General features: G+C 43.9%; 3 protein-coding genes and 1 pseudogene across 5 annotated transcripts; 2 read left to right on the top strand and 2 right to left on the bottom strand.

Annotated features, from left to right (window-relative positions):
• Nucleotides 1-83536: 83536 nt before the first annotated feature.
• Nucleotides 83537-197808, top strand: LHFPL2 (LHFPL tetraspan subfamily member 2). Of its 3 annotated transcripts, XM_088443880.1 has the most exons (4): nt 83537-83670; nt 126690-126869; nt 175900-176607; nt 195288-197808. In XM_088443880.1, exons 3-4 carry the CDS (start codon nt 176187-176189, stop codon nt 195542-195544), a joined length of 678 nt encoding a protein of 225 aa, XP_088300006.1. In that variant the 5' UTR covers nt 83537-83670; nt 126690-126869; nt 175900-176186; the 3' UTR covers nt 195545-197808. The 3 variants fall into 3 exon arrangements, with proteins under 3 accessions (XP_088300006.1, XP_088300007.1, XP_088300008.1); XM_088443881.1 differs by lacking the exon at nt 126690-126869; XM_088443882.1 differs by lacking the exons at nt 83537-83670; nt 126690-126869 and adding an exon at nt 83934-83975.
• Nucleotides 197809-209889: 12081 nt separating this feature from the next.
• LOC148508875 (U2 spliceosomal RNA) lies at nt 209890-209999 on the bottom strand (annotated as a pseudogene).
• Nucleotides 210000-230007: 20008 nt separating this feature from the next.
• SCAMP1 (secretory carrier membrane protein 1) lies at nt 230008-269817 on the bottom strand. Its single transcript, XM_088443911.1, has 9 exons — nt 269683-269817; nt 250751-250828; nt 250404-250505; nt 250176-250287; nt 249337-249465; nt 245831-245990; nt 240046-240147; nt 238209-238326; nt 230008-234490 (listed from the first exon to the last, which is right to left on the bottom strand). Exons 1-9 carry the CDS (start codon nt 269737-269739, stop codon nt 234326-234328), a joined length of 1023 nt encoding a protein of 340 aa, XP_088300037.1. The 5' UTR covers nt 269740-269817; the 3' UTR covers nt 230008-234325.
• A 33528-nt stretch (nt 269818-303345) lies between these two features.
• AP3B1 (adaptor related protein complex 3 subunit beta 1) lies at nt 303346-552757 on the top strand. Its single transcript, XM_088443910.1, has 27 exons — nt 303346-303642; nt 329939-330014; nt 335284-335358; nt 341378-341473; nt 348579-348739; nt 350719-350785; nt 367334-367516; nt 376539-376691; nt 381156-381253; nt 383680-383734; nt 383826-383897; nt 384902-384964; nt 386578-386710; nt 400896-401005; nt 428890-429066; nt 440824-441010; nt 447347-447477; nt 453908-454016; nt 457951-458095; nt 470059-470170; nt 473430-473505; nt 475404-475513; nt 503824-504049; nt 514393-514477; nt 528257-528354; nt 538542-538680; nt 552033-552757. Exons 1-27 carry the CDS (start codon nt 303473-303475, stop codon nt 552184-552186), a joined length of 3261 nt encoding a protein of 1086 aa, XP_088300036.1. The 5' UTR covers nt 303346-303472; the 3' UTR covers nt 552187-552757.
• Nucleotides 552758-576716: the final 23959 nt, after the last annotated feature.

The raw sequence follows: 576716 nt of genomic DNA, 5'->3' as shown, positions 1-576716 counted from the left end.
TATACACACAAATACATACACAGTCACAGAAACCCCCCCCCCCTTCCTCTCTATCACCTTACAGCCAGGCTGGGTACAGTATACTCACTTTACTGTCTCCTCCATCACCTCCTCTCTCCCTTCATGATGCTGGCCTGGCCTCTGACTGCCGTGTAGCCCCGCCCCCTGCCCCGACTCCGCCTCCCTGTTAGCCACCTTCGCCAGGCACTGTGACTGCAATTATCAATGGCCAGGGGATCCGCTGCGAGGGGGGGCCCAGGGTGATGACGTGCACTCAGCACGGGGAACAGGAGGCGGAGCAAGAGGTAGGACATCCAATGGAGCAGAGGACCAGCCCCAGCCGACGGCCTTCCACAGCCTGCTATGTATATGCAGAGCACGGCTGCGGGCGGCCCTGGACCACTAAAATGTTACCGGCCTGGGGGGCACATGGCACCCTGCCCCCCGGCCCAGCCCGCCTCTAACCGCAGCACCACATAAGGACGCCCACCTTACCATATACTTAGAAGAAAAGCAAAACCATCAGTACAATCGAGTACCATCGGACCCATACGCACACTTGCACAAGCCCTGACCTTACTATGTAATTGCTAACATCCACACACGCTATGAGACCTCACACTGTGTATGGCTACGCAGTGGATAATTTATGCATGCCCCTGAAACAGCATCCGAACGCCTGCGTTTCGGCCGACCACCCCCCTGTCACCACCCACAAATGGCACTTCCTGTCAATCACTCTGCGATGGGTCTGCGTAGCCGTTGCAATCACAGTCCCGATCACAGTGGCCGGTTCAACACTGCGATGCATACGCATTATGCAACAATCAGCTGATCGCGTGCCTATTAGCAACTGTGATCCAAGCTGAATCAGGCCCAAAGAGCAAACGTTTTTTTCCCTATTTTATTTTTCTTATAGGACTATGGGCCTGATTCAGCAAGGAGCGCAAAGGAGAGAATGCACGCACTTGGCCGATGTTTTTTGCACTGCTCATGCGTATGCATCACACTGCACGAACAAGCCAGTGCGATGGGATTATGGTACGCAGACTGCACGCAGTGTGTAAGATATTGATTGACAGGAAGTGCCATTTATGGGTGGTGACGGGGGTGGTCAGGCAAATGCAGGCGTTATTAAGGCAGTGCGGCGGCATACGCAGCCATACCGTAAGCTGTACACAAAAAGCGGCCAAAATCCTGCGACAGGTCAGTATAACCACTATTGTGGGTTTGATGATTCTCGATGTTACAAATGTTTACGCTATCTTGTGTACTGATCAGGCTATGAGTAAAGGGAGATGGGTGGCTTAATATGGGGCTGGGCGTCTGCATCTTGTGCTGCAGTCTCCGTGCGTGTACATTGGTTAGCATATTCTCACAGCGGATGGGTGCGTGCATCTGCTAGCGTGCGTTCCTTGATGAATCAGGCCCTATGTTACAGATTTGGTCTCTCCCACATTCTGAGGAAAGGGTTAACCTCCTTGTAACCAGTGAGGAACCACACCCTTACCTTAATTAACATCAGCTAAGGTATAAAAACCTGCCAAATTGAGTAATTAAGGCCCCCATACATCAGCAATCGATTGTGGCAATTCTGCAATTTGCAATCGATTGTGTATAAAAATCTGCAATGTATGGGCTTCATAGATCTCAGATTGCAACCAAAAAGTGATTGAAATTGTTAAATCAGATTGTTCAACATGTTGGATTTCACAGATGGATTGGGGCTGTAGATTGCTAGTGTATGGAGATGATTAGCAGATTTGCAGGCCGTTACTAGTAAAAGGATGGGCCTTTCAAGATTGGCAGATCTGTGTTTGCTGCAATCAATCTACAAATCACTGAAAAAGATCTGTAATGTATGGGCGCGGATTGCTAGATTGGGAAATCCTAAAATCGGGCAATAAATCTTCAAATTGTTCATTTGTGGTTTTCAGATTGCTGATGTATGGGGGCCTTTAGTCAGTGGAAATGTGAGGGAGAGGTTGCACCTTTAGCAGCTCTCTCTATGCTGGACAATCTGAACCATGATTGTGCTGGGAATTTTCTGCTCGTTTGAACTGCTGTCGCACGTAAGCTGAATTATTGTTCCTGAATTGTGGGCCTGATTCAGCAAGGAACACACGCTAGCAGACGCACGCCCCGAGTCGATGCGAGAATATGCTAATCAATGCATACGCATGAAGACCGCAGCACAAGATGCAAACGCCCAGCCCCATATTAAACCGCCCATCTCCCTTTACTAACAGCCTGATCAGTAAGCAAGATAGCGGAAACATCGGTAACATTGAGAACCATCGACCACATTTGCATAATAGTGGTTGACCAGATCTCACGCAGGATCTTGGCAACTTCCTGTGTGCACGGAGTCTCATCACTGCATCCGTTGCCGCACTGGCTTAATTATGGACGCCCCTAAAATGGTGTCACAATGCACAGACACGCCTGCGTTCGCCCGACAACCCCCCATCACCACCCACAAACAGCATTTCCTGTCAATCACTGTTGAAAGAGGTCTGCGTACACGCTGCGTATAGTCTGCGTACGATTACCCAATCAGACTGGCTAGCTCGCACACGTACATTGCGATGCATGCGCAGTATGGGAACATCGGCCAAGTGCATGCGTTCTCTCCTGTGTGTTCCTTGTTGAATCAGGCCCTGTGTTTGCTATTTGTAAGAAGTCATTACACGACTCTGCCTTTTCAAGCCTGGAGTAAAAAAAGGTTACTTGTTTGCATTATCTCAGTCTCCCATTGGTCGTCTGAGCTTACCCGCTACATTGTTGTATCAGAAGTGAGATGAGCTTCTACCCTATTTGTTATTTGCAATCAGAGAAGTGCCCCAGGCTTCTACTGGCTTTGCCCCTTTTGAGCTTCTTTATGGGAGGGAGCCACGGGGTGTTCTCGACCTTCTGCGGGAAACATGGGAAGAACAACCAATAGAGGGCGAAAGCATCCTTCAATATGTGGTCCAGATGTATAATTGCATAGACCTACTAAGTCAATTGGCCCGGGAAAATTAGTAGGCTCAAAAATGTCTCTGTAACTGTAATGCCCAAACTCAAGTTTTTTCACCTGGGGATAAAGTACTTTTGTTGTTACCTACTCAGGGAAGCAAATTACTAGCATTTGAAGTAATTAGAAAGGTTGGTGAAATAAATTATGATGTCTCTCAACCTGACTCCCATAGAGGTAGACAGATTTACCATGTTAACCTGTTGAAAGCATGGAAGGATCAAGAGGTGTTTTTTGTAGACCCTGGTAATGGCCATAGTGACTTTGGTTCACAGATTCCTCAGTTCGATGCCGTTTCTCCACCCCTTGAACCTTTGAATTCAGACAAGCTGAAGCCTCCCTTGGGGAATCTTGTTAGTGAATTCTCAGATGTTTTTTCTGATAAACCAGGGAGGACCAATTAAGTCTTACATGACATTGTAACCCCACCTGGCATAGTAGTTTGACACTATAGGCTTCCAAGGGAAAACCAAGCACAGGTAATCAAGGGAATACAAGAAATGTTGAAGTTAGGGGTAATTGAGGAGTCTTCTAGCGACTGGTGTAGCTCCATTGTCTTGGTCCCGAAACCAGAGGATTCTGCATAGACTTCCGCAAAGTTAATGCAGTGTCCAATTTTGATGCCTACCCAATGCCAAGGGTCAATAACCTGCTTGTTAGGTTAGGTTCGGCCAGATATATTTCTACCCTTGATCTTACGAAGGGATATTGGCAAATTGAGCTGACAGAGGAAGCTAGGAAGAAAACTGCTTTTTCTGCTCTGTTGGGCCTCGGTGGAAAACAATGCCTTTTGGTTTGCATGGTACCCCGGTCTCTTTTCAGAGGGTAATGGACCGGGTGCATCATCCTCATCAGAATTATGCTGCAGTATACTTAGATGATATTGTCATAGTCAGCATTGGAATGCCCATGTTAATAGGCTGGCTGTTCTTGAGTCTTTGAGAGAGGCAGGTTTAACTGCTAACTTTAAGAAATGTGGGCCTGATTCAGACCCAGATGCTATGCTGCGCTCGCTCGCATTGAGCGATTTTTCGCAATCTGCGCATGCGTATGAGTCGCAATGCACATGCGTGAACCAGTCATTGCGATGGGAAAGTGCTCCCCTGTAGCCCACAGTCGGGACGCTATTTTGAGTGACACTGCCGTTTGTGGGTGTTAACAGAGGAAGGTGCTTGTAAACGGGGGTGTGGATGTGCGAACGCAGGCGTGCCCGACCGTCAGAACGGGGTGTGCTTAATTAGTAAAGTAGCGTCATTACACACGTGATTTGGTTGTATTCTAGCCTGAACTGCTCGCAATGTTGTGGTGGGAAAAGGCTACCACAAGCACTGTGAGCAGCTCCGATGGCTCTCGATGTTCCCGATTAATCCTACAACTGCCGGAGATGACGTGTGTTGCGAGTGTCAAAGGGGCGTCTTTATACAGGTGCGAGCACATAGTGCGGCCGCTAGCTATTACTTAGTGGGCGGCTTTACTCGACGCAGTGCGAGCGCATGATTTAAATAGCCGGTCCCTTTTAGCCAGCGAGCGGCCGCAAATAGCGTCCGGGTCTGAATCAGGCCCTGAGTTCTAGGTAAAAATTAAACTAAGTACTTAGGGTATGTGGTGGGCAGTGGGTGTCTTAAGCCCCTTGAGAGTAAGCTACAGGCACTAGCTGATGTCCCAGTTCCGACTACCAAGAAAGAGTTAAGGTTCTTCTTGGGTTTATCAGGATATTACAGGAGGTTTTTGCCTCAGTTTTCTACCTTAGCGGCTTCCTTAACAGATTTTATTAAAGATTTTGCTCCAAATAAACTTGAGTGGTCTAGGGACTGTCAGTTGAGTTCACCAAAATTAAACATCTTTTGTGTAAAGGCCCGGTTTTAAAGTCTCCATATTTTACCAAGCCTTTTGTTGTACAAACAGATGCCTCAGATGTGGGCTTGGGGGCAGTTTTGTGTCAGGTGTTTGATGGCATTGAACACCCTATTCTATATCTTACTAGAAAGTTGTTCTCACAAGGTATTCTGTAATAGAAAAATAATGCCTCGCTATAAAATGGTCTCTTGAGTCATTGAGATATTATCTTTGTAGGGCCAGGTTTACTGTAGTTACTGATCATGCACTGTTAAAACGTTTACAGTCTATAAAAAATTATAATGCAAGCATGACAAGTTGGCACCTAGCTCTCCAGCCTTTTTCTTTTGAAGTCCGGCACAGACCGGGACATCTACATATGAATGCATATTTTTTGTCCCGGTTTGGGCTGGAGTGTCGGGCTTCCACTGCGGGCGATTTAGGTTCGTCCTTAAATGGAGAAGGTATGTAACCGAGTGGGTTTCTCCCACATTCTGAAGAAAGGGTTAACCTCCCTGTGGCCAGGGAGGAACCAAACCCTTACCTCAATTAAGACCAGCTAAGGTATAAAAACATGGTAAGTTGAGTTAGTCAGTGGAAATGTGAGGGAGAGGTTGCACTTTAGCAGCTCTCTCTATGCTGGACAATCTGACCCGTGACTGTGCTGGGAATACTCTGCTCGTTTGAACTGCTGTCTCATGTAAGCTGAATTATTGTTCCTGAACTGTGTTTGCCTTATGTAAGAAGTCATTACACTGACTCTGCCTTTTCAAGCCTGGGATAAAAAGCTTACTTGTTTGCAATATCTCAGTCTCCCATTGGTCATCTGAATTTACCCGCTACTGACAACTTTTTTTTTCTGCCCTATAACAGAGTTCAAGAAAGTGGTTTGAGTTTATGATGTGTTACATTATGGGTCATAACAATCATTCCAGCATTTTCCTGCAGGGCCAAGACCCCATTATTTGTATTTATCTGCCCTCAGCCTGTGATTATTATTAGCCTCCACTTCCTCCATTGCCATGCACAATGTGGTTCTATTGTTCCTCCTCATTCTCATTATGTACCCTAATCCATATTCATCCATACCTTTCCCATCAATCCACCATGCATCTACTCAATTTACCTTCTCCCTTACTACTCCTTATTTTCACAACACTTCTTCTTCCTCAGCCACACTCTCGGATCCTGACATAGAAAAGGTGGTGGAGTAGGTATTCTACTTTCTTCATATTACACCTACCAAGTAAGAAAACTCCCTCTTTGTCTATTCTTTTGAAGTCCACATTGGTCCTGTTTCCCAATTGCTTCACACATTTGCTGTTTGGCTCACTTATTTCCTATACTTTGACCTACCTACTCTCATTCTGATCAACATTACCCATTAAGAATCCCATTATCTATGCTGTCGCAAAACTTCCTGACTTGCTTCCTCCTTTGGTCTCCCCTAGTGGACCTAATCTCCCTAACACTGTGATGGGTATTCCCTTGTGTTCTTCTTCTTCCTCTTCTGCTCCATTTCCTTCCTGATCTTCGACCACAGCCTACTTTTCATCAGCCTCACCTTGCCTAGTGCTCCCTCCTTGCTGACAGTAACTGGATCTCACTCCTATGACAAATTTCTCCATTATAAATTAATTCTTTCATCGTACAGCAATGCCCTTTCACTTGTCAAGGAAACATTCTTCACCTTTCTAATATCCACCAAGTCTACTATCCCCTGCCACCATCTTCAATTTGCTTTTACAGTATGCCCACCTGCTTCTCTTTCCATCAACTCACAGTTCATGATTTTACCACCTACTTCAATGTTAAAATCAATATAATTCAACAAGATTTCCTCGTACCAAACCCTGCATACTCCACCTACCTTCTCCTACACTGCCCAATCCACACTCAATTCTTACTCTCCATAAGAGAAGTGCCTCCACATATGTCATCAACTCACTGTACAACCTGCATCTCCCCCAACCCTAAACTCTCTCAGGATATCAGCTTCCTCTACCCCCACTGCATGCCCACATCTTGCTCACCTCTTTACCCTTTCTCTCTTCACTGGCACATTTAAGTACTCATTTAAACACATACTTATCTCACCAATCCTAAAGAAACCATCTCTTCACCCAGGCTTTCTCTGTAATTACAGCCCTCTCTCCCTTTTGATTCCAACCTACTTGAGCAGCATATATACAAACAGCCTATCTAAGGGCATCCATTCACAGATGGGAGATGGCTGGGGGAAGCCCAGCCAGTGACGGAGGGCTGGGTTTTACCATGCGGGCACGCCTCCAAATAATGTCACATAGGGGGCGTGGCCTATGGTAATGAGGCCACTCACCCAATTTCGGTATAGCAGGGCACGATAGCAGGGCACAGCGTACTGGGCCGGCACAGGGTGCTCAGATCCCTGGTGCTCAGATCCCTGGAGCTGATAGGACCTCTGCAGTCTGGCATTAGCCCCCAACATTCCACTTAGACTGCATGCACAGAAATCAAGCAATGATCTTACTTACAGCAAAGTCTGGGGTCACTTCCCCCTACTCATCCTCCTGTACCTCTCTGATGCTTTCAAGTTTCAACACTGTTGATCACTCTCTTCTCCTGCACACTCTACACCCCATTGGCTTGTGTGTGACACAGTTCTTTTCTGGTTCACTTCCTACCTGAATAAAATGCTACTTTAGTGTCTCAACCATTCACAACCACCCTTTCCTTACCCAAAATACTCTTATGCAATACTCTTAGCCACCCTCATCATCTCAGGTCTTGAATACTACAACCTCCTTCTGTCTGGAATTCCCCTCACCAATCTATTCCCACATCAATCAACCTTAAAGACTGCAGCAACAATGATCTTCCACTCTCACCACTCCACAAAGGACGCACCACTCAATTTCCCTACACTGGCACTTTGTGCTCCAGAATCCAACTACTCGCCTAAAAAGCCGTCAACAACATCACCTCTTCATACATCTCAACCCCATGGGCTAAATGTAACAGCCTGTGAGCTGGCGCTGCAGCGGGAATACATGCGAGTATGCCCATATTTTTAAAGCAGCAAGCATGTTAAAGGCTAAACCAAGCTGGTTAAGCCTTTAACATACTTGCTGCTTTAAAAATATGGGCATACTCTCATGTATTCCCACTGCAGCACCAGCTCGCAGGTTGTTACATTTAGCCAAATACCTTTACTCCCACTCGTTTTCCCCACTGTGCTGTATTGTATGTGCTGACATGAGGGAACAGTCCTCTTCTAACAGTGCTGGGGGAGGAGACAGAAGTGAGGTCGTGTCTATATAATTGATAAAAGGGGAGGCAATATTTTCACTGATAGATAAAAGGGGTTAGCAATGTTTTCTGGGTGCCAGATGTTCGACATTCCAAGTCACAAAAAAATATCTAAGTTCCACTCAATTGCAAACTTTAAAGGCATGCAGTTCCCCCTTCACAAGCAGATAGGCATGAAGTCCTGACCAAGTATCATAGGTGTTAATATAATTGGTGCAGGGTGTGCAGTGCACATGGACCCCAGGTAGGCCTCGCACCACATGCCCTGCACTCATAGGACGGAATTCAATTGTTTTGAGCCCCCTTCGCGCCCGACTGAGCTATTCAATTGTTGCCTCTGTCGGGTGCGATAAGCTGCCAGCGCTCCATTTCAGCTCGTAGCACCAGCGGGGTGCGAGCTGAAATGTGCGTAAAGTTACCTGTTTGGGCACCCAGCACTTTGGTCGGGAGTAGCTGCTTTACGCGCTAAACCCGACCACTTTGGGCGCGATCAGCGCGAAAAACAGCAACAATTGAATAGCGGCCCGCAGTCTCCTGTCACTTTAGATGGGAGATCCGGACCGCGTAAACAATTGAATTCCGCCCATAGTATACCTACCTTGTCCTGGCACGTGGGTCCCTCCGCTTCCATGGAGCCATCTTCCCAATGACATATTTTGGAAAGCACTGTGCCAGTGTAAACAATATCGGTTTTATCTAATAAATGCTCTCCACATTACTTATGTGCCCTCCTAGGGGAAGATGAGACCCTAATAATATTATACAAGATACCAATTCTTCCCCGAACAAATCATTTCCCCCTACTTTTATTCTTCTAAAACTAGTCACAGCGGATAACCAATAGCTGGAACAGCTTTCAGGACAGTGGTGTAGTGAACACATTCTTTTAATCAAATGATTTCTATATTTTTTCACTTCCTATTACTATTTTTTTTACATATTTCACCAAAAATGTGGATTAAGTATCCTTTTATTGAACAAGACTAATAAAAGTTATGTTTTAAAATACTTTATTATCCAATGAAGAAAATATACTAAAACATATCTTCATGGCAGAGTACTGAAGATTTAACATATCTAGATATTCCTATAAGTGCTCCCTATATACTCATATCATTTTGCCCTTCTTATGTCTTTGGAAAAACAAACATTTTGCCCACCTCCACCCTGACAAACTGAGGGTGATTGATAATGGGCAGACCCTTTTTTTCACCGACCCTTTCGAAGCAAAACTCTTTTTTCGTCCCACCCCCTGGGGCCCCAGGTATCAAAGCAGGGAGTGGTGTGCCACATTTTTACCAGTTTGTTTTGTTTTTGTTTCTTAGTTACATTTTCACCTGGTCGGCCAACTTGAATCAAAATGATGTTTTTAATTTGTTGGAGGAAAACTGATTAGGTGTTGAAACATTATTTTCTATATTTCATTGTTTTGCTATTATTTGTCGCGTAAGTTGCTAGTAATATCTGTATGAGGGAGAGTGCTGGAAATCCTCCGCTGTCTTCTAGAGGGATTCCCACCCACTCGCTGGGACGGGCTGGGTCCCGGATGTTTATTCATTCTCTTGTGCTATGATTCTCTTATGACGGGGGGTAGGTTGACCACACCTTCTTTACCTAACATTAATGTAGCCAATCCTTGACTGACCCAGATCACCATACAGTATCTTCCTGGAACATTGGCGGATTGAATTCCCAATCAAATACAAGAAAGTTGTTCTGCACCTCTGGCTCTGAGGTGTTTCTTGGACTTTAAACGATAGATGCATAGTAGACTGCCTGCTTGCATCACACCATACTAAATCACAAGGGGAGGCCATTATCCTTCATAAACATTCTATACTACACCATCTTGGATGCCATCATAGATCCTCAGGCCATATACATCCTACTGGTTATTCAAATTTATGCTGCCAGATACACTTTGCTTAATGTTTATGCCCCCAACTCCACTCAGGCTGATTTTTGCATGTTACACAGATGATCTGGAGTATTGATACTCCCAACTTTGTAGTGGCTGACCCTGACTTAGACAGATCTACATCCTCATTTGCCTCTAGTTCACCTTCGCTGGGAACCATTTTGAAACTTAAAATGGTGTTGGGCATGGCTGATCCATGGCAACTTTTTCACCAGTCAGAAAGAGCTTACACATTTCACTCAGAGGTGTTTCGTTCTGTCTCACATATAGATTATATCCTTTAGTTCCCAATGTATAGATAGTGCCATTTCTGACATCCTGATGTCAGATCAAAATATGGTCTCTGTCTCCATCCATTCCGCTCACTCTGGTATTAGACCTACAGTAGACATTGGGAATTCCCTACTATACCAATCCAACCATTGTCAACAATTTCTTAAAAACAAATGGAAGGAGTACACTGATAATAATACAGAATAGTGGGATAACCCTTTTTACTTATGTTGCTGAAACATACAAATTGAGACAGGACAAATATGATTCCCTATCCCAGGCTGTATCTTCCTGTTATCTTGTGTATGTTGGACATTCTTGTGAGGCTCTGTTGGAAAAGTGTCATTAGACGCATCAGTTGCTTGAAAGTTACTCAGTGTCTCCAGCTAAATTGAACATTGACTATGATAAAACAAATAGATTTTATAGGTGGGAAACTGGGTGGGCACACTTTTGGCTAATATGTCAGACGTAAAAATCGTATTCTCGCCTTACGGGGTGACAGCCCTAACTCTTTTCTCACAGACTCGGCTGATATTTTTATGGAATTTCAAACCTACTATATGACTATATGTAGCTCAGCCCTATGACCCTACTCTCCTCACCACAATGCTAGACGAGGCCAGACTTGTGAGACTAATGTTGGGTACACACTTAAACGATGGATCGTTCAACAGACCGATCTTCCAAATTGGCTGATTTGAAGCTATACACACTTAGCAATCAGCCGCTCAATTATATCTGGCTTGACTTCCCAACTGGACGGGCATTTTTGCCCACCCAGTTGTGATGTCCATATTGCCGGTCCCTGCCAGAGCCAGGCGGCTGGCGTGTTGCCCATACACACAACCAGATACACCGATATATCTACAAGATCTATCAGCATCGGCTGTGCTACAGGGCCGACCTGATATTTCTGTGAACAACATCATCCACAAATGTATCACGTGTACACTCAACATTTCAGTGGCCATTGGACACCTTATAACTAAATTAGAAGGTTGAAAACACCTTAGTCTATCATACATGTGCAGAGAGGGGATGCAGTCAAAATGCAGACTAAATCCCAATGCCGGCATCTAAATCCCAATGCAGGACTAAAGACAGGCGTCGAAATCCCAACGCCCATCTAGATCTCGATGCCAGAATCTAGACAGACGGCTTCCCGAATTAAGGTAAGCCAGGCACTGTTAGCGTTTAGCCGCGGGGGGGGAGGGTTAGGTTTAGGCCCCCAGGGGGACTTAGGGTTAGGCACCACCCTGGGAGGTTTAGGTTTAGGGTGCTGGGAGAGGGGTTAGGGTTAGGCACCACCGGGGGGAGGTTAGGGTTAGGCACCACCCAGGGAGGGTTAGGTTTAGGATGCGGGGAGGGGGTTTTAGGTTTAGGCACCCCCGGGGGAGGTTAGGGTTAGGCACCACTAAGGGAGGGTTAGGGGGGAGAGGGGAGGGTCAGGGTACTTACTAGCTCCAATCAGGATCTCCAGCGTTCGGGCTTGCGGCATCGGTATTTAGTCAGACGGCTTCCCGGTCGTCTGCATTTCATACCCAACCCGCAGAGAGAACTTTCTTAAAATGGTATCATCTACTGGTTACTCTATACTCTTCAAACTCGCCCTCTGGTATTATCTGAGAAGAATGCACTTTGCAAATTTATTTGGAAGCATACAAACCCACGATTAGCCAGATTAAACTTCAGCAATATAAGGCTCATGGGGCAATAATTTCCCGAATTTGGTATAATAAAGCCATTCTCCTTAGGCATCTCAGGGATTGGATTCATAGCTAGCACGTTTATACAGATACAACAGAAACAACACTCATCATTCCTACATATGCTTGACACTAGAATCACCTTCTGTGTCCTCAACAACCCTTTACTCATGTCCACCAGGAAGGTGGGGTTTCTACTACGAAAGCGGTTTAATTTGAACCCTCACATCTCTAATTTCTTGCTTTTATTGAGCAACCCAGAATTTCAGAATGATGTGGCACACTAGCCCCTTTACTCAACGGTATAGAGAGGGCAAACAAACCATTGGTCATCTCTTAAGCTGGGCAGACACTGAGTGATGTGTACCCAGCTGATATGTCGGCCCGATGGGCTGACATATCGAATCCTGGGTACACATCAGAATGATGTAACGAATGACGGAACAATCACTTATTCCGTCAGTCATTACACTGAATGGCACCGCATGCAATATCATCAGGTTTGATGTGCAGAACATCAAACCTGACAACTTTGCAAGTGACCACAGGGGGCACTGTCTTATAGTGCATACACACTGCATAATATGAATGATTTGTCGTTCCGATTTGGCAAAATCGGAACGCCATCGCTCCAGTGTATACCCCGCTTTAGACAAATCTACTGGAAAACTGCTCTCATTTAAATGGGCCAGTTCGTCCCATAGAGCCATTGTGTCACATGATCTGGCTTTTCTTCAGGCTCAGCATGATTGCCCGATGTTTGACACCTGTAGATATGACTCTTCCTGTAGATCACAGGTTCTCAAACTTGGTCCTCAGGACCCCAAACAGTGCATGTTTTCCATGTCTCCACACTGAATCAAGTGAAATAATTATCTCCACCTGTGGACCTTTTAAGATGTGTCAGTGAGTAATGATTACACCTGTGCACCTGCTGGGTGACCTGCAAAACGTGAACCGTGTGGGGTCCTGAAGACCGAGTTTGAGAAACACTGCTCTAGATAATGTATTACAGATGCTGATCCCACTACGCAAAGCCATCTCTACACATTACACTGGGCCTAATTCAGACCCGCTCGCGAGTGCTGAGCGCTCGCAAGCGGGTCAATGTTAGCCCAGTGTGCATGCGCACGATGGAGGCGGCTCCGTTGTGCGCATGCGCGAGACCCGGATAGCGACGGGCAAGCCGTCGCTATGGGTCTCGTTACAAAGGGGGCGTGCTGTCGATGGTGAGTGACAGCACGCCCCCTTTGGTGGGTGTGCCGGGGGCGTGGCTGGCCAGACGGAGACGTTCCCATGGGAATGCCTACCGTCTGGGGCCGGCCCCACTGACATCACAAGTGATGTCAGTAGGAGTGTTTTCGGCTCTGATAGAGCCAAAAGCACTCCAGGGCTTTCAGCAATGAGACCCTACCACAAGGGTCTCGTCGCATGCCCGATGGTCGCGATGGTCTTGACCATCGCGACCATCTTTTTGGCCGCTCGCTATAGCTGTGGGTGGTCACCCATAGCTATGCGAGCGGCCAGGAGGCCGCTCTAAAAAAAGAGAGGGAGGGCACTGATTCAGAGCGAACGCTCTGAAAGAGCGTCCAGCTCTGAATCACACCCACTGTCCCATACTCCACTAGACTACCCCAGGACCTTCACTGGTATTGCCATTTGGAAGGATCATTATTCAGTCTTGATAACAGACATATTGTTACAATCTTTAGCAGATTCCTCTTGTATTGCTCCTGCAATAGCCTATACTGACATGTTTGTTTTATAATTTGTATGTTTTATCATTGGTTTCATAAGGCTTACTTATCCTCTAAGAGACGCTTCCATATTGGGATAACTGATGATCCCAAATGCCGGGAACGTGATTCTCCCGGTCTTCCTGAGTAACCTAAGGGTACAGATATCCGATGGTCAGGCAGTTGTTCCGATGGCTGCGTCTCTGGATGCAGCTTTGGATTAGAGGAGCCAGCAGGAGGCATTTTTTTAGTTATGACACCGTCTGCGGCTTTTGCATATTTTAGCACAGATGTTGCATACAAAGATGCAGAGGCTGTACTACTGCGTCCATCTCTGAATCAGGCTCTGCGTCATTTTGATTTGCTGCTTCATTTCATAAAGATACAGTATTTAAAAAAATAACCCATTGCCCTGATACTATAACTTTAGGTCACTTTTAGTTTAATAAATCAGCCCTATATTCTGGTGAAGTTATTATACCTGAGTCTATCTGTTCTGATTCCAGCTACCCTCTATTGTTGAAGTGTGTACAATAAAGTGACATATAGAAAGACCTAGTGACTGGCTATTGGAGTAAGTGGTGGGCCCCAATTTCAGGCAACGCTAATGCTACTGCAGCTGGGAACACGAATGCCACTGCAACAGGGAATGCTAATGCCACTGCAGCTGGGAACACGAATGCCACTGCAACAGGGAACGCTAATGCCACTGCAGCTGGGAACACGAATGCCACTGCAACAGGGAATGCTAATGCCACTGCAACTGGGAACGCGAATGCCACTGCAGCTGGGAACGCGAATGCCACTGCAACAGGGAATGCTAATGCCACTGCAGCTGGGAAAGATAATTCCACTGCAGCAGGGAACGTGAATGCCACTGCAACTGGGAACGCTAATACCACTGCAGCTGGGAAAGATAATTCCACTGCAGCAGGGAATGCAAATGCCACTGCAGCAGGGAAGGCGAATACCACTGCAGCTGGGAACGCGAATGCCACTGCAACTAGGAATGCGAATGCCACTGCAGCTGGGAACGCGAATGCCACTGCAGCTGGGAATGCGAATGCCACTGAAACTGGGAACGCTAATGCCACTGCAGCTAGAAACGCAAAGGCCACTACAGCTGGGAACGTGAATGCCACTGCAGCTGGGAACGCGAATGCCACTGCAGCTGGGAACGCGAATGCCACTACAGCTGGGAACGCGACTGCCACAGCAACTGGGAACGCTAATGCCACTGCAACTGGGAACCCAAATGCCACTGCAGCTGGAAACGTGAAGGCCACTACAGCTGGGAACGCGAATACCACTGCAACTGGGAACGCTAATGCCACTGCAGCTGGACGTGAATGCCACTGCAGCTGGGAACACGAATGCCACTGCAGCTGGGAACCCAAATGCCACTGCAGCTGGGAGCGCTACTGCCACTGCAGCTGGGAACGCTACTGCCACTGCAACTGGGAACGCGAATGCCACTGCAGCAGGGAACGCGAATGCCACGGCAGCTGGGAACGCTACTGCCACTGCAGCAGGGAATGCAAATGCCGCTTCAGCTGGGAACGCTACTGCCACTGCAGCTGGGAACGCTACTGCCACTGCAACTGGGAACGCTACTGCCACTGCAGCAGGGAACGCGAATGCCACTGCAGCAGGGAACGCTAATGCCACTGCAGCAGGGAACGCTAATGCCACTGTAGCTGGGAACTTGAATGCCATTGCAGCTGGGAACGCTAATGCCACTGCAGCTGGGAACGTGAATGCACTGCAGCATGGAACGCGAATGCCACTGCAGCAGGGAACTTGAATGCCACTGGAGCTGGGAACGCTATTGCCGCTGCAACTGGGAACACGAATGCCACTGCAGCAGGGAACGCGAATGCTACTGTAGCAGGGAACGCGAATGCCACTGCAGCTGGGAACGCTACTACCACTGCAGCTGGGAAAGATAATGCCACTGCAGCTGGGAATGCGAATGCCACTGCAACTGGGAATGCGAATGCCACTGCAGCATGGAACGCGAATGCCACTGCAGCAGGGAACTTGAATGCCACTGCAGCAGGGAACGCTATTGCCACTGCAACTGGGAACGCGAATGCCACTGCAGCAGGGAACGCGAATGCTACTGCAGCAGGGAACGCGAATGCCACTGCAGCTTGGAACGCTACTACCACTGCAGCTGGGAAAGATAATGCCACTGCAGCTGGGAATGCGAATGCCACTGCAACTGGGAATGCGAATGCCACTGCAACTGGGAACGCGAATGCCACTGCAGCAGGGAATGCGACTGCCACTGCAACTGGGAATTTGTAAGCAGCGAATGTGCGAAAATATGCAAATGTCGCAACAGGCGAGTTTTGTATTGAGACGCCCACTGGCGGTTTTACAAATCCAAATGACAGCTAGCAAAGACGCAGCAATGGTCGCAGTTCAGTCAATTATCAGAGTTTTAAGTAATGCTACAGTCGCACAGAATGGCTGCCGGAACTGAGATGCTGGTGCCATTTTTACTCTGTACAGGATCGCAAACTAAGACACGCCCCGAAAACGGTTGTGACACATCTGCGTTTCAGTTACCACCACCCACCTCCTCTTTTTGTCGCCTACAAATGTTCCCTACCTGTCAATCACTTTGCGAATAATTCCTCACTGCGAGTGACAACCAGTGATGGCTCCATTGGTGGAGCTGCAGCGCAGTCCAAATTTCAAATAGGGGAGCTACACCAACTGCCACTGAGTCCCAGCCTCCGATGTTTGACAGAGTTTGGAAGGGTAGTTGGTGCTGCTTTCCTATATGAAGTTTGGACTGTGCTGAAGCCCCACCTCTGGAGCCTCCACTGGTGCATGTACAGTACGACTCAGATGCTTGCACAGTTTACCGATAATCGCTCAACTACGTAAATATCTGCATTCCATACATCTCTGGAGCAGGCCCTATGCTTAATATAGAAAATAATTAGAAGCTCCCAATTAGTGTAATACTATTTAAAATTATTCAAACATCATATATCAAATTGTGAATTTGTGCCAAGTTTCATACAAAAATATTAAATGTATGTGCATTTCTGAAATCCATTAAACAGGATCCCTTAATTCTTGGATGTTGGTAGATACAATTGAAACCTTCACTCCAAATAACATGCAACATATTGTGTAATACTGTATTTAAAATTAATATTTATTACAACAAGAACTACAGTACATGCAAATTATATAGAGCTTATCTGAGAATTGGCTGGGTCACGGTAGATGTTATTAGTCCATTTCCTTTATTACCTAAACAAAGGCAAGATGGTTTGTGGCAATTCTTGAAAGACCATTGACGCATTTCGCCCCTGGGGACTTTATCAAAGGCTGTTGTCTTCAAAATGGTTTAATAGCTCTCTGAGTCATATTTATATAGGGCTCTTAATTATTTTAATTCATACGTCAGACGACAAGTATATATCTTGTGACTTCACACAACATGCGTTCCAATAAAATTTGTCACAGAGCAATTTAATTAAAAAAAAGTCTGTTTGCCATTTAAAAAATCACTTATTAACTAATAAGAAGTATAAAAAAAATGAGTGTGTATAAGTTTGGCTGTTCATTTTGAGACAGTAGACCTAATAATTCAATAGAGATCCCTGTTTATATTAGATCCAAAAGCATATCCATAAACATGGCGCCTGCCGTGTATGCAACCATAATCACTTGTCCCCATGATACAGAGAAATAAAGACTCTCATATCACACTCACATGGTACTCAGGACGTAAGCTGAGATCCGGATCCACATGCAGTATCACAAGACTGTGCTTCCATATACATCTCACAGCGCATGTGCCAAGATGGCGCAGATGTTATCGTCCCTATATGGCGCCGATATCATTGTCCAATGATTCATTAGGACAATGACATTGGCGCTTTATTGGCACATGTGCAATGAGATGTAAACAGAAGAGCAGTCTTGTGGTGTTATAATAATTTTATGTTTATACATTTTTATCAATTAAGTATATGTAAAGTTTGTAACTTGTCTGCAACTGTCCTTTTTGATCACCCATGTACTATGTAAATTTGCTGTATGCTACATCAGCGATGTACATGGAAATGGAACCATTTTGGCACCATAAAAGATAATAATAATAAAATTAATAATAATAATGAATATATTGCAAACTTTCAATGTCCAATTCACCAGTGAAATGTCCCCACAAGCCAGGCCATGCTTGTGCAATAATCTTGTGAAATTCTATTCACACAATGAAGCTTTGGCGCCCACTTTCATCCATTTGCAGATCCAGGGCCTAGGCCACATCAAAGGGATTCATTTACATAGTTTGACAAGAAATATTGCACCCGTAATCCCATCATTTCTCATTGATTGTTCCAGTAGATATATGATACATTTGCTCTTTTCAGGCTGTCTCCTGGTGATTCCTGACACTCTGCAGACATCTCATGGTTTCACCTTGTTTATCAAGGGAGTGAAGTTACATTACGAAATACCTCAGCAATTCTTGTGTTGTGAAAGAATAAATGACATAAAACTTCCTCTTATGTGAGACGTTTGACAGAATATCTCTCTCCCAGTTACAGCACCCCTGCGTGTAATTATATCCTTTATATATGTGGGTAGGAGATGCAGCATTGCCTTGTCTCCCATGGAGTAATATTGGGTCTGAGTCAGAGGTGAATGCTAATCACGTCGCTGATGTGTCTTCGTACTGAGCGGATCTGAGAAGATATACAAATGCAGCAGCCGCCATCTTTTGTAATGAGATGCTCACCACTGGTTTCTCAAATCTGGCCACTTGTGTACAAAGACGCAGCGCCAGTCGCACCATTGGACCTCTGAGCAACCCTATGATTTCTCAGAATGTTCATCATAGGAAAACGCAGTCACTTGCCCCCCATTTCAGTCAGAATTCCACCATTATCTCCCCCAAATGGTCACTGTCTGTCAATCTGCATCCTAATCCACACTACAACCACCATCACAAGACCATCGCAGCACATGCACAGCACGACTCGGACGCATGTGCAGGCTGAAAATATTGGCCTCTTGCGACTGAAATCGACACTGCATCCACCTCTAAGTTAGGGGTGTGCACCGGCCACTTTTCGTGTTTTGTGTTTTGGTTTTGGATCTGGATCTTTCTTCGTGTTTTGGATCTGGATTGGTTTTGCCAAAACCACCCTTCCCTGTTTTGGGTTCTGGGTTTTGTGTTTTGGATCTGTATTTTTTTTAAAAAAAGCATAAAAACAGCTAAAATCACAGAATTTGTTGGTTTCTCTGCTCCTATGCTATTATTAACCTCAATAACCTTAATTTCCACTCATTTCCAGTCTATTCTGAACACCTCACACCTCACAATAGTGTTTTTATGTCCAAAAGGTTGCACCGAGGTAGCTGGATGACTATGCTAAGCGACACGAGTGGGCGGCACAAACACGTGACCCATCTAGGAGTGACACTGCAGTGGCAGACAGGATGGCAGTTTGAAAAACTAGGCCCCAAACTGTACATAATGCAAAGAAAAAAAAGAAGTGCAAGATGGAATTGTCCTTGGGCCCTCCCACCCACCCTTATGTTGTATAAACAGGACATGCACACTTTAACAAACCAATCATTTCAGCGCCAGGGTCTGCCACACAACTGTGGCTGAAATGATTGGTTCGTTTGGGCCCCCACAAAACAAGCTGGCAATTAATGTGTCCCTGCACAAACTGGCTCTACGGAGGCAAGATGTCATCCTCATCCTCCTCATCCACCGATTCCTCACCCTCTTCAGTGTGTACATCCTCATCCTCACAAAGTATTAACTCGTCCCCACTTGAATCCACCACCACAGGTCCCTCTGTACCTTCTGGAGGCTGGTCTCCCTGGAAGAGCTGATAATTCATTTTGATGAACATCATCTTCTCCACATTCTGTGGAAGCAACCTCCTACGCCTTTCGCTGACAAGGTTCCCGGCTGCACTAAACACTCTTTCGGAGTACACACTGGAGGGGGGGCAACTCAGGTAAAATAGAGCCAGCTTGTACAGGGGCCTCCAAATTGCCTCTTTTTCCTGCCAGTACAGGTATGGACTGTCTGACATGCCTACTTGGATGCTGTCACCGATGTAATCCTCCACCATTCTGTCAATGGTGACAGTATCATATGCAGTGACAGTAGACATGTCAGAAATTGTTGCCAGGTCCTTCAGTCCGGACCAGATGTCCAAACTTGGTCCTGCCTGCCCTGCATCACCGCCAGCGGGTTGCTTAGGATACCTAAGTTTTTTCCTGGCAGTCCCAGTTGCGGGAGAAAATGAAGAAGGAGCCGTTGACGTGTCACGTTCCGCTTCAGCTGACAGTGTGTTCACCAGCAGGTCTTTGCACCTCTGCAGGCTTGTGTCGGCCGGAAAGAGAGACACCACATAGGCTTTAAACCTAGGATCAAGCACGGTGGCCAAAATGTAGTGGTCTGATTTCAACAGATTGACCACCCTGGAATCCTGGCAAAGCGAATGAAGGGCTTCATCCACAAGTCCCACATGCCGAGCGGAATCGCTCTGTCTTAGCTCCTCCTTCACTTTCTCCAGCTGCTTCTGCAAAAGCCTGATGAGGGGAATGACCTGACTCAAGCTGGCTGTGTCTGAACTGACTTCACGTGTGGCAAGTTCAAAGGGCTGGAGAACCTTGCACAACACGGAAATCATTCTCCACTGCGCTTGAGTCAGGTTCATACCCCCTCCTTTGCCTATGTCATAGGTGGATGTATAGGCTTGTATGGCCTTTTGCTGCTCCTCCATCCTCTGAAGCATATAGAGGGTTGAGTTCCACCGCGTCACAACCTCTTGCTTCAGGTGATGGCGGGGCAGGTTCAAGAGTGTTTGCTGGCGCTCCAGTCTTCGGCACGCAGTTGCTGAATGGCCGAAAGTGGCCAGAAATTTTTCGGGCCACCCAAAGCGTCTCCTGCACGCCCCTGTCGCTTTTCAGAAAATTCTGCACCACCAAGTTTATTGTGTGAGCAAAACATGGGACGTGCTGGAATTTGCCCAGATGTAATGCCCGCACAATATTGGTGGCGTTGTCAGATATCACAAATCCCCAGGAGAGTCTAAGTGGGGTAAGCCACTGGGCGATGATTTCCCTCAGTTTCTCTAAGAGGTTGTCGGCGGTGTGCCTCTTACTGAAACCGGTGATACACAGCGTAGCCTGCCTTGTAACAAGCTGGCGTTTCTGAGATGCTGCTACTGGTGACGCTGCTGCTGTTGCTGCGTAAGGTGATACATCTACCCAGTGGGCTGTCACAGTCATATAGTCCTTAGTCTGCCCTGTTCCACTTGTCCACATGTCCGTGGTTAAGTGGACATTGTGTACAACGGCATTTTTCAGGACACTGAGGACACTTTTTCTGACGTTTCTGTACAGTCTCGGTATCGCCTGCCTAGTGAAGTGGAATCTAGACGGGAACACCAACATAGCAGTCAAGGCCTCAGTTATACGTTTTGCTTCAGGATGACTGCTGTCGTACTTCATCCTCCTCGCTAAGGACTGTTGGAGGGTCAATTGTTTAGTAAAAGTAGTGGTGTTCCTACTTCCTCTCTGGGATGATGAACGACTCCCAGCAGCAGCAACAGCAGCAGCGGCAGCAGTAGGCGTAGCAATGCAGGATCCTCCAGAGGAATCCCGGATAGGAAAGTCAGTCATGCCAGTGACATGGCCTGCAGGACTACTTCCGATCCTGACTAAGGAGGAAATTGACGAGGAGGGAGTTGACGGTGTGGTTTGCAGGCGCTTGGATACAACAGGACAACAGGATTTAGGTGTCCCTGGACTGCTTACGGTCTTAGCCAAAGTTTCTGAACTTGACAGTAACTTTTTATGAACACGCTGCAGGTGCCGTATAAGGGAGGATGTTCCTAGGTGGTTGACGTCCCTACCCCTACTTATTTCACCTTTACATATGGTACATATGGCAAGACAGTTGTTGTCCGGATTTGGATAGAAATATTGCCAGACCAAAGAGGTGGAATGTTTGGTCTTCTGCCCAGGCATGACCGTGATGGGCTTTTTCATCCCACGGACAACAACTGTCTCCCCCGGAGCCTGATTTAAACAAACCACATCACCATCAGAATCCTCCTCGCCAACTTCCTCCTCAGCGCCAGCTACACCAGTATCCTCATCCTGTTGTACTTCAACAGTGACATCTTCAATTTGCATATCAGCAAGTGGACTGTGGGTGCTCCTTTCAGCACTTGCAGGGGGCGTGCAAATGGTGGAAAGAGCCACCTCTTCCCATCCAGTGCTGGGAAGGTCAGGCATCGCAACCACCACCACACTTGGACTCTCCTTGGGGATTTGTGATATCTTCTTAGAAAGCACAGTTCTTCGCTGTGCTTTTGCCAGCTTAACTCTTTTGATTTTTTTAGTGGGAGGAGGGCTTCCATCGTCATGTGAAGCTGAACCACTAGTCATGAACATACTAGGGATCGACCTTAGCCGTTCCTTGCCACTCCTTGTCGTAAATGGCATATTGGCAAGTTTACGTTTCTCTTCAGCTGATTTAAATGTCTTTTTCAAGGTCATTTTCCTGAACTTTGCCATTTGGGATTGTATGTGCCCTCTACTATGACATTGGGCATCGGCCTTGGCAGACGACGTTGATGGCATGTTATCGTCTATGTCATGACTAGTGGCAGCAGCTTCAGCACTAGGAGGAAGTGGTTCTTGATCTTTCTCTATTTTATTTTTATCGGAGAAAGTTTGGTCCTCCATTTATGTTATATCGATTTGATATATACGTGCGGCTAAACACAGAAAATAATTTTTTTTTGGTTTGGACTGGAGTGTACTTTCGGGGGTTACAGCACCCTTAACGGTCAAGCCAGCCGGCCCTTTACTTATGACACAGGCGCACGCTTGGCACTACTTTGTTGATGCACGTGCGGCTACTGCGCACACAATTCACAAACACAGAAAATAATTTTTTTTTGGTTTGGACTGGAGTGTACTTTCGGGGGTTACAGCACCCTTTAACGGTCAAGCCAGCCGGCCCTTTACTTATGACACAGGCGCACACTTGGCACTACTTTGTTGATGCACGTGCGGCTACTGCGCACACAATTCACAAACACAGAAAATAATTTTTTTTTTGGTTTGGACTGGAGTGTACTTTGGGGGTTACAGCACCCTTTAACGGTCAAGCCAGCCGGCCCTTTACTTATGACACAGGCGCACTCTTGGCACTACTTTGTTGATGCACGTGCGGCTCCTGCGCACACAATTCACAAACACAGAAAATAATTTTTTTTTTGGTTTGGACTGGAGTGTACTTTCGGGGGTTACAGCACCCTTAACGGTCAAGCCAGCCGGCCCTTTACTTATGACACAGGCGCACGCTTGGCACTACTTTGTTGATGCACGTGCGGCTACTGCGCACACAATTCACAAACACAGAAAATAATTTTTTTTTGGTTTGGACTGGAGTTTACTTTCGGGGGTTACAGCACCCTTTAACGGTCAAGCCAGCCGGCCCTTTACTTATGACACAGGCGCACGCTTGGCACTACTTTGTTGATGCCCGTGCGGCTACTGCGCACACAATTCACAAACACAGAAAATAATTTTTTTTTTGGTTTGGACTGGAGTGTACTTTGGGGGTTACAGCACCCTTTTTAACGGTCAAGCCAGCCGGCCCTTTACTTATGACACAGGCGCACTCTTGGCACTACTTTGTTGATGCACGTGCGGCTACTGCGCACACAATTCACAAACACAGAAAATAATTTTTTTTTTGGTTTGGACTGGAGTGTACTTTCGGGGGTTACAGCACCCTTAACGGTCAAGCCAGCCGGCCCTTTACTTATGACACAGGCGCACGCTTGGCACTACTTTGTTGATGCACGTGCGGCTACTGTGCACACAATTCACAAACACAGAAAATCATTTTTTTTTTGGTTTGGACTGGAGTGTACTTTTGGGGGTTACAGCATCCTTAACGGTCAAGCCAGCCGGCCCTTTACTTATGACACAGGCGCACGCTTGGCACTACTTTGTTGATGCACGTGCGGCTACTGCGCACACAATTCACAAACACAGAAAATATTTTTTTTTTTGGTTTGGACTGGAGTGTACTTTCGGGGGTTACAGCACCCTTAACGGTCAAGCCAGCCGGCCCTTTACTTATGACACAGGCGCACGCTTGGCACTACTTTGTTGATGCACGTGCGGCTACTGCGCACACAATTCACAAACACAGAAAATAATTTTTTTTTTCGTTTGGACTGGAGTGTACTTTCGGGAGTTACAGCACCCTTAACGGTATAGCCAGCCGGCCCTTTACTTATGACACAGGCGCACGCTTGGCACTACTTTGTTGATGCACGTGCGGCTACTGCGCACACAATTCACAAACACAGAAAATAATTTTTTTTTGGTTTGGATTGGAGTGTACTTTCGGGGGTTACAGCACCCTTTAACGATCAAGCCAGCCGGCCCTTTACTTATGACACAGGCGCACGCTTGGCACTACTTTGTTGATGCACGTGCGGCTACTGCGCACACAATTCACAAACACAGAAAATAATTTTTTTTTTGGTTTGGACTGGAGTGTACTTTGGGGGTTACAGCACCCTTTAACGGTCAAGCCAGCCGGCCCTTTACTTATGACACAGGCGCACGCTTGGCACTACTTTGTTGATGCACGTGCGGCTACTGCGCACACAATTCACAAACACAGAAAATAATTTTTTTTTGGCTTGGACTGGAGTGTACTTTCGGGGGTTACAGCACCCTTTAACGGTCAAGCCAGCCGGCCCTTTACTTATGACACAGGCGCACGCTTGGCACTACTTTGTTGATGCACGTGCGGCTACTGCGCACACAATTCACAAACACAGAAAATTATTTTTTTTTGGTTTGGACTGGAGTGTACTTTCAGGGGTTACAGCACCCTTTAACGGTCAAGCCAGCCGGCCCTTTACTTATGACACAGGCGCACGCTTGGCACTACTTTGTTGATGCACGTGCGGCTACTGCGCACACAATTCACAAACACAGAAAATAATTTTTTTTTTGGTTTGGACTGGAGTGTACTTTCGGGGGTTACAGCACCCTTAACGGTCAAGCCAGCCAGCCCTTTACTTATGACACAGGCGCACGCTTGGCACTACTTTGTTGATGCACGTGCGGCTACTGCGCACACAATTCACAAACACAGAAAATAATTTTTTTTTGGTTTGGACTGGAGTGTACTTTCGGGGGTTACAGCACCCTTTAACGGTCAAGCCAGCCGGCCCTTTACTTATGACACAGGCGCACGCTTGGCACTACTTTGTTGATGCACGTGCGGCTACTGCGCACACAATTCACAAACACAGAAAATATATTATTTTTTTAGCACTTGGGGGGAGCATCCCTGATGGACAGAGCACCCCCTGGACAACACTACAGCACCCCTTTAGGACTGGGACACTGCACAGGACTTTGGAGTGGACACAGCCCCTATGGAGAACTGACTGCACAACACATTTCAGCCAGCCCCTATGGACTTTGAAGTAGTGGACACAGCCCCTATTAACAACAGCAGCACAGCACAACACAGCCAGCCCCTGTGGACTTTGAAGTAGTGGACAACAGCAGCACTACACTACACTACACTACACAGCCCTAACTCCCACCCTCCCTCTTCACTGTCCACAGCCGAGTGAGAAAATGGCGCCGACGCGGGTACCTTATATAGGATCCAAAACCCGCGAGACTCGGAAGGCGGGATGATGACGTTTTGCCTCGATTTCAGATCCGAGTCAGGCGGGAAAAGTCGAGCCTGACTCGGATCGGACTCGGATCAGGGGGGCACGGGGGGGTTCGGATTTCAGAAATCCGAACCCGCTCACCCCTACTCTAAGTCTGCCCCATTGTTTGGTTGCTCTGGGTTAGGTATGGATATTGGAAGCTGATAGTTAGAGACCATCAATGTTCCTGATTTGAGAGATGTACTTTTTCATTGAATTGTGGGCATTTGATGGTTGTCAGCCATCGGATGCAGCTTCCAATACCCATCCGATGGCTAGTATTCTATGCAGCTGCGGATATCCTGAAGTGGTGTCCATAGCTCAGTTACTGTGTGGAAAGCTCTGAATGCTTCTGCACATGCACACAGTTAAACCATTGATGGTTATTCCAATTGCAATGTGATGGCTAGTAGCCATCCCATCGTTGCATTTGATGTCAGAAGCCCGACAACCATTCGATGCAGGGCTTCCGATGTCCATCCCTACTCTGGGTATGATCTGCCACCACCTCCCACATCATTCTGCGTTACTTTCTCTGTAGTTATTTGTTCTATGCAGCCAGGTTACAGGCAGCTTTCACAGACTTATCTTGTAACAAACTGAGAGACAGACACTATTTAGTGCTGCAGTGAATGGTTGGCAGTTGGCAATATTTCCTAAATGAACTAGATCATGTTGAAAACTTTGGAAAATAAGCGATTGGTCCATTGGTCTAACTTGCAGGCTAGCAGCTACTACAGAGAACCACAGGTTCCAGAATTCACGTAGTCGCCACCCGTACTGCTCTGGGCCCGGCCCCTGCCCCCTTCTGACATCTTCTGGGTGCTGCAGTCAAAGTAGAATAGTGTGGTGTTAGTACATGTACGCTTAGAATTCTGTGAAAACTGTATAATTTGAGGTTAGGTGTAGATACCCGATTGTCATGCGGTGGACTTCGGATAAGACGTACCAGGTCTGGTGTTCCAGTTGCCCCCTTGCTAAGTGCCACGTGTTGGGTCTCCTCTATCTTCCTGTAAAGGCAGGAGCAGCTGCATTAGCTCCCTTTTGTGATCTCCATGACTTTCTCTACATTTGATGCCTTAGTTAAACCTGCTCAATGTGTTACTCTATGCCAATCTCCATCCCACCATCTAGGTGCCTAATGTCTTAGGGCCTCATTCAGACCCGGTTGCAAGGCTACGTTTGCACGCAGACTGCCGATGTTTGCAATCTGCGCAAGCATACAAGACGCAGTGTGCGTGCACAAAACAGTCAATGCGATCGGGAAGCGTATGCAGACTGTACACAGAGGCACCGCAAGCATGAGTGACAGGACGTGCCCTTTGTGGGTGGTGACAGGGGTTGGTTGATGGTAACGGGGGTGTGGTAGTGCGAACGCAGACATGTCTGTGCATTGGAAAGCCGTTTCAGGGGTGTGCATAATTAAGATGCATTGTCAGCATACACATCACATGGCTGAATTACACACAGCAGCACTCGTAGTGCTTGCGGTAGGGTATGATCAGCCACAAGTGTTGCGTATGGGTCCGATGTTACTCGATGTTATAGATTATTTAATACACTTCCAGGAGATGACGTATGTTACTAAGGGAAAGTGGGCGTCTTTTGCCAGGCTGATGTCCGTCTAACTTCATACCACGATCGCACGGTAGGACATAGTGGCCGTGCTAATGTCTTGCTAGCGATCACGGGATTTGCATACTTTGGCTGCGGACAGCTGCGTGCGAACTCAGCCTTGCGACTGGGTCTGAATCAGGCCCTTAGTTCCCTGGAAGTCCTGAAGTTTTCTAGTATACTGTGTTAGTTCTTCAGTATCCGCCATGCCTCTCCGTGCTGCCTTGTACTATACACTGTACCTCCTGGTGCCAGCACTCCACAGTATCAGCTGCCATATCCCTAACCTTCTATACTGTTTGTGCCTCGCTGTTTAATGTTGTACAACTACGAACCATTATTCCTTCAGACCTCCTAGTGGCTCTCTCCCTGCCTGATGTGCTGCTGAACCAGCAGTCCCGGGCCTGTGTAAGTAGTACCCGCTCCCTGTCCCCCTTCTCAGTGCTCCTCTTGATAGGTGCTTTTCTCTTCGCTCTGGCAGATGTCAAGGCCTGGCAACGTGTGAGAGCCATTTCCTGGCACAAGCAGTTCCGGTCTGTGCACGGCCTGGAATGCTAGGTAATTCCTGGTAGTATTGATATTATGTGTGTTATTTATTATTTAGCTCCAGACCACTGTGTATGTCTATAAGTATATACTGTTATTGTATGCCACAATTGTTTGCTGTTTATCATTTGGTTTAGGAATATCATTGTGACACATAGGAGAAAAAGCCTTGGATTTCTCTGCCGCATCTAATATCTTTAACAAGGTTTGTATATATCAAGTGGACTCTCATTGTGGGAGCCATCATATGCCTCCCCTGTGCTAGTTTTCCATCAGTGGTTGCACATGCTTGCCAACTCTCCCTGATTGTCAGGGAGACTCCCTGAAATAGTAGCAATCTCCCTGTCTCCCTGAAGAGTCTAGTAATCTCCCTGATTGCACCTTACCCTCATTATGAAGCTGTTATATTAAAAAAAACAAAGATATATACATTCAAATGTGATCATTAGTATCATTTCCCTGTACTGGTTATAAGGCACAAAGGCCCTCATTCAGAGCCGCTCGTTAGCGGCAGTACGCTCGTTCCGAGCGATGTTTGCACATCTGCGCATGCGTACGCTTTTTAGTACGCATGCGCGAACCAGTCAGTACGGCCGAAAATCGTTTGTACGCTATATAGCGAGTGCCTGCTATTTTGAGTGACAGAATGAGGCATATGTGGGTGGTAACAGGGGAAGGTGCTTGAAAATGGGGAGTGGAGATCCGAACGCAGGCGTGCTTAAAGGTCAAAACGGGCGTTTTATGGGTGTGTATATTTAAAACAGCAGCGTCATTGACCACGTCACTGGGTTATTTTATAGCCAGAACTGCTCGCAAATTTGTGGTAGCAAACACCAACCACAAGAATAGCGAGCAGTTCATACGCTGGTCGATGTACTCGATTAATCTAATAAATAGCGGACATGACGTAGGATGCGTGCGGCCAGGGGGCGTTTTTAACAAATAAACGAGCGTATGTTTTGCTCGTTCGTTCAGACTTAGAGGTGTGAACAGACTGCAATGTGCGTACGGATCATTTGAATAGCCACCCCTTGTTTTTAAACGAATGACCGCAAATAGCGAACGGCTCTGAATGAGGGCCAATGATCCCTATGGCTACATGCATTTTCTGAAAAGTATCAGTGTGTTTTCATCAACATGTAGATCTTACTAACTGCTTTGGGTCTCATTTACATTTGGATGTAAATCAATGTTATGACAGACCTCTCAGATGTAGCAGTACACGTCCACTTTAACGCCACGCTCATAGGTGGTGCTTTCCAAATCTCCCTGAAATGCTTTTTCAAAGGTAGGCAAGTATGGGGTTGCAGTGATTTTGTTTCCCTTCAAAAGCAGATCCAGTGGTAAATTTATCAAAGGTCGATTTGATGGTCGATTTGAAAAGTGATTTAGCTCTTCTCAAACTGACTCAAATAGAATTTTGAAAAACCAGTGATTTTGCCAGATTTACTATAGTTTAGGGGTGTGCACCGGTTCCTTTTCGTGTTTTGTGTTTTGGTTTTGGATCTGGATCTTTCTTCGTGTTTTGGATTTGGATTGGTTTTGCCAAAACCACCCTTCCGTGTTTTGGGTTCTGGGTTTTGTGTTTTGGATCTGTATTTTTTTTTTAAAAGGCATAAAAACAGCTAAAATCACAGAATGTGTTGGTTTTTCTGCTCCTATGCTATTATTAACCTCAATAACCTTAATTTCCACTAATTTCCAGTCTATTCTGAACACCTCACACCTCACAATAGTGTTTTTATGTCCAAAAGGTTGCACCGAGGTAGCTGGATGACTATGCTAAGCGACACGAGTGGGCGGCACAAACACGTGACCCATCTAGGAGTGACACTGCAGTGGCAGACAGGATGGCAGTTTGAAAAACTAGGCCCCAAACTGTACATAATGCAAAGAAAAAAAAGAGGTGCAAGATGGAATTGTCCTTGGGCTCTCCCACCCACCCTTATGTTGTATAAACAGGACATGCACACTTTAACAAAGCAATCATTTCAGCGCCAGGGTCTGCCACACGACTGTGGCTGAAATTATTGGTTCGTTTGGGCCCCCACAAAACAAGCTGGCAATTAATGTGTCCCTGCACAAACTGGCTCTACGGAGGCAAGATGTCGTCCTCATCCTCCTCATCCACCGATTCCTCACCCTCTTCAGTGTTGTGTACATTCTCATCCTCACAGAGTATTAACTCGTCCCCACTGGAATCCACCACCACAGGTCCCTCTGTACGTTCTGGAGGCTGGTCTCCCTGGAAGAGTTGATAATTCATTTTGATGAACATCATCTTCTCCACATTTTGTGGAAGCAACCTCCTACGCCTTTCGCTGACAAGGTTTCCGGCTGCACTAAACACTCTTTCGGAGTACACACTGGAGGGGGGGCAACTCAGGTAAAATAGAGCCAGTTTGTACAGGGGTCTCCAAATTGCCTCTTTTTCCTACCAGTACAGGTATGGACTGTCTGACATGCCTACTTGGATGCTGTCACTGATGTAATCCTCCACCATTCTGTCAATGGTGACAGTATCATATGCACAGTAGACATGTCAGAAATTGTTGCCAGGTCCTTCAGTCCGGACCAGATGTCCAAACTTGGTCCTGCCTGCCCTGCATCACCGCCAGCGGGTTGCTTAGGATAGCTAAGTTTTTCCTGGCAGCCCCAGTTGCGGGAGAAAATGAAGGAGCTGTTGACGTGTCACGTTCCGCTTCAGCTGACAGTGTGTTCACCAGCAGGTCTTTGCATCTCTGCAGGCTTGTGTCGGCCGGAAAGAGAGACACCACATATGCTTTAAACCTAGGATCGAGCACGGTGGCCAAAATGTAGTGGTCTGATTTCAACAGATTGACCACCCTGGAATCCTGGCAAAGCGAATGAAGGGCTTCATCCACAAGTCCCACATGTTGAGCGGAATCGCTCCGTTTTAGCTCCTCCTTCACTTTCTCCAGCTGCTTCTGCAAAAGCCTGATGAGGGGATTGACCTGACTCAAGCTGGCAGTGTCTGAACTGACTTCACGTGTGGCAAGTTCGAAGGGCTGGAGAACCTTGCATAACACGGAAATCATTCTCCACTGCGCTTGAGTCAGGTTCATACCCCCTCCTTTGCCTATGTCATAGGTGGATGTATAGGCTTGTATGGCCTTTTGCTGCTCCTCCTACCTCTGAAGCATATAGAGGGTTGAGTTCCACCGCGTCACAACCTCTTGCTTCAGGTGATGGCGGGGCAGGTTCAAGAGTGTTTGCTGGCGCTCCAGTCTTCGGCACGCAGTCGCTGAATGGCGAAAGTGGCCAGAAATTTTTCGGGCCACCCAAAGCGTCTCCTGCACGCCCCTGTCGCTTTTCAGAAAATTCTGCACCACCAAGTTTATTGTGTGAGCAAAACATGGGACATGCTGGAATTTGCCCAGATGTAATGCCCGCACAATATTGGTGGCGTTGTCAGATATCACAAATCCCCAGGAGAGTCTAAGTGGGGTAAGCCACTGGGTGATGATTTCCCTCAGTTTCTCTAAGAGGTTGTCGGCGGTGTGCCTCTTACTGAAACCGGTGATACACAGCGTAGCCTGCCTTGTAACGAGCTGGCATTTCTGAGATGCTGCTACTGGTGACGCTGCTGCTGTTGCTGCGTAAGGTGATACATCTACCCAGTGGGCTGTCACAGTCATATAGTCCTTAGTCTGCCCTGTTCCACTTGTCCACATGTCCGTGGTTAAGTGGACATTGTGTACAACGGCATTTTTCAGGACACTGAGGACACTTTTTCTGACGTTTCTGTACAGTCTCGGTATCGCCTGCCTAGTGAAGTGGAATCTACACGGGATTTGGAACCAGGGACACACTACCTCCATCAATTGTCTAAATCCCACTGCACTAATGGCGGATACCGGACGCACGTCTAACACCAACATAGCAGTCAAGGCCTCAGTTATACGTTTTGCTTCAGGATGACTGCTGTTGTACTTCATCCTCCTCGCTAAGGACTGTTGGAGGGTCAATTGTTTAGTAAAAGTAGTGGTGTTCCTACTTCCTCTCTGGGATGATGAACGACTCCCAGCAGCAGCAACAACAGCAGCAGCAGCAGCAGCAGGAGGCGTAGCAATGCAGGATCCTCCGGAGGAATCCCGGATAGGAAAGTCAGTCATGCCAGTGACATGGCCTGCAGGACTACTTCCGATCCTGACTAAGGAGGAAATTGACGAGGAGGGAGTTGACGGTGTGGTTTGCAGGCGCTTGGATACAACAGGACAATGGGATTTAGGTGTCCCTGGACTGCTTACAGTCTTAGCCAAAGTTTCTGAACTTGACAGTAACTTTTTATGAATGCGCTGCAGGTGCCGTATAAGGGAGGATGTTCCTAGGTAGTTAACGTCCCTACCCCTACTTATTTCACCTTTACATATGGTACATATGGCAAGACAGTTGTTGTCCGGATTTGGATAGAAATATTGCCAGACCAAAGAGGTGGAATATTTGGTCTTCTGCCCAGGCATGACCATGATGGGCTTTTTCATCCCACGGACAACAACTGTCTCCCCCGGAGCCTGATTTAAACAAACCACATCACCATCAGAATCCTCCTCGCCAACTTCCTCCTCAGCGCCAGCTACACCAGTATCCTCATTCTGTTGTACTTCAACAGTGACATCTTCAATTTGCATATCAGCAAGTGGACTGTGGGTGCTCCTTTCAGCACTTGCAGGGGGCGTGCAAATGGTGGAAAGAGCCACCTCTTCCCGTCCAGTGCTGGGAAGGTCAGGCATCGCAACCACCACCACACTTGGACTCTCCTTGGGGATTTGTGATATCTTCTTAGAACGCACAGTTCTTCGCTGTGCTTTTGCCAGCTTAACTCTTTTGATTTTTTTAGTGGGAGGAGGGCTTCCATCGTCATGTGAAGCTGAACCACTAGTCATGAACATAGGGAAAGACCTTAGCCATTCCTTGCCACTCCGTGTCGTAAATGGCATATTGGCAAGTTTACGTTTCTCTTCAGATGATTTAAATGTTTTTTTCAAGGTTATTTTCCTGAACTTTGCCATTTGGGATTGTATGTGCCCTCTTCTATGACATTGGGCATCGGCCTTGGCAGACGACGTTGATGGCATGTTATCGTCTATGTCATGACTAGTGGCAGCAGCTTCAGCACTAGGAGGAAGTGGTTCTTGATCTTTCTCTATTTTATTTTTATCGGAGAAAGTTTGGTCCTCCATTTATGTTATATCGATTTGATATATACGTGCGGCTAAGGCGCACACAAACACAGAAAATATTTTTTTATTTTTGCTGGAGAGTAGTGCACTTTGTGGGTTACACCACCCTTTAAGAAATGAGCCAGCCGGCTCTTTACTTATGGGACACAGGCGCACGCTTGGCGCTGCTCCTTTGTTGATGCACGTTTGGCTACTGCGCACACTGGCCCTCATTCAGAGCCGCTCGTTAGCGGCAGTACGCTCGTTCCGAGCGATGTTTGCACATCTGCGCATGCGTACGCTTTTTAGTACGCATGCGCGAACCAGTCAGTGCGGCCGAAAATCCTTTGTACGCTATATAGCGAGTGCCTGCTATTTTGAGTGACAGAATGAGGCGTATGTGGGTGGTAACAGGGGAAGGTGTTTGAAAATGGGGAGTGGAGATCCGAACGCAGGCGTGCTTAAAGGTCAAAACGGGCGTTTTATGGGTGTGTATATTTAAAACAGCAGCGTCATTGACCACGTCACTGGGTTATTTTATAGCCAGAACTGCACGCAAATTTGTGGTAGCAAACACCAACCACAAGAATAGCGAGCAGTTCATACGCTGGTCGATGTACTCGATTAATCTAATAAATAGCGGACATGACGTAGGATGCGTGCGGCCAGGGGGCGTTTTTAACAAATAAACGAGCGTATGTTTTGCTCGCTCGTTCAGACTTAGAGGTGTGAACAGACTGCAATGTGCGTACGGATCATTTGAATAGCCACCCCTTGTTTTTAAACGAACGACCGCAAATAGCGAACGGCTCTGAATGAGGGCCACAATTCACAAACACAGAAAATATTTTTTTATTTGGTTTGGAGTGTACTTTGGGGGTTACAGCACCCTTTAACGGTCAAGCCAGCCGGCCCTTTACTTATGACACAGGCGCACGCTTGGCACTACTTTGTTGATGCACGTGCGGCTACTGCGCACACAATTCACAAACACAAAAAATATTTTTTTATTTGGTTTGGAGTGTACTTTGGGGGTTACAGCACCCTTTAACGGTCAAGCCAGCCGGCCCTTTACTTATGACACAGGCGCACGCTTGGCACTACTTTGTTGATGCACGTGCGGCTACTGCGCACACAATTCACAAACACAGAAAATATTTTTTTATTTGGTTTGGACTGGAGTGTACTTTGGGGGTTACAGCACCCTTTAATGGTCAAGCCAGCCGGCCCTTTACTTATGACACAGGCGCACGCTTGGCACTACTTTGTTGATGCACGTGCAGCTACTGCGCACACAATTCACAAACACAGAAAATATTTTTTTATTTGGTTTGGAGTGTACTTTGGGGGTTACAGAACCCTTTAACGGTCAAGCCAGCCGGCCCTTTACTTATGACACAGGCGGACGCTTGGCACTACTTTGTTGATGCACGTGTGGCTACTGCGCACACAATTCGCAAACACAGAAAATATTTTTTTATTTGGTTTGGAGTGTACTTTGGGGGTTACAGCACCCTTTAACGGTCAAGCCAGCCGGCCCTTTACTTATGACACAGGCGCACGCTTGGCACTACTTTGTTGATGCACGTGCGGCTACTGCGCACACAATTCACAAACACAGAAAATATTTTTTTATTTGGTTTGGAGTGTACTTTGGGGGTTACAGCACCCTTTAACGGTCAAGCCAGCCGGCCCTTTACTTATGACACAGGCGCACGCTTGGCACTACTTTGTTGATGCACGTGCGACTGCGCACACAATTCACAAACACAGAAAAAATACTACAGCACCCCTTTAGGACTGGGACACTGCACAGGACACTACTCTGCACTACACTACACTACACTACACAGCCCAGCCAGCCCTAACTCCCACCCTCCCTCTTCACTGTCCACAGCCGAGTGAGAAAATGGCGCCGACGCGGGTACCTTATATAGGATCCAAAACCCGCGAGACCCGGAAGGCGGGATGATGACGTTTTGCCTCGATTTCAGATCCGAGTCAGGCGGGAAAAGTCGAGCCTGACTCGGATCGGCCTCGGATCGGGGGGGCTCGGGGGGGTTCGGATTTCAGAAATCCGAACCCGCTCACCCCTACTATAGTTCAATTTGTTTTGCGATTTGCAAAACAAATTCGATTTGAGTCGGTTTTGAACAGTGATTTGCTGTTCGAATTGGCATGTTCATGTTCATGTACAAATCGAACGGCAAATCACACTTCAAACCGATCTGCAAATCCCCGACAGCATAGAACTACTTCATGCTTTCACTTTTAGCATGAGCAGTCTGTTCTCACACAGATACATGCAGACATCAGTGAGATGCCTGCATGTTTCTGACTGTAAAAAGTAAATAAAGAGTTAAAAGTAAAAAAAAAAATGACGTGAGGTCCCCTCCAAAACAGAACCAGCCCCGGACTGTTCAAACCCAGTTCTGGTTGACTAAGTACAGGGAGACCCAATGTTATTTTAACAACACCTTGGATGCCTACTGGACAAGGGGACCACTCAAGGTAATATACTGTAGGTGAGTTTGTGTGAGTGTGTATGTATGTATGTATTAAACTTATACTGTGTAAGGTGTGTGTGTTTATTTCAACATTTCTTTACAGGTTAACTACAGGTCCTAGTGGGCCCTTAATGCCCCGCATGCTGGTACTTGTGGTTCTCCAAGTACCACCATGCGGGGAGGCTTGCTGGGACCTGCAGTTCTACTGTAAAGACAATGGGCCTGATTCAGAGCCACTCGTAAGTGGCAGCTCGTTCGCTCCGAGCGATGTTTGCCCAACTGCGCATGCGTACGGATCGTTATACGCATGCGCGAACCAGTCAGTGCGGTCGAAATTCTTGTGCTCGCAAAATAGCGAATGCCTGCTATTTTGAGTGACAGGATGAGGCGTATGTGGGTGGTAACAGGGGAAGGTGCTTGAAAACGGGGAGTGGAAATCCGATCGCAGGCGTGCTTAAAGGTCAAAACGGGCGTTTTATGGGTGTGCATAATTAATACAGCAGCGTCATTGACCACGTCACTGGGTTATTTTATAGCCAGAACTGCTCGCAAAATTGTGGTAGCAAAGACCAACCACAAGAATAGCGAGCAGCTCATACCCTGTTCGATGTACTCGATTAATCTAATAAATAGCGGACATGACGTAGGATGCGAGCGGACAGGGGGCATAGTTTCCCAAAAAACGAGCGCAAGTTTTGTTCGCTCGTTCAGACCTAGAGGCGTGAACAGACCGCAAACAGCGAACGGTTCATTTGAATAGCCACCCCTATTTTCTGGACGAGCGAGCGCAAATAGCGACCGGCTCTGAATCAGGCCCAATGTTTTTATTCTTCTATTTTTACACTACACTAACACAATTAACCCGCCACCCACTGCTCAGGGGTGGTGGGGATAGCCCTGGGCTATAAGCCTAGGCTAGGGGTGCCCTGGAGAGGGAGACCCCTTTATTGGATGGGTCTCCAACTCCCCAGGGATCCCTGGCCTGGGCTGACTAGCGGTCAGGGCTGATGCTGTGGCTGGGGGCCCCGGTGATAGGGATCCCCTGGCTGTGGCATCAGTCCCCCGTTAGAAAGGGTCCAGGGCTGGTTCTGTGAATTACAGGGAGACCCTACGTACATTTTTCCCTGTAATTAAAGAACCAGGACTGGTTCCCATAGCCCAGTGCTGGTTGAACTAAGTAGAGGGAGACCCTACACAATTTCTTGCAGTACTTAGGGCCTGATTCAGAGCCGCTCGTAAGCGGCTGCTCGTTCGTTCCGAGCGATGTTTGCCCAACTGCGCATGCGTACGGATTGTAATACGCATGCGCGAACCAGTCAGTGCGGCCGAAAATCGTTTGTTCGCTAAATAGCGAATGCCTGCTATTTTGAGTGACAGGAGGAGGCGTATGTGGGTGGTAACAGGGGAAGGTGCTTGAAAACGGGGAGTGGAGATCAGAACGCAGGCGTGCTTAAAGGTCAAAATGGGCGTTTTATGGGTGTGCATAATTAATACAGCAGCGTCATTGACCACGTCACTGGGTTATTTTATAGTCAGAACTGCTCGCAAGATTGCGGTAGGAAAAACCAACCACAAGAATATCGAGCAGTTCATACGCTGGTCGATGTACTCGATTAATCTAATAAAAAGCGGACATGACGTAGGATGCGAGCAGCCAGGGGGCGTAGTTTCCAAAAAAACGACCGCAAGTTTTGTTCGCTCGTTCAGACATAGAGGCGTAAACAGACCGCAAAGAGCGAACGGTTCATTTGAATAGTCACCCCTTTTTTCAGAACGAACGACCGCAAATAGCGTCCGGCTCTGAATCAGGCCCTTAGTCAACCAGGACTGGGTTTGCAAAAGTCCGGGGCTGGTTCCGTTTTGGGGGTGACCTCACGTCAAATTTTTTTTTACATTTAACTAATTATTTGCTTTTTACATTCAAATACATGCAGGCATCTCACTGATGTCTGCATGTATCTGTGTCAATCCGACCTGCTCATGCTCAAATCAAAAACATGAAGCAGGTCTATTCATTTGGTGATTTGAAGTTCGATTTGAAGTTCGATTTTGAGGTCGATTTCAAATCGAATGATAGTAAATAAGGGTTTTGTGTGTTGGGCTATGTAAAAGTACCAATGTTTTCCCGATGTTCGATTTGAGGCCGATTTGACTAAAATTCGATTTTACATTCGATTTTCCAATCGATTTGGCCTTTAGTAAATACCCAAAACCAAAATCGAATACAAATCGAATGAAAATTGCACCTCAAATCACTCAAAATGCCAAATCGAACTTTAGTAAATCTACCCCCCAGTGCTAAGGCGCATACACACTTAACGATTTTGTAACCAACGATTTATGTCAGATTTTCCCTTGAAAAAGTGAACGATTTTTTGAAGTGTAGTGAACGATTTTTTGAATGATGAATGAATAATGGGCCTGATTCAGACCCGATTGCAAACGCTGAGCGCTCGCAACCGGGTCGATGTTTGCCCACTGGGCATGCGCACGACCGAGCCGGCTCCGTCGTGCGTGTGCTCGAGACTTGGCTAGCGACAGGTGCTCCGTCGCTCCGGGTCTCGCACCAAAGGGGGCGAGCTGTCGATGGTGATTGACAGCTCGCCCCATTTGGTAGGCGGGCAGGGGGGGTGGCTGGCCAAACAGAGGCGTTCCCGAAGGAACACCTGCCGTTTGGGGGCGGCCCCACTGATCACCAGTGATGTCAGTGGGGCTGCCCCCAAACGGCAGGTGTTCCTTCGGGAACGCCTCCGTGATATCAGTGGGAGAGCTTCCGGCTCTATTAGAACCAGAAGCTCTCTGGGGCTTGCGGCCATGAGACCCTACCACAAGGTCACCCACAGCTATGCGAGCGGCCAGGAGGCCGAACAAAACAAACAAAAAACACCCTGATTCAGAGCAAGCGCTCGTTTAGAGCGTCCGTCTCTGAATCAGGCCCAATGTTCCTTCCCTTAATGAAAATTGTCCTGTTGGACAGTCTGAAATGGACGATGAACGATAACTACAAACTATAAACAGGAGTGCGCATTTGTGATTATCATTTTTCGTTATAACTCAACTCGATTGTTTTCGTAACGATAACGACGTCGTTATCGACAAATCGTTAAAAAATAATTACGTGTGTATGCACCTTTACTTACTTACTTACTTCCATCAGGTTTGAATCATCTCACTTTGCTAACACACCACACAGGGGAGAAGTAGAAGAAGTGAGGATTCGCTATAACCCAATACACTTCACATATAGGCCAATTTATCAATGTATATTTGAGGTATAATCCCCGAAAACACCCATTTTCGGGATGTAAAACCACAAATATTTAATATCCCACGGGTGTGTGAAGGAGGGACCGCAGCAGATATCTCCGATGGGATGTAGTTATCAGACCGGTGGACGGCACGCCGCTGGTCTAAATCTCGATGGGGAAGCCCAACATGGGACCAAAGATAGGCATCAAAATACTGACGCCTATCTTAATCTGGACGCCGGAATCCAGAAGGATGCCAGCTCGAACCAGGTGAGTATGGGGCGCCCTTAGTGTTTGCCGCGGAGGGGGAATGCTAGGTTTAGGCAGCGTAGCAGGGTTATAGTTTTGGGGGGGAAGTTAAGACTAGGCACCCCTAGGGGGGAGGTTTAGGCACCACTGGGCAGGGTTAGGTTTAGGCACAAAGGGGGGAGACTTTGGTTTAAGCCCTAATGGGGAGGGTTAGGGTGCGGGGTGGGGAGGGTTAGGGTTAGGCTACAAACAGAGAGGGGTTAGAGAGGGGAGGGGGGAGGGAAAGTATACTTACCCGGGATACCAACCATCGGGATTCTGCTGTTGGTATATTGAAAGGAGGCATCCCGACAGCTGGCATTACACAACGATTCTTCTCCGATATCTGCTGTGATTCCACCATTCCCGCAGGCAGCCGAATCCCCCTATGGGGGATTTGAAGCTGCCAAATTTATCAACATCTGTAGATGGCGTTATATGCTGTAGCATATGGGCTACACTGCGCATAATTACCCGGAACCATCCCCAGCAATGGCGGCTATGCATGTGCAGTCAGTGTGACTGCGCATGCGTAGCAGCCCCAGCACTGGCCGGCAGCTCTCCGGGGACCTCGCATCGTATCCCTGCTTGTCCCGCATGATACATCCGGTCGCTATGGGCGGTAATGTCATGCCCAGATCGCATTGCAATAGTGATCATTAATAAATGGGGGCCTTGGGTTGAGAAATCCCTAATTCATATGCTACAATTTAAACGATATGTATTATTTCTTCTTGAATAAAAGACATCGGCCCTCATTCAGAGCCGCTCGCAAAAAGCGAGCGCTCGCTCTGAATGAGGGCGGCCTCTTTTTATTTAAAGCCGGCCTCCTGGCCGCTCTCTGGGCCTGATTCAGAGCCGCTCGTAAGCGGCCGCTCGTTCGCTCTGAGCGATGTTCGCACAACTGCGCATGCATATGGGTTGTAATACGCATGCGCGAACCAGTCATCGCGGTCGGAAATTGTGTGCTCGCAAAATAGCGAATGCCTGCTAATTTGAGTCACAGAATGAGGCGTTTGTGGGTGGTAACAGGGGAAGGTGCTTGAAAACGGGGAGTGGAGATCCGAACGCAAGCGTGACAAACGGTCAAAACGGGCGTTTAAGGGTGTGCATAATTAACAAAGCAGCATCATCGACCACGTCACTTGGTTGTTTCTTAGCCTGAACTGTTCGCATGATTGCGGTAGGAAAATCCAACCACAAGCACTGCGAGCAGTTCAGACGCCTTTCTATGTACTCGATTAATCAAATAAATAGCGGAGATGACGTAGAATGCGAGCGGCCAGGGGGCGTCTTTACAAAATAGCAAGCGCATATTTCATTCGCTCGCTCAGACATAGAGGCGTCAACAGACCGCAAAGAGCGATCGCTCAATTTAAATAGCCGGCCCCTTTTTCTGAACGAGCGAGCGCAAATAGCGTCCGGCTCTGAATCAGGCCCTCTAAGCTGTGGGTGACCACCCACAGCTTTTGCGAGAGGCCAGGCGATGGTCGCGACCATTGGGCTTGTGACGAGACCCTTGTGGTACGGTCTTATCTGCCGCAAGCCCCAGTGAGCTTCCGGCTCTAATAGAGCAGGAAGCTCACTACTGACATCGATAGCCGCCCCGTTTGTAGCGAGCCACGGAGCAAGTGAATTCTCACTCGCTACGGGGCTTGCACACACGCATTGCGCATACCGCGTGTGTGCAATGCACATCCATCGACTCGCTTGCGAGCACATAGCGCTTGCGAGCGGGTCTGAATGAGGGCCATTGTGTGTCACATACAATTCGAGGCTACACAGTGATGATTTGTGAACAATTTGAATACTAGATATGCCTTGTATCAGGGCCACAACTGGGGGGGCTAGGGGAACACGTACCCCGGGCGCCAGACTTGTGGGAGGTACCGAGGAGATGGGGGGCCTCGGTTGCTGCAGTTGTTTATTTGGAGCCGCCCACAGCAGCCCTTGAAAGAGTGACAGCGCTGTAGTCATTCTAAGGTAGCGCCGGTTGCGAACCAATAGGAGCTCACAGACCAGCAGCCATTCAGCAACAGCTGCCGGTCTATGAGCTCTGATTGGCTTGTGACTGGCGCCACATTAGAATGACTGCAGCGCTGTGTTTTTCACAAACTGTGGATGGCTGTCTGCCAGTGTGGCTCCAAATCAACACCTGCTGATGCAGGCACGGTAAGAGGCTTATGGAGGGGGAGAGGGGAAGAGGCTGCTAGAGCAGGAGGGTGAGAGGCTGCTGGAAGGGATGGGCATAATGTGAAGGGGCACTACTGTGTGGCATACTGTAATGTGTAAGGAGCATTACTGTGGCATAATGTGTAAAAGTAATTATTGTGAGGCATAATGTGTAAGGGGCATTACTGTGGCATAATGTGTAAGGGGCATTACTGTGGCATAATGTGTAAGGGGCATTACTGTGGCATAATGTATAAGGGGCATTACTGTGTCACAAACCCTTTTCAGGAGTGCACTCTTTTTTGGGGGGGTTTGCGGGGATGGGAGCGCCAAATTACTATCTTGTCCCGGGTGACAGAAATCTAGTTCCGGCCCTGCTTGCTTTATAACCTGATGACATGTAGTTAAAATACTGTATATAAATATTTTGATTTATTTACCTATTCCTAACTAGAGAGGATACTAGAAATAACTATCTACCCCCCTTAGTGAGACATATTGACACATTCTATTATCTATACCACTCCAAGTGATATGAGTAACAGTGCTACTTTGTGGTTAATCATTTAAACTCCAGCAGACCAGTTTACACAATCCCAAATAACTATTGAAACAGTATTATCTGTGGACTTAGGATTGTTTATACAGAAAATATTTAGCCTATTAGCAGTGCTTTGATGTGTGCTTGAAAGTAATGTCCTCCCCCCACTGATATTGGTTAATCCCCTGTAAGAGCCCCCCTTTTTGGGGGGTAGTGCCAGGACAACTACACAGTGGGTCATCTTATCAATGGTTATATTTAATATGTTTTTAACCATTACTTAATGTTTGTTCAGGTGTCGTCTAATATTGTTTGTCAGGATATTATACCAATTTTTTTAACTCTCAATAAAAGTTGTTTTAACACATACAAATAATTGTACCCCAGCAAAGAGTCTTTGCAGTTTGTAACACAGAACCTTTTTAGTCTTGGGAACACCACCAACCACAAGGTGACTATCCATTAGGCGACCTGAAGGTCTGAACATCTGGCGTTCAGACCTTCAGGTCGTCGACGTGCGGTGCCCGTACTGAACGGCGTTCACTGAACGTCATTCAGTGCTGGAGCCCGACCTCCTATCTCTGAACATGCCGAGCCTGACGAGCGTCGTCAGGTTGACGGGCATGTTCAGTAGATAGTCGGGGACGGCAAGGACCCAGCGTGCACGCGCATCGCTGGTCCTTGCCAGCTATCCATTACCCGACTTTGCGAACAATGCGACCAAAACCTCCTGGTTTTCATATTGTGAGAAACACACATGAATATTAGTTGATTAGTATTTAAGGATAGGAATGTAAATGAACGCATATGCGCACGCAGGGGGGGTTTCTGAATACCCATCATCAGTGGCGTAGTGCCGTCGTTTTCAGTAAATGTAGTGCGGACCGCACTACACAGTAACAAACAAACCCAGTGGCACCGACAGCAGCGCTGGGCCTGGGGGAAGAAGGGAAGGTGGCGTAATCACGAGAGGTGTGGCCACGCCCCCTTCATGGGAAAAAAACACACTGGGAAGGGGGGCGCTGTGAGCCCCTCAACCTGGTGCATAGTCAGTGGGGGGCGCAATCAGTGTGATCTCTCTCCCCACAGGCATAGGAGACTGTTGTGGCTGCTACATATCAGCTGCAAGCAGTCTCCCAGTGTAGCCCAGCACACAGCAGCGTGTGCTAGGCTGCTTTGATGTAAGAGGGAAGGGGGGGTCGGCGTCGGACCCCTCCAGCAAGCTCGGGACTGGGTAATTAGTACCCGCTCCCCCCTCTCTCGGCGCACCTGAACACACCGCCGCCGGTGTCGGGTAGTGTTTGTTTTAGCAGCCAATGAGAGTCAGACAGACTCTCATTGGCTGCTGCATCCACGAAGGGAGCCAGGCTGGAGCTTACTCATGAGCTCCGCCTTCCGGCTCCCGCAGTGATGGGAAAGACGTCATGACGTCTCTCTCATAGTGCCGAGCAGGAGGACAGAGGAGCGGATGGTGGCGGGCACAGGAGCGGGGATTCAGGTAAGTATATTGTGTGTGTCTTGTGTTATATATGTAAGGGCACTGCATAGGGTGGAACACTACTGGGGCCACTGTACAAAGGGTACTACTGGGGGCATTGTATAAGGGGCACTACTACTGGGGGCACTGCATAGGGCGGACCACTACAGGGGGCACTGTATAAGGGGCACTTCATTTCATAGAGGTGACTACTACTGGGGGCACTGTGTAAGGGACACTACTGGGAGAACTGCATAGGGGGGGCCGCTACTGGGGGCTGCCAGGTTGTGGCCTAGGATCATCCGTTACTCACCACAGCGCCAGCTTCCCCTGATCCCTTGGGTGGTCAGACGTCAGGTGTGGCAGCGAGTGACGCGCTGAGCATTATACTAAGAGTCATGTGGACACCCATGAGCTGCACTGTGCCTTGGTTGCTGCGGTTGCCATCATGGACGCAGCCATGACAGTTCACATCACCTGACTATCCTTTACCCAATGGTAGCATGGTGGTGGTCAGCTAACGCTGTCAACCAATGATCTGCTACCTTAGGGTATAAGGCCAGTCTCCGGACAGAAGGAAGTTGCCTGTACAATGTTGTCGCTACTTTGTGTATAGTTGCTGTTACCTCATTTCAGGTTCCCTACGTGATTTCCTCGAGTCTCCAGTGACTACTCCTTGTGCAACAGTGCGTCCGAAAATCCTGCCTGTGTGTTATACAAGTGCCAACTTCTTGTGCAACAGTGCGTCCGAATATATCTTGCCTGTGTGCGATATAATTGCCAACTCCTTGTGCAACAGTGCATCCGAACATCTTGCCTGTGTGCGATACAAGTGCCAACTCCTTGTGCAACAGTGCGTCCGAATATCTTGCCTGTGTGCGATACAAGTACCACCTCCTGGCGCAACATTGCGTCAAGTACCCCTTTCCAGTGTACAGTTACAGGTGCCACTCCTTGGCACAACAGTGCGTCAAAACACTTGCCTACATACCAGTACAAGTACCAATTTCCTGTGCAAAGGTACTTCTAAAAGAAGTGCATCTCTTGGGCCATTGTTATATTGTCTCTATTCCAACGGTATCAGACACCTGTCCAAAAGACTGAGACCTGCCTGCTGGGTGCAGCTTAAACCCATATCCCGCTTGAAGGGGTCACTGGTGAACACCTCCCAGCTAGTTAGACTCCGCGCCTTTGGACAGGTCTCGCCAACGTTTGATATTCGTTGATAAGGAGATCATATATACAGGCCCCACGCCTCTGACTACTCTCTCCTCCAGGGACCTCAGCTTCCATCCCCTCAGTAGGGGATTTCTCTAAGCCAAACGTGACAGGGGCACTGCATAAGGGGCACTACTGAGGGCACTATATAAGGGGCACTACTAGGGGCACTGCATAGGAGACCACTACTGGGGGCACTACAAGAGGAGCACTGTATATGGGGCACTAGTGGGGGCACTGTATGAGGGGCACTACTGGGGGCACTGTATAAGGGGCACTACTGCGGGCACTGTATAAGGGGCACTATTGGGGGCACTGCAGAAGGGGACCACTACTGGGTACACTACATAGGGGGGCCCTGTATATGGAGCACTACTGGGGACACTGTATAAGGGCCACTACTGGCTGCACTGTATAATGGGCACTACTGGGGACACTGCATAAAGGGTGCTACTGGGGGAAGGAGGGTTTTTTATTAATACATGTTGGCTGTATTTATTTGCCTGCTGCATTCATGTTTTTTAGTGATAGAGGTATATCAGGCTTGCCTACCCTCCCAATTTGGCGGGGCGTCACGATTTTCGGGAGCCGTTCCCGGCCCCCCGGAAAGGCAGGCAAACCTCCCGGAAGTCTCCGACCCTCCCCTCCTCCCCCCTGAAAAAAACAGAAATACCCGCAGCGGGGGGCCCGGTGACGCGATTTGCGCAGAATCGCGTCATTGTGGCCCCGCCCCCTACTTCACAATGCCGAAAATCACGGCATTGTGAAGAGGGGGCGGAGTCATGATGACGCGATTGTGCAGCCCCGCCCCCGGCATGACACAAAATGGCCGCTCCGTCCCCAATGGCCGGCCCCGCCCCCCGCTATTAGCCGACAATCAGCTCCCTCCCGGAAGGCTGGAGCTGATTGTCGGCAAGTATGAGATATATATATTTATTTGTGGCTAGATGTTTTTTTATTGGTTCGGTGACCAAGGATTTGGAAAACCCCCTTTCAAAATCCTGCATTTGCCACATGAATAAAGTACGTGATCCTGAAGTGTTTGACACTGCAGCAATGTGTTTCACTGTTCAGACCATGGACCTGATTCAGACCCAGTCGCTAGATGCAATCGCTCGCTTCCATCTTATGCAAATCCAGCAAGGCAATGATCGCAAGGCAAGACATAAGCACACCCACTATGTCTTGGCGTGCGATCACTTCGTGTATGTAGACGCCCACCATCCATTCTTAAGATGCCCACTTGCGTACGTCATCTCCTGAAAGTGCTTAAAAACATTGGTACAACGAGCACAATCGAATGCGATCGCAGCGCTTGAGGTTGACTCTACCCTGCCGCAAGCACTGCGAGCACTTCCGTGTGACGTGAACTATGATGCTGCCTTTTAATTATGCACGCCTCTGGAACGGCGTTGCAACACTCAGGCACGCGTGCGTTCGCACTTCCACTCCCCCGTTAGTAGTGCCCTGCCCCTGTTACCACCCACAAATGGCCTCTCCTGTCACTCATTCAGATGGGCTGTCTATGCTGGGCGAGCGAGCCCTTCCAGACCACTCGCAGTGGTTCACACACGCACATTGGGATGCATATGCATGCGCAGATTGGAAATATCGGCTGCAAACAAGTGGATCTGAATCAGGTCCTATGTACATAGCAGCCAATGAAATTTAGCTATAAAAATTAAAGCTAAAAATTATATTAAAGCTATACTTTGTAAGGTGTGTGTCTGTTTCTTGAAACATTTCTTTACAGGTGAACTACAAGTCCCAGTGGGCCCTTAATGCCCCGCATGCTGGTTCTTGTGGTTCTCCAAGTACCAGCACAGCATGCGGGGGAGGCTTGCTGGGACCTGCAGTTCTACTGGAAAGACAATGTTTATTTATATCTATTTTTACATAACACCTATACAATCAACCTGCCGCCCACCGCCCAGGGGTGGCGGGGATAGCACCGGGCTATCAGTCCAGGCTAGGGGTGCCCTGAGAGGGAGACCCCTTTATTGGAGGGGTCTCCAACTCCCCAGGGATCCCTGGCCTGGGCTGACTAACAGTCAGGGCTGATGCTGTAGCTGGGGGGCCCGGTGATAGAGCTCACCTGGCTGTGGCATCAGTCCCCCGTTAGAAAGGGTCCAGGGCTGTTTCTGAATCTTACAGGGGAACTGTACGCAATTTTTTCCCTGTAAATCCAGGACCAGCCCTGCCTCCCATAGCCCAGTGCTGTTGGACTAAGTACAGGGAGACCCTACGTTATTTTTTCCCTGTACTTAGTCAACCAGAAATGGGTTTCAGTAGTCTGGGGCTGGGTCTGATTTAAGAGGTTACCTCACTTTTTTTTTTTTATTAACTCTTTACACACTTTTTCAATGCAGATACATGCAGGCATCTCACTGATGTCTGCATGTATCTGTGTGACAACGAACTGCTCATGCTGAAAGTGAAAGCATGAAGCAGTTCGTGTGTCGGGGATTTGCAGTTCGTTTTGAAGGGTGATTTGCCGTTCGATTTGAACATGAACATGTAAAATCGAACTGCAAATCACATTTCAAAACCGAAACAAATCAAATTTTTTTACCAAATCTACTTCAAATCAAATATTAGTAAATTTGGCAAAATCACTGGTTTTCAAACATTCGATTTGAGTAGATTTGAGAAGTGCTAAATCACTCCTCAAATCGACCTGCAAATCGACCAATAGTAAATTTACCCCCAAATCTTCTTTCATAAGCACACACAGTGAAACACTTTGGTAAAACTATTAAAATAATTAACTGGTTGGTATACATAACAACTTGTGTGTACATCGTTATATAATATCTCGCAACAGCATTGCCACAGGTTTTGCAAAATATACATATAAACGAACAAAAAAAGAAAACTAAGCATAAAGAGAAACATAAATATGAAGACAAGAAAAGAGGCTAAAAATAAAATAATACAAAACAACAAAACAGGGGTCTATTCATCATCACTTCATTTTCACAAAAGCAGGTGAAAATTTAAATTTTCATCTGCAATTGTAGAAATCAAGTTTTCAGGCCATTCATCAAGAAGGTAAAGCAGGAGATATCACAGATATATATATATATATATATATATATATCAATTGCCGGCGAAAAGCCGTTCTCTGCAAAAAGTTTTCGCCGATGACGTAATTTCGCCTGTCGGAATCTTTCTGCCGTATTCAATTGCAAAGACTTTTCACCGGCGCGGAAAGTCTGTGCCTTGGAACCAGTAGAAAAGATTGGCCTGTGAATGGAGACGGAAAAAAGTGCAGAATTGGGGGTTTGGGGTACAAAGTTTCGGGAACACTCCTGCAGCCTTGGGACAGTCCCCCAAAGGTAAACTGCATCAAAAAAAGTAAAAAAAAAACTTTACAACACCCCAAACTACAAGCCCCGAGAAAGGAGTCAAGGGGTCTACTTCATTGGACAAGGACTCTTTGCTTCATTCTTCCTTTAAAGCCTGCCAACGCTCAGGAAGTGTCAGCGGAGAGAGCGCATGCAATACATCTTTCCTGGAAAGGACACCAACACGTACGCAGCCTCTAGCCTGTTCAGCCAGACAGAGTTTTGCCTTCAGCCGCATGGAAGCTTAATAGCGGCCTCCAGTGTCTCACAAGGAATCAGCCACACCAGCGTGGTACGCCTGATCCCCGTTTGGAACGGATCCCTGTGCACTACCAAGTATCAGTCTGAAGTTACACACTTAGGGGCATATCCAATTAGCCGCGGGATTTCACAATCATAAATTATCTGGTTTGGTTTAACGGCATACAGACCTGAACTACAGCATACTCCAGCATCTTTTTCTTTAAGAACATTTCTGTAATAACAAAGGCAGCGATTGCAACTGTGATTACGCACGTATTCGGTCGATTGTTGCGTTCTGCGCATGCATATGCATTGCAGTGCGCGAACACTCCACTGTGATCAGGACTGTGATCGCAGTGACTATGCGGACCCATCGCAGAGTGATTGACAGGAAATACCGTTTGAGGGTGGTGACGGGGGGGTCGGCGAAATGTAGTTGTTCCAGTGCATTTGAACGCCATTGCAGGGGGTGCATAAATTAGCCCCTGCGATGCCATACGCAGCATGTGTACTCACTGCATGCGATGAGGTTAGCCACTCCTGAGTAAGGTCAGAGCTTGTGCAAGTGTGGGTGAGGCTGGGAATGTACTCTATGTTACCGATGGTCTTGCCAAGTATTACAGATGTGTGTAAGGTAAGGTGAACGTCCTTATGATAGGCTGCATATGGCATAGCGATCGCAGACATTAGCATATCCTCGCAGTGAGACTGCATGCGTAATCGCTATAGCGATCGCAGTTGCGATCCGTACTGAAGGCCTGATTCAGCAAGGATCGCAGTTGCAAAGACACACGCAATCAGTCGTTTAATTCGCATTGTGCATGCTTATGCATTACAGTGCGTGAACTAGCAATTGCGATGGGCAATGCGTTTGCAGCGGCTACACAGACCCATTACAGAGTGGTTGACAGGAAGTGCCGTTTGTGGGTGGTGACGGGAGGGTGGTCGGGCGAACGCAGGCGCTCCAGTGCGTTGGAACGGCGTTGCAGGGGCGTGCATAAATTATCCACTGCAATACCATGCGCAGCCTGAGGCCTCATAGCGTGATCTGAAGTTAGCAATTTCTGAGTGAGGTCTGAGCTGCCTTAACTGTGCGTATGGGTCCGACGTTACCGATTGTTTCGCTATGTTGTACAAGTATACGGATGTGAGTAAGGGGAAGTGGGCGTCCTTGTGATAAGCTGTGATCGCAATTTGATTGCAAACATTTGCATTTCATCGTTAATATTAGCAACTGCGGTGCGTGCGTCCTAGCAGAATAGCGATCCATGCTGAATCGGGCCCTGAATCATGCACAAAGTACATAACAGTAACAAAGGGCCTAATTCAGAGCCCATCTATCTAATATGTCTATCTCTGTAACAGCTATTCCACTTTAATACTAAAATATTGCTCTATTACATCCAAGGAGCAAGGACATGTACAAATCTTTGTTTTGTGTGTGTGTGGGTGGGGGGGGAGAGGGGGAGGGGGAGGCGGTAAATGGTCACCCACTAAACCAAAAACGGCTCCATATCCTTCTCCCTTGGCATCTTGATAGAGACGCCCAGACACAATCACATACAGGCACATCAGCACTTATGTGCGAGTCCTCATGTTTTTCTCAATGGTAGAAAGAAAACTTAGTAAATAAATTATTAGCAGCAAAGAGAGACAGTTTCTGATGCTACTAAATAAACCCTTTGGCAGAGTCATTATTATTCTTAGTGTTCTTGTTCAGTATGCTATCCCTTTAATGTTTTAGTTTTACTTTATTTTTATTCATTGGTTTTTATTATAATTATTTATTAGTATATCCCTTTAATGTTTTATTGTTTGTTTTCATTTGTAATACAAATAAGCACATACATGTTTTGTTTATGTTGAAGCTGCACAAGATCAATTATTTATGATGCAGACAATAACTTGTGACTCTTGAGGTTCCCAGGAATGTACCACACATTTCACATGGAGAAAATCAGTAAGTGCTTTGGCGTTAAAGCCACAGCTCTCAGCCACAGCCTTCTTAATGTTGTCTAGTCCTCAAGTAATGTGTGAGGAAGGCTGGGGGGGGGGGCAGTATATGACTCATACTACACTAGGGCACTAGGTTGATGCCCATTAAACGGGGTCATTTGTCCATTCACATACATCCCAACATTTGAAAATGCCAAATCGGTAAAAAGTAATCCCCATCCCCAACCCATCATGCATCACCCCAATCCACCCATAATTGTCCATTATTAGCATTAATCCTCAATTTATTATCCATTATTCTATTATAATTAACCTTCTTTGCAACATACATACATAAATCTATTGAAACATTATTTTGTCAAAATCTAGTTGGTGTATAAAACTTTTAAACTAAACTTTTCCTTTACAGAATAGTATGGGTCAGTGGCAGGATATAATACTGTGATATGCACATATTTGCCCACTCTCCCGGAAGTTACAGAAGGCTCACGATATTTTGTCACTAGATTATATTATATATATACATATATACATATATATATATATATATATATATAAAATGGGCTGAGTTACTACCTATTGTGTAGGTGTTTTTATCTTATTTTCTGTTCCCTCACCTTCTCCCGTCTCCCTCTGTTCTTCCCCCATTCCCCCCATCTCCATATCTATCTATCTATCTATCTATCTATCTATCTATATATATATATATATATATATATATATATATATATATATATGAAGATGATAGTTCTTGGATCGCGCACAGTGTATTATCCTGAATGTGACGTTAAAGTGCAAGTGTCATACGTATGGATGGTCAATCAACCACTGGAATCCTTCAAATAAGAGGAGGCAGCGGTCCCTTCCGTGTGTCTGTATGGCAGTCAGACGAAATAGTAATCTGGAGAATGGGGTGGAAAGGACAAGCGCCAAATAGAGTGATAAATTAAAAATAAATGTGCCCATGCTCAAATAATAATATGCGTACCAAAAAAAAATTCTTTAAGGCTTATCTGAAGATCCTGTTGGTGGATGAATGAACAAGGCTGGACCCGGGTTACCGGTGCCAAAGAGGACCTTGATGAGAAGAGGCTCTTGTCAGAGCCATATGGGAAAGAAAAATAATATAGTGTAGTACTTCCAATATAGTGAACCTCGTAATAATGGTTATGCGTACCCGATAAGTTCTTGTATGAGTGTATAGAGTGATATCCTTAGTAGCTTATCCAAATTTCTTTTTCCTTTTCAGCCCCAGAAGTACCCACATAAAGTGATGATGGCCTTCAAATGAAATAAATACCCATCATCAGCAGTGGTGTACTTAAAACAGGGGGGCTTTATTACATATATTGGGTAACAAACAAATTATGGGACAGGTTAACACAAAGAATAAAATAAATGCTTATCTGTGAGGTGGTATCAAATCTTTCTGAGAAAGGCTGGCAGTGCCCAACGCGTTTCGTCCTTTGGACTTCCTCAGGGGTAAAGGTATAGGTGTACATATACAGCCTTATATACCCTATGGTGGAGGTAATCAATAAACTGTGAATTGGCACTAATCGCCGTTTTGATGATGCGCAGTGTGCCGCGGCCATCTTGCTGACATCATCCGTGATGTCATAGGTATCCCAAGATGCCGCGCGTGATACACTGCGCATGCGCGACTCGTGGCAAGTAAACAGTGGCTTATAGTGATAAGTCCTGCTTTGTGTGCTGCATAAATGAATCGGGGAAACCCAGCAGCAAGTGTACATAGGAACTAAGTAGTCAGGATGCAACGCAGTGTTCCTGATAAACATTATGAACGGTGGCCATTTTATTGGTTATCCAGAGATGATTGGATAACCGGCGGCCATTTTGTTGGTTAGTAACAGGCTCCATCGAGTGACATAATGTAGACGGTGGCCATTTTGTTAGTTATACAGATACACAGTACCTTAAAAGATATATTGTAAACCTGAATATATAATCAAAACTTATTCTATGACAGTCTAGTAATCATGATCAATATCATGTTGACATAATAAATTAATAAGTAGACATATAAGTTAGGATACTTAGTACATCAATTAGACAGATAATAACTACAGTAGGTAAAAATATATAAAATATTTTCACAATTATTGACACTAAAAGAAATAATATGGAATAAAATCAGGGGTGAAAGTGAACTGAAATGAACAGAGAATAATATAATAAAGGATAAATATTGATGATAAAACATGATCAGAAAATAATAAAATATATAAATATAGAAATACCATCGGACACTATAATATCACATAGGGCATAGAAGTAGAAGAGGGGATATGTGCAGAGTTAAAAGCTGTTTAGAGGAAAGGAGCGATTTCATAATTGTCATTCAAGCCATGAGGTAGTAATGTGTTCAATTCGACAATCCAGTACATCTCTCGCTGGGACAGTTTTGTAGCAAGGTCTCCCCCTCTTGTGCCTAATTTGACATATTCAATGCCCCTAAAGGATAGATTCTCTGGATTTGCATCATGATGTGTTTTAAAATGTCTGGATATCGAGTGGCTTTCAGCCTTGTTTTTTATATTTCTTACATGTTCCTGAATTCTTAGTTTGAGATTTCTCTTGGTTTTGCCCACATACTTTAGGCCACAGGGACATTCCAATTAATAAATTACTGAACATGTATTACAATTGATGAAATGTCTCATATTAAATTGTTTGGAGTTGTTAAAATTATAAAAAACTTTTCTGTTGGGATGTAAGTATCTGCACATATTACAATGACCACATTTATAGGCCCCTAGACATTTGTTGGAAACTTGTTTAGTGGATGGGATTTGTTGAAGCATACTCGGGGCTAAAATATCTTTAAGGTTCTTAGCTTTCTTATAGATGATAGTGGGTTTATTGGGTAAGATATCAGCTAAAATAGGATCCATTTTGAGTATCCCCCAATGTTTGTTGAGGACATGCCTAATTCTTTTTTCCTCTTCATTAAATTGTGTGATGAAGGGTACCTGGTCTTCCTTTTTAGGTCGAATCTTATATTCCAGAAGTTCTTTTCTATTCAAGTTATCTGTTTTTGAAATGGCTTCCGTAATCAGTGCTTCTGGGTAGCCTCTTTCCTTAAACCTGTCAGCATAGATGTTGAGTTGTGCAAGACAAATAGTTTCATCACTACAGTTACGTTTAATGCGATGAAACTGAGAATATGGGATATTATCTTTCCAACTTTTTACATGTCCGCTTTTATAGTGTAGATAGCTATTAGTATCCACTGGTTTGATATACGTTCTGGTAGAGATTTCATCATAGGATCCTCTCAAAACGATATCTAAAAACTCGATCTCTTCTTTCTGTAGGTTGGAGGTGAATTTCAAGTTAAAATCATTAATATTGATGAATTCAATAAAATCACTAAAATCTTTAGCACTCCCTTTCCATACGATGATGATATCATCAATGTATCTCTTATAAAAGTGAATAAAATGACTAAAAGGATTATTATTAAAAATATATTCCGATTCCCAGTGCCCCATTAATAAATTAGCGTAACTAGGCGCAATAACAGTACCCATCGCCGTGCCGCATATTTGTAAGAAAAAATCATCTAAGAACTTAAAATAATTATGTGTTAAAATTAATAAAATCAAATCACAAATGAATGGTTGGTGGTTCGCATCAATGGATGAATCATTCTCTAGATATTTTTTGCATGCTTCAATGCCTTTATGTTCAATGCTAGTGTACAAAGATTGGACAGCTATAGTGGCCCACATGAAGCAATTATCCCACCTAATTTCTTGTATCAAGTTTAGGAGACTGGTCGTGTCTTTAAGATATGAAGGTAGGAGTTGAGAAAGATATCCACATATTCAGATGCGTGTGATGTAAGTGAGTCAATGCCCGCTATAATGGGTCGGCCTGGTGGGTTTCTTAAGTTCTTATGAATTTTTGGCAGGTGGTAGAAAATGGGAATAACTGGATTCGACATCATTACATATTGATATTCATCTTTTGTAATAAAGTTTTTTCGTAAGCCTTACACAAGTAATTCTCTAAAGAGTTCTACAAATTCTTCTGTCGGGTCTTTGGTTAGTGGTATATATGACTTTGGATCATCTAAGAGCCGTACAGCCTCTTTAGTGTAATCTAGCCTGTTCATAATAACAAGACCACCCCCCTTATCTGCCTGTTATGTATATATATATATATATATAATGGGCTGAGTTACTACCTATTGTGTAGGTGTTTTTATCTTATTTTCTGTTCCCTCATCTTCTCCCGTCTCCCTCTGTTCTTCCCCCTTTCCTTCCGTCTCACTATCTATCTATCTATCTATATCTATATATATAATATGATCTAGGAAGACTGTAGTAACTGTGCATATAGTACAGTAGGTGTCACTGGACCTGGCCCTCCCCATGTGGGGAGTCTCCAAAAAAACGTGTATTGATCACTGATGGATTAAATACATAGTCAACGTTTCAAAGTCCTAAGATCTTTTCGTCAGGATTCAAGAGTGCCGCCTATTCCTTTCCGCAGATCGGACAGGTTTCTTTTGGAGAAATAAAACTATGTATATATATATATATATACATTTTTAAATGGACAAAGGGGCGCTAGGTGCCATGTTAAAATGTATTACCGGCGCTAGGCGCCGGGTGTGTGGGGGGACTGTCTGAAGCACTGCATGCTGCCGGAGTTGAGCTCCGGCCGAGCGGCGATGGCAGGTTTAACCCCTGGTGCGCAGTGCTGAGAGAGGGCAGTATGGAGCGCTTGCAGCCAGAGTTCTGTGCTCCGGCGCTCAGGAGGATTAACCCCTGGTGGAGCCCCAGCAGTCCAGGACTGCAGGAATAAGGGAGCCCAGCACTGAGCGCTGGGCACAGTATAAATAGCACAGATGTACTGTACATGTGGTTAAAAGCACAAAATTTATTTAAAATATATGTGCAGCACTGAGCCAGAACAGGAGGTCCTGGGCTGATGCTGGGCACAGGTACAAACGGTGAATGTATTTAAATGTATAATTTAAGTAAAGTGCACTTAACTGTGATGTTCTGGACAGCCAGGGGATCCAGAGTCCTCCGTGGGCTGCTGGAACCCCCAGCCCCTTCCAGAGGAAATAAAATGTTCCCCTATGCAGCCTCATGCCTGGAAGTGGTATGAGGAGATGCATAGGGAGCTGGCTAAGGTAGCCAGCTAACCATTTCAGGGAGCTTCAAAATAGCTTCCCTTCCATGGCCAGGAAACCGTGCCCGGGGACCCTGCTTTCCCACCTCTGGAGCTCAGATTCAGGCAAAGGTGGCTGGGCTGGTCCCTTAGCAGATTCCTGGAAGTATGTTTTTTTGGGAAAACCTCCCCCGGCCCTAGACGAGCTGACTCCTGGGTGGTGACCAAAACACCAGGTAGTCTTAGGCTCAGGGGAGTGACCACTCCCCACTGTCCATAGGGGACAATGTTAAATGTGCATGTGGCCAGCACATGCACAGGTCACGCACTTAAGGTGATTGGTTGGAAACCACAGGGCAGACTTACTCCCTGTGGAAGTGTGTGTTAGAATGACATAAAAAGAGGGACTGTGAGCCCTGTATGTGTACAACCCAGTAACTTCTATGAGGAGGAGACCTGCTGATAAGATTCCTGTATGTGGTACATCTTTGGAAATCCTTTGTGGAGAATTGCTGTTTGATTTCTGTGTGATATTCCCCTTCAGATGGAAGGGAGGGTCTTCTTTAAGACATTGAGCAAATAAACACCGTTTGCCTTTACCAATTGCCTCAATCTTGCGACCAACAGAATTGCGCAAAAACGCTATTCCGTTCTCCTGCTGTTCTGTGTAAGAGCTCCGTGTTTCCAAGTTCAAGCCTTCTGTCAGCTACCGTGCAGACCTGGTCCATTGCGAGGTGGGAACAGCCGACACCAACCAGGAGGTGTGTCTGCAGTTAGTCAAATGCATACGCAGCAGAAGCGGTTCCAGGTTCCGAGGCAGGAGCCTGAGTGTACCTAATAAGCGGTTCCAAACGCCGATGGTAGAGTTTGGTGGTGGCAGCATCGTTAAACGCCCACGGCGCAGTGGGCGGAGTCACTGACAGGCGGTCACTGACGGTGAGTGGGAGTCCAAAGCGCTAACCCGTGACCAGGGACGGCCTAGGCGAAAGGCGTCCGGTCACATCTGGTGGCATAGCGGTGGGATAATCCCAGGCGGCTTTTCAGTCACCAGACGAGAGAAGCCGAGTTACTCAGGAGAGGAGTAACTGCAGTTCAGGAGAACGCGCAGGATGACTGATAACAGCGGAATGGAGTTGCATCAGACGGAGGTGGAAAGTGTGGCCGGCGCAACAACGGAAGCCCCTCCGAACGTGGTGAGAGCAACAAGTCCCACCCCCTCTCACAGCAGTTATGTTTCTCAGCAGTCCCCAGCATGGCAGGGATCCCAACGTCCCAGGGGGGACAGAATGGATTCCCTAGCGGAGTGGCTAGCGGAATTGGGATAAAAGGCAACGGAGCAGAAGTGTCTGCTAATCATTCGGATGTGGTATGGCGAGCGGGCACCACCGGCCGTGGTACCCCAAGCACCGTTGCAGACTGCTGTACCCAGGTCAGGACATATACAGTTTGCCAAGTTTGCAGACAGCAATGGGGACATTGATGGACATTTGCAAGTATTTGAAAGGACTTGTAAACTACATGATTTACCCAAGCAGGAGTGGGTCAGACACCTGGTGCCCACACTGCATGGAGAGGCCCTGGAGGCTTATCGAGGAGTGGCCACCGAGGACTGCGGTGACTATGACGAAGTCGTAAAGGCCCTCCTACAGCGATACTTTGTCACTCCTGAGTCCTACAGGAAAAAGTTCCGGGACTTGCCCAAGAACCCTACCAGCACCCATGAGCAGTTCGCCACCCAGCAGAGGCAGTATGTGGTGAAGTGGGTGAAGGGATCTGGTGCCACTACCTGGGACGCACTGATTGATCTGCTATGCCAAGAGCAGTTCTACCGCAGGTGCACCCCAGAGGTGAAGGAGTTGGTGCTAGACCGGGAGCCACCCAGCTTGAAGATGGCGGCCCAGTTAGCAGACAAGTATGTGGCAATTCGGCCACAAGGGCAGAAGCGCCCGACTTGTAGCCGACCCCAATGGACTGTACAACCAGGGGAACACCCCTCTTCTACTCATCAACCCCCAAAGCGGGCATCCTCCAACCTGGGTGCTCTTGGCCAGCAATCGCCCCGCCCTGTCCCTGCAAATAATCAGAGACCACCGGGGACCCGACTGGACAAGAAGTGTTATGACTGTGGGAAAATCGGACATCTGAGGATGAATTGTCCCACACCCCAAGCACCCCAGATTCGTGCCCCAAATCCGAGTGCTGGAGCCCGGCTTGCTTACCTGACCCAGGGAGGTGAGCCCAAAGAGACTGTTCCTACTCCAGACAGTCCAATGGAGTGTGGGGAGAATCAGGTGGACTCTACGGAGAGAGTCACCTGCATGGCCAAGGGGCCACCCCAAAATATGTGGCAGCACCTGCAGACGGTCCAAGTGGGGCCCCTGCAGGGACAAGGATTAAGAGACTCTGGGGCCTCAAAAACTGTTGTAAGCTCCTGCCTAATTGATCCTGCTGCAGTACTGCCAGGTCGCACTGCCAAAGTGACCGTGGCAGGCGGAATGGAGCGAGAGGTACCTGTGGCGAGAGTCTACCTAGACTGGGGAGCTGGCCCAGAGTTGAGGGATGTTGCTGTCATGGATGGCCTTCCAACTGATGTGGTCCTGGGGAATGACCTTGGTGGTGGAATCGTTACCACGTTTGCTGACGCCATCGCCCAGAGTCAAGTTTCTGGATCACAGTCTACCTCAACTGCACCAGAACAGCCCAGCCCAGAGGAAAAGACTACAGCGGCTAGACAACTGCCAGCGCAGCTTACCACAGCATCAACCAGCCCAGAGGAAAAGATTACAGCGGCTAGATCAGCACATCTACCCAGCATGCCTTTTGCCTCTGGTAAGCCTACGTCCCCTAGCAACGCAGAGGATGTTGGTTCCGGCTCGTTGGATCCTGTGAGGGTGCCCAGTGATGCTCCTGTCCCTAGTGGTTTGCCAACTCCGGCGGTGAGTATGAGTGACCACACTGACTTCCCTTTGACTGACCTCAACCAGACTGACCCTAGCGATCGCAACCCATATCCCCCTGTAGACTGTCCCTACTTAGAAGGAAGTGAGGGGCCCAGACAGGAGTTCAGGGAAGCTCAGCTTGCTGACCCATATCTGGAAGGCATATCGTGCCAAGCTGGCAGCGGCCTTTCAGGGATAGCGGCAGTGAGTGTGACCTGGCGGGGAGGGTTAAGGTACAGGGTAGCCAGGAAGGTAGAAGGGGATAGGCCAGTTAGGGAGCAAGGTCCCCTGCTTGTGCCAAGTAGATCAGGGAAGACACGCAGCCTACCCGTGGTGGATGTCACACGGAGCTCAGAGGCTGGTGATCTGTCCGCCATCACTACGGAACAGGTAGCAAATGAGGTGGTGAGAGGAGGCCTAGGTGACAGGGTAGGTTCCCCTAGTCATAGGTCATTGGAGGAGGATGGTAGGGCAGGTCTGACAGGTAGTACAGACAGATGCCAGGTAGAGATGACCATGGTTCAGTGCCCAGGGTATAGAGTGGGGGGAGACAGTGGTAGGCCCAGACCAGTGGGGGTGGAGGCAACCAGAAACTGTCCTCGGCCCACAACCCCAAGACAGGTACTGACCTTAGAAACTGTAAGGCCCTACGGACGAGTTGTCCCTGACCTTAGTGCTGTAGTGACACCCCTTACAGAGTTGACCAGGGAGGGACTTCCCAAGTCAGTGGATTGGATACCCGTTTGTGAGTTGGCATTCCAGTCATTGAAGGAGGCTCTGATACCAGCTCCAGTGCAGTTGGCGCAATTTCAGGACCAGGACATTGTGGTACGAACTAATGCATCATTGCACGTACTGGGAGCAGTAGGGAGCCAGGAGGAGCCAGATGGGCAGGAGCACCCTTTGGCTTGTTTGAGCAGGATACTGCCATGGTGGGAGGTGGGATATGCCACAATTGGAACACAGTGGTTGGCAATTGTTTGGGCATTGGACCACCTTCAGCACTATGTGTGCGACTGGCCCCCCAAAAGGGAAACTGACAGACTGTTGTGGTGGAGCCTTGGACTTCAGTGTGACTATTTGGACATTGTGCACAGACAAGGAAAGGCCTACTGCAAAATGGATGAACTGTCAAGGCCAGAGCCGAAGCCCCCCAGGTAGCTTCCCTGAACCCCCCCAAGAGACTGCGGGACCAGGAGCCAAATCGTTGGGACATGGCCCTCTGGTGGCCCGCTTGAGGGGGGGGGAGAAGTGTGGCTGGAGGCCAGCCACACAGGGGTAATGGCTGCCGCGACACTGAAGGGGTTAACCCATGTGCTGCGGCGCCATTTTTAAATGGACAAAGGGGCGCTAGGCGCCGGGTGTGTGGGGGGACTGTCTGAAGCACTGCATGCTGCCGGAGTTGAGCTCCGGCCGAGCGGCGATGGCAGGTTTAACCCCTGGTGCGCAGTGCTGAGAGAGGGCAGTATGGAGCGCTTGCAGCCAGAGTTCTGTGCTCCGGCGCTCAGGAGGATTAACCCCTGGTGGAGCCCCAGCAGTCCAGGACTGCAGGAATAAGGGAGCCCAGCACTGAGCGCTGGGCACAGTATAAATAGCACAGATGTACTGTACATGTGGTTAAAAGCACAAAATTTATTTAAAATATATGTGCAGCACTGAGCCAGAACAGGAGGTCCTGGGCTGATGCTGGGCACAGGTACAAACGGTGAATGTATTTAAATGTATAATTTAAGTAAAGTGCACTTAACTGTGATGTTCTGGACAGCCAGGGGATCCAGAGTCCTCCGTGGGCTGCTGGAACCCCCAGCCCCTTCCAGAGGAAATAAAATGTTCCCCTATGCAGCCTCATGCCTGGAAGTGGTATGAGGAGATGCATAGGGAGCTGGCTAAGGCAGCCAGCTAACCATTTCAGGGAGCTTCAAAATAGCTTCCCTTCCATGGCCAGGAAACCGTGCCCGGGGACCCTGCTTTCCCACCTCTGGAGCTCAGATTCAGGCAAAGGTGGCTGGGCTGGTCCCTTAGCAGATTCCTGGAAGTATGTTTTTTTGGGAAAACCTCCCCCGGCCCTAGACGAGCTGACTCCTGGGTGGTGACCAAAACACCAGGTAGTCTCAGGCTCAGGGGAGTGACCACTCCCCACTGTCCATAGGGGACAATGTTAAATGTGCATGTGGCCAGCACATGCACAGGTCACGCACTTAAGGTGATTGGTTGGAAACCACAGGGCAGACTTACTCCCTGTGGAAGTGTGTGTTAGAATGACATAAAAAGAGGGACTGTGAGCCCTGTATGTGTACAACCCTGTAACTTCTATGAGGAGGAGACCTGCTGATAAGATTCTTGTATGTGGTACATCTTTGGAAATCCTTTGTGGAGAATTGCTGTTTGATTTCTGTGTGATATTCCCCTTCAGATGGAAGGGAGGGTCTTCTTTAAGACATTGAGCAAATAAACACCGTTTGCCTTTACCAATTGCCTCAATCTTGCGACCAACAGAATTGCGCAAAAACGCTATTCCGTTCTCCTGCTGTTCTGTGTAAGAGCTCCGTGTCTCCAAGTTCAAGCCTTCTGCCAGCTACCGTGCAGACCTGGTCCATTGCGAGGGATTAGGTGGGAACAGCCGACACCAACCAGGAGGTGTGTCTGCAGTTAGTCAAACGCATACGCAGCAGAAGCGGTTCCAGGTTCCGAGGCAGGAGCCTGAGTGTACCTAATAAGTGGTTCCAAACGCCGATGGTAGAGTTTGGTGGTGGCAGCATCGTTAAACGCCCACGGCGCAGTGGGCGGAGTCAGTGACAGGCGGTCACTGACGGTGAGTGGGAGTCCAAAGAGCTAACCCGTGACCAGGGACGGCCTAGGCGAAAGGCGTCCAGTCACATATATCTATCGGTTTTAGGCTTCTAAACCTATACATATGCGCACAGAGCTCAAAGAAGCCTTTGAGGGGCCTGGACCACCTAAGACTGGGGCCCTAAAAAGCATCAGCTTGGACATGGGGTCTGGGTTATCATGCACAAGCTTTGGCTCGCACATGATAAAGAGGCATGACCACACATTATGTCCCCATTTCATGTCACACTGGGGGGGATTGGAAAATCTCTAACCCAGCCTCACACAGCACGTAAGACACCCCACCTACCTTTCCCCCTGGAATGCAGGGATGTCCTGAGAGGATATGCATACATACTGTCACACACTTTTACACATACATATATACAGTTACACATGTATACACATACATAGTTACACACATCCACATATATATACAGTCACACACAGACCAACATACATATAGTTACACATATACAGTCACATACTAATACACACACATAACTTATAACATACAGTTACACACTTATACAGTTACACACTAAGGGGTGTATTCATGAAAGTTTGGATAGAGATAAAATACCAACCAATCAGCTCCTGTCATTTCTCAAACACAGCCTATAAGGTGACCGTTAGGAGCTGATTAGTTGGTACTTTATCGCTCACAATTTTATCTCTCTCCAAGCTTTCATGAAGACCTCCTAATAAACACACATACAATCACACACTAATACACACACATACATATATAGTTGCACACGTATAGAAACATACAGTTACACACTTATACACATACATACAGAGTCACACACTTATGCACATATGTACAGTTACACACATACAAACAACATAGTGTGTCATCTCCCACCTTACAGGCTGAATAATCAGCATTCGTTTGGGCACACTGTCTGTAGCAGCTCCTCCCCTCCTCTCTCTCATGCTGTTCTAAAACTGACTGTACAGTGCCATGTAGCCCCACCTCCTGCTTCGACTCCACCTCTCCTTCAGTCTCCTCTTCTACAGCTGGAAGTCTTGCAGTGCAATCCTGACTCCTACACTGCACTGCAGAGGTAATCACCGTTCGGGGGGCCCCTGAAAGAGGGGTGCCTGGGGCACATGACCCACCTTAATCTAGCTCTGTGTGTATACTCGCCAACAAAAGTAAGGTGGCAAGAGGGACAGTCTACTTGTGCCAAAGGTACATGCCTGTAGAGGGCGTGGACTAATTGCGCAGTTATGGTCATGTCCCCTAAAAAAAAAAATCAGAAAAATATTAATTTGTGGTGCCGCGCACCACACATTGGAGAGCCTAGCACCTCTCAACTAGAGACCTATCCAGGGGCTGCAATGAGTGTGATTTCTCCTCCCCGTGCACATGAGGTGTAGGCAAAGGAGACTGCTGCTAAACTCAATGGCAGCAGCCTCCCTGGACCCACCGCAGCCCAGCACACAGCAGCATGTGCTGGGCTGGGGAGAGAGGTTGCTGCCGCTGTCAGGTAAAAGGGGGACAGGATTGGGGAATTAGTAACCCTAACCCCCCTCTTTGTGCCCCTGATAGAGAAAGAAGAGCTGATTGGATTCCATAGCCCAGTGATAAGCAGCTAAGAGAGACAGAAAAGCATTTAAGTGTGATAAGAGAAAATACAGTGACTATGATCAGGCAAAGGAGCAGGACAAAAGTGTTTAAGGGAGATCTGCTGAGGATAAACACATACTATCTGAAGAAGCTGCATCCTGATATAGGTTATCTGATTTGGGGGCATATCTATCAAGTAATATTTGCAGATAATCCCTGAAAAATACAATGATTAATGACCCCCCTGAGTATATGAAGGGCCTGCAGCAGATATCTCCACATCTGCGTTGGTCCCTCCATAGGTTTCTAAGGGGGCTGCAAAGCTGTCAGATTTACCAAGATCCGGAATGTGAAGATGGTGTTCTAGATGGCGTTAGCCGCTGTAGCCTATGAGCTACATTCAGGAAAAATTACCGGAAGAGGATCCCTCTAGAACCCTCCGTCGCAATGGGCGCCTCACATGCGTGGCCAGCAGAGGATTCCTCTAGAACCCACCGCCGCAATGGGCGCCTCACATGTATGGTCAGCAGAGGATTCCTCTAGAACCCTCCACCGCAACGGGCGCCTCACATGCGTGGTCAGCAGAGGATTCCTCTAGAACTCTCCACCGCAACGGGCGCCTCACATGTGTGGTCAGCAGAGGATTCCTCTAGAACTCTCCACCGCAATGGGCGCCTCACATGAGTGGTCCGCTTCCTCTAGAACCCTCCGTCGCACTGGGTGCCTCACATGCGTAGTCAGGAGAGGATTCCTCTAGAACCCTCCGCCGCTATGGGTGCCTCATATGTGTGGTCAGCAGATCACGCATGTGCAGAATGGCACCGGCTCTCAGAACCCCTGTCCCTGCGGGTGATTAACAGTACATCCCGGCGAACTATAATTTCTTATTGCCGTTAATAGTGACTATAAAGAATTATAATTATCAGGTCTAAAATCCGATAATTAGTAACTATACCCCTTGATGAAATGAACCCATTATTACACACAAGTTCATGTATGATATAGAGACACTGCTCCTACTTTACATATCAGCGCTAGAACATTGCTATTGAAAGCCTCAGTTGTGAATATACTTTAAGGGCCCCAATGTGCGCACAAAGAGTTAACCATAATACCGGATTACCAACAATAAGTCCACTGTATTAGGTTATTGGGATATTCTATTAATGCATAAGGAACGTAGCTAATTTAGTATAGGAAGTAGTCAATTAAACAAAGAAATAGAAAAATCTAGCCATTTAAAGTAATATAGTTGATCTTTGAATATTCTTGAAATCACTGCAATAGTCAATGGAGGTGTATTCAATTTAGAAAATTGGTAGTAGCGCATGCTATTGTAATTTATGCAATTGTGTGTTTATCGTTTATTGAACCAAACCTAGTATTCTATAGCAGTGAACAATTCCAGTAATTTTTGCTTGCTAGAATTAAATCTAGATTGTTTTTGCAAAAGTTTTGTCTCCCATTTGTCTCTGTCTCTTTGGAGAACCCTTGTCTCTCTGCTGGGATGTGTACTGAGGGCCTGATTCAATACAGATCGCAAATGTGATTGTAATAGCGATGACACCCGCAGTCTCACTGTGATAGTATGCTAATCCATTACGATCGCTATGCCGTCGCAGCACAACATAAGAACGCCCACCTTACATTACACATATCCATAATCTTTAGCAAGACTGCAAAACCATTGGTAACATCGAGTACCATCGCAGCCTCATGCACACTTGCACAAGCTCTGACCTTACTCAGGAATTGCTAACCTCATTGCACACTATGAGTACTCAAACTGCATAAGGCATCGCAGTGCATAATTTATGCACATGCATGCAATGGTATTCAAGTGCACTGGCAAGGCTGCATTTTGCCGACCACCCCCATCACCACCCACGAACGGCACTTTCTATCAGTAACTCTGTGATGGGTCTGCATAGTATGGCAGTATCACCAAAGATGGCGATAGTGAGCCATGGATTCTGTGTTGGGCTGGAGGGATCCGCCCACACAGGGTAGTTAAACTAAGTTTTGCCACAGCTAGGGGCTGCCTTGTGGAAAGAGCCCAGGTGTGGGCTGATGAGAAAGCAGCCCGGTCAGGCTGCCGCTGGAGACAGTCTAAGTGGGACTGTGGCAGCCAGAGAGCCCAGTGAAGCTAAGCCAAGCAGCCACGCCCCCGGCACGCACACCAAAGGGGGCGTGCTGTCAATCAACATCGACAACACGCCCCCTTTGGTGCGAGACCCATAACGACAGCTTGGCCGACGGCTTGGCCATCGTTATTCAGGTCTCGCGCATGCGCATGACGGAGCCGCCTCCGTCGTGCGCATGCACACTTGGGCAACATCGACCCGCTTGCAAGCGCACAGCGCTCGCGAGCGGGTCTGAATCCGGCCCTTTATTTGCAGACTAGCTGTCCAGAGTTGAGTCCAGCTTACACCCGCACCACACCTTTTCTATGCCGGGTATTACACATATATAGGCTGCTATGCCAGAAATAGGTGCATATATAAAATATGTTATTATGCACTTGCTAGCCCTGCTCTCTAAGATTCCTTATTTTTACTCCCATCCATTTTACTCTTTATTTGCCACTAATTCAACCACACATACATTCCAGTCAACAACCACTAAAATAATTTGCAACCTTCACCTTCACATAATATAAACTTCTTAAGGCAGATGGCGGCTTGTACCCCTATATAAAAACAACGCATTCAAATAACAATAACTTAATTCAATAAATAATAACACATGCAGATTCGGGGAGTATATTCCTTCCATGACATAAGCACCCACTAAGCAGGGATTTTTTTTAATTCGACCCCTTAAGGGGGTGAAAAGTGGTAAAATCTTTCCCCTTGTACGAGGTGATTGGGTGACAAAGCAACAAGTCCCAAGTGCTGCGGACTGTAAGCTCATTGTCTCGGTCGGGTGGTGGCTTCAGAGGTGGGGCTGTAGCGCAGTCCAATATTCAAATAGGGGAGTCACACCAACTGCCAGTGATGTTTGGCAGCATTTGGTGTGACAGTTGGTGTGGCTCCCCTATTTGTATATTGGATTTGCTGCACTCTAACCTCTGGAGTCAACACTGCTAAGGACTTAACATTTTCACTAGGTTTTTTTCCATTTGGACACTTGCTTTGGATTTGGATTTTTCATTTTCTCGAACATGGCAACTGAGTTTTTGAATGTTTGAGGGGAGATGGTGCCTCACACCATTGTCCCCATCACATAAGACGGAGCCTGCCTGTTCTGCTCCCTCTCCTATGTCATGTATGAAACTCAGGGCCTGATTCAGAGCCACTCGTAAGCGGCCGCTCGTTCGCTCCGAGCGATGTTCGCACATCTGCGCATGCGTATGGGTCGTAATGCGCATGCGCCAACCAGTCATTGTGGTCGGAAATCAAGCGCTCGCAAAATAGCTAGTGCCTGTTAATTTGAGTGACAGGATGAGGCGTTTGTGGGTGGTAACAGGGGAAGGTGCTTGAAAACGGGGAGTGGTGATCCGAACGCAGGCGTGACAAACGGTCAAAACGGGCGTTTTAAGGGTGTGCATAATTAACAAAGCAGCGTCATCGACCATGTCACTTGGTTGTTTCTTAGCCTGAACTGTTCCCATGATTGCGGTAGGAAAATCCAACCACAAGCACTGCGAGCAGTTAATACGCCTTTCGATGTACTCAATTAATCAAATAAATAGCGGAGATGATGTAGGATGCGAGCGGCCAGGGGGTGTCTGTACAAAATTGCGAGCGCATGTTTCGTTCGCTCGCTCAGACATAGAGGCGTCAACAGACCGCAAAGAGCGAGCAGTCAATTTAAATAGCCGGACCCTTTTTCTGAACGAGCGAGCGCAAATAGCGTCCGACTCTGAATCAGGCCCTCAGTGTCATGCTCCGGCCCTTAAACGCTGAAGTTATAGCTCTGTGCTGAGCTCCCAGGTACTCTGTATATTAATGGTTCCAGGGCCTGATTCAGCAAGGAACGCAGCTGCTAATACGCACGCAATCAGATGATTTTTGTGTACTGCGCATGCGTATGCATCGCAGTGCACGTGCATGAACTAGCCATTGTGATCGTGACTGCGATTGGATTGGCTACATAGACCCATCGCAGAGTGATTGACGGGAAGTGCCATAAGTGGGTGGTACTGGAGGGGTGGTCAGCTGAATGCAGGCGTGCCAGTGCGTTTGAACGCCATTGCAGGGGTGTGCATAAATTATCCACTGCGATGTCCTACGCAGCTTGAGGCCTGATAGTGTGCGTGGATGTTATCAATTTCTGAGTAAGGTCAGGGCTTGTGCAAGTATGTGTGAGGCTGCGATGGTACTTGATTGTACCAATGTTTTTGCAGTCCTGCTAAACATTACGGATGTGTGTAAGGTAAGTGGCGTCCTTTTGTTGTGCTGAGATTGCATTGTGATCGCAATGGATTAGCGTACTATCGCAGTGAGACTGCGTACATAATTGCTATTGCATTCTCAGTTGCGTTCCTTGCTGAATCAGGCCCCCAGTCCATTATATCCAGTTGATAAAGCTTGTAAAACAAGTCTACTATATCATCTTGCACACCAGTCTGGTTCTTACCACAGAGACTTGTTCTTACAGTTTACATAGGTTCCAGACAATACCTCCAACCATCTGTCCCATCCGATGCCTCCAACATCAGACCCTGATCAGTTAAGTTCATCAATTCATCAACATTGGTCCCAACCGATCAAGTTCATCAATTCATCAACATTGGACTCATATCAATTAAGTCCTTCAATTCTTCAACATCAGTCTCAACCAATCAAGTTCATCAATTCTTAAACATTGGATTCAAATCCATCAAGTTTTTCAATTTATCAACATCGGTCTCAAATCTATCCAGCTCTCAATCCAGCATCATGGGTCCCAATCTGATTCTGCTCATTCCTTCAGTAATATATATCATCTGGGAGGGGTTCATTGATTCTTTATCAGGGGACCTTAAAACTCAGTTACATAAATGATTTTCACTCCACAAGTTGGTATAAAACCATATTGTTATCGGGAGATGCACCAATTAATATGCAAAAAACGGTTTCTTAGATCTTGGGGGAAGTGCCGGCCGTGCCTACTGATTTTGACTTTGATTTTTGATCCTATTATGTTTCTCACTCTTTTTCTGTTTTGAGAAATGTTGTTGGTCATTTTATATTTGTATGTATGCATCTAAATATACATATGTATACATGTCATTTATTTTTCAATTATACAATGTTAATTGCAACACTGTTGAAGAAAGTATATAATTTTTGTGTCATATATATATCGAGTTCCAACCTCCTGCTCAATAAAGACATTCTATTCCTGCTCTCTCCTTCAGGCCCATCATCCACTGCCATATCTCTCCCTCCTCACATTATACATGAGGTAGTCCTGGCTCAAGCCACCTAAGTTCATTCACGCCTCTCAAATCTCCTCTTCAGCCTCCCATGCATGTTCCTATCCAAACCAACCCTCAAGCATGACAGCTTGTACCGGCACCGTGGATCCAGTCGAGCGCATTGTTATCTGCAAAATTAAAGATGTTCTTGTTACTCATGATGACCCGCTCAAATTAGAAGACTTAGGTCCTCATTCAGAGCCGCTCGTAATCGGCCGCTCGTTCGTTGTGACCGTTGTTCGCACATCTGCGCATGCGTATGGATTTTAATACGCATGCGCGAACCAGTCAGTGCGGCCGAAAATCATTTGTTCGCTATATAGCGAATGCCTGCTATTTTGAGTGACAGAAGGAGGCGTATGTGGGTGGTAACAGGGGAAGGTGCTTGAAAACGGGGGTGTGAAATTCGAACGCAGGCGTGCTTAAAGGTCAAAACGGGCGTTTTAAGGGAGTGCATAATTAATACAGCAGTGTCATTGACCACGTCACTTGGTTTTTTTTAACTCAGAACTGCTCGCAAAATAGCGGTTGAAAAAACCAGCCACAAGAATAGCGAGCAGTTCATACGCTGTTCGATGTACTCGATTAATCTAATAAATAGCGGACATCACGTATGGTGCAAGCGGCAAGGGGGCGTATTTTTCAAAATTGCAACCGCAAGTTTTGCTCGCTCGTTCAGACTTAGAGGCGTGAACAGACCGCAATTAGCGAACGGTTCATTTGAATAGCCACCCCTTGTTTTAGAACGAACGACCGCAAATAGCGAGCGGCTCTGAATGAGGGCCTTAATCTCTCTGTGCACCAAGGTGGACTTACGTTTCAAAGAACGAGTTATTGAGAGAGGGAGATTCATTCATTCCAAGCCTTTGGCAACAGTCTTGTCTCAGTCAGCTTCTCCTCCCAAAGATGAACCGATGCAAATCAACCGTTCTCGCCTATCACAGGAAGAACGCCAAAGGCGACAGTTTGAGAATCTCTGTCTATACTGTGCTGCTCCTTCTCATCAGCTCAACAATTGTCCCAAGCGTCCGGGAAACTCCAGCTCCTAACTCCGCAAGAAGAGGCTAAGTTAGGAGTAGTTCATTCCTCTCCAAAAAAAACGATTGCATTATCTCAGTTTCTCTTCAAGTGGCCAAGTGCTTCAAGCAAGTCTCTGCGCTGTTGGATTCAGACGCAGCTGGTATCTTCCTCATATCTGAATTGGTCCAGCGATGGGCATTACCAACCAAGAGTCTGTTTCATCCTATCTACTTCACAGCAGTTGATGAAAGCCGCATCCTTGGGGGTACAATTACCCTTCAGACTTGACCTCTGTGAGTCAAGATTGGTGCTCTGCACTCTGAACTTTTAAGTTTCCTTATCATACTCAGGGAATCACATTCGATAGTTGTGGGCTTGCCCTGGCTCCATCTGCATAATCCTCAAATTAACTGGATAACCTCACAAATCACTACTTGAGGATCTTCCTGCGTTTGTTCTTGCCTCCAAAAAGTTCTCCCAGTATTCTCTACAGTACCGTCTCATCCGGATACTCCTCCTCCTCCTTATCAATAATTCACTGATGTTTTCAGTAAAGCTGGTGCTGATATGCTTCCTCCTCACTGTGAATGGGATTGTCCAATTGAATGAATCCCTGGGAAATCTCCTCCCAGAGGGCGAATTTATCTGCTATCGCTCCCAGAAACAAAAGCCATGAATGTCTATATCCAAGAGAATTTGGAAAAAGGGTTCACCCGCCCTTCCACCTCTCCCATTGGTGCGGGCTTCTTTTTCATCAAAAATAAGGATGGAGGTCTGCGCCCCTGCATTGACTACTGGGGACTGAATGACATCACAATTAAAAACTGCTATCCCCTCCTATCTGATCACAGAGCATTTTGACCGAGTGATTGGAGCCACCATCTTCCCCAAATTGGACTTGCGAGGAGCATATAATCTCATACGAATTTGGGGAGGAGACAAGTGGAAGACCACATTTAACACCCGCGATGGTCACTACGAGTACCTTGTTATGCCATTCGCTCTCAGCAATACTCCCGCAGTATTGCAGCACTATGTCAATGAGATCTTCCATGATCTGTTGTACAAAGATGTTGTTGTCTATATTGACGATATTCTCATATTCGCCAATGATCTGGGAGAACATTGCCGGCAAGTAAAGGAGGTTCTGACACGTCTCCATTCCAATCATCTCTACTGCAAATTGGAGAAGTGTGTGTTTGAGGTCAAATCTATTCCCTTCCTGATATATATAATTTCAGGCGCTGGTCTCAAAATTGACCCAAAAAAGCTCCAAGCAATTCAGGAATGGGCGCTTCCTAATACTCTCAGGATTGTTCAGCGCTTCCTTGGGTTTGCAAACTACTATCGCAAATTCATAAAGAACTTTTCCACCATCATTGCACCTATTACCACTCTCACCCAGAAAGGTGCCAATCCATCCCAATGGTCAGAGGAAGCAAAGGAAGCCTTCCATAAAATCAAACAGAAGTTAATTTCAGCTCCTGTTTTTCTTCAACCTGATGTCACATAGCCATTCGTCTTGGAGGTTGATGCTTCACCCATAGGAGTCGGAGCTGTGCTCTCTCAATGCGCTCCTGATGGTCTTCTCCACCCCCATGGATTTTTCTTCAGAAAATTCACTCCGGCTGAGTGTAACTTCTCTATTGGGGATCAAGAACTTTTTACTATTAAGTTATCCTTTGTGGAGTGGCGCTATTTGTGGGAGGAGCTGTGCATCCCATTTCCATTCTCATATTAGCGGCGGCTTCCATTAGCGGCCGCTCATTGGCTGGGACCCACGTGGAGGAGCCACTCATTGGATAAGTCCACGTGGGTCCCAGCCAATGAGCGGCTGCTAATGGAAGCCGCCGCTGATTGGCAGGCGGCCCGGACACTGAAGTAATTTGCGATACTGTAAAACCATGGTGATACATGTTGTTACAGAATGTCCGGCCACCTAATAGGTTTTCTGCAGAGAACATCGAGGGACAAAAGTTGAGTATTGGCTTTTTTTTCAGGTATTTCGATTGGAAACTTTACGTTGAGAAGGGGACGTGAACATCTGTCAGCGGGTAAGTATATTAGTGTATGTATGTATGTATGTAATAAAACTTTATTCTCACGGTGTGTGTTGTGCTTTTTTACACATTTCTTTACAGGTGAACTATACATACCAGTGGGCCCGCATGCTGGTAAGGCTTGGTGGGACCTGCAGTTCCACTGTAAAGACAATGTTGTTATTTCTAATTTTACACTATACCTACACTATTTATTTTTATATATATTTTTATTTTTTCTTTCTTCTCTCTTTTTTTATTATTGGTTTTTGTCTATACTAATAATTACATGTATGTATATACACTTGTTTTTTTATTTTAATCTAATGAGCATTCAATTGACACACTGCTTTGAGCTCTCGGGATTTGTTCATTTATTTATTTATTTATTTGTTCACATATCTGTCTTCAATTAAATTGATGAGACCTGCAATGCTCCCTATATAAGGGAGGGACTTTTAAAATGGGCACCTAGCTTGAAAAAGTCTCGAGATTGGGACGAAACGCGTAGCTGTCCAGTCTTACTCCACTGCTGCTGCTGTCACCGGTTCAATATCAACCTGCCGGTCTGTTCAAGCACCCGCTGCCTTTCCACTTCGTGGATACTATTAAGTTGCGGCCGCGCCTTCCAGCCATTGGTAATTTTCCAGCACATCCCAGAAGTGTGGGTCTTAACGGCGTTTCTGTACAACGAGGGAGTACAATTCTCAATACAAGCCGTTCTATTTACCTGCAATCTATAATATTTACGCTCCAAATTAAGGTGCTGTGACGGCTGATGGGATGCTTTGTGATTGCCAGCCTTCAAAGTGGCTCTTATGAGAACTTTTAACCCTGCATCAATCTAATTATTACAGACCGTGATATGGCCAGCTGACACATTGTATCTACCATAGGCAGTTGATTCATTTCAATTGGGGGATTCAAACAAATAAAAGAAAACCCTCTCCCTTTTCTTTTATTCAACTGTGACAATTGAATTTTCGCAGGCTGTTTAATACTTGTGTTATTCCGGAATACAGTACAGCTGGACATTTATTATCAGTGGAGAACATTTTATCAATATATAACATTTTCTACAATTATATACATAATTTTTTATTTCATCATTTTTTCATATTCTATTGCTCCTAATACTCTTCTTATTGCTCGCAATATATATGTGTTATTTGATTGTGTATTGTATATCCTTATATGTCTTTTTTATCTGATCTATATTAAATTTATGCCTAATTGATTTTTTGTATATACTAGCGCAGTTTTTGCTTGATTTAGTTTATACAATTCCACTTTTTTATTTTTCTGATTCATCCTAATGAGTTTAAAAAATACAGGGGCAAACAAAAAATACAATATGAAAAGTAAAATAAATGTAAAGCTAGAAATTATATATGTAAAATTCAAGTCCCAAACCGATTGTTTGAAGGCTGGAATAAGTAAAATAATGATTGTTGTTTCCCTTTTTGGTAGAAAAACAAAAGATCTCATTAGCATTGTGATACAGTATAATCTAATAATGCCCCAGGGAGCTATTGCTACTATTCTAGACACATTGCACGCAACAGACTCAATCTTTCTAGTCCTCAAGCACAGAAACATTTCTTTTTGTATGCCTAGCGCAGATGCTTGCACTCAGTTATCACCGATAACCACACTGAACAAGAACAGACTGACCAGTGTCACAATACAAGTAGATGCCATTAAGGAGCACTTGTTTCCATGGTTCCCAATTTCAACCATTCAATGTAACCTGTCACTATTCCCCATGTAGTGCAGCAGCCCTCAGTTAACTTTAACTCTTTTGTCTGCACCCCCCAACATTGCCTTGATCCATTCACACCATCTTGTTATGTAATTCAGGCCATTGAAATTGATACTAGGCCTCTTAAGCTGTAACCTGTAGGTCAGGGCTTTGATGGTGAATAGTAGAAGCTGCATTCTCAAGCCATAAGAGTTCAAAAGGCTACACTACCATTGCACAGAGAGCACTTTCATAGACTGTTACCAAGGTCACTACTGGGAACGGTGAACTCTGTAGAATTTTGTTATCACTAAATGATGTCTCCAGTGTGACCCCCACAGAGGATCACTACTTTCTTTCTCTTTGTACCTAGTGACTCACTGAGCCAAAATCTATAATAACTGCAGATGAACTAGAAGAAAGACAGACATTGCTAACTCAAATACCACAGGCTGGGCGCAATGATAATGAGGTTCTAGTTCATTGTGAAGGGGTGGGTATAGCATGGTCTCCAATAAAAAAAATTGTTACATGACCTAAGGGGTTTACAAACCTCTCCATTCAATTTCTGATTTTATTGTAAGTTAATTTATATTTTTATATAACGGCACATAATGTACAACTTTACCTACATGTACAGGTCAGTGCATGCAAATTAATATCCATTGTCGTGGCGCATTTGCCATGTTGGACTGGAGTATGGTGGCACATGAAGGGTGTATAATGGAAACCATTGGTAGTGCCACAGTAAAGTTGGGCACCATTGGAGGGAGCGTGGGCAAGATATTGATGGGACAGAAGCGGAATCATACTTTTTTATTTAGAGGGGTGCCGTTTATAAACCTCTCCTACAGCGGCCAGTCACATAACCTGGCTCATGCCTTTCGCCTTGACCAGGTATATGACTGGCTCACCACATGTACTCTCTAGCTGCACCAGTATGGCATTTTAGTGGCTCTTGTAGCATGCTGCAAGATGTGAGTGAGAAGCTATGGACACCTCCTTTTAAGTCAATAGACTATTTATTTCTATGGGGCTTCTACTTGCAGTGCAAACCTACACTGAAAAGGGAAAATTACAGCACAACACTGGTGTAACCACAATGCATTCCCATATAGAAATGTATAGCAGATGTTCAGTCCTAATGTCACCGGTTTTGTCGGACACAGAGCTGCAAATGTACAGTAATGACGGCACACCTGGTACCTCCTTTGGATAAGCTTACACCATTTCTTACTCAGCTCATCAGTCCAGTGGGAAATGCAGTCCCCAGCCCCTACCAGAATCCAGATAACTTTGTCTCTCTTGTGCAAGGATGTTGAGCCGTGGATAGAGGTGTCAGGAGTCCTGGGAGAGCAGTGCCATTGTTCCCCTAGCTGTGGGGACTGGCTAGGGGAATGGGACTGATTCCTTTATTAGTAACTCACTATGATTGGCTCCATTTAGCTCTGGGAAACACTATGGAGCAATCATGGGAAACAATAGACAACAGATAACTCCCATGAGTGGGGAGAGCTCAGTTACCTCGTTTCTTTAACCCCTTAGGGTAAAAGGTATATTTTCCTCTCTCATTCCCTGAAAGTCTTCCCCTTCCCTTTATTCTTCATGTCCTGAGTGACAGTGACAATGTGATAGGCACCACATAACAATCACTGCATGAGCAAGTAGTCTCTATTAACTTTGACAGATACTCACATGGGTATTCAAAATGAGAGACAAAGTTGCAGTGGCATGTGCTAGTCCCTTTGGGAATTTAACCAAACAATTAAATATGCCTAACTTAGTCAAAGGAGCCTATTTATCGTTATTGGCCGAAAAGCAAAATTGACTCAGTAAAAGTCTGCCGGGACATCTGAGCTGTGCTCCACTCTATTTATTTATTTATTACCAGTTATTTATATAGCGCACACATATTCCACAGCGCTATCTTACCATTCACATCTATCCCTACCCTAGTGGAGCTTACAATCTATGGGCCTGATTCAGAGCCGGACGCTATTTGCGCTCGCTCGTTCAGAAAAAGGGGCCGGATATTTAAATAGAGCGCTCGCTCTTTGCGGTCTGTTGACGCCTCTATGTCTGAACGATCAAACAAAACATGCGCTCGCTATTTTTAAAAAAACGCCCCCTGGCCGCTCGCATCCTACATCATCTTCGCTATTTATTAGATTAATCGAGTACATCGAAAGGCGTATGAACTGCTCGCAGTGCTTATGGTAGGATTTTCCTACCGCAATCATGCGAGCAGTTCAGGCTAAAAGACAACCAAGTGACGTGGTCGATGACGCTGCTTTGTTAATTATGCACTCCAATTACACGCCCGTTTTGACCGTTTGGCACGCCTGCGTTCGGATCTCCACTCCCCGTTTTCAAGCACCTTCCCCTGTTACCACCCACAAACGCCTCATTCTGTCACTCAAATTAGCAGGCATTCGCTATTTTGCGAGCACACAATTTCCGACTGCAATGACTGCTTCGCGCATGCGTATTACAACCCATACGCATGCGCAGTTGTGCGAACATCGCTCGGAGCGAACGAGCGGACGCTTACGAGTGGCTCTGAATAAGGCCCTATATTCCCAACCACATTCTCCCACACATGCACACTATGGTCAATTTTGTGGGGAGCCTTTATTTATATGAACAATATATATTTTTTTAAGTTGTTGGTTTATTTTAGAATGTCCTAAAATTATCCCCAAATTACTAATTTATTTTTTTTGGGCATTTTTATTTTTTATTTGTTTGTAAAAAAAAATGCACAAATCAGTTATACAAAGCATCTTTAAAGAACAATATTTTTCTTTGGTAACCATTATTACTGTTACCCAATATTTTTTGTTTTCATTTTTTTAAGGGCACAGGCTGTTCCCCAAATTTTTTTTAAAATAAATTTACCGCTGGGTTTTGCCGCCCCACCCCCAAAAAAAAAATTGCAACCGGTTTCTTTTTCTATTGGATACCGTGGGTATCAGGAGCGCGCATACCTGCAGTAATAGAAAATTGGTCACGATACCCGTGTTAATTTTTGCAGGGAAGTTCTCGCAGCCAATTTAATATGCCCCTTAGTCTGACAGAGAGTGTGCACAGTTAAACAAGGTAGGGGGTTCCTCACAATAACCCTGCTTGCTCTCCTGTTCTTCCACTCCCCTCTGCTCCTTCTATTTCTCACTTTTCTTTTACTCCACTCTCTGCTCCTGGGGGCCTCTTAACTTAATAACGCTCTCTTTATTAAAGGTGCAGTATATTAATGTAATGTGAATTGATGGGGATATTAATATATTGTAGGAGCTAATAATGCAATGCAGAGTTTTTATTAATACCCTTTTCAGATCGCAATGCCGGGTCGCACCTGGGATTTTGTTCACGCGTCCATCCCGGGTGCAACCCGCCTGAGACCCCTTTCAGACTGGCGACCCGGGTCGATGACGTCACCGTCATCACGTGCTGAGCTGGCACTTGGAAATGAGATAATCGCCAAGTACCGGCTCTTCCTATGCAGTGAACGGGACCGAGGTTGCTTTGACCTGGGTTACCCATTCACACTGCATCGCAAGTTGGGTTATTGCAGCAAGTGTGAAAGGGGTGTAAGTGTAGAATTAATACTTTTATGTGGAGATTGTTGGGAGAAATGTAGTCTATTTATAAAATGCAGTTATTATTTATTAAATGCTAGAGTTGGTTGGGGGGGAGCTAGAGTATTCACTTGTTACTCAGGTTTCAAGTAGTTGCATTATATTTGTCATTTTTCCAAACAGGGCTCCAGTGTTCCAGGATCCAGCCAAGAAGACAAATAACTTATGACAGGTTGTCAAAACTGCAAGAACAGGTAGTAGATAGCACCTCAGCCTGCCACCTGTTCTGGTTCTAGTGGGACAGTACTGATTTTATCTGAGGTTTCTGTACCCCGGCCTGTAGAGGGGTGGGCTCTGGTACATGAGGCATGGTCTAATCGCGGGAGGTCTGGCCAAACCCCCCTTAGAAAAAAATAGAAAAAAGTATTTCCACCACCGCATGGTGAACAGGGGGGCGCTGTGAGCCCCTCAGCCAGGGGCAAATTCAGGAGGGGGGGCCTGATCAGTGTGATCACTCTCCCCCACCCCCACACAGTCAGAGGAGACAGCTGCTTAGAGCCGACACTTGGGAGACTTTGCTTACAGAAGTAATAAAAGTCCTTTATTCACCGATGTTTCGGGAGTCACCCCGTCATCAGGGACACAGTTACATTGAATGTGCACATAAAGGGCCTGATTCAGACCCGGTCGCAAACGCTGAGCGCTCGCAACCGGGTCGATGGTGGCCCAGAGCGCATGCGCACAACAGAGCCGGCTCCGTCGTGCGCATGCGCGAGACCCGGATAGCGACGGGCAATCCGTCGCTCCGGGTCTCGCACCAAAGGGGACGTGCTGTCGTTGTTGAGTGACAGCACGCCCCCTTTGGTGGGCGGGTCGGGGGGGTGGCTGCCCAGACGGAGGCGTTCCCATGAGAACGCCTACCGTCTGGGGGCGGCCCCACTGACATCACAAGTGATGTCAGTGGGAGAGCTTTCGGCTCTGTTTGAGCCGAAAGCTCTCTGGGGCTTGCGGCCACGAGACCCTACCACAAGGGTCTCGTCGCAAGCCCGATGGTCACGATGGTCTTGACCATTGTGACCATCATCATGGCCACTCGCATTAGCTGTGGGTGGCAACCCACAGCAATGCGAGCGGCCAGAAGGCCGCTCCACAAAAAAAAAAAAGACGCCCTGATTCAGAGCGAGCGCTCTGTGAGAGCGTCCGGCTCTGAATCAGGGCCAAAGAACACTTATATACACCATGAATAGTCATTTAATCAGCTCTTTAAATCACTCACCTGAGAGACGCCAATGTGTGTAGCCTCAAGGTGAGTGCCAGGACCGTGCGTCACACTCTGATGACCTCACCCACCAGCGCTCACAGTGTCAGCTAGCATACATAGCATAGCTTAGTTGCTAAGCAACTAGCAGCACTATGATGTGAAAAAAAAATCAATAGTGAAGACGACCCAGATAAAAACATTAGAAAAATAACATAATATGGCCCTCATTCAGGCCTGCTCACAAGCACTATGCTCTCGCAAGCGGGCCGATGGTGGGGCACTGCGCACACGCCGCGTGTGCGCAAGCCCCGGAGTGAGAGAGAAATTTTCTTGCTCCGGGGCTCGCTACAAACGGGGTGGCTGTCGATGTTGATCAACAGCTCGTCCCGTTTTGTAGGCAGGGAGGGGGGTGGCTGGCCAAACGGAGGCTTTCCCGAAGGAACGCCTGCACTTTGTGGGCGGCCCTACTGACATCACGAATGATGTCAGTAGTGAGCTTCCGGCTCTATTAGAGCCGAAAGCTCACTGGGGTTTGTGGCAGAGGAGACCCTACCACAAGGGTCTCGTCGCAAGCCCCGATAGTCGCGATAGTCAAGATCATCGCGACCATCACCTGGCCGCTCGCTAAAGCTGTGGGTGGTCACCCACAGCTTAGCAAGCGACCTGGAGGCCGGCTTTAAAAAAAAAGCGGCCGCCCTCATTCAGAGCGAGTACTCGCTTTTTGCGAGCTCTGAATGAGAGCCAATGTTAGCAGCAAATATACTGTGTTTATTATTATATTACATAATACCGTATAAGATTAATTCAAACATATATAATTTGTATCCATTACATGCTTACAGACATACAAGACAACATAGGAACTGTCAACACAAGAGATTGTTCAAAGGGTGATCAACTCAGCAACACCACGCACTGTGTTAGTAATAACTTAATCTAATTATAGGAAACAGTGGAGCCCCAATTATTAATTTAACCCCTTGGGTGCCAATGTATTAAAGGTAAATATCAATTTACTTTCTTTCTGGAGCAGAATTTTTGCACTATCCCCCTCCCTCCCTAAGTATTGGGACATGATCAATTAAAATGGCTCGAATTCTCGCCACCCCATGTTTCTAATTGAACACTGCAAACATGACAGTTCTCTACATGATAGATGTGGGTTTATTGCTATGATATGACTTTTGTAGAAATATGTGACAGAAACAAAACGAGGGGGCTGGCAAAGCAGAGCTTCCATCACTTTCCTGTTTTCCCTTATACATCCTCACAGCACTCCAGGGATTCCCCCATCCACTTAGTGGCAGCTTAGCAATAAATATGGCCTATAAACACACAGGCAAAAACTAGAACAATCACAAGTAGAAAAACAGAGCATGTGAGAAACAGACACGTTTCTTCCAGAAAACCACTTGTGTAATTCTCAGTGCAGTTTTAGGTTCCAGCAGTGCAATTAGGGATGTAGTCAAATTGCCGTCGGACAGGATTCCAGCCACCGAAATACCAACGCCAGAATCCCACCGTCTGGCATAATGTTTATGCCGTTATCCCGAAGGACATCAGGATACCGGTGTCGGCATCTCCTCCTAGACACCGGTAAGTATTAGCTTTAGCCGCGGGGGGAGGTTTAGGCACCCCCGGGTGACTTAGGGTTGGGCATTCCCCGGGGAGGGTTAGGGTTAGGCACCCCCCAGGAGGGTTAGGTTTAGGGTGCGGGACGGGGGGAGTTAGGGTTATGCACCATCGGGGGGAGGTTAAGGTTAGGCACCCCCAGGGAGGTTAGGGTTAGGCACCACTAAGGGAGTGTTAGGGTTAGGGGAGGGTTAGGGTACTTACCTGCTCTAGTCGGGATCTTCAGTGATCGGGCTTCCGGCGTCGGTATTTGAACAGGCTAGTCAGCCACCGGCATCTCATACCCATCCTGTGCAATTACTATGGGCACAGCCACTGTGATTCACTGGAGCTTAGTTGTAAGTCATTGAATTAGCATACCCGAATGCAATGCAGCCCTAGATGCCCATCCACATTCTGCCCCGCTGATTTTAGTTCAACCATCCCTTCTTGCAGTCCACACATAACTTCACAAATTTTCTCTTTATCACTTTCACATCCTCCTAGCCCAAGGCCAACTATTCATACAGCTCACCGACAACCTCTGCAATCTGGCTGGATGCAATATATATTGTGTATTTCCCTATAGATTGTAAGCTTTCAAGCAGGGCCCTTTCACCTTTATGTCTGTCTGTTACTATCCAGTTTTGTTTTATTAATGTTGTTTCCAATTGTAAAGCGCAACGGACAGGGTCGGCCTCAGGGGTTGGAGCACCCTGTGCCGGGTCTCTCTAGTGCGGGTAACCGAAAATGAGGGTGTGGCCTACTTTCCATAGGCCACGCCTCCTATGTGGCATTATTTGGAGGCGTGCCCGCATGGCATGCCTCCAAACAACGTCAGGCTGTGGGGGGAGCCTCACTAGCTGGGCTTCCCCCAGCTCTCTCCTGTCAATGAATGGAAGCTGCGCGCATGCGCGCAGCATCCATTTAGCCTCCGGGGTCCGGCACCGCCGCACAGTCTCCCGACTTGACCACCCGCGTGCCACTTCGGCCCACGAGTGGAACAGCAGGACAGTGCTGTCCCGCTGAAATCGGGATGATGGGGAGAGGTGCGCCCTCTATGGGTGGCGCCCCTGTTTGACCGCACTGGTCGAACACCCCTAGAGCCAGCCCTGGCAACGGAATATGTTGCACTACATAAGAAACTAAGAAACTGTTAATAAAATAAATGAAATAACCCCTTTTCGGTAAAATAAACTTTTGCTCAGGGTGTGCCAGGTTTATGCCCTTCCCTGCTGAAGTGCAACACGGAGCTGCCTAACGGGTTCCATTAAAAAACTAAGCACACCTCTTCACTTGCTGGGTGCAGGAAACCTTATTCCGTAAGCCCCTTCGAGGATATCTAGGCACGCTTGTCCAAAGCTAGTTTTGCACCGTGGAGTGGACTTTTTGAGATTCATAAATGACCTCCTTTCTTTATCTATAGTAATCAGTATGGTGTTTTGAGATGTCCTTAAGTAGCAATATCTGTAGTGTGCATGCAGAGAGATGTGATTTCATATGCTTTAAGATGGACCTTTTCCAAATGAATCAGTGGAGTCTTGCTTGGCCCATGAAACCACAATAAAGAGGCATGCAAACTTTACACATCTTTTTCCTGTATAGAGCAGAAATCCCAGATGAAATGAACTTTTGACATGTGTTTCATGTGCGTTGGTTATCAGAGGAGGATTGGCGGAGCGTATCCAAGGTTTGAACTGAGTACAGAGAGGCCTACAGGAAGTCTTCACATTATACAAGGAGATAACACTGAATGGAATGAAAAGAGAAAGCTCCATCATATTTGTTTGCTCCACCATCTGGTATCAGAGCACAAGGGCTTATCCTTTCATCACAATTATTACAAATGACGATTAGCTGGAGTCAGACTCTGCACAAATATTACACTCACGCTATCAGCCACCCAGCAGTAGAACAACAGGATTATCGATCAATATGGCCACACACGTGGGTAACATATAGATGAGTTTCACCTGTTCGAATCAACAAAATATAAGAGGTGAAGTAGCAAGTACTAATTAAACATGTAATAATCCAAGAATCAATAAATGGAAAAGTAGGCCAACATGCACACCACTGGCTGTAGGGGGCAGAAGACTGGAGGGGGCCCCTGTGCAGCCTGTGTGCGGGCCTCCTTCTCTCTGATAGTGCAGTAGACTCTGGCTTCGTGCCAGAGTCTTCTGCACATGTGAGGTCTCCGGGAATATGGTGCCTGCGTTATATTCCCAGAGACTTCACTACTGCGCATATGCAAATCTAGGTCTGTGTAGGGAAGATGGTTCAGTCAGTGATAGATCCTGATCCAGCACACTATTTGTTAGAATATCCCAAACTCTCAGATGAGATGATGGGCCTGATTCTGAGTTGCACGCTAATTCAATGCCGCACACAAGCGAATGATGTTTTCAGTCGGAACATGCGACCCAGACGCACCGTGCGTGCCTCCCGATGGTTACCGCCGATAGCCACAGAACAAATTTAGATGCAGAGAGAGGCAATTTCAGAGGGCGTTTTTGGGAACAGGGGTGGCTAGCTAGAGGCGGATGTGTCGTGGCCATCTTCAGATGGATAATCTGCGCCTCCATAGGACTGGTGCAATGGTGCGACCAATGGTGCGTCTTAATGCGCATAGCGTCATATTAGCACCGCAGCTGGTGGGCGTCTCTGTACGAATCTCATCGGCTTTGGCATTAGCATAAAGACGCAGTTTCGTGTGCGTAAAAGCGTGCAGCCGAGGTTAAATAGTGTGTATGTGTTAGAGAAACATACATATAGCAAGAAGGGGCCTGGCGCCTCAATCATGCGTGGGTATAATCATGTGTGGGCACAAGATGTGGTAATGCTGGTATAATTGCGTTGTGGCTCTTGTACTAATGATGTAGTAGGAAGCAGTTATTCAAGTGATCTGTGGGTACTGCTGGTATTATTTATTACCAGTTATATATATATAGCGCACACATAATCCACAGCGCTTAACAGAGAATAGTTGGCCATACCCATCAGTCCCTGCCCTAGTGGAGCTTACACTCTATGGGCCTGATTCAGAGCCGGACGCTATTTGCGCTCGCTTGTCAAGAAAATAGGAGTGGCTATTCAAATGAACCGTTCGCTGTTTGCGGTCTGTTCACGCCTCTAGGTCTGAACGAGCGTACAAAACTTGCGGTCGTTTTTTGGGAAACTACGCCCCCTGGCCGCTCGCATCCTACGTCATGACCGCTATTTATTAGATTAATCGAGTACATCGACCAGGGTATGAACTGCTCGCTATTCTTGGGGTTGGTTTTTGCTACTACAAATTTGCGAGCAGTTCTGACTATAAACTAACCCAGTGACGTGGTCAATGACGCTGCTGTATTAATTATGCACACCCATAAAACGCCCGTTTTGACCTTTAAGCACGCCTGCGTTCGGATCTCCACTCCCCATTTTCAAGCACCTTCCCCTGTTACCACCCACAAACGCCTCATTCTGTCACTCAAAATAGCAGGCATTCGCAATTTAGCGAACAAACGATTTTCGGCCGCACTGACTGGTTCGCGCATGCGTATTATGATCCGTACGCATGCGCAGTTGGGCAAATATCGCTCGGAGCGAACGAGCAGCCACTTGCGTCCGGCTCTGAATCAGGCCCTATATTCCCTACCACATGCTCACACACACACACACACACTAGGGTTCATTTTTTATTTTAGGAGCCAATTAACCTACCAGTATATTTTTGGATTGTGGGAGAAAACCTACGCAAGCACGGGGAAAATATACAAACCACACAGTTAGGGATGTAGTGGGAATCAAATCCACAACCTCAGTGCTGTGAGGCAGCAATGCTAACCGTTACACCATCTGTGCTGCTCACAGGTATAGTATAATCATATATATGTGGTGTAGCTGTAGTGTGGGGGTTTAGTGCCCCCATAATCCCAATCCGGCTCTGCTTGCCCGCCATTGTACGACCAGTTTAGCTGGGATGGGGTAAATAGTAATCCTACAGCCAGCCAGTTATTGGCTGTATGATAACGTGCACCATTGATTATTTAAAATGGTTGTATAACTTTTTTTAGAAACACTTGTGTGACAAGCACTATATAGCTCATCCCATCTGGGAGATGTCTGCCTGCTCCCTGGTTTGGCACTTTATAAATGAAAAGTTAGCTCAGTTGTTGAACTGATGTAGAAACTGTTTTACATAAATTCTTGATTTGAATGAAGTTAAGTCAGTTCTCTCATAGACAGACATCACTGGCTGAAAAGGGTCCAGCTCCCTCGCACACACTATTTTCTGCACACTATCCACCACAACAAAGCAGCGGCGCTGATTACAGATACTACAGTCCTGGCAGGGATTCCCGGGCAGCCCAGTGTAATGACTCCACATCCCAGTCCCAAACCACCAGGGACTGTCTGACTGGGAGTCTGGACTGGAGGGGGCGGGCCCTGTGACGTGTGGGGGCGGGGTCAGGAGAATCAGGCTGCTACTGCTGCTGATACTTTGTAGCACGCCGCTCTCACAGTCTCTGTGCACGTTCTATGAGTGAGTGTTGGGGGAAGGAGCATCAGGCGGCCGGAGCCGCATAACGGGGATATTGGATGCAATCACTCATAGCAGATATACAGCAGGGAGCTGCGATCACCTGTGGTGGGTAAGTCGGGTTGTGTGTGTTCATTCATGGGCTTCTCATGCATGATAAATGGGCTGCACTCATTTCCTTCTGTTTCCTCCTCCTCTATGGTCTGAGAGGGATACTTTGCTGGGCTTCTATTGCTAGTGGAAAGTACGATTGAATTGCAATGGTCGTGTGCATTAGAGCTGTGTGGTGCTTGCTGCTATACAGCAATAGGATGCATAGATGAGCTGTTCTGTGCATAATATGGTTAATGGGAGCTTGCTGAGTTCCTAGTAAGGGGAGAACTTGTCCGGGATGGTCTATCTCACGAGGCATCTAAGGTAAGATTACACCCCTACTGCATAATGGTAAGATACACCCCCAGTGCATAATGCACTTTACTGGTCTGATATCCCCTTGATCATGAAATAGATCTGGTTTTCCAGTGGGTTTTATTTATTTATTTTTGGCTGTGCTTTTTAACACATTCTTCCCTTTTGTAGTCCCCATGATATGTGCCAGAGCGCAATTAACTTCAGTGCAATTTTTTTGTTTGTTATCTCAGTTGCTGCCTCCCCCATAGCTCAAAGTGTCTGAAAGGTTTTACAGCACTGATTTAATGCCCATTGATGGCTGTCTGTTCTTTAGTGCATTCATTGACTTCTAGGGAAAAAGGCAATCAAACTGCAATCTAGTAGTGATTTGTCTCCCTTTGCAATTGTGTTTTTTCGTTTTGTCCACAAGGGGCGCTTGAAAAGCCTCATGTGGTCCTTTGATGACAGTAGAAACAAGAGGTTTTTAAGATCCATATATCCGTCATATATAAAGAATTATACATGTCCTACAGCGTCTCATATGGATTTGCCCCGCAGCAGTATGTTCTTGCACTTGAAGTTCTATGATTGCATTAGGGATGAGCTCATCATGGCCTTATAGAGCAGGGAGCTGTGGTTGAACCCTAGGGCAGGATAGACCACCCAGTCTCCTATAGTGAACAGAAGTGGTATTCAACCTAGAACTACCCTTGCGTCTGTATTTTCACTTGGTAATTGCTTGTCTGCTTATAATTACATAGAAGAAATATTTCTGTTTTTTTAGACAGTAATGTAAATCTACATTTTTATTCATTTTTAAATCTGTGAATTGGGCATCACTCTAACCCTAGGAGATTCAAAATGAAGATTACGAAAGTGTATATGTTACTTTTAAAGCGTTCCCCATTGGTAATGCCTTTAGAAATAAATAAACGTCAAGCTTTCGGACAAAGGTGCGTGACAGTGGTCCATATTCTTTCATGGGATGTTTCAAGGAAATATTGAGGGTGAAAACTCTATATAATAAAAATATATATTTTTTTACCAATAAAATTCTATTTGCATTGGCACGTCTGTGACGCTGAAATTTCATCCCCGATTTTAACGTCCAGTCATTTTGTAATTGAATGTAAAGTAAAATGTTTGTGTGACGATAAATGCAATCAGATCAGATGTCTTAATATATCGATAATACCATCAGCAATGGTGGAAAACTGAGTTTCTTTTAAGTTTGTTTTAATCATGAGTCAGGAGTATCTTATAATGAATTGTTTACACTTTAAGGCCCCCATTTACTAATTAGTTTTATCACCAAAACGAGTAATAAATGTCACTGTATGATAAATGGTGCTCCAGCCAATCAGCTCCCAACTGTCATTTTTCTAGTTGACAGTTGGGAGCTGATTGGCTGGAGCACCATTTATCATACACAGTGAAATTTATCATTCATTTTGGTGATAAAACTCGTTAGTAAATGAGGCCTCAAGCTAGGTACACCCTATACCAAGTCTCACTTACGATGAAATGTTTAAAACTTACAATTTTTCCTTGCCAGGAAACATCCAATATCGTGCGTACACACTATACAAATGTTTCTTCCAATCTTTACTATCTGTCCTAAAGATCGGAAGGAATAGAGATTTACATCCGCAACTATTGGAAAATCTGTCTGTCGTCTGATCATACACACTGTAAAGAGGGCCTGATTCAGAGCCGGACGCTATTTGCGCTCGCTCGGTCAGAAAAAGGGGCCGGCTATCTAAATTGAGCGCTCGCTCTTTGCGGTCTGTTGACGCCTCTATGTCTGAGAGAGCGAACGAAACATGCGCTCGCTATTTTGTAAAGACGCCCCCTGGCCGCTCGCATCCTACGTCATCTCCGCTATTTATTTGATTAATCGAGTACATCAAAAGGCATCTGAACTGCTCGCAGTGCTTGTGGTAGGTTTATCCTACCGCAATCATGCGAACAGTTCAGGCTAAGAGACAACCAAGTGACGTGGTCGATGACGCTGCTTTGTTAATTATGCACACCCTTAAACGCCCGTTTTGACCGTTTGGCATGCCTGCGTTCGGATCACCACTCCCCGTTTTTAAGCACCTTCCCCTGTTACCACCCACAAACGCCTCATCCTGTCACTCAAGTTAGCAGGCACTCGCTATTTTGCGAGCGCTCGATTTCTGACCGCACTGACTGGTTGGCGCATGCGCATTACAACCCATACGCATGCGCAGTTGTGCGAACATCGCTCGGAGCGAACGAGCGGCCGCTTACGAGCGGCTCTGAATCAGGCCCAGAGTACCCACTGGGCCTAATTCAGACTTGTATCCAAACCATCGGGTCTGCGTAGAAGTCTGATGGTGGGTGGACTGCGCATGCGCAGGACCCATTCTGCGCATGTACAAAACAGGCCCAGAGTCATCCCACGCAGTGTTCCCTAAGCCGTAGAATGATTCAAAGGCTGCCGCCATTTGGGCATTGGCGCTGAGCAGCGCTCTGGAAAAAGTGGTGTTTTCCCCATTTTCTGGGAGTGTTGAGACCACTTACAATTACAGCAGCGCAGATGAGGCGTCCATTCTTAGTAGCTTTATGCTTACTAACATGGCTGAGTTCCTGAGTTCGCAGGAGTTCCCACAGCGGCACCAGAACATACAGTATTACATAAGCATGACACTGTGCAATGTAGCACAGTCTGACCAGCTTCTTCAAACTCTCATTTGCTGTGTAAAACGCAAACGCTAAAAATCATGAACTCCAGGCTACACGTGTGTAATTCGTCTGCCCTAATTACTGCAATGCAGTCACAACCCTTCCCCCAAATATACAATTTACCACCCAGTTTGCATGACCTCATTTTTGTGAGCCAAAAAAGTCCCCTTTAAATGACTTCACACTGAATGACAGGGGAGACACGGCTTATGTGTGAAAGGGGTCGACCTGGGAAAATCTGGGGCTGCGTTGTTGTGTGCAAGGGGTTCTCTGAGCTGGCATCCGGGTCAGAGCCTTGCCGGGGCATTTGTCTGAAAGGGGTATTAGAGGACCATTGCATGTAAAATGCACACTGCAAAATAAACATTTGCACCAATAACCAGTGTTAGTTTTCTTAATGGGGAGAGGTGTTTTTTACTATGCATGGCAGGCTTGTTTAGTCCATTGAAAGATGTGCCAGGAAGAGGAGGACTACTGGGAAAATGCCCACTTTCATGAATCTATATAGAATATAATGACTGCCGCTCCTATTTTTTTTGTCCTTTTAGAAGGCGAGGGTCTTGGGGCGCGCTTGCTATGCTACAATGTCTCCTTTGATGGGTTCCTGCAGCATTTCTCAGCAGGGTGATAATGGTGGAGTGCTTGGCATGCCACTGTCATTATATGATGTAGGATTCCATCAGAGCAGTCATGCATTGCCACATCCATGCTCCCTGCCGCCCTCCTCCTGGTCTCAAAGCTGGATGAGAAGTGGCCATTCCAACTGTTATTTGTAATAGGTCACAGAATGCATTTTCATATTGGATCCTGTAATGTAACTTGTATTTTCTGTTAAGATTTGGGCGCCATATTTTATATTGTTTCTTCGGATCTCTTCACTGTGCGCGACACTAAGCTCTGCTCCCACCACTCATCTAAAGCCGTCACACCTTCCCATTTCTGGTCAGAATGAAATTTCCCAGCTGATTTTTATAATATGACCCACTGGTAAAATTCCCTGGATGGCAAATGGTTTAATTTACTTGTTAAATGTTCATTCTATAGTACTTATGTAACATCCGGGTAAGAATTGATGGCTAATGTGGTGTACTGGTTGAGCACCTTACCCGATTTTAGCAGCTTGTTAGTTGAACACAGATTCTTCTAACTCCCAATTCAATTCATTGCACTATTGAATAGCGACGGGAGGGACTCCCAAAGCTATTCAATACACCGTGCTGTTTGGGCGCGCTAAGGATTTCTTCTCGCACCCCCCTGGGGATGCGGAGAGAAATCCGACCAAAGTGCGGGGTGCGCGGCTGTTGTTCTGCATAGCGCGGCACTAACAGCTGCATGCCTGGCACTTTGGTCAGGGAATGCCGGTTACCGCGCCTTTACACCCTTGTTAAGGTGCTATAACCGGCATTCTCCGACCACACAGCGCACTGAATTGAATAGCTCTGGGAGCTTGCTCCCGGCGCTATTCAGTTTGCGTTGAATTGAATCGCCCCACAGAGAAGTAAAGGGCGGAATTCAATTGTTTTCGCGGCCCGGATCTCCTGTCTAAAGTGATGGGAGATTGCAGGCCGCTATTCAGTTGTTCCAGCTGATCGCTGCCAAAGTAGTAGGGTTTAGCCGCGTAAAGTGGCTAACCCCGACCAAAGTGCTGGGCGCGATCGCGAAAAGTGCCTTTTGGGCGCCCAAACAGGTCACTTTTTGCCGATTTCAGCTCGCACCCCTCTGGGGCTGCTAACTGAAATGGAGCGCTGGGAGCTGATCGCGCCCGACGGGAGCAACAATTGAATATCTCCGCCGAGCGCGATGGGGGCTGGAAACAATTGAATTCCACCCAAAGGGTGCGTTACTGCACAGGTTCTCAAGCTCGGTCCTCAGGACCCCAAACAGTGCATGTTTTGCAGGTCTCCTGACAGAATCACAATTGAAATAATTAGCTTCACCTGTGGATCTTTTAAAATGTGTCAGTGAGTAATGAGTACACCTGTGCACCTGCTGGGTGACCTGCAAAACATGAACTGTGTGGGGGTCCTGAGGACCGAGTTTGAGAACCACTGCACTACTGGATGCTCCAACTGAAGATGTCATTATATTTATGAAGTCGTCTCTCTTCAGCAATGTTAGAATGATAAATAAAGCCAGGGCCATAACTAGGGCAGTGCGACCTTTGCCATCGCCCAGGGCACCACAGGGCGGGGGGGGGGGGGGGCAGGTGTTCGGGCTGATCGATTTCCGGTTTATTATCATTCTCAATTGTAGTTTCTTCTACTTTTATCCCCAGCATCTCCTGGCCTCCCCTATCTCCTCCCTGGCCCTTCCCCATGAGGCCATGGCCCTTTTTCAGATGTGTGTCTTATATCCCTATTTGAAAAATAGGGAGGGGGGCACCAATGCTCTTTCTGGCACAAGGCACCAAAAACTCTAGTTACAGCTCTGAAAGCATCTACGTTCGTTTTCAACATGATATGGTTTTCACTATAACACATTTGCCAATAAATTACACCTGAAGTGCAATAACAAATATTATTAAACTGGAGCTTTACGGGTGAGAGATCTCCTCTACTGTGATAAAATATGGTTATCCAGAACAAATGGCTTTATTATAGTATATCTTTAGACTATTAAGCACACTTATGCACTTTACTATTACTAGGCTACAAATGACACACTAATGGTTCTAGTAAAGATCACAACAACTATAACTATAACAAACTATAAGTATATTAAACACTAACACAAGATTGGTTACACTGACCAATGCAATAGGATGAGTAAACAGTTCTAAGTTTAACTACCTCAATGTGTGTGTGAGTATGTGTGTATAAGACAGATATACTTTTATGTGGCCCTGTTAGTTTAAATACTACAGTTCAGCTGCTTACTTTACAGGTGGTGCACTTTGTTGGGGTGATTCTCTTGTTTTTGTAGTATATAGAAAGTAAATAGCACTGTGTAGTTGCCAATGCTCTGTCACAGGATTCCTCCTGCAGGTATTACTATTTCATCTCTGTTGACTGGTTAACAGCTTATTTGTGCTTGTTTCTGCCTGAAGTGAAATAGATGCATTTTTTTTAATCTTGGAGCATAGTTGCCGACCTTTTGGCTGCCTCCTCTGGGTCGTGTCTTGGGGCGACAATGGGCGGGGCTCGGCGGAGATGGGCGAGTCTGGGGGCATGACGATAACTCAATCGCTTCATAGTAGCCCCTCCCCCCGATATGCAATGCCGAGATTATCGTAATTGTGGATTTGTGGGTGGCGGCGGCAATCACTGACTCCAGTTCGCAGTCCCCAGGAGACTTGTCCACCTTTTCGGGTGGCCAGGAGTGCCGTCCCATTTTCGGGAGCATCCCGACCATTCCAGGATGGTAGGCTAATATGTCTTGGAGTAAACAGCTGCTAGCAATAATCTGCTAGTAGATCCTCAGCGAAGCCTGGCAATGTTAGTGGCACCTATTTTGCAGAGAGTGCTTGGTAAACTAGTTTTTTCCTATGCAGCTATCACTTGATGAAATGGGGTGCTGAAGTAAACGTACCCTCTTCTATAATGTTTTTGCGGCTAATTTGCACTTGACACAGCTGGTCTCTAGCAAACTAATGTCTGTCAGCTGGTGTGTGATGCAATACCTCTCCTTGTGCCTGCAATGTCCTCAGAGCTGAAGGAGCCTCTCAGGGATGTTGCTGCTTCTTACTGCTGGCTGCTCCCCTCTGGCTCTGTCCTCCAAGCCGCTGCCCACCAGCCGCCTTTATAAGGTAATGGTGTCCACCCCTCAGCCCTCCTAGGCTGCTCCCCTGGGCTGTGCCGCACTCCCTCTGCTGCTGAGCCTGCTGGATGGTGCAGGAGGATTGCGATCAGCCAGGACTAACCGCTTCACCGCCAGGCTTCGCTTCCCACATGCCGCTGCTTTTTCTTGCACCCACAGCATCTGGGGAACCAGGTAAAAAACACACACTGTGCAACTCTGCCGGCAGTTACCTCACCACAGCGCTGCCACCAACTGCCGCTCTCGCTAGTTAAGTCTTTGAGCCACCACAGTACTCGCTGGTCCCCTAATGCCCACCACCGCTGAGGGTGCCAGTGCAAAAAAAGTCCCTGAACTCCAATAGTTAGATCATAGCCTATATTAGACAATGGCAGGAGGCACATTATAACTTTTACACTTTTGTAGGGGCACCTCAGTGTGGGTAGGCACACACTTACAGTACTTATTAAGCAGCACTTTACAGGGAATATTTAATCTCTCTCCACCTCATTGGAGCTTACAATCAATATTTCCAACCACACACATACACACTAGGTATCATTTTGACAGAAACCAGTTAATCTATCCCTATGTCTTTGGCGTGTGGGAGGAAGCTGTAGCACATGGAGGAACCTATGCAAACTCCACTCAGATAGGATCCTGGTGCGGAATTAAGCTCATGACCTCAGTGCTGTGAGGCAGTAGTGCTAATCGCTGCTCTACCACAATTTGGATAGATCTCTGTCTGTACCTTCCCATTTGTCAGTGCTACTCTGACCCAGTAAACTATACAATTTGTATAATAGAAGACCGGAAAGTAGGGGGTAAATTTACAAAAAGGCCATTTTCGAAGCCGCAGAGTCTTTGCGGGTTTCGGATGCTGGATTTAAAGATGCAATAATATTAATGTTCATATTAATACATGTTCAATATTAAATTCATAACAAGAAGTGTGTTGGTTGGATTCCAGGGCCTAGAGTAACTGCAGGTTAGGTCTATACCCCTCCTATAATGCTTTAGCTGCCACGCACATGAGTGGACAGGCATACCTCCCCATTTGGCCAGCATTCTGGACAATGTAGTCCTGATTGTGACAGCGGAACAGAGCCCTCAAATGGAGACTGTCACACCGCAGTTGAGAGTTATGGATATATGTGTATTGGCTATAGAGACTATTTTTTTATTTTATTTTTGCTTTAAATACTTTCATGAATGGCAAAAAAAAATATTCTTTCATACATCTGGGCAAGATTATGTGGCTCCCAGTAAATATTTCCATTTGCAGTCACATAAATCTATATCGATTTCACAATCTGCTCATTTTATTCTCCCCCACCCCCCCTTATAAAGTGAATGGGGCAATGACGTGGAGTATTCTAGGTGGTGAGTAATGGACTGCAGCAGGAACATGTCACTTTATAATATAAAACTGATGTTCTGAGCTTAGTGCTTGCTTCCAGAAAACAGACATCCATTGTAATGGAACAGAGTAAAACACACTACCTCTCCCATTCTATGATTACTGGTCGTCTTACTTCATAACTACGATGCCCTCATTCTCTATTGTGGGATAGAAACATAGAATTTGACGGCAGATAAGAACCACTTGGCCCATCTAGTCTGTCCTTTAATTATACTTCTTTGAACAGTATTAGTTAAACATGCAAGGTTGCAATATAAATCTGCCACCTCCCAGACCACCATTTGTTTTTAATTATTATATGTAGGGCTTTAATTTGTTTATTTTAGTTAACAATAAATAAAGTGAAAACTGATGTTTTCACACCATTTTCACTTTATTTTAGTTTCACTAAAATGTATTAATGGACTTTTGTAGCCGTTTTCGTGAACTTGTAATGGGAAATGTGATCTGCCTCAAATTTACTAAGGGGGAATTGTGAAAAACACCGGGTGGAGCCCTACTATAGTGACGCCATCTGAAGATGGCATTAAGCAGGGTTCCTACCGGTTCTCCTACTCCTGTTTTGACAGGCAGGGCCGGCAGCCGGCTCCTTGAATTGTGGACTGTAATGGCAGAGTTTCGGAACCTCTGCTATAATGTTTATACTGTAGCTCTAAGGCCCCTAGTTACTACAATCCGCATTTCAAATGTGGATTGTAGTTTGTAGTGTGACTTCACCTACTTTCGCGTTGCGAATATAGGAATTATCACGAGAATGTATTAACATTCTCAAGCAGGGACAGAGCTTACGAGAAAGCTCTGTCCCTGCGATTCCCCAAAGCACAATTCTCACTTTTTCAGAAAAAAATACAGTGAGTGTCTGTGTGTATGCGCCAACGCCGGCAAGCACTATCTCCCCACCCAATTGACACTATTCTCTGTGATTGGTGATTTACATTGCAAGAATGGGAAATGCGATCTGCGTGCTAAAGAAATGCAAATGAAAGGGCTTGGACTAGTTTTTAATGAAAACGACTCCAGTTGCCCTTTAATACATTTCAGTGACACTAAAATAATGTGAAAAGGGTGTGAAAATGCCCTTTTTACATTGTTTAAAAAAAGATTGATAAATAGGACCCTTAGGGGGTCATTCAGACCCACTCGCGAGCGGCAGTACGCTCGCAAGTGGGTTGATGTTCCCCACTGCGCATGCGCACGACGGAGGGAGCTCCGTCGTGCGCATGCGCGAGACCCGGGGAGCGACGGGCTTTCCATCGCTCCGGGTCTCGCACCAAAGGGGGCGTGCTGTCGATGTTGATTGACAGCACGCCCCCTTTGGTGGTCGTGCCGGGGGCGTGGCGGCCAGACGGAGGCGTTCCCATGGGAACGCCTACCGTCTGAAGCCGGCCCCACTGACATCACTAGTGATGTCAGTGGGAGTGATTTTGGCTCTGATAGAGCCAAAATCACTCTAGGGCTTGTGGCAGGGAGACCCTACCGCAGGGTCTCCGTCGCAAGTCCGATGGTCGCGATGGTCAAGACCATCGCGACCATCTTTTTGGCCGCTCGCATATGCTGTGGGTGGTCACCCACAGCTATGCGAGCGGCCTGGAGGCCGCTCCATTTTCATGGAGGAGGGCCCTGATTCAGAGCGAGTGCTCTGGTCAGAGCGTCCGGCTTTGAATCAGGCCCTTAGTCTTATGCCTTAACTCCTACCTCGCACTGCGAGGGTTTAGATCGGTAAGTGCATAAATAGATCAGTTTTAGCGTTCTATGGAGTCAGTTTGTTGACATGGTCTGTATGTCTATCTTCAGAATGTCAACACCTGATGTTAGGCTTAAGTGCACAGAAAATTGCACTGCTGACATGTCGACAAAACATACCGCACCCATATTATCTATACAAGTCAATGTATAATGAATACTGTAGATATGCCCTGGCACCATTTGAGTGCATCATTGCCTATATTTTAATAGGCCAAACTGCTCCCACTATATGTGTGCTCTAATTAAGTACTTTTTTACAGTTATACTCTTTGACCAGCTTTATAGTATAGCTGGAAAGCTGTTTTTCTACCTAACTGGTTAATAAAATGTATTTCTGTTGAAGACTTGAAGCAGGCAAGTCTCTTAAATGTAATTTCTCTGAATTGGATCCCCTGGAGCTGGTTGGGGCCCTGTAGAGTATCCTGGCCTCCTCATACCTAACACAAGAGAGGAAATTCTGGGTTTATTAAGTAAACTGGTGGTCTGGCAGGGGTCCAGCCCACCAACCTGAATTAGCAAAACACAGTTGTGCAAACAGTAATTTATAGACTGATTGTGAATTCACCATGTGCTTTATACCAACTAACCATTCCACAGATAACCATTTTATTACTGACTTGATGAATTGAATGATTGCTATTAAAGATTTCACCGAGTGGGTTCGTAATACCTATCTTGTAAACTTGTTAGAAGGGATTACGAGGTTTTTGAAAATAAGTTCATGGCTAGTCTGGAAGCCATTATCATAGTAATGTGCTGTATAATCTTAGATAAGATAGTTACATCTTCACTTGTGGTAATTTTATAACTAATTTACCATCGTACTTGTATAATAGCGTAATAAGCTTATTAATAGATCTGGATTGCAAGTCCATATTTAAATTGGCAGCTACATTAATTACAAATGGAAATTACTCTCCTAATCTTCTTGCAAATAGTGCATGTAATTTATATTTATCTGATACTAGGGCAACCCCCGGCGTGCAGAACAGTTTTAAGTGGAATGCCACAGGTTTTGCCAGCCAAACCCAAAATGTAAGTTCCAAACATATATATAAGATTTATAGAGGGGAATCTAATTAGCTGCGGGGTTTACCACCTGTGTTAAAATACTGAGTTGGACTTTTCCTTGCAGTTTCAGGAGCTGTGAGAAAAGGCACCCGCTGGGGTTAACCCTGGGGGTTAAGCCCATTGATTCTGCACTTTACATGGGATCAGTGGGTTAGTGTGTTAACCCCTGGTTTACTGCACAGGTAAAATGCTATTTCCTCGTGCGGTGTGGGTAATTAGCTGCAGAATTTTTAATTCCTCCCCATAATATAATTTTTTTTTTTTAAAAACAGTTAATTATTTACTCAGTTACAGATCACAAACCGTACCAATAATCCTAAACCCTCTGATGGGCGTTTTGGGCTTTCCAGATGCTACCAACTCTTTGATCCTATCTCTCTCATGACCTCCCTCACCTTTTATAGTTGTGTGGTTTGAAATGTATTACATATGTTCTATAATTAAAAGTATGCATTAGGTTTGTTTATCCCCATATTATTAATCTGATATCTATCTCTAAGGGGACAAACAATGCATACTTTTAATTATAGAAAATATGTAATATGTAAACAGACGTGTTGAGCTTAATTAGATTTTAGCTGGTGCACTGATAGAAGAAGGCTGCCGACCCTAGAGTACAAGGGTCAAGGCAATTCTGTACAAATGGGGGCACTCTGAAGTCTTTGTATGCACTTTTCTTTTGTATTGATATAATGCAACGTTTCCCAAGTTCTCAGGGCACCCTAGTAGTGCATGTTATCCCCACCCGTGCCAAAGCACAGATGTATTCATTTACTGACTGACACATTTTAAAAAATCCACTGGTGGTACTAATTTCACTTGTAATTCTGCTCGGTGAACTGGAAAACTTGCCCTATTAGGGGTCACTGAGGAATAGAGTCGGGACACTATGTAATGATGGAAATGTGATGACAATTGTTTGACTATAATTAGTATACAGCTTTTAGCCAGCTAATTTGCGGCATGCATGCTTAAGAACAAGGGGGGGAATTGAATTTATGCGATTGTTGAATAGCGTCGGGATTGAGTGCCCGGAGCTATTCAATTGGCCGAACTATATACCCCCAACTAGAGGATTCTTGCTCGCACTCTTCTGAGGTACGAGCAGAAATTAGTCAAGAATAAAAATGAATGAACTGCGCTAGGTATGTCTATACAGCTGCTCAATTAAAAAACATCAAGTATGGAAAGGGAAAACGAGCGCTTGTTAAAACTAGATCAAGGAAAACAAAAAAACAAACAAAAATTAAACAATAAAATAAAAAAATTATATGGACAAACAAACGAACAAACATAAAACACTGAAACCATATGTTTCAGCTCTTTTAGGAAAAATTGATGGCAGGTCCAAGCAAGCGTGCAGTGGTATGTTAAATCCAATGCGACCTAGCTGTCCCTACCTTAATCTGTGGCTTCTAGTGCTGGCAGCGTGTTGAATCGCCTGCACTGCACAGGAAGCTGCACGAAGTGTAAGTGGGGTAGCGGTGGTTGTGAGCAGCGGCACAGGATGACGTCAGCAAGTCAGGAAGATCGTCAAGTTGTAGTCCAGTAATGCTCCACTGTTCTTCCTCCACACTATCTCAGGGGTCCAACGCGTTTCGTACCTGCCTAGGTACTTTTTCATATAATTTTTTTTTTTTTTTTTTTTTATTGTTTAATTTTTGTTTGTTTTCCTTGATCTAGTTTTAACAAGCGCTCGTTTTCCCTTTCCATACGAGCAGAAATTAGTCTAAACTAGTGCTAGTTGTGGGCTTACCGCCTGTGCTACTTAAGTCGGAGAATGTCAGTTACTGCAACTAAACCCCTGGCATTAAGCGCGGTAAACTGCGTCTCCAGGTTTAAATTCCGGGCCCAATGTGGAAAATGTAATGGTTCCAGGCGCTCTTTCTTGGTTCTGTTCAACATCGCCACGTTCAATTGAATTCTCCCCCCCGTTGTGTAAATTAAGAGATTGTTCTGCAGACCATGCACAGATGGGATCCCCTGCAGTAAGAACTGTTTGCAGGTCCTGCAGCTGTCAGAAAGCCACGGACATCAGGTGATAGATTTTCAGCAGTGCTATGTGCATAAGCAGAATGTATATGCCTGGCATGGTGGTGGTATAGCTAAGTGCCAGTTGTTCCAATGTGAAAATCTTTACCCCAGTCATAAATCCTCTAACGAATATTAAAGTGGACCTATAACCTAAATGTCGTGGTTCTGTGCATCATGACTTTATAGCAAATTCAGAATATCTGCCAAATATGTTATGTAATGTGTCAAACTTTTTGGGTACCCTCGACTCAAAGATCCATATTCAGTTAGCGACAAATATCTGCCCAATACTGATGGTGCTCACTCAAGGCAATTTAATTTCCTTTATTATTAAATTATACACAGACATGGAATGAATGATGCCATCACTGACTTAGCAATAATCGAGCATATGTAAAACATGTGTAAAGTGACTCTAGATCTCATTCAGCCTTTTTAGGGGGTGATTCAATTGTTTTTTTTAAGTTAGGCAAATGAACAGGTGCACAATGTTGCATTTCAATTGTTTTGGGCGCACATTAATTATTGCGCTTCCTGCACCCAATTAGACCAAATTTAGCCGCGTTAAACAGCCGAAGCAGTCTAAAGTCTTGGTTAGGGCGCCCGCAAGCTTCCGTTTGAGTGCCCAAAACACGGACTTTTCACACATTTCTCCTCGCCTCAGGAGGGGAAGAGCAGAAATGCCGGCGGCTGTTCGCACCTGAATGGACCAATAATTGAATTGCTCCTTCGGGCTCCTGCCACTGACAGCCGCCACGTCTAACAATGGAATCTCTCCCTTAGAATTAAGGTATGTTGAATGAAAATGGGTGGGGAAAAAACAGCCATTATTTAATATTTCCTTCTTTCTAGAAAAAGTAACTCACAAACCATTAAATAGCTCCTGTCACTTTAGACAGGAGCTGCGGCCGCACTAAAACAATTGAATTCCCTCCTACAACTATGTGACACTGGTGCATTTGTGCCTCATAATGCCAGCAAGAGATGGTGTCCTGTTTTGTCTGAAGATGCACAGCAGTCCCCATTAAAACCTGTTGGGGGCTGCAGGACTAGACTGATGTGTAAAGGTGGATTTCTCAGCACTGTCTTAAACTAAAATGCTGCAGGAAAGCTGGTTTTTTTTTTTTTTAAAGTTTATCATATAGACCCCTATGTCTAAAACATACTGGTAGCTTTTAATGATGAACAGGGCCGGGTTAAGGGCCATATGGGCCTGGGGCTGAAAATGTCCAAGGGCCTAAACCTTTTTTCTGCTGAGGGCCATTGTGACATATACATTCATATTCTCTCTTCTCTTCTCTCTCTATCCCCTGGTGCAGGCCACGTCCCTCCGTGTGACATCACTCGGGGGCGGCTCCACGATCGCCTGTGATTACAGCAATCTTGAGGATGCTTCGGGTAGCTGTAAGGGCAGCGGTGTGACTGTCTGAAGCGTCCTAAGGACACTCCAGGCGGCACTGCTGCATAGATTCTGGCTGCAGGGTGCCATTCTAGGCAACCTGCTAGCCAGATGAGGCTAGCAAAAAAAAAGCTCAGAGGGCCTAGACCAAAAGTTCCTGCAGGCCTTATACGGCCCCCGGACCTGAGGTTCCCCATGCCTGGCCTAAACGGAGAAGCAGAGGAGCTTTTACCAGTGCTGTGTAGGTGTGGCCAGTGCCTTGTGAAAGTGTATCGCCTATACTATCCGCCCCAATGGTTCCATAAATATAAACATTGCATTATTTTGAGGGGAATATAGAATAGAATTGCACTACTTTGTGGCCAGCTGGTGGCTGCTCATCATCATGCTGAAGGGCCTATTTTTATGTGGAGGCCCGGAGCTGTAGCTCCATTCGCCCAATTGTTAATCTGGTAGTGGTAGTAATTATCCTGCATGAGCACAACTTGAAGTCCAGTCAAGCACCTATATATGTAAGGTATGCTTTTTCCAGTGATTTGTCCTTCATGTGGTCAGTTTAATTGCAGAGTAGAAGCACAGCTGCTATTTTTTTTTTCTTTGCTGTTCCTCCTATCAATGCCTTAAAGCCACAAATTATGACCTATGACCTTTTGCTACTTTGGGTTTACTCATGCATGGAATAAACAGTGTTTTCAAGTAGGGGGTTTCTGTTAAGTGTCACCTTTCTGTAAGTGTCTCACCCTCTATTCGATAGTGAAGCCCTGCTCTCTAGTCACAATGAATGAACCCACCATGCCCTTAATATACCTCTATTTAGGTGGAAAAAAATAATTTCTTCTGTACTCTAGTACGTGAGACATGTCACACCCTGTTGTTTTCAGTGAGCATGTATATCGCACAATGACAGTTTTCCTGTATACAAAGGCTTACAATACGACCTTGGCACCCCCACATGCCCCTCAATTGATCCAAATTTCAACCACATGCCGGTCAGACCTCCCACTTGCCACAAAATAGCCCCACTTGTTATAAAATAGCCCCACGTATGGTGGATTTACTGACACGTGAGCTGCCAACGGCCTGTTACAGTAGGCATGCTCTGCTCCCAACTCCATAGGGCGTGAGCATAATCTACGTTCTGCTCTTAACGCGGAAGTTATCGGGACCCATTCCAACAGCTTCCACGTCTAATTTAAATTGTCCCCATAGTCAGATCACATGCAAATACTCCTAATCTTCCCCATATGCCACTCAGTCGTCCACCTGTATAACAAAGCAGAGAATAATTCGGACTGCGGCTCAGTGCTGCAGGTTGCAAGTGAAAGCTTACCCTGTGGCTCACGGTCCACCTGATGTCCACCACTGGTTTTGTATGCTGTCTAGTGCCTGTCATAAAGCTGAATCGAGATTCAAACTGTAGGTTCCAGAAAGAACTAGGGATCTATTTACTGAAGTTCAGGTTTTTGGAAGTGGAGATGTTGCCCATAGCAACCAATCAGATTCCATCAATGATCTTCTAGAACACAGTAGGGTAAGAAATGGGGACAGTTCCACCAGTAACGCTGACCTAACTGGACTAAGGGGGAGATGTATTAACGGCGACATCGCCGTTGCGGTACATCCCCCCCGACTTACATACTGCGGTTCATTACCGCGGTATGTACCAAGGATTTCGCAAAGGACAGCTCTCTCGATGAGAGCTGTCCTTTGCGATGCTGCTGGGCAGAGGGACTTCCGGGTTGAACACCCAGAAGTCCTTCTGCGCATGCGCAGAAGGACGCGGGACGCGGGGGCTCATGGGAGGGATCCGATCGGATCCCTCCCAGCCCCGAGCGTCGCGCTAAGAAGCCCATAGGCTTCTATTGGGTAACGCCACCTGAAGGTGGCGTTACCTAGCGATGCGAAGCAGCAGAATGCGCTGCTTAATACATACGGGGAATGCGGTAAAACCCCCGATAACTGCATTTTCGGGATTTACCGCATTTTGCTGTTAATACATCTCCCCCTATATCCCACAAACTTTCAAAAGAGTATAAACATTTAGGGGGAGATGTATTAACGGCAAAATGCGGTAAAACCCCCGAAAATGCAGTTTTCAGGGGTTTTACCGCATTCCCCGTATGTATTAAGCAGCGCATTCTGCTGCTTCGCGTCGCTAGGTAACGCCACCTTCAGGTGGCGTTACCCAATAGAAGCCTATGGGCTTCTTAGCGCGACGCTCGGGACTGGGAGGGATCCGATCGGATCCCTCCCATGAGCCCCCGTGGCCCGCGTCCTTCTGCGCATGCGCAGAAGGACTTCTGGGTGTTCAACCCGGAAGTCCCTCTGCCCGGCAGCATCGCAAAGGACAGCTCATCGAGAGAGCTGTCCTTTGCGAAATCCTTGGTACATACCGCGGTAATGAACCGCGGTATGTACGTGAAGTCGGGGGGGATGTACCGCAACGGCGATGTCGCCGTTAATACATCTCCCCCTTAATATGCTGGATCATTTCCAGGTTCTCTCTGTCTGCACTTTATTTTTCTTCCCCCGGCTATGGCTGATATACCGGTTTTTTTTTTTTGTTTTTTTTTTTTTAAACTCTGTTGCTATATCCCTCTTTATCTTAAACCCCTCCCTTTTTATTTTTCTTCTCCCTCCCCACTATTGCCGCTGTTTATCATTTTTATTATTTTTTATCTCTTTTATTAATAACACACATTTATAGTTGACTCATATTTTATTAGCACTCAATTTTTCCCTTATGAACTCCGTATTTTTTATTGAGCTGTTTTTATATACAAATTCAACGCAGATAACCTTTTCCATTCGATCCATCAGGACTTTACCGGCTTATCCACCAATGTTTTGAAAATTGACACTATAGAAGGAATTGGATGAAGCGTTTGCCCCTGGTTGTTTGTCTATTTCACTCCACGCTGGCTTAAGTGGCACCACATGTATGAAGCTAATTATCCTTAAAGAATCCCCTATTGTCCTGCAGTGTTTATTCTCCTTCAGAGGGGGGGAGAGTTTGACCAATATGTATAAATAAACACTGCTGGTGATGTTTGCTCCAATGTATCAAGATTTTACTTTTGTTTTTCTAACAATGATTGATTGTTTCTAATGAAAAGTATGCGCCACTTTCCTATAGACGGAATTCTAACAGGGTGTTTTGTAGGGTGCTGTTGACTTTGGTCAGAGTATCTTTTTGTTACATGTTGTAATCTCCTGCATAATGTTTGTCCCCAGTGGGGAGATGGGCAGGAATAGAGCTACCTGTTAGATCATGAGAATAATTGCAGATTATTTCCGGAGTGCACTGATCTTACTGGAAGCCTCGGTTGATCGGTCCACTTGTGTGCCCCAGAGTGAATGCAGGGCTCCATGAGACAGGGGCAGGGTGGAGCAAAGGCAAGCTGGGAGTAACCGGCAAAGTGGTTGAGGGAGCGGGGTCCCCAGCAAGTCAGTGTAGTGATATGAGACGCCTGTCACACTACAGTGACATTACTGTGTCAAGTAAAACCTCTATATTAAATTTGATGCATTTAGCTAAAATTATAGCTACATTTATGGAATGTACTTGATAAATAACTAGAGCCAAAAACATGGGATGGTTTTCAAATGAGGCAACACTCAGTCCATTAAGTTTGCGTTTTGCTTCTACAGAAAGAAAAAACTTTTAAACTAGGAATAGCCAATATTTTCCTGGGTCCAAGTTACTGTAGCATCTTGGAGTATTGAGGATATAATTCCTTTAGGCCATATGCTCATTCCTGTCTATTTGCAGATCTTTACACACCTAAGGGTGGGTACATACCTAAACGACCGTCAATCGTACCGATGTTCAGGGCGATTTGCCTTCACCCTGGACATCGCATGATTGCCGGTACACACTGCACGATTTAATGAATGACAGAACGATTACTTGTTCCGTCCTTCATTAATATGTATGGTGCTGCATGTGATATCGTGTGATTGGCTGTGCAGCACAGCCAATCACACGATAACACATGCTACCAGCGGGAGTGCACAATAGTGCATACCCACTAGGCGATATACACGATTTGTCCTGCCGATAACGCCAAATCGTGCTGATATCGTCCTAGTGTGTATGCAGCCTAAGAGCTGTTCTAATACAAAGTGACGTCTTCTGTGGCAATATAGTAAAGGCCTGTACATATTCCATCATGCACCAGTTTGCAATATATTGCTCCTATCATCATATAGGGAGAGATTTATCAATGCTTGGAGAGAGATAAAGTACCAACCAATCGGCTCCTATCTGTCGTTTTACAGGATGTTGAAAAAATGACAGGATCTGATTGGCTGGTACTTTCTCGCCACTTTGTGTCTCTCCAAGCTTTCATAAATCTGCCCCATAATGCCTGTGTGATCTTTCCGATATGTGACATCAGTCACATGCATTCTTGAGCATATTATGACTGTATTTTTTATTTATTAACCGTTTTCTTATATAGCGCAACATATTCGTTTGCGCTTTACATTTGATAGAACAAAATTGGGTAATAACTGACAGATATATAGGTAGGAAGGCCCTGCTCGCAAGCTTATAATCTATAGGACTGTAGAGCTGCTTCCATGTTGGAAGGGCATTGCACACAATAGGTACTATACAATTATACATTATTAGACTCCATATGAAATTCTAGCCATATGTTTACATTTTATGATATCTGTTTTGCAATTGTGCATTACTTGTTAATGAGTGCTATAAGCTCCAGGCCCTATTTGTTACAGCTGGAAAGCAAGTGGTATTTAATGTGATGTTTAAGTGGCCTGTCAACATGCAGCATTCCCTGCTGACACACACATGAGTGATCGCTGTTTGTTTGCACTTCTTTCTGTCAATCTGTTTGGAGTAACTATACGTCCATGATGCCACTCCCTGGAAATTGCACGAACAATGTTTTGTTATATTAATATATTTACCTATAAGTAACGAGGAAATGATGAACTTGTGCTAAACATGTTGCTGAAATAAAGTTTTCATTGTCTCTGGTTTGCTTCCGATCAATTTTTGTCATTGTTTCCATTAATTGCTGTTTTTGAGTATACTAATGATTGTGTGCACAGATGCTCTAACATGTGTACACATATTCAGGGTTCTAGTAAAATTCCTCACTACGGGGTCTATGTACTAACCCTTGGAGAGCGATAAAGCAGACAGAGAATAAGTACCAACTACAGATGAATAGTTTGGATTGCCTTAAATCCGAACCGCTCCGAACTTGGGGATCAGAGTCTAATCCGAGCCCTGGGCATGGTGTTCCTGCCAGGCTCTGATTTCACATCAAGGCCAAACGTCCTCTTCCTGGCATCGGAATGTTTTGGGTTCTATAAAAGGCGCTGCAGCCACGATTCTGCGCCATTTCACTCCAGTCACGCTGCCATGTGCTGCGCTTTGCTCAGTGGTGTCCATCTAAGGGGCTGTGCTGCTGTCAGTGTGTCCAGTCTCCTTAGTCTATTTCCATCACAGTGGTGCTGCACTGCCCCACCCACTGCGTTCCCAGTGCAACTCCATATTTACCAGCAAAAAAAGTTAAAAAAAATGTTTTTTCAATTTTATTTATACTGTTCTGCGCACTGCACCCCAGTACGCTGTAGTACCCCAGAGCGTGTGTGTGTGTGTAAAAGCGGTCTGACTCCACGCAGTGTGAGCCGTGTGTCATGTTTAAAGTTTAACTGCCACATGTTTGTGCTACCCAATGCTGTCGCTTGGCTTAGTCAGCCAGCAAGCTTGGTTCAACATTTTGGCCTAAACTGGATGAAAACAATTTTGTGAGCTGTTAGATGGTCAAAATTTGCTTGAAATGAGTGGAAATCAATGTTGTTGAAGTTAATAATACTTTAGGAACCAAAAACGCTCAAATTATGTTATTTTAGCTGCTTTGTTGTAAAATTTTGGAAAAAAAATACAAAACCAAAACCGGCCGACGAATTAGCAAAGATGGTCCGGTGCACATCTGTAGTTCCAACCAATCAGCTCCTAACTGTCACTTTTCAGGCTGTGTTTGAAAAATGGCAGTTAGGAGCTGATTGGCAGGTACTTTATCTCTGTCCACCTAATCTCTCTCTAAGGCTTAGTACATAGACCCCTAATTGAAAACATGATGCAGTGCCAGACTGTAAGCAGCTCTACATGGCTGTGCATATGAGAGAAGCGAGGAGTTTTCCCTACAAATGAGCCCGTCTCCAAATACACCTAAAAAGAACAATGGAGAGCGTCTCTTTGTACATTTTAGGTTTGTAGAACAGTTTACATTATCGGTTTCATGTTTGTTTACCCGTATTTCCTGGCTCAGTTCTTAGTTCCTCCGACTCACTGTCCACGAGAGGCGGAAGGCAAATGTGTCCGTGGCCCAAGAGCGAATATTTTTCTTTGGAGCTGCTCTTATTTTTGGAGATGTTTATGTTGTACTTGTGTCTGTACCTCAAAACCAGTACATGATTCTCATAATTGTAGTAGAAAGGGAAATGACCATAGTGTACACCAATGGATTTGGTAAAGCACGGTTTCTTGCAGTTCGGCTCACAGACGAGTTTGTGCAGTGTTGCTGCTTAGCCACACTTGCTTACGGCACGGGAAGACAGTGGTTCATACAAGGTCACATCAAGCTGTCATAGATTCAAATCAAGGTCCCCAACAATGCTCTGAAGATGCCAACACACAATGTAATTTGTTTGGTCGGTTTTGTCCATATCAGCCAATCGCTGTGCAGTGTGTGGTTTCGGAACAGTATTCTACCCAATTGGTCTTTAGGGGAGAAAGGGCTGGCATCACTTGCTACATGCAGTGTGTCCTTTTTCCATCTGAAACTATAGCTACACATGCTTTGCCCGCAAGTTCTGTCATCTGGTCGTTTATCCTGATCCCTGAACTTCCTAATATGTGTGATATTGCAGTCTGCGTGCTTGCAACATTTCTAAACTGTTTACATAGGTGAAAACATTCAGAGGCGTAACTCGCCCAGAGGCAAGATGGAGGTTTGCGTCCCTATCCTGCCTATGCCCACTCTGAACCTGATTTAAGATTATGACAGAAACAAAATTACAATTGCGCTTATCTTGTATGCAAACTGCTGTAAAGTTGAAGAATTCATATAATCATAGTGTATTAATAAGGAAATTAACAAATGGCCACTTTGTTTTTTTGCGTAATTATATGAACATTAATGTTATAACAGTACTCACATTGTGTACTGCTCAGGCTTTGCGGTGCATGGTAACAGGTCGCACTAATGCAGAACAAGCCTGTGGGGGTGCTGGAAGCTTGGTGCGGTGCTGCTACTCGATGCGCGCACACCTGTTCCTGGGTAGGAGGGGATTAGGGATAGTCATGAATGGGTCTGCCATCGATGGTTTACACCAGGGGTATTCAACATGCGGCCCTTAAGCTGCTGTGGGACTACACATCCTAGCATACCTTGCCAGAGTATTGCTATTAGTGAATGCTAAACCAGTGGTAGGTTATGTGTGATGTGCTGTTACACAACACTTTTCAGGGGTTTTACCACATTTTCCCCTTTAGTACATCCATTTTATTATAACATTCTTATGTTTCGTTTTTCACTTTGTTTTTCTTAAGAGATTGTATACATTTTCCTTTTTTAATGAGCTGGAGATTGTATGTTGTAGTGTTCCAGGAGGATGCAAGAAAGATTATGGCCGGTATGCATGACTTTCACCGCAAAGGACCGCTCTGTCGGTAAGAGCGGCCCTTTGCGGTGGAGGGACTTCCGGGTGCGCGCGCAGAAGGACAAACACGCCGCGGGGGGGTGCTGGGAGGAATCCGATGTGATCCCTCTATCAGCACTCTGTGGAAAGAACCCATAGGCTTCTATGGGTAATGCCGTCAGTTGGCGTTACCCACTGCAACTAAATGCACTCCGGGACTTGGTGCATATGAGAGATGCTGTAAAACCCGCATTTTTTCCATTGATGCATCTCACCCTATATGTTGAGTTGTGCTATCTGCAGAACAAAGCTAGGAATTGTACTGGAGACAGATGGGCATAAAATGGCCTTGGAGGATAGATAAACACACAGATTGGAAATGCATTTAGAGGGATTAATGTAAAAAAATAAGACTGCTTTCAAAAACACATATTTATATGCAAAGGGTTTTTTTTTTTTTTTTTTTTAATCATTCACAGCACAAAGGACCAGAGCTATTGTCCCTACTTGCATACAGCAGTTTTGACCTCCATTGGAGAATTCAGATGTGCTGCTGTCCATCAACACAATGTCCTGCTGCACACACAGACAATTAATGGTAGTGCCAGCATTGCACTGAATAGAGGTGTGAGGGAACACTTACAATGGCAACAGACGTGATGTGTCGTTACTGAATGGTACATCTAGTCCAGGGGTTCCCAACCACGGTCCTCAAGGCACACTAACAGTCCAGGTTTTAAGGATAACCATACCTGAGCACATGTGACTTAATTAGTACCTCAGTCATTTTGATTTAACCATCTGTGCTCAACCATGGATATCACTAAAACCAGGACTGTTGGTGTTCCTTAAAGACCGAGGTTGGGAATCGCTGATCTAGTCGAATGTTTAATAAATTTTTTGGACAAAATAACTATTTAAAGGGTACTACAATGGGTCCTCAGTGCTTTACAAAGTAGGCCTACATGTACATATTCTGTACAGACATAACAAGAAGTAAAGTGCAAAAAGACTTCAAGTTCAAAACACTGCAGGAGCCAGGGGAATGTTTAAGGAGTTTGGGAATGTACCATGTCCAGCCATTAAGTTTGATAGAAATTACTCTTAAGTTTCCTGCATTCAGGTAACGTGTTTATGGGGTTTGCTAAATTTAAATAGGCTGCATGGGGCGGGGTGCGATATTTCACTTGAGTTTTTGATACCGTATGTATACACTTGTTGTAACCATAGCTTGATTGGTTGGTACATATTCTAGCACATTGTACTGTTATTAAAGGGGGTTTCCTCCTTTAGATTACGGCAGTAGTTCCCAAACTGGGTGCCGTTGGGCACTTGCAGGGGTGCCACGGGTTGGTAGTCCATTGCCAAATCAAATTGTTTTATGTTATTTTAGGTAAATGCTGGTGGCTGCCAATTATAAAATACCTGGGCAAACAGAAGCGTAGCCCGGTCCACCACCACTTAACCGATATAAGGTAAAATACACACAATTTATTTAACTTAATAGATTTTGCCAATTTTCTCAATTAGATACTTTTTGCACAGCAATGCTTAAAAAAAAAAAAATGCTGATACGTGATTCAAGAAAGTTTGGGAACCATTGGATTAAGGGGGATATGGTAAATTTCCCGGTAAAGGGGATGCCGGTGTTACAATACTGGCACCGGAATCCCGACACCTGTCAGAATTCTGGCGCCGGCTTCCTGATGGTAAGTAGCAGAGTTAGGGGGAGAGTTAGAGTTAGCCACTAGGGGGAGGGTTAGGTTTAGGGTGCAGGGAGGGTAGGTTTAGGTAGCAGGGAGGGTTAGGGGGTAATGGTAGGAGAAGGGTAAGGATACATACCCACAGGTGTCTGTATCCTAACCCTGTTGAGATGCCGGTGTAGGGATTTTGACCGACTGGATGCCGAGTGCCGACATCCCGTACCCAACCCAATTTTTAAGGTATTCGCTTGCAAATGCTTTTCAGCAACTTTTATTACACCCATTACTTTATCTCACTGGTTTCCTGCTGTATGTTTCATTCATGTCTTTATTAAATTAGACCATTCTTCCTGTTGCAATGGGATACGACACAAAATGTCTGCTTTGGTAGAACTAAATCCAGTGCATGGCAGAACCTGATTCAGACCGAACACAAACAATTAATTAGTTCTCCCTGAAGCTATAAAGTCATCTCTTGAAAAGTGTTAAAGATCCATTCAGAGAGATTTTGGTAAGCTGCAGAGGGCTGGTACATGTCAATAAATCAATGGGCTGAATCAGGAAAAAAAATGAATTCTGTACATACTATGGGATTCGGAGATGGTAGTCAGACTAGTTTTAAGATGAAATTATAGTTTTTCAACTATCCTTTACACTGTAAACTTAAAAAAAAATGCTGGGTCTTCTTGCCTTCTAGGTAGGTATGTTATTTTAGATTTTTGTTCAGTTTGTCTCCTTGACTTTTTTTTTTCTATTTTGTTTTCTTTTTGTCCTTGGGTTTTAGTGTGTAGATTTTTTTTTTCAGATACATATTTTCAGTCCGCTACCTTAGCCAGAAATATGATGATTGTGTGCTAGGAATGTCGTTTGTACACTTAAAACAGGAAACTGCTGGAATTCCCATTACCATTGTGAAACACTGGGGAAACAGTGTCTCTTCTGTGCACCAGCTTGCTGGGTGAATGCATTGTTTTATTGAGCTGGGCCCATTCCAAATCACCTAGATACAAGCTATTTGGTGCAGTGTAAACACATTACTTAACTGTTACTCTTGAACTATGGAAGTGAACCTTGGCTATTTTATATAGTCCGCTTTTCCGGAGAAGGTCAAGGACGTGATTACATATCTGCTGCCTTGTGCGCTATTTTGCATGTGAGCCAATGTTATTTTTATTTTTTATTAATGGGAATTTATGGTGATGAGACACTTTTTTACATGTATAAGCAACCATATGTATAAACAACCATAATTCAGCCTGTATGAGTTCACAGCACATGGCCAATCCCTAATTGTTTGTGCATCGTTACACCACATTTATTATTATAATTGTGTATAAACTCTACTAAAATTCAATCAGGTTTCCTTGCCTTGTAACTCTTGTCTGATTCTGATCCCACCACAACGTGCCAATTCACTACAGATTGTGTGTGTGTATGTATATATAAAAACATGAGAGTTTTGCAAGCGCTGATCACTCATACATCATGTACATTTGTTCAGGGTGTTTGGTAATATATTATGTATAGCCAAATGTCAGTTCACATAAAGTGCAAAAGTGCATATCAGCAAAAGAGTACTTATCAGTGACCGTGCAGTGTGAACCGACATAGCAGTATCAAGATAATTGGCCAGACAGCTGACCATAGATGTCCATAAAGTTAAGTTATGTGTAAGAATGTGAAATGACACAGGGAAAAATTGATTACGCTTACTGAAATGTATTTAATACTTCGTTCATAAGCCTTTGTTGGTAATTACAGCTTCAAGACTCCTCCTGTATGGAGAAACTAGTCGCATGCATTGCTCAGGTGTGTCTTTGGCCCATTCTTCCACACAAACAGTCTTCAAATCTTGAAGGTTCCGTGGGCCTCTTCTATGAACTCTGATCTTTAGTTCTTTCCATAGATTTTCAATTGCATTCAAGTGAGATGATTAGTTGGGCCATTCTATCAGCTTTATTTTCATTCTCTGAAACCAATTGAGAGTGTCCTCCTTGGCTGTGTGTTTGGGATCATTGTCTTGCTGAAATGACCACCCTCGTTTCACCTTCAGCATCCTGGTAGATGGCTGCAGATTTTTATCAAGAATATCTCGGTACATTTTTCCATTCATCCTTCCTTCCTTCCTTCCTTCCTTCCGTCCTTCCTTCCGTCCTTCCTTCCGTCCTTCCTTCCGTCCTTCCTTCCGTCCTTCCTTCCGTCCTTCCTTCACACATATGAAGTATGCCAGTACCGTATGCTGAATAACAGCTCCACACCATGATATATCCACCTCCAAACTTCACTGTTGGTATGATGTTTTTTGGCTGATGTGCGGTGCCATTTCTCCTCCAAACTTGTATTATGGCATCCAAAGAGTTCAATTTTGGTCTCGTCTGACAAGATTATATTCTCCCAATATTTCACAGGCTTGTCAAAATGTTGTGCAGCGAACTTTAAACGAGCTTCCACATGATTTTTCTTAAGCAATGGAGTCTTGCGTAGTGAGCGTACACACAGGCCATGGCTGTTGAGTGCATTACTTATTGTTTTCTTTGAAACAATTGTACCTGCTAATTCCAAGTCTTTCTGAAGCTCTCCACATGTGGTCCTTGGCTCTTGGTCAACCCTTCTGATAATTCTTTTCACTCTTCTGTCGGAAATCTTGCAATGGAAGTCCCTGGGAAGACCGGTGGAGCTTGGATTTGATTCCAGGATTAATCACTATTACAAGTGCTTTTAGCCCAAAGGTATTCCCTAGGCTTTATATATGGTACGTGTGGAGTGTATAGAATTTATATGACACTAGGAAAGTCTAAATTTAATGCACTAGGAGGCACCTTTTGCCTTTATTATCTCACTGTACATGACACTGACTGCTGACCTAAATTTTGGTTATAGGGGGAAATTCTATTGTTTGTTCACGTCTGATCTCCCATCTAAAGTGACAGGAGATTAAGGGTCGATATTCAGTTGTTTTGGGCGCCATTACCTTTTGCGCACGTTGCACCTGAAAGCACTGGGTTTAGTTAAGTAAAGTCCTAATTAGTCCCAAAGCTGGACTTATCGTGTATTTCTGCTTGCCACCTCTGGATGGTGTATGCAGAAATCTTTGCGACCGATCTGAGCAACAATTGAATTGCTCTGTCGTGTGCCCATTACTTAACAGTCGCAGGCAAAAACAATTGAATTCCCCCCAAAGAGTCTTCATTTCCAGCATAATATACTAGTGTGACCATAAGGTTGCTATCTTGGCTAATAGTACAAGCCTGGCCAACCTGTGGCTCTCCAGCTTTCGTGAAACTACAAGTCCCAGCATACACTCCCACCAAACAGCTGGCAAAGTAGTTTCACAACTGCTGGAGTGCCACAGGCTAGCCATGCAATGCCTAGTAGATCTATTCGGGTATATTTACTAAAGACAAGTGGTGGTGTAGCCTACAGGATCCAATCAGATTCTGTCTATCATTTTCTAGGATGCAATAAAGAAATAGTGGTTGGTTGCTATGGGAAACACCATCACTTTTCATTTCTAGAAGCTTTAGTAAATCTACCCATTGTCTCTTTTATCTCTCACCTTTTTGGCTTTAGTTCTCTCATATTCTGCTAATGTTGCACAATGTCTGCTACATTTACAGTGATATCAGACAGGTGCTTTGAATCCTGGAGGTTTTCCAGCTATAAAAGCACTAGTGTTCACAGTCTGCAGGAGCTCATCCCCTGTCACAAGTGAAGAATTAAGCTCCAAAGAAGCCCTTTACTTCAGTGTCAGCGCAAAAGCAATTACGTACTATGGGCCTGATTCGTTACGGATAATGACTGCGATCGCTCTTGTGATTATGCACGCAGTCTCACTGCGATAGTATGCTAATCCATTGCGATCGCTATGCCGTCGCAGCACTACACAGGGACGCCCACCGTTGGCTTACACACATCCAGAATGTTTAGCAAGACTGCAATAATCGGTAACACTGAGTACCATCGCAGCCTAACGCACACTTGCACACGCTCTGACCTTACTCAGAAATTGCCCCCTGCAACAGCGTTGAAACGCACTGGCACACCTGCATTTCGTTGACCACCCCCCCCCCCGTCACCACCCACAAACGGCACTTCCTGCCAATTACTCTGCGATGGGTCTGCGTAGTCTCTGCGATCGCACTCCCGATCGCAGCGCCTGGTTCGTGCACATGCGATGCATGAGCAGACTGCAAAAATTGGCCGATTGTGTGTGTAATCGCAGTTGCGATCCTTGCTGAATCAGGCCCTAAGCTCTCTGCTTCTCTCGCTGGAAAAGTGCTAACGTTCAGAGCTCCTGTCTCACACTACACCATCATTTACTGCAGTTTAGGGTCTGTGTGAATTAAACATTTTACCCAGGGCAGAATAAGTCTGTCTTTGGTTTGATTTCTCAAGCAAAATGTCAGATTTCTCAACCTGCAAATATCGAAAAATGGAAACTGTTTTATTCTAAACCTCTATTTCTGTCATCATAATACACTGATTTGTTTATTTTCAACTGTTAAGATGCGCATCTGCTCTTAATAAAATGTCTTCTCAGTCAAAAAATGTGCCCAATAGTTGCTGCCTTGGGGGGAGAAGCTTTGGCTTTATATTTATTAGTACCATGTTGCAAAAAGTATTCCCTCTTTACCAGCACACCAGGAGTGACATTGCGCATTAGGGCTGTAGGGAGCTGTGTTTATAGAGCTGGGAGTAGTTTCGCTATTTACTTAGCTCCTCTCTGCCTTACACTTGTGTGCTGTGAGGGAGCTGCCCTATCTGGACAGCTTGTCAGAATGAGGCATAGCTGTGGTCTTGCATCTGTAAAGAAGGAATATTAACAAGGGCTCCTGCCAATGTGAGGGATAACTAATTCATTCACCATGCATTTAGAGGGGACAGTCTTGCTCTTTCTGCCAAAGTGAAGGGCATGAACTATTGTTGATTACCGGACGTTTCCTTTCTGCCAAACTGAAGACTTCAGTGTATTTATTGGAATCCTATAGTTTATAGAACGCCCACTTAGAAGCCTCTACTTGACAACCAAGGAAGGGGACGGTCTACTACAGCAGCTGGCACCAAACCGCGTGTGTGTAGGTGTTAGACTGCCACCTTCTGCAGTCAATAAAACCATTGTTCAATGGATGGTCTTCACTCGGCTGGTTATCTGTAAGTGACATACCTGTGTACACCAATAGTGGCCATCTATGGTGCATCTGTCTCCTGGAGGCAGTCTAAAGGACCCAAACTGTATGTGAATCGCTCAATACTCAAGTTATTTGTTTTTTGTTGGGTTTTTTTTGGGGGGGGGGGATCTTTAGTTTCTTGATTTTTGCTAGCTAAGTAATAGAATGCTTTACAAAGCACTTCACAATGAAATGGCATCAGGATCCCAATCATAATTGAATAGAAAAAAGTGGTGTGTGGAAACACTGACAGTGGCTTGGACTAGTTTAATTAAGGGTCTGGATTTTGTTTTTATGTCTTAATTGCTTGTAGCAGCGAAAACAATTGGTGCCTTGAGCTAGCAGCCCATTTTGTTTAGTCTTTAAGACTAAATTTCTGTTGTCTTTTCTTTCACAGTCAGTGGAAAGCAGAATGGATTTTTATTATTGAGAATACATTCTCGCATTACATTTGTGGAACTTGCCTTTTATAAGCAATTATGCTTCTGAATCCTGTCTAATTCATATTTATTATGTGGTCTTATACTCTAGGTGTTTGGTATAAAAGATGGACAAGAATTCAATAGACAATGTCTAGATAGTCAACAGATGTTAAACAGGCAATAGGTCAACAGGGACGATGGTCGACAGGTACCAAAGGGTGACACAAAGATGCTTGACACAATAATGGCTGACATGTTGATTTTTTTTTCCCTAACTGCCGGGGTAAGTGTCTAACCACCCAACCCCCCCTCTCCCCAAAAAAAGTCAACATTTTGACCATTCATGTCGACCTGTCGCCTGTCTAGACATTGTCTAACTTTTTACTGTATCTTTTAATTGGAACCCCTCTATAGAGTGTGATACTGAGGGACAGACACTTGCTGTATTGGATGAAACCTAGGATTTCTCATTGAGCTTTTCTTAAAGTCCATGTCTGTATCTCCAAACTACCTGTCCTCCAGTGTGCTGTATTCACAGCAGAGAACTCATAAACAACAGTTTACAATAGGGATCAGTATTCCCTTTCCTCCCACACCCCAAAATAAAATGTTGGTATGTTAATTGATTGTGACAGAATTTGCCCTAGTATGTGCGCACACTTGTATGTTGAATAATTTAGACTGTAAGCTCCAATAGTGCAGGGATATGAGTGACCAATAGTCCCTGTTGAGCTCTTTGTAAATTGGTGGCGTTATATAAACCACAGTAATTCTAATCTGTATTATATAATTTTACACTGTTACCTCTAATAGTCCTTTTCTCTCTTTCCTACTTCGTTCCCTGTAACCTCCTCCTAATGTTGCTAAGGGCTCTATTTACTTTTATCCGCATTAAAATGAAAATTGTAGTGTGATATTTCCAATATCACAGGGATTTAGTAAAAATCCCTTGCAGGGACAGAGCTTGTGATAAAGTGCTGTCCCTGCGAATCCCCCACTGCAGCCTTATCACGGTATTTTTCGGAAAAAATATGACCGGCTGCCGCTACTCGTCCCCAATGCGGGCAGCCCCTCCCCTCGACCACGACCTCACGGCCACCCCCTCCTTCATCCAGTGAAACCCCTTACTTTTACTTACCTCCAGTCAGGTCATCGCTGCTCCGATGATGTCCTCCCTACAGGCCTCCGGTCAGCTGGTCTCACATCCTGCACTGTGACCCAGCCAGCTGTTTAATGCAGCAGCTGACCAGGATCACAGTACAGGAGCTGGGAGACCAGGTGACCTGAGGGAGGACCTCACCGGAGCACCGGCCCTGGACTCAGGTAAGGGTTTTTTTGGGTTTTTTTTTTAGCAGTAATCAGCTTGTGCCTGTTAGAGCAGAGCAGGAGTCCGGTGACTGGGGAAAAGCCTGGATAACACCACCACAGGGCTTCCCCCGGTATTTTTTCACATTTTATTTTTAGTAAATCTCAGGCAGATTGCATTTCCCATTACAATAATGGGAAATGTGATCTGTTTACTAAACATATGTGATAATTAGGGGTTGGAGTAGAATTTTACGAATTCTACTACAATGGCCCTTTAGTAAATTTAGGTGAAACTAAAATAATGTGAAAAGGGTGTGAAAACACCCTTTTTCACTTTATTTTAGTAAAAATAATGTTAATAAATAGAGACCAAAATGTTTTAAAGATTACAAACTACACGTACAATCGTCACATTTTTTTATGTTGTTTTAGTTTTACATAATGTTCTTTTATAAATAAACTTTTATTTAAAAAAAAAAAAAAAAACACATGAAGCAGTATTTTTTGTTTTGCATAGTGTTCAGTTACAATGTTCTATAGCATGCGCACAGCATCTATTCATCCTGAGAGAAAAGCTTGGGGGAAGCCCAGCCCCTCTGTAAGTCCTGGGCACGCCCCCAATTGTGGCAAATTGGAGGCGCCCCCTCTCCAGCTGGCCACGTTCCCTTTTTGGGAGCTCGTACATTTTCGGCACGTGCATAGACTCCCTGACAGTCCCCTCAGCACTTTTCCCTTTCTCACAGCCCCTAGCGGGAACACTACGAAGTTGATATCTGTGTAATAATCTGGTATATGTTTCTGGGTGTTGCTACATTAGGCTGTTGTGAGCAAAGTGGTCTTTCCTTTGTGGGAGCCCTGAGTCTCCAGTGTTCTGTATTGCTGCATCAAGCTGACCTAAAATGTCATATCTTCATTCATTTACCAGTACATAAGGAGATTAGTAAGATGGGTACACACTGGAGCGATGCGTTCTTTGTAACGATATGGTGGCCGATGGGTATCTGCGGTACACCTCAAAACGATGTAATTACGTTGGTGCAAAAACTACTTAACCGATTTTCATGAAAACTGCATCATTTTATAGTGGATCCTCCTAGAAATAACCTGCACTTTGTTTCAATCCCAATCTGTCAATGTAAAACTGAGCCATAACATAAACAAAATGTATTGGCCTCATCAATACAAGAGGTGTGTGTGTGTGTGTGTGTGTGTGTGTGTGTGTCACCATACGAGCGGCTGGTAAGGGGTGGGGGGCACGGGCAACAGCTACTGTTGTAATTTACTTTTAGCTACTTTCTGTTCAAATTACTTTTGTGGTGGTGTTGCCCCACCCAATGTTAAAGGATGATGGTGGCTGCTGTGATTTACCCTGACCACCTTCCACAAAGGGAATTGTCTTTTTCAAGACATTGAACAATAAACGCCTTTTAAGCTGACTGCATCTGTATGCTGTGACCACCAGAATAGTGCAAAATGCTGTTCCATTCTCGGGCTGTTCTGTAATGAGCCCAGTGTCTACAAACTAAAGCCCTCTGCCAGCTACCCTGCAGAGACTGGTCCATGATGAGGGAGCATTGGAAATGATCTGACACTGTCCAGGAAGTGTTGCATCAACGTGCCCACACATACCCAGACGTAAGCGGTCCAGGTGCCGACGTAGAGCCATGCTAGAAGTGCTTCAGGTGCCAGTGTAGGAACCTGGGGGAGAGTGGTTCCAAGTGCCGATAGTAGGAGCTTGGTGGTGGCTGAGTGTTACTTGGCCACGGTGCAGTTGGTGGAGTCGGTAACAGGCGGTTACTGACCGTAAGAAGAAATCCATTATACCCCAAGATCAGTGGGATCAAAAAATAATCTGTCATCGCTTGGCGAGGTCATCCGGTCACAATGATAGAATATTTTTGGGCTCTTACAGACGGGTTGAAAATAAGTCTGGCATGCATAGCAAAAATACACCCCCCCAATAATGAAATATGATATGAAAGTATGTAAATTTTGAGCCAGAAAACTTGTAATTAACTTTCAAAAAGCGGCATGTGTATACGTTTTCTTTTAGCTTTTATTTTCTTGTGCTGAATCAATGCAGCAAAACATTGTTTTAATAATATATTATATACCAGAAGGGTTTCTTTCAATCGGCCACTATTCCATCATGTCTTCTCGTCTACCAGTCGATCGCCTTACGGAGAGCAATATGTAAACTGCACATCCATCTCCTACATCTTAATTGAGTTGAGTACTGTTAATCACTTACCATGCAGATTGCACATTTCCTGCTATTACAGGAGCACTCACATTAAAGAGGAACTTGCTGTGTCTTATTTGTAATAGAATTATGTATGTCTTATAAATGACCTGTTTTTTCCATTCTACATGGATTGTTTAACAGCTGGGAAACCAGAAATAGTTGGTGAGCTTCATTTCTGAGCTGCACTGAGGTGTAGGTGGACCTGACAATGGTCTTGTCTTATACTGTGTTATGCACTATGCACACATTTCCTCTTTTGCCTAATTAAAGTGATGCAGTGGGTGATTTACAGGGGTTGGGTATGAAATATCGGCAGTTGGGATGCCTACTGTCAAAATACAGACAGTGGCATCCTGGTGCTCGGTATCCCGACAGGCAGTGGCGTCCCTCCCTGTGGTTATCATCACTGAGGTCCCTCACTGTGACAGGAGTCGAGTGTTGCACTTAATGCTACAGTGCAGCATCCGGCTCCTGTCACTGAGGGGGAGCCAGCACCTTTGTGTCACCCCTCGGTGGGTGACACTCGTTTGCATCCCGCACCCCCCTTGTGATGCCACTGCTGACGGGTGAGGTGAGAATTCTAACCCTTCCCCCCCCCTTCTCCCCCGCACCTTAACACTTCCTGTTGGTGCCTAACCCCAACCTCCCCCTCCCAAAGTCTAACCCCACCCCTGCTGCGGCTAGCAGCTAAGACGCCACTGGTATACCTTCGTTTGGCGTCTGTCGAGATTCCGGCATCTGGATTTAGTTAGGCGTTGGGATTTCGACGCCTATCTTTAGTACCGGGTCGAGATTTCGATGGCCGGTATCCCGATTTAAAGCACACACCTCAGGCCTAACCTGGTAACAAATAAAATGACCATACAGCATATTGTGACATTAAATAACAGGGTATTATAATGTTAATGTCAAATAGTTGACGGATGACATAGGCTGAATTATATAGTTGTATAAAAATTGGCCCCACTGCTGCACTTTAAACATGAGGAGAATACTTTTTTTTTTTTTTTCTTTAGGACTTTTTTTTTTGTTTTTTATTATTATTATTTATTTATCTTTTTATTTTTTTTACACCACGTTGCTCTCATTTGTTTGTGGGGGATAATGGTCCACTGTAATGATCACCACTGTAATGGAACTTAGTGGAGTTGTCTGCTATATTCCATACTTTTTGCTTAAACTAGAAAGCTTGGAGTAAATATTGGATTTGATTGGACTGGCTTGAAAATGGAAATTTTTTAAGTTATCAACATTTGGAAACAAAGAAATAATTTTGTAAGGAGGTCTTGAACCTAAGGGGGAAAAGTTAATTTCTCTTGTGCGCTGAAGGACAGTACGCTTGTCTGCAGTACCTGGCGGATTTTAGAAGGAGACGATTCTATTTGCTGAGAACATGCTGTACATTCAGATTGCAAGTAATCATAGTACATTTTCTTGAGTCCAAAGGAAATGTAATCTGCTGCCTATAATTTCCTTCCTCCTCTGCAAAAATAAAATGAATCGGAATGTTACAGCATCAAAGGTTCCTTCAAAAAGTTAAAAGCAGGAGAACCATAGGGTGTGATGGAGCTGGTTATGCTGCAGCTTTATCTGCCGTTACAGATGTTTGCGATTACTGCCTCCGCAAACCATTGTCAAAAAACTTCATCCGATCTCCAATGGCTGCGGAGTAGCAGATGTGGAATTAGGTTTCAAACAAAGTGTGTATGTAATGGTTTACACGTGGATAGGAGCACAGAACAGCAGGCTCTTTTCAGGAAGAAAACGTCTGGTCGAGGCTACGTTTTACTGAAACTTTAATTTTCCAAACCTGCGTTTCATCAGTGAGTAAGATTTCCTACATTACATTAAACGTGTTGCCTGCAGCCTCTACCATACGGCACTAATCCATAGGCATTGCAGTATAAACCATTTAGTTAGAACCAACCTGTGGAGCTCTGGCTGTTGGGACAAGAGGTATATTATATTGTAAGGTAAACAAACTAAATGGATTTTAAGCAGTGTGTGTTTATGGAGCTCCCTCTTCTAACCCCCCTTCCAAGCATGTTGTTGTGGTGTTATTGTGTGTGTGTGTGTTTATTGTTGCCAACCTTTTTATATTAATTTATAATATTACGCTCATAACTCATCTTAAACATAAATATGTATTTACAGTAGGGATGTGCAGGCTCGGATAGGTTCGAGTTTGCACGTGGAGTTCGGATTTTTCCCTCCAAAAAAACGGAACTCAGAACGAGGCAAAACGTCATCTTACATGGACGAACATCATCATTCCTGGTCTTTTGTCCAGGAATGATGATGTTCGTCCATGTAAGATGACGTTTTGCCTCGTTCTGAGTTCCGTTTTTTTGGAGGGAAAAATCCGAACTCCACGTGCAAACTCGAACCTATCCGAGCCTGCACATCCCTAATTTACAGATGTGTCCTCATACACCTAGCGTCCGTTCGCTAAAAGGCGCGCGACTGAGCTGCTACGAGAGGTGTAGCGTAGCTTCTTTTACTGTCGTCTTCGCATTGCAGACACAGCGAAACACCTTTAACCGCTCAGGATTTAGTTTTAAACTTACAATGTCGCAGCACATTGGAACTCGTCCTGAGGAAAAGCCAGGGGCGCTGCTGTAGCAGTTTGTATACAGATTCAGGTTAATTCGCACACAGATATATACAAGTGTCGCATATTAAATTGCAATCTAGCAGAGTAGTTTTGTAGCCTCCAGTTGCTTTTCACAAAAAATGAAGCTCATTTGCATAAAAGTCTAGCGGTCGAGACGCCCGGAGCCCCATTGCCCCCCCCCCCCCCCGGGATGCTGCAAACGGCCAAATTGGCACTCTTGTGAACAGGAATAGGCGCATGCATAGTAAACGCTACCCAGCCAGTGCCAGTAAGAAAAGGATCATGGCACATAAAATCCCTCACAACGAACAGTACAAGGAAACTGGGCAGCTGCGCCAAAGAGCACTCGGAAAGGAAGCAGCCTCCCAGCCTCCTAAGACTGAGGCTGCCAGTGTAAGGGGCACTTCAGTGTGTGGCATAATTTGTAAAGGGCATTACTGTGATTTAACGAGAATAAGAGGCACTACTGTGTGGCAACATTTTAATTGGGGGGACTACTGTGTGGCCACACCCCTTCCCAGCGATATTACACTTTTTTTTTTTTTTTTTTTTATGCCTATGGTGCATGCTCTCCCAGCTTGAGGTATGGTGGGGGGTTCCAATGCTTTTTATGTACACAGGGCACCAAAGTGTGTAGTTATGGCTCTGCTTTGGTGTGCACAGATGTGTTCAGCACCCCTGCCCTAATAAAATCCTACAGTGAACACTATCTAATCCTCTACAACTGCTAAAGTAGGGCTTGGTCAATTGGGAAAATTTTTTCCCTTTTCTTTGTGTGTGACCTACACCAATGAATTCCAGCTTTACCTAAGAGAACCAACCAAGTACCAAATGTCTGACTATGGCACATGTATGAATCCCCTGCAAGATGAGCTCTGCAGAGCACCCTAGGGCCCTAGGTAAGATACCGTTTTGGGCCCCCCCTCCCTCAAACAATCCATAGCACTGCATAGCACTCAGATGGGTCCAAGGAGGAAAGTTTTTGTGCAGGGGCTGCAGGAACTGGCTGGGGGGGGGGGGGGTGTTGATAGTCCCACGACTTCTCATTGGCTGGTGGAGGCGGTCCGCGAGCCGTGATTGGCTCGCAGCCGGCTCCAGATACAAAAAGCCAACCCCTTTTTTAATTGACATCCGGTCCGCGAGCCAGGATTGGCTGGCGGCCGGTGCTCTGCTAACTGCAGTGTAGCTCCCGTCTCCAGGCTAGCCTAGCGCCGCTCCAGTGCCATTTGCCGAATGAGATGTGTCCCCAGCGGGAAACATCTCCTTGCAATCCCAGCGCTGGTACATTCTCTAATATGAGGCAAGGATGAAGTGGCGACTGAGATGTTGTCGGAGCTCCCCCCCGTCCCATTTTTAGCTGGCTTGCAGCGTGCCTGAGCTCCTCAATTGGCTCTTCCTTCCCCTGCCTCCCTCAGTCAGTGTTATTGCAGAGGGAGGGGGGGGGGGGGGGGGAAGGTGGCCAAGTAAGTGACTGACATGTCAAATGTGGCGCTTTAGTCAAACCCTGCCCTGTAACTCTGCCCCCTCCCTCCTCCCAAGTCTTGCTGCTTCAATTATACTGCCTGCTTGTGTGCGAAACAGCGCAGCCGGGCCAGGTTCTCTTCGGGGATGGATTTCAGGGGGGCACAGCCATGGGACCCGCCGTGCCCTAGGCGGCCGCTTTGGTTGCCTAGCTGTAAATACGCCCCTGGAGCTCTTATGTGTTTTTTTTATACAGTGAATAATGTACACTTGTATGTTGTTCTAATATTAATTATATTTGTGAGAGCATAGACTAAGAAGTGGGAGGAGTCTGGAATCGTAAGGGGAGGAATCTATGCCAGATGCTGATGCTGCGGTGGGCCTGTTGTGTTCTTTAAATGCCAGGGCCTTATTTAGTCCCAGTCCGACCCTGCCTATCACACATTGAATGTAGAGCATTTTAGTCTGTAATTGTGTTAGGGTCTTTTTTTTGTTGTAATGTTGCAGTAGTTGCTGCCAATCCTAATCCAGGAAAAATCCAAAAATAACTTCTGTGCTAATTTTTTTTTTTTTATTCAAATTATCCCTCCAGATTGTAAACTTGCAAGCAGGGCCCTCATATATCTTTTGTCTGTCAGTTATCACCCAGGCTAAAGGGGAATCCCGACCCCGGCAAGGGGTTGAATGACTGGCGTCGAAATCCCGACGTCTGTCATTTTACCTATGCCGGGAGCCCAACACCCGCGGGGGGGGTTTAGGTTTAGGGTTCCCAGGGGGAGGGGGGGACTTAGGGTTAGGCTAGGGGAAAGGGGGGTTAGGGTTAGGCACTCCCGGGGGGAGGTTAGGGTTAGGCACACCCCCCCCAGAGGACTTAGGTTTAAGCGGCGGGGAAGGGGGGGTTAGGTTTAGGCATGCGACCGGCGGTAAATCATACTGAATCCTAATCAACCATGAAACACCCGCTGTATCATCCATTTTTATGAGCTTCGGTATAGTAAATGGGTCGAATTGTAGCAAACCTTGAATGGCTAAATGATCCTATAGTAAATCTATTTGTGCTGAACCTCCCTTTTTATTTATTAGCCTTTACTCTGATTACTGTTGGAACATCAGTATCCTTATAGCTGTGGCTGCTGGTATGCGGAATGCTTTAGCAGCTTTGATTGGGTCTTTGTAAGCACAGAAAGAATGTAATGTGGTGGTGTTTATTGCCAGCCTAAGTTCTAATGAGAAGGGACTGACTTTCATGTGTGTCATTAAATGAAAAGGACTATAGAACAGTTTTTTGCATTTACCAGTTTGATAGAACTGCATTCTCTTGAATAGTCATCTTTCTTGGCATGGGGTGCAGAGTGGGACTGGTGACTTCTTAAATTTTGTAGATTCTTCTCCGAGATTTATTTAGTTATTTATATAGAACACACATATTATACAGTGCTTTACTGAGAATATTTCAGTAATTCACATCAGTCCCTGTCCCAGTGGAGCTTACAATCTATATTCAATACTTGCCTAATCTCCTGGACCTGCGGGAGGCTCCTCATTTTTCGGGTAGGCCTCCGCACCCGCAGAAGAGTAGGTACTCCTCCCGCATCCTGCCCACATCCTAGTGAAGTAGGCATAATGAGGAGAATAATACAGAGAATCCACAGGGCCTAATGACTCGTTTCTATGATAGTTGTGCCATTTGGTCCTGCCCCCTATTCAAATATGCATAATCCAGCCCTGCCCCCATCACAGCCCACCTGCATCTGCTCCCTGGGCTTCTTCCAGAGAGGAAATTACTAAAGTAGGTAAGTATGCTATATTCCATACACATGTACACTAGGGTTAATTTATTTCAGGCCTTGGTGATAATCGAACCTAAGACCTCATTGCTGTATGGCAGCAATGTTAACCCAATGTGACTTTCAGGATTAGTTTAGTATATTGAGACATGGGGTAGATTTACTAAAGCTTCTAAAATTGAAAAGTGGTGGTGTTGACCATAGCAACCAGATACTAGCTATAATTTCTTTATAGAATCCTAGAAAATGAGACATAATCTGATTGGTCGCTATATGTAACACCTCCACATTTCTAACGGCTAAAAGCATGCCACATACCATTGAATCTCTAAAAACCATATTGTGTGGTACTTTGCTCTCTGGCTCACCACTCCTGTCTTCAGACCTTCTCTCCCTCATCTTAGGTGACTTCAATATCCCTATTGATGTCCCTACTGAGCCCTCTGCCTCTACCCTCATTTTACTACTTGGTCTCTCTCAGTGGACCTCCTCTCCCATGTGAATGGACACTCGTTTGATCTGGTCTTCACTCACTGTTGTGATGTTTCACATGTCACCCATTCCATCTCTTTGACATTCATCTTCTCTCCTTTTAAGTTACCCCTCATGTCTTCTCTGCCTGCCACGGCCACCGTTACTAAGGGCATCCTTATCCTTCCTACTTGACTTTCTTCTCTCCCCCATTGTGTATCTCTTCTGCCCTGACCAAGCCATTTCTCTATACAATGTCTCCCTTACATCAGCTCTAGACTCTGTTGCTCCAGCGGTCACTACTCACCTTGGCAGATCCACACCTCAACCTTGGCATTCAAAAGGCACCACATACCCAAAAAAGTGCTCTGAAACCTCTGTGCAACAGTGGAGGAAATCGTGCTCCAATGCAGACCTCCTTCATTTCAAATTTATGCTGTCAACCTACAGTTCTGTCCTTTCCCTCTCTAAACAGTCTTATTTCAAGACCCTTATCTCCTCTGTGTCGCTTTGCCACTCTCAATGCCCTCCTCTGCCCCCTTACTCCTTGCACCCTCTCCTCTGACTTCACCATGCGCTTCACATCTAAAATTTAATCCATACCCCAGGACATCACAACCCACCACACCTTCACCACCCCATCCCCTACTTTGCCTGCCTGCCTATCCCCATCCATTTTGTCAACTCTGACTTCTCCCCTCTAACTGGAGATGAGGTCAGGGCCCTAATCTGGTCCCTCTTACCCCCTGACCCTAACCCTTCTCACTTCCTCCGCTCCATTTCTCCCGATGCCTGTTCCCCTCTTACCCATCTCTTCAATCTCTTCCTCTCATCGGGAACTGCCCCCTCTGCATTCAAGCATGCCATTGTCTGCCCATTCTTAAACCCGCCCTTGATCCTGACCATGTCTAATTACTGCCCCATCTCTCTCCTCCCCTTTGCCTTCAAAGTCCTTGAGCGGATTGTACACAACCACTTTACTTACTGCGTTTCTTTGCTCCTGCTCCCTGCTTGACCCATTCAGTCTGACTTTCTTCCCCTCCACACCACATAAACTGTCTTGAGTCAGTGGTGACCTCCTTGCTGCTATATCAAAGGTCCTCTTCTCTCTGCTGTTTCTCCTTTATGTCTCTGCTGCTTTTGACAATGTGGACCACTCTCTCCTCCTGCAAATCCTCGGCCTGCATGATACTGCTCCCTCCTGGCTGTCCTCTTACCTCTCTGACCATTATATCTCCACCTCTCACGACTACACCCCCCCCCCCCCACACACACACACACACTTCATCTGCCAGTAGGTGTTCACCAAGGCTCTGTTCTTAGACCTCTCCAATTCTCCATTTTATACATCCTCTTTAGGGGGGGGGGCGGGCGGCAGGCATTTATCAAAAAACTCATTTCCAAAGCTATCTTGGCACAATGTTACCGCTCAAGATCGCATTGCAGGATGCGATTTTACAGGCTGCATGTATTAACCCCCGCAGGGACAGGGGATTCGAAAGGAACCCATCCTTGTGATGTGCTCTGATTGCTGCCAAGGCTACTGTGCATGCGCAGTCCCGCTGACCACACATGCGCGGCTGCCAATGCTGGGGAGGGTTCAGGGGGAACCCTCCGCCTGCTAAATTTGCAATGTGTATCCCATAGTCTCAAGCAAGCTACTGCCATCTTTAGGTGGCAGCATCGCATCCACCATAGAAACCTATGGGGGTTGTGGCTGCTGGCTGAAATGGAGTGATCTCAGCAGGTATCAGAGATATCTGCTGCAATCCTCTGTCATACATTTGGGGGATAGTAAATATTTTCAGTTACCCCATGGAAACTGATTGTTTTTGGGAAATAAGCTGCAAATATTTATTGATAAATGGGCCTTTAGCCGAGCTCATCAGCTCTTTTAGCCTCCAATATAATCTTGGCGTTCCCGCTAGGCTGTTTTAGCAGGGCGTGGAGCCCTGCCCTCCTTCTGGAGGGCAAAAAGCACCCTGCCCTCCAGAAGGAGGGCAAAAAGCGCCCTGCCTTCACAGCCTGCGCCGTCTTCACCCGCGGGTCGCAGTGTCCCGCGTGTGGAGAAATGTGCGGTGACCCGGTCACTGCCGGAGAATAGACGCCGAGCGCATGCGCAGTGCTTGGGGGCTGCCCGGCGTGTCCGTAGGTGCCGGGCACGCCCCCAAGAGTGCCGAAAAGGGGACTCGTTTTATAGGCACGCCCCCTTTTGATGGCTGGCCACGCCCCCTTTTCGGATGTGCGTGCACTAAGGTGCCCTCTCTAGCTCCAGCGGCAGGCAGGGAGCCGGAGCTAGAGTGAACACTATAATCTCTATGCTGATGACACTCAGATCTACCTCTCCTTCTTACCTTTTCCCCCTCTCTCCTCACTCGTATCTCAAAATGTGTCTCTGCCTCTGACTCTTGGATGTCTCAGCACTTTCTTAAACTTAACATGTCTAAGACTGAGATGATCTTCCTACCCACACAAATTGCTTCACATTGGTCATTTCCCAACTGGGCTACTGTAACCTCCTCTTATCTGTCCTCCTTGACTCCCCCCTCTCCTCAATCCAATCTATACTGCTGCTGCCCCACTCATCTTCCTCTCCAAACGTACTACATCTTCCTCCCTTCTCATACAAGCCCTATACTGGTTCTCTTTCCCCTTCAAACTCCTCACACTTACTTACAAAGCCTTTACCGAATTCTCTCAATCTAAGTTGTTATTATTATTTCAATGTCTTGCGTAACTTGCTAAAGGATTCCACGCTGTAGCTCCTGATGCATCTGTGTCAGAGACACTTTTATTAAAGGGCAATTAGCTAAAAGTATCTCTGTAGAGAAATGCCGGGTAAGTTGCACCCGTTGTGGGTAAACAAAGCAAAATTATTGAGGCCTTTAATAATCTTTCCTGCACTTCAAATCAATAGAACCGTAAAGCTGAGAGGTTGAGATATGTTAGTGCTGTCCAGCTCAGGGATCCTGTGAGTAGGGAGTTTCCATGTTCCCCAGGGTTCCTGTCATTAGGGAGTTTCCATGTTCCACAGGGATCCTGTGAGTAGGGAGATTCCATATTCCCCAGGGATCCTGTGAGTAGGGAGATTCCATATTCCCCAGGGATCCTGTGAGTAGGGAGATTCCATGTTCCCCAGGGCAGTGCTCATGGTTTGGACATCTGAGCCTGGTTGGTGCACTCTCATGGCTCGTTTTTCCAAACACTGACTAGCTTCTATGCTTAATTGGATTTTAGCACCACTTCCTTTTCCGTCATCTGGAAGCTATTCATTTTTCCATAATTGCTAATTGTGGTTTTGTACAGTCAGAAAGGTTGTTAAATCATTGGAACTAAATAAACTTCATCTCATATTCTGTTCTTACTTTGTCAGATTGCTGTATGTGGGTAGTTTTGTTAATTGGAATGAAGACTATTAAGAACAGTTGTACTGGTATGTCAGGAGTTCCATCTCAGTATAATGGGTATTCAACATGCGGCCCTCCGGCTGTTGTGGATCTACACATGCCAGCAGGTCATGCCACAGTTTCAGCTCGCCCTAATAACAATATTCTGTCAGGGCATGCTGGGATATGTAGTTCAACAGCTGCTGCAGGGCCACATGTTAAATACCCCTGCTGTATAGTAATATAACATAGAAGTTTGTGTGATGATTAAATATATACTGTATATATCCTTTTAAATTCTGTATTGTATAGTACAATGTACGTTTATTCATAGTTTTGTCTTACAAGGCTTATAGAAATGTGTTCTTCTTGCACACAGATGATTGGGAAGCCCCTGGCCTGGACAGTTGGAACGTATTTAAACCATTCCCTTCTGGACTGATTGCAGTGGTGCTCACTAGCCTGTAATGGTTAGGCTACATAATTCAAGATCACCATAGAGCTGTGGTTATATGCTGCTACCACATACACGGAGACCTGATTTTGTGGACTTCACAAGGTGGGCAAATAAGTGAAGTTACTTTTTTAGAAAACACATCCTGTCCTTGTTATACAACTGCTTCGGGTATAGCATTGGGACTAGCATTATTGCTGCATAGTTTCCATAATGCCGGATAAAATAGGCTGTGTTCTGGTATTTACAGCTCCACAGGTACTTGAGTCAAAGATGGGCTAAGACCTTTTTGTTTTGCGCCTGGACACGTGACCTACTGGTACAGTGACCAGGGAAGGACACTGGTGTCCGTAACTTGATGCATGGTATGATGTAAGTGTATATGTATATAACCACAGTTAAGTGAGTTGCGCGGCAGAGGTGCTGGTAGCGGTTAGTCCACACTTGGCACAGCTTAACCAGGTTTAAGGTTTATTTAACCAGGTAGAACAACAAGGTGGCCTAGAGACAAAGGGATGAACAGGTATACTAACGATACTGAAGCAGAAGTCTATTGCTGAGTGTTGTAGTCCACTGAGCGGCAACAAACCCGTTATCGCCGATCACGTCATTTTCGCGTGTTTCACTTATCCCCATATTCAATTATAAAGACTTTTCACAGGTGCGAAAAGTCTTTGTTAAAAAACAGGGATAAGTTTTCACCACTGTTTAGGTGGCGCAAAAAAGTGCAGAATTGGGGTTTTGGGGTGCAGATTAAAAAAAAAAATAGCCTGCAGCCTTTGTAATGTCCCCTTAAAGTAATCTGCGTCAGATTTTTTTTTTTTTTTAAAGTGCCTTAGGACATCCCAAAAAAGGTACTTTGATTTTGGGGTAAAAAAAAAAACTTCTAAACTAGCTAAATCGATCCCGGGGGGCTTCCCAATTATGCATCAAGTGTTTTCTAGAATGCGGCTGATAGCGGCAGGTGCATTTTGGAAGAATTTTCAAAAATCACTTTAGGGACTAAAAATATGCTTGCACCCATTTTCATGTACCCCAAATTTGATGCTGTTCTTCATCACTTCTTCACAGGCACATTTATGCACCTGCTGTGGCTATTTAAAAACCCCAATTACATTCAGCAGACCAAATCTGGGGTACCCATAGTGATTCCCCAAGTCAGACCATCTTTAGGGGGGTGCCAGGATGATTTCCCGAAAATTGACTGGACTTTTCCATACTTACCATTCCGCCGGGTCCCGTTTTCGCCGAATCCTACTTGAATACGGGGATAAGCGGGCACGCGCCCGATACTTTATCCCTGCAGAAACCTCCGATGATGGCGAAAAGTCAGAGCTCAGACTTTTTGCCTCTAATTGAATATGGCCCTAAGTTGCAAGGTAATCTATGGCTCAGACTTTTTTTTCCAGCACATCCTACAGATACTCGATTTGATTAAGAACTGTGGAATTTCGAGGCCGTCAACACCTTGAACTCGTTTGTCATGTTCCTCAAGCCATTCGTGAACGAATTTTGCAGTGCGGCAGGGCGCATTATCCTGCTGGGAGGGCCGAAGTTGGTATTTGTCAAAGTAACATATTCACATGATTGCTAGGACCCAAGCTTCACCTGCAGAACATTACCTAAAGCATCACACTGCCTCCGTCGGTTTGCCATCTTCCTATAATGTTTTCTGTGCCATCGATTCTCCAGGAAAACAACCAACATGGAGTAACAGGAAACATGATTCGTCAGACCAGGCCATTCTTTTGCCCCATGTTCCAGTTCTGGCGCTCACGTGCTCATTGTATGTGCTTACGACTGTGGACAGGAGTTGGCATTTTCACTCTGATCAGACCGCATACGCATCAAGGTGGAATGCACAGTGTGTTCTTTCAACTTTTGCATTAACTTTTTCAGCAATTTTTTCTACTGTAGCTCTTCTGCGGGATAGGACCAAACGAGAGCTAACCCTTGCTCCCTACAAGTATCAATGAACCTTGGGTCGTCTTCACCGGTTGTCCTACCTTCGTCCACTTTTGGTAGGTACTAACCACTGCATACCAGGAACAACCCACCAGACCTGGAGATGCTCTGACCCAGTTGTCCAGCCATCACAATTTGGCCTTGGTCAAACTCGCTCACATCCTTACACTTGTCCATTTTTCCTGCTGCCAACACATCAACTTTAAGAACTGAGTGTTCCATTGCTCTGTAATATATCCCACCCCTTGACAGGTGCTATTGTAAGATAATCAATGTTATTCACTTCTCCTGTCAGTGGTTTTAATGTTATGGCTGAGTGGTGTATGTTGTCACTGAGAACGGAATGGAAAATATATTGTTATGCATTTTTCGAGTTGTATGTGTATATGGGGTAGCTGTTTTTTATTACAGGGATCACTTGTTGCATTTCCAGCTTAAAGCCTAACGGTGAAATAGTAAGGGTGATGATATAAATAGGGAGTCATGAAATACATTTTGATGTACTCTTGTGCAGTGACTGTGGGGCCTTTTCATCATCGAAGGCCACATGGCCTCTGATGATGAAGTATTGAACTTGCTGCGAGGGATACTTAAGTATCCAACTCGCAGCGGGGGATAGATTACACCAGAGCAATTCATCATTGCTCCGGTGCGGGGACAGAAGTAGCTAAGTTACTTACCTCCTCCCCATCGTCCCGACCGAGGTCACGCATTTGCACAGCTGCCGGGGAGGTAGTGAGGAGGCTGCGGAAGGATCCCTCTTTGAATCCCCGGAGCTCCTTCCCATAGGAAGGGGCGGGGATCTGAGAACAAGCACCGTCTGAAGATGGCACTTGTTCTCTGAAGCAAACTCCAAAAACTTTCAGTTTTCGGAGTTTGCTGAAAATCAGGGGTCCTTTTCAGACCCCTGATGATGAATGGCCCGGTAACTAAAATATGCGGAAACCTATTTATTGGTTGATGAAGAGACCCTTATGCCTGGTAATGAGCAGGGGTGGCGTTATAAGGAAGAGTGGCATAAAGGGTGCTGTCCTCTGATACCTGAATAATTTTGGCCACAATACATACATACATACATAAGGGATTTGTTTTATACATTTACTGGAAGCAAATACAGACAAACCAGTACTTGAGGTAGAGGTACAATCTTTGAGTTAGGCTCTTTAGTTCATGTTTTGTTGTAATTTCCATCTTTGGTGGCAACAACATAAAAATAGGGAACCTTCTTATTGAAGGCTTGAGAAACAGTCAATTATCCATTGCAATGAGAAACAAATGACATGATGGCAGGTTTTACGTTACAGTAATGTGAAAGTTATACGTCGACTGCTTATGTTTGAGATCTAGACTAACGTTCTTGTGGTTTTGTGTTGGTGTTTTTTGTTACATTTTATTTATCCAAAAGGAGAATATGGACTGAGTTCTGGTTCAGTCTCTGGTAACTTCTTCCTCTGTGATGTGGAACTGTGGGGCACAGTCTGCATCTTCTGCATCCAGTCGCTACTTGTGCTCTGTAATGCAGGTGTGAGGGAGCATATACTGTATATTCGCTGTCCTGCTTACTTTACCTGCAAAACTGAGATTATGGAAACATCAGGTGCCAGATAATTGCAGAATTATTTTTTTTTATATTGCTGAATTTCACCACCAGACTGCAACAGATGCAGTAGCACTTTAATTTGTCAGCGTCCTCACTAAGCAATGGCTTATCCCCGAAACCAAATTCTTATGTATAGTTTGATGGATAGATTAAGTTACGGGTGTGGTAGAAAACGGAGACATTCTAATGTCGGCATTGCTAGAATGTTGACTTTCGACCATGTCGACCATACAGTTTCCCATATGGCTTTTAACTAACCATAAAATCGGGGAAAATCTGAATGTCAACAGTGTGTATGTGTCGACATATATGTTGACCTCCCTTAAATGTCAACATTCCTAATTCCGACTTTCTGAATGTATACTTTGTGTTTTTTATATTCCTTATAGCCCAGTTGGTCTCTTATGTCACCCAACGGCAGTATGCTAAGGTTTGAGAACAGTGCTGTTGGTTTAGATTACTTTGTTTATTACATAGACTGATCCAGCTGTGCTGTTTGTGCTCCGAGTTCAATGACGACAATTTTTTAGCACAGTCCTCAGTGGCACAGTCCTTGCTATATTGGGCTAATTGACTGATTTTGCCAGTTTAGTCTCTATAACATTTGACCAAATGACTAGTTTAGGTGCTCTATTAATAGCCCATGGTCAACCATGCCAATTGCAATGGGAATATCAAGTACCAAAACATCCACCTCTTGCCTATGTGCAGTGATGACTGAATACAGCCGGTGAGTTGCCTAGGAAATGACACTCATGCATCTTCAATGTACAAAGTACTGTTTATAAACTTCTGTAACTTTTGAAGTTCAATGTTTTTAACAAATGTTTCACTCTCCTAAACTGTCATAGCTATAGGAACATCAGCAAGAAATGGTCTCACACGGTCTATGGTGGACACTGCTTACGTTTTCCTGTGTGGTCCATTTTACACCTCCTGTATATCATGCAGAAAGGTGATTATGGATCATAGATTCCAGGATATCCAGCCAGAAGCTGGTATAACCTTGTTTGGAGCCGTAGTCCAACTGCTAGTCCTCACACGGTCTATGGTGGACACTGCTTACGTAGTCCAACTGCTAGTCCTCACACGGTCTATGGTGGACACTGCTTACGTTTTCCTGTGTGGTCCATTTTACACCTCCTGTATATCATGCAGAAAGGTGATTATGGATCATAGATTCCAGGATATCCAGCCAGAAGCTGGTATAACCTTGTTTGGAGCCGTAGTCCAACTGCTAGTCTGCTAGACTTTTCCTATATAAAGAGTTAAGCTTTTAATTACCCATTTACAAAACTCCATGTCCCTGCAAATTCTAATAAATAGAGGTGTTTCCTTACACATTGCTTCTGATGCGCTGTCCAAAAGGAAATCTTTCTTTCCATGCAAACTATAGACGTAGGCTGTAACTAAACCTTTTTAATGAGACGTTTGCCAATGCCATAACATTTTCTGTAATCCCAGGATTATCTAGGTACAGTTCCACAGTGATACGTGGCAGTAGCCTACTTGCAGTAGTTCAATGTTCTGAATTAGCAGATGAATTTAGACCAGTAGTTTATTGTTATGTGTAAGATAGAAATGATCTCCCCATGATATACTTACTACTATACTACAGTATCTACTACAGAAACCTCATTGCTGGCTCCTGGCCGTATTCCTCATATGCCACAGGGTGCTTATTCTCTATATCCCTTATGGACTAGACCACACTCCTTTTTAAGCACCATTTCATGGTATGACAGATCCCTTGGGGGAGGAGTGAAACTGAGCGGATGTAAAAAGCTTGCAGGCCACACCCATATCCAAACAAGGGCTTTTCCCAAATGGAATGTACCGTATATATTATTGTTTAGTCTTGTCCTTGTAACATTTTAAATAACCTTTTTAGTAATATATAATATCCGTGTAATGTTAAAGGTAAATGATATATATTAAAAATATACTGTACATACGAGGGTGGTTCAATAAATAATGGGCCCCATACATCTGCGATAGATTGCTGTAACCCGGCATTGTAGGATCGCAGAAATTCAACATGTTGGATTTTGGCAATTTGACGAAAGCGATCAAAACATGATCGTGATCGTCAAATCGGGGACATTTAACTTGTCAAATGTCAGCGATTCGGCGACTGATCGCTGAACATTGATGGTGGGCGATCGGAAATTTCCGATCACATCCCTGCATCGCGACGATCTGTCGCAGATGTATGTGCACCTTAAAGTAACAAGATCTCTCATGGCATAAATTTATTCAATTCATACATATAATCAATAGTATGGTGTTGGTACAGATTATTTTTCCACATAGTCCCCATACTTGTCTAAGCATTTGTTTCAACTGTACACCAAGGCATTTATACCGACATAGAAGAAATCAGTCTTGCGTGCCTGACCCAAGGACATGACGGCTTGCTGAACTTCACCATCCGTTACAAATTGTGAGTTGGTTCGGTACCCAGCGTGAACACTTTTTCCTGTACACCAGTTGCTCATGAACGATGTTTTGCACAGAACCCACCAAAATGTTCAGTTCACTCAAATGCATCTGTCCTCCTGAATCAGACCTTCAATGCGGGAAAAATTGTCATCTGTGATGGATGTGCTTGACTGGCTGGACCCTTGCTCATCCTGAAAATTTGCCCTGCCGTTATCAAAGGCAGTGCACCAAACCCGTGCCATGACGATATCACCGTACCCCTCGACAAGTTGGCAATAAATTTCAGCTGCTATGTCCTTTGCAGACAGAAATCTGATCACACTACGCACCTCAGTGTTTGACAATGTTTCCGCCTGCCGTGCCATCTTACAATTGATGCTGGGACAGTATAACTGATATAATGCGCAGTCTCTACCTGCTCTGGCCTAAGCTATTGTTACCTTACTTATTAAACCACCCGTATGTGTGTGTGTGATTCTAGGTTATAGGCTCTGATGCAAAAATATACTATACGAAATAAGCGTAATGTGTAAGAAGTGTTAAGTTTGAGTGTTATGTGGTAGCTGAGTTAATTAAACCAATATAAATGTGTAAAAGTCTGTCTTGGACATTTAGTTGGCATGCCCTAATGCATAATAAACACATGATTAAATATATAGATTGTACTAACAAATAATTGGTGGTTAAATTAAAATTTGCAGGGCCCTCTTACATACATGACATACATAAGGGTATGTTTTTTACAACCCAGTATAATGTTAATCTTGATTCAAATTGTAAAACGCAACGGAATTTGCTGCGCTATATAAGAAACTGTTAATAAATAAATGAAATAAATATTTATTTTGTTTACTAGAATTGGATTCCTCTATGATATTGGACTACAAGGGCATTTTGTCTTTGAATGCTTGGGTTAGTTACTTTCTCAATTACTAGTGTTTTATTATTGTTCTTATTTAAGCCTTTGCTTGTGCTGGGGATAAGCAACGTGTGTCCGGTCCCCAGGTTCCGTAACCACAGGTTCCTAGGTACGATCTGCTCTATTAGGCACAAATCATGAAGTTGGCACAGAGAACACCCAACATCCTACTGGTTATGTGAACTAAAATCTTATTTTGGAGATTGTATCCTAAGATCAGTCTGTCTGTGAGCTCCCAGCAGACAATGTCTATTTAATTAGCTCTAATAAATCATTGCTTTATTAAGTTCATGGCCCAGGATTCGGAATAAGGGCAATTACTGGAGCACCCTCTGTGATAGACAGTACAAATCATGCACGCATGGAACATCAAAGGCCTTGGTTTGCTGATGTGGGGTAGAGCTTGCTAGGTGGGGGATTATTGTGTGAGCACATATTTTCCTGACCTAATAACGAACACAAAGCAGTATGATAGCCGTGTTTGTCCAGTCACGGATATGGAGCCGCTGGTAATGGTGTTTCTGGCCTCTGTTGTTGCAGGGGATTTTCCCAGGGCGATCCTTTGTCTCTTAGTAACAAGGCATACACACTACTTCTTTCTCCTTTCTGGTCCCTATATGAGCCAGATGACGACACTTCCTCCATGTTGCTTAATTTAACAGAGCTACAGTTTGATAATGGATTGGGTACAGGATCCAGGTGTCTGCATCCAAACAGGGTTAAGATATAGACACCTGTCTGTGAGTATCCTACCCCTACCTCCCTGCACCCTAAACCTACCCCCCCCCCCACCTTAGTGCCTAAAGCTAACCACCCCCCTAGTACCTAACACTAATACATACCATCGGGTTGCTGGCGGTTGGGATACTGGCACTCAGATTCTGACTGGTGTTAGGATTCCAGTGGCGGCATTCTGAGCGCCGGCATCCTGACAGCCGGGATTTAAACTTCCTCGCTCTGATAATAGCACTTGTATACATAAATAGGTCCAATAACTTACTGCAGGGTTACATACCATGACTAAGGGTTCATACACCCAGACAATGACATACATAAACCTTCTGGTTATTCCTCACTTTAACAGAGCACTAAACACATTCTCTGATGCATCTGTAAGTCTCCCTGCAGCATAGTGTGCTGAGTGGCCGCACACGGGACGCCTTCGTGTTTTACAGTGTGTTCTGAGTGTTGCAAGTGATATTGAAATTGGTGCAGAGTGAGTGCTTGTCAAGTGTATTTTTTCGGCTGTAAAAGATAAAATTGCTAAAGTGAATTAAAAAAAAAACCACAATGTCCAATAGACACTTTCAACGCCCAAAGCCTGATGCTTGCTACCTTTGGCTGATTTAGACCAAGTTGGCGCTAACTCGATGTGTGATTCGGGCTCCATCAAATGCCATAAGTAGCCAGCAGTAGTACAGGTTGAGTCTCCCATATCCAAATATTCCGAAATACAGAATATTTTCAGCATGACTGAGTTAGTGAAACCTTTGCTTTTTGATGGTTCAATGTACACAAACTTTGTTTAAGGCACACAATTATTAAAAATAAAGTATAAAATGACCTATAGGCTGTGTGTATAATGTGTATATGAAACATAAATGAATTGCATGTATGTACACAAACTTTGGCCCTCATTCAGAGCCGTACGCTCTGAGCAGAGCGCACGCTCTGAATGAGGGCCGCCCTCCATGAAAATGGAGCGTCCTCCTGGACGCTCATATAGCTGTGGGTCACCACCCACAGCCTATACGAGCGTGCATTTTGATGGCCGCGATGGTCGTGACCATCGCGACCATCGAAACTGCGAGCCGGAGCCTGCGGTTGAGGTTATCAGAGCCAAAATCACTCCCACTGACATCACCAGTGATGTCAGTGGGCCGGCTTCTGACGGGAGGCGTTCCCGTGGGACAGCCGCTCGCGAGTGGGTCTGAATCAGGCCCTTTGTTTGAACCACAAAATTATTGAAAATATTGTATAAAATGACCTGCAGGCTGTGTATGAGGTGTGTATATAACACATAAATGCATTCTGTGTGTATATTTGGGTCCTATTCCTAAGACATTTCAATATGGTATAAAAATATTCCAAAATACGGAATATTCCGATATCCAAAATACCCCTGGTCCCAAGCATTTTAGATATGGGAGACTCAACCTGTATTCTATTGGAATTTTAAGTTTGTTGCAGGTGGGCGGAGACGTCTATTGTTCTGTGTGTGTGTTGTCCTCTACTAACCACAGTAATGATGGTCAAAGGCGCAGTCTATCCTGATTTTGGTGTGTTCACTTAGCACACTGTTGAAGGAATACATCTGCTGGATGTGTGCACAGTCTATGGAATAGTTTGCTCCAGGGGTGCTGAAAGGAGGGGGTACTCTGTGCCTTGGTATATCTGGGGCCTCAAGTCTGCCAAGTAGGCTCAGCTGCAAGATAGTTAACCATGTCTCTACAGGGGCCCACTGTTCACAGTAGGCATTGCCCATGCCACCAAACACTTGTTTATGCCTGCCCTTAAATTACCAGGGCATGTAATCATCGTGGTGGGCCAGGACTGTTCCGCTGCAAAGTTCCATTGTACCCCTGCTCGGATCTGTGAGCAAAATTAGGTTTTCATTGTTTTTAATGGCTTCTCCTTTTAATTCACTGATGACATTCCGCTATGGTGAAGGGTAATGACTTGGTGCTGCCTATGGTACTTCAATACTACATGGCTTGTTAGTTGATGAAAAAAATAGCTTGGTCTTCTGCTTTTCATTAAGCTTCATTTTGAAACTGTTAATTTAAAAAATACTAAAAAGTTCTACATAAACACATGATTAAGGATGTGCAATGCAGAAATGACCAGGCTTTGGCACCGCACCACACATCAACTGTTGTGAGTTAAAGTTTCCACTCAGCAATTTTTTTTTTCTCTCTGCTAAACGAAAGCACTCGTGATGTCTGTGTGCACAGCCAGGACTGGTCTATGTAATAAAAAGTGCTGAAATTGCACAGACTAAAAACCATATGTGAAAAAATCTGGATTAGCAATGTGACCTAAAATATAGGATTTTTTTTTTTTAGTATTTCAAATTTACTGTACCATATCTCGAGCGTTTCAACCAATCTGCATGACCATTGTATAGTGTGTCTATTGTTTACATTCGTCATTCATCGCACTGTTCTGATGTGCTGCACGTCAGACGGGATTATGTAATGCCGTAACGTGGTGGCGGTGCGCCCTATGAGCCCCCCCACACCAAACACATAATGTCATGATGTAGCACTGAGAGGATGGGTCAACTAGCATCGGGAAGTACAGAGCTGCGCTTTGGGCAGCTGTGCTGGGTGCATGCCTGGCCCCAGGTAATCGGTACCAGCTTCCCCCCCCTCTCTGCACACATATTAGACAGATGCAGGGCCCATGGGGCAGTGACGATGCTGCCCACAGAGCTCTGCGCGATGGCACCACTTGCACACCCCTATTTATGGCCCTGGGGTGATGCGTTGTATGATGTGGTGCACATAGTGTAGTGTGTACACACGACCACACATTATATGAAAGTGAGTAGGCATGACCCATATATTGCCTCGCCATTAATCCTTGGTTATTTTGTTGGTGGCACATATTGGGTTGTATTGACAACAAGCAATGGGCCTGATTTAGAAACTGAGATTAATGCGATTGCAGCTGCTATTTCGTACGCATCGCAGGTGTGAAAATATGCTACTGGTTCCAAAGATCACCCGAGTATAAGGACGCCCACTAGGCCGCCTTACCTGATGTTTACGCTTACCTGAGTAAATATCTGTAACATTGAGAAACCATCTTGCCTTTGCGGCAGGTCTGACCAGCTGCAAACACTGCAGCTCTCCCTGCTCTCATGCCGTGTATGCAATCGAAGTGGCTAATTTATGCACACCCATGAAACTGCGTTCAAACGGACAGACACGCCTGCGTTTTTTCTGACCCTCCCCAAACGCTGACAACCTGTCACTCACTTTGTGATGGATTCCTCTGTGCTTCCGGAATCGCTGGGTGATCACTGCGCACGCGCTGTGGCAAACAATCGCTCAATCTGCGGAAAAATCGACATCGCGTTCATCTCTGAATCAGGCCCACTGTTGTGAAGCCCTTTTGTTCACTGAAGATGTTCACTGACACCCGGCTTACCGATCGAAGGTAAGCTGGGCGTGGACAGCCGTGGGGGGGGGAGGGTTGGGTTAGGGTTAGGCACCCCCTCCCCGGGAGGTTAGGCTAGGGGAAGGGGATTAGAGTTAGGCACCCCAGGGGGGAGGTTAGGGTTAGGCACGCCCCTGGGGTACTTAGGTTTTGGCGGCGGGGAAGGGGGGATTAGGGTTAGGCACCCCTAAGGGAGGGTTGGGGGGTAGAATAGGGTTAGGAAATACTTACCTTGGATGATCAGGATTTTTGCCCCTGCCAGGCAGCCGCTGTCGGCCGGTGGTAAATCATACCGAACCCGTTTTAGTAATGATACTGATTGCTAATGGCTACACTTAGTGGACTAAAGTTCCTTTATATACAGACTCAGACGTACACATGTTGCATATCAAATTAATCTGTGCAGTTTGTCACATCCAATTGCGACCTAGGCCCGTATTCAATTAGAAGCGAAAAGCCGAGATCCGCGAAAAAGTTCACTTTAGCGACTTTAAAATATGCTTGCACCCATTTTCAAGTACCCCAAATAAGACTTTTCTAAAAAAAAAAAAAAAAAAAAACCTGCTTAATGCTATTCTTCACCACTTGTGCAAAGATGCTAATTAGAGGCAATTGTATCAACTTAAGTGCCCCAAACAGTTTCATTAGGGCCAATCGGGCACTACTACATTGATCCCCAATGTGTCTGCATCTTTTCGGGTGGTTCAGGCTGATTTCCCCGATTCTGACAATACTTTGCACTTGTTCTGACTTTCCGTCTTTTGGAAGTGAATAGGGCAAATAGCGGGTAAGTCTCCGCGGCTAAAATACGTGATGTAGGCGAAAAGTCCGGCAGGCGAAGCTTTATCGCATATGCAAAACTAATTGAATATCGCCCTAAGTAGGCAAGCCATCTCTCACAGGACCAGGCAGCTCACTGGTGTTAGGTTTCACGCGCCACATGATGTATTCAGGCGAGGTGTATGAGGTGGGATCGGTATGATTTACCGCCGGACCCATGCCCAGCAGTTGGAATCCCGACAGCGGCATCCCGGCAGAGGAGGAAATCCCGATCGTCAAAGTTAAGTATTCTCTAACCTAACTCTACCCCTTAACCCTCCCTTAGGGGTGCCTAACCCTAACCTTCCTCCCCCCCAGTGCCTAACTCTAACCCCCCCCCCCCCTTCCCCTAGCCTAAACCTAACTTCCCGAGGGGGTGCCTAACCCCAAGTCCCCAAAGGGAACCCTAAACCTATCCCACCCCACCCTCCCTGCGGCTATCCGCACTGGGCGCCCGGCGTCCCTTCGATCGAGATGCCAGGCATCGGGCTCCCGGCGTTTGTCTAATGACAGGCGTCGGGATGTCGGCAGTCATTCAACTTGTACGGAAATTCTGTGACACTTTCTGACTGCTCTGAAAAAGTTTCTGCATAGGAAATATTTGTCTAATTCTGTTTCAAGTGATCGCTGCAGGGAACATATGCGGTACTTTATCTCAACACTTTCTAAATATTTCCTTTGATGCTAATGTTAATTAGAATGTTCCTTCCGATCATCGAATTGTATTGCATTGCTATGTCGTTTCTTTTACTTGTCATATATATTTTTTTTTTTAGCCAGGCTTAAAGCCCAATTAGACACTTAATAAAGAGGAGAGCAATTAAAGGTGGCAGAAATTGAAGCCTTTTAACCTGTGCCAGCTGACCTAATCGGCGTAGGTGCCTTCTGCTGGTGACTTCACACCCACCCTTTGAGAGGAGCCCGAACTTTTGCTTTCGTCTCAATAATGAAACCTAGAAACTGTTATCTGTTCTGATCCGCGGAGAAAACCTCTGAAGGTTAATATTTCACGTGGGTTTGAGAGATATCTACTGAGGGAGGAATGGTCTCTGAAACATCTGCTGAATTGAGCAGGACTATTACACTGGTGCTAGTAAATGTCTCAGTCTCTCTCCCTGAGAAACAGGAGTAGGAGTTTGGGTGGGAGGAATGATATCCGTTTTCCACCAGGAGTTTGAATTAGCACTTATCCAAGCCCATGGCTGCTATCGGAGATCCTTCTGCGCTATTGGCGCCCAATGACGAGTCGCTACTTTTCCTCAGAGATAATGAGTCTTGATGTACAGAAACATAGGACCTGATTTAGCGATGAACGCATTGTCGATGTTTTTGCAGTTGACAGATCTTTTTACCACCCGCACTTGCAAAATGTCAGAGAAACTCCTACAGCGCATGTGTACGCACTGACCGCTGTTGCAAACGGATCTGTTTTTGGGAGTGTTAAGGGCATTTCTGTGAAAGCGGCTACGTTCTCAAATGCGGAGCCCCACAGTATGAGGCCATGATTAGGGACACTTGTATATTTGTGAACCTGGGACTGTAAAGGGAACTTGAAGTGGAAAAAAGCCGCTGATGCTGCTTTGTAGCACTTCAGATGCTGATTGATAGACTCATGTGACACCTATATATCTGTGTACACCAATCGGTTATCAAATTAATTGGCACAGTCTGGTGCGTCCTAATCGCATTGCAACTTCGATGCATTTTCAACAATAAAGACACCCGACGCTAGCAGAATCTCATGGGGCTAGGGGTTGTTTGGCGCGACTGCAGCAAAGACCATTGAGGATGTATCTGTATATCTGTATAACCATTAGGTGTTTTACCGTTTACATAAAAAAAAAAAAAAATTAGAAAACACACCAGATTAATGCCGGTAGGTATATCTTTATTAATTATTTATATAGCACACACACATACTACACAGCGCTTTGCAGAGAATATTTAGTAATTCACACCAGGGGAACTTTACTAATAGACTCACAGCATTAAGTGGGTATTTATCAAACTCCTAAGAGGACAAAATGATCTGATTGGTTGCTATGGGCAACAGCTTCATTTGTCCTTTTAAGAAGGTTTGATAAATCTGCTAAATAATTATTTTTCCTAAGCATTCAAGGGTTGTATTTAAAATCGTTGCTGTCTTTCCTTCCCAGAATAACTATCCTATAGTTGAGTTCCAATTTTCCATAGTTGTTTCTACCAACTTACAAATGCAGGAGGTTGGTTCTAAATTACCTATATGTGCTAAATGCGTAATAATAGGTACAAGATGAATTTGAGTGACCGAGAGGCAATTGCTGGTTAAGTACAGTAGGTGGTGTATTGTAGAAGTACTGACTTGTCAACATGCAGTATATCGACGCGGTCTAAATGTTGACATGGTCATTAGGCTGACATCCACTATGTCGACATGGTTAAAATATTAAACATGATCATAATGACAACCTTTAGCATGTTGACACCAAAATTTCAAAGTTTTTTTTTTTTCTTATTTTAATCTTACCCTAAAAAACATGAAAAAAACCATGTCGACATGTTGAATGACTACATTCGAATGAGTCAACATTTTAACACTGTCGACCAACATGCGTTTTGCCAACCTTTTGACGTTAAGAAACTGTCAATAATGTGGTGTTGACATTCTGACTGTCAACCTTCTAAATGTTGACAAGTTGTCCAGATGGCAAAGTAATTGGTGGTGTGTTTGAGACTTTTTACACACAATCCGTGATGGTTGTCTTTAATACCGTGAGACAAGCTAATCAGTCAGATCCTGGGCTCTCTATTTCCTGGATGAAATTAAGATAACTCGGGTAATACAGAAACACTGATTCATCTTTAAATCCAGTACAGTCCATACAATAATATTGATGTCTCCATATTCCTGCGAGGCCATCCTTATCCAAAGCATAAATATTCCAATTGGCCTCGGATAGTGTTACAGATATATGGTTATTGTTGTAAAATGGAAATCTTCTAATCCAAAACAATTAAATGTTACTTTACTGAAAAATCAATGTCTGCATTCCAGAGGAGAGGTCATCCCTATTAAGGGGAAAAAGTTTTATTACAATACTGTGAAGTTACTTTTCTGTTTTATTTGGCACAGCCTCTCATTACTCATTACTGCAGGACTATAGTTCTTAGCTGCAATATTAATGATAAATCATATCTTAATACACACATCCTAATACTTTAGTGATTAACACACACACATCCTAAAATGTTAGTAAATTACTTGCAGGCATGCTGCTTTATACAAGCGGACTTGCCATTTGATGTGTGTAGTGCATAAAGTATGAATGGGTTTCAAATGACCTTTTGTGCGTGCCAGATTAGTCTTTTGAACATGTGGCTTATTAAATTACCAAACCAAAATGTATGGTGTTATATATATGTGTGTGTATAATATGTATAATATGTAATATATATATATATATATATATATATATATCTATATATATATATATGTGTGTGTGTGTGTGTGTGTGTGTGTATATATATATATATATATATATATATATATATATATATATATATAATATATATATCTAAAAGTCCTTTTCTAGTTGCTAAATATGTATTCATAATTCTCTATCTACTGCTAAAAACTATATGGTTTGGTTTGGTTACTTCTACAGAACTCTGAAATGTAAAAAAACAGCCAAGTTCTATGGTAGTAATGATTTATGGTGCCGCTAATCTATGATCAAATCTAATACTTAGTTGTTCGTTATTCCCTATATGGATTCTAAACTCTATTTGTGTCCTTTGTAACTAGCAAACTATTTACAGATAAATGTTTGAAAAACGTTGGTTTCCTGCTTTGTATTTAATGATCCATATAATGTTGGTATCGCTATAAGAGGAACATAGATAATATAGAGGGAGTTATGTGGGGGCTTTGGAGCCGTTGCACATGACTGCTTGGCTGAGCTAGGAGAACATGGATAAACTATTAAATATTTACGTAAATTGAGAGGTGGGGGTGACCTCAGTCTGACGTCCAATGAAGACCGGTACTCCTGGAGCTGCTATTTAGTGCTCACAATATACTATTCAAAAAGAGATGAGAGTAGTAGTACTCGAGAAAAGAGGTACACTCCAATAAATATATTTAAATGTATTAAATTTGATCTGTTACATTAAAACATACCTATGTTGACACTATCCATTCCATAACTTAGATAACAAATGTAAAAATAATACAGGGGTAGGCAACCATGGCCCACGAGAGCTACCAACAGTGCATGATTTCCAGGTCTCCTCACAGAATCACAAGTGTAATAATTGGCTCCACCTGTGGCTCTTTTCAAATGTGTAATGAATACACCTGTGCACCAGCGGTCTGGAAAATGTGAACTGTTAGTAGCTCTCGAGGACCGAGGTTGGCTAAACCTGCTCTAATACAATCCTGCTTCAGTGCTGGTTCTCTACATAGTGTCATTTGCCAGTCATCTTGTGTTATTGGTATATATAACAATTATCTCCTGTGGGATAAATTCACTCTCATTTTCCCATCCCTCCCTATTGATGGACTTAAGTCTCGGAGATGCTTTTGTTTTCAATGCGTTGCTGTTTGAAATTTTTTGGCATTCAGTATATGACTCAATTGATTGTGAGCTTAGGAACACCTATATACAGTATGTAGTGAGTCAGGAATACGAATGTTTGTAATCCTCCAAGGATGGAACAGGTTGTGAGCAAAAATGTCATTAACATTGTGCTCCCCTTTTTGTGATTTATTGTGACAGTAAATCGTACTGTAGTTGTGTATAGGTGGAGCCTGTACAGTTGGCTTTTAACCTGCCTCTTTAGCCATCTTGCTGTACTGGTGAGTTGCGCCCCGTTGGGGTCAGCAGCACAATCTTGCTGTGCGGGTTTTGTGTGTGTAATTGGCTTGGGAGACCTCACACTTTTCTGCAATTGGCCCACGCAGATGTTTTATCTTCCTGGATTGTTTATCTGTGTTTGATGTTGTCCTGTCAGGCTACTTTTTTATTATTTTATTTTTGGTCATGCAGCGTTTGTAATGGGGTGGTAATCCTGATATGCTGCTCTCACACAGTTGACATCTCTGTATATGAAGTTTGTACTTGGATACTGTGTGTAGTTTTGTCAAAGCAAGTAATAAAATAAAATGAAATGAATAATATAGCATTGGTCTAACAAATGGTGAAGCACTGATGAAATAAAGGTTCTGTACAGTCACCATATGTCAGTTTAATGAGAGATTGTTTCCTCTACGGTGTTTTGGAAGTCTCTGCGCTGATGAGGATCTTGGAGAATAGTCAGAGAGCTGCTGACTCATGTACTTTGTTTGCAGTTATTGTGTCTGCTGCTCGGGAAGCCGGAGCATTACCTATCTTGATGAGATCTCTTTGCTGGAAAGGTTATGCCCTTAATATTGTTTTGGTGTACTCGTGCCATATAATGACTATAACTATGTAATAGAAACCCCCCCCCAAGGTTTCCAGACATCAATTCCTCTTACACAAACAATTCTGAACACACTTTAAGATAGGATTGAGGTTGTTTATGCAATATGCAGTAGTGTTCTCGTAAGTATCTCAATACGCTTGCAGTATCACCGTGTGCTACCGATTCAGTGTGTTGTATGAATATACAGTAGTGTCCTATTTACTAAGGTGCATACACACTAGACGATATGCTCCCTGAGCGATATCGTCTAGTGTGTCCCCGGCAGGCTGTGCTCAATGTCGTTCATGACATTGAGCACAGCCGCTGAACGATATCATTAGCGATATCGTTCAGCGCCGGGCTCTCTCACCCATTCCCTGACATGCAGCAACCTGACGAGGTCGTCAGGTTGGCCTGCATGTCAGCCCGATGAACGAGGATGACGAACGACCCGCGGGAACGCGCGTCGTCGTCATCGTTCATCTTTTTTGTGTTAAAAATGGACGATAAAGTGGACGACTGAACGATAACGATATCGTTATCGTTCAGTCGTCCACTTTAATCGCCCAGTGTGTACGCACCATTACTGTCGCAGTATCACCATACGCTACCGAATCACTGTGTTGTATGAATATACAGTAGTGTCCTATTTACTATCTTACTGTCGCAGTATCACCATACGCTACCGAATCACTGTGTTGTATGAATATGCAGAGGGTTCTATTCAGTATCATTATACTGTCGCAGTAATGCCATGTGCTACCGATTCACTATGTTGTGTGCAGCTTGTGGGCTCTCTTAGCATTTGGTATAAATATTTGGTAGTAATATGCTTTGAAATCACTATTGTATATTTTAATAACAAACTTATGGAAGATGAAATCTGGTAGCTATTTATTATACCAAACACCATCCGTTACATGGGTTAGGTCGTTGACCACATTCCCTGTACTCCAAGAGGCAGTGGTAGACCTTTTACCTTTGCTTTGTAGAGAATGATTCTGGATAAGTGCAGGTCAAACTTGCCCATCCTGTCTGCCTGCCTGCAAGCTGCAGCTCTCACTGCTCAGCCCCAGCGGCCAGCCGATGAGGGACAGCTCAGCAGAGCTATCGACAGCAGTTAAGTGTAGTTTTATGTTTTTCTGTCGGGGAACAATGTGCTATTATCCTGGGGGCGGGCTGATGGTGTACCTTAGAACAGGAAAACAGCAGTTGGGGTAGTCTTCTCTTTTGAGGCCACGGCCTGGGAGCCACAGCCTCTAGAAACAGCCAAGCTTGAGCGCTAAAGGTTTGATTTTAGAAGAACGCAGAAGAGTTTGGACATCACAAATCTCCTGGTTGTTGCTTACAAGGGAATGAATGTAACTTTTTGGACCACTGGGATCGTCACTGATATGGCGGAGGACACCCCCTCTATCTATTAAAGTAACAGTGGTTCATTGTCTCCTTAAGAGCTTATGGGAAAATAAACATCATTAATAATTTTTAATGTTTTGCAATTGTTACTATATATGTTCCAATAACCTCAACCCCTTTCTCCTTTATTCCTCCTGGTCTCTTATTTACTCCCCATTGCAAACATCTTGGCATCTATTATATAATGCTGCTAGTGCCCATCTAGCCATTGTGCAGTACGAATGGGAGCAGACCTCGTCCCTCCAGGTGCTGCTAGACAGAATATAGCCCACCACGCCTCCCCCCGCCCGCAGCTCTCACAAAGTTACTGTATGTAAACATAGCCGTCCAACACACCTCTGTACTACCCCTACCTGCCCCTGTAAAGAAAGGAAATTGTGCTGGCCTCACCTCCCCACCCGCACCTTTTCCATACGGCTGAGGCCATAGGAAACTGCTCGCACCACCTCCAGCATGCCGTGACCATAAGAAATTGTGCCAACCCCACTTTCCCCCACAAATCGTCCCACCAAGCCATAACAAATACATGTGAAGCTCCTGTGTGGAAGTATTAGTTTCTCATGTGTACACTAATTCACTATTACAGTGTGGAACCATTTGTCCTTAATTCCTGTGTGAAATTGTTATGGAACAATGCCCCAGATTTATCAATGATTAGTAACGAGTGATAACAATAACACCAATCTTAAATGGTGCACCAACCAATCGGCTCCTGTCATTTTTCAAATACATGATGGAGCTGATAGGTTGGAGCACCATTTAAGATTAGTAACGAGTGATAACAAGAATATCACTCCTTGACAAATCTGGGCCTATATCCTCTCCAGGGACTGGCTCTGTTGGGACTGTTTTTTTGCATATTGTTTCTTCACTACTTTTACCTGCTGTTCCTGTGTATTATCGATTTTCTGTGTGCGTTGAAAAAGACACAATTACTTTGAGGTCATCTGCTCAGCGTCTGGCTGATTTAAAAGAACCCCATATCCTCACATAGCCAGTCCCCGAACCAGGAAGTTAAGTGAGTGCATTAGCGATCACTTTACTTCTAAGACATCCCAGGGACAGGTCTACAATAGGTCAGACCTGCTGTAAATGCTGCGTGAGTGGTCGATCTGCATCGATGGTACCGATGTTTATACAGAACAGCGACAGTGGACGGATGTGAGAAAGCAGTAGTGGGCTTTTTTATGCCGGCTGAGCTTTGGCAAGCATTACAGTATATCTGCAGCTGTGTTCCGTTCAAAATCACAGTTGCAATCGCACTACGTTCGCTACTGGATCAGGCCCTGTATTCTTTATTGTCATGAATGATATAGAGATGAATTTATACTTCTATAGGCTGTCCTTTGCCTGTCCAAGCCACGCCCCATCCAATAGACACAGCTCTTGTACCCAGAACATTATATAGCTTCCCCAGTCCAAGTGATCCGATCCCCTCCTCAGATAAGCACACATCGCTCCATTTCATCTTTCATTTTCTGAATAAAGACTGACTATGCAAGAAATCAACCACCCCGCACTCTCTGCCGCCCTTAAGCAAAGGTCTAGTGCTCCTAATTTGCTCATGTAAATATATACATGAGCAATATATCCGATCGGATCCCTCCCATGAGCCCCCGCGGCCCGCGTCCTTCTGCGCATGTGTAGAAGGACTTCTGGGTGTTCAACCCGGAAGTCCCTCTGCCCGGCAGCATCGCAAAGGACAGCTCTCATCAAGAGAGCTGTCCTTTGCGAAATCCTTGGTACATACCGCGGTAATGAACCGCGGTATGTACGCGAAGTCGATGGGGAATGTACCGCAACGGCGATGTCGCCCTTAATACATCTCCCCCTTAGTCTTAAGCTAGGACTAGGTACACACTGGAGCGATGGGCATTCGTTCTGACATCGGAACAAATGTCAACAGTGTGTGTGCGTCCACACTGGATGACTTTAATGAACAATGCAACGATCACCGTTACGTCATTCATTAACAATGCACTGGCCGCTAGAGATATCGTTGGGTATGATTTGCAGCACATCAAACCTGGCAACCGTCGCTAACAACCGCGGGAGCTTGAAAACATGCGTACACACTCAGCGATGTAGGGGATAAATCTTTACGAAGCGGCATATTTGCCCAACATTGCTCCAGTGTGTACTCAGCTTAAGCGCTTTAGCAATCAAAATTATTTGCCATACAGATTTCCTGGCAAGAGGGGGGCAATTGTCATTACGATTGGGTGACAAATGTTGTAGTGTTTTTTCTTTTTTGCTCATGACTGAAATGAACTTCTTTGCAAAAACATTTAGACTATGCTCCTAGTTATGGCAGACTGCAAGCAGCCAGTCATCTACATTGTCACCTGTTCTTAATGTATATTACTTTACAGGCACAGCTGAACTTCAGCCTGACCGCGCCTGTTGTCGCCGTAATACCATAATAAACAATGATCCAAAAGGTGAGAAGGTTCACCAGAGCTTACAATCTAGGAGAGTTCAATAGAGGGCTGAGACCTTACATAAGTGCAAGGGCAGCTACTTAATATTATTATCCTTTATTTATATGGCACCACAAGGGGATGCAGTTTATTTACCGGCGTCCGGAATGCCGGACGTCGGAATCCTGACTGTATACTAGAGATGGGCGTCTAAATACTGACGCCTATCTTTAGCCATACGCCGAAATCCCGATGCACGGCATCCCGAACGAAGGTAAGCGAGGACTGTTCGCTGTTAGCCGTGCAGTGGGAGGGTTAGTTTTAGGGGGAGGCAATCGGGAAGCCGACTGCCTAAATACCGGCAGCCGGCTTCCCGACTGTCTTATCCCGGCAAGGGTGAAATGCCGGGCGTCTAGATGTAGACACCCGCATTTCCCCGACGCCGGGAGACCAGCGCCCGGCATCACGATCGTAGTGATGCCGGGCGCCGCGAGCGGACAGCCGCGGGGGGGAGGGTTAGGTTTAGGGCTCCTGGGGGGGACTTAGGGTTAGGCTAGGGGAAGGGAGGGTTAGGGTTAGGCTAGGGGAAGGGAGGGTTAGGCTAAGGGAAGGGAGGGTTAGGGTTAGGCACCCCCGGGGGGGACTTAGGGTTAGGCACCCCCCCGGGGGACTTAGGTTTAGGCAGCGGGGAAGGGGGTGGTTAGGGTTAGGCACTTAGAGGGGGGATTAGGGTTAGGCAATTGGGGGGGAAGTTAGGGTTAGGCACCCCTAAGGAGGGTTAGGGGGGTTAGGTTAGTGGATACTTACCTATCCACGATCGGGATTTCCAGCGCTGTCGGGCTTCCGCTGCGTCGCACTCTGCTCCTGTCGGCTGCCGGTGATAGGAATCGAACCGCCGGCCATGCGGCTGGCGGTATTTCATACCAATTCCGTTTTAGGTACCCCCCAGGGAGAATTGGGGTTAGGCTAAGGGAAGGGACGGTTAGGTTTAGGCACCACTGGGGGGGAGGTTAGGGTTAGGCACCACTAAGGGAGGGTTAGGGTACTTACCAGCCCCAGTCGGTATCCTGACGGTTTGGGCTTCCAGCATTGGTATTTAGTCCGCCGGCAATGCATGCAGTGGCATTACATACTGATTCCGCCACAAGGTTTCCGCAGCACCTTACAAAGTGCATAAACAAATGAGCACACAAGAAAAACCATTATTACCAGTACAAAACCATGCAGGACAAGGACATGACTGATAAACATTGCTGCATAACACTCTTAAATAAGCAGCAGGGCGTCAGTTAGGTACTGTTGTGGGGAGTTAGGAGTAAATGATAGCATAAGTAAGGGAAGGAGAAGCACGTGAGCTAAGAGGACCCTGCTCGTGACAGCTTACATTCTAAATGGGAGGGCAGATAGGGGTGACACAGATGTGGTAGATGGTGAGCAAGGAAAATGGAGCAGTGGGTTAGGATGAGTGCTTTAAAGCTTTGTGGAATATTTGGATCTTGAGCACCCATTTGAAGATTAGGAGCCAGGAAGCAAAGTTTTCAAGGAATTTGGAGCTGGTGCCAGGGGGATGACCATTGCTCGAAGGTGAAATGGTTGGAAGAGGCGAATAGCATGAACCTTGAATTTAGAGAATGAAAGGGAGGGTTCAGAGGGTGTAGTTTGGTAGAAGTGACCAGAAGATAGAAGGATCTCAAAACCACCGCATGGTGATCTCTGGGCTAGAGTGCAAGAGAATGTGAGACCCCCAAAGGAGAGAGCAGCAGGTAGATGTGGTGTCAGAGGGGGAAATCCAGGATTTGTTGATGGCTAGGAGACTCATAGATTTGAAGATGAAAGAGGTCATGGATGGGGTCCAGGTAATTTTACAGATAGATTTGGCATTCCAGAGAGCACATGAGAGTGGGACAGAGTGAAGAGGAGAGACGTGAATTAGATTATTAGGGTTGCAGTAGCATGGAGGTGAAATTGATTTAGAGCAGGGGTAAGAGGAGTGTGTAGGGATGGGACAGGCTTCTGAATGAGGAAGGGTGACAGCAGGTGGTGGGCAAGGTGGAAGTTTAGTGTGGGTGGAGAAGAGGAATGGAGACGTGGAGAGAAGGAAGGTTGCAGAGCTTAGTAATGGTGGTGTAGCAGGACCATGGTAGAAGAAAGTGATTGATAAAGGAGTACTTCTAAAATGCATTCAGAAACTGATAAGGAGATAATGCAGACAGAGGGGGTTTGGTGTCACCTATATACGTTGAATAGGTAAGAGGGGATCAAAGTTATCTAAAACAACACTGCAGGTTTTATTATTCAGGAATTTGAAGATGTGTTTTTGGGCATGTGTAAAAAAGTTGTGTGATTAGAATGCACTATTTTGGTCAAATAATATAGGTGCAGCACAGGAGAAGTGTTGGAGATGGGAAGGTGAGAAGTGAGGATTATAGTCATAGGTCATTGGGCCTGATTCAGACCCACTCACGAGCTGTCGATGTTGATTGACAGCACGCCCCCTTTGGTGGGCGTGCCGGGGGCGTGCCAGCCAGACGGAGGCGTTCCCAAGGGAACGCCTACCGTCACTAGTGATGTCAGTGGGAGTGATTTTGGCTCTGATAGAGCCAAAATCACTCCTGGCCTTGCGGTTGAGAAACTCAACCGCAGGCTTCTGCTCGCACTGGCGATGGTCGCGATGGTCAAGACCATCGCGACCATCATCCTGCACGCTCGTATAGGCTGTGGGTGGTGACCCACAGCTATACGAGCGTCCAGGAGGACGCTCCATATTTATGGAGGTGGGCCCTGATTCAGAGCGAGCGCTCTGGTCAGAGCGTCCGGCTCTAAATCAGGGCCATTGTCAGATCATAGAACATAGGTAGGGTGTCAAACAAAGAAGTTAAGAAATGTAGAAGGTACTTCGTTCTATAGGTCTTCTTTATGTATTTATAAATGGGAACCAAAGTCAGCCAGTCAGGGGATAGCGGCTCTTCATAAACTCCCTTCTATGTATGTTTAACCTACTGTTTTGTGGCGATTTATTCTTATGTCCTATAACACCAGGGCCCTACAAGCAATCACCAGAGCTTCATAATTCTATACTTAACATCCATCTCCTTCCCCAACTTTTAACCTATTAGATCTTCCCTTTCTAACTAGACAATCTCTGACTTCATGGGGTATGTTTATCCAGACATCTTTCTGATATTACAATAAATAGTGAGTTTTGTAACTCAACTCAAATGTAGAGTTCCTGTTTTAAATGAGTCTATAATAGATGATGCAGCAGATTGACTTGTAGACTAGTCCCAATGGTATTTGTTTTGGCCACTGCTTAAAGAGTCTGCAACCCAAAGCCACAAATAATACCGCAATTAATGTTTGTGTTGGTTTTGTTGTAACTGACCCTATGTGATTCAGTTATAGTCTTGAAATATTCCATCCTGGGTCTGTGTTTCCGCTGTGTTCTGACCAGTGCTGGTCCCCCTCTTGCATTGATTTTTGAGGTAGCATATGATGTTAGGTTCATATCTATAAGCAATGGTATCATTCCCAGGGCTCACTGTGTTTTAGTACTTGATGGGTTTCAAACTGTGACCAGTCTAACGCTAATAAGCAACTGTGTTTGATCTTTCTTTGTTAGTTGTTGCATCACCAAGCTGTCACTACAAGAGCTTTTGACAAGTCATCCTTTTTAGCTCTGCATCTCTCAGAGGTTACTCATTTTGACTCCATATTGAGTTTGCTTTAGGCTTTGTGAAGAGACATAGTAAATATTGCATACTTTAATTGATCCTGCTTTACTGTTTTATTTTTTTCTTTTTGACACAATATGATAAGAAAACAATACATTAAATTATGAAAAAGCGCCCCTGATGAAATTACAATAGACAAAATGCGTAGGGTACATCTTCAAACAACACCTGCATGTCAGAAAATCTTGGATCCAACATGTGAACTGTCAGCAGTGGCGGCTCCAGAGGTGGGGGCTGCAGTGCATTCCAAAATTCAAATAGGGGAGTCACACCACCTGTCATTTCACACACTGCCAAACCTTACCGGCTGGGACTGCGCTGGCGCCCCACCCCTGACAGTCAGTATTCCGTTGCGGACACTTGAACTTCTTTTATAATTTGATGTGCGTGTTCATAATCTTATATTCAGTGTCCTAAAGGGATGTAATCCTCAGTTGTGTATACTGCATGTTAGGGTGTAGATGCCTTTCTGTGTCCGATAAATTCCATACGGATCTTCACTCTTTCTATATTGTTGAATATAAGTTTGGAACTACAGCTGTTTCTACTGAAACTTTCCGAAGACTCGCTTAACTTGGCGACAGTCTTTGGGCAGCTTTACATCTATAAAATAAAAATTTATTTAAACTTGCATAGTATTATTCCTAATATGGATTTTAAAAATGTAGAACTTTTTCTTATTTTTTTTTTTTGTAATAAGTCAAATTCTTCCTTTTTATACTTCAGTCTAAAAGTAAAAATGTAATTCTTCTACATACATTGAGGATTCCAATAATATATAATAGCAGCTATTCCTTGTTTTGCTGATTGAAGTATTTCTGTATTGGCCAGACACCTCAGAATTTCATGACTTCTTATCACCCTGTCTAGTGGTTACACCGTCTGTACAATACAGCCTTTGTGTTCTGAAAGCAGTTTATTATATCATTGTATATGAGTATATAGTATGTAGCACGTCCCTAGGGAAGACTGCAATAACTGCACTCCGTCTCTTGTAAAATGCAGTTCTAAGCCTATTAAGTATCAATCAAATACATGGAAGTAATTCTGGGCTCATATCAGTCTATAAGCGCCTTTCACTGGGACGTGGCTTTTTGCTCTTATTTTCTCAGCTGTCTGTATGCTGTTTGCATAAGTTTGGGCTTTTAATGTGCAATTAGTTAGTTATGTGGATCATTCTATTGACAAGGCGACAACAACCTGCAGTCAGTATATTAATGACAAGACTACATAAATAAAATGTTCTGCCTATATAAGAAGCCAACATCATTTTACTTTATTCTTTTTGTATTTCCACCTTCATAGCGGGTATCGGGCAAATGCTGATGTTTGTTAACCATATGAGATGGCTCCATAAATGTCAGTGGCAACAGGGCCGGTTCGAGGTATGTTCGACCAGTGCAGTCGAACAGGGCGCCACCCCATAGAGGGCGCACCTATCCCAACCATTCCCTTTCAGCGGGACAGTCCCGTTTTTTGGGCTCTGCCCTGCTGTTCCACCCGCGGGGTCAAGTGTCCCGTGGGTGGTTGGGCACATCCATTGCCGTGGTGGTGCCGGCCCCGGGGAAGAGGAATGGATAACGCGTGCATGTGCGCGGCATCCCATTCAGTGCTGAAAGAGGGCTGGGGGCATCCCAGCTACTAATGTAGTGCTGGGCTTGCCCCCAGCCTGACGTTAATGGGAGGTGTGCCATACAGGCACTGCCCCCAAATAACGTCATTTAGGGGACATGGCCTATGGTAATTAGGCCATGCCCCTATTTTCAAAGCCACACGCAGGTGAGGGGCGACATGTCCCGGTCTCATACAGGGCGCGGCTCACCTTGGAGCCGGCCCTGAGTGGCAACTTCTATCTATGGTTATGTCACCAAAACCTATAAGGTGATTTACAAGTAGCAGGGGGTGCTTTGTGCTTCTAACATGTCTGTAACATATAAAGGACAACACAGCCGCATGGCTGCAGATGTTCCCACAAGCCGCGGTTAGAGATTCTGGGAAAGTGAATTGTTACACAGGGCAGGACGCTGAGAACCTGGTGACTTGCCGCCAGTGAGGCTTTATTATCTACTAGTGATTTATTACTTGTAGAGGACAAGCAGACTTGGGTGAAAGAGAAAAATTCTAGTTAATGTGTTTTTAAGACTTCTTTTGAAGTAACAGGATGATGTGTGTGTGTGTGTGTGTGTGTGTGTGTGTGTGTGTGTGTATATTCCAAAATTGACCAGGTGATGAAGTGATGTAAACTTATTGATTCTTTACAGTAAAAAGAATAAACATATAATAATTTTTATTCCACATCACAAGTGTTCTTTAATTCCATTAACTACACATATTATATACTGTATGTGGCCGGAGGCCAGCCACACGGGGTTAATTGCTGCCGCGGCACTGAAGGGGTTAACCCCCTGTGTTGTGGCGCCATTTTCTAAAGGAAGAATGGGCACTAGGCGCCATATTTAAAATGTACTAGGCGCCGAGTGTTTTAAAAAAATGTTTTAAATATAGACTTCTCTGCCGCGGTCCGGCCCCGCTCTGGCGGCCGCGGCAGGGATGAGGTAACCCCCGATGTGCCACACCGGGGAAGAACGGAGTGCAGGGAGCCACTCTGCGCTCCACGCTGTGGACCGGGAGCAGCGCTCCCAGCACCACAGGACACCAGAAAGCCGCTGCAGCATGGACACTATTGTCCCGGACGGCAGGGCTAAGTGGCGCACAGGGGGACCGGGCTAGCCAGCTCCCCAGGTGGTGCTGTGCACTGACACTGGGGACTGGGAGCATCCTAGCTCCACAGCACAGCGTGGGGGCAGTTAACCTCACCGAGGGGAGGACTGCGACGGCCGCACACTGGGGGTCAGGAGCTCTGGCTTCAGATACCCCAGCACGGAGGGGAGGCCACACACTGGGAGACTGGAGAAGCCGGCTCCCAGTGCAGCGCAGCAGCGGGGTTGTCTAGGGCAGCATGGCCACCAGTTGGGGGGGACAGGGAGCATTGGCTCCCTGAGTCCCCAGCGCTGAGAGGGGGCAGTATGGAGCGCTCGCAGCCAGAGTTCTGTGTTACGGAGCTCAGGAGGATTAACCCCAGCAGTCCAGGACTGCAGGGATAAGGGAGCCCAGCGCTGAGCGCTGGGCACAGTAAAATAATAAATAAATATAAATGTATTTGAAATGGCTTGTGCAGCACTGAGCCAGGACAGGGAGGTCCTGGGCTGCAGTGTTGCAAGTGTGTAACAGCCGCCTGATGCAGGGCACAGGCTTGGGGTGTATGTAAAAACACAATGTATTTTAAATGTATATCTTTAATGTATGATTTTAAATGTATAATTTAAGGAAAAGTGCACTTACCTGTGATGCTCTGGATGGCCAGGGGATCCAGAGTCCTCCATGGGCTGCTGGATCCCCCAGCCCCTTCCAGAAGAAATAAAATGTCCTCCTATGCAGCCTCATGCCTGGGGATGGTATGAGAAGGTGCATAGGAAGCTAGCTAATGCAGCCAGCTAACTGTGGCAGGGAGCTCCAAAAGGGCTTCCCCTCCGTAGCAGGGAACCCTGCGTAGGGACCCTGCTTGCACACCTCTGGAACTTCGATTCAGGCAGAGATGGCAGGCTTGGTCCCTTAACAGATTCCTGGAAGAAGGTTTTTGGAGGGAAACCTCCCCCGGCCCTAGACGAGCCGACTCCTGGGTGGCGACCGAAACATAAGGGACAATGTTAAGTGTGCATGTGGCCAGCACATGCACAGGTCATGCACTTAAGGAGATTGGTTGGAAACTACAGGGCGGACTTGCCCTCTGTGGTAATGTGTATTGGAGTAGCATAAAAGAAGGCTTCATGCCTGGTAAAATTGTACATCTTCGTTTATCCATTTGTGGAGAAGAATTGCTGTAACATCCTGTACCGATTATTCCCCTTCAATCCGAAGGGACGAGTCTTGTTAAAGACTTTGAGCAATAAACACCTTTGCCTTTACTTTGACTACATCTGTACTCTGCGACCAACAGAATTGCGCCAAACGCTGTTCCGTTCTACTGTTCTGGGTTGAGCCGAGCGTCTCCGAAGTTCAAGCCCTCTGCCGCTACCGTGCAGAGCCTGCTCCATTGCAAGAGATCAGGTGGGAACAGCCGACACCAAACAGGAGGTGTGGCCGCAGCCAGTCGACCCATGCGCAGCAGAGCGGTTCCAGGCGGTAGGAGCCTGAGTGTACCTAAGAAGCGGTTCCAAACGCTGATTGTAGAGTTTGGTGGTGGCAGCATTGTTACACCCACGGCGCAGTGGGTGGAGTCAGTGACAGGCGGTCACTGACAGTAAGCAGGAATCCCTGATACCCCAAGGTCAAGTGGGGATCAAAACCTCAACCTGTGATCGGGAGTCCAGGCTGGAAGCCATCCGGTCACAGAGTCCCTAGCGTGGAGCGCAGAGTGGCTCCCTGCACTCAGTTCTCCCCCGGTCTGGCACACCGGGGGTTACCTCATCCCTGCCGCGGCCGCCAGAGCGAGGCCGGAACGCGGCAGAGAAGTCTATATTTAAAACATTTATTTAAAACACTCTGCGCCTAGCGCCGCTAGTACATTTTAAATATGGCTCCTAGCGCCCGTTGTTCCTTTCGAAAATGGCACAGGGGTTAACCCCTTCAGTGCCGCGGCAGCCATTAACCCCATGTGGCTGGCCTCCGCCCACAATATAGACTTATCTTGCTTCTATATAACAATTCTTTGATATTTGTCCTATTCACTGTGTGCAAAATGGGTTGGATAGTTGTATGTTTATCACAGCAATGTTCAGTTTGTTCTGTCTCACAAGTTTTCGAATAAAAAATGCTTTAAAAGAAAAACAAAGAGCGCTGCGACGGCCGTGGAGTTCAATTACATTTGTATTCCCGTTCTTATTAGCTAATGGGCTAATCATTGTTGTAGTTTTTATTTGGTAATACAATCTGATAGGAATAGAGCCAGTTACTATGACAACAACACCGTTAATTTAAATGGTAGTGCAGCTACCTGTCAAACTTGCACGCTTTTCAGATGCTTTGGTTCACAAATGCTTGTAATTTTGGAAGTTCACTGGAGGGCATTACGCTGCATTCGCTGCATTGTGACTTGCGTTGAACACTAACATCACTGCACATGCTACCAATACAAGTATGAATGCAGGTGGCTGGGTGACACCAGAAACAATAGTTTCTAGTTTCATACTCATTCACATTTGTTGTACTTGCATTAAAAATGCTACAAATAGTGTGTACTGTGACAGCTATGTGTGTACATACTGCTGTATTTGGCACTTCTGCTTGCAGGAGAATCTAACCAACACCTCTTGTATTTAACATCCACTGTTTTCAGAGCAAGTTGTGTAACCTGAAGCTAGTATCCCAGAACATCCTCCTATAACTCTGGGATCCGTTAGTAAAATGTTGTTTGCTTTTTGACATATCTGAAATTGACCACATATATAGGTGGCCGGCATCACCATAGAATGGCCAGACCACTACAACATGTAATGGCCCGTACACACAGGACGATCAGACAATGATCAGATATCGTTGTCTGATCGTCCTGCATGTGCTGGATGTTTGATATCGAACATCCAGCAACATGCACCAACCCCCAAATGACGTCCCTATGGTAAACAGGCCTGCATGCATGGGCGATGATCGATATCGACCATCCGTGCCCGCACATCGACCATCGTTTGGTTGTTGGAGGGGTTAAAAAAAAGGACGATCTAAACGATCAAACTATACAGTTATCGTTTTATATTGTCCTGTTTTTATCTGACCGTGTGCATGCACCATAAGTTCATCTAATTGCATTTATATTTCCTCTTGAAATCCACTTTCATGTGTTGACCAGGATTTTACTGAACCTCTGCATTTAATAATTTCAGTAACGGTCAGTGCATAAGTGAACGGAACCTTCAAAACAAGCTTTGCACGTAGAAGTTTTATATTGTTGTTAAAAAACTATATAACACCATAACTTGCAGCCATATTATCACAAGTAGCCATAACCTGGATGCATGAGCTGTATGCTCAACCTGAGCTGCAATCACAGCATCTTAAACACTGCTGTCAAAATAGATGTCATTAATCTCGTCCTGCATACTCACCGACACTTCCTGGAGCACCGCTGGTAGGATTGCAGCCTCTGTATAGTAGCCTGTAAATGTACAATAGCCATGTAGCAGTTGAGAATCTAGTACTATACCATTAAATCTGTACTACAGGAGTACCTTGCAGCCTTCACTTGGGTTTGTCTTCCAATCCTTTACCCGCTTTACTCTGACTTCTGTTGGATGCCCTGCATTGGATATTCATTACCCTACAGAGGAAAGGTGTGAATAGTCACCAATGGTTTTCATTTTAAAAGGACTTGACTTAATAATAATATCATTTATTTTTATGGCACCACAAGTGTTCCGCAGCGCCTTACAAAGTACATAAACAGGTTGACGTACCGTACAATACAATACAGGACAAGGATAATATACATTGCTACATTCGTGACCATAACACGAAGATAAGCAACTGAGCAAAGCAACCAAGTGTTAGGTGCCCTAGTGGGGAGTAAGAAGTAGATGAAAGTAGAGTAAGGAGAAGCACAAGAGGGTAGAGGGCCCTGCTCATAAGAGCTTATATTCTAGAGGGGAATTTAGACCATCATTGTGGACTGAAAACTACAGTTGGATGCTGTGTCTAGAAAACATTTTTCCAAATACTGACTTCACATCTGATTTGTATGCGTCCTGCCTGCCAAAGCAACCCGATTACATCATTACATGAAGACCTCATTACACAGCCATAGAAGTTAGATACTCCGTCCTTTTCCTGTTGAGCTAATTCTTATCGGAGATACTGAAGTCTGTGATTTGTGTTAGCTCTTCAGTGAGTCATTGTCCCCTTAGGATTTCATGAAGTAAATCATCCAGTTTGTCTCAGACTGTTTATTCCCTACAGACCTAAGGTTCAGCTATAAACTTTATTGCTTTGTGTATTATTCAGCAAGCACAATGATTCAGCAGGGCAGATGTACAGTAACAGCATCCAGCCAAATCACTGTTTTAGTTGACTGTGATCTCTTGGCAGCAACAGTTATTAACCTAGTGGTCACCTTGAAATTTAGATTGTGTTCCCATGATCCTCTCTGCAGACAGTTGGGTGTTCTACTATCTAAATATACTTTGTGTTCCCGCTAGGCTGTTTTAGAGGGGCACCGCGCCCTGCCCGATTTTAAAGTGGCAAAATGCACCCTGCCTTTTTCGCAGCGCCCTGCTAAAACAGCCTGCCCTGTGACTCGTCTACCCATGGGCCGCAGTGTCCCGTGGGTGACAGAAGTAGCTGTGACCTATCTCCGCCGAGTGAATAGCTTGGGGGAAGCTCAGCACCTCCGTAAGTGCTGGGCAGGCCCCCAAGTGTGACGAATTGGGGCGTGTCCCAAGGACACGCCCCTTTCCGGGACCCACCCTCACCTTTAATGCGCGCAGAAGCTCCCTGCTCAGACCCCTGCCTTGCCCGCAGGCTACCGGGAACACTAATATACTGATTACTAATCCTGGTTCATACTGCCCATCTTTTTAGGGCACATCACGTGGAGAGTGTCCAGCATTGCCAATGGGTTGGCATTAACCGTAAAGTAAATAAAGAACTCTGTAATGAAATGTACAGTTAATGGGTTGGATAGCGGCTTTAAGCTTAACAGAAAACTCAGTTTAATGGCTGTGGGGTTTTTTAAGTTTGATTGGCTTTGTTCCACTTCAAAGTTGCTCCAAAAATAGGACTGGAAATAGAATAAGTAATTAGTATTGGAACAGTTTTATAGGATGCTTTTAAATAAAAGTTTTTCAATGCAGCAATACCACAGTATGGCCTGGAAACAAACCATTGCCAGATAATGACCCCCCCATGCAAAGCAAATACAATGTCGGGCATGTGGCCCAGAGATGACCACAGATTACCCTGATTGACCCATATTTTTACTGCCAATGACATCAGACCTTACCCAGGTTTGCCCACCTATGTGTGGTAAAATTAGACTTCTTTTTTCACCCTGCACCAAGTGACAGGTTTGGATCATGTTTTATTACAAGATTGTTGGCTCCTAAAATGTTATCCAGGTTTTTAACTTTCAGGTTAGTGTAAAGAATCTATTTCTCCATACAAATGGACAATGATAAATATACAGGTTCTGTTATTGTATTTAATCAGTTATTGGTAATAGACAGACGTTTGGCTTCTTTTATTGGTGACCTCTGTTAGTGATATACATTTTAATGATTTTTGTGGGTTAGATTAGCCCCACGACTCTCTAAATGGGTAATGGCGCTATGGGGGTGATTCATTAAACGCGGTATTAATAGCGCTCGCAAAGGAGTTCCCGTAGCTTTTCAATTCAGTGTGCTGTTAAGTCCAACTAAAGCCACTTAAGTCAGAGAATGCCGGTTAGCACGACCAAAGCAGGGTGTTTAGTCGCGCTAAGCGGCATTCCCCGGGAAAAAGTGCTGGCCACGAGGCTGTTAGCGCCGTGCTAAGCCGGAAAACGGCGTTAGGCTGGCACTTTAGTCTGATTTCAGCTCGTACCCTCAGGAGTTTGTGAGAAGGAATCCTTTTGTCAGGGTAACAGTGCGGTCAATTAATAGCCCCGGGAACTCCTTCCCGGGCTATTCAACATCGCGCTGAATTGAATCGCCCCCAAGAGTAGTGGGAGTAGTGGACAACATAGATATATTTTTTGTGTATATAATTTTTTTTTCCTTTTCTTGAGGTTTCTGTATGTCGGGGGTTTTACAAAGTTTGTTGTGCCTCCAAGTCGCCACAATATTATTTTTATTTTCTTACTCAGTTTGGCTCTTCTGTGCAAATTAGCTAATTGCATGAAATTGTTGCATCTATAACAAAAAATGGATTTACACATGAAAGAATATATATATATTTTTTTTACACACTATAAAAAGGCCACAAGTTTTGTTTGTGACTCGTGCAATAATTTCATGGAATGAGCCAAATGCATGACTATCATTCCTAGAAGCAAAGGAGGAATGGGAGGGGAAAGTGTCTACGGTTCCCTATTGCTAAGAAAGTTACCTGTGCTCATTTGCAGTTCCTTGGTTGCTGAGCGGGATGTGGAAAGTAACACTGTAATATATTTATCTTATGTCATTGTTGGTGAGGGGAGATTGCTCATTTTCTACCGTTGTAATAAATTACAAGCTATTCTATTTATTGGATAGATTTTATTTTGTGTGTTTTAAATTAATGTACTTTTCCAGATTATTTCAGCTGTTTGTCTTTAAAGTCCCATTACATTGAGATACATTATACTTTTTAAAAACGTATGCTTTTTATTTTTAAAATTTTTGTGCTGAAATTAAGACATTTGTCAGTTATAGACCCCACACCAGAAATCCTGTGTTTGCCCAAGAGGATAAGAATTTTGCCTGGGATCTCATCTTTCATTAACTTTTATTCGGGTTCCGGACGACTGTAGATGGACAGTAATTAGCTAGACAATGTCTAGGTAGACTCCAGATGTTAGACGGACAAAACGTCAGTCGACCAGGACAAAAGGTAGACACTTTTTTTTTGTGGGTTAGGTTTGGGATTAGGCACTTAGCGGAGGGTTACGGTTAAGTACTAGAAGGGACGATTGGGGTCAGGCACCTACCTCGATGGTTAGGGTTAGGCACCAGGAGAGAGGGTTAGGGTTAGGCACCAAGGGGGAGGGTTAGGGTGAAGATAAGGGCTAGAAAAAAAATCATGTGTCGAACATTATTTTGTCGGGCGTGTTTTGTGTCGACCATTTGAACATGTCGACCTTCTATCTAAATACTATCTCTTATACCACACCCCTTTTATTCTGCTTGAGTGACTTTCTTTTCATTCTTTCTTAGCAAACCTTTTACACTTTACAGGTTTTACGTGGGGAACGTCACTTATAAGTTAATGCAGAGACCGTCAGAATGACATGAAGTGTCTCCTGCAGACCGTCCATATAACTTATTATTTTCTTTTTTACCATGTGCTTATTTTCCATAAATAGCTTTAAGGAACTATGTTGTTGCTGTTTTTTTTTTTTTTTTTCATTTTGTTCCTGGGGTTTTTACCAGTTTTGATTTTTTTTTTTTTTTTTTTTTTTTCAGATACAGAAAATTTTTTTTTTAAATTGCTATTAATGAATCCCTGAAAACCCCAATAAAGTTTAGTGCTTCTCTTAATTTTATTTTAAACAGGAGAGATGGGACAGGATGCCAGGGGAGAGGGAGGTTGGCAGGAGACGTGGAAGAGAAGGAGTGTGTCTGAGGACAGGTTCTCAGATGGAGCGAGACCTCCACACTAGTCAGTGACGCGCAAGTTACCCGGGTGTAGCAGGGCTCCTCTGAGCTGGAGCAAGTTACCCGGGTGTAGCAGGGAGCCTATGAGCTGGAGCTAGCTACCCGGCTGTAGTAGGGAGCCTCTGAGCTGGAGCTAGCTACCCGGATGTAGCAGGGAGCCTCTGAGCTGGAGCAAGTTACCCGGGTGTAGCAGGGAGCCTCTGAGCTGGAGCTAGTTACCCAGGTGTAGCAGGGAGCCTCTGAGCTGGAGCAAGTTACCCGGGTGTAGCAGGGAGCCTCTGAGCTGGAGCAAGTTACCCGGGTGTAGCAGGGAGCCTCTGAGCTGGAGCAAGTTACCCGGGTGTAGCAGGGAGCCTCTGAGCTGGAGCTAGTTACCCGGGTGTAGCAGGGAGCCTCTGAGCTGGAGCTAGTTACCCGGGTGTAGCAGGGAGCCTCTGAGCTGGAGCTAGTTACCCGGGTGTAGCAGGGAGCCTCTGAGCTGGAGCAAGTTACCCGGGTGTAGCAGGGAGCCTCTGAGCTGGAGCAAGTTACCCGGGTGTAGCAGGGAGCCTCTGAGCTGGAGCAAGTTACCCGGGTGTAGCAGGGAGCCTCTGAGCTGGAGCAAGTTACCCGGGTGTAGCAGGGAGCCTCTGAGCTGGAGCTAGCTACCCGGGTGTAGCAGGGAGCCTCTGAGCTGGAGCAAGTTACCCGGGTGTAGCAGGGAGCCTCTGAGCTGGAGCAAGTTACCCGGGTGGAGCAGGGAGCCTCTGAGCTGGAGCTAGTTACCCGGGTGGAGCAGGGAGCCTCTGAGCTGGAGCTAGTTACCCGGTTGTAGCAGGGAGCCTCTGAGCTGGAGCAAGTTACCCGGGTGTAGCAGGGAGCCTCTGAGCTGGAGCAAGTTACCCGGGTGTAGCAGGGAGCCTCTGAGCTGGAGCTAGTTACCCGGGTGTAGCAGGGAGCCTCTGAGCTGGAGCTAGTTACCCGGGTGTAGCAGGGAGCCTCTGAGCTGGAGCTAGTTACCCGGGTGTAGCAGGGAGCCTCTGAGCTGGAGCTAGTTACCCGGGTGTAGCAGGGAGCCTCTGAGCTCGAGCTAGTTACCCGGGTGTAGCAGGGAGCCTCTGAGCTGGAGCAAGTTAGTGGCTGGCTTGAAAGCTTTTATGGTCTGTTGATCAGCATCCATCAGTTTTGAGCCATTGGCAATAGCTCACCAAAGAAGCACTGGGTTGGTCACAGGAACAATCCTACTTTATGGGGAGGACTCTGGTTGGATTAGGGTGACTGGTATGAGAGTATAGCTAAGATTTCTCGGGGGGGGGGGGGTTTGTATTGTTTTTTTAATTGAAAGTGGCAAGAAAAACCCCCAAAAGCTTTATAATTTCATGTTCCCCTCCCCCCCCCCACCTAGACCTTATGGTTAATACAGAAAAACTGAATACCTAATTAGAAATAATACAGTAAATTCAAATAGCTCCTGTGATTACTTTATTAGCCATTAAACTGATCTAATGTTTACACATGGCTCTGATATTTTCAGATTATACTCTGTTAGTAGAACATGTTTGTATGCTGTACCTGAGAACCAGTTCTTCTCAGGCCTCAAGTCATTTATGCATCCTGTGCTATTAAACTGGTATAGCCAGCAAAACCAGGTGGTAGGTGCCATCTTAACATGTCATCAAAGTCTTATTAAATCCTACGTTGGTATTCTCTTGTGTGTGTGGCGAACTGGCATACCTCCCCATTTTGGTGTTCTGGAAATCGGGGTTTGTTGGATGTAACGTTGCATTCAGAAGTGCTAGGATAACACAACCCCCATTGTAATTAGGTGTACAGCATTAGCAGGTATGTGCGAGATGTCCGAGCTATTAATGGTGTGCTGGGACATACTGCAAAATTCCTGCAATCTGCTGGCTGTTGGGAAGATGGGACAGTCCCCTCTCACAGGGATTTTTCTGTCTAACAGTTGGGAGTATAGGTCTGAGATATAGTGCCAGCTTGCTGATCGCTTGTAAGTCAGTGTCCGTGTTCCTGCTGGAAGACCTTAGCCTTGATAAATAAAGCGCACTAGTGAAATGCGCGTATGTCTGTGACTTTGGGCCATATTCAATTGCCGGCAAAAAGTCAGTTGCCGACTTTTTGCAGTCATCGCCACTTTTGGGTGCGAGGAAAGTATCGCGCTCGTCCCTGCGTTTCCCCCTATTCAATTCCAAATCGACGAAAACGGGACCCGGCGAAAATGAAATGAGCGAAAAGTGCTGTCATTTTGGGGGAAATCAGGCTGACACTCCCCTAAAGATGCTGTGACATGGGGGTTAACTATGGGTACCCCTGAATAGCCCTGCTGAAGGTATTTTGGGTCTTTAAATGGTCTCAATAGGTGCGGTTTAGAAAAGTGATGAATAGCATTTTGCATTTTTGGGGGGCAAAAATAAGTGGTCCCAGCAAATTTGGGGTACATGAAAATGGGTGCAAGCATGGTTTAAAAGTCACTTAAGTGGAGCTTTACAATGCACCAAAAACGCTCCTTCAGCAAACACCTGCAATCAAAAAAACACCTCCCCCATACTTGCAGACACCCCAAAGTCTAATTCGCTAGTTTTTGCGTTTATAGCCCCACTTTGTACTTTTTCGACCCCATTTTCAAAGTAATTTTTTGGGGTGTTATATTTTTTGCATTTTTTAGATGCAGTTTACCTTTGGGGGACTATCCAAAGGGTGCAGGGTACTTCCCGCAAGTTTGCATCCCAAAACCCACAATTCTGCACTTTTTTCTGCCGGGCATTTATAGGCGAATCTTGTCCGCTGGTTACAAGGCGCAAACTTTTTGCACTCTTTGCAATTGAATCGGTCGGAAACTTTCCGCCTGACATAATGATGTCATCGGCAAAATTTTCACGCTCAAAACGCCTTTTTGCCGGCAATTGAATATGGCCCATAGTGTCAATATATTATGCCAGCTGTATCCACACTGCTCGATTAAACAGCAACAGTGTATCAGAGCTCCTTCTCTGCACGGCTGTGATTTACACAAAGTTCTGTCATTGATATGATCTGTATCTGTGTTGCTTAGACACATTGTTACAGTGTATAAGAAATAAGAATACAATCTGTTCTGTAATAGAAGCATCTGGGTTAAACCGTGATTTGCATTACATCTCACTGATGGCATCCAGACAACAATAGTAATCTAGGAACTAATTTATTAGTCTGTAGATACAGGGATTTAACTACATTTTTATATCTGGAGTAAATACCTATTTTTCTGAGAGATATATCGTCTTTAAGAGCCTTCAACAAACAGATGCCACAGTGTGGTTATGGATTGATAAATCTACAGTAAAAAGGTAGACAATGTCTAGATAGACACCAGATGTTAGACAGGCAATAGGTCGACACACTAAAGGTAGACATGTAAGAAGGTCGACAGGTACAAATGGTCGTCAGGGTCAAAAGGTCAACATGCATATGGTCGACACATATTTTTTTTTCTCTTCCTAACCCTCCCTCCTGGTGCCTAACTCTAACCGTCAGGGTAGGTACCTGACCCTAACCGTCCCTTCTAGGACCTAACCCTAACCCTCCGGTAAGTGCCTAAAAAATAAAAATAATAATTATAATGTGTCGACCATTTGCCCCTGTCGACCACCTTACATGCCTACCTTTAGTGTGTCAACCTATTGTCCCTGTCGACTTATTGCCTGTCTAACATCTGGTGTCTATTTAGACATTGTCTACCTTTTTACTGTAGATCTATAGACCGGATACCCCACAGTATCATAATGGTGAATATGAATGGCATCTAATTGATTTCATTTAAGTACAAGAATGACATATGATATTCACCTAATATAATTAATAATGACAATATAAGCCCTTAGTCCCAACGATTACAGAGGGACATGTGGGGTGTCTGGGATTTCACTAAGGGCTGATTCATGTGAATATTAATGAATTGATTACAGCCCACACGCTTCTCATTTTTCCTACCACATAATCATTCACGTGGAGGAACCATCCGCAGATTAATATCAAGACTGCATTAGCAATAAGTGGGCAGTAAATGTCCATGTGGTAATGAATGGTCAAGACACAATAAAAACAGACATCCTTTTTAAAAAAAAAAAAAAAAAAATTTTTTTTTTTCATTGTACACTAACACCATTCACTTTATATGTGTAATTTTAACCATATATTTCACTATGCTCCAACCCAAACCTAAAGACATGGTTTGAGTCTATTTTTAGTAGCAGATCAATAAAGGTTACATTTTAGAGTAATTTGATTAGTGCGCCTACCCAATGCAACCTCTCTTCTCTATTCGGAAGACCTTAGTGTGCAAGGACACACTTGCCTTCTAGCTTTTAAAAATATTTTTTATATATTGGCTGAATACATTTCTTAATTATGATGTACACTATGGAACTGTTTCATTGATTTGACTATAACCTTTATATAGGGCTTGCATGCAATTATTTTTGACAGTGGTCAGCAGGAGAAGTTTTAAGGCAGGGGTGGGGAACCTTTTTTCCTCCGACGGCCATTTTAATATATATAACATTATTCGAGGGCCCGGTGCAGGCCACGCCCCCTCCATGTGATGTCACACAGGGGCGCGGGACCACAATCACTGGTGATTACAGTAATGCCCGAGGCATCCTGAGGATGCTCCGGGGAGCTGTAAGGGCAGCAGTGTGACTGTCTGACGCATCCTAAGGATTCTCCAGATGCAGGAGCATATCTATAATTTGCGCAGGGTGTGCTGGGAACATGGGCCCCTGGGTCCAGGGGGGCCCCGCACCGCACACCCTGCACCCATAATAATACTTACCTCTCTGGAGTCCCACGTCGGTGCGGGCGTCCGGCACTGGAAAATGGCCGCTGCAGCCATTTTCCCCTCGTTTGCGCATGCGCAGAACAGGGAAAATGGCCACTGCGGCCATTTTCCCGGTGACCTGTGCATATACTATAGAATCTGGGCACACTCTAGTGGCCAGAGGGCCTGATTCAGAGCTGGACGCTCTGACAGAGCGCACGCTCTGAATCAGGGCCGGCCTTCTTGTTTTTTAGAGCAGCCTCCTGGTCAGCCACAGCTATAGCGAGCGGCCATGAAGATGGTCGCGATGGTCAAGACAATCGCGACAATCGGGTCTTGCGCATGTGCACGACAGAGCCGGCTCCGGTTGCGAGTGCACAGCGCTTGCGACCGGGTCTGAATCAGGCCCAGAGTCTATAACGCCGGCGCTGGCCGAGCACAGTTCAGTGCGCTGCCGGGCGGAAGGAGGGGTCCCATGTCGGAGACTGCACACGGGCCCCCTCCTCTATAGAAACGCCCCTGTCCAGATGGCACTGCTGCATAGATTTTGGCTGCAGGGTGCCAATCTAGACACCCTGCTAGCCAGATGAGGCTAGTAGAAAAAAGCTCAGAGGGCCGCACCAAATGATTCCGGGGGCCTTATATGGCCCCCGGGCCTAAGGTTCCCCACCCCTGCTTTAAGGGATCATGTGGTTTTCAAATGCTAAAGATATTACATTTAGCTACTCTGCAATAGCAGAAAAGACATTTCTCAGGAACTATGGGTCTCATTCAGACCCGCTCGCAAGCGGGCCGATGTAGAGGCCCTGGGCACAGCGGCCGCACTGCGCGTGCGCAAGCCCCGGGGCAAGAGAGAAATTCTCTCGCTCCGGGGCTTACTACAAAAGGAGCGGCTGTCGATGGTGATTGACAGCTTGCACCGTTTTATAGGCGGGGCGGGGGGTGGCTTGCCAAACGGAGGCATTCCCGACGGAACACCTGCCGTTTGGGGGCGGCCCCACTGACCTCACTAATAGAGCCGAAAGCTCACTGGGGCTTGCGGCAGACGAGACCCTACCACAAGGGTCTCGTCGCAAGCCCCGATGATCGCGATGGTCTTGACCATCGCGACCTTAAACCTAGCCCCTCGCTAAAGCTGTGGGTGGTCACCCACAGCCTAGCGAGCAGCCAGGAGGCCGGGACGAAAAATAGATGCGTCCGCCGTCATTCAGAGCGAGTTCCTCTGAATGAGGTCCTATTTGTGCACAGGCAATCCTTATAGAGCCACACGCTAAACAGCACTGTTTTAGTGTTTCATGACATCCACAAAAAGGAGAATTGTAGACTTTCCTGAAGGCTATTTAGAACTGAACATTTCTGAAATGACTAACCATGTTGGTTCCTTCTGATTTTTTTCTTTTCTGCGCATAATTCAGTTATGAAATGAAAGAGTGGAATTCTTGTGCCGTAAGGTAATTGAATTAAGCCTAGAACCATTTCATGGAATTACATGAGTGAATTCAAATTGTTATGGACTAATGTTATTTAATATATCTGTAGGAGCGGAAATGACACTTCGCTCTAATTTTTTGCGTTCCTAGTGCTTGATTTTCATTGCAATATTTTTTTTCTTGTGACAAATATCTACACAGATTTACCAGGTTTTTTTCTTGTAATTTGAGATGGCAGATATGGAAAATCAAGCTGGCTGGTGATCTGCAGCCCTACGATTGCCCCTTTTACTTTGCGGTTCCTTTTTCTCCGGTGGCAAATGACCCAGTCAGTGCAGCGTCATCGTGTGTGTCTACCAATGACTAATTCACTAGACCGCCACAGTGTGACCAACTTGCATATGGAAACGTTACCTTTCATGCGCACTAACACCAGTCAGACACTCTGATGGCGGGACAACACCTGTAGCACCGCAGTACATAAAAAGGCAAAGAAGTATGGTCTTGTTTGGTACAGTGGTTTTCAGTCAAACATGGGGCATAACTGCTGTTAGAAATACATCCTAAATGCAGAGTTTTAGTAGTTTGTGTGTGTGTGTATATGTATGTGTGTGTGTGTGTGTGTGTGTGTGTGTGTGTGTGTGTGTGTGTGTGTGTGTACACCTTTAGTGTGACTCTGAGTGCACAGGCTGTCTTTTTATATTAGGGTTTCCTCCCTGCAGTTGCATCATTGGATGAGCTTGAATATACATTTCCAGCAGAATTCTATGGGGTAGGTGTGCTAAACCTTGGAGAGAGAGAATCTGGAGATAGATAAGGTACCAAACAATCGGCTATAGACTGTGTTTGAAAAATTAAGGTGAAGCTGATTGGTTGGTACTTTATCGACTCTCGCCAAGGCTGAGTACATCTCCCCCATAGAATTCTGTTGTAAATGTAAATTAGTACATCTACCCCTATATATGGAATTGCTCTTCAGGACAGTTTGTCGTGGTCCCACCCTGTTCTGTTTTCAACTATCTGTAGGTTTGGGAAATTGTGGAAGGAAGGGTTAGTAATCTATATAGTCATTTACTTGTACTGAAGTTGGAAACAGCCAAGTACACTTAATGTTTCCATAGGTCTGGTTTAGTAAGACATAATAATTTATTCAGTTATGCTACCTATTTATGTCTGGCCGGTGGCTGGTCCACTACGGCTGCATTAATGGCAAAGCATTTAATAAAATGAAGGACATTTTCTCACCTGCTGTCACTGGTTTCTTCCAAAAAAAAAAAAAAAAAAAAATGTAAATCACATTTTCCCTTAATCCTGATTCCTCATGCACCCAAATGACGTGGGAATAGTTCCTGGTAACGGCTTCATCTTACATGCAGTATTGCGGTGGTTTTTATAATCAGTGATCATTGGTGTCCTGTTTGTTTTTCATTTTTATTATAGGAACCTAGGCCCTCATTCAGAGCCACTCGCTAGCGGCAGTACGCTCGTTCCGAGCGATGTTCGCACATCTGCGCATGCGTACGGATCGTTATACGCATGCGCGAACCAGTCAGTGCGGCCCAAATTCATGTGCTCGCAATATAGCGAATGCCTGCTATTTTGAGTGACAGAATGAGGCGTATGTGGGTGGTAACAGGGGAAGGTGCTTGAAAATGGGGAGTGGAGATCCGAACGCAGGCGTGCTTAAAGGTCAAAACGGGCGTTTTATGGGTGTGCATAATTAATACAGCAGCGTCATTGACCACGTCACTGGGTTATTTTATAGCCAGAACTGCTCGCAAGATTGTGGTAGCAAAAACCAACCACAAGAATAGCGAGCAGTTCATACGCTGGTCGATGTACTCGATTAATCTAATAAATAGCGGACATGACGTATGGTGCGAGCGGCCAGGGGGCGTTTTTAACAAATAAACGAGCGTATGTTTTGCTCGCTCGTTTAGACTTAGAGGTGTGAACAGACTGCAATTTGCGAACGGATCATTTGAATAGCCACCCCTTGTTTTTGAACGAACGACCGCAAATTGCGAACGGCTCTGAATCAGGCCCCTAATCTCACTACAAGGTTATAGTACTCAGCAGCTATTCCATGTACTAGGGTGCAGACCATACTTGCCTACTTTTCAAAACTAGTTTCAGGGAGATTGTCGGTGGCTGAGGGGGCGTGTCATGTTCAGCCCTGGGGCGTGTCTAGCTCCACCTATGGGCGTGTCTATTATTTAGGGGCGTGTCCTGCAGTGGCAGATGAAAACTATAGTACTAAGAGCAGCATACCACCAGAGCTAGTTTTTGTATGGGTATCATACTACAAAAGGCTGTATAGTCAAATATCATGTGTTAGTTGCGATGTGATTGATGGTTAAGATGTATCTGTATATAATTTTATAGCATGGTTTCAATCAGGCTGAAAAATGATTACAAAAAAAAAGTGGCCGCCCTCATTCAGTGCAAGCGCTCGCTTTTTGCGAGCGCCTCTGAATGAGGTCCTGAGTCCCCTCCCAGTCATTGATAAATTGTTTAATCAAGCACGTACAATGTGCAAACTAGAGAGGGTGCAGGGTGTGGTCATTGTGGCATGCAGGGCATGGAAATGCTGCCCCCTCTGAGCACTTTTCAAAAAACACTAATCATTGGAATCTATTGTTTGAGGCCATTTTATGGTTAATATCAGGCTTGCCTACCCTCCCTATATTAGCAGGAGGCTCCTGAAAGTACAGCTGCCTGTTAAAAAAAATATATAAATCATATATTGACTTGTTAACCATTGAATGTCCTTAGACAATAGTTGCCAATGATTAGGGCCAGCTGTATATTTCGTTCCCTTATTGTGAAATATCATATATCCAGATTAGTCACAGGCAACAACTGCACTCTGAAAGGGCACTCACTAACAGCCATCCATTTATTGGCCACTCACTGCCAGCCATCCATTTATTGGCTGTCAGTGAGTGCACTTTCAATGTGCAGATATTGCCTGTGACAGTCAGCACCCCAACAGAGATAGATATATATAGATATGTGTGTATATAGATATATATATATATATATATATATATATATATATACTCATGACGCTAGTGACACAGGTCTCAATGGCCGCTTCTAATTATATTTTGTGAGGCCATCACAGATCACACACCTGTCTCTGCACACAGTGCAGCGCTGCTGACCAGTGAGGCAGCGCTGCTGACTCGCCTCCGATCTGCTCCGCTCTGCCCGTTGCCACCGCCGCGCCCAAGCACACTCCGTCCATGTGCGCTGATTGCTGACTAGCTGGCCACCGCTACCCACAACCCCGCTGTGGCCGGCCTTTAAGTATCATGACGCCACGCGTTGTGACATCATGACGTCTCCTCGGCTGACTCCGCCCCCCGACAGTCCGGTTTGCGCATGCGGAGTCCTAGGGGGGTTAAGAAATCGGGAGTTTAGTTAATGTTTGCGGGGGAGCGGGAGGGTTTATTAAAAAACGGGAGACTCCCGCTAAAATCGGGAGAGTAGGCAACCCTGGTGCAGACATACTCTGTAATGCACATTCAGGGGCTTGTTTACCGTTTGATGCATTTAAAACACACACACACACACACTTATGAAATACAGCTGTAAAAGAGACACACACACACACACACACTTATGAAATACAGCTGTAAAAGAGACACACACACACACTTATGAAATACAGCTGTAAAAGACACATTTGTGTGTATGCAGGGCCGGATGCGTCACATAGTGTGTCCTGCTCTGCACTGGTTGCATACATGTCAGCTTTACACCAGGAGAGATTGGCAGCACTTGCTTCATGCTCGGAGTAAGAAACCGATACAGATTTGGTGTACCCTATTTGTACACAATCTAATAGTGCAGTGAAGTGACTGGACAGTGTTCTTTATTAAATGCAAAAATCACATTTACCATGTAAAGTGCAAATAAATACAGACAGATATGTCTGGATGTGGGGAAACTTCTAATGTTACTGGGCCATATGCCACACTTGCTGCCCCACCTGTCCCCGTGTATCATTGTGGATATCAAACAAAAATAAAATAAAATGGGAGTTTTTGCTATGCTGGTAAGTGTTCATAGGAGAGAAAAAAAATAGGAATATTTTTAAACCAGGGAAAGCCGGCCTCCCCGAAATATTTGGACAAATTTAAAGTCCATGTGTCCGGGATAGCAATTCTTTTTTTTTTTTTTTTTTTGTGGAAAATCCATACATGACATATACAGCTTTCCTGATACTAACAACCCGTAATCCTATTTATTTATGTGTTGCTTATAGTATAACCGTTGGGAGCTTAAACCTAGTCCTGGCATGTTTCTTCCTTTTCATGTTGGTTGTGTGTGGATGATCAGCATGACTGACCTGTTGCAATCCAGCATGTCTTGTTTACGTCATTTACAGTGTGAAGTGAACTATTCAGCATTGAGGCCTTATCAGAAGATTCCCACCCGGAAAAGTAAACACAAACTTTGTTCCTGTGTGCTGTGAAAGCAAGCGGTCTGTGGTCTACTGTAACCATATCTGCCATTATCTGCTCTCCCTTTAATGGGACTGATATTTACCTAGCTCTGGTATTCATCAGACTGTTACAGCAAAGGGCTTCATTTCATTTATTTGTGAAGGAAGTTTGTGATGTTGAGCAGAACATTGTGTAAAGTTCCAGCTCTGAACAGGAGAAATAATTTCCTCACCCAACTGTTGTCTGTCACAAGAAATAGACCCTCCGTATCCGTGGCAAAACCACGTTTGGCTGTCTGGCCTTAGATTTCCTGAAGTGCTGGCCATTAGTACGTTATACTGTATATTTTGGACCACTATGAATTCTTGAAACATTTAAAAGAAAAAAATAGAATTTAGCAGTTGAGTTGCAAATACACTTCAGTTTAGAGCCCCCTGGTTATGTGGTTAGTCCTTTTACCCTCTTAAAGCAGGGGTTCTCCACTCCAGTTCTCAAGTACCACCAACAGGCCATGTTTTGTGTATTTCTTTAAACAATGCACAGATTTAATATGTTTTGCTGGGTCAGTAATTATCACACCTGCTTCCACAGGCAGAAAGCTCACATCACCTAGATCGGGCTGTTTGGAAACTGGAGGCTTGACTTTGAGAACCACTGCCTTAACTTGGCACTAGTTTTTATTCATTAAATTTAGGAAGATATAAATAAATTTTTTGGTCTTATGTGAGGTACACACTTGGCCGCCGGATCGGACTTTCGACAATTGATTTGGTAAGTATGAGTCTGTGCACTTACCAAACGGCCGATATGTCTGGCCAGAGGAACCAGTGTCGACGTCATTGACATATGGGTCGGTCGTTAGTCCGTACACACCGGCAGATGCACACAATATCTGACCGACATATCACATCTGCCTTGCTGCATGGCTGTCGCGATATATCTGTGAATTATGTCGTTCACCGATATATCGTGGGTACACAGCTGCAGGTACACTGAACGATATATCGTTCATCGGCTGTACGACGGATATATCGTATACAGTGTTTACCCAGCATTCGCTAAAATTCACATTTTTTTATTTTTGTATTGGGTCATTTATTATGTAGCCAACTTTCTGACAGTAGGTAATTATCAGACACCCTATCAGATATTGTTGTATAGTGTTTCTTTGTTTGGGGAGGAGGGGTGGCTTTTAATCTTTAAGAAATAAAAGGGTTGGGATTGCGCCCTAAACATTTCGGGGGCTGATTGCAGATTTAGCCACAAAATGATAGAACATGCAACTGAAAAAGATGCAATTCAAAATTTTTACACTCCTCCAATAACCCTGAACGCAAACACATCTGACCCTGACGTGTGATACCTCTACAGCAAACACTAAAGGGATAGTTTGCATTCTACTTGTGATTTACAGTCTTTGCACCATAGTGTATATTGTAGCACACACCCACCATTTATAAAGGATGGGTAGTAATACTTGCTGACCTCTTCCTGGATGGGTCTATTTTGTGCCTACATTGAACTTATACCATAGATTAATGCAGGCAAAAAGTGAGATCCAAGTGTCATTTATCAAATTCACTGTTTAAACCAAAGCGTCCACATGTCAGTCACACTGTTGCTTAACATTAACCTTTACTGTGGTCATTCTGCCTGGTTCTCTGGAGTGAATGAGTGTAATGTAAAGATTATGGGAATAACATGTACAGTTAAGTAAAAGGGAGGTTTTGTTTTAGTCTTTGAGAGGTTTAAAAAATATTTGTATCCGTAAAGAACATTTCCCTGTTAACAGAATGTCCTATTAAAGACATTGCCCCTACCTTGTACCTGTATAATGGGGGTGGTTCATCTGCGACCCAGTAACGTGGATCTATCCCAGGTGTTTATGAAAGACTATCAGGGGGATTCAATATGGAGCGAAAAGTCATTTTTTGTGATAATTTCGCACCGATGTCATTTTCGCTGGTTTTGGTTGTTACACCGTGTTCAATTTCAAAGACTTTTCGCAGCTTGAATAGGTGGCGAAAAAAAGTGCAGAATTGGGGTTTAGGGGTGCAGGCTAAAAAAAAAATAGCCTGCATCCCTGGGAATGTCATTTTAAAATAAACTGTGTAAAAAAAAAAAAAAAAAAAAAATAGGGACACCCCAAAAAAATTATTTTAAATTTGGGGTGGGAAAAAAATAAATAAATGGGAAAACAGTGTTTAAAAATAGGGAAATAGGTTCAGGGGTATTCTGCAAATATGCTACAGGTGTTTTCTAGAATAGGTTATTAGCGGCAGGTGCATATTTGCAGAATTTTTAAATAAAGACTTTAGGGACTTAAAAATATGCTAGTACCCATTTTCATGTACCCCATATTTGATGGGACCACTAAAAAAAGCAAAAAAAATAACCTAAGTGCTCTTCTGCAACACTTCTTCAATGTCGGGAAAAAAACACCTGCAGCCGCTATTTAAAACCCCGACTTTCATTTGCAGGCTAAAACGGGGGTTACCCATGTTTTTACAGCTTTAGGGAGGTCCTACAATTTATTCCAGGAAAATTTCGTATTTTTACGCAGATCCCACTTTGCAGGTTCCTGTTTTCGTAGCTTTTATATTGAATACGGGCATAAAGCGGGCGCGTGCCTGATACTTTATCCCAGGAAAATCTCCGATGTGGGCCTAAGGTACACATACAGGGGTATTCAATATGGGAGCGAAAAGTCTGTGCTGGACTTTTCGCTCCCATATTGAATACCCCTGTATGTGGTATGAGTGACTGAGCCACCCTCCATGCCACGCTTTGCCAATGTTACAGGCCCACCTTAGTTAGTTAGCAGACTCTGGTCTATCGGATCTCAACACATAGTGCCATGGCATGAGAGGGGATGCTGATCAGTGCTCTCTTTAATCTACCACAGCATATCCGGTTCTCTTTTGCTGAGGCTAAATATTTTCTGGTGTCACACGGGTGCAGAAGAAGCAGGTTGTACAGCATTAGTGTCATCATTCGGGTATCTGGGGAGCTGGGTGTACTTTTTTTAAAGGACAAAACTGGAATGGTCTTTTAAAGTTTTAAATGTTTTCAAATGTCGTTCCGTGTTAACCATATTACTTGATGGGTATATATTATGTCATCCCAGGCAGCCTGCCTTTATGCAATAGTACAAGCCTGTAGTGATTCAGAATAGGACAGTGATTACAGTGGTGAAACAAATATTAATCTCCCTCTCCCTTCTCTGCCTACTCCCCATAGGAGTGTGATGTCATCCTGGTGGGCGGAGCCCTGGAACTTGCTTGGAACACTGAAGAATCATGTTTCAGTATGAATGTATGACGGAGGGATCTGCAGCACAGGACCGATGAGGGGAGAGCTATTTCATTGACTACAATTCTCTGTCTGGATTACAAAACCTTAGGAAGCTGGACTTTTTTTTTTTTTCCCCCCCCCTCTCACAGGATTATATACATTTTATTTTATTTTTTTCTTCTTTTCTATTTCTCCCTGAACTTGTCCACATACTATTCTGAGTGGGCTTCACCATGTGTCATGTCATTGTTACATGCCGCTCTATGCTATGGACCATCCTCAGTATTGTAGTTGCCTTTGGAGAACTCATAGCTTTCATGAGCGAGGACTGGCTGATTGGCAGAGCTAAATACACTGACATTGAGAATGTGACTGGCGGCCAGCAAGAGGCTTATCATCCCACACTGGGCATCTATGGACGTTGCATCAAAGTGCCTCAAGTACAGTACTTCAGAAGAGATCCCTTCTGTGGTCCCTATGCAGAGCATTTTAATGAGATAGCAAGTGGCTTCTGGCAGGCTACCGCTATCTTCCTAGCAGTGGGGATCTCTATCCTCTGTATTGTAGCTTTTGTATCCGTCTTTACCATGTGCGTGCAAAGTGTCATGAAGAAAAGCATATTCAATGTTTGTGGGCTGCTACAAGGAATTGCAGGTGGGTAATCATTGGGCAATCATTATACCTATATCACTTTTCTCTTCATCTAATACTTTGAAATTCCAGATTCAGATGACCTATTGTATTGTGGCTTTATTGAAGGAGGTTAAACAGTTTATCATTGTCCCTTACTGAACTATTACAAGTAATTCCATTGTTTGAGAATCTAAGGGGGAAATTCATCAGACCTTGTAAAGACCAAGTGGGGGTGTTGCCATAGCAGCCAATCTTATTATAGCTATGTACCAGATAAATGGTAGCTACAATCTGATTGTTTGCTAAGAGCAATACCTCCACTTTGTCCTCCTCTAGAAGGTTTGAGACATCACCCCTTAGACCAGGGGTTCCCAACCACGGTCCTCAAGGCACACTAACAGTCCTGGTTTTAAGGATAGCCATACTTGAGCACAGGTGACTTAATTAGAATCCCAGTTAATTTGATTTAACCATCTGTGCTGCAGCATGGATATCACTAAAACTAGGACTGTTAGTGTGCCTTGAGGACTGAGGTTGGGAATGACTGCCTTAGACTGTAATGGAATACAAGTGCAATAATTGTGTGGTTGCAGCTCCCAACATGCTCTACTGGCTGACGTAATAAGTTTGTGATTGTAGTTCAAGAACAACGTTGCCCCCCCCTCCCCCATATATAACGTATTGTAAGCAGAATTTTGAATTGCCGCAGAGCTTGGTAGTAAGGTATTGGTTGTTGCGCAGTGGAAAACTCGGACAGTATAGCACCACAAACTTCTTGGTTTGCGGTCATTGGCCTATCGCACTTCTAGGGTCCATTTACAGTAGTTGTTCCTTTGTGCTGGACAGTCATATCTCTCCTTTGGCCACAGATTGTCAATCAGAATAAATATAAAGACTGCTCCCATGAATGGTCAGCTATGGTCATTCATATTATACTACCCATTGCACTTTCATTACACACACACGTGATAAAATCTTCTTCTCCTATTTTCCATTCATTTGTGTGTTTCTTTCATTAAGCTCCACTTTGTATGCTAGTCTGGAAGTTTGTATGTTCTCCCCGTGTTTGTGTGGGCTTCCAGTACACAGAGTATTATGCCCTTATCACAAAGCTTGTAACTTTCCATTATGCTAAAGTCCTAATTAGGAACGCGGTGAAGTCCTTACCGGCTGGCCTTTGTACCTGGGATGTATCACTGTCTGCATTGTACTTATTACCTGCCATACCTCAAAGGTCACCTTGTTTATTGTATAGCAACCGTTGCTGCATTACGGGAAAGTGTCAATAATTGCAGCTGGTAATCTCATCTGCGCTGTCAGTTTTCCTCCTCCGGAGTAATTCTCATTGACTGACTCACAGCTGGTTTACTCCATACAGCTCATTTTCCTACAGCTGGAAAACCACTGTTATTGGCAGCTATTGCTGCAGGCTTGTGTATAGATCCTTTCACACAGCAGTTACTGCAGTATAACATCTATTTAGGCTAGGGGTGGGCAATAAGTGCCCCCCCCCAGCTGTTGTAGAACTACATATGCCAGCATGCCTTGCCACAGTTTTGCTATTTGGCCATGCTGAAACTGTTACAAGACATGCTGGGATTTGTAGTTCCACAACAGCTGGAGGGCCGCTTATTGCCCACCCCTGATCTAGGCACTGCGAAATGAACCCTGCTAATGATGTATTGTGTAATTCACCCTTTACCCTTATTCTGCTCCTAATGGGGGTCTTTATTCTCTCAATGTCCGTTAGCTGCATTTTTGCCCATTAGAAATATGAAATCAGTGATCAGTTCTTAAACAGAAGTCATGTAGTGATATATATTTTAAAGATTATTTTTTTTTATTATTTTTTTTAAGATTAATTTTAGTTTTTTTTTTTTTTTTTTTATTAATTTACTATTTTGTAACCCCATTCATTGCTAAGTACTGTATCAGTGGGATGTTATTCTCTTGTGATCCTTTGTGATCAGCAGAAAAGATCAACCTGCACTGCAGAGACACTATTAGAGCTTGTGGATGGGGAGGGTACTTAACATGCGTGTTATTGACATTCCTGCCACTTACACACTTGAGCGCACCAAAGAATGGAGTCTCCTCTTTTATACAATTTGACCCCTTTGTAGTTCTTGTATGGTGATTACCGGACATTAGTAGTATATACTACAGAAGCATTATTATCATGATCATTTATTTATATGGCGCCACAAGTGTTCCGCAGCGCCTTACAAAGTACATAAGCAAATAAGTAAAGCATAAAGAAATCTAGGGTGGAGGGTTCTCATGATTAGATTTACCCCATTTTGGCATCAATAAACACCGGTGTCTCCTCAATAAATACGGTAGGTGCCTTTTTAAAAAAAAAATAAAATAAAATAATGGTACACGCTGCAATATTATTTTTGCTCATTTTATGCATTTTATTCAAGCACATACAAACGATACACAATCATTTCTGTGGGATGTAGTCTGGAAGCCGACGGTCTAAATTCCGACCGCCGGCTTCCAGAAGACCGACGCCCGGCATACCGAACGAAGGTAAGCCGAGCACGGACAGTCGCCCGGTTAGGTTTAGGGCTCCCGTGGGGACTTGGGCTTAGGCACCCCCGGGGAGAGGTTAAGGTTAGGCATCCCCACGGGGGACTTAGGTTTAGGCAGCAGGGAAGGGAGGATTAGGGTTAGGCACTTGGGGGGGAGGCTAGAGTTAGGCACCCCTAAGGGAGGGTTAGGGGGTAGAATTAGGTTAGTGATACTTACCTTGGGGACGATCAGGATCTTCACCTTTGCCGGGCTACCGCTGTTGGGATTTGAACCGCCGGCCATGCGAATCTGGCAAACTGAAGGTCTGAAAAAAAAAAAGTTATAGTTTTTGGGGATTCTGCATAAATAATTACTGATATTGGTGTTGGAATGTGACCAGAAAAAGCGCCAAAATAGGCTCCTCTGGGCCAAAGAGTTTTTTTTCTGTTCTTTAATACCTCTCTGTTTGCTAATTTCCAAATAGAATCCCATCCATTGTCTCAGCCAGGGCAGCATGACATGGGGAATTGGAGGCAGCAGGAAGCCATGAACTAAGATGTATATCAGAAGGTGCAGGGTCCCCCAGCAGCACAGTGGATTGTTGTCTGATCGTCCTGCATGTGCTGGATCGAACATCCAGCACATGCAGCAACCAGTGCCGGATTAAGGCCCACATGGGCCTGGAGCTGAAAATGTTCAAAGGCGAAAACTGAGAAGGTTTGGTGCTGTGTGAGTGTGTTCAGAGTCACCTTGGTGTGTACAACCCCTACACTTTGAACACTATGGCCCCCATTTACTAACTAGTTTTATCACCAAAACGAGTGATAAATGTCACTGTGTGTGATAAATGGTGCTCCAGCCAATCCGCTCCCAACTGTCATTTTTCTAACAGTTGACAGTTGGGAGCTGATTGGCTGGAGCACCATTTATCACACACACTGACATTTATCACTCGTTTTGGTGATAAAACTCGTTCGTAAATAAGGCCCTATGTCTCCCTAACTACATAGAAATAGCAAAATTGCATCATTTTTTGGGGGGGGGGCGGGGGAGAACTAGAAAAACTATTTAAATACTTCAAATGTATGGCCAGTTAGGCAGCTGGTAATCATGCTGTTATGTTGATGGGCCTATTTTTATGTGGAGGCCTGGAGCTGTGTAGCTCCATCCACCTCATTGTTAATCTGGCCCTGGCAGCAACCCCCCAATTACTGTAACGACCCACGATCAACGATCGCGGGTCCCTATAGTAAACAGGCTCGATATCGACCATGTTGACATGCATGCATGGGCGATGGTCAATATCTATATCGACCATTCGTGCCCACAGGACGATATTAACGATATCGTTCATATCGGTGTGTTTAATTGTACTGTGTGTACGCAACATTAATGAGGACATGGCAGCATGTGATGGAAGATGGGGGGGACAGACATTGTTTGAGAGGGGGAGGAGGCAACAGGAAGCCAGATACATAAATGTAGTTGGTGGAAGGATCAGGGACCTCCCAACAGCACAGAATAGTGATGGGGCTGGGGTCAGTCAGGATGCAGGAAGAATGCAGAACCAACTTGCAGGGGTATTTTATTTTGTTTTACTTCTAAGCATAACCAAAGGTTTGTATTAAATGGGCTTTATTACTGCTGCTGCTGACTAGGCTTTGGTGTGTAGGGGATGAGATGAGCACTGGTACACTAGGCTGTAAGGTCTGCAGACACGAACATGTGCAATTAGGCTGTAGAAAGAGCGCACAAAGGGAATCAGTTGTGGACAAGCTGCTGCTGGACATATTTGAGGGATAACTACTTAGTTCTATTTAAGTTTTGTTAGTCTTCCATTGCATGTCTATGGAAATTCATATCGGGAGCAGCGTACTACACAGCTCTCACCACATGTCCTGGGCTAATGAGATTAAGTCTGCCAGTGAGCTGGCTTTGACATTATCTAGCAGTGAAGAGACATTTACCAGGCAGCCCCTTTGTCTCCCAACCAATTTTCTCCTCCTAGGATCCTAATTTGAAAAGCTTCACATGAATTTTATACAGTTCATACAGGACATAGGATAGCTTTAGCCTGTAAGCTCTCACGAGCAGGGCCCTCTTCCCTCGTATTTTTTCTTCCCTCACTGCCTACAACGGCAACAAACCTTTGGGTTCTGCCGCGCTGCTGCGTATTTGGGTACGGTGACTGCTGCAGCAATGTCTATAAACCTTGTCCGTGTCCTACAATGTTCTTCACTGTAAGTCGCTTTTTCCTTGTTTTGTTCGTACTGTTCCTGTTTATGTACTTTGTAGAGCACTGCAGAACCCTTGTGGCGCCATATAAATAAAGGATAATAACTTTCTGCTTTTCAATGCTGATTTGTAGGATATTTTTCTTTTATATGTAGGGCTATATATTTCTGTAAGAGCATAATTTATAGAGGCCTCCATATTTCCATTTACCAGTGGGAGTGAGGTAGTATCACATACAGCAGTCACATCCTTTATGCAGTACCTGCATTGGCGTTCCTCTGCTTGGCTTCCACAGTGTAGTTCAGGTCTGGTCTGCAGACATAGGGCCGGATTCAGAGGTGGACGGTAATGCAGCCATGACTGCGCTTCTTTCCGCAGAGCGACTGTTCCTTTATACTAATGCCAGATGCAATGGAATTTGTACAGAGACGCCCATAGTCTGCCGCTCTAAACAACCACTTTGCATAGAAAGAGTCGCACCAGCGTCTGGCTAGCCCACCCCCGTTACCACTAGGAATGCCCATTGAATTTGCCCCTCTCCGCGTCCAAATTTGTTCTGCGTTCTCCGGCGGTAACCATTAGGACACATGCGCAAACTGAAAACATCGGCCACTTGCGTCACATGTCACAACAGTGTCCACCTCCTAAATCGGAGCCAAAATGAGCCAATGAGAATGTTGTGCAATCCGCAGACACGTCTGCAACTTGGGCGTAATCAGGTTTATATAGAATAATTGTACCCATAACGTGATCTATAAGGATGATGCTAGTTACTGAGGAGTTCTGTGACTTGCAGCCATATCTAATGTCTGATATATATATATCTCCAAGATTCCTTACATCGCTCCTTTTAGAATATGTAAGTTACAGAAAAATCTATTCTTTACACGGATCCCCCCATACTGATAAAGGGGATGATACAATAAAGCACAAGGTGACTCCGCCAGATGTTACTGAGACTAAGGTACTAGCAATAAGAAGCAATGTTTTCTGTACCATAATAGATGTATGAGCAGATGCACATCATATGGAACTTTGTGCATAATTGGATCTCTGCAATTGATATGAGCTACTGACAGATTAGCGGAGTCCCCACTGCTGCCGCACGCTCCCTTCCTTTGTGTTCTGCTGCTGTCACTTATGTCCCTGTCTCTTCCCCAGGATGCTATGAACTGAGGGCCTGATTCAGTAAGGATAGTGTTTACGCACGCAGCCACACTGCGAACATATGCTAATGATTGCAATCGCAATGCCATACGCATACTAACATAAGGACGCCCACTTTACCTTACACACATCTGTAATACTTAGCAAGACTGCAAAACCATCGGTAACCGCGAGTACAATCGGAGCCTCACGCACACTTGCACAAGGTCTGACCTTAGGAATTGGTAACCTCATCGTACGCAGTGCAAGCCCAAGCTGTGTATGGCATCGCAGTGGCTAATTTATGCACCCCCTGTAACCGCGTTCATACGCACCGGCACGCCTGCGTTTCAGGTCAAGTTGATTCCATTTTTTTTTTTGTCATTTTTTTTTATGTTTATTTTTGGATCTTTCTTAGTGTATCTGGAGAGGAGCCATTTCTATAGGATACTTGCTGCTTAGTACATACATTAGATATCGATGTGTAAGATCTATTGCTGAATACTGCATAGGTGAAAAGTCAACAGTCTATTGACATTTGTCTTTTTTTTTTTTTTTTTATTCTGTTGGCCAAATAGTCAAAGATCTGCTGTTTAACACACAAGCAACACAATAATCACTTGGCATCTTAGCCATCAACATGGAAAGAATAGCTTAAATTGCATTTTATACTTAATACAAAATGCTGAATATGAGAGATTCAGGGCAGACTCGAGTCGTCACCATAACGATCTGGTTAGATCTGCAGTGATCATCCACACGCGTGCAATGGTTGATCATGTTATACCCTGAACTGACATGGAGCAATATATCCCCAAAATCACGTTCTTCTGTGTACATTATTAGACTCCATGTCTCCTGTGTTTCTGATGATTAACAGCCTTTTGCAATCAGTGTCCTGATTTTTATCCCCCTTTAAATCCAAATATATTGTATTAAACTCAAAAGAAAGCAAACAAATTAAAATCCGTTGTGTAGAATTCTATAATCTTTTATAACTAAAAGTCCAGGAGGTGGCAACTACAGGTCATGTTTGCATGATTGAAACCTTTAACTTCCGTCAATGTCTAATATAGTGTTATGGCTTTTCCTCTGATTGAGAAAACCCTTTACATTCTGTCTCACATAGTGCGGGATATACTAAGCACCGCATCAGCGATGGTACATCCCACGTCTTATCAGGTACACACTGTGATTGATTTCTGCAATATTACTTAGAAATGCGATTCAAATCGCAAAGGACAGCTCTCCCGATAAGAGATGTCCTTTGCGATACCCCCTGATAGAGGGAATTCCGGGTTTAACACCCAGAAGTCCCTCTAGCGTCCTTTTGCACATGCGCAGAAGGACGCCAGAGCCGTGGGGGGAGAGGGGAGGGATCCGATTGTATCCCTCTCAGGAGGTGTCCCGAAAAGAAGCCCATAGGCTTCTATTGGGTAACGCCACCTGAAGATGGCATTACCCACCGGGATGAAGCACCAGAATGCATCGCATTCTGGTGCTTTAGTACATATTGAAAATGCGGTAACAACCCCGGAAACTGCATTTTCAGGGGTTTAACTGCATTTTTCACTTTAGTACATACCACCCATATTGTATGCCTATTAGCGAGTATTACCTAGTTATGTCTTAATGCTTTGAAACGTCACTGAGCAAGTTTGTGTAACATAAGTCGGCAGAACAGACTAATTTTCCAGTCAATGAAAGGTCTACACACTATGTACGCTGGCAGTGATTTATGTAAAAGACTCATCTGTAGCAATGATTCATTCTCTGTAGTAGTCACATGTGAGCATCTAGATTTCTATGGCTGGTAGAGGCAGATTAAAAGGGGGTCTGGATGGAACTTCCTCATTAGAAGCCCTTATGGTTACTATGAGGCTGGTTGTGTATAACTTGAGACAGTCTCATGGTACTCTAGCTCCTGTGAATAAGATTATGCCTGATATTGGGTCACTTTCTGCTGCTGGGAAGAGTTCATTATCCCAGTTTTTAATAAGTTGGTAAAAGATCTGACTTCTGGGCAATCAATAAAGAGTGAACTTGTCATTTGCAGGATCTAACTTGTGCACTGACACATTTCCACCAGGACTCCGCAGATGTGACGTGCAGTAGTTACAGAATAGACTGAACAACTGTGAAAGAGCCAAGATTCCTCCCAGCCTGTGTTGATGTGGTTAAGAGAGAATCCAGGTTGCCAGCAACATGTAATAGTTATTTTCTGTATAGTTGGTCAGAATCCTACATGAAGTAATTGAGCTTTTTGGTAAATAAAAATAGATAAAATTATGTCAACATTGTGTAACTGAGCATGCCACGAGGTGCATGATTCATAGAATTAGCACGGAAATAATAGATTTATTTCCCATTAGCTGAAGTACCCGACGTTGCCGGGGTTTAAATCTTGAGGTTAAGTTAGGCATCCCAGACCAATCGCCAACCCCTCTGTGAAGTTTTCATCTAATTCCATCCAGTGGAAGGCTCAGAACTGGCTCCCTGGGTCAAAGTTCTGCCCAGTGTACACAAGCGGGAGGTCCAACCGGGATGCAGGTGTGTCCGAATGCATAACCAGACAGAGAAGCAAACAGACCAATGAATTTTATATATATAATAATCCTATCATCTACAATGCCATACTGATTCTTTGGCCAAGGTGACAAAGCATTAGATATATCCAGGTAGCGTACTTTGCTCTCAAAGGGGTCTATTTACTAAGCAGTGTTAGGAGACAAAGTGAAAAGTGATAAGGTGCCAGCCAATCAGCTCCTAACTGTCATTTTTCAAACACAGCCTTTGAGATGACAGGTGGGAGCTGATTGGCTGGTACCTTATCACTGTTCACTTTATCTCCTAACAAAGCTTAGTAACTCTTTACACGTCTTAAGACCGGTACCAACTAGACAATAAATACATACATAAAAACGCTCCTTTTATTTTTATGTCAACCACAATGATTGTTATAACTTCAACAGGATTTTTTTCTTGAAAAAGTACATAATTGTACGAAATGTGTTGGGAATGGATCAGACTGCCCCCCGTTCTAGTGTCTCCCTGAAAATGGGGCGTGGCCTAATTACCATAGGCCATACTCCTAAGTGACATTATTTGTTGGCGTGTCCGCATGGCACGCCTCCAAATAACGTCAGGCTGGGGATAAGCCCAGCACTCCGTCACTAGCTGTGCTTCCCCCAGCCCTCTCCCGGCACTGAATGGATGCCGCGCGCATGCACGCAGCATCCATTCAGGTACTCCGGGGTCCGGCACCGCCATGTGACCACCCGTGGGCCACTTCGGCCCACGGGTGGAACAGCGGGACAGTACTGTCCCGCTGACATCGGGATGTTGGAGAGGGGTGCGCCCTCTATAGGGTGGCGCCCCTATTCGACCGCACTTGTCGAACACCCCAAGAGCCGGCCCTGACACAATGTATATGATAGAATACTGTTAAATGCTATACTTCTTTTAGAGCCTACTATGCAGACTCCAAATTATCTGACTTTACCTTGTAGACCCCCCCAAGTCCCTAGTGGCATTACAGTGCAGGCCCCCCCAAGTCCCTAGCGGCATTTCAGTGCGGGCCCCCAAGTATCTAGTGGTTACAGTGCAGCTGTCCCCCCATGTTCCTATTGGTATTACAGTACAGCCCCCTCCCCCCATGTTCCTAGTGGTATTACAGTGCAGGCCTTCTCATCCCCAAGTCTTTTTTGAATCCTAGAGACCTAGACTATCAACATTGTGTTCACGGTACCCATAGGACAAATTTTTATTGAGGAATTCATCAACAATTAGAAATACATTGTGCTTATATGTCATCCTTAGGTCCAGTTATGTGGTGGTGGTGGTGGCCATATGTTTGTCCACATATTTTATGATTGGGAGCCACTATCACTGGTTTTGCTGTAATATTGAACTTAAGTAAATTGATTTGGTACTGAACCACCAACCCTGCCAGTGCCCTAAGCACCCTTGGGTACCATGGCACACAGTTTGGGAGCCAATAATGTACACTACAGATTACATTGTAAAATAAAATAGATGGCTTGAGTGTAATGGCCCCCATACAACCAGCGACTGTACACAGCAGATCTTATTGACTGAAATACATTGCTTTCGGCCCATCTGCACCTGGAATGACTGATGATAATAGGACAGTAGGTTTTAATTAAAGTTTCAACTTTCCCTTTGCTTCTGGGTAAATATATTTACAACTGAAATAATTAGATTTAGAATTTTTTTTTAAAGTTTTTGGTATAATTTATATGTAAATGCAAATTATAATCAGTGAGGGGATAACACCACAATAGGTGAGGTTCAGGTGCTGAAATGACCGTATACACAAGCCAGTGGCCACTGTGCTTTCATCTGATCTACCTAGATATTATTCCGATTAGATCAATTTGGAATTAAATCTTATTTTGCTTGTTATGGTTCTTGGCTGCAGGAGCCAGTATAGAATAATGTGGCTGCAGATATGGATCGGTCAGTGTAATTTGTAATGCAGATATTCTGGAAGCAAAACTTTCTACACTTTCCCTGTGTGTACTCTGATTCTACCTCACCGGGCGAGTTTATTAATGCCACATGAGTAATGCAATTTATCTGTTTATCTAGGGGTATTTTATGGTGTTGGCTGAGGTAAACCATGGCCTCCCTCTACTGCAATCAGTTTTCCCAAGCTATAAAAGGTTCTGTTTAATCTTTCTGTCCGTGTTTCTGTACATCCATGTGAAGGGGAAACACTTGTCTATTTCAATGTAGTATGTACGAGGGGCTTACCACCCAAAACAATGTTATTTATGTAGAGTGTTTGTGATGGATATTTTGAATGTTCCTTTCGAGGTCCATCGGATTAGAGACTGAAATACTCCATAATTCTCCATTATGCAGAATTATTCATCGTTGATTATATTTTGTAGTAAGTGCCAATCTTAATCTATAAAACTGGTATATAATGTTTCATATAACCAAAGCAAAAACTACCTTTCCTAATATATTTGTTTTAAATTAATTATTATTTTTTTTTGGCAAGTCATTTATTTGTTCCCTGACAATGGGCTTCAGCCGAGCAGCCATACTAATCAGCAGCATCTTCTACAGATCAGTGACTTTTGTGGATTAAGCTGGGTACACACTGACAGATATATTAGTCGATCAGTTGATCGGCCAATATATCTGCTGGCTGTCGGCCAGTGTGTACCAGCGATATGTCTGTGTGCGACGTCGTTCAGACATATCGCATTGGCTGTGTAGCACAGCCAATGGACAGATCTATCTGCAGACATATCTGTCCATCGGCAAGTGTGTACAGGTGGTCTGCAGACCGCTCGTACAGATGCAGCCGCGAGGAGGGAGTCAGGCACGCCAGTTTAGAGTGGTCTTTTTTCCATCTAGCGCAGTGTTGGTGGAAGGGGCACTGAGGATGATGACCAGTAGCAAACCAAGGATCTACATAGGGGCGGCTGCATACCTGTATAGGTATTTTTCTGCGCACTCTTCTTGGGAGCAACATACGTCCGATGTTCGGCTAGCAGTGTCCTATAGCGCTCCTATTACAGACTTACAGGAAGGGGTGTCACAACTTTAGGCGACATTCATTTACCGCCTTAACCCATTCTACTATTATTAAATACGTTGCTTTGTAACACCAGTAAACCTGAGGAATGGGTTATTTAACTTCATATCAGTTTCATGTCACCCCTGCAGAACAAGTTGGGTATCTGCTCCCACTCCTCTCGACAAATACAGATCTACTATTGGGTATTATATAGACTTTTCATTGGAATATTAGGCACACGCTTTAATGCAACACGTTAAGATTATACAGATCCACTACACAGTTGATAACTTTGAAAATTATTTTCATGGACATAGACCTGATGATCTTGTACATTGTACAGCAAAGTGTGTGCTATGCAGCCTTCACGCACTACTGTCCGTATCGCGTCATGTTCAATTGATTCGATTATGACCAGTTGGCTTTTAAATACTCCTGTTCAATAGATACAGTATTGTATGGTTAGAACTGCAACTAAAACTCAGAACATGAGGAATTTTATGGTCGGCACTTAAAAATGATGCCTGGGGGTGACCGTGTTATATTTGTATTGGTGCTCTGGAATAGTGAGATATAATAATGGATAAGTCTTCCCAGATCACCAAATCAGGTAGTAAGACAAGGAGTTATAGCATGCTTCCTGTCCAGGCCGGGGAGCTTGCACTCAGTGGCGGGAGAAAGGTATCTGGAGCCTTCCAGTTGATCAGTGTTTTCCTAAAGGTCACATCTTAAAAGAACATTTTCATTACTGGAAGACATCCTGGTGACATCTGGTGTTGTGGAGAGAATTACATGTTCTCTGTGACTAATAAACCTCTAATACTGTAACTAATGCTGATTTCCACTCTAGCTTTCCGTTCCACATCTCCAGTGGAGGTCAAGTTAAATATTATTCCTTAGTGGTGGGGTAAACTTTTCTCCGGTAGTCTCCATTGTACTTACACTTTCAGTAGATCAGGAGAGTTTTTTTATTTTAAGTTGAAATAAATAAAAAAAAAAAATATAGGGAAATATTCACTTCATTTTGCACATTTTTGCTTTTGGATTTGAGCCTTAATTGTTTGTTTTTATCCTACACCACCCAGCAGATTGACCGCATTTTTGTTTCCATTTGGTTAATAAACATATGCAAGCCCAAGGATAATAACTACAGGGAGGGGAATATATATAGTAGAACAGGTTTTTCTGAGAACTCTCATAGAACATCATTCTATTTTACCTACTGTTAATCCTCCAAGCAATGTAATAGCGCACATACAATTTATAGGAGTGGTGCATTATTCCTTAGCAGGGGCGCATATACAGTTTTTGTGCTTTGGGGCCACAGGAGTGCTATAAATAAGGCAGGAGGCAGACAGAAGACACTCCCTGGGTGCTCCAATAATGTTTAAAAATGCAGTCATGGTAGCCTGGCAGCATCTTCTGCCCGTCTCTCCGCTGCCTACCACGTACTGTACATGCAGCATTATCCATGGTGGTTGGCTATTTGATACTGATTAATGGATGGCTCCACACAGTAATTGGAGGTTGGCTGGAGCTCTCCACCAATCAGATTGCATGAAGCTATAAGGAGATACTGAGAGGGACCAAAGAGTCATTTGATTGGTTCGGCCCATTGATCTCAGGTCTGATTTTCAACAGGTCGTTCAAGTGACTGTATTTCTAAAGAACATGTGGTATTTGAGGCATGATTTTTTAAATAAAGGGGGTTGCAAATATTGGGTATGTTTTAACGAGAGATGGGGGAAGCCCATTTGGGATATGATTTATAATGAGGGATTAGGTGGGCCAGGTGGGTGTTGGCCGATTCTAGTATCTAATTATTGCATGTGTCATACATTTTGTTTTTAAGATGTAAATAAATGCATGTCTCTATACCAAGTCAGTAAAGTTCCAAACTCTGTAATATTACTAACTACATTTTTTTTATTGTGTCGCAGTTTGAAGGTAGAATAGCTGGGGTCACTTGCTTGTGTTTACCCCCTAGAATGAAAGTTTCCTGTCAGCCCCTATTCCTTAGTGTAAAAGTTTTCTTAGTGAACTCTGAAGTGATGACATTAGAACACTATTTATATAGATAGGCATATTTTTATTGTAAAGAAACCTGTGTACGGCCCATGGTGGTCCAGAGGACCTGTAATGGGTCATGCTTTCAGGGCACAACACAATTAATTGAGTAAGCAGAGTTGAGCTAATTGGAGACACTGAAAATCTGTCTAGCTTGTAGCTCTGAGTTCAGACCACCCTGGTACAAATACCCCCTACTAGACTGATTGCTTATGCAGCTTTCCATTCAGGACATTTGTTATTGCTAGGCTCAAATAGACCTTTTTTTTGTTAGGCAGCCTGTTGTCATGTATATGTGTGTGTTTCGGTTGAGTTATAAATGTGTGTATATGTTTGTGTGTGTGTGTATGAATATATATAGAACTAATAAGTGGAGCAGTAGACAGCTGAAACACACAACAGCGTTATACTGCCAACGTTCAGAGCCTTAGCTCTTTTATCAAGACATAAAAAGGATAAGAACTTCACATACCTTTTTATAGCTTAAACACCCTGCGTGTGCATCTCTATCAGCCGGACCCTGTGGAGACCCGATGACATCTGACTGATTGAAACGCACACGCAGCTCTTGATAAAGAGCTTAAGCCTCTGTAGTGTTGGCAGTATAACGCTGTTGTGAGCGTGATTTATTTCAGTTGCTAAGCCGGGAGTGGCGTCCATCACTCCACTTCTTATGCTGTTATCAGGTTATCAGGGAAAAGTGCTGTTGAATGACTATGCACAGGAGTGCCGGGCATTTGTTTCTCTTATATATAAAATTCATTGGTCTGTTTGTCCGGTTATGCATTCAGACACCCCTGCACCGACTGGAATGAACCAACGCGAGGTAGTCCAGTTGGATCCTGGCCAGGTTTTAGGGGTTTTAGGGGCTTTAGGGCCCTGGTCGGACCTCCTGTTGCTGTATGCTGGGCAGAACTTTGACCTGGGGAGCCTGTTCTGAGCCTTCCACTGGATGGATTTGGGCAAAAACTTCAGAGTAGTAACATTGGATTATAAATTAGGAATAGGGAACTTGGGAAGTACCTCTGCACAAGGTTTAATTTGAAAATAATTATAAATATGAAAGCCCCAACTTGTTGATAACTCACTAATGTATGATTATCCCATGGGGGTGCTGCCACAGACAGTAATAAGCAATACACAAAAAAAGGAAAGAAAAAGCACTGTCTCTTTGTTGGCGCACAAGGAGAAAAGTAGATTAAAATATAACTTTTAATTTTAAATATCTAAAATAATCCAGCCTTACTAGTGAAATATTCCGTAGAGATAAAATCATGAAACCAACACATAAATGTATATAATTCTGATATTTATTAATCAATATTAAACAATAACGTAATAAGTAATGTGTTTGTCTCTATGTCCTTGTTCTATTATTAATTGAATTATAGGAATTTCTTTTATTGATAATTCATTCTCAAATGGATTGTGCCTATAGCAAACCCACAGTTGTGGATAAGTGGCAATGTTGTCGGATATCTCAAATTAACGATGCCTTCATGTGACTTATATGTTAACATATAAGTCACATGAAGGCATCGTTAATTTGAGATATCCGACAACATTGCCACTTATCCACAACTGTGGGTTTGCTATAGGCACAATCCATTTGAGAATGAATTATCAATAAAAGAAATTCCTATAATTCAATTAATAATAGAACAAGGACATAGAGACAAACACATTACTTATTACGTTATTGTTTAATATTGATTAATAAATATCAGAATTATATACATTTATGTGTTGGTTTCATGATTTTATCTCTACGGAATATTTCACTAGTAAGGCTGGATTATTTTAGATATTTAAAATTAAAAGTTATATTTTAATCTACTTTTCTCCTTGTGCGCCAACAAAGAGACAGTGCTTTTTCTTTCCTTTTTTTGTGTAGTAACATTGGATCCCAGAAGTCATACTAGGGTGTTGAGGTCCAGGTCGGACCTCCCATTGATGTACGCAGGGCAGGACTTTTATCCGATGAGCCTGTTCTGGGCCGCCTTAAAATCTTGGCAGGTTCCAACTGGACTATCTCGCGTTTGTTTCATCCCAATCGGTGCCGGGCTGTCTGAATACATAACCGAAACAAATAGACCAACCAATGAATGTTATATATAAGATAGATAGATATATATATATATATATATATATATCTATCTATCTATCTATCTATCTAATATGCACCCTGAGGAAAATGTTATAAATAAACATTGAAACGTTGGTTATCAGATGCCCATCGTTTACTGGATCAGTATTGAGTGCCCCCGCATGGTGGTATTGTGTGGCTCATTAAAATAACTAAAAACTACAACAGTCAACAGAATTTTGTTTATTCACTGTGGAGTTATAGTCGCAACCCTAATTATAGTGGGACTTTGCCCTATTAATTTGTTTTATTCATGGTGCCTTTTCCAGAAAATGTTATAATTCTATATTTTTATTAAGTTACTAATGTATATTGTTTTGTTGCATATTAAATGTGAAGAAGCCTAGTAGTTGCTTGACTCGAAGCTGAACTATATGCTTGTTACTATGTATATTGTGTAACCGCGCAGGGAAGCACTTTTCACTGGATTGTCTTGTATCCCTTGGACTTGCAGCACACGTCTTTCCACTTGCAGCAGATACTTAAAAGTACAATAACGGATTTAACTCTTTTAGCGCCAGAGCACAGTGAGCCCAGTGTAAAGAGCATCTGAGTCTTTTGCCACAGCTGCTGTGTGTAAATACACTAATGCCACAGGAGGCGTCTTGTTTGAATAGAAGCCTCCTGCCGGCTTCTGTGATCCGAAGACGCAGCATCAGATCATCTGCATGACCATCAGACATCTGAGTAACCCTCCGGTTACTTGGGATGGCCGGCGTTTACCCTCTGCCGGGGCCAGGAAATCTGTGTTGGAAGACGCACTATCCTCTGCACGCCTACAAAACGAGGACGACGCGCCACGGTCACACACTTGTTGTTAACGTTCAAAATGTCAACATAGCAATTTTTTCACTGCTTAAGCTTGAAACCTATCCATAAATCTAGCACTAAAGTGTAGTAACCCCAGAGGGTAACAATTATTACCACCTTATTGTCTGCTAGGCAATCAGTAAGTAAACCCACCTCAAATAACTCACCCAACTGCTGGTGAAATTGAGTATATAAAGTTCAGTAACATGTAAAACCATGGGGTCTATGTACTAAGCAGTGATAAGAGACAGAGTGAAAAGTGATGTCTGTGATAAGGTGCCAGCCAATCAGCTCCCAACTGTCATTTTTCAAACACAGCCTGTGAGATGGCAGTTGGAAGCTGATTTGCTGGCACCTTATCACTTAACACTTTTCACTCTGTCTCTTATCACTGCTTAGTACATAGACCCCATAGTTTCATACTCCCTGATATATCTTTAAAGACACGGAGAAGTTACAATAGACCTGTTTGGTTGTGGTATATGTGTGAACAGGGTATAGTGCAGGAACGCAGCGCTGTCCATTCAGTCTATAATAAAATATACCATTTAATGTGCTCCTTGCATATGTTGCACATTTCTGTGCTTAGGGAGACCTAGGGAAGTGCACCAAGGACTCTCCTATATTATACCCACAGACGGAATGGTATTGAAATACCGGCGGCTGTTTATCCTGACTGGGGCAGGTAAGTACCCTAACCCTCCCCTGCCCCCCCCCCCCCTCCCTCCTAACCCTCCCTTAGTGGTACCTAACCCTAACATCCCCTCCTAGTGCCTGACTGTAACCTCCCCCTGGGGGTGCCGGTCTCATAACTACATCGGAATGGGATTGAAATACCGATCACGGGCAATGGGCTGTGTGCTGGCTCTCAGGACTTGCTCAGGCTGTTTGCCTCCTACTTCAGTCTTCCTCTCAGTAGCACTCCTCTATATTCTCACTCTGTAACTTACAGCTGGAAAGCAGATTTCATTTGTTTCATGTACTTAATTCAGAGACTCCAAAGAGGGCTTTCTGCCTTTTAATCCATTGTGTTCAGACTTTGTAATTAGATCATGTCAGCCTATTGCGTACCCATTTGTGAGGTAATAGTATTATAATGGATATAGCACTAAACCAGTTTCTGCACTCTAATACTAGATTATAGAGCACGTTTGGGATCCTATCACTGACTTCTATATAAATACCTATTTCTCTATACACTGCAGCTCACAGATCATTGTTATAGTTCATCATCACACAACTTACTAGGAAAGACTAAAGGATCTCTATGTACTATAGCCTGGAGGCATGGATATGGCAGGAAATGTATATCCCCAGGAGGGATGCGTCATACAGAGGTTTGAGGAGCAATTTCTTTACTGAAAGAGTAGTAGATATATGAAAAATGCTCTCAGTAGAGGAAATACAGTCGGGGGACTTAAACATGCTGGGGATACCTGGGAGACTATATATAAAATCTAATTTGTTTTATTTTTTTTGTAAAGGCTCAAGTGTGTCTGATGGTTTTTTTTAGGGATCGAAACAGGCCATGTGGTTTCTGTCTGCTGTCAGATTTTGTTTTCATGTTATTTAAACTCTTTTCAAAATATATACCACTGGGATCAATAACCCGGATGCCTGCAGAGACATGGATCTCAGGCTACATGGCGGAGATTGTTGCTTTTACACTATAGCAGGGCTATTGTAACAGCAAAGTACGTACTTTACATGGGAGGGGGAAGCCAAGGATTTGTCAGAGTGACCGTTGAGTGTGTGGTCTCTATCCCACCCCCTGGCTGAGAGTGTCGGTTAAAGATGAAATAGCGCGCTGCCATCTGCGGCATTACAGAGACGTGCTCCAGTCAAAAGGGGTCGCCTTGCTAATGTTTTATTCCCTTTAAAAAAAAAAAAATCTCTAAACAAACTAACATAATAATAGTTCTGAGTCATCAATAGACTGAATGTAGAGTGAATATTAGTTATTAAAAATATTTTGTTTAATTTTTGTGCAGAAAGAATGACTGAACTTTTTATGTATCACAAATGAATGAACAAATGTGTTCTACCTATCAATCACTGTATTGTGCAGCTGGTTCTATTGCAATTTCAGGCTTGAGAACACACTGGCAGAACCGCTGTTTCGAACGATGACATGTTACAAAGTATGGAAAATGTTTAGAATAACCTTGCAATGTCCATCATAGTAACATCCTCTCAATTTCTTTCCACTCTTTTTTGTTTTTTTAGGTCTTTTTCTTATACTCGGCTTAATTCTGTACCCTGCTGGCTGGGGGTCCCAGAAAGTCCTCACCTACTGTGGACATTATGCATCGGCATACAAGCTTGGAGAGTGTTCTTTGGGTTGGGCTTTCTATACAGCCATCGGAGGCACCGTCCTCACCTTCATCTGTGCCATCTTCTCCGCGCAAGCTGAGATCGCCACCTCTAGTGACAAAGTGCAGGAGGAAATAGAAGAGGGGAAGAGCCTCATATGTTTGCTTTAACCGGCAAGGATGGATTGTCCCTAAAAACCTTTTAGACTTCAAAAAATGGGATTGACCTGTTTACACAGCCCAAAGCTTGCACGGATATTAATTCTGCCATATCGCCTCCCCGGCGTCTTATTCCTTTTGTGGAAGGATTGTTAGTGAAGCAGAAATGTGGGACCTAAAGACGTGATTGTAGTGCACAGCACAAGGAAATGAAGTGCAAACCTATAGACCTGTGTCTAATATTTGCCCACGTTTCTGGTCCTACAAAGTCACTTTAAAACTTATTTTTTTTTGTGTGTGTGAGATTAATTTTTCCCCCTTGCATATCATTAAGCCAACAATGTGCTCTTGATTTGTTTGTTTCACAGATTTTTTATTTTTTGAAGCCACTGCTCGCAGAATAATCTGTGTCACTTCTCTATACAGAGGTCTGCTAACTGGAATTTCCTTGCCGGTGTTCTGACGTGGTTCTTTATGTGGTGCATATGAATGTGTAGATACATATTGAAATAATGTTATTAGGTATGGAGGGAAACCACTGCATTAACAATAAGAAGTATTTGTATGCAAGCGTTTGAAGGTACCTTTCTTAGCCTTTGTTAGACTTGTAGACTCCTCAATTAGTGATGAATATGCACTGACCACTGTATTGGTAACGACATAATTGGGAGCCATGCATTTTCTTGTCAGATTAATGATGGGTCACTAAGTAAAAGGAAGGTCTGCACGGAGTGAGCTTGTATTTTAATGTGCACCTACTTCCCACTCATGGGTAGTCGGACATTTTGTAACTTAAACCAAGTATGCCGCTTACCGATTTGCTAGGAACTGGTGCTATGACAGAAGCAAGAGGGCTAAAATGATTTTATAGGCTTCATTTTTGTAAATATTGGTTCAAACCTACAATATGCCGCTGTCGGCGGTCTGTAGGGGTGAACACAATGAAGGTTTAGGTAAATTGGAGAAATATAGGCTACATTCCATGCTTTATTCTGTCTAGTGCAAGCCACACTTGCCAATAAAAGTAAATCTGATTGGTTACTGGTTGCCTGTATACTGTTAGTGCCATGTTAGAAGACTGGGCACTCGTGATATGTGGTTTGATTGTGCTGTGGTAGTGTAGGGAACATTTAAGCCAAGTGTATATAGACTTGAACCTAGTAAAACGTACACGCACATAAGCTATTAAAACCATGCAGCATTGGACAGTTATCACTGTATAACATTCTGACTTTCATTTGCTGAGGTTTGTCAAATTACGGAATTCTGAAAACCGACTACATATTTGGTGCTTAATATTTCCCATTAGTTGTGCTCTCCACATTCAGAATTCTGTGAATACCTAGTACAGTTGAAAGCTGACATCTACAAAGCTGTAAAGATTGTCTCTGTATCTCTGTATTGTACCCTGCCAATATGACATTGCTCTCTGTAATGGTCAGCTGTATGAGCTCCCCACAGCATATACTGGCCTAGAATGCAGACCTTGCATAATGTACTTGCATACCTCCCAACATTTGGACATCATAAGGAGGGACAGTCCGAAAAGGGGGCATGGCTTATAGAAAAGAGGTAGAGCCTATTGAAAACTGGGCGGAGCCTTGCCCTTCCCCCGTTTTCGTCACTTTGGGGGCGTGCCCAGCACTCTCCGAAATGCTGGGCAGCCCCCAGGCAGTCCTGCACACCCCAACTTCCCCCCCACCGCGGGACACTGTGGCCCACGGATGGGACAGCGGGACAGTCCCAGAAAAACGGGACAGTTGAGGGATATGTACTTGTATGTGTTATTATTGCAGTGTTTTTGTCCGATATTAGTTTCACAGTACTGCTTGGCGTAACTAGATCAGGATATTCCTACACTAAACATTCATTATCTGACTATCTGCACAAAAATAAATATTGTACAATTTAGTATGTGCCAATAATTACTCAGCAGTGCCAAGTTTTTAGTATGGTTGCTTGATGCTGCTGATGCTACAGATCACGTCATTGATCAGTGTCCGACAACTAGTACAAATCCATTGTTTGAGGACTATCTTTGTGTACTGAATGCTCCTCCCCTATTTGCAAAGCATTACACTAGATCTTTACAGAATACGGCTAAAACTTTAATCTTTCTCAAAGGGTTGAAACATCTTCCCCTTCAAGTGCAGAGGTTGTCCATAGCAACCAACCAGCTTCTCACTGTCATTTTATAGACCTATGGCACTCAGGATGTGTAGTTCCACAGCATCTGAACATCATACATACCAACATTCATGGAGGGGACTGCCAGGTCGGTGTAGCAGGGAGGGTGGGGGTGGCTTAAGTGGGCGGAGTGGGGCGCGCCGCCCCGCTTTATAATGCCGATATTACCGGCGTTGTAAAGCAGGGGGCAGGGCTACGATGTGATTTCGCGTGACTAGATGGGCAGCTTCTCCACATTCTCTCTCAAAAGTTTGCTACATCTCTCAATGGGCCAGATGTATGAAGCTCTGCAAAGTGATAAACTGGAGAATGATAAACGACCAACCGCTCAGCTCCCAACTGTCATGTTACAGGCTGTGTTTGAAAAATGACAGTTGGGAGCTGATTGGCTGGTGGTTTATCACTCAGGGCCGGCCCTAGCCCAAATTTTTTGGTAAGCAAGTATATTTTTTGGCGCCCCCCCTATGCAGTGCCCCTTTTACATTGCCACCGGTAGTGGTCCCCCCTGTGCAGTGCCCCCAGTAGTAGACCCCCTGTGCAGTGCCCCCAGTAGTGGTACTCCCTATGCAGTGCCCCCGGTAGTGGTCCCCCCCTGTGCAGTGCCCCTTGTGCCCCCAGTAGTATTCCCCTTATATAGTGCCCCCAGTAGTGGTACCCACTATGCAGTGCCCTTTATATAATGCCCCCAGTAGTGGTCACCCCCCCCCCCTTGTAGTGCCCCTAGTAGTAATCCCCCCTTGTAGTGCCCCCAGTAGTAATCCCCCCCCTTGTAGTGCCCCCAGTAGTATTCCCCCCCTGTAGTGCCCCCAGTAGTATTACCCCCTGTAGTGTCCCCATCCCCAGTAGTATTACCCCGTAGTGCCCCCAGTAGTAGTGCCCCCTGTAGTGTCCCCAGTAGTATTACCCCCTGTAGTGTCCCCAGTAGTATTCCCCCCCTGTAGTGCCCCCAGTAGTATTACCCCCTGTAGTGTCCCCATCCCCAGTAGTATTACCCCCTGTAGTGCCCCCTGCAGTGTCCCCAGTAGTATTACCCCCTGTAGTGTCCCCAGTAGTATTACCCCCTGTAGTGTCCCCAGTAGTATTCCCCCCCTAGTAATTCCCCCTTGTAGTGCCCCCCAGTAGTATTACCCCCTGTAGTGTCATAAGTAGTATTCCCCCCTTGTAGTGCCCCCGCAGTAGAGACGTAATGAAAATTAAAAAAAAAACACTTACCTGAAACCCGCTCCTGGTCCCGCCGCCGATACCAGCTCCTCCGTCCGCCGCTTTGCATTATGGGAGTGACGTCACTCCCATTACCCACTGCAGGAGCCGGAAGATGTCCGGCTCCGGCAGTGGGAGCAGCAGCCGATGAGTCTGTCTGACTCTCATCAGCTGCTAAAGCAAACACACAGCTGCTGGCGCCGGCGGCTGTGTGTTTGTGCTGTGTAGTGCTGACCGAACTCCATCCGGTCAGCGCTACCCAGGCGGTGCAGCTGTGTCACAGAGACACAGTCTGCACCACGGCCCGCATGGTATGCAGCTGAGGCGCCCTTCACTATGTGGCGCCTTACACAGCTGCGTACCATGCGTATCGGGAGAACCGGCCCTGTTACCACTCTCCACTTTATCACTTTTCAGAGCTTAGTACATTGTGAGTGTGAAATAAATTTTCTCACTGTTTGTGCTACAGTCCATTATAGGAGACCATCCATCTTCGTGTTCCTTCAAATCATCCTCTCATTTCAGTCTGACCATTGTTTATCCCATCACTTTATCACAGGGCCACAGCCTACATAAAGTTCTTTGGGGTCTATTTACTAAGCAGTGTTAGGAGACAGAGTGAAAAGTGATAAGGTGCCAGCCAATCAGCTCCCAACTGTCATTTTTCAAACACAGCCTGTGAGATGACAGTTGGGAGCTGATTGACTGGCACCTTATCACAGACTTGTCTCTTTTCACTCTGTCTCATAACACTGCTTAGTAAATAGACCAGTAAAAGTCTTATTTATTGAAGAACATTTCCTCTCCAGAGCCTCAGGGTACCGGTAGACTGTTCTGGGTTCTTCCTCCGTAAATGCAGGTGTCCATTAGTAATGAAAATGGAAATCAAACATATTTGTAGGTTTTCCGTTTTTGGGGGAGAATTGGAGCACAGGTAACAGCGAGACAAATTCTTGCTGCTTTTTCTAGCATTTACAACTTGTAAATGCATGGTCTCCTATGTACCTGTAAGTATCTCCCAAAGCATGTAGTAGCCACTATTTAGGGGTTTCAGTATTGGTACAAACCAACGTGCCATATAGACTAACAAAAAAAAAAAGGAATTCCTATACTCATCGCTGCTTACTATAGGTAGCAAATCCTATGATCTGGCCCTTTTGTTACATACTAGAAACAGGCATGCTTTAATTAATTTCCTTTTATTCTTATATGCTTGAAAACTCCCATTAAGACCAAAATGCATCTCCTTGAAGCATCCTGTTTTTAGAGTATAATGTAACTGGAGCCTTGTTCTAAGTGTGGAACAATTATAAAATGTCTGTGGTCTGTAAAGACTGTGTACACAAGCCATGTATTGTCTTGTGCCATAACTTTATTTCTAATTCAGCTGTCGCATATTTAGAAGTGAAAACAAATGAAATATGTCTGGGTCTGTGTAAAACTATGTGCAATACCATATGAAACTGTTTAGTATTATGAAGTAATGTGCTTTATAATATACCGGTTTCCTAGAAGGGGTTGGAGGCAGCCATTTTGTGTGGGCTGGACCAATATTGATTTATTCAATTCAGTATGGACTAGTGACCTCCACTGAGGCACGAGATATCTGCTCCGAATGGATTGTCTACATTAACATAAATATCTACTGACACCTCAAAATGGCTGCTCCCATGGTATGTGGGTGATGGCGTAGACTTGTGCTTTTTTTTATTTTATTTTTTTAAACCTTCTCAAGCAACACAACTGAAACCTTTGTACATAGTCTGTTAAATTGGATGAAATGCCACAACCAAAATGTATTGCTTTTGATACTGTGAGTTCAGTCATTCGGAGATGAGGAAATTTAACTTTCATTAAAAAAAATAAATAAATCCTTTTGGGTCAAAATTGTGTTTCTGCTCCTCTGAAAGGACACGCACACACACGCTATCTTTTTCAAGAAGTATACAGTACCTACGATACACCAAGGGCTAGAAAATCTGCAGTTACACACACTGACATTAAAATGCTTAATAATAGCATGTACTGGTGCTGCTTTATCCATAAAGCCATTTGATATAAGGGATATTATCCGTATTGCTCATTATTAACTTACTTGCTTTTTACCAGGACGTGAGCGAAACACTTAAAGAGCATACACACTAGACTGTATGCTCCCTGAGCGATATCGTCTAGTGTGTCCCTGGCAGGCTGTGCTCAATGTCGTTCATGACATTGAGCACACCCGCTGAACGATATCATTAACGATATCGTTCAGTGCCGGGCTCTCTCCCCCATTCCCCAACGTGCAGCAACCTGACAATATCGTCAGGCTGGCCTGTATGTTTGCCCGATGAACGATAAAGACGAACGACCTGCAGGAACGCTCATCGTTCGTCGTTCATCGTTATCTGTCATCATTTAGGTAAAAAAAAATGGAGGATAACGTTATCGTTCAGTCGTCCACTTTAATCTAGGGGTGTGCACCGGCCACTTTTCGTGTTTTGTGTTTTGGTTTTGGATCTGGATCTTTCTTCGTGTTTTGGATCTGGATTGGTTTTGCCAAAACCACCCTTCCGTGTTTTGGGTTCTGGGTTTTGTGTTTTGGATCTGTATTTTTTTTTAAAAAAGCATAAAAACAGCTAAAATCACAGAATTTGTAGGTTTTTCTGCTCCTATGCTATTATTAACCTCAATAACCTTAATTTCCACTCATTTCCAGTCTATTCTGAACACCTCACACCTCACAATAGTGTTTTTATGTCCAAAACGTTGCACCGAGGTAGCTGGATGACTATGCTAAGCGACACGAGTGGGCGGCACAAACACGTGACCCATCTAGGCGTGAAACTGCAGTGGCAGACAGGATGGCAGTTTGAAAAACTAGGCCCCAAACTGTACATAATGCAAAGAAAAAAAAGAGGTGCAAGATGGAATTGTCCTTGGGCCCTCCCACCCACCCTTATGTTGTATAAACAGGACATGCACACTTTAACAAACCAATCATTTCAGCGCCAGGGTCTGCCACACAACTGTGGCTGAAATGATTGGTTCGTTTGGGCCCCCACAAAACAAGCTGGCAATTAATGTGTCCCTGCACAAACTGGCTCTATGGAGGCAAGATGTCATCCTCATCCTCCACATCCACCGATTCCTCACCCTCTTCAGTGTGTACATCCTCATCCTCACAGAGTATTAATTCGTCCCTGCAGGAACCACAGGTCCCTCTGTACGTTCTGGAGGCTGGTCTCCCTGGAAGAGTTGATAATTCATTTTATGAACATCATCTTCTCCACATTTTGTGGAAGCAACCTCCTACGCCTTTCGCTGACAAGGTTCCCGGCTGCACTAAACACTCTTTCGGAGTACACACTGGAGGGGGGGCAACTCAGGTAAAATAGAGCCAGTTTGTACAGGGACCTCCAAATTGCTTCTTTTTCCTGCCAGTACAGGTACGGACTGTCTGACATGCCTACTTGGATTCTGTCACTGATGTAATCCTTTAACAGACAGACGCACGCTTGTCGCTGCTGCTTTGAGGATTCAAGTGCGGCTACAGCCCACACAATTCACAAAGACAGAAAAAAGAAGAAGAATATTTTAATTGTTTGTGTAGCACACTTTGAGGGTTACACCACCCTTTAACAGTCAGACGCACGCTTGTCGCTGCTGCTTTGAGGATGCAAGTGCGGCTACATCGCACACAAGTCACAAACACATTAAAAAAATAGTTTTTTATTTTTGGAGCACTTTGAGAGTTACACCACCCTTTAACAGACAGACGCACGCTTGTCGCTGCTGCTTTAAGGATGCAGGTGCGGCTACAGCCCACACATTTCACAAAGACCGAAAAAAAAAGAACAATATTTTAATTGTTTCTGTAGAACACTTTGAGGGTGTCACCACCCTTTAACAGACAGACGCACGCTTGTCGCTGCTGCTTTGAGGATGCAGGTGGAATCTAGACGGGATTTGGAACCGAGGACACACTACCTCCATCAATTGTCTAAATCCCACTGCACTAATGTCGGATACCGGACGCACGTCTAACACCAACATAGCAGTCAAGGCCTCAGTTATACGTTTTGCTTCAGGATGACTGCTGTCGTACTTCATCCTCATCGCTAGGGACTGTTGGAGGGTCAATTGTTTAGTAAAAGTAGTGATGTTCCTACTTCCTCTCTGGGATGATGAACAACTCCCAGCAGCAGCAACAGCACTAGGAGGAAGTGGTTCTTGATCTTTCCCTATTTTATTTTTATCGGAGAAAGTTTGGTCCTCCATTTATGTTATATTGATATATACGTGCGGCTAAAGCGCACACAAACACAGAAAATATTTTTTTATTTTTGCTGGAGAGTAGTGCACTTTGTGGGTTACACCACCCTTTAAGAAATGAGCCAGCCGGCTCTTTACTTATGGGACACAGGCGCACGCTTGGCGCTGCTCCTTTGTTGATGCACGTGCAGCCACAGTGCACACAAGTCACAAACACAGAAAATATATATTTTTTTGGTTTGGAGTGTACTTTGGGGGTTACAGAACCCTTTAACGGTCAAGCCAGCCGGCCCTTTACTTATGACACAGGCGCACGCTTGGCACTACTTTGTTGATGCACGTGCGGCTACTGCGCACACAATTCACAAACACAGAAAATAATTTTTTTTTTGGTTTGGACTGGAGTGTACTTTCGGGGGATACAGCACCCTTTAACGGTCTAGCCAGCCGGCCCTTTACTTATGACACAGGCGCACGCTTGGCACTACTTTGTTGATGCACGTGCGGCTACTGCGCACACAATTCACAAACACAGAAAATAATTTTATTTTTGGTTTGGACTGGAGTGTACTTTCGGGGGTTACAGCACCCTTAACGGTCAAGCCAGCCAGCCCTTTACTTATGACACAGGCGCACGCTTGGCACTACTTTGTTGATGAACGTGCGGCTACTGCGCACACAATTCACAAACACAGAAAATAATTTTTTTTTGGTTTGGACTGGAGTGTACTTTGGGGGTTACAGCACCCTTTAATGGTCAAGCCAGCCGGCCCTGTACTTATGACACAGGCGCACGCTTGGCACTACTTTGTTGATGCATATCCGGCTACTGCGCACACAATTCACAAACACAGAAAATAATTTTTTTTTTGGTTTGGACTGGAGTGTACTTTCGGGGGTTACAGCACCCTTAACGGTCAAGCCAGCCGGCCCTTTACTTATGACACAGGCGCACGCTTGGCACTACTTTGTTGATGAACGTGCGGCTACTGCGCACACAATTCACAAACACAGAAAATATATTATTTTTTTAGCACTTGGGGGGAGCACCCCTGATGGACAGAGCACCCCCTGGACAACACTTCAGCACCCCTTTAGGACTGGGACACTGCACAGGACTTTGGAGTGGACACAGCCCCTATGGAGAACTGACTGCACAACACAGTCCAGCCAGCCCCTATGGACTTTGAAGTAGTGGACACAGCCCCTATTAACAACAGCAGCACAGCACAACACAGCCAGCCCCTATGGACTTTGAAGTAGTGGACAACAGCAGCACTACACTACACTACACTACACAGCCCTAACTCCCACCCTCCCTCTTCACTGTCCACAGCCGAGTGAGAAAATGGCGCCGACGTGTGTACCTTATATAGGATCCAAAACCCGCGAGACTCGGAAGGCGGGAAGATGACGTTTTGCCTCGATTTCAGATCCGAGTCAGGCGGGAAAAGTCGAGCCTGACTCGGATCGGGGGGGCTCGGGGGGGTTCGGATTTCAGAAATCCGAACCCGCTCACCCCTACTTTAATCGCCCAGTGTGTACGCACCTTTACACTTTTTCTATTCAGAATGGTTGGACGAAGGCTCGCCGTGACCAGTATTTGCTCATTTCACCCCCTAGAAGTGTGCAGGAAAATGAGTGACATTTGTCTAACGTAATAAGGGGTTATGTATGCAACCAGATCTTAGTGTTGTCTGGCGGCACATCGCCCTGTATTTAATATCCCTCGTTAGTATTTTCCAAAAACAAATTATTGCAAATTGTTTCCGTGAATTGTCGCATTCTCCCTGCCATGCCTGCTCCAGAAATTGGGACAGGAGGCATGGACGCACCATCATTGGGGAGTGGTTGTATTGCAGTCACACTTTGCAGCATCACCTCAGGGGCGTGTCTAGCATCTGTGATGCGCACCGATCACCTGTTGAGTGTTAAGCTCCCCCTTTGTTACCTCCCCCCTCCAAACACCCATTCAATGCTAATAGAGGGCACATGTATCTGCTGGCCGGCCAGCCCTCAAATCAGGACAGGTGGAAGGTTTGCTATTCAGAATATAAAGTTGCAATGATATTTCTTGCACCTATTTTACGGGTTCCCTCTTTATTATATTGACCACAGGATAAGAAAATCCAAAAGATTAATTTTTTTTTTTTTTCGTTCACAGAATCTTTTTTTATATAAAAAAATATACCCTTTAGGAAAAAATGTTATGTTTAGTACCTAGGGATGCGACTCCCACCTAGGCTATATTTGTAGGCCACAGTAACATCCTGAATGTGTGAAGAGTTTCGAACAGGGAAAAACACTTTCAAATATCTTGAATGAAGTAAATGGAAATGATAAACTATATATACATTAGTACGCTCCCACCTTCACTAGCACATTGTCTGTTACTGTGAAGGCCAAAAAAATTTCATTTAATCTGTGCTGTGACTGTGGTTCCCCAGCCCATGCCACATTCCTTCCCCACTGTCTCACCAGTGTGGCCAGCTGTGGCTTTTATGCAGAAACAAAAAATAATTTTACAGCTCAAGCTAGGAAAATGGAAAGTGTGATGGTAAATTATATTTCGTACATTTATAAGCTGGTCTGCAGATAACGTGCCAGTAATTTGCTTCTAGTGTCTCAAGGATTTCTTTCCGATTTCATTTTACAGTTATAATTTAATGCTGGAAAGATGACTATAAGGATAATGGGAAGGGCACATCTCGGCTGTACATGAACAGAAGAGGTTTCCTTGGGTAAATGTCTGGAGTTCTTTTCATCCGTACACAATGTGGCAGTGATTTATAGCAGACGGTCATCCTAGCTCTGCAGTAGCATTCAGATATTAATTCTTGCCCCCAGACTCCAAATGAGAGCGCGTATATGCGGCTTAGATTTCTGTTTCCTGTGGGGCTGCTGTGCCTCTTACAAGTGCTCGGCCTATGAACAGCTCATTCAAGTTTCCAGGACAAAAATAGTACAGCTTAGTACAGAGCGGAGAAGAATGGTCGTTCTGGGCCAGGAATGTGGAAATTGGCAGGTCAGAGGTATACATTTAATCCTGCAGGAACCTAATCGCTATGCCGTGTTACAGCATTTGTCATGTCACTCATACATGCAGTAGTAGTAGGGCTGTCACTTACTGTGATATGTGGTTTGCTGAGAAATCAATATCTTGTATTGTTATGGGAGGATCTGATGGCTCAGTGGTTAAGATGTTATGTCTACTGCGTTATCATCACTGGTGCTAATGGTACTGGACTCCAAATGCCACAGTGGACCAGCAGGAGATTTGTTACATTATTAACCCATACAACTGAGTTGTTACATTTGGCCTTAAGCTGGGTACACACTTGTTTTGTTCGTTTCAACGATATATTGCAAGTGCATCGGCAGGTGAGTACACAACGTCGTTCAGACTTATGAGGTCGGCCATGCAGCACCATCGATGCCGATATATCTTGCAGCTATATCTGTACTTCTGGCTGTTTGTATGGGTGACCTGCCGACCGCCTGTGCACTTGCTGCAGGGGCTGCTGATCCTCTCAACTGGTCCCAGACACATCCAGCGGCTGATTGGAACTGGTGTGTGTAGCTTACAAATTGGCTGCAAGGACAACGGATCGGTCTGCTGACGATCCGTTGTTTTAAGGATAAAATAAAATTATATAAACTACCATTTTTGCAGGTCTATCAGTAAAATAAATATTATTAAAAAGAAAACTAAAACCCCCCCCAAAAAAAACACTTCACTACTACATTTACATGACAGTGATATGCTTCCACTATTTTCATGGTTTCAGAGCCACTCGCACGGTGTATGTAAACTGCGTAGGCAATGCTATCGCACAGCAATGCATTAGCACGCCCAGTATTTCTTAGAGAGCAATCACATAGTTTATGCAGACATCCACCAGCCTGTCTTAAGACGCCCACTTGCGCACGTTATGTCCGGAAAGTGTATGCAACCATCGGTACATCGGATGCGATCGCATCGCTTGAGGTTGACCATACCCTACTGCGAGCACTTCAGTGTAAAAACAAGCCAGGTGACGTGTACTATGATGCTGTCCTATAATTATGCACACCTGTAAACCGCCGTTGAGATGCTCAGGCACGCCTGCGTTTGCACCTCCACTCCCCCGTTTTTAATGGCCAGCCCCTGTTACCACATACAAACTGCTTCCCCTGTCACTCACTCTGCTGGGCTGTCTATGCGCAGCGAGCGAACGCATTGTGAACTTTCACTGCGATGCATAAGCATGAGCACACTGCATACACAATGCATACCATCGGCAGCAGCAAGCGTTTGCATCTAAACGACTGGTCTGAATGAGCTCCCATGTCCCTTAAATGAATGAAATGTAGGACAGCTCTCTATCAGCGAGTGTGGTAATGTAGTGCAGGTTACTCAAGCCTGGTTCATCTGTTATGGAATCACAAGTTTCTGCAGCGGATGCCTAGAAAGCAGGTAGAGCAGAGGTTTCCAAACGTGGTCCTCAAGGCACCCTAACAGTTCAGGTTTTAAGGATATTCATGCTTGACCACAGGTGACTTAATTAGTGCCTCAGTCAATTTGACTTAACCACCTGTGCTCAACCATGGATATCTCTAAAACCTGAACTGTTGAGGTGCTTGGAGGACCGCGTTTGGGAACCTCTGAGTTAGAGAACTGCATATTGCACAATTGATGAAATTTCACAAGTTGCGTCTGTCGCATAGGGGATTATCTTGTACTTTACCTATTGATCCTCTTCCAAAAAGCCAGTTTCCTAAATATTCCAGTCCCTCACAGCTATTCTATAAATATATCAAAGGACTGTAATATCCTGGCAGAAAGAAAAAAAAAATTAACACTCCAGGATAAAAATCTGTTTTCTTTCAAGTAAATCCTGTTTTGTAATAAATGTCCTGACATCACCCATTTTTATGTGGGACTTTCCAAACAATGACCTTTTTGTATCACAACGTTTGGCTTTATTAAGTCTCAGTGAGGATCCTTTGTATGGTTTATAATGAAATCTTCCTTGTATTTCATCTACTACACACATTGCAATGTTGGGCCAAATTGGTCCTAAATGACCAAATTGTTGGCCAGCTCTCTGTGTGCGAGCGCAGCTGAATTGTTGGGCACTGACGTCTACAAATACATCTCTAGTCTATAACGGGAACATTTTATTCAATGTTTTATTATGACTACTATGTTTGTTACATAAGACAATCACCTATTTGTGTTCATTAAGGGCACATTTACATTACTGCATCTAGAGTAATATGCTGCAGCTTGAACCACCCATTTGCCAACCTTGCAGATCATTCAGATTAGAACCTGTTCTGGCAGATGACTCATTAGATGCAATGTTGGCAAAGGGGTGACTATAAAACCAAAGCACTTGCTGAAAAAATGAGATTTTTTTTTTCAGCAAATGAATTACTGTGCTTGAAGGGTTTTTACTCTGCTTGCAGTCCTTCTTTTGGTGTTTCTCTGTTTTTGGACTATATAGATCGATTTTCCTTCTCTTTTTGCTCCTGCTTTGGCTTGCTAACTAGACTGAGCTGCCTGTGGCAGGGTGCAGGGTATGGGGGGGGGGGGTGACGGGGCTGACGGGAGAAAAAGTTTAACTAGTTGGTGTCCGGAATCATCCTGCTCCAACCTATACCCAAGGAGGTAATGCCAGTGTCCCCTATGGATTCCGAAGTAAAGGCTTTAACTAGGTAAGACCATAAATCTTTTTCTTCTTCATGCTATAGGGTACACAGGCATTACCTTGGGACATTCCAAAGCTATAACCTTGAGGGAGGGGACGCGACGGAGCTCGAAAGGTGTCAAATGAATAGAATCTTAGGAAAGTGGGAGGAGGATCATGACTGGCACCCCCTTACAAGTTGCTTAGCCGAGGCACCTTCGCGAGTTGCCTATAAAGTACCCACCGATCTGGTGGAATGAGTCCTCACCACAGATGGCACAGCACCATGGATAGACAAACAGAGCCAATTGGCAAAAAGTCTGTCCTGAAGGAGGCCAGCGCCATCCATGGCAGATGTAGAAGACAAGATAATGAACCTGTCCTACGGAGTTCCCGGTCCTTAGTAGCAAGGACCAGAGGGCCCCACAGCGTCCAAAGAGGTCTTCTCTGGGGGAAAAAAAAATCTGGTAAGGTATGAAAGCAAATGACAATCAGCAATTTGCTCTCAAACACCAGAAAATGGACAAAAACTGTTGTTTGAACAAATTGTTTAGATCAAATATTTAACAAATTTGTCTGAACGACCATTTTCATCTGTTTTCTGGCATTTAGGAGCAAATTGATCACCATCATTTACTCCCATATGTTACCAGATTTTCATTCCAACCAATCAACTAGTTGGCTGGTTGGACAGATAATCCTTAGATGTGTGGCCAATTTAAGCCAGTGCACCAGGAACGAAGCCCGAGGAAGTCGAGGATGCTGACACCTTGGTGGTTAGGACAGCAGTATTTACTGCTGCATCTACAAGATAAGAGGTCACCTTACTGAAATGCTCCACTAACCATCAAACCTCGTTCCTACAGGTACCTGATCTGAGGCCCTCCTGAAAGACCCAGTCTCCAAAGGCTTTAGGCACACAGGCAAAAGCCAGGGCTGGATCTGCGATGGCATCTGTCTGAGCATTAATACCCTATGGAAAAGTTTCCAAATTCCTATCAGTCAGATCCTTAAGAGATGTCCTATTAGCACTAGGAAGGGAAATGTTATTGGCTAACCAGGCAATGTGAGCAAGCTCTTTGGGCATATCCGATATTAAACTGATAAAAACAGAAACTACACTTGATCCTAGCTAAAAGCCGAGAAGTGCTGTCAGGACTGGAAGGCCAGTGCTGAGCCATGCCTGCTGGCTAGCCTACTCCTGTATGGAGTTAGTGAAGGTGTGCTGCATCTCTCTATAGTAGGTGTGATCCTCCTCAAAGGAAGGAGACCTGCGCATTAGCCCGACAGACCATGGAACACTAACTGGCCAGGAACTGCAAACTGGTAATAAAACATCCACATTACCTGTAAATGGAAGTCTGTGACGGCAACCTTGACTGGTAGGGTTGAAGAAACCTTCACACCATGTAGCCGTGAAACACCCGGCACCAAGGCCTGTGATAGTGATTCCTCAGCCATCGCTGTTTTAGAACCCAGAGTTCTGTGGAGAAAGTACATTATTACCCAGCTCTAGAAAAAAAGGTTCAAACAGCTACGCAAGACAGGAACACCCACCTCCCTGGGTGCTTCAACCTTGGAAGCCATGTAAAAGCAGTCCAAGTGTATCTCCCACACAAAAGGTATAAAAACAGTGATGTGTAGATTACGGGGCTGTGCCGTGAACGAGAAAGCGCCACAAATAGAGAAATAAGTAGGGCTATAGAGAAAAAAAAAAAAGTAAAAACTCAGGTCATACTTAAGTAATAGCTCTATGATTTGAGATATTAACATGAGCTTTACTGATGGGGTACCTAGATATAGACATCTTTATATATTACACACACACACACACGCACGCACGCACGCACGCACCTCAGGACTACACAACATTCAAGGCACAGAACCAATGGCCAATAATGGTGCTCAACAACCAGCTCCCACAGAGCAGGAAGGAGTTAAATGTATACTAGACTAGCTATAGTGAGGTATACATGGAGACAACAGCCCTTACTCTCAGGAAGCTTGCATTATATAAATGGCTGCCCAGCATATATCCATAGGAGGTGAGAGATAAAGGATGGAAATTCCCTGGGACAGGGAGGGAGCCTGTCTCCCCCTCTGGGGTGGACCCCAGGGACATGGACCTCACAGGGTTGTCTAGTGTATGGTGTGGGGACACCCGGAGCCTACAGTACCAACACCACCGGTGGTCTTCACAGCATCAGTGTATAGACACGAGCATATGTGGCTCCCTGCAAGTAGGCATAAGCACCAGCTGTGCTCCCCCCGGCGTCAGGCTGTGGGTCCCTGGTGCGTGCCAGGGACCTGCCAAAGACGCTGACCCACTTGCCAGTGCTGCGGCAACCGGTGCAGGGGGTCAGTGGAGCAGCGGTGCAGGTGTCCTATAGGACACCTAGTGCTGTTCACTCATGTTAAATTTTTTTATAAATTAATTAAAATGAAATAAAAAGCTAGACTGCTTAAAGCAGTCTCTAAGTGCCTACTCCTGCAAGGCACCAAACTAAAACTCAGCTGGCTGGGGGTGAGGTATAGGGGGGAAGGAGCCAGGGCTGATGGGAGAAAAAGTTGAACTAGTCGGCACCCGGACTCCTCTTGCTCCAGCCTATACCCAAGGTAATGCCTGTATCCTCTATAGCATGAAGAAGAAAGAGAGGTGTTGGGTTAACTAGTTAAACAAAAAACAAAAGAAACAGTATAAAACAGCATAAGTTGTGTTTATTTGAAATAATAAAAAAGTGAGAGTAAGAAATGTGTTAAGAGAACAGGGGAGGAAAGGATGGACATGCTTCCTATACAGTACATGGTACTGAACCTTTCCTATAGTAATTGTTGTTTATATACAGATATTTTTACTTTTTACCGAGTTTGTGACAATGAGACCAGACCTTTGGGATTTTTTGTATTGATTCAAAGCAGTCTCCACCCCAGCAGGTACAGTACTGGTCACAGTTAACCAGCGATAACACTGGTATCTATTTCACCCATTGTAGTGTTATATACAGGACTGTCACACATCAATCAGTCAAGGTGTCCATATCAAATTCTATGACTGGACTTTTTTCTAAAAATATGGCTGAAATGTGATTTACTGACTGAGTTCTTTATCAATACTACAGCCTATTAGCAATCATCGTGACAGGCATCATTTTACCCATAATAAATAACATCTGTAGGGAGAGTTGTAAATTAATGGCAGACACCTCAATCTGTCCACCTAGGAATCCCCTAAGAATCCTTATAGTCTTGGACATAATATCCATCACCTGTGTTTTTACTACAGTCTTGAATTGTGTATAAACAACAGTTTTTATGTTGCAATTTGTATCTGGTTATTGGGATACAAACCTTTGTATAGGAGTCTGATCAACTCTACTTGTTTCAGATGTGTTACTTATACCGCTTTTACACCAAAATTCTGGGTCTGACCCGGAGGTTGGAACAGGGTTCCAATCTGGATCAGACCCGGAATTTAGCCGGCGCCGACCCAGGATTTTCCAGCTCCAGCGCCGTTCATACCGGAGCCAGGTCTGCACAGACCCGAAACAGGCCTGTATATTAGAGTGGCCAGACAGAAGCCACTCCTTAGTAAAAAGCTAATGGCAGCCCATCTGGTGTTTGCCAAAATGCACCTGAAGGACTCTCTGGTCTGATGAGACAAAGATTGAACTCTTTGGCATGAATGCCAGGTGTTATGTTTGGAGGAAACCAGGCACCGGTCATCACCAGGCCAATACCATCCCTACAGTGAAGCATGATGGTTGCAACATCATGCTGTGGGGATGTTTTTCAGCGGCAGGAACTGGGAGACTAGTCAGGATAGAGGGAAAAATGAATGCAGCAATGTACAGAGACATCCTGGATGAAAACCTGCTCCAGAGCGCTCTTGACCTCAGACTGGGGCGATGGTTCATCTTTCAGCAGGACAACGACCCTAAGCACACAGCCAAGATATCAAAGGAGTGGCTTCAGGACAACTCTGTGAATGTCCTTGAGTGGCCCAGCCAGAGCCCAGACTTGAATCCGATTGAACATCTCTGGAGAGATCTGAAAATGGCTGTGCACCGACGCTTCCCATCCAACCTGATGGAGCTTGAGAGGTTCTGCAAAGAGGAATGGGCAAAACTGCCCAAAGATAGGTGTGCCAAGCTGTGGCATCATATTCAAAAAGACTTGAGGCTGTAATTGCTGCCAAAGGTGCATCAATAAAGTATTGAGCAAAGGCCATGAATACTGATGTACGTATGATTTTTTAGGTTTTTTTTTTATTAAATTTGCAAAAATCTCAAAAAAACTTTTTACACGTTCTCATTATGGGGTATTGTGTGTAGAATTTTGAGGACAAATATTGATTTATTCCATTTTGGAATAAGGCTGTAACATAACAAAATGTGGAAAAAGTGAAGCGTTGTGAATACTTTCCGGATGCACTGTAATATGTGTTCCATTTAGACACTTATATTAGGTGGCAGAAGAGTTTTATGTGTATGTATATGCACATACACGTGTATATATTGTCATTGTTTCCTTAATTGTATGTTTATGCTCATTGTTTTTTACAATACATTCTATATTTATTTATATGTGTTACTACACCTTATGTCCTTACATAAGTATTAGAGCGCAGTTTATCCATTTTTTATTTCTGCTAGTGAGGTTGTCAATCACGTCTTTCTTTTACTGCTGCATTGATACTTGATCCCCCTGCTTGACTAGCACTAGGTGTTTATGTGTGTGCTCATAATTTATAATTCAGAGGTTGTTACTTATTGCCATATTTGTGTGAAAGTCCTTACCACAACCTAGAACTGGCCATACACTAAATGATAATCTTTCAGGTCAGCCGATAAAACGATTATTCTGAACAATTAGTGTTCAATGAATGCCGACAAACAATAATTAATTTGGTGCATTAGAAACACAAAAACGCTTAGAACGTCATGCTTCTTTGTGTTCCTGACATGTTTGCTTTGCCAGTACTCCATCCAACAGGTATCGTTCAGGTGTATGGGAAAGTGAACATTTGTTGAAAGTGAAATGATTTCGATGTCACCTTTGTATGCAGACATTGTTCGGCTCTGGTGTTGATGTAAATAAATAATTAAAAAAAAAAAAATAGCATAGGAATTCTTCACCAGTAATAGAGTTTTCGTCCTTGTGATGGTTACTCCAAAACCAGAGGAACAACTGACATGGGGTCCCTCTTGATTTTACGGGAACCAGCACTAGGCTTTGGCAGCCTAGTAGACTAATAGTGGGGAAACCCACAGGATGGGGCCTGCTCCATGGTTCTACCCAGCCCTAGGCCTGTTGGCACCAGGGCTAAGTTCCCCAAGTTATTAGGCCTATCTAGTAGGGGGTCCTACATATAGTATGTCTTTAGCGGGTCTGTTCCTTCTGGAAAAATCCAGTCCTGGTGCCAATTGGTTTAGGGCTATTTGTTATAATGCTCCCCTCTATGGTTCTACCAGCACAGGCTGGCAAAGCTTAGTGCTGGTTACCCTAAAATCAAGGAGGGCCCCCGCATCAGTTTTTCCTCCTGATTTTGGGGTAACGGCATTCAGGTGAAAGCACTAGTGCTGGTTAGAAATTATGAGGGAACACATTTTTTTTTTTTTTTTTTTAATAATTATTTTATTCTTATGAGCTTGCTTTGTTGCAACCTTTTCATTAAATTTAAGATTTGCGACCAACAACTGCTAGAGACTGAATATCGGGCATTTCCGATGCCCATCTGTCAGTGTATGGAGTCAAGTTCATGATCATTTTGTTGGCCTATTCTGATGATAAGATGGCCATACACTACCAAATGTAAGTAACTGATTTTGATCTTAAAGAATACATTGCCCAAAAACGCTTTACACCTCTTTTATCCATTTTCATCACAGTTTTTTTATATAGATAATTTAAAGAAAACATTTCAAATCATAAGAGGAAATGTATTTCTTGGTGATCTGGGGCTGCGGCGCAGATCACCATACATTACGGCAGCTGTATGTGGTGTGAGGGAACTTCAGTCACCCAACCGTTCCAGGAAACAATTTGCGGCCATTGCAGATAATTAAATCAGATGTCACTGCGCTGAGTTATTTGAGAATATATATATATATAAAACTATGAATGATAACACCACAATAATCTGCTTGATATTGAGGAACACAAGAGGCTTGTATATCAATTAATATTTATTATTGAATAAAAATCATTACTTTGTAAATATAAAATCTGTTACACAATCATATGGATAGGCTTATTCACTATCAGTCCGTAACTATGATTCAGTATATCAGTCAGTGGAATCTATGTTACATGGTATGCAGTCAGGAAGCCGGCGGACGTTATCCAGACGGCCGGCTTTCCAACTGCTTTATCCCGGCGAGGGTTAAATGACAGGCATCTAAATCTAGACGCCTGTCATTTTACCGACACCGGGAGACCGGCACCCCGATCGAAGTGATGCCGGGGCGCTGCTGTGGAAATCCGCAGGGTTTAGGTTTAGGGCTCCCAGGGGGAACTTAGGGTTAGGGAGGGTTAGGCACCCCCCCGGGGGACTTAGGTTTAGGCGGTGGGGAAGGGGGGGGGCACTTAGAGGAGGGATTAGGGTTAGGCACTGGGGGGAAGGTTAGGTTAGAGAAATACTTACCTGGGGAAGATCGGGATTTTCACCCATGTCGGGCAGCCGCTGTCAGGATTTGAAGCGCTGGACTTGCGTCCTGCGGTAATTCATACCGATTCCATGTTACACATACATGTCTCCCATATCCATAGAAATACTATGTTGCTAGATGTTCATAATAAACAATCAAGGTCAATTGCAGTAACTGAGTCACCACCAAAGAATTTAATTTGCTCTCAGAACCTAAACCACAGAACCACCTTACCTTTCAGCTGACAAGAGCTGAGATTGTACAACATAATTATATATAAAATATGAAGTATGATAGAGGCAATGAATTACCAATACAGTATTCTGATTTACCAGACATCCATCGTGCAGTCTTCCAATAATTTCAACTTCTGGATGCTACATTGGAGATATTTTTATATTTTTTTTAAATCTTTAGAAAATAATACATAGAATTCCTTAGAGAAAAAGCTGTGATATATGAGATCTGTACGGGGTCTCTGGCCAGAATCCAGAACGACGAGGAGTGTGTGTGTGGCAACAGCGAGGGGAGAGTGGAAATCGGAAGCTGAAGGATCAAGATGACACGTAGGAGGACGGTAATGTGTTCTTAGTCGTGGAGTTTTAGGAAAAGGAGATTAATTCCGAGTGGATAAAATCTCGTTAAAACCCAGATTACTCTATGTTGTATAATAATGACATTCTGCAATGAATAGAATGAAAGAAAATTCACCCAAGTGTTAGGAGATGCCGTCAAAAGTGAACATTCTAATTTAACCCCTTCATGGAATGTAATCTAGTCGATAATACATGTTAAGCTAAAAACACTTTAGAATGTATACATTATTTTGTCAGGGATTTGCTTTGACAGCATATTAAATATTTATTGCCATAGCAGCCAATCAGACTCCAGCTATCATTTATCTAGTACTTTCTATGAACGGATAGCCGATTGGTTGCTATAGAAAAAACCCTATCATCTTTCGAAGGTGTTTGATAAATCTCTTCCCCCAGATGTGTTTTATTTGTAGGAGAGAATTATAGTACTAGGGGTCTGATTCGGAGATGTACATTGCAGCTGTGTCTTTGTGCGACTATATGGTAATGTCGTAGCTGCCGGGATTTGTATTGAGACGCCCACAGGCGGCATTACAAAGCCAGCTACTGCAAACAAAGACGCAGCATAGGTTGCAGACCCTCCGACAGGGGCGTTTTAAGAGGGAGTCCGTGTGCAGACTCAGCGCGGGCCCCCTCTTTTCTCTGGCTTAGTGCCAGAATCTAACGCGCATGTACGGGTCTCCGGGACAATGGCACCCACAGCGTTTTCCCGGTGACAGCATTACTGCGCATGCGTGAGTCACTGGGAAAATGGCCGCCGGCGCTGCAGAGCAGCACTCTGGAGATTACGGACAGGTAAGTATAAGACTATATGTGTGCAGGATGTGTGGTGCACCCATTATAGATACACCCCTTGATAATCTGCCTTCTGAGTAATGCTATGGTTACTGAAAATGGCCATATGTACCGAGATGCTAGAGCCATGTTATCTGTGTACTGGATCGCAGACGTAGGCTGTGGCACACCCCGCAAATGGTCACGAGATGCCTGCGTTTTTGCCACCTTCCCCCATTACTTCCAAGCGCCCTGCGTTAATAGTTACTGCGAGCGACAACGGTAATGGACTCTGGCGCATGCTTTGTGCGATTCAGACGCATGCACAGATTGACAATTATAGTCAACTGCGTAAACATTGGAATAGCGTACATCTCTGACTGAGGCCCCTGTGTTTCATAGTGGCTGTATTAGACAGTAAATAGGGGAGGCCAGGAGATGCTGGTGATAAAAATAAGAGGAAGCAACAAGTAAGATTGATAATAAACAGAAAATTGACAGGCCCAAACAGCGCCCACTGCCCTGCGGTGCTGTGCCATGGCACAGGTCGCACTACCCTAGTTACGGCCCTGGTTGCAAGGGGTACATCCTCTATAGAGCCTGGTGATGTTGGGTCACTCTCCTGCTGCCTTTCTTTGCTTGTCGTAGGCATGAGGGCCAAATCTTACCCATTGAAGCCATGTATGGGGCTTACCTGCCCATTCATCAAGAAAGCAGAGTGAGGGCCACCAAAGGAGGGATCAGAATTGCCAACCGGCTTTCCCTTGAATGTTGCCTTGAGGCTCAGCAGTGCAGGTCTGATGCAGTTTAGGCCAGGAATAAATGTATCTCTTTGTTAAAGATCCCATCTGAAGGAGCGAAACATGTTCAACTATTCTGCTGTAAATTCCCTTGGAAGCTGTGTATTAAGGACCCAGGAGCAGGAAGCGATAACCAGCTGCCAAAATGGAAAAGTGAAGCACCTGCACGCACAGTATACCTGTGAGCTGGGAGGATTGCAATAAGGATTGTGTTCCGGGCACACCTATACATCAGTTTCTTGCAACTGCAAGTAGCACATATCGGGATATCCTTGATGACTGTTAATTTTAACCCATACTGCATAGCGTACCTGGCGCAAAGGAGAGACACATGCTGGTCTCATCTATATAAATACTATGGGCCTGATTCACTACGTATCACTATTGCGATCGTGGCTGCGATTACGCACACAGGTCTGCTGCGGAAGTATGCTGATTGCAATCGCAAAGCCGTTGCACAGCCAGCATAGAGATGCACACTACCGCTATCTCACATCCGTAATACTGTACCGTCCTGCATATACATCAGCCCCTCACACACAATTACAACAGACCTGATATTACACAGAAATGGCTAACCTCGTCACACGCAGTGAGTACTTATGCTGCGTATGCCGTCACAGAGGCTAATTGATGCACGCCCATGCAACAACGTTCAAACGGACAGACACGTCTGTGTTTTTCCAAGCACTCCTGTCACCATCCCCAAACGCTGACTTCCCATCTCTCGGTCTGCAATGGTTTTGTATCTGCGTAGGTGATCGCAGTGCGGCCGCAATGCTAACTTAAGCATGCGCAGTACGCACCATCGGCTGATCTGCATACGCTGTTGCGATCCGTGATGAATCTCACCCTCTGATATAGGTATGCACTAAAGGGTTTTGACAATATTTACAAGTGCTCTGGAGACATTTATAAAGCTTATAATGGAATGTGTAGTTGTTGCAAAAGCGATTTACTCTTGACACAATCTACCTCCCATGAGAGATCTTTGCATGCATGAACATTGTTGGGTTTTCTGTATTAAGTCTCAGATAAAGACATCATTTTTATTGCCATGTTATAAGGAAACAGTTGCAATTACGATTATTCTTATTATATATATATATATATATATATATATATATATATATATATATATATATACACACACACACACACACACATACATACATCTATCTTTTAATAATATAAAATTAAATTGATTTGTGGTGTTTTCATGCACATCAGACATCTGGTTTATGAGCACAGAATCACACTAATATAACCAGGAATAAAAGGTATACCTTCCAGTTAACCAAGCACCAAACAGGGCTGTAGAAAAACTGGCAATGATGAGAGAATATTAATTTTATTTTATAGGCTTTATTTGATAAATACATTCAAACCTATGTAACAAAACAAAAAATACAGACTTTGCATTTTTTTATGGTTAGTGCAACACCTGAGTTATACCCCAAAATATACTCCTTCTCCAGATATTAGTTGGGTGAAAGGTCAAAATAACTTTGTATGCAATGGGGGCAAATACAGCCATGGCCAAAAGTTTTGAGAATGACACAACTATTGGTTTTCTCAGTCTGCTGCTTCAGTTTTTATTATGGCAATTTGCATATACTCTAGAATATCATGAAAAGTGATCAGATGAATTGCAATTAATTGCAAAGTCCCTCTTCGCCATGACAATGAACTTAGGGCCTGATTCAGACCCGCTCGCAAGCGGGTCGATGTTGCCCAAGTGCGCATGCGCACAACGGAAGCGGCTCCGTCGTGTGCATGCGCGAGACCCGAATAACGACGGCTATGGGTCTCGCACCAAAGGGGGCGTGCGGTCGATGGTGATTGACAGCACACCCCCTTTGGTGGGCGTGGCTGCCCAGACGGAGGCTTTTGGCTCTGATAGAGCCAAAAGCACTCCAGGGCTTGTGGCAGCGAGACCCTACCGCAAAGGTCTCGTCGCAAGCCCGATGGTCTTGACCATCGCGACCATCATTTTGGCCGCCTCCTGGCCACAGCTATGCGAGCGGCCAGGAGGCCGCTCCAAAAAGTAGGAGGGACGGCCCTGATTCAGAGCGAGCGCTCTGTCAGAGCGTCCGGCTCTGAATCAGGGCCTTAATCCCAAAAACAACATTTCCACTGCATTTCATCCCTGCCACAAAAGGACCATGTCAGTGATTCTCTCGTTAACACAGGTGAGACTGTTGACGTAAACAAGGCTGGAGGTCACTCTGTTCATCTAACTCAATCAGCATGACAGACTGGAAGCTTTAAAAAGGAGGGTGGAGCTTGAAATTATTGTTCTTCCTGTTAACCATGGTTACCTGCAAGGAAACACGTGCAGTCATCATTGATTTAGTAAGATTGCACCTAAATTAACCATTTATCAGATCATCAAGAACTTCAAGGAAAGAGTTGTGAAGAAGGCTTCAGGGCGCCCAAGCACATCCAGCAAGCTCCAGGACTGTCTCCTAAAGATGATTCAGCTGCGGGATCGGGGCACCACGGGTGCAGAGCTTGATCAGGAATGGCAGCAAGCAAGTGTGAGTGCATCTTACCACACAGTGAGGCGAAGACTTTTGGAGGATGTCCTGGTGTCAAGAAGGGCAGCAAAGAAGCCACTTCTCTCCAGGAAAAACATCAGGGACAGAATGATATTCTGCAAAAGGTGCAGGGATTGGACTGCCGCGGACTGGGGTAAACTTATTTTCTCTGATTAATCCCCTTTCAGATTGTTTGGGGCATCTGGAAAAACGCTTGTCCAGAGAAGGAAAGGTGAGCGCTACCATCAGTCCTGTGTCATGCCAATAGTAAAGCATCCTGAGACCATTCATGTGTGGGGTTGCTTCTCAGCCAAGGGAGTGGGCTCACTCACAATTTTGCCTAAGAACACAGGCATGAATAAAGAATGGTACCAAAACACCCTTCAAGAGCAACTTCTCCCAACCATCCAAGAACAGCTTGGTGATGAACAATGCCTTTTCCAGCATGATGGAGCACCTTGCGAAAATGCAAAAGTGATAACCAAGTGGCGCGGGGAACAAAACATCAACATTTTAGGTCCATGGCCAGGAAACTCCCCAGACCTTAATTCCATTTAGAACTTGTGGTCAATCCTCAAGAAGCAGGTGGACAAACAAAAACCCACAAATTATGACAAACTCCAAGCATTGATTAGGCAAGAGGCGGCCAGTTAGTATGTGGCCCAGAAGTTGATTGACAGCATGCCAGGGCGAACTGCAGAGGTCTTGAAAGAGAAGGGTCAACACTGCAAATATTGACTCTTTGCATTAACTTAATGTAATTGTCAATAAAAGCCTTTGACACTTATGAAATGCTTGTAATTTTACTTCAGTATACCATAGTAACATCTGACAAAAAGGTGTAAAAACCAATACTTTGTCATTCTCATAACTTTTGGCCATGGCTGTACATTTTATATTACTGCATGCAGGGTAAGTGCTGGCTGCTTTTGCATGTAACCCACAGCTGGACACACCCCTCCAAATCCAAATCTCTCTGCACTTTTTACATCTGCTGCACCTTCAGTGCAACATGGTTATGCCAATTTGCAGTTACTTGCTATGCATTCTGCTTTGCTCCCAACTCAGATAAAAACCCCATACTGTTCAGGACAGGCATGGTTATATTGTGCAAGAGTACTTTGGTTGGAATGACGGAGAGACACAGTAAGGGGTGGGTATATAAAAGCTGCTATTTCTCATGTTTTAGGGCCACTTTTACTGTGCATGACACATAAGAACAATGCTTCATATAATCTCAGACTGATGAAGGGCGGCTCCCCCTCCCCAAAGTCCTCATCGGGAGTTTAATCAAAGCCTCTTGGGTGAGGCTTCCTAGTTATGGAGTCTGGGCAGAGTAGCCCTAAAGAGCTTTAGCATTAGGAGCCAAATATATTAGCCGACTATTAGCTGGTACATCGCAATTCCAGCGAGATAGTCATTAGATTTAAAGCACCAATTAGTTTAAATGCAAAACTAGGTTTGTTTTGCATTTAAACTAATAGCTGCTTTTTATATGACTGTCTTAACAGAATCGTGCCGCAAATTGCGGTCCGACACATTTGGCCTTAGCCCTCTTGTACTCTACAAAGAGCAGAGACATCTTTCACAGCGTTATATAAAATAAAAAAAAATATCAACATCATCATAATAGTATCAATAATAATTCCTTGGCAGACCTGATAATAACCCAAAATCCTAAACATGATTCAATCTCAAATTTTAACAATAACACAAGCCTTAATCCAAGCCAAATCTTTTAAGGGGCCTATCCGTATGCCGACTATCTGCACGATGCGACCAAAACCAGGAGGTTTTGGTTGGATCGTGCAGAAAGTAAATGGATAGTCGGCATGGACCAGCGATTCGCGTGCACGACCACGACTATCTACTGAACATGCCCGTCAACCTGACGACGGTCGTCAGGTTCAGCATGTTCAGTGATAGGGAGGTCGGGCTCTGCACTGAAAGACGTTCAGTGAACGCACCGCACCTCAGTGACCTGAAGGTCTGAGCACTAGATGTTCAGACTTCCAGGTCTGCTAATGGATAGGCCCTTTTACGTACTCTCATCTTACCTCTCCACTTCATGGATTTGTACCAGTGGGGGAAGAATAGTTTCTTTATTGTACAGTTTGTTAAAATTGTGCAGCTCATTATCGAACATGAAAGATTTTATGCAATCAGCTCCAGGGGACGACCTGTAGGATCCCGGGTGATACAGGTGTGCAGTCAGCCTGTGTTATAATCCTGTCGCTCCACCCTTGGACAAATGTGGAAAAGAAAACTCTCTGTAATAGATATTTATGTTCTCCTGCAATTTAACGCTTTTATTAAACCATAGTAAACAATTTGCCGCTCCTTTTGTTATTTTTTATATCACTGAATGTGACAATTTTCATTATCCAATTGTAGATCATCTAATCTTTTCAATAGTAAACCTGTGATGTTCCCATAATACATTACATTTTTGTTTCCATTTTTACAGCATGCATATGTTAATTCCAGTGTGATTAAATAATGAGAATCTGGATATGGGGCCATTGTTACATTTGAGAAATGAGAAATCACAGACGCCATCTTGCAACACAGATTGTTTCACCATAACACAAGACATAATTTACGCTGTGTCAGTTCTTACATTTACCAGTAGCAGAAGCTGTGCTGTACATTGCTCTGCTTACTGTATATCTTGATATAGATTATCTTTCATATCAGTAATTGTGATGCACAGCTTGTAATCTCATTCAGAGGCCATGTCTGATGCACAAGTCGTTTACATTTGCACTTACTAATTACGATAGTTATATAGCGCACAGTCTGCAGCGCTTTACAGAGAATATTCATTCACATCAGTCCCCTCCCCAGTGGAGCTTACAATCTACAGTAGGGTTATTTTTTTTTTTTTTTTTAATATTTTTGGATTTGGTGGAAACTGTATATACTGCCCATGCTTGCATGGGTGTACTCCAAACTCCACCCATGAACTCAGTGATTTAAAGGCAGCAGTGCTAGCCATTACACCAACCATGCTGCTCAATGAATGATGTTTGATCATTCTAGAATTGGAGGTATTAATTCAGTAGGGTACATAAAGTAATTATATGGGTATGCAGGCCAACACTTAAACTCTCTCACTTTCAGAGGATTGAATAAAGTTTCCATACATTTTCCAGTTTCTTTGTCAGAAATAGCATCCCATTCAGGCTGGGGCATAACATTAATCAAGCAAAAAACTTGCTCTTCAGCAACCTCTAGTGGCCGTTACATCATAATACAATCAAAGACTCAAAAGTGAGAATTTTGGTACCTTTGTAAATGAAAGCTGTGCAATTTTAGTGTATAGTAAGTTAGCTGGTGTGCTTAATCTTTATGCATACTTTAAATATAATGTACAATGCAGTCACCCAGTGGTTTGCACCAACTTTACCAATGAAGAACAATTGTCTAATTGGTGTTTTGGGGATCCAGATGCAGCTCCATCCTAAATAGGGGTGGCAATAAGTGGCCTCCCAGCTGTTGTAGAACTACAAACCCCAGCATGCCCCACCACCATTTTGCTATTTGGCCATGCTAAAACTGTTGCAAGGCATTCTGGGATTTGTAGTTCTGGTTTACGAACGCCTGATATATCGTTCCCCCACCGTATCCAGAAGCATGGAGTTGGCCGACAGATCTCCAGATCGGACTACGACGTACAGGAACGCGCAATAGTGTGTACACACTGGACGATTTGTCGTTCTGATTCACCTCAAAGAGACAAATCATCCAATTTATCATCTAGTGTGTACCCAGCTTTAGAAGATTTTAAGCGTACAGGTCTTAAAAGTTAAAAAATGTCGTGAGCAGTATATTTTAATTTATAGTATCAACATACTGAATATGCCCTGAGCATCATTAGATCTATGTTAGGATGCAGACGCCGGAATTGTTATGTGTATGGACACAGTGGCCATCGACATGCTGACCGCAGACCCCCATTACATTTACCAACTAAACACTATCCTTTATACGAGTTTAAAATATCTATAGATGATCTGTAGTATTGCTCCATTAATAACCCTATTTCTTCTGAGATACATGACAGGATTAGAATCTCTCCAGGACTCTTCTTTCTTTAAACTTCTTGTAGGTTTTATAGTTTCAGCATAATTAAGTTAGAAGGCTGATTGAGCCAATTTAAGGGCATCATTTATAATGTATATGAGAGATACAGCATGGTGGCATAGTAGTTAGCAGTGTAACCTCCTATCACTGATGTGGAGTTCAATTCTGCTGAGGGCTCTATTGTATGGGGTCTGAGTGAGGATTTGTTCCCACACCCCATACACATACCGATATATTAAATTGTCTGCCAAATAAAATGAACCTTAGTCTCTGTGCAAGGTTGCTAATAAAAGGGGCAGGGGCTGATATATATTCTCTGTACAGCACTACATAATATGGTGGTGCTATATAAATATTGGAACAACTTACATAACCCTGTAGGTTCCAGCTACACCATTTAGATTTGAGGAGTGTGATGGGAAAGGGGAATAGGGATAAGACCTGAGCACTGGTATGGAACCTCTCAATTAGTAAAAGGTATGTGCAGAGATAGTAGTGGTGGATGTGTTACCGTGATAAAAAAATGAACCCAATATTGGTTTAAAATTAGTACATAGAGGTGCTCCCATGAGAGTAATATAGAGTATACAGAATAAGGAGAAATACACAGTACTCTCCTTGGTGGGGCGCCATTTAGATGTCAGATTAGCCATGGACCAAAACTGAACCATTTTATTTGACCACAGACTTAACGAAACGGAAGTTGAATATATATATATATATTTTTTAAAGTTTATTTTAGCATTCTATGGCATTTATTTACATACTGTGAAACAGTGATGCCGATTGGCTGTACATTACACAGATCAGATTTTATTGAACGCGAGATTCAGGTGTTGATGAATAAAGCCGAACAACTGTGAGTACAGTTATAAAATCTGCCATAATTTACTTTACCCACAAACAAACCGGGGCACAGCCAGGGCTAGATGCAGCGTGAGGGCCAGAAATTGGATTCCATTCACCCCATGCCAGGATAGGGAGAACGGCTGCTTGCGTACTGAGGCACCGGGCTGCTTCCTAGGCTGATGCATACAGGATTGCTCCGACCAAAGGCAGAGTGCTTGGGAAGGGGACGGGGGCTGAGACACGCAAGTGGAATGGATTCCCTGAGTTATCGCTCACTGTAAGAATGCAAAAAAACAGGCAAGATAGAAATCCATAGAGAAAGGCCAAGGAATAAGAACACGGAGGACAAACAAATGGAAGAAAGGGAGAGAAAAGGTTTAAACTACAGGGTGGTCCATATGTGGCAACACCCTTATAAATAGGATATGAGGATAAAAATATTAATCCAGTGTCTACACATATATGTGAGTGGGGGGGAAACTTTTTAGGGTATGTCACCAGTTTTAGCGGCCATCGTGTAGTCGGCCATTTTGGCTGCAACTCTAATTTTTAAATTGGGGAGGTAGTCATGTGACTTATCAAACATCTAGAATTTCATAAGAAAAACAATGGTGTTCTTCGTTTTATCATATCATTCTCGAGTTTACTTTTGCAGGTAGTGACATTAATGACAAATAGCACTAACACAAACAGAACGTGTTGAGATTGTCTTGATATCAGGAGAATGAAGCACACGTGCTATTGCTAATTATTTCAACCAACATCACCCAAATAGGCCATCATTACTCACAGTGCAGTTGCCAAACTCCTTGCCAAATTTAAATAAACCAGATCAGTTGCAGATAAACCAAAAAGTGGACGACCAAAAAGCTGTTGCAGATGAAGCAACAACTGCTGCGCTGGCACCATTTTCAAAGAGCTCACAATGTAGCACTCGCCATCTGTCTCGTGAAAGTGTGATTAGTCGTACGGCTATTTTGAGAATTGTCTACACTTAAGTGGCACCCCTACAAGACTCAGATGTTGCAACACCTGACTGAGGATGACTGAGACCGTCAGGTTGAGTTTGCACACTGGGTAACCCTTCAACTGAACCCTCATTTTCCACACTAGGTATTGTTTGGTGATGAGACAAATTTCTTTGCTAGTGGTGAGGTAAACAAACAGAACCACAGGTACCGGTCAGAGACAAACCCTCCCTGGATGGATGCCTGTAGGGTTGCAGCCTCGGCAAAACAGTTGGTATGGTATGGTTTGTGGGTTATCCGTATTGTGGGACCATTCTTCATTGATGGAACATTAACAGCAGCACGTTACAAGAGGTTGCTAGATGAAGAGATTTTTCCTTCAATGTTAGGATATGAGGATGGGTCATATCCTAATTTCTTCCAGCTTGATGGTGCCCCACCTCATTATGGACTCATTGTCAGGGAAAATCTTGATGTGCAGTTTCTCCAAAGGTGGATTGGCCGTAGAGGTCCAGTCCAGTGGCCACCACGATCCCCAGATTCATCGCTGTTGAATTTCTTTCTGGGTGGTCACCTGAGGGAACGTGTTTATGCTGTGAAGATACAAGATTTTTATCTGTAACAACGAATTATTGATGCTTGTCTCAGATTCAGCCAGACATGTTGGTGAAGGTTCATTAGGAATGGGAAAAGAGAATAGCCTTAGCACTTCAAACATATAGTGTTAACTCTAGCTCTGGCGGCAGGCAGGGCGCCGGAGCTAGAGGGCAACTTTATGCGCGTCCGAAAAGGGGGCGTGGTCATGAAAAGAGGGCGTGTCTATAAGACACGTCCCCTTTTCGTCATACTTGGGGGCGTGCCCGGCGCTTACGGACATGCCGGGCAGCCCCCAAGCGCTGCAGAAAGGGAGAATAGATGCCGGGCGCATGCGCCCGGCGTCTATGCTCCAGCGGTGACCGGGACACCGCATGTTTCTCCACCGCGGGACACTGCGTCCCGCGGGTGAGAACGGCACCCGCAGGCTGTGAGGGCAGGGCGCTTTTTGCCCTCCAGAAGGAGGGCAGGGTGCTTTTTGCCCTCCAGAAGGAGGGCAGGGCGCCACGCCCCACTAAAACAGCCTAGCAGGAACGCTAAACATATCTTATAAAGTTTATGTTAAAACTTAAGAATGAATAAAAAATACATTAAAATGAAGAAACATTGTTTTTTATGAAATTCTGCATCTGTTTGATGTCACATGACTACATGAAAAAATAAATAAATTAGAGTTGCATCCAAGATGGCCAACTTCAAGATGGTCACCATACTGGTGACACACCCTAAAAAGTTTCACACCACTCCTATATCATGTGTGTAGACCCTGGATTAATATTTCCTTACTCATTTCCTTTTTATAAGGGTTTTGCCACACTTATGGAACCCCCTGTAAATTGTAAAGCATTACAGAATATGCTTGCACCATATAAAGGTTTACAAACAGCATTAAGCATTCAGCCATGCAATCTCCTTAATCAAACATTAGCGGAATAATGGGTCATTCAGATTTCAGTGACGTTCAAAGTGGCACTGTCATAGGATGCTCCCACTACAGCAAGTCTGTTCATTAAAATTCCGCCCTAGTCACCTGTGAGTTCTGTTATTGTGAAGAGGAAACGTTGAGGAGCAATAAAAGCTCAGTTACAGAACATTAGGACACAAACTCCCAGAATGGGACAGAGAGCATTACAATAGTTTGTCTGTAGCTGCAACATTCGCTAGCGAGTTTTAATCTGCCTACTGAAATAACTACAGAACTGGGTTTCCATGACCTAGCAGCGACGCACAAGTCTAAAGCCGGGTACACACTAGAAGATGTCTAGTGTGCCAGACATCTTCAGCGACGGGACCCGGCTGGGTAGCCTGCATCGGCAAGTGCATACACACTTGCAGAAGCTGGAAGCGACAAAGCAATGGTGGGGGCCATGCTGGATTCGGCAGCATGGCCCTCGCTAATAAAATCCTTCGTCGGCCCTGCATGTAGGGCTGACGGAGGATGTCGGCGACAACTCGCGGGAGCACGCATAGTCAGCGATATAGCGGGTACACACTAGACGATGTGCCCGATATACTACTAGAAAAACAAAAAACTGACCACACAGGATAAAAGTGTGAGATATATATGTGGGTATATTTGAAATGATAGATAATGTGTTTCCCTTTAACTTGTAGTTAATGATCCGCACTCAATTGGATAGTGAACCAAGTGTTTAGCTGTATGTTCTCTCTGGGATACAGGGAACTGGGCCTACAAGTTGTGCACCCCAGAGTCAGTATCCACAATGTGAAATAGCCTAAAGAGAAAAGGAACAAAAGAGACTCTATTGGGGGCTCACTTATAGGGATAAAATAACTAAATGTAAGGATATACAAACCTAAACTGAAACACTTAAGTGGTCACTGTGTATTGGGCACAATTAAGAAATAATACTTAACTTTAATTAAATGATTAAAATATCTCTTGAAACACAATTTAATGGGTTAAAAAAACAAGGCATATCCTCCATGACTGGCTTGTAATTTGTTCCAAGTACTCCCCCCAATTACAGGGGCAATTCACTCAATACTAAGCAGCAATCAGTTCCCATCTCAAAATGTATACAGCCAACAACAGGATAGCAGATTCAGCCATGTATCACATGAAAAAGACAATGAGACGAATACTTGGTCAAAAACCAATATATCCTTTTTAAAGGTTCCACAGTCTCCAAGCTGATACAATATATAAACAATCTGACCATGCAGTGTACATGATAGGAATCTGAAACACATTTATCCACTGTGTAGTGGGCACCATTAAGTTTCAGGTAATTTTTGTATATCCTTACATTATTTATTTTATCACATTTATTTCCATATTAGTGTGCCCCCAATAGGTGTTACAAAAGAAAAGAGAGCAAGCGCTACAAATACTTTGCACTGAGGGCTGCTATAGCTCAGTAGGTCACCCAATAGGTGTGCCCGATATGTCACACCGATCCATAGTGTGTACCTAGCATAAGATCATGATGTGCAATAGCAAGCGTTGACTGGAGAGGTGTAAAGCAGACTGCCGGATTATGGTGCCGTGGCAATGTATTTCCCGACAAATCAAGCTTCACCATCCGGGTGGACTGGGTTGAGCGGATGCCACGAGAACACTTGCTGACCAAACGCATACTGCCAACTGTAAAATGTAATGAGGAATAATGATCTGGGCTCATTAATCTTAATGCTACCGTATACAATTACATTTAAGAGAGTTGTGTGCCTCCAAACTTATGGCAAAAGTTTGGGGAAGGCTCTTTCCTGTATCAGCAGGACAATGATCCCGATCACAAAATGGTCAAAAATTGGTTTGCAGAGTCTAGTGTGGAAGAACTTGACTGGCCAGCACAGAGCCCAGACCCCAATACCATCAAACACATTTGGGATGAACTGGAACTGTGACTGCAATGCATGACTTATTACCCTACATCAGTGACTTAATGGATGCAAATCCCCACGGTCAAACTTTCAAAATCTAGTGTAAAACCTTCCCAGGAAAGTTCAGGCTCTTATAGCAGCAAATGGGGGTCCCATGGATTAGGAGTGATAAGTTCAACAAGCACATATGATAAAGATGATTTTATGATGATGATTTTATTGTGAACATACTTTTGGGCAACTTCTTTCCTATAAGGCCTGGCTAAAATATTTATACATCTCCATATATGTGAACCTCCACCATTCAGCACTATCTCGATATGAAATCCTAAACTACTCTAGAAAATTATTTCAGGGAACTTTTAGGCCCAACAACCCAGCAAAAATCAAAGTAATTACTAACACGGTCCCTACAAGCCCAGATTTACACTTTCATTGTGAACACAGAATAACACCTCCATAAATATGAATTTTATTCTATGACACTCTGTGTTAATACAATAAATATACAAAACATCTGAACTACTCAGACATGCAACACAGAGTGGGAAAGAGTACATTTGTACAGGACAACGATCCTCTCATTTTACCTGTGATGGGAGAGCATTATTAGTCATTTACAAAATATACAAACATCCTTCAGATAAATAAATCCAAGCTTTACAATGCAGAAAGATTGTAGAGTGCAGCATTCCAGTGTTTACAGTTGATTGAGTTACAGCGGACTTCTCACTACACGTAGTGAGGGCGGCCATTGTGTGCGGTAAATCATTACTCGTCTTGCCATTTCCCCAGGGACTAGTGACATTACCGAGGCAATAGATGAGAGGCCTCACTGAGGTGACCAGTTCCTATAATCGTATAAATTGACTTTTACGAGCATTAATTCAGCAGACAAGATAGCTACCTCCACTGCGTTTAAGTGGCCAGTCCATGTTAATGCATACAGAATTAGAACAGTTAGTGCATAAGACCAAAATTTCCTTCTAACCAAGAAAGTGTTTTCCAATCATTGAGCCGCAATTGGACCACGGCAATGGACACTCCGTATTTAGGTGTGGTTTGGTTTCTCCCTGTAGCCAGTTTGCTTATCTCATGTGGCAGAGTCTGAAATTTAATTGAATATTGTTGACATGGCTTAAAGAGCTGCCAAAACCTCCTAAGACAAAGATGTACAGCTGATGACAGTACAACGAATCTTATTTCTAAAAACTCAAATATCAAACAATATTTTTGTCAAAGTAGATTAAAAACTATAAACCATTAAGATTTTTTTTTACCTTACATGAGGTACAATCAGCTACATAACATGTACACCAAGCAAAACCATTCTGTGCACAACAATCATAGCAGATTTCATTAATGGTCATGTATTTTATATATAATAATTAGATCAATGTGCCTTAAAAGGTCATCTGGCCTACAGACTATTTACTGTTATAAATCAGAAGTCAGGAATAGTGCTGCTAAAGAAGGTATTTAGGTTTTTCTGGAACCCACAGCTAAATACAGCCAGGAAAACCCAAATCATTAAGTTTAGAACAGATTAAAAAGTTTGGAGGGGATTATAAAAGGGATGGCCCGGGAGAGGTACAACATTTTAGGAAGGAGCATCATCTTAACCACTGCTAGCTGACCCGGACCACAAAACCTCGGAACTGGCTCATGCTTTGGTAAGTGGCTCGAATGGTTTTAGAAGTATTGAGTAACAAAAACAGTGTTTAATTAAATATGGTATAGTAAGAACAAGTTGGATGGGGAGATGCTTACATGTGGGTAACCATCTTCTCTGTGTTCCATCACAGAATTCCTTAGAAAAATTAACGTGACCATTTATAAGATAGTATAGCGCAAGCACAAAACGTGCCTCTTGCCGCTCGGATGAATCCCCATACTACCGCTTGCTTCTATGCATATTTATAGGTTAAGCAAGTGGAATGAAGAGCCAAATCATTAGGGAGACCACACTAATCAGTAAGATGATGTCGAGCTATGGGACATCTGCACCATCAAAGGCAAGAAAACTATTGTGTTGTGTCGATGTCTATGTTTGAGAATAGTTTTATTACCCTGATGCTGTTACTGGCCATGTGCAGGTACAGTACTGTGGATCTGGTTTAGTTGCACAATGCTGTAAAGTTGGTATACACTAAATAAATAAAAAACAATAGATAAAAAAAACTGCACAAATGGTAGTCTCAAGTTGCTACATATGCTTCAGGATGAACGAATATTGATCAATATTTGTAAACTATACAGTACTGTAGTTTTTCATGCCGCGTCCTAGTGACAATACCTGCCGTACTCCACCAACATTACTGGATTAATATGGCTGAGTTATGCCAGTTATAAGAAAAACATTTCAAGTTGGGGGAACAAATCCAAGTGGTTATCTGAGATTGAACAACAGCTGACTGCACCAGAATTAGGGAAGCAGATGAAGTTTCTCCTACATTGTTATGCATAGGTTGCATAGTTGGTTGCCTATGTGCAGTGGCCAAGGAAAATCTTACAAACAGGTCTATGTGGTTGTTGTCAGATTGAAAAGCAATAAAATCTCAACATTTCATGCATTCGTCTTCTCATGGCGATTCCCCCCGATAGAGAACTTCTACCTTGGACACAGGTGGGATATGAAAATGGCTTCCTCCTGTAGTACAGCTCTACAGACATGGAAGGAGACGTTCCCCTTATAAAACGGAAACATTCATCCGTAAATCAATTCTTCTATATTAAGTCCCTTCGTTTCTGTGCATGTTGGATTTCCTTACATTTGCGCAAAGTGAAAAAATAAACTATGAAATGCAAAAGACGTATTGCCAGCTTATTTTAATGGCCCATATTGGAAAATGATCATGCCTATAAAATGGTGGTTCCAACATTTCAGCGTTAAGATTAAAGAAAAATTAAAAAACACTTCTATCTATTAATACTTTAATGCCACCAATTAGGTCTGACCGGGGTGAGCAGTTTTATTTACCAGTGATTGGTTTTCTCACAGTTAAAATATAAATATGTTTCACTGGTGACAAAAAATAAAAAAATGATCACCATATTTCACTAAAAACAAAAAATGATAAACAAAATCATTCCTATTGGTTTCTTAATTGTCCGTTGTTTTCTGGCAGTACAAGTCACCCCATAATGCACTAGGCTGGAAAGCCGGGGATCACTATTCACAACTGTCAATTATTCCTTAAAATAGAAAATAAAATGATACCTACATTAGGGCAACCATTTACAATTTATCATCACAGGTTTTAGATATGAAAAAACAAACAAAAAAAAAAAAAACAATGAAGGATTGCCTGTCCGAAGCCAAAGTGTGCAGATTTAGCGTCAGAAACTATTTAAAAGGAAGGATCTGTGGACTACGACCACGAAGTGACTGAAAAGAACACTATCATAATAAAGAGAGGCCATGTGTGATCTAAGTTAGAGACACAGGCAACTTTACATTGAAGAATCTTCTAACGTGGTCTCATGCTTTCAGGAATACTTCAACTTGCAATAACAATATCCGTGATAGTCGGGTCTGTAAAAGACCTTTTCAAAACATACAGCGAGTTAAGTACTTCCGCTAGAATGACTATAAAATAACCAAATAAATAAAAAGAACAACAAAGCAACGTAACAATGCACTGCATAAAATAACAAAAACAGCAACATGGAACAGTTTACAGAGACCTCACAAACACACGCACACACAAGACACGAGGAGGCTATAGAGAGACTCAGCGTGATCACTGATTCTGCCTTCCTTTTTGATCTTCAGCACGAATGGGCACTACAGACTGTAGTAACAAGCAATTCTGTAGCAGTAGGATGTACCCACACCAAGCATAGATGGTCCTAAATACAGGTTATCGTTTAGATCAAGGCACACTAACAGTCCAGGTTTTAGGGATAGCCATACTTGAGCACAAGTGATTTAATTAGTACCTCAGTTATTTTGATTTAACCATCTGTGCACAATCAGGGATATCACTAAAACCAGGACTGTTAGTGTGCCTTGAGGACCGAGGTTGGGAATCACTGGTTTAGACATTTAACAAGTGGTGTCCTTGTCCTTAATAGACATAACTCAGTATTAATGATATGGGGTAACACAGCCTTGCAGCTTCAGTGTGGTGTCTCTAAGACGACAGATCAGCTGGAAAGTACCTTTAGTGCTATAGCCACTAAAATGTAAGAAATAGATGCATCAGTTACTTACAATATGTATGTGTGGTAGCTCACTAGATTCTCTAACAGGGAACGCACTTCTAGAATCTAATGTTCTATACTTAAAATATGGTACGAACAATAAAGTAAATACAATAGAATAAAAATGTGCCCTTTAGCGCAAAACATGAGCAAAATACTTTCAGAAATCAGAACCTCAAGACGATGCCAACCTAATTACTCCATAGTCACACTACAGTTACCCACTAGAAGTCTATAGACAATATTTGGGACTGAGCTTTCTGCTCTCAAGAAAAATTAGGATGAGGAGGCCAACATTATGATGGGGGGAGGGGGGGAGTGTATAGGGGATCTAGTAACAGCATTATTGGTTTACGCCATGCACAACCAATAAACCCAATGCGTGCCTTGGGGTCCCTATACAGAATGGGACATTCCAGTGCCCACTGGCATTGACCGGGCTGGATTGAACAAATACACATGGCAAGTGCAATTTCAAGTCTTTTGTGGGGTGTTGCATACATTGCTGGAGGAATAGAAAGTGACTGAAGAGAGATGACTGTGGTAATGGTTGCCTGTAGCCCGACTCCCTTACATCTGGTTACCCTTAAAAGCATTCTGGGCAGCGCTGCTTGCAGCTGTAGTGGCCGCATTGGCTGCAGCAGTCTGCACGGTTTTGTTAGACATCACGCCTGTAGCAAACTCTTGCTGGGCCTTCTCAAAGCTGGCACCCGTTGTCCGGTACAGTCCGTGCACCTGCAAGAAATAACACAAAGCAACAAGGGTCACCAATAACATGGTAGGCTGCTGGATATTACAGTTATAACCTAAACCTTCACACATGCACTTCCCTGTAGCTGGGATATTGGGAATGTACAGTGTTCAGACTTTTTATGGTGCAACTTTATACATACAGATGTGACCTCATACATTATTGCAACGATAGCGTCATACTGCCCCTCTCCGCGTGCCTGGTTCCAAGCAACTTGGCTTGCACTGAACATCTTTTTTGCTCTAAAGTGCGTCTTAGTCACATTAAACAAACCAGATGTGACAAAACCACTGCACTGATCAATTTCATATGCAACACGTGTATATCTGTGTGCAATGAATCTGAATCCGTATACGGATTACTGCGATGCAGCAGCCGCAGCTTTTTCACGCCACATTTCGTTGCGCTTCATCTTTGAATTTGTACATTTTTAAAACTAATTCCTGTGCGGTTAATGTCGCAGCCAAGGAATCTCTGGTACGGATTGAGTGGCGTTTTGTTGCTCCTGCGGTGTGAAAAAGTCGCTAATATACTTGCACCAGGCATCTTACGGCGCGTGGCGTATTGAGGCTTGGTGTATGAGGACACAACTGTACACTCACCCACTTTGATATAATGCTCTTAGGGCCTGATTCAGCAAGGAGCGCAGTTGCCAATACACACGCAATGTGTGATTGTTGCGTACTGCGTATGGATCGCAGTGTGCATGCATGAAACGGTCACTGCGTTCGGGACTGCGATCGCAGTGACTACGCAGACCCAATGCAGAGTGATTGACAGGAAGTGCAGTTTGCGGGTGGTGACGGGGAGGTGGTCGGGGAAACGCAGGCGTGCCAGTGCGTTTGAACGCCGCTGAATGGGCATGCCGTACGCAGCCTGAGGACTCATAGCGTGCAATGAAGTTAGCATTTTCTTAGTAAGGTCAGAGCTTTTGGAAGTGTGCGTGAGGCTGTGTGTACTCAATTGTACCGATGTTTTCGCAGTCTTGCTAAACATTACGGATGTGTGTAAGGTAAAGGGGGCGTCCTTATGTAGTGCTGCGGCAGCATTGCGATCGCAATGAATTAGCATACCATCGCAGTTGAACTGCGTGTGTAATCGCTTTAGCATTCCGTAGTGAATCAGGTCCTCAGTTGGTTCTGCTGTCCCTCGTGCTTAGCAGGTTTTACCACTCACCACAGAACAGATCACATTCTCTAGTAAGAATAAACGCTGCAGTCATAAGTCACTTGATATCATGACCTGCTAATCACCTGCCTAAGTACAGATCCCAAGTTTCACTTCTTGGTCTTAACTGTCATGTTCTGGGGATGGATGGATATTGGCTAAATAATAGCTTTATAGACGAACCAACCTTTAAATGAACTCCCCCACATCTTACAGAAAATAAGGCATCCTATTGAGATTTGTTACAAAATGCAGTTTTTAGCATTACAATTATTTAATTAGACTGGGCTGAAAGGCAATGTGTGGGCTTAATTAAGAGGAAAGGCCTTCTATATTAGAAAATGTGCTTTCTGAGATCGGACAGTAAAAAATGTTCAACAACAATATAAAGCATAAAGGTTTATAAAGTATAACGATACAACCATTGCATTAAGGAAAATGATGTCACTTCAGTTCTACCAGCTAGAAAAACAGGGATTAGGTGCCAATTGTGAGTTGCAGTACGTGCGGTCAGTGCCAGATTTGTTATCTTGAAAGTCTGTGATGGGTTTCCCTGTTCAATATCACTCATCTTTTCAAATTATATGATTTGAAAGTTTAAAGAATTTTTCTTTTATAAAATACTTTATTCAATGCTCAGCAGAAGGAGGCACCATGCAGGTTGGTCGTGGTGATGCAAACTAGCATTATTATTAATACAGCAATCTGCGGTGTGTGGGCCTTTCTCCTGCAGTTGGTCACCCGAGACCAGATCCCATTTTCATCCAGCACTGAATTATCTACAGACTGTGCTGGATCTTTTACCTACAGGTGGGCGTCACGGAGCACAAGTAGGAACAGAATAGCATTAGAACAGGGGTGGGGAACCTTTTTTCTGCCAAGGGCCATAAAACCATTCGCGGGCCATACAAAATTATCAACTTAAAAATTTGCCTGATATACAGTACATATATCTGCAATTAATAATACAGTGAGTGATACACACACACACAGATACACACACACTGTATATTTTATTATTTAGTCTGCTATAGTAATGCTAAACATTGTCACAGAGGACATAGATATATGGGCCACTATAGATAATGTGCGAGGCACTGTGTACCTCTCAGCAGCATGAGGTGAATAAAGAATATTGTCAGAGGTATGGGACACATAATAAATGGGAGGCACTAAGCACCCTCTCATACCATAATACTACCTGTGCTTTTCCACATGGCATGGTGTCAGGCTATGAAGCCCTTCCGTATAGCGGCACACACCTCCTCCGGGTCCTGGGATATGAACCCCCTCTGCTCCCTGATGAACACCCACAACGAGTCCCTGGTGAAATGAGCGGCATCTTGCCTTCCATGTTAAAAACGGCAAAGAAGTCCACAGACTGACCGCTATTTCCACCCGCTCCTTCTGGGGTCCCCCGACCATGGGCAGAAGTGCGAGTGGGGAAGTTCCTCCCTGAGTGATTCGCCCTTGCCGGGCTCAAGCTCAAGGAAGATCTTGGTGACCTCCAAGTGCACCTTCACACCTTGATCAGAGGAGACGCTGACCCGCAGGGTAAAGGGACATGCCACCTCCTGTGTTGGGTTCTCTGGAGGGGGGGGGGGGGGGGGCACACAGCTGCCGCACAGCCGTTCATAGGTCACAGCCCGGGCATCTTGTCACCTTCTGTCTGCTCAGTGACTTATGAATGACTATAGAGGGACTTCAGTGACTGCGCAGCTGCAGAGGATGCAATCCCTAAATCCTGGGGATTGGCTTCCATGGGGGAGAGAGCCACAGCTGGCCGGGCCTGATAAAATGACCTTGTAGGCTATGTTTGTGGCTTCGTGCTTCTTCTGTAAGGACATTACTAGCTGAAAGCTATCCATGTGCAGTCATGTGCCTTGGACTATACACATATGCAATGTCACAATTCTATAAAATGGCAACTGCACAATTAGACGGGTATACCTAGATTGGTAGGTCGCTGCAATGACTAGATCAGAGGTGGCAGACATATAGGGGGGTGATTGAATTGTTAGTGTCGGCAGCTGTCGGTGCTGGGTGCCAATAATTTCTCTGTTCGGGCATGAACAGCAGCCAGTGTCAACATTGCTGTTGGCCCCCTCCTTAGGAGGCGAGCAGAAATGTGCGAAAAGTCCATGGTTTGGGCACCCAAAACGATTGGAGTTGCTACATTGAACGCCCATTAATTATCGTGGTGCCCAAAACAATTGACTCGCCCCCAAAGAATTAACACAACCCTATGATCAGCCCTAGGAAGGAGCTATATATTAATAGTATTTAAAAATTATATCTTAACATTGATTTGTGCTTTTCTAGATATATGGGAGTTGCCCAATATAGCAAATGAGACACCTTCTGCAAAATCTACATGCAGATTAACATGAAATCTCAGTGGAAGTGAGCCTGTGTATATGTATGGCGGCTATTGGCACACACATACATACATTTATGAGATTGTGCACCAGCATTTTCTTGCAACTTCAAAAAGGACCATCAGTGCCTGAATTTATGGTCATGTCATCATCTTACCTTTTTAAACATGGCTAGTGATACTACTGCAGAGGCTGTGAAAAGGGCGGCAATCAATATCATCATAATCCCCACTGGAATATTGTTGTTGAGTGCAGTTAGTGCAGAAATCCAACCGCTGGAAACAATAAAGACATTTACTGTAGTGATATAAAGCAAAGTAAGAATGATTTGCTACATGATTTATGTTACTGAAAAACCAATATATTAGCAGTACGGCACATCCTCCTTCTCGAGACAACTCACACAAGCCAGTGGTGTTTATTAGTTATCTTAATGCAACAGAACTTTACTGAATGGAAAAACTTCTAAAGCTGCACAGCACGGTTCAATTATTATTTGAAATCTGCATCTTCACCATTAATCTATTATTATGGATGGGCAAAAGTTTTTAAGTGGTTGACCCCCCCCCATTATCCTTTGCCCATAGGCTACAATATGTGTCTAGAAAGGCTCTATCAGAAAAGTAGAGAAACCTATTTATACAGGAGCACTGGGCCACTGATTAACCATGATAGGAGACTTGGGGGTCTATTTACTAAGCAGTGTTAGGAGAAGTGAAAGGTGATAAGGTGCCAGCCAATCAGCTCCTAACTACCATCTCACAGGCTGTGTTTGAAAAATGGCAGTTGGGAGCTGATTGGCTGGCACCTCATCACTCTTCACTTCTCCTAACACTGATTAGTAAATAGACCCCTTGGCCTTGAGAATCTCTCCTAAAATGGGGAAAGGGCAGTTAACACTTGGGTAAGAATGAGGATAAGGGGACAGTAAGTGCATCATACCATTCTGAAACATCTAGGGTACAGTTTCCAAAACTCGGTCCTCAAGGCTCCCTTAAGGTGCCCATCCACTAGCAGACTGCAGTCGTTTGTCAGTCTGTTATGTGCCTACACTGTACGAGCAGTCGTTCAGTGTAGGCACATCAATCATCTGCAATCATGCTGAACCTGACGTTATCGTCAGGTTGTCCAGCATGATTGCACGATGATAGATGTCTAAACGACCAGTGGAAGCGCGCATTGCTGGTCGTTTTAGACATTTTTCTGATTAATTGGCAAACGATTAAACGATATCGTTATCGTTCAGTAGCTCATAGTAATCGTCTAGTGGATGGGCGCCTTAACAGTCCAAGTTTTAAAGAAATCCATGCATGTGTACAGATGGTATAATTAAACTGAATGAGGTACTAGTTAAGACACCTGTGCTTAAGCATGGATATCCTTAAAACCTGGACTGTTAGGGTGCCTTGAGGACAGAGTTTGGGAATCACTACCAAGGCTGTAACAAGGTTGCAGAGCGCCCTGTGTCAACCCTGCTCCCCAAACCGTGACATGATGTCACCCTCAGAGGCATGGCCACTGGTTCTGGGAAGTAGAGCACTGCCTGGAGTGTTTTAAAGACGCTCCAGGCAGCATTGCCCAGAGTGTCCCTTGGACGCGCCGGGAGGATGGCTCTGCAATTGCGCTGACTGCAGGCTGCCACCCCCAAGGCCCGGTGCCCTGTGTGATGGCACCACTTGCACAACCCTATCTAAAAATATAGATTTTTCCCAACACCAGCCCTCAGAGAACCCGAACAGCGCATGATTTCCATATCTCCTTGTTGGAGCAGAGGTTTATTTAATTCTGGCTGATATATTTTTAAAAGATCCACAGGTGGTACTAATTATTTCACTTGTGATTTTACGAGAAGACCTGGAAAACCTGCACTGTTAGGGTTCCCTGAGGACTGGAGTTGGGAAACACTGGATTAGATATTCATCAGGTAGTTCAGGTGTGTACACTTTGCATTCATGCTAAATTCTCACGTTGCAGGATAATAGAATGTGACTTACCAGTTACCCCAGCCTTTAAACCCAGCAGCTTGAAGAACATGCACACCAAACTGACAGATGTACACAAAGAAGAACACGAAGAACCTGAAAGAACTGTCACTCCTGCAAATACATGAAAGGAAGGATTGGCTGAGGTCTTTATGTAGCAACACATCTAATAATACTGCGCCAAAACATTTAGCTGCAACTTACAACACACACATACATGTTCTAGTGCCAGGCATGAAATTACTACTTACATCTAAATAGTGCTGATTGATGTGTTATACATTAAAGTAACACAATCCGGAAGTACAGGTTGAATCTCCCATATCCAAATATTCCAAAATACGGAATATTTTTAGCATGACTGAGATAGTGAAACCTTTGCTTTCTGATGGTTCAATGTACACAAACATTGTTTAAGGTACAAAATAATTAAAAATAAAGTATAAAATGACCTATAGGCTGTGTGTATAAGGTGTATATGAAACATAAATGAATTTCATGTATGTACACAAACTTTGTTTGAACCACAAAATTATTGAAAATATTGTATAAAGCTACCTGCAGGCTGTGTGTATAAGATGTATATAATACATAAATGCATTCTGTGTTTAGATTTGTGTCCCATTCTCAAGATATCATTAGGGTATGTACATATTCAAAAATACGGAATATTCCCATATCCAAAACACCCCTGGTCCCAAGCATTTTGGATATGGGAGACTCAACCTGTATATCTAAAGGTGCGTATCCACTTGCCGACATAAATGGACAATTGAACAATTACGACATAGCTATCGTTCATTAATCATGCAGTAATCGTGCGGTAAAATGCCGGCAACGACCAGCGATGCGCGCTCCCGCTGGTCGTTGTCACCATCGCTCATCGTCCGAACATGACTGTCAACCTGACAATATTGTCAGGTTGAGTATGTTCGGGGATGAGGGAGGGTGCCTGCACTGAACGACATATTGTTAAGTGTGGGCACTGCACAGTATAATGAACGACTGAACGATAATGATATCGTAATCGTTCAGCCCTTCACTGTCGGCAAGTGGATACGCACCTTAGGGTGCATATGCAGCTGTATATTACATGGCAAGATAGATAGTGAGACCAGATTCAGGTTTATGCTGCAATATGAACAAGTGCTATCCCATTAAAGAGACTACCTAAGGGCAAAGTGCAGGCCTGCATATGCATGAACAGAACTGCAATCCTATCCTGATCTCTATGCTACAGCTTTGTAGAAAGTTAAGATTGTTCAAAAATGTACTGAAAAGCCCATCAGTTCCTCATTATGTGCCAAATGTCACCAACACAATTTCAAATACTAGTCGCCTTCTAACACCAGACTGACCAGACACAATGGTCTGAAGTGCAGTTAGCTAGGAGACTGATTCAGTCAGGAATCTGCAATGCTCCACACTTCCCACCACGGTCTACTGTACAAATCAGGAGCAAATTATTCAAATTGCAAATGTGGCAGGATCTCTGAATGAATTGCTGGCTACCTGGAGTTTGTTCAGTCCTGATGTCACTTTCTGAGCAGGTAAATAATATTCCTAGATAGTGAAGGATATATACGTACTATAAAATGTACTTCATGCTGTTCTAGTCTGTGGTGGACCTGGATTAGAACTGTACTTAACGCAATGCCCAATCTCTGAATCTCAGTCCTGTGCACCTCCTCCCAGCTTCCCATCTACATAATAGAAATGGTATAGAAACCTTCCTAGTTTGGGGGCCATTTGTTAGGACATCACAATTCTTATACTTGGGTGCTCTGATAAATGGCTATCAAACAGGAAAACATTTCTACACAAACTACAGCACCATAACCAGTCTCTATAACAGAGACAGGCAACCCCTTTACTTGTGCTAGGCATACAGGCTTCCCCTGAGCTGGGAGCAGTTACAGAAGCAGGGTGGGTGTCACTGTGCTGGTGGCTGGGGAGAGAACCTGCGGCTTTATACCATGACCTTCTCCTCTGCACAACATGGGTTAGTCAGACTTGGGACTGGAGGAGATAAATGTGCTGTTATCACCTCTCTACATGGGCTCCAGTTTCTAAGGTAAACGGGGAGAGAATTCTGATGGGCATTTAAGAATTATAAGGGGCATGTAGAGGACTCTGATGGCATAAAATATATGTAGATCGATAGAAAGATCTGGCACAATCTGCTTAACTTAACTAGATTTTGTCTGGCATACTGATGGCAAAAGGTTGTCTACTCCTGATCTATAAAGACAAGGAGCTGGGTACACAGGGAGAAATAGCCAAAACTCAGGTATACTGTGGGGTATATTTACTAAAGTGCAGGTTTTCAGAAGTGGAGATGATGCCCATAGCAACCAATCAGATTCTAGCTAATCTTCTAGAAGGTGCTAGATAAATGATAATTAGAATCTGATTGGTTGCTATGGGCAACATCTCCTCTTCTGAAAACCTGCACTTTAGTAAATATACCCATCTGAGTGTGCGGGGTAAGGAAATTAAGGTGTCGATTCAATTTCACCGGGAGTTGAACAGAGCCGGGAAGGAGGTCCCAGGGCTATTCAATTCCCAGTGATGTTTACTCTGACGGGAAGCTGTTAGATCAGAGAATACCGGTTCTTGTAACTTCACCCAGGAGTTTAGTCGCGAGAACTGGCATTCTCCGACTAAAGTGCCGGCAGCGAGGCTGTTAGTGCTGCCTCAAGCCGGAAAGCAGCCTCGCGGCCGGAGCTTTAGTCGGATTTCACCTCGCATCCTCAGGAGGGTGCGAGGAGACATCATTAGTCAGCCTAAACAGTGCGGTCAATTGGGAGCTCCTGCCCAGCGCTATTCAGTCCACGCTGAATTGAATCGCCCCGATAGAATATTAGCATAATGTTAAATGTTGCACAACCTCTTTGACAAGTAAAAAGAGGCATGTTATTTTAAGGATATTATTCTAAACTTTGATATATAACAATTTAATATTGGTTTCTGTAACCCATGCATACTGATCCACAAAAAAAAGTCAGATTATCTTGATCTGAAGCACTTATTGATTTACCTGTATATATCTTTACTTATTTATTAAATCAAACAAGTAAACTCATCACATTTGAATCACAGGCAAAATACAAATTGATATCCAAAAAATGTATGACATGAAAACTGGTGAGTAAGAATAAATAAATATAGCGCTGCCTATAGGAATACCAAACTGTAACTAACATTCCTAGTGTTCTTTAGGAAATCAAACAAAGCATTTGATTGGTTGCTGTTACTCCTGCCTTTACATTCGCATCTGTTTCCATCAATGTCACCTATTGTCATACTATGTTACAGTATTTATTATAATGTGATAGTCTATAACCAAAAGGTCAGTTTTGAAATTCTTAACTCCAGTGGATATTCACTAATTCAAGGGATTTATATTATTCAAACGCTTTACCTAAGTGGTGAATGATCCATTCAGATAAGCCAGTGAATTATTGGTTAAATTAGGCTATAAAACACACCCACACTCCAACACAATGGTACATGCATTGTGCCCTGCTATGAAGCAAGGGAATGCATATTGTGCGCGCCAAGATTAAAATATGCTCTCAGTTACAAGGAAGCGCGCGGTTTGCTCCACAATACATGTAGGACTGATAAACCTCTGCTGATTTGCTGTGTAAGGGTTACAGAGAAAGGCTCCATTTATGGAAATGATATGAGAGGAAATACAAGTTTCAATCATGAAACAATCTTGCGGTGTGTATAATCTTGAATGTGTTGGTGAAAATATGTAAACTTCTAACTTATCACTGAATTAACTATTTCACTACATCCTGAACTCTGTCAAATACGTAATGGCTTGGAGTAACTATGATATTAGAACAAACCTTTGTATTTGACTTCACTGTAAATATGAAATAAGTGCATTCTTATCTTTTCTCTCTTTCGGGGGCAATATGAATAAGCGCCCAACGGAGCAATTCAATTATTTATCTGTTCGGGCACCCACTAGTATTTAAAGCGCTTAAAAGTACCAGGTTTAGGCTAAACCCGTCTAGACAAGGGGCTAGGGCTCTTAAACCACCGCTATGGCGCCAAAACAAAAGACTGTGCACACATTTCTTCTTGCACCTCAGGATGCTGCGAGAAGCAACAATTGAATTTCTTCATCGTACAGAAGCCCAGCAGGAGGTGCCCAAAACAATTCAATCGCCCCCTTGGTATATTATGTTTTTTTGTGCTTAATAGTAACAGTTCTGCTATTATTCCCAACTCAACCTCAGACTTGGAACATACACCGATCAGACAAAACATTAAAATCACCTGCCTTATGTTGTGTAGGTCCCCCTTATACCACCAAAACAGCTCTGACCCATCGAGGCATGGACTCCTCAAGACATCTGAAGGTGTCCTGTGGTATCTGGCACCAAGACGTTAGCAGCAGATCTTTTAAGTCCTGTGAGTTGTGAGGTGGAGCCTCCTTGGCTCGGTCTTGCTTTTCCAGCACATCATGCTATGTCATGTTCCTTAAACCATTCCTGAACAATTTTTAGTGTGGCAGGGTGCATTATCCAGCAGAAAGAGGCCACGGCCATCAAGAGAGTACCGTTGCCATGAAGGGCTGTTCTTAGTCTGCAACAACGTTTTGGTAGGTGGTCAAAGTAACATCCACATGAATGCCAGGACCAAAGCTTCTCCAGCAGAACAGTGCCCAGAGCATCTGGCTGCCTTCGCTGGCTTGCCTTCTTTCCATAGCGTATCCTGATGCCATCTCTTCCCCAGGTAAACGACCCACATGCACCAGGTTGTCATCATGATGTAAAAGAAAATGTGATTCACCAGACCAGGCCACCTTCTTCCATTGTTCCATGGTGCAATTCTGATGCAGCATATGCCCATTGTAGGTGCTTTTGGCGGTGGACATGGGTCAGCATGGGCACTCTGACTGGTCTGCGGCTATGCAGCAAGTTGCACTGCACTGTGTTCTGACACTTTTCTATCATAGCCAGCACTCACTTTTTCACAATTTAGGCTACAGCAAGCTCTTCTATTGGATAGGACAAGACGGGCTAGCCCATCGCTCACCACGCACATCAATAAGCCTTTGGCATCCATGACCCAGTTGACTGTTTACCGGTTGTCCTTCCTTGGTCCACTTTTGGTAGGTACTATCCAGTCCATACCAGGAACACCCCACAAGCTCTGCTGTTTTGGAGATGCTCTGATCCAGCTGTCTAGCCATCACAATTTGGCCCTTGTCAAAGAAGCTCAGATCTAGTCTCTTGCCCATTTTTCTTGCTTCCAACAAAACAACTTTAAGAACTGAGTGTTCACTTGTTGCCCAATATATCCCACCCCTTGACAGGTGCCATTGTAATGATATAATCACTGCTATTCACTACATCGGTCAGTGGTTTTAATGTTATGGCTGATCGGTGTATTTATACAAAGAGTAATGGCAGGATGAAGCTCAGGTATAGGGTTAGTAATGCGGCAACCCAAATATTGCTTCTACCATAAGTCCAGAGCGATTAGTGACATAATCAGTTTGTAGTTTGGCCACAGCAAAAGTTTACATCTGCCAAGTGGATTGTCAGGTATGTCCCAAAAATAATCTAATTGGATAAAACTTTTAAATGCTGTTTTTGAAGACATCTGAGCGGATATGGAGCTAATTTGCAGATACTGACTCATGTGGCCAGCTATAATATTCTAACTTAGGAGATACTAGAAACGCAATGTGCAGAATGTAATTTAATGCAACAAACTGAGAGCTTGCACAACGAGCTTTCCCAAGCAATGCAGACTATAGGCTTCATCTTACCTGAAGGCGCCATAAAGTGGTCTGTACCAGCAAACAAATGAGCATGGAGTGAAAAGCAAGAACCACAGGATGGCCAATCCGAAGTCAACCCCTCGAGTTGCATCAACGCAGAACCAGGCCAGACAGCCAAAGATATTTACAAACAGGGTGACCGTATGGACTGTGGAAGAGATGCAAAAGATGATCGTCACGTGATGCAGAGTACAACATACATTATGGAAGAATAATATGAAAGAGGAAAAAAAAAAAATGTATGCATTGTTGGCCTATTCTCTCATTCTTTATCCTATTATTTGATGTTGCTATATTTAATATACTAGTCTTTATAAACTGCATGTACCTATAATAATAATCTGCTTCCATTGCATTTATACATCATGTGCTAATTCTGGCAAAATAAACACGGACTGCATTAATAATCAGAGAGTTGTGGTGGTAAGAGGAGAAGGGCAAAGGCGTATCTACAATGGGTGCAGGGTGTGCGGTACCCACACCGCACACCATGCACCCATTATAGTCTTTATACTTACCGGTCCGTTGTCTCCAGAGTGCTGCTCTGCACATGCGCAGCACTGCTGTCCCCGGGAAAACAGCGCGAGTGCCATTCTCCCAGTGACCCGCACATGCCAGAATGTACATGCCACTTAGCCAGAATCTACAGCACCAACGGAGAGAGGAAGGGGCAGCATTGAATCTGCACACGGACCCCTCCTCTCTTAAAACATCCCTAGAGAAGGGATAGAAGTGTACAGCAGTATGCAATTGGTCAGTTCTACTAGATTGCCAAATGTCTGGTATATTCTACATTACACTCATGGGCATATTCTGAGAGTCTACATCAGCCGTACTCTGGCCCTGATTCAGAGCCAGACGCTCTGACAGAGCGCTCGCTCTGAATCAGGGCCGTCCCTCTGAATTTAAGAGCGGCCTCCTGGCCGCTCGCATAGCTGTGGGTGACCACCCACAGCTATAGCGAGCGGCCAAAATGATGGTCGCGATGGTCAAGACCATCGCGACCATAGGGCTTGCGACGAGACCCTTGTGGTAAGGTCTCGTTGCCGCAATCCCTGGAGTGCTTTTGGCTCTATCAGAGCCAAAAGCACTCCCACTGACATCACTAGTGATGTCACTGGGGCCGGCCCCAGACGGTAGGCGTTTCCATGGGAACGCCTCCGTCTGGGCAGACACGCCCCCGGCACACCCACAAAAGGGGGCGTGCTATCACCATCGACAGCACGCCCCCTTTGGTGGGAGACCCATAACGACGGCTTGGCCGTCGTTATTCGGGTCTCACGCATGTGCACGACGGAGCCGCCTCCGTCGTGCACACGTGGCCAACATCGACCCGCTTGCGAGCACTCAGCGCTCGCGAGCGGGTCTGAATCAGGCCCTCTGTCACCAGGGTACCGAAGGTGTAGATTCTACTCCCGAATCGTTAGTGAGGACCCTGGCGCACACACAGGAAATAATCATTCATACAATCTTTTCTAAATACTCAAGACAGTAATACAACATTCCAGTATGTGATATAGCATGTAAGATATGCTGCTATAAATATAATAATAAAAATCAAAGTACTTCCACTATACGGGGACATCGAAATAAGAAAACAAAAAACAATGCACGCAGGAAGCTTGATATCCTCACAGCCAAGACCAAACCTCATCCACTCACTGGTCATCCCTAGACTGGATTACTGTAACATCCTCTTACCTGGCCTCACTGCCTCGTACCTCTCTCCACTCCAATCTGTCCCCAATGTTGTTGTCTGGCTCATCTTCCTCTCCAAACACACTAAATCTGCCTCCCCTCTCCTACAAGTCCTACACTGGATCCCATTCCCCTTCAGAACCCAATTCAAACTTCTCAACTGCACTTGTAAATAGGAGAGGATTGATGAGGGCTTTATATCACTGATCTTATCTCACTTCACACTCCCACTTCATTCCACAAATGAATGTCACCTCTCTTCCTAAATGATTACTTCCCCTCATTACCTCCTCCAAGATTTTGCTTGTGCTGCTCCCTACCTCTGGAACTCTTTCCCTATCAGACTCTCCACCTCTCTACAAAACTTCAAACAGACTCTCAAATCCCAATTCTTTATAAAAGCCTTCCAGCTCTCATCCTAACCCACTGTTCCATACTCCTTGTTCACTGTGTCATCAGTCTGTCTGCCCCTTTCCAGAAGACTGTAAGCTCTCACGAGCAGAGCTCTCTCTTCCCTTATGTACTTCTCCTTCCCTTACTTAGACCAGCACTTCCTCCCCACTGCCTACAGAGACACCTTACCCTTGGGTTCTGCCGCCCTGCAGCGTATTTGGGTACCATAACTACTGATGCGGCTAGGTTTATAAACCAAGCCCATGCCCTCAATATTCTGTACTGTAAAGCTGGGTACACACCTGAAAGATATATCTGCAGATCAACTGATTTGCAGATATATTTGCAGGTGATGGTTGTTCATACACATTGAAAAACCATCAATGCCTACCTGACCAGGGGTCCCGCTGGCCAGGGGTTGCATCACATCCCCCTCCCCAGCGGGCCTGAGCTGCAAGTTAAATTGTAGAATACAGCACAACCTACTTTTCATGCGTACACTGAATTCTATCTGTAAAACCACAATGTATGTAGTATGTATCGAAAGATGATATATATATATATATATATATATAAATAAAAAGGGCCTAAATACATTTTCATGCATTTTGGGCATTTTCCCAATTTGTGTGCGAACCAGCCCAAAGAGTGGGAGACACAAGGCCTTCCAATGTAATACAATGGGTAGTGACCACTGCTGTCAATCTTGGCAGAAAGAAAAAAAAAATAAATAAATAAAAAAAAAAAAAAAGGACTTTGACATGACTTAACCCTTAACTGAACCCAACTAGCAGAACCCTTGAGTTACCCGAAAAATTAATCGGTATATAAGGCCCGATATATTGCCGGCAGGCTAAATACAGACGCTGGAAGCCCAAACCGTCAGGATCCCGACTGGGGCTCGTAAGTACCCTAACTCTCCCCTCTCCACCCCCTAACCCTAACTTAGTGGTGAATAGCCCTATCCTCCCCCCGGTGGCGCCTAAGCCTAACCACCCCTTCACCTAGCCTAACCCCAAGTCCCCCCATGGGACTGAGGTCGCGGGTTTGATTCCAACTACGGCCCTGTGTGGAGTTTGTATATTCTCCCTGTGCTTGTGTCAGTTTCCTCCGGGTACTCCGGTTTCCTCCCACACTCCAAAATATACTGGTAGGTTAATTGGCTCCCCACAAAATTACCCCTAGTGTGTATGTGTGTGAGCATGTGGTAGGAAATATAGATTGTAAGCTCCACTGGGGCAGGGACGGATGTGAATGGCCAAATATTCTCTGTAAAGCGCTGCGGAATATGCGTGCGCTATATAAATAACTGGTAATAAATAGATACAGGGAAAACTGGAGGTAGGTTTTGTGTGATGGACATTTATCTATTTGTTCCTTAAATGTGACAAGCCAATACTTACACATCCATAGGTAGTACATAATCTTAACAGTTTTCTGAAATTCCACAGGAATATCCACAGAGAAGTCCTGGTAGAAACACGGACCGACAGGGAAGTTTGCAGGGAGTGGAGGCCAATTATTTCTCCTACCTGGAACAACAAAAAGATCAGGAACAAAGAAGAAGTTATTTCAGCGGCCACAGAAGCAACTGTTGTTCCTAATATTATTTATTCTCCGTGTCAAGGAATTACATCTCAGTCTTCTAATGATAATATGGTGTCTGCGCCAATCACAGCCTGGTTTATAGCCGGTGCAAGGAATGAAAATATTTAAAGATCTCAGCTCCTTCTTCTGCCCCACTATGGGCACAACATATACATCAATTACTCGGAGCATATAAGGAATTTGGGATCTTGTGTTTAGAAACATTTCCCACAATATACACATTATAAACTCAAATGCTATACAAATCCCAAACATGAGACAGCCAATGTGCCCACATAAAGAAAACCTAGCTGTCATTTTGTCCACTTTTCACAAATGTGCTAAGTAGGAACTGCAGGTTATTATATGGCTGAAAGGGGCTGCCGTATACTTCTATAGAAGTACTTTACAGGAAGACTGCTGTGCGTAGGCAACACTCACATTATCTCCTCACATCTTCACTCCTGAGAAACATTTACATACAGACTTGTGATTATTAATAGCGCACAGCTACAGCATGTATGACTTGTGTGTGTAAGCCATGCTAGAAGCTACAGTTGGCACTTGCGCCGTGCACCCATTGACGGTAGAATAAATCTAACCGTGCACAGAATAAATCTAACCGTGCACACGTTAGAGCATCTTTCACACTCACCTCCAGCCTGGTTCAGGCTTTGAATTTCCCGCTCTCTGCGGTCCAGTTCTGCCGCTTTCCTTTCCAGCTCTTCCTGGCGCTTCAGAAGCTCAGCCTGGGCCAGAGCATGTTCCTTAGGAGAAAGCATAGTGATGACAACAACCACAATATTACAGATCCCCCATACAGATGTTACATCGGAGAGGCAGACACCGCTCTTATACAGAGACAATAAGAAGGTCTACTAACTTTCGTAGTCGGAGTGTAAGCTGGAGGCTCCTCTGTCGGCTTCATTATAGCCGGCTGTGTGCTAGGAGGGGCGGTGGGCATTTTCACTTTTGCTGGCTGAGGCTAAGAACAAACCAAGGAATGGAAAAAAAAAAAAAAAGAGTTAGTGGGCAATATGGAAACAGTCACATTTTACAGTAAAACAAAAATAAAATAAAAAATAAATAAATAAAAAAAAACAATGTGAAAATAAAATAATTTCTTGGCTGTGAAATACAGCTAATCTCAGATTAACCAAGTAGCCGGGTAATGTCAAATTAAATGAGTTCTACCATTGGTCATAGAGAATGTATCTTCCTGGGACTTACTGTTTTGGAATCTGAGAAAGGATTATACTCTTCTAGCCCGGGGGGTACATTTCTGGTCACCTGTGTAACGGAAGGATCCTATAAAGAAAAGGATAAATGTTACTGGACTTTGTCACACTAACCATCTCTATGCTGTAATGTTGCTTTTCCCAACACCCCTCCACCATAGGTAGCTGACAACGGGCACATCTTATAGTCCTTAGTGTATAGTAGTAAGACTTAAACTGGGTACACACTAGGTTGTAGGGAACTAATGATTGGCAAGGGCATATACACTCAATCGTCTGCTCGATGTGCCTGGCTTGCCGTCACAACTGGGCAGGCATTTAAATTTGCCATCCCAGTTGAGCATCGACGGGTCCCTGCAGCATGTGTACGGGCAATCAGCGGGTTGCTCATACACACCAGTAGATGACAAGATATCTGAAAGCTATATCGGACATATCTGGTGTAAACACCCGCCGATGTATTATAGATATATCGGCCGTTCAGTAGAATGGCCAATATATTAATCAGTGTGTACCCAGGTTAAAACTGGGTACACACAATACGATCCATCGGCCAATATATCGTTCAGATGCGAATCAGAGCGATATATCGCGTGGATCACATAGTGCGCCATTCATTGCATTTTCCCCATCTGCTGTGCTGGCACCCCATTTGTGTTATACGTTCCCCCAGCATTTGCAAAGAAAAACCTTTGTATTGAATATAATTGACATTGGACACCACTATACTGTACACAAAAGCTATAAATGTGCTGTAAACAAGATTTTAAAACATTTTTACAATAGAATAAACTGTACATAGATATTTCTCACATATTACAGTTTCAGAAAATGTAAAATGGACAATAAAACTATAGCCCAGATAGGCTTTCATTTAGGTCATGTCCTAATAATTACAGGAATATATGAATATTGGTCCTGAATCAGAGAAGGAAGCAGAAGCGCCCACACCATCATCTATTGGAGGTCGCCTGTCTGCGACTTTATGCAAATGCCGCTACAAACTCCTTCCCTTGTGTACATGCCTGCGGCCCAATGAGCAAGGACTGAGACGCCCACTTTCAGCGTCTGGACACGCAGAAATACGATTGGTGCGTCCTTAGAAGCCACCATCTGTTACACCATTGAAACTTGCACCAGTCATAACATTAACATGGAGATAATCTCTTTAATGCAGGAAACAGCAGTGACCATATCAATGCATTTTACTGCCTGTTATCAGGGTCCTACTGTGATGCGTGGGGGTGGAGACCCCTAAAAGACTGCTTTCCCTAGGGGACAATCACCTCCCGCCGCCCACTCCATCGTTAGAGAAATATTTTGGGCAGCCCTGGACATCACATCAGGAGCCACTGAGGATCCTCGTGTTGCAGATCTAGTACATTCTGTAAAATGATAAGAATCTGTACAGACAACACCTCCACTCCACCTCTTTACTACTACAGTGCTACTATTTTTATCTTATGTGCATTTTATCCACATCTTATTAGGAGTCGCTTTCCTCTGAGGGTAGTTATGTAGGCATCCCTACATGATGGCAGCTCATCTGTGTGATAAGACTCTGCTTTCAGCACTAGGCCCAGATGCCATTTGATTTAGGACCCAGGCATCTGATCGCTGCACACACAGCACCAAACTAGGTTTACCCACTGAGGCCAACAAGGACTCTGTAATATTAGCAGGACACCCCAGTATGACTGCAGGGTAATGAGAACAGTCATTTAATGCAAATTAGCACACCAAACATTTACAAGATTATTGCTGCAGAAGAGAGAACATGAGCAAAGCTTCCAAACTTTTTTTATAATATATATACACACACACACACACACACACACATATATATGCATACATACACACATATATATATTATACATACACACACGGTGGTCCATAAGTGTGGAAACGCCCTTATAAAAAGGAAATATTAATCCAGTGTCTACTACACATGATATGGGAGTGGGGTAAAACTTTTTAGGGACTGTCACAAGCACAGTGGCCATCTTGAAGTCAGCCATCGTGGAAGCAACTTTTTTTTTTTTTTTAAGGTATCCATGTGACATATCAAACGGATGGAGAATTTCTTAGGAAAAACAACAATGTTCTTCGTTTTAATGTATCTTTATTCATTCTCGAGTTTTAACTGAGCTACCTTTGGCAGGTAGTGACATCAATGACAATAGCACTAACACAAACAGAACATGTTGAGATTGTCTTGATATCAGTAGAATGAAGCACAAGTGCTATTGCTAATTATTTAAACCATCAGCCAAACAGGCCACCTATTACTCACAGTGCAGTTGCCAAACTCCGTGCCGAATTTAAAGAAACCGGATTAGTTGCAGATAAACCAAAAAGTGGATGGCCAAAAAAACTGTTGCAGATGAAGCAACAACTGCTGCGCTGGCACCATTTTCAAAGAGCCCACAAAGTAGCACTCGTCGTCTTTCTCGTGAATGTGGGGTTAGTCGTATGGCTATTTTGAGACTTGTCTACACATAAATGGTTCCTCTACAAGATTCATATGTTGGAACACCTGACTGTGGATGAGCCAGACAGTAGGGTGTAGTTTGCACACTGGGTAACACGGCAACTTCAACTGAGCCCTAATTTTCCACATCAGGTATTGTTTAGTGGTGAGGCAAATTCTTCGTCAATGGTGAGGTAAACAAACAGAACCACAAGTACTGGTCAGAGACAACCCTCCCTGGATGGATGCCTGTAGGGTTGTAGCCTCGGCCAAACAGTTGGTATGGTGTGGTTTGTGGGGTACCCGTATTGTGGGACAATTCTTCAACGATGGAACATTAACAGCAGCACGTGACAGGAGGTTGTTAGATGAAAAGATTGTTTCCTTAATTGTAATCAGAGGATGGGTCATATCCTAATTTCTTCCAGCAAGATGGTGCCCTATCTCATTATGGACTCATTGTCAGAGAATATTTATATGTGCAGTTTGCCCAAAGGTGGATTGGCTGTAGAGGTCCAGTCCAGTGGCCACCAACATCCCCAGAATTAACTCAGTTGGATTTCTCGCTGTGGGGTTACCTAAAGGAACGTGTTTAAGCTGTGAAGATACAAGATCGCTATCATCTGCAACAACGTATTGTTGATGCTTGTGCTCAGATTCAGCCAGACATGCTGATCAAGGTTCATCAGGAATGGGAAAAGAGAATAGCCTTAACACTGCAACATGGTGGACAGCACTTCGAACCTATCCTATAAACTTTATGTTAAGACTCGAGAATGAATAAAGATACATTAAAAAACTAAGAACACCATTGTTCTTCTTATGAAATTCTGCATCTGTTTGACCTTCCCAATTTAAAAACTTAGAGTGGAGTCAAAGCTGGCAACTTCAAGATAGCCGCCATACTGGTGACATACCCTAAAATGTTTGCTATGACTCCAAAATCATATGTGTAGACAATGGCTTAATATTTCCTTACTCATTTCATTTTTCTAAGGGTGTTTCCACACTTATGGACCACCCTGTTGATATCCCAGAACTATATAGGAGAGAAAAAAAAAAAAAAAGGAAACACCATCACCCCAATTTTTGCCCACCCACTCACAGCCCTATCCCCACTTTCCACGTCAGTGCAGAGTTGCAAATCACCTTTGAGAGCATTTTTTCTAAATGTAAAGCAGAAAAAATATCCTCTCTCTAAAACAAAGTTTTTTGTTTGTTTTTTCAAGACAGGCTAAGCATTTATAGGCAAACATACACATCACTCATTATCTAATGCCACAGTATAGTCCAGAAGACCACTAAACTCACATATGTGGCTTTTTGGGGGAGCCATACAGCAAAGGACTATGCACTTACATCTAGCACCCATTGCTTGCATTTATTACTCATCCACCGTTCTGTCTATACATATGTTTTTGAAAAGGTAGGGAAGGAAATGTTATATGTACTAACTAAGGGAACTTTACAATTGTATTAGGACAAATGAAACTCTCACACCGTTTGCAGGACTGATCCTATTGTCTTAACTGAGCAGGAATACCAAGACATTGGGCAGGAAAGGGTCACTGGCTCGGTGTCATTTTCTATGCAGAGTCACTGGCAGCTCAAGTGTCATTTGTGTAGCAACACGTTCAGATTTCCATGCCCGCCTCTATAAACTGCTGTGCTTGGCACAATGGGAGTCTACATACATAGATACAGCTTATATTGAGACTAGGGGATACCGAAAGTCATAACCTTCCTAGATTGGCAAAGCAAACCCCCAAACCTAGGGCAAAACAGTGGGGACTAATAAGAGTTGGACGCAGCTATGCGGAGGCACCACCCCATTCTGCTTGTGGGAATAGCAGTCATCATTGTTAGCACTATTATTCCAGTCCTATACTCAGTGCAAGAAATACATCTGAGATCAACACAGCCCGCAATTCCGTTGACACGTCCTTAGTCAGCTTAAGAGACGTGCAAACATCCCGCTGCTGCCCAGTTACACCCAGTCAGCCAAAAGTGGAAATGCGAGTGAGTTGCAGATGACTCTGAAACACCTGTAGATAAGCACGCTTGGCTACATAGCATGGATAACAAATACATACAAGACCAAACGGACTTGCATGCAACGCTGCACCAGCCCCATTGTGTCTAAGTCATAAAACCCACATTCAGTATTATCCAATCCACTGAATATCACCAATGTTTTGAAACAAAAGAAAAATTATCCTCGATACTCCCAATGAAAGCTAGCATCAGATTATGTATGCAAGTTAAAACTTTCAGTGGAGCAGTCACGAATACCCTCGGTTGTGTATCGATCTTTCGGATTGATCTTCCCAAGACCCTTATTATTTTGGCGCGTGCGCTGTTGGGGAGATAGGGCAAAAACTATGAACGAATTGTAAAAGAAAAGTTAAAAGACGATGCATGTGCTATTCAGCCAGACACGTCGGGGGCCAGTTAAATACACCACTACTGCAGCATATTGATTTTTATACTGCTCCCATGAATACATCTTGTCTCCAGAATCGAACGAGGTCAGGGGGGCACGTAAGGAAGACACAAACAAACCTCGATACATCGAGAGTCGAAATTGATCTTTTCAATCTTTTCCCTAACTATGGTAATCTCTAGGTACTATAAATTGGGGAACATTAATAAACAATAACTCTAAAAGGTGGAATTTTCCTTCACATAAACTAGTAATTTGTTTACTCTTCATAAAAATGCTGCATTGAACTATGTGCTGCTTAGTTTTATTTGAAATAGATAACAAAAAAATTGGTGGCTCTAGACCAGAGGTTCCCAAACATTGTCCTCAAGGCACTGCAACAGTTCAGGTCTTGGAGATAGCCATGGTTGAGCAGAGATGGTTAAACCAAATTGACTGAGGTACTAATTAAGTTATCTGTGGTCAACCTGGACATCTCTAATACCAGAACTGTTGGGGAGATTTGAGGACCGCATTTGTGAACCTCTGCTCTAAACATTAAACCCCAAAGCCTATTCCAGTTGGTGGCTGTAAGTGCATGCACAGGGAACATGTGGTGGTCTTGATTCACGTAGCATGTAATTCAATTGAGCTCCCCTATACAGTATGCACAACACAGGAGCCCATTCACTGTACGTAATGGGAGTTCTGCAAGTGCTCATCTGTATCTCTTCCTCTGGACTTCATTGTAATTAAAGGTGTATTTGTAAGAGGGTGGGGGCGCTAGAAGTAAGAGTGCTAGTATTTTTTTATCATCAGAATAAGAAATTAAACTTCTTAAAATGGCAGCACACAGCTAACAGCAATATTATAGAATCTCCCGTCACATTTATAAAGCTGGTTATTGCAGGACAATGTATTTGGCACCTCTGCAGGCGAGGGCTGTTTGCCTGGAGAGGACCGGGATACTCATTTCCTGGGTGAAATGTTCATTTTTTTTTACATTATTCTGACCACCACATTCTCTTATGAAACCAGCAACTAGACCTATGAGCAGTAGCAAAAAGCCTCTTAGTATATTGGGTTACTTATTACCTCCTAGTGAGCTCATGGAAATTTTTAATGTCTTCGAACACAATAACTTTATTCACAACCAATATAAAAATGAATAAAACAACAGACTAGATAATAAAGGCTTCAGAACATTTATGTGACAGTACAATAATTGTAAAAAAATATAAATATAGAAAAATTAATAAAAATCTAGAAAAACAAAAAAAGTAAAATCTTATATCTACTGACTTTGGGTACTCCGGAAGTAGTCATCTGTACAGAATCAGAATTTAGCAGATTATTTATCATGTGATGATTAAAGCCAAGCCAGTTGAGATACAAAAAGTCCCTGATAGCTGTACAATGTACTATGAGTAAGAGCAGGGAGATAGATGATAAAAATGCAACATACCATAGACCGTTATCCTCCATCTCTCTGGCTATGGCTGGATGAAGAATCCAGGGTCTTTGTTCTACATAGCGGTGTCTAACCTCTTTCTGCTCTGCCTACGGAGGGTACAGCTGGTATAGCCATGGACACCGTTATCTGACCTCTTTTATTTGTGATCACTGATAAGAATACCAGATGACACAGAATAATCCTCTAGCATCACGTGCTATCAGATAATGAGTGCCACGCAGAGCTGTGCACAAACACTGTTGGATACCTTAGCTCAGTGGTTCCCAAACTTTTTGGAATGATGGCGCCCTAGAGTATCAGCATTGTTTTCACGGCACCCCTAAGTTCAAGTTTGTTATTGAGAAATTCAGAAAAAAAAAAATCTAGTAAAATTGTAAAGTGAAGTAAATTGTGCTGACCTGTCATCCTTAGGCTCAGTTATGTGGTGGTGGACAGGTTTGTGCTTCTGTTTGTCCACATATTTACATTACATTGACCATAAATAATTTGATTTGGTGCTGGTCCACCAACCTGAGGCACCCCTGCAAGTCTTCCAAGGCACCCCAGGGTGCCACGGCGCACAGTCTGGGAACCACTGCCTTAGCTGATTACACAGGTGCCCTCATACACTGTGGCTTCAGTCACACCAAATTGCCTCTCTCTGCACCTTATGGTGGGTACACACTATACAGATATCTGCAGATTGAGTGATCTGCAAATATATCTGCAGATGATGGTTGTTCATACACGCTGAATGGCCATCACCTGTGCTTGGCCGCGGGTCACAGCGGTGTGTCCCGCTCCCAGCGGCTGCCGCTGTGTGTAGACCGCCCGTACATACTTGCCGATGGACAGATGTCTGCAGATATATCTGTCCATCTACTGTGGAGCACAGCCAATGTGATATGTCTTTAAACGACGACGGGCAGCAGATATATTGGCCGATCAATTGATCAGCCAGTATATCTGACAGCGTGTACCCAGCTTTACTCACAAAAATGAAACAACTGGGAACGACAAAACTACACTGCTAGATTACACTGATCAATTTGATATGCGACATTTGTATATCTGTGTGCGACGGAATCTGTGTAAAAAGGGCTCCGATGCGAATGGCTGCGGCTTCTTTCATGCCAACTTCCGTTGTGCTTAATGTGCGACTTTGTACATGTGTTATGCCAATTTCTGTGCGGTTAATGTCAACGTTAGTTTCTCTAATACACTGTGAGCAGCTTCTTGCTGTGTCTGTGATGCAACCAAGACGCAAAATTTAAAGAAAAGTACAAAACGCTAATCCTCTCAGAGCATTCGAGTGGCGCCAGTTATCTTGCGCTGTATGGCGTGCAGATACTAGGTGTTAGAGGACCCATCTGTACTTGGTTCTTTCTTGGGCAGGATGAACAACATGTGGATCTATTCATTCAGTGTGTATATTACAAACGTTTCAGTCACTCATACATATCATAGTTTCTTGTATCGCTTACCCCACACATTGTAACCTCTGTAGTGCACCCAAGATGGCTGCCTCCACTGGTACACCCGTGGGGGAGATGAAAAATACTTGGAACTGATGGTCATGTAAGGGGGGAATTCAATCGTGTTTTTGGGGAGTCTTTATTAATGGCCATTTTTTAGAGCAATTCAAATGTTTCTGCGATAGACGCCCATTAGGGTTTAACGCGCCCAGAAGCCGCTAAACCCGACTAAACTCCTGGTTTGGGTACCCAAACTACGGACTTTGTATACATTTTTTTCTCGCACCTCAGGAGGTTGCGAGAAAAAATTTGTCCGCAGCTGCGAATGGGCATCTTATCGGAGTAACAACTGAACTGCTCCGATAGACGATGCCCATTACTTAAGACGCCCCCAAAAAACAATTCCTCGCTTCGTGTCATCTCTTCTAGGTGTTGCTTATTCCACCCGGGTAACCTATGTGGCGCGCCCAAAATGGCTCTCACCAGGTACCTTTTGTGGGCGAGTTATGTAACCTGTACAATTTGTTACCCAAAATGGCAGCAATGACCTAGTGTTCATTCTAGCACCCTGCATCTGTCACAACTGGTGCAGTTCCTCTTTCCTGCCTGGGGTGTCACTCTCTGCTCTGGTGCATCTAGCACACTCCGGTCGGAACAAAATAAATAAAATTGGGTTGGCCATTATGTATGTGAGGAAACTAGCTACACCAGAAGCAGAGCAAGGCACGGATAGGCCAGACACCCATCACATGGACTAGCACCTGGACTAAAACCACAATGTGCGAGAGCAGCTATATCACACATAAATCAGCCGTGCATTCTCCGGGTTTATGTTCACAGCTTACGTGTATTTCCTGCTTAAGTCGGGCTACCTTTAAGGAAGGAAATGCAGACAGCCCTTTCTGATCGTGCAACTTCAGAAGGGGAGGGAGGGGTAAGAACTCAAAATAAACACACACTATATATATATTTTACATATATATCTCTTTAGAATGTAAGCGCTCATGAGCAGGGACCTCTTTCCTCATGTGCTTCTCTTTACATTTTCTTCTACTCTTTACTCCCCATAAGGGCACCTAACACGGGACTGCCAACTCCCAGCAGCTTATTGCGAGTTCTTTAATCGCTATTGCAGCAATGTATATAAATCGCGTCCTTGTCCTGCACTGTAATGTACTGTAAGTTACTTGTTTCTTGTTCACTTATTAGTTCTATGTACTATGTAAGGCGCTAAACGATGGGGACAATAACGATGTTGTTCATATCGTCCAGCGTGTATTCAGTGTACGATCAGCGATGTAAGCTCCTGCGGGTCGTTAACGATAACCCCAGGCGGCTGAATATGTAGCTCAATCTGGGGATATAGTTAACGAGGCCACGCTGGTAGAGTGTTAAATACTTTTTTATTTGGTCTATTTCTCTGTATGAGAAAATCATAGCCCCATAAACAGTTGTCAATAGAAGAAAGCCGACCTCTTCACTGCTATAATAAAAATAATAAAAAAATAATAATAATAATAATAAGGCTTTTAGTGCGCTACCCCCTACAGTCATAACAGCTGGAGAATGTTTGCTATGGAAGCATAAAACATATAGCTGCACTTGTCTCCATTATGATCATATTCCACCAAACTAACCAACATCTGTTGCAGGGTATCATTTCCTAACAATCCATTTACAGACAGGTCTTGTGTCTAAGAAAACATACGGTGCTTTTTCTCTCTCTCCATCAGGCTTGTCAGTTCCTGCCACAAAGCCACAGAATACCTCCAAATTTCCACCTCCTGATGTCACTACCGGGGTTTCCATACAGGGCGGAGAGCCCACAGAGAGCTAGTAAGACCCAGGGAGGTTCTCTGCATCCTGCCTATACCTTCAGAATATGTATTAAAACACACTTTGGGCTCAATTCTATTAAATGTGAAGTGAATAGCGCCAGGAATCAGCTCCCAGAGCTATTCAATTAATCGCGCTGCTAAGCCCGACTAAGGATTTCTTCTCGCATCCCTCCTGGGAAATCTGACAAAAGTTCAGGAGCGATGCTGTTTTCTGCCCTTAGCGCCGGGAAACAGCATTGCGCCGGGAAGTTTAGTTGGCACCAGCTTCTGGAAGTGTTTCTGCGGCACCAACGGGTCTGCACACCTCCCCAGCCCGGGTCCGAGATCCCCACTGAGGCACAGTGATGGAGAGTGGCTGTGGCAGGAGCAGCGTGTGATGGAGAGGGACTGTAGTGAGTCGGGAACATGGGGCACAGGAAGAGTAACAGTCTCTGTGTTTGTGTCTGAGCGACGAGCGGGCGGCAGCTGCAGAAGGCAGACACAGAGGGAGCAGGAGCCGCAAGCGCCAGGGTGATTCTGGGAGCTGTAGTGAAGAGAATCTGCTGGCGGCAATTGGTTGAGAAGACGCCGCCGGCTGCGATTGGTTTCTGCGGCACTGCACACAGGACAAACAGCGCGTCCTGCAGGTCCCAGTCAGTATGTGGCCCAGAAGTTGATTGACAGCATGCCAGGGCGAATTGCAGAGGTTTTGAAAAAGAAGGGTCAACACTGCAAATATTGACTCTTTGCATAAACTTAATGTAATTGCCAATAAAAGCCTTTGACACTTATGAAATGCCTGTAATGTTACTTCAGTATACCATAGTAACATCTGACAAAAAGGTCTAAAAACACTGAAGCAGCAAACTTTGTGAAAACTAATACTCGTGTCATTCTCATAACTTTTGGCCATGGCTGTACATAAAATGAAAGTTAGAAGCCGATTGGTTGCTACTTTCCTCCAATAAACCTGTTGTGCCGATCACCCCACTGAGGGAGAGAACATGTCTCTGGACGTGCTCCATTCTGCAACCTAAGTGCTGTAGTAGCCTGGAAATCTGTACACAGGAACCAAAGATTTCAGTAAATTTATCTGGAAATTTCCTATTTGCATACATTACTTTATACAGCATTAAGCTTTGTACTAGTAAGGGAACCTACAGATAACGGTCATTTACTTTTATTAATACTATGTTAATAGTGTTCACTCTAGCTCCGGCGGCAGACAGGGCGCCGGAGCTAGAGAGGTCACGGCTGTGCGCGCGTGTTCGAAAAGGGGGTGTGGCCATTGAAAGGAGGAGTGTCTATAAGATGCGTCCCCTTTTCGTCACCCTTGGGGGCGCCCAGCGTCTTTTCTCCGGCGGTGAGCGGGTCACCGCATATTTCCCCACCCGCGGGACACTGCGACCCGCAGGCTGTGAGGGCAGGGTGCTTTTTGCCCCCCAGAAGGAGGGCAGGGCGCCCCGCTAAAACAGCCTAGCGGGAACGCTATGTTAACAAGGAGAAGGCTATGCCGTAGATATTCTGAGTGGGTGTCTTCCTTATGGTGCATACACACGGTCAGATTTTCTGTCAGATCTGAACGATAATGATTTAAAAAAATCGTTCATATCTGAAAGAAAGTCTGACATGTGAGCCTGCGAACGATGAACGATGCGCGTTCCCCCATGTCAGATAACGATATCTGACATCTGATGTGTTTGCAGTCAGATTTGGACGATTCCATTCATTTTAATACAGTCTAAAATTGTTGATAAAATCATTCAAAACGTTCATCTGACATATCTGACCGTGTGTATGCACCATTAGATAAATATTAAATAAGTCACTTCCATTGGTGTCAGGTTAAATGTCATATTTACCACTAAATATCCGGAGGGACAATGATCCCTTCCTATAAATATAGCAGTGAAAGCTATCTGCTCTAGACGCATAATATTAGGGCAGTTACGCAGGTGGATTCTATATTGTATCCCTGACGATATATGTTTTGTGGAATAGTCTAAAAGGGACAACTGGTGTAGTAGTCACTCTTTATTAGCCCCCTTAGATAGAATATGGAGAGGCAATGTTCCAGGACACAATCTGAGCAATAGGTTAGGAACACACCTCCCACTGCATTATTACGTTGCTATAATCACCAATAAAGGGAATGGGAGATTACCTTTGAACACCACCTCAAGCAGGCAACTGGCCTTTAAGATTATAAAATTAAAGAACTGAGTTTTCAGTGGATTTTAGATTATACTACATTGCTAAATATTATTCCCCTCCATGTCTGTAGTAGCCCACTGATGCACTCCTTGCTCCGAATACTGTTTGCCCGTTTCAAACAGGCAACGATGTAGTCAACGCCCTTACTCCTCCATCAGTTCCCAGGGTACAGGCAGACAACAGTAGCTTTATTTTATTAAAGCATGGTCCACAAACACTTGTTGTCAGTTTGATTGTAGTAACGGACTTGAGACAGGGGATTCCTTTCTTTATAACAACTGGTGTTGTCTGCCTAAGACACCAGGTGATTGAGACAGAAAGTTCCTGACTCTCCAATTAAGGTTTGAGTACATTGGGGTAGATGTATGAAGCAGGGAAAAGAGTGGAGAAGTGTGCTAGTGTACAAGTTACCCATGGCAACCAATCAGTTTTCAGTTTGCGTTTATCAAGTACATTCTATAAAATAATAGGTAGGAGCTGATTGGTTGCCATGGGTAACTTCTCCACTGGCACACTTCTCCACTCTTTTCACTGCTTCATACATCTACACCTTTAAGTGTAAAGACGGTTATCCACTACACGATATAAATGAACGATAACGACATTGTTATCGTTCATTAATCGTCCAGTGAATATGCCGGCAACGACCAGCGATGTGCGCTCCCGCTGGTCGTTGTCGGCATCTATCGGGGATGAGGGAAGGTGCCTGCACTGAACGATATATCGTTCAGTGTGGGCTCAATGTCCACTGCACAATATAATGAGCGATAACGATGTCGTAATCGTTCATTAGATGTATAGTGGATATGCGGCTTTACACAGGCCTTCCTTGCTGGTGCTCCAGAGCAAAGGGTCTCATTCAGACCCGCTCGCAAGCGGGTCGATGTTTCCCAAATGCGCATGACGGAGGCGCCTCCGTCGTGCGCATGTGCGAGACCCGAATAACGACAGGGTAGCCGTCGTTATGGGTCTCGCGCCAAAGGGGGCGTGCTGTCGATGGTGATTGACAGCACGCCCCCTTTGGTGGGCGTGCCAGGGGCGTGGCTGTCCAGACGGTGGCGTTCCCATGGGAACGCCTATCGTCTGGGGCCGGCCCCACTGACATCACTAGTTATGTCAGTGGGAGTGATTTTGGCTCTGATAGAGACAAAATCACTCCATGGCTTGCGGAAGACGAGACCCTACCGCAAGGGTCTCGTCGCAAGCCCGATGGTCGCGATGGTCTTGACCATCGTGACCATCATCATGGACACTCGCATAAGCTGTGGGTGGTAACCCACAGCTATGCGAGCGTCCACGAGGCCGCCTCGCAAAAAAAACCCCACGCCCTGATTCAGAGCGGGCGCTCGTTCAGAGCGTCCGGCTCTGAATCAGGCCCAAAATCCCTTTTTCTTTAGCATTTAGTCACATCACCACATTGTGCACCTTGGGCAAATGCAGAGTGAACCGTAAGCTACTGTATACCTAGAAGACAGTGGGAGGAAAATCATTACGAGAGGAACGATAATGGCACAAGATGGAGAATGTACGATACCAGGTGCTAATCAATTTATCAGTCATCTGTTCAAATATTTTGGTAATTCTGAGTTAAAAAGTCTAACTGAATAGCCTCAGATGATAAAGCCAGAGGCTACCTCCCTTTTTCACCTGGGCAAACTTAGGGCGGAATTCAATTCTTTCCAGCCCCTATCGCGCCCGACGGAGCTATTCAATTCTTGCTCCTGTCGGGCACGATCAGCTGCCAGCGCTACCTTTCAGCTCGCAGACCCTGGGGGATGAGAGCTGAAATGTGCTAAAAGTGACATGTTTGGGCGCCCAAATATCACTTTTCGCGATCGCGCCCAGCACTTTGGTCGGGTTTAGCTGCTTTACGCGGCTAAACCTGACCTCTATGGGCGCGATCAGCACGAAAATCTTGGACAATTGCATAGCGGCCCGCGATCTCCTGTCACTTTAGACGGGAGATGCTGACCGCGAAACAATTGAATTCCGCCCATAATGGGCTGAATTGAATTCCCCACTAAGGGCCATATTCAATTTGAAGCGAAAAGTCAGTTGCCGTATTTTTCGCCATCATCGGGGGTTTTTAGGTCGCAAACTTATCGCACTTGTCCCCGTGTATCCCGGGATTCAATTCCCAATTGGCAAAAACGAAAAATCCTGTCATTTTTGGGGAAATCAGCCTGACACCCCCCAAAAGATGCTCTGACATGGGGGTCCACTATGGGTACACCCGATTAGCCCTGCTAAAGGTATTTGGGGTTTTTAAATGGTCTCAATAGGGGCTATTTGGAAAAATAATTAGTCCCATCAAATTTGGGGTACATGAACATGGATGCTAGCATATTTAAAAAACGCTAAAGTCAAGCATTAAAAAGCGCATAAAACGCACCTTCAGCAAACACCTGCAATCAACAAAACACCTCCCCCATACTTGCAGACGCCCCCAAAGGCTATTTCACTAGTTTTTGAATTTGTGCCCCCACTTTGAACTTTATCGCCCACATTTTCAAAGTGCTATTTTTCGGGTGTCCTTTGTGTTTTTTTAAGAGTTTTTTTTACGCAATTAGCGTCAAGGGGGGTGTACAAGGGGTGCAGAGTGGTTTCCTCACCCCAAAACCGCAATTCTGCACTTTTTTCCGGGTAATCACAGGTAATCAACTTTTTCGCCTATTACATTGCGTTTTCAGTGAAAACGGCGAAAATGACATCGTCGGCGAAAAAGTTTCAGCGACAACGGCTTTTTGCTCCAAATTGAATATGGCCCTAAATGGTAATCAAAGTACACATTTTAATAAATGCAAATACACAAAGTAAGGCGACTCCCTATGCAGAATTACTATGTCCCGATTTGTTATACAGACTATCTCGCATTGCAGAGTTCTGCAACACCTTATAAATAAACAATGATGAGAATAGGATATATTTTTATTACCAGGTTAAGTCAGGTTCACATGGGTTTCATTAATATTAAAGAAACATCCTTTTTATTAACTAGCACCACTAAACAACCTCCTGTAGCTCTAGTAGTAGTAGCAGCAAGCAGATAAATATATAGCAAAAACTAAACGCAAGATCTTAAGCTAAGTACACACTGGAGCGCTGTCGATATAACGATATATCGTTCTGTCTTATTAGTGTGTACACTCAATCCCCGCTCATGGGAAATAGTCGGAACAATTATCGGTCGCTCCAGTGTGTACCCAGCTTTAGACTGTAAGCTCTTTGGGTCTATGAATTAGTTTTGTTTGACTTACACTGTACCATGCAGTGTAACATGGTTTATGTAAGCAAAACCCACAAAAAAACAACAACATTACAGCGTATAACTGGCTGCATTTCTGTGGCACGGTTCTGTATTAGACAGCATCATTAATAATGTGTAATTGTAGGCCTGCATGTAACCAGAGACAGAACAACCACACTATAGACAATACAGCTGTGACAGTCTCCCTTCATTTAAGAGAACAGCAGATATAATGCGATGAGTCATGGGGGATCTATAGGTCAATACAATCATCAACTAATATATAGAAAAAAACGTATATATCACAAGTACATAATAGTGACTGTAGACAATAAGTCGTCCGATCCACATACCGTCCACATCATGCAGTGTGTATCCGCTATTGCGCTGACGATGCGTGCTCCCGTGTGTTAGCGGCATCGCCCGTCGGGGCGATATCGTCAGCGAGGGACATGCGCCGACAAATGATTTAACAACAGTGAAGTGCTCATGTAGACTAAGTAAAATATTAATATGTGCCAAAGACTTTGGTGAACTTTTCAGCACATATGTACTATATGACAAGAAAACGTTTTACTTCACTGCAGAATCTGACCCTGTCGCATAAAACATACATGGATAGAGGATACTGCAGATGATAAATTCTAGCTACAACTGACAACAATCATATTTTTGTGACAAACATTTTTAGAACAACATTGAAAGATTCTGGACGACGTATATAAAAACTTTTGTACAGATAACCTTCTAGGAAAGTTGGCGTCGGCCGTAGCAACCAGATATGGGTTAAGATGTTAAAGCAAAGCTCTGATTGGCTGCTCAGACCAGCACCTATGCTCTTAACACTTTAGGTGCATACACACACAACGATTTTTTGAACGATTATCGTTAAACTATATCATTTAACGATAATCTTTTGAAAAAATCGTTCACTTTCCGAGTCAAAAGATGAACGATTATTGTTCATGCGCGTTCACGTTTGTAGTTCAGTCAGACTTGTCAACTCAACGATTTTCATTAAGTTAATATGCAAAAATCGTTTGTAGTTCATAAAAATCGTTCATTACATTTATATGAACATAGTAAATGAACAACTTTAGTAAACGATTTTAGTTAATTTTTTCAAGGTAGAAAATAGTTTACTAAAATCGTTCATTAACTCAATCGTTGTGTGTGTATGCAGCTTTTGGTTTAAAATAGTTTTCATAAATGTCTCCCTGGTGGAAGATGAAGGATGTGATACCTGCTACTGTTTAGCACTATATACACTTCTAAGCTCTACTGTACAGCAATATAACCAGTGATAAACCGCAGTCCACTGACTTGTTTATGTGGCACTATGAAAGCTGATATCCATAAAATATTACTATATATTAGTTAAGGGGAAAAAGTTTAGAACATGAGGTACACTAACCTAACTTTCATAAACTCGTAATTTAACTTAAGTAAACTTTTGCTATATATAGGGCCCTATTTACTACAATTCACATTTAAAATGCAGTTGCAGTGTGATATTTCTGCCTAAATTCGCATTGCGAATTTTGGAAATATCACTAATGGTGCATACACACGGTCAGAAAAAAAGGATGATATAAACATTATAGTTTATATCATCCTTTTTTTCTGACCGTGTGTATGCAATGCGAATTTAGGCAGAAATATCACACTGTAACTTTTTTTTAACCCCCTCCAACGACCAAACGATGGTTGATGCGCGGGCATCGATATCAACCATCGCCTGTGCATGCAAGCAAAGCTGGTCGATAGCGACCAGGTTAGCCCGTTTACCCGATCGCGAGTCGTTACGTCGTTTGGGGGTTGGTAAATCTTGCTGGATGTTCGATATCGAACATCCAGCACATGTAGGACGATCAGACGATACCTGATCGTCCCGTGTGTACGGGCCATAAGATTTATCAAAAATCCCTTGCAGGGACCGAGACTGCGATAAAGCTCTGTCCCTGCATATCCCCTTCACAATCTTCTCACTATATTTTTCACAAAAAAAACAGTGAGAAGGTATCTGTACATGCAACAGCAAACAAACCGCTTAGCTTTCACTTACCTCGGTGATCGGTGCTCTGGTGAAGTCCTCCATCTGGGGCTCCGGTCAGCTGGTTTCCCGGCTCCTGCACGGTGACCCCGGTCAGCTGTTCTATGCAACAGCTGACCAGGGTCACAGTGCAGGAGCCGGGAAACCAGCTGACCGGAGCCCCAGAGGACATCACGGGAGCACCGATCCCTGGATGCAGGTAAGTATTTTTTTTTAACTATTAATTTTTCCAATGATCAGCTTGTGGTCTATGTAGACCATAAAGCTGATCACAGGTGGCTGGAGAGCAGAGCAGGAGTCGGGGAACTAGGGGAAACCCTGGATAACGCCATTTCCAGGTGGCGTTATCATAGGGCTTCCCCCTGTATTTTTGAACAATATATTTTTAGTAAATCTCAGGCAGATCACATTTCCCATTACAAGTATGGGAAATGCAATCTGCATACTTATATGCGAATTAAAGGACATAGAGCAGTTTTTCATAAAAACTACTCCAATTGCCCTTTAATAAATGTATGTAATAAATGTATGTAATACTAAAATAATGTGAAAAGGGTGTAAAAATAATATTGATAAATAGGGCCCATAGTGTTCATTGTAGCTTCTTGATCGGGCAGGGCACTGATCAAGAGGGCAGGCACATGGAAAATAGGGCATGGTCTCAGCACACCTCTTTACATAGGGGGCATGATGGGCTGACCCCAAGCTCTCCCTGGAGATGCTGGGCTGCCTCCAAGCTCTCCCCGCACTGTCAATAGATGCAGGCAGGGGGTGTGAGGGAGATGTACAGCAACATAGCAGGAGGCGATGCGCCACCAGTCCGCCTGCTTTAGGCTGTGATCAGCGAGGCACCTCCAAGTTGCAGGGCACATTTTAGCCTTTAAAGATCAGGCAGCTGAAACAGCCTAGCAGGAACAAAGTAAGGAGCGTTGGAAACTACAGTAGGTATATGTGGAAATATTTGAAGCTGTGAGTGCTGCACCATTACTATGTATCCTGAAGGATTGTGAGGACATCGGCCACATTGCTGTGAATAGTGGGAGTGCCAATCCACCTGGCTATTGTATTACTTACATATCACTGCAAATTATGTAAAACAGTTCTTAAATATAAAATTTGTATTAAAATGTGTATGGCAAGAGTATACAGACAAGTAAAAAAAGATTGTGAGAGGAGGAGGCAAAGCTTTCAGGACATCCTACTGTACATCCTGAGTACCGAGGTGGAAACATACCTAAGGTAACAAATAAGTCAACAGTAATCACAGTATTTAGTTTAACTTTATACCTGTCAAATACCGTTCAGCAGTGCAAACAATACTTTCATATGTGTACTGTATAGCACAGAGCAGCACACACGGGACAGCAATCCCAATATAGTAATATTTACTTAGACAATATTGTAACCTGCCAGCAGCCTCACTCTATTGATCTAATAGGGAAACCTCTGAATGACAGGTCAGTACATACAGCCTGCAGGGAAGGAATAGATGGAGGGCTCTGCAGTATGACATGTATACGTGTTGCAATCTATGTACACAGATACTGACATGCATCAGCACAACTAATTATATATATATATATATATATATATATATATACACACACACACACACACACACGGATATGCATAGTAAACACACAGTGTTCCTGCCATGTACAGGTACCCATCATGACACAAGACCAGCTACATACTCAGGAGCACTGCACACACATATATACGTGGAGATAGCACATACAACATGCATGTACAAGACCCTCGCACCCAGCTCACCTTGAACGGGTTGTTCAGGTCCGGATCCGCGAACGGGTTGCTGTCGAAGTCGGACATGGCTGCGGGTCACGGGCAGCTCCCCGGGCACCGACCCGCACAATCCGTTAGCCCTGGCAGAAAAATGGCCACTCCGGATGTGACGTCACGAGACCAACCTGGTCCCGGCTTTCCAGGAGGGTGTCCGGCCGGAGAGCCGCCGCCTACCGGCGTCACAGTCAGCAGCAGCAACAGCGGGGAAAAGAGAAGCCGGACCCGGCTGCCCTGCTGGGACTGGTGTTTGCTGCAGCAGCGGTCACCGGCCTCCTCTCTCGTCGTTCCCCTACATGCTGTGTATTACTCACTGCACGTCTCTGTATCCTGCGGCTCTATCTGTGGGGAACTGATCACTTCTTCCTGCAGGACCTTCCTTCGTCTCCATTGGTTCTTCTTTCACTGGCTTACTTTTTACCTTTGCCCGTTCTACCCATATTTACTCCTATTGTCATATACAACAAACACAATTTCCCTACCAACACCATCCCCAACACATCTCTCATTCTCCACAACACCATCTCCGACATTTCCACGACACCAGCTCCCTTCCTCCACCACTATCTCCATCCCCCAACACCTTTCTCTTCCTCCACCGACACCATCTCCATTCCGGCATTAACACTAGTCTTAATTGTAGCACCCTGCACCTGTTACACCCCATGCAGTTCTCTTTCCTCTCTGGGGTGTCCCTCTTCTCTGGTGCTTCTAGCACACTGATCTATATCTTAGCAGTTTGTTGCATTAGCTGAGTGTATTAGAAGCACCAGAGCAGAGAGTGACACCCCAGGCAAAGAGGAACTGCACAGATTGTGAGAGGTGCAGGCTGCTAGAATGAACACTAAACATCATATCCATCCACCAACACAATCGTCTTTCCTCCACCAACACCATCGGCCTTCCTCCATCCTCATCATCTCTCTTCTTCCATCCACACCATCTCCATTCACCAACACACTCTCCCTTCCTACACCATCTCCTCTACCACTATATCCCTTAATCCACCACCATCTCCCTATTAATACTATCTCCATAATCCAACACCATCTCGCTACCTCCACCATCATCTTCCATTGTCCACTGACACCCACCATACCTCCACCAATACCATCTCCCTTCCTTTTCTGAAAAATACCTCTTATCCACTGACACTATCTCCCCTTCTCCCCCGACACCATCTCCCTTCCTCCACGGACACAATTTTTCTTTCTCCACCCGCACCAAGGGCCTGATTCAGAGCCGGAAGCTATTTGCGGACACTCGTTCAGAAAAAGGGGCTGGCTATTTAAATTGAGCGCTCGCTCTTTGCGGTCTGTTGACGCCTCTATGTCTGAGCGAGCGCCCGAAACATGCGCTCGCTATTTTGTAAAGACGTCCCTTGGCCGCTGGCATCATACGTCATCTCCGCTATTTATTAGATTAATTGAGTAAATCAAAAGGCGTATGAACTGCTCGCAGTGCTTGTGGTAGCATTTTCCTACCGCAATCATGCGAGCAGTTCACGCTAAAAGACAACCAACTGACGTGGTCGATGACGCTGCTTTGTTAATTATGCACACCCTTAAAACGCCCGTTTTGACCATTTGGCACGCCTGCGTTCGGATCTCCACTCCCCGTTTTCAAGCACCTTCCCCTGTTACCACCCACAAACGCCTCATTCTGTCACTCAAATTAGCAGGCATTCGCTATTTTGCAAGCACACGATTTCCGACCGCACTTACTGGTTGGCGCATGCGCATTACAACCCATGCGCAGATGTGCGAACATCGCTCGGAGCGAACGAGTGGCCGCTTACGAGCGGCTCTGAATCAGGCCCAGAGTGAGCTATCTCTCTCAACTGTGAACCTGAACAAACCATATTGCAATGCAAGGGGTGTAAATACATAAATTTTTTTACATGTGGGGTAAATACTGGCTGCTTTTGCATGTAGCCCACAAATACTGCACAGCTTTATTATTACTCTACAATTTAGATGTCAGTTTGGAAACATTCCTCCCAAATCTAAATCTCTGCATATTTAAAATGTGCCCCACCTGCAGTGCAGCATGGTTTCACCAAAATTATCAGTTGAGAGAGATCTCTCTCTCTGGGCCTGATTCAGACCCGGTCACAAGCACTGAGCGCCCGCAACCGGGTCGATGTTTGCCCACTGGGCATGCGCACGATGGAGCCGGCTCCGTCGTGCGCATGCGCGAGACCCGGGTCTCGCACCTAAGGGGGCGAGCTTTTGATGGTGATTGACAGCTTGCCCCGTTTGGTAGGCGGGCAGGGGGGGTGGCTGGCCAAACGGAGGTGTTCCCGAAGGAACGCCTGCCGTTTGGGGGCGGCCCCTCACCAGTGATGTCAGTGGGAGAGCTTCTGGGTCTATTAGAGCCAGAAGCTCTCTGGGGCTTGCGGCCACGAGACCCTACCACAAGGGTCTCGTCGCAAGCTCGATGGTCTTGACCATCGCGACCATCAACTTGGCCGCTCGCAATAGCTGTGGGTGGTCACCCACAGCTATGCGAGCGGCCAGGAGGCCGAACTAAAAAAAAAAAAAACGCCCTGATTCAGAGCGTCCTTCTCTGAATCAGGCCCTCTATTCCCAAGTCCCTTTCTCCACCAACACAATCTCCGTTCCTCCATAGACCATCACAATATCCTTTCCTCCACCAGCACCATCTGCCTTCCTCCATCTGCACCTCTCTTTCTCTACCAACCCCATCTCCTGTCCTCCACCGACACTTTCTCCCTTCTTCAACCAACACTCTCTCCCCTCCTCCACCAACACCATCGCTCTTCCTCCACTGACACCATCTCAGTCATTCTCTTCCTTCCTTTACCGACACAATCTCCCTTACATCCACTGACACCATCTCCTTTCCTCCACCAACACCGTATGCCTCCCTCCATTTATACCATTTCTCAACCAAAATCATCTCCGTCCACCAACACACTCTCCTTTCCTCCACCAACACCATCTTCCTCTACTACCATAACCCTTCCTCACCATCATCTCCCTCTGCTACCATGTTCCTTCCTCCACCACCATCTCCCATTATCCACTGACACCCTGACTACCACCACCATCTCCATAAACCAACAGCATCTCCTTTACTCCATCGACACAATCTCCCTTCCTCCAACCTGCACCATCTCCCTTTTTCCACCAATGCATCTTTCTTCCTCCACCACTATCTCCATCCACCAACACATCTTTCTTCCTCTACCAGCACCATCTCCCTTCCCCCAATGACACCATCTCCCTTCCTCCAACAATACCAGCTTCCTTCCACTTCCAACACAATCTTCCTTCCTCCACCAACACTTTTTCCACTGCCATCTCACTTCCTCCACCACCATCTCTTTTCCTCCACCATCTCAATCTACCAACACATTTCCCTCCACCACCATCTTTCAACCTCCACCGACACTCCCTTCACCAAACCATCTCACTTCCAACACCATCTCCCTTACTCCACCATCTCTCTTCCTCCACCACCATTTCCCTACCAACACCATCCACAAACACATCTCCTTTTCTCCACCATGATCTCTCAGCCTCCACCACCTCTTGTCCTTCCACCGACATCATCTCCATTACTTCACCAACACCATCTACCTTCCTCCACCAATACCATCTCCATCGACCAATACCATCTTTCTACTTCAGGGTCCATAGGGTATCCACAGGATACCTTGGGGTATAGGTGTGACGTCAGTCGCAGGGCACCAAAGAGTTAAGCTTTCAGCCTCCCAGGATGCACTAGGTCCCCCTCCTATACCCCGGGCCAAGGCACCCCAGTTTAGTTTGGTGCCCGGCCGGAGTCGGGTGCACCTGTTGGAGTGGGGGCTAGAAGAGCCCCTGAAGCTTATTCTTCATGCAGCTGTGGCTGCACAACTGGATGTACAGCATGGACAGTCAGTCCTGACGTCCATGCTGTCTTCCCTACACCCCGCCGGTACCAGAACGCCGGTACTGATCCGGGGATGCTGGTGGGCGTCTGGGGTCACAGCTAGCGGTGACCCCAGATGCTCCGGACCATGGCCGGATTCAAGGGGGACAGAGGTAAGCAGCGGGGTCCCGCGGTGGGTCCCCGCTGATCACATGGTCCTAAGTCCCCAGGCAGGGGGCTCCCTGGGGACTGGCTGCAGCGTGGAGCCAGGCGACCAACCTGCGCTTCCACTACCCCCTGGGACAGCGGACCGCAGCAGAGCGGTAGCGCTGCGGCGTCCCAGGGGTTAAATGCATGCCAGGGGAGCGCGCCTTCCCTGTCTCACAGCCGGCGCCTCCCCCGCTGCACACAGCCCTCTCTGCATGCTGCCGACTGGTCCTGTGGCAGCGCTCCTCCCCCAGGCCAGCCTCCTCTCTGCTCCTCGGCGGCCATCTTCTCCAGAACGCATGGTGAACGCTGCTGGAAGCGCTGGACGGAAGCATCGTGGTCTGGGTCCCCCCGCATACCTCTCCTCCGCTGTGGTCAGGTCTGTGTATGCAGCGCTGTGTCCTACCAGGCCCTGTGTCTGTGTAGTTGAGTGATCAGCGCTGTTAGTGCAGGAATTGTTATTTCTCTGCATTGTATGTGACTGTGCTAGCGCTGCTGCCTGTAATCTTTTCTTCATCTAAACTGTCAGCTTTATTACTGTCCCTGTTCTTTCTGCTAAAGCCCTTGCGGTGCGGTGCTGCAGGGTGGTCTCTCGCCTATTTAATACTTAATTGGTGAGAGAGGTCACATACGTGGTGCCATCATGTCTGAAAGTGATTTTCCCCTCCGGCTACAGTGTACCACGTGCAAAGTACCGTTAGCGGAGGGGGAGGGTAGCGCGGAGGGCCTTTGCCGGCAGTGTTTGTCCATGGCGCGGCCTATTACGGTTACAGCACCGGTACAGGAGCCGCCCTGGGCTTGTTTCGCTCAGGCGTTAACAGCTTTAGTGGGCCAGTTAGCTCCGCAGCCCGCGTTTACTCCGATGGGTTTGTCCCAGCAGTCTGTGGTGTCGTCACCCATGCAGGGGTTCCCACGACAATTGGTGGTACCCCACAGTCTCCCTATTTCCCCGCTCCCGGGTTCTCAGGAGCCAGCGTGGGTTAACTCCCTGACGAGTTCTGTACAGCACTTGTCGGATGTGTTGCAAGGGGAGTCTGTGATGCGGTTTCATAAAAGGCCGGTGGCGTCTCTGTCCGCTCCTTATGAGGATGACGAAGGGACGTCTGATGATGGGGAGATTCTAGATCCTTACGATCAGGAACCTCTCCATACTAAGGACGCTGATGCTAAGTCCAAAGTATATATTCCTGGACTTATTCAGGCGGTCCGCACAGCCTTGGTGATTGAGGACGAAGTTCCCCCAGCGGCTAAATCTAAGTATGCCTTTTTCAAAGATGTGAAGGGCGATGCCACAGTCTTTCCTCTTTCGGGTCAGTTGGTGGACCATTTAGAGGAGGCGTGGAAACAACCTGGCAAAAGATACCAGCCGCAGAGACGCCTGGCGGTGGCTTATCCGTTCGCGGATAATTATTTTGCGAAGTGGGAATCCCCTCCACAGGTGGATTCTCACGTGACCCGTCTTGTCCGTAGTGCCACATTGCCGATGCCATCCATGTCCTCCCTTAAGGATGCTACGGACCGCAAGGTAGAAATCTGCCTGAAGTCCGCTTATTCCCTTGCAGGGGGGGCAGCACGGCCGGCTATGGCCATTTGCTGGGTTGCCAGAGCGATGGAGCGCTGGGCGGATTCATTAGAGGCTTCTTTTGAATCCGACTGTCCGGCCGATCAGGCGGAGTTGATTGGCAATCTCCGTGATTCGGCCACCTACATCAACGAGGCGGCTCTAGACATTAGTACTCTGGTGTCTAGAATTTCTTCAGCAGCGGTAGCTGCTCGTCGCACCTTGTGGCTACGATCCTGGAAGGCGGACGCAGATTCCAAGAAAGGTCTGGAAGCGTTGCCGTTTACCGGAGAAGTTCTCTTCGGTCCGGATCTGGATAAGATTGTGGCCACGCTGGCGGCAGCCAAATCTGCCTGTCTCCCGTCGGCCGCTGCTCCTTCTGGTTCGGGACCATCGTCCTTTCGGTCATCTAGGGCCCAGGGCAGGCCCAAACCACAGTCGTTTCCTCGACAGGCTGGCCCTAAGAAATCGGTCAAGCCCCGGAAGCAGGCATGGAGTACCAGACGTCCGGCCCCCAAGCCAGATGACAAGCCTGCGGCCTGACGGTCCGGGCCTCCCTTTGGGGGATCCCAGGGTGGGAGGCCGCCTGCTACAGTTCGCCCAGTGTTGGTCGACCACTACGACAGACACTTGGGTTCTGGAGGTGGTTTCTCACGGATACGCCCTCTCCTTCCGGCACAGACCCCCGGCTCGCTTCTTCACCACGGGTCTCCCATCAGACCGGAACAAGGCTACGGAGCTGCGGAAGGTATTGCACACTATGCTCCAGGCTGGAGTTATAGTGGCGGTTCCATTCTCCCAGAGGGGCCAGGGTTTCTATTCAAATCTATTTTTGGTACAGAAACCCAATGGGTCATATCGTCCGATTCTCAACCTCAAAGCACTCAACAAGTCTTTGCGGGTCCCGAAGTTTCGGATGGAGACCCTACGGTCCATCATTCTGGCGCTGGAACCTGGGGACTACTTGGTGTCATTGGACATACAGGACGCTTACCTGCATGTCCCTATTCTTTGGCGCCATCAACAGTTCCTCAGGTTCGCAATCAGCAGCGACCACTTCCAGTTTCGGGCGTTACCTTTTGGCCTGGCAACAGCACCACGTGTTTTCACCAAGGTGATGGCGGTCATGGCGGCTTCTCTGCGGCTGCAGGGAGTCCGCATGTTGCCGTATTTGGACGACCTGTTATTGGTGGCAGGATCTCCAGAGCTCCTGTTACGCCACTTGGACCTGACCATTGCACTGCTGCAACGGCACGGCTGGCTAATCAACTGGCAGAAGTCCACTCTAATCCCGTCTCGGAGGATTCTGCATCTTGGAGCCTTATTCAACTCGGGACAGCAAAGGATCTTCGTGACGGAGGACAAGATCTCTGCTTTACAGTCAAGGGTGCGCAGTTGTCTGCACAGCCGCCGGGTGTCCTTACACTCGGCGATGAGGTTACTGGGCTCCATGGTGTCGGTGTTCGACATGGTGGAATACGCCCAGTTTCACTCCAGACCTCTGCAGCACCTGATCCTGTCCAAGTGGAACGGGCTGCCTCAGTCTCTGAAGTCCCAGACGATTGTGCTCACCCAGGAGGTTCGCCTGTCCCTTACGTGGTGGTTACAGACGACCCACCTCAACAAGGGACGTCCGTTCTGGGTTCCAAATTGGGTCCTGTTGACAACGGACGCCAGTCTTCGGGGCTGGGGAGCAGTTTCGGGTCCACACTTGTTCCAGGGCAGGTGGACGCCGACAGAAGCGGAGCTTCCAATAAATATCTTGGAACTCCGTGCGGTCTTCAATGCTCTCCAGCAGGCACAGCGGTTTCTCCAGGGTCGCCCGGTGCAGGTCCAGTCGGACAACGCTACCACCGTGGCCTACATAAACAGGCAAGGAGGAACTCGCAGTCGGGCGGCTCTCGTAGAGGTCTCTCGGATCCTGGTTTGGGCGGAGCGCAATCTTCCGGCCATATCAGCGGTCTTCATCCCGGGAGTGCTCAATTGGGAGGCGGACTTTCTAAGTCGCCAGGACGTTCATCCGGGGGAATGGTCCCTGCACCCGGACGTTTTTCAACTACTGGTGGACAGGTGGGGTCTTCCAGAAATCGACCTCATGGCGTCCCGGCACAACAACAAGTTGCCGGTGTACGGGTCTCGCACAAGAGACGAAGGGGCGTCTCTGGTGGATGCTCTGTCCGTCCGGTGGACGTTCCGGTTCGCATACCTGTTCCCTCCGGTCTCCCTTCTTCCACGGGTAATCCGGAAATTCAAACAGGAAGGAGGGACGCTCCTGTTGATAGCTCCCGCGTGGCCCAGACGGCACTGGTTCTCAGACCTTCAGGGTCTGTCCGTGGACATTCCTCTGCGGTTGCCGCTACGACCGGACCTTCTGTCTCAGGGTCCTTGCCTTCACCCGGACCTGACTCGGCTGTCTTTGACGGCGTGGCTGTTGAGACGGCCATGCTGAGGTCCCGGGGGTTTTCCAGCTCTGTGGTGCGTACCATGTTGCGAGCTCGGAAACCGTCTTCCGCGAGGATATACCATCGCGTGTGGCATACGTTCTTCCAGTGGTGTCGACCGAGAGGTTATGCACCGCGGGAGTTTCGTCTGTCTCGGATTCTCGCCTTCCTGCAAGCGGGACTAGATCATGGGCTTCGCCTTGCTTCTTTGAAGGTACAGGTTTCGGCCCTATCTGTCTGGTTTCACCGTAGGATTGCTACAATCCCGGATGTGCGCACCTTTATGCAGGGTGTTCTCCGCATTCAGCCGCCCTTTGTTCCACCTGTGGCGCCTTGGGATTTGGCTGTGGTCCTGAGGGCTCTCCAAGGACCGCCGTTTGAACCACTGGGCTCAGTGGATCTTAAATGGCTAACAGCTAAGACTGTTTTCCTTCTGGCCATTGCTTCGGCCAGACGTGTTTCTGAGTTAGGGGCTCTTTCTTGTAGACCCCCTTTCTTGGTTTTTTATGGGAACAGGGCAGTGCTCCGCACTCGGCCCGAGTTTCTTCCCAAAGTTGTTTCCCAGTTTCATATTAACGAGGAAATAGTTGTTCCGGCCTTTAACTCACCGGGTCTTTCCGTGGGTGAGGCCTCTTTGGATGTTGTGCGGGCCTTAAGGACTTATGTTGACCGCACTTCTTCGTTTAGGAAGTCGGACGCTTTGTTTGTCCTCTTTGGCTTCCGTAAAAAGGGTTGGCCTGCTTCAAAGCAAACTTTGGCAGCCTGGATCCGTATGGCTATTTCTGAAGCTTATCTTCATGAAGGCCTACCGGTCCCTCCTTCTCTGAAGGCTCATTCCACTAGGTCTGTGGGTCCTTCGTGGGCAGCTCGACGTGGTGCCTCGGCAGTTCAGATCTGCAAGGCTGCTACGTGGTCTTCTGTCCATACCTTCGTGAGGTATTACAGGTTTGACACCTTCGCCTCTCAGGATGCTTCCTTCGGGTGGCGGATTCTCCTTTCTGCACAGGAGCGTCCCCACCCTTAAAGGATACTGCTTTGGGACATCCCCAAGGTATCCTGTGGATACCCTATGGACCCTGAAGTAGAAAATATGAGATATGGTAAGAACTTACCCTTGTTATCTCTATTTCTACGAAGTCCATAGGGTTCCACAGGACTCCCGCCCTGTCGCACCTGTGCTGCAGATGGGCTTTGCTCTGGTCACCGGTTTTCCGTCTCCCTCTGGTGAGAATGTGATTCTTGTATGTGTCCAGATCTTTGTTCTCTCTCTTCCTTCTCCTCCTCCGGCCTATGGCTTGGTAACTAACTGAGGTGCCTTGGCCCGGGGGCGGGGTATAGGAGGGGGACCTAGTGCATCCTGGGAGGCTGAAAGCTTAACTCTTTGGTGCCCTGCGACTGACGTCACACCTATACCCCAAGGTATCCTGTGGAACCCTATGGACTTCGTAGAAATAGAGATAACAAGGGTAAGTTCTTACCATATCTCATATTTTTGTCCTCCACTGACACCATCTCCATCCACCAATACCATCTCACTTCCATCCATCAAGAGTGACATAGAAGAAGTTAGCTTCTTTTGCCCTAATAGGTTGCATGCACATCTATGGTGCTGTGATTTCACACATTAATTGGAAGCTTTTGATCTTTGCAGTCACTTCTGGCTTAAAATCTGCCCCATCACAATACGCCACCATGGGACTCCAAAGCAAACCTTTGTAGCCTCATTGCTGACTCTGACAAACCATCTCTCCCTCTATGATCATTATTTCAAAAGAATAATGGCTATATTTCCATATATTTAGAAGTGTATATGCAATTTTTAAAATTGGTCAAAAAACATTGTTTAGCCCTATACAATGGTTCGGAAACACAGATGGTTTCTGATATTAACCAATGTTTCTAGTTTGAAGTAAACTAATTACTTAAAACTCAAACCAAGGTGTTTCAACAATAAACGACCTATTTAAAACAAATGTTTCCCAACATGACATACCCAGGACATAAGACACCTAACATTTGGAACTATTTGTTCCTGCTTAAGAATCTTTGTCATTCTAAGTATAGGAAGCCAAATGTAATGGTCAGCCACCCATACATAAATATGCTTAGCTGCAATGTTTTAAACTGACAATTACTACTAGTTTACATATGGTTAGAATTACAAATCTTCCTATGCAGGAACAAATAGCTCCATGTTTTAGCTGTCAAACTGTAGTGCATGAGGTTGGGAGTTCGAGTTCTGGGTATGGCATTCTGAGAAAACATTTTAAAAACAGGTGGGGTTTAACTGAAGGTGCACATATCTGCTGTATTTACGGGCTAAGATGAGGGAGCCAATCAAACAAGCCTGCCCAGGGTGCATAAATATCTTGGTATGGCACTTCGGGTTCCACAATTTGTGGGTAAGAGGTGGCCATCAGCCATTAATGGTTAACAACTACTAATGGTTTAATGGTGACTGGTTTTTGACATTGATAGGGTGGACCACTAATAGCAAATATCAATGAAGGTATTTCCTATAGTGAATGGTGGCCATGGACTGTGCATGTGTAAGAGTTAACCATTGTTTAACTAGTAATGGTAATAATGTTCCTGGACAACCTTATATCAGAGGAGGCAAGGTAGATCTAAGAAGTTGTGAGGGAGAGTATCTTTTGACAAGAGCAAAGATATATGAGGGGGAGATGTTGGTGAATGCTTTAAAGAAAGGTTCACGCTACAGCACAGTGATAGGGGCGGAATGGTTATCTCTCTAAACTTCAAAAGGACTGCACATTAACCTTAATCCGTAATAATTTTGAACAATATATTCAATCAAAGAAAGAGACACCGATGTAAAAACATCAGTAGGCATTTAAAACAAGGTTTATAGATCGTGTTCCTACTAGGCTGTTTTAGCGGGGCGCCTCACCCTGCCCAATGTTAATAGGGCAAAATGCGCCCTGCCCTTTTAGCATGGCGTGCTAAAACAGCCTGCCCTGAGCCTTCCCCACTCGCGGGTTGGAACATTTTCGGTGACCTATTAAAACCAGGTGAGTAGACACCATGTGCATGGCGCACGGCATCTATTCACTGTGATGGGAAAGCATGTAGGAAGCCCGTAAGTTCCGTAAGGACATGCCCCCTCCCTGGTCTGCCATGCCCCATTTTCCGGAGCACGTGCGCAAAGGTTGAGCTGTCCGCGGGTCTGCACCCTGCCCTCCCCACTTCCTAGCGGGAACACTATATTATAGCAATTGTACAAGAATGCAGGATTATCTGAGGGCCACAGGTAAAGGCTCTGAGGCTGCCATCACTGCTAGCAGTAGGGGTGTTACTAAAACTTTTGGACTCAATAGCAACATTTTGAAGGAACCCCCAATACTTCTTGAGAGACGCCTCACTCCACAGTGGTTATTCATTTGATACCCCAAGGTAGTGTTGCCAGCTCACATTATGCCTCATTGTGTGCTCCCAGTTCACATTATGCTACATTGTAGTGCACAATTCTTATTATGCCACATTGTAAGGTCCCAGTTAACATTATGTCACACAGTGTTCTGTTCAAATTATGCCACAAAAGTCCCCAGTTCATATACTACATAGTTCCACCGTTTACAATATGCCACATTTTAGTGCCTCAATTCTCATAATGCCACACAATGACCCAATTTCACATTGGCGGGCTCCTGCTTACAGTGCTCCTCAAGCTTGGTCGCTTTCTACTTCCCCTTGTGCTCTGCGTACTGAGGGCCTGATTCATGTGCTTCAGTTTCGTTGTCCAGCACCAAATCAAATTATTTATGGTCAATGTAAATTAATTATGTGGACTAACAGAAGCGCAAACCTGTCCACCACCAATTCACTGAACCTAAGGATGATACTTAAGCACAATTTACTTCACTTTACTACAGTACAGTTTCAATAACAGGCTTTTGGCTTAGGGGTGCCGTGAAAACAATTCTGATACTCTAGGGTGCCGTGGTTCAAAAAAGTTTGGGAACCACTGGTCTAGTGTGTACCGGCAGTCTAACATGGTCTGGGGCGAAGGGTAATCACCCAGACCATCGGCAAGATTGCCGGGTCGTTTAATGTGTACCCAGCATAACACAATAAAGACTAAGGAAGATATGGCCGCTGCACATGCTCAGTAGTGATCTTGGTGGACATCTTGGAATTTGGCATGAAGCCTTATTGGTGGGACAAGAAGATTGGAGTCTGCGCATTAGCACACTCCTCACAGTGAACAAAAGCTGCAGAGAGAGGTGTCTCATGGAAGGGGTGTGGTCTCACTGTGCTGTGGCCTCTTCCCCCATTGTGCTGTGCTCCTAGCACAGATCACATCACCCAGCACAGATCCCAGCAGCCCTCACCCTGCACATCACAGATCACAGCACCCCTGACCCAGCACAGCACCCATTACCCCTCTCCCAGCACAGCACCACTCACCCATCACCCCTCCCAGTACAATACCCTGGCCCTCACCCAGCACAGCACTTCCCTCTCCCTGCACAGCATGGTATCAGCACTCACCCAGCACCCCTCTCCCAGCTGTGAGCACCACAAATCCCCGACCCTCTTCCAGTTCCAGACTCGCTTTACTTGAGCACAGGCTGCAGAGCCGCCCGACTCGAGGTACAGCAAGCCGCGGGCGGCAGACCTGCTTTGCCCGACTCAGGCTGGCAGGGTGCTAACCACTAGTCGCCTCCAAGAGCCCTGCCCCACAAACTGCCGCTGGTTGTTCTGCTGCTGCCCACTCACTGTTTGCTGCTGGCAGATTCGATCAGAGCTGTCAGCTGATCATTGAAGCTGCACAGCAGCAGTAGTAGCGCCAGAGTCTCTGCCATGCCGGCAGCAGGTGCCCTGGCTGTGCCTGCCCCAAACCTCCACCGGCCCTGGGCAGGCTTGGATCCCCTAGGTATTTGCTTAGTTTGCCTAGGTCTGGCCCTGGGGCCCTTTGAAATGTTGCTATGGAGCCCACAAAGTTCTGGCTATGCCCCTGAGTTGTCCGATGTGTACCCAGCTTTAATAAACTGTAAAAGTCATTATACTATGGAATGACTCAGCTGCAACCAGGCTGCTGTCAGTCATGTGTCTGTATGTTGTGTTCCAGGTTTTACATTTTCCAGCTGGCAGGGTTGTCAGCTCGTCCACAGATATGAAGTGATCCGTCCCATACTGTGCTCCCAGTCACCCCGGACCCTTCATTTCCCTCTGTCCCTGTACCGAAGACTGAAAAAACAAAGACTAAGGGACTAACGATACTGGATCAGAACCTCTATATACCCCTACCTATACCTTCTAAAATCCTACCTATAAACCTCTAAAGATGATGCAAATTTGCATACGCAGTCATACAGTAAATAGAGACTCCAGACTTAGAATGTGTGGTTCCACAGCACAAAGTATTATTCAAGTAAAAGTACAGTCAGTTACACGCTATTGATTCAGACACAATTAGACACAAAGGAATTATACAGACCCCAAGTACAGTATACATACGCAGCATTCCGGACCGGATGATAGGCATCAGCAAGAAACCCCGTCGTCATTCAGCACGAAGACTAAAATCCCAGTGTTTGAGCACACATATTTATACCCCCCCAGAATAGACCGGACAATAGAGACGTTTGTTGCTGATGTCATTGGTTCCCAGGGAGGAAGCATCTGTAACAGAGGGTTTAACAGGCTGGTTCAAATAGACTCACCCAGCCTCTAACAACTGGGGGTCTCTGCCCTCCCGCACCCATGCAAAATCTTAACAGTTATACATTTTGTTGCTTGAAGTCTCTGCGGTCCATAAGTTGAGAATGCATGATGCGATCTCCACACCGATAGTACCGGAGTTCTGTTGAAAGAGTACGCATCAGTACGATACCAAACACGGCTTTCTTAGCATGTATAAAACATTAGTTATCAAATATCTTTATTTCACAGCATTTATACTAACTGAATCAACTTAAATCTTATACTTTAAAGCTTATTAAACCTTATGTGTGAATATGTAATGGGTGAGTATGCGGGGTTTGATATAAGGACGCTAGTTAACTTGGGGCAGATGCGTGCGCATAAAGCTAATATAACCGGTTTCATACAAAGTCCTATGCATTCGCTAATTGTGCGTATTAATGTGTGTATGAGAAATGGTGAAAGATGCAATCGCATGTTGCTAATAGTAATATCGCCACATGTACTAAAGTGTAAGTTTATCTAAAATGGCGCTTAGGCGGCCATTCGCAAAATGGCGTCTTGCGATCTCATTTCTAAAATGGCGTCTTGCGGCGAGTCGCAAGATGGCGTCGCTGCGATTCAATTTTAAACTGATCTTGTCTCAGCCAATTATCCAGCTTTGACAGTCCACTCTTTGATAGCAAACAACATGCTATCACAATCTGTTGTTGGAATTTTAACTTAGGCTTACATTTACATATTATTTAGTGTTATTATGGGATGGCACAAGGTGGTTCTTAATCCATCAATAATGTGTCTCTGGGTGGGGACATAAAACTACTATTATACGCACACCGCGGATCTTGGAAGATCATGTGAAAGGTGTGGGAATGCACCAGTCTTATAAAATTGAAGGGGAATTCAGACTTTACATTATCTGAGATGCTTTAAAAATAACATTTCAATAATACATTCTATGCATGTCTAAATATACATTAAATGATGGTATTTCCTAGCTCATGGTTGTAATGCAGTATTTACCTCGGTATTCATACTGGCCACCATCATAATTTCATTCTTTTGTTTTACTCTATTTTTACATTTTCCACACTTCAACACAATAGGAACACACTGGACGCATATGCCAATTATTATGATGACAATTAGTATAAGGATCAAGAATTTGCCTATGCTGGCGATCACATCCTGGACCCATTCCCCTAGACCTGAGAACCATTTCACTGGGTTCTGCCATGACACCCATCCTTCTATCTTTTCCCCTACTTCAGCCACTGAAGCATTATGGTTCTTACGAAACTCCCATTTTAGCTGCAGGATTTGATCCATCTTCCGGTCTATCACTTCCTTAGGGTCGCTGGTATCATTGGTGACATAGGTGCAACATTTTACTCCAAATTGGGTGGCTAATGTTACGCAATACCCTCCAGTAACAGCAGTTAAATAATTCAACACTAGCCTGTGTTGCACCAGTTCTTTCTTGTACGCTTGCAATTCTCTCCCTGTATACCAGAATGTGTCATCATACATCTCGGTTATATTATCTATCAATTTAGCAAGTTCCTGAATATATCTAAAATTTAGTGTTCCCCGAGCGATCCTGGTGGGATCCAGTGCCACTAAAACTTGAAAGCCAGTTGTCTCACTAATTAACTGAGTGGCTTTATGCACATCACCAGGTATCATGTTTCTTTTGCCTCTGTGTACATATTGCGTGTGAAGATATAGTGATGGTGTGTTTTTATGTATACCAAGCATTTCAACATGTGTGAGGGACATAACTTCTGGGACTACTCTTCCCAGGTAACACAAACCTTCAGAACTCGGGGAGAGCCATTTATACGCTTTTCTTCCACATACAAAATATACATTATCAGGGACAACATAAGGGATGGTATGCATCATCGTCAAGCACATTTCTCTTGCAAACAATCCTATTTCTCGGTCTTCCATCTGGTTCATGAAAGTCTCTGGCTGTATTATTTTAGCACAATAACCATCTGGCACCTTACCAATAATTTCTTTGGTGGAACTCAATGTATACCGATACCTAAAATGTTTCCCACTAGATTTAATTGAATGTAACAGATCATGGTTTATGGACTCATTATCAGCTCTTTGTGAGAAGGTCATCGTCTGATTATTCCCCGTCACTTCCCAACTCCCGGGTTTATTGGGGTTTGTTATGTTTAAACACAAAAGTGATCTATCTACTTGGAATTGATAGAGTTTGAAATGAGGTGGTTTGGATGAGAGGAATTTTCCATCCAAGGTTTTCCCTTTTTGTAATTCTAAAATTTCCGTGGTATTCAGAGGAAATGGCACAAACCCTACGTTATGCTGTCCCTGTGGCATGTGTGAACACACCCAGCAGTTTGATTTAACACTTTGCCTACCATGCTATGATAATCCTCTAAAGGATACCCACCCCAGTACGGGTTATAATTAGGTTGGCACCGTTGGATACAGTTCTCATCAACTAGGGACCCACAAAGCTCACAAATACAGGAATCTTCAGACGATAAACCTCCATACCTTCCCAGAGTATCCGGAATGACAGCTCTCTTAACAATAACAGTACTAAGATTGGTCAGACACTCCCCTGATTGGCATTGCATTCCTCCTGACTCCACTCCATCAGCACTGCCATCAGCTCCCGTTTCCTCAATCTGTCCCCCATCACAGACACTGGATATCCCCAAACCGACCAGGATGGTGAACACTCTAAAAGAGAATATGAAAATGAATACAGCAGGCCCATCCATTGTCACAGCAAGTCCTGCAAAATTCTCTCAGTTCAGGTATCTCACTACAACCTGCTCAATCCTCCCGGAACAAGCTCGTGATCGACAGGTCCACGCTATTAGCCTTGTCTCCGACTTGTTTCTCCAACGGTTGATTGACCTTTTTGCAGTGAGTGGAATGGACCCAGCTATCTCTCTCGGCCACCTTCAAAGATGTAGTACTCGTCAACAGCACCTGGTATGGACCTTCCCACCGATCAGTCAAACAACCTGAACGCAAGAAATTTCTGATCATAACATATTCTCCTGGTTCAACATAATGACAGTTAGTTTCAGGCATATCATTAGACAACAATTTCAGTTTCTGCTGCTGTTGCTTTAACTGCGTACTCATTGATATAAGATACTTTACAGTTACCTCGTTGTTACCCTTCAAGTCTTCCTGTGGACTTATAATCAAATGAGGTTGTCTACCGAACAATATTTCAAATGGGGACAGATTTAGAGGGGGTCTAGGAGTGGTCTTTATGTAGGACCAAAGGTAACGCTTCTGGCCATCCCAGTCCAATCTCTGCCATAATTTCACTTAACTTATTTTTAATAGTCCCGTTCATCCTCTCTACCTTGGCACTGGCTTGCGGTCGGTAGGGGGTATGAAGTCGGCTATTAATACCCATCAGCTTACACATATTTTGATTTTAGGGATACCGTACCTGCATACAAATTCCTGAACTATTTTCTTGGCAGTAAACGCAGCAGTATTAGTGGCCGCTGGGTAAGCCTCAACGCAGTTAGAAAATACATCAGTGCATACTAATACATACTTAAGGTTCCTGCAGGGTGGTAATTGGATGAAATCAATTTGTGTCACCTGCAAAGGTCCATCAGTCGGTGGAATGTGGGACGGTTCGGTAGGGATCGCTTTCCCTATGTTCTTCCTCAAGCAGGTCAGACAGGACATTGCTATCTTTTCTGCTTGTGAAGAAAACCCTGGTGCGCACCAGTATGCCCTCACCAACTTGCACATACCTTGTTTTCCCAGATGAGTCAGACCGTGTGCTGCCTCAGTCAGGCTGGGGTAATATGCCTTGGGGGCTACTGGTTTACCTTGTCCATCCCTCCAGAGCCCGGAGGACTCTTGCCCACATCCCTTGGACTTCAAAATGGATTTTTCCTGAATTGAACACAAATTTTGCATCTCAATTAACTTCAGCATATCAATTGTTTGGAAAGACATAATTTTTTCAGTTCTAGAGAACATTTTCAACCCTGCTGCCCATTTTGCAGCTTCATCGGCCCTGTTGTTGCCTAGTGACACCGGGTCATCCTCACATGTATGGCCTTTACATTTAATTACTGGATTAAATTGGATTGCCTCTAAAAGATGTTTTATGTGTCGGGAGTGTACAACTGGTGTGCCTGCTGCTGTCAGAAAATTTCTCAGACGCCATAGAGACCCAAAATCGTGCACCACCCCGAACGCATACCTCGAGTCAGTGTAAATGTTAGCAGATTTGCCTGCTGCTAGTTTACACGCTCTAGTTAGTGCTACTAACTCTGCCACCTGGGCTGAGTGAGGAGGACCAAGAGGTTTAGCTTCTATGATGTCTGTGTCATTTACAACAACATAACCTGTACATAATTCACCTGTGTCTGTTTGTCTATGACAACTCCCATCTGTATAAAAAGTCACATCCACATTCTCTAAAGGTGTGTCATGTATGTCAGTTCTAGCAGTAAAGGTCTGATTCAGATATGTCATACAATCGTGCATATCATTATGTCCGCTGAACTCACCTCCCGCCAGCAACTTGTCTCCCTCCACCCTTTGTACATCATGTTGTACATATGGTAAATACGTTGCTGGATTCAGCGTGCTGCAACGTTTAACAGTGATGTTTGCGGGTGCGATTAGGGCTAGTTCCCATTTGGTAAACCTAGCTGAAGAGACGTGTCTGGTTTGAGCTGAGTTCAATAGAGCATATATAGCATGGGGAGTGTAGACAATCATATCATGGCCCAGTACTACGTCCTCACTTTTACTCACCAATAGAGCGGTAGCTGCTACACTTCTCAAACAAGTGGGGAGTGATCTTGCTACCGTGTCCAATTGGGCACTGTAGTATGCTACGGGCCTACTGGCATCACCATGTTTTTGTGTAAGGACACCTGCAGCACAACCATTGGCTTCCGTACAATACCAATCAAAAGGTTTTTCATAATCAGGTATTCCCAATGCAGGAGCTTTTGTCAGGCTATCCTTAAGATTAAGGAAAGCCTGCTCTGATTCCTCTGTGTGTATGACACGATCGGGCTTTGAGGAAGAGACTAATTCCTGTAAAGGCAAGGCCAAAATAGAAAAATCTGGGATCCACATTCTGCAATATCCACACATTCCCAAAAAGGTACGAATTTGCTTTTGATTCTGCGGCAGTGTCATGTTTTGTATGGCTTGGATTCTATCATTTGTAAGATGTCGTAACCCCTGGGTTAGGCAGTGTCCCAAATATTTTACTCTGGATTGGCACAGCTGTAGTTTGTCCTTAGCCACCTTGTGTCCTGTATGCGAGAGATGAAGTAACAAAAGTTTAGTATCATTCAAACATGACATAAACGAGTCAGAACATAGCTGTTTTAGTGGGTACTGGGGAATTTTTGGAGCTTGCCTACCGCTTTTTAAGTTTACCATTACAGGGCTTACGTTTGCCATTAATCCAGTGTCCTGTCCATCCTTAGTCCAAAGGGAATTTGGGACAACATTTCATCTACCTGTGATGGATTTTCATTTAAAACTGTAGAGTGATACATTATCCTTTGAGGAGTGTCTAACATATCCCGCACCTCGTATACCATTCTCTCTGGGATATCTAAAAATACACCATCAGGGGTGCAATATATAACACATCCCATTTTACATAACAAGCCTCTTCCCAGCAGGTTAGTAGGGGTCGCAGCAGCCAGAAGAAAAGAATGTCTGGTATGCAACGGCCCAATAGTAACCTCTGTGGACTTTGTTAAAGGATAATGTTCCACTTTACCTGTTACACCCATTGTTGGTACTGTCTCATTGGTCACCTGTAAATTAACGGGAGATTTCATCACTGAACTGGTCGCCCCTGTGTCTACAAGAAAAGGATATTCAGTACCAGCTACATCAACCATCATGACCGGTTCTTCCCTAGTACTTCCCGTTAACCTGACTATCTGTAGACTACAGGTATGACCTGACCCCTAGCGTTGGCTACCATTCTCCAATAAAGCATTTACGGCCACAATTGGAGCTGGTGCTTGTTGAACATTTGCTGGTCTCTGTGCATATCCCTTATGGGGATATCCAGGTCTTCCCTGATTTGGGGTTCCTACTCGTTTTACTGTACAATTTCTACTTAAGTGTCCTGTTTGTTTACAATTAAAACATGTCCGTGGATCAGGTGAAAACATGTGTTGTTGTGAGGTTTGAGCAGAGGGTAAAGATGGTGGATATGGGTAAGGATAGGGAGGGTAAGGGTATTGTGGGGGATATGAGTATGGGACCTGTGGTTGTATTGGGTTAGTGGAATAGAGCTGTGTTGTGTGGGGTTAGTGAGGGCAGGTGTAAGTGTGTGTGCAGGTGCGAGTGTGTCCGTTGGCTGTGATGTTACAGTCATTCCCTCCAGAGCTTGGATACTGACAGCCATTAGTTTTTCGCTCTGGATCTCCCTTTTTTTTAGATGTTTTTATCATGTTCTATGGCGGACTCTATGAGGTTATCTATTGTGAGTCCCCTCCAGCCAGGCTGTGAGGTATGAACCCGAGTTTTTAATTTCTCCTTCAGACCGTCCATGAGTACCGTGACTATCATTCCCCTGTGGTGAGTGCTATCTTTAATATCTTCTATCCCAGTGTACTGGGTGATAGCCTGCAGAGCCCGGTCGCAATAATCTTCTGCAGTTTCACTCTCCTTTTGTTTGATTGTGAAAATTTTGTTCCAGTTAACTACTACTGGAAAATATATGCCCAATTGAGTTACAATGCGGGAAATGTTACCTTGGTTTACTTGGTCTGTTAAGGGAACGTCACCATCCAATACACAATCCGTGATAAATTTTGTCACGTCGGTATTGCGTGGCAGACAAGCCCTTAACACCACACGCCAATCTTTATTAGTTGGTTCATGAGAACTACCCAAATTTCGCAAAAATCTTTGACATTTGGCTAGTTCCTTTTTGGGATCGGGGGAAATCATTTATGATGGAAGTTAGTTCTGCTCTTGTCCATGGATAATGCATTACTACTTCCCTCGTGGGCACTACACCGTTAGCATCTGCATTTCCATTTGGAACAGTTATCATCCGAATGGGATGCAGACCGGTAGCGTTGCTACCTCTGACCTGGTTACCTGGCTGGCGGTTTAATCTGCTGCTGCTACATATGGTATTAACAACTTCCTCTACGGGTGCAGAGTGTGTTAACACTTCCCTTGCTGTTACCGATGGAGATAGCGGCACCACTCGTGATTGTGGTGATGCAGCATCTATCATTTGCACAGCATGGGAAATGGCAGACATTACAATAGGCTCATCATCCACATCATAAACATTTTCTTTATGATTATTTAAGAGGGTTACAAATTGCTTGTTAGATTTTTATGGGTATTTTTGGTAACTGTACTTGCACCTCCATCCACATAAGGTGGGGGAGGTGAGCGTGAACTGCTGGCAATACTCTACACAACGCTACCTTGCCACACGTGCGTGCCATTTTGCGACTCGCCCGTATTGCAATTCAGCGTTGCGGATGCATTTTCTGGCAATGCGCTCGCAACGCTAGTTTGCGTCGCACATTTTTAAGCCACGCATCCCCTTCATGCTGCCACAATTTTAAACATTCACAATATTTTACCTTTTTCTCTCGGGAGCGCATCAGACTGATGTGATCCCGCACATTATCTAATACATCCTTATCAAAACTACCAATTCTGGGAAACGGTCTAACACTCTTCATCGTCATTTTAAACCATACATCACAATACCTTATTGCATAAGTACCTTATTTAGTATGCATAACACGACGGGCCGATCCGATCGGCGCCTCCATTAGCAGCACATCATTGTCTAAAATCTCTACTGTTTGCATGGCTCCCATTCTGAGACAAAATCCTACGCTTTTCAATAAAGATTTAAACTGGTGAAAGAATCAAGATACTTTCACTTACCTGTGGATGATTTAAGTCGGCGGCGCCCACACACCTGGATAAGATTTGAAAAAGGCAACTTCCACACCCGGATAAGATTTAGTAAGGCAACTTCCACACCTATGGAAGTTTATATGTCGACCACTTCCACGCACCTCTCTACAACAAAGACAACATGTACACCTGCTACTGTGTATAGAATGGTAAAGCTACTTACCGAGCAGCTAGACTAACCCTTGCACCTAGTCCTTAAGGATCATACGATACCCTTAACTTTGTTCAACAAATATTCACCGTTACACACTTTTTTTTCCTGCGCAGAAAAACAAACGTTAACCCAGATATTGAGAACAATTGAAAAATGTAAACTTCAACGGCTTTGTTTAAACATGTGGCAGCAGAACCGGAAGTACGTATACGCTATTGTGCGACCAGCCGCATACACAATAATGCGACTACCACACAACCGTATAATGGCTTTTTAGCTGCGTAAGCAAAAGTGCATTTTTACTGTGCGCAAAACTGTGACTTAACCACGTACTCAATACTGCGGCACCCTTTTAAACGTTAGGTTCTATCAACAAAGGAAAACAGACTTTTTCCTTTCTTGTCCCTGGATTCTAGTCAGCTTCCTTTGCTCACACGAAAATGGATAGCGATCTTTCAGCACAAAGCGGTTACAGGAAAACCCTGCATGTGGCCACTCCACCCATTGCTGAGATATCGATAGCCGTATGTGCCGTGTGAGTAGGTAAGTGACCTCACTACTACGAGCCCCCAACTAACAATACTGGATTAGAACCTCTATATACCCCTGCCTATACCTTCTAAAATCCTACCTATAAACCTCTAAAGATGACGCTAATTTGCATACGCAGTCATACAGTAAATAAAGACTCCAGACTTAGAACATGTGGTTCCAAAGCACAAAGTATTATTCAAGTAAAAGTACAGTCAGTTACACAATTCAGACACAATTAGACGCAAAGGAATTATACAGACACCAAGTACAGTATACATACACAGCGCTTCCGGACCGGATGATAGGCATCAGCAAAAAACCCCATCGTCATTCAGCATTCGGCACGAAGACTAAAATCCCAGTGTTTGAGCACACATATTTATACCCCCCCAGAATAGACCGGACAATAGAGAAGTTTGTTGCTGATGTCATTGGTTCCCAGGGAGGAAGCATCTGTTACAGAGGGCTTAACAGGCTGGTTCAAATAGACTCGCCCAGCCTCTAACAACTGGGGGTCTCTGCCCTCCCGCCCCCATGCAAAATCTTAACAGTTATACATTTTGTTGATTGAAGTTTCTGCGGTCCATAAGTTGAGAATGCATGATGCGATCTCCACACCGATAGTACCGGAATTCTGTTGAAAGAGTACGCATCAGTACGATACCAAACACGGCTTTCTTAGCATGTATAAAACCTTAGTTATCAAATATCTTTATTTCACAGCATTTATACTAACTGAACCAACTTAAATCTTATACTTTAAAGCCTATTAAACCTTATGTGTGAATATGTAATGGGTGAGTATGCGGGGTTTGATATAAGGACGCTAGTTAACTTGGGGCAGATGCGTGCGCATAAAGCTAATAAAACAGCAGTTTCATACAAAGTCCTATGCATTCGCTAATATGCGACTAGTTAACAGCGCAATTGTGCGTATTAATGTGTGTATGAGAAATGGTGAAAGATGCAATCGCATGTTGCTAATAGTAATATCACCACATGTACTAAAGTGTAAGTTTACCTAAAATGGCGCTTAGGCGGCCATTCGCAAAATGGCGCCTTGCGATCTCATTTCTAAAATGGCGTCTTGCGGCGAGTCGCAAGATGGCGTCGCTGCAATTCAATTTTAAACTGATTTTGTCTCAGCCAATTATCCAGCTTCAACAGGACAGATATACTAAATGTCCGTTTTTCAAAGGCTTTGACCAATGTTTTTCAAATGGCCATAGCAAATAATGCCAAACACGCCTGATTTAGCATTAATTACTATTACTGTTAGAAAAATGCTGATCATTGGTGGCTTTGAAAATCTGCCGTTTGGTAATTCTACCCCTAAGTATAATACTAAGGAGACACTCTGTATTACCTGACCTTGGTGAGAGATATGAGAAACTATTGCTATCTGCATTATTTAATCAATAACTTAGGCCGGTCTCTAAATAACATGTATGGGGGATGGTCTCAATATGGGCAAGTTCTCTACCTGTCCTCTTTAGAATGTTTTATACATCACACCTATAAAATTGAGATCAGTACAGTAAAGATAGGATGAAGATGTATCAAACCTTAGAGAGAGAGATAAAGTAAAGAAGTTATGCAAAGCATAGTCTATATAATGACAGAAGCTGATAGGTTCCATTTTATCTCTCTTGAAGGTTTGATACATCTCCCCCTATGGGCCGTATTCAATTTGAGGCGTTAAGTCCAGATTTGCGGTAATTTACCACCGATGACATCATTATCGCCTGTTTTAGTTTTCCTCCGTATTCAGGGCCTGATTCAGAGCCGGACGCTATTTGCGGCCGCTCGTTCAGAAAAAGGGGTTGGCTATTTAAATTAAGCGCTCGCTCTTTGCGGTCTGTTGACGCCTCTATGTCTGAACGAGCGAACGAAACATGCGCTCACTATTTTGGAAAAAACGCCCCCTGGCCGCTCGCATCCTACGTCATCTCCGCTATTTATTTGATTAATCGAGTACATCGAAAGGCGTATGAACTGCTCGCAGTGCTTGTGGTAGCATATTCCTACTGCAATCATGCGAGCAGTTCAGGCTAAAAGACAACCAAGTGACGTGGTCAATGACGCTGCTTTGTTAATTATGCACACCCTTAAAACGTCCGTTTTGACCATTTGGCACGCCTGCGTTTGGATCTCCACTCCCCGTTTTCAAGCACCTTCCCCTGTTACCACCCACAAACGCCTCATTCTGTCACTCAAATTAGCAGGCATTCGCTATTTTGCGAACACACGATTTTCGACCACAATGACTGGTTCGCGCATGCGTACTAAAACCCATATGCATGCGCAGATGTGCGAACATCGCTCGGAGCGAACGAGCGGCCGCTTACGAGCGGCTCTGAATCAGGCCCTCAATTTGAAAGACTTTCCACCTAGGCGTTAAGTCAATGCAATGTAATAGGCGGTAAAGTATCGCCTATGAATGGCAGGCGTTAAAAAGTGCAGAAATGGGGTTTTGGGGTGCAACATTTCGGGAACCCCCGTGCAGCATTCAGACAGTCCCCCAAAGGTAATCTGTGTAAAAAAATAAAAATAATTAAGGGCACCCCAAAAATTTACTTTGAAATAGGGAAAAAAAAAAAAAAAGTTGGGCTATAAACTTAAAAAATAGCGAACTTTACCCTGGGGGTTTCCCCAAGTATGCCCCAAGTGTTTTTTTGATTGCAGGTGTTTGCGGCAGGAGGGTTTTTCACGATTTTTTAAATTCACTTTAGCAACTTTAAAATATGCTGAACCCCATTTTCAACTACCCCAAATTTGATGCCCATAGTTGTTTTGCCCCCAAAAAACTTCTAAATGCTCTTCTGCATCACCTTATGCAAAGTCGCATTTATGCATCGGCCGCGGCTATTAGAAACCCCGACTTCCTTCAGTAGTTAAAAATGGGGGTACCCATATTGACCCCCCATGTCTACACATCTTTAGGGGGTCCCTAGAATATTTTCCGAAAATTCCCATTTTTTTTAACCTGTAAAAAAAAATTGTAAAAATTGACAAAAAAAATGACATAAGGCCCCCCCCCAAAAGCCAAATCAGGCCCAGGCTTGCCAGCCAGCCGTGGTTTCTAAAAATACGGGGAACAAAATGTGTAGGGTTCCACCGTATTTTAGAAACCAACACCAGGCTGCAGGGACTAGTGCTGGTTTTAAATATAGGGGGCAAAAAAGACGTGGGGTACTCCCTAAATTTAAGACCAGCACCAGACCCAACCGACTGGGGTGTAATGCCCCAGCCCGGAGACCCAATCACCGGGGCTCCAGGTCCAAAGCATTACACCCCAAGTCGGTCAGCGCAAGCCGGTGATCTCGGGGGAGTTGGGACCCCCCCTCTCCCGAGCACCACAGGCTTACGCTGAAGCCTGGGGCTCATCCCCATACACCTGGAGCGATGGGTATGGGGGTAATAGGGGGGCCAAATAATGCAACACTATAGTACTTTACAGTGGAACTACAAGTGCCAGCATGCCTGCCATTTTGCACTTGTGGAACTACAAGTGCCAGCAGACATGCGGCACCTGTAATTTCACTGAAAAAAAAATAGTTAAAAAAAACCAAAACACATACACCGTGACAGTATAACTTTATTACACACACCTACCCATTCACACATACTTACCTATACCAGATGAATCTGGTCCCCTTCTCCACGTAGAATATCCCCAAAACATGGCCCTGCAAATAAAAAATCATACTCACCTATATCCTGCAGCTGGTCTCTGCAGTACTCCACGTACGTGGCAAAAACAAACAAACGAATACACGATCCACGAACTAGCTATGAGTATGTGTGTTGCCACACATACTCATAGCTCCCGAATGCCAGCTGACGGCACATCCACGGAGCTGGCAGTCCCGAGAGCCAATCAGCGGCCGCGCTGACTGTAGAGTGGCTGCTGATTGGCTCCGGCTACTGACAGTGACAATGAGTTGAGTCATCATGACAATATATTTCAATCAGCTCCACATGAGTCACCGACTCACTGACCTATTCGAACTAGTGAACTAGAATGCCTGAATCTAGTTCAATGAGCTGCACAGTCACACACATATAGTCTGAGCATAGCAGTGCCACCTGTGGTCGTTTAGCAGTACTGACTCATGCCAAATTCAGCTGCTGTGCTCTCTCTGTCACTGTGTCTAACTCCGCCCACTTGTTTTAGATCCTGATGAACTGATCTATGCCAGAGCTGTGAACTGAGGGCCTGATTCAGACCTGGTCGCAAGTGCTGAGCGCTCGCAACCGGGTCGATGGTGGCCCAGAGCGCATGCGCATGTTGTAGCCGGCTACACCGTGCGCATGCGCGAGACCCGGATAGCGACGGGCAATCCGTCGCTCCGGGTCTCGTACCAAAGCGGGCGTGGTGTCGATGTTGAGTGACAGCACGCCCCCTTTGGTGGGTGGGCTGGGGGGGTGGCTGCCCAGACGGAGGCGTTCCCATGAGAACACCTACCGTCTGGGGGCGGCCCTACTGACATCACAAGTGATGTCAGTGGGAGAGCTTTCGGCTCTGTTTGAGCCGAAAGCTCTGTGGGGCTTGCAGCCACGAGACCCTACCATAAGGGTCTCGTCGCAAGCCCGATGGTCGCGATGGTCTTGACCATCGCAACCATCATCATGGCCGCTCGCTATAGCTGTGGGTGGTCACCCACAGCTATGCGAGCGGCCAGGAAGCCGTTCTAAAAAAAGACCGGCCTTGATTCAGAGCGAGCGCTCTGTCAGAGCGTCTGGCTCTGAATCAGGGCCTGAGTGAACTAGTTCATTTTGAAGATCAGTTCATTTTGAACTGATCATTCGTGAACTACCAATCACTACGCCATACACCCTGCATGATCCGGCGTATGACAGTGCAATGTATCGTTACATACTGCATGTAACTATACCGTGTCGTTCATTGAATCGTCCCATACATCTCATAGCTACCACCATATCGTAATGATTTTATCAGTGTGTAGGGATAAATGTATATTGTGTAGCCAAGGAGAAACACTAAGGTATAGTTGTTTATAATGTATGAAAGTAAACAATTATTTTGAGAGTTTTATAAATTGTACCTTTGTTTAAGTTACATGTCATGCAATGAAAGTGTGGTATACAGTACAATATAGATCACATCACACAACAACGACATAAAATGTATTGAATGGTATTAAAACACAAAGGGGCTGAACACAAGTCTGTTTGCAGAGCATACTTTTGCTATGCACTTGCTCTGGAACCAAGCGCATGCAACAAGTGGTGACGCAAAGTCGCGAATGCGAACCAAACACATATGAAGGTATGGATTGTAACGGGGTGTTGTTATGATGGATACGTTCAATGAGGATGAGTTTACACCTGTTTTCAGATGGATCTCTCTCGCTTAGTATAAGACTGATGTAAGCACACACGGATAATGATGACAGTGTCACAACTTTCACTGGGATGGTATGGATGGTGACCGTACAATTAGGATTGGCATGGAGCCAGAACAGAGGCGCGGAGACTAACGTATCAATGCCCTCACCAGGTTTCGGCTTCGCTGTGCCTGATACGCAGGTTACAATCCTCTGGGTTCCTATGTAAGTGCTGGTGGATACGAAGGTAGGCAGTGAGACTGCTCGTCTTGAGGAGTACTGGAGAATAGTTGACAGAAACAGGTCAGAACCAGACAGGCAATGTGGTATCAGGGAACGGGCAGCATCAGGCCAGAAGAATAGCCAGGAAGTCACTCGAGGAAAGGATACAGTCAAAATGCTGATGGCCGGGAAGCCATCTGACTAAATCCCGGCGTTTAAATCCCGAAGCGTGATTAACGACACGTCGAAAATCCACACGCCGGAATCTAGACAGACAGCTTCCTGAATGAAGGTAAGCAGTGCAGTGTTAGCGCTTAGGCGGGGGTGGGGTGGGGGGGGTTAGGATAGGTAACCCCCAGGCGGATTTCGGGTTAGGCACCACTAAGGGAGGTTTATAGGGGGAGAGGGGAGGGTTAGGGTACTTACCAGCCCCATTCAGGAACCTGACGGTTCGGGCTTCCAGCGTCGGTATTTAGTCAGCCGCCAATACATCCGGTGGCATTACATACCAATTCCCTCGAGGAGTACCATGGGAACAGGCAAAGAGAATCGTCAGACATGCCGGATCAGAACATAGGATTGCAGGGAATTCATCAGGAAAAGATGCTGGAGATCAGGTAGTGAGCCTAATAATCTGGCACCAGGGGCGTATCTATAACGGTTGCAGGGTGTGCTATGCACACTGGCCTCTGGTCCAAAGGGGCACATCCTGCACCCATTTATTAAATACCTCTCCGTAGTCCCACGTCGATGGAGGCAACTCTGTACATATCGCCTGGAAAATGGCCGCCACTGACATTTTTCCGGTGTTTTGTGCAGGCGCAGTAGGGAAATCACAGAAAAAATGGCTGCCGTCCCATTTCCCCAGTGACCAGAGCGTGCGCAGTAGACTCTGGTATAACACTAGAATCTACTCTAGTGCCTGGAGTCTGCTGCGCTCAGTGCGCTGCCGGACGTTGGGTAGAAAGGATGGGGCCCCAGATGGAGACTGCGCACAGGCCCCCTCCTCTCTTAATATGCTCTGTCTGACACTGAATAGTGCCCAGAGACTTACTATTATAGGGAGGAGGTTTGAATTTGGCGCCAAACATGATGTCACTTCTGGTGCACTTGGCCCTTTAAATTTCAAACGAGCCGTAGCCGCCTGTAATCAAAGTCGCGAGAAATGGTGATGCTGACAGGCCCCGCAGCGGCCATGAAAAAGACCGCTGGCAGTGAGGGGAACTACTGCGGCAGGTTCTGCCTGCGACCGATTGACTGCAGCCCCAGGGGACCAGCACCACCGGACACGCTAAGTAGGAACTGGGCTTTGGTGCCCTGTGACAGATAGGTATCAAACTAGGGCTGGTTCAGATGTGGGCGCTAATGTACGCGATTTTGTACACAGCTGCCGTGCAAAAATATGCTAATGCTACAGCAGCCTGGAAATGTATTGAGATGCCCACCGGCGGCCTCGCAGAGCCAAGCGACTGCGTACAAATACACAGCGGTAGTAGCAGATCCTTCAGTAATCAACCATCTGAGAATCCTATGGTCGCCCAGAATGGGCTAGTAGCAGATGTGGGCAGATAAATGCCTCAAAAACGTAAATCAGGGTTGCCTACCTTTAATATTCTCTTCCCGGGAGAAGCCCGGGTAAGAGAAACAGCAGGGGGCCGACGGGGGCAGGGCTTGTCGATTCGCGTCATTAAGCCCCGCCCCCTCGCGGTAAAATTGTCGCAATTGGGCACAATTTACATAGGGGGCGGGGCCAAATGCTGTGATTCATGCAGAATCACAGCTTAAGCCCCGCCCCCTTCACGGAGACCCGCGATTGCCGCGGGTATTCTCCCTAATTCTGCCCACTTCACTAGGAAGTGGGCAGAATGCGGGAGAAATGCCTACCCTTCCGGGGGTGCGGGGGGTTACCCGAAAAATCGTGAGCCTCCCGCGAAAACCGGGAGGGTAGGCATGTATGACGTAAATATCACGACACACCCACTCACAGTTACCTCCCACAAAACCACCCCGTCTGTGAATCACATGCGAATAAATCCCCACTACAACCATAGTCACACAGACTAAATGATATTGTAGAAATTTAAAATAATAATAATGATATTCTTCAGAATGGTGTATACAGAGCTGCATTAGACCTTGGGAGGCCTGGGACACTTAAGGCAAGGGCCTCTAAGGTCTAAAATCAAGAGTATAGTGAAGGGGCATTTCTAGAGATGAGGGGGCCCGTATGCAGTCTCCTCTGAGTCCGGTGGCCGGCTGCGCACTGAGAGATGTCACTGAGGAGGAGGAGTCAAGATGGTTAAATCAAATTGACTGAGGTACTAATTAAGGCCCTCATTCAGAGCCGCTCGCTATTTGCGGTCAGTCGTTCGTTCTAAAACAAGGGGTGGCTATTCAAATGAACCGTTCGCTCATTGCGGTCTGTTCATGCCTCTAAGTCTAAACGAGCGAGCAAAACTTGCGGTTGTAATTTTTAAAAATACGCCCCCTTGCCGCTCGCACCATACGTCATGTCCGCTATTTATTAGATTAATCGAGTACATCGAACAGCGTATGAACTGCTCGCTATTCTTGTGGCTGGTTTTTTCAACCGCTATTTTGCGAGCAGTTCTGAGTAAAAAAAACCAAGTGACGTGGTCAATGACGCTGCTATATTAATTATGCACTCCCTTAAAACGCCCGTTTTGACCTTTAAGCACGCCTGCGTTCTAATTCCACTCCCCCGTTTTCAAGCACCTTCCCCTGTTACCACCCACATACGCCTCCTTCTGTCACTCAAAATAGCAGGCATTCGCTATATAGCGAACAAACGATTTTCTGCCGCACTGACTGGTTCGCGCATGCGTATTAAAATCCGTACGCATGCACAGATGTGCGAACATCGGTCAGAACGAACGAGCGGCCACTTACGAGCGGCTCTGAATCAGGGCCTAAGTCACCTCTGCTCAAGCATGAATATCGTTTAAACCTGGACTGTATTGGCATAGTTCCGGGCCGGCTCCAGGGGTAGCTGCGCCCTGTGCCGGATCAGGATAAAGCGCCATATGGGGGTGTGGCCTATTTACCATAAACTATGCCCCTAATTGACGTTATTTGGGGGCGCCCCCGCATGGCACGTCTCCCGTGTAACGTCAGGCTGGAGGCGAGCCCAGCACTACGTCGCTAGCTGGGCTTCCCCAGCCCTCTCCCGGCACTGAATGGATGCCGCGCGCATGCACGCAGCATCCATTCAGCTACTCCGGGGTCCGGCACCTGACCAGACCTCCTGCGGGACACTTCGGCCCATGGGTGGAACAGCGGGACACTGCTGTTCCGCTGAAATCGGGATGTTGGGAGGGGTTGTGGCGCCCCTGTTCAACCGCACTGGTCGAACACCCCAAAAGCTTGCCCTGGCGTAGTTTGTCCTGAACAATTTTAAATTTTTATTGTAGAAAGAATACCACTAGTGAGTTCCAGTTGGTTTGCCTTTATATAAACTTTGGCTTCATTCCTCACGATTTTACTTTCTCCAACCCATCAACTTCAGCTTTGTCCATTGTAGATTACTGTGTATGCAGAATACAGGACAGGATGCTGGAGGGCTGCAGAACGTCTCTTTCACTCAGCATACCTGAACATAAGCTGAAACATGAAATAGACAGTGGCACCTGAACCTGTAGTGGTTGGCATGATGCAACTTCCGCCAACCACTGTTTCATAAATCTACATCCATTCAGGACACATTTACTTCTTGTTTTTCCTCCCCGGGAGAAGCCCAGGGGAGAAGCAGGTGGGCGGCGAAGGGGGGCGGACTTTTCGCGTCATTATGTCCTGCTCCCTTGCCACAAACAGGGGCGTATCGCGTATCTACCCATTGGAATGGATGGCCCTCGCCAGGGGCGTCGGCCAAAGGGGGGCACCGTCCGGCAGTGCCACCAGCAGCCAAGGGATGGAATCAGGTCGGGACTACCAGGACCAGAACTAGTGGCGGTGCAGCCACCGCTAGTCCCCCGGTCCCCACAAATGTAGGGCAGACTGCAGTGAGAGCGGTCTGCCCTACACAGTAACAAACACACAGTGGCGGCTGTGTGTTTGGTATAGAAGCCAGCCAATGAGAGTCAGACAGACTCTCATTGGCTGCTGCGTCCACGGAGGAAGCCGGTTTCCCCCACAGCGGGTGATGGGAGAGACTTCATGACGTCACTCCCATAGTGCAGAGCGGGCTGGAAGGAGTGGACAGCGGCGCTTGGGGATCAAGTTGTGTTTTTTTTTTTAATGTGTGTGTATGGCACAGGGGGGGACGGCTGTGGCTACTAGGGGGCACTGTATAGGGGGTGGCCGATATTGGGGGCACTTTATATGGGGGATGGCCGCTACTGGGCGCACTGTATGGGGGGGGCCGCTACTGGGGGCACTTTATGGGGGGGTGGCCGCTACTAGGGCCACTGTATAGGGGGGACTACTAATGGGGGCAATGCAGCATAGGGGGGATTACTACTGGGGCACTGTATAGCGGGAAGTACTACTGGGGTCAATGCAGCATAGGGGGGACTACTACTGGGGGCACTGTATAGGGGGGACTACTACTGGGGGCACTGTATAGGGGGACGGCTGGGGAGACAGACGGAGGTGCTGGCTGATGAAACGTGGGCTGGCTGGGGAGACAGAAGGGGGGTAGCTGGGGAAACATTTTAAGTACTTATTTAATGTATAGTGTAATTATTCAGAAATTATGGGGGCGCCAGTCTATTACATTGCCAGGGGAGCTCGGATCCCTAGATACACCCCTGGCCACAAATACCGCATATTTAAATAGGGGTCGGGGCAAATGATGCAATCTTATCCCCAGAGAAGTGCGAGAAGAAATCCTTTAGCCTGCCCAACCAGCGCGGTGTATTGAATAGCTTTGGGAGCTCCCTCCGACGGCTATTCATTTTCGCATTGAATTGAATTCGGCCCAATGTGTCGTTACATGCTGCATGTAACAGCATTGGGTCGTTCATTACATCGTCCCATCTCTCTGCCGTTCAGAAGAGCAGATGGGACAATGCAATGAACGACCATTGTGAATGATGGATCGGGCCTACACTTTATATAGATGTGTACGATATATCTTTCCGATCCGTGGCGGAATGATATATATCGTATAGTGTGTACTGTGTACCCAGCTTTAATCTTTGCAGGGGTCCCAGCCTATGTGATGACAGCCAGGAGTGTGATACATATTTTAATGATGGTGATTGTGCAAAAAACAATACCCATAGGGCTAATACTAACACAATAAATAACACAATAATGCCATAAGCCACAGACTATCAAACTTTCTAAAAAAGATAAAAGTGGAGGTTTTGACCTTAGCAACCAATCAGATTCTAGCTATCACTGTATAGAATGAATTAGATAATTGATAGCTAGAACCTGGCTAGTTGCCATGAGTAACACCTCCTCTTGTCCTGGGTTATTTTACGACATTTCCCCCTTAAAAAGCGATGATTCGTGACGTCAGCGCTAGCTACCTAGGAGTTAACACGTGACACATTCTTACACACGGCCTGTCACGCCCCTTTTGGGGTTTTCAGCTTCTGATTGGTCCAGCCGGAATTCCCACTAGCCAGCTGCTGTTCCGTCTGCTCCCTCAGCGGCGCCGTGTCAGCGCTCGTCACGTGATTCCCCCCCCCCCCCCCCCCTGGTTTCTCTCTGCCAGTCCCGGCTTCCGTAACGCTGACAGCAGTTACCGTGCGCCGCCGTCCTGTCACACTTCCTCACACCGGCACTGCCACCTACCACAGATCCCACTATGAGCGGCTCCATGTCTAACTCCAGCACCGCCCTCACCTACAACCACGACTTCAGCAGCAGCAGCGGAGGAGGCGGAGAGTCTACAGAGCTAGCACAGGAGGCCACACCGGGCGGCGGCAGCAGCTCCACACCGGCTGGCCTGGGTCTGTTCAGCTTCGATCTAAAGAAGTAAGTGGGGGAGGTCAGTCAGGAGGTCTGGGGGGAGCAGGAAGGTGCAGCAGCTGTCATGTACTCTCTGTGGTCGTGCTGTAGACCTGTGCTAGTGTGAGACTTGTAGTTCTACAGCATCAGAGACCTAGGCTACTTGTCTCTGCGCTGTATATGATAGGTAAGCCGGTTACATATGTCTCAGGCCTGCTGGGATTTGGAGTTCTACAGCATTAGCGCCATAGCCTGCCTGTCTGCGCTTTTGGGGTACTTAAGCCGGTTAGATACCAGTCATGTCTTCTAGTCGCATGAAGGTATGCTGGGACTTGCAGTACTACAATTGCAAAGTCATAGTCTACGCTATATACAGTAAGTTGGTTAGGTATTGGTCAGGCATGCTGGTACTTGCAGTTCTACAGCTTTAGAGTCATAAGAGACCCATACATCTGAGACTGGTTGCTGAATGAACAAACTCTTCTTCAATGGTCGGAATCGGCAAGGCGGGGATTGTTTACTTGTTGAATTTCCCTGATCTGCATATGGATTGCCAAACATCGATGGCCGTCGATCGGGTGAGATTGGCAGAATCTGGAATCTGGGCTTTAGATGTTTGGCCCGCAAAAGGCATGTGGGAACTTTCAGTTTTACAGCTATAGGCTATATCTGTGTACATAAAGTGCAACTGGATATGATTGCACTGTATAAATAAATGCTAATAAACTTGTTAGTGCTCCAATCCTAATGTTTGGTCAAGGCATGATGGTACTTGCAGTGTCACAGCTGATGGCGAGCTAGAGGCAGCGTAAGGTTGCTCTATGTACTGTTTTTAATTTGTCAACTTATCAAATATACAGTGTAGGTTTTAAAGTTCCAAATAGTTTACACTTTATGCGGTCAGTTCGACTAGATGCAAGTTTGTCAAAGCAAACTTGCATCACAAAACTCACATAAATCACATCAATGCATGCACCTGTGAAATGCAGAATTCAATTAGAAATGGCGATTTGTGAGTCTCGCAGTGAGGTCTCGCCACTTTCTTACAGTAAGTAACCTGCCAAAGTGCCTAAAAAAAGTGGGGAATTATACAGGACCCCAAAAAAGTGGCAACTAAGTAAAGTAGTGGAAGTTCCTTAAAGGTGGCAAATGACTGGTTTTTGCATTTCTTATTAATGGTGTAAAAATGATAGGCAACAAGTGTTATTCAGCAAATTCAATTCTTTACAGGCATTTAATGTGCCCCTCAATACTGTAAAGTGATTTTATAGTTTTTATACAAGTTTTTAAAAGTTGGAAAAAAACATGTTTAGTTCCCCACCTTCTAAGTTCTAAACCCCTCTCTCATCAATACAACATCTCTACATACCTGTCCCACATCACTTACACCTCCACATACCTGTCCCACATCACTTACACCTCCACATACCTGTCCCACATCACTTACACCTCCACATACCTGTCCCACATCACTTACTCCTCCACATACCTGTCCCACATCACTTACTCCTCCACATACCTGTCCCACATCACTTACTCCTCCACATACCTGTCCCACATCACTTACTCCTCCACATACCTGTCCCACATCACTTACTCCTCCACATACCTGTCCTACATCATTTACATCTCCACATACCTGTCCCACATCATTTAACCCATTATTGACCTTTTTTTTTTTTTTTTTCTTTTTAGAGAAATTCACCTAAAAAATTATGTTCTACACTATGTCCTAGTATTTTTACCTTAAAATAAATATTTTCTCTATCTTTTCACCTGCTCAGGGGGGTGTGCACAGAAAATGTGAATTTGCTTTGAAAATACAATGCGAGTTTGGAATTGAATTGCAATTTGCTGTGAAATCGTCTCACACAACCCAACTCACTCGTAATTAAATTGATCCCTATGTGTGAATTGAGGCTGACGTTAGTTATTCATTTTAGTGTTCTGCAAAAAACAATTATTGGTTAAAAAAACGATTTAAGTTTGATCAAACAAAAATAATGTAATGGGCCTTAGAGCATCATAAATAACACATATGAATTAATAAACTAAAAAGTGAATTTATTAAAATAGGAAATAATTGTAATGAATAGTAATAATTTTTATTTATATAGCGTTTTTCTCCTAAAGGACTCAAAGTGCTTTACATTTACAGTACAAAATACAAAACAAGCTTAAACAAGGGACATTAGTGAAATGCTTGGGTGAAGACGTAAGTCTTGAGTCTATTTTTGAAGCATTCTAGAGTGGAGGCCTCTCGAACTGTGCGGGGAATTGAGTTCCATAAGGTTGGAGCCCCAAAACTGAAAGCTCGACCCCCAGACGAATTCCTGGAGATTCTAGGTACTGTTATGTTAATAGTCCTTCGTCAACGGATTGCAGTAATCGAGTGGGGCGATAAGGAATCAGAAGCTGCTTTAGGTACCTTGGGCCATGGTCATGTAGGGCTTTGAAAGTTAGTAATCCAATCTTGAAAACAATTCGCCATCTGACAGGCAGCCAGTGAAGGGAGTAGAGAGTGGGTGTTATGTGGCTGAAATGGGGCTGGTTGGTTAATAACCAATGCACAATAATACAAAGTAAAATGAATTGCTCCCGGAGTATAAATCTTCAAATCACATTACTAATGGTGCATACACACGGGATGATCGTCAATGATATAGTTGAACGATCTCCCGGGCACACCACCAACCCGCCAACGATCCGCGATCTCCCGGGCACACCACCAACCCGCCAACGATCCGCGATCAACGATCGCGGGTCCCTATAGTAACCTGGTTGTTATCGACCAGGTTGGCCTGCATGCACGGTCGATGGACGAGATCTTTATTGTCGAAATGTGCCCGCAGTTCAGTGGTGGGTTGGAGGTACCGAAAAATGTGCGATAGAGATGTGATCGATATCGTTCATTTAGTGCATTTTAATCGCACCGTGTGTACGCACCTTTACATTGAAACTTTGGAGCAGATAGAATGTCTAGACAAAAGTTTAAAACAAAATGTTAATCTTAATCCTCAATACAATGTTGCTTAAGTAAGATTCCAATATTGAACACACCTTAGAACCACGGACTCAAATACTAACTTATAGTTCAAACCTCTTTATGTAGAAAAAGGAGAATAGTTGTTAACGGCGCTTGGAGCTAGCGAAGTCACAGTTCTGCCAAACTAATGTCCGTAAGAGGCCTAATGTAATTACAGCTGGTTGTATTTGTAGGAGCAGTTGCTTTTAATGACAACCAGTGTTACCCTCAGCCAGATATGATGTAATTTGCCACTTGGAATAGGCAAAGGGGGGCGTTTCAATTGTCTTGCATTCCAAGTGATGGGAACTATTCAATTGTTTGAGCAACCAGCCCCACTCTGGCCGCAGTCGCACGCCCAAAATCCTGGGATTAACTGTGAAAAGCGGCTGCTCCCGTGCTGAGTGTCAGTTAAGGCGGCCAAAAGCCATGTCTGCTACAATTAAGGTGCCCAAAAGCCTTACTTTGCGAGCAGAAAGCCGTGATAAGTGGTGGGTGCCCAAAACAATTGAATCACCCCAAAGTGTCACAACATGACAGTTCTCTCTCTAAGGGCACGATTGAATTCACTGCTATACTGAATAGCCCCGTGAAGGAGTTCCTGGAGCTATTCAATTGTCTGCACTGTTAAGTCCGTCTACAGGATTTCTGCTTGCACCCTCCGCTGAGAGCAGAAATTGGACTTACAGATGTGTCCTCAAACATCTAACCCCCGTGCGCTACAAATCGCGTTACATGCGACAAGGTAGTGCAGAGTGTTTTTTTCGTGATTTCTTTTAACCTACAAATGTGTTTTATTTGCACATGGTGTGAATAGGACGCACAAGCAGCTTCTGATTAAAATTCTACGCGGCATGCCTATATTCTGTCTGCGACTGCGGGTATATCTGTGTTAGTGTCAGCGGCTGTGACACTAACATAGCATTTTGCATGCATAACTGCCCACAGTCGCACACAGAACATAGGTATGCCGCGTATAATTTTTTTTTTTTTGCAAGTAATATTTTATTGAAAACATTTTTTTTTTTGTAGAATACATTGACAAATATAAACAAGAAATATATATATACGAGTTACACTGGCAAAAATTTCTTCAAACAAGAAATTATCTCATAAATTTGGGAATCTAAGCATGACTCTAATACTTTAGCCTAAACAAAAGAAAAAAGACATTGATATATTCTTGAAATACACATTCTATATTGTTTCCATAGAAAATTATAAACATAAAAAGAAATAAAGGAAAAGCATAACAAAGTCATAGACAAACAGAGACAGAAAAACTAATTAAAAGAGAAAAAGAAATGAAATAGGAAGGGTAGAGGAGGGGTGGGGGTGCCTCTGGGGGCTAGGACACGAGAAGCCGAGACTCATAAAACAAATTATAAACTAGGAGTCAAGTCGTATGTGTCATGGTTTTATATTTGTCAGATTCACAGAATTCCAACCATTTTCTCCAAATTGATGTGTACATCTGAAATTTATCAGGAGAGGACATAATAATGTCATCCATGGATCTGTATATTTTTTGTAAACAGATAATGGAGAGTTATGAAAGTTTAGTAGCCAAAACTCTGGGCCATCAGGGACATCTGAGCCCAATAAATCACGCGCTATCGAGATCACATCATCCCAAAAAACTCTTAAGACAGGGCAGGTCCACCAAATGTGAAAGGGGGTTCCCAGATCCGTTCCACATCTCCAACAACAAGCTGATACCTCAGGATACATTTTGGATAAAATGGATGGACATCTATACCATCTCGACAAGACTTTAAAAAGAGTCTCAAGGGTAAGGACATTGGTGGAGCTACTCCATGATTTCTCAAATATAGGCGTCCACTGAGGAGCACTGATCTCCATGCCAATGTCCCTCTCTCAAATTTTAGTGAAATTTGGTAATGTAGAGAAATTATTTTCAATAAAAAATTTGTAGAGAATTGTCAATGTGTGGGAGGACAGTGAATGAGATACTACCAACTTCTCAAAAGGCGTTAAACCTCGAGATCCCACCGATCGAAGATCGTTTGACATAAGTGTTTAATCTGGAGATATCGCCATATCTCGCCATTAGGGAGGGACCATTTGGACTGGACATCAGCAAAGGGCAATATTCCAGATGGACCATATAGCTGTCCAACTCGTACAATACAATACCTGGCCTGGACCAAAGTTCAAAGGTCCGGTTTGAGATACCAGGGGGAAATTTGGGGTTATCAAATAGTGGAGTAGGGTGAGGAAACACATCCCAAGCCCCTCAGACGCTTCCATACAGCAAGAGTCGGGCCTATAGTAGGATGTGAGACCCTAGGCAGATTAGATAACCAAGGTAAAGTGAACACTCTAAAAAGGAGTTCTCAATGGATATCCATTGTTTTGGGGGGTTCGGCCTAGACCAGTCATATATTCTAATCAGCATTACCACATCATAATAAATGCCAAAATGGGGTAGTTGGAAACCACCTAAATGTCTTCTTCTAAACAAAATATCATGTTTGAAACGGGGAGCCCTCCCACCCCATACAAAAAGTCTCACCATTTTATGGAGATCTGCGAACTAACTACACTGGAAGAGCCTGTAGTAAGTATAGAATGCGAGGCAAGATGTTCATCTTGACAACATTCACCCTCCCAATCCACGAGATGCCCCTAATGGACCAAGAACTAAGCTCATGTCGGATTTTTCCTAAAATAGGAGTGAAATTAAGCAAATTAATTTTGGAAAGGTTATTGGGGAGAAGAACACCAAGGTATTTCAAATATGCGGGATGCCATTTAATTGAGAAAGCTTGCTGTAACCCAGTGAGAGCCATCTGGGGTATGTTGATATTTAACGCCATTGATTTAGAATAGTTGATTTTAAAGAAAGACAAATTGCCAAAAGTCAGAAATTCCTGCATCAAGTTAGGGAGGGATACCGTAGGATTGGTAATAATCACCAAGAGGTCATCTGCAAAAAGGGAGAGTTTGTGTTCTGAATTTAAAACCCGCAAACCGGTAATATTAGGATTAGCTCGAATAGCTCTTGCCAGAGCCTCCATGCATAATATAAATATAATTGGAGACAGAGGGCAACCCTGGCGCGTTCCTATTCAATATTTGAACAGGATTGGAGAAATCTCCATTGACTTTAACCTTGGCGGAGGGATTCTTATATGATGCCAATATCCTATGTAAAGAGGTGGATTTCAAACCCATGTGTTCTAACAAGCCCTGCATACAGTCAGGTGCATACATATTGGGACATTGACAGAATTTTCATATTTTGGCCTCTATTCACCACCACAATGGCTTTGAAATGAAACAAACAAGATGTGCTTTAACTGCAGACTTTCAGATTTAATTTGAGGGTAATTACATCCAAATCAGGTGAACCATGTAGTAATTACAACGGTTTCTATATGTGCCTCCCACTTTTTAAGGGACCAAAAGTAATGGGACAAACTAAACAATCCTAAATCTAACTTTCACTTTTTAATACTTTGTTGCAAATCCTTTGCAGGCAATTACAGCCTGAAGTCTGGAAGGCATAGACATCACCAGACGCTGGGTTTCATCCCTGGTGATGCTCTGCCAGGCCTCTACTGCAAATGTCTTCAGTTCCTGCTTGTTCTTGGGGCATTTTCCCTTCAGTTTCGTCTTCATCAAGTGAAATGCATGCTCAATCGGATTCAGGTCAGGGGATTGACTTGGACATTGCATAACATTCCACATTTTAGCCTTAAAAAACTCTTTGGTTGCTTTTGCAGTATGCTTCGGGTCATTGTCCATCTGCACTGTGAAGCGCCGTCCAATGAGTTCTGAAGCATTTGACTGAATATGAGCATATAATATTGCCCGAAACACTTCAGAATTCATTCTGCTGCTTTTGTCAGCAGTCACATCATCAATAAATACAAGGGAACCAGTTCCATTGGCAGCCATACATCCCCATGCCATGACACTACCACCACCATGCTTCACTGATGAGGTGGTATGTTTTGGATCATGAACAGTTCCTTTCCTGTCTCATCTGTCCATAGGATGTTGTTCCAGAACTGTAATGGCTTTTTTAGATGTTGTTTGGCAAACTGTAATCTGGTCTTCCTGTTTTTGAGGCTCACCAATGGTTTACATCTTTTGGTGGACCCTCTATATTCACTCTTGTGAAGTCTTCTCTTGATTCTTGACTTTGACACATATACACCTACCTCCTGGTGAGTGTTCTTGATTTGGCCAGCTGTTGTGAAGGGGTTTTCTTCACCAGGGAAATAATTCTACTGTCATCCACCACAGTTGTTTTCCGTGGTCTTCCGGGTCTTTTGGTGTTGCTGAGCTCTCCGGTGCGTTCTTTTTTTTTTTTTAAGAATGTTCCAAACAGTTGATTTGGCCACACCTAATATTTTTGCTATCTCTCTGATGGGTTTGTTTTGATTTTTCAGCCCAATGATGGCTTGCTTCACTGATAGTGACAGCTCTTTGGATCTCATATTGAGAGACGACAGCAACTGATTACAAATGCAAATGTCACACCTAGAATCAACTCCAGACCTTTTTACCTGCTTAGTTGATAATGAAATAATGAGGGAATAGCCCACACCTGTCCATGAAATAGCTTTTGAGTTGATAGTCCCATTACTTTTGGTCCCTTAAAAAGTGGGAGGCACATATAGAAACCGTTGTAATTCCTACATCGTTCACCTGATTTGGATGTAATTACCCTCAAATTAAATCTGATAGTCTGCAGTTAAAGCACATCTTGTATGTTTCATTTTAAAGCCTTTGTGGTGGTGAATAGAGGCCAAAATATGAAAATTCTGTCAATGTCCCAATATTTATGCACCTGACTGTAAATCCCCAGTTGACGCGATCGAAAGCCTTTTCGGTATCAGTTGATAGAAGCATAGTAGGTACAGTGGACTGGGTCGCAATATGGCCGCGTATCATTTTAATCAACAGAAGCTGCTTGTGCGTCCTATTCACATCGCTGTGTGAATAAGACTCATTTGAAGGTAAAAAGTTGCACGAAAAGACGCTCAGCACTACCGAGTCACTCCACGGCATAGGACTACTAGAAGAACTGTTTAATGCGCAAGGAGGCTATAGATGTATAAGGACACATCTGTAAGTGCCGGGTGGGATGCTGTTTTCCATTTTACACTAGTACGATCAGCATAAGATAAGATTCATCTTACGATTTCCCTTTAACTCCCTGGCAATCCCGGCCACACGATTGATACACGATGTACATACGATCTCACGATACGATCGATCTGCAGTTTAGGAGGGAAGGTCATTGAAAGAACGCACACTTCAAAATGTCACTGAAATGATGCCGGTCGGACGCACGATGAATCGCATGCACAAATACATGGCAAGACCTGCATACGATAACGATGGATATGACGGGCTGCACATCTGATCATAGGATACATTTTAAGAGCGGCGGGAGCACGCTTTGGATCATATCCTATTTAAAAAGTGCAGTATTTCCACACAATTCATCGTACGATGCGTCGTAAATTGGGCAATCAGCCCGAACGCGCACTAGTGTATGGCCAGCATTAGATGCATTTTCAGCAAAAAAGGCGCCTGGTGGTATCAGAATATCACGTGACCTGGCTTTTTAGTGCAACTGCAGCAAAGATGTGTAATGTCACATCTGTAACACTTTTATTGCAACCCTTTCCTGCTACGGGAGGGTTCTTCGGCCAGGGTCTGTCCCATCACTTGCTGCAATGGGGGGCTGTTGGTGGGAGAGAAGGAGTGGGGGCGCTTCCACTCGCATGCATGTTGGAGTGGGGACAGACCACACACCACAAAGTATGAAACAAACATCATCAATCTCGCAGTGATAAATCTTATCAAAGTAACTTTTCTAATGTAAACATCAAATGTTTAACTCCCCACTAGTTTATAACCATCCATTTTATTATTTTTACATTTTCCTCCTTAAATTTTGCTCAGTTTAGCCTGATGTGTGGCTTAATCAGGTCTAACATGCACTTTCTAGTCTAGTTCCTGGTTTACCCATTGTGGCTTATGAGGGTCACATTTGGCTCTATGAGCTACCAGAAAAGAGGACTTTATGTACAAATCATATTCACACTGAGAAATGCTTTGGTTCTGCAGTGCTATGCCCAGCTCACCACCACGCCTCAGACAGTGTGAAAGTGCAGCTGGCATGTCTGGCTAATCAGTGTTTTTCTTTACTCTTTTGTTTCTCTCTTAAAAATGCTGCTCAGCTTGTACTCTTGGATGGATTAGCGTGAGGGGATATTGGCATTGTTTTTATTACATCCGCTATTTTTGTGTGTTTTGAAGATTTATTTTACATTGGGCAAAAAGAGTCTAGATGCCCCTGCCTCACCCCCCCCCCCCCCACTTCCCTTTCGACACCCCTGCCTACTTAGAACTGTAAGGTGCGATATAAAATATTGAATGAAGCATCGAGCTGGTGGATCATAAAGCACTTTAGGTGAAATAGCAAGGAATGTCCTTAAAAATTTGCCCTCTGTGCCCCTAATGTAATTTCAGTACAATTTAAGCCTCTGAAATAGCTTTCCCTTTGTGTTTTAAATAGCAATTGGGTATCTGGGTAGGTATACATCTGCATAAGCACTATGTTATTGAGTGAGAATAGCCTATGTACTGGTTGGGTCACGCTCACTATGCTCTATTAAAACTTGTGTCTTTAAACCAGGGCTCGACAAAGACTTTAGACCTGGCGACTAAGTTTTACAAGAGTACAAGTATATTTAATTGTTAAAAAACGCAAAAGGCTCCTCCGGAAATGGTTACAGGAGTAGGTGAGGCATGCCTGTCACAGGAAGAGGAGTGTGTACCTGCCACATTCAATCAGTGTGGCTCCGCCTCCTCCCTCCTGCAAGGCAACGTTTGTGGTGAAGAAGTCACCAGAGCCGCCTCAGCCTCACCACGTAGAGGGACAGACGGACGGACAGACCGACAGTCTCACGGGCCATGCTGCCGCACTATGACTGCCCGCTAGCATGAATGGAGCCCACCCTGCCTGACTGTGTTGCTGCAGGATGGTGCTGGGGCCGCTGCAGCTCCCTGGTCTCGCACCCGCGGGATCAACTTGGACAGGGAGCCCACATACCCAGTCCAACGGGGATGAGGGCTCAGACTTTTAAAGTAAGTGGCTGTTAGCCCTCCTAGCTCGAACAGAGTGGGGTAGATAAGCCTGCAACCCCTACAGCCTGGGGCTTCTACAGTGCATACTGGTACTTGTAGTTCCCCTACAAGTTTCCTCGGCCTGCTGCAGTGACTATAAGGGGAAAGTTCCTATGGTTGTATGGGGGAGCCTGTCATTAACACCACTGCTAGTTTGCAGCTGGGTGAGTTGTGTTGCAGCTTAGAGGAGGGCATTATTATATTGGGTACCCTGTGTGGTGGGTATTGGTATCAGTACAGGGTTCTGTATGTGTGCCGCCCATCAGGAACTGTCCCCCCCCAATATATGTGCCACTCACCAATAACTGCCCACCCAGCTGTATATGTGGTAGTCACCGATAACTGCCCCTCTGTCCTGTCATCTGTCAATAGTGCTATGAATGGAGAGGCCTGGCCTCATTCTGGAGGAGGGGATTACAGGGACTATCTGCCACCCACACCTTTGTATTGAGCCCTGCCATCCAACTAACCCAAAGTGTAATTTCCGTATATGTAAAAGACTGTGCAATAGTTATCGCATAAAGGAGATAGTCTTAGATGTGCTAGACCAGGGGTAGGCAACATGAGGCACTGCAGCTGATTTGGAGCTACACTTCCCAGCATGTCCTAACAGCCAAATTGTTGCAGGACATGCTCGTACGTGTAGTTCCACAGCAGCCAGAGGGCCGCACATTTGCTGCCCCTGTAACTACTCAGTGCTAGATAGAGCAACCTTTGAAACTAGTATGTGCTGTGTGCAGTGTTGTGAAAGGGCTTCACTGAATTTGGGGTATATTTTGTGGCATAACATGAACTGGGGACAGCTATGGGCATGCAATAGAATCTGATGACCATTAAAGAAGCATGTTTGGTGATCTGATGGCATGCAGAGAGATTAAGGGGCATGTGTGGTGGCCTATACAAGTTTTCATATATTTTGGTCGCAGACGATGGTGCTGCTCCTAAACTTTTAAGATGGCTCCTAGATATTTACAAAAACTTGTCTGGCCTTGCTTTAAACACAGACGTTTCCATGTTTTAAGAAAAGCGCCCTCATTGGGTGTGGATGATCACAATAGTGCTGCAGTGTCTTCAGCCCAAATATACAGCTCATTCTGTATTAGCGCAAAAAGTACCAGACAAAAATGGATGGAGGGGCGCAGTGTTGCTATTTGAATTATAGAAAAAAGTACATTACGGTAGAGAATGCCAGTGCTACTGATCCGCCTAACAGGTCTTTTTCCTTCAATTTTGATATTTCATATATAGTTTTGATTGCTTACTGGAGAGATTTCCATTGGACCATATTTTATACATGTATACACTGCTGTATATTTAGATTCACATGAAGAATTCCCTGCAGCCTCTTTTGCAACATGCACCATATCACTTGTGATATACGTAGATTATTTGGATTGCTTTTCCCTTCAGGCCCGGGGTTGGAATGTTTTTTTTTTTTTTCACCCTGTAGAGGATTTAGCTTTTTCAGCATGAAAGAGTAGTCTGTGTGTGGTGTGCACATGACTTCATACTGGTTATGGAACTTAATTATACTGGAACACACAATGCCTGCAGGCCAGGAGGTAGCAGTCTTATCCAATGCTGGGTGTGGGTTACATTTATGCTGTCACTTTCAGTGTTCTTAAAAGTGGCATAGAACAGAATACCTGTTGGTTTGGGATCTCACTATATATCACTATGCTTTTAGAGCATGCAATCTAACTGAGGACAATGTTGGAAGACGCTGAGTGACACCATTAAGAGCCTTGCGTGTGACAATCATGACATAAATCCATTACATGGCTGCAGCTCTTATGGTTATGTTTAGACAGCGGAACAGTAAACTTGATCCAATATTTATTCTTCTGTTTCTTATGTGATCCATGGAGATAAAGGGACTGTTCACATTTATGTCTGCTCTCCTGCAGTTTGTGAGCTGCCAGCGGAACAGATGGTTTTATTGGAAACTCCTAGTAGTAACTTGAGGGGGTGATTCGTCTCAGCGGGAATTCAATAGTGCTCGGAGGGAGCTCCCGGAGCTATTCAATTCATCGCGATGTTTACTCCAACGGGAAGCGGTTACGTCTGAGAATTTCTGCTCTCGCACCTTAGCCTGTGTGTTTAGTCGCGAGAACCGGCATTCTCTGACTAAAGTGACGGCCGCGAGGCCGTTAGTGACGCGCTAAGCCAGGAAACGGCCTCGCGGCTGTCACTTTGGTCTGAATTCACCTCGCACCCTCAGGAGGGTGCGAGAAGAAATCATTAGCCGGACTAAACAGCGCACTGAATTGAATAGATCCTGGTGTTCCCTCCCGGCTCTTTTCACTTCCCACTGTATTGAATCGCCACCTGAATGACATTTCATGTACAAACATAATCATTCCTTGACAAAAGTCCATGGAAGATGATGTTTGTCCATGAAAGATGACGTTTTGCCTCTTTCTGAGACCCGATTTTTGGAGGGAAAAATCCGAACTCTGCGTGCAAATTCGAACTTATCCGAGCCTGCACATCCCTAATTATTTCCTGTATTTCCTGCAAATCTAAACCTTTGTATTATGTTTATGATTTCTGTAAAGAGCCTCTAGTCCTTCTGTAGAAAAGTGCTATATAAATAAAATTATTATAATCCCAGTATTGTGAAGTGCTATATACAATTACACAAACAATACCAACTTGCATCCACAAGATGTCGCTAGAACAATTGCAGTAAATAGCAACTAAATGCAAACAAGCCTCATATCAGTAATTGCAGACCTGAAGTAAACCAGCATACTTTTTATTTATTTTGTGTACAACACACACACCCTCATGTCATTGGGAGATGGCGGCTCTTTGTATAGTATGATCAGCAGGTAGTGTGGGGATTTGGGGGGTCTTTTTCGAAAGCACTGTAATTGCTTAAACAGCCAGCCAGGCAGCCATCCATCCATCCACCCACCCAAAAACATCCCTTGTTAGGTGCTGCTGTTTGTCAGCAATATAAAAACACACAATATATTCTCTCAGCTGCATTCAGGTTACAGGGTGTGACATTAATGACGATATATAGCCTCTGTGTTTACTGCACAAACTATATATCTTTTCAACAAGGCATATGCCAACTGATTAAGTATATAAATTATTGGACAATTGTCCAAAGTGTTTCATTATCTTATTATTAATTTGATTACTTCTCTAACTATTTTGATTAAATGACATTTATGTGGATATGATCCCTTTAAATATTGATTTTGCTGTTCAGTTCTGACTTCTCCCCTCTTTTAAGATTCACTATTTGGTCTAATTCATACCCTGACCCTGCGTTGGGGCTTATACGAATTAATATTTTATACACGTTCTAAATAATGCTTGCTATACTAGTACTGATAGTACTTGTATATTTTATGATGGCAGCTCTAAAGACGGAAACCATTGATTTCAATTGATTCTATGGCCACCTGCTTCAGTTATAGTTGATGCATTCATAGTCCTGTAGGTGGCAGTCATGCCTCCAGAGCAACAAGGTTCACTGAGCAGAATAACGCCTTATGGGCACATACTGTTTTTTTAGAAATGGATGTTTTAAAAAAAATAATGAACATATATCATAAATATAACTAAAATAGATTTCCCATTAGTGCATTGTAAACATATCTTAAATACAAATTGTTCTTAAATAAAATGTCCCCACACAAGCTGAAGGAAGGCGATCATCTGTTGATTTTTAGGGATTAGTCTGTCCTTTATTTTGCTATACATGTGCATATAATGTACCGATGACCTTCATTATATTTATTATTCGCTAGGAAGAATGGGTGTCATTGTATGAAAATCTTCTGTTCTCGAGGTGTCATTCAGACTTTGCTTTTGCACTTCTCAATAATTCTGCAAGACGGAGATTCTCAGCTGTCATAAGCTGGTATTTAATTTAAAGGGACTGCTCACATGCTGAGCAAGTTTTAGGTAAATATTAACATTGTAATATAAAGGCTCTGGTATTTTCTTTCCTTTTATATACATTCTACTTTCTCTTGAGGATTATTGGTGTCTTGGAATGTACATTAGTTCAGGTTAATGTTTTCCTTATGAATTTATCTAAAAAATTGGAAGTTTCAATGGAATACTGAAATTTCCCGTCTATTACTGAATACTAAGGTGTGAATGTAGAGTGCTGGCTGAAGTTTCCCATTTCTAATGGTAAGCGATCACTGAAGCCATGTCACAGGACTACCACGTGTAGTGGCACCAGACCCCAAACAGCTGCAGCTCATTATAACTGTCTGATGCAGTACAGACACCTAGCCTCAATATGCCATGTGGTGTGAGTGAGCTCTGCCCAGGGGTGTAGACTTAAGCTAGGTACACACTGAGACAACGGGCATTGCCCGTCCACACTTGAACCAGTTAACCAGATAAGTTTAGAACAACGGAACGATCACTGTTCTGTCTTTCATCAACTTACCATATGTCACTAGCAATGTCGTTAGGTTCTATGTGCAGCACATCAAACCGGTTCTATGTGCAGCACATCAAACCGGTTCTATGTGCAGCACATCAAACCGGTTCTATGTGCAGCACATCAAACCGGTTCTATGTGCAGCACATCAAACCGGTTCTATGTGCAGCACATCAAACCGGTTCTATGTGCAGCACATCAAACCGGTTCTATGTGCAGCACATCAAACCTGACGACGTTGCATGCGACCGCTGGAGCACACACATTGTTCGCACACAGTGACGATGTAGGCGATTTGTCGTTATGAAACGGAAAATCGGCCCGACATCACTCCACTGTGTTACCTTAGCTTTGGTCATATATCAATGGATGCTTCAAAACCACTTCATGAGACTGAACTGTTAATTTGATAAGTGACAATTCTACATCTGTTTGCGACTGAATCTGAGTATTTTTAAGACTCAGAAGAAAGCAAAAGATGCTTGACGCAAGCCAAGTCGCACGGTACCTGGCGCACTGAGGACTGGTTTAGCAAACCTTTGTCAGTAGTGTACGGGAACGCATCTGTACATCCTAGTAAGCTCAGGTGGCTGTACAAACTTAGTGCTGTGTAACAACTTCATCATTGTGTTTGTGTTTATTTCTAGTACCTCATCATGTGACATAGCGTGATCATGGGACTCGGTCCTCATGTATTCTATAATGTGATGCTGCAAAACTCCAAGATGTTAGCTTTAAAGGTTACTTTAAATGTTTTTTTTTTTTTTCCTGATGGATATAATTTTCAAAAATATATAAAAAAAATATATGAAATATTCATTGTAGATAACGTTAGAGAATTCTTTGATAGCTGCCTGTTATCTACCAGAGTTAAAAAGGCGATCGCTTCACCTAGCTGACCTGACACTGTAAACGTTTTAATAGCATTTAGTAGCTATGAATGAGCTCCATGAAGCAGACACACCTTATGGGAAGGTCTGCCTTCAGGTTAACATACACACTTGTCTTGTAGAGCAACATTTAAGTTATTGTACATTCTTCTCCTAAGACACGTGAGTGGATGGACGTCTTTCTCTCTCTCTCACTTATACCATGTGAGCATGACATGTGGGATTGTGTCATATTAAGTTACACATGAGCGAAAAAAAGGAACTTTTGTTTTTGAGCTTCCTTTTTGTGTTCAGACATACATTAACAGGGATGAGAGACACTTTAATCTAGCCGCCCTTAAGTCCAAAGAAAAAAAAAAGAGCGAGAAAGACTGGCTGATTTGTCACTTCAAGCCAACTTTGTCCTAAGCACCATGGCAAAGCTGTTTTTTAAAGGAAATGACCTTTGACAATTTTTCAAGAAACTGGCTGTGTGCTAGAGGGAGTGGGTATCCTGTCCTGGCACCGCAACTGTGTCCCGGAGATTTATCAGAAGATCAGGTCTGGAAATTCGTTTCGTTTTTGATTAAGGTTGTGCACCATGGAACAGCAAATAGACTTAATAAAGAAAGTGAGTGCCACCTCTGCCGTGAAGTCTGTTCTCAATGTGGCCGATAACCTTCAGCTTAGTTTAAATCCCGAGCCAACTGCTGAGGAAATAGGATTGAGCAGCACTGAGCAGCCTTGCACTCAGTTAATTACTAGGTATGTATTAAGTTTAAGTGATGCATTTTATAGATGTCTATAGATTTAAAAAAAAAAAAAAAATGTTGTGTAAAAGGTAAAATGAAGCTCAGGACATAGTTTTCATAAGTGATCCCTGATTTATTCTCTATGAAGCGGTCTAGGATTGCGTGCTTAAAGCATAGTGGAAGGTACTCGCTACCGATTTATGAGTCAGTTCTGGGTGTTGGCAATGGAAGTATTCTTTTAAAATCAGCAAACATACCTGTCTTTATTCTGCTGTGTGCAATGCTTTGTATCCATATAGTTCCACAGTAAATGCCTTTTGGAATTCCACTCCTACGTCTCAATATACCCAATTGAATAGAATTTTATGTACTAATCCTCTTTTCTAAAACAACTATGTTAATGGCCTTCGATCCGGGGCAGAGTACTTGCCTGATAGATGACCAGATATCTTAGAACTTGGTGAACTTGTCAAACGGCTTGTACTATTACTGGAGGTAGAAAATACAAACCTGCCTGTTCAATATGTGAAATAAACATTTTCAGGGTTGAATGTTTAAACATTTAACATTAGTAGCAGTGAAGCTGCAGCTATGGTCTTGTGCCATCAGAAATGCAACATAAGAATTGTTACTGCCACACATTGGTATAGAGAACCTTAGACACTTCAGTATATGTATGTTGTGATGGAACTTGGATCCAGTATATGTTATGATATAATCGCAATATATACTTTTGTGAGTCGTACACTGTTTCGACAGTCTTATGTTGGTCGTACGCATTTGACAGTCCACAATGAATCTCTTCTGGAAATATACTAAGCGGTCTCTTTTATATGCATATGTAATCCATTTCAGACAAGGTTGGAGAGAAAGTGTCTGAAAACAATGTATAAAGAGCACTAATTACCCTTCTGTTTGTCTTTGCTCATTTCACCTTCATGTGTCTCTCACTCTCTGAGGTCACAGCATGTTCTGATCGAGCTATGTAGTTATACTCGTTTTAGAAACTTCTGTGTTTGAGGCACGTTGGATATGTGGAAATTCCGCTAGTATCTTATTTTTTTTCTTCAGTTTTTGAGCTAACAAGCAGATATATTCAGGGCCCAATATAGAATAAGCACATGCAAGTAAGCTGAATACAGAACATAAATAACAAGCATGAGATATTACACATCTATACATACAAGTGTTTTGCATACGAGTACTTACCTGCATAGTTAATGTGACGTGTATAGTGGTGGATGCATGTTAGGTAAGGGCAATGTGTGCTCATGGGACAGTTTAGTTCTGCATCCATTGGGTTGTGGTATACTGTGCAGGTTTTGGAAGTACGGTCTTTGATAGTGGAGGCTACTACTAGGTATCCAGAATACATAATGACTGGTCTAGTACTTGGGGGCCAATTTATCAATCACTTTTTTTCATAAAATATTGTAGAAACGGCAGTTTCCGCATAGTTTTATGGTTTGTTGCTATGTACTAATGGCATAAATGCAGGAGATTTCGCAGAAATATCAGACGGAGTGCTAATTAGCACTGCAGTTCCCAGTCCCCATTATAATGAATGGGGACTACAATCTGACCCCTATGAACCAAACTAGTTTGCCCTGCTAGTTTACACCATCTTCAGACTTTTTTCACAGCACCCCTAGGCCTAAAAGTTTCTTATTGAACAGTTGAGAAAAAAAATGAAGTAAATTGTGTTTACCTGCCATCCTTTAGGAGCACAATTCTGTCCACCACCACATAACTGAACCTGTTAGTCCACACATTTTGCGATAGGCAAAACCATTGATAGTGGCTACCAATTTCATTGACCATAAATTGATTTGGTCCTGGGCCACCAACCCGTGGCAAGTGCCCCACACACCCAGTTTGGGAGCCACTGGCCTAGCATAAACCTCACTTAAGATGTTCTACATATATTACAATATATTCAATAGGGTGCGCTGTCAAACAGCAGCTGGTACGAGGGTTGTCAAACCTCCAGACAGAAAAAAGAAATGTGTGTGTATATATACCAGCGCTAGCTACAAATCTATCATCTATCACAGTTGATAACTGGCAATAAATAGAATAAAAATAGAAATAAATAAAACTATATAAGCATTATACTAAGAAGATACAGGACGGTACTTTCACATATCAAATAATTGCAATTTATTATAGATAAAAAGTAATAACCATAAATTCATCAAAGTGCACAATTTAAAAAGAAAAAAAGTTAATAGGAAATAGTATAACTGCCACTTGTTAGACTCCCCGATCTCTCATAGGTTTAGGACTTCCTCCTGTATAGTGAAGATATTAGCAGCAAAGGTTTCCATATGCGTGTGGAACTTCCCCAAACGTCTGTAAACACACACTCCAATTGTATATGTGCTCTAGGGGGTAATCCACTGGTGGTTATCTGCAATCCAGTTTCATTTGAGGAGACTTGTCCAGATAATGTTCCAGATAGGGTTCAAGAGTCCAATCAATGTCCAAGTGGTCTGTAAAACAGCTCAACGCGTTTCCCTGGGTCTGAACAAGCCCAGCTTCCTCAGGAGCAAGTGTGCACAAAGTTCAGAAACATCCTATATGTATTGGTTGGTTAATTACACAAACCACAGCATCTCCCAGATACAGAGGGACACATCTATACAGGGGCTGGCTTTATGGTTCTTATTATGTTCTACATATATGTCTCCTTCTATGCAATAATTTTGTATTAGCGTGCGAAGGCTAAGGGCAAGGGGTGTGTGCCACCCCCCATATCACGTAAATTAACTGTCACCACCCCCTCTCCTGAGACCTAGACTCAAACACATAACCAGTTGTATTCTTGGAAGCCTGCAGAGAGGGCTGTTTACCAGTCATCTGAAACATGTAGCCCAACAACTTCCTACCATAAGACGTTGCCGAACCTTCATTAAAGGCCAATGAAAATGGAACTGAGCCTTGGTTGTACTTCCAAGGCTGCCTGCATTGCCAGCATGTCCCATTTTCCAATATATTTAGCAATTTCAGAAGTCTCTGCTAATAATGGCCGCATTTCAAATGTTAGACATTCCCTGCTGGGCGTCTATACTAACAGGCCCCTGATGGAGCAATTCACTTGTTTCTCAGTTTGGTCGCCCATTAGTAGTTATCATGGCCACAAACACCGGGTTTAGCCATGCACAGCGGCTAATTTTGTCTTATGTAGTGGTTTGGGCACCCAAACCACCGTCCGGGCGACCCAAAAAACAGGCTTTGGACACGTTTCTTCTTGCACCTCAGGACGCTATGAGAAGAATGTATCCCCCCATCGCTTTAGGATTCCGATTGGAGCAACAATTTAAATTGCTCCGTCGGGCGACTATTCCTATAGGCGCCCAGCAGGGTACGTCTATTACAATTGAATCGCCTATAATGAGTTAATGCAGTGCTTGACATTTACCGAGGGTGCAGGTCGCTATGGTGACCAGATTTTGCTCCCTGGCGCTCAGATTTTGCAGGGAGGAAGGAAGCTGTTCCTTGTCAGCCCTAGTGGAGATTTGTGGGCGTGCCGGCCCGTTGTATTGCAGCGGCCATTTCATGCACAGGAGTGCGTGTGCCGTGTGTCTCCTCCGCTGACTTCTCGGCCTGTCCGTCCCGGTGCGCTGACTCCTCGCTTGTGGTGACTCCTGTTTCGACCCGGCCTGCTTTGGCTCCTGCTGTCTGTCCCGTTCTGTGCGGACTCCTCCAGTCCGTCCTGACTGTCTGCTGTCTCCTAACTCCGTCTGTATTGTGCTTCGGTAAGAAGATCTATGCATGGCCGGCAGGGGCTTTGATTTCCACGTGTTTCTTAGCTGCGGAGGGGTGTACCCACTTAGTTGTATGGGGATTGGCTGCCTGGGGGGAGGGTTAGCTGCTCAGTAATATGGCTGCGGGGGGGGGGGGGGGTGGATTGCATGGATGTGCCACGTTAGTGGTGTTTGGTTTCCCGGGTTTTAGCTGCTCCGTATTGTGGCCGCGTGGGGGAGTGGTCTGGTTCCAACACTTTCACCCTGGCTCTAGATTTTAGAAACATTTGTTTGTTAATCTTGTTGTAACAGTGGTTGATTCACAGGTTACTGTAAATGGAATATAAGTCATGAGAATGGAAGCAAAGATTTGAGGATCATTCCCCACCCCCCCAAAAGCTCGGACTGGACTCTGTACAGTCCCTGAAATAAGAAAAAAAAATCCATCCGAAAACTATTTCTAGATGAAGTATCATTGCGCATACACTTAATATGGGATTTACTCACAATTTAACACCAAGTAATGGTGAGAAAGTAGAGGGCTTTTAGCAGCAGGCGATATTTAATTAACTGCTGGATTGTTCCTGGTTTACCTCTTCTTTTTTTTTTCTTTTTTTTTAAGGTGGAGGTAAGGGTTTTCCAGGTTCCCTTTGGAACACTGGGACTAGCTAAGTAATGAGATGTTTTAGAACTAAACCATGACTTTTTTATTTTATTTATTACAGTGTTTTTATTTAACTTGTACCTGCATTTACATTTTTCCTTGGCAAACTACAGGTCCCTGCTGCCAGAGCAAGCTGGCAAGTGTGACTTTTTAATTGCAAGTATACTGTGGCAGCCATGATTAAGCCATGCTTTTTTTTTGTACTCCCATAACCTTTGCCCCAGGCATACATGCCTACTCCTCCAGGAACGTCGGGAAAATTCCCAAATCTTATGGTGTTCACTCTAGGTCCGGCGGCGTGCAGGGTGCTGGACTTTGAGAAAGGGAACTCCAGCGTGTGCGTGCATTGAGCAAAGATATTGGCCGGTATCTCAAACACAGGGACTGGTCCTTGTCTGCCTTAGGAAGAACAGTGACATGAGCTTCAAACATTTGGGCAGACAAGTTCTTCACATCATCAACGTCATAGTATGCCTGTAATAAGAGAGGGGCCAGCTGAGATTGGAACAATTTATATTATGATATGGTAAACCCATCAGGTCCTGGACTCTTACCAGTTGGTGCGGACTTAATTGCCAACCCCAGTTTGGCTGGTGAGATTGGTTGTTCTAAAAGCAGTTGCGCTTCATCTGAAATTCTAGGAAAATTAATAGAAGACAAATAATCATCTATCTCTTTAGTGTGTAGCGGAAATTGTTCTGGGGACATGGGGGAGAGAGGAAATAAAGACCAGAATAAAACCTCTGAAGAGAATCTGTAATCTGCTCTGTAAAAAAAGCTGACACTGTCCTGCTAATTTTTAATTTTAGAGATAAAGCACTTTGTTCCCTCAAGGAGCGGGCCAGGAGATTCCCAGGTACCCCATTGAAAATACTTATATCGGCATCTGCTGGAACTATCAGCTCTATTAAACACTAAACACTATTGGTAATCTATAGTTAGTTGTCCTCCCACACATTGGGTCATATAATCCTCTATGACTCTATTATTAGCCGGTTGTTGTTCCTCTAGATCTACATCATGCAGTTCAATTTGCCGTTCTTCTTCCACACTTTGGACAGTATTGCTATCAGAGCCATCCATTGCATCTTAAACTTGCACTTCCTCTAGATCTTCAGCATGGAATTCAGTATGTTATTGTTCCACATTTTCAATAATAGATTTCTCTATAAAGTTGTCTTTAGAGGAGTCCATTTCAGTATTATTATAAAGTCATGTGATTTTAAGACTGAACACCAAGAAAAAGCTGCTTAATACTATCAAGTGAGTCTGCAGCAAGACAGGTGCCTAAAGCTGGGTACACACTTAACGACTGATGGATCACAAATCGTCAAGTGCGTATGTGCTTTGTCACCTGTTGTGCGCTCCCACGGTTTCGTCGGTCGCATCGTCAAGTCGGCACTACATGCAGCTCAAATTGGCAATGCGACTAACGACCCCATGCAGGGGCCGACATATCGAGCAGTCGGGCGCTGAATCGTCTGTGTACCGGCCGCCCGATAAGTCGGCAGGGGGGGGTCACTCGCATCGCTGGGTACACACATCATTTAGTGTGTACCCAGCTTTACAGTGGGCAGTGCTTTAGTTCACTTCTGTAACACACGCCGTTATGACATAATGATAACAGCCTGTTTGTTTGTTTTTGTTGTTAAAGTTTATATTGTTGTAAAGAAAGAACCACAATATAGTAGCAATCAAATCTTATTTTATCTTTATGAATAAAAAATAAACTTGTCCCACTGCATCTCATGTATAATTCAATAACTCTACATTATGTACACCTGCAACAGGCTGATCAAAAAATCTGCTACTGTAGATATAGAAATGACAGCTTTATAAATGATTCACTACATAATACTGTACATCCTACAGCAAGTTACCTCACACTAATGGTGCCCACACACATATCGACTTGCTCCCAATCAGCCGATGTACACGATTTCCCCTGAACTCTCCCCAGGCAGTCGTGGTCACAATTTGGAGTTAAAAATGTCCAATCTGACTTAAGATCTATCTTGCAGTGCATTGTATCCCAGATTGGCTAATCTGCCCTACAGCACGGCAGATCTGAAGATGCGAAGTACGATGAGCGGGGATGCGCATCGGCATTGTGATCAAGAGTAGAAACTCACGATTTGGCCATTTTTTACATGATCTGTCGTCACGATTCATCGAAATCGGCCAAATTGGATGAAAAGTCGTTGTGTGTGGGCACCTTAACTGTTCATCTCTCTGTTGAATCATGTTTTATGTAGTCATATCCTACCACACTGGTGCCCAAACTTTTCTGAATCACTGCGCCCGAGAGTATTGGCGTTTTTTTCACGGCACCCCTAGGCCAAACGTTTCTCATAGAGAAATACAGAAAAAAAATAAAGTAAATTGTGTTTACTGTCATCCTTAGGTTCACTTATATGGTTGTGGATGGGATTGTAGTTCTGTTTATCCTCAGATTGACCATACAAAATTTTATTTGGTCCTGGACCACCAAACTATGAAACCTCTTCAAGTGCCTGCGGCACCCCAGGGCGCCACGGCGCTCAGTTTGGGAACCACAGCTCTAGGTTTTAATTAGGGCAGGGCACCGATTATGATAGGGGTCACATCTTCGTGCATCTGAATAGTGGAGGTAGTCTTCGCGCTAGGGCAGGCAGGGCTCCTGTCAAAAAGGCGCACCTCAGCGTGTGCCCGAAAAGGGGCGTGGTCACTCAGAAAAGGGCCTGTCTTTGAGACACGTTCTTTTTTCATCACTGTAGGGGGGCGTGCCCAGAACTGAAAAAGATACTGGGCTGCCCCCCAGCTCTCCCTGCAGTGTGAATAGATGGCACTGCATTTCGTCGCTTACAAATTGGGCAGGGCGCAGTGCCCCGCTAAAATAGCCTAGCAGGAACACTAGAAGAGGATGTGGCTCTGTGACACGTCCCCCTTTCCATCACTCTAGGGGGCGGGTCCCCAAGCTCTCCCTGCGTGGGACACCCGATGTGTGATCAGTGGAGAGCCTCCATAAGGGCAGGACACACTTAGCACTTTAAAATTGGGCTAGGTGCAGTGTCCAGCTGAAACAATCTAGCGGGAATGCTAAGTACTACTAATAATAGTGGAACATGAACATGACCTAAAAGACTGCATTTTAAATAACATGGAAACATTGATCAAGTACTTGATTGTATATGAAGAGGTTTTGGTAGCTGGACAAGAGGAGTAGTATTTCCTCTGGTGGGACCTCACCTCACCCCCTCAAAGACCAGAATAAACTAGAATAATTTCAGAAAAAGTGTATTGGCTGTGAAACAAAAAACAGCGAAGAAAAATGGGTCTAAAACCCCTTTAAGCACGAAGTTACCCTTGGTACATTGCTGGTACATCGGCCGTCCCATAGTTGTACCAGATGCTACTGAAAGCAATAGACGGTAACTGTACATATTAGTTCTGGAAGAATTTTCCCTGCACTAGAGCTGTATACTGTATGATGCAGCACCTGGATTGATGGAAGTGGTGACTCTCATATCTGGTGCGCTGTATGAAGCACATCTCTATTGCTATGCATCCTGCCATTTGCACCAGCAGCTATAACGGAACAGTGAGTGTTGGTGAGCAGCATTTAGACATAATATTTACATGTATTATTTATTTAAGAAGCGCCTAGTTTTTTCCTCCCTCAGTTCTGACTTCTCATCTATCCAAGTTGACACAAAAAGTAATGTGGTGGCAACACCTACAAATAACCTGCACTTTTTCATCTCGTTCTGTCAAGTTAAAGCTGAGCAATAACAAATACAAATTGTATTGACATAATCACTGCCTGCGTTCCCTTGAATAGGATAGGCTACTTAGCAGTCTGTGCACAGGGCACACAGTGACATTGGTGAGAGTGGTGGGTGAATAGGATAGGTTACATAGCAGTCTGTGCACAGGGCACACAGTGACATTGGTGTGAGAGGTAGGTGAATAGGATAGGTTACATAGCAGTCTGCACAGGGCACACAGTGACATTGGTGTGAGAGGTGGGTGAATAGGATAGGTTACATAGCAGTCTGTGCACAGGGCACGCAGTGACATTGGTGTGAGTGGTGGGTGAATAGGATAGGCTACTTAGCAGTCTGTGCACAGGGCACACAGTGACATTGGTGAGAGTGGTGGGTGAATAGGATAGGTTACATAGCAGTCTGTGCACAGGGCACACAGTGACATTGGTGTGAGAGGTGGGTGAATAGGATAGGTTACATAGCAGTCTGTGCACAGGGCACACAGTGACATTGGTGTGAGTGGTGGGTGAATAGGATAGGCTACATAGCAGTCTGTGCACAGGGCACACAGTGACATTGGTGTGAGAGGTGGGTGAATAGGATAGGATACATAGTCTGTACACAGGGCACACAGTGACATTGGAGTGAGAGGTGGGTGAATAGGATAGGTTACATAGCAGTCTGTGCACAGGGCACACAGTGACATTGGTGTGAGAGGTGGGTGAAGGTGCTGCTGCCACCAGTCTGTATAGCGCTGCTGGTCACGTGAACCACTCTCACGACAAGGCCCCTGTGCTAAGGAATACAACTAGACACCTCAAATAAAAAATGTTGGCAGAAGTGATTTCATCATGGGTGAAGCCGTGGGCAACAGGTAGTTCTAAAATACTTTATTGTAAGCTCCAGTGGGGCAGGGATAGTTGTAATTAATTAAAACATTCTCTCTATAGTGCTGCGTAATACAGTATGTTGATACTATAAAGATTAAGAAGTTATCAATGATTAAATTAAGTGGATTTCTGTAAGGAGGGTATTGGCTCAAATTGTAGTGAGGAGACTGTAACGGTATTGCTACTCTTATCCTACCTATCTCCAGCCTCATTTCCGCAAACCTCCCGCCCACTCTGCTTGGCCAATGGGAGCCTCCGCATCTCCTCTCTGATCACCATCTTTGCACTCCCGCCTTCAGGATTACTCCCACGTTGCTCTCTACTTCTGGAATGTCCTCCCACAGTCCCTTTTACCCTCCCAGCTTTTTAAACATGCCCATAAATCTCTTCATCCTTGCTTACTATCCATCTTCCTAGCCTGAACTATCGTCTGCATGCTCCAGTTCTGTCCCCTTTCCTTCTAGTAATGTAAGCTCTTGTGAGCAGGGCCCTCTCATCTACTGTCTCCTCTACATCATTTTGTAGTCTGGGTTCTATGATTTATGTATTTGTGTAATATGCAAATTTGTAAACTAGTCTGTATATAGCTAATGCTATAACCTGTATATTGTGCTACAGAACCCTTGGGCACTATTTAACTAAAGATAGTAATAATAAAAAGATGTCCACACGCATAAGGATAAAATTGTTATTAAAATACTAACTAAATACTAAGGCTGGTTACACACTAGGCGGCCCGCCAATGCGACGTCTAGTGGTACGACGGCACGATATATCGGGAGGGCGGTACACACTGCACTATCCGGTGCACGACTGCCCAATATGTCGTACGCTTGCACTATTCACCTTGCTGGGTCGCTCTGTCGACCGTGCATGTACGCCCGACGGAACAACCCTGATGTCTGTGCGCAGAAGCGTGCATAGTACATACACACTAGATGATCCAGACGATATGTTGGTCCAGTCGTCTAGTGTGTACCCAGCATAACTTATCATCATCATATTGTTTGTGTACTAAATATAACCTTTTTCTTACTTTAGGAATGAAGACTTAACGCAAATGTTGGAAAGTAACAAAGACTCTGCCAAATTAGAAGCCATGAAAAGGATTGTCGGGGTACGAATGTCCTTTGTATAATATACTGTGTATACAATTTAGGTGTTTCTGTACAAAGACATTTAATTTGTTTTAAAAGATCAGTGCGTAATACGTTAACTCGGTAACATCTTTAGTCTTTTGTTTTGTAGCGAATATAAGGTTTATTACTTGTGTTGAGAATTTCTGTATTGTTTTCACCAGGATGCTTTAGGCTAGTGTTTTTACTTTTTTATTTAGATGCCAAAGTTGTGTAAATAATTTGTGGATTAGATATGTTTTATGTTTGATTATTTAAAAACCTAAAAGACCATTATTGAAAACTGTGTATTCCCATCCCTCTCCACCCTCTATTGGTCAGACTAGTCCTGGGATTACTGCATCCTCTTACAGATGTGTCCTTATACATCTGTGCTGCAGACGCACTAAAAATCCCCTATCGGTGAGACTCTGCTAGTGCTGGACGTCTTTTTTGTCTCTCTTCGCCGAAAATGCATCTATGTCACAATGCAATGCGACAATAACGGACCAGCAGATTGTGCTGATTAATTCGATATGTGACACTTGTATGTTTTGGTGCGACGGAGACTCTGAATCGGTATACGAAGTGCTACAATGCAGTGGACGCAGCTTTTGTTTATCCAAGTTTCGCTGTGGTTCATATACAAACTCCTGTGCACACAAGATATACAAGTGTCGCATATCAAATTAATCAGCCCAGTCTGCTGGTGCGTGCTGCATTTTCGGCAACATAAGACACCCAATGGTAGCAGAGTAGCACAGTACCTAGAGGCTCACTCGCACTGCATGGCATATTGAGGCTAGATGTATGAAGACACATAAGTAGCTTGTATATGATCTAACCGATACAATGAGGGGGATGCTCATGTTAGAGAGTATTTTAAACATGCTTGGGATAGACCTAAAAATATCCTTACAAAGAACTAAGGATCGAATAAGGTTTAAGGTTACCATTGGTTTAAAAAAGGGGGTAGAATAGATGGGCCAAGTGGTTCTTATCTGCAGTCAAATTCTAGATTTCTATGTTAAGGACCACTACTGCTTTATATGTGCTTTTTTTTTTTTTCTTGTTAAAAAAAATAAAAATAAAATGTAAAATCATGAGAACTTACTACTCGTCCCAAATTGTAGGCTAAGGGACTTATCCCTCATTTCTTTCACTGAAGCTGCAGCATATTACCCTATACATCTCTGTGTGTACAGGCAGGTAAGCCCTGCCCTTAGTAACACGATAGGATGGCATGGTTAAAAATATAACTGGCATCCATGCAGGATGTGGAGACCTAAAAGGGAGGAGCACAAAATATTTACAATCACTTAAAGTCCTAAAGGAGGCCATTATTATCCTATAGTCCAGAGTGCCCCACTCCTCCCCCGCTTCCAAATTTGGCAAACTACTGTGCACATCTTTGTGCTACTTAACGCTGCTTTCAGCACACCCATTGCAGGGCTATCTCTTCCATTGGGCTTGTTGGGCAGTTGCCCAAGGGCCTGAAGCTTGTAGGGGCCCGCCAACCCGCCCCCCTGCAGTTGCGACCAGTTGGTTAATTTGTGATATTTTTAAAAGTCAGCCGCCGGTGCACTGTATTCTGATCTATCCCTCATTGCTTTGTTACATTGTTTGCTTGCCTTTAAGTCACCTGAAATAGTCACTCCTAGATCCCTTTCCTCTTCAGTAGTTTCCAGTATAGTGCCATTAATGCTATAGTTAGCCTTTGGATTTTTGAGACCCAAGTGCATGATCTTGCATTTTTTGGCATTAAACAGTAGTTGCTACGTTCTTGACCATTCCTTTAGTCTACCTAGATCATCAATCATTTGTTTTACCCCCTCCTGGTGTGTCTACCCTATTGCATACCTTTGTGTCATCTGCACAAAGGCATAGTTTCCCTTCAATCCCACTTGCAATGTCACAAATAAAGATATTAAAAAGCACTGGCCGAAGTACAGATCCCTGAGGTACTCCATGGGAACATTTCCCTCTTAAGACAGCACTTCGTTTACTACAACTCTGTTTCCTATCCTGCAGCCATGATCTTATATTTGTATCCAATCCCATGCTTTCCAGTTTAACAGTCTATATGGGAAAGATTTCTGGACTGCACACCCTGAATATATATATAATGGGAGGTGCTACCTGATGAGACAAATTGCAGGCACAAAAACAGACAAATCTCAGGTGCACAACTCCAAATTATTAATAATATATAAATGCAATACAATTTTGCAATCAATAGAGGTTTTTAGCATAATCTTGGCCAAGGTTATGGGCCTACCCACCATATCCAGGTAACCTCTGTAGGGTAGGTCCCTAACATATTACGATTCAAATCCAGAGCGCAGGACACCGCAGTCTGCAATGTGGAAAAGTGTCAAAATCCTTACTAAAGTCTAGATAAGCTATATCTATGGCCCACTCTTTATATATTTCCTTAGTAAACCAGTCAAAAAAATCAATAAGATTTATTTGACATGATCTCCCCCCAGTAAATCCATGCTGTAACCCATGCTGTTTTGGATCCTGCAAATTGTTGGATTTGAGATAATCTACGACTTTCTTTTAAGAGTGTTTCCATCAATTTCCCTACTACTGATGTAAGGCTCACTGGTCGGTAGTTGCTTGCCTCTTCCTTCCACTTTTGTGCAGTGGGACAAAGTTTGCTCTTTTCCAGTCCTCTGGAATTACTCCAGTAGCTAGTGACTGGTTGAATAATTCTGTTAATTGTGTTACCAGCACCCCTTTAAGCTAATTTAGTATCCTTGGATTTATCCCATCAGGCCCCATTGATTTATCCACTGTCAGTTTTGAGAGTTCTGTTAGGATCTTCTCCTCTGTAAATGTGCTTGTTCCTACCTATTTTTCTGATTACACCTGCAACTTAACTGTGGCCCCTTGCCCTCTCAGTAGTGAATACTGAACAAAAATAATTAAGATGATCAGCTAAAAAAAATCCCTCTTTCTATCTTTAGTCTTTTTATTCCACCTTTTTTTTTTCTCCTTTTGCATATAGTTAAAAAAATTTTTTTTGACCCATTTACCCACTGACTGTGCCATTTTCTCCTCAGCTTTTGCCTTTGCACATCTGTTTACTTTCTTAGCCTCATTCTGTTTTACAAGTTACTCCTCTGTCTTCGTTATTTTGTGTCTGCTTGTATTTCCTAAAGGCCATCTTTTTTGCTTTCACAATACTTGCTACCTCTTTCCCAAACCACACTGGCTTCCTTTTCCTTGTGGTTTTCCTAACCCTTTTGATACAAAGGTCTGTTGCCTTTAATATTGCACTAAATGTTCCCACCTCTCCTGCACTCCTTTCAAGTTCCTCCACTCTGCCAAAGATTCGCTTACACATCTTCCCATCCCTGCAAAATCAGCCTTCCTAAAATCTAACACCTTTTGTTTTTGTATGGGGTGAGGCAGTATCTGTTTTTATTCTGAACCATACTGCTTGATGATCACTGGATCCCAGGTTTTCACCCACTTTTACATCAGATATTCTGTCTCCATTTGTAAGCATTAAATCTAATATTGCTTCCTTCCGAGTGGGCTCCCTCACCAATTGCTGGAGGGGGGCTCCGTGAAATGAATTCAGGATGTCCCTACTTCTAGTGGAACTTGCCACAGACACCTCCCAGTTTATATCGGGTAGATTCAAATCTCCCATGGTTATAACCTCTCCATTTAATGCCATTTTAGTGATGTCCTGCAATAGTTTGCCCAGTTCCCCTTCCTAATCTGGTGGTCTGTAGATCACCGCAACACGAAGAATTACTTTCTCCCCTGTTTCTATAGTCACCCAAAGGGACTTGTTTTTTTCTTCAATACTATGTATTAACGTAGTATTTATGCTTTCTTTGACATACATTGCTACCCCTCCTCCTATTCTTCCCATTCAGTCCTTCCTAAATAAAGTATATCCCGGTATAGTGATGTCCCAGTCATGATTTTCATTGCACCATGACTCCGTATTAGCCACAATATCCAGATCATCCCTTGTCATTGCACCCAGATTGGTTCAGAACTATTGTCCCACTGTCATTTTATAATCTAGAAGAGTTGTTTGCACCAGGGCAGTCCACTTTCACCCTAATGCTGGTGTTACTTGCCTGTTGCATTCACTTTGGTAAGTACTATTTATGGCAGGATGTGGATTTAGTTTGTAGAAAGCAAATTTAGAGATAGCAATTATGTTAAAATGCATGATTAATCTGATGGTTTTGTAAATTCCTGACATTACAACAACAATATCTGCATAGTAATCTTGAAAGCAAATTTCGCAGTTTGTTTAGTTTTTGGGGGAATGCAGGAAATCCTATTTATAGACTATTAGTTATGCACTTTCTCAACCCTTTTCATATAATACTATAAACATATGTACTCCTAAATCACTGCCATGATTGCTCGACCACACTGGGATTTCATTAGTCATGTATCTTTTTTCTTTCCCCCATTGATGAGCTGCAATAGTGTTTGCATGTTTACTGTCCTATAGATACAGATACCCAAAAAGCGTATGCCAGCCTCTTAAATTTAGTTGAAAATACATTTACACAATTGATTTGGAGTAAAATATTAAAAGTACATGTTTAATAAATAGGCCTGTTTATTTTAATATGTACAGATATTAAGGCTCATGGGGCCCATGCATCAGCAATCAACTGGGGCAATTCTGCGTTTTCCAGATTAATCTGTGGAAAAAAAAATAGGCAATGAATGGGGTTCACCGATTGCCGATTCTGACCAAAAAGTGATCGGAATCAGTGAATCAGGTTGCCCAACATGTTGGGTTTCACCAACCAATCGGGGCTGTATATTGCTAGCGTATGGTAACAATCAGCTGATTTGCAGACTATTACTAGTATTTTACAAGTAAAATGGGCACTTTCATGATACGCAGATCTGATCTTCAAATCACAGAAAAGTATCGGCAATGTATAAGTGTATAATGGCGAATAGGACAGTTGTTAAATCGCGGAAAAAAATGCAGAATCTGTGAATTATTTTTGTGTTAATTCTGATGTACGTGCCCCATCATTTGGTAACCTTTGCTGACATAAGATACTAAGGAGGAAATGTAGCAAATCGTCTAAAGAGAGAAGTTGTAAAGTCACACATAGCAACCAAGCAGCTTATAGCTAGTATTTATCAGGTACATGCTATGCAGTGCTAGCTAGAAGCTGCTTCTTTTCTGTGGCCAACTTCTCTGCTCCATTTAAATAAGCCAATACGTTGTCACTGGTTTTCTGACTAACTTTTATTTACTAATTTTAGATGATTTCACATGGAAAAAACGCCTCTGAATTATTCCCGGCTGTTGTTAAGAATGTAGCCAGCAAAAATATTGAGGTAAGTAAAATCTGTTTATACTGGCAGTGCTATGTCATTATTGCATTGTGGTGATGTATGCTCTCATACAGATACACACACAGTAGGGCAGGTATGTGGAACCTCAGGCCCAGGGGCTGTATAAGGCCCCCGGAATCATTTGGTCTGGCCCTCTGAGCTTTTTTTCTGCTAGTCTCATCTGGCTAGCAGGGTGCCTAGAATGGCACCCTGCAGTCAGAATCTATGCAGCAGTGCCACCTGGAGCGTCGTTAGGACACTTCAGATTGTTACACCGCTGCCCTTATAGCTCCCCGGAACATCCTGGGGATGCTCCGAGCATTGCTGTAATCACCGGCAATTGTGACCCCGCCCCTGTGTGAAGTCACATGGAGGGGCGTGGCCTGCATCGGGCCCACAAATAATGTTATATAGATCAAAATGGCCCTCGGCAGAAAAAAGGTTCCCCAGCACTAGGGAAAGCACATTATGCATAGTTCTATAACATAATATATATTTACATGCTGGCTTTTTATTTTGCCCTGTATGGAGTTTTTTTTGTGCTGTTCTGGAGCTTCCAGCTATAAAATAGAGCAGGAGTCTGGGCCTGGTTCAGCAAGGAACGTAAGTGTGCCCACGTACGCACTCGGCTGCTGCAAATATATGCTAATCAATGCATATGTACGGCAATCGCAGCATAAGATGCAGACGCCCAGAACTACACAATACTGCCGACTTCCCTTAACTCAAAGCCTGAGTAATCCGCAAGACAGCTGAAACATCGGTAACATCAAGAACCATCGGAGCCATACGCACAATAGAGGTTGACCTGATCTCCTGCAGGATTTTGGCCACTTCCTGCGTGCATCGAGTCTTCTGGCTGCGTATGCCGCCACACTGCCTTAATTATGCACGCCCCTATAACGGCGTCCCAACGCCCAGGCACACCTGCATTCACCCGACCACCCCCGTCACCACCCACAAACGGCACTTCCTGTCAATCAATATCGGAAAGGTCTGCGTAGACACTGCGTGTAATTTGCGTACCCTTACATGATCGCACTGGTGCAAAAACATCGGCCGAGTGCGTGCGTGCGTTCTCTCACTTGCATTCCTTGCTGAATCAGGCCCACTGTTCATTATATCTGCTCATCTACAGCAGTAAAGTAGCCAAAATTACAGAATTGCAAATGTAATAATAAATAATAATTTGTACTTATGAATGCAAAAAGCAAATCCCTCTAAACCCTGATCCTTATAAAAGCCATAAGTATTTTGGTAATATTGGAATATCTTTATTTGACTAGTGGGCTACAAGCTGGTACCCTGTAGTTATTGAAGACCACAAACTAATCATATACTACAGGGATTTGTTGTTATCTAGAACATACAAATCGAAAGGTTATTTTATATTTTCAGTTTGTTTAAGGTGGAGGCAACTGCACATGAATCATGTTGGACATATAAACTTGTTTCACGTAGAACAGTGTTATATGGGTGCTTCTATATGACTCCTCCCTCTCCTTCAAGCCACATATCAAGAACCTCTCGCAATCCTGTCGTTTCCAAGATCAGACCCTTTCTCACCCAGGAAGCCACTAAAACCCTCACACACTCATAGGTCATCTCCAGATTGGGCTGCTGTAACCTCCTCCTATCTGGTCTCCCTAACTCCCATCTCTCTCCTCTCCAGTCTGTCCTCGATGCAACTGCTCGGCTCATCTTCCTCTCCAAACGCTCTACATCTGCTTCCCCTCTCCTACAAGCCCTCTACTGGCTCCCCATCCCTTTCAGACCCCAATTCAAAGTTCTCACTCTCTTACAAAGCCCCTCACCCATTCCTTTCCCATTTACATCTCTGACCTCATCTCCCTATGCCCTCCTGTCTGCCCTCTTCTTTCAACAAATGCACGCCGCCTCTCATGCCAACTGATTTTGTTTGTACTGCTCCCCACCTTTGGAACTCTCTCCCTCTTCCAATCACACTCTCTACCTCTCTACATCCTTCAAACAGGGCTCTTAAGACCCACTACTTCATCAAAGCCTTCCAGCTCTCATCTTAACTTGCTGCTACATGCTCCTTCCTCTACCCCATCTGTGTCACCCTGTTTGTCTCCCCTCCCCTTTAGAATGTAAGCTCTTACGAGCAGGGCCTCTGCCCTCTTATGCTTCTCCTTACTTTACTGTCATCTACTTCTTACTCCCTACTAGGGCACCTTACACTTGGTTGCTTATCTGGGTGTTATGGTCGCTAATGTAGCAATGTATATTATCCTTGTGCTCGTCCTGTATTGTATTGTACTGTAAGTCACTGGTCAACCTATTTGTTTATGTACTTTGTAAGGTGCTGCGGAACACTTGTGGCGCCATATAAATAAATGATAATAATGCCACAAAGTTTGTGCACAGGGTAAAGTGTGGAGGTCAGCTTATGCATGATAACCTTATATCTCTAAATGTGGATATACTGATGTACAAAATCTGCAATACATTTTGTAGGTTGAAAGCTGCCATAGTGATCTGTGCAACAATGGTTTGGTTCTGAGTTCTATGTATTAAGTGGAAAGAAAGTATCATGTATGCTCTGCTCTGTTTTGATGATAAAGTGTTATGTGACTATGTACTATACTATGATATAGACATAAATCTGTTCCTCTCGGTCAGGATGTAGTTGACATTCCGGCAGTCAGGATGCCAGCGCTGGAATCTCCACAGCAGTAGTAATTCCGGTGCTAGAATCCCAACTGTTGGCATCTTGACGGTAAGTGTTAGGGAGGGTTAGGGTTAGGCTGTGGGGGGAGGGGAGGGTTAGGCTGTAGTCCTTCAGTACTCTGCATGAAGGCCTACACAGTAGTCCCTGGCATTAGATAGCAGAGTGATTTTTTCCCCAAATATGAAACTTTTAGTGGTGGTCATCCATTAAAGGCATTTAATGTTTTTTTTTTTGTTTTGTTTTTTAATTATTATCAAATAGCTTTTTAAACCTGAATCAATTAAATTTTTAAAACAAAAATGCAAAATCAATTTTAAATAGCAATTATTTATATAATGTGATAATTTAAAAAACAATGACAATTTTGGGGACTTTAAAAAAAAATAAAAAAAAATTTAATAGTAAAAAAACAAAACAAAAACCTTTACTGTTCTAACTTGATTATATTCACACACACATATTTTAGTGGATGATGTATTGGGCGGAGGGGGGGGGAGTGGTGAGGAGACGGATTGGATCGTGAAGAAGCAGTGTCGAGGGATGAATTGGACGAGCAGGCTCAGCAGTCAGAGGGGGGGTATACGTTTAGGAAGCTGGCGGCCACAATACCGACCGCTGGCTTCCCGACTCCTCAATCCCGGTTAGGGTTACATGACAGGCGTCTAAAATCTAGACGCCTGACATTACCCCTACGCCGAGAGACCAGCATCCCGATCGAAGGGATGCCGGGCACTGCGAGCGGACAGCCGCGAGGGGGGACTTCGGGTTAGGTTTAGGGCTCCCGGGGGGGACTTCGGGCTAGGTTTAGGGCTCCCGGGGGGGACTTCGGGCTAGGTACCCCCCCCCCGGAAGGGTTAGGGTTAGGCTAGGGGAAGGGGGGGTTAGGGCTGGGCACCCCCGGGGGGAGGTTAGGGTTAGGCACTCCCCCGAGGGACTTAGGTTTAGGCAGCGGGGAAGGGGGAGGGGGGGAGTTTAGAGTTAGGCACCCCTAAAGGAGGGTTAGGGGGGCAGGTTAGTTTAGATAGTACTTACCATGCGGCCGGCGGTATTGAATACCGATTCCGAGGGGGTTAGGGGTCCGGCAGAGTGGACAAACACACACATATATTAATGTGTGTGATGTTTGATAGATAGATAGATCTATCTATCTATCTATCTATCTATCTATCTATCTATCTATCTATCTATTTTTTTTTTTTTTATTACTGTAAATCTACTTCTTGCAGAAGCCAGCATCGGTGAATGGGCATTCCAGAAGATCGCCCATCACTGCTGCAGTAATACCTGGATGAGTGGCCAGTGTGTAGGGTGACCCTTCACTACTTGATCATAGTTGCCACAGTGATCGGGACACAGTGGGGCAGAGCTACGGTTGCTGTGCTTCTAGTGCAGCCTCAGGGGCACTGAAGCCAGCACACTACTGGCCACAGTGATCAGGAAACTGGGAGAGAAGCTACAGCTACCATGAGCTGCAGCTTCTCAGTTTATAGTTCAGTCTCGGCTATTTCACAACCGACAGGTGGGGTTGCCCCCAGTTTATCCGATCACTGTGATCTGGACACACTGGGGGTGGAGCAGTGGGTGCAGGGTGTCTGGAAGGACCCTCTGAGCTTGTGCATTTGTGATTGGTCGCATCAGATGCGACCATGTCAGGGAAAGCCCAGCCTTGCAAGGTTGCATTTGGTGCGACCTCACCATCTCTCAATAATCTCTTAAGGCCTTGTGTTAATATCACATACATGGGTAACTCAGTTGGGTAGGGGTTAGCATCGCTGTCTCTCATGAGTGAGATCGATGGTGTATGGTTCTACCTGTATTTCCTCTGGGTACTCCAGTTTCATCCTGCAATTAAATAATTGTTAATTAAACATATATTCTTTTAATCCAAGTAAATGTTATGCTGATAATCTCAAAAATAATGTGAGCGAATGGGCTTGTGCACACTTTTTCGGAAAATCCTAAGCTTTACATTGCATCGGTTTTGAAATTGCAGCATTTGCAAGGGTTACCACTTAGTGCAATGTAGTTTATTCTCCGGGAATGCTCATTAATTACACCGTAGTGGATTTTGCTGCCCATACACGGGAATATCATGTTGTAACTTGCTTGCTGTACGGTAGATTTACATTCTGATTTGTCCACACAAATAAGTGGCTAGTTTGGATGAGATCTGGCCATTTAATATTCTAACTGAATGGTCACTTCGCTTCTGGATTACAGCGGGGCTATTGCACAGACCAATAGCAGTCTTCGTCTTACCACATTTACAACTTACTCAGTAATCAATCCTATTGGTCCTTGGTCAGGCATGGCATGTGTACCAGGGCCACGCACAGTAATATCAGCCCAATTGAGCGATTATTGCTTTGTGTGTGACTGAGCTTTACTTTTGATGATTAAGGCTTAAATTTTACTCTATGACCATACACTTAACATTTGTACAAAATATTAAAAATGTGTCTTTCTACCATCATAAGCAATGACCGATATAAAAAGTAAAACTATATAAACCAGTCTAGCACATTCCTTGCTCTTAATGATTTGAATGCTGCTTATAAAATGCCGCCCTGTGGATTTCTTTTTGCAAGCCCAAGCTGCCTTGGTCTTTGTTGGGATGTGTAACAGATGTTAGCAGATGACAAAGGATACTGTGTGTGACCCTGTACCGTGCTGGAGGTACAGACCAAAATCAAAGGTTTAGTCAATATGTCATGAAGTTTGATGTTCTAGCATTGATAAACTAATTAAACAGACCTTCCTGTGTTCCCCAAGACTAATGTGGCCCTGTTGTGATTAGTTTCCCAGCCGGGCATGTAGTAACATTGAATGGCAGTAAGTGCGGAGAGAAAGGTGTAGTCACGCATCTCTAAGCTCTCCCTTATCTGGGCACAGAGTGGTTTCAAGGAAAGGAGCCTTTCTCAGCAACCTGCTGCCGTTCAGCGCACAGGCCTCTTGTGGTCAGTATTGATTTGCTCTAATCTAAAGCAGAACAAGGACAAGTGTTGTATTTTGCAACCTTCTGTGATTTAATATTGTTATGTCTTTTGCCCCAGCAGCCATAAAGTGCCTCTCTGGAGAATGAGAGTATATAATTTTATTTGGTTAAGACAGAAGTTTGAAAATGTACTGTGTTGGCACGTCGAACACACAGAGCATTAAGATACAAAACCCTCTTAGTATTATATGTAGCTGTTTTCACTCTTTAAACCATTCAACAAATCAGCATTCTTTTTTTTTTTTTTCGCACAGATCTCTGCTTGAAATACAAGTTTTATGCAGTTTTTTATTCCACTGCTCCATCTAATTTAATATTGTTTCCATCTCATCTAGATAAAAAAGTTGGTATATGTTTACCTGGTACGATACGCAGAGGAACAGCAAGACTTGGCACTATTATCCATCGCTACGTTTCAGCGTGGTTTAAAGGTAAGTTTGTTCTCTGCAGGTTCAGGAAAAAATAAAAGAAGGAAAAATAGAAATAATGTCTATAAACTGGAGTGAAAATGCCTTTCAGATGACTGATACAGTGTAGCTTGTAACTATTGCAAATGTTGCCCTTCATCAAGTATCTATGGATTACCATCAATGGGCTGTTGTTTTACCATCGATGGCGAAGAGCTGCCAAAGGTAGCAACGTGTTTTTTAATTATTCGCAGCGCAGGGGAAATGAAGCTTAGCTCTGCCCCTGAAAGGGACTATGTAGCCCTGCTCCATTCCCTGATTGGCTTGCCACATTTTGCCTCCGCACAACGATGGACTGCTGGAGTGATGGCCATGGATGTTTTTCGCCCATCAATGGCCATCCATACCTGCATCTTAAAATAATTAGTGTCAAATTTTTTCAGCATTTTTTTTTCCACTTTATAGAAGTATACAGTGCATCCGGAAAGTATTCACAGCGCTTCACTTTTTCCACATTTTGTTATGTTACAGCCTTATTCCAAAATGGAAGAAATTAATTTTTGTCCTCAGAATTCTACACACAATAGCCCATAATGACAACGTGAAAAAAGTTGTTTTTTTTGAGATTTTTGTAAAATTAATTTAAAAAAAACCTAAGAAATCACATGTACATAAGTATTCACGCCTTTGGTCAATACTTTGTTGATGCACCTTTGGCAGCAATTACAGCCTCAAGTATTTTTGAATATGATGCCACAACTATCTTTGGGCAGTTTCGCCCATTCCTTTTTGCAGCACCTCTCAAGCTCCATCAGGTTGGATGGGAAGCATCGGTGCACAGCCATTTTCAAATCTCTCCAGAGATGTTCAATTGGATTCAAGTCTGGGCTCTGGCTGGGCCACTCAAGAACATTCACAGAGCTGTCCTGAAGCCACTCCTTTGATATCTTGGCTGTGTGCTTAGGGTCGTTGTCCTGCTGAAAGATGAACTGTCGCCCCAGTCTGAGGTCAAGAGCGCTCTGGAGCAGGTTTTCATCCAGGATGTCTCTGTACATTGCTGCATTCATCTTTTCCTCTATCCTGACTAGTCTCCCAGTTCCTGCCGATGAAAAACATCTCCTCAGCATAATGCTGCCACCACCATGCTTCACTGTAGGGATGGTATTGGCCTGGTGATGAGCGGTGCCTGGCTTCCTCCAAACATAAAGCCTGGCATTGACGCCAAAGAGTTCAATCTTTGTCTCATCAGACCAGAGAATTTTGTTTCTCATGGTCTGAGAGCCCTTCAGGTACGTTTTGGCAAACTCTAGGTGGGCTGCCATGTGCTTTTTACTAAACAGTGGCTTCCATCTGGCCACTCTACCATACAGGCCTGATTGGTGGATTGCTGCAGAGATGGTTGTCCTTCTGGAAGGTTCTCCTCTCTCCACAGAGGAATGCTGTAGTTTTGACAGAGTGACCATCGCGTTCTTGGTCACCTCCCTGACTAGAGCCCTTCTCCCATGATCTCTCAGTTTAGATGGCCGGCCAACTCTGGGAAGAGTCCTGGTGGTTCCGAACTTCTTCCATTTACGAATGATGGAGGCCACTGTGCTCATCGGGACCTTCAAAGCAGCAGATATTTTTCTGTACCCTTCCCCAGACTTGTGCCTCGAGACAATCCTGTCTTGGAGGTCTACAGACAATTCCTTGGACTTAGTGCATGTTAGAGGACAAACCAAGCATGGTCAAGTGTGGGACCTTATATAGACAGGTGTATGCCTTTCAAAATCATGTCCAAACAACTGAATTTACCACAGGTAGACTAAAATTAAAGGCCCCCATACATCAGAGATAGATTGCAGTTAGCGTGCAATTTGCAATCGATTGTGTATAAAAATCTGCAATGTATGGGCTTCGCAGATTGCAACCAAAAAGTGATTGGAATTGTTTCATCAGATTGTCCAAAATGTTGGATTTCACAGATCGATTGGGGCTGTAGATTGCTAGTGTATGGACATGATCAGCAGATTTGCAGACCGTTTCTAGCAAAATGATGGGCCTTTCAAGATTGCCAGATCTGTGTTTGCTGCAATCGATCTGCAAATCACTGAAAAAGATCTGTAGTGTAGGGGCGCAGATTGCTCGATTGGGAAATCCTAAGATCAGGCAATGAATCTTCAAATTGTTCAATTGTGGTTTTCAGATTGCTGATTTATGGGGGCCTAAAGGTGGCCATACATCAGACACCGGATTTTGCGATCCGACAATGCGATGGGAAGTGCCGGCGTTTCGGGGTGGAAACGCCGACCTCCCACCATCGATGTTCTGCGATCCGTCGCCGGATCGCAGACATTTTCCATGTTAAATGTCGGCGATTTGACTATCGCGATCATTTTTTGATTGCGATCGTCAAATCGGGAAAATCCAACATGTTGGATTTCTGCGATCCCGTGATGCCGGGTTGCGGGATCGCGACAATCCATCGCAGATGGATGGGGCCCATTAAGCTGTAGGATCATCTCAAGGAGGATCAGTGGAAACAGGATGCACCTGAGCTCAATTTTGAGCTTCATGGCAAAGGCTGTGAATACTTATGTACATGTAATTTCTTAGGTTTTTTTTTTTTTATGAAAATTGCAAAAAACTCAAAAAAAACTTTTTACACGTTGTCATTATGGGGTATTGTGTGTAGAATTTTGAGGACAAAAATGAATTTATTCCATTTTGGAATAAGGCTGTAACATAACAAAATGTGGAAAAAGTGAAGCGCTGTGAATACTTTCCGGATGCACTGTAAGTGACCCATTTACTGCTAGTATACATTCATTACTCAGGCCTATAAAACATTTCCTATATATGAAATTGCCTATTTTTACAGGAGATGGTGACTGTATTCAGTCCTTTGCGTTTCTATGGTCCCCTCAGCGGTATCATTTGCTTTTACAGCAGCGGGTTTGTAATACACCCGCAGATGCACAGAGAATATAGGCATGCTGCATATCATTTTAATAAGCAGCAGCTGCTTGTGCTAGCTATTCGCATCACTGTGTGAATAACACATTTGAAGGTAAAAAATCGCACAAAAAGACGCTCGGTGCTACAGAGTCACGCCCCGGCATGGCGCAATAGTAGGGCTGTTTAACGTGTAAGGAGGCTAGATGTATGAGGACACATCTGTACGGGCCTGATTCAGTGTTTTACGCAATGACTTTTCGCAAATGGAGCAATTTTTTTTTTTTTCACTGCACATGCGTCTGATTCGCACTGCGCCATGCTTGAAGGTACATTACTGTAGTCATAGTAGAGTATTTATTCGCAGCTTGACAGTCGGAGAGCGTTTGGAGGAGGCAACTGGGAATGTCGGCTAAACAGCAGGCGTGTCTCGACCGTTTCTGGGTCGTGTCACATCCTGAGACTGCGAACCCATATGCAGGAAACATGGCTCCAGAGTCTGTTACGGGCGGTCATTCTGCGTGCCCATAGACTCACTCAGGGAGCCGATGTCCGCATCAGATGCTGCGTATGTGTACGCAGTTGCGGATAGCTGCGATGGCTCCGGTGGGCATCTCAGTACAAGTCCAAAAATGGCAGTTGCGGAAGCATTAGCGTACAACTCTGAATTGGGCCTAATGTTTGTTATATGCTACTTATAGCATGTGTAGTTTATTTTTCCCTCCTTGGGGCACAATTATACCAGTACCTTTTATTTTGCCAAGATGCACACCAAGGGGTTTATTTACTAAACCTGGCACTTCCGATCATTTTTATGCCCAAAATTTAAAAAGGCAATGATTTTACTAGCTGTGTTTTGCTAGGAAAATCATTGCCCTTTTTATATTTTGGGCATAAGCACAATTGGAAGCACCTGGTTTTAGAACCCCGATGATTAGTAAATAAACCCCCAAGTGTTCAAACATCAGGAACTTCATTCCAAGTATCTAAAAGACGAAACTGTTTCCTCCTAAACCTACTTAATGGTTGAATCAGTCATCTATCATTTCATTAGCAACTGGTGGTGTAATTAGGCCTGTATTTAGTTTGTTGCGTTGTGATAGTAAGCTTGCAAGCAGGGCCCTCTTATTTATTTGTCTTTTGCAGTGGTTCTCAAACTCAGTCCTCAGGACCCCACACAGGTCACGTTTTCCAGGACACCCAGCAGGTGCACAAGTGTGTTCATTACTTAAGGCCACCCCGAAACCCCGGCACTTCCCATCGCATCACCGGATCGCAAAATCTGGTGTCTGATGTATGGCCACCTTTAGGCCCCCATAAATCAGCAATCTGAAAACCACAATTGAACAATTTGAAGATTTATTGCCCGATCTTAGGATTTCCCAATCGAGCAATCTGCGCCCATACACTACAGATCTTTTTCAGTGATTTGCAGATCGATTGCAGAAAACACAGATCGGACAATCTTGAAAGGCCCATCATTTTACTGGTAACGGTCTGCAAATCTGCTGATCATGGCCATACACTAGCGATCTACAGCCCCAATCCATCTGTGAAATCCAACAAGTTGGACAATCTGATTAAACAATTCCAATCACTTTTTGGTTGCAATCTGCGAAGCCCATACATTGCAGATTTTTATACACAATCGATTGCAAATTGCAGAATTGCCACAATCGATTGCTGATGTATGGGGGCCTTTACTGACACATTTTAAAAGATCCACAGGTGGAACTCATTTCACTTGTGATTCTGTCAGGAGACCTGGAAAACATGCACCGTTTGGGGTCCCGAGGACTGAGTTTGAGAACCTGTGGTCTATTGTTTTGTTCTCAATTGTAAAGCTCAATGAAATATATGCTTTCACTATAAAAATAATTGTATGGCTGTGATGATCTGTGTGTGGCTGTGCACATCTATGTAGACTACGGTACCCCAACATCGACACATTGTGACTATTGCCACTGATAACATTGCCCCCAAGACCCCATTCTATAATGATTTCCCTAGATCTTAATTAATTAGTCCTCAAAACAGCTGCGTTCCTGTGCGTAGATAAATGGATCTTTTTGTAGATGCTGATTAGGAGACCACCCTAAACTAACGTGAGAATTCCACAGGTGGCACAAGCTTCCGCTGGGATTGTCATGCCATTGTCTACAGATGTGTTCTCATTTACTTAGGGGTATATTTACTAATGCGGGTTTTTTTAGAAGCGGAGTTGTTGCCCATAGCAACCAATCAGATTCTACTTATCTAGCACCTTCTAGAAGATCATAGCTACAATCTCATTGGTTGCTATGGGTAATTTCTAAAAACCTGCACTTTAGTAAATATACCCCCTAGTCTCATTTCGCCTTGCGGTGTGAGACGCCTGGCGCGAGCAGGCTGCCAGGTCTCCTGCGACTTAGCTTGCGCCACGTGACTTTTTCACCCGAAAATGCGGCCTAGTCGCAAACTGATGTGACAAACCGCTTTATGAAACTTCACTGATTAATTTGATATGTGACACTGGTTTATCTTTGTGTGACTAAATCTGTATATGAAGCGTTGTGGACCTTGACGTAGAAAAAAAGCTGCAGCCACTGTATTATAACGCTTCATATACCAAGTCAGACTCGGTGGCACACAGATGTACAAAGGTCGCATATCAAGTTAATCAATGCAGTCTTGTGACATGGTTTGTCGCAACCGTTTGTGACTAAGGGCCGTATTCAGTTAGGTGCGAAAAGCCCGTTTCTGTGGAAAAGTATCGCCGGTGACGTCATTTCGCCAGGCGAAAATTTATCCCCGTATTCAATTCCAAAGACTTTTCACCAGTGCGGAAAGTCAATGTATCGGAATTGGTAAAAAAGATTTGTCTATGAAAGCTGTCGAAAAAAAGTGCGGAATTGGGGTTTTGGGGTGCAAACTTGCGGGAACCACCCATGGGACAGCCCCCCAAAGGTAAACTGTGTCAAAAAAAAAACCTTAACACCCCAAAAAATGACTGAAAAAAGGGCGAAAAAAGTACAAAGTTAGGGGACAAACTTAAAAACTAGCGAAGTAGACTCCAGGGGGGTCCCCAAGTATGCCCCAGGTGTTTTTAAGTTGGCAAGTGCTTGCGGCAGGTGGATTTTTTACGTTTTTTAAACTTCACTTTAGCAACTTTAAAATATGCTAGTACCCATTTTCATGTACCCCAAATTTACTGGGAGTAGTTATTTTCCGCAAAAAACCCTGCTAAATGCTATTCTTCACTACTTCTGCAAAGACGCTAATTAGCAGCTATTTGACAGAATTTAAGTACCCCAAATACCTTCAGCTGGCCTATTCGGGGGTATCTATAGTGATCCCCAATGTCAGTGCATCTTTTGGGGCGTGTCAATCTGTTTTTCCCCAAATCTGACGCCACATTTCGCCGGGTCCTGTATTCGCCGATTTCTAATTGAATACGGGGGGATAAGCGGGGACGAGCACAATACTTTTTCGCATGGAAACCCAGCGATGTCGGCGAAAAGTCCTGGACTTTTCGCACCTAATTGAATATGCCCATAAGAATCATTTTCAGTTGAACAATATGTAAAAAATACACTTGGTGCAAGCAGAGTCTCACAGGACCTGGCGCGCCGAGAAGGGCTGTTTTGGTGCGACTGCAGCAATAGTGTATGAGGATACATCTGTAGTTCAAACCAGGGTTTCTTTACAGTGTTTTAGTTTTATATGGTTATTTTTATTACTTGTAGTTGACGTCAGTATGGCACGCTGCATAAAATGTGGCTGTAGAAAAAGCCAAACCCACACCAGCTCTTCTTCATCTACATCGTTTTGTTGCCGAGTTTAACTAAAATCTATAAGCACTACCTTTTTCTTAGTTTACTTTTTTTCCAGTATTCGCTTTTAATATGTTTTGGTGATTATATAGGTGTGGAAATGGGGCGGAATAGTAGTGTGTGCTGCAGGGGTATTCAACAGGCGGTTCTCCAGTTACTGTGGTGACTACACATCCCAGCATGCCTTGTCACAGTTTTACTATTAGGGCATGCTAAATCTGAGACATATAATGCTGGGATGTGTAGTTCCACATCAGCTGGAGGGCTGTGTGTTGAATACCCCTGGTGAATAGGTTTAAATTAAAAGTGTGATGTGCACACACTCTAAAAGCAAATGTTTAGTACTTTTTGCAATAAGGTTTTTTTTTTTTGTCCCCTGTCAGGATCCTAACCAGCTGATTCGTGCAAGTGCCCTGAGGGTGTTATCCAGTATCCGGGTGCCAATCATTGTCCCTATAATGATGCTGGCTATAAAAGAAGCCTCAGCAGATTTATCTCCCTACGTGCGGAAGACGGCAGCACATGCTATCCAGAAGCTATATAGGTAAGATGGCTGTAATGCATGACTCTGTGTGACACTACTAGAACTTGTCTGCACATGAACAACGCAGCTTTGTTCTTTTTTTATTACGACTTGTGATTTCTGCAAGCGTCCTTGGTGTGAGGAGTCTTCTATGCTTTAGAGAAAAGCAGGCGTTATTCCTCTAGCACATCAATTAAATAATGTTCCAGGGACGATTCTGCATCAAGCGATGGGAAAGTAACATCTTTTATCTCCTAACTTTGCAAGATGACATAAAGTACAAATACACTTCTCTGGAGGCCTGCCTCCTGAAGGACAGAAATGGGACACTTATATGAAATGTGCCACATAGGGTTAAGCTACGAACAGTTGAGCATTTTGGAGATAAATGCCCTTGAAAATGTATACTACTCGCATCACTAGAAGCTCTTCATTGAATAACTTTCTGACATTGCAGGACATAAGCCCAGAGGTTGTGTAATTACACAATTGCTAATGGAACGGAGTGGTGACAATCATGATGTTACCACGGATACAACTAAGGGTACCCCTGGATAGCCCTAAGTGTATCCAAGCATACTCTTGATTCCCATAAGTGTATTTAAGCATACCTCTGAATCCCTCCCAGCTTACATTAAAATCCCCATAAGTGTACCCCCGAGTCCTTCTAAGTTTATCCCAACATACCCCTAAGTCCCCTTAAGTGTATCCAGATGTGTATGAGTCTCCTTGAGTGTATCCAGATGTACCTCTAGATCCCTCTAAGTGTATCCAAACATAACCCTGAGCCCCCCTAAGTGTATAAAGATGTGCACCTGAGCCCCCTTGAGTGTATTCAAATGTGCACCTGAGTCCCCCTGAGTGTATCCAGATGTGTTCCTCCGTCCACTTGAGTGTATCCAGATGTACCTCTGGATCCCATAAGTGTATCCAAGTTTACTGTACCCCTAAATCCTTTCTTTCTTCTTCATAGGGATCCACATAGAGATTAACAGGGATACCATGGGGATATTATGGTTGGAGAGATCCAGGCACCAAACTTCAGCTCCCAGGATACCTCTGATACTCCTCCACATATACCCCGCCACTAGCCATAGGCCTTCAGTTATTCGTTTGGTGCGGCAAAATCAAGACGCACCTTTATAACAAGGGACTGCTCAGGCAGTACAAAGCTTTTATTTTATGTTTTTGGGTTGGCAGTAATAAGCATCTGAATTAACTCATGTACTGCAACACCAGTAACCGGGCTGGTGATTTTGGCAGGTCGCGGCTGAGCTTGCTAGCAGCAATGCTGCGACCTGGACTGCTACCGGACGCACTGAGATGTCAGGTAAGGCAGTTCCTCGCTTACGGGGAAACACGTGTGGCAGTCCTTGCTTCTGGTGTCAGGGACTGCCTCCCCGCTTGGTACTACAGACTGGCTCATACAGAGATAAAAGCTGCGGCTGACTGTGCACCCAGGGACAGGTCCTCTCTGTGAGGATATTCACAGCTCACAGAAGTCCCAGATACTATAGCAGGTGCAGTCAGCAAAATATTACTGGGTCCCAAACCAACAAATTTACTGGAGGTAATTGACAAACGCTACATTGTTCATATTACGAATGGAATAGTGCGTAATATGGCCATTATATCAGCCTAATAAGTGCACTTAAATTACCTGCAAGCTATATTTGCTGATACATAACTGGCATTGAGAATTTGCTAAATTTGCCAAATCTAAGCTTTTTACATCATCAAGTGTGGATTTTAGACTACGGACATATACAGTAACTACCACTTTTTTCTAAATCTTTTTTTATTGTTCCTATTGTTGCATTTTTGTATATTATCTGCAGAATTGTGTCCATGTCACTCCATATTGCTATATTTGCAACTTTGTATACATGTTGTTTTTTTATTTGATCTTATAAATTATGTACTGTTGAATAAATGCTTCTATGTTTTTAGACACACCAGTGCAGAATTGCTTTTTACTTGTTGTTCTCCTATTTTTCTAGCCTAGATCCAGAGCAAAAGGACATGCTGATCGAGATCATAGAGAAACTTCTGAAAGACAAAAGCACGGTAAGCAGACACATGTACTGGTCTGCAGGATATAATGCACTTTTTGAGTTGTTTTCAGGAAGGTAACACGTAATGTCATTTCAAGTGGGGATCATAATAATTGACTTGGGTAGGTTTACTAAACATCAGATTTTCAAAGCTGAAAGCTGTTGATCTGCAATGTTGACCAATGGATATCAAAGGGTAATTCATGCTAAACGAGCCCTGAAAGTCACTAAAACTCTTATTCATGCCCTCATCATCTCTAGCTTGTAACCTATTCCTCTCCACCCTTCCCAACTCTCTCCTCTCTTCAGTCTATCCCTAACTCTGCTGTCCCCTCTGCCTGTCTCTCCACTGGCCCCGTCTCATACAGTATCCAGTGTAAATTCCTGACTCCTCTACAAATCACTCATCTGCTATTTTCCTTATCACACACTATCTCTGGCCTACTTTGCTCTGTCAATGGCTGCCACCTTTACTGACCCCATATCATTTATTCTTGCTTTTTCCTTCAGGGTATCGAACGGGCTGTTAACATCCTCAGGAATGCCCTCCCATGCTCAATTAGACTCTCATCCAGCTTCCAAGACTTTAAACATGCTCTTAAAACTCAACTTTGCATTCAAGTCTAACCACCCCCTCCTCCAAACTGTCCAACCTCTGCCCTCCCCTTCTCTGCTACATTCTCTCCCTTTCACTGCCTCTAAAATGTAAGCTCTTGTGAGCAGTGTCCTCTTCCCACGGTTTTCTCACCATAAATATACAGTCTGTGCACTGCAATTACTGTATGTGTATATGTAATTCTATTAACTTGTCTCTATCCGTTTGTACAAATGCTGATTTGCTCTTTCTTCTATGCACAGCAATATGGAGCCCTTGTGGTGCCTTAAAAATAAAAGGTAATAGGATAGTTAGTGTGTACCACTGACATTGACAGGATGCCGCCTCCCCCTCACTGTTGCTACCTGCAACTCTTTCCTGGGGCTATGCGGATTCCGTAACTCAGTCAACAAGTTTAATTTTGTAGGAGAGTGTGTGAGGACCAATCACAAGCAGCACTTTCTTTTGGTGTTGCGGTGAGGGTTACTTAGTAAGATCATGCGTACTCCTGCCCATTGGAGGGGGAGCTGGTACTGGAAAACTCTAAAGCTGGGTACACACTGGAGTGACCGGCAATCGTCTGATGTTCAGGGTGATTTCTCTTCACCCTGGACATCGCATAAAATTACTCGTTCTGTTCTTCATTAATATGTATGGTGCTACATGCAATACCGTGTGATTGGACATGCAGCAGGGCCAATTACACTCTCATATGACCGCGGGAGCGTGCAAATTGGGCATACACACATTGCACAAATGCCTGATTTGTCGTTATGATTTGGTCAAATTGGGCTGATATAGCTCCAGTACATACCCAACTTTAAAGCATTCTCATTTGTTCCATAGGCACTGTATACTAGGAGAATACTGAAGCTTATGAAGAAAGGGATTACGTTGGATTTTCCTTTCTACTAAACAGGAGCGTCCCCACCCTTAAAGGAACTGCTTTGGGACATCCCCAAGGTAATTCCTGTGGACCCCGAAGAAGAAAATGTGTTATGGAATAACATACCTTTTGTTAACTCTTTTTCTTCGAGGTACATAGGGACCACAGGACACCCACCCTAACGCACCTGGTATTATTGGGTAATCTTTTTCTATTGTACTTCCATGATTCCCTCTTCTTAGAGTGTTTCTGTGGTACAATTGTACTTCCTTCTCCTCTTTCCTTCTCCTGCCTTGTGCTTCATAACAAACTGAATGCCTGTAGCCAGAGGCGGGGTATATATGGAGGAGGACCCAGTGCATCCTGGGAGCTAAAGCTTGTAACTGTTTGGTGCCTGGATCAATCCAACCACATACCCCAAGGTAATTCCTAAGGACCTTGAAGAAAAAGAGTTAACAAAGGTATATTATACCATAACTCTTATTTCTACTTCAGGGTCCATAGAAGGTCCACAGGAAACCTTGGGGTATAGGAGATGGCGAAGACATTCGGGCACCATGCAGTTAATTTTTTTTTCTCCCAGGTTACAACGGGGCTTCCCTCTATACCCCGCCCCCGGGCTGGAGGCGGCTCAGTTTCGTTTGGTGCCCGGCCGAAGTCGAGTCACTGTATTGCAGTGGGGCTGTTACTAACCGCCCTGAAAATTTCAAGTTTTTTTTCTAAGCGCGCTGACCACAAACAGTCCAGTGGAAGTTTGCGTGGCTGCATCATCACCCTGCTGGTGCTGAGACGCCGGTACTGATCTGTACCTCTCAACGGGCCTCAAGGGTCTTGGCTAGCAGGGACCCCGGAAGATTCCTAGACTGTGGCTGGACTCTACAGGGTGCAGGTAAGCGTCCTGCGTCCACACTAAGCCACTTGGGACTGGAGTTCTGCGGAACACTCCAGCGTCCCAGGGGTTAAACGCTGGCCAGGGTATGCAGCCTTCCCTGTTTAACAGCCGGCTCCTCCCCGCTGCTGAACACGCCTTTCCACTGTGGTCTGGCTTGATCTATGACAGCTTCCTGTTTCCAGCTCCGCCTCCCCATGAGTTCTTCGGTCATTCTCCTGGCTGTGTCGCTTGTCTCCACAGGCAGTGCGGAGTACGGGTCCTCCTACATACCTCTCCTCTGGTTGGTGGTCAGTGGTTGTAGCACTTTTGTCCTACTAGTCTCTGTGGTTGACTTAAGGAAGTGCCATTAAGTGCAGGTATTATTGTTTTCTGCATTTGTTTGCGACTGTGTGCTAGCACTGTCAGTTTTCTTTGCTAAAAACTATCATTCTTTTGTTGCTATTCCTGTACCTATTCTGGGCCATAAGCATGGGTATGGCACAAGTCGAAGCTGAGACTCAGTCTCTGTTAAGTGATCCTCTTTACTATGGCAGTGAGAGTGATATGACTAAGTTAACCCCTATTAAACTGCTCTGTAAAAAATGTACAGTGGTGTTAGGGGCAGGGGACTGAGGAGCCTCTGAGGAGTTGTGTTTCCGGTATTACACTGCCCCGGGTTCTTCTGAGGCTTCTGCCGTTCAGCAGGAGCCGCCATGGGAGTGCTTTGCAAAAGCACTAACAACCATTGCAGTGCGTTTAGCAGGCCCTCCTATGTGTCCACAGTTCAGTTTTCAACAACAGCACCTTTTGCCAGTGCGAGACCTGCTGCAACCTCCTACACCTTCACAGGTGTTGCCCCCTTAGTGGGTTAATACAGTTCCTGCTATATTGCAGGGTGCGACTGAGATACGCCAGCAGGATGCACCTATCAGCAGACCAGCTAAAAGGGTCTTTCTATCGTCGCAATCTACTGTATATGACGATGATGTGTCTGACTCTGAGCTACCTCCTCTGGAGGCGGGGGTCAAGTATAAAATATATATTCCAGAGCTAATACAAGATGTAAAAGCAGCCCTGATCATTGAGGAGGATGAGCTTCCTGCGCCTAAATCTAGGCATGCATATTTCATGGAAGAAAAGGTGACTGAGGCTACATTCCCATTGTCTGACCAATTGGTGAATCATTTGGAGGTAGCTTGGTAAACGCCTGGAAAGTGATATCAACTGCAGAAGCGTCTAGTCTCTGCTTAACCTTTTGCTGAGAATAATTTTTCCAAATGGGAGACTCCACTGGTGGTGGATTCCCTTATCACACGCTTGGTAAGAAGCGCAACGCTTCCTATGCCTTCCATGTCGTTCCTGAAGGATGTTACAGATAGGAAGGTAGAGGTATGCCTTAAATCTGTTTATTCCCATTCGGGTGCTGCGTGCAGACCAGCTATGGCCATTTGCTGGGTGGCTCGGGCCATGGAATGTTGTGCTAATAAGCCTTGAAACATCCTTAGCCTCTAATGCTACCAGGGAATAGCTGAATCTGGAGGGAAATCTCAGATTCGGCTACCTATATAAATGAGGCAGCTTTGGATATTGGCCTACTAAATGGCAGGGTTTCTTCGGGGGTCATTGCGGCTCGCCGTTCTCTGTGGCTCTGTTCTTGGAGAGCTGATGTGGAATCCAAGAAGGGGTTGGAATGTTTGCCTCACGAGGGAAAAGTCTTGTTTGGCCCTGATCTGGACAAGATTGTGAATACTTTAGCAGCAGCTAAGTCGGCTTATCTGCCTTCTGCTCCGGCCTCTTCAGGGGTTCGGACTCCGTCCTTTCGGACCTATCAGGCCCCAGGTAAGGCTAGAACTCAGTCCTTTCCCAGGCACCACCAATAAATCTGCCAGACCTAAGAAGCAGCCCTGAAGTACCAGACGTCCGGCTGCCAAGCCTGATGACAAGCCCTCTGCTTGACAGGGACGGGCCTCCTCTTGGGGGACCCCAGAGTGGGAGGTCGACTTCTTCAGTTCGCTCAGTACTGGTGTCAAACTGCCATGGATTCCTGGGTGAAGGAAGTGGTCTCTCTGGGGTATGCTCTCTCCTTCCACAGAAGGCCTCCCCATCAATTCTTTTGCACAGGGCTTCCGAAAAACGCAGACAAGGCTTTGGCTATTCAACAGGTGGTACAATCCATGCTACAGGCAGGAGTCATTGTACCGGTCCCGATTTTCCAAAGAGGAACAGGCTATTATTCCAGCCTATTTCTAGTCCGGAAGCCAAACGGTTCTTACCGTCCTATTCTCAATCTCAGGTCCCTGAACAAATTCCTCAGGGTACCCAGGTTCAGAATGGAGAACCTACGCTCAGATATACTGGCTATGGAACCTGTCGATTTTATGGTATTCCTGGATATTCAGGATGCATACTGCATATTACGATTGTTTCAGCTCACCAGTGTATTCTCAGGTTCGCTGTATCACAACAACATTTCCAGTTTTGGGCTCTGCCATTTGGCCTTGCAACTGCACCTCGGGTGTATACAAAGGTCAAGGCGGTATTGGCAGCCCATCTGCGGCTGCAGGGGGATCTGCCTTTTACCATACCTGGATGACCTCTTGCTACTAGCAGGGTCCTCAGAGGTACTTCACCACCATCTGCAGCTAACGATATTTGTGCTCCAGGTACACGGGTGCTTGAGACGGAATCAGTGAGGACTTTTTCCAATTTATCAAAGGATGGTCCATCTGGGAGCTCTGTTGGATTCACAACAGCAAAAGATTTTTCTGACAGCAAAAAAGATCTCCACTTTGCAGATGCGTGTACGCAGATGCCTTCACAATCGCCGAGTGTCAGTCCACACAGCAATGCAGTTACTGGGATCCATGGTGTCGGCATTCGACATGGTGGAGTATGCCCAGTTTCATTCCCGGCCTCTGCTGCTGTTGATCCTCTCCAAGTGGGACATATTTCCCCATCATATACGGACTCAAATGATGGTGCTCTCTCTGGAGGTATGCCTGTCACTGACCTGGTGGCTTCAGACTGCTCACCTTACCAAGGGGCATCTCTTTTGTATCTCGGACTGGGTCCTTCTAACGACTGATGCCAGTCTTCGGGGCTGGGGCGCAGTGACTGGTCCACACTCCTTTCAGGGAAGGTGGACCGCAGAGGAATCTGCGCTTTCTATCAATATATTGGAACTGCAGGCAGTCTTCAGGGCTCTGCAGCTAGCCAGGCTGTTGCTTCACAAAACCCATGCAAGCACAGTCAGACAATGCCATGACAGTGGCTTATCTAAACCGTCAAGGAGGAACTCGAAGTCAGGCAGCAATGACAGAGGTGTCAAGCATTCTGACATGGGCGGAAGGCCATCTACCAGCCATATTAGCGGTGTTCAATCCAGGAGAGCTGAATTGGGAAGTGGATCTCCTCAGCCATCACAACGTGCATCCAGGGGAATGGTCTCTTCACCAAGAAGTGTTTCAATTCCTAGTGGACAGGTGGTGCCTTCTAGACGTGGACTTCATGGCCTCTCTACTAAATCGCAAGCTGCTTCAGTACGGGTTCAGGACAAGAGACGCCAGTGCTCTCTTGGTGGACGCTTTGTCAGTCAAGTGGACTTTCCAGTTTGTGTACCTGTTTCCTCCAATCTCCCTCCTTCCTCGAGTAATTCGGAAGTTCAAACAAGAGGGAGGCATGGTCCTGCTGGTGGCTCCAGCGTGGCTCCGACGTCCATGATACTCAGGTCTTCGGAGTCTCTCCATCGACACTCCGTGGCTATTGCCTTAACGTCCGGACCTGTTGTCTCAGGGTCCTTGCCTCTAACCAGATCTGGGTCGTCTGTCTTTGACGGCATGACTCTTGAAATATCCCTTTTAAGGTCCAGGGGTTTTTCCGGCTATGTGGGATTTGGCTGTTGTCCTTAAGGCTATCCAGATCCCTCCATTTGAACCACTGGGTTCAGTGGATCTCAGATGGCTTACTGCCAAGTTTTTCTTCTGGCCATTGCTTCCGCCAGAAGAGTTTCTGATTTAGGGTCTCTCGTCGTTCCCCATTTCTAGTTTTTCATAGGGACAGGGCAGTGCTTCGGACTCTCCCTTGGTTCCTTCCTAAGGTGGTCTCTAGTTTCCAAATTAATGAAGAAATTATTGTGCCGGCCTTTAATTCCTCAGACCTCTTGGCAGGGGAGGCCTCATTGGATGTGGCACATGCCCTCAGGATTAATGTGGATCGTACCAGTTCTCTTCGGAAATCTGTTTCCTTGTTTGTTCTTTATGGCCAGCCAATAAACACACTTTGGCTAGATGGCTTCGCATAACTATCTCTGAGGCTTACATTCATGAGGGCCTTCCAGTCCCGCCCTCTGTTACTGCTCATTATACTCGGTCTGTAGGCCCTTTGTGGGCAGCTAGTTGTTGTGCCTCGGCTGTACAGCTTTGTAAGGCGGCCACGTGGTCTTCTATCCAGACCTTTTTGAGGTATTATGCCTTTGATACCTTTGCCACTCAGGTTGTACCTTCGGGCGGCGGATTCTCCTTTGTGCACAGGAGCGTCCCCGCCCTTGAGAGGGTACTGCTTTGGGAATCCCCAAGGTTTCCTGTGGACCTTTTATAGGCCCTGAAGTAGAAAAGTAGATATATGGTAAGAACTTACCTTTTATCTCTTTCTACGAGGTCCACAGGGTACCTGTGCTTCAGATGGGCTTCACTCTGGTCACCGGTTTTCCGTCTCCTTCTGTGTGAGAATGTGATTCTTGAGTGATCCAGACTCTCTTCTCTCTTTTATCCTTCACCGGCCTTTGGCTTGCTACGTAACTGACGTGCCTCCGGCCCTGAGGCGGGGTATAGAGGGAGGCCCCCGTTGCATCCTGGGAGAAAAAATTTAACTGCATGATGCCCTGATGTCTTCGCCATCCCCTATACCCCAAGGTTTCCTGTGGACCTTCTATGGACCCTGAAGTAGAAATAAGAGTTATGGTATAATATACCTTTTAACTCTTTTTCTTCAAGGTTTCCTGTGGACCCTATGGACCTTGTATAAAAGGAGATAACAAAGGAAAGTTCTGACCATATCTCTACTTTTTTGAAAGACAAGTTTCCTTCTCAGTTTGAGTAGAACAAGTTTTCGACAAGTATATCTGTATTATGCAACCTTTCGGACACATCTCTGCAGTATCTTTCCCTAAAGCGGTCATTGCTGCATACCTATTTGGGGGGGAGTTTTTGTTTACCCATATACATGATTTCCCATTGCGGCTAGTGACTTCTGTAACTGGTTCTTTGTCATAGATAATCACCCAGTACCTTCTCCGATCAGGGCTCTCTTTCTCCAGCAATTCAGTTTAGGTTGATAATACATCTACGTTACTGAGCTCTGAAGAATGTTTGACGTCTATGCAATGATTATGTACCACTTTATCCAAACTAAAGTGTTACAGTGTTAGAATTCTGTTAGATGTGGCTTCATAGTGACAGCAGACCATGCTAAATATTCATTACACAATATGCTACTATGGTAGCTAATAAAGTTGCATTCACCATATCAAAGTAAGATCGAACAAGAAACAAAGACAAAATTAAAGTTTTTATTAGTTTTTGAGTTACCCTTTAAAATGGGAATCTGCTTTATTACTGTGAACCGATTGCTAATATCACTAACAACGCAAAACTATCACGGCAGCAGCAACATCTCTATAAATGGAAGGGACTCAGACACATTCAGCCAATCGGATGTGGCCACCGATTCTCATCATCAGTTCGCATTTTGCAACCGACATCAAGCACCTACAAGTCATCTTCCCCTGCCCGAAAGCCTGCCCCACCCCATCCAATACAATTGTTGGTGCACATGCAGTAAAAATAAATCCATCCATTATATATCTGGTCTGCAGGGAATCGTTATTACTAATATCTTTTCTGACCACAGACGGAACCTTTACTTTAGTGTAGCTGAAAGGTGCATTTGGAGTGTCTAGTTATGGCTGCTGGGCTGGACATGGGTAAACTGCTGTTTTCATAAGTTATTGATTTAAGGGCAGTATGAGCTTCACTGTTATGGGAAAAATGTGTGTTTGTGCAGATGTTTCATTGTGATAGATCTATTATACTGCTATTAGAAGATTAATGGCTGATCCTCTTCATCTTCCATGTCTCTAGAAAATTGAAATAAGAAGGGGAATATCATTTGAGCACTATGATTAGGGCAGGTAGGAGGGTCATTAATTTAAGAGAAGGGAGTCTTTGCAGCACATTATCAATCATCCCCTGACGCACTTCTTGTGATGACCCAGCACTCCGTGCGCCCCCCTCCCAATGTTAATTAGAATTCATGACAAAATAGATGCAAGGAAACATTCTGTACCCCTCATATTTTTACAGAGAATTTATTGTTATTAGAGGATCCATTTGCTTAGTGTGATTTTTTTCATTACCGGCTTGTCAACCACTATAGATAATCTGGGGAAAATATAAACTCCTTAGATTGAGTGTCACTTTTGTTGACGGCTCATGTAGTTTACCTTGGAGCACAGCTAATGGCTCAAGTTCATAGCAACAGCACAGAAACACGTGGCAACTGCTGGAAGACAAATGAACCGTGTTTATTGCTTTAATATAAAAAATACATAAATGGAAGGCTGCATTTGAATTTGATGAGCTCATTGCTAGTTTTGCCGGAGTGATTTATTTATCACCCCCCACCTTGTGGAAAAACGCTAATATTGACACCAAGGGATAGGAATTAACGGCCTGATTTTTAGAAAGCAATATTTTTTGCTTTTACATTACCAGTGAATCATTTTGTTTTAATTCAAAGTGGTTTTATGCAATACTGAGCATTTAATAAACTGCAATGATCTTCTATTCCGTAGCACTTTTGAATAACTTTTTTTTTTTTATCCGAGCAGCGAAAGGTTGCAGAGCAGATTGCTATATGACTATTAGTGATATTTAGGTTTTTTTTATATATATTTACATGTAATGTTACACTTTGCAGCCTTAATTTTTAGTGTGGTTTTGTTTTAGTATTGGTGACGGTGTTCATTTGCATTGTGTATGAATAAACTGAGCAGCATGCCAGCGAGAATAGATTAATTTCATTGAAATACTAATGTAAAATAGATTTTTGTTTGTCCAAATGGCATCACTAGGAAATAGCTGAGCACTTTATTATATTCAAAATGAATGGAAAAAAAAAATTAGACGTCAGAATCTAAATTTGTTGGATGAGTGCAGAATTGTTTTTTCCACTTACTGAGACAAGAAAGGAATTTACATTGTAATCTGGAGCCAGACGTGCGCTGGTGGAAATAGCTCTTTTTTGTCTTATTGACTTTGTTGTTGCTTCTTGCATTTCTGTTTAATGTTGAATGTCTTTTATTTTTACATATTAACAATTTGCAGCATACCTCCGTACTGAGCTGTGCAGCTTATAGATGGAAAGGCCTGCTTTCATGTGTTACAGTTTGTGTTTGTGGACAAATGAAGGTGGTGGTGCTGTTTATGACAGCTCTCAATGCAGTGATTAATTATTGTGGCTAGGGGCTTGCATGATTTCTGGCTGCTGAAGTGTGTAGTGCTAACCCTAATATGGCAGGGACATGCAGGCAGGTTAGGCAGGGGAGGCAGAGCCTCCACTGTCATACTCCTGAGATTTGATAAAAAAAAAAAAAAAAGATTAGAATAATACAAAGAAGATATTTATAACTTATAAACCTCTTCTTTGTTTATTGTAATCATGTTTATAATTAACACTCACCAGCTTTGTGACAGCTCTCTGGGACTGCAGGGAGATGAGAGATGAGGCAGCCACGCTTCTGTATAGTCAGACACTGCTTGAAGAGCTGGGGGCGAGGCCACACCATGAGCAGTAAGCTGCACAGAAAGAGAGCTAATAGAGGCATGCCTCTAAGTATGGGGGATGTGCCTTCAGCACTGATGGACACCTTGGATGTGTCATGTGACCAGGAAGTGCACTGCAGAGTTTAGAGATCGGAGCTCAGTCAGCAGAAGCAAAAGACGACACAGTGATGCAGGTAGGAGAATCAATGGACACTGAAGCTTAGTGTAGTGAGGGGGGAGTTACAGTGAGTAGGGGATGAGACTGGCTCCCAGCACTGACCCATCTCCATGTGTGCCTCCCCAGCCATTGAACTCACCGTACGTCACTGTTATATGGTGGTGGGCAACATGACCTGTCTAGGAGTGTGGGCTTGAATATCATCCCTAGTATTCAGTATATGATCTACCTAAAAGGGGGAAGGGTCTTCCACAACCCTGCCTTTCTGACACCTAGATTATATTTGGGGGTTCCTCCCCGGGATCACCTAGGTGTTCATGATGACTGATATTTTTTGGAGACTGCTGCAGTAGAAAAGCCCCATGTCTGATGCAATGGTTTAAATGGACACTTTCCATTCAATCCCGAGTAGTGTTCCATCTAATAACAACCACTTTGTGGGACCCAGAGGCTTACAGCAAATACAGTTTTATGCTCGAAAACATGCCTCACTTTGAGTTATCCAGATGTGGTCTCGTGGATTCCTGCAAAAATAAATATAACAAACTTAGTGTAATACATTTGGATAAATTACCGTTTATGTGCCAAATTCAGATCGAAATAGTGATGAGTATTTAATGCTCCCCTCCAAAAAGAGCTGAGAGAGTCCAACACCAATGGTTCCCTTTGTGGTATTATTATTACATTAATATATAAAGATGGGCTTTATTGTATATCCTTTAAGTGGTCTCCCCAATCTTGTCTCCTCAGACCGACGTCTGTGATACCATATAGAAGAAAAGATGTATTCCAGTAAAGGCAATTTATTAAATACACAGTACATAAATGCACTCACAAGAGTAAAAACAAGTATAGGTTTGTATTTGAAGCCTGCATTTGTTTTACTCTTGTGAGTGCATTTATGTACAGTACTGTGTTTTTATTAAATTGTCTTTACTGGTATACACAGTACTTCTGTACATACAGTATATTTCTTCCACATGGTATCGTGTATATATATATCGGTCTGAGGAGACAAGATTGGGGAAACCACTGAAAGGATATACATTAAGACTCATCTTTATATATTCATGTAAGAATAATACCATAAGGGGAACCTTTGCTGTTGGAATCTCTCATCTCTTTTTGTAGGGGGGCGTTAAATACCCATCACTATTTCTATATGAATTTGGCACATAAAGGGGAATTTATCCAAATGTATTACACTATGTTTGTTTGTTATTTCTTTTTGTATGTATCCATGAGACGACCTCTTCTGGAAAATGTAGCACCAGACCACTCTACAAGTCTTTGGTTTTATCCAGTACAACATATGAAATACAGTGATTTGCTTGTACGTAGTTTGGTGGGCTGCATATTGTTCCCTGGTTTATTACGCAGTTGAGGTTTCCACACTACCTAGTTTCTGTTTGTAGCCATGTATGTGGTTTGAGGATCGTGATCTGAAAGTGCAAATAAAATTTTTTCATTTAGTGGAAAAACAATATGGCACACTTTACATGGATATAGTGTAAATCCCGGTTGGCGGGATGCAGGCGCCGGAATCCCGACACTAGTCAGAATCCCGATGCCTGCATCCCGACGATAAGTAGTGGGGCTAGGCTTAGGCACTAGGGAGGGGAAGGTTAGGCTTAGGCACTAGGGAGGGGAAGGTTAGGCTTAGGCACTAGGGAGGGGAAGGTTAGGCTTAGGCACTAGGGAGGGGAAGGTTAGGCTTAGGCACTAGGGAGGGGAAGGTTAGGCTTAGGCACTAGGGAGGGGAAGGTTAGGCTTAGGCACTAGGGAGGGGAAGGTTAGGGTTAGGCACTAGGGAGGGGAAGGTTAGGGTTAGGCACTAGGGAGGGGAAGGTTAGGCTTAGGCACTAGGGAGGGGAAGGTTAGGCTTAGGCACTAGGGAGGGGAAGGTTAGGGTTAGGCACTAGGGAGGGGAAGGTTAGGGTTAGGCACTAGGGAGGGGAAGGTTAGGGTTAGGCACTAGGGAGGGGAAGGTTAGGGTTAGGCACTAGAGGAGGGGAAGGTTAGGCACTAGAGGAGGAGGGAGGGTTAGGTTTAGTTGTAGGGTTAGGATACTTACCAGTGTCTGTGTCCTACCATGTCGGGATTTTGACTGATACCATAAAGTGGTTGGGTACAAGATGCTATCTCCGGGCTTGCAGATTTTTTTTCACCACCGCGTTGGGCTGTGCCAGATTGGGCTTTTTGGGGGGCAAGTTATGGTGCCCTGTCGCACCTAATAGTTTGGTTTTTCAATTAATGAAAGGGCTCAATGTTGTTTTAATACAGAGAAAATGTCTTTGCACCCTAAATGACCCGCTATATGAGTTTATATCCTTTTTGTTTAGCAGGAGCATCGGGACAATTGAATCCACTCTCTAAACTGCTTATGTTACACTCGCGGGGTACCCACTACACCCCTTGCACATCCGCATGAGACCTGTCCCCTTATTCATATTTCAGGCATGTCTGCCAGAAAATCAGGACTGGCTAATGAAAAATGAGACCGTATGGGAGTACTCTAAACAATTACCATTTTATTAACATTTTTGAAGAACCAATTACTATTACCGATGCACAAGATCGGGGAAATTAATATAATGCAATATTGTTGTTTGGTTACATTTTCTCTATTTGGCTTTCTAGTATAATCTGCCTTTTAAATTTGCCGACATGACTATTAAAATGGTTTTGTTGTTTGATTGTTTACCTTCGTTTGAAGAATGAAGTAATAGACTCCCACACTCTATCAGTCGAATAATGCTGTCATTAATTAAACACTTGGCATGTTCTTCTACCTGATGGAGTAGCGGATAGGAATTATGTTCCTATGTACTTGCAGCGAACCTCTTTTGGCCTTTTTCTTCATGTTATGAATAACAGGAAAAGCAAATTACCCTAAGATGTCTGATGTATTTTATTTAGTTCTTACAAATAATCAAATGCTTGGTTTGTGGAATGAATTGTCTTCATGCTGGTACCAGCAGGTTCCAGTACGTGGACAGGGCTGGAGTCAATAAATGCAACTTCACGCTTATACTGATTGGTAATTCATAGAATCCCCAAAGGACTTCCAGCTTGCTTAGCATAATAGCAAGTATATATTCCGCACTGTTTTCTTTTGATTGTAATGTTGGATGCATATTAATATACCAAATGTTGGCCAAATACTAACGGAAGAAAAGCTAAAAAATATTAATATTGCTGCAAATAACATTTGGTTTTCTTTTAGTTTTGTTTTTTTTTTCTTTTATACCGAAAGGCTTTCATCAAGTTGTGTTTTCATCCAATTACTATATAAAGTCATTTGGGAAATTGCTTGTACTTACAAGTAATCCTGTTTGCTTTCAATGAATGAAACCTTTTATTTTCCTGTGGGGTTTTGTATTGCATTTTGTATTTTACAAATAATATATGTTGGCTCTGTGTGTTATATTTATAGCTTCCCTTGTGATGGCTTTGTATGTGCAGGAAGTAACTAATTATGAATGTTTTAAGGGCAACTTAAATGTAGTGTTTCTCTTTGTAATTATATTAGAATATTTCTTAAGGTGTGTAAATATATGTGTGAAACTGCTGGAAATAGCTCCTGTTGGGGCTAAAACACATTGTAGAAAATATCTACTTAGAGTAAGTAAAAAACACAAAAAAATACAACCATTGCACAACCTGCGGAACCCTGCTCATAAGAGCTTACAATCTAAAAGGAAAAAATGCGGTGAGACCATCAGGTGTGTGAAACATGTTATGTCATACGTAGTGACTCTGTGCATTTTATATACCCTGTCGTTTTAGTCTGGAACATGGACAACAGGTCTGGTGAATGGAGCTAGTTACTACATGGCTAGATTGGTATGGGGTTGTTTTATAAATACTATGTACAGTGTCTGACTGGTTAAGCAAGAGAAACCCCAAAAATAGGCACAGAATATGCCAAACATAAATTAAATACAAAGTATATGACCAAAGAAAGTGAATTCGTGCAGAATCACTGAGAAAAAGAATAGAAAATTTAAAGCTACTCGGTAAACTAAGTCAGCATGGTGGTTCTTTAGTTAGAATGGTTCCCTGTGTTAGTGTGGGTTTATTCCCACTGTCCAAAATCATACTAGCAGGTTAATTGGTTGCTGATTTATAATGGGTGTGTGAGAATTAGGGAGCTTAGACTTTACGCTACAATGGGACAGGCTCCGTTGCGAATGATTACATATACAGTGCTGTGTAATATGGGGGAACGTTATAAAACACAGCTAAGTTTAACTTCCTTATATATTCATATATACCCCTTTCACATCGCAAACTTGGCTTTGACCCGGGATTTTGAATACGGTTCCAACCCAGCTGCGACCCGGTTCAGACCCCTTTCATACTGCACCTTCGACCAGGGTTATTCCCGGGTTGGCCCCGTTCACACTGAACCCAGGTCAGCCATGTAAAGCCTTATGGCTGTCATTGAAAATTTACTTTTTCAGACTCACAAAGATAAGATGACAAAAAGGAACACAAGGGAGGGGTGGGGACAGCTCACAGCATTGCTGGAATCATGGCTGATGGATTACCACTGTGTAGCCCTGAGTTCATAATTGTTTGTGCTGCCATTTGATTCAGCCAGTGAGAGCATGATGCAGCTTCTGGCAGCATAGTGTACAGTTTGCTTCTTCATCACTCCAATTATCCATCACTGTAATGACACTAGTGGTATTAACCCCTTTCAGACTGCTGGAATGCTGCCTCTGCTGTTGTCTGCAGTGTGCTGCCCTGGTAGAGCTCACTTCCCCTTCATGCTAGGGACCTGGAAGTGACGTGAGTGAGGGCGGAAGTGCAGTTCCATGCCCATTAAGGCCACCTAAAGAAGAAAGTTGTCCCCTCGCCACACTTCGGGCTCGGTGGCTCTCTATGCTCGCCACAAGGTTGTATTCCCCCTCTGTGCCCACTTGGATGGTAGGGAATGACGCTGGACACTGGCTGATGACGTCAGGGTCCTCTCCGTGAAGGGGTTTTAGACATTACCGTGCTGCTTGTGTGTCTGGCTGCTGACATCATCAAGTGAGACCCAGCACATCCAATCAGTAGTCGGTGGTGTTTGCTGAGTCCCGGGTTGGATAACCCAGGTAGGGCCTGTTCACACTGCACTTCAACCTGGCTTGTTCCCGTGTTCAACATGCCAGGTTGCTCGACCCGGGAATTTGTTTGGTGGAGCATCACACTGCACCTTGATCCCGGGTTATTTTTGCGATGTGAAAGGGGTAATACTGTACTGTTCCATTTTGCTGTGCTGCTTTATAGCTTCGGTGAGTTTTCTTTTCTCTTTGAGACATGCACTGTATCCTATTGAACCAGTCACTGCTTTTATTGTATCAAGGTCATGATGAGTCCTCATCCGCTTCTAAGATTAATCCTAGTAGTTTTTGGCCTAAATGATCTGATTTGAGAATATTGTGGCTGTTGGACCATTTGTTTTATGACAGTTGGAGGAAAAGTCTCTCAAATGTTTTTATATATCTTGTCTGGATATACAGGTTGAGTCTCCCATATCCAAATATTCCGAATTACGGAATATTTTTAGTATGACTGAGATAGTGAAACCTTTGCTTTCTGATGGTTCAATGTACACAAACTTTTTTTAAAGCACAAAATCATTAAAATACAGTATAAAATAACCTTCAGGCTGTGTGTATAAGGTGTATATGAAACATAAATGAATTTTATGTTTGTACACAAACTTTTTTGATCAAAATTATTAAAAATATTGTATAAAATTACCTGCAGGCTGTGTGTATAAGGTGTATATAACACATAAATGCATTATGTGTTTAGATATGGGTCCCATTCCCAAGATATTTCTTTATATTATGCAAATATTCCAAAATACGGAATATTCCGATATCCAAAATACCCCTGGTCCCAAGCATTTTGGATATGGGAGACTCAACCTGTACATTGCTTTAAGACCTTTTACTGTTCATATTGCTATTAGAGGTTTCATGTGCAATGCCTGGCTATGTACTTATCCTCCACTTGCTGTAATGCCGACATCGCAAGTTTCCCTGCGCACCTCTACTATATTGATATCGATTTTATTCCTGTAACATTTATTTTTTTGTTAAAGATCTCCACATAAATAAAATATGGTCTTGCACTAATAATCCAGCTAATTTTACAGTGTTTTGTCTTTAATAATACATTTATTTTATTATTTCCTGTTTTTGCTGTGCAGCTTGTGGCCGGCAGCGTAGTGATGGCGTTTGAAGAGGTATGTCCGGATAGAATTGATTTAATTCACAAAAATTACCGTAAGCTGTGTAACCTATTGGTCGATGTGGAAGAGTGGGGGCAAGTGGTGATTATCCATATGCTGACTCGATACGCACGCACGCAGTTTGTCAGCCCATGGAAAGAGGTGAGTGAGAAAATGTTTAAGAATTAGGTAAAATAACCTATTTGTTAATACTAGATTCAAGTGTTGTCGTCTTTATTTTTGAGCTGTGTTTCTAAGACTATGCACAATTATGAATGTATGTTAAAGTTATGCTTGTCTTAATATAAGTATGGGTTCAGATTTCAACGTCTGCCCTTCGCTGGGATGACTCCCCGTCACCGCTATATTGTTACTTGCCATCCACAGATTGTTCTATGGGGAGACTGTCTGAAAGGGGTCTTTGGTCCTAATTCAGCGTTGTACGCGAACGCCACTGCAGCTGCAAACTTGTACGCAGCTACGGTGCAAAAATACATGCAAATGTTGCAGATGCAAGGAGAAGCATTGAAACGCCGACAAGCGGCTCAGCAGATCCAGTCGGCTGCGTACAAAGACGCAGCATTGGTCGCAGATCCTTTGATAATCGGCCTCCTGAGTAACCTTATGGTTGCTCAGAATGGCCGCGTGTACTAAGACGCCGAAGCCATGTTTACTGTGTGCAGGATCCAAGAAGCAGCCTGTAACACCCCACGAGAAGGACATGACACGCCTGCGTTTCTGTCGTCACTCCCCCATTACATCCCAGAAACGCACCCGGGACTGTCCATCACTTTGCAAATAAATCCTTACTGCACGCGACATCGGTTATGTACCGTGACACATGCGTAGTGCGACTTAGTCACAGAGCTGAGCGATGTGTCTATCAGCATGGTGTACAACTCTGAATTGTGCTGGCCACACACACAGCGATATTTTACCCGATCTGGCCGATTCCGACACATTGGAACGACAGATCTTGTAAAATATGGCCAAATCCTGAGTAAATCGTGAGTCCCCACTCACGATGCGATGTGCGTCCCCGCTGGTCGCACATCGCATCGCCAGATCTGCCGTGCAGTAGGGCAGATCTGACAATCTGGGACATGATGCACTGTGAAAGTCTGGATGCAGGAGAGATCGTATGAAGATTGGACACCAAATTGTGTGGAGATCGTGTGCAGAGCTGCCGGGGAGAGTTTCAAGGGAAATCGTACACATCGGCTGATCATGTTCAGATCGCCACGTGTGTGGGTACCTTAAGGCCCATTGTTCCTATATGTAATCCTGTGTTGTAGATGTAAGAGAAGAGTTCTGTTTTTAGATGAACATTTATGGGATACAGTAATGCCAGCACTGAGACAAGGCCGTTTTTTTTTTCTCTCGGGTGTTTATATTTTGCCGGACGTTTTTTGTGTCGGTCGCCGCAAAAACCATGGTTTTGTGGCGACCGTTTTTTTTTTGTGTCGTGCGTTTTTTTGTCATCCGTTTTTTTCTGTTGCTTTTTTTGTGTCGGCCGGTTTTTGTGTTGGTCGTTTTTGTGTCGACAATTTCACACTGTCGGCCTTCAGCATGTCGACCCTTTGTCCCTGTCGACCTTTTGACTAATATCTGGTTATCTAGACATTGTCTACCTTTTTACTGTAGATCTTTAGACCGGATCCCAAGATTGTCTATGCTCCACCTGGTTCCAGAGATGTCTTGTAAAGGGGCCTATCCATTAGCAGATAAATTGAACGATAGAACGATATATTGTTCAATCGATCTGCTATGGATAGGCCCTGAACGATGACAGATGCGCACTACCGCAGACGATAAATTGAATCACTCATCTCTCCAACATGTTGGTCAATTATCGCATTTCGCTGACAGATATTAGAAGTATCTGGCAGTTTATATGCGGTGAACGACAAAATAAATTAGCAGCAGCTACAGAGAAAAAATCCACTCCCTGAATGATGTCATGCGATATAGTTCGTCATTTGCCAAAATCTGTCATGTACATGACAGATATCGTTCAGCACAGCCACCAGAATTTTCAAGGGATAAATCTTTTGTCTTTCATTGCTCAGAAAAACATCTGCTAATGGATGGGCCCCTTTAGAGATAGTGTTTTAGTTGCACATGCCAGTGGGAACATGCCAATGATTAGTTATTTTGAAATTGTGTCTTTTTAACCTGGCAAAAGCGTCATCTGCTTTCTAGAAAGTGGTTAGATACTTTGTCTTCTCCATATTATTCATTAAACCATTGATTAAACCTGCCATGCAATGTTTTATTTGTGTGTTTTACATTTTTGTATGCACCCCTAATAGTTTTTTCCAGTTTTCTTTAGATCTTTCCATAGGTAAATTTAACGGTCCGTTCCAAAGGCTCAGTAAGACTTGAGTGTTTAGAATAACGGGTAGATTATGTTAACCCGGCATAGTTTTATTTTTGTAACCGTGCCAACAAACACGCAGGAACCAGGCCTTTATTTTCCCTACAATTTCTAAGCAGACTGGGTTGTACCCAAGTAAATATTTGTGCTGGCCGTGAGTGTCTGCAATTTGTTGTGTATACAGTATATGTTACCAAACAAAAACCGGTCTTACACTTCAGCGCTACCCATAGCGCTGAAGTGTAAGACTGTTTTTTGTTGTGTATTCTGGTTATATAAGTGGGTGAATTATTGTACGTTTTTTATTTCGGTTGCCTTGGGGTGCAGCGCCAAGAGTGAGACTCATTTTGTATATTTAATTGGTAACATATGTTGGGTTGAATTGGTGGACTCCTATGTACTCCGTGTCCTGTGCCTGGAGAGGAGTATGGTCAGAGTGGTGCGGTGCTGGACACAATACTGATGCCACTCTAATAGCGGTAGGGGTGGAAATTTATTGTAAAATATTCAGTATTAGTGGAATTCTTTATTAAACCCATTGGTATACTAGCAATCCAGGTTCTAGAAGAACACTGCAGAACTGTTAAAAACTTTCTGAATAATGTGTAAAGTCTCTAATAACAAAAACATTCCTATTTGTTAGGCAAAGATGTATGTTTTATGTTGTGTTTTCTAATTTATTTTTGTTGGAATTTAGGATTAGCCCTTGTGGTTTTTACAAAATATTCCTCCCTCTCCCAAGGAAGTCTCTTAACAAGACATCTTGAGAAGCCCAAGAGACTTTTAATTTGGTTATTTCTATCATTATGGATCAGATTTTAGGCTGTTTCTATGTAAATGTAAGATTTAAGGAACAATTAAGTGTTGACAAAGCAGATTGCAGCCTTATCAATTGCAGTGCATTTTCCATAATTTTTCTAACTGACATATTTCATGATAAATAGCGGGTGCCAAGTCAAAGCAGATTATACAGTGCACTGGCAATTCATAGTGCTGTCAGGGAGAAGACCGATTGACTTTACATTTACATATTAATGAGAAGATTTGTTAAGAGGGTGCTTGACTATGGAAAATAACAGCATATTTATAGGGCACAACATTTCATAAATAGAGCTGATGCAGGGAAATGGAAATTAAACCTTTTTAGGTTAATGAATTCTAGAGATTAGTGAAATGAACGTTAGCAGATTTAGTTGTATAAGAATCTACCTCGCCGATAGCGCACACTTCCTCTGTCACGTTTCACAACAGTCTCTCTGACTAATGACTTCCCTTCCCATGTGATTTCTATTTTCTTAGTGAATTGATATTGATGGTATGTTGATTCCAGAATAACTTGGATGTGCGAGCAAAAAAGCAGAATGCCATGCATATCAATTGATCATATTGTTATTACTGAGGGCTGATGGCGCACTGTTTGAAGTCTGCAATGGACGTCTGCGATGTTATGCTTCTATGTGTTGTACAATGTTTCCTCACACTGTGACCTAAGGGGCCTTCCTAGATTTTATAGAAATTCTGTGATCAGGTTTTCATCCCTCCAACGGTACGGTTAGTACTATGTGACACTAATGAAAGGGGACAGGTGTGTTTATTATAGCTGCATCGGTGTTCAAATTACATAACTGATTTTGGATATAAAATAAGATCCTATAAATCGATAAAAGCAAAAAAATTTGGATGGCTGCTATAGTCTCGGGGCCTCTGCCTCGGTACTGGAGGTTAGCAGAAGGGCCCCTGCTCCCCACCCCAAAGAGGGTGATTGACTTGTGAGCGAGCACAGCTCATATTCTCATTACTTTAGTGTCAGTCTCTGCAATGTGCACATATTCTGTTATTAAGTGATGGGGGAGGGGTGTTCTGCTCCAGTACAACATCATCATTCACTGGTTATGCAAATGGTTGTAAAATGGGTGCTGCGAAGTATAGTAAAGTAAGAAGCAATGTTTAATGGTTTACCCCCATTCCATGGGATTTCCATCTTCAGATGCTTTTACCCTACTGGATAACCAGATTCTCTTTCTAGCTTCCATCTGTGCCTTTCAGCCCCGTCTTGATAAGATCGAGCAGAGATGTTTGAGTACAGTTTTGTTTTTCAGCTAGAAAACAACGTATTTATTAGAGTTACAGGCACGAAAGTAAATAAACACCAAATTAACTTACACTACACTTTTTAAAGCATTTAAGTGTTTTTTATTTTTACATTTTTAGTTAGGTCTATTTTAGCATTCATTTTAATCTGTTCATCCGGTTTAAAGAAAGATGGATAATATTTGGGTTGATGGTAATATTTGAATCTGCTAGTACACAGGTTCTTAAACTCAGTCCTCTGGACCCCAAACAGTGCATGTTTTCCAGTCTCCTCAGAGAATCACAAGAGAAATAAATAGCTCCACCAGTGGAACGTTTAAAATCTGTGAGAATGAATACACCCTGTGCACCTACCTGCTGGGTGACCTGGAAAATATGAACTATGTGGGGTCCTGAGGACCGAGTTGGAGAACCTCTGAGATAGTACTAATAAACAAAATATGGCTGCCATCATAATTTGCTTCTTGCTACATGTAGGGTCTGTTCGAGTAAGCTTGATTTTTTTTTTTTCCTTTTTGTTATTAATAAAACACTTAATTTGCATACTGCCAATGAAGACAGCGGCTTGTGACCCATATCACTGGCAGAGCGCAGTAAGCACAAGCGTGATGTGTTTCATTAGAGTAATTGCATTACAAATCAACGCCGGTGGATTTTGTTAATGGAATTTTGCTACTGTTAAAATACGGAGCACAGCAGAAAATCTGCTAAGACTGTGTGTTCCCAACTGTTTACATCACAGGCTTTCCAAAGGTAAAATCGCAGTATTTTATGCTCCGTTTCAGTAACTGGATAATATTTATTATTATTATTATTACTACATACACTGACTCACACTGAGGATTAAAATGCTGAAGTTGTGATTATATGGTGGTATAAAACTATTGCCCCCTTTTTAACAGTTTTCAAATTATGTGGAATTAAAATGTATATATTTGGAAGGTCTTACAAAATACTCTGTAATGCATAATAATATCAATTTCGTTTTAATTAGCAGTAAAAGCCGACATGCACGTACCATGTCAATATGTTCACAATGTTAACATCTTACGCTTATATAGACGTGTCACATTTCAACGTTTTGTCTATGTATATCTCCATTTTAGAGGTCGACATTTTAACCATGTTGTCATACTAACATTCAGCATTCTGGTATTGACATTATGGATGTCCCCATAGTGAATGCACACCACTAGTTACAGTGGTGACACTAGTTGGACAAGTCTCCACCACTTTTGAACTTGTGGACACTGCGGTTTGCAGATTGTTTCAGAGGTGGTCAGTGGGGTTTTGAAAGGCCAGTCCTAAACCTTTCTATATTTTACATTTCTATTATTTACTTGCCTTGTGTCAATTTCCTGCTGGAATGCAATTTTTCTCCCAATCAATGGGGGGAATTCAAATGTTTTCGCTGGCATTTCTGACCGCACTATTCTGATTTGCAGAGCAGAAATGCGTCAAAAGTCTGCTTTTTGGGCACCCTAACCAGTACTTTAGATGGGTTTAGCCTCCTTACGTGGCTAAAGCCTGTCTATTTGTATGTGACATGTGCGATAAAGCATGGGTGCCCCAAAAACAATTGAATATTGCCCCCTCCGAACTCCCGTCACTTTAGATAGGAGATAGGGCACAACAATTGAATCACGCCCCAATGGGTTTTATTGAAGGGGGGGGGCGATTTATTTTATTTGCAGGAATTTAGCTCCCTGGCTAAATGCGTTAAGCAGCTTCTCCCATGCTAAGGGCAGGGTGCAGTGCAGTTACGGTGTGCCTGTCATTCACAACCTGCCCCAAAGCCCTACTTAACATGTGTAAGCAATAATACACAATAAATAAAGCCTCAAGGCTAGTTTGAGGCATTGAATAGCTCCCGGGCACTTAGCTAAATTACAGTACCATCAATTATTTGAATCTCCCCAAACGGTCTGCATACACTTAGCTCGCTCTGTTTTTCCATCCCTACACGTCCTCATAACATTGCTCCCATAAAGCATAGGTTTTCCAAAATGCCTGAGGTTTTATGTTGACCTGTGGTCGATTTCTCTGCTATCGAAGAGTAGCTAACTTAAGGGGCCTATCCATGACACGTTTTTTGAGCAATCCGACCAAAACATCTGACCAGGAGGTTTTGGTCAGATCGTTCAAAAAGTAATCTAATGGATAGGCTGCAAATGTCCTGTGCCGCGCACTCCCGCGAACAACAAGTCTTTTGCCATTCGCTGATCAATTTCTGCATATTGCTGAACGACTTTAGAAAAGTTGTTCAGTGGATATGCAGTGAACGACCAATGGCGAACGGCAAACTTCTTCTCTAATGAATATTCACTGCACTCATTAAAAATGTCCACTCCCTTGTCTCTTCAGCGACAATCCTTGGTCTTTAAAGAAATTGTTCATAAAGTCTTTCATGTTTGTGAAAGATTTGCATGAAAGACTTTTTGTTGGCAGGAAGTGTCTTTGGTCTTTCACAAAAAAAAAAATCTTCTAATGGATAGCCCCCTTTAGCCAGAGTTGCCATAGTACTCTTTGTTGCCGCCATAGCAAGCGTCCATCTTGCATAACTACTCTACAATGGAGGATAGATTAGTCCAGGAAGACTTAAGGTGCGTACACACTGGGCGATAAAGTGGACGACTGAACGATAACGATATCGTTATCGTTCAGTCGTCCACTTTATCGTCCATTTTTAAGCCCAAAAAGATGAACGATGACGACGACGCGCGTTCCCGCGGGTCGTTCGTCATCATCGTTCATCGGGCTGACATGCAGGCCAACCTGACGATCTCGTCAGGTTGCTGCATGTCAGGGAATGGGGGAGAGAGCCCGGCGCTGAACGATATCGTTAATGATATCGTTCAGCGGCTGTGCTCAATGTCATAAACGACATTGAGCACAGCCTGCCGGGGACACACTAGACGATATCGCTCAGGGAGCATATTGTCTAGTGTGTATGCACTATTACAGTCTGTGCCATAGTCTGATGAGCTTCCTCAGCTTCTTTGAGTTGCTTTGAATGTTTTTGATCTTCTCTTGTGTAGAATTGAACTAGCTGGCGACTTTCTCCGAGACGGTTATATTTGTTTTTAAATTGACTCCAGTCAATAAATTGTGTCCTCTGAAGACAACTGTTTGTACCAGGGTTTATTTAGATATCTTTCTAAAAGGGTAGGATCATGTATGTATCCAATTATTGTCTGTCTTGTGTTTAAGAGGAGTATTTTTAATATTGGTTAGGCATGAAAAAGCCATATTAAATGCATTATGTATGGAATGTGAAAAATGCCAAAAGGGGTGATTGCTTTATACAGCTACTGTTTGGTTTGTATAATGCTACAATCATTCCATGTTCTTATCTCTGCACACACAATATAAGAGGCTGAATTGTCACAGGACAGTTTACCTACCTGTCCTTTGTTACTTTCTGAACACAGCTGAAATGTGGCCTGTAGTGGATGCTGAGGAGTGCTTACCCTGTCACTACATTGAAGATTACACTCTTGCCAATCTCTGAAGAACTTGTTTATGACCATGTTCTAATGGTATCTGTTAATGATCAGATGGCTATAATTTCAGCCAAGATTTGTTTTACGTTGCTAGAATTTCCCCCATGTTTTAATCCTCCAACACACGTCTGACAGCCTGTCAGTCATACTCTGCTTGCTTGGATAGAGAATCCCACTTCAAACATAAGCAAACTGCTGTAAAAGGGTGAGCTAATAAAACGTATATGAGATTTTGTTAACAATAAACACTACAGTTGCATAATGACCATTATTCATCTTGGTAAGTGTTTAGTACGTTATAAATGCTCTTTAATTATTTTATAACTTGAAGCCTGGAGTATTGTACATTTTAGTCCAGTATTGACAAGTGATGTGAGCTATCCATATGCCAGGGATATACTGTATGTGAGAGTGGTGTTGTACAATTCCTCAATTGACGTAGTATACTGGACGTCCTCTTTGGATTGCTCAATACTTGCATCTTATTCGCATAAATAAAACAACTGGGAGCAACAGATCTGCATTGCTAGCGTGCCCCAGCATTCCCCCCACGCTATATTTCCCTGCCGCCTGGCACTGTAACATGGCTGAAAGTTGAGCCGCATATTGATGTTTCATAAAGAACAGTCAACGCAGAGCGACTTATTGACAGCGTCAAAGTGCAGCTCACTGCAGTCCCCGCTGGAAGGGTGATACAGGCCACCCCCCTCGAACACTTACCTGCTGTGATAGGGTTTGGTCTCCCCCAGGTACGCGCCCCCCCCCCCTTTCCCTTCTCCATCTGCCTCATACACTGGTACACTGACCACTGGGGTGTAAAACATTTGTACATCTGTGTGCGACTGAGTCCAACTCTGTCTAAAAAGGGCTCTGGCGTGGGCAACCACTGCTCTTCCTCAGGCCACGTTCCATTGTACGTCATTTGCCACTTTGTACGTGTGGACAATCATTTCCTGTGCAGTTAAAGTCGCAGCCCAGCGTCTCCGGTACACCGCGAGTGGATGTGAGTAAGATGCTAAATTTAAATAAAAATATGGTACACCACATGTTTTAGAGCACCTGTCCTGCTGGGCGTCTCGCGCCGTGTGGCGTAAAGTGTATGAGGACACATCTGTAACCAATAACTGGAAGTGAAATGAATGATTAGCACTAACTGGCTCTTCATTGCTATTGTTTTCGGTAACTGATGGTCTTTACTGATGATCTTTTACAGGATGAAATCTCGGAGAATGCAACAAACAATTTTTATGCTTCAGATGAAGAAAATGAAAAGGAAGCGAACCATAAAAAGCCATATACAATGGATCCAGACCACAGGCTTCTCTTACGGAACACCAAACCATTGCTGCAGAGCAGGAACGCCGCGGTATGATTGTCTACCTACAGTTCAGCCATTTTCTATTATACATGTTTTAGTTATTGTCAGAAATGAGACTACTGATCCTTCTATAATAGAATATTGTACAGACATTTGTTAGACAAAGGTTCATTTAACTTCTCAGGCAAGTTGCAGAGTTTTGAGTCTGGATAAATAGAATCAAAACTGCGTTTTTAGGGGCATACCCAGTTGGCTGCCAGGTTTTGCCCACAAAAAATTCTGTGGACCACGCTACCAATTTTGGATTACCGTGGGTATGAGTGTAGTGTGTGTGGGGAGTGGGTGCAGGGTTAGCGGCTGTAGTGTAGGTAGTGTTTGTGGGAAGTGGGTGCAGGGTTAGTGGCTGTAGTGTAGGTAGTGTGTGTGGGGAGTGGGTGCAGGGTTAGTGGCTGTAGTGTAGGTAGTGTGTGCGGGGAGTGGGTGCAGTGTCAGTGGCTGTAGTGTAGGTAGTCGTGTGGGGAGTGGGTGCAGGGTTAGCGGCTGTAGTGTGTGCGGGGAGTGGGTGCAGTGTTAGCGGCTGTAGTGTAGGTAGTGTGTGCGGGGAGCGGGTGCAGGGTTAGCGGCTGTAGTGTAGGAAGTGTGTGCGGGGAGCGGGTGCAGTGTTAGTGGCTGTAGTGTAGTTAGTGTGTGCGGGGAGCGGGTGCAGTTTTAGTGGCTGTAGTGTAGGTAGTGTGTGCGGGGAGTGGGTGCAGTGTTAGCGGCTGTAGTGTAGGTAGTGTGTGCAGGGAGTGGGTGCAGTGTTAGCGGCTGTAGCGTGTGGGGGGAGTGGGTGCAGGGTTAGCGGCTGTAGTGTAGGTAGTGTGTGCGGGGAGTGGGTGCAGGGTCAGCGGCTGTAGTGTAGGTAGTGTGTGCGGGGAGTGGGTGCAGGGTTAGCGGCTGTAGTTTAGGTAGTGTGTGCAGGGAGTGGGTGCAGTGTTAGCGGCTGTAGTGTAGGGAGTGGGTGCAGGGTTAGCGGCTGTAGTGTAGGTAGTGTGTGCGGGGAGTGGGTGCAGGGTTAGTGGCTGTAGTGTAGGTAGTGTGTGCGGGGAGTGGGTGCAGGGTTAGCGGCTGTAGTGTAGGTAGTATGTGTGGTGAGTGGGTGCAGTGTTAGCGGCAGTAGTGTAGGTAGTGTGTGCAGGGAGTGGGTGCAGTGTTAGCGGCTGTAGTGTAGGTAGTATGTGCGGGGAGTGGGTGCAGTGTTAGCGGCTGTAGTGTAGGTAGTATGTGCGGGGAGTGGGTGCAGTGTTAGCGGCTGTAGTGTAGGTAGTGTGTGCGGGGACTGGGTGCAGGGTTAGCGGCTGTAGTGTAGGTAGTATGTGTGGTGAGTGGGTGCAGTGTTAGCGGCTGTAGTGTAGGTAGTGTGTGCGGGGAGTGGGTGCAGTGTTAGCGGCTGTAGTGTAGGTAGTGGGTGCAGGGTTAGCGGCTGTAGTGTAGGTAGTATGTGTGGTGAGTGGGTGCAGTGTTAGCGGCTGTAGTGTAGGTAGTGTGTGCGGGGAGTGGGTGCAGTGTTAGCGGCTGTAGTGTAGGTAGTTGTCCGGGGAGTGGGTGCAGGGTTAGCGGCTGTAGTGTAGGTAGTATGTGCGGGGAGTGGGTGCAGTGTTAGTGGCTGTAGTGGGTGCAGTGTTAGTGGCTGTAGTGGGTGCAGTGTTAGCGGCTGTAGTGTAGGTAGTGTGTGCGGGGAGTGGGTGCAGTGTTAGCGGCTGTAGTGTAGGTAGTGTGTGCGGGGAGTGGGTGCAGGGTTAGCGGCTGTAGTGTAGGTAGTGGGTGCAGGGTTAGCGGCTGTAGTGTAGGTAGTCTGTGCGGGGAGTGGGTGCAGGGTTAGCGGATGTAGTGTAGGTAGTGTGTGCGGGGAGTGGGTGCAGTGTTAGCGGCTGTAGTGTAGGTAGTGTGTGCGGGGAGTGGGTGCAGTGTTAGCGGCTGTAGTGTAGGTAGTGTGTGCGGGGAGTGGGTGCAGGGTTAGCGGCTGTAGTGTAGGTAGTGGGTGCAGGGTTAGCGGCTGTAGTGTAGGTAGTCTGTGCGGGGAGTGGGTGCAGGGTTAGCGGATGTAGTGTAGGGAGTGAGTGCTGTGTTAGTGGCTGTAGTGTAGGTAGTGTGTGCGGGGAGCGTGTGCAGGGTTAGCGGCTGTAGTGTAGGTAGTGTGTGCGGGGAGTGGGTGCAGGGTTAGCGGCTGTAGTGTAGGTAGTGGGTGCAGGGTTAGCGGCTGTAGTGTAGGTAGTGTGTGCGGGGAGTGGGTGCAGTGCTAGCGGCTGTAGTGTAGGTAGTGTGTGCGGGGAGTGGGTGCAGGGTTAGCGGATGTAGTGCAGGTAGTGTATGGGGGGAGCGGGTGCAGGGTTAGCGGATGTAGTGTGTGCTGGGAGTGGGTGCAGTGTTAGCGGCTGTAGTGTGTGCGGGGAGCGGGTGCAGTGTTAGCGGCTGTAGTGTAGGTAGTGGGTGCAGGGTTAGCGGCTGTAGTGTAGGTAGTGTGTGCGGGGAGAGGGTGCAGTGTTAGCGGCTGTAGTGTAGGTAGTGTGTGCGGGGAGTGGGTGCAGTGTTAGCGGCTGTAGTGTAGGTAGTGTGTGCGGGGAGTGGGTGCAGTGTTAGCGGCTGTAGTGTAGGTAGTGTGTGCGGGGAGCGGGTGCAGTGTTAGCGGATGTAGTGTAGGTAGTGTGTGCGGGGAGTTGGTGCAGTGTTAGCGGCTGTAGTGTAGGTAGTGTGTGCGGGGAGTGGGTGCAGTGCTAGCGGCTGTAGTGTAGGTAGTGTGTGCAGGGAGTGGGTGCAGGGTTAGCGGCTGTAGTGTAGGTAGTGTGTGCGGGGAGTGGGTGCAGGGTTAGCAGCTGTAGTGTAGGTAGTATGTGTGGTGAGTGGGTGCAGTGTTAGCGACAGTAGTGTAGGTAGTGTGTGCGGGGAGTGGGTGCAGGGTTAGCGGCTGTAGTGTAGGTAGTGTATGGGAGGAGCGGGTGCAGGGTTAGCGGATGTAGTGTGTGCTGGGAGCGGGTGCAGGGTTAGCGGCTGTAGTGTGTGCGGGGAGCGGGTGCAGTGTTAGCGGCTGTAGTGTACGTAGTGGGTGCAGGGTTAGCGGCTGTAGTGTAGGTAGTGTTTGTGGGAAGTGGGTGCAGTGTTAGCGGCTGTAGTGTAGGTAGTGTGTGCGGGGAGCGAGTGCAGTGTTAGCGGCTGTAGTGTAGGTAGTGTGTGCGGGGAGTGGGTGCAGGGTTAGCGGTTGTAGTGTAGGTAGTGTGTGCGGGGAGCGGGTGCAGTGTTAGCGGCTGTAGTGTAGGTAGTGTGTGCGGGGAGCGGGTGCAGTGTTAGCGGCTGTAGTGTAGGTAGTGTGTGCGGGGAGCGGGTGCAGTGTTAGCGGCTGTAGTGTAGGTAGTGTGTGCGGGGAGCGGGTGCAGTGTTAGCGGCTGTAGTGTAGGTAGTGTGTGCGGGGAGCGGGTGCAGTGTTAGCGGCTGTAGTGTAGGTAGTGTGTGCAGGGAGTGGGTGCAGGGTTAGCGGCTGTAGTGTAGGTAGTGTGTGGGGGGAGCGGGTGCAGTGTTAGCGGCTGTAGTGAAGGTAGTGTGTGCGGGGAGTGGGTGCATGGTTAGCGGCTGTAGTGTAGGTAGTGTGTGGGGGGAGTGGGTGCAGTGTTAGCGGCTGTAGTGTAGGTAGTGTGTGCGGGGAGTGGGTGCAGTGTTAGCGGCTGTAGTATAGGTAGTGTGTGCGGGGAGTGGGTGCAGTGTTAGCGGCTGTAGTGTAGGTAGTGTGTGGGGGGAGTGGGTGCAGTGTTAGCGGCTGTAGTGTAGGCAGTGTGTGCGGGGAGCGGGTGCAGTGTTAGTGGCTGTAGTGTGTGCGGGGAGTGAATGTAGGGTTAGCGGCTGTAGTGTAGGTAGTATGTGCGGGGAGGAGGGTGCAGTGTTAGCGGCTGTAGTGTAGGTAGTATATGGTGGGAGTGGGTGCAGTGTTAGCGGTTGTAGTGTAGGTAGTGTGTGCGGAGAGTGGGTTCAGGGTTAGTGGCTGTAGTGTAGGTAGTGGGTGCAGGGTTAGAGGCTGTAGTGTAGACAGTGTGTGGGGAGCAAGTGCAGGGTTAGGGGTAGTACCTGTCATGTGCCCAGCCGGTCCATGGAAGCTGTCTGTAGTGCTGGAAACATGAAAAGAGAACTGGAGGAGGAGGACAGCACTGCAGAAGGTGAGTAATTAAGCTAATTGGAAACTTCCAATTGATTAATCATTAGGAGGAGTGCCGCAGGCAAGTCCAAACAATTTTTCCAGACTCTTTCTGGATGCGCTCAAAAAAATAAATAAATCATAACCCTGCACCCAACTGAATACCAAAAATCTTGCACCTGTGGGTTTTTGGTGAACTCGTACCTGATTGAAAATGCCCCTTAGCATTTTAAGATAGATAATCATTGAATCTGATTTCCGGGGAGAAATTTATGGATTTTTTTTGTCTGTTTCGCAATTATTTAAAGACGTTTCATTATCTAAATGTTTTTTTTGTTTGGTCTTTTAAATAGGTTGTTATGGCAGTAGCACAGCTATATTGGCATTTGGCACCGAAATCTGAAACCAGTACAGTTGCCAAATCCTTGGTACGCCTTCTCCGCAGTCACAGGTATGGTGAAAGTGGTTTGTGGTGTCTGGTTTGGTTACACACTATTATTCTGCCGGAGAATGATTGCTTGTTGTTTGTGGGCACTGGCTTGTATGCATGTTGTTTTTGGGCAAAATTAAACTTTCCATTTAAAGGAGTTCATCACTGATTTACTATATAACATTTATATTGTATATATATCAGATTGAAAAATAAAACTGAAATGTCAAAAGGTTTGGTGCCCTGTCAGTCGGCCTTCTGTGACATCTCCTTTGGCAGAAATTACATATTTATTATTCTATATTTCATATATTTCTTTTATTGCAGCCTGCTAAGAGTCACGCTATTTTTTCTTTAGTGACTGGCGGAACTCGTCTAGCTCCCTAATGTTCCTGGGGATTTCTGTATGCGCTGCATGTTTCACATCTCCCCATAGAGCTTCAGTACCCTTCAAGTCTGGGCACTGTGGAGGCCATTCCAAAACCTTAATGTTTCGTTCCTCTAAGCCACAGGTTCTCAAACTCGGTCCTCAGGACCCCAAACAGTACATGTTTTGCAGGTTTCCTCACAGAATCAGTGAAATAATTAGCTCCACCTGTGGATTTTCAGTGAGTAATGAATACACCTGTGCCCCTGCTGGGTGACCTGGAAAACGTGACCTGTGTGGGGTCCTGAGGACCGAGTTTGAGAACCACTGCTCTAAGCACTGCACAGTATATGTTTTGTATTGATGTATTTGCTGAAATAGCTAACCTTGTCCCTGCTTCAGTTTATCAACTGACTGTAGAGTATTCGCTTCCAGGATTACTGGATATTTATTTGACTCCCTTTTTCCTTCCTCTGGCTAACACACAGCCACAATAACCCACCCCTCTGTGTTTTTTGTGCTTCACCTGTTGTTCGTCCAAATGTGTATTTTGTAGTTATGGCTAAAAGTATTTTTTTTGTTGTCACCCCTAGACTATAAACTGACACAAGAGGGCGTTCCACCCTTGTCTGTAATACACTCCCACTAATGGTAAACTGCTTTAATCCATTCCGTACTCCCTTCCCAGGGCAATGGGTCAGTGAGTACTACCTATAGTTGCCCACGACCAGTATAGTGGCCCGGCTCCCAGTATAGTGGGCAACTGTACCATGCCGCCTACTTCTTTTGTGAAGTGGGTGTGACAGGGGGCCTTGATGACACAATTCGCTAAAATGTTGAGAAACTTAGCGTTCCGCCTGCCGTCCCTCTCACCTGTTCCTTCCACATGATGGATCTCTGAGTCCTGCCTGCAATAGTCGGCAAGACTGGTTTATATTGTTATTAACTGTCACTGACTTAGTTGTCTTAAGCTGGGTACACACACGAGTGATGTGTACCCAGCCGATATGTCGGGGTACACATGAGAACGAGGTAATGAACGACGGACTGATTCCTCGTTCTGTCTTTCATTACCTGCAACTGGGCCTCTTGCTCGGCTGACCGGACGATGTCACTTTACAGGCTATGTTTGAAAAATGACAGGAGCTGATTGGTCGGTACTTTCTCTCTCCACTTTATCACACTCTATGGCTTAGTACAAGTCCTTTTAAATATCTTAAGTTTGTTTTTACAACTTGTACTATCTATTTGAAACTATTAAATATTAGGTTGTTTGTTTTTTGTTGTCATTTTGCCTTTACGGCGCTGCAGACACTTGATGGTGGCGTATCAGCAAGAGATAATAACGGTGCATAGCATTTTGTGGCATAACTACGATTTTTGTTTCATACTGATGTTCTTTATGGTAAAGTCATAGGAAAGATTTATTTCTAGCAGCTCTTCCATGGAAATCATTCTAGTAGAAGCAACCCTGTACTGTGTACTATTACTTCAGTGGATTCAATCACAGATTTTTGTGTTCCAGATCTTGCCTGGAGTTCAATAATTCCACTTCATTTTCACTTATTTTCCATCTCTTAATGATGATTCCGACCGTTGAAATTCTTAGCTACAAGCATTTCATTTACTTTTTATATCTGTGCCCTGCTTTATAGCCCTTCGTTCTCCTAATCTTCGAGTCCTCAGTCAGTGTAAAGGAACCCATGACTGCTCAGAGCAACAGCAACTTCCTGACTGGCTGAATGGATCAGAGGATTTATGTGGCTTTGAAATTGTCCTCACCTGGCTTGGAATTTAAGACCAAACCGATCAATAAAGTTTTAACAAACGAACACAAAAAAAAAGCAATCATGAATCAACTGGAATGGTGCCCAGTCTGATTACATGTAAACAATATCCTTTGTTTAAGTATTTTGTTTCAATATTGTATTTTTAAATGAATAACAATTGTGCACTAGATGTGCAGAAATCATGTTTCCCCTGCAGTGATTGTGTCAACTTCTTTTTCTGTAGAGATTTAGTGGAAGCTTAAATCTATATTATCATTTCTAGTGGTTTACTTGTCATCTATGTTTTTCAGGGAAGTGCAATACATTGTTCTTCAGAACATAGCAACGATGTCTATACAGAGGAAGGTAATGCAGCTAATGACCACAATATGGATTGTGATAACCAGTGCCATGCCCACTACTAACTCTGTTTGTATCTCCATTCATTCTTTTATAGGGCCTGTTTGAGCCATTTTTAAAGAGTTTCTATGTCAGATCAACTGATCCGACTATGATAAAAACGTTAAAGGTGAGAGCGAGCTTTTGGTTCTCTTTAAGTAACAGCTATAAAGATTTATGAGGCCAGTGTGCAGCATGTAGATGAACTCCATTATTAGTTCTTCTTCTTATCAGTTGTTCTTGTTGGTTTATTGAGATATTAGGTTATTAGAGGGCACAGTTATTTATTTAGCAATTCTGTTGTACTACCTTTGTGTCCTGGAGAGGAGAAGTGGCGTGTGCAGTGTAGGTACATGCCCTGTGTCATCCTTTATGATGTTGTTTAGTCTTTGGTTTACCAGGATTCTTGTTTGTTTTTCATACCACGCCCCCCAACACACACTTGATCACTCGTTCTGTCCTTCATAAACATGAATTGGACTGCATGCGATATCGTCAGCTTTGATGTGTAGCACATGAAACCTGAAAACGTTGCATGCAACCACGGGAGTGCGCATATCCTGCGTACACACTGCATGATAGGTCATTACGATTTGGCCAAATTGTAACGACATTGTCCCAGCGTGTGCCCGGCATTAGTGGAGCCCCGGGAAATGCTCGCTAGAGCCATTTTTCCTGGGGCCACAGTGTAGCAGAAGTAACAGCACAGACCAATGAAAAGATACAAAGATTGCTTCCTGTTTCATTTCCATTTTCAGCGACCAAATAGAAATCAAGCAGCAAATATCAGGATTATCTAGGAATGCTGTTTTAAAAAAATGTAAAAGCAAAAAACCTTTTATATACGTTGCTGACTTCATTTTCAATGTTATTGTGCAATCTGATCACTTACTGCAGGCCTGGCCAACCTGTGGCTCTCCAGCTGTTGTGAAACTACAAGTTCCAGCATGCCCTGCAACAGTTTTAGCATACCCTAATAGCAAAACTGTAGCAAGGCATGTTGGGTCTTGTAGTTTCACAACAGCTGGAAAGCCACAGGTTGGCCAGGCCTGACTTGCTGTATGTGACTGTCAGACTTGTATACAGTACACTACTCCATGACGTAACACTCGTTGCTTTTTGTATTTTTTGCAGCTTGAAATATTGACAAATTTGGCAACTGAAGCAAATGTCTCCACTCTGCTACGCGAATTCCAGGTTTGTATGTATTTTATCCCAGTGTCAGTAAAATCTGGCCGTCTGACACCATGTGATCTGTGACCCCCTCATTTCAGTCTATTTTATTTGACATGACTGTTTCTAATGTAAATCTGGATTTTGCCCTATTAGTTTGACCCTACTGTTGTGGTGTTCTTTTATTCTGTTTGAAAATGTAAGCTTTTTATTTTATTTTTATTTTTTTAACATTCACCTCATATGGCACTAAAGTATAGATGCCTGGTAATTTGGGATTATCTTGTTTAATTTAAACAATCAAAGTGCAAGTACAGTGAATAGGCAAACTCTCCTCTGGTCCAGCAGTGTCCTTTCAGAATATTTCAGTCTTGTGATTTAGCAGGCAGCGATTCCTATCTAGCTTATATTACGTGAATCAGAACAAAGTCTCTCTTAGTGTCTGCCAAACTTGCAATTCCCACAATCTCTCCCTGCGTAAAATAAGAGCATGCCCCTATCTACTAATTATCACTTATTGCTGCCCATAGGTCTTGTTGGGATTCAAGGCTAATAGGTCTCCAGCTGTGTCCTGATAGAGCGTTTGATGGGAAGTGCACATAACCCATTGTCTCTCGAGGACACTGGTGAAATCTAAAACTATTTCACATTATTATAGGCACATTCAGAAAATAATGCGTTGGACCTCTGTGGACCATTCTCTGTTTTTTTTTTTTTTTTTCACTTGATAAAGACACCTTTCGAGAGCTGAAATTGGGTCTTAATAAAGTTATATTATAACTTTATAATTAATATTATAATAATTGATCAGCCTGTGCTTACTTATAGTGTATAATGAGACTAAGGATTACAACTAGTCAGCCCCAATTTAAGAACTTGCTCAGTTGCGCTTTGTCTCCCAGATAGTGCGTTACAGTATATGGAACTACCCCTGTCTTTACAAGCATAGTCTAATTTGGGCTAGTTTACAACCTACCTCTGACCACACATAAACTGAACCTGCCATTTGTCCAGACTTTGATAATCGCTTATTAATTGGGACCCAAGCATCAAACAGCTGGATCACACGAGAGCCTGTTAGTCACAAGATGACTGCACACACAGCCTGACCGTGACCATCTGCCCACCTCATTTCAAGGGCATCCTCGAGAACGATCTGATGAATTATGATGTTATCATTTCCAATCATAGAGCTTTTTTTTTTGTAGCCATATGCACTCAGTTGTCAGACCAGTTTGCTGATATTGCTGGCTTTATGGCTAGCTTTAGCTTGTGTTGCTTGTAACCAACGACTGTATCAATGAGATACATTGTCTTCTGTATCGTTTGTTTCCATTGTTCTGATTTCATATTGTAAAACTGGTACTGCAGTTTGAGAATAGCCACTATAAGTCATGTCAATACTGGCCATTGCATTGGACGAGAAAAAGTAAATATTTCAGCAGGAGGTCCCCTGAGATGAGAACGGTGCTACGGATTCGCACATTCCACCTCTGTTAAATGAAATTGTAGAAAAGGGAATGAATAAGAAGATTGATACTTCATTACCATGTGAATTCACTTGTCACTGAGCTGCCCAAGTCTGTAATGCAATTTTAAAGTCCTCTTCTAACATGCATAATTCTGTTTATTTTTAGACCTATGTAAAAAGCCAAGACAAACAGTTTGCTGCAGTCACAATCCAAGCAATAGGAAGATGTGCGACCAATATATCTGCTGTGACTGACACGTGTCTTAATGGCCTTGTATACCTATTGTCAAACAGGGATGGTAAGATAATCCATCTCTTTCATTCTAAAGGCATTTCCGTTTGACATGACATACATCCCAATTGGTTTTTCTGTGTCATAATTTTTACACTTATCAAAGTTTGCTCCATTTATTTTTAAATCATTTAAATAAGTTCCCCAAAAAGAACTGTTCACGTTGTAGCCCTTTCTGTAACGCTGGAATTTAGTCCTTTAATGTGTCTATTTCACTCTCATCTCCGTTTTACATGGATTTGAAATGTCTGAAGTTGTTTGAATAGTTTCAATCTCTCACTGTTTTCTCAAAACGGTCTAATTTATTTTTCAGGGGCGGGAGATTAATGACTAAAGGTGCATACAGACACAACAAATTTTTGAACAATTATCGATAACTATTGTTTATTGTTGAAAAAAATCGTTCACATTCTGAGTTAATACGATGAACGATTATCGTTCATGCACGTTCACTTTTGTAGTTTGTAGTTCAGTCAGACTGACCAACTCAACGATTTTCAAGAAGGGAATATGCAAAAATCGTTTGTAGTTCAAAAAAATCATTCATTACATTTAGTAAATGAATGATTTTAGTAAACTATTTTCGTTCATTTTTCCCTTGAAAAAATGAACGAAAATCGTTTACTAAAATCGTTCATTTACTAAATCTGTGTGTGTGTGTATGCAGCTTAAGGGGTCATTCTTATTAAGTGCATCAGGGCAAGTTGCAGCGGAAGAGCCGGCAATGGCACAGCAACTTGTCCCCTCGACGCCCCATCTCGCCCCGGACTTGCTGATTTTGTACACAGCCCTATGGGGTTGCAAACAAAAATCAGCAAGTCCGTAGGTACCATAAGGGCAGCAGATTGCTGCACTTACACATGCGGTTAATAGGATTGACCCCCATGCTATATAGGCTTTTTGTTTTGTCTCCTAAGGGCTTAAATAGATATGTAAAAATAAGTACCCCGCTGTGCTACATCTAAATGATGTTCTCATGCATTAGTAGTCTTTAAATAACAAATTCTGTTTTACAGAAAAAGTAGTACCTCTAATGCAGAGACAGCAGATCTAGAGTACCCATGTGTTACTACTACTTTAATATTTGGCAAACAGTAGGTACTGAAACAAAGACTTAGAAATGCTATGCTTTCTGCTTTGGTTTCGTGGGACTAGCAAAGTGTTGTTGCTTACACCAGGTTCCCTCACTATTCCCCCATGTCATCCCTGTCCCATGTGTTTAAGCTGGATTCCCTGGTAGAGTGAAAACAATTGCTGCACCCACCACTCTCTTATGCAACTGTTTCACCTACAGCTGCTGTAAGTGTTGGAGGTGTCCCTAGAAAGCACTATAAAATATGTAGCTTGAGTGTCATGGACATGGTAATTTAGGAGAATATTATTCTACATGGCCTTGTACAGTACAAGCTTCACGATATGTGCCTGAATTCAACAGAACTTATAAACATACTAACTATTGTTCCTGCCGCTGCTGGGATTTTTTTTTTCTCCTGTGTTCTCTCCTCCTCTCTCTCACCCTATCTTAATCGTGCCTCTCTCTCTCTCTCTCTCTCTCTCTCTCTCTCACACACCCCTCCATCTCTCCCCACCAATATACCTCTTCCACCTCTTTCTCCCCCTTCCCTATCCCTGCATGCATAGAGCGTGTCAATCCTGGCGTGCATGATACTTTTGGGAAGTCGGCGGCCTCTTTCAAGGCCAGCGCATTGGCAAGGTTCCACTCCAGAGATCTTCAACACCAAATTCTACTTAGTTGGTCCAGACTGGAACAGAGACTGAACAATCAGGTGTTCATGCTTTCTCTTCTGACACGCCCGTCACTCCTCTGGTAGTTTCATGCAACAGGTCTGGCAATTTGGTGCCCATTCTCAGTCTGGGACTGTACCAAGGTCACAGCAGATACCAGTTTATCCAGTTGGTGGGCGCTTAACTTGAGGCTGCAGTTTCAGGGCAGCTGGTCCAGGAAGGACGCTGTTCTTCCAATCCTTATCCTGGAACGAATGGCAGTGCTCAATGTTTTGATTCAGACGCAGAACCTTTTACAGTGGTATCCTCTCAAGATAGTTTAACAATTCCACAGCAGTGGCGTGAGATGCTGTCTAGCAATATCAAAGACGTCTCGAATAATGAGATGGGCAGAGATGTTCGTTCCAGCCATCTCTGCGGTATTTATTCCGGAAGTAGAAAATTAGGGAGGCACAAGATTCACTCGGGAGAGTGGGAAGTCCATCTGGAGGTTTTCAATTTGATTGTGGAATGCTGGGGGTTCCAGAGAAAGATCTGGTAGTCTCCTGGTTAAACAGAAGAATTCCCTGTTATAGAGCAAGATCCAGAGATCCTCAGGCGACCTTAGTGGACACCCTGACGGCATCATGGTCAATTTAGCTAGCTTATGTTTCCACCAATTCTTCTTTTGCCAAAGGTTCTCCAGCGGATCAGGAGAGAGAGGACGCTTGTGCTCTGTTGTCCATGCTGGTGGATCCACCTTGGTGCCTTCCCATCGACACCCAAGTTTGCAACATTTGGCTTTAACGGTGAGGCACTACCCATATCTGGAGGGTTCTCAAAGGCAGTGGTACAGACTATGATTAAGAGTTGGGTCTGGAAGACTTGTATTGGCTGGTGTAAGTGCCGGGAGTTGCGCGCCTCTCAGTTTTTCTTTTTTACAACCAAGGCTATATCAGGGTCTAAGTCTTGCTTCTGTGAGGGGCCAAATTTTGATTTATCTATTCTTTTTCAGAAGATATTAGCATTGCTGCTGGAAGTGCAGACTTTTATGCAAGAGGTTGTTTGGATTCAACCTCCCTGTGTTCTGCCAGTTCCACCATGGGATCTGAAATTGGTTTTGGAGGTGTTTCAGGAAGCTCCTTTCAAACCATTTCAGACTATAGATGTAAGGAGGCTTACATGGAAAGTGTTTTTTTTTTCTATAGCCTCTGTAAGGAAGTGTCTCTGAGCTGACGACTCCTCTAAATCTCCTTTCCACTTCAGGGTCCATAGGGGGTCCACAAGTTGACCTTGGGGTATAGCTGGATCTGGATCCACAGGCACCACGCAGTTAAAGCTTTAGCTCCCAGGATGCACTGGGTCCATCCTCCTCTATATCCCGCCCCCGATCCACAGGCACCTCAGTTTAAGTTGGTGCCCGGCCGAAGTTGGGTCACTATTAGTGCAGGGGGGCTGATTAGCAGCCCCTAAGCTTATTTTCTTTTATGGGTTTTTACATTTTTTTTTTAATTTTTACTACTCTTCAGAGTGGCAGCGTCGGACTGTTCATTGGACGTCCAAGCTGCCGCTCCTACACCCCGCTGGCGCCGCGACGCCAGTACAGATCTGGGGATCGTGGCGGGTCCCCAGAGTCTACTAGCCGGGCTCTGGGGGAATCCCACAACTGCTGCCGGAGCGCCGGGGATAAAGTAAGGTGCGGGTCACCGCTTGCCGTGACCCGCGGGTATATGCAGTAGTCTGCCTCCGGTCTCTGGGGACAGAACGGAGGCTCTAGCGGTGGCGGCGGGCTCTCCCTCTACGGAGGCATACCCCACGGGACCACTAAACCACCATGGAGTACGTTCCTGGCAGCGGGAACCGGCATCCCGTGGGTTAAATGCTAGCCAGGGGAGGCAGCCTTCCCTGTCTAGCGGCTCCTCCCCTCAGCTCAGCGCGCCTTTCGCTTGGGTCTGGCGACGCTGAGCTGCTTCCTCCTTCGGCCACTCCTCCTCTGAGGTCTCCGGCGGCCATCTTCCCTGGCACATCGAATATAAATTCATATATTTGTGAGGTCGGTCACGTACAGTTGCGTGCTACATGGTGCCATATCTGTGGAACTGTGTATTGCGTGCTTGTGAGTGCGCCATGAGTGAATCAATGGACTTCCCAATAGGGTTGATATATATCTGTGTGTGTATGTGTATGTATGTATGTGTGTATATATATATATATATATATATATATATATGTCTGACGAAGTTGAGCGCCCCGCGGCTTCCATTCGGTTCTCCTGCAGGGGTAGATAAGGAGGATTTATGACAGGATGGGCTGTGTGTGAGGTGCCATCAGTTACCTGGTCCCTCTAACCCCCCAACTACGGGACAGGACCCTCCTTGGGCGGTATTTTCTCAGGTACTGGCCTCCATCGCGGATCGCCTCGCAGTCCCAGCTACTCTCCTCCATATGGGGTTACCACAACCAGCCGTCCTCCCATCCCATGGTGTGCCGAATTTGTTGCATTCGGGCCTCAGACTGTTAGTCCCTGTACGGGTTTACCAGTATATATACAATCCCCACAGGTGACTCAGCAGTCTCATTCCCTTTCAAGGACTCCCTCAGGCGGGTCAACCACCTTGGGTGGATGTGTTCTCTAGTTCAGTCCAGAGTTTGGTGGCTTCATCTTCAGCTTTTCAAACTATGCTAAGGAGTGACAAGCCTCAGAAGGCATCTAAATGCCCAGTTTTGTCATCCCAGTCTGTACAACTATCATACTCTGATGCATCCTCGAATGATGGGGAATTGCCATAGGACTCTGACTCGGATTCCCCTGCCCGGGAAGTAGAGACTAAGTCTTCTATTAATGTATCAGCTTTGGTAAGGGCGGTGCGGTCCATTCTTGATATTGCGGATGATGCTCCAGCCCCTAAATCCAAATACCCAAATTTCAAACAGGCCAAAGTGACTTCGGCAGTTTTTCCTTTATCTGACCAGCTGACTGACCACATGGCGGAGGCCTGGCAGTCGCCTAGTAAGAGGTTCCAGCCACGGAATCGTTTACCGTCTAGTTATCAGTTTCCTGCGGGTCATTGTAAAAAGTGGGAAACTCCGCCTGCGGTGGATTCCCATGTTACTCGCGTAATCAAGAGTGCTACCTTGCCTATACCCTCCATTTCATCCCTAAAAGATCCCACGGACAGGAAAGTGGAAACTTGCTTGAAGTCAATCTATTCTCTCTCGGGGGCTGTGGCACGTCCGTCCATGGCCGTCTCCTGGGTAGCTAAAGCCATTGAAAGCTGGGCCAATGTACTAGAAGATGCATTTCCTGAGGAAGTTCCTGAGGTTCAGAGTGGGACAGATGAGAGATGCCGCTTCATATATTCGTGAGGCGGCTTTGGATGCCAGTCTTCGGACATCCAGAGTCTCGGCCGCAGCGGTGTCTGCTCTCCGTTCCTTGTGGTTACATTCTTGGAGGCCTTACCCTTTAATGGGGAAATATTGTTTGGCCCAGACCTGGACAAAATTGTGGATACTCTGCAAAATATAAGTCAGCATTTCTGCCATCGGCAGCTGCGCCGTCTAAGGCTAGGACCTCTGCATTTCGGTCCTTTCGTTCTCAGGGAAAGTCCAAGGGACAGTCCTTCCCGAGGCAATCGGCAACCAACCGCCCCTAAACCTAAGAAGCAAGCTTGGAGTGCTAGATGCCCTGCTTCCAAGCCGGATCATAAACCTTCTGCCTGATGGGACGGGCCTCCCTCTGGGGGATCCCAGAGTGGGAGGCCGACGACTTCAATTTACCCAGTGCTGGTACAACACCAGCACGGATACTTGGGTTCGAGAAGTGGTTTCTCAGGGGTACGTCAAAGACCTCCCCACCAGTTCTTCTGCATGAGTACTTCTCAGGACAAGACTAAGGCCCTGCAGATTCTGGGAGCCATAGGGTCCTTGCTGAAAGCAGGGGTCATTGTTCCCGTTCCGCCTTCTCAACGCAGGATGGGTTACTACTCTACTCTGTTTCTGGTTCAGAAACCCAATGGGTCTCATCGGCCTGTCCTCAACCTAAAGTCGCTGAACAAGTTCCTCAGAGTGCCCAAATTCAGGATGGAAACTTTACGTTCCATCATTCTGGCTATGGAACCGGGGTATTACATGGTCTCCCTGGACATCCAGGACGCCTACCTCCATGTTCCTATAGCGCCTTCACACCAACTGTATCTGAGGTTTGCTATACGTCAACACCACTACAAGTTTCAGGCTGTGCACTTTGGCCTCTCCACGGCTCCAAGGATATTCACCAAAATGATGTCGGTCATGGCTGCCCATCTAAAGAACCAGGGTATATGGCTTCTGCCATATCTGGACGACCTCCTAATGCTGGCAAGCTCTCCGGAGGTACTTCTACAACATCTACACCTGACGATCGCTTGTCTGCAAACACACGGGTGGCTAATAAATTGGAAAAATTCCTCCCTGATTCCATCACAACGGATGGTTCATTTGGGAGCCCAGCTGGATTCTCATCAGCAAAGGATCTTTCTGACTCCAGAAAAGATTTCCTCCTTACAATCGCGGGTGCGCAGTTGTCTGAAGAGTTGCAGAGTGTCTGTTCACTCAGCAATAAGGGTTCTGGGGTCCATGGTGTCAGCGTTTGACATGGTTGGAGTATGCCCAGTTCCATTACAGGCCCCTGCAGGGACTGATTCTATCCAAATGGGAACGGGTTACCACACCGGATCCGGATTCGGATGCTGGTGTTGTCCCCGGAGGTGCGCCTGTCGCTTGCTTGGTGGCTTCAGACATCTCATCTCACCAAGTGCCGCCCCTTTTGGATTACGGACAGATGCCAGTCTCCGGGGTTTTAGTGCAGTGATAGGTCAACTTTCACTTCAGGGCCGTTGGACTGCGGAAGAAGCAGTTCTCCTGATCAACAGTCTGGAACTTCGGGCCGTGTACAGGGCCTTCCAGTTATCCGGTCACGCTCTTCAAGGAAGGGCCGTGCAAGTTTGGTCTGACAACGCCACCATGGTGGCGTACATCAACCATCAAGGGGGTACTTGCAGTTGAGCAGCGATATCAAATGTGTCACGCATCCTGTTTTGGGCGTAGTGCCACTTTCCGGCCATCTCGGCAGTCTTCATCCCAGGAGTGCTCAATTGGGAGGCGGACTTCCTCAGCCATCACGACGTGCATCCCGGGGAATGGACGCTTCACCCAGAGGTGTTTCAACTACTCGTGGACAAGTGGGGACTGCCGGAGGTGGACCTCATGGCCTCCCGTCACAAGTTGTTCGGGTCCAGGACAAGAGATGCCGACGCAAGCCTGGTGGACGCGCTGTCTGTGAAATGGACCTTTCAGTTGGTGTATCTATTCCATCCGATATCCCTACTTCCTCTGGTCCTTCGGAATTTCAAACAGGACAGCGGCATGCTTCTGCTGGTGGCTCCTGCTTGGCCCAGACGTCCTTGATACTCTGATCTTCGGAGCCTCTCTGTCGACGCTCCGTTCCTTCTGCCTCAATGTTGGGACCTGTTATCTCAGGGTCCCTGCCTATACCCGGATCTGGGTCATCTGTCTTTGATGGCGTGGCTCTTGAGACATCTGTCTTAAGGTCCCGGGGTTTTTCCAGCTCTGTCATCAGCATGATGCTACAGGCGCGCAAGCACAGGCGCGCAAGCCTGCTTCCGCCAGGATTTACCACAGAGTGTGGCATACTTATTTCCAGTGGTGTGACTCCAGAAACTACGATCCTCAGGTGTTTCGGGTTTCTAAGATCTTGGCATTCCTTCAGTCTGGTTTGGACCTAGACTTACGCCTAGCTTCTTTGAAAGTTCACGTGTCTGCACTATCTGCGTGGTTCCAGTGTAGGATAGCTATACTGCCAAATGTCCGCACCTTTTTCCAGGGTGCTCTCAGGATTCAGTCTCCCTTTTTTTCCCCCAGTGGCTCCTTGGGATTTGGCGATAGTGCTTCGGGCCCTCCAGGGTCCTCCATTTAAGCCACTAGATACGGTGGAACTCAAGTGGTTGACTGTTAAGACTATTTTTCTTCTGGCAATTGCTTCGGCCAGGAGGGTGTCAGAATTGGGGGCGCTTTCCTGTCGTTCTCCTTTTCTGATTTTTCACCAGAACAGGGCGGTGCTTCGCACTCGTCTGGGTTTTCTTCCTAAGATGGTTTCTAAGTTCCACATTAATCAGGAAATTGTTGTGCTGTCCTTTCAATCACCTGATCTCTTGGTTGGTGAGGCTTCCTTGGATGTGGTCCATGCTCTGAGTTTACGTGGACCAGACTAGTTCCATTCGGAAGTTGGATTCCTTGTTAGTCCTCTTTGGTTTTCACAGGAGGGGTTGGCCTGCCAACAAACAAACTATAGCCCGTTGGCTTCGTTTGGTTATTTGTGAGGCTTATACACGGGAGGGTTTGCCTGTTCCAGCCTCTATTAAGGCTCATTCTAGTCGGTCTGTGGGCCCCTCGTTGGCAGCTAGCCATGGTGCCTCGGCTGTTCAGCTGTGTAAGGCGGCCACGTGGTCTTCCATCCAGACCTTTCTGAGGTTCTATGCTTTTGACACCTTCACCGCTCAGGATGCTTCCTTCGGGTGCCGGATTCTCCTTTCAGCACAAGAGCGTCCCCGCCCTTATTTGACCTGCTTTGGGACATCCCCAAGGTCAACACTGTGGACCCCCTATGGACCCTGAAGTAGAAAACCAGATATATGGTAAGAACTTACCTTTGTTAACTCAGTTTCTTACGAAGTCCATAGGTCCACAGAGCTCTCGCCCTTATGCAACTTGCTTCATATGGGCTCAGCGGCTGGTCACCGGTTTTCAGTCTCCCTTTCTGTGAGTATGGTTCTTGTGTGTTCCAGTCTTCCTTATCTCTGTTTTTCCTCATCCGGCCTTGGCTACTTACCAACTGAGGTGCCTGTGGCTCGGGGGCAGGGTAAAGAGGAGGATGGACCCAGTGCATCCTGGGAGCTAAAGCTTTAACTGCGTGGTGCCCGTGGATCCAGATCCAGCTATACCCCAAGGTCAATCCTGTGGACCCTATGGACTTTGTAGAAACAGAGATAACAATGGTAAGTACTTACCATATCTCTTGTTATTTTAATTTTTCATCCGATTGGCTGAAACAACGGACTTGAACGTAAAATCACCCTAAGGTGGATTGAGTTTCCATATGATTTACAAGATTGTTTTGCCGTCATTTTGGCACCCAAATTCTTCAGTGAGCATTTCTTCTCCGTATCTCATGGATGTGGTCGGGGTATTGCACATTTATGTGGAGCGGACCTCTTCTTTTCGCAAGACGGTCTTAGTTTTGTTTAAAGCTCACAAGTGGGGTTGGCCGGCCGGCTTCTAAGCAGTCTTTTGCCTGGTGGATTCAATCTACTGTTAGACAGGCGCTTATGTGTGTGGGTCAGCCCGTTCTAGGTCCCATCAGGAAACCTCCTTCGAGGCCTATGAGCAGTTCTACTATTGGTGTTTTAGAAATGTAATTTATTTTGTTGCTGGTTGTTTTTTTTTTTTTTTTGTCTTTCTCTTAAATGGTAGTTCTTGACCTTTTTCTAAAATGTCCTTATGTTTTTTACTGGCTGAAGTTTTAAGGCATTTGTTACTATAGTAACTCGAGGTTCACAGTTGTGGACACTAGCTGGATGAATAATCATAAAGCTAAAAATATAACCTGAACAAGTATTTGCCAAAACAGGTTGTAATCAAATCTAAGATCCCTGGCTGCTATTAGTTATTTGTTGTTTGGTACAATAGAATATCAGGATAGCATAGCAAAATAAGACGTACATATTTTGGCCATTGCCAGTTTCATGACAAAATAAAAGTGTCAGAGAACACTTATAGGGGACTTTGTGGGTGTTGGCTCAGGTTACAGACACTTCCTATTCAAACTTTTTAGTGCTGTTATGGCTTTAAAAATGTTGAGCGAGTCTGGTGTCAAGGGGCTTGGCGATCATTCTAGTGAAATTAGAGATGAGGCCCCTAGTATGATTTTAGAAGTCATCCAAAGTGGATATCAAAGGATAAAGGTGGCCAGACATAAAAATTTTGTTATTGAGTAAATTGGGGGAGAGTTTATTGGATGACGATTATAGAAACGGTGTATTTGCACCGTATTGAAAATAAATGGTAGATCTGTTTCATTGGGAGAACAGGATCCTTTTATAGCAGGCATTTTGAGTGTTTCCTAGTGAATTGGTCTTTTCCCAGGTGCATTAACTATGCAACTAACTATATTTGTTATACATAAAATCCCCCAGCACTGTGGGCTAGGTATATAAATTAATTTAAAAAAAAACAGTTCAGTTTTGCATTTTATATATACTTATTGGTTACATTTTAATATTGAAAAGTGATGGAATCTGGATATAGGTAATTTGTACAGGATTGAGCTGTCTTCTGTACTATGGGTAACGTCCAGGAAATGGTTATAGGGTGAGTTTTTTTTAAATATGTCTACCGTAATTGTTAAAAATAAAAATTGTAATCAAAGAAAGGTTATTTAGTAAACACATGAAGACACATAAGGACATAAATATATCAGGGATACTTGATAATCCTTTGTATATATTAGCAGGCAGGTGAAATACTTTTTAGAGGTGTAGTCTTTTTCAAACTGTGTTTTAGTATTTTTTTAATGTTTGTTTTCTTATAGGCTCGTTCCCACCATTACGATCTAAACTTTCAGGTTGCAATTCAAACTATTCAACACTGCATGATCTATTTTTCATGTGTTAACGCATACCACCACAAGTACAATAGAGTGTGTTGGTAAAGGTCATTGAATTAAAGCTTACAGAAGGCATGCAACTGCGTTTTCTACCATTTTTTCCAGCACATATATGAAAACTAGTCCCAATGTACAAGTTGTAACATTTTTAAAAGCTGCCTGTAGAGGGCAGTGCTGGCAGGGAAATGATGCTTTGTAGGTCTCCCTCTTCAATAATCCAGCAGATGGATATAAAAGTTATTTTTTGCAAACATTTTTTTTTGTTTTGTTATTATACAGAATTGTATGTAAAAATGTTGTATAGCCTGAGTGCTAACTGCATGACTTCCAGTTGATATAAGTCAGTCATTGTGCATCATGCAGATAGCTACTTTTTTTTTTTTATGTCGCCATTCCGTAAACCTCTATACTGGATGTAATGTAAACGTGCTTGTTTGGGTCTTTCAGAATTAGTCTTCAGATAATGTAGGTCATGGTGGGCAACCATTGGCCCTGCAGCTATTGTGATTCTGCAAACACTCCAACACTACACATTGGGAGTACCAATATTATTCCAGCTAGAAGCTTCCTCTAGTCCTAGTTAGTTCTGTACTGCTATTAACCAACTTGCTTGGATGACTATAGCTGTTGGCTGTCATATCTCACTGCATAGATATCGAAAAGTTCTAAATCCTATCTGCACTGAGCTTGTAATAGAGGTATATATAGGTTTGTGAATGAGTTTATCTGGATGATGTGCACTTCCACCAGGTGACAGTAGAATACCATAAAAATACATTTTGGCAATCTATTCTCTTCATATTACATACTTGGTAACCTATTCACATAAGCTTGATGTTTAGGGTAGATCTGAAATTCTAGAAGTGCACTACTATATGAAGTAACAAGCTAGGGGGGCGGGATGGAGGGTATTCTCATGAGCGATAGGTATTTGTGTTTTCAAAACACATTTATTCCATGACTTTACTGACTTACCATTTCTTTTGGAGGTCTATATATATTTCTTTTTGAACCCATTTTGTCGTTACCTTATACCAGTAGTTCATTATCTTTCTGATGTGACACATCTGCTTGTGTTCAATGTTTTTTGTGACCTGACAACATTTGTAAAAACATCAGACAATAGAGAACTAACTAGTTTAAAAAACAAAGGAAATCATAGCTATTTCATTAGTTAAATGTAGTTCCTTCAATAATACCACAGTTTTTTTTTAATAACTTGTTTCAAAAGTTTCTCCTATCACTTCTAAATTCCTAAACGCTTGTGACTCCCTGTTTGCGACGTGTGTTCCTACATGCAGGTTGCAATTCAGTGCTTTTATCTCATTTCTATTTACCAAACAACAATGTATTATAACCAATACTACACAGCTGCCTTTTACCTATTATAGCCCATGTAGCCGCCTCCTGACACAAGTAGTTGGCAGATTGGAGCCTTTCTTAAGCCTTATTGTACATAGTTACGCCACCACAGTGGATTTTAAATTAAATAATGAAGATGCAATTGAAGTGCAGACTTTCAGCTTTAATTTAAGGGGTTGAACAAAAATATTGTCTGAAACGTTTAGGAATTGCAACCATTTTTATACCCAGTCCTATTTTCAGAGGCTCCATTGTAATTGGGCAAAATAACATAATCCTAAATAAAATGTTCATTTTTAATACTAAGGGCCGTATTCAATTAGGTGCGAAAAGTCGCGTTTGGCGAAAAGCGATTGCAGGTGCGATCTTTTTGCACATAAGTGCGTATCACGCTATTCAATTCCTGAAGTTTTCGCATGTGCGAAAATTCCATAGAGCGAACAAAGCGAAAAGTTTTCCTCAACTCAGAGCAGATGATAAAATGTGCAAAATCCCTATTTTTGGCTAAGAATGTGGGGACTTGGTTCAGGACACCCAATTTTTTATTGAACTGAATTCCCCCTAATGTCATTTTTGGGGTGAAAATGTAAAAAGTGTTGGGAAATGGGTTAAAGTTGTACTGGGTCAGGTATTTTGGGGGGGCTGTATGGGTGGGACAGGTGTTTTAAACATTTTCAGGAGGCTGCAGCAGGTGTATTTTTAACTTTTTAAAAGTGCACTTTAAAGGCACAAAAATATACTTTCACCCATTTTAATGTAACGCCAATTTAACTACAGCAATTATTTTCTCCAAAAAATATTGCTTTTTATCAATTTTTCACACCTATCCAAATATCAACCATTTCATACAATTTAAGAACCCAAGATACTTGTATTAGGGCTACTAATACACTTCTATATTGATTTCCTATGTAATTTGGGCTTTTTATGGGGTACAGACTGATATCCCGAAAATGTGCTGTAGTTTTCGCTAGTTTCACCATGCCAATTATCGCACAAATACGTTTGTGTGTTTTGTAATTGGATAGGGTGAAAAACGGGAGCGCATTGTGAAAATACGTGAAAAGATTTTCTCTTTATGGTAGACTTGGATAATGATGTGCCTACCTCTTGGAGAGTGTTCCTCACTTGACTGGGTGTTGTGAAGGGCTTGGAATGGATCCACCACTATTGTCCCTTGAGGACCTTTGAGGCATCTTTGTGTTTCTGAGCTTACCCGTACGTTCAAATCTGTTGATTTGGCCGTTCCTAGGGTCCTGCTATCTCTCTGGATTTATTTTGCTATTAAATCCTAAAGCTGGCCACACATCTAAAGATTATCTGTTCAACCAGCCAACTAATTGATTGGTTGGAATGAAAATCTGGTAACGTATGGGAGTAAATGATGATCAGCAATTTGCTCCTAAATGCCAGAAAACGGATGAAAATGGTCGTCAGACAAGTTTGTTAAATGTTTGATCTAAACAATTTGTTCAAAACTTGTCTGACCGACCATTTTCATCTTTTCTGGCATTTAGGAACAAATTGTTGATTATCTTTTAATCCCATTCCTTACCATATTTTCATTCCAACCAATCAACAAGTTGGCTGGTTGGATGTAAGTTGGTCTAGTGTGTGGCCAGCTTAAGAATGGCTTGTTTCACTTGTGTGTTCACAGCAACAGTTTCCAAATGCAAATGCCACACTTGGAATCAAGTCCAGACCTTCTGCCTGCTTAATTAATAAAGAAATAATGAAGGAATAGCCCACACCTGTCCATGAGATAGTTTTTGAGCCAATTACTTTTGGTCACTTGAAAAAGAGGAGCAACATCAGTGGTTCCCAAACTGTGCGCCCTGGCTCCCTGGGGTGCCTTGGGACACTTGCAAGGGTGCCTCAGGCTGGTGGTCCAGCACTAAATCATATTATTTATGGTCAATGTAATGTAAATATGTAGACAAACTAGCTCAAACCTGTCCCCATCACATAACTGACCCTAAGGATGACAGGTCAGCACAATTTACTTCACTTTACTACTCCACTACATTTTTTTCTGAATTTCTCAAGAACAAACTTTTGGCTCAGGGGTGCCATGAAAACAATGCTGACACTCTAGGGCGCCGTGATTCAAAAAAGTTTGGGAACGTCTGAGCTACATATTAAACCGTTGTAATTAAAGAGGCATTTTAAAGCCATATTCATTATAGAATTGTAATTTAAATATGTTTTGGTATACAGTTTCATTATATGCGTTTGACATTTTTTTGTGTGTGTGACATAGAATATATTAAGTGGTCATTTGGTGAAATTATAAATTTTTGTGTATTCTCTCCTAAACAATGTAGTTTATGGTCTTTGTATACCGGCTATGTTGTATCTCAACTTTGTGTTTCTTCTCCGCTTTCAGATGCCGTGGTCGCAGAAAGTGTGGTCGTTATTAAGAAACTGCTACAAACCCAGCCGACACAGCATAGTGAAATCATTAAACATATGGCGAAGCTCCTCAGCAAAATTACTGTAAGTGGGTTTTTTCCTATATTTTTATTTTTTTAAATCTGCTGATTGACGTTTATCTGCCCAGTGTATGGCAAAGTCTATTTGGACCGGTGGAGATTAAAGAAACTCTAATATATAATTTGCTTATTAGAGGAATGTTATCATTTAACCACAAGCTCTGCAACTATGGTGGAAATTCAATTAGACCTGATATTTTCTCGGGCAAATAAAACAGTATTTTAAAGCTTGAACTTTCTTCGGGCACCGCACCAACCATTCCCCCACCCACTCCTGCCACCTCCTTTCCTGGGCTGTCTCCCTCTCCCTGTGCTGGGGTGTAGGGGTGCAATCACCCTGATTGCACCCCCTTCCTCAGCACTCACGCCGCTGTTTTGTTTTTTTTTCTAAGGGGGGCGTAGCTGCGCCTCCTGCGATTAGGCATTACCTCCGATAAGTGCTGTCTTTGGGGCTAATTGAATTAGCCCGGGGAATCAATTAGCGAGTGGTAAAGTACTGCTGCTAATTGAATTCCCCCCTATGTCTCTCCTTTTATGTATATTTTTATATTAGTAGAATTTTTATTCTGTAAAGATGAAGAATAGTTATATGTTCTTGTACAGCAATATGCATGAAGCAGTATATACGCTGGAAATGATTTAAAAATGAACTCGCTTAGGTTAATACTTATTATTAGGGGTGATTAGCAACCTGTATGAATTGATGGATTATGAATGTGTGTTTGGTTTACACAAACTTACACTAGTTTTTCACTCCTGGATTTTTGTGATTGAGTGCTACCATATCATCTCTCTAAGTGGGATGTGGAAATACTAGATATTTACGTACTCTGCATATCTGTCTGATATGAGCAATGCTTTATAATAAAAACCATTTATCGTATGCAATTGCTTGCAGTGCACCCACCACACAGGCATCCTTTATTTTCAGGCTAAACCTGTATTTGAGAATGTGGGTAAAACTCTTCATGTCCAGTATTCATGAGAATATTAGCTCCACTGTGTACCGATGGGTGATCTTTCCTGACTTGGGACGTGAGATGGACATTCAGAAATATGGCAGCTTCACTGAGTAACTTTTTGAATAAGGCAGAACATTTTGGTGTCTATTTCATTAACATGATCAAAAAAACAAAAAACAAAGACCATATATAGCATTATTCTTCCCGCATTGAAAAAGCTAGGTCTTCCAGGAAAAAGTCAGAAAGTTCAAGTGCAAAGGTCTTTAATATGCATAGTTATCTGCAGTTTCATTTATCCATTCTCTTAATAATTAGTATTTATTTCCATAAGCAAAGTTGCTTATTGCATTATACATTTAACCCTATATGACCTGCCTTACTCTGGCGTCTCCTCTTCCCTAGTTATCTTTTCTTTTATCTAGTTGCTGTGGTTACTAAAGTGACAATAAATTAGCTCCGCTCTCACCATTACACAGGTAATAATCCTACAAAGTAGAGGGATTTAATAACAAGCTGTGTTTTGTTTTTTTTTCACATTTTTCTGAGTTAAATACAAAATTGCTTCTATGTACCCCGACTCATAGAACCTTGATCTGCAGTATTAAATGTATTGAAATTTTAATACAAAACAAAGTTAAGTGATATAGTAAGAGCAGATGATATGATCAGGTAGGAACACTGAGGTCCATGTCCAGCTTCTCTTCCACTGTATCCGTATGGTGATTACACACAATGTACATGAATCTTATATTGGCAGCATTGGGTGTATCCCATTCTACATGGGGAAAAAGTCTATGTACCAAGAAATATAGGCCGGCACTACTTGCTTGGTGTGAGCAGAGGAGTGTATTGGTTCATGGTAAATGAAGCAGCATATGGAACACTGTTAACATTTTTGTTATGCATATTAATGATTGAATGAAAGCGTGGAGGCCTCTCGCACATGTTCTAACAAAGCGACTGGCTGTCTGACAGATGTAGCTCCTGATAAGGGAAAGCCTGTCTTATGCTGGGTACACACTAAACGATGTCGGCCACGATCCCATCGCCGATGGGCCGACATATCGTGTGGTCCGTAGAAACTGGGCGATTTGGGGCCTGACCGTCAGACATGGGGGGGGTGGGGGTGCCAATGCACTTTCTGGCCAGGGCACCAAAAAGTCTAGTTACGGCTCTGGTGCTATGTGTATATCTCCGTTACAGGCAGCACCAACATCCTATTGTAATTAGTGTTATCAATAATCTGCAAAACTAGGAATTGGCTATTGTGTTCCACATATACATAATTATCCAGGACAGAAATAGGAAAACCCTCTCTTTCTGTCCTACATAAATAATGATGTGATGTTATCTAATCTGCTGCATCCTCTGTAAGGTTGGTGATCCCCCTTCCTTATTTCCTATTACAGCTTACATTTGAGGCCTTCCCTTTGGGCTCCCAGGTGCCCTCTTTCAGACCTTTTATGTGCTTTTCAGTACAGTCTTTGTTTTGTATGCAAAACTGTTTGTTTTTTTCATTGTCCTTGGAATTGACACAGATCTGCTTTATCTGCATTAGATACATTTGTGTACAGAGAGCAACGTTGTGTTTGAAGCTGTGTACACACTGATCAGATATATCTGCAGATGATAGTCGTTCATGCACACTAATCAACAATCAGCTCTCTCTGGCCGTGGGTCCCACTGGCTGGGGTGTGTGACCAGCCCCCCTCACTGCGTCCTCTGCTGCAAGTGTACGGGCAGTCGGCAGACCACCCGTACACACTGCCCAATGGACAGACATAGCTGCCATCGGCTGTGCAGCAGAGCTGATGCGATAAGTCTGTGAACGACATCGTTCACAGACATATTGCTGGTACACACTGGCCGACGGGCACCCGATATATTGGCCGATCAATTGATCGGCCAATATATCTGCCAGTGTGTACCCAGCATTACTTGAGGACAAACGCACATAAACAACACTGTGTATGATATAAAGGAAAGAGTCCAGGAAAATAAAACTTTGTATTGTTGAAGGGTAGAAACTAATAAATCATCTGGACTTCTTAATTTGTCAATATTGGGAAACTTATGCATTTGAACTTGTCACTTTTACATCTTCTCACCCCTTATTTTACTATTAGAAGTGGTATTACACAAAGACAAAGAGCATTAATGCCCTTCAGTATTAAAAGACTGGTTCTGTTCCTTAGGAGGCAGGTGGCACCATCTTATTACACTATCTTAATGTACTAATTGTTGGTACTCAACTTTATTCACTAAACATTTTTTTTACTTTTGTCGCCCTAATTAGGCTTTTTACATTAACAGAGAGAGTTAAATGTTAGAGTGGGGTTGAGCAATTAGGAGACTCTCTACATTAAAAGCTGTTGTGTGTTAGCAATTATGTGCTAATGAAGTTGCTGGAGACGTTTATAAATATGGAATTTGGAGTGTTTGGGTTTGTAAAGGGTGAAAGATGTGGAATAGGTGTGAGACTGCTAGTGTATGGGTTGAGTGGAGGGAAAAGTGGTCTTTGGCAGAACTCACTCAGCATTTACTGTTCTACACTGCTGGCTCTGATTCTCCTCCGGGCAAAGGACACATTTGTAAATATAGACTCTTTGTTAAAGGTAATTCCAGTTGAGCAATCATTTTAATTTGGCTCCCTCCTCCTGCTTAAAATCAGATGGTGGTGGTCCCATGCCAGTAGTACTTTAAGACGACTTGCACCCACCAGTACTGCAATGGTTCTTTCATCCATATTGACATCTCTGGGGATTTAAAAATCTAATAGAGCAATGCATTCCTAATGCTGGGCATACGCTATGCAATTATCTATCCAATCTATCTGGTTGGAATGAAAACCTGGTAATGTATGGGAGCAAATGACAGTCGATCATATGGTTTTAAACACTGGAAAACGGACAAAAAACAATTGTTCAAATTGGTTATATTCGTCTGTTTTAACCAATTTGTCTGAATGACCATTTGTGTCCGTTTTCCAGTGTTTGTAAGCAAATGGTCGATTGTCATTTTCTCCAATACATTACCAGATTTTCATTTCAACCAGCCAGATTGTATCTGACAGATAATTGTATAGTGTATGCCCAGCATAACAAAGGTGCTGACTGGACAGATTTAATCAACATCTATGTAAAGCTGGGTACATACGATATGTTGGCGGATCGCAGTGGCCATCGTATAGTCTATACTCCCAGAGTATCGTTTGAATTGTGTGGCCGCACCTTCCTATCTAATGTGCTGCACATCAAATGTAATGATGCGGTAACCTGTAACAATATTTTATGTCATCGTACGGAGCAGTGTGTTTGTGGGCACGTTATATTGAATTGGGCCATCGCAAGATCAACAGGTCGTTCAAGTGTGTACTCCACTTTAGAGACTAGCATAGAGCAGTTTGTGACTTGTCTTAACCTTATTATTTACTTACCAGTACATTTTTGGAGTGTGGGATGAAACCAGAGTACCTGGAGGAAACCCAAGCAAGCACACTCCACATGAATATATATTGCCAAAGGAGAGTATAAGGTCTTTTTTTATATATATATATATATATATATATATATTTGTCAAAATATTTATGCTCGCAGACCACATCACGGGTCCTTAGATTCTGCAAAGTTATTTTACATTCTCATGGTTTAACCCTTCCTGGTGTATCAACCCTGTTACAAATCTGTGTTCTCTGCAGGAAGGCACATCTTCCCTTATAGTCCACAAGTAATATCACTAATGAGTACATTAAACAGGACCAATACTGATCCCTGAGTACTACACTGGTTACCAGTCCTTCATCTGAGCTCACACCATTGGTTACAGCACTGTCTGATGTCCTTTAGCCATGTCATTATCCATTCCACAACCTTTAGGTCCTATCTAAAGCTGGCCACACACTAGACCAACTTACATCTAACCAGTCAACTTGTTGATTGGTTGGAGTGAAAATCTGGTAAGGAATAGGAGTAACTGATGATCTGCAATTTGCTCCTAAATGCCAGAAAACAGATGAAAATGGTAGTTCAGACAAGTTTGTTAAATGTTTGATCTAAACAATTTGTTCAAACAGTTTTTGTCCATTTTCCGGCATTTGGGAGCAAATTGTCGATTGTCATTTGCTTTCATACCTTTCCAGATTTTCATTCCAACCAATCAACTAGTTGGCTGGTTGGACAGATAATCTTTAGATGTGTGGCCAGCTTTAGGCTTTTCAGTTCCTATGTCCCATGATATATCTCTCACCATGGGATAATGTCCCAGGATAAAAATTAAATAAAGCAGTTAGGGGCTCCGCATGAATGGTTGTTCCAACTATATTACTTATCATGGAAAACACCACATTCCATAGAGGTCGAAGTAGTGGACATGACCAGAAAACATGGAGAATGTCTCCAACCAAACCACAGTTTCGCCAACAATATTGGGAGACAGAGTACCAGATTTTATGTTGCCTCTGAGGTGTAAAATATGCTCTCTAAAGTAGCTTATAATACATTTCTGAATGGTTAATACTGTAAAACCAGAATGAAAAATAATCTAATCCTCTTCAGAAAGATCTACAGCTAAATCTCTCTCCCATTTCATCTGGCATGGTAATTTCCCTTTTTTATTTATCCTTATCTGATACTGATACCACCAAGAGATACCTCCTTTAGGATTAGGAGATCGGAAACGGAGCAATAGCAACGCTGGGAAGGCAGGTTTCTTAATTGGAGAAGGGAGGTGGCTTTGTAACCAATGTCTCAGGTGTGAGTATTTATAAAAGTCCTGCTTCATTAGTCCAAATTGAGTTTGAAGGAACACAAAAGGGGCAAGACCATTTTCTGTGAATACGTCACTCAGGGAGGAAAGGCCCGCCCCAACCCATGAACCTAAATACAAATCTGTAATCAAATTGGCTATCGATTGGAGAGACAGATTAGGGGAAGGCAAGGAAATTTCTTCATCTAAGGAAACATATGCATGCCAGCACATTATTGCAGTCTGAACTGCTTTACAGAATCCCAGTCTGAAGGAGATTTCAGAAGGGGGCAACCAGAATAAATCAGACGAGGGAAGGGACGCATAAATTTCCTTTCAATAAGTACCCAGGGTTTGGTGCAGTCAATTATGAACCAATCTCTGGCCTGACTAAGAATACAAGTTGAATGATAGCGTTCCAAGTCTGGGAAGGCTACTCCTCCAACCGCTTTGGAGAGGGTGAGAGTGCTTCTTGCTATTTTGGGTCTATTCCCTTTCCAGATATATTTAGTAAGTATTTGATAAAATTTATTACATATAGATTTAGATAATGGTCTATCGATGGTACGAAATAAGTACATCATTTTCGGGAGGAGCACCATTTTTGCAGCCGCAATCCATCCCGGCCAGAATTCCTCATGTAGCATCCATTCCTTAGTTAAAGTTTCATAGGCTTTCAACAATGGCCCAAAATTACATTCAATGAGATCATGATCTCTAGTTAAATGCACTCCCAGGTATTTAAGAGATTTAGATTTCCATATATATCTGTAGGTCTCCTTCAACTTTTCCAAAAGTGCATTCTGGATGTTAAAGGTAAGGGCCTCTGTCTTAGTGGTGTTGTAATATGACACTGCTGTATATTGATCCAAAACAGCATGTAGTGCTGGAAAAGACTCTTCTGGGTGAAGTAAACATAATAAGATATCATCTGCAAATAAGCTTATCTTATGGGAGGAGCCCCCAAGAAAAGGGCCGTGTATGCTATTTAGGGACCTAATCGACAATGGCAAACGCAAAGATGAGTGGTAAAAGGGGACATCCCTGACAAATTTGACATATCAAACGGCACATGTCAGACAACCATTGACAAAAACTTTCGCGGAAGGACAGGTATATAGAGCCGAGAATTCTCCCCTGGAAACCGAATCGGTGCAAAATCTCCGTCAAATATCTCCAATGTAGGCGGTCAAACGGCATTTCGGCATCAAGCGACAAAATCAGCAAGGGCTCTGTAAGGAAATCATAATGCTCTATTATAGTAATAACTCTACGCGTATTGTCTGGGGCCTGTCTGTCCATCACAAATCCAACCTGATCCGGTTTAATGAGAGTTGGCAATAAACAAGATAAATGATTAGCAACCAGTTTAGGGAACAATTTGACATCTGTGTTCAATAATACAATAGGGCAGTAGTTAGCTACAAAATGAAGGTCTTTACCGGGTTTCGGTATGGCAACTATTCGTGCCTCCAACATTTCTGTAGGGAATTGCTTAGATTCAGTTGCTTCATTAAATACTGACAACAAAATTGGGCGCTTATCCTTTTTTTTGGGACACTGAACCTGTTTCGTCTCATTGCACTTTCAGTTAACCTTTTCTAGAATCTAAAACATTTTCTAATGTAAGGCCAACACTGTGCTCGGTCTTTGGTACGGGGCGACGCCAGCTATTGTTTCTCAATGCAGAGCTGACCTCCGCCGCCTCTTAGGGGGTGGAAGATTTTGGTGCCTAGAGGAGGAAAGGTAGATGATCTCATAACCATGTCTGTGTCCTGTAGTTCCACCCTGGCACCGCCCCCTGGCAAAAATGTAAGATTGGACTTGGAATTGGGTTAGAAACAATGAAAAACTGATTAAAATACTGTTTATCTAGTAATCCATGTCATTTGATGGCTAATCCCGGAATCTTCAAGTAGTAATGTATTTTCTACCAGTTTCACAGGCAATAATAGTGCTTCATCCTGCTAGTGCAAATGAGCGTGCATTTTAAAACACTCTGAACCAATTTGTTGTGCGTAGATGGTCATCGCTTCAGACCTGACCTGTAGCCTTTAAGATAGTTTTTACATTTCTACTCTTGGGATTATCGCCGTGTCAGCTTCCAAGTGTTCCTTGCTTGTATGCCATGGCCTATTCAAATACGCGGGACGATTCAATTAGCGCCGAGTTGTCCGAAAATTACTTAACGTGGTAAAAAATGTGGCAATCATGCTATGAATAAAAATCCTGAAAGTCAAATTATGAGTGTGTAGAGCAGAGGTTCCCAACCTCTACCATTACAGTACAGGTGTTAAGGATATCCATGCTTGAGCCCAGATTGTTTCAAATTAAAATATCGCATTCAAAGAAAAACTTTGACAATCTGCTTTTAGAATATATAATTTTCTAAAGCCCACAGGTTACAAAGCTTGAAAAACATCTAAACCTTGAAGTTATACTGTCCTGAATTGAAGTATTATAGCTGCTTACTAATGCAAACATTAAGTAAATGTAACACACATTAAGCAGAAATATTATCTAGCACCAATTAAGTAAAGGAACATTGAATAAGAACAGATCACAAAGCAAATCCTCATTACACCTGGAGAATTAATTATCCCAAATAAAATCAGTTATCCTATTATCCATGCCAGTTTTACTGAGTTGGTTTTCATCAATCCCAGGTAGCAAAACTATGTGTAAATAATGTGTAATTTGTATCAAGTGACAATATTACGTGTTGGTGCCTGTTGTGGAATGGGCAGTTAAATGGTTTCTTAAGCTGGGTACACACTGAGCAACATGTACTCAACCGAAATGTCGTGCCGACCTATCGGATCCTGGGGTACACATCAGAACAAGGTAATGAACGACAGAATATACCTTGTTCCGTCCTTCATTACCTGCAATAGGGCCTCTTGCGATATTATCCAACCGGATATTGCAGCACGACCGACCGGACGATGTCGCAAGCGGCTGCGGAAGATCAGATATTGTCCTTTAAGATTCTTTAATAATTCTTCTGTGGTTAATCACCGACCAAAGCTCATTTATTGTGTGTCAGAACCCTTGGGAAGCAGAGTATACTCTGGAGAGCGAATCAACACACAACCACCAGCTTAGTGTTCTAAGATCCCTCTGACTATAATTATGTGTTATACAATAATATAAAGCATAGTGTTCTCACATTGCAACATAGCAGTATTTTCTCACTACATCTTAATACAGCATTGTTAGTATTCATTACATTATTATCTATACACGAAGGAGTGAACCGTTAGGGAGCCAAGGGAGTGAGTATGGGAACAGGCATACAATGTTATCTCCAGTACATTCCAATCTGCCCTAAACCAGGAAGGTCACCAAAACCTGACTACAGCTGAATTAACACTTATGAATAACTCTTCTTAAAGACACACCATCCTGTTACAAAATGGAGTCTATATGTGGATAGCTTAATATCAGATTTCTCATTTCCCATCTTTTATTCATAACTTATACTATGCGCTCTATCTAAAGGGGCCTATCCATTAGCAGATGTATTTCGGAGCGATGAAAGACAAATTCTGGTGGCTGTGCTGAACGATATCTGTCATGTACATGACAGATTTTGGCAAACGATGAACGATATCGCATGACATCATTCAGGAAGTGGATTTTTTTCTCTGCACCGCTCTGTAGCTGCTGCTAATATCTTTCGTCATTCGTCGTTTACCGCATATACATTACACAATATTGCTAATATCGTACAACTATATGCGATAATTGACCAAAATGTTGGAGAGATGATAGATGCGATTTATCGGCCGCTGGAGTGCGCATCTGTCATCGTTCAGGGCCTATCCACTAGCAGATATAATGAATGATTGACCGATATACTATACGGTTGAACGTGCTCTTGCTATACTAAGTACAGGTGCATATACATACAAGCCCATCTACAGGAACTTATACATAGGATCACCCCCCCTCCTGGGAGCGTTGACCCATCACCTGTAGGGCAAGGCCAAGGTCCTCAGTCTCTAATTGTCTTTTATCCTGTCCATCTTGTCATATTCAAGGAAATGATAGTCTTGCATTGTCCACATGTTTTCTTGCCATCCTCAATGAGACTGGTTCCACAAATGGAATGTTGTCTTGGGCATAGATGTTATCATAGACTTGAGTTATCATCAAGGCCTTTGGTGTATTTTCCTTGGAGAAACAACAGTCACGTGTAAGTCACTTCAGAAAAATAGCAATTTTTACAGCAATATAAATGATTGCAAACAAAGCTAAACCTTAATCAATAAGTGTAAGAATTCCCGATGTCCATCTACTAAGTTCATTAAACCATTTAGCTGGGATTAATTAGGAAAACCATTCATTATCATCAAGATCATACTCTGGATCATTGTGTTTTCCTGAACAGGTCCTTTAATTTTCTTGATTTTTCATATGTTCCTGTATCAGGTCATAAAAGCTGTATGCATTACAGGCTAATTTCACTATTTGACACATAACCTTATCAAGCAGCTGTACGGTAGTCGAGGGTCATACAATAATATAAAGCATAGTGTTCTCACATTGCAACATAGCAGTATTTTCTCACTACATCTTAATACAGCATTCATTGTTAGTATTCATTACATTATTATCTATACACGAAGGAGTGAACTGTAAGGGAGTGAGTATGGGAACAGACATACGATGTTATCTCCAGTACATTCCAATATTAGATTTTTCAGTCTGTACACACTGAGCGATGTGGCCAATATGCCGTTGCGATTCGGCCGGAAACGACATATCATGCCGACATCGTCTCAGTGTGTACCCAGCTTTAAAAACATTGAAATGTAACTGATAAAGGAAACTGGAGACCACAGCCTACCAGGTGAGCCGTCAGTCTTTATAACATACAGTTATAAAATTATACAACTAAAGCCCAACAGATATCAAAGTAACAACCCCTTGTATCTTTACAGTAATAATTCTAATGTGAAATGTTACATAGTAACTGGTTTGAGGCAACTTTCATTTTTTTTTTTTTAATGATGGTCAACATCTACCCTCAGAAACGTGGCACATTAAGGTTACATTTTATGCAATTGTACTTCCTCATCCTACACCCAGGACCGTTATTATCCGTAAGATTATATTGGAGTGTATCACCTTGCCTGCACACAGACCGTAATTAAGTATCTGCCCATCTCTGTCTGGCTAATTCCATTTTTTTTTTTTATGGTCTAATGACCAGGCCCCCTCTAATTTCCCAATTTACCAGGATCAGCACTAGTGTGACACTATGATGGCAGCAGTTCTAGTGCCACTTACGTATTCTGAAATGACATTAGTAAGTGACTATAGCTAACAATTATCACATGTGATTTATATAAGAACATGTATGCCACTTACAATATTTTTCTAATGGAATTCAGGAAACCTAATGTAAATATGTCATTTAGATGCTGTTACTGCAGCATTATTTATTTGCAGCCAAGTTGTTATAGAAGCGTCTGCATTTTATCATGGCCTCTGAATTTAGTATGTGCTGAATTTGGCTGCACGACTGCTTGTTCTGGGATTTGACTCTTGGATTTGTTGTATTAATGTTGTTATAAATTTTACTTGTGCTAAGCTGATGAGGTGTCATTTTCAGCGATGAGGCGCCTAATGGACCCTGGATTCAAAAAGAAAAATTCTTTATTGCAATGTTTCTCCGAGGTGTCATCCACTCTGAAATTTACTCACTGTTGTGTAAGATCCTCCAAAGTCATTTGGTACACAGAATGATGATGAAACAGCTGATCAGCCGAGCATAGGCTTAGTTGGGATATTCAGACAGTGCAGATTTATTCCTATTTCTTTACAGTGCAGTATATTTTATAGTGTTGGTGGATGTTTTGTATAGTTATGTGTTTTCTTTTCCAGAATTTTATTTTCATTTTATTGTTTTATCCTCTGTGTTTTAGGAATAGGAAATGGTTAAACCTACTGTAGAACACTTAGATAAAACATACCAATGTGTTTATCATAAAGGTTGGTTTGTTTCTATGTTGAATCACAGCGGTTTGGTTAGAAGTTTTCTAGTGAACCATACTTTGCTGTTTGTATGTTTTTGGTTTTATTTCAGAAATCTGTATTTATTGGCATGTACACTACAATCCAGCTACATTTACCATTGTGTTGCCCTTTTTCAGTCATCTTCTGTGCTTTGCAGCCATTTCTTTATAGGATCAGGAGTATTGTCTATTTCTGTTGCTCCGGGGAAAGGACACAAAGATGCCCTATGGCTTCAGCGATATCCAGTGAAGGTAATTGAAAAAATTAGGAGGAGATGTATCAAGCAGTAAAAAGAGTGGAGAAATTGCTCATAGCAACCAATCAACTTTGAGGGTAGCATTTACGAAGTGCGTTATAAATGATAGGTAGAAGCTCATTGGTTACTATGGGCAACATCTCCACTGGTCCTCTTCACCAATCTATTCACTGCTTGATACTCCTCCCACTTATAGGGAAAAGTAGAAAGGAATTGCTGTAAAGCACAGAAGGCTTAGTATTTTGTAATTGTCACTACAATTATAAGATTCTTGTCTATTTGGACAAACCTATAATGTGATCACAAAGGTCCTTTATCGTGTAGCTACTAGTTTGAGAAGAAAATATTCCGTAGCACACAGAAAAAGCTGCACCTGATGCACAGTATATTGCAGTGTTCTCTCCAGGATCAATTTCACTGGCGATTCACCCAGGGTTTTTTATTTACATGCCACCTAGCACACTCAAGGTGTGTGGCTACCAAAATCAGAGCTGTAGTGTGACTGGCCGGGCAGGGCGCAGTTTGGTCGGTGGGGCAATTACAGAGAGGGCAAGCCTGCACTGTGTCTCGGCGTGCAGCACTGTGTCTCGGCGTGCAGCACTGTGTCTCGGCGTGCAGCGCTGGACATAATTATATCTGTGTCCAGCCAGCAAGATGGTAATATCTGCAAGTCTTAAAAATTATATCTGTGTCCTGCCAGTTTACACTGCGCCCACCCGGCTATTACTTAATGTTACCAGGCTGGCAAAATTTTCAGGGAAAAACACTATTTTGTGTTTTAAACTACAATATTAGTAGCATCAGGCTTTTTAATTTTAATCATAACATTTATATTAAAACATGTTCACAAAAATGTTGAAATTGCAAGCATTGCTACTACGATGTTAAGTAATGACTAATGAGATGTACAAATATCAATATCAGTATTAGTTTTAATTATAAAATGATTTAATTGGCAGTATTAGTGAAGTGGGAGGAGTGGCTTCCAAAAACTGGTTTCAGGAATGAAGTCTGTTTGATTGCCAAGCACATTAATCAAGTTAGATTATAATTTAGAATCCTCTAAATATATAATTTCCCAAATATTGCTACAGCAGCAAATGGCTCATTAAATGCAGATTTTGTGATGAATAGCTTTCCTAGTTAATAAAAAACCATGTGGATGAGAACAAGTCGCATTGCATTTTCCTGCTTTTATTATGAGTGTATATAATGAGGTTGTGGCATGTGATGAGGACATGCACAATGTCGATAGTTGGTATGTCGCAATAACGGTTTTCTAATATTCAATCATTAACCGCAGCCTAACTGCACCATAACCCTAAACGTACTGTCTGTATTTACAATGTGGACATAATGACCATGTTGAAATTGTTAATGTCGACATTTTGACCATTCTGATATTGACATTCTGAATGTCACTTCACACCTCAGGTTCTATAGTTCAACAGTTTGTGTTCTCTTAAATAAGTATGGGGCAATGCATGGTATGGTGATAACAGTTCAGTTATAGTAATTGTTTAGTCTGTCTCCATAAGAACAGGTTTATTTCCTGCAATACTGTATCAGTCTCGTGTCATCAATTTCAGAAAAAGATCAGTAATGGGAAGTTGCTTTTGTTAATATGGTTTAATTGTCACATACTTGCTGTAACTTGTTTAAGCTAATGTTATTAGTATGCAGAAACGATCAGCCACCGGTTCACATCCCGACGCTGCAAGTCTAACGATGCAGAATCCCGACAGGTGAAGGTAAGTAACCTAACCCTCCCTTAGTGGTGCCTAACGCTAACCTCCCTGGGGGGGTGCCTAACCCTCTCGGGGGGTGTCTAACCCTGATTTCCCCCTGGGGGTCCCTAACCCTCCTTCCCCGGGCTAATGCAAATAATTACCCGGTTCCTACGTTTGAGATTCCGGCAGTAGGGATGCCGTCGCCGGTATCCTGATCCCATTCAGGATAGCGGCGTCTGCATTTTGCCGGAAGGCGGGCTTCCGGTGTTGGTATATCGACGGCTGGCTTCCCATCCACCAACCTGTTCACTACATCCCGGTGGACAGGTATCCAGTCGCAATGTTGATGGTTGGTTCAACATGTTGACATGTTCACAATGCCGACACTTAGGTTTCAGCGCTGCCAGGAAGGTTAGTGTTAGACACTAGGGAAAGGTTATGGTTAGGCTGCGAGGAGGGTTAGAGTTTGGCTCTAGGGGTGGAGAATAGGGGGAGAGTTCTCACCGGAACGACGCTTGTCGCATGTCTCCGCCAGAAGTGCTCCTCTTTACCTCTAGGACCCGGAAGACTCTGCTGCCGCTGGGGACCAGGTTAGTGACCGCAGTGCCACAAAGGACGACATGTCGACATTCTATCATATCAACATGTCATCCGTGTCAACATGCTGCATGTCGACATTTTAACCATGTTGACTTTATGAATGTCAACGTAACATACCACACTCAGTGGTGGACAGAACAGAAGGAAGACTTCTATGGTGGTTTATTGACTTGCAATGGAGATAACCTGTGTGTGGATAGTAGGGAATACAGATTGCAAACTCCCCTGGGACAGGGAATGATGTGTATTATTAAATGATCTGTGTAAAGTGCTGCGTGATACTGTATGTAGGCAGTATAAAAAATGTTTATAAGTAAAGGAATGCTCCCACCTTGCTTCTACTAGCTTCAAGCCAACAACCTTGCCCAGAGACATTTCTCTTACAATCAGTAGGTTTATAGGCTGCTCTATTACGTACAGGGGCAGATTGGGATGGAAAACCAGCCCAGGAAATTTCTAGAACCAGCCCTAAATGGGGCGTGGTCTTATGAGGAGGCGGGTACTATCAAGGGGGGCGGGATTTCTCCTCATACGGCCTGATTCTGAGTTGGACGCAGCTATTATATATTCTAAAATCAAAGCACAAGAAGGGGGCGCCACATTGTACATCAAATAGTAAAATAAATAATTGCAATCATAAAACACTGAAAAACAGCATGTTTACCAACTAGTATACTAGATTCATACATATGTAGTAATCATCCCGGCTCATAATACCAGCGCCACAATCCAGGTGGTAAGTATTAGATTTAAGGGTTAGGTTTAAGGTTAGGCACTAGGGGGAGGGGGGTGGTTGGGGTTAAGCTGGGTACACACTAGACAATATCTTGAGCGATTTGGCCGATTCAGGCGCATCGTAACAACAAATTATTTATATTGTCCAGTGTGTACGCATGATGCCGGTTGTCCATCGCATCCTCAAATCTTTTGTACATGCAGAAAGATCTGAGGATGCTGCTGATTGGCCTCCACTACCACACGTCATTGCTCTGTCCCTGACGGAACCCCGCGCCAGGTCCTATTGCTCACGAGATCTTGCTGGGTACACATCGCCTAATGTGTACCTAGCTTTAGACTGCGGGGAAGAGGGTTAGGGTTAGGCTTCCGGGAGAAGGTTAGGGTTAGGCTACGGGGGTGGGTTAAGTTTAGGCTTCGGGAAAGGTGGGTTCGGGAAAGGGGGGTTAGTGGGAGAGTTAGGGGTCAGGGATAGGCAATCAGAGATACCACCAGCAATACATCCGGCTTCTCTGGGCAAACACGTGATAGGATCGTCACTGCAACGTCAAGTCACGCTTGGAGCAGTGATAGATAGATAGATAGATAGATAGATGCACACACATTTTCTATAAATAGCATAATCACCTCTAAATAACTAAGTACTACATAAATGTCAGTGTGCATGATATTGAAGTAACAAACACATACAACCCTGTGTGTGTGTGTGTGTGTGTGTGTATGTATATATATATGTATATGTGTATATATATATAATATATATATACATATATATATATATATATATATATATACATATATATACATATATATATACACAAAGCAATAGAATGGCACTCTCATTAAAAATGCAAAGCAGTCCCGGGTGTCCTCCGCAGCATGCTGTGTCACAGCAGCAATACATACATCCAATCTCAGCGGCACTCCGGTATAAAGTTCGCACAGGAGTAAGCTACATCAACGTTTCGATGCCTTTATTGCATCGTCCTCAGGATACAAACATATCACAAATTGTCACTTATACCCCACCACCAAACACCATGTGCGGCTCCACAGCTTCCAGGTCCGGTCAGTGAATGCCCACAAATGACGTCATCCTGCACGGCCCGTTGCCATGGTTACCATCAGTATCTAAAATAAGTTAAAAACAAAGAAAGCAATATTGTTTCAGTTTTGTTAATCCAGCGTACAATTCAAAACCAAAACATCAGTTTTATTTCTACTTCAGGGTCCATAGGGTATCCACAGGATACCTTGGGGTATAGGTGTGACGTCAGTCGCTGGGCACCATAGAGTTAAGCTTTTCAGCCTCCCAGGATGCACTAGGGTCCCCCTTCTATACCCCGCCCCCGAGCCAAGGCACCTCAGTTTAGTTTGGTGCACCTGTCGGAGTGGGGGCTAGAAGAGCCCCCGAAGCTTTCTTCAGTGCAGCTGTGGCTGCACATCTGGATGTACAGCATGGACAGTCAGTCCTGACGTCCTTGGTGATTGAGGACGAAGTTCCCCCAGCGGCTAAATCTAAGTATGCCTTTTTCAAAGATGTGAAGGGCGATGCCACAGTCTTTCCTCTTTCGGGTCAGTTGGTGGACCATTTAGAGGAGGCGTGGAAACAGCCTGGCAAAAGATACCAGCCGCAGAGACGCCTGGCGGTGGATTATCCGTTCGCGGATAATTATTTTGCAAAGTGGGAATCCACTCCACAGGTGGATTCTCACGTGACCCGTCTTGTCCGTAGTGCCACATTGCCGATGCCATCTATGTCCTCCCTTAAGGATGCTACGGACCGCAAGGTGGAGATCTGCCTGAAGTCCGCTTATTCCCTTGCGGGGGGGGGCAGCACAGCCGGCTATGGCCATTTGCTGGGTTGCCAGAGCGATGGAGCACTGGGCGGATTCATTAGAGGCTTCTTTTGATTCAGACTGTCCGGCCGAACAGGCGGAGTTGATTGGTAATCTCCGTGATTCGGCCACTTATATCAACGAGGCGGCCCTAGACATTAGTACTCTGGTGTCTAGAATTTCTTCAGCAGCGGTGGCTGCTCGTCGCACCTTGTGGCTGTGATCCTGGAAGGCGGACGCAGATTCCAAAAAGGGTCTGGAGGCGTTGCCGTTTACCGGAGAAGTTCTCTTCGGTCCGGATCTGGATAAGATTGTGGCCACGCTGGCGGCAGCCAAATCGGCTTGTCTCCCGTCGGCCGCTGCTCCTTCTGGTTCTGGACCATCGTCCTTTCGGTCATCTAGGGCCCAGGGCAGGCCCAAACCACAGTCGTTTCCTCGACAGGCTGGCCCTAAGAAATCGGCCAAGCCCCGGAAGCAGGCATGGAGTACCAGACGTCCGGCTCCCAAGCCAGATGACAAGCCTGCGGCCTGACGGTCCGGGCCTCCCTTTGGGGGATCCCAGGGTGGGAGGCCGCCTGCTGCAGTTCGCCCAGTGTTGGTCGGCCACTACGACAGACACTTGGGTTCTGGAGGTGGTTTCCCACGGATACGCCCTCTCCTTCCGGCACAGACCCCCGGCTCGATTCTTCACCACGGGTCTACCATCAGACCGGAACAAGGCTACGGAGCTGTGAAAGGTATTGCACACTATGCTCCAGGCTGGAGTTACAGTGCCTGTTCCATTCTCCCAGAGGGGCCAGGGTTTCTATTCAAATCTATTTTTGGTACAGAAACCCAATGGGTCGTATCATCCGATTCTCAACCTCAAAGCACTCAACAAGTCTTTGCGGGTTCCGAAGTTTCGGATGGAGACCCTACGGTCCATCATTCTGGCGCTGGAAACTGGGGACTACATGGTGTCATTGGACATACAGGACGCTTACCTGCATGTCCCTATTCTTGTGCGCCATCAACAGTTCCTCAGGTTTGCAATCCGCAGCGACCACTTCCAGTTTCGGGCGTCACCACGTGTTTTCACCAAGGTGATGGCGGTCATGGCGGCTTCTCTGTGGCTGCAGGGAGTCCGCATGTTGCCGTATTTGGACGACCTGTTATTGGTGGCAGGATCTCCAGAGCTCCTGTTACGCCACTTGGACCTGACCATTGCACTGCTGCAACGGCACGGCTGGCTAATCAACTGGCAGAAGTCCACTCTAATCCCGTCTCGGAGGATTCTGCATCTTGGAGCCTTATTGGACTCGGGACAGCAAAGGATCTTCGTGACGGAGGACAAGATCTCTGCTTTACAGTCAAGGGTGCGCAGTTGTCTGCACAGCCGCCGGGTGTTCCTACACTCGGCGATGAGGTTACTGGGCTCCATGGTGTCGGTGTTCGACATGGTGGAATATGCCCAGTTTCACTCCAGACCTCTGCAGCACCTGATCCTGTCCAAGTGGAACGGGCTGCCTCAGTCTCTGAAGTCCCAGACGATTGTGATCACCCCGGAGGTTCGCCTGTCCCTTGCGTGGTGGTTACAGACGACCCACCTCAACAAGGGACGTCCGTTCTGGGTTCCAAATTGGGTCCTGTTGACAACGGACGCCTGTCTTCGGGGCTGGGGAGCAGTTTCGGGTCCACACTTGTTCCAGGGCAGGTGGACGCCGACAGAAGCGGAGCTTCCAATAAATATCTTGGAACTCCGTGCGGTCTTCAATGCTCTCCAGCAGGCACATCGGTTTCTCCAGGGTCACCCGGTGCAGGTCCAGTCGGACAACGCTACCACCGTGGCCTACATAAACAGGCAAGGAGGAACTCGCAGTCGGGCGGCTCTCGTAGAGGTCTCTTTGATCCTGGTTTGGGCGGAGCGCAATCTTCCGGCCATATCAGCGATCTTCATCCCGGGAGTGCTAAATTGGGAGGCAGACTTTCTAAGTCGCCAGGACGTTCATCCGGGGGAATGGTCCCTGCACCCGGACGTTTTTCAACTGCTGGTGGACAGGTGGGGTCTTCCAGAGATCTACCTCATGGCGTCCCGGCACAACAACAAGTTGCCTGTGTATGGTTCTCGCACAAGAGACGAAGGGGCGTCTCTGGTGGATGCTCTGTCCGTCCGGTGGACGTTCCGGTTCGCATACCTGTTCCCTCCGGTCTCCCTTCTTCCACGGGTAATCCGGAAATTCAAACAGGAAGGAGGGACGCTCCTGTTGATAGCTCCCGCGTGGCCCAGACGGCACTGGTTCTCAGACCTTCAGGGTCTGTCCGTGGACAGTCCTCTGCGGTTGCCGCTACGACCGGACCTTCTGTCTCAGGGTCCTTGTCTTCACCCGGACCTGACTCGGCTGTCTTTGACGGCGTGGCTGTTGAGACGGCCATGCTGAGGTCCCGGGGGTTTTCCAGCTCTGTGGTGCGTACCATGTTGCGAGCTCGGAAACCGTCTTCCGCGAGGATATACCATCGCGTGTGGCATACGTTCTTCCAGTGGTGTCGACCGAGAGGTTATGCACCGCGGGAGTTTCGTCTGTCTCGGATTCTCGCCTTCCTGCAAGCGGGACTAGATCATGGGCTTCGCCTTGCTTCTTTGAAGGTACAGGTTTCGGCCCAGCTGTCTGGTTTCACCGTAGGATTGCTACAATCCCGGATGTGCGCACCTTTATGCAAGGTGTTGTCCGCATTCAGCCGCCCTTTGTTCCACCTGTGGCGCCTTGGGATTTGGCTGTGGTCCTGTCGGCTCTCCAAGGACCGCCGTTTGAACCACTGGGCTCAGTGGATCTTAAATGGCTAACAGCTAAGACTGTTTTCCTTCTGGCTATTGCTTCGGCCAGACGTGTTTCTGAGTTAGGGGCTCTTTCTTGTAGACCCCCTTTCTTGGTTTTTCATGGGAACAGGGTAGTGCTCCGCACTCGGCCCGAGTTTCTTCCCAAAGTTGTTTCCCAGTTTCATGTTAACGAGGAAATCGTTGTTCCGGCCTTTAACTCACCGGGTCTTTCCGTGGGTGAGGCCTCTTTGGATGTTGTGCGGGCCTTAAGGACTTATGTTGACCGCACTTCTTCGTTTAGGAAGTCGGACGCTTTGTTTGTCCTCTATGGCTTTCGTAAAAAGGGTTGGCCTGCTTCAAAGCAAACTTTGGCAGCCTGGATCCGTAGGGCTATTTCTGAAGCTTATCTTCATGAAGGCCTACCGGTTCCTCCTTCTCTGAAGGCTCATTCCACTAGGTCTGTGGGTCCTTCGTGGGCAGCTCGACGTGGTCCCTCGGCAGTTCAAATCTGCAAGGCTGCTACGTGGTCCTCTGTCCATACCTTCGTGAGGTATTACAGGTTTGACACCTTCGCCTCTCAGGATGCTTCCTTCGGGCGGCGGATTCTCCTTTCTGCACAGGAGCGTCCCCACCCTTAAAGGATACTGCTTTGGGACATCCCCAAGGTATCCTGTGGATACCCTATGGACCCTGAAGTAGAAAATATGAGATATGGTAAGAACTTACCCTTGTTATCTCTATTTCTACGAAGTCCATAGGGTTCCACAGGACTCCCGCCCTGTCGCACCTGTGCTGCAGATGGGCTTTGCTCTGGTCACCGGTTTTCCGTCTCCCTCTGGTGAGAATGTGATTCTTGTATGTGTCCAGATCTTTTTTCTCTCTCTTCCTTCTCCTCCTCCGGTCTATGGCTTGATAACTAACTGAGGTGCCTTGGCTCGGGGCGGGGTATAGGAGGGGGACCCTAGTGCATCCTGGGAGGCTGAAAAGCTTAACTCTATGGTGCCCAGCGACTGACGTCACACCTATACCCCAAGGTATCCTAGAAATAGAGATAACAAGGGTAAGTTCTTACCATATCTCATATTATTCCTCCCAAAAGTCATAGCATTGTATCAGAGAATTCATATGTATAAATTCAATATAGAGAGCGCACACCCACATATTTATAACACCAATGGATCCATTATAAACAGACCGTCTGGCAGGGGTATTGGATATGATTACACCGAGTAACTAATCATCATCGCCTCCCTCCATCATTACCACTAACATATTTACCATATTATACCCGGACAGACGTCCGTAGTAAACATGGGACCTATGCGACAAAAAAATCATGAGACCAGCACTCGTTAACAATTACATGGCTGACATGCATATGTTAATAACCACACTGCCATGCATAAGGCATATTATGTTAAATAAAACAGTGCAGGCCCAGATTGTCATTAAGGCCTTTAGGAAATAAGGTACCGAGTCGGTAAATCCAACGGGATTCACACTGTAACAATCTCCGTGATCTATCGCCCCCTCTATACATCGATGGTATATGATCAATCATATAGCGAAGAGTCGATAAATTATGTCCTGCTTCAGCAAAATGCCGAGCTACTGGCTGAACTGACCGAACTCTACGTGAACGGATGGCGGCACATCGTTCCGCCATTTGGGCAGCGATTAGGTCTGGCACTAGTGATCAGGCAGTAGCTCGGCATTTTGCCGAAGCAGGACATAATTTATCGACTCTGGAGGTGGAGCCGTGAGGTGTCACATGCTCCGCAATGCCCCATGGGAGCAGCTGCTGCGGCTCTGCATGCACAGCAGCCCTCCCTCTGCCGTTTCCCTTGTGAATGAGCTTCTGCGCATGCACAGAAGCTCATTCATGACCGCTGCCTGTTCGGTAGCGGCCGTTAGAGCCGCCGGCTGTGTAAAGCTGCCCAGCAGGGCGGAGAGGGGACCGGCCCAGCAGGAACTTTTCCGCAGTCCCGGTGGCCCAATCCACCCCTGATTACGTATATGTGTTATATGTACAAACTGTATTCATACACGGATTCCCGGCTCGAGTCCTCAAGGCACCATGTATTTATTACTGACTGACATATTTTAAAAAGAAAGTGTTTGGGAGTGTGCAGTATGCAGTCATGGGGTACTTAAGTTTTGTTTGGCAATTGTCCCTCATAAAAGTCTAAAGGGCCTATTTATCAAGCATTTTTTTTTCTATAGTACAGGTTGAGTCTCCCATATCCAAATATTCCGAAATATGGAATATTCCAAAATACGGAATGATTTTGGCTTGACTGAGGTAATGAAACCTTTTGAGTTTTGATGGTTCAATTTACACAAACTTTGTCTAAGGCACAAATTATTACAAATATTGTATAAAATTATAGTTCAGGCTGTGTGTATACAGTAAGGTGTATATGAAACATAAGTTTAATTTCTGTACACAAACTTTGCTTGAGCCACAAAATTATTGAAAATATTGTATAAAATTACCTGCAGGCTGTGTGTATAAGGTGTATATAACACATAAATGCATTCTGTGTGTATATTTGGGTCCCATTCCCAAGATATTTCATTATGATATGCAAATATTTCAAAATAAGGAATATTCCGTTAACCAAAATACCCCTGGTCCCAAGCATTTTGGATATGGGAGACTCAACCTGTACTATGTAGAAGCACCAGGTCCTGCACAGTTGTATGAATTGTTGCGATGAGCTAACAGCCTAATGCAGAAGATTGCACAGAAATCTCCTGCAGAAGACTTATTAGCGCTGCATATCGCAGACCCCATTATTATCAATGGAGACTATGGTCTGACCTCTATGTTCCAAACTTCCAAAAGCGTAACGTTTTGCAGTTTGCCTCCACTGGTTTAAGGCATCCTCAGATGGTGTAAACGGCTTTATGCCTATGGAGGCTTTACTCACAGGAAAGGGATCTTACGATCCCACACCCGCAGCCTCCGTCCTGCTTCCGAACCTGACACACTGTGCATGGTCCCAGCACTTTTTATTAATGTTGAATATGGCAACAATTGTAAATGCTAGTGGAACAATGAAGGCATAACAGCAACTTATTGTGTAGTCTCAACACCACTGAGTTTAATACTTCAGCACGGATAGTGGTTTAGTCCCACTGACGTATTGGAAACCATGATATTTACAGTTCTAATGCTGACAGAGAAAATTGCTCTAAATAACATTACTCCCATGTCGGCATTCTGCGCTCGACATTATCTTGTCAACATTGTGACTGTTGATGGCAAAAATGTCAAGCAGTTAACTAACCCCCCCTGACAGCGTAGGCAGCAGACATGCACACTATGGGGGGTATCCAATTAGCCACGGTAAATTTACCAATTCAGTGTTAGCCCCGAATTCGGGACCTCATGTCTCCAATTAGCCCCGAATTGGGGACCTGATGTGTCCTGAAAAATAATCCATGATAAATGCTGTTTTTCCAAAAAAAAGAAAACAGGTCCGCGAGCTTATCGCGGCTCCTATGTGTTTTCGGGAGAACTATCCTATAATTTCAACAAAAATAATAGGATACCACTCTATGGGTTGCTAGGGTCATACATAGGGCAGGGCAATCAGTATCACAGCAACTTGATCTTAGCTTATTTACCTGTGTGATATGTCAATGTTGTTTTTTCTTGAAGATGATGGGGAGCTTGCTGTAATACTGTGTGGAGTTGATTCTTCTTAAGGTGCCCATCCACTTAAAGAAATGAAAACGACTGCACGATTACGACATTGTAATCGTGCAGTCGTTTGTCAGTCTGTGATGTGCCTACAGTGTAGACACATCAATCATCCCCTAACATCCTCAACCTGACGTTATCGTCAGGTTGTACAGCTTGTTTGGCCAATGATAGATGTCTAAAACGACCAGCGGGAGCGCGCATTGCTGGTCGTTTTAGACATTTTTCTTATCGATTTGCAAGCTATTTATGAACAATAACGATATCGTTATCATTCAATCGCTCAATTTAATCGTCTAGTTGATGGGAACCTTTAGTAGAGCGTCATAGAATATCAGGTTAACACTGAACAATGTATTTTAATCTCCCGGTTGTATTTCAGTTTTGGGGTTTAGTGGTCCCTTAAGGAGCATTATTGTAGTGCTCCAAAGAACCTATGAATATGGTGCGGACTCAGAAGAGCAGTGTCTTGCACAGTATTCAGACTGTTACAAAATAAGAGTGCGCTGGATGTGTAAGCAGTGCCATCTGTGTTTTTCAGTCTGCTGTGGATATAATGATTGTTTACTTCATGTCTGTGCCTTGAATTTTTAAATGTAAATTACGGTTTAGAAATTTAGCGTAAAAGCTTTACAAAAAAGGGTCAGGAGGAATTGGTATTTTAGGTTCTAGTTTTCATGGATGGCAGGGGTGGCCATGCTTTTGGGCTCTGAGGGCCACTTGCTGATTGCTTGGGTCCTGCAGTAGCAGGCGATTTCATATACCTAGGAAAGAGTTAAAATGCAGGTGTACAGCGCTAGAATAGTCATGCAATGTAAAGTAATAAGAAATGGAATGGATATAGTGCATCAACCCATTTATTATAAAACAACTATATAGTAAAGAAAAAAACATTTATATAATAATAATTCATAAAATCTTTTCCTTAGTAAGAATCTGAATTAAACTCTATATCATCATGAATAAAAATATCAATCACATAATTTTCACTGGATGGTGAGTCAGCATCTGGGAAATATCATATAAATGACAACAAAACATCTTTTCCTATTATAGCCTCTCTATAATGGCAAATGATGGATAAGATATTGCTTGAATATTACAGTTGGAAGTCGCACAGTCTCGTATAATTACCACTATGGTCCAACCGTATGGGGTTCATTAGCAGAAGCAATCCGGCATGGTGGTGTAGTCCCTTATTATTGATGAACCTTTTGTGGATGAAGTTGCTGCATCGAAAAAATGACAGTCCACTGTATGTAAAGTGCCATTGCCAAAAAAAGTTTCCAAGGCTTGGTGCAGGCGTTTAGAAAGATGGTATGAAAGTCCCAGTGCAAAGGATTCAGTACAGAGTACTCCTGACACATTCCCTGTGTGTCCCACAGCTTTATCAAAGGAATTCATATACCTCTTCAGTCATCCTATAGACTGCGGTCGACATCTTGGCCACCACTGAGGTATAGTACACCAAGCAATAATCCACTTGTCTTGCAGGCCAACACAAGTATGGAAAGTCATTGTACAAAGACATTTTGGCAAAGTAACGTGGGTTTCTAGAATTTTAAATTAGTACTAGTATTTTGGACCAATTATTCAACCAGGTCATGAGTATGCAAGTGCATAAAAGCGTTATTTGCGTTAGGTACCTGTAACTGTTGTTGGTTCCATTTCCGCCATCTCTCTGCCCCCTGTCTCTGTAGCCACTTCTGTTTCACCTTCTCTTTCCCTGTCTCCCCTATAAATGTTATTCTGCCTGCTCCCATTTTTCTCTCTCCCTCTCCTTTTCCTTCCCTTCCTTTTTCTCTCTCCTCTCCTCCTTTTTTCCCCAGTTTTTACTTCCTCGACCCCTCTTTTCTGTTTGACATGCGGAGTAACTATGGGAACCTCTGCCTAGACTGCGCATTTGCTTCCTTATAGTGGTCACTGTGGCGACCAGCACAGTCTCTCTGCGTTCTCCCTGGTGCCAAACCTCCCCCCTTAGTACCTAACCCTCCCCCTAGTGCCTGTCCCTAACCCTGCACCCTAAACCTAGCCCCCTGATACTTACCTTTGGTATCCCAGCGGTTGGGATGACTGTGCCGGGCTTCTGACCTGCGTTGTTTTTCGGCACTGGTAATCGGTGCGTTGGCATCCAGGCCACCGGAATGGCGAACGCATACCCAGTGCTACATGGTTGTCCAGATGCACGTTTACTTGCTCTATCGTACTCTATTCCCAACTCTGAATCCGGTCCATAAACTTCTGGAAACATTTTAATCAACCTTCCTTGTCTATACTAGATACTAGCCCTGTGTGTGTTTCTGTTTGTCTTCCAGCTACTAATTTACCATTGCTCATTCTTCTTTTCAAATGGATTAAATAGAGACGAGCTGTGCTTTTAGCTGCAGCCGTTCTGGCGTAAATAAAAAGCTTGTGAGGTCCGCATTGTTCCTTAAGTGGATCCCTTTGCAGTACATAATTTGTACATTTTCCTTTTTAAATTCACTTCTCTGACTACTTGTGGAAGCGCAGTGCCGTAGCTTAGGTCTTTCTAATATGTAACAAGATTGCAAGTACTATTGATGCGCCTGAGTTAAGAAAGTGCACTTAACTGTTGGTTAAATCCTTGTGCCGTACAGTAGAACGTCAGCCTGTTCTGGATGCATAGCGACATTAAGCTCGATGGTAATGGAAGTAATATATACTGGGGTTTTCCTTTTCAGCCCAGACCTTGACCTTTCAAAAGCTAGCAGTGGGCTTTCTCTGCAGTCATTAATGGAATGGCCCACACTGTATTAAAGCATCTTAAACAGCAAATAAGTGCAGTTTACTAGGTATATTTTGTGTTCATTATATAAGTATTTCAGGAATTGCTCTTTACTTCTGCAGTCTGCGTAATGGCTATGCGATTCTAGCTTTATACAATTTGCTGGTTTATAATTACATAAGTAGTACTTAAAAATTGGCATTGATAGGCAAATATGCTAGGTACATGTAACAAGTTTGTATATTTCTTAGCTTAAAGAAGTTTATAGCACAATTTTTTGTATTTATTTATACACTACTCCGCTCAGATCAGAATAAATGAAACCAACTATGAACAACCATGAGACAGTGTCCCCTAATTGTCCAATTATTGTGAAAATTAGAGATCTAGTGTGTATGATATTACAAGCAGTGCATGCAATAACATTTGTGTGTATTATTTATACTTATCGGAAGCAGCGTGTATGTATTGTATGTGTGTAGATGGAATCTGATTAGCAGCTTAGACTACCTGTGAAAGGCTGACTAAGGGTGCTTTTAGCTGTGTAGTCAGCCTCTCACCACCTGGGGAACAGGTCAGAGGCCGATTGGAAGAGACTGTGCTAAAAAGACTTTTGTAAGTGCTGTGCTAAAGACTTTTTTTTGTGGGAAAGACGATGTGTCCTTCCACTCTGAGAGATGGAATCACTTTGTTTAGTTAGAGCTGGACGGGCCAGTATTAATCCTTTTTTACGTTTTGTTTATTTTTGTGCTGCTATAAAAAAAAAACTAGCTGCGTGTACTTGTACCAGGGCCCTGGACTGGTGATTGGTCAGAGTATGGGCACTGTCTCAAACTGACCAATTGGTGCATCCCCTTTCATTCCTATGGAGTGTGTCTCTGAGTGAGCACTCATTCGTGACTGGGCTCCCTAAGGAGCAGTAGCAACTGTTTTTTTTTTGTTTGTTTTGCCAAGAGTCTGGATGTTACATGAATTAAAGCAGATGCAACCCCTTCATATTGTAAGTAATTAATTGGTAAACGAGGGATGTGTTTTTATTTGATAAGACTTCCATATTCGGTGTCCTATCTATTGTTTAATATATTCTGTACCAGCAGACCATTAATGTCCGGGCATGCTGGTACTTGCGGTTAGACAGCTGCTGTCATGCCGGGGCAAGCTTGCAGGGACCACTAGGCCACCTGTAAAATAACAAAACATTTTTATTTAACTCTTTATTAAGTCCATCCCCATAGCCCCAGGGGCGAGGAGAAGATACCAGGGCTGGTTGTCATAGGTAGGGGCACCCCATTTTTCGTGTGGGTGGGAGAGCATGTTCAGACGCATAATATGCGCCTCCATAGGGCTGGTGCATTGATCGTTTGTTTGACCGATGGTGCGTCTTACCACTCACAGTGGCGGATTAGCTCCACATGCCGGGCGTCTCTGCACGAATTCCATCGACTGCGGCATTAGCATAAATGCACAGTCGCACCGAGGCAAAACTCACAGTTGCGGCTGCAACTGTGTCCACCTCTGAATCAGGCCCTAAGTTGGAAAAGTGGTTTACTCCCGATACATTTTCTAAACAATATTTTTATTTCACTTCTGTAGTAGTATCAAATTTACTTATTTTTACAAACATTGATTGTTTTGAATGTGATTTTTATTTAGCTATCTTAAGGTTGCTTTTGTTTGCTTTGTAATTGCACTCATCTTAGGAGCTGTTGAGTTGTGAAATTAAATATTTTTCTTTAATCTCTCATATGCAGGTTCCCATGGCAAGAGCCAGCATCCTGTGGCTTATTGGAGAGTACTGTGAGAGAGTGCCTAAAATCGCACCTGATGTTCTGCGCAAGATGGCAAAAAGCTTCACTAATGAGGATGACCTTGTGAAGCTGCAGATATTAAACCTTGCAGCAAAGCTTTACTTAACCAACTCCAAACAGGTAAAATCATGTGAATACAATATGTGATACATAATAGACTTGTCTCTTATCACATGTTTTAAACAACTGGGAGAAAGTTTCTCTGGTGCCAGTGTCAAATATAATTCTGCCTCAATATTCATTGATTTTATTGTACAATGTCCATCAAACACAATGTTATGTGATTTTTCTTCAGTATGAAAAGTTCATATTAATGTTTTGCTGCTGATAAGTGTAATTTCTACTTCAGGGTCCATAGGGTATCCACAGGATACCTTGGGGTATAGGTGTGACGTCAGTCGCAGGGCACCAAAGAGTTAAGCTTTCAGCCTCCCAGGATGCACTAGGTCCCCCTCCTATACCCCGCCCCCGGGCCAAGGCACCTCAGTTTAGTTTGGTGCCCGGCCGGAGTCGGGTGCACCTGTTGGAGTGGGGGCTAGAAGAGCCCCTGAAGCTTTTTCTTCATGCAGCTGTGGCTGCATATCTGGATGAACAGCATGGACAGTCAGTCCTGACGTCCATGCTGTCTTCCCTACACCCCGCCGGTACCAGAACGCCGGTACTGATCCGGGGATGCTGGTGGGCGTCTGGGGTCACAGCTAGCGGTGACCCCAGATGCTCCGGACCATGGCCGGATTCAAGGGGGACAGAGGTAAGCAGCGGGGTCCCGCGGTGGGTCCCCGCTGATCACATGGTCCTAAGTCCCCAGGCAGGGGGCTCCCTGGGGACTGGCTGCAGCGTGGAGCCAGGCGACCAACCTGCGCTTCCACTAGCCCCTGGGACAGCGGACCGCAGCAGAGCGGTAGCGCTGCGGCGTCCCAGGGGTTAAATGCATGCCAGGGGAGCGCGCCTTCCCTGTCTCACAGCCGGCGCCTCCCCCGCTGCACACAGCCCTCTCTGCACTGTGCTGACTGGTCCTGTGTCAGCGCTCCTCCCCCAGGCCAGCTTCTCTCTGCTCCTCGGCGGCCATCTTCTCTGCAACGCATGGTGAACGCTGCTGGAAGTCTGGAAGGAAGCATCGTGGTCTGGGTCCCCCCGCATACCTCTCCTCCGCTGTGGCTCAGGTCTGTGTATGCAGCGCTGTGTCCTACCAGGCCCTGTGTCTGTGTAGTTGAGTGATCAGCGCTGTTAGTGCAGGAATTGTTATTTCTCTGCATTGTATGTGACTGTGCTAGCGCTGCCTGTAACTATTCTTCTCTAAACTGTCAGCTTTATTACTGTCCCTGTTCTTTCTGCTAAAGCCCTTGCGGTGCGGTGCTGCAGGGTGGTCTCTCGCCTATTTAATACTTAATTGGTGAGAGAGGTCACATACGTGGTGCCATCATGTCTGAAAGTGATTTTCCCCTCCGGCTACAGTGTACCACGTGCAAAGTACCGTTAGCGGAGGGGGAGGGTAGCGCGGAGGGCCTTTGCCGGCAGTGTTGTCCATGGCGCGGCCTATTACGGTTACAGCACCGGTACAGGAGCCGCCCTGGGCTTGTTTCGCTCAGGCGTTAACAGCTTTAGTGGGCCAGTTAGCTCCGCAGCCCGCGTTTACTCCGATGGGTTTGTCCCAGCAGTCTGTGGTGTCGTCACCCATGCAGGGGTTCCCACGACAATTGGTGGTACCCCACAGTCTCCCTATTTCCCCGCTCCCGGGTTCTCAGGAGCCAGCGTGGGTTAACTCCCTGACGAGTTCTGTACAGCACTTGTCGGATGTGTTGCAAGGGGAGTCTGTGATGCGGCCTCATAAAAGGCCGGTGGCGTCTCTGTCCGCTCCTTATGAGGATGACGAAGGGACGTCTGATGATGGGGAGATTCTGGATCCTTACGATCAGGAACCTTTCCATACTAAGGACGCTGATGCTAAGTCCAAAGTATATATTCCTGGACTTATTCGGGCGGTCCGCACAGCCTTGGTGATTGAGGACGAAGTTCCCCCAGCGGCTAAATCTAAGTATGCCTTTTTCAAAGATGTGAAGGGCGATGCCACAGTCTTTCCTCTTTCGGGTCAGTTGGTGGACCATTTAGAGGAGGCGTGGAAACAACCTGGCAAAAGATACCAGCCGCAGAGACGCCTGGCGGTGGCTTATCCGTTCGCGGATAATTATTTTGCTAAGTGTGAATCCCCTCCACAGGTGGATTCTCACGTGACCCGTCTTGTCCGTAGTGCCACATTGCCGATGCCATCCATGTCCTCCCTTAAGGATGCTACGGACCGCAAGGTAGAAATCTGCCTGAAGTCCGCTTATTCCCTTGCAGGGGGGGCAGCACGGCCGGCTATGGCCATTTGCTGGGTTGCCAGAGCGATGGAGCGCTGGGCGGATTCATTAGAGGCTTCTTTTGAATCCGACTGTCCGGCCGAACAAGCGGAGTTGATTGGCAATCTCCGTGATTCGGCCACCTACATCAACGAGGCGGCTCTAGACATTAGTACTCTGGTGTCTAGAATTTCTTCAGCAGCGGTAGCTGCTCGTCGCACCTTGTGGCTGCGATCCTGGAAGGCGGACGCAGATCCAAGAAAGGTCTGGAAGCGTTGCCGTTTACCGGAGAAGTTCTCTTCGGTCCGGATCTGGATAAGATTGTGGCCACGCTGGCGGCAGCCAAATCTGCTTGTCTCCCGTCGGCCGCTGCTCCTTCTGGTTCTGGACCATCGTCCTTTCGGTCATCTAGGGCCCAGGGCAGGCCCAAACCACAGTCGTTTCCTCGACAGGCTGGCCCTAAGAAATCGGTCAAGCCCCGGAAACAGGCATGGAGTACCAGACGTCCGGCCCCCAAGCCAGATGACAAGCCTGCGGCCTGACGGTCCGGGTCTCCCCTTGGGGGATCCCAGGGTGGGAGGCCGCCTGCTGCAGTTCTCCCGGTGTTGGTCGTTCACTACGACAGACACTTGGGTTCTGGAGGTGGTCTCTCACGGGTACGCCCTCTCCTTCCGGCACAGACCCCCGGCTCGATTCTTCACCACGGGTCTACCATCAGACCGGAACAAGGCTACGGAGCTGCGGAAGGTATTGCACACTATGCTCCAGGCTGGAGTTATAGTGCCTGTTCCATTCTCCCAGAGGGGCCAGGGTTTCTATTCAAATCTATTTTTGGTACAGAAACCCAATGGGTCATATCGTCCGATTCTCAACCTCAAAGCACTCAACAAGTCTTTGCGGGTCCCGAAGTTTCGGATGGAGACCCTACGGTCCATCATTCTGGCGCTGGAACCTTGGGACTACATGGTGTCATTGGACATACAGGACGCTATGGCGGTCATGGCGGCTTCTCTGCGGCTGCAAGGAGTCCGCATGTTGCCGTACTTGGACGACCTGTTATTGGTGGCAGGATCTCCAGAGCTCCTGTTACACCACTTGGACCTGACCATTGCACTGCTGCAACGGCACGGCTGGCTAATTAACTGGCAGAAGTCCACTCTAATCCCGTCTCGGAGGATTCTGCATCTTGGAGCCTTATTGGACTCGGGACAGCAAAGGATCTTCGTGACGGAGGACAAGATCTCTGCTTTACAGTCAAGGGTGCGCAGTTGTCTGCACTGCCGCCGGGTGTCCTTACACTCGGCGATGAGCTTACTGGGCTCCATGGTGTCGGTGTTCGACATGGTGGAATACGCCCAGTTTCACTCTAGACCTCTGCAGCACCTGATCCTGTCCAAGTGGAACGGGCTGCCTCAGTCTCTGAAGTTCCAGACGATTGTGCTCACCCCGGAGGTTCGCCTGTCCCTTGCGTGGTGGTTAAAGATGACCCACCTCAACAAGGGACGTCCGTTCTGGGTTCCAAATTGGGTCCTGTTGACAACGGACGCCAGTCTTCGGGGCTGGGGAGCAGTTTCGGGTCCACACTTGTTCCAGGGCAGGTGGACACCGACAGAAGCGGAGCTTCCAATAAATATCTTGGAACTCCGTGCGGTCTTCAATGCTCTCCTGCAGGCACAGCGGTTTCTCCAGGGTCACCCGGTGCAGGTCCAGTCGGACAATGCTACCACCGTGGCCTACATAAACAGGCAAGGAGGAACTCGCAGTCGGGCGGCTCTCGTAGAGGTCTCTCGGATCCTGGTTTGGGCGGAGCGCAATCTTCCGGCCATATCAGCGGTCTTCATCCCGGGAGTGCTAAATTGGGAGGCGGACTTTCTAAGTCGCCAGGACGTTCATCCAGGGGAATGGTCCCTGCACCCGGACGTTTTTCAACTACTGGTGGACAGGTGGGGTCTTCCAGAAATCGACCTCATGGCGTCCCGGCACAACAACAAGTTGCCGGTGTACGGGTCTCGCACAAGAGACGAAGGGGCGTCTCTGGTGGATGCTCTGTCCGTCCGGTGGACGTTCAGGTTCGCATACCTGTTCCCTCCGGTCTCCCTTCTTCCACGGGTAATCCGGAAATTCAAACAGGGAGGGACGCTCCTGTTGATAGCTCCCGCGTGGCCCAGACGGCACTGGTTCTCAGACCTTCAGGGTCTGTCCGTGAACAGTCCTCTGCGGTTGCCGCTACGACCGGACCTTCGGTCTCAGGGTCCTTGTCTTCACCCGGACCTGACTCGGCTGTCTTTGGCGGCGTGGCTGTTGAGACGGCCATGCTGAGGTCCTGGGGGTTTGCCAGCTCTGTGGTGCGTACCATGTTACGAGCTCGGAAACCGTCTTCCGCGAGGATATACCATCGCGTGTGGCATACGTTCTTCCAGTGGTGTCGACCGAGAGGTTATGCACCGCGGGAGTTTCGTCTGTCTCGGATTCTCGCCTTCCTGCTAGCGGGACTAGATCATGGGCTTCGCCTTGCTTCTTTGAAGGTACAGGTTTCGGCCCTATCTGTCTGGTTTCACCGTAGGATTGCTACAATCCCGGATGTGCGCACCTTTATGCAAGGTGTTCTCCGTATTCAGCCGCCCTTTGTTCCACCTGTGGCGCCTTGGGATTTGGCTGTGGTCCTGAGGGCTCTCCAAGGACCGCCGTTTGAACCACTGGGCTCAGTGGATATTAAATGGCTAACAGCTAAGACTGTTTTCCTTCTGGCCGTTGCTTCAGCCAGACGTGTTTCTGAGTTAGGGGCTCTTTCTTGTAGACCCCCTTTCTTGGTTTTTCATGGGAACAGGGCAGTGCTCCGCACTCGGCCCGAGTTTCTTTCCAAAGTTGTTTCCCAGTTTCAGGTTAACGAGGAAATAGTTGTTCCGGCCTTTAACTCACCGGGTCTGTCCGTGGGTGAGGCCTCTTTGGATGTTGTGCGGGCCTTAAGGACTTATGTGGACCGCACTTCTTTGTTTAGGAAGTCGGACGCTTTGTTGTCCTCTATGGCTTCTGTAAAAAGGGTTGGCCTGCTTCAAAGCAAACTTTGGCAGCCTGGATCCGTATGGCTATTTCTGAAGCTTATCTTCATGAAGGCCTACCGGTCCCTCCTTCTCTGAAGGCTCATTCCACTAGGTCTGTGGGTCCTTCGTGGGCAGCTCGATGTGGTGCCTCGGCAGTTCAGATCTGCAAGGCTGCTACGTGGTCTTCTGTCCATACCTTCGTGAGGTATTACAGGTTTGACACCTTCGCCTCTCAGGATGCTTCCTTCGGGCGGCGGATTCTCCTTTCTGCACAGGAGCGTCCCCACCCTTAAAGGATACTGCTTTGGGACATCCCCAAGGTATCCTGTGGATACCCTATGGACCCTGAAGTAGAAAATATGAGATATGGTAAGAACTTACCCTTGTTATCTCTATTTCTACGAAGTCCATAGGGTTCCACAGGACTCCCGCCCTGTCGCACCTGTGCTGCAGATGAGCTTTGCTCTGGTCACCGGTTTTCCGTCTCCCTCTGGTGAGAATGTGATTCTTGTATGTGTCCAGATCTTTGTTCTCTCTCTTCCTTCTCCTCCTCCGGCCTATGGCTTGGTAACTAACTGAGGTGCCTTGGCCCGGGGGCGGGGTATAGGAGGGGGACCTAGTGCATCCTGGGAGGCTGAAAGCTTAACTCTTTGGTGCCCTGCGACTGACGTCACACCTATACCCCAAGGTATCCTGTGGAACCCTATGGACTTCGTAGAAATAGAGATAACAAGGGTAAGTTCTTACCATATCTCATATTGTTTGCAGTAAAAATATGTAAACCAAATACATGTGAAATAGTCAGACTTTGCTCGTATTTAAAAGCTACAGATGGCTCAACATACATCTAGCCTCCTGGCGCATTAAACAGCCCTTCTATTCGCGCCATGTCGTGGCGTGACTCAGTAGCGCCTATTGTCTTTTTGTGCATCTTTTTATCTTCAAATGCATTTTATTCGCACAACAATGAGAATAGATGGCACAAACAACTTCTGTTGATTAAAATGATATGCAGCATGCCCATGTTCTCTGGGCCTGATTCAGCAAGGATCGCTATTCTGCTAGAATGCACGCATCACAGTTGCTAATATTAGCGGTGAAATGCAAATGTTTGCAATCGCATTGCGATCACAGCTTACCATAAGGACGCCCACTTACCCTTACTCACATCCGTATACTTGGGCAACATAGCAAAATAATCGGTAACATTGGACCCATACGCACAGTCAAGGCTGCTCAGACCTCACTCAGGAATTGCTTAGGGGAGGTGGTTCTGTAGATGCTTGATAGGTAGCGAATAACCTATATCACCCGCCAGGCTATTCATGATTCATGATGGAAGACCTGGCAAAGACTAAAATAGGGGTAAAAAATACTTCGTGCATCCGGAAAGTCTTCACAGTGCTTCACTTTTTCCACATTTTGCTGTGTTACAGCCTTATTCCAAAATTGAATAAATTCATTTTTGTCCTCAAAATTCTACACACCACATAATGACAACGTGTAAAATGTTTTTTTGAGGTTTTTGCAAATTTCATAAAAAAAAAACAACAACTAAGAAATCACATGTACATAAGTATTCACAGCCTTTGCCATGAAGTTCAAAATTGAGCTCAGCTGCATCCTGTTTACACTGATCATCCTTGAGATGATCCTACAGCTTAATTGGAGTCTACCTCTGGTAAATTCAGTTGATTGGACATGATTTTGAAAGGCATACACCTGTCTATATAAGGTCCCACACTTGACAGTGCATGTCAGAGCACAAACCAAGCAAGAAGTCCAAGGAATTGTCTGTAGACCTCCGAGACAGGATTGTCTCGAGGCACAAATCTGGGAAAGGGTACAGAAAAATATCTGCTGCTTTGAAGGTCCCAATGAGCACAGTGGCCTCCATCATCCGTAAATGGAAGAAGTTCGGAACCACCAGGACTCTTCCTAGAGTTGGCGGGCCGTTTAAACTGAGCGATCGGGGGAAAAGGGCCCTAGTCATGGAGTTGACCAAGAACCCGATGGTCACTCTGTCAGAGCTACAGCATTCGTCTATGGAGAGAGGAGAACCTTCCAGAAAGAGAACCATCTCTGCAGCAATCCACTAATCAGGCCTGTATGGTAGAGTGGCCAGACGGAAGCCACTCCTTAGTAAAAAGCACATGGCAGCCCGCCTGGAGTTTGCCAAAATGCACCTGAAGGACTCTCAGACCATGAGAAACAAGATTCTCTGGTCTGAGGAGACAAAGATTGAACTCTTTGGCGTGAATGCCAGGAATTATGTTTGGAGGAAACCAGGCACCGCTCATCACCAGGCCAATACCATCCCTACAGTGAAGCATGGTGGTGGCAGCATCATGCTGTAGGGATGTTTTTCAGCGGCAGGAACTGGGAGACTAGTCAGGATAGAGGAAAGATGATAGCAGCAATGTACAGAGACATCCTGGATGAAAACCTGCTCTTGACCTCAGACTTGGGCGACGGTTCATCTTTCAGCAGGACAATCACCCTAAGCACACAGCCAAGATATCAAAGGAGTGGCTTCAGAACAACTGTGAATGTCCTTGAGTGGCCCAGCCAGAGCCCAGACTTGAATCCGATCGACCATCTCTGGAGAGATCTGAAAATGGCTGTGCACCAACACTTCCCATACAACATGATGCCTCAAAGAGCAATGGGCGAAACTGGCCAAAGATAGGTCTGCCAAGCTTGTGACATCATATTCAAAAAGACTTGAGGCTATAATTGCTGTCAAAGGTGCATCAACAAAGTATTGAGTAAAGGCCGTGAATACTTATGTACATGGGATTCCTTTGTTTTTTTTTTTTTTTTAATTAAGTTGCAAAAATCACAAAAAACTTTTTACACGTTGTCATTATGGGGTATTGTGTGTAGAATTTTGAGGACAAAAATGATTTTATTCCATGTTGGAATAAGGCTGTAACATAACAAAATGTGGAAAAAGTGAAGAGCTGTGAATACTTTCCAGATGCACTGTACATACAGTACTAGTTTCATTCTACATGTATAAATAGGGCTTAAATACATTGATTAATTTAGGTGAAAGGTGTTTGCTTCCCTTCTGTTTAAGGGCTCAAGGGGTGGCATTATTCATTCCTTACAGAATTGTTGATGGACTTTGTTTGGGTACATAATCAGGGTCTCCTCTTTAGTCCACCATAATTGTTAGCCAGATCAACTTGCAAATCAATATTATAGGTATTGGATCAAATGACTGTTTTTCATTAACTAATAACACAGCCTAAAACGGCCCCCCACACGTGCCCTATACAGATGTTTCCAAGTTTACCTCTTCTGTTCCTCTCTTTCTCCTGGTTATAGGTCTCTACTCTACCATGTTCCTCTCTTACGCTGTGTCTGTCTTCCCAACTCCTATTATCCTAGAACTTCCCACCCTCATTGCAAATGTTGTTTACTTTTCACATCCAGATAGTTATATAGTTCTTATAATTATCTTATGGCTGTCATTGGGATTTAATTACCCCTTCATGGTCTCTGTAGCAGACTGTAATTAAGTAATAAGTTTGGCTACGCAGCCAGCAGGTTATATCTTTCATCTGCCAATGAGCATAGTGCTCAGATAACACAGGGAAATTAACGCTTTTAAATTCCTGATCCAGGGGGCAAAATGGGCAGTATTGGGTGCTTGGTAGATGAGAGGAGACCAGTACTCATTCTAGTGTCACATTGAAGTAGACAGTATTGCTGCATGGTTACTAGAACAGCTGCTTCATTTCCCCTGGTCTTAATTTGTTTACCTGCTTTCTGTTACAGTAACCTGCTGAGAGCTGAGGAATATAGGTGGGGAGAGATCACTGTTCTAGTGACAGTTATCAGCTGTACATTCCAACCATAGCACTCACAATATTGGGTCTTAAGTGCGATTTATAGTCAGCAAAATTTATAATACTGTATGTCACATATCCCCGAAGTTTACAAGCCATTTAAATAAGGGTACTAATCAACCTATGTATGTTCTGTTCCTGTTCAGTGGAAAGCTGATGAAATCCGGATGCAGATGTTATTTTAATGCAATAATGTGTTCAGACCATAGTCAAGTGCAGCTTAAAATAGAAATATTTATGCTCCCATGTAAACAGCCAAATTTACTGAGTAAATCGATGGGCGTTTTGTTCTAAAAATGCATATTCCTATTCATCAGCCCTATAATAGCTAACGATAAAGGATACTTATTCCATATGTATTGCATAAAGCGATTGCAAGCTGTTCAAACAACTCTGAAATATACTTGGCTACATTACTGTCTAGCTAATAGTTAATGCTAGGGCAAATGGCAAAAATGCAGATATTATTCTTGTCTCCACAATACATATAACAAAGAGGTTCCCAACCAGTCTTTGTGGAATAGTGCTAAAGCTGGCCATACACCTTAAGATTCTGTTCAACTAGTTAGCTGATTGGAACGAAGTTCTGATAATATATCAGTTTGCTATAACCAATTTGACCAAACAACTGTTTCTTGTTTTCAGGTGTTAGGGAGCAAATGGTCGATTGTCATTTGCTCTCATACATTAGCAGATTTTCATTCCAACCAGCCACCAACTAATTAGATGGTTGGACAGATAATCTTACGGTGTATGGCCATCTTAAGATGGAGGTGCCACTAAAAGTTATGCTGGGCATACACTGCCAGATAAAATGCCTGTCAGTCCAACAGACATGTCATCTGGCAGCCTGACACTCAGAAGATATCGCGGGCATACATTGTGAGATAGCTAACATTGTATTGGCTCTGATATCTGCGCTCCGCCCCTGTGGAGGAGACATTTCCCATTTTTCCCTGTGAAATGTCTTATTTGGCAGCGGCTGGGCATATATTGCCTGATGCGGCCGACATTTTACTTGCAATTTATCACATCGGACATTCATGCTGGACGCTCCGGCATGCCTGACCGATATTTTACCCTCAGTCTCCCGCACACACAATACAATTATGGAGGCGATCTGCTGATATGTATTCCCAGCATTAGATGTGGTTGGTTAAAAAGTATAAATATTTTGATATTCACTGTTTATGTGAAATGTAGTTTAATGGATGAAATAAAAAGCCAATATTTCATTTGGTTTATAATAATTTTTTTCATGACTTATTACGTTTTATCAATGAAATAAAATTAATGTTAAGTAAAATAAATGTTAAGTCAGAAATAAAAATAAATAGACTAATTCCAAAGTTTGGAATAAAAAAAAAAGGTTGGTAAGCACGGATTGAAAACCTTTCTGCTTTAGTTGACCAAACAGGACAAGAACATTAAAGAAACATGGTTTTGCCTGAAATTAGCAGCACAAGTCTAGTTTCTAATGCTTACATGGCCACTTTCATTTTGAGCTGGTGGTAATGTAAGGTCAAGCGTACAGGAACATGAAGAAACTCTTAATACTGTGTAATTACAGCAGGTCTATAAGCGGAGAGACCTCTCCCATCATACTTGATTGCAAATAATTCTTAATGCTGCTGACAACATTTTTCTTATTCAGTTCCGTACACAGAGTATATGAATTTGCTTCATTAGTTTAAATAACCACATTTCACACTCCGTGCTTGTTATCGGAGGCATTTGTGTCTTCATTTGTGCTCTATACCCACAGTTACCAACAGACTATTTTTAACAAACATTTATGCATTTCAGATGCATCTAATTTAGAACATAATGGTAAAATTTGGTTTCCTGCAGGCTGTTATAAAAACTATCTCAATGCAGTTTTAATGTAGCGTATTCAACGGCTGAATTAAGAAATGATGGAAAATCCACCATAAAACAAGCTGTTACCTTACATAAATAAATGAACAATATTACCGGAGGCCGTAAGCACTCTTTTATCTTGGTTTTTAGAGGGCATCAGCAGCTTGCTTTTATAAAAAAGTAACGGCTAAATGCACTGCAAATAATTTGCAGTAATCCAGTTCAATGATTCATGTGTCTCCTTTAATGGGTCATAATTCAGAGCAAAGTAACAGAGTATAGAGAGAGCGCGTGGACCCTGGTGGTGCCAGGGACACTATCTCTTCATAAAACACACCTCAGATGAAACACTTTGCCAGCCCCCTAATACCCGCTGATGTTTTGATGTCCTGCATATTTTCTCTATTAAGTTTTGAGTGCCATGTTTTTAGCTGTATTTCCACATTCATTATCCTCACGTAGACCCTTCAGTAGGTTTGCCATCTATGATTATTTTTTAATGATGCCTTTTCTTTCCACTTCAGCAGTTTAATAATCTAGCACATGGCTGCTTTGCAGCAGTTCGCATTCACCTCCCGGCTCAGAACGGGACATGTGCTCAGGCTTCAATATTCCATTTGCAGCTACAGAAATGCGTATTCCTTGCGGGACAGCATTTGTTTATATTAATGGTTCATTTGTGTTACCCCCTTTAAATGTTTTTACTGAGAAGTGATCAATAATCCTTAAAAGAATTGTGTGCCTTCATCTCCCTGTCTGTCCTTTCTCCCCTTCTGACAGACAAAGCTGCTTACTCAGTACATATTAAATCTGGGCAAATATGATCAGAATTACGATATCCGGGACCGCACGCGTTTTGTAAGACAGCTGATTGTTCCCAATGAGAAGAGTGGAGCACTAAGCAAATATGCCAAAAGGATCTTTTTGGCCCAGAAACCTGCCCCAGTACTTGAATCTCCGTTCAAAGGTAGGTAATATATATATCCTCATGTTACAGAACAGCAATGCTGTGGAATGACACAGTAGAGTCAGGAGTCTGATGTTAAAGGGTAACACCACTCAAAAATAAGTCATTGTGGCTGATTCTGTGTCATACACAAAGTGGCTGTAGTTGCCGCCGGACGCCTGATTTGTTACTTTATGGCTACTGCGAGTATCTGTTCAACTAATGCTAGGTTCATGCGTGTGCAAGGCGGAAACCCGTGCCCCCCATTGGTTTTACTCCGACCACCACAACAGTCATCATTTAGTATCTGTACTTGCATCAGCCCCGTGCTAGAGATTTGTCAGAAATAGGCTTCCCCTCCCTGTACACAGGACTGAGAATTGCACTGAGCTATTGGTGACACTCCAAATACTTAGGGTGGTTACATATAATTGCTTGTCCATCGCCCAGTTCATGCTCAAATATGCCCTATTTCACGGAGAGGAGATCCAGCCACGTTGCATCCAACTCGGAGTAGGACGCAAAGATGTGCAAATTCACTACTGAGTCTGCGCTGTATGTGAAAACCTGCCATTTCCATCCTTGTAGAGAGATCCGTGTGATTCTGAATCAGCATGCTTGTAGGGAGATGTGTCAAACTTTCGGCTTCTAGTGGTCATGTTCTAGAATGTACTTTATAAGTAACAGCTTGAAGCTGATTCGTTGCTATGGGTAACTTTTCCACTTGTGCTCTTCAGAAGGTTTTTACTTTTCTACTAATGTTTTCTAACTGAAATCATTATACAGCGTGCCACAACTTAATGGGGTAACTCCTGATACTACTGAAAGGACTTCTAACCCTTTAAGGTTTGGACAAGACTCTTGCTGCCATGTTGTAGACATGTTGTACATACTTCAATGTCTGACACAACGTAACTACATTTGTAACCATGGAAACAGCTATTGCAGTTTGTTTCCATGGTTACAGACATTGTTAAAGAGTGTCAGACATTCACAGTTTGTCTTCAAAATAATAGCAGCTTTATCTAATGCTGGCCATACATCTACAGCCCAATTCTCCGTTCTGCTGATGAGATGCGCCGATCGAGCATAAAAAAAAACAGATTGTCAGACATTGTAGATCAGCGATCTGTTAGGGAAATTAAACATTTTCAAAATCCGGGACTCGCAGAATCCGTCCATTTTCGTGTCGGAATCAAGATTGTCCGACATGTTGTATTTCCCCGATCTCTTGACCCCTGCATTAGCAGAATGGGGAATTGCCCTGATGCAGGCCAGATGTACTGTATGGGCCATTTAAGTCTTCAGGACAGATGCAGTTAGGCAAGAGGTTCCTTTTAAACCATGTGCGCTTATGCTATGCAGCTTATGCACGCAGGATAACCTGTTGTTTTTGCTTGCGTTCCATGGAGCTGGCAGCAAAAGCCAAGCAACGTTTTCCTGCAGGTGTAACCTGATATTTGCACACCATTTTATATTTTTATTACCAACCCTAGTTGTCCTACCCCTATTAGGAAACATATACTTTCAACATGGATTGGCCTCCTCTCCATTTACATTATAGGCTTTGAATGGTTTAAATACAATTCGTCATCTTACAGATTCTACCACACATCGTGCACTATCTTTTTCTCAGGCTCATTCTCAATTCTCCTTTTTTACATACCCATAATTTATCCTTTTTGCAGGCGCAACATTATATCTCAAAGGTGATCTCCTTTCTTTCTCCCATGGACTGGATGAACCAATTAGATATAGCGCTTCAATCTTCCATTGGCTCTAGAGGAGCTATTTCTCTATTTTATAAAATATTGCGTACCCCGTACTATAGTGGTCACTATGATACTGGTATCACTTGTTGGCAGAAACACTTCCCTGATGTTAGTGAATCCTCGATTTTACAAGCATTATTATACTTCACTCGAGTTCTCTCGGCTATCACATACCAAGATATGTTTTTTAATATATGTTATAGGGCTTACTTGTCACCCTCATGCTGTCAGTTGATAGGACTTACTCCCTCATTAACTTGTCTGAAATGTGCCAGACCCGATGCTTCTCCCTTCCACTGCTTGTGGGATTGTTTTCCTATTAAAATATTTTGGATTCAAGTTAAACAACTTGCAATCTTGGAGTTCTTAATTTTCTGTCGTTGACCCCGGAGTGGGCAATTTTTGGTATAATGACAACTACTGTACCTCCAAAATTTCGCCAGACTGTCGGAAATTACTTTTAATACTCTCAGCCGTGGCGAGGAAATGTATATACTCCCTTTTCAATATCAATGTTTACAGATAAACTCTTTCACATATTCAAAATGGTATGGATGGAGACATCATTACATAAAGAATGCATTGAGAAGTTTTTGAAGTTTGATATTCTCTTATTGATACCTTAAATATGTCAATTGGGCAAAAAATTCATAGTTGTTTTCATGCAACATTTTGGTATGAAACCAGAATATTTCAATCTGGCCCTCCTATTTAATTTAGTTAATGGGGTACTGGGCCGCAGGCGAAGCCCCCCTCTCTTCCCTTTTTTTTTCCTTTTCCTCCTCTCCCTCTCATTCTTCTTTTTTAAAGGATATTATGCAATGGTAATCTGTTAAGAAAAATGTTTTTATACAGTCAGGTGCATAAATATTGGGACATTGACAGAATTTACATATTTTGGCCTCTATTCACCACCACAATGGCTTTGAAATGAAACAAACAAGATGTGCTTTAACTGCAGACTTTCAGATTTAATTTGAGGGTAATTACATCCAAATCAGGTGAACGGTGTAGGAATTACAATGGTTTCTATATGTGCCTCCCACTTTTTAATACTTTGTTGCAAATCCTTTGCAGGCAATTACAGCCTGAAGTCTGGAACGCATAGATATCACCAGACGCTGGGTTTCATCTCTGGTGATGCTCTGCCAGGCCTCTACTGCAAATGTCTTCAGTTCCTGCTTGTTCTTGGGGCATTTTCCCTTCAGTTTTGTCTTCATCAAGTGAAATGCATGCTCAATCGGATTCAGGTCAGGGGATTGACTTGGCCATTGCATAACATTCCACTTTTTAGCCTTAAAAAACTCTTTGGTTGCTTTTGCAGTATGCTTCGGGTCATTGTCCATCTGCACTGTGAAGCGGCGTCCAATGAGTTCTGAAGCATTTGACTGAATATGAGCATATAATATCGCCAGAAACACTTCAGAATTCATTCTGCTGCTTTTGTTAGCAGTCACATCATCAATAAATACAAGGGAACCAGTTCCATTGGCAGCCATACATGCCCATGCCATGACACTACCACCACCATGCTTCACTGATGAGGTGGTATGTTTTGGATCATGAGCAGTTCCTTTCCTTCTCCATACTCTTCTCTTCCCATCACTCTGGTACAAGTTCATCTTTGTCTCATATGTCCATAGGATGTTGTTCCAGAACTGTAATGGCTTTTTTAGATGACGTTGGGCAAACTCTAATCTGGTCTTCCTGTTTTTGTGGCTCACCAATGGTTTACATCTTGTGGTGAACCCTCTGTATTCACTTTTGTGAAGTCTTCTCTTGATTTGTTGACTTTGACACATATACACCTACCTCCTGGAGAGTGTTCTTGATTTGGCCAACTGTTGTGAAGGGGTTTTTCTTCACCAGGGAAATAATTCTTCTGTGATCCACCACAGTTGTTTTCCATGGTCTTCCGGGTCTTTTGGTGTTGCTGAGCTCTCCGGCGTGTTCTTTCTTTTTAAGAATTTTCCAAACAGTTGATTTGGCCACACCTAATGTTTTTGCTATCTCTCTGATGGGTTTGTTTTGATTTTTCAACCTAATGATGGCTTGCTTCACTGATAGTGACAGCTCTTTGGATCTCATATTGAGAATCGACAGCAACTGATTCCAAATGCAAATGTAACACCTAGAATCAACTCCAGACCTTTTACCTGCTTAATTGATAATGAAATAATGAGGGAATAGCCCATACCTGTAAATGAAATAGCTTTTGAGTTTATAGTCCCACTACTTTTGGCCCCTTAAAAAGTGGGTGGCACATATAGATGCCATTGTAATTCCTACATCGTTCACCTGATTTGGATGTAATTACCCTCATATTAAAATATATATATATATATATATATATATATATATATATATATAAAATATGAAAAATGAACAAAGGGGGTGCACTCACCAGTCTTCTAAAATGAGTTTTTATTTCATCTTTTTAAAAAAAAATTTACAGCATCATAGTAAAGCTCCGACGTTTCGGTCCTAGCCATGTACCTTTGTCAAGGTACAATTCCAAGTAGTACTTTGCATCAATATATACCTGAGTATATGCAAAGTACTACTTGGAATTGTACCTTGACAAAGGTCCATGGCTAGGACCGAAACGTCGGAGCTTTACTATGATGCTGTAAATTTTTTTTTAAAAAAGATGAAATAAAAACTCATTTTAGAAGACTGGTGAGTGCACCCCCTTTGTTCATTTTTTGTATGCAGGGATACAGGTGATCCCTTTTGGGTGGCTACCCCAGCAATTGGATTTTCAGACGTGAGTGTGGACTAATACTGGACTATATATATATATATATATATATATATATATATATATATATATACATACACACACACACACACACACACTGATTTCTCTTTGTGTGTCAAACATTGATGATTTTAAATTTTTTTTTTTTTTTTTAAATAGTTGTTGAAAACCAAATTTTTGGCCTTTCAGAGTGGTGGGGATTCAGAAAAAAACATATATAATATAATAGGCTGACTGCACAGAATCAGTTGTGAGCATGTATGCCATATGTGAAAATAAACTTATCTTACTACAAAAGTCATCATTTATGCAACACAATTCCCAGGACTTTTAGCACTGACCAAGAATTATTACAGTACAGATGCTTCTGCAATGATGAAGGGTTTTTATAAACATTTATTATTTGGTACAGTAGTAGTTCACATAAACTTTTTAACCACTTAACTGACACTTTTTTTTTTTCTCTCAAAAAAGGTCAGAATCTCTTTTTAATTTAGTAAAGTTTGAAATGTATTTTTAAAAACATATTTAAATATTTTGTTTAAAAAAAAAAAAGCATGCATTAGGAGTGTTTTGCCACCCCCCTGTGTCCATAGGTCCCCAATGTAAAGTAGCCTCCCACCCCCTATCAGAAATAGCTCCCCCAGTTGCAAAAGATCCCCAGCATTATCACCCCCACCCACCTAGTGGTAATAGACCCCAGTGGCGGAGCTCCCACTGTATTATTGCTGCCCCCCTCCCCAATGTGTCACTGTATGTTAATTTGTATTTTTTTTTAATACACCTCCCCCACCCCCCCCCCCAAGTGCCAAAAGATGACCACCCCCACACCTGTGGCCTAGACCTGTCCCTACACCTTATTACAGAGCATGGTACAGAGGGGACTGATAATCATTCCTCCCTGCTGCAGCTGATCTCTGCTCATATGCTCGGGGGAAATATGATCACTCACTTTTGTTCCAGCACATGTGCCCCAGAGCGCTGTTCGCACGGCATTCCGGGGCGCGATTTCGGGAGTGATGTCGGCGGTCACAGATCACAACATCCCTCTGAGTGGGCCATAGTATGAGGAGGAGATTCATTCTGCACATGTGAGATGAGCAGGCTGACCTGGACTCATGGGCTGCGGCCGTGTCAGGTACAGCAATCCTGACTGCAGATGCATCCCATGAGTTTGTGCCAGGCAAATGGTTAAAAGGAAATCAAACTTTGTGGACAATGCAATGATTTTTATACCCGGTTTACATTCCTGAGGTCTTCAGAGCTTGCACCGTCCTTAGAGACTGAGCGCTGGTGTGATGCGTCACCAGTATTTAGCTTAATAGAGGACTGAGTAAAAGGCACAGGCTTGTTTTATAGAATATATCAATCATATATGTTAATTTCAGAACTTTGGTGTTTTTGTTGTTTTTTTTAGTAATCATGTAGTATCATAGCTAATTTCTGTTGTAATGGTGTTCCGTGTAGCAGAAAAATAACAATTAAAATGCTGAATGAGCTAGTGGCAAGCCTTATATATGGATTGTTTAACTGTGCTGTCATTCTTAATATCTAGCGTACGGTTATTTGTACAGAAGCTACATTCCAGTGCAGCGCCTGTAAACACACTGACTGATTAGCTTCTGTATTGACCATTATGGAGGAGATTATTGTAAAGTATGGATTGAAATAATCACCCTGACCTTTTTATGGGTTCTTTTGGTTTATGTATGTTCTGTGAAATCCAAGCTAATGTAACAGGAGTCATTTCCTTTCTTAATAATGGTTTCCTCTTGGTGCACGTGAGTTTGTAATCAGATATTTATTATGTTTGTTATTCACTAGATCGAGATCGTTTTCAGCTTGGCACTCTGTCTCATACACTAAACGCTAAAGCTTCTGGGTACCTGGAGCTGTCTGATTGGCCGGAAGTAGCGCCTGATCCGTGTGTTCGCAATGTGGAAGTAATTGAACCTGTATGTATTTTTCATCTTAAATATATGTAAGATTTATCTTCCTGGTACTTATTCTTACTGGGGCACGGTGCTGTGTTGTTGGAGAAGGAACATCCGACACAGTATCTGTACTGATATCAGGGCCGCAACCAGGTGAGGGGCAGGGGGCTAAGAGGACCATTACTGCCTTGCTCCATGTGACAAAATTCCTAGTTTCGGCCCTGCTGATGTGATGTAATGGAGCAGATTATCCTTCCTCTCCTGCTCTCCTATAATGCTTACAGTATCTAATTTCTATCAGTATCTGAGGATCTCATATATATTTGTTTTGCCAAACATGTGAGGCTTTGGAATACCCAGTGAAGAAAACAAAGCCTCCAAAAATAGGCTGTAGACAGTGTTTCTCCTCATAGCTGTGTGTGTGTCCCATCGGCTAATGTAGAAGAAAACCAATACACGTGTCATAATCCTACTTCTAGTTATTGCAGTCTAAAGGTGCTCACACAAAATGATTGAAAATAAAAAAATTCTCATTATGCAATTAAATTAGCGGAAATTAGTCTCTGTGGCATGATGCAAAATGTCTAAAAACCAAAATTTAGGACTATGATCATGTTTCATTGAACAATCATAATCTTTTTTTTTTTTTTTTTTGTGCATACACAATAAATCAAGTTGATCTGATTTTAGATTGTGAAGCTTTTACATATTTATTAATACAATCGTCAATATGATCTTGTTTCAACAATCATAGGAAGGAACTTGCAAACACACACAAGCTTTTAATTTATCTATACACATTGACAATAACATCCACAACCTGTCGCCATAAAAATCTTTCATTCAAATCCCACAAATATATTTATATCTCTCTCCTGCTGCTACTATTAGCTGGTGACATATCACTAAATCCAGGCATGACCCACATGCCACACCCACAACGAACTATAAATCCAGCTAACCTCATAAACATTGTGTGCCTCCCTTCACCCTCCAAGTCACTAAAATGTGCCTTATGGAATGCACGCTCTGTTTGCAATAAGCTAAAATCCATCCATGACCTCTTTATTTCAACTAACCTCAACCTTCTGGCGATAACGGAAACATGGCTCGCACAATCAAACACCGTCTCCCCTGCTGCACTTTCTCCTGGTAACCTACACTTCTCACACACCTCCAGGCCTGGTAATTGTGAAGGAGTGGGGTAGGAATATTACTGTCCCAATCTTTCACATTTACAGTTCTCCCACAGATACCTTCACTCACATTTACATAATTTTGAAGTACATTCTATCAGGACTTTCACCCCTTTCTTTCTGCGAGTTGCTGCCCACCTGGGCCACCTCAACAATTTCTAAAACATTTTTCTGCCTGGCTCCCTCTCTTTCTATCCTCTGACGACATCACCATCGTTATGGGTGATTTCAATATTCCCATTGACAGTCCACATTCTCCTCATGCCTCCAAACTACTCTCTTTAACCTCCTCTCTTTGCCTCTCCCAATGGACTGACTCCTTTACTCATCAAGATTTCCACTGCCTTGATCTTGTACTCACCAGACTATGCTCAGTTTCTGATTTCACTAATGCTCCTTTCCCCCTCTGTTCACAACCTTATCATCTGTACACTCTCCTCCATTATATCAACCTCCATGTCATTGAAATCAACCAAACCTCCTAAAACACGTAGAAATATTAATGTTATTAACTTTCAAAAACTATCAACCTCTCTACAACTACTACTCCCACCAATTTCTACATTCACTTCTCCTGAGACTGCTGCATCACACCTAAACCACCACCTAGACTTAGACGTCAACCATGGCATTCTAACTTAACAAGGCATCTACTAAAAACTCATGTAAAGTAGAACGTCAGTGGTGAAAAAGTCTCGTACTCCAAGTGACTTCCTCACATATAAGACTATCTACAACTCTTTTATCGTACTGCTCTGGGCGCTGCCATACAAACATATATTTGTAATCTCTCCTCAATCCTCTAACCCCAAGCGACTTATTAATACATTTAAACTGCTTCTTACTCCTCCCTCACCCAACCCACCTGCTACTATCTGTGCACAAGATCTTGCTTCCTGATGGGGCGGGCCTCCTCCTGGGGGATCCCCGGGTGGGAGGCAGACTTCTTCAGTTTGCGGATTATTGGCTTCAAACAACAGAGGCCTGGGTCTGAGAAGTGGTCTCAGGAGTATGCCTTCACTTTCAGGAGGAATCCTCCCAAGAAGTTTTTTTGCACAGATCCTCCATCAGATGCGGTCAAGGCCTTGGCCTTTCAGGAGCCATTCACTTCCTGCTGCAGGCGGGGGTAATAGTCCCGGATCCTGTGTCGCAGCAGGGAAGGGGTTATTATTCCAATCTGTTCCTGGTTCAGAAACCGAATGGGGCTCATCATCCTATAATAAATCTAAAAATCCTCAACAGATTTATAGAAGTTTCGTATGGAAACTCTCCGGTCAATTAGTTTGGCAATGGAGCCGGGGGATTACATGGTTTCCCAGGACTTTCAGGGTGCATATCTGCATGTTCCTATTACACCATCCCACCAACAATGTTATGGTTTGCTGTCCTTCAGCAACATTACCAATTTCAGGCTCTACCCTATGGCCTATCTACGGCTTCCTGGGTATTTACCAAAATAATGGCAGTCATGACGGCCTATCTCAGGCATCAGGGAATCAGAATACTGCAATATCTGGATGACCTTCTGATATTGGAGCAGACTCTGGTTGTTTTACAAAAACATCTTCAACTGGACCATACCCTGCCTACAAAAGCACAGCTGGATGATTAATTGAAAGAAATCATCGCTTTCTCCAACACAGCAGATGGTACATCTAGGAGCTCTTCTGGATTCTCGGACAAGATTGTGGCCCTATCATTGTGAGTACGCAAGTTGCTACACAAACTGAGGGTATCCATTCTGTTAGCAATGCAGGTCCTGGGATCAATGGTGTCCACCTTCAACATAGTGGGGTATGCTCAGTTTCATTCCAGGCCACTGCAAAAATTGATTCTCTCCAAATGGAACGGACAGTATCATCTAATAAAGTCCCAGAGGATCATTCTCACTCCAGAGGTTCGTCACTCCCTCCTGTGGTGGCTGAGAAAGGATCATCTGAACAAAGGGCGCCCATTCTAGATTCCAAATTGGCTGCTTCTCACCACAGATGCCAGTCTTTGCGGATGGGGGGCAGTGACAGGTCATCACATCTTTCAGGGAAGATGGACAAATCAGGAAAGTCATCTGCCAATAAACATTCTGGAACTGCCAGCAGTATACAAAGCACTTGTCATGATACAGGACCTACTCCAAGGCAAGCCGGTCCAGATCCAGTCTGACAACGCGACTACAGTGGTCTACCTCAATCATCATGGAGGCATGAGAATTTACGCAGCCATGAAAGAAGTGACAAAGGTTCTGATTTGGACAGAACATTATCTTCCGGCCATCTCGGCAATATTCATACCAGGAATACTTAATTGGGAAGCAGACTTCTTAAGTCGTCAGGACATACACACCGGAGAGTGGACTCTCCATCCGGGAGTATTTCAGCTCCTGGTAAACAAATGGGGTCTACCAGAAATAGATCTCATGGCGTCACGTCACAACCACAAGGTCCCCAGGTACGGGTCCAGGTCCAGAGACCCATCAGCAGCCTTTGTGGTTGCACTGGCAGTAAGATAGGACTTTAAGCTGGCGTATATCTTTCCTCCGATTTCCCTCATCCCAAGAGTTCTCAGGAACTTCAAGCAGGAAGGGCAGAACAGTAATACTGGTGGCTCCGGCTTGGCCTAGACGTCATTGGTTCACTGACATACAGAATGTATCAATAGACAGTCCGTATACTCTTCCTCTATGGCAGGATCTGCTAACGCAGGGTCCTTGCTGGCGTCCAGACTTGCCCCATCTGACTTAGACGGCGTGGCTCTCGAATCTTCCATCCTAAGAGCGAAAGGCTTTTTTCAGTTCTGTAATTCAAAAGATGCTTTGGGCACAAAAGCCAGTCTCTGCCCGCATCTATCACAGAGTTTGGCATTCTTTTGGTCAGCGGTTTTCCCATAGGAAGTATGATCCTAAGGTGTTCAGGATTTCCAGGGTACTGGCTTTTCTACAGGCGGGTTTAGACCATTGTCTCCGCCTGGCCACAAGAGTGCAGGTTTCTGCATGGTCAGTCTGGTTCCAGAGGAAGCTTGCCTCATTGCCAGATGTCAGATTTTTTTTTCAGGGAGTTCTGTGAGTTCAGTCTCCTTTTGTTCCACCGATAGCACGGTGGGATTTATCTTTGATTTGACAGCACTTTCTTGTCGCTCCCCATTTTTGATTTTTCACCAGGATAAAGCTGTTCTTCGTACAAGGGAGTGTTAACTTCCTAAGGTAGTGTCTCATTTTCAAGTGAATGAAGACATTGTAGTTCCAGCTTTTCAAGCTACAGATCTTTCTGAAGCCTCCCTGGATGTAGTTCGTTCTCTCTGTATTTATGTGGAGCATACAAACTCTTTTAGAAAATCAGATGCTCTTTTGTATTATGTGGTTTTCACAAACGAGGATGGCCAGCTAATATGCATACTCTGGCAAGATGGCTACCCCAGACTATCTCTCAGGTGTACACACAGGCTGATCTCCCTGTCCCAATGACGGTGACAGCACATTCTACTAGTTCTGTAGGGCCATTGTGGGTATTTAGTCGTGTTGCCTCTGCTGAACAATTGTGTAAGGCACCCATGTGGTCTTAGGTGCTATGCCTTTGATACTTTTGCCTCTCAGGATGCTTTCTTTGAGCGACGAGTTCTTCTTTTTTGCTCAGGAGCGTCCCCCACCCTAGGGAAACTGCTTTAGGACAACCCCATGGTATCCCTGTGGATTCCTATAAACCCTGAAGAAGAAAATTAGAGTTATGGTAGACTTACCTAGATAACTCCTTTTCTTCGAGGTCCACAGGGTACCTACCCTGACGCAACTGGCTGCATGGGTGTTTTTTATTATTTTTTGGTCACGGATTCCCTCATCTTCTCTTTCCTTCTCCTGCCTTGGGGCTTGTTAACATAACTGAAGGGCTGTGGCTAGGGGCGGGGTATATATGGAGGAGAGCCCGAGGAATCCTGGAAGCTGAAGCTTTAACGGTTTGGTGCCTGGATCTCTCCAACCATAATATCCCCATGGTGTCCCTGTGGACCCTATGGACCTCTAAGAAAAGGAGTTATCTAGGTAAGTCTACCATAACTGTAATTTTTCCCTCGCACCTCTATGGGGTTTGAGGGAGGACTTGATATGCTGATTCCCCCCCCATCATTTCTTGTATAAACTCCATATTTCAAATTTAGCAGATTTTGGTTGTATGTGTGCACAAATTGTTACAAAAAAAAAAAAAAAATAGACGGTGGAGAATCCATTACAGTGATTGGTTGCATGTGGTGGACCTATAGTCTTCTGCAAGAGGCGATGTGATGCAGTGATACAGAGGTCTGCTGATGGCATCACTGCCAAATATTTTTAAAAACCTTACAATTAACTTGTTCTTTGAACTTTTGTAGTTATTGTCCGGATGGGCATTTTTACTGAATTTATTAATCATTTAAAATTAATCTTAAGTTTACTTTTAACATATCTCCATCAGCCACTCTAGCAATTAAAGTTCTCCGTCTGCCACCTCTTGCCCTTTAAACACTTTGCAAAGAAGAACTTTGCAGACTTCTCAACATAAATTGTTTTGGAAGTGAAAGTCATTTCTGCAGCTATAAATGTCACATCAAATTTAACTCTCTTAACATCAGCTGTGTCAAATAAGAGAAAATCAATGTTTACAGCTTTGCCATCTGATTCTCAACCTCGCCCTAGCAGATTTTGTCGTCAGAGTTTTGCATAAAGATTTTCAGACTGTTGCCTGGTTTGCTGTTTGTTTATAGTTCCATAATGCAATTTACTGATGTGTCCACATCTTACCTCCATGTGCTACAAGTCGCGTTAAACATAATGCGTGACCGCAGTGCGACTCGGTAGTGCAGAACGTCTTTTAGTGATTTTACCTTCAAATGCTTCTTATTTGCAAAGTAATGTGAATAGGACGCACAAGCAACTTCTGCTGATTAAAATGATACGCGGCATGGCTAAATGCTATGCGACTGTGGGTGTATAGGCATATCGTTTTAATCAGCAGAAGCTGCTTGTGCGTCCTATTCACATCGCTTTTCAAATCAGATGCATTTCAAGGTAAAAAGTCGCACACAAGATGCTTGGCGCTACAGAGTTCCACCATGACCAGAAGGGCTGTTTATCACGCAAGGATGTAAGATATATGTGGACGCATTTATGTGCCATTGTTTTTCTGTGTCTAGCAGGCTGCATGGCTGTTTTTTCTGATGATTAGTAGAGTTTTTGGTGAATCTTGAGATTAACCGTATTCTCACGTGTTTTACAATCCTATCCCATCTTGCAGGTGTCAGCGTGGGAAACCTCAGTCAGAAAACCCAAAAAAGTAAAACCTACATCTGATAAGTTTTATTCAGAGTCTGAAGAAGAGGAAGATGCGTCTGCTGCATCCAGCGGTAATTCTGTGCATTTTCCAGACTAAACCTATTAATATGCTGCTGAAGTACAATGAAAGGCATGCAACCTTTTCCTGCCCCAATACAGGGCTTATGTACGCAGGTGTTTGTATGTCTCTTCCTCACCTTCTGCTTTTGGCTGATTTGCTGTTTTTGGCTGATTTGCTGAGGATTGAGGGATTCTAATGTGAGGTCACAGATCTCTATGGAGAGGCGCCGCTTCTGGTCACATGGGGGGCATTATCGAAGTGTTCTGTCATCTGCTTCTGTATCAGACCTGTCCTGACATGAAGATCATGAATACTGTATCCAAATGTAGTTGTCTCTCCTACATATGCCTGTCAGCAATCAAAACAGTGGCAATATATGTATGTATGTGTGTGTGTGTGTGTGTGTGTGTATATGTGTGTATATATATATATATATATATATATATATATATATATATATATATATATATATATATATATATATATATGTATGTATGTATAGGGAAAAACAGCGGCAATCTCAGGACTTGAAAAATAAATGAGACTCACAACTCCAAGAGATCAGCGTCCAACGTTTCAGTCGGTGTGACTTTTATCAAGAACGGCAGTGAAGTACAACACATCTTACCTAAATACCCAGTGACCTCCCATAATGTCCATGCCCATCTCATCTGCCGCCCGCCCGTGAAACTACGTCATAGGGGCGGGGCCGGCGCTACCATGATGACGCGGCCGTCTGGAGCTCCAGGCGCTGCATATAGGTTGCCGTGGCAACCCGGCTAGTGGAGCTGTCGCGTGACTAACGTGTAACGCGCCTGCGTCAGACGTCTCCACGGGTTACCATGGCAACCCTGGGGCGTCTGAGTACTGCGTGGGGTAAAAAGATGAAATGCAGGCTAAGTGAAAAGATAGTATCTGGTGGGTAACATAATGTTTAAGCTGTAAAAGCTATATGGGCAATAGAAAATGACAGAAAATAGGGTAAAAGCTCCAAGGTGCGCGGAGATGCCATGCAGGTATAATGAAAGTAAAAAATAAAGAATAAAAGATAACTCATTCAGTAAACAAGCAAGAGCTGTGGAGAGACAGGATGAGAGATTAATGTCACCATGAGTTATCTTTTATTCTTTATTTTTTATTTATTTTTTACTTTCATTATTTGTTTCTATTTTCATGTTTACATATGCAGTATACACTGCACATTTGTCTCGTGTTTCTGTACCAGATTGATTTCACTTATATGTATTATGTATATGTTTATCACATCTTGTCCTGCCCATATTACCTGCATGGCATCTCCGCGCACCTTGGAGCTTTTACCCTATTTTCTGTCATTTTCTATTGCCCATATAGCTTTTACAGCTTAAACATTATGTTACCCACCAGATACTATCTTTTCACTTAGCCTGCATTTCTTCTTTTTACCCCACGCAGTACTCAGACGCCCCAGGGTTGCCATGGTAACCCGTGGAGACGTCTGACGCAGGCGCGTTACACGATAGTCCCGCGACAGCTCCACTAGCCGGGTTGCCACGGCAACCTATATGCAGCGCCTGGAGCTCCAGACGGCCGCGTCATCATGGTTGCGCCGGCCCCGCCCCTATGACGTAGTCTCACGGGCGGGCAGCAGATGAGATGAGCATGGACATTATGGGATGTCACTGGGTATTTAGGTAAGATGTGTTGTACTTCACTGCCGTTCTTGATAAAAGTCACACCGACTGAAACGTTGGACGCTGATCTCTTGGAGTCGTGAGTCTCATTTATTTTTCAAGTCCTGAGAGTTCCGCTGTTTTTCCCTATATACTTGGTTCATACACCATTAGAGGGCACCCAGGCAGGTACTGACTACACTGTGGAGTGCCGGCGTTATTTCTATATATATATATATATATATATATATATATATATATATATATACACGCACACACACACTTAGCCGAAGGTGTGGGACTCAGTAAAAGTCATTCAGACACTGGATGTACAGTAGGTATTAACAATTACTGAAACGTTAATACCTACCTCCAGTGTCTGAGTGACTTACTGAGTCCTGAGTGCCGCAGATCCCAGATAATTTCAAACTCTTTAGCTTGGGTTGTGCATGTTTTTTCCTGAAAGTTCTTCATCTCTTTGTCTGGCCACACACTTGTGCAGACATCAAACTAAGGATCAGTGCTCCAATTTGTTGCCACTCATACTGGCTAGATCACTTCTTGCATCATTGAGACCTCTCCATGTAGTTGTAGCGCATACTGACCTCTAGTGGTCATCTGCATTTTTCTACCTGTCACATGGGACCTGATTCAGAATATCACGGTAAGCAGTAGCAGCCGCTACTGCTAAATTATGCTAATTCCTGCAGGAAGCGTCTGAAGGAAAAAGCTGCCTCCTGCTAGCATAGCGGATCTGATGCCTGTGTTCGATGCTCGCAGTCATCGCTCGAGGAAATCTGAGCTTACTCAGAATGGGTTACGGTACTCCTCAGCCAGGGCCAGGAAATCTGCGTCGGAGCAAGCCCTTGTTTTGAAGAACCGTCCCCATTGCCGCCCCCGCTCCTCCCCCAAAATGGCATGCTGTGGCTATGCGGCACTGAAAGTGAGAGCGCAGATCTGAATGTGCACGTGAGCAGTGTAATCTCTCCGCATGCGCAGATTAAAAAAAAACATTGCGGTATTGTGAAAACATTGCAATACCGTGATACTTTGAATCAGGCCCATGGCCAGAAGTTAGGCTATGCATGCAGCCAACATTTCTCCTGTTAACAAAAATTCCCCTCCAGTTACATTTAGTAATATATTATATATATATTATTGTTTTATAGTTTATTTAATTAGAATTTAATTAGAGAGAGAAAATATGTATTAAATGTTTTGCTGCTCTTCATATGTTTTTAGTCGTTAAGGCTACGTAATCAGAAGTGATTAACATCCACAGCCTATTGCGCCCATGATACATCCAGCACTAGTTAAAGCATTTGTCAGCTATTATTACAGTGCTTGGCCCAGTAATTAATAGATTGCTATTCTGACAAACTCCTGCTGCATTTGTAATCCATTTATCAGAACAACGGGTAAAGCAACACAGGCGGATGCAGACTTGAGTAATAAGCTACAGCGATCACCGCACATACAGTTGTAGCATGTACTGTCGCTTCAGTGTCCCATTTTGTGGCTCAGGAAGGAATGTTTAGGGGTAGAACCAGAATATATTACATTGCTGCCTTTTCTATGGTATATATTGGGCTTATTATGAATGCACATTACATATATGGACCATAACTGAACACAGAAACAAGGGTCTGTATTGAAGGAAACAAAAAGAGGACAAATATTAGATGATGAAGGGGTTTGTGAGAATGTGGACATTAACCCGAGTACACACTGGACGATATGTCTTCCGATCCTGAGGAGCGACATATCTGGTACATCGTCTAGTGTATACCCATGGTATGCGTGCTCCCCCGGGTTGCTAGCAACATCGCTCGTCTGTCCAACTGCAGGCCCAGTGGGGCCTGCAGTAGGACACATCGTGTAGTGTGTACCCAGCTTTACACCCCCTACTGTTCTACTTTATTATAGTGATGTACTTTTCCCATGTACAGCCTTTATTTAGCTCATTTAGCAAGTCTCCAAACGTACACTGCAAACATGGCCTGAACTGCGAGATTTTCTTTTGCGTGAATTACTTTGAGGTTTATAGATCAAGTTGAGAGAACTATTGTTAGGTGCAAGCAGAAGTGTCATATCCGTCATCATAATGTATCTGTAGTTTGTATTGATTGTTATATGATGAAGTAATGTTTTTTAATGGCTTGTCAGTGTGTCATTGTTTTATGAAGTGTTCTAGGTTCTTTTCCCTGGATCTAGCCAGTAACAAGACAGGTTGATGTACAGTAAGCCTTTTCTGTGTGGGCCATACCCTTACTTGTGATGTCTCTGTGCTAGAAAATGAGTCTGACAGCGAGGAGGGCAGCGATGATCAGGAGGAAAGTAGCAGTGAGGATAGCAATGCCAGCTCCTCTGGTGAAGAAGAGGATGACTCAAATGATGAAGCACACCCAAACAAAGGGAAGAAAAGTAAAAGTGCCAGGTAACATTGTTTGCAAGAAATATATGTGCACATGTATCATCACCATCATTGTTTGTGTGGAGAAGATTAAAGTAAAAGAATGTAACATTGAAACATCCAGAGCAAGAAAAAAAAAAAAATAGCTTATAGCGTGATTAACACCTGCACGCAGAATAAGCAGCTATTATGTGTGCTAACCTAATATTAATGAGGATACAGCCTACCAATTTACTAGGAACCAGTGACATCACTGAGAAATGAGACTCGCATCAGTGAGGTCACTAGATATCTGTTGTGGTCAGTAGAATCTTGTGTCAGGTTACATATATGTACGGTAAAGTGAACGCACCTTCACTGCCCAATGCTTTTACGGTGCCTTCAGAACAGCAGGTCTGGCTGTAGTTGATTATAACTTTGACTTGGTTAACTTTGCTAAAAACTGAGACTATTTGTAGTCTTTTTAATCAAATACTAAGCATCCTTGGCAGGGCAAGCTTATTTCTATAGCAGTATTAATCAAAAGTGGTCCACAGTGCATGTTTTGTAGATATCCTCAGGAATACTTAGTACCAGCTGAAGATCTATCGTGTAAAGGGGCCCATACATCAGCAATCACAAAAACAGATTCACATATTGTGATTTTTGTTGTTCTTCAGGGTCCGCAGGAACTACCTTGGGGAGTATGCGGTTGGAGTGATCCATTGCACCAAACAGCTTACAGCTCTCAAGCTCCCAGCATGCATAGGGCCTCCCCCCTATATACGTCGCCCCCAGCCACAGGCATTCAGTTTTTTGTTTGGTGTGCGGCAAGTATCCAGACGCATCCGTTATAACAGCCGGACTGCTTAAGCAGTCCCAGGCTTTTTCTTTTATTTTTTTTTGATTTACCTTTGTTTTGGAAACAAGAGTTTAGCGGTAGTAGGCGCCGATTATAATGCATATACTGCGACTCCTACCTCCGAAACACCAGCATCGCTATATGCCCCGGGGACTTCAGCGGACCACAGCGTGGCTTAGCTAGCGGCTTCGCTACGGTGTGGACTGCGATCGAATTCACGGAGATGGTAAGGCGATTCCTCGTTGCGGGGAATTGTGCGCTGCAGTTCAGGTCTCTGGTGTAGGAGACGCATCGGAGGATACTGCAAGTGAAGGACTCGTCTGCGTGTCCTCACTAAGGCTGCCGGGACCATATCGTCTGTCCCCGGGGACGTGTAGTAGATGCACTAGTGCACACTAGTATGCGTCTGCTACTGTGAGGCCAGCGTACCCGTGCCGCCAAAATCGCAGTTTAGGGGAGATAGGTGCTCTTCCCCCAACCCAGACGCAACTTCCAGTGAGGATTGCCGTACCTGGTTTGCTACTTCTGACCACCTTGTGTGTGAGATGCTCACAGTGCGCTTTGGGTGCACTGCTGAAAGCTGCTTGTCTCAGAGGTTTGGTCTGTCTCCCTATATACCTGTCACCTGGATCAGGTATGTAGCACTCTACATCCTACCAATACCCCTGTGGGGCTGGTCAGTTGATTTAGAGTTCATTAGTGATATATATATATATATATATATATATATATATATATATATATATTAGAGATATATATATATATATATATATATATATATATATATATACACTATAAGAGCCAGCACATCCAATTTAAATAATGAAAAAAGCTTTTATCCATATACTAAGTCCATCAAAAAGATTTCAGTGCATCCATAATATAGTGCATATTCACGATGGGCATGGGACAACCGGGTATATTCAATAACATGCATTAAGCCATAGAGTATTCATCAGAAGCAGCAAGAACCTGCGTCCCTCAGTCCATTGACGCCCGACAGCAGCCATCTCGGTGTTATCCAAACACCTTAGTATTATGGATGCACTGAAATCTTTTTGATGCACATTGTATATGGATAAAAGCTTTTTTCATTATTTAAATTGGATGTATTGGCTCTTTTTTCCATGTTTACAATTTGATGTGCCTTGCACTCCTTGCCAATTAAATAAAGTGTGTGGTGCCGTTCTCATTTGGAATATATATATATATATATATTATGCATTGTATGTCACTTTAATGCTACCTGCTGTGTTTATACTGCCTTTTTGTTTTCCAAACTCTCAGATGTATCTATCACTGTGTTTCTCTTCATTCCTCTGAAAAGGTGTGTGGGATTTTTCATTGGCTTTTCACAAATGTGAAGAGGGTCACATTGCATTTATACCTTATATCTGTTATACATTGCTATGTCTACAGGTAAAGGGGAGAAGGATGAGCCTCCGGCACTGATGTCATGTAAATCCTGTTAGGCTGGCCTGTCAGAGCAGGATTTTGTGCAAGATGGCTTGTAAATGGTCACCTTTCCTATTGGGTACACCTGCAGCGGCACAAAAACCACCCTGGGTTGCCTCTTGGTCTCACATTTAGTGGACAGGGCTACAGCGTCACAAGCTCCTGCTACGATACTACCACCTACTATGGGGTATCCCCAGCATTTTCATCTTTCTATGTATATGTCCCCAATGAATCCCTTTTTGGTTTGATTCTTTTGCTCATTCTAGTCAGAGTATGCTGCTGTCTATAGCCCCTCAGCAGGTAATGCAAGCAAATAGACCAGGGGCGGTAAAGCAGGGACATAAGAGAGGATCACTTCAGACATTGCCTCAGGATTCTGACTATGCCTCCTCATCGCACTCTGATCCTCAGAGTTCTGGTTCTTATGTTGTTAAGAAAGTACTGTTTGGACCAGAACTGGATGACATACAGTGGCTTCACCGGCAACATCTATATCTGCTGGGTTGAGTGCAAAAGTACAGTCTTCCTCTAGGCAGGATAATTCCCGCAAGAAACCGCAGACCAAGAAGTTTTGGTCAACCAGACATCCAGGCCGGACAGTAAGCCTGATGGGGCGGGCCTCTCCCTGGGGGTCTCAGGGTTGGATGCCGACTTGTATAGTTTTCTCATGCCGGCATCAGACAACTATGGATGCTTGGGTTCGAGAGGTGTGGTCTCAGGGATACACCCTCACTTTCCTGCGGCATCACCCTGAGAGGTTGGTTAGTACAACTCTTCCTTCGGACCTGGTCAGGGCCTTGGCCTTCCGGTAGGCTATTGGTGCCCTCCTGAGGTCAGGAGTTATAATCCCCATATTCCTGTGACGCAACAGGGAAAGGGTTATTATTCAAATTTGTTTTTGATCCTGAAACCAAATGGGTTGCATCACCCCATTTTCTGAATTTGAAGTCTCTCAACAAATTCATCCATGTGCCCAAGTTCTGTATGGAAACCCAACAGTCAATTATGCTGGTGATGGAGCATGGAGATTTCATGGTCTCTCTGGACATACAGGATGCGTATCTGCATGTTCCTATTGCACGATTGCACCAGGGGTTTCTGAGGTTTGCTGTAGGTCAGCAACATTACCAATTGCAGGCTCTACCCTTCGGTCCATCTACAGCTCCTCGGGTATTTACCAAGATAATGGCAATCATGACTGCATATCTCAGACGAAAAGGAAGTCGGGATACTGCCATATTTGGATAACCTTCTGATATTAGCACAATCTCAGGAGGTGTTACAATATCATTTCCAAATGACCATTGTCTGTTTACAAGAGCACGGCTGGATAATCAATTGGAAAAAGTCTACTTTCTCCAACTCAGCAGATGGTGCACTTGGGGGCGCTTCTGGATTCCCTGGGGCAAAGGATTCTTCTACCAGTGGACAAGATTGCTGCTGTACAATCTTGAGTGCGCAGTCTGCTCCACAAGCAGAAAGTATTAGTTCACTTAGCGATGCAGGTTCTGGGCTCCATGGTATCCACCTTCGACATGGTGGCTTATGCCCAGTTCTATTCCAGGTCCCTGCAACAATGGATTCTATCTCATTGGGATGCAGATGACTCATTTAGACAGGGGTCACCCATTATGGGTCGAAGATTGGGTACTACTCACAACGCATGCAAGTCTGCGAGGATGGGGAGCGGTAATAGGTCATCACACCTTTCAGGGAAGGTGGACGGCTCAGGAAAGTCGCCTACCGATAAATATTTTGGAGCTTCGTGCAGTGGCGCAGGACCTCCTTCAAGGCAGGCCTGTCAAGATACAGTCCGACAACGCGACCACAGTGGCCTACATCAACCATCAGGGAGGCACACGAAGTCCGGAAGCTATGAAGGAAGTGGCGAACATTTTGCAGTGGGCAGAATGCCATCTTTCAGCAATCTCTGCAATATTTTGATCCCAGTAGTCCTCAACTGGGAAGCGGACTTCCTAAGTCGTCAGGACATAGACGCCAGAGAATGGGCTTTTCATCTGAACATCTTTCAACTCCTGGCGGACAAGTGGGAACTACTGGACATAGACCTCATGGCGTCACGTCTCAACCACAAAGTCTCCAGGTATGGGTCCAGAACAAGGGACCCCTCAGCCGCCTTCGTGGACGCTCTGGTGATGAGGTGGGACTTCATGTTGGCATACCTGTTTCCTCCAATCTCGTCAGAAAGTTTAAGTAGAAAGGTGGCAGGATGATACTAATAGCTCCTGCCTGGCCCAGGAGACATTGGTTCACTGATCTGACTGGTCTATCCATAGACAGCCCACTTCCACTGCCTCTACGACCGGATTTACTAGTGCAGGGTTCCTGCCTATATTCGAATCTACCTCGGCTGGCTTTGATGGCATGGCTCTTGAGCCTACCGTCTTAAGGGCCAAAGGTTTTTCTACTTCTGTGATCCAGACGATGCTTAGGGCAAGGAAGCCTGCTTTCACCTGCATCTATCACAGGATTTGGCATTCTTTTTTTCAATGAAGTTCCAACAGATTTTCAGGGTCTCCCGAATTCGTTCTTTTCTTCAAGCCGGACTAGACTTAAGTCTTCGTCTGGGTACCTTGAGAGTTCAAGTTTCTGCATTGTCAGTTTGGTTCCAATGCAGAATTACCACTCTGACAGATGTTAGAATTTTTTTGCAGGGGTTTCTACGCCTGCAACGGCCGTTAGTCCTCCGGTGGATCTTTGGTTTTCAGGGCGTTGCAAGCTTCTCCCTTTGAACCCTTGGATAAGGTGGACCTTAGATGGTTGACAGCGAAGACTCTTTTTCTACTCGCTTTTTCCTCAGCTCGCAGAGTTTCTGATTTGGCAGCACTGTCATGTTACTCCCCATATTAGATTTTTCATCAAAATAGATGTGTCCTCCGTACTAGAACATGTTACCTTCCAAAGGTTGTATCCCGTTTTCATATGAATGAGGAAATTGTAGTCCCGGCCTTTCAATTTTCATACCTTTATAAGGGTGAAGCTTCCCTGGATGTGGTTCGATCCCTGCGTATCTATGTGGATCATACCAACTCCATCAGGAAATCAGATGCGCTCTTTGTGTTATATGGGTTTCACAAACGAGGCTGACCAGCTAACAAACAAACTGTAGCTCGCTGGCTGCGTATGACTATTTCTCAGGTCTATACACAGGCTGATCTCCCTTTCCCGAACAAGTTGTCAGCACATTCTACTCGGTCTGTGGGACCATCGTGGGCGGTTAGACATGGCGCCTCAGCTGATCAGCTGTGCAAGGCAGCCACTTGGTCTTCCTTCTATACCTTTATCAAATTCTATGCGTTTGATACTTTTGCCTCCCAGGATGCTTCTTTTGGGTTGCGGATTCTCCTCTCTGCTCAGGAGCATCCCCACACTTAAGGGAACTGCTTCAGGTCATCCCCAAGGTAGTTCCTGTGAACCCTATGGACCCTGAAGAAGAAAATAATTATGGCATAACATACCTTAGTTAACTCTTTTTTTTTTTCTCCTTTGAGGTCCACAGGGCACCCACCCTGACTTTTTTGACAGGTGTTTATTTTGTACATTGTAACCAAGCCTAGTGGAGAAGAAAGTACAAAGTGAATGGCTGGGGGCGGGGTATATAGGGGGGAGGCCCTATGCATGCTGGGAGCTTAAAAGCTGTTTGGTTCAATGGATCACTCCAACTACATATCCCCAGGTAGTTCCTGTGGACCCTATGGACCTCGAAGAAAGAGTTAACTAAGGTTTGTATGTTATACCATTTCTCTTTTTTTTTTTTTTTATCCAATCCGCCAACCTACACCCATACATTGGCAGATCTGTCTTTCCTGAAAATGATCTGCAATCTTGAAAGGCTCATCATTTTACTAGTAATGGCCTGCAAATCTGTTGATTGTTACCATACACCAGAAAGTTAGTCTGAAAAATCCAATGTGTTGGAGAACCTGATTTACCAATTCCAATAACTTTTTGGTTGGAATCTGTGATCTATGAATCCCATACATTGCAGATTTGTTTTTTACACAACCATCTGTAGAACGCTGGATTGCCCCAGTTGATTACTGATGTATGGGGGCCTTTAGATTAACACACCTGTGCTCCAGCTAGAAGAACAGGAGCACATTTGCTGTTAAGGTCCCCATACATCAGCAATCAGTTGGGCAAATCTGCGTTTTGCAGATGATTGTTTAAAAAAAATTCTGCAATGTATGAGGTTCACAGCACTGCCGACACTGCTGTCACAGTAAGTGTACTATTGGTGTGTCCACCCCCACTGTATAACACACTGTATCCGTGTTGGAACTTGGAAACTGAACTGCCACATGTTAATGCCGCCCACTGTGTCGCTTAGCTTAGTCAGCCAGCTAGCTGGATGCAACCTTTTGGCCTAGATGAAAAAAATATTGTGAGGTGATCAAAATTGATTGGAAATGACTGGAAATAAATGTTATTGAGGTTAATAATACTGTAGGAACAAAAACAGACCCATTGTATGTGATTTTAGCTATTTTTATGATATTTTAAGAAAAAATCCAGATCCAAAACCGAAAAACAAAACACGGAGGTGAGGTTTTGGTAAAACCAATCCAGATCCAAAACCAGGGGAGATCCAAAACACGGGGGCTGGTGCACATCTCTAATAAGAACCACTTGGCCCATTAGTCTGCCCTTTTTTACCTTTTGGTAACCTCAACCCTATGTGATCCTCAGTTCTTTGTAAGGGTATTCTTATGCCTTTCCCAAGCATGTTTAACTTGTTCTACTGTCTTAGCCTCTACCAACTCTAATGGGAGGCTATTCCACTTATCTACTACCCTCTGTGAAGTAATATTTTCTCAAATTTCCTTTGAATCTACCTCCCTCCAGTTTCAGTGCATGTCCTCGTGTTTTAGTACTTCTCTTCTTTTGAAGAATGTCTCCCTCCTGCACCTTGTTATAACACATGATATATTTGAAAGTTTCTATCATGTCCCTCCTTTCCCTTCTCCGTTCCAGACTATACATGTTGATATCTCTTAGTCTTTCCTGATAAGTTTTGTGATGTAGGCCATGCACTATTTTAGTTGCTCTTCTTTGTACAGTCTCTAATGTATTTATATCTTTCTGGAGATGTGGCCTCCAGAACTGAACACAGTATTCTAGGTGAGGCCGTATCAATGATCTATACAGTGGCATTATCACTTCTTTTTTCCTGCTACTGATTCCTCTCCCTATGCAACCAAACATCTGACTTGCCTTCCTCATTGCTTTGTTACAATGCTTACCTGCCTTTTAAATCACCTGAAATAGTGATTCCTACATCCATTTCCGCCTCTGTAATTTCCATCAGAGTACCCTCAATACTATATTTAGCTTTTGGGTTTTTGAGACCAAAATGCATAATTTTGCATGAAACTGTAATTTGCCATGTTCTTTACCATTCCTCTAGATCCTCCATCATTTGTCTTACCCCTCCAGGTGTGTCTGCCCTGTTGCATATTTTTGTATCATCTGCAAAAAGCCATATTTTCCCTTTAATACCATTTGCAATGTCACCAACAAATATATTAAAAAGCACTGGTCCAAGTACAGATCCTTGGGGCACACCATTTCTCACAATTCCTTCCTGAGACTCCACTCCATTTATTACAACTCTCTGTTTCCTATTCTGCAATCAAGTTTTTATCCATTTAACCATCTTAGAATCCAGTCCCAAGTTTTCAAGTTTATTTATCAGTCTGCGATGTGGGACCGTGTCAAAAGCCTTACTAAAGTCTAGATAAGCTATATCTACGCCCCCCCCTTGATCTATTACTTTAGACACCCAGTCAAAAAAATCAATAAGATTTGTTTGGCATGATCTCCCCCTAGTAAACCCATGGTGTGTGGGATCCTGGAAAATGTTGGATTTGAGATGTTCCACAAGTCTTTCTTTTAATAGTGATTCCATTACTTTCCCTACTGACGTAAAGCTCATTGGTCGGTAGTTACTTGCCTTTTCTTTTCTTCCATTTTTGTGCAGTGGGATTACATTTGCTCTTTTCCAGTCCTCTGGAATTACTCCTGTAGCTAGAGACTGGTTGAATAATTCAGTTAATGGTGTTACCAGCACCCCTTTAAGCTGTTTTAGTATCCTTGGATGTATCACATCTGGCACCATTGATTTGTCCACTTTTAGTTTTGTCAGTTCTGTTAGGACCTTTTCCTCTGTAAATATACTTGTATCTACCTCGTGTATCCTTGCAACTTAACGGTTTCCCCTTTCCCTCTCCTTCTGTAGTGAATAACGAGCAAAAATAAGCATTTAGATGATCTGCTATGGCCTTGTCTCCCTCCGCAAGACTCTGACTGTCTATCTTCATTCTTATTATTCCACCATTTGATTTTCTTCTTTCATTTATATACTTAAAAAAAAGTTTTGGCCCCTTTACTTACTAACTGGGCCATTTTTTTTTCTCTTCAGCCTGTGCCTTTGCACATGTGATCACCTTCTTGGGTCTCCTTCCTTCTGACAAGATACACCTCTTTGTCTTCTTTATGCCGAGTCTGCTTATATTTCCTAAATGCCCTCTTTTTTACTTTCACACTAGCTGATACTACTTTTGTAAACCATACTGGCTTCCTTTTCCTATGCCTTTCGTAACCCTTTTGATAAAAAGATCTGTTGCTTTCTCTATTGCACTTTTTAATTATTCCCACCTCTCCTGCACTCCTTCCAAGGTTCTCCAATCTGCCAATGAATTGCTTACACAACTCCCCATCTCTGCAAAATCAGCCTTCCTAAAATCTAACACCTTTGTTTTTGTGTGGCATGAGTCGAATCCTGTCTTTTTACTAAACCATACTGCTTGATTGTCACTGGATCTTACATCTGATAACCTATTACCATTTGTGAGTATGATGTCTAGTATAGCATCTTTGCGAGTGGGCTTCCTCACCAGTTGCTTGAGGGATGCTCCCTGCAAGGCATTTAGAAAGTCCCCACTTCTAATGGAACTTGCAAAAGAGCCCTACCAATTTACATCTGGGAGATTAAAGTCTCCCATGATTATTACCTCTCCTTTTTAAATTCATTTTGGTGATGTCTTACATAAGGTTCCCGTCCAGTTCCTTCCCCTGGCCTGATGGCCTGTAAATCACCCCTGTGCGAATAATGTCTTTCTCCCGTTTCTATGGTCACCGGCCTCAGTTTTTTCTGCAATATTTTCTATTAAAGTAGGTTTTATTTATTTCACATACATTGCTACCCCTCCTCCAATCTTTCTCATTCTGTCTTTTCTAAATAAAAGTATATGCCGGTATAGCTATGTTCCAGTCATGTTTTTCATTGCACCATGACTCCGTAATAGCTACAATATCCAGATCATCCCTAGTCACTATTGCTATTAGCTCTGAGATTTTATCTCCTAAGCTCCTAGCGTTTGCACACATAGCTCGAAGGGTTTTGTTTGTGCCTTTCTTAGTCCTAGGCATGTTCAGACAGTACATTTGTAATATTATGGCTATTTTGATTTTACCTGGCTGTAGATGTTGTTCAACGTTTAACTGTTTTCTTAACTGTGACATAAATTACACTTCGTTTTATAACACACTGAGTGCTTATAATACACGGTCTGCCGTATAGTCATCCACGGCTGCCTCTAGACTGATTCTAAACTTGAAGTAAGTCTGATTGAGACATGCTACAGCTGAGCACAAATGCTCCACTAATCAAAGAAGAAATTTATCAATGGGTTTGAGTAAACACAAGCAGTATTCTACAATAAACTAGGCATCACTGAACAACATCCCCCACCCAGGTATTATCAATTACAATCAAGTCATTACATCACAATCTTTGCAAACATAGATAAATTACATGAGACAGAATGTAAGTAACAATATGTAGCTTGCTAGATGAGAATGGTTTACATACTTTAAAAAAAAAAACAGCTGGTCTGAGTGAGACCCAATTGCAAAGCACTAGCGTAGACACTCTTGAGATATCGCATGAGCAGGTCAGGAATCAAAAGAACGGCATGGCGATTTTGTACAGATTTGTACCCAGCTTTATAATCACGGAAGGGGAGAAGGAGACAAAAGATAGGGAATACTGGTGGTAAAGAGAGTGCAAGGGAAGAACAAGCCGAAAGAGTGTCCTGCCTGAGAGCTTACATTCAATAGACAAAAGGCTCTGTGTGGTTGCCTCCATTGATGATCTAGTGTGTTAAGCTAGCCTATTAATAGTTGGCACTAATAAGTAGCATGGTAATAGATCTGTAGCCTCTGCAGACATGATCACCCTCTGCTCTGTAACCCGCTGCCAGCTCAGCTGATGATTTTGCCGTTTAGCTCAGTCGTGTCTGACAGCCCTGATTGGGGTAATAGTACGCACTCTGCTCCTTTTATTACAGACAGTAATTAAAGCAACTCTCCCTGCCACTTCCATAACAAATACAGCATAATGCCCTAATTATCACTTTATTAATTTAAGTCAGTATTTAATGATTGTAAAAGTGATTTATATTGTTGCTTCGGCACTAAATAAATGAAATCTGTAGGTTCAATTATTGCAGGTTTTTCATCACTGAAACACTGTTATTATATAATACCGCTTAGCGAGCAATAACATTGTGTGTGTGTGATGATTGAGTCTGTCAGTCCTTGTGCAAAGGACAAGAAAGTGTGCACCAAGGAAAGTTTAAATTCTAGAAAGGGAAGTAGTGATTTAAGTTGGTTCATAATCGGTTATTTCAGATTTAGCCACTTCGTTCCTGATTACGTTTATCAGACTTATCACTGCGGAACCAAAGACGTTTAAAGGAAAGTGAGAAAACGGTGGTTTAGTAAACTACAAAATAGGATTTAATTTCTTTTTAAGGACAGCATCTTTTAAAAACTAAAGGTGGGTATACACTAGATAGAACTATACCAGGATTACCGTATTGGAACAACAAATCGACATACGCGATCGTTTGACCGTGCTGCACATCAAACGATATCGTGTGTGTGGCACTCCATTTTAATGAAGCACGGAACAAGGTATTGTTCCGTTGTTCATTAAATTGCCTAGTGTGTACTGGCAATCTGTGATGGCCCAGGGCAAAGGGAAATCGCCTCGACCGTGTGCACGATTGCCGGTCATCCTAATGTGTACCCAGCATAAGGGGAATATATACTAAAGCTTCTAAAACAGACAAATAGTGGTGTTGCCCATAGCAACCAATCAGATTTGTGTCTCATTTTCTAGAATGCAATAGAAAAATGATAGCTAGTATCTGGTTGTTATGGGCAACATCACTACTGATTTAGAATCTTTAGTAAATCCTACCCCTAAATGTCATATCTCAATTAAAAGTGTGCCGCAATTATGAGTTCTCCCAAAGGAGTTGATAGACTCATTTGATATGTGCAGGGGCCAATTCATTATAGGGTTATATAATTTACATAGTAATAAGTAAGCATGTTGGCAACACAGTGAAGAAGGTACATGGTGAATCAATATTCATATACATTTTGTATATTTTTATTCCACATTTAATGAAAAATGTTAGTTTTCCATCCCATGTGACATTTTCAAGTAATAACCTCGATTGAAGGCATTTCACAGTGCTGGGATTAAAATCCATTTACACAACAGGGGGAAATGCTTAGGTAGGTCACTGTTTTAGCTGGCATATTTCATTTTTTGGTAGTGGTCAATGTTAACTTCTCTTCCTCTTTTTCTAAGTGAATCTGAAGAGTCCAGTTCCTCATCTGAAGAAAGTGCAGACTCTGAATCCGAGTCAGGAGATGACAGTGATTCAGTGCCACAGACACCTAAAACTGTGACTAACGCTAAGGTGAGATATATGCCCAGTCTATGATGCTGTGCACCAGTTTCTTAAAATATAAAATACACCACAAATGAAGGGAAACGATTTAAAAAACAAAAAGAGCTACCATTTGAATAGGTCTTTTTGTTTCATAAGCCATATTACGCTGCTTGCTTAAAATAGTAGTAATGGGTGCCTTTATGCGATGATGACCATTTCACCCATTTAATGGTTCTCTTTGGATACAGTTTTTAATGAATCTGTTATTGTATGTATGCATAGTGTGAACCTTTTGTACTGAGCTTTTCTCAGAGTTGTGCGTGCTCTTTTATAAACACATGTGAATGGCATAGACTCTATAAGCCACCGGTTCCACCTTCTCTTTCACTGATTACTGGCTCAGCTCTGGCATCATAGGAAACGTATACTATTGGTGACTTGTATATGTCATCACTTATTGTTACCGACTTCTTTTAGGAGACCTAGTACACTCGTTGTGATCTTCAGCTGGTCTGCACTTGATGTACAAGTTGTAGATCGGTGAGGTTTCATACAGGGATTTCCACTATTCCGGGAAATCCTCAACTCGTTGGCACATCAGCAACTTGTAGATGGGGAATACGAATCTGTGCTGCATTGTAAGCTGGAGGCTGCCTGACCTAATCAACTGAGTTCTATTGTTCATGCAACTCAATGGATGGGGGTACATGCAGTACATTAAATGGGTTGGGTATGGGTTGTCGACATTCGGGATCCCGGCTGTTAGAATCCTAACTCCAGCATCCCAGGGTTAGGATACTGACACCTGTCTGTAAGTAGCCTAACCCTCCCTCCCCCCAATACCTATACCTAACCCCCCTTCCCCCTCTAATGCCTAAACCAAACCCTTCCCCCCAGTGCCTAAACCTAACCCCCCTTCCCCCTCTAATGCCTAAACCAAACCCTTCCCCCCCCAATGCCTAAACCTAACCCTCCCCTTCTACTGCCTAACCCCATTATTTACTGTCGGGATGTTGATGCAGGGATTCTGACGGGTGTCAGGTTTCCGGCGTCTGCATTCTGAGCGCCGGCATCTTGACAGCCAGGATTTCAACTACCTCTGCATCAAATAGTCCAAATGCATGTACTATTTTTCCTCCATATTTCTTATTTACTGGGGTGTTAGAAAGAGATTTTATGTAACCGTATTAGGCTGTTGATTAGTTACTTTATAGATCCGTTGTGTTCCTCACTTCCCTTGTCAGCTGGAAAAGTAGTGCGGTCTTCTCTTTAATTCAATTATTTATTTATTTTCTTTTTAAATTTGAATTCAGTCATGACAATACATTTGGTCTTTCCACAATTTATTTTTTAAATGAAATAAAAAAGGCTCCAAATGAAAACTCTTATGTGCCTTGGCATTGCAAAGGTATGAAGACTATAATTAAACCATTTCCCTTCCAGAGCAAACAAAATCCCATTTACATTAATCCCGTACCATGCATCATCATGTCTAGTAAGGTTCAGTAGACACATGAGAGTTAAATTCCAGCCATAAAATGGTTTAGCTGGAAATAATGCACTTTCTTTGATGGGTCTGATGATTATACACCCATAATCTGTATACTACAATGTGTTCAACATTACTGCCTGCTCTACATCAAAACCAATAAACGTGTGACTGAGTAGCTTTAAGCAGGTGCTACTGTAATGGTTCCATGATTGGAGCATGCCCTTAAGCAGAGCATGTACTATATTGTGATACAATGTGTTTTATTCGCTTCTAATTTATACAGAAGTATGAACAAATTAAATCTTCCAATGCCGGATACTGTAGATCTCTCTGCCACCGGATGTGTAGTTTCACAGCAGGTGGAAGGACGCATGTTGAATGCCTCTGCTGTAGATCATCCATGGAGAATTGGGAAATTGTCCTTGGCTGTTTCTATTAAGCATCTGAACCTTCATGTTACATCCCCAGGAAAATGTCTTCACATTGGGAACTTAGGGGTTTAGTAAACAGTTTTGACTGCTATATTTATAAGTGCAATAACAAATATTGAACAAACCTTTTCAAATGCTGTTGTGTAGTAATTATACCATTTAGTCCTAACTCCTCTGACAGCAGCACACCGCTATGGGGCGGGATAGATGTGTAGCCTGATCCACAGATGTAGCCCATTCCATAACAGTACAGCAAGTGATGGTGATCTCCCTTCTCCACATTACACTGATCCCTTCTTTTCTCCACATTACACTGCTCCCATCCCTTCTCCACGTTACACTGCTCCCTTCTTTTCTTCACGCTACACTGCTCCCTTCTTTTCTCCACGTGACACTGCTCCCTTCTTTTCTCCACGTGACACTGCTCCCTTCTTTTCTCCACGTTACACTGATCCCTTCTTTTCTCCACGTTACACTGCTCCCTTCCCTTCTCCACGTTACTGCTCCCTTCCCTTCTCCACGTTACACTGCTCCCTTCCCTTCCCCACGTCACACTGCTCCCTTCCTTTCCCCACGTCACACTGCTCCCTTCCTTTCTCCACGTCACACTGCTCCCTTCCTTTCTCCACGTCACACTGCTCCCTTCCTTTCTCCACGTCACACTGCTCCCTTCCTTTCTCCACGTCACACTGCTCCCTTCCTTTCTCCACGTCACACTGCTCCCTTCCTTTCTCCACGTCACACTGCTCCCTTCCTTTCTCCACGTCACACTGCTCCCTTCCCTTCCTCCACGTCACACTGCTCCCTTCCCTTCCTCCACGTCACACTGCTCCCTTCCCTTCCTCCACGTCACACTGCTCCCTTCCCTTCCTCCACGTCACACTGCTCCCTTCCCTTCCTCCACGTCACACTGCTCCCTTCCCTTCCTCCACGTCACACTGCTCCCTTCCCTTCCTCCACGTCACACTGCTCCCTTCCTTTCTCCACGTCACACTGCTCCCTTCCTTTCTCCACGTCACACTGCTCCCTTCCTTTCTCCACATTGCCAGAAAAGTAGTGTATTCCATATTCTTTGTATAGACTAGCCATCTACTTTTTCTTTTTGATCCTGCAAATACCTTTCTGTGTAATTTATGGTCACTGGGTTTCCAGCATTACACATCTTCTATTGAAGTCTTTGAGTGACAGTTAGGAGCAGATTGGTTGGTACTTTATCTCTCACAATTCTATCTTTCTCCAAGCTCCCCTTGGTTACCTAAAATAGCTGTTTGCTGGGCAAACATAGAACAATGATTGTGAAATTTAGACACATTTGCACACGTTTGTATTATGAATTCTACTGACACATTATTTCTTCTAACAGAAAACTGAAAAGAAACCCGCTCAGGGCAAGGCACCTACTATACATAAGGACATCTCCCTACTAGACCTAGATAACTGTAAGTAATGTTGATAACTATTCTGCTGATTGCTGGCATTTCTAATGCTGTATATTTGTAACCTATATTTTAACGATCTTCCAACATTCCTGATTCAAAAATAAAAACCTTGAGACCGGGTCCTGTAGCTGTCCTGTTACTGTCATACAAACCTGACATCGTCCATGATACTGTAGCTGTCCTGTTACACTGTCATACAAACCTGACATCGTCCATGATACTGTAGCTGTCCTGTTACACTGTCATGACACCGTCCATGATACTGTAGCCGTCCTGTTACACTGTCATACAAACCTGACATCGTCCATGATACTGTAGCCGTCCTGTTACACTGTCATACAAACCTGACATCGTCCATGATACTGTAGCTGTCCTGTTACACTGTCATACAAACCGGACCTCGTCCATGGCCCTTTCCCTGTGTTGCTTCATAGAGACAACTGTTAGGAACACAGCTCAGAATATGTCCCAAAAATGGGACTGACATATAATTAGTGCTGGGCTTAATCTTTATTTATCTGATATGAGAGTATCACCCTCTGTACCAATTGTGATGAAAATTATGTTTTAAACTTTTATTCCATTTTTAAATATATTGCTAAATTACACTAACACCATGTACATGTATAGACTTTGGTATACTGTTGCTAGCAGTGTCAGGTTGTTTATTAGACAAGTAGGATATCAGAGATTGGGTCATGTGGATTAGATGTGTTTATCTGACTTGCATATTTATTTATTACCAGTTATTTATATAGCGCACACATATTCCGCAGCGCTTTACAGAGCATATTATATTAGATTATCCCTATGTTGGGTGAGAATTACTGCATATAAACATTCTCACCTTGTATTTTGTGAAGCATTAGCGACCCGCCACCACTTCACATGGGAACAAATTTGAATTTACTGCAATAGTCTTTTTTTTAACCGAGGTGTTATAAGATTGCCTTGTATGTAGATGGCATTATTAGTTTTTCCTCCTGACATCAACACAAAAAGATTGTTTTCACGTGACAGTCCATGCGCAAAACAGTTTCTACTTAGGTCAACTTCAGCCACATTAAGGCCGGTATCCAATTAGCTGCGAAACATATTAAGAACGGAAAACCAGGGTTTTTTCCAACGATTTTCGGGTCTTTTTTTTTTTTTTGTGGTATTCAATTAAACCCCATTTTTTACGTTCGAAAATGTTCTGTTTTTCTAACAAAAACACATAGGTCCGCGACTTTTAGTGGATTCTATGTATTATCACTGCCGTGATCGGAAGAAAAATGGCTTCTTATCACGGATTTGGTTTCGCCTGCCTGAGGCAGATGAAACAAAATCTCCAATAAGTGCCGGCATCGGGGCTAATTGGATAGCCCAGAGCGAGGTAATTAGCCACGGTAATTTACCGTGCCTAATTGGATACCCGCCTAAGTGTCTGTCCCTGTGCTTTATTTATTGACCTGCGAAAGCACACTCTTACTGGGAATTGGACTCATTTGAAATGAAAGAATAGTTTTTAACATGAAATAGGAACGGAAAAAAAATGTAAAAACTGACATTTTGTATAAACAGGGCTTAGATCAATTTTTCTATTCTATAGAAGAGTGAAAACTGCATCAAAATCCATCCAGTGGTTCACGAGATTAGCCCGAACAAGCACAGACGCCTTCCAGAGACTTTATTTTATACTATGTATAGATAGATAGATAGATAGATAGATTATGAGGGTTAGAATGTATGTCATGTATTATGCTTCATATACTGCGTAGTGCACATGTCCCATTCCTATGTATTTGTATAGATATAGATCTATGTTTGTATACAAACTTTTTTTAATAACATTACTTTTGCATCCATACATATTAACATTAATATGGAATTACTATCTTTATTTTTCTCTCTTGCAGTTAATAGTTTGCCATCTCCTGTAGCTGTTCCCAAACCTGCAATCCTTTCTCCTAGTTTAATAGGAGATCTGCAAGGTTTATCCCTCTCTACCTCATCACCAGTAATAAATGTAAGTGATCTGTTTTTATTCTGATTTCATTGTGTATTGGGAGACTGAAACAGTATCTGTAGAATATATATGTCTAGCTGATGTACCTGGTTTCACCCGGGTAGACCTTACATATTTACTGTTTACATTTCCATCTCACCACTCCAGTAACACATTAATCCTTCACCTCTATATTAATATATCACTGCTATAGTAAGACATTACCCCCCTCATTTGTGTACTAACACATTCCATTCCCTCACCTCTGTCGTAACACATTACTTCGCTCACCCCTGTAGTAACACATTCATTTGATATTCCCCTCCGTACCTGTGTAGTAACACATTTCCTTCCCTCACCTGTGTAGTAACACATTTCCTTCCCTCACCTGTGTAGTAACACATTCTCTTCCCTCACCTGTGTAGTAACACATTTCCTTCCCTCACCTGTGTAGTAACACATTTCCTTCCCTCACCTGTGTAGTAACACATTCCCTTCCCTCACCTGTGTAGTAACACATTCCCTTCCCTCACCTGTGTAGTAACACATTTCCTTCCCTCACCTGTGTAGTAACACATTTCCTTCCCTCACCTGTGTAGTAACACATTTCCTTCCCTCACCTGTGTAGTAACACATTTCCTTCCCTCACCTGTGTAGTAACACATTCCCTTCCCTCACCTGTGTAGTAACACATTCCCTTCCCTCACCTGTGTAGTAACACATTCCCTTCCCTCACCTGTGTAGTAACACATTCCCTTCCCCCTCACAATTCATATAGGGGAGCCACACCAACTGCCAGTGATGTTTGGCAGCTCTTGGGTTACAGTTGGTGTTTGAATTCTGAATTGTAATGAAGCCATTATGAGTCAGTCAGGCAGAACATTGCACAGGGGGAGGAAACATTTTAGCCCTTTTCACCCCCTTAGGAGTTGAATTTCAAAAAATCTCTTCTTAGTCATGGAAGGAATATACTCCCCAATTTTTGTGTTTCTAGGTCCAGGGTTGGACTGAGCATTGATTAGTCAGTCAGTTAGGACATTTTGCTATATATGTGTAGATATATAGACTAGCTGATGTACCCAGTTTCTCCTGGGTAGACCTTAGATACAGTATTTACTGTTTCCATTTTCATCTCGCCACTCCAGTAACATATTAATCCTTCACCTCTATAGTAATATGCAACCACTCCCTCACTGCTATAATTGGACATTAACCCTCCCTCACCTGTGTACTAACACATTCCACTCCCTTACCTTTATAGTAACACATTTCCCTCCCTTGTCCATGTTGTAACACATTCAACATTCCCCTCTCACCTGTGTAGAAACACAATCCCTTCCTCACACCTGTATTAACATATTACCCTCCCTCACCTCTGTTGTAACACATTATCCCCGCTCACCCCTGTAGTAACACATTACCCTCCCTCACCCATTTTGTAATCCATTCCCTTCCCTTACCCCGTAGTAACACATTTAACATTCCCCTTCCTCACCTGTGTAGTAACACACTCCCCTCCTTCACATGTGTAGTAACCCATTCCCCTCCCATACCTGTGTAATAACACATTCCCTTCCCTCACCTCTATAGTAAAACATTCCCCTTCCTCATCTGTATTATTACAGAATGTAAAAAGAAACCCGCACCAGGTTCAATATGGTATTAATACATACAGATGTCCAGTCTGCAGCTTAAGGGGCAAATTCAATTAGGTACGAGTTTACCAAAACTCTAGCCCATGCTGGGTTTTTCTCGCAGGTGCAAGATTTTTGCTGTTCAATTGGGTGAGTCATTTTATTTATTTATTTTGAGCTCTCAAATTTTTTTTAAGCGATCCAGATCACTTCCAATTTTTCTTAAAATCCAAATGTTTAAGGAAAAATTGTCAGCAGTTACTCTAGAATCCTTTGGGCAGCCCCACAATGACTAATTCAGCAATTGGAAGTTTCCAATTAATTTATTTAGTCCTTAATTACTCACCACCCGCAGCGCTGTCCTCCTCCAGTTCTCTTATCCAGCATCACAGACAGCTTCCATGTACCAGCTGGGCACAGGACAGGTACTACCTCTAACCCTGCACCCACTCCCCGCATACATTGCCGCCGCTAATCTTCTGGCGGCAGTGTATGCCGCCGCAAGGTTATCCCTGTCCTGTGGGATTTTGCTTGCAAGAAATCCTGCAACCAATTTTTTAAATTGGGCACCATGGGTATCCGGAACACACACAACCGCGGTAATCCAAATTAATTGTGAGGAATCAGTGGTCTCAGGCACAGTTCTACAAATAGCTGCCCATGGTACATTGTGAATATAAATTTGCTTTGCCTCAATTTGGATAAGGAATTTTAGTTGCCTGAATTTACACTGTATAGGAGTATACTTTTTTTTGTTTTTGTTTTTTTTTTGCTTTTCCTTGTACCCGCTTATTGTTTTCGTTCCAGTCCATGGTTGCAAAACATAATTAACAGGATTACACCACATCATGTAGTAGATTGCGATCTTCCCATGCTGTGGGGATTTATGCACGTTTCCCCCTGTTTTTAAAGTGACAATAATTTTAAAGAGTAACCAAGCTGGTTTAGCCTTTTAAATGATTGTTACTTATAAAAGTAAGGGAAGACTTGCATAAATTCATACATTTAGCCCCATATCTTACATTGTAATTGGCTGAATCTGTGAAATGATGATATTTAGGTTAGCTGGTGTCACGCAGTGCTTAAAATTGTTGTGTACTCTGATATTTGACAAACACTGCTGTGCATTACTTATGTAAGCCTCATTATTATTGTATAGCAAGGGATCCATAAGTAGCTATTTGCATACTGTAAGAAATAGCTGTGAAATCAAAAATTATATCTTAACTTTTTTTTTTTTTTACTTTTTTTCCCTTCAGTGAGAGAGAAAATGAATTTAACTGTAGGGCACATGCTGAACTAACACTAAGAAATTAATTTATTACCAGGCGAAGGAGAGCTTGGAGTAAGAATAGATGAGTATATGACCCTAATATCAGAGAAATGTAGCAGCCACTTATCCCAGAATATGTCAGACAGTCTATTATTCAAATCATTCAGCGCTGTAATTGCATACAGCTTTTATAAAGCCTATCAATAAAGCCTATTCCTCCAAATTCCTAGCCGCTGCACATTATTGAAAGTATACTTTGTTCCTCTGTTTCATCCACTTGGTCCATAAATGAAGATTAATAATAGAGTATAGTATCACAATACCATTTTTCTACATTCCCTTGTGACCCTGGGTCCACATGAGAGACCCACACTCTTATAGAAATGCACAAATTGTAGGCACATCTTGGCGTGATTGGGTTTATTATAATGAAATAGAAAATATGTTTGTGTTCATTTTAATTTTAATCATATCATGCGTCAGTGAATCAGTTACTGTATTACACGGGCAATTTGATGACTATAGAAGCCGTGCTTATGGCACGAGAGCAGCCTTAGAATTTATAAGAGCAAAATTTGGGGCTGTATGCAGCTAACCACATTGGAGAGCGCAGTGTGGCTGTATGCTGCTATTACTGCATTATTTTTCACCTAGTGTGTTCAGTGTCTGCCGTTCTACAAGACTTGATTTTCAGACATTCACAAGTATGGGCCATGTACAGTCGTATTGAACTCAGTCGCTTCTCCATTTGCGGCTGAAGCGGTTTAACTGGAAGTTAATGGGGCATTCACACATAGGCAAAGTTCAGAGACGTAGTGTCAACAAAGTTGCAGGGTTGTGTGTACGGGCTGGTGCAAGCGCACACTGGTGATGAGCGCTATGAAGCCAAGTGTAGGTATAGTGGCAGTTTGATCGCTGAGATGTGTGCATTCTCCCGTGTGTAGAGTTGTTCACATTTATAGTGTTCCTACTAGACCGCGGGCAGGGACTCTCTGCGCCCGTGTACTCCAGAAACAGGGGTGTGGATGACCGGGAAGGCCACACCCCCAACTTAGTCACTGCTGCTTTTCCCACACTCTGGACACTGTGGTCTGCGGGTGGGGAAGGCGCAGGGCAGGCTGTTTTAGCAGTTATGCTTCATTTAGTTTTGGGAACATTTATGGACAAATTGCGTTCAACTTTGCATAACACCAGTATTGAATTGATGAATCACAATCCGATATTTGTTGAGGATTTTCTATCTTTCTTGCGGGTAGCACGGTTGGTGTAATGGTTAGCATTACTGCTTTACAGCACTTAGTTCGATTCCCACTACGGCCCTAACGGTGTGGAATTTGTATATTCTCCCCGTGCTTGCATGGGTTTCCTCCCATACTCCAAAAATATGCTGGTAGGTTAACTGGCTCTGACAAAAATGAACCCTAGTGTGTATGTGCATGTATATGTGGTAGTGAATATAGTCATTTGTAAGCTGCGACTGATGTGAATGTCCATATGTTCTCTGTAAAGCACTTGCGGAATGTGTGCACTATATAAATAACTGGTAATTAAATATATACTTGTCTCTTGTGACTTATGCTGTGAAAGGATTATGGTTGTAAGTATAATACTATAGTACTCTGCAATAAGTAATATTAGGGACATTTAGTTGCAGTAACTGATTCACAGCAGTTCATTGTTACTGCATACCACTAAGCCTGCCACATGTGACGGGTCTTATTCTTGTGTGTGTTATCCTGTGACTGGAAATGTCACACAACATTTTACTTCTGCTATGTAGGATTTTCTTGCAATTCTCCCTCTTGTGTGCTGGTGTTTCTGGAGACTTTTTAGTGACTGGCTAAAGCTGCCTACGAATGGCAATAGTAACAGTGACTCCCAACAGCCCGTGCAAAGATTCTAATTAAAACACTACAGATGGGAATGCAAAATAATACATTTTATTTGGGAAAAAAGTAGTATTATAGAACATTTTGTAACTACAATTGTACACAGCAGTCTAAACCTGTATTTCCATTGTTCTCTTCCTTGGAGTGTGTTCTCAGTTCTCGTGTAGATACTGTGCCCAAGTCCTGCTACGTCGCAGGTATTGACAGGCTGTACCCTGCAGACAGTAAGGTGTTAGTGATAACACCACTTTCTCCGTAACATTTTTGTAAAAGGATTCAATGGCCTATTTATCAAACTAATTTCCCCTTAATAATCATTCAGAAATAGAAGATTCTGCACAATTTAAGGAAATAGCCTATTGAACAACGCCTGAACATATTTCCTGCATTAGGCAAACTAATGCTGCAATCCTCCATTTTTTTTCAGACTGTGTTCTGGCCCAAGTTAACTAGCGTGACGTTAGCCACTGTAGCCTTTTACGCTACATTTTTGCTTAAGACATCTATTCGGCTCACTTCAGGTAGCTGCGGGCATCTAGGAATGGAAGTCTTTTGTGATATGAATTATTTATTGAGTAAAATCCCAGGTAAATGATAAATAGGAACCTCAGCTCCACAGTTTTGTCATAACGCTTATATATAGGTTAGTGTGTGTTGGAGCTATTTATATAGATCTGTGGAGATAGCTGTATACTATGTGTCTGACCTATACGTATACCAACAGTTGCTGTGTGGAACTTTCAAAATCAAAGTATAAAGAAAAAGTGAATTCTCTTTCGTGCTGCACCATAACGATTCTGGCAAATGTCTATATATGGATATAGGAAAGGTTATCGCACGAGGAGCGCTAACTGCAGACTAATTATCTGGCCAGTTATAGCACTGTCAATAAGTGTTAGGACCAAAATATGTTGCTCATAGTTTTGCAAGGTAAGATCTCCCGCCTCACATTTGCAGCAGCAATCAGACATGACATGGGACATATTCAGTGACCCCTCTCCTTTTCCAGCGCTATCATTCAGAGAAAGGAGCTGGCCCCAGGCAGACACAAGGCTCATTTCAATTTTAACAATGGTAATTAAAGGTTAATTCACTGCGTCGGGATTAACAAGGAAAATACAAATGATGGGCAAGCAGCTGCCATTATGATACAACTTTAGAACAATACAATTAGTGTGAATTTGACAAAGGAAAGAAAAGCTAATAGTAATGAGCGGCATTATTCCATGCTTAATTGTGCTGCAGAGAGGCTCTCGGCGTTCTGTGTGCTCCAGTCGCAGCCGGGGGAGATGCATTACTTCCTTACAGTGTTTCTGCTGTCCACTATTCTTACTGTCATACACTTATCTGAGTCATGTAACATAATCAAAGACTTTGGTTTCTATGATGTTTAGCTTTATGGAAGTATCTGCCATAGAGAGGAAGTGAATAACTACTACAGGTTGAGTCTCCCATATCCAAATATTCCGAAATACGGAATATTTTTAACATGACTGAGATAGTGAAACCTTTACTTTTTAATTGTTCACTGTACACAAACTTTGTTTAAGGCACAAATTTATTAAAAATAAAGTATAAACTGACCTATAGGCTGTGTGTATAAGGTGTATATGAAACATAAATGAATTTCATGTATGTACACAAAGTTTGTTTGAGCTATTGGTGAGCGGGTTTGGATTTCTGAAATCCGAAACCCCCCCGAACCCCCCCCGATCTGAGGCCGATCCGAGTCAGGCTCGACTTTTCCCGCCTGACTTGGATCTGAAATCGAGGCAAAACTTCATCATCCCGCCTTCCGGGTCTTGCGGGTTTTGGATCCTATATAAGGTACCCGCGTCAGCGCCATTTTCTCACTCGGCTGTGGACAGTGAAGAGGGAGGGTGGGAGTTAGGGCTGGCTGGGCTGTGTAGTGTTGTGCTGCGCTGTGCTGCTGTTGTCCATAGGGGCTGGCTGGACTGTGTAGTGCAGTCAGTTCTCCATAGGGGCTGTGTCCACTCCAAAGTCCTGTGCAGTGTCCCAGTCCTAAAGGGGTGCTGTAGTGTTGTCCAGGGGTTGCTCTGTCCATCAGGGGTGCTCCCCCCAAGTGCAAAAAAATATATATTTTTTCTGTGTTTGTGAATTGTGTGCACTGTGGCTGCACGTGCATCAACAAAGGAGCAGTGCCAAGCATGCGCCTGGGTCCCATTAGTAAAGGGCCGGCTGGCTTGTCCGTTAAAGGGTGCTGTAACCCCCAAAGTACACTCCAAAAAAAAAAAATATATATTTTCTGTGTTTGTGAATTGTGTGCGCAGTAGCAGCACGTGCATCAGCAAAGTAGTGCCAAACGTGCGCCTGTGTCCCATAAGTAAAGGGCCGGCTGGCTTGTCCGTTAAAGGGTGCTGTAACCCCCAAAGGGCACTCCAAACAAAATAAAAAAATATTTTCTGTGTTTGTGAATTGTGTGCTCTGTGGCCGCACGTGCATCAACAAAGGAGCAGCGCCAAGCATGCGCCTGGGTCCCATTAGTAAAGGGCCGGCTGGCTTGTCCGTTAAAGGGTGCTGTAACCCCCAAAGGGCACTCCAAACAAAATAAAAAAATATTTTCTGTGTTTGTGAATTGTGTGCACTGTGGCTGCACGTGCATCAACAAAGGAGCAGCGCCAAGTGTGCGCCTGTGTCCCATAAGTAAAGGGCCGGCTGGCTCATTTCTTAAAGGGTGGTGTAACCCACAAAGTGCAATAGTGTCCAACAAAAATAAAAAATTATTTTCTGTGTTTGTGTGCGCCTTAGCCGCACGTATATATCAATACAACATAAATGGAGGACCAAACTTTCTCCGATAAATATAAAATAGGGAAAGATCAAGAACCACTTCCTCCTAGTGCTGTTGCTGCTGCTGGGAGTTGTCCATCATCCCAGAGAGGAAGTAGGAACACCACTAGTTTTACTAAACAATTGACCCTCCAACAGTCCCTAGCGAGGAGGATGAAGTACGACAGCAGTCATCCTGAAGCAAAACTTATAACTGAGGCCTTGACTGCTATGTTGGTGTTAGACGTGCGTCCGGTATCCGCCATTAGTGCAGTGGGATTTAGACAATTGATGGAGGTAGTGTGTCCCCGGTTCCAAATCCCATCTAGATTCCACCTGTATCCTCAAAGCAGCAGCGACAAGCGTGCGTCTGTCTGTCAAAGGGTGGTGTAACCCCCAAAGTGCGCTCCACAAAAACTAAAAAATTCTTTTTTTCTGTCTTTGTGAAATGTGTGGGCTGTAGCCGCACCTGCATCCTCAAAGCAGCAGCGACATGCGTGTGTCTGTCTGTTAAAGGATTACATCGGTGACAGTATCCAAGTAGACATGTCAGACAGTCTGTACATGTACTGGCAGGAAAAAGAGGCAATTTGGAGGCCCCTGTACAAACTGGCTCTATTTTACCTGAGTTGCCCCCCCTCCAGTGTGTACTACGAAAGAGTGTTTAGTGCAGCCGGGAACCTTGTCAGCAAAAGGCGTAGGAGGTTGCTTCCAGAAAATGTGGAGAAGATGATGTTCATAAAAATGAATTATCAACTCTTCCAAGGGAGACCAGCCTCCAGAACGTACAGAGCGACCTGTGGTGGTGGATTCCAGCGGGGACGAGTTAATAGTCTGTGAGGATGAGGATGTACACAACACTGAAGAGGGTGAGGAATCAGTGGATGAGGACGACATTTTGCCTCCGTAGAGCCAGTTTGTGCAAGGACAAATTAATTGCCAGCTTGTTTTGTGGAGGCCCAAACGAACCAATCATTTCAGCCACAGTCGTGTGGCAGACCCTGGCGTTGAAATGATTGGTTTGTTAAAGTGTGCATGTCCTGTTTATACAACATAAGGGTGGGTGGGAGGGCCCAAGGACAATTCCATCTTGCACCACTTTTTTTTTCTTTGCATTATGTACTGTTTGGGGCCTAGTTTTTCAAACTGCCATCCTGTCTGCCACTGCAGTGCCACAACTAGATAGGCCACGTGTTTGTGCCGCCCACTCGTGTCGCTTAGCATAGCCTTTTGGACATAAAAACATTAGTGTGAGGTGTTCAGAATAGACTGGAAATGAGTGGAAATTAATGTTATTGAGGTTAATAATAGCATAGGAGCAGATAAACCAACACATTCTGTGGTTTTAGCTGTTTTTATTCTTTTAAAAAAAAAAAAAATACAGATCCAAAACACAAAACCCAGAACCCAAAACACGGAAGGGTGGTTTTGGCAAAACCAATCCAGATCCAAAACACGAAGAAAGATCCAGATCCAAAACCAAAACACTAAAAAGTGGCCGGTGCACACCCCTAGTTTGAGCCACAGAATTATTGAAAATATTGTATAAAGTTACTTGCAGGCTGTGTGTATAAGGTGTATATAACACATAAATGCATTCTGTGTTTAGATTTGGGCCCTATTCCTAAGACATTTCATTATGATATGCAAATATTCCAAAATACGGAATATTCCAATATCCAAAATACCCTTGGTCCCAAGCATTTTGGATTTGGGAGACTCAACCCGTATAATCAAGTCTCCGAGACATTGTGTACTTTGTAATTTGAACCTTGACTTGGATAATGCCAGAATAAAGTTTTGGGAACTAGCAAAGATTTGGAACTAAAATGTGGTCAGATTAGGACTGAGGGCTCACTTGTCCGATCTTCAATCTCAGAACTCATGTTTGGATCTATGGTAACAGTAGATTAAAATTGAATGCATCACTCAGTGGCTGAATGGCTGCATGTTGACACAGTAGTTAGCATTGTTGATTGTCACCACAAAGGTCACAAACCAACTAGAACCTATCTTTGTGGAGTGTATATATTCTGCCAGCGTTTACATAGGTTTCCTCCGGGTGCTCTGGTTTTCCACTCAAAACCATTCTGGTAGATCAATTTGCTTCTGACAGAATTGACCTGTGTGCACACACTAGCGCATGTGTTTGTGTGCGAGTTTTCATTGTTTTTGTGGGTATTCATTTTTTTTTTGGTCTTTGTGTGCTTTTGTTTGTCTGATTTTTTTCTGGTGTTTTCTTGTGTGTTTTATTTGCGTGTATATGTGGTAGGGAGTTTAGATTAAGCTTCATTGCAGCAGAGTCGGATGTGAATGATTAAATTGACTTTGTAAAGTGCTGCGTAATAGCATTGGCGCTATATTAATTAAAGGTTATCGAAATAAATGAAATGAGAGTACATTTGCCATTCCAAGTTCTGTGCTGTGGGACTGTCAGGGTGGGGGGGAGAATTGGGGGGGGGGGTGTCAGGGTTTAATTATTTAAAACACAAAACATTTGAGTGGATATCATCATTGCTAGCATGTATACTAGTGCTGATTTCTAACTGCACTGCTTGTGAAGCCCACTTATTCCCAGCCATGATATCACAGCATGTTTGCTCCATGGGATGCTCTCTGCCAGGGAATTCCCTGAAAGAAATCAGTCTTGGCACTACAGTAGGTCTGGTCACCAGGATGTCTTCTCACCCCAGAATCATTGTAGATGGGTAGTGGGAGATCATTGCACTTAGTCTAAGGTGTCTGATATAGGATGTCATACTGTAGCTGCAGAACATCAATTAAATTGTCTGTTACTCTATTGTTGTACGTGTCTACATCTTATTGTATTAGTATTGTGTATCAATTTCTTTTTACACACAGTCTTAGTGGTGTTAAGTTTCTTTACAGTTGTACAAATGTGCTTTCCAATCTTGTGATGTCTTTTTTGTGTTAATATGGATATGTCACTACGTTAAGGCCGGCAGGAGGCCTCACAGTAGTCTAATTGCAGTTACAGAAAACTGAAATCTAGTTGGTGCAAAAACAACAACTAGCTACTTGCGCTAATAAAACAGGTGTGTAATTAAAACAATTCAAGCTGCTAGTCCAAATAGATCAGTACCACATGCAGTTACAGTAGTTGGGTCACTATGGGACATGTCGGAAGATGACTATGGGTCTGATTCACTACGGATCGCTATTGCGATCGCAGCTGCGATTAGGCACGCAGACCTGCTGCGAAAATATGCTAATGAGTGCGATCACAAATTCCATTGCACAGCCTGCATAGAGACACCCACTACCGCTATCTCACATCCGTAATAACAGTCCTGCGTATACATTGGGAACCTTCGAGTAACATCGCCCCCTCACTCACAATTACACCAGGTCTGACCTTCCTCAGAAATTGCTAACCTCACTGCACGCTGTGAGTACTCAAGTGGCTAAGTTATACACACCCATGCAACAGCGTTCAAACGGGCAGGCACACCTGCGTTTCTCCAACCACGCGCCTGTCACCACCCCCAAACTGGACTACCTGCCAATAACTCTGCAATGGCTTACCGTGCTCTGCAGTGCGAACGCAATTTAGCCGTCGCGCACTGCAATGCATGTGCAGTATGCAACAATCGTCTGACTGCGTATGCTGTTGAAGTTGCGATCTGTAATGAGTCAGGCCCTATGTCAGCCTCTTCCTAGTGTGAGAGGGAAATGGGCCGGCTGCTTGGCAGTATAGGGCTGGACAGACAAATCACTGTGTGGGGCCAGTTTCTATGCCTCTAACTGTTGCTCCTACATATGTATATTTATATAGGATCACCAGCTATTTAGTGCTCTACATAGTAATTGTATGCTGCAATATGAATTGTTCTCTGTATTTATTGTCAATTTCCAACAATCAATTGAAAATGGAAATATTTTTAAAAGAAATGTTTGCAGTAAAATCGTTTTGTTTTATATACCTGTACTATTATCTCCAAGTTTGATGCGCTGCTAACTGAAATGAGCATTTAATGCCATCTCTGTGGCGCTGCCAAGTCTGTAATTGACTAGCTTTGGGCACCTTACCCATGGTAACAGACCCCAGGACGCAATCCGTGGCTAATTCTGACGCAGTCTGCTAGGGACCCCCACATGCCACGTGCCACAAAATGATCCTTGTGACCATGATTTGCATTGTCTGCTCTGTAAATTTGTGGATTCTCCAAATTCTATTAAGGACGTGTTATGACAGTCAGAAATGACATTCCAAAGAGCTGCTTAGTTATTACTTGGGATTAGGCGGTAAAACTAAGATCATTTATTTTGGCCATTACATAACCCTGTTGTAAAAAAATAAAAATGACAGATTTGCTCTTTTTACCTGTATCAAGTGAATTGTATTTTTGTTCTCCCATGACCTCATAGCGTAATAAGACTCTTTGCCAGGTTAAAAATACAGGCGCGCAGTACAAGTGCCCCACTGGGCTAATCCTCAGCATTCCTGCCCATTATGACATGGGCATAATAAATATGCACTAGTTCCACATAGAAAACATTTTAGTGCAATTGCGCACAGGAATGCTTTTTGGGGTTCACATAATACCTTGGAGTATTACACTTACACTCAAATATTAGAAAATATTTTTTGATGACATTTTAACTGTTTTTGTTCCAAATAAAGCACAAAGTGTAGATATATATAAATGTCAACAGTTTAAAAAAAAATATTTAAGAGGTTTTTTTATTTCCAGTAAAGCTAGCTCAATTTTTCCTTATTTTTAAGTAAAATATGAATAAGTGTGAAACAAATAGTGTATTGGGAGATAAATGGAAAGTTTAAATTAGAGACGAGATGATCGGTTTTACTCGGTCATGTTTGGATCTTAGAAACTGTATCTTATTGGCTGTTCCGCTCTCTCTCATAAATCCGAACATGCGAAAAGAATGAGTCCTAACCGAACCGCTCATCTCTAGTTTAAACAGGTAGGCTTGGCTGCCGCAGTGTGACAATGGTGTGTGCTCTGTTATAATGTGTCATCCCTTCCAAACATTGATCTTGCACAGATGAACCATTGTCAAATAATGTAGTAATGACACTTGCATATAAATATCTTATCATATGGGTATCACTGGCCAGCATCTAGATTCAGATCGCTGCACATACATACATCTTCCCACCTTTTGTAAGAATCATTGTAGTCGTGGAAACAGTTTAACACCATTCTCTCCACAAGATTCCTTTGAAGGTTTTTTTTTGGGGGTGGGGTTTATATAACAACATGGATATATACACGTACCACATATTGTTTTCTAGAAAAAGCATTCTCTGCCATGTCGCCGCTTCAGACAATATTTTGACTTTAGAAGCACCAACAAATAGCATTTAGGCCCCTTTTGGTGTGGGCAGGTGATAACGTTTCATTCATAATTAGTCGATAGAGAATCGAGAGACATTTCAGGGAAATTGAACTGTCAGTGGGTAGAAACAAGCATTTGACCTCATCACATTGAGTGGGGCCCATCATAATTTGTTCATTTGGTCCCGATCAGCCCAGCCTCATCTCTCATACGGCACCTTGCTGACCTTCCCTCTCCAATTCCGCTCAGTTCAGCTTTAATTATGACTCAGCAGACCCGAAGAAATATTGCAGCCTGCTCTCAAAAACCCTGAACTGCCACTCACCAAAAGATTGTTTTTTAACAGGTAATAAATGCCCAGAGGAAGTGTTGCAGTGTGTCCCACACGAGAGCAGCAGATTGTGTAGAGAGATATATGTATATATATATATATATATATATTTTTTTTTTTTTTCCTTACCTCTCAAATGTGTCACTGGTTAGATGGTGAAATGTTCATTTCAGTGGTTTCCCTGCCTTGTGGGGAAGGAAGACTCACTGTGTTCTGTGTGATGTGCACATGAGCAAATGGATTAAGAAATCAAAGCTAAGAGGTCGTCTCACAGAAGGTCAAAATACGACTTAGCTGTCAAGTCTTATTGTCAACTGCTTTGTAGGGATTTGATTTGAAGGAATCAATTTGGATTTAGCAGCAAAGTGATGGATGATTTCTCTTGCTCCTCCAGAAGTACATTGTTTGTGTAGTATAAGGGGAACATTGTAATATTTTATTTATTAGCATTTACTTTTCTTAAGACAGTTAGTAAATTCTGTTTTGTTCTGCACCAGCGAGGGGGGAGTTACCATACTTCTGTCTTGTTAGAGAGAAAAAGTAATGGAATAACTCTCGACAGCCAAGTCTTCATGATTCCAATGTCTATTTCACATACACACAGTGAAGGCGTCCATGTTATGGGCAAGCCAATAGTCTTCAGAATTAATACAAATTCATCCTGGTAATAGTTATTAACACATATTTTCAGTAATATTTGTTGGCTCATAAAATGGCTGCCTCCACTTTGCATAGGCTGTGAGTTGGCTTTAATGTAAACTTTATATGTTCCATCTAATGCAAGTGCAATATGCAGCACCCACATAATTGGACAGCAAGTACACAATGTAGCAAAAACATAATGCACAATATGTTGCAGGAGTAGGCAACGACTTTCACTTTGGTTGCCAGACGTTCAGATTTACAATAAAAAAAAATTACAGATGTGCCACCATTATTATAACATGTACAAACATTTACAAATTTAATGATGGGTACTAAATCCTTAGTGGCTGCTCTGTTCTCCCTTTTTTTTTTTACTATATATATGAATTGGGTCTCAATGGCCGTGCAGCCTAAGCAGACCCCGAGTAATGGCAAACATTGGCGTAAGTGGTGTAAAGCACACCACCTTTGAACTCTAGAGTAGAGGACATGTGATGTTTGGAGTGACGAATCACGTCACCATCTGGCAGTTTGATTTGATGGATGCCAGGACAACGCACGAATGCATACTGCCACCTGTACAGTTTGGTGGATGAGGAATAATAGTCTGGGGCTGCTTTTCATGGTTTGTTCCAGTTAAGAGAAATTTGAATGCCACAGCGTACACTGATATTATAAAGAATTGAATTGTATACTGATGTGCCCAGCTAGTTTGTTGTTCATGCCGTGCCATTCAGGGCCCTGTGTTGCGCCATGGAACGGTACGTGATGGCTGGACTTGTGGTGTACCATGGTATTCTTCAGCGAAGGATACGCTATGGCATCTAATACAGCGCTTAACCGCTGGGTGGCGAGTGCTCCACTGTTGTAATTTGTATTGAATACCATACTATTAAATTGGATGGATATCACATTCATGCACTGTACAGTATTTGCATGGGATCTGTGGCACATGCCCAGTGGAGCCAAGCCATATGCCATGTAGCGCTATGCCATGGCGTATGGAAGATCATTGCACTGCATATGCCCAGTTGTCTGTATTACTATTGCGGTTGAATTTTCCCACTTGCGCCACTCTCTGCGCTGTCCCAGACTTGGACATTATAGTGATTTCATGACTTCAGTAACTGCTTGTTGGCTCTGTTTGAGAGAGAACTCTCTGTATTACAAACTGACTCCATACGCCAGTCGAGTTACAGTACAAGGAGGCTCACAGTACACGTACTGTAATTCGCAGCCATCACATCACATTCATGACAGATGCAATTCTTGCTAGGACAGTCTTGTGGGCAAGGGGTTAGGTGAACCACCTTGCTTACACTTCCTGTCCGCCTGTTCGAGACCTTGATAATTTTTTTTATTCACTACTGTAGTTCAGTATTGTTATCCAACCCTTACTAAACTCAATACATTATAGTGTATATGTAGGTGTGCCCAGCTACTGTAGTTTGTTGCTCCATACGCCATGTAGCGCTGTGGCATATTGAGTCTCATAGCACTGCGCATGCCCAGTTGTCTGTATTACTGTACTGACTGTGTGGTTGAAGTTGCACACTTGCGGTGATGGCACTGTCCCGGACTTAGACATTGTAGTGATTCCATGACTTTAAGAACTACTGTAGTATAGGGCTAGGGGGCTAATGCCTAGCCTCACTGCTTCTACCGTCTTCTTGTCCCGCGGGTTCAAGACCTTTAAAATATATATTTTTTAAATCTTCACTAATTCATTATTCAATACATTATCCACAAATTCTGTCATTTCTATGCTACTTTATGCCACTGTGTGCTCAAGAAAGGGGTGTATGATGCTCCAATACAGTACCCATGTACAGCACAAAGCTAGTCTCGCTACAGTATGGCGTTTCGAGTCTATTTCTACTGCGCATGCCCTGTGTGTCAGGAGTCACACACTGTATCCGAGACTACAGTATAGTGATTTCATGACTTATTATTTATTTATTTATTACCAGTTATTTATATAGCGCACACATATTCCGCAGCGCTTTACAGAGAATATTTCGCCATTCACATCAGTCCCTGCCCCAGTGGAGCATACACTCTATATTCCCTATCACATGCACACACATACACACAAGGGGTAATTTTTGCTGGGAGCCAATTAACCTACTAGTATATTTTTGGAGTGTGGGAGGAAACCGGAGTACCCGGAGGAAACCCACGCAAGCACAGGGATATACAAACTCCAAACAGTTAAGGCCATAATGGGAATTGAACCCACGACCTCAGTGCTGTTAGGCAATAACGCTAACCATTACACCGTCTGTGCTGCCCTATGACTTTAGAAATTAGTACTGTATTAGGCTGTTTAAAAGTGGGGTCTCTATATTACAAACTGATTGTGAGTTTAAAGTGTAAACTTGGAATGTCTGTGTTACAGTATATACTGACACTGCGTTTAAAGCGCAAAATTGCGTCAATGTCGGCGCTGTCCCAGCCTTGGACACTATAGTGATTTCTCATGACCAGTAACTGGTAGTGGGCTTTGTTTGAGAGAGAGGTCTCTGCATTACAAACTGACTGTGCGTTTAAAGCGCAAACTTGCATCAATGTCTGCACGGTTGGCGCTGTGGTGGCTGTCAGCCAGCTCCGAGGGGTTACAAATTGGATCTCTGGCGCATGCCCAGTGGAGGTGTTGCAATGGGATTTCTGGCGCATCCCCAGTGGGTCGGGAGTCACACACAGTGCATCAGGTCCCTTCCCCCAAAGCAAACAAGAGCCTTTCATTGCCATAATAAAGGACGCTCTGTTAGCCATTTACTGTAAGCAGTCAGCTCTGCCCTTGTGTCCTGAAAAGGCTAGGACAACTAGTGTGCCGCTATGAATGTGTCTGTACTGTATATTAAAAACTGTGCCGTTGAATTTGCACTCTTGCACCACTCTCTGCGCTGTCCCAGACTTGGACACAATAGTGATTTCATGACTTCAGAAACTGGTAGTGAGTGGGCTCTGTAAGAACTATTCTGCACTGTTTATTTTTATATTAGATCGTACGCAATAGCAGAAAATGCTTGCAGCAAATTAGTGAAAAGCACCCTAGAAGAACGGAGGCTATTATAGCTGTAAAGGGGGATCAGCTCCTTATAATAACCTTTCTTGTTGTAATGAGCACAACACATTTGGCTATGTTCGGGTGTCCACATACTTTTGGCTGTATTCATGTGTATATTCATGTGTATATATAAGTCAGTGACCACCAAATTAGGAATGCCTTTCTAGTACTGAGTAGGAACCCACTCTATCCACAGAGCAACCTGAATATATAAGTTTGTGGTATGGATTCAGCTAAGTACTGGAAACATTCCTCAGAGATTCTGGTTAATGAGAACATCATGCTGTTGCTGCACACCCATGCTGCAAATTTCTCCCAAAGGTGCTCTATTGCAGGGACGGCCAACATTTGTCCTCTTTGGGTACCACACATTCAACACTGCTGCTTCTGTGTGCTATTAATAAGCTGCGGATACTCATTCAGCGCTGTATTAATGTCTTTAGGGCACTCTCAGCCAATGCTAGCATGTCATGTGATACCTGGGACATCCTCTCCGCTATCCCCTGCTTGTACATGAGGTAACAACTGGGGTGCCATGAGTTTTGAATCAAGTCCCTCTTGGACTTCACAGTGCCCTGGTTTCATTCAGCAAGCAAACCTTTATAAATTTATTTTTAATTGTAAACAGTATTACAGAATAATTCCATTTATGAAGTGGTTATTGAGCATAATTCTAGATTCAGAGATATAGTTTTGTTGTCTATATGCTCTTACAATGGAGCAGCCAACCTACATAAAACCATATGTATTAAAATATGAGATTTGTTTTGTTTAAACATAAAGTGTAATATTTTTTGCTCATTAAGCAATTGGTTGTTTCCAATTAGCTTAATTAGTCCTTAATTACTCACCTTCTGCAGTGCTGTCCTCCTCTGGTTCTCTTCTCCATCTTCCAGAGTCTCAGACAGCTTCCATGGGGCAGCCTGTCACAGGACAGGTGCTACCCCTAACCCTGCACCCGCACACACTACACAATACCACCCTACACCTGCACACACCCTCTGCAGCTGTCCGCAGGATGCAGGCTCCGTTAAAAAAATAAAACCTCCCCCTCCCATAGGATTTTGCCCGCAAAAAAAACCTGCAACCAATTTTTTTATTTTTTTTTTATTGGATACCAGGGGTAAACCCTTCGTCTAATTGAATTCCCCCCCTATGCATATCGTATAGCGGCTTCCCCTGAGTGGTTGGTGTATGTGCCTCGTTTACTACTAGTAATCGTTGCACATGACTCCCTATAGTAGGTGCAAAAGATACTACACCTAACGTAATATTGTCACTTATACCCCTTTTCCACCAAAATTCCGGGTCTGACCCAGAGTTGGAACAGGGTTCCTATCGAGTTCAGACCTGGAATTTAGCCGGTGCTGACTCGGGATATTCCCGAGTCGGTGCCGCTCACACCGCAGTCGGGTCTGCATAGACACGGCTTTTTTGGCGTGAAAGTGGACGCTTGGAGATGACGTCATCTCCAAGCGCCACTGAAGTCAGACCAATCGGCCGGCTTGTGGCGCACTGCAGGTCATCGAGACCCGGAATGTGCCGTACACACAGCAGGGTTAAACCTTGCTATTTACCTGGGTTGGATTGCCGGGTCACTCGACCCGGCGATCCAACCCTTACCCCTTTTACACCAAGGAACTACCCGAGTTAACCCTGCAATAAACCGGGTTTTAGCTCCGGTGTAAAAGAGGTATAACATACTGGTCTACAGGAGTGAATCTGAGGACAGAGTCGATAGTGGGCATGGCAAACGAGACATACAGTGATACTATCAGCCATGAGAAGCCTGGAGGAGAGGTTGTTACACTAGGATGGGGGCAGATGGATACCCAGCTGCTGAGGAGGTGCTCAGTGTTTCAGATTCCAGCTTACATCTAAACGGTCCATGCATTCCTTTCCATTGCCTTCTCTCTGATGATTTCTGGCTACAGCAAACTGTAAGGTTACAGATCCATCCCTGCATCAGTGTTCAACAAAAGGAAATGTAAGTGGCCTTCTTAGACCTGTATTGGGATCTATTGCTGTTCTAGTGTGGTTATTTTCCTGTCAGCGTTACCCTTAGCACGGCACGGTAACAAGTACATTTCTGTCTTATTCTATAATCCCTTACATACTGGTAATACATATTTGTATTATAGACCAGTAATGCTGTGTGCATTATTATGCTGCAGTATATTGCTAGGTACATCCAGGCGTTCTCTTGCCTTCATTTTGCCAACATTAGCTGCGTAGGTTTTTGCAGGAAAAAAACATCCTGGTCTGATCAGACTCTGAAACTCCCTGACGACAATTTGCCAGCAATTAAAACCAAGTTAAAGCGCAGCTCTGAGCGCTGTATCCTTGTGGTGAATGTTAGGCTGTCAGCAGGATTTTCAGGTCATTTGACATAAAGGATACAGGTACAGCCGCTCATAGCGAAGGTGACTGGGAGTTTCATCAATCACTTTGCCTTCCTTTAAGTTGATACATAATGGACCCCTTCAATCAGCTTTCTTGTTCTTTTGTCACTTCTTCAAAGCATTGTCAAGGTTATGAATAAGATCGTTTGTTCTTTTGCCAGCGGAAATAGGAAGATCTTAATAGAATCATTCAGTCCTGTAAGTTGCTTGGTTTGGGACCAGACAAACGTTTTATACTAAAACTAAATATGAGGAAGTTACGTTCTGCTTAGGGATGAAATACTTATTCTTGCAGTCTCTTTTACCTGGGTTATGGCTTTTTGATCGTTTTACCATTTACTTTTATCACGGCTGACTACCCATTGGCACTAGGAAAATGGCAGTAATACCACATGCCAAGCACAATCGCATATTGGCAGTAATACCACATGCCAAACACAATCGCATATTTGCCTTTTTGGAGTACGAGATCAATGGAGGGCACACCATTGGGAACCGTACGTTCACTTGTATTTAATAAAGTAGGCATTGTCTAAAAGGCTCCATTACACTAAAGCACAAGCTCCCAAGCACAAGCTCCCAAGCACAAAGGGGGATGGCGTTATTGCCGTAACTTGATTAATTTCATGATGTCAGTCTGAATGAATGAATGTTCTGTTGTGTACTAGCAACAACTAGTTATATAGAGAGAGAGAGAGCGCTTCGATCGAAAATCACATAGATTGTTTACAAGAAACATTCAGATGCATAATACATAAAATATCAAATATTTAAAATGTGATTTTTACTCGAATGACAGATCAGTCCTAGATAGATGAAAGGATGCATACACAGCCTCTGAGGTTTGGACCTTGTGATTTTATACCTGCTGAAATTTGATGGAGAAAGCAAGTGTGTTCTGGTGAAATTTGAGCCCGATCGCTAGACTTGGGACTGAATGAGAAGTGTATCCAGTTGCTAATTTAGGACTGAATGTTATTTTATATTGAATTTGATATACCCCTGATAAAGTCCTTATAAGGACGAAACGCGTTGGATCATAATACTTGTACATTGTTCGGGGTCTTTCGTAGTACACTTTACACCATTGGGTGCAACAGTGGACAATCCTGTTACAGTTCGTATATAACATCGCACTTTATGTAAGCTGATTCAACAGTTTTATGTTATTAACTGGTGTTTATGTCAAATATTTGTAAAATAAACCTTTTTAAATACTAATTGTGGCCATTTGGCCTACTATATTTGGGTGTTTTCTGGTGTGAGGGTATATTTCAGGAAAGATTGAATACCAGTGAAAATTGCCTCATCAGTATCTATTCCCACATTGGAAGAAAAATCCTAAAGACAATTCCAAAAACAAATTTCTATAATCTACAGTATCTAGGACTGATATTTCATTCTAGTAAAAATCACATTTTAAAGATTTTATATTTAGATGTACTATGCATCTGAATGTTCCTTGTACACAATCTGTGATTTTTTAAATTTAAGATATAAGCGCCCTCTCCTTATATATCTACACTATTCTGGACACCCATCTAACAGGGGGTCAATAGGGAGGTGCAGCTGGTACACGTATACAGTGTTTGGTATTTAGTACTACTATTATTTTAGCGCAAATTAAGGGCTTTTCTTGTTTTATATATGTAGCAGCACAGACGGTATAATGGTTAGAATTACTGCCTCACAGCACTGAGGTCGTGGGTTCGATTCCCACTACGGCCCTGTGTGGAGTTTGTATATTCTCCTTGTGCTTGCGTGGGTTTTCTCTGGGTGCTCTGGTTTCCTCCGATACTCCAAAAATATACTGGCAGGCTAATTGGCCCCCAATAAATTAACCCTATTGTGTATGTGTGTGAGTATGTGTTAGGGAATGTAGATTGTAAGCTCCACTGGGGCAGGGACTGATGGGAATGGCGAAATATTCTCTGTAAAGCTCTGCAGAATATATGTGCGCTATATAAATAACTGGTAATAAATAATAAATAAAATATTGATAAATAAAGGTCAAAGTGGACCTGTGATTATTGGTAAAACATCACAGGGCTGCTTTGGATGCCTTTGGCCAGTCAGACTCTATGCTGAGTGCCATCACGGGCACCATTTTTCTTGTTGCAATAGTTACACAAATTGCCAACCCTACATGAACTGGCCATCTTTACTTGTTACTATGGAGAGCAGTGACTTAAACATGTAGATATAACCATTAATTCTGCATCACAGTGCAGGCAAAACCACTTTTTCAGGCACAGTTCCCACCAGATTATCTGACCGGGTACTGCCAGATATTTCTCGCCTTTCCTTATAGCAGCTAGCAATTACGGACTCCCTTCTCTGGTGCTTTTCTGAAAAATACATTAACATAGTTAACTTAATTTTACTCATGTGTTATTATGCTCACACATACACTTTAAGCTAGTGATTATGTTTAGGCTATTTATTTACTATAGCATACCCCTGAACTGTCCCTCTTTTGAATCCTAATACCCTATTTTCTCCATAACGTTGCCTTGATTGTATTGATCGACATGGATAAACAATGACGTTGATGTCTATAGTATCTAGTGCAGTGACTTTCAACCTTTTTCAACTGTGGGCACATTATGCAATATTTAAAAATTGCTAAGGAACACCATCCGGCGACGCAGTGTGCGTAGCCTATGAAAAAACATTTTTACTGGCTCCCACATAAAAAAAACACACACATTGGCTTCCACAGGAATAAAACACACTACTTTGGTCTCCACAGGGATAAAATACACACACTGACCCCACAGGAATAAAACACACTACATTGGTCTCCACGGATAAAATACACACACTGACCCCACAGGAATAAAACACACTACTTTGGTCTCCACAGGGATAAAATACACACACTGACCCCACAGGAATAAAACACACTACATTGGTCTCCACAGGGATAAAATACACACACTGACCCCACAGGAATAAAACACACTACATTGGTCTCCACAGGGATAAAATACACACACTGACCCCACAGGAATAAAACACACTACATTGGTCTCCACAGGGATAAAACACACTACATTGGTCTCCACAGAGATAAAATACACACACTGACCCCACAGGGATAAAACACACTACATTGGTCTCCACAGGGATAAAATACACACACTGACCACACAGGAATAAAACACACTACATTGGTCTCCACAGGGATAAAATACACACACTGACCCCACAGGAATAAAACACACTACATTGGTCTCCACAGGGATAAAATACACACACTGACCCCACAGGAATAAAACACACTACATTGGTCTCCACAGGGATAAAACACACTACATTGGTCTCCACAGAGATAAAATACACACACTGACCCCACAGGGATAAAACACACTACATTGGTCTCCACAGGGATAAAATACACACACTGACCACACAGGAATAAAACACACTACATTGGTCTCCACAGGGATAAAATACACACACTGACCCCACAGGAATAAAACACACTACATTGGTCTCCACAGGGATAAAATACACACACTGACCCCACAGGAATAAAACACACTACATTGGTCTCCACAGGGATAAAATACACACACTGACCCCACAGGAATAAAACACACTACATTGGTCTCCACAGGGATAAAATACACACACTGACCCCACAGGAATAAAACACACTACATTGGTCTCCACAGGGATAAAATACACACACTGACCCCACAGGAATAAAACACACTACATTGGTCTCCACAGGGATAAAACACACTACATTGGTCTCCACAGAGATAAAATACACACACTGACCCCACAGGGATAAAACACACTACATTGGTCTCCACAGGGATAAAATACACACACTGACCACACAGGAATAAAACACACTACATTGGTCTCCACAGGGATAAAATACACACACTGACCCCACAGGAATAAAACACACTACATTGGTCTCCACAGGGATAAAATACACACACTGACCCCACAGGAATAAAACACACTACATTGGTCTCCACAGGGATAAAATACACACACTGACCCCACAGGAATAAAACACACTACATTGGTCTCCACAGGGATAAAATACACACACTGACCCCACAGGAATAAAACACACTACATTGGTCTCCACAGGGATAAAATACACACACTGACCCCACAGGAATAAAACACACTACATTGGTCTCCACAGGGATAAAATACACACACTGACCCCACAGGATTAAAACACACTACATTGGTCTCCACAGGGATAAAATACACACACTGACCCCACAGGGATAAAACACACTACATTGGTCTCCACAGGGATAAAATACACACACTGACCCCACAGGAATAAAACACACTACATTGGTCTCCACAGGGATAAAATACACACACTGACCCCACAGGGATAAAACACACTACATTGGTCTCCACAGGGATAAAATACACACACTGACCACACAGGAATAAAACACACTACATTGGTCTCCACAGGGATAAAATACACACACTGACCCCACAGGAATAAAACACACTACATTGGTCTCCACAGGGATAAAATACACACACTGACCCCACAGGGATAAAACACACTACATTGGTCTCCACAGGGATAAAATACACACACTGACCCCACAGGAATAAAACACACTACATTGGTCTCCACAGGGATAAAATACACACACTGACCCCACAGGGATAAAACACACTACATTGGTCTCCACAGGGATAAAATACACACACTGACCACACAGGAATAAAACACACTACATTGGTCTCCACAGGGATAAAATACACACACTGACCCCACAGGAATAAAACACACTACATTGGTCTCCACAGGGATAAAATACACACACTGACCACACAGGAATAAAACACATTACATTGGTCTCCACAGGGATAAAATACACACACTGACCCCACAGGAATAAAACACACTACATTTGTCTCCACAGGGATAAAATACACACACTGACCCCACAGGAATAAAACACACTACATTGGTCTCCACAGGGATAAAACACACTACATTGGTCTCCACAGGGATAAAATACACACACTGACCCCACAGGGATAAAACACACTACATTGGTCTCCACAGGGATAAAATACACACACTGACCACACAGGAATAAAACACACTACATTGGTCTCCACAGGGATAAAATACACACACTGACCCCACAGGAATAAAACACACTACATTGGTCTCCACAGGGATAAAATACACACACTGACCCCACAGGGATAAAACACACTACATTGGTCTCCACAGGGATAAAATACACACACTGACCCCACAGGAATAAAACACCCTACATTGGTCTCCACAGGGATAAAATACACACACTGACCCCACAGGGATAAAACACACTACATTGGTCTCCACAGGGATAAAATACACACACTGACCACACAGGAATAAAACACACTACATTGGTCTCCACAGGGATAAAATACACACACTGACCCCACAGGAATAAAACACACTACATTGGTCTCCACAGGGATAAAATACACACACTGACCACACAGGAATAAAACACATTACATTGGTCTCCACAGGGATAAAATACACACACTGACCCCACAGGAATAAAACACACTACATTTGTCTCCACAGGGATAAAATACACACACTGACCCCACAGGAATAAAACACACTACATTGGTCTCCACAGGGATAAAATACACACACTGACCCCACAGGAATAAAACACACTACATTGGTCTCCACAGGGATAAAACACACTACATTGGTCTCCACAGGGATAAAATACACACACTGACCCCACAGGAATAAAACACACTACATTGGTCTCCACAGGGATAAAATACTCACACTGACCCCACAGGAATAAAACACACTACATTGGTCTCCACAGGGATAAAATACACACACTGACCACACAGGAATAAAACACATTACATTGGTCTCCACAGGGATAAAATACACACACTGACCCCACAGGAATAAAACACACTACATTTGTCTCCACAGGGATAAAATACACACACTGACCCCACAGGAATAAAACACACTACATTGGTCTCCACAGGGATAAAACACACTACATTGGTCTCCACAGGGATAAAATACACACACTGACCACACAGGAATAAAACACACTACATTGGTCTCCACAGGGATAAAATACACACACTGACCCCACAGGAATAAAACACACTACATTGGTCTCCACAGGGATAAAATACACACACTGACCCCACAGGGATAAAACACACTACATTGGTCTCCACAGGGATAAAATACACACACTGACCCCACAGGAATAAAACACCCTACATTGGTCTCCACAGGGATAAAATACACACACTGACCCCACAGGGATAAAACACACTACATTGGTCTCCACAGGGATAAAATACACACACTGACCACACAGGAATAAAACACACTACATTGGTCTCCACAGGGATAAAATACACACACTGACCCCACAGGAATAAAACACACTACATTGGTCTCCACAGGGATAAAATACACACACTGACCACACAGGAATAAAACACATTACATTGGTCTCCACAGGGATAAAATACACACACTGACCCCACAGGAATAAAACACACTACATTTGTCTCCACAGGGATAAAATACACACACTGACCCCACAGGAATAAAACACACTACATTGGTCTCCACAGGGATAAAATACACACACTGACCCCACAGGAATAAAACACACTACATTGGTCTCCACAGGGATAAAACACACTACATTGGTCTCCACAGGGATAAAATACACACACTGACCCCACAGGAATAAAACACACTACATTGGTCTCCACAGGGATAAAATACTCACACTGACCCCACAGGAATAAAACACACTACATTGGTCTCCACAGGGATAAAATACACACACTGACCACACAGGAATAAAACACATTACATTGGTCTCCACAGGGATAAAATACACACACTGACCCCACAGGAATAAAACACACTACATTTGTCTCCACAGGGATAAAATACACACACTGACCCCACAGGAATAAAACACACTACATTGGTCTCCACAGGGATAAAACACACTACATTGGTCTCCACAGGGATAAAATACACACACTGACCCCACAGGAATAAAACACACTACATTGGTCTCCACAGGGATAAAATACACACACTGACCCCACAGGAATAAAAACACTACATTGGTCTCCACGGAACAAAACAACCACTTTGCTCCCCACAGAAAAAAAAATATCACATTGGCTGGCCCCCACAGGAAAAAAAAAAAAAACCACATTGGCGCCCACAGAAAAAATAAAATTACACTCATTGGCCCCTACCTGTTGGTAGCTCAGAAGGCCTACTGTTGTCCCTGTTGGACGTGCAGGCGGGCTGGCTGGCGGTCGTGCAGGCGGACAGCGCGGGGTGTGTGTCGTATGATGTCACACCGCCACGTTTCCATAGGTCAGAAGAGCCCAGCAGCTTCCCGGGCCTGCAGTACAAGTGTGTCAAGTGTGCGCTGACCCCAAAGGCACACTTTAGCAACCGCTGATCTAGTGTATTTATAAGGTGCATACTCCTCAATATTCTTTTAAATCCCCCCTCTAAAAAACAAAACAAAAAAAAAGCAATGTCTGCCTAGGTTGTGTGTATTCTTTGTGTCTTTTTGTGTCGTTCTCAGAAATTGAGCCCATATTTAGGGCTGTGTTCATATATTCTTCGCTTGTTTTGTATATGTGGACCACTACAATATTTTAATATATTATTACATAAAATATCCTGTGCGTCGCTAAATGTCTTGGCATGTCCAATGATTTACATTCTGAATAGCGCTTGTTTTTCTGTTACAAGCTTTCACCTGAAACAACCATTTTCCATATTTTTATTTTATTTTCTCTCTCTTACAAATTATAATTCATTTCTTTCCGTTCTAGAAAGTTTCACGATTTTAATCTTAATAACCTTAAAAAAGCAGACATGCTATGTCATAAAATAACTATTAGCGACTAGTTTGTATCCTATAAATCTAACTCGAGTTGATAATATGGTCCATTACCGGCTAACTGCACGGAGTATTTTTCATTTTACACTCTTCAGTTACTTTTTAGTGAAGTGTTAAAAAATATGAAGCTTTTCTCCTCTTTAAAATTGCACGCTGTCTGTATGTGATTAGGGAGATAACAGCTCTTATAAATGTTTCAGTAAGCGCTAAGAAGACAGTTATGTGCCCTCTCATTCCACGCTTATTTGCTTACCGTAATAAACTGATAAAATGTGTGCTTTGCCGCTGTGTATCTGCAGGCATCAGGAATCGCATAGATTTCCTTTAGAAATAACGTGGTGTCTGCAGAATTGATTGGTTATTTTCATAAACCATCCAAAGGTGTGACTTATCATTTACAAATACGCTGCCTAAGTCCTGCGCTAGTCTTTTCCTGATCACTGGAAAAGTTTCTTCATTCCGTACTCCTATATTAATGGTAAAAAGGTTGGGTTTCATATGTATAATGTTATATAGGCTTGCGTGGTTGTATATATCTTTACATGCCGCAGTTTATCTTGTGCAGATCATATGATTGGGACCATTGATTATGGTCACGTGTCACCTATACATTTTACTGCATGATTACATGCCAACACTTTGCAAATCTGTACGGTATTCTCACAGATGGTGATAGCATCTGGCTGTGCTTGCTGGGGTAATTGATGTAGTGCAGGCACTAAAGCTTACCAGTATCGAGTGCTGGGGTAGGCAAACAGTGGTACTCCAGCTGCTGCGGACCTGCACATCCTAGCATGCTAAAACTATGGCAGGGCAAGCTGGGATTTGTAGTTCCACTGCAGCTGAAGTGCCACAAGTTGCCTACCCGTGATCTAGTGTATCATAACCAGTGTTATGGGTTATTTTCTCTGGCAGAAGCTGTAAAGGGAATGGGATCGTAAACAGCCATTAACATCAATGTGCACCTTGGTTAAGCTTTTATTTTTAATCCATGCTCATTTCTGCCTATTATGTGCTGTACAGGTGTGCGTGCCATCTTACGTCCCTACAAAGACGCATGAACTTCTCCATCGAATGAGCGGCAAAGGTCTGTCCGCACACTATTACTTCCCACGACTGCCATGCATTTTCGGAGTTCAAATGGTCTCCGTGCAGATTACGTTTCGTAATACCAGTGACAAAGACATAGAGAACATTCACATAGAAGAAAAGAGAACCGATTTGAAGATGCACGTGTTCAGTCCAATAGGTAAGCAAAGCGTTACTTGCAGTTCTGTCTGCTGCAGCCTGCAGTGCATTTGTTGGTGTTTGCTGAGGAACAGCCATAAACAGTAATGTGAACTTCAGTAATGCTCATTGAAGTTACTGAATATTGAATCTGTAGGGTATAGTGGAAAAGTATTTGTAATAGAAATCTGCTGAAGAGAGACATAAAAACAGATGTTGAAACCTTGAAAATTGTGAACGTCATGAAATTTGTGCCCCTGACATCTGATTGGTTCAATTTGTGCCCCTGACATCTGATTGGTTCAGCGTTTTTCAACCGATGTGCTGCGGCGGTCACCTCAGCGCACTTGTACTGTAGTGTGTTTTATTCCTGAAGAGGCCAGTGTAGTGTGTGGTTTCCTGTGGAGGCCAGTGTAGTGAGTTTTATTCCTGTGGAGGCCAGTGTAGTGAGTTTTATTCCTGTGGAGGCCAGTGTAGTGAGTTTTATTCCTGTGGAGGCCAGTGTAGTGAGTTTTATTCCTGTGGAGGCCAGTGTAGTGAGTTTTATTCCTGTGGAGGCCAGTGTAGTGAGTTTTATTTCTGTGGAGGCCAGTGTAGTGAGTTTTATTTCTGTGGAGGCCAGTGTAGTGAGTTTTATTTCTGTGGAGGCCAGTGTAGTGAGTTTTATTCCTGTGGAGGCCAGTCTAGTGAGTTTTATTCCTGTGGAGGCCAGTCTAGTGAGTTTTATTCCTGTGGAGGCCAGTCTAGTGAGTTTTATTCCTGTGGAGGCCAGTCTAGTGAGTTTTATTCCTGTGGAGGCCAGTCTAGTGAGTTTTATTCCTGTGGAGGCCAGTCTAGTGAGTTTTATTCCTGTGGAGGCCAGTCTAGTGAGTTTTATTTCTGTGGAGGCCAGTCTAGTGAGTTTTATTTCTGTGGAGGCCAGTCTAGTGAGTTTTATTCCTGTGGAGGCCAGTGTAGTGAGTTTTATTCCTGTGGAGGCCAGTGTAGTGAGTTTTATTCCTGTGGAGGCCAGTGTAGTGAGTTTTATTCCTGTGGAGGCCAGTGTAGTGAGTTTTATTCCTGTGGAGGCCAGTGTAGTGAGTTTTTTTTTTTTATGTGGGAGCTAATGTGTATGTGTTTTCATTGGTCACGCACGCCGTTTTGCCGGATGGAGTGCCTTGGCAATTTTAAAATCTTATGTAGTGTGCCTCGAGTTGAAAAAGGTTGAAAATCACTGGATTGGTTGATCTTTCTAATCCATCGAAAGCATGAAACCATTTTGAATTTAGACTAAGATGATTGCTGGGAAGTTCAATATTGTCCCAATGGACAAGCAATGTTCACCAGTTAGAAGGCCAGTGTCTAGTACTAATTTATATCTGCTTGGACTGTCATCGGGGTCAGGAGTGGTTACTTATATTAGTACCACTTTAGTCATTGTGGAAAAAAGGTGGACTTTCAGTTAGAAGTTTTATTCTAGATAGTGTGTGCCCCACTTTCCCAATAGTTTTTAGTCAGCTATAACTCTTTTTGGGAATGTGGTATTCATCATTTGTATGTGAAGGTACCAGTTATAGTGCCTAATGGTATTATTGGTAGAAACATTTCACTTACATTTCTTGAAAGATTGAGACGTCATTACCCGATAAATAACTACGCTTTCGTTCCTTTTGGTCACACATTGTATTATATTATTATGTATTATTATGTTACATTTCTTCAAATATTAATAAATGTCCCAGAGGCTTTGTGATACAGCTATGTACACATTATATTAGAGTGCTAATTAACCAAAGACAATACTGGGGAATGTTAGTGGGGTAATTCTCCCTGTTCAGCTTCTCGTTTTCTATATCCCTCTTCCTACAAGAAATATTCTGTCATCTGTGCCGAATCTCTAGCCGTGTACCCGCAGAAACATAAAGGGTGATATGAAGCCTGCTGTTCCATTAATGTCTTGTATGTTCATGCCAAATTAGACTTATCACTGTTGTATATTTCACTGTCCTTTTAATGGTCCATTACTATGTTAAGTAATTCACTGAGGCAGAGGAAGATACTCTTATTGCCTGATTCCTATACATCTTATGGTAAATTGATTTTAATGTGTGTCCCGTTTTTTGCATCACTGGGAGTATGAGCACACTACACCAAACATTGTCCTTCTAAATCCCAGCATGTATTTGTCAAGACATTGCCTAAATCTGAGCCTTGTACTATACCGGGTATTACTAATTATCTGTTTCTAATATAAATGTGTAAAAGGCATAGTCTTAACAGTATCACATTGTGGGAGTGTTGGTTTTCTTCTACACAATGAGATTATAATAGTGCTGTCTCTCTCATTCCTTACATCCTGCATCAATGTCCCTGTCAGCCATCACACTATAATACCCTTGTCAGACATACAGTACCACCCGGGAAATTTCCTGCTCAGATCCGGGAATTTCTCCTGTGCACAATTTGGTCGAAACCCCCCCCCCTTTCACACTACAGCTTCTACCCGGGTAGACCCTTTTCAGACATAAGCTGGGTTTTTCATTGTTTTACACAGTAAGTGGACGGTAAGGTGCAGAGGGACAGGTGGGGAAAGTGACAGAGGGACATGTCACTGAAAATGTCTGCCCCTGCTCCCTCTCTCTCTCTCCCCAGCCCCTCTACCATATGCAGCATGTGTGATATAGCAGAGCAGTCTCCCTGTACCTGTAGTTGCCCTGTACAGTTCCGTGCAGCAGCGAAAATATGGGGAGGCTGTAATCTCTCCCACCCTGTCTGTCCGGTGACAGCTGCCACAATTCCCCCGCTGGTTTTGAGGACAGGGGGGCCGCTGCTGTCACTGCTGCCGGCGGTGAGTATGGGAAGGGGGCGGTGCGGGTGCTGTTACCGGCGGTGAGTATGGGAAGGGGTGACGGCGGGCACTGTTACCGGCGGTGCTGCTACTTCCGGTAATTACAGGGATGGGGGGTGATTATATGGGCCGCTGGTGCCGCCTCCCCGGTGGCCCAGTCCGAGCCTGGGCCAATCAGAAGCTGCTAGGTGCAGCCTGGGAGTAAAATGCCAGGTTGCACCATTCACACTAGAGCAGGGTAGTCTTCCAGGGACTTAAGTCCCAGGAAATACCCTGGACAATTGGAGGGTCGGCGGTACCTTTCATACATACACGAGACCCGGGAATTTTGGCCGAGGCAGGCCAAAATCCTGGGAATCTCACTATGTCTGAAAGGGGTAATAGTCAATACCAGAATAGCAAACCACAGCCCATCCCCATTCACACACAGACTCCCCTCGCAGAACTCTGGAAGGGGCCGCTTTCCTTTCTCTGATTTAAAGTGAAAAAAAAAATGAAAATAGATTAATCTAACAAAAAAATACAAGTAACATTTAATTTGCTAATTAATACCCTCTACTGTGAAATATAAGGTTAATAGAAGTCACTTTGGTTCGTTGGCTTTCAGAAAATTCCAAGCAATGGTCACAGCGCTCTTAATACCCTCATATGTTATAATAGGGGGCAGTATGCCATATATCCTGCTCTTTATTGTTATGGATTTATGCGCATTATAGTTAGTTTTTATCATATGAACAGTTCCCTTTTATACTCATTTTTAGTTTTAAATTTGAATGATTTTTTCCATATTCCTCAGAATATAATATGATTATATGATTAACTTATTCTTACAGCAAACCCTTTGCCAGGGCCCATTGCATCATGTAAGAAGCCGCTTAGTAAGCTGCCCCCCAAAATAACCTGAATTATTGAGCTGACCTCAATTTCCCAAGCCACCAGAAATCCTCTTCAGTACCCTTCTGTGCAGTCTTCCCACCAATACAAAGCCTGCTCAGCTTTTGAACTGTATCTGTGCAGATGCTTTAGGGTATCCCTATGCAGGATTGGGACCTGAGATAGGAATGTGCTACCTGCCATCGCCCAACCCCATTGTTTAATTACATCTACTTGTTTTCTGATAGATTTCTGCCCTTTGGTGCATCAATTATACCTTCAAAGCTCATGATAGTAAGGGAACACCATAACTGTCTTTATTGGGTGTGGTGTGATATGTCGTCAGCATTGTAACCATGTCAACATTATGACTGACATTCGTCATGGAGACACTGATGAAACATGGACATGTTGAAATATTATCCCTTGTGGTGACTTACCTGCTCCTGACAACTCCAGCTGCGTCTTTCATATGCCTGTCACTGCTGGCAGAGTCATATGATAGAAAGGAGTTCCATTGAGCATACCTCCCCTAACCCACCTTCTAGTGACTAACCCTAATAACCCCTCCTTCCCCGCAGCCTAACTCTAAATACCCCCCCACCCAGCCTCCCGCCGCCAAACCTTTTCCTAGTGCCTGACACTCAATTTAATGCCCAACCCAGCAACCTAACCTTAAGCTTCCCCTAGTTCCTAACACTAATGGCGGCAATCTGACAATGTCAACATTTCACATAACATGTTTCCTGTAGACATTTTAATATTGTAATAACTGTCGACATTCTTCAAATCAACCTAATAACTACACTCCGTCTTTATTCCATGTGTCATATTTTTTTCTTTTATATTGCAGCAATATATGTGCACATATAACATATACAGCCATGGCCAAAAGTTTTGAGAATGACACAAGTTTTGGTTTTCACAAAGTTTGCTGCTTCAGTGTTTTTAGACCTTTTTGTCAGATGTTACTGTGGTATACTGAAGTAAAATTACAAGCATTTCATTAGTGTCAAAGGATTTTACTGACACATTAAGTTTATGCAGAGTCAATATTTGCAGTGTTGACCCTTCTTTTTCAAGACCTCTGCAATTCCCCCTGACATGCTGTCAATCAACTTCTGGGCCACATACTGACTGATGGCCGCCCATTCTCGCCTAATCAATGCTTGGAGTTTGTCAGAATTTGTGGGTTTTTGTTTGTCCACCCGCCTCTTGAGGATTGATCACAAGTTCTCAATGGGATTAAGGTCTGGGGAGTTTCCTGGCCATGGACTCAAAATTTCAATGTTTTGTTCTCCAAGCCACTTTAGTTATCACTTTTGCCTTATGACGAGGTGCTCCATCATGCTGAAAAAGGCATTGTTCATCACCAAACTGTTCTTGGATGGTTGGGAGAAGTTGCTCTTGGAGGATGTTTTTGTACCATTCTTTATGCAAACCAATACTTGTGTAATTCTCAAAACTTTTGGCCATGGCTGTATAATATATAAAAAAAATCCTCATTTGCCCTTGATTAGAATTTCTTTTCCAGCTACACTTATATGTGATATATTTGGACATAGAGTCAGGGGCATAACTCTGCCTCCGCTGTATTTAGGCCGGAATACCCCGATTCACCCTACACCTGTCAGAGGAAGCAAAGTGTTGCACGCTAGCATCTTTATCCAATAACTTTTGTTCTCACCTGTAAAAAGTAGTTATAATTATACAGAAAACATAACACAAAAAAACCAATACTTTTTGTTGTGACTCCCACCTCTGTCTCCATGTATAAATTACTTTTTGTGTCTCTGTACTGTACAGCTGTAGAAGCGGTTGATACTTTATTACAATCCAGTTAATCTCTTGTTAGACACGTAGCATTCTATTGCCTTATGTTAATGGTTGAGTCACCTTCATAGACCAGTGGCTGTATCCTACTGTAGGTACAGGAAAGTGGTTTCTTTCCTGAATAATTACTGCTGCCTTAATTACTTTTATTCTGTTTGTACAGTACTTAACACCAAGATAATACAATCTAATTATGTATTGGAATTTTTTTAATGTAATAAAATTTTAAGTGTCCAGGTTTTGCCTGCCATAAGGCACTTCTAAATCCCACTACCCATGATTTGTACATAGTTCTTGAAGAGATCATGATTTTTTTTTTTTGGGACATTTAGACATGTTTATCTAATTAGATACAGATCGTAGCATGTATTGGCCCAAAAAGGCCACTGATCCTAACGTCATTTCATGGGGCTGCATCATGTACCGGTCAGGACAGGTAGTAACTGCGCTTAGCCAATAGCTTCATCTGACCATTTATGGGATCGTTGTTTGACTATGCTAATAGTAGCCGGTCAGGTCCAGGTATGCAGCCCAACCATCATGATTGGAGCTTTCAGATTTGGCCATTCACTTTGTGTGTATTTACTTTTGCTGGCCAGACGGATTGTCCTGTCTTTGGGCACCTTAACACACAGTCACCTTTGCTGATATTGTATTTGAGAAGTGTACCGCTATTCATTTTCTATACATACTTTCCTTTCAGTTATTGGTTCGCTTCATTTTGTGGATAAAACTGTATATTGATGGGGTATTTCATATAAGCAGTTAACTATATTTCAGCAGGTGATCTGTTATGGTAATTATTATCAGACAGCGCTGTGCTATTAGATAATCTGGTATGCAGTCGGGAAGCCGGCGGACCTAATCCCGACAGCCGGCTTCCCGACTGCTTTATCCCGGCGAGGGTTAAATGACCGGCGTCTACATCTAGATGTCAAGCTTCCAAGTCGGACGACAAATCCTCTGCCTGTGACTCTACCTGGGGGATCCCAGGGTGGGAGGCCGACTTCTTAATTTTGCTGACTACTGGCATCAGACAACAGACGCCATGGTCCGAGAAGTGGTCTCTCAGGGATATGCCTTCCGGAGGCATCCTCCCCAGAAGTTTTTTTTAGTACAACTCCCCCATCAGATTCTATCAAGAAGTTGGACCTCCAGGAGGCCATTTACTCCCTGCTGCGGGCAGGGGTGATAATCCCGGTTCCTGTGGTTCAACAAGGAAAGGGTTTCCAATCTGTTTTTGGTTCAGAAACCAAATTGGTCTCATCGCCCTATTCTAAATATGAAAACCCTCAACAAGTTATGGAGACTCTTCGGTCAATTATTTTGGCGATGGTATCTGGGGATTTTATGACTTCCCTGGACATTCAGGATGCGTATCTGCATGTGCCTATTGCGCCATCCCACGAACAATTTCTACGGTTTGCTGTCCTGCAACAACATTACCAATTTCAGGCACTGCCCTTTGGTCTATCAATGTCTTCACCAAAATAATGACGGTTATGATGGACTACCTCAGGCATCAGGGAGTCAGAATACTGCCATACTTGGACGACCTTCTGGTATTGGCACAGTATCCAGCGGTTTTACAAAACCATCTCCAACTGACCATTGCCTGCCTACAGACGCATGGCTGGATCATCAGTTGGAGAAATCCTCTTTCTCCAATACAGCGCATGGTACATCTGGGGGCATTTCTGGATTCTTAGACACACAGGGTGTTTCTGCCAGGGGACAAGATTTCAGCCCTATTATTATGAGTGCGCAAATTGCTTAGAAAGTAAAGGGTATCTATTCTATCAGCGATTCAGGTCCTGGGGTCAATGGTATCCACCTTCGACATGGTGGAATATGCTCTGTTCCACTCCAGGCCTCTGCAACAATTGATTCTCTCCCGGTGGAACGGGCAGTATCATCTAATACGGTCCCAGAGGATCCTTCTCACTCGGCGCTTTCTCTCATGGTAGCTACAAAAGGCTCATCTGGACAAGGATCGCCTATTCTGGATTCCAAACTGGGTGCTCCTCACCACGGATGCCAGTCTTCGAGGATGGGCGGGCAGTGACAGGTCATCATACCTTTCAGGGAAGATGGACAAATCAGAAAAGTCACCTGCCCATAAACATCCGGAGCTTCGTGCAGTGTACAAAGCTCTCATCCTGGCACAGGACCTACTCCAAGGCAGGCCGCTCCAGATCCAGTCCGACAACACGACCACAGTAGCCCATCTCAATCAGCAGGGAGGCACGCAAAGTCAGGCAGCCATGAGGGAAGTGACAAACATTCTGATCTGGGAAGAACGTCCTCTTCCGGTTATCTTGGCAATATTCATCACAGGAGTCCTGAACTGGGAAGCAGACTTCCAAAGTAGTCAGAACATGCACGCCGGAGAGTGGGCTCTCCACCTTGCGGTTTTTCAAGTCCTGGTGAACAAATGGAGCCTACCAGATGTAGACCTCATGGCCTCAAGTCACAACCACAAGGTCCCCAAGTACGGGTCCAGGACCAGAGATCCCTCAACCGCCTTCGTGGACGCGCTGACAGTAAGGTGAGACTTCAAGCTGGCGTACCTCTTTTCTCAGATTTCCCTCCTCCCAAGGGTCCTCAGGAAATTCAAGCAGGAAGGCGGCACAGTAATACTTGTAGCTCCTGCTTGGCCCAGGCACCATTGGTTCACCGACATATGGAATCTATCCATAGACACTCTGTTTCCTCTTCCTCTATGACTGGATCTGTTAGCGCAGGGTCTCTGCCTGCATCCGGACTTACCTAGTCTGGCTTTGACGGCGTGGCTCTTGAGTCTTCCATCTTAAGAGCCAAAGGGTTCTACAGCTCTGTGATTCAGACAGACAGACTTAGGGGAAAACAAACCTTCTTCTGCTTGCATCTATTGCAGAGTATTGGCACTCTTTTATTCAATGGTGTTCCCACAGAAAGTATGACCCTAAGGTTTTTACGGTTTCCCGGGTACTCTTTTTTTTTTTTTTCTCCAGGCTGGGTTAGACCTTTTTCTCCGCCTAGCCACCCTGAGAGTACAGGTTTCTGCACTGTCAGTTTGGTTCCAGAGAAGGATCGCTTCTCTGCTGGATGTTGGAATTTTTGTTTTCAGGGTGTTCTCCGAGTTCAGCCACCCTTTGTGGCACCATGTGATTTGTCTTTGGTTCTCAAGGCGATACAGGCTCCCCCATTTGAACCTCTGGACTCAGTAGATTTGAAGTGGTTGATAGCGAGGAGAAAGTGTCTTCACTATCTCCTTTGCACGCAGAATCTCAGATTTGGCAGGGCTCTCTTGTCTCTCCCCCTTTTTGATTTTTCACCAGGATAGAGCTGTCCTTCATACACGGGAGGGTTACCTTCCTAAGGTAGAGTCCCGTTTTCATGTGAATGAAGAGATTGTGGTTCCAGTTTTCCAGTCTTCAGACCCTTTTGTAAGTGACGCCTCCATGGATGTGGTTGGTGCTCTCCGTATCTATGTGGATCGTACAAACCCTTTTAGAAAATCAAAAGCGAACAAACAAACTCTGGCTTGATGGTTACGTATGACTATCTCTCAGGCTTACATGCAGGCTGATCTCCCTGTTCCAAACATGGCGAAAGCACATTCTACCCAGTCTGTGGGACCATCGTGGATGTTTGGTCGTGGTGCCCCTGCTGAACAATTATGCAAGGCAGCCGCGTGGTCTTCTGTCCACACCTTTCTTAGGTTCTATGCCTTTGACACTATTGCCTCTCAGGATGCTTCCTTTGGGCGGCGGGTTCTCCTCTCTGCTCTGGACTGTCCCCACTCTTAGGGGACTGCTATAGAACATCCCCATGGTATCCCTGTGGACCCCCTATGGACGCTGAAGAAGAAAATAAGAGTTATGGTAGACTTACCTTTTGTTAAGGCTTTTTCTTCGAGGTCCACAGGGCACCCACCCTGGCTGCATTATGTAATTTTTCTTTTGGTTACATATTCCCTCATCTTGTGTGAGAGTGTTTCTGTTGTACATTGTCCTTCCTTCTCCTCTTTCCTTCTCCTGCCTTGGGCTTGTTTACAAAACCGAATTCCTGTGGCCAGGGGTGGGGTATATGTGGAGGTGGACCTGAGGCATCCTGGGAGCTGAAAGCTTAACTGTTTGGTGCCTGGATCACCAACCACCTTCCCTATGATATCCCTGTGGACCATAACTCTTATTTCAGGTTATTCAGAATCTTTATTATAACCCTACATATGTTACTAATGACAAATGGCTTATGGTTGGAATTCAAGTCAGGACTGCCCCTTGGAACCCTAATTTTTGCTCTTTGCATTAAGCCACTCTGTGCTACAATCGTATTATAACCAGGACATCATGTGTGTATTTATTGGGCATTCCTCACACAAAATAAAATACTGTAGGTATGAAACTTTAAAACAGAATTATGGGATATGTATGTGGGGTAATTCTGTTGGAAACGGCCTGACCCACAGACACATGGTCAGATTATAGAGTACACCTGATTTTTGCTTTTAAAATTAACTTCAGCACGTATATATCGTTTATATGCCAGCATTGTGTTTGGTCTCCAAAGTGCAAAATTTGTATCTATTTAGAGAAGAAAGAAATCCTATAGTAACAGAAATCCAATTTAGCATAGCAAACACGGTCTTGCAGCTACTTCCTCAATGGACGCTCCTATTTATACTTGTTTTTCTGACAGAGAAGCATGGTCTCTCGTGTAGCCGGCCTCCCCAGCCGGTAATGTGATAAGCCAAGCATTTTTATTGCATGTGCATGCTGACTGGTATTTGTTATTTGATTTTCTTTTACCTTTGTAAATTTATGTGGGGAAAACATTTTATTTTGCAGATTCTCTGGAGCCAGAGGGATCCATTACGGTCTCAATGGGTATTGACTTCTGTGATTCCACTCAGACTGCCAGCTTTCAGTTGTGGTAAGTCGCATTACTATAAATAGACTTGTTGTGTCCGCTGTTCTCTTCTGGCTTCTAATGAAAGAAAAAGAACAACCAGCTATTTTATAAATGTATTTTATTGTTCAGATATTAGACACCTCTCCGCTCCATCATTGTCTGCACAAATTATATATATATATGTATGTATATATATATATATATATATATACTTCAACACCGCCAGCACTTGGAAAGAATGAGACATACACAGGTATGTAAACCAACATGTCAGTGCTCTATTTCAAGTACTTGCACCCTGACGAAAATGCCAAAATAGAGCATTGAACCGTTGGTTTACATGCCTGTGTATGTCTCATTCTTTCCTACTGCCACCGGTGTTGAAGTCTATATATTACACGATTTCCGTGCACTTCTTGGAGGGCACCGTATAGTAACTATTACCGTTTCTTTGACCGCTAAAAACATAGATCTGTGATGACTTGTAGAGTAACAGACATTGCTCACTTCCATAAGTCTATGGTGTCAGCGTAGGTAATAACTAATAATCATTAAGTTCACAGCTTCCTAGAATTTTTATAGCATGGTCCAACGTAAATGTTTGAGGGTAAGTCCTATTATCTGATAGTTTCTCCGTAAAGCTGGGATCATATAACATGGCCAGTAAGCTGCCGCTTGATCAGTTGTACAGTTTGATTCTTTACTCCTCTAGCAAGCGATACTGGTATATACACGTCTTGTTTCTGTTATATAATACACTATGGGGGCAATTCAGTACCAGCTGATGCGATACCAAACATCTCCGAAGTGTTCGACTTGGCTCCTACTTTGCCTAATATATGGTAGGCTGAACATCGTTCCTTTTTCTGCGCATCTCTATGGGATGCGAGGAAAAATAGCAATGCGTGCCGTTCCAACATATCGCGACCACCGCCAAGATCTCCCCCTTTAGATGAGTGTTGGGCAACAGGGAGCCTCTGAGCCTTCATCTGCTGCCCCCAGCGCCTTCCGGCTTTAGGGGGTCTATGTACTAAGCCTTGGAGAGAGAGAAAGTAGATGGAGATAAAGTACCAACCAATCAGCTCCTAACTGTCATTCAGACCTGCTTGCTAGCAAGCGATCGCTGGTTGCTGGCGATGTTTGCAAATGTGCGCATACTTATAGTTCGCAGTGCACGTGCGCAAACTAGTTCGAGCGATCGGGATACGCTCGCTTGCCCTGCAAATACAGCCCAGAGGAATGAGTGACAGCAGAGGCCGTTTGTGGGTGCTAATAGGGCAGGGCAGTAGTAACGGAGGAGTGGAGTTGCAGACGCAGGCGTGCCGAAGTTTTTAAACGCCGTTTCAGAGGCGTGCATAATTAACAGCCAGCGTCCTAGGAAACGTCACTTGCTAGAAATATACACTGGAGTGCTTGCGGCAGGGTATAGTCAGCCTCAAGCGCTACGATCGCAGCCGATGGTGCTCGAAGTACCAGTGGTTTCATGCACTTCCTGGAGATGACGTACGCAAGTGGACGTCTTTAGACAGGCTGGTGGGCGTCTACAAACAAAAAGTGATCGCTCGCCAAAACAAAGTGGGAGTGCTTATGACTTGACCTGCGAGCGGCTGCCTTGACGTCACTTAGCCGAATTTCCATACGCTCGGAGCGAGCGATGGCATCTAGCAAGCGAGTCTGAATGAGCTCCAGAGTGTCTTAGTGTCTGATTTGGTTGTTATAGCTTGTAACACTTGCGTACAATTCCTGCTTATGTTACTACAGATAAATGTCCATTTCTTTAAATAATTGTATTGTATCAACGGATTAAAAGCAATGAGGGTTAGAGAGCCACCTAATACAGCACATGCAGTGTATCTAGACTTTTATACCGTATTAGTAAGGTGTATGTGATTTTGTGTTTTTGAGCTCAGTGCCAGACTTAATGGTACCAGGAAAAAGGATCCTTTGCAATGACTCTATAGTTTTGTTGATTTAGAGGACAGTGGCAGGTACCGTATTTTTACGTTAAACTGGAAGCCTGCTGAATCAGCCTGCTTTCTTTCCTATGCATTGAATGAGACTGATGTTAGGCAGCAAAGGGAAGGAAAATATAATAAAATAAATGAATTAAAATTAATTTCTACATCAAACACAAAGCCTGACATTAGGGATAAACAATTGAATCATAGAATAATTCATGGTGATGAGAACACTTTATAGGCATTATAACACCCGATCTCCGGCTCTCATAAGTATATACATCTTGGATGTAATCATCGATGGGAGCTAGAAAGCTGTGACTCACCCACTCTACATTACATCATATTTTGCAAGTTAAACTATGCATAACATTGATTTCTACTTCACCTCTCGCAGACATATAGATTGCACCTGCCTAATATCAGCATAAGGGAAAAGCATCCTTTAACCCATTCGCACCTGCTCAGTGCCTGATTACATCTGACAGACCTGGGCTATAAAACTTTGATGCTGTGTGCTGCACACCTGTAGCTGTACTGTTAGTGACTGAGACTCCAGGTAGACTGTTAACCCCAGGAGCAGTCGTTCATTGTAACTTTTTCCACTTATATGGTCAGGCCAAGTGCAACATGTACCATTGTTTTTTTTTCCCCCTGAATTCAAATAACTGAGTGGATTGCAGCTGATCTAATTGTTGGCTGAATCATTTTGCACAGAGCATAGTCCTAACTGGCACAACGTGAGCTGTTTGTCATTTTATATCCTTTCATTGTGCATATTAGGGCAAGTGTTGTTCTGTGATGAGTTGTGTTCTGCAGATGAAGGGTAATAGATGGTGGCTGTTTTGTCCTTCAGTTTTTCTTACTGAAAGTCAGTGTGTAGCAAAAACTTCCCCCTTACAATCACAACTGTTTAAAACATATTTCCATTCTGAAAAGAGCCTGAAACTTTTGCAATTTATACAAGAAAACTCTTTAAGGTGCAGTGAGGTGTTAAAAGTTCCTGGTCCTCCTAAAGCTGGACACACACCTGTACAATCCTCGGCTCGATTATCCGGTAACTCTCCAGCAAAGATCGGGAGGTTGCATCTCATGTGCCAACCTCCCGATCCCACAGAAGCCCGTATTTCTAACACAGTGTGCTCACAGGGGGTAAAGCTTGGGGACACAGTACTCGGCTGATAGCATATACTGATCAGCTGAGTGATCTCAAAGGTGCGTACCCAGCTTTAGTCTGTAGCTCAACCTCTTTCATCCTGAGCCTAGTGTCCCGTTGTCCCCCCCAACATACTTGCAATAAAACCACACAAACAAAAATCTATTGCCCACCTGCTTCACAACAACTTGTTTCCTACATTTCCATACCAGAATTTGCTTACAGTTACCCACTTAGATTTATATACATGCTTAGAAACATTTTATTCCATCCAAGGGGGTTGTGACTGCCCAGCTCCCTCTTTTCCTTCATACTCTCAACAGGTCTGGTATATGTGTTCAACATTCATAATGTTGACTTTGACCATATCGACATTCAGCATGTTGGCACTGATATGTTGACATCGTTAGAATGTTGACATGCTGGTGTTGTACTGATTCTGATCCTAATCTTAACGGGAACCCTGGCCCGATGCACATTCCTGTACTATTCTCTACCCTCATCCACGTCCTTGACCCTTTTCTTTCCCATGTGTTACATTGCCTAAATTGATGTGTGCAGTGAAGCTACGACAAGGATGTGACGTCCCACAGCCAAATAGCAATGGAGCTATCCACCCCAGAGTAGGATAATCACCTGCAGGTGGGCAGTCTGTCTTGTGGCTCCTGGGTTGTGAACCGCTGCTTTGCAGTTTAGTAAGCCTGCCATATACTCATGGAAAAATAAATGTATATTACTCAGCTTGTCCAAAACCTGTTGCCTCCCATACTCTCTAACTCCCACACTCGGGGTTGTGTATTCATGTGTGGCCACCACCGTTGGGGGGGGTTAAAAAAAAGAAAGAAAAAAAAAAAAAAAGGTTTCAAAACTAGAAAGTGTGTTTCTACAGCATAAAACTGCGTTAGTACATAACCTCTCTATAAACTGCATTGCCAGACCAGGCCTCTCCATAAACTGCATTGCCAGGCCAGGTTTTAGTTTGGGGTGGATTTGTTACATCACCAGTAAGTTTTATCTTTTTGTTTATCTCTTTAGGTAGCATTTTGAAACATTTTTGACTTATTTAAGTTTACTATAAAGGGCAGAGTAGACATAAGATGTATTCGGTTAGCTCTCATGTATAGAGATACAGCATTTGATGTTTTTATTTTACATTTGCTGATTGATAGGGCTATAAATACAAGGATTTATTTTTATACTTTTTCCCCTTTTATATGTTATGCACCTGCTGGTACAAGCTCTAAACAGTTATTTTATTAATGGGACAATTTGACTTTTCCTGTGTTGAGTAAAGGATGCTTGCTATGATAAATATAAGCACTGTACCAAAGCACATTGATTTATGCAGATCATCACCTTTATGTTTAGGGAGGTCTATTGTATTAGTTATAGAAAAACTGATTACTTATGCTAGCATCACACAGTAATTATTTATTATTTTCCTATTAGACTAACAAGGTTGATCAATATTACTGAGCAGCCGACAATAACCTACAACACTATAAATAGATTTCCTTCAAACATCAGCCGTCTGTAAGTTTTAGTGATTTGGGGCAATGTTATCTCAATGACAAAGATGAAACCGAACCATAATGAATTTCGATACTTTGTACGGTTGCTTGCTGTCTATATTATCACATTCATGTCCTAAATTGTGTCAAGCATCAAAAACTAGATGGCATATATTCATCTGCCTTCCACCTTGCGTAACCCAATCCAAATTCTACTACCTATTGTCCTGTTTCCTCTGTGCTTCTAGCCTGTATATCAGTTGTCATATATTATTATACTTTATTTGTATGGTGCCACAAGTGTTCTGCAGCGCCTTACACAGTACAGAAACAAAAAAACAGTGACTTACAGTACAATACAATGCAGGACAAGGACATGGTTTATACACATTGCTGCATTAGTGATTATACGGTCAAAATAAGCAGCAGGGAGTCAGAGATAGTGTCAGGTGCCCTGGTGGGGAGTAAGGAGTAAATAAAGTTTAAGTAAGGAAAGGCACATTAGGCAAGAGGGCCCTGCTCATGAGAGCTTACATTCTAAATCATACATTGTCAGTTGACAATGTATTCAGCAGCAAACTAACAATGACCCTCTCATCCATCTGTAGTCTACGGCCACCAACAACCTGGTTTCTCTCTGAAGGCGGCAGTATTGCAATAGTCACCAAGTGCCTCATTGTCACCATAGGGCTACCAACTGATAAATGAGGACCGCACTATCAATACTTATGGTACCGAACTTTATTTTGGTCCATGCATTGGTTAAAATCAGTACGGGTTGAGTCTCCCATATCCGAAATGCTCGGGACCACAAGCATTTCGGATTTTGCATTATTCTGGTTTCCGGAATACCTGGGGGGCTGGGCCCGGCGGGTGTCACGGGAGGCCCCGGCGTGTGCTGCGGGTGAGTCCGGAATGTGTTGCAGTGGTCCGGCGGGTGATACAGGGGTCCGGCGGGGTTTTTGCGGTGGTCCGGCAGGTGCTACAGGGATCCGGCGGGTGTCGTGAGGGGTCCGGCGACTGAGGCGGAAGGGTCCGGCGGGTGCTGCTGCTGTCACGAGGGGTCCGGCGGGTGCTGCAGCTGTAACGAGGGGTCCGGCAGCTGCCGCTGGGGGTCCGGCGGGTGATGCGGGGGGTGGCCTGGCGGGTGGACCACGCCCACGCCGCTAGTCATTGGCCGCTGATACTAGTGACGTCATGACGTCACATATGCACCTAAATATTCCGGTTTTTGGAATATTTCGGTTTTTGGAATAACTGATATGGGAGACTCAACCTGTATTGTAGATACTGATCATGTAGTCCTATTAGTGATGATTTGTTTAATCTTATTAGGTCTGTTCACATTGCCACTGGCGACTTGCTCTTATTTCCATATAACAATTGGTGCTTATTTTTAATTTGGCAATTATTTTTGATCGTAAGATAGAAAATAAGTTGCTAGAAGTCCAAAAACCAAGCCATGAATTCTCATCGTTCTCATACATATATGATGTAAAATTTGTTACAACTAACATGAAGATAGGATTCTGTGGTTCCCAATTTGCTTGAGTTATCCATACACTTTTCATTTGCTGTGTTTCTACCAATATAACCTATTGTACATTAATGTGCGAATTAGGGCATCCTGCTATCTAGAATACAAGTTATAAAACTTGCTTAAATGTGATCAATACGTAGCATTTACTACATTTACTAGTTGTGTCCATACATCAAGTATCCCAGAACTCTCAGCTTGTGGTGTGCCTCTAGAAGGGGTGTGGCCAATTTCATGCAGTAGGCGTGGTTATGTAGTGAGCGTGAGATGCCCCTCCCTGTAGCACATTCCCCGCACCCTCCTTTTCCGATTCTTGAGCTGGATTTTGTTTGCAGTTTGTAAGTTTCATTATGTACTGTGCATTTGTTTAGTATGATTGTATAAATATAGTGATTGCAAACTGTCTAACCTTTTATTAATCCTGGGTATGTTTTACCATGTTTGTTCGGATTCAATGAAAATAATTGCTCCTACATGTTATAGTAATAAGCGAACGCTGTGGTAGGGATTACAGATAGTTAGATATGATCTAAAAAGAAAAAGGAAATATCTGAACGGAGAACTTTAAAAAAAAAATGTTACAAAAATTATTCATTTTAATTCTGGTTTTTAAAATTTGTAAAAATGGTGACCGTCTAGGCAAGTGAAGGTTTCATTACATTTTGTTTTGGGTTTTTTTTTTGTTTGTTTCTTTTTTTTTTACACTTTTATGGAGAAATCATTTATTTCCAGACTTTTTTCAAGAACCATACAACATAAAAGCATCAATCGTCATAATCATTTTCTTTGCGTTGTTCCAGTAGAAGCACTTTGTCTTGAATCAAATGTAATTGATCCTGAAGCAGTGTAATCACAATTACTCACTTTCTTAATTGGCCTGCCCAAAATCAGAAAATGGAAACCGATCGGCAGCGTTTGAATCAATAGCCTTATAGCAGAATCTCAGGGGGTTGGGAGATAGTGGTAATAGGCAGATCAATTGACTTTAGATGCCAATCACTGGCTATGTGTTTTGCATAACAAATGCTGGTTTCCTGCATTAAAGTGTATATATAAGAAAAAGAAAACTATCTGTGAAACTAGGAGTCATTGGTGTAAATTGTTTATTTTATTCTCCTGTAAACTTAACAAACAATGGCCAATCAGTAAATATTTTATATTGTGTTTTAGCAACTTTATGATGTTTTTGGAAAGTATTTTATGAGCATTAGAACAATGTGTCAAAACACATCAGACATTTCTGAAAACTGGTGCTAAGGGGAATGGTGATGTCGCCAATAGCAACTTATCAGATGTTTGCTTTCATTTTCTAAACCTCACTAAAAGTATAGCATTGGGGTAGATGCAATTACATCCTGTTGGAACGTTGCGCTCTTGCTCTCATTTTTGGATATTACAGTACTGAAAATGCTTATTTTCGTGGTCCAAGCAGAAATAGGTGATGGTAATTATCAATAAGCTCCTTTTTCTAATTTTTAGAACTATCCCCTAATATGATGCAGAAGCAGAGGTAGACCAGAAATCCTGGATTCTCATCTTTAGAGGCATTGAGGGCCATGCATTATCTGCATTCTTTATAGGTTTAGTATTGTTAGAACTGAGATAAATGAACACATATACAGGGGTATTCAATATGGGTGCGATAACATCGTTTTTGTGTTAATATCGCAATTATGACGTCATTATCGCAGGTTTTACTTTTACACCCTACTCACCCTATTCAATTTCAAAGACTTATCGCAGTTTTGACAAGTCTTTGATAAAAAACGGGGCTAACTTTTCATCACTGAATAGGTGGCGAAAAAAAGTGCAGAATTGGAGTTTAGGGGTGCAGGCTTAAAAAAAATAGCCTGCACCCTTCAGAATGACCCCTTGAAACGATCTGTGTAAAAAAAAAAAAAAAAAATCGGGACACCCCAAAAGAAGCACTTTGAATTTGGGGGCCAAAAAAAAAAAATGTTGAGGAACAAAGTTAAAAAAATTTTTTCAAGTCTCTTTTGCAACTTTAAAATATGCTGACCCCTCTTTTCAAGTACCCAAAAATTTGCTGGGCAATGTTATTTTTCGCAAAAAAAAATTCTAAATGCTCTTCTGCACCAATTTCTTCAAAGTCGCACTTGCCGCGGCTATTAGAAACCCCGACTTCCTTCAGGAGTTAAAAATGGGGGTACCCATAGTGATCCCCCATGTCTAGACATCATTAGGGGGGTCCCTAGAATATTTTCCAAAAATTCCTGTTTTAGTTAACCTTTAAAAAAAAAATTGTAAAAATTTAGAGCAAAAATGACATAGTCCCCCCCCCACCCACGTGGGAACTGTCAGTTGCCGGAGCCTATCAGTGGCCGCGCTACAGTCAGCACGGCCGCTGATTGGCTCTCAGGTCTGCAATGCCTCGTGAAGTGCCGGCAGCGGGCATTCGGGAGCTATCTGTATGTGTGACAACACACATACAGATAGCTTGTAGCGTGGATCGGGTAACACGTTTTTTTTGTTTTAAAACACCCATGGATTACTGCAGAGACCAGCGCTGGATGTAGGTGAGTATGAAATCTTTCTTGCAGGGCCAGCTACCATGGATTTCTACTTGACAAGGGGACCGAACATCTGGTATAGGTAAGTGTGTGTGAATGGGTAGGTGTATGTAATAAACTTATACTGGGCACGGTGTGTGTGTTTTATCTTTTTTTAACTATTTATTTTACAGTGAAATTACAGTGCAAAATGGCAGGCATGCTGGCACTTGTAGTTCCACTGTAAATTACAATAGTCTTACATTATTTGGCCCCCCTATTACCCCCATACCCACTGCTCCAGGGGTATGGGGATGAGCCCCAGGCTTCAGCGTAAGCCTGTGGTGCTCGGGAGAGGGGGGACCCTTTTTTGGGGGGGTCCCCAACTCCCCCGAGATCACTGGCTTGCGCTGACCGACTTGGGGTGTAATGCTTTGGACCTGGAGCCCCGGTGATTGGGGCTCCGGGCTGTGGCATTACACCCCAGTCGGTTGGGTCTGGTACTGGTCTTAAATATAGGGCGTACCTCACGTCAATTTTGCCCCCTATATTTAAAACCAGCACTAGTCCCTGCAGCCTGGTGTTGGTTTCTAAAATACGGTGGAACCCTACACATTTTGTTCCCCGTATTTTTAGAAACCCTGGCAAGCCTGGGGCTGGTTTGGCTATTGGGGGGGGGATCCTGATAGCAGTGAGAATCCTGGGTACAGAGGGCCTCATTCAGAGGCGGTCGGAGGATGCAAGCGGTCGCTCAGAAACTGGGCGGCCACTTGCATCCTGACCGCCCACCTCTGTTGCGGTCGTTAGGCTGTGGGTTAACACCCACAGCTCTAACGACCGCTCGGGTGATGGTCGCGATGGTCAGAGACCATCGGGGCTTACTTCGAGACCCTAGGGTAGGGTCTCACTTGTCGTAAGCCCCAGAGAGCTTCTGGCTCTGTCAGAGCCGGAAGCTCTCCACTGACATCACTAGTGATGTCAGTGGGGCCTCCCCCAAACGGTAGGCGTTCCCATGGGAACGCCTCCATTTGGGCTGCTACCCCCCCGGCCCGCCTTCCAAATGGGGCGAGCTGTCAATCAACATCAACAGCTCACCCCCTTTGGATCGAGACAGCGCCGGTCGTTGCGGGTCTCACGCATGCGCACGATGGCGCCGGCGCCGTCGTGCGCATGCTCTGTGGGGGGCCATCGACCCGGTCCGAGCGCATCGGCGCTAACGACCGGGTCTGAATGACCCCCTGAATCCCTACAGTAAGTATTAGGGATAGGCACTAGGGGGGAGGGTTAGGTTTTGGCTGCTGGAAAGGACAGTTGGGTTTAGGCCGCGGAGAAGGGGGTTAGGTTTAGGGGTAGGGTTAGGTTCTACCTACAATCGTCTGTATTTCCCACCTTTTGGGATTCCGGAGTTGGGATTCTGGGTCTGATTCAGCATGGATCGCAAGACTGCAATTGCACACACCCGCATGTAACGAAAATATGCAAATGAATGCAGCGCGATCGCAGCACTATATCAAGATGCCCCCCAAGCTTATAAAGCCACCTACTTCCTATTAAATTCATCCGCAAGTTGGCGGTAACATCGAGTAACATCGGACCCATATGCATAGTTGTGGTTGAGCTTGACATGCCGTACAACCTGCTAAGCTTCCTGTCACCATGTAGAGTTCTGGCTGCATATGCCGTTGCTGGGGCTTAATTATGCACGCCCCTGTAACAGCGTTTAAACGCACCTGCATGCCTGCGTTCCTTTGACCACCCCCCCTCTCCATTCCCAAACAGCACTTCCTATCAATTATTTCTTTGTGCCGCTGAGTGCCCGCTGCATTCGCATACCCAATCACAGTGCCCGGGTTGCGCACGCGTAGTGTGATGCTTGTGCAGAACGCAAACACCAACCAGCTGCGTGTGCCCGCAGCGTTGCGATCGAACATGAATCCGGCCCTCTGTGAACTGGGATTCCATTCACAACCCTGCAACAGAGATCTGGCCTTTATTATTGCATTTCAGTTACCAGTGTTAGGCTAGTTACACATTAGCCCACCCGACGCCTGATGGAAGGATATATCGGGTGGCCATACACACTGCACAATCCGGTGTATGATATACCCTTCCATCCTGCATTCACCTGCATGCTGTCATCAGCGCGGTCAACCCATCTGACGACGTATGTGAACGTGCAATTGAGTGTACACACTATACTTTGTGAATGACATGACGTTCCATTTTGCCTGAAAACGGCATATCATCCAATAATATATCGCTTAATGTGTCTTATGCTGGGCATACACTATACAATTATCTGTCAGATACAATCTGGCTGGTTGAAATTAAAATTTGGTAATGTATGGGAGAAAATGACAATCGACCACTTGCTCACAAACACTGGAAAACAGATAAAAATGGTTGTTCAGACAAATTGGTTAAAACACAAATTTAACCAATTTGAAAAACATTTTTTTCCTTTTTTCAGTGTTTAAAACCATATGATCGACTGTCATTTACTCCCATACAGTACCAGGTTTTCATTCCAACCAGCCAGATTGGACAGATATCTGACAGACAATTGTATAGTGTATGCCCAGCATTAGTGTTCTACCCTCATTTTATTTTTTTGCTTTTGCTATACCATGATACCATGGGATCCGGTCAGAATGTTGTCAGGTTCTGAATGTTGACATGGACAAAAGGTCGATAAGAAAATATGTTGGCATGGTTCTAATGTCGTCATGTTTATCCAAAAAATTTTAAAATATTGCTTGTCCATGTTAACATTCTGGCGTCATTTTGAACTTGTCGACATTCTGAATGTTGGCTTTTCATACCACACCTTTATACTATATTATGTCATACCACACCTTTATACTATATTATGTCATACCACACCTTTATACTATATTATGTCTTACCACACCTTTATACTATATTATGTCATACCACACCTTTATACTATATTATGTCATACCACACCTTTATACTATATTATGTCATACCACACCTTTATACTATATTTTGTCATACCACACCTTTATACTATATTATGTCATACCACACCTTTATACTATATTATGTCATACCACACCTTTATACTATGTTATGTCATACCACACCTTTATACTATGTTATGTCATACCACACCTTTATACTATATTATGTCGTACCACACCTTTATACTATATTATGTCGTACCACACCTTTATACTATATTATGTCATACCACACCTTTTTACTATATTATGTCATACCACACCTTTATACTATATTATGTCATACCACACCTTTATACTATATTTTGTCATACCACACCTTTATACTATGTTTTGTCATACCACACCTTTATACTATATTATGTCATACCACACCTTTATACTATGTTATGTCATACCACACCTTTATACTATGTTATGTCATACCACACCTTTATACTATGTTATGTCATACCACACCTTTATACTATATTATGTCATACCACACCTTTATACTATGTTATGTCATACCACACCTTTATACTATGTTATGTCATACCACACCTTTATACTATGTTATGTCGTACCACACCTTTATACTATGTTATGTCGTACCACACCTTTATACTATATTATGTCATACCACACCTTTATACTATATTATGTCATACCACACCTTTATACTATATTATGTCATACCACACCTTTATACTATATTATGTCATACCACACCTTTATACTATATTATGTAATAACTGGAAGCAGGCAATTTGAACATTGTGAAAGTTAACTGTTTACTATGCTAATAATGCAACTTATTTTAATCTTATGGCAGAGAAACATTCTATAATAATGTTATGGCTGGCTAAGTATTTATAGCCATTAGTTTTAGGTAGATTTGATAAATGCTGCCATCCATTTGATGGAAAGCCTGGGGGGCTGGTAATACAGCATTTTACACTCTGATGGACGTGAGCAGTGTGGTATCAGCTATTGCATGTTTATTCAACTTCAAAGTCTCCCATCACAAAAAGTTAAGGCTCATCAGTGACCTATTGTAAATGTTCTTTTTAAATATCATGGACATTAATCAATTGATTTCCAATTACAAGTCATTGTATTGTGCTTACTAAAATGGTACCCGCAGGAGTATCGAGAATAAATATTTGACTGTAATCCACGTCGGCCTATACTTTTCTTTGTTATGCATTGTATGGCATTGATTTTATTGTCTCCCTGAATTCTTCGGTATCAATCATTGTATTATTTATACTGATTTATGCTTTGTCTGTAATTAATATTGAATTTCTGCAGTAAGTTTGGGTGGTGCTGGGTGTTTCTTTCATCAACCATAACATATCCAGAGATCCGATAACTAGCATATAATACATAGCTCAGGAGGGGGTCATTACATGTTTATTCTCTGCATTGGTCTGTCTGAAGAGGGGGCAGTGCTGGCAGAGATGTAGTGAGTGCCTCGCCTCATTGGCATTTTAAGATGTGGACAGATATCTGCACGTGTTGGAGAAGTTGGATACAACATCAAAAGCTGAGGGTTAATATAGATATTTTGCACGTCAGTGCCATTGGCACTAATTTCTGTAATTCATGAATTGGTTGTGCCTAACATGGTACCTGGCCTATAGTGCCCTTTTACACACACACAAATCCTGTTTATCCGATCTATTGGAGACCCCCGATTACTCACAATAACACACAGCAGTTCCCTAAAATCCAGTAGCTGAGACATTCGGTAAAAGCATAGTTATTACTCAAACATTTGCTTATCTTGCTGTGTTTAACTATTGCAGTGGTTGTAACAACACAAAGCATTGTGGGAGTTGTGGTCTCAAAGACAATTGAACTGCAATGGTAGCTACTAATAGAATGGTAATCAACAGAGCATGCAGCTAGCTGCGTATGTAGTGTTGCACCTATATCAGGGCACTGGCTAGTGTGAAAACAGAATTTAACAAACCTAAACCTTGTTTTAGATCATGTAGCAAATTCATATCTTGAATGATGGTTTGTCTTTTAATTAAATTGCTTTTAAACAGGAGACTCCTTTCCAATATTCCACCGGTGTTAAGTGCTAGTGTTCTCTTATAAAGCCTCCATGATTTGCAGTAATAACTTTTTGCTTTTTTTTTTTTTTTTTTTTAAAGCACTAAAGACGATCAGTTTTCTGTTGGAATTCAGCCGCCACCAGGAGAACTTCTCTTACCAGTAACCATGTCCGAAACAGACTTTAAAAAAGAGCAAGGTAAGTTATAATCAGTCTCCTGGCGAGATCGCACACTAGATGTTAGAAAAGCCAATGCCACATAGACACCATAAAAGCTAGTTTAAACTATAAATGTCAAGTGCATATAAACACAAATCAGTAATTACTAATTTAGCATTTCATTGAACCTAATTTGAGCATAGAAAGTAAACAGGAGTGAGCTGTTTACTTATAAGTTATATCTGGGTGTTGAACCCTCACTCAGGCACTCAGGATACAGTTGATCCAGTACGAAGGATTTGGCTGAACCCGAATCTTGGTAAAATGCTTGATCACTTATCGCATCCAAAATGTAATGATTACAGAGCAGCGTCCAGACAAGATATACCCTCCTTACGCTGCTGAAAGCATAATTATGAAGTCTTGTGTAGTGGCACTTGTAGTTAATCAAATGTATACCTTTTAAGAACATTGCCGACAATTGTTATTAATGTTTAAGTATCAAATCAAAAGAAGCCTTAAATCCCATTCTATGTAGCAACGCCCAGGAGAGTTTTACATTAAGAAAATATGGAGGTAGATGTACACATTTCCATTGCTCTTCCTGCAAATTGTAGCTTGCATGGAAGGAGATATAATGTTTCCAACAGCTTCCCAGTTTAAATGTATACCGATTCATATGATTCACATGTAAGTGGCATAAATATGTTTGTGAACGCTAATGTTATCTAGTTAAACAGTGTCATCGCATGAGTGTTTGGATGATTTCCTTGCATTAATCTTGGCTAGTTCTATATGTGGACCCTAGACCTGCTAACATGTATTATTGATGCCCCTTTTGTCCTCTCTCTTGATATTTTTACTTTCTGCTGGCTAAAGCCTTCCTCGCTGCTTACCAGCTGCTCTGCGAGTAAAGGTGAGTGCTCCGCTGCCTCCTAGATGAGAGACTGGCTGGTGAGTGTGACTGCAGTGACTTAGTTTGCCTGTGGGTCAGAGGAAGCTGTTGTGGAGCAGTGTTGGCCGGGCATGCTGTGAGTTGGGGTTCCACAACAACTGGGGAGCCGGAGGTTACCTGTAAAGCCATCAGGGTTTCTTCAATTTTTATAGCTACTCGGGAGCAAAACTGCCAAAATGTTAGACCTGTAAATATGTACCAGTGCCTTCAAGAACAATCATGTTGGGGTTTTTTTTTTGTATATTAATTACAGGTTGAGTCTCCAATATCCAAGTCTTCTGAAATATGAAATATTCAGAAAAACTTAATTTTTTTGAGCGTGACAGAGATAGTGACACCTTTGCTTTCTGATGGTCCAATGTACACAAACGTTGTTTAATGCACAAAATTATTAAAAATATTGTATATAATTCTCTTCAGGCTGTGTGCATAAAGTGTATATGAAACAAATATACATTCTGTGTATCAACTTGGGTCCCACCACAAGATATCACTTTACGGTGTGCAAATATTCCAAAATGCAGAAAAATCAGGTATCCAAAATTCTTCTGGTCCCAAGTGTTTTGGATATTGGAGACTCAACCTGTATTCTAATGCCTGATTATAATGTGGCAAAGTAACTTCAAGACTACCTGTCTCAATTGCGAAAGATCATATTATGGCAGAGGTTCCCAAACCTCCACCATTACAGTCCAGGTTTTAAGGCTATCCATGCTGGAGTCCATATGGTTAAGTCAAATTGACTGAGGTACTAATTAAGTCACCTGTGCTCAAGCATGGATATCCTTAAAACATGGACTGTAATGGCGGAGTTTGGGAAACTGTCTTATGGTAAATATAAGCTGTTAAAAGCATGTAGGAACATTCTTTGGCCATCCCCCAGACTGAGTTGGTAGTGGCAGTGTCTGCCATTCTAGCTGGGTTGTTTATCATGCCACTGTAGCAGGATGTATTAACATACTAACTGATAACACCCAGAGCCCTCTTTGCTGTGTACACATTGGCATTACAATTATGCATTCTGGATGTGTTTAGTAACACACTTCAGGCATAGATACATGCCTGGAAGAAGAATAATTCTATCAGTTATACCATGTGACTGTACAGGTATGCCTGTTTATATGCCTTTAGCTTTTGTTGTGTACTGGGGTGAGTTTTTGTATTAAGGGCCCTATCCATTAGATGACTCTTTGTACGATTCGACCAAAACCAGGAGGTTTTGGTCGGAACGTTCAGAAAGTCGTCTAATGGATAGCCGGCAAGGACCAGCGCTTGCACGCTGGGTCCTTACAAACCCTGACTATCTGTGGAACATGCTCGTCAACCTAGCGATGAGCGTCGGGTTCCACACGTTCACAGATAGGAGGTCGGTCTCCTGCACTGAATGACGTTCAGTACGGGCACCGCACCCGAAGACCTGAAGGACTGAATGCTAGAAGGTCAGTTTCTCAGGTTGCCTAATGGATAGGCTCCTTTACTTTTCTTGTTTCCATTTCTTGTTTCAGTCTATCTCAATGCAGTTGAAAGTGTTTATCTCTGTAGGAGCAATTTGCTGCACTTAAAAGTGCACTTAAAGTCTACTATCAAATGCATATATAAATGTAATGTAGTTCAGATGGGTTTAAAAAATGCATTCCAAACCTTGCTGTACAGCTGTGTCCTTGCTCATCTAGCCTAAATATGCCATGCAGCCGTAAATGCATCTAAGACGCACAGGAGACTGAGCTGATTAATTTGATATGAGCCTCTTGTATATCTGTGGGGAAAACGGAGAGTGAAAGCAGTGGTGGGGAACCGAGCTGCGGCTACTGCATCGTAGCACTTCACATGCTGATTGAGAGACTCCATCACACACAGATGTATAAAAGTGTCACATAACAAATTAGCACAGTCTCCTGGTGCGTCCTAGTTGCATCAATTTGTGACTTAGACACATTTTCGGCAAAAAAATGACACAAAAAATACACCCGGCGCCAGCGGAGTCTTGTGAGAACAGCCGCGACTGCAGCAAAGATGGGTGAGGACATATCGGTATATTGTAGTACCGGACTCTCTGACCAGTTCTATTTAAGTAGTGTGGTGGATTTGGGGCAGGTTCAATTATCTAGCTGCAAGCTCCTGTTCGGGCCTTGCGTGATGAGCGGCAGTGCACACTAACATGCCACATATGGTCATCGCACCAAACCATGCTACTGTTTGAGTTGTGGCCCTTTATTGGATATGTCGCACACTACACACGTGTTCTCAAGATAGAACAGATTAAGTCATAACATTTTAAGTTTATATTGTCTAATATGAACTTTGTGGAAGGCGATACAAGACGTTACTTTTATTTCCTGTTGTCCCACAAGTAAAGCACTATATTGTAGCCTATGTATTATGCATTTTTGGCCTTGCTCCTGTTCTGCAGTTAAAAACAAAATCAAATCATTAATGAATCCCTTAGTGTATGTGTATATATGTATGTGTATATATATATATATATATATATATATGTATATTTACAGGGTAATACCATTGAAATCCTGTCCTATTTTATAATTGCCTGTTGTGGTGTGTTCAGCATACTGTCATTGCCGTATGTGTGTACTGTATTTTAAGCACCATGTGACACAGTAGTGATTAGGGTGTTTGAGCACCTCATTTATATGTACTAAGGTTTTGAAGCTCAGGTAAAACATGTTAAAGTGTGTACTTTAAATGAACTTGGAGAATTAATAACCTTTCTTCATGATAGATCTCTAATGTTTACCTTTATTTTACCTGACCAACTTAAGGTGCGTACACACTGGGCGATTAAAGTGGACGACTGAATGATAACGATATCGTTCAGTCGTCCACTTTATCGTCCATTTTTAACACAAAAACGATGAATGATAATGACGACGCGCGTTCCTGTGGGTCGTTCGTCATTATCGTTCATCGGGTTAACATGCAGGCCATCCTGACGATGTCGTCAGGTTGCTGCATGTTATGGAATGGGGGAGAGAGTCCGGCGCTGAACGATATCGTTAATGATATCGTTCAGCAGGTGTGCTCAATGTCATGAACGACATTGAGCACAGCCTGCCGGGGACACACTAGACGATATCGCTCAGGGAGCATATTGTCTAGTGTGTACGCTCCTTTACTCACCTGGAATATGCTGAGCGAACCGATTTAATCCAAAATAAAATGGAAGCTGAGCATCTGTAGGCAATGAGCCTATGACTTCCCAGTGTAAATGTCACTTCAGACATTTGGAGCATATTTAGAAGTACAACCTCGTCCATATTGGTTGGGTACATGATCCTGGCGCAGCCATACTAGGGACTTAGGGACGTTACTGAGCCATGAGACACAAATAATAGTTTCTATTTAATCGATGAAAATAGGATTAGCCCACAAAATGCGCTGGGTGTAAACAATAGGTAAACTTTAACCTACATTAACATTTTAGTTTAAATCTTTCAACTAGCGGACACTGGTTTTCATGTGTTCCTTCTTTTATAAACCTATAATTGTAGATATATCTGATACTTTACAAACAATTGACTATCTTGCACTTTTTACCTACTGTGTGCATTTGCCAAAGCCATTGAGTAAAGTTGCTTGAGTTTCCAAAATTCTAAGCGTAATATGGTCTAGCATATCCCTGTTGGGAGTAAAATCGCATCTCTCTTTCTATAGTAGCCGGCCAGGATTCTGTCCACCAGTTATTACAGAAGTGAAATGAAAGTTCCTTATGCAGACACTTTTTTTTTTTTTTGACAGTGATTCTGTTTTATAAATTCTCATTTTGGAAAAACGTCACTGGAAGGTGTTTACTTTTACCTTATTAAGATTTATGAATCTATCTTATAAATCCCCTGCAAGCAAGATGCTAATTATTTAACTAGTTGGACATGTACTATTTTCTGGCCCTTAACTACCTCCAGCAATCATATCTGATGCCCCTTAATTACAGCGGCTTTTTTTTTATTTTTTTCCCCGCCAGGTTCTTTTCCACCTCAGCAATCGAGACAATACATTTGCTTACCATGCTGGTCTCCTAAGTGTTCTTTTGCATGTAAATTAATCTTAATTCAGTTTACACTGTCATGCTGAGTGGTACAAATTGCCTATAATAATAAACCAGCACGAGTTAAAGTGGGAGGGGGCTGGGGGAGGCAGATTGGATGTGTGCCTTGTCTGATAGGATGTTACTTTTCTTTATGCCAATACATTAGCCGGTAATAATGAACCTTCTTTTCTGAAAAGCATGGTATAGTTGATTTTTTTTTTTAATTTCACTTCAATGGGGCAGTACCATGTCTTTTATGGAACATGTTAGACAAAGCATTAATGACGAGAGTGTTGAGGTTAAATATGAAGCGATGCATCCACTTGTATGAATGAGTATCCATCTTTCCATTTGCAGAAGCTCGTCAGAAAAAGTACTTGCTTTGTACCGAATGTCCTTTAATTACAGCTGCAGGAAACAGGCTTTTAACATAAACATAGTTGCATTCATTTATTGAGCATTTGCTCTTCAATATAGCTTAATGGAGAAGGTTTAAAACCTAAATGAATGTACACATATAGAGGCAGTGTTAGGTCAGCTTGTACTCTTAAAAGCGACTATATACGGTCTGTATTCTTTCTCTCTGGTCTCTCCCCCCCCCCCCCCATTCTTTACTACTCTCCGGAAACTGCTGTCTAATAGTGTAGTTAAACAGGATAATACAGCATGTAATGTTCCATCATTTCTTAGCGTTTTAGCTATGTATGCTGGATGCCGAGTATTTTCTATTGAGTCAATTGTTGCTTGAAATAGCCTTAACATTGCCTTTCCAGGCTCATTGCTCATTGACCAGACATCCAGCAAGCAGGCACATTGTATCTACCCAACCCCATGCAGGCCATCTGCATCCCCTACACACACACACACACACACACACACACACACACACACACACACACACACACACACACACACACACACACACACACACACACACACACACCCACACCCACCCCCACACCCACCCCCACCCCCACCCCCACCCCCACCACCACGTTTTGGAGGTTAAGCACAATACTAAAGACTGACATTGCTCAGTAACCCACCCACACAAGTACAGACATATAGCACTGACCTTACTCTGTTTGTGGGCTCATTAACAAGTTTTTTGCAGTGTTAAGCAAAATAGCTATCAACTCTACTCGTGTAATGGTTATTTATCTTTAATTGGGAATCCAAATAGAGAAGTACTTGGTTGCAATTAAACATTGTGATTATTTTGTATTTGCGGACTATATATTTTCTTTAAAAGAGCTACTCCACCCAAACCTACAAATGGCCATTATTGGCATATACATTCACCTACCTCTCAGTACGCCCACATTCGGTGATACACAAATACCATGGTTACACGGGGTCCAGCCTTCCTTAACAAAGCCCAATATGTATAAGTGAGGTTTTTCTCAACCATAGGAAGTCTTTATGTAAGTCTGCTGTGTGTGCCACAATGTCTAGTTACACACGTGGTGGTTTAGTTCACATTTTTGAAGCAATAATGGGATACTGGGATAATGCGTGGCTTTAGTTAAATGGGATATTGCCAACATGAATAATTCTGTTGCTTATGGTGTAGTTTATTTTGTTCCGATTTTTTGAATGGTAATTTCTTATTTATATCAGTATTCCTATGTTTTCAGTAAATTTAAAGATGTGTTGGATGTTTGAAGCTTAGTTTCCTTTATAGGACTGTTTGACTCCACAATCTTCCTGCATCATTCCTGCAAGAGCTTCACATCACTCTGTGCTGCTGGAGGACTCTGCTCTTTCTACTATCAAACTCTGGGCCTGATTCAGAGCCGCTCGCTAGATACGATCACTCGCACGATGTGTATGTAAATTGCGTAGGCAGCACTATCATACAGCAATGCATTAGCACGCCCAGTATTTTTTAGAGAGTGATCACATAGTGTATGCAGACACCCACCATGGATGCAGACACCCACCAGGATGTCTTAAGACGCCCACTTGTGCACGTCATGTCCAGGAAGTGTATGCAACCATCGGTACATCGGATGCTATCGCAGCGCTTGAGGTTGACCATACCCTGCTGCAAGCACTGCGAGCACTTCAGTGTAAAAACAAGCCAGGTGACGTGTACTGTGACGCTGTCTTATAATTATGCACACCTCTAAACCACCGTTGAGATACTCAGGCACGCCTGCGTTTGCACCTCCACTCCCCCGTTTGTAATGGCCAGCCCCTGTTACCACCTACAAACTGCTTCCCCTGTCACTCACTCTGCTGGGCTGTCTATGCGCAACGAGCAAATGCATTGTGAATTTTCGCTTTGATAAGCGCATGCGCACTGCGACGCATGAACACACTGTGCATACCTTCGGCAGCAGCAAGAGTATGCATCTTAGCGAGCGGGTCTGAATCAGGCCCTCTGTCTGTGGCTTTCTGGTTCAGTTCATTCTGAATAAATTAACGGACAGATCAACCCCCTCACCTCCTGAAATACTCTGTGCTAGACTTAGCATTTCAGTGATCTGATAGGCTACAGGATATTCTAGCCCAGTCCATTTTCAAACTGCTACTTAATGGGCCAGAATTAGATGAAAACCGAATCCAAAAAAAAAAAAGTGCTCTGACCCTAGTCAAAGCCTTAAAACACGCTACTAGTCAGGCTAGATAGGCCTGCTGCTCTTCATTGGCTGTGGAACTAAAACTCCATCAATGTAGCTGTAACACAGATGAGGTGCCTTCAATTCTATGTTTATATAACATGACATGACCACATGCTTTGAATGTTCCTATGATATTTATTTAGAAACACAGCACAGTGGTACATTGGTTAGCATTGATGTCTGACAGTGGTTGGATTATGGGTTTGATTCCCCCCAAGGTCCTGTCTGTGTGGGGTTTGTATGTTCTCCGCAGGTTCCTCTCACAGTCTAAAAACATACTGGTAGCTCAAATGGCTTCTGACAAAAAAAGTGTGTGCGCGTTGTGGAGGTGATCTTAATAACAACATTTTCTTTTCTTTTTTTTTTTTAATAATCTTTTTTTTTAGAACCTTATTGGTGCTGTTAGCAAAGTGTTTCTATTTAATATACGCTGTGTATAACTTCTCCTGTATAATGTATGGCTGTTAGAAGCCACTGAGTATGACTGTGGCTAATATAAAGGACAGATCCACACAAACATTTGAGACTTCCGTCACCAAACGCTTTTAAAGAGAATCAAAGGACATTACTATTCACCAGATATAAGTTATACCTGTAATCTCTTTATTTATCACCCGCATACAGTAGTAACATCATTTTGTTTTTTTATTTATACATTTTACTTAGAACGCGAAAAGGATTTTATGGTTTCTGTATGTGTTTTAATGGAACATCTTCGTTTTTATGCAGAAAATAAAAATCTCAGTTTGCTTTTTCTTACAGTAGTAAATTCCATAGGTGCTTATATTATAGTTTAACTGCTATCCTGTGCTCTAAATGGATTGATGGAAATGGAAAATGCTGTTGATTCTGTCATTTTCAATGCAAGAGTGTTTGTTACTCACATTCTGCATCACATCCCGCACACCGGCTATAGCACGCCTGACCATTTCTGCATTTTTTTTTTTATGAATTTAAAGCCAGAAACTAGCATTAGTTACTAGGACAAAGTAGTAAAACATGGTTTTGTATGCTTTCTTTCCTTCCTTACTGATTAATGTGGATGCCTGAAAGTAGCAGTTTACTGCCTGAAACCTATCATGCACCCTTGATGGTATACATTTAGGAAGCCGGCGGACGGAGTGCCGATCGCTGGCTTCCAGACAATTTAATCTCGACGAGGGATGAATGACATGCGTCTAAATCTAGACGCCTGTCATTTTACTGACGCTGGGAGACCGGCGCCCGGCATCCCGATCGAGCGGATGCCGGGCACCGCAGCGGACAGCCACGTGGGGGGGAGCTGCGGTTTTAGGTTTAGGGCTCCTGGGGGGGACTTAGGGTTAGGCACCCCCCGGGAAGTTAGGGTTAGGCTAGGGGGAGGAAGGGTTAGGCACCCTTGGGGGGGGACTTAGGGTTAGGCACCCCCCCCCGGGGGACTTAGTATTAGGCAGCGGGAAAGCGGGGGTTAGGTTTAGGAACTTTGAGGGGGGATTAGGGTTAGGCACCCTAAAGGAGGGTTAGGGGGAAAAACAGGTTAGTTTATACTTACCTAGGGAAGGTCGGGAATTCCTCCTCTGTCGACCATCCGCTGTCGGGATTTGAACCGCCGGCCAGGGGTCCAGCGGTAATTCATACCGATCCCATCATTTTGATAGCCATGCAAACTGGAGAAGTACAGTAACTTAATTATAGAATAATATTTAAAAAAAAAAAAAAAACATTTAGTTTAACAGTCTATTAAATCTAGTTACAGGAGTTGAGGTGTTTTTCTGGGATCTCTAGAATTGTTTACTGAATACCTTCCAAAATTCTAACAAGCAAAAGACCCTGCCCACAATCTGCCCGAGTCACTCTCTGAACATAACCAACCATGCCCGTCTTATCTCAAGTACATTTTCTGAGACTATGCTCATTGCTACCTCTCAGCACTGCGATCATGTGTTCTATTGCAACCCTCCCTCTATTGGAGTTTGTATGTTCTCTGTATGTGTGTGGGTTCCCACTGGGCTCTTTGAACTGATGCTTCCAGTTTATGCAGCAATAAAACAGCATTTTTTTTTATATTTTTGTTAAATAAAAGCCAACTGGTAGTATGGTCACACCCACTATGATGCCGTCACGCCACCCTGCATTTCAGGTATGTTATACAATCAGCCCCATGCTTCTCACGTTCAGACAATCTGCCTATAGTGTACAGATTGTAAGCTCCTCTTTTTTTGGACTATGGTCAGAGCACCTTTTTGTTGTCCTTCTTTGTCTATTGCTCACCCTAGTGTACATAGGTATGTTTACAGCAGCACAGAGTAAGTCAGTATATTACAATGATGATATTGTAGAAGAAGCAGGGTCCTCAAATTCCAGTACGGCTAAATCTGTAATGGGTGTTTCCCTCTTAAGCTGATGCAGAAATATTGTGGAATCTAACATACAGGCTTTATTGTATTTCTAGTGTATTTATAGAGCTGGTACTAACTGTTCAGGGTAGCTGTTCTGACTGCCTGGGTGAAATAAGACTTACCTCTGTGTACACCCACCATGCCTCATATAATGTCCTCATTTCCATTATAAAGACATTTCTCCAGCTCTTGTAACGCTCATTTTCTGTGTTTGATTTGTACAGCAAAGCTGACTGGTATGAACGAGCATTCAGCGACTATCACAGTATCTCCACAGAACAGCACACCGCAGATTGCGGCACAGAAGTTTGTAGCAGCTGCCAACCTCGGGGTCGTTCCGTCAGGTCAAAACAATGTATACAGGTAAGTGTGTATGCCTGCTAGATGGGTGCTTTTGTGTCACTGTACAAATAGCAGCTAACAGGTAGAGGTTGGTACACAGATGTCTGTCCAGATAAGAGGTGTTAACCCAAATATCAAGGCACAGACAAGTGAGGGTGAAGGAGAACGCTGAGGGTAACAGGAGAGTGGTGCAGGTAGTCCACCCAGGGACCTTCATCACCAAGCAAAGAATACATTGTGGGAACTTCTGTATGTGGCAGACGGGCAGGACCCTAGTCCGGTGAGGAATCCCCATGCGTCTGCGTGCCCTTCTCCCAGTCTTCCTGCAGTGGCAGTGAACACTGCTGATGTATAAACCCCAGGCCGGCTGTGAGAAGAAAAGGCTTCGTACCTTGAACGTGACAACTGCCGCTGGCACTGACAGACGCGATGATATGTGACACATGGTGCAGGGAAACCAGTGCATGTTCCTTGTTAGTATAAGTGGCCATTTCACTATTGAAGTTTGCTTATTGGTTGTCAGTAACTGCTGTAATACATTGGAAGTGATTTGTTCTATTCAGGATACTAACTGAAAGTGTGGGTTCCAGAAATATACAGGCATAACTAGCTACTACATGGGAAATCCATACAGGGGATATATCCCTAAACCTAACACAAGAAGTGTAGTTATGTTTTTTTTTATTAATTAGGCTGTTTGTGTTTCTTTTAAGCAATTCAAAACTACATTTGGTGAAAAGTTATTCCATTGTATTTGGTTCAATCATAACTGTAATGTTTGTATAGACTTTAAACAGTACATGTTTTTGGGGTGTCATCTTGTGTTTTGATTAAAAACAATACTATGAATATAGGGATCTTTTGAATAATCTGTTTCCGGTCAGTTTAAATTGCGTCAAATTACTCACATTAGAAATAATTGATTTCTGTGAGTAAAACAGATGATACAACACATGCTCTTTATACAGTATCCTGGAAGGGTTTATAAAACACATTTTGTCCAAAACACACTGGAACTCCATTGACCTATGTTTGGGTAGATTGTGTGACACCATCCTCTTGAGTCTGTAGGTTTCATGGGATTAACAGTGAATAAGTGACTCCTGGGGAAAGCATTGTCTTCCGATTTGGGTAGCCACATTATGACCAGAGATGGCACAGGTAAGCTGCGCTAGATCTAATTGTGTCAGTGTGCAGGGGAAATCAGACCTTCCTTGTAACTGTGAGGAGTCTCTCGTATGAAAAAAATAAATAAATTGTGCTTGTAGCTTCAAAAAAGTGTAAGAATATATTACTTCTTCTCCCATCTTTTCTCCTACCAAGCTCAATAACAAGTCACTTATTGTGCATGATACTCATTAAGAAATGTGTGTCACACAAAATGAACATCACAGGAGCCAGCAATGTGACATTTGTCCTCCCTTCCTTCTTCAATCGCCACTGCCACCTGACGTCTTTATGCACGTGGGTACATTGTACCTACTTGTTGGTACAGCTCCATGTGTGGGTTAAAAAATAAATAAATAAATGACAACTAAAGTGCAGGTGATCGTAACCTTAGCCTGTAACTGTGTCGGACCTTCTTTAATGTACATACATTTGGAAACTCACTACACTCACGAAAAGTGATTGAGTGAACAATTCGGTGTCTCCATGTGTGATGGGTACTGGGCACTTTCAGCAGTGGCTAAACCCACCAGGATCCCCCTCTCGTCGGAAGCCAGGGACGCCATATCTCTGTCCTGTGTGTGATGTTAATATTTGCCTGTTACATTGAATGGCTGGTAATCATTGTCTGTTATATGAAATGTTCGTGCCCTGGATGCAGTGTGTATAGTCCTCAATGTATCGGTGTCTAAGAGGTTTCTGATGGCTGGAGATTCCAAAATCATCCTGGGAGAGGTAAACCAGCCCTTCCGCATCTCACGAGGCTGACAGGTCATTGTTCGTGGAGTGGTTTCTCCTGTGTCTTGGAGAGTCCACTTCTTGACTTCAGTAGCAGTTGTTGGGGGTGCTGGCCAGCCTCCTAGAGATCAACCCATCCATTGAGACAGAGCCAGGGCATCCTCACACCCTATCCCGGATGGGGGGGGGGAATAAAAGTCCCAGCCGAGGAGAGCCAAGGTTTGGTGTGGAAGTTCTTTCAGAAGTCTTTTGAAAGGAGGACCGGCCTAAAGTGTTGTAACTTGAATGAGAAGTGGAGAACAGAGGTATCAGATCTTTTTTTCAGTCTCCGTTGGCTTTGAGTCATGTGTAACTGCCCTAGTCAGTATATCCTTTTTTTTTTAAGGCACGTGAGTAAATTGAGCAAATGGAAAGTACTTAAGGTGAGAAAACCTAACATTTGGATATTGATGGGTGATATATGTTTTACTGTATACTCATAGTCCAGAGGCAATGTTTCCTTTCCTCACAGATATATCACTTGAGCACAGAGCTATCTCCGGCTTTGCAGTAAGCTGTAGGAAAACCAAAGCACTGGCACATTCTCTAACAGCAAAGACAGGCTAGAAAGACGCACATTTAAATGGACCAATAAGATACTTAGGTCTCAGCATATCTTGTAATTATATATAAGTAACATTCTACAGTATCCTATGTATCTGCAGCTCCCGAACCAAGATTTTAAGGCTCTTAGCCGAGCATTTCAAATATTTATCTGTTTTAATAAACACCCAAGAGTGTCCTTATTACAACAACTGCTTCATCGTGGATTAGTTAATCCCCAAACACTAAGGAGTATAATTTGGCAGCAGTTTATAAATACACTATGGATTGGATAAATAATTCAAACACATGTACATCATTTTCATTTGAACTGATAATTCAACTTATTTCGCTCTTACATGTTAATCCTACTAACCTCCCTTTTACATTACATTACATTACATAATTATTTACTGTGTAACACTTGTAGGGCATGGAGACTGATGCTATTCAGATTGAAAATCTACTCTCGCCATTCTTTCTTCCTTTAGTTGCTAGCCAATGCTGTCAGGAAGGCCAGGCATCCAGAGTACAGTACAACATTTGAGGGGCCAAGGAGTATATTTACTAAAGAGTGGGTTTTAGAAGTGGAGTTGTTGCCCATAGCAACCAATCAGATTCTATTTATCATTTATCTAGCACCTTCTAGAAGATAATAGCTAGAGTCTGATTGGTTGCTATGGGCAACATCTCCATTTCTAAAAACCCGCACTTTAGTAAATATACTCCCAAGGGTTTTCTTGCCTGTATCAGTTTCTGGATCCAAGCACATTTAAACCTTTTAATCATAATTTTGTGACACGTTTCAAAAATATCAATAACCTGATATGCATACATTCATATACTATTTAAAAATATAAATAAATATATATATATATTTGCGACTTAAATCCATAGGCACTATAAATGAAAATTATTCCTCTGCATTTGCAAGATACATCTGAATTCCACATAAGATTCAGCCATGGCCACGTCGAGCAGATCGGTTAGTGAAATGGATAGGCTAGTAGACCAGATCACATGGGTTCTCTTGTTGCCTCTCATATGACTGGTCACACAGGTCAGTATACTGCATTGACAGCCTGATTTGCCCACCAGTACCTGTACACAGTGCTCCACACCTGTCTAAAGTGAAACAGACCTGTAACATTCAGTGCTTGGGCGTGAACGGCCTAAATTGCGTGAGGGAGTGGACAGTGTGTACAATGAGAGACTTGGGGGCCAAAGTCTAATTGTGTTTTCTGTAAGCCCTGATTGGGCTAGGAGAGTTCCTTGTCAGACGCTTATTGGTATAGGCTGTGTTGCATGCTCACACCTGGATCTGCAGCATTTATGAGCACTTTTGTTGATTAACATGGGTAAGGTTAGATAAGGGGAACAAAAACATTTTTTTTTTTTTTTTTCTTCTTGCCAAGGATTTAAGATCGGTGTGAGAGTACTCGCAGGTCTTATTTTCACATTAGATCTTCGCTGTAGCTGAATTGGCTCCGGTTTTCAAATTAATGAAAAATTATAAAATTCAATTATTTTCTCCATGTGAAGTACCTTACTAGTCTAGGCTGCTTTACCTAACAGAATCCACTTAGTTTTGCTTTTTTAACAACTACCCCATTTCAACAATAACAAGAATTTATTTTATTTGTCAGAACGTAGCTGGTACCTGTAGTCACGTTTGAGACACATAACACATTCATATCTCCTTACTAACGCTGGGAGGGGGCGTGGCCAGGCACTGCTGGGACATCCTCAGGCCACAGCCACGCCTCCTCCCAGCATACAGAGAGGAGCAACACATAACACATTCATATCTCCTCACTAACGCTGGGAGGAGGCGTCGTCATGCACTGCTGGGACATCCTCAGACCACAGCCACGCCTCCTCCAGCATACAGAGAGGAGCAACACAACACATTCATATCACCTTACTAACGCTGGGAGGAGGCGTGGCTGTGCACTGCTGGGACATCCTCAGACCACAGCCACGCCTCCTCCCAGCATACAGAGAGGAGCAACACATAACACATTCATATCACCTTACTAACACTGGGAGGAGGCGTGGCAGTGCACTGCTGAGCCTGCTGGGACATCCTCAGACCACAGCCACGCCTCCTCCCAGCATACAGAGAGGAGCAACACATAACACATTCATATCTCCTCACTAACGCTGGGAGGAGGCGTGGCCATGCACTGCTGAGCCTGCTGGGACATCCTCAGACCACAGCCACGCCTCCTCCCAGCATACAGAGAGGAGCAACACATAACACATTCATATCTCCTCACTAACGCTGGGAGGAGGCGTGGCCATGCACTGCTGAGCCTGCTGGCACATCCTCAGTCCACAGCCACGCCTCCTCCCAGCATACAGAGAGGAGCAACGGATAGGACCTAGTGACGCAGTTAGCACACCTCCTTTCCTTTGTTCAGCCCTCTTTCTGTCCCGCCGGTTGGGCTTGTTTTGTTCAGTACGTCCTCGGCTTTTGTTGGGAGTTGGCACTGAATATGTGAAACAAAACATTTTTGCCGTAAAAATTAGTTCTTCTCGGAGACGGTGTACTAACAACCCTGATTTTTGTTGTATTTGTGGCAAATATAGTGTTGCAAAAGAAAGAAAAAAAATAACTGTATTTGTAAAACAAGCGTATCAGGCTTATTTTGGACGTCCCAAAAGCCAGCAAGACAAGATTTGGGTGCCTCACAAAGTTTGTAAAACCTGCGTGGAATCACTCCGCAATTGGACTAAAGGTGATCGAAAAAGGACTTAATTTCGGCATACCTATGATGTGGTGTGAGCCAAAAGATCACTTTAGTGACTGCTATTATTGTGCTGTAAATGTGAATCGATTTAAGGGTATGTATCGATTTAAGAAATGCAAATGGGAATACCCAAGTATGAATTCTGCAAAACAACCTATACCACATAGCAAAGATTTACCTGTACCATCATTCAGTTCTCTGTGCGAAGTTGAATGTGATGATGTGGAAATGTTAATTTCATCCAGTGCAAGTGACAACACAGATGAAAGTGACTTTGAAGAAAGTTCCTCATCTCCAAACAAATTTTCTCAAAAGGAGCAAAACGATTTAATTTGTTACTTGAATTTATCGAAAAATGGAGCTGAGCTTTTAGCATCCAGACTTCAAGAAAAGCACTGTCTTGAACCAGACGTTACTATACTGTTGGAGTCTGCAGAGGGACTGCCCGCAACAAGAATAGAAAATCCTACAAAAAAACGGTTCTCATAGCTTCCTAATACTTATATATGTAATTATCCTGTGTCTTTTTATAACATTTTATGAATCAAATTGATTCAGATTAAACAATGTTAAAAAGATATATTTTTTTATTTAATTTTCATAAATATTAAAGACATATGCATATCTCAAAAACTAGAGCCAATTGAAAAATAAGCATGGCATATTCATGATCAGGAGCACAAAATTAATCGAAATTGACTCTTAAATCCCTGGCAACAGATTAACTGTTCCCCAGTGTAATGATCATTAAAACAAATTGCTAATCGTGCACACTTATTTTTTTAGTAATTGAAAATGATAAAATTGATAGGTAAAATCTTTGCATTCAGTCAAATTTACCAACCATCATACCATGTGTGGGGATGCAGTCAGGAAGCCAACGGTCGAAATGCCGACTGCCAGCTTCCCGACTGTGCAATCCCGACAGGGGACTAATGATAGGCATTGAAATCCCGACGCCTATCATTATCCCTACGCCAGGAGCCCAACGCCTGGCATACCGAACGAAGGTAAGCCGGGCGGCCGGCATGGCCAGCCGCGGGGGGGAGAGGGTTAGGTTAGGTGATCCTGGGGGAGACTTAGGGTTAGGCACCCCCCCAAGAGGGTTAGGCTAAGGGAAGGGGGAGGTTAGGGTTAGCCCCCCCCCCCCCCCCCCCCCCGGGGAGGTATAGGTTCAGGCTGCGGGGAGGGGGGGGTCAGGTTTAGGCACTTACGGGGGGCTTAGGGTTAGGCACTAGGGGGGGAGGTTAGGGTTAGGCACCCCAAAAGGTGGGTTAAGGGGGGGGGGGAGAAGGTTAGGGATGGTTACGTACCTTGTCGGAATCTTCACTGTTGCCGGTCTTCCGGCGTCGGGATTTGAACCGCCGGACATAGGTCCAGCGGTCATTCATACCGATCCCCCATGTGTGCCCTCTAATTTAGATTTGATTTGGTATGGTAGAGAACGGTTCCTATCGGTTTGGTTTCTCAACACATGTGTTTACCACTAGTTGCCACATTCAGGAAGAAATTAGCAACACAGTGGCTTTAACCCATTGCAGCAGATGCTGAGAGAGAAAATAGAATTTCCTGATACCACAGTCCTGCTGCTTAATTTAGGAAGCTCCTAAATCTCATGCAAAAGCTAAGAGGACAGAAGCTTTGCCCAGAGGGCAATCATGTAGGTACAAAACGCAGGGGCCCATACAGAAGATATAGTATCTTGTCTGTACCCTAAGATATATACACCAGAATGAAGCTACCTCAACCAGTGGAAAATGACTTATTTTCTGGGACTGGCAGGATCACACCTTTTAAACCACAAAATCATGTTTCTTTAAGGACCCTTCATAATCACCCAAGAAAGTAAACCTATCACCTAACCTGAAATTATTGGCCCGGACAAATTGTGGCTCCCTGGATGCTGTGAAACTATAAGTTCCAGAGTATCCCATCAGCTGTCTGGCAGGGCATGCTGGAGTTTGTAGTTTCAAAACATCTGGAGAGCGCAGATGTGGATGAATTGTTATACTGCCTTCTGCAATAAGGGCTGTGACTATGTCCAAAAATATTTCCAGTTTCCACATTTTTGTTCCTAACAATTGATCTATAACATAACAACATAATTAGACAAAAAGCAGCCGTACGGTTCCTTCAGATGCCTATGTATGTAGGAACTGTATTATCTTTTTAACACTCCTATTAAAGATGATTGCTATTTAGCGTCACACAGTTTATGTTCACAGTTTAATTTAATACTCCATGACCTGATGAAGACAGCAGGCTTCTTGTTGGTCCACATAATCAAAACGTTGACATTACTCAATTGTTTTGTATTATATTGGGTAGATTTCTTTTAATAGCATCCTTGCATTTTTAGTATTGTACAGTTTTCAGAAAATAAATAGTTAGTATATACTGTGTGCATATTATTAATTTTATACTAAACGGTTATTTAGGTTCGTCTGATTTTAATTTAATCATTTGACATTGGCAGTTGCATTCTATTTCTTACCACTAGGGGTCAGCACAGCTACAACATCAGCAACTGATAATTTAATAGATACAAAAGATTTCCTCGAAATAAAGCATAGGCCCTTTTTCAGCAAATAGTTTCTAAGTGCTTGCAGTGTGAACCGCTACAAAGACAACATTAAAGCTATTTTTACTATCAATTTGGATTATTAAACTAAATTAAATGCTGTGATTGGTCAATTTTAATGACAGAGTATAAATGAAGTAGTTCACAAGAATAAAATTAAACTTGAAATGTTTTTTTTTCTTTGTTTTTAAAATATTATAAATCCTATGCATTTGTTAATGTCAGTTGGATATGGCCGGTTTAAATTCAAAATGTTATATGTGATGAATGACTATAAATGTGTAATAGCAAATGATTGAAATTATACCATATATAGATAACATTTAATCAGTCTGCAAGGTGCCCCTCTAGTGAGGTAAGCTGGGAACACACTATGCATTGTAACAAACCATGCAACGGTTGTCCCTATGCAATCTTTACACTATGGGCCTGATTCAGAGATAGAGGCTAATGCATTTTTCACGCAGATCGAGCGATTGTTTGCCATTGAGCATGCATTGCTGCGATCGCATTGCGATCACGAAAGCAGAGGAATCCAAAGTGAGCGACAGACTGGCAGCGTTTGGGGATGGTACTAGGGAATGGTCACAAAAACACAGACGTGCCTGTCCGTATAAACGCCGTTACATGGGCGTGCGTAAATTAGCCACTGCAATTGCATACGCAGCTCTGCGTGTCAGAAGAGCACCCAAGGTTGCAGCAGTACTGACCTGACCGGACAGGGTTTGATGGCCGCCGATATGCTTCGTTGTTACCGATGTTTACGTAGGTATGAGTAGTTGCACGCAGGTGAGAAGGCAACAGTGGGCATTTCTATGCTCAGGTGAACTTTGCTTACATTTGCATATTTTCGCAGCTGCTTTGGGTAAGAAAACGCAGTTACGATCGCATTAGCATCCGTCTCTGAATCCAACCCTATGTGCGGTCGTGCGTACACACTATACGAAATGCACCACATCATTCATTGCCTTGTCCCATCTGATGTGCAGCACAGCAGGTGGGAAGTTGCGATTAACAACGGCAGTGAACGGATTACACTCTATACAGTGTGTACAATATGTTGTCCATGTCAGGACAATATATTGGACAATGGATCGTATAGTGTGTACCAAGCTTTAGTTTTACGTTTCCTCATGGAGTGATGTCATACATTTACTACATCATGGAGCATGGAGTGATGTCATACATTCGCTACATCATAGAGCAGAGTGATGTCCATACAATGGCTACATCATGTAGCTTTAAGGGATGGCATACAGTGGCTACATCATGTAGCTTGGAGGGATGGCATACAGTGGCTACATCATGTAGTAGCTTGGAGTGATGGCATACAGTGTCTACATCATGTTGTACAGGCCTGGCCAACCTGTGGCTCTCCAGCTGTTGTGAAACTACAAGTCCCAGCATGCCGTTCCACAGTTTTGCTATTAGGGAATGCTAAAACTCTGGCAAGGCATGCTGGAACTTGTACTTTCACAACAGCTGGAGAGCCACAGGTTGGCCAGGCCTGATGTAGTACCTTGGAGTGATGGCATACAGTGGCTACATCATGTAGTAGCTTGGAGTGATGGCATATAAATAGGCTACATCATGTAGCTTGGAGTGATGGCATACAATGGCTACATCATGTAGTAGCTTGGAGTGATGGCATACAGTGGCTACATCATGTAGTAGCCTGGAGTGATGGCATACAGTGGCTACATCATGTAGCAGCTTGGAGTGATGGCATACAGTGGCTACATCATGTAGTAGCTTGGAGTGATGGCATACAGTGGCTACATCATGTAGTACCTTGGAGTGATGGCATACAGTGGCTAAATCATGTAGTAGCTTGGAGTGATGGCATACAGTGGCTACATCATGTAGTAGCTTGGAGTGATGGCATACAGTGGCTACATCATGTAGTAGCTTGGAGTGATGGCATACAGTGGCTACATCATGTAGTAGCTTGGAGTGATGGCATACAGTGGCTACATCATGTAGTAGCTTGGAGTGATGGCATACAGTGGCTACATCATGTAGCAGCTTGGAGTGATGGCATACAGTGGCTACATCATGTAGCAGCTTGGAGGGATGGCATACAGTGGCTACATCATGTAGCAGCTTGGAGGGATGGCATACAGTGGCTACATAATGTAGTAGCTTGGAGTGATGGCATACAGTGGCTTCATCATGTAGTAGCTTGGAGGGATGGCATACAGTGGCTACATCATGTAGCAGCTTGGAGGGATGGCATACAATGGCTACATCATGTAGCAGCTTGGAGTGATGGCATACAGTGGCTTCATCATGTAGCAGCTTGGAGTGATGGCATACAGTGGCTACATCATGTAGCAGCTTGGAGTGATGGCATACAGTGGCTTCATCATGTAGCAGCTTGGAGTGATGGCATACAGTGGCTACATCATGTACTGTAGCATGGATTGATGTCATATAATGGGTACATCATGTACTGTAGCATGGATGGATGTCATATAATGGGTGTTTGATACTGAGTTCATTTGAACAGGAACAGATCACATGAGCATTGGTGATCCATACATTTTGCTACACATAGTAACATTGAATATGTGCAGCATTATTTGGCATGTCATTGTAATATATGTTGTTGTTATGCATTATTTTGATTATATAAATAAACTCTGTTCAGTATTATTTGACTCAGAATCTGAATGTGCCATTAATATTTCCAACAGGCGAATGGCTATAGTCACATACCTAATCAGTACTTCCGTTTTTGCCTTTAGCATGTGTTTTGTGCTTTGTTTTGTTAGTGATGTTAGGCTATGGTTTCTTGCATGTTTGATAACTTTTCACTAATTATTTTTATACTGATAGGGCAGGGCTGTGCTTCGCCTCATTGTCTTCTTTGCTAATAGGATTCTGTCTGCTTCAGCAATCAGTAATTGAAGGCTTCATGTATGGAGGCAAAGTTTTAGCAATGTAGCTCATTGTCGCAGCTTCTGGTGACTGCGCAAATGAGGATAAAGGAAAAATAGCTGCAGGATAGAAGAAAATCAGAAGGCAATAAAACCTGTACATTACAGGAAAGCTACTAGCTACAATAGGATTATACAGTATTCGTACATTATATTTATGCCATATAACTTTACATTCCATCAATGGAGTTCATTAAACAATCCATTTTTATTTATTTATTTATTTTTAAAGTGTTAATTTTGCATAAATATTTAAAATGTGATTATATGCCTGCATCAATTAAAATAAAGCATTATGTATTTATGTTGTTCATTGGTACAAGTAATGTATCCATGGAGTACAGAGCAAGACATTTAAGCTAGAATCCCATTACAGTTCAGCAAGGTGTAGAAACAAAGCTGTGAATGAAATAAATGACAAGAAGACCTTGCCTATTGTATTGCTTGGTAAAAAAAAATCTCTGGTAACTGATTAGGAACTGCCAGTGCGTCCTTTCTGGGGATAAAAGTACATTTAGGAAGCATTCAATCCATGGGGATAATAACATGCCATAGTTAGTATAGGTTTGAGATCTTCAACCAAAGAACTAATTGTGATTAATGCTGTCAAAACAAATAGATAATATATTCACACTCTCCAGAGAGACAACACATACACTAGTGATTTAGCCCCTCTACCAACACATGTTTCATTTATGCTTGGGAGTCCATCCAAAACTGCACAGCATCTTCCTAACAAAGAATAAAACTTCCTGTCTTATCAGCTATTACATAGCCATGCAGAGCCAGGAATACAGTGCTACAGTACATGATCAAAGTATGAGCATGTAACTGTACAAAGTAATAGATAAGCTTGGAAAAATCGAAAGGCTTTTTAGCATATTACAACACAGGTACTAGATAAATCAGTCTGTAATTCTGCGCAACAATGACGTGGTGTTAACTCATTTGCGTACTCTTTTGCCACCACCGTGCTTTTTAGTGTGTGTGTGTGTGTATGTATGTATATATATATATATATATATATATGTGTGTGTGTGTATATATATATATATATATATATGTGTATATATATATATATATATATATATACACACACACACACACACACACAAAATCCAATTGTAAAGCACAATATAAGTTATTGTTAATAGACATCCTTCCTTTAAGTAGTGAGGAGAACTACCAGAATGCTAATATCTCCAGTCAGCATTGTATTTCAGAATAGAGTTCTGTAGTGAAGATATCCTTTGACCATGATATTTTAGTAACCATTCGCTATGTCCAACTTAATATCACAACCGTTAATCACTAGAAACACAAACAGTATTGTGACATACAAATCAAAGAAAATGAATTTGCTGCACTTCAACTAGATGAAAATTTACCTGCTACTTAATTTCTTTATTTGCAGGTTTATTTTTATATATATATACACGCATAAAATATATATTACTAATATATATATATTATTAAAAATGAATACAAATTAAAAAATAAGCGGAAAGGCTGGCTTGGTGTGGAAGAGGAATAAATATTGATCTTAATGCTTTTATAATAAAGTAAATAGCAATGATTACATATAAACTGGTTAACAAGATTCAAATGACATGTTCTGCTTCCCTAACTAGTGTAATGCGTTGAGGTTTTGATGTGATTAAAAAATAAATAAATAAAAAAGAAATTACTTTTCATTTAGAGAGAATCTGTTTCCTGCTTAAGTGGCTAATATTTTAATTAAGTCTAGTGTGAAGTTTTTTTTTGAGTATCTCTGATAAACTCTTCTTTATGTTGATGGTAATTAAACAGATCCCTACAGACCACAGTATTCGCTGTGAAGGGCTAATTGTCAGACAGGAGACACTGTCCAGTTGGTTTGCTATTGAGTAGCCAGAGCGGTGCTGTCAGTAGAGCAGTTTTATTATTTTTGTATTGTTCGCTGTTGTCAGGGCTAACTGCCTGCTTTTGTGGCTGGAGATGTTTCACAAATTCAGGCAGATGGCTCCGATTGAGACACGTGTCATTTAGAAAGGAAAGAGGGGAAAGGCCTCCAGAGAGGGGGTCAGCGCTGGTCACGGACCTGCTCCTGTAGTTGTTAGTGTCTTCAAAAGACCATGTGCAGCAAGTTTATTGTTCTCAAGTTAGCAGGAGAAAGAGGGGTCTTACTTTGCATGTTGTTATCCGATCAAGGCTGCAGCTTTCTTGTTCTCGCTCTGCACTTGCTGTGCTGGCAGAATGAATTAGCAGGGTTGACAGAAGTTCTTTGTACCTAAGCTGGCTTTTCAGTCAATTGCAGGGCACAAAAGGACAGTTTTGCTTCTAATTGCATGTAATTAGGAGGGGTTTTGTGTCTCGGAATTTTTCAGCAGTGTACTCACATTCACACAATACAAACTTATTTGTGCATATTAACACAAATAAACACTCATTGTGTATGGTGTTTAGAGGATGCATCCAGGATGTGTTGGGCTTAATGTGCAGTAGTGGTCTGTTTTGCATGGTCTTACTTTATAAATGCTTAATAAATACAAGAATAATACAAGCCATTGATAAATTGCTAGTGTGTACAGAAGCTATGATCTCTCTACTATTTTTTTATTTTTTATGTTGCAGGTTTGCAGCAAAGACTGTGCACAGTGGGTCATTGATGCTGGTCACAGTGGAGCTGAAGGAAGCCTCTACAGCACAGCTCATCATAAACACTGAGAAGACGGTGATTGGTTCTATTCTGCTGCGGGAGCTGAAGCCTGTCCTGTCCCAAGGGTAGCCAGCTTACATCTGGACTTCAGAATCTGGCACAAAACAAAAGTGCCTGGCATCCACTACTGCTGCCTTTCATTTATAATAATAGCCTTTCCATCTGGCAGTAGTGGGAAGAATACACTCTGGACAATCTTGTCTCCTGCCTCAGAATGATAGTGGAGCTTGTGCTAACCAAAGATCATACGTTTTTCTGTCGGTTATCTCTGCTTTTAAACACATTCTCCATTTGTTACATTTGCTGGATGTCATCTCCAAACATTTTTTGGTTTTCATGTTTTTTTTAATACCAGTCATGTGCCTACTGGAGTCCAGTAAGGGATGGTTTTGCAGTGTTAGACTGGAGTGGAGTTGTACTGAAGAGGTGGTGATTGCTTAATGTATACGTTTCATATCCTTTTTTTTTTTTAATTTTGTGATATTGGACCTTCATCGCCAACCATTTTATAAGTGTAAAAAATCATTCCTCTCTTTTCACATTCTTACTGCACAGGCTGCCCAAGTAATTATTTCTTGTATGAATGAAACACAATATTTCTGTGTATGTATAATAGCCAAATAAAACATTTCAAGAGTTCTACCATGGTGACAATTTATATAGCCGATCTTTATATTTTTATATATATACATATATATATATATATATATATATATATATATATATATATAGCATAAAGAACTCTGCTTGATGCAAGAAATACATGCATAATTGAGGCGGCACTCAGGGATTAAATAATGTTTGTGGATAACACATCGGTATCATCTGCATCTTTTTCTTAATCCCCGAGTGCCGCCTCAATTCTGCCTCATATATATCATTCACTTCCAATCTCCATAGTAAGCTGCATGCGCCAATGTGGTTATGTTTCTTGGAGTTTGCATGTTTTCAGTCTAAATTAAGAAAGTGATGAAGAGCAGTGTGCTGAGGTAAGAGAGCCTCGTTGATATACTAGTTATACTGTAGGTCGCCTAAAAGCAAGAGAGCAAGGATATTGGTTTAACCTACAAAATGGCTGCCTTATCTCTGTGATTACAAGTATTCTTTTAATAAAAATAGTACTTGCCCTGTTATAGTTTGGTACAACAACAAGTTGGAGAACCTACACAGCTTTCTAATTGTGGGTCATATGGAACAGCGTAATTAAATTAAATTCAGATATAACCTGATATGAACCTGGCATTAATGTAAAATTTACCTCAACAATAAATTGATTCACAACAAAAACATGAAGAATCACATCAGATATAAGTTTGTCATTTAACAAAATGCAAGTTTAATGTGCCTGGTTAGATGGACACTGTACATGTGGTTTTATGATAACCATATGTGAATGTGTATGCAGCCATCTCCCAACCCCCAAAAAAATAATTAAATCATGATAAGGTGCCAGCCAATCAGCTCCTAACTGCCATCTCACAGGCTGTGTTTGAAAAATGACAGTTGGGAGCTGATTGGCTGCCACCTTATCACTTGTCACTTCTCCTAACACTGCTTAGTAAATAGATCCCTAATTTTGTTTACTGTAAAAGGACTCAAGGCACTTTACAGAAATAATGAACATAATACAGATGTTTAGATTTCCAGAAAATACAGAAACCATGAGGTGAGGCCGCCAGGTCCAAGGAGTATTCTAATAAACATCTACAGCTGTAATCCGTGCAGTGTGTGCCGGCTTCACTCAGTGCCTCTAGACCTACTTCACAATTTTGCTTTTACCAAAAACCATAGCCTAGCCCTATGTATTCAGCAATGTGTCTACTGCAAGCAAGAAAAAAAGGCTAACTTTTTTTCTTTTTTTAATTGCCACAAAAAACTACAAATAAACTGCTTCAAAGTATGCCGTCGCCAGTGTACAGCACAGTAGCCTCAGCCCTCTCTGGGTTGAACCAACATTGGGCTTACCCATTAACCATGAACTAAAGGTGTCGCTGAGTGCTTCATGCCTAATTTAGATCACTATTTCGTAATTAATGGGTACTCTGCATTCTCAAGTATACAGTATTAGTTTAAGTTACAAAATGGCTGCCTCATCCCTCTGATGAAAAGTACGCTTAAAAAAAAAAAAAAAGATATATATAAATAATCACTTGCCCCGGAATAGCTTGGTACAACTACAAAAAGTTTGAGAACCTACACAGTTTTCTAATTGAACCTAATTGTGGTTCATATGGAACAGCGTAATTAAGTGAAACATGTTATTAGATGATTGAGATTCTGGAATGAATTGTGTTCTGCGGGTTGTTTCTCGGCGCCTCCATCAGGGAGTTGCTTTCAGTGGAGTGCAGCTGCTGTGTTTGATTTACGCTGCTGCGGCTGTGGCTGGTCATAAATAAATCCTCTTATATAGTTGTTATGAACACCTGTTAGATCATCTGTCAGCAAAGCAATGTTCACATTTATCATGGTGCGGTGTTTATTCCCCCTCATTCCATTTCAAACTGACTCGGGCTGTACCAGCAGCTCACTATTACCCCATCATAATTGCTCATTTCCTCTCTGTGATACAACTTGCAGATAAAAGATCTCACTACATGGCCAAATTTCATAGATAACAGAGCAACTCTGTGCAGTAAAAGTTTGTTTGTTATCATTTGTCACAGTTATTCTATAAATCAAATCGAATCACTGGATCAGGCGTTACCATCAGGCCAGACATGGAAAATGTCCTTTCCTTGGATTTCAAATTGTCTGCTTATAGCTCTCCCAATCTGTTTTATCAGTCATTCAAGGGAATAAAAAAAGATCTATAGGAACACATAACAAGTTGTTCTACCATTTGGCAGACATTTCTTTTTATCTCGCTTACTTCATGAGATCACCTAGTTCAACTCTCAATTTCGTTGGTTTAAATCACTAAGGACATTAAAACTAGAAATGGCGAACATAATTCTTAAGACATAAAGATGTTTAATTGCAAGTATTTGACACATCTGAAGCAGATTCATAGAAATGACTGATAATATTTTATACACACATCATCTGCTCTAAAGCTTTAATCTGTTGAGCCCTCGTGGAGAGGGCTGTATAGTGGATAAATGATTAAAAAATATTTTTGCTGTATGATATGTAACGACTTTTGTGCCATTTGAAACTATCTGATGTACTGTATTTATATACTGTAAGTTTGGCTATTGTGTAGCAGGTTTTTTAATATGTACGCCCTGAATCCTTGAGTTGTTCCTGGGCTCAGCCGAATCATAAGCGATTTTGGTAAAATCCAGGTTCTGCCACAATTGGCCTACCGTATCTTGGTTTTATCATGAATTTAGTGCGTTGGACACAGAATTATTGAGCTAAAAATAAAGAAAATTATCCTCCTACTTACTACCATTTGATTTTGATATAAATGGTCCTGGACTAAATTGTCATCTTACTGTAATAATATGGTTTTGGCGCATTACTGCTTGCTGATAAAGTAGCGATTTCTAGCAACCGTACTAAATTTACCTCAAGGTAGGGAGTTGTTATAGTTGTGAAAACAAATGGCAGGTTTCTGCTGACCTATTGACTAAGTCCTTTATCACATGACCAAGTCCCATACAATAACCATACATGCTGTTATTATACTATGAAAAGGTTACACCAGTAGAACGGTATTTCCCTGTATTGTCCCTGCACTTTCTGTCTGAGGTTTGTACGAGAGAAAAGCTCAGGAATTTATGCGAGTTGTGAACTCATTGCCTGGCGCTATGATGAAGAATTTGATGGTAATGCAATCCCCTGGTAAAATAAAAAACGGAGTGTAAAAGCTGAAGGAACAGGGCAGTAGAAGGGTTTATGGTTGACATTATACTTGAGAGTTGGTTCTAATTCAAGTTACATTCTCCGTGGCTATTATGTAGCTCATAAATTCAATAAAATGTTTTACTGTTACTATAAAAAATGACAGGAGGGGGTTTTATGTTGTAAGTTTAGTCAGTAGCTCTCTGGCTTGTAGAAGATTTCTCTGCCCATTATACCATTAATGCAGAGCTCTGCAGGGCTGGGTCCTCCATTACATCCGTACACCATACTATATTTTAGGTAACTTTATGTAAACAGCTTTGCCGGATGGTGTTCAAATATTTTAATGTTGTCTTCTATCCTCGAAGATATATTGGTGGCAATTGTTCTTCCGGGGTCTTATTAATATTAAATAAGTAATATTTATTCTCGATAATGTCTCGTAAATTATATAGGGAGTAAAATGCCCCATACAGTAAATTACAAGGCTATTAGAAGTCACGAGGGAGTTCTCGGATAGTGCAGAGCCAAAAGTCTGCCGGCGGAGGTGGCTCATTAGGTCTTGTGTTACATGTCTGCATTTTTATAAACAAAGCTTTAGGATACAAAATACATATTTTGGTTTGTTAGAACTAAAAAGTGAATTAAAGATAAAACTTCTATAGAGCTTTTACATATATACACATGAGCAGATATAGAAGTGTGTGTGTGTGTATATATATATATATATATATATATATGTGTGTGTGTATATACATCCACGCGTGTATATAGTATATATGTATGAAGAAATTAATTTTACCCACTGTAAAATGATTATACTTAGGTAACAATAACATACACATTTTCATTAAAAGGTTTCCAATATTCACGGATTTATTACAGCTATTTTTGTATACGTATTAATATTCGTAATATGATGTGGGTCTGGAGAGTTACTAAATTTCCCATAGAAAACCATATTGGCCATCCATTATGTTATCTAAAAGGCTTCATGAGCTTAATTAAAAGTAAGCAAGAATGATATTGATTAAAATTACATTGTAATTGAAAATAAGTTAATTTTTAATTTTGTATTTTTGGAGCATGGTTTTTTTTGTTTTTAAGGTTTTTTTTTTTTAATAAGCTGCACCCATTTGTGTGTGAAACAACCTTATACCTGCTAGAGAAAACAGTAATAGATGATGATTTATTATTTGTACATATATGATTAGGCATTAATATGCCATATGAATGTTTTCCATTTAATTTATTAGCCCTCTTTTTCAGCTACTATTTCAGCCGTGAACACGTGGTGTGCAGGTGAAGGTTTATAAATCAACATTAAAAACATTTTACCAGTGTCAAATATTTTCCATGAAAGGAATCATCCTTCAGAAATGAACAAGTTGTTAATTATAAGGGGATTGATTATACAGCTATGGCGCAAATTTTGTTTAACATGTAATTCTGGAACTTATTTGGATATAGCAATATATTACGGATCATAAAGGTTTGTGGGTACTGTTTTAGTCTCTGTATGGTTAATGTCCTCACAGTGACCAAAATTATACAAAAGGACTAGGGCATTGTGGGTAAAGCAAATTCCTTGGCTTCCCTTTGCCCTACCTACTGGGTTTTTAGAGCACAATACCAACTTCTGCTGTCGCAGATCGCCCACACTCAGACAGGTCTGTTCTGACAGATCATGTAAATGACTTTTCCCATGAAGTGTAGTCTAGCGTTCTCCCTGACCATTTCTTCTCATTATTCTAGTACAGCTGTGTTCTAAATGAAAAGAATAGTGATGTGCAGCCACTGTAACTGTGCCAGCAGTATCCCACACATCTGGACTGGGATAAAATAAATAAGTTGTGCCAAGAACACATTGCGCTCACTAAAGTTACCTTGCAATAGTCCTGCAATCTTTTGGCTTTCCATTTTTTGTGTAACATCAACTCCCATAATGCTGGGATATGTTATACTTTGGCTGTAGTAACTAATAGTGTTCTAAGTAGATTTTATTTAAACCCATAAGACTTTTTATCATCCACATCATTAACATGATTTGTATTAATCTGATAATTAATTAATCATTTAAAGTCATTTAGCAAATACTGAACAGTTAATTCCGTGTTACATTTGTGTTGGGATACAGTCATGTTGGGGTCTCAGAATTAGGAGTTGTAGAATTATAAAATAATAAGATTAAAAATAAAAGGTACAGAATTTATTCGTCCGTCCGTCCCCCCCCCAAAAAAAAAAGAAAAATCTGGGGGCCTGCAAATGGCATGTTTTAGTGTGGCCTCTTCCCAGATTACAGGCTGATAACATTGGCTATTATTGTACATTCTCTTGTGACAAGAAGATTTTCTGCTTTTCCACGAGGAAGCCGCACAAGATGATGGGACTGTTAATTTCAGCATTTCATGGTGCCTGTCACCGGCCTGAAGAGGAGGAAGAGGTGGGCTTCAGCAGGGGAAGCACCCGTCTATACAGAACACTTCTTATTAGTGTGCTGGTCTCTGAGAGCAGCCAGGGAGTGACAAGCTGGCAAAGCCAGGACCGGCACAGTGTGACAGGCGAAGGCAGCCGGCCCTATTGTCTGCCCTTGATGAGCATAGAGAATGTGAGGGGCACATCAGTATTCAAATAGTCTTCATTTTCTCTGCCATTCAGCTGCCGAGCTGCAGCCCTACATTTCCTCATACACAGATGTATTCCGACTGCATACAAAGTGCCTTTAAATGTAACTCTGATAACTTCTTTCCGTGCTCTCATTTTGGACACGATTTTTGGATGCAATATGCGCAGTTCAATTTTCCCAAGTCTGTCAAATTTACTTTTTCTTTATTTGCTTTTGAAGGGAGATTTACTGAATAAAGAGCCTCTGTAATGCAGTAAGTATGTGTCCTAGGTGCAGGCAGCTCGTTAAATAATATAATCATGAAATTGTTACCATAAGATTATATTAAAATACCCAATCTATGTATACAGCATATGTATGTGTGTAGAAAAATATATATACATATATATTTACAGTATATATAGTAGAGAGATTAAGGTAATTGATACGTTTTACTGATGTACAGAATGTGTATAGTAGCAAAAAATAATAAATGTTGGCAAGTGTTAGCACAACCCCTACAGGACACTAAGATGTTAGCACAACCCCTACAGGACACTAAGATGTTAGCACAACCCCTACAGGACACTAAGATGTTAGCACAACCCCTACAGGACACTAAGATGTTAGCACAACCCCTACAGGACACTAAGATGTTAGCACAGCCCCTGCAGGACACGAAGATGTTAGCACAACCCCTACAGGACACTAAGATGTTAGCACAACCCCTGCAGGACACTAAGATGTTAGCACAACCCCTGCAGGACACTAAGATGTTAGCACAACCCCTGCAGGACACTAAGATGTTAGCACAACCCCTGCAGGACACTAAGATGTTAGCACAACCCCTGCAGGACACTAAGATGTTAGCACAACCCCTGCAGGACACTAAGATGTTAGCACAACCCCTGCAGGACACTAAGATGTTAGCACAACCCCTGCAGGACACTAAGATGTTAGCACAACCCCTGCAGGACACTAAGATGTTAGCACAGCCCCTGCAGGACACTAAGATGTTAGCACAACCCCTACAGGACACTAAGATGTTAGCACAACCCCTACAGGACACTAAGATGTTAGCACAACCCCTGCAGAACACTAAGATGTTAGCACAGCCCCTGCAAGACACGAAGATGTTAGCACAACCCCTACAGGACACTAAGATATTAGCACAACCCCTGCAGGACACTAAGGGCCTGATTTACTACCGTACGCAACTGCGAATACGCACGCAATCTGCCGATAGTTTTATACTGCGCATGCATACACATTTAAGTGCGCAAACTGGCCGCTGCGATGGGGACTGCAATCGCAGCGGCTTCACAGACCCATTGCTGAGTGATTGACAGGAAGTACCGTTGTGGGTGGTAATGAGGGAGTGGTCGGGGAAACGTGGGCGTGCCAGTGCATTCGCACGCTGTTGCAGGGGCGTGCACAAATTATCCGCTGCAATGCCATACACTGTGTGAGGTCTCATAGCGTGCATGGAAGTTAGCACTTTCTGAGTAAGGTCTGGGCTTGTGCGAGTGTGTATATGGGTTCGATGTTACTGATTATTTCGCTATATTGCTAAATATACGGATGTGAGTAAGGGGAAGTGGGCGTCCTTATGTTAGGTTGCAATGAGAATGCAATTATTTGCATATCACCGCTGATATTAGCAACTGAGTGCAGGATAGCGATCCTTGCTGAATCAGGCCCTAAAACTTTGCACAACTCCTTCAGGACACAAATTTAAATATGAAATTCTACAAGATTATCTACACATTTACTACACAGTCGAGTCACATTTGATGTCTGCAGCGCGTAGCTCATGAAGTACGTCACGTGCCGTGCGCTGTGTTGGTAGGTATTTAAGGTGTGTGCTATGCCATCTGCACACATATCACTCGTTGCTGTCATGGGTAAAAGGCACGATTTATCCGAGTAGCAATTTGGGTTGATTTTTGGCTTTCAGGCCAAGGGTGGCAGTAATTCTGAAACAGTGCAGTTTGTGAACTGCTCGCGTGCTGCTGTAGTGAAAGCGTATCGTAACTGGACAAATGGCACCATTGCGAATAACCGACGTGTAAACTGCGGAGCACCACGTGCCATTAATGTGAGAGGTGAACGTCGGCTACGAAGGTGCGTGAGGACCGACCGAAACTACAGTGGAGCAGCTCAACGTCAAAATAAACCTATGGGGTCCACCAGACGTGTGTCTAAAACGACAGTTCAGCGAACCCTGCTGCGTATGGGGTTCCGAAGCAAACTGTCACTGCTTCTATGCTAACGAAGGTGCATCGCGGAAAAGGCTTAAATTTTCACGCCTGTATCGGAATTAGACCTTCGCTGATTGGCGAAGGGTTGCCTCCTCCGATGAGTCATGTTTTCTGCTTCATCGAACGGATGGATGTTGGCATGTCAGGTGAGAAACATCGGAGAACAAACATCCTGCAACCATTGCTGGAAGAACACAAGCTGGTGGTGGCAGCGTTATGGTCTGGGGAATGTTTTCATGGCATTCTCTGGGCCCACTCATCCATGTGGATGGCACACTCAACCAATTTGGTTATGATATCCATCCTTGCAGAGCACGTACACCCATTTATGCTGATTGTCTTCCCTGAGGCGGATGGGATCTTCCAGCAAGACAATTCGACATGTCGCACAGCTAGAAATGTCCAACAGTGGTTGTATGAGCACAACCAAGACTTCCAAGCACTTCCCTGGCCCCCTAATTCCCCAGATTTTAACCAAATGGGGCATCTGTGGGACCATCTCGATCCGTTGTGTTTGCTCTATGGATACTCCACCATGCACACTCGAACAGCTGTGGGATGCACTGCAGTCAGCATTGCTCCATATACCTGTGCCAACCTACCAGCACCTTATTGAGTCACCCCCAGCCCGTCTAGCTGCTGTCCGTGCTGCACATGGCGATTACTGGTTGTCATAATAATGTGACTCGACTGTGTATTTTATTGTAAAATATTATCAGATTTAAATAAAAATAATAATGTGGCATGTACAATAGTTTAGTAGTTTGGGCACCCTTCCAATTGGTTCAGTTATACCCCCCCCCCCCCCCACTTTCTTTTTGTATGACTTATAAACTGATGCCTTCTATAGGCCTTAAATTATGCCACATGAATTCAGTGCCAGAGTTGGATGAATCCTCTTAACTCTTGTAGCCTTATAGAATGTTGGGCGTAAACAACTGGTGCAAGTGAAAGATAACTGACTAAAGTATGATCCAATATCTGAATTCTTTAGGCTTTCCCCTGACAGAAACATAATAGAAAATGGAAGTCAAAGCAAGATCTAAAAGCTGGTTAGATATCATTATCAATTCTTTTTAAATTGCCTCGAGGAAAAATAAGATATTGTTGAGGTTGATGAAGAAGGTGCAGATGTGATACTGTAGCATGGAAAAGAGTTACTCATATATCATTGTAATGTACCTGCAGAAGTGGTTTCTGGACACTGGAGTAGTGGTCCCTAGCCGTATAGTACAATGTTGCTTGCACAAAAAAATCTGCACGGAAGGATTCTCAGAAGTGACCTCTCCTGTGACACCATCACAAATGTCAACTTCTAAAATTTCAAATTAATATATTTAAATACGCCAGTATCTTTTTAGGAATACAGTGCTATGAACTTATATTTTATTTTTTGACCACAACTATCAAAACATAAATTTGGAAACAAGATACCTACCTTGCCAACTGTTAAGCATGGGGATAGATATTTTATACTTTGAGGTTATGTTTCAACCAATGCCACAGGAATATGGTATTAATATCAACAAATCCTTAGAAGATTACAGACCATGCATGTTGTAGAGCAGGAGTTCTCAACCTCATCCCTCAAGTTTTCCCAACAGGTCATGTTTTGAGGATTTCTGTCTGGAAGCAGGTGGCATAACCCAACAAAATAGATTAACTCACCTGTGAATGACAAAACATGACCCGTTGGTGGTACTGGAGCTGAAAACCCGTGGTGTCGATAGATGTTCCAGTCTGCATGTTTGCAGAAATCAGGCCATTATTAATCTTCTGCATGCCCTGTAATTTATTTATAAAGCTTTTTCTAGCTGTTTGTGAGCCAGCAGCTAGGCTGTAGAAATTTTGCATGGAATGCATGCCCACAAATGCCATTATCTGGGGGGAGGGGGCTGTACTTTTGAGGAGACTTCAGCACCAGGGCCCAAACTCTGTCTAATAAATGTGATAAATCCAATATTTTTTAAATTCATCTGAGCCTTATCAAGCTGGCTCTTCACACGCTCCCAGTGGTGCTACTGAAACACAGTCATGTCTCTGTAACTAAGGATACAAGTACTACGCTGAAGATTTTGCCTTTATTCATTAGCAATCCGGGGGTAACATTGGTGGAACAATTTCAGGAAAAATACTGCACTTCCTATACTGGTGCTCTCACTCCACCACTGATCGTAAGATTCAGAATTTTTTAGTCTAAAGACGCCAACGCATTAGTAGTTAGTATAAAATATCAACCATGAGAATGACACTATTGCCATTTAGCAGACTTTTTTCCATCAATTAAGAAAGCTAGAAGACACTTTGCTGAGATGGGACACTGGCTTTGTGACATATACTGTACGTAGATTATTTAACTGTATATCCTGTTCATTTGCAAATTTTCTTGGAAGATTCCTGTAAATGCCAGAAAAGCAATGGATTGTAGTGGCCAAGGATGGATTTAGCTTTTCATAAATTTTAACATTCCTCTAGTTATGGCCTTTCACCTTAAAATACTCATGGAGGGGGTGTTTATCCACCAAAATTCTTGTTTGTATATTCCCATCCTCCCATATGGCCTAAGGACCTGGCAGCATATCTAAATAGCTCTAGGGAGATATCATGAATCCACCCTAATCTGATGATAACGACCTAGAACTGTAGGCATCTTTCAGTGAAAGTACAAGGACAGGCCTTAGTTCTCTTCCTGAATGTCAGAATGCCTCTCCAGCCCTTCCCAGTTATCAGAGTAAATCCATACTTCCATCAGGCTCTGCTTTCTGCAGCCTGTATAGATTCCTGTTAGCAGGCCGCGTTTGAGGCTTAAATTCTTTACTACCACCTTGCAAGACCCACAGGAGGAGGAACCACTCTGTGGCCCACCGCCTACACCTGGGTCTAAAGTTTTAACAACACAGTGCTCCGTTACACATACCTGCATTATGAAATGAATCCAGCCACCCCACGAAGAGAATTTACTTTACCTGTATACCCATCTTGCAGAGCCATTCACCAGACTCCCAACATTTTCTCCCTGTGTATTAGGAGAATATTTTCACTCATCCTTGGAGTATCTAACCAGCCTGCCACAATGTATTCTTACTACTGCTAACACAAGTGGAAGTTAATCTTCCCAGCTATACACTTGTTCTATCACATGCTACCATTTATTATTATTATTATTATTATCCTTTATTTATATGGCGCCACAAGTGTTCCGCAGTGCCTTACATAGTACATAGAACTAATAGGTGAAGAAGAAACAAGTAACTTACAGTACATTACAGTGCAGGACAAGGACACAACTTATATACATTGCTGAAATTGTGATTAAAGCACTCACAATAAGCTACCAGGAGTTGGCAGTCACGTGTTAGGTGCCCTAATGGGGAGTAGAGAGTAGAAGAAAATGTAAAGAGAAGCACATGAGGGAAGAGGTCCCTGCTCATGAGAGCTTACATTCTAAGGGGAGGGACAGACAGACAGGCGTGACACAGAAGGGGAAGATAGGAAGGAAAGAGCATGAGGTGGGTTAGGATGAGAGCTGGAAGGCCTTGATGAAGTAATGGGTCTTGAAAGCCCATTTGAAGATTTGTGGAGAGTCTGATGGGGAGAGGGAGAGCATTCCAAAGGTAGGGAGCAGCACGGGCAAAATCTCGGATGCGGCGTTTGGGAGGAAGTAATCAGTTGGCAAGAGAGGCGGCATACATTAGTTGAGCGAAGTGGACGGGCAGGAGTGTGAAGGGGGAGGATTTGGTGAGGGCTTTGTAGGCGAATGTAAGAACCTTGAATTGGCATCTGAAGGGGAAGGGGAGCCAGTGTAGGGCTTGAAGGAGAGGGGAAGCAGATGTAGAACGTCTGGAGAGGAAGATGAGCCGAGCAGCAGCATTAAGAACAGATTGTAGTGGATAGACCACCAGAACAATTACTCCTAAGAGCCATATATTGATGTATCTTTGACTGCAGCCCTCACTGATTATCCAGATCAAAACCCATACATCCATATAATGGTCCAGTCCATTTTAACGCCCACAGCAAAGATTTTCATCCTTAAGACACCATGGCCCATATTCAATTAGCCGTGAAAAGTGTGATTCTACTAAAAAGTATCGCCGATTGCACCTTTTCGCCAGGTGGAAAATTATCTCCGTATTCAATTGTAAACTTTTGCGTACGCGAAAACGCTATGTAATAGGCGAAAAAGATTCGCCTCTGAATAGATGTAGAAAAAAAGTGCAAAATCGCTATTTAGGGGTGCAAAGGTGGGGAAAACACTCAGCACCCTTGGGACAGCCCCCACCTAAACTTCACTTTAGAGACTTTAAACAATGCTTGCACCCATTTCGAAGTACCCCAAATTTGACGGGACTACTTATTTTCACCATTAAAAAAAAGCTTAATGCACCACTTGAGTAAAGACGCTAAATAGAGAATTTACACAACTTCGGGCATGTACATTAATCCCCAATGTTAGTGCATCTTTTAGGGGGTTTCAGGCTGATTTCCCCAATTCTGACAGCACTTTTCGTCTGGTTTGCATTCGCCGGGTTGTGTTTTCGCATATTTTGAAATTGAATACAATGAATAGCAGGGGTGTGCACGAAAAGTTGTCATGGGTAAAATACGCAATGTCTGCAAAGTACGGCATGCGAAAAAGTATCGCGGGTGCATGAATAAGGGCCCATGTGTGACTACCAAAATGTCAGCCTAGGAGAGAAATGGCCCATTTGTTGATAGATGGACCATTATGCCTTTACTTTGCCCTGCAAATTACTTCCAACACAAAGAAACTGACCCAGGAAATACTCAAGATGCACAGAACTCTGGTTCCCCTATCACCTGGAACTTTCCTGGGGAGCCTCTACTGGAATTACCACTGTACGACCATTAACCCATTCAGTTTTACAAACATGTTGGACTTATCCCTTACATGACGTATAGTGCTATGAATAAGTCCCACTTATTTTCTTCATTTATGGGGTTAAAAAAAAAAAGATTGCTATCCCTGCTGGAGCAATAGATCACTTGTGTACATTCTATTCTTCATTCTATTTCCCTGTCCTTGCCACTTAGCTGTATGGGCCCTCTTTGGGCACCCCTGGTTATTGCCTGCAGATTATTTTTGAACAATGGGCAATAATTAACATTGCTGTAGATAGAAGGGCTGGGGGGAGGGTCTACAAGACTCTGCTGTCCACCGGTCCTTGCTCCAATGTAAACGGGGGCACTGCCATTAGAAAAAGTGGGATTCTCTCCATTTAACAACATGACTATTTTTTTATTTTTTTTCTGTTGATCACGTAAACATTGTATTTATGTATATAAAGTGGTATGTGGTTATTTGTACCCCTGGTATTCTCTATGTCCATCTATAGTAATGGGGTACCATTCATGTTGGCAGGCCTATAGACATTCATAAAGGTATGACAATCCCTGCTTTTCAACTGTATACTAAAGTTTTATGTAGTAAAAATCTGAAAGGTGTTAGATACGGTCTATTGTTCCGTTTCTCAAATGTTATGCATTTCCCAATTTTTCTTTGTTTCTAGTGCCTCTTTTGCCTTTGAAAGTATCACTTCTCATATATACACACACAGTGATGTGTGCTTGTTTTGTTCTTCTGGCAACCTCTACACCAGTGATTTTCAACCTTTTTCAACTAGCGGCACACCAAACAAGATTTTAACATTTCTAAGGCACACCATCAGTCCCTCACGGAAAAAGAAAACACACAGTATTGGCCCCCACAGTAAAAAACACTCACAAATTGGCCCCCCACAGGAAAAAGAACAGAAATTGGCCCTAACAGAAAACAAATACATTGCTCCCTACAGAAAAATAAAACAAAATGGTCCCCACAGAAAGAAAATATTCACATTGGGTGGCCCCCACAGAAAAAAAAAAACAATTACATTGCTCCCCCCCAAAAAAAAAAATCCCAATGGCCCCCACAGAAAAAATAAAATGACCAGCTGAGAAGGCTCACTGTCGATCCTGTCCTTTCCCTCATTGGCTGGGGTTGTTCAGTCACACTCAGTGACTGAGCGCACATTGCAAAGCTGGAAGCAGTGTGCAGGAAGGCATGCAACGCGGCATACGTGACCTATGTCATGCCGCCGCGTCTACATAGGTAACGACCCGGGCGCGCCTGAGCCTCCCTGAAGAGCTCAGCACTGCCTCGGCCAGCAGTGCAAGTAAAATCAGCTCTGACTGCACTGACCTCGCGGCACACTAGTGTGCCACGGCACAGTGGTTGAAAAACGCTGCTCTACACTAATGGGGTACGTACATCTGCGAAGTATTGCCCCAATTCCCCATTCTGCCGATGTTGGGGTCTGGTAATCAGAGAAAATCAATATGTTGGAAATCCTCGATTCACTGATCCCAGCCAAAACATTTTTGGTCGGGATTTTTAACATGCTGTTTCTCAGCAAAATGGCGACTGAAACGGAGAATCGAGGCCTTAGATTTATGGCCCGCATAAGACAATCCATATAAATCTGGTACCATTCTTGACCTAAAACTTTGCAGCTAATCAGAAAGGTATCTCTGTACCTGGTCTGTGATGTCCATTGCTATATTATAAGTAGTTGTTGGAGCCAACTGATTTCCAGCAGTTAGATTGATCTATTGCCCTGCATCGAGGGAAGGATATACAAAAAGTTTAGTAACATGATCTACATTGTGAGTATACTTCAGTTGTCTTTTTTAAAGTTTAAATCTGCAACAAAATTTTGTACTAATTTGCGATCTTCATATGAGATTTCAGAAGGTGTCAAAGAAAGTTGTAAGAGTGATTGGGAAATAAAATGTGTAATTCCTCTTTGGGTATTATCCCCTCAGCCAAGGGCAACTCCAGCAGACTTTTAAGATACTTTGGTAGGGACTTTTGAAAACATCTGCTAGTGACCCAATCTGTTTCATAGTGTCTCTGATATAATGATCTCAATCTTGTATTACTACACATCCCACCTTATCCCCTAGGTCAGTGGTTCTCAGGACCCCACATAGGTCACGTTTTCCAGATCACCCAGCAGGTGCACAAGTGTACTCATTACTCACTGACACATTTTAAAAGATCCACAGCGCTAATTATTTCACTTGTGATTCTGTGAGTAGAAGTGGAAAACATGCACTATTTGAGTTTGAGAACCTATGCTTTAGTTTAATGAGCATAACATAATCTCATAATTCTCTCAAAACTGAGAGACAACTTTGCTCCAGAGCAGTAGTTCTCAAACTCGGTCCTCAGGACCCCACACAGGTCACATTTTCCAGATCTCCTGGCAGGTGCACAGATGTATTCATGACTCTCACATTTTAAAAAAGGTGGAGCTAATTTTTTCATTTGTGATTTTGTGAGGAGACCTGGAAAACATGCACTGTTTGGGGTCCTGAGGTCCAAGTTTGAGAACCTGTGCTCTAGAGAAAGTAATTCAGATTTAGGTTCAGTTTAGATATAGTCAAAAAGTGTTTATCCTCCAAAATTCCTGTCTGTATATTCTCCTCCCATATGGTTTCATACAGTCTAAAATTTAGTGCATTTATTCCAGATCGTGTTTCTTTAGATTTAACAAATATGTCAGGTTCCTCATATATCTGTTTTTATTCTACAAACAAGTAAAAAAGATTAGTGTTAGGGACAAAATTCAGACTTATCATTAAGAAGAAGTTGACATTCAAAAATTTCTTGGATGAGTTAATCGTATTTGAGTTGAATTATATTACTATTACATAATTTTATTATTTTCTTTGATATCTCGCTAGGTTTCCTGCCTCCTGTTTTGCCTCTTGTTTGGTGGTTCTGGTAAGTAGATTCTTGAGTTCAGATAACCCCTTTCTAGGAAATAAAAATGTATCATAAGTCTTTATAGATCTTAGATCTTGCTCCCAAACATTATCATGTGGGGCATCAAAACAATACACCCAAACTCCCTGACTATCAAAGAAAATCCCCTTCCCCAGTAAACGTATAATTTTTGGTAAAATTAAGTTTGCTTCCTAAAATTATGGCTATGGGATTCAAATTCAACTTATCCCCTATAACATATAGTATTTCCATCACAGTTTGTTTCAATGTTCCTTTCTTTAGCATTTAACAACTCCTTGATGGTAGTCCATTACATTTTCTTTTATAACCTTTCCATTTTTGTCTTCTGTAAATTTGTAGGTTAATTTCTTAATATTTAGAATTTGCTCTCTTTTCAATGCAGGTATATGTGAGAAACAGTAGGCAGACATATGGCATAATAATGTAAGCTGGGTACACACTGGAGCGATGGGCATTCGTTCCGACATTGAAATGAATGCCCTTGAGCGGGGATTACTCGTCCACGCTAGAATGAGTTAATGAAGGACGGAAAGATCATTGTTCCGTCCTTCATTAGCATACCACAGGGTGCTAGCATTATCGTTAGGTTTAATGTACAGCACATCAAACCTAGTGACCGTCGCTAGCGACCATGGGAGTGCGCAACCACCTGTACACATTGAGCGATATAGGTGATTTGTCGCTACAAAATGGCAAATCGGATGATTCTCGTAACAAACACTGTGGCGTGAGTTGTTTGGTCAAGCTGGCACACTTAAGTATTTTAATAACCTTGCTCGTAAAATGATGCCTAGCTCAGATGACTGTTCTGTATTTAACTATTATTTCAATTGCATTGATTGAATTGTCCAGAAGTCTTAAGGTGCATACACACGGAGCTGAACGGTATTTATGATATCGTTCATATTGTTATCGTTCATATCGTTAATTTTTATGTACTTACCAACCTATCAACGACCAATGATGCTCGTTCCCGCATGGACAATGAAGATATCTTTCATCGTCCATGCATGCAGGCCAACTTGGATGGTATTGTCAACTCTGCCTGTTCAGAGATGTGGCAGGATGATTCACTGAAAGATATCTTTCAAGTCGTTGGTGGTACAGGTAGTACCGTGTGTATGCACCATTAGTCTTTTGCAAACAACGGTTTCCAAATGTATCCTTCCCTAAATCTCTCAATAACACACATACAGTACAAAGGAATGGGATTGTATTGCTGGTGGCTGCATGAACCTGCCTTTCTACATATTTGCTGACTCCTCTTATACATTCAACACATGAAGTTGTATCAAAATATTGTGTCATTGTTTCAATAGCCAACAATCTTCCCTTATTTTTTTTATAATTCAATTGTATTTTAAATAACAAGAAGGAAGGTACAGGAGAATGAAAGGGGGGTGACAAAACAATGGGCAGGGAGGCGCAGAATCTCCTCTTTTATTCAATAGATTTAGACCAGCTCATTTTTGAATACCACAATGTAATCTTTAACATCTGATATTGCTGCTATTATAATACTAAAACTACCAAACTTTTTAAATTACATTTACCTGTTATTTAATGTTATCATAGATAGGAACACTATATATCTTTATCTCTAAATAGATGGATAAGATTTTTTCTATTATTTACACATGGAACAATAGCAATACAATTTTTCCTAATATAGTTTTTGGAAGCGTAAAGGTCTTTCAACATACTGATTGTATTGGAGAAGATGATCCATTATCAACTTATGTGTAAAACCATCATCTACAACAGTCCAACGTCTCTTAATAGGTGCTCCAACATATATAATCTGGAATAAAATTTAGTTTTCGATTGTTGATGTCAATTACCATGTGGTTACCCATACAATGTTTTCAACCCATTCTGCAAGAACAAACAGCAGTATGTTATTTTCAAAGGAAACGCATTAATCAACTAAAATTATTCAGTATACGCATTTTTAAAACTTATATTTTTCATTTCCAGTCATTGTACTAAAATATAGTATTACCTAACATTTGTATAATAACAAATGAAGTCTTTCAATTATCCTCATTTATTATTTTTCATATTTTCATCACAATGTTCCTAAATACCTAATTAACCAATCTCTTAAGGACTATATGCAGTTAGGATTTAATTATGGAAATATTGAATTTTTTTTAAGATTATTATTATTTTGGAAACCGATAAAAAACAGCACAAAGTTTCCTAAAATGTAGTATTTACCTTTAAGAAATAATAGTTTCATGTGACCTATAACAACATAAATCACCTTAAAGAAATAGAGGGGAGGTGTATCAAACCTTCTAATGAGGATAAGAGAACTACCTTGCCGGGAGTACATCCTAGGTATATTCACTAGGAAACAAATCTCTAACTGTAAATTGGCTTAAACATCTTTTAGAGGTTAAAATATCCATAAGAATTTTTTTTTTTTTTTTTAAGTTTTGGGTAGCACATTCTGAAACCAAACTAATCTTAAAATAAAAAATAAATCTTTTCAGCATTTTAGGAAAATATGGTGACATAGCCCACACCATTACAGCGAATATATATAAAAGATGTTCTCAGAATCCCCCCAATGGTTGTCCCTAAAGCATGTCTTCCTTTTGCCGTGATTTCCCGCAATCTTTTCATTCACTAATCACTCTGTCATCTTTGCTTAAATTAACCAACATGATCTTTTTCATATTAAGCACAGTGTGGGCACCAATAATAATAAATTAAACCTTTGACATGTGATATAAAAAACTTTGGAGAGATATTGCCTTCAATGAGCCAAAAATGACAATGACCAGGTGACTCATAACCACGGATGAGGCGATATTGCAATAACCTACAAATTTTATTGTCTTAATTAGGAGTTTATTTTAGGACTGGTCATGGTTAATAATGATACTGTTAAAACCGTATCCACAAATATTGCTTCCCATATTTTGCTCTCGTCTTATCACCACTCCTCCAAAATCTCCACTCCTCTCCTTCCCTGTCCTTCACTTCTCCTCAGTTCACCCTTCAACTGTTCTCCCCTCCCTTTTAATATGTAAGCTCTAACTGGCAGGACCCTCCATCCCAGTGTTTTTCCACTGCACTAACCTTGCTTCCAGTGCTACTGTCCTTTACCTCATAGGCCCCAATTTATTAATGACTGCACTTGCAATGCGATCTGGGCATGATATTACCGCCCATGATCATAGCACCCAAGATGCGATCATAGCGCCCGGATGTATCATCCGGCACATGCATGGACAGGGGCTCCAAAAGGAGTTCTTCCCTGCGATGTGCCCGGAGAGATGCCGGCTAATTATGCGCAGTGTAGCCCATAGGCTACAGCGGCTAACACCATGTTCAGATAGTGTTAGCTGCGGGGGCCAATATCCGGAATGCATCGCATTCCAGATGTTGGTAAAGTTGGCAGCATCGCATCCCTCATAGAAACCTATGGGGGATGCGGCTGCCAGTGGGAATCGCAGCAGGTATCGGAGATGCATGCTGTGGTCTCTCCTTCATTCATTTGGGTGTAACGCAATATTTGCTGTTAACCATGGGCCCCATAGTCCCTTTAAGCAACTTTGACTTTGTGCTTACCCTTCATTTTGTACAGGCTCATTGATTGCTGAACCATTGTCATCCCCCCTATGACTCCCTTCCACTTGACTGCTAAGAAACAGTGAGTCCCCATGCCTGGTCACTAATCCAGTTACTACCTAGTTTGTCAGATCACTGACCCGTATTGTCCAATGAGATGTCATTTTACATTTACTGTACCACTGATGTGTCTGTGTGTATGGAGCCTGTACTGTGCTGCAGAAACTTTGTGGTGCCTGAAAAATAATGTATAATAATAATCTTACTATAACCAGTTATCCTTGTCCTGGGAAAGATGGGCAAAGCCTGGCAACCTACAATATTTAGGAATTCCTCCTTGACAATTTTAATTTTCTCTTTATTATTATAATTTTCCTGATGAAACAACTGACATTGGAGAGATGCTGGGATTTCAAACTCTTAAGTTTTTTATATCTGAGTCACTTATCGATAAGGAAGGGGCTCTTTGTTCTGCTGTTTCACAGCTGCCCTGGCTGCGCACCTCCCTCGTATCGCCCTGTGTTCGTTTTGCTTTGCTGTGAGAACAGTGTTTCAGAATGGGAGCTGTTGGGGGAGTAATTCTGAGAGGGATGCAGTCGAAATCCTGATGCCTGTCATTAGACCTACATCGGGAGCCCGACGCCTGGCATACCGATTGAAGGTAAGCCGGGTGCGGACAGCCGCGGGGGGATTAGGTTAGGGGCTCCCGGGGGGGGGACTTAGGGTTAGGCTAAGGGAAGGGGGGGTTAGGGTTAGGCACCCCTGGTGGGAGGTTAGGGTTAGGCACCCCCCAGGAGACTTATTCAATATGGGAGCGAAAACATCGTTTTTGCGTTAATATCGCACCTATGACGTCATTATCGCAGGTTTTAGTTTTACACCGTATTCAATTTCAAAGACTTTTCGCAGGCTCGAAAAGTTTTTGAAAAAAAACGGGGATAACTTTTCACCACTGAATAGGTGGCGAAAAAAAGTGCAGAATTGGGGTTTAGGGGTGCAGGCTTAAAAAAAATAGCCTGCACCCCTGGGAATGACATTTAAAAGATAACTGTGTCAAAAAAAGTAAAAAAAAAAGTAGGGCCACCCCAAAAATTAATTAAAAAATTGGGATGAAAAAAAAAATGGGAAAAAATTGTTTAAGAATAGGGAAATAGGTTCAGGGCTATTCTGCAAGTATGCGGCAGGTGTTTTCTAGAATAGATTTATAGCGGCAGGTGCACAACAGAATTTTTAAAAACTAGTACCCATTTTCATGTACCCCAAATTTGATGGGACCACTTAAAAAAACGAAAGAAAAAATAACCTAAGTGCTCTTCTGCATCACTTTTTCAATGTCGGGAAAAAAACACCTGCTGCGGCTATTTAAATTCCCGACTTTCATTTGCAGGCTAAAACGGGGGTACCCATAGTGATCCCCCATGTTTTTACAACTTTAGGGGGGGTCCTACATTTTTTTTAAGGAAAATTTCGTAACTTTCTGCAAATCCAACTTCACCGGGTCCCGTTTTCGTTAGTCTCATATTGAATACGCGCCCGATACTTTATCCCAGGTAAAAGCTCCATATGAAACGTAAACTTCACAGCGAAGTTTACGTTTCATATTGAATTCCCCTCTTAGATTTAAGCTGCGGGGAAGGGGGGGGTTAGTTTTAGGCACTTAGAGGAGAGTTAGGGTTAGGCACTAGGGAGGGAGGTTAGGGTTAGGCACCCCCCAGGAGACTTAGGTTTAGGCTGCGGGGAAAGGGGGGTTAGGTTTAGGCACTTAGAGGGGAGTTAGGGTTAGGCACTAGGGAGGGAGGTTAGGGTTAGGCACTCCTAAAGGAGGGTTAGGGGGGAGGTTAGGTTAGTTAGTACTTACCTTTACAGCTGTAGGGATCTTCACTGGTGCCAGTCTTCCAGCTTAAAGATTTGAACATCTTGAAAAATAACTTCATAAAGTTCACACAAAAATAAATTTTGCCTTTTTTTTCTTTTTCTTGTCGTACAGTGAAAAAATGTCCTCCACTGAGAAGGATCTAAGTCATTCGCCTTCATGGATTGGTTAGAGGTAGTACAGAATACATTTTTTCACCGACTTGTTGCTGTAAATGTCGGATAGACGTGTCTATATCCTGATAACAAGCTTTCTGCATGTGATGGTGTATTTGTATGCAGTGCAGTATTTTATTACTGCATCATTATCTTGTAAGATAGTTTGCAAATGGTCTGTGTTACATCAAATGGACACACTCTTCTCCGAGATTTTCTATTTCTTTAACACCCCTGTGGTGTATTTGCAAATGTCTCTGCACTAAAATATTTCACAATGTAGTCAATTGTTGTAATCAAAGTAATTTTGCTTTGAACCAGCTACTGAGGCAGTTCAGTAGGACCCAGGTACAGCTCACTTGTTCTCACCAATAAGCACAGTACAAACAATAATTGAACAACCTATACTCTATACCCCCTCTCCCCAAATACCCTACATTTATATTAACATTTACATTTATTTTTCCCATCAAAATACCATGACTTTAATTAGTAGCTATTCAAATGTAATTGATAGGCCCATTTTCCCCCATCCAGACATTTACACTAAATGAATAGTCCTAAACACCTACCATTACATGAATAGCTCTATCATTAAGTTAAAGCTGAATGTTACTGCTGCTACAGTCTGTGGAGGTAATGAAATGCTGTCAGTGGGACGGAAGAGAAAAATATATGCTTAAGACATAGAAGGTTGTATGGTTCAATCTACATAAATATAGTAGCTGGTTTCAGTGGTTGGGTTGGTTACCATAAATGACAGCAATGGTGAAGCTACCTCCATTGCTTCAGTACTGGCCCCTCTAGAAAAAGTCAGAAAAAGCCCCTGTTAGGTCAATTGTCAATCCACCCTTATGTGCCAGATGTGGTTGGAGATATGGGCTGGATCAGAGGTTTGCCTGTTTTGAGCAGTGTAGTGTCTGACTAGTAAATATGAGGTCAGATTAAATAGAGAAACTGCATATAATATTTCAACTTCATCTATATAATAATCTCCTAAGGCAGTGGTTCCCAAACTTTTTTGATTCACGTCGCCCTAGAGTATCAGCCTGGTTTTCACAGCACCCCTAAGCCAAAATTTTGTGGTACCCGGGGTTGCTTTTCCAAAGAATGGAGTAGGACAGCAGGGGAGGAGCGTGACAGAGCAGCGTACAGAGAGGGGGTGGGATGGACAGATGACCTGGCGTACACTGGGTCACCTTACTTTACTACTTTATATATAAAATGTTATTCCCTCCAGCACACTGCAGCAATATTAGCAAAAATAATTGAATCCTACATGATAATAGAAATTCAGAGGTATTAGTTGCATACATTTGCAAATATATGATTAAGCGCCGGACCAGCGTCAAGGCTCCTCTATACTGGCATCCCTAACATTAAAGAGTTCACGTCCGATGCGCAGGGCACCCCAAAAGAATCCAGCCAAGGACAATCCCCAGGGCATCACACGAGAAAGGGAAGAAAGGTGATAGTGAAGTGTAAAGTATAGATGTGTCAAGATAATCAAATAGTGTTAATATAATGAGAAAATGTAAATTACATAAATAATAAACAAATAGAAAGATGATGAAAAAGTTTTAATTCTTTCTTATTATATTAACACTTATTGATTATCTTGACACATCTATACTTCACACTACACTATCACGTTTCTTCCATTTTTCGTGTCATGCCCTGGGAATGGTCCTTGGCTGGATTCTTTTTGTCTGTCCTGCACCTCGGACGTGAACCCCTTAATGTTAGGGACGCCGGTATAGAGGAGCCTTGACGCTGGCCCAGCGCTTAATCATATATTTGCGAATGTATGCAACTAATACCTCTGAATTTCTATTATCACGTTGGATTCAAGTATTTTTGCTACTATTGCTGCAGTGTGCTGAGGGAATACCCTTTTTTTTCTGTGGTTCAGTGTAAACCCTGCCCTTTACAAGCACCTGGGCAATATCATTAAGCTGATGTGAGTGACCCCCATACTTTTTTGTTTGCAGTTCTGAGAGGCATGAAGGGAGCCAGCATTGGGAGGATGTGCTGGTCCGTATAGTGCCATTTGGAGGATTCTGGAGTACCTCCTAGATGAGTCTGCTCTTGGCTTATATATATGCTGTTATTATGCAGCACATTAATTTGTAATTATATGACCCAGAGTGGGTGCTACTATTTGGTAGCAATAATTATTTTGGGGTGAGCGTTTGGGCATGAGGCCCCTGGTGTTGCTTTGGCTGGGCCTTTTTCAGGGCATCACCACTTAATTCACATAGATACTTTTTCATCACCTTTCTATTTGTTTGTTTATTATTATTTATGTAATTTTAATTCTTTCTTATTATATTAACACTTATTGATTATCTTGACACATCTATACTTTACACTTCAGTATCACCATTCTTCAATTTTTCGTGTGATGCCCTGGGAATGGTCCTTGGCTGGATTCTTTTTGGCTACCCTTCGCCTCGGACGTGAACCCCTTAATGTTAGGGACGCCGGTATAGAGGAGCCTTGATGCTGGCCCGGTGCTTAATCA

Source organism: Taudactylus pleione, unplaced genomic scaffold, assembly GCF_031769625.1.
Source record: "Taudactylus pleione unplaced genomic scaffold, aTauple2 ptg000336l, whole genome shotgun sequence".
NCBI lineage: Eukaryota > Metazoa > Chordata > Amphibia > Anura > Myobatrachidae > Taudactylus > Taudactylus pleione.
The sequence above is the reverse complement of the archived record's forward strand: the minus strand, read 5'-3'. Positions and strand labels throughout refer to the sequence as shown.

Bases quoted from the DNA above. Each gene is read 5' to 3' on its own strand.
- SCAMP1 (XM_088443911.1), bottom strand. From the start codon at position 269,739: ATGTCCGACTTCGACAGCAACCCGTTCGCGGATCCGGACCTGAACAAC. The intron at 250,829-269,682 runs GTGAGCTGGGTG...TTTTCTTTATAG, and splicing joins ACCTGAACAACCCGTTCAAG to GATCCTTCCGTTACACAGGT. The intron at 238,327-240,045 runs GTAAGTCACATT...TATTGTTTCCAG, and splicing joins TTTAAAGGCTGGGGTAACTG to CGGTTGGATTTCTGCACTAA.
- LHFPL2 (XM_088443881.1), top strand. From the start codon at position 176,187: ATGTGTCATGTCATTGTTACATGCCGCTCTATGCTATGGACCATCCTC. The intron at 176,608-195,287 runs GTGGGTAATCAT...TTGTTTTTTTAG, and splicing joins GCTGCTACAAGGAATTGCAG to GTCTTTTTCTTATACTCGGC.
- AP3B1 (XM_088443910.1), top strand. From the start codon at position 303,473: ATGAGCGGCTCCATGTCTAACTCCAGCACCGCCCTCACCTACAACCAC. The intron at 348,740-350,718 runs GTAAGATGGCTG...CTATTTTTCTAG, and splicing joins GCTATCCAGAAGCTATATAG to CCTAGATCCAGAGCAAAAGG. The intron at 470,171-473,429 runs GTGAGATATATG...TTCTTCTAACAG, and splicing joins AAACTGTGACTAACGCTAAG to AAAACTGAAAAGAAACCCGC.